The 492,807-nt window shown below is 36.9% G+C and overlaps 3 protein-coding genes and 1 long non-coding RNA gene across 7 annotated transcripts; 1 reads left to right on the forward strand and 3 right to left on the reverse strand.

Annotated features, from left to right (window-relative positions):
* Positions 1-605: 605 nt before the first annotated feature.
* KNDC1 (kinase non-catalytic C-lobe domain containing 1) lies at positions 606-60,241 on the reverse strand. 2 transcript variants are annotated; one of them, XM_014885981.2, is made up of 30 exons: positions 60,084-60,241; positions 55,376-55,574; positions 52,019-52,077; positions 36,109-36,255; positions 34,458-34,575; positions 33,090-34,111; positions 25,593-25,707; positions 22,503-22,574; positions 22,339-22,400; positions 19,981-20,139; positions 19,574-19,651; positions 18,848-18,938; positions 18,514-18,676; positions 17,573-18,417; positions 17,321-17,465; positions 15,691-15,782; positions 13,873-14,264; positions 11,981-12,074; positions 11,778-11,875; positions 11,290-11,501; positions 9,905-10,018; positions 9,356-9,503; positions 8,936-9,115; positions 7,721-7,936; positions 7,324-7,406; positions 4,512-4,662; positions 3,979-4,101; positions 3,817-3,876; positions 3,050-3,207; positions 606-2,786 (listed from the first exon to the last, which is right to left on the reverse strand). In XM_014885981.2, exons 1-30 carry the CDS (start codon positions 60,192-60,194, stop codon positions 2,555-2,557), a joined length of 5,739 nt encoding a protein of 1,912 aa, XP_014741467.2. In that variant the 5' UTR covers positions 60,195-60,241; the 3' UTR covers positions 606-2,554. The 2 variants fall into 2 exon arrangements, with proteins under 2 accessions (XP_014741467.2, XP_088025304.1); XM_088169178.1 differs by lacking the exons at positions 52,019-52,077; positions 55,376-55,574; positions 60,084-60,241 and adding an exon at positions 50,381-50,508.
* A 49,331-nt stretch (positions 60,242-109,572) lies between these two features.
* Positions 109,573-367,890, reverse strand: ADGRA1 (adhesion G protein-coupled receptor A1). Of its 2 annotated transcripts, XM_014885926.2 has the most exons (19): positions 367,670-367,890; positions 324,738-324,809; positions 272,419-272,490; positions 268,597-268,668; positions 260,582-260,653; positions 259,660-259,823; positions 243,435-243,648; positions 231,595-231,759; positions 227,977-228,175; positions 226,578-226,727; positions 223,488-223,649; positions 220,957-221,172; positions 159,076-159,283; positions 157,943-158,151; positions 149,579-149,706; positions 148,546-148,669; positions 141,883-142,028; positions 117,266-117,361; positions 109,573-114,115 (listed from the first exon to the last, which is right to left on the reverse strand). In XM_014885926.2, exons 1-19 carry the CDS (start codon positions 367,888-367,890, stop codon positions 112,894-112,896), a joined length of 3,912 nt encoding a protein of 1,303 aa, XP_014741412.2. In that variant the 3' UTR covers positions 109,573-112,893. The 2 variants fall into 2 exon arrangements, with proteins under 2 accessions (XP_014741412.2, XP_088025305.1); XM_088169179.1 differs by lacking the exons at positions 220,957-221,172; positions 223,488-223,649; positions 226,578-226,727; ... (7 more) ...; positions 324,738-324,809; positions 367,670-367,890 and adding an exon at positions 159,538-159,600.
* A 54,759-nt stretch (positions 367,891-422,649) lies between these two features.
* LOC106858981 (gamma-aminobutyric acid receptor subunit pi-like) lies at positions 422,650-468,578 on the reverse strand. Of its 2 annotated transcripts, none has more exons than XM_088169180.1 (10): positions 468,519-468,578; positions 461,265-461,344; positions 455,836-455,939; positions 446,250-446,317; positions 444,789-445,006; positions 444,079-444,161; positions 439,563-439,700; positions 429,884-430,036; positions 428,813-429,006; positions 422,650-423,312 (listed from the first exon to the last, which is right to left on the reverse strand). In XM_088169180.1, exons 2-10 carry the CDS (start codon positions 461,318-461,320, stop codon positions 422,998-423,000), a joined length of 1,329 nt encoding a protein of 442 aa, XP_088025306.1. In that variant the 5' UTR covers positions 461,321-461,344; positions 468,519-468,578; the 3' UTR covers positions 422,650-422,997. The 2 variants fall into 2 exon arrangements, with proteins under 2 accessions (XP_088025306.1, XP_088025307.1); XM_088169181.1 differs by lacking the exon at positions 468,519-468,578 and adding an exon at positions 464,019-464,036.
* Positions 468,579-482,989: 14,411 nt separating this feature from the next.
* LOC148223031 (uncharacterized) lies at positions 482,990-489,034 on the forward strand. Its single transcript, XR_015805169.1, has 4 exons — positions 482,990-483,246; positions 484,136-484,157; positions 486,475-486,612; positions 488,844-489,034. It is a non-coding gene; the product is annotated as an uncharacterized LOC148223031 (long non-coding RNA).
* The last annotated feature ends 3,773 nt before the right edge of the window (positions 489,035-492,807 follow it).

Raw genomic sequence — 492,807 nt, forward strand, 5'->3', positions numbered from 1 at the left:
CAATAATATCTTTCCAACTAGATAAAAATGAACATGTTTCTTTGATATATCATGTCCCATTCTTTTTTCTTAAAGGACATTCCACAAAAGAGAGAAAACTTTAGCAACCTTTATCAACGCTTTAATCAACCCTTACTGCTTGTTAGTCATGAATAAGCAGCACAGTTATAAGCTAGATGTAATTTTCTTCTGAAATCTGTGTCATATAAGATGCACATTCCTCAGTGTTCATGGACAAAACCAAACCAGTTTCCTTGTAAAGGACTGGATTTTTTTTCATTAGCTATTAAGATTTGTTGCTGTTGTTGCTATGGGGTGGTGCCTAAACACAAAATCTGAAACGTCTGATTGATGGAAATATCCCAAAGAAGTACCATAACTCAATACTCTGCATTAATACCAGTAAAAGGCTTGATACACTGAAGCACTTCAAGAAGACATGAGCTGATTTTTAAAATCTTGCATAGCATCAGTTATCATCATAGAATAAGCAAGATTTTCTAGATGTAGTAACACAGAGCTATGAAATAGATGAGTTAATTCTCATGAGTTCAAGATATAAATGATAAGAAAATTCACAAAAGTAATTTCAAAAGTCTGACTAGTAACTGTATAAATGAATTTATTAAGATCATGTGATTAGCAAGTCTTGTGGAGTACTTGACATTAGTAAAACTTATGCCACTTAAAATTTTACTGTTGTTCAAAAGCAAGGTGTGGGTTTAAGTAAATGGTAATTTTTAATTGACAAAACCCCAAATAACTACTAACAAAACCGATTATTTAAAATAAATGTATACAGATAAAATATGTGAAATGTATACCTGAAGATAACATTATTATTATAACAATCTTAAATCATAAAGGTAGGAGGTAAGTATTAAATGTTTTCACATTTGGCAATTTTTAGAGAAATAGCAACGTGATTTACTTCCCTAAGGGTAAGTCAGAATACTACCATTAATGACGTGTTAAACATACATATGGTAAATAAAATAAATCATATTAAAAGTAGGACAAAAGCAAGAAAACTTTGTTGAGGATTGAGTTCTTCAGAGTTTAAACCAATAAGAGTAAAAAGTTAGTAGTATTATATTAGTAGGAAAAAGTAACTGAGTATTTAAAGGAAAGTATGGACACCCCTTGTTTGTACTGAGGAAGATGAGAGAGGGTTGAGATGTAATATTGCTGTTACTGACAAGAGAAAAGGAGAAGCCTTCCTCTTATACATTGAGAAAGCTACAGTTTAGCATGTGCACATGCACTTCTGTCAAACACAACAGTACAACTGTGAAATATCAGACAGGTACACACTCGCATTTCTTACATCATTATCCTTCCCCATCACTAACACCTGACGAGATACTTCATTCACATCTGCCCTTCACTTCTCTCAAAACATTTTCTTTTTCATTTTTTTTAAAACACAATTCTAAGCAAATCACTTTCAGAACAGTGCTTAAGTGTTTCTTGCCCTTCCCTACTTCTCACAACACTACCACTGCTCCCTCTGGTAGAAATATTTGCATTTTTAACTAATTTGTAGCCTTAACATTCTGGCCTTGCATAAACTGCGTAGCTCAACAAATTTTCTAGCAATAGCAACACATTTCATGGCCATTCAGAAGGTCTTGTAAGTGTAAGCTCTATGAATAGGTTAGCACCACAGTTTTACAAGTTGCAGATCCAAATTTCACATGATTATCTTCTGTTGGATGCTGCTGGAGCACTGTGAGCTACAAAAACAACCTCAGGAGCAAAAGCCATACTCAAATGTGCACACATACAGACAGACATAAATTGGCAAAGTGACTCTTGTGCCAAATACAGATTAAAAAAAGCAATTTCACATTTACTGTCTTCACAATGCCAGGAGTGCAGAAGCAGAGCAACGAATTGGTAATACTTACATTCAGATCTTACTTTCATTTGTAAACAGGTTAGTCTGACTTTAAAATCAAACAAAAAAGAAAGTTGAAGGATAGCATTCCTCTCCTTCCTTGACAGGAGAAATAGACAGTCAATTATTTTGTCAGTTTTCATAATATACAACATAAAAGCAAGACACATCAACAGCCAATGAATAGCAGAGGACCTGTGTTTCTGAATTATATGCACAATGTGACAGGATATAAGTGTACTGTGTTTATATAAAAATAGATTCAACATTTAATGAACTATGTTTTGAATTCTCCTAGGCCAACTTGGCAACAGAAGCTGCAATTTAAACTTTTTCCACAGTATTTTTTAGATATTGTTTTTCAGGCTAATTAATTATTTATGCTAAAGAATAGCAACAAAATTAATAAGCCTTTTCATCTATACTCTCTTTAATTTTATCTCTCTTTTTATTCTTTTGATCTGCCATCCAGTTGCCAGTGATTCAAATTTCATTAGTAAGCATTTTATAATTCCATGTTATGAAATAGAATAATTTCAACTTGAGACAGTCACTTCACTTAAGTATTTGCTTGGAAACAGGTCCAGTAGATGAAGTCGACTTAATCCAGTTTTACAGTCTAGACCCAGAACAGAACAGATGAAATAGAAATAATTACTGAAATGTTGCTTTCATCCTGCGCAGTGTGTCCTGAATTTTTCGAGAATGTTTTTCTGCTGGTATCTGATGGAAGTTAGCACAGTTGTCAGCTGCCAAGGCAGAAATGTCTGCATCTTTAAAACGAGTTATTCTTTGTCTGAGGTAAGACTGCAGCTTGAAGTCTGGTGCATATGTATAAGGATTCTCTTGAAAGGCATGAACTTGGCTCACAACTTTTGCAATATTTCTTGTAAGAGAATATGGTAAAAAAGATTAGTTTGTTTTGCTGATGATAAAAACAGAAGCATAAACCAAAAAACAAACCTTAAAGTAAATTCAAAGGCATCAAGCATTTTGTTCCATTGTATATGTACCTCTAGTTACATGTCTAAACAAATGAAACTATTTGAACTGTTAGTTGTGAAATGCTGCATTAGCTTTCATTATCTCATTAGACAATAGTATAATAAAAAAATAGAGAGGATACACACACATAATTAAAATAATTACCTAAGTTTAGTCCACTTGTGAGCTCCATTTGTCATTGTGAATCCTCCAGTTTCAAGTTGTTGGACATGCATAGCCAAAACATGGGCTGATGGAATTGTTGGAAGAGTTTTGAATCTATCTCCTTCCATCAGACATAAGCTGTCACTTTTTAAAAACACCTAGTTAAAAAATGCACACAGATTAATCTCACATTAAATCTTGGGGAAGTTTTTACAAGTTCTCCATGCAGTTTACACTATCTATTTGTATGACTATTATCTTTTGGCACTGAAGTTGAAGACAACACTATGAATTCATCTGGTGGCAAACTTTTTAAAGTACACAAATAAAATAACTTTAATCAAAAGATATTTCATACATAATTTCAATTGTTCTAAATCACAGGCAAAACTGCATTTTAAAACCTCACTCTATGTTTCAAAATCGTACAGATCAATAAAAGAATGCCTATAATAAAATAGGCATTTAAGATTTTTAAGAACACATTACAGCTGCAAAGCTTCTGCAGAAATCTTCTAATGCAATGTAGCATATCTAATGTTTTAGCTTGCTTTTGAAATTTTGATTTGTCACACAGGATACATGTTAAAGAAATACTGAGATTAAAATTTATGTAAACTCTTGGATTAGGAGTAAAAAATCAAATTAAACTCATAATTAAAAGTAATAATTACTGTTTTCATCCTGCAAAGACACCCATTTAAGCAGATCTTACACCTTCTCCAACCCTAAAGATGTAATTTTGCATTAGGGACTTTATACTATACCTCAACAGCCTTGAGTTCCTCCATTATCTCAGCTACTTTTGCAGGTAGAATTTTCCAGGCCTTACAATAAAACAGAACATATTTTTGTTTTTCACATTAATGTCTATATTGGAACAAGATTACATTAAATAAAATGGTTAGAGAACAGGGTCCCAAACTTACTGGCAACTGTCGTACAATAAGATTTTCCAAGCCTGCTAGGATTTGCATTGCAGTAGCAAAATTTCTTTGTTCATAGCAGCATTTTGCTATAAGAAGAAATTTTGATAACAAGCTCACCTGTCGCTGGGAAAAAAATTAAGATATATAATATACATATATACATAGTAAACCTACATAATAAAATTAAATGAGAAGGAAGAAGAGAGATTTCCTTTTTCAATTTGTTATCAAAACTGCTGACTGTAGTAACATTTCCCCTCACACAGTTTTTCCCCTCTTGTCACTCAGGTGTCCTTGATAAAAGTTTGAGCTGTATTCCCCTTATACAATCCAGTTCTTACATTCTGTTAGGTTTTGACACCTGCTACTAAAAAGCATCCAAGACCCTCCTTGTGACAACAAATCCAATTATTAACTGCCCACTCACAGGTCTATTTCAGAATATTTCTTGCAGGTTTGCTACATAGCAAGTCATAGACAATGACAAATAAATAACTGTTTTGTAGGTAATAGTACAATAAACAACGACAAACCTTAGTTGTGTGACACGTTACAATTTCAGCAGCAACCCAGGTGCTGATACTGTCTGCATTTTTTAATAATTGCAGAAGGTACTGGTCTTGTACACACTTCGACAGAAACAGATTACAGACTTTAAGTGAAACTGTCTCAGCAGAAACGGCCCTAAGGAAAATACAGGAAAAAAAGGCAAAAATAACTCTGGCTGATATCAGATTTTTAAAGAAAGCCTTGATTGTGAAGGTGCCAACTTCTAACTATTCAAAATAATTTTCCTGCCATCTTGATTTTATACTTCGTGATGTACATAGTGAGCCATGTTACTTTTTCTTCCTTATAATTACAAGGTAAGTATATCTGATCAAAAAATAAGTATATCTAGGATACATTTCTATACATAAAAACATTTTTGCCACTCATTAGTGCATAATAAAACCCCAGCCAATCTGACACAAAATAACAGCCAGAAATCCAAAATAAACAACCTCAGCAACATAAGAAATCGAGCCTGGTATTGTGTGGCACCACCCATGTCGTTTTCCATGGCTGAACCTCAGAATCTATATAAACCAGGTGATCTAGCCTTGGCCATTGAACAACCTGTAAAACATGAGTTGCTTTAGATGTTTGTGCTGGTTTTACCTAGGGAAGGACAGACTCAGAGGTTTTTCTCTGCGATAAAACTTCCTCTGTGAGTTGATGGGACCAATTGAAGGCTGGTTTGGTTATTGACTGCCTGAACAATCAATTGGAGAAAGTTAGTTCGCTCTGTGAACACACATTTTGAAGGAGGTAACCCAGAAAAGAACTCTTTTTCTTTTCCAGCAGCAGTGCAGGCAACACCAGCCCGGCCTGGCTGCACTGCAGGGCTGCGGGTCTGGCAGGGGCCAGGGCTGGGCCCCATGTCTGGGGAGCTGGCATGGCTGGCAGGGAGAGGGGTGGCCATGGACAGGGCCGGGCCCCTGTCTGGGGAGCTGGCATGGCCCGGCAGGGATGAGGGGTGGCCATCAGCAGTGGCCAGGGAGACCCAGAGAGGCTGACTGATTTCCCAGCTGTTCCTTCCTCCTTCTCCTTTTCCAGCGCAGCCGAGTTTTTAAGATCTTGGCACAGTGCAGCCTTGCTTTCCCTGTGTGAAATCTTAACTCTTTCAATGCTCAGATAAGACTTGCAGACTTTTCAATCCCCCTCGGAGTGAGAAGGGAAAAATGAAAGAGCTAAGTTCCTTTAGATGGAAGGAGAATGAGGAGATGCTGTGAAGATGGCTGAAAAATCCTTTTGTGACATTGCAGAGATAAACTGATATCACACTGAAAATTCCTATAAACCGTGGAGAAAAGACATGAGGGGTTGAAGTGTTCCATTTGATAGATCATTTTGACCAAAAGTACCTGTGTTGAGAATCTTTGCCCCAAGGAAAGAAGGGGATCTGGGCTTTCTGAGGATGAAGCATGAACAGAGAGAAAAGAGATGAAGAGAACTTTTGCTTTGGAACAGTTCATTCTTAAAAGTAATACCCCATGAGTTTAACATGGTCCATAAGCACAGTTTTGGGAAAGCTGTGAGGATGGGAGGAACTTCACGACTTTGCAAGTTTTTTCCTGGGCAGATGCAAATCATGAAAGTGAAGCCACGAGAGGACTGGTTTCCACCCCCCACTCCCTTGTGGAGGACTCCTTATGGCCTGACAAGAGAAATCTTCTCTCTCCAAAGTGAACTGAAAAAAGGATTAAGTTGGGAAATGACTGAAGCAGTTCTTTGTATGTTTGTCTTGTTGTTATGAAGGTTAGGGGAGGGAAGGAATGAGTGGTCTGAAGATCCTGTTTTGAATTTGCTTTTCTTTCTCTTTCTTTGTGTAGCTAATAAAGTTTTTTTTTACCCTTTTAAGTTTTAGGCCTGCCTTGCTCTTTTGCTCCTGGTTCTGGCTCACAACAGGAAATGAGTATATATAAATTGGCAAATAAAAACTATGACATTATTGGTGTGTTGGCTGGAAAATCAAAATTAAACCAAGACAATGTTCATTCCCATCTTTAGAAGCAAAAATCTACCATAGGTAGTGCAATTAATAACTACTTATTAGAAGCTAACTGAATCTACTGAGTATTTAACAAGTAGTCCATCATAAAAATAATTAGGTCTATGTGGTTGGATGAAAACATTAATTACTGATGAGCAAATAATTTAAATAGGTTGGTAACCACTCCAGTAACTACAGGAAAATTCCCATGTATCTCTGAATACCAATAATTAATCTCCCTAACATACAAAAGGAACTTTGTACAGAAAAGCTGTGGAGTCTCCATCCACCTTCAAAACCCAAGTGCACACAGCCCTGGGCAACCTGGACCTTGCCTGGACCCCGGGCAAGCTTGGACCTCCTTTTCAGCAGGGTGGTTGGGCTTCATATCTTGAGAGGTCCCTTCCAACTCCAGCTATTCTGTAAGACTGTAAATGTCTTTGAGATTTTATATACATGCACACATTCATGACCAAGAATCCATGATATTTTTCCCTGCCAAAAATGAAACCTTTCAAGCAACTCCCAGCACAAGTTCCTAGAAATATTTTGGTTTCAACTCACTTCAGATTTCAAAGAAATCACCCGGCAAATGTGGCTTTCCACACACACTCATGTGCACAGGTACATACCTGTATCTACATATGAAATCTCCTGAAATTAAATAACCCATATAAACAGGCCACCTAGTCTGAAAAAAAATACTAAGTACTTTAATTATTTCTCTGTTTCTGGCTGTATTAAAAGTGTGACACTCTAAGTTATTGTGTATCAAGAGAATCCAAGGGCAGTTAAAACAAGCAACTTACTTTGGCACAGCAACACATTTGTCTTTAACACCAAGTGCTCTGGAATTTAGGAAGTGCACTGGATGACATTTTTTAAATACTTCCTAAACAAAACAAACAAACAAAAAAAGGATAAATCTGCTGTTAGATATAACACTTCTTTTAAAATGCTTGGGAATAAAAATGACAGAGTATGTCCTCCTCCCACCCCACCTGCATGAATTAGGAGGGGGATCACAACTTAAGAATAGCATTAGATATTCTAAATGTCACTGTAGACATTTCAAGAGAAAAGTTTTAATTCAAAGTCTTATAAAATAGTATGAAATAAGCTTGAAACAAGGTTGGGAAATGGTAAAGAAAGAAGAGAAAGAGTAAGAAGATAGATATTATTCCAAATAAACCTAGACCCTTGTACCTGTTGCAGTAGTGTCAGCTGCCAACAAAGCTGTTGGGCACTGCACTCAGTCAAGAGAGCTGGTCCCACTTCATCTGCTCTAGCTAAGGACACTGAGGATTCTTCTGCCAAACTGCTACAGCAGGGCTTTGACAAAACTGCTGAACCCGTGTGCAGTCGCTCTCTCTGAGACTGTGCAATTGGTCCCATGCCTTTGGATAGTTTCCAGTAGAAGTTCTGTAGAAAAAATAAATGTAAGGTTACAACTTACCTAAAACAAACACTAAGTCTCCCCTTGATGTAACTTTCAATAAAGTGTTGTTAAGAGAAACACCTTTGTGCATGCAAAAGCTTATCTTCAAGGTTAGCCCAGAACAAATTGGTTTACTCAACACTGCTATTTTAAGCTAATATAATATGCACAGTGGATGAGTCTAAGCAAGAGGCTGCCAGATCTCAATCAACAATCAGTATTTAAAACAAACCTCTGTGTATTCAAACTTGCTTCCATAAAATATTTTACTTCTCCTTTTTGCTTAGAATCAAACATCCCTTTCCAAGAAATACATTCTTTTCCCTTCTTGCATTTTCCATTATCATTATTGTGCAGTGACAATAAAAAAAGTCCACGTTACTCTATTCTGTTTGCCCTTTCTTGGCTGAATCCCCAGTATACCCATGGAATTGTGCACCTTTAGCGTGAGGCTGATGTTTAATTCATCTTGCAAATTATTGATACATTTGACTTCCACATGTTATTTTGGTCACTCTGTAAAGACATCTATTTTTGGGAAAAGCCTGCAGCAAGTTCAGACAAGTTCTTGCTACAAGCTTTGAAGTTCTAGCAGGGAACCTTGCAGCTCCTGCTATTTTCTTGTATTTCTGTTCTTACAAAACTGCCTAATAAAAAGAATTAATGGTTGACAAGGAAGCAAAGGTTTCCTAATAACTATAATAACTAATAACTTCCTATAACTATGCTAGTGTCAAGAATGAAGACTCCTACTCTCAAAATTTTGATTATCTGTGATTACTGAAACAGCTGTCAGGAGTTAAAACTTAAGATTACTGTCACGGTTACAGAACTGTCTGGACCTTAGATAGTTTCAAAAGAAAATTTAAAATGCAGGTACATAATTCTTACTAAGTAGGTCTGGATTCTTAAATTGGACACTTCTTTTTTTGTCAAAATGTGGAAATGCGCTCCAGACATTGCAGTCTGAAGAAAAGACACACCTTTCTGGAAACATCTTCTGAGAGCTTTTTACATAGGGAATGTAATGTTTTTCTGCCCTCCTCAGTTTCCTCTTCACATTTGTCCACACCAGAGCACAGATCAGCACTGCAACTTTTCCTGGCAGAGGTGTCCTCGAGCAGTGACAACAAGCGCTCCCCGTAGCCATTTAACGAAGCAACCTGGGAATGCAAAACAGGCTAACAGCACACAGAACTCAATCTCCCAGAAATTATAAGCAAGTTACAATACAGTTGTAAGATTCTTACCTGTCCAAAACCAGACATACTGAACATTGCTATCAAATACAGCATAATTTTTATTTACTTTAATTGTACTTAGGACAGCTTTTCGTATGTTACATAGCCCGTAACTGACTTTCATTTTTTTTTCTTAAAGGATCTACTGAAATTTTGAATTACCTTGGAAGAAATAAATTCTTTTAGGGTACCCAGAAGATCAGTATTTGTTGCAAAATCTACACTGTAGCAGTCTTCAATCCATGCCTGCAGGATGTAGAAACTGCGGTTACATATTTTGGTAAGGGATGTGGAAGGATCCAGGCTTGCACTGGTGAGAAGAAAAAGAAACTTATTATGCCAAACTGATATCCAATTCCAATTCAAAAATAAGCGTTAACAAAACCCACAAGTTTTATTCGGTATTTAATGTAGTATCTTAAATCCCTAAATTTCATGTCTCTAGAACCCATGGCTCTTGCAAACAAAGCTGAGGTTGTAATTACTACTCATTAGTGGATAATTGGTAAAAGTGAGAAGCAGAATTGAGAACTAAACACATTGTCAGATGCAGCTTTTGCTCTCATTTTGCTCTCACTTCTTAAGAGAGGCTTACAAAAACAAACATAAAACTTCATTTTAATTAAGTAGGACTTTTGACAAACAGCTATTTGTTATTGGGAAGAAACTCGATTTTGCTTTAATAATGTTTTTCATAGGAATTTACTGTACCTGGATAAAGTGTTGCTGATTCTATCAAGAAGAAACTGCAAAAATTCTTCTTGTGTGCAGAAATAGCGAAACGTGTAAAGAAACTGCTGTACATAACCTTCTAAAAAGGCATTTCTGTAAAGCACAAGAAAAACTTCAGACAAGACAGAACACATCTTCAACTTGCATTCAACTACAGCAGCAGCAAAAAAATCCTCAATATCAAGAATAGGCATTTTAAATTATCAAGCTCTTCATAAAACCTTGGTTCTTTTAAAAATTATTTTTACACATCAAGTACTGTGATTGCCAACCCTGAAAGCATAATTTGCTTTATAAATAGTTTCTCTACTTTCAATTTTGTGAATAACCACTTTGACATTTCTGTTACTAAGGCAAGTTGCAATCTAAATAGTATGGAAGAGCATACTATATTTTCTTATTTTTTGCTATTATCTAACTTGATGCTGTTTTAAAACATTTTTTTAATAATAACAGCATAAGAAGTAGCTACATTAAGCAAGAAAATATTCTCTGTAACTCTAATTACAGTAGTTATTTAACAACAGAATACACTTATTATACACACATTGAAAATGAGGGCATTTTATTTTTTTATAAACACACACTCTCTCAAGGTCTTAACACAGGTTGTCTTTTCTCCTTATTGGCTTGCAGCTAATCATGAGAGTTTGGGTTTGATGAATGTGGAAAGTCAAATTCCAAAATATTTTCTTCACTTTGTGTAAAATATTAACTACCAGGAAAAGCAGCACTCAGTGTAAGCAACTGGGTCTCAGAGTCAGGATGAATTGGGAGAAGTTTCTGGGAGGAAGTTGCTCCCTCTGCAGTGGCACAAATCTGAAGGAGTCTGGCAATTTCCATCCTTCACACTATTACAGCTTAAGTACCTTAAAACAACACTTCCCTCACCAGAGTTGAAGGACACCTCTGTCCCCACTGAAATCCTGAGATAAGCCTGCATCTTGATCAGACTGATTACTGGGGCAATAATCTGTAGAACCAAACCTATTTTCTTATCCGGACCTTATTAATAAGAAATAACAAATTATATGATTATAGGAAAAATTGTTGTACTGCTGGCAGTAACAAAGACTTGATTCCATGGCAACTATCAGAGCAAACCTCAAACAAGTAAAAGATAAAGTTTAAAGTTGCCAGTTTTTTATTTATTATCAAATACTTTCAATGGAAGTCAGCTGATCTTTTGACATTTTCATCTCCATTTCTGTAAAAGAGTGTTCACAGAAATAACACAAACTTTATAGAAGAGAGAAGAACTTATTAAATGTTAAGTAACTAGGATTTATCACAGAGACAAGTTTTTCCTTATTTAGCAACTATGCTTCAACCCACTCCCAATTCATGTGTAAAATATACCATACCTAGAATATAAGTAAGCCATTAAACCAAGAGGTGTACCAGCCTGCAGAACTCTCACTCCATTTTGATTGTTACACTGGTGTTTCTCTGTGTTATAGTAAAGGAGCAATGATGATTCATCCATAGGTGCCACGTCCATGGTGTCAGCTTTCCCATTGTGAATGACTGTAGGCAGCACATAGGATTCCACACCCCACTGCTCTGCATACACCATCTGCTCAAAGAAACAAGGCCATGATAAAACAAGAAATTAAAGAGGAAAATTCACACAAAATACAATCAATTTAAAGACAAATCGCATTTCATACAATTGATTTTTTTTTTCCTTTTTAAATAATACTAGTAACATTTACCTTTAATGATTCTTTTAGATCGAACTTAATTTGGCAGATTGACACAAACCATTTCATACAGTGATCTGAGCAGCCAGTTACACTGATGCAGCAATTAAATGACAAATGAAGCACAAGTGAAATAAAGTCTGACTTGCCTGCACATATTTCTTTACCAGTTCAAGAAACTGCACTTTTGATTTCATCTCCTGTAGCTGTCCTCTCAGTTTGGGCAACATAGATTTAATTTCAGGACCTTTAGATTTAAAATACATGGCATAAGAACACCAGTGATTTAAGGAACAGATCCTTAAAAGTACCATGAAGCCATTTTATTACTGGCAAATTGCTGTAATCTTACCTTTGCTTCTTCTTTCTTTCTGCAATAGTTTCTGGTAAAACTTGATGGTCTTTCTGTAATTTTTTGTCTCCATCATTAGCAACTGTTCTAGTTCCTTTTTAAAAAGAAATAGGATAGTATCAGAACTGCAAGCAGAAGGTGGTTCTAGTAAGAAAGTGAAGTTTCAGAAGAGAATTATTCTGTATGAAGACAAAAGAACATCCAAACAGGCAAGAATATGATATTAACAATGAAAAACTACCTTTCACATCTGTGTTTACAAGCAAGATACAGCAGGAGTTACCTGCTCCCAAAAAAGCATTCGTGATGTCACAGTTCTACAGCTTAAGAACCAGAGCAGGTTTGCATATGATGAGACTGTGTGACAGTCTGGTCACACAAATATGCCTTTAGTTATAATAGCACTTCTCTGGTTGTTTTCAAGGACAAAAACTTAGAATCAGAAGTCATCCAGAACTAAAATTTGTATGTTCTGAATTTAGTGCAGGCCCCAGAAACACTTTAAACAGCTGACCTATATTTGCAGCAAGAACTGAAAGTCTGACTGAAATCAATGGCTTCCAAACAAACATAATTACGTGATATTATACAACCAGGTCAGAAGGCAGACAAGAGACTTGCTTTAGAAATAAAGCACATATAAATTCCAAAGTTCAGCTTTCGTATTTTCTATTTATATATTTCAAAAATTGAAAAAAATAAATTTCTATAGAATTATGTAACTTAAGCAATGAATAGAAATGAAAGTATATGAGGCCCCTCAAAATATATAAATTTTAAAGTAAACATTTACATTTATAATTGCATATCAAAGATTTCATTATTTTACCAGCGAGTAAAAATGGGCCATCCACTTTGGGTTCAGCTTCTGATTTATTATGAAACAACAAACATGATGTATGTTGTGCTTTATAAAAGTGGTGACTTTTGCACTTGGGTCTTAAGTTAACTACCAGTGACCCAGTTACATGAAAGAGCATTTTAAATGCAGTTAGTTCACAGAATGCAGCAGACAACTCCCTCAAGCAGTGTGACCAGAAAACACACAGTTCAGAGCTAACATATCAAACAACAGATTGGTAAATAGGTTAGCTTTAATGGGATGGACTTGCTAGAAATTAATTTGAGCTTAAGAAAAAACTGTCACTGTTTTTCAGAAAAGCTCAAAAGGTTTAACAACATAGTTCATTAGCACAGAGTCATAAAAGCCCCCTGGATTTTTAAAATATGTACTCCTACAGAGGAATTACATAGAGAAGAGGGAAAGCACAGGAAAGCTATTATCCAGATTCTAAATGGAAGCTGTTTGCTTTTACTTCAAGATCTGCCTTTGCTTCATCAATTAAAGCAAAATCAAGGTGACTAAGAGACTATGTAAACAGAAAGGGAATCTGAAGGAGTGACCATTTGAAATCCCGTGGACAAAGTGGTTTGTCTCCTAAAATATCTGGGGGTGAGTAGCAATGAAGTCAGAGGCAAATTCCCTGTCTATTCCACAATATTTTCCAATTCAGGTAGGTCTAGAGTATAAAAACTTTTAATGAAAGTTTTTATACTCGATGCCTGTGGTGAACTCCAGTCACAGTCATTCTTAGCTCTTTTCTATAGTATCACCACCATGGAGTTGGTGCAAAGGGCAGACAGTGCTTTTCCAGTCAACTTTAAGAACAGAAGATCAGTGATGGCACTTTTGTGTCAGCGGGCTTTATTTTGGAATACTACACCTCTATTGTGCTTTATTGCTAAGACATGACAAATCTTGAGGATTTAAAACTGCTTAAGAGTTAATATTTAAAAGAAGAAATGGTGTTTGACTCACTATAACAGAAAAAAATTTATTACACTTTTAACCAGCAAGGTGTATCTTAATGATTTAAAATCAGTGTACTCACCACTTTTTTAGCATCTATATTTTGTGACTCACTTGATTTCTGATTTCCAAGGTTTTTCAAGTAACTATGAACTTCCGAATCAAAACATTCAGCTCCATAAAATGCACTGCTCCAACCAGGATTGCAGCCACAAAAGTCTGGTAGATTGGGAGATGCCAAGTAGCTGTTTCCAGCTATCTTTATCATGGCCTGTTCCTCTGAACTTTCATTTTCTTCTGCAAAGCCTGGAGCACAGCTGTTGCTTTGCAAATATTGTTGCTCTTTTGCTATGGGGATTGTATTCTGCAGAGTCAATTCTTTTTTATCCAAAGGTGACTCATCAAAATTCATTTCAACTAATGATGTTTTTATCATAGGCTCAGCCTTCACATCAAAGTTTGCTTCCCTTTTCCCTAAAGAAGGTGTGGGGGGGAAAAGAAATAATGGTCATGTGCTTTGTTAAACTTCAACATGACACATACAAAACACTATTATGAGACTACCTATGCACTCTAACAGTGGGTTTAGACGCTTATTGTGACTTTACATTTTTTCCCAACTACAAATTTTAAAATGATAAAGTTAAAAACATTTCAGAACTATTAAGCAATAGTTAAACAATACATTTCTGAAAAGTACAAAATATTTTCCATGCATATGCAACAAGCATTTAAACAACACAGAGAAACATTAAAACAGAAATTAAGTATGTCAGATCTAAGCACATATTAGTAAAATGCTTAGCTTTTGAGTTTTTTCCCATCCATAAATCTTGAAGCTTTTATTCCATACAGAGAGGGAAAGAATACTTGATATAGCCAAATAGAAGTTAAACTTTCTACTCCTTCAGGACTCAATCTCTTGAGTTATGATGGAAGTTTTTTGCAGTTATAACAACTACTATCAACCTTTAGGGACTGAGGCGACAGCCAAAGGTTGGTATAATGCTGACAGGAGCATTTATACCTGCCAGATGTCTCCCTTTTCACTTGAGCAACCCTCCAGGGCTTAGATATGCCACCCTGAAGTCAAACAGACCAAAATTGCTGGTGCAAAGAAATCACACATTCCACAGTAAAGTCTAGCTCTACATTTGCAATCATTCTGAGCCAAAATGGAAAGTTGTAACATTGAACAGTAGCAGCCAAGTGAAAAATTACAAATTTATGTTTTGCTATAAAAATGAACAATATAAGTGTATAAGCCCTTCTGTAAAGCACACACATTTTCACTTTTCTCAAAACAGAGAAGTAACCAAGTTTAAATGTTGAAATTTGGATGAACTACCTTGGAAAAAACCTCACACTGGTAAAACAGCAACCAAATAGAAGCTGTCCATCAATGCACCAAGCCTAAAAAGGGTAATGGCTTTATTATAATATCAGGATTCACCAGCCCCAGCTCAGTTTTGAGTTCAGTTACTGAAAGATAGATATTTTGTAAACTTTTAATCACAATGTGTGTCAGGAGAAATGAAAAACCCGAACTGAAGAAGTATAAATAAAAAATCCACTAATATAGCAGACACTAGAATATCTACTCAAACACAAGAAAACCACATACAGCAGCTACCATCTTTAGGGTTTTCAGCATAAACATCTGTTTAAATAAAAGTAAGTAAAAATAAATGACATCCCATAAAATAACATTGGGTCATACATAAGCTTCATAAAAAAGACATTTATATGCTTAAGACATTGATAATGTTCAGATTCAGTGAAAATGTAACTGTTAAGGAGAGTGCTTTCCTGAAGACACAGGCAAAATATCTCAAACATTATGTCATTGATAGTTTCCCCAGCACACACAAAGATCTAGAAACATGAAATCCCTTCTCACCCTCTGTCTGATCATTGCTTGCCAAAAAGCTTTCAGATTTCTTCACATCTTGTGATCTATTGCTGCATTTTGCTTCAACTGCCTCAGTTATGCTGAAAATACAAGGAGACTAGGAAAAATTAGTATTTCCTATACTTTTATATTTACATCAGCAAAATGAGACCTTACAAGTGACTCTACTATGCACATAAAGGGCTTCATAGCATTTATCTAATTCCTAAAGTTTTCATGTTCAGCTTCAGTTATTTTATGAGGAAAAAATGTTCAAAAGGCTATTCAAGCAAAATAAGATAGAAATTTTCCTGTACAGCATTTGGCAAAACTCCAACAGAAGTATCAGAGCACACACAAACAGAAGGCATAACTCCAGGCATAACTACAGACTCCAAGCTACAGGAGTGGGTTTATCCAGAGGTTGAATCCTGAGTGAAAAAACTGGCTCTAAGTCATCCCTAGTTAGAATCAGAATCATAATCTTAAATCAAAGCAGCTAACACTGCTACAGTCATTGTCAAACTAATATTAAGTAAGCAGCGTCTGAGAGATATTTCAAGACAGGCCTTAGATGTGATGTAAAAGCTAGACTCGTGTTTTTCTCTGGGTAATAAATTATGATCTCTCACTGTCAAAAACTACTTTGTAACAAAAGTTCATATACAGGATAACCCTTCATACATCTCAGTAATTCAGCTGCAACAGCTCAGGTTTCTCCTACCATAACTAAGGGCCTACCTTCCAACTAATTTTCAGTATCTCCTTAAAAATCCCAATCCAAATGTGAAATAGGCCAGCATACCTAGGTTGTGTATTTGGAGGTCATAACCTATTATCTCTGAAATGTTCTCTAAGAATTTATACACCTTTCAACACTGATGTTTTTCTTAACTCTACCTACTAAGCTTCTTGGTCAAAACTTCAAATTTGTAGTTCCAAAAACCCCCAAATTAACTTTGACAAAAATTGATTACTTTTTTTAATAGTATTGAGCAAGAAGCTTTTATAAAAGTGTGCTACATTTGGAGGCTGCAGTAAAACAAGAATTTAAAAATTATTTTTCAGGTAGACACATATGTCATTGAAGATTAAATAAGAAAAATGAGAAATAAATTTAGCTGGTTTTTGTCACTTAACAGCCTACTTACAAAACACTGCCAGGAGGAACACTGAGTCCAACTAAACCACTTAAGCAAAACATTTATAGCAAAGCTAAATTAATTTCCTTTTTCTTGGGTGTGATTAGAACATATGATGTATAAAGAACTAATATCAAACAGAATAAACAAACTGAACAGTAAGAACAGTATACTTCTGATTAAACAGACTCCTCCTAACAAGACTATGAAGCTCTCCATCAATGGTTGTAATTAATCAGATTTGGGTTTACATTATTCAGCTATCCTAAGTTAGAGCTACAGAGAAGTGTGGTAGAAAATACTTTTGACTGAACCATTAAGTATTATTTGCCAAGGAGAGAGTTTGAAAAACCTCAAACTGAAATTATCAGTTTACAGGAAACAAGTCCAAATACCTGAAGAGAAAAACACATATTCTTTCCTGCTTCTATGAAGTAGGGATAAAAGCATTAAATTCAAATGTAAGAAGGTAAAAGTATGGTAGGAAAAATACCTACCATAACTGTGAAGATCTTCCTCCATTTACTACCTGATAGAGATTCTCCAGTAACTTTTCATCCCAGTAGAGGTCACAAAACTTCTCACAAATTCTATCAGAGAACATACCAAACTTAATTTCCTTTAAGTTTAAAATGAAGTTACCTTGTTTAAAATAAAAAGAACAGAAACAAATAAAAGAGGGAGAAAAAAATTAATAGCAATCTTCTTACAAATCAATGATAATAACATACAGAAGAAAATGCACATACCCATATCAAAAACTTCAGCTCCAGTCTCTAAATAACCATCAAATGCAAACTCCTCTTGTATAAGATGAATCACTTCCTGTAGTAAAGTGTCACTTGTTGTGTTCTGATGGGGCAGGACTTTATCACTGAACACATTATAACTGTCTTTACTCACTGAAGTACATGGTGTGTGTTCTTGTTCAGTGAAAAAAACATCTATGCTGGTAGCACACTCAGTTTCTTGGCAGTTGGTTTGAATAACTGGGCTACTTTGATAAAACTGGTTCTCTGTATTAGTAGTCTCCTGACTTTGCAAATTGCAAAGGGAGGCATCATTTTCTGCTTGCATGCTCATTTTATAACTTGCAATAGCACTTGAAAGTAGCACTGGCAAACTGGGACAGCAATCATAAGCAATTTTTGAGTGAAGAGGTTTATTTGGTATTTGCTCTGATACAGCCAAATGTACTGGTACAAATGTCAGAACTCTTTTCTCTGAGCTCTCTTTGAGAATGATGTTATTTATATGAAGCAAATAAGGAGATGGAGGACAAGCTAAAGAGCTGAAGGGATCTTCAGGTAAAATGGTCTTCTCTTGTAGAACACGTGAGGAATCATGTGGTGATGGTAACCTAACTGAAGAAGTAAATGTATTGCCTGAGTTTTGCTGCTCTGAAGACATCTGGAAGGAGTGGCTTGGAACTTGCAAATCACACTCAGGTGTTTCAGGTACAGTTTCAACAACACCTGTATCTTTAGTACCACAGCTTTTAGAGTCATCTATATATCCTGATTTGTTGTGGTTCATGTGTTTTTCTTTCCTTGTCTCTTTGTTGAATTGGCTAGAAACTGGTGTATGAACCTCTCTGAAAAAAACCACAAAGATTTATTTTAAGGAAAATTCAAGTAGATTTAACAATGAAACTAAAGCTTTAACTTATTTTGCTTTAGGATATACTAACCTTGTTATATTTGCATCTTGTTGCAAAATAATAGGCTTAAAGTGAGTTGCAGGAGAGGTGAATGCAACAGGCAATGCTGCTTTCTCACAGTTTAGTGAAATCTGACATGGTACTGGTCCTCTAACTGCTACAAGTTTACTTTCACTGGTAAAAGGCACAAATCCTAAAAGCAAAAACACAGAAAGATGATCAATATGTAAAATATAAATATAAAGTAAGTAACAATCAATTTAGATGGAAAAACAATTGCATATTGGTCTGAGATAATCTTATGTGGAGAACTGAACTAGAGAATACTAAACCAGAGTAAACGTGTCAGAACCTGACTGCTTACCTAGACTTGACTCTGAAGGGCCCATTTCATGTTTCTCATTATTGAATTCAAAAGTGACCCGATCTTGAGACAAGACTTCTTCCTCAACAGCCTAACAATAAAAATTGAAGTCCAAATTGACGTTATTAGCATTTTCTTTTTTCAAATTCTGCTTAGCACATGACTTCAAAAATACTCAATCCTCATATACACCTAGAATATTACAAAGCAGCAACCTAGCCATGCCAAGGTAAAAAAATTACATACAGAAGTCTAAGAACTGGTAGGACTGTTTAGAAATCTTGATAAGTTGGTGTTTTAAATCAGAACCTTAAGATAATAAAAGGTTTTAACAAACTCAGTTCCATGGATTGATTGAATCCTGTGTGCATTATATAAACACATTTGAAACACAAACAAAAGCCAACAATTACATATTAATTTCTTCTGTGGGGTGATAAAAGAAAGAGAGATTATGAAATTATTTACTTATTCTTCACCCATACAGATTGTGGAGTCAGAGCATCACAATCTGTGGAATGATCACTCTAACAGCAACAACTAGGAAAAGACTACTTGAAAATTAAAAAAAACCAAAACAAACTAACAAAAACCCAACCAGAAAACCACAACAACAAAACCAAACTCAAAATCTAGCTACACCTGCAGGGGACAAAATCTTACTGGAATACATTTACAGAATTAATTGAAAAAACATACATAATTAAAGAAAGGTGGCACTCTTACCTTAAAGATGGGTTTACCCAACAAGGTCAAAATATTTTTGCTGTTTATACCTTGTTCAAGTAAATAATGATTGCATGTCTAAAAAAAAAAGGTAGTTTTCAGTCAGTAAATAAGTTTTCAATCAAGTGAGGTATTCTAGGACAAGGACAAAGTCAAGATAAATAGTCAATCAGAAGTAATCTAAGCCTAGGAAGTCTTACGAACCTTGTCCAAGTCCAAGTACCTTGCTGATTTCAATATAAATTAAAAACACACCCCTCTGTGTCCCTAAGGAGGTAGCTTTAAAAACAAAACTCAAAGTGACTGGTTATGATTTAATTAGGTATCAGTCTATTACAAGTCTTAAGTTATTGTTTTGATTTAAAAAACACTAAAATCAGACTTTAGACACAACTAAATCTAGTAACCTTAAGTGCAGCAGTTAGAGAAGGTCTTTCTTCAGGGTTTTTTCTTGCCATATCCAGAAGTAGTTTTTTAAATTTTTTTGGCAATACTAGTTTGTGACTCGGTGGAACACTGTATTTTGCAGCCATCCACAGAACTGCAGCAACACCATAAACACAGACCTGTTGGTATAATGACAGAGACAAGAAAGATTTAAACAGACTAAAAAAAGCCTCCACTTTAAAAACAATTCCAGCAAATTATCCAAATATTCCTCCCATTTCCTGCCAAAAAAATTTTAAAGTACAGATTATATTTGGCTTTTGAGGGTACTGATGAAAATCCCCGCCCATTTCAAAATCTAGCTGTTAATAATGCATGTAGGGCCAATAACAGTAGCTATTTTTCTACTGGTGGAGCAACAGACATTAATTGTCTTGTTCTTTACCTAGGGATATTATTCAGGAAACAAGCATTTTAGAACCATTTTGAAGAATTCCTTTCTCAAGTAAAAAGATTGTTGCAAGCTTCAGAGTTCTACCATAAAACCTGGGCAGATGCAATTTACTTTGAAAAGGTCATTATAATTCAGCAAGTAAGTGGCACACAGTAATTACAAGCTAGCCAGTACAAGTCATGTTTTATAGAGAAGATTACACCTGTCAAAAGAACGAGGCACTGCATATTTATTTTAGCAATTATTGTGCTACCTGCAGCTAGACCAATTGAAGTTGCCCCAATGAGGGACCTTGAAAAGGACTTGGTCTTTACCAGCTTTTTTCTTTTGTTTGAAGAATTACAATCTTCAGAGTCAGATTTAGTCCACTTAATGCTTAGTTTTCATATGTTCTCATGTACTATAAATGTAATTTTGAGAAATTTAAAGCACTACATTTTACATTGCCTCTGAAAGACGTTACAAAGGCTCAATGCACAAAACCTTAAGCACAGCAGTAAATAATGTGTTCCCATAAAATAGTATTTTCTGGCACTCTTTTGAGCAAAGTGAACAGCGGTGAACAAAACATAACAAGCAAGTTCACTATAAACAAAATAATCTTGTGAATAGTTCCATTTGAACTACTGAACAGAAGCTACAAATAGGTACAAAAACACCTGAAATGGAGAAAGCAACTCAATCAAAACAAAAATAATTTTCTTCCTCTTAGGTTAAGAACTCCAAGATTACCCTAATTTTATTTATTTAGGAAAAACTTGCCATTCAAGACATCAGATCCTTCAAAGAAATTTCTTTTTACTGTTACTGCGACTGACACTACACATTCTTCATTCCCATACCATAAATTGAACTGATTGTTCCTAACTAGAAAGTTATACAGCCATCAGGAAAAAGGCAAAAAACTCCATCAGCTTATTCTATATATAATGTTCTAGAAAAACAAGGAAACAGATTACTTCAGATAGTCTAAAGAAAACAAACAAAGCACAAAAACTTTAGGATTATTAATTTCTATTGTCTGGTGAAACTGCTGTATTGTATTTCAGAGTTAGTTTAAGCTTCTGAAGCCTTTGAAAAACCTGCTTTGGATCAAAGCAGTTTAAGAAATAGCAATTTAAGGAAAGAGATAAAAATGCTTAGTAGTTACAGATAGCTTTACAGAAAATCGAATGTTTTTAGTAGATTTTTATGAACTTTTATTTTCTGATTATTATTTCATGATTATTATGTCTAATTCCAAAGAACTCATGTGACACAAGGTACATATTAGCTAACCTCTTTTCTTGTTACATAACAGAAAGGCACTGTAAATTCTGTTCCCCCAACTTTCAAGATCACTGTGGTACAGTTTGCAATTCAAAAGTAGTTGCAGTGGAGACACATTCACCTGCTATTTGACATTTTTATTATCTTTGTTCTAAAAGCTCCTTATGGTTTTTATCTATAGAAAAAAGCTCTAAGAAAACTACATTGGAAAAAGACATTATTCATAATGTTTCTGAAGTGAAAACATACTGGTAATGATATTTTTATCTAGTCTTCTAAATGTGAATAAAGTTTGGGCTTTTGCCCAGACAGTCTAAAACACTGATCTTACTGTGACCTTCAGAATGGGAAAACATGACTTCAAAGTCTCTCTTACTGCTAACAAACTGAAAATAATTAAGTCTTATGGAAAGCCACTGATTAACAAATTTTCAGCAGTTTCCCCAAGAATTCTGAAAGGCAAAATTATAGAAGCAACTAATTTTATGAGAGACCAAGATATTTAAACAATCCCCACAGATAACCAAGAAATATTTGGAGAAATGAGAAATATTAACACAACCTTAGAAGAGTTTAACTTTCTTCTTCAACTAGCAGAGAGGTAAAACTGTCCTTTGATAAAATACAATGCAACCTACATAACCTACCACATTACCTTCTCAGTATCCACATCCTCTTCTTCAATTTCAGGAGCTAAATAAAATACATCACAAGATTCTAAATGAGAAACGAAATAAGAAACAAAAGGTAAGATGTTTGCTTTCTTCTCCACTTCCCCTGAAAAGAAACAAGAGCTGAACCTGCAATGTCTTATTTTACCTTCAGCTTTTGGAGCAGCAAAGAGGATCCTTCCATGGCAGTCAATCAGCACAGAGTCCAAACATAACACCACTGCAACAAAACCCACAAAAGGGGAAGGCATAAGTATCTGTTCTTGTAGCTATTTAACACTAACAAAAATAAATATTTTTAAAAAGAATTTGCAGTGTCAGAAATTACTGTACAATAACTGATACTTTAAATAACATTTATGCTATAACAGACACAAACCAATAAAGACACAGTAGCTGTGTAATTACCCAAAACAATTTCTGCAGAACAAAGACAAGAAACTAGAAGTTTATTCTCTTTATACCCAGCATTGAAAAGGAAGGTCAAAAAAGAAACAAAACAAAAAGAAATAAATATAATAGCTAGATATACTCTGCTCTTTTCACAAGGTACCAATAAAAGATGGTCAATTTATCTTAAGAATTTAAGATAAATTCTCTCTTATCTTCTCCTCCTTCAACCCCACAAAAATAGAGGGTCATAATCTGGAGAAAGCTCACACACACGGCCAAATCCAAAACTCCTCTAGGTGCAAGAGGATATGAAGTCCAGTTTTTCACAAATAGTTATAATCACACTTTCTCAGTGAAGAAATGTGATACAGTATTTGCAAGGCTGTGAAATTTTCCATTGGTAAAAAAGAAATAATGGACTTCTAAAACTATTTTAAATAATCTGAGGTCTTCAGGAACTTAATATTAAGGTAATGAGATCATGTAATACAAATTTGGTGTTGAAAATCTTGTGGCAAAACTGTGTCTATCTGTTTGCTAACGACAAAGCACATTTTAATTTAACACGTTTTAATATATTAAGCCAACTGGCCGGTAATGTAGTCCTCTATTTCTAGACTACCATCAAATGCATTGTTTTCTTATTAAAAACAAAGTACTGGAAGAATAGATTCTTAAATAGAATAAGAAATTAAAACATTAAATGTATTAATTATGAAATAAAATACTAAAGCTGTCTAAGAGACACCCAAATATTAATTTATTAATAAATAATTAATCCAAGAGGTCTAAGAGGAAAAAAATAAAGTAAGAAAAAAAGGCAGTAACACTTTTGCTTTTTTTAGTTACCTGTACAAACCACATCTAAAATTAAATTATTCATTATGGTTAACTAGGCTTGTCTACTGCCTTCAATAATATTTAAGCTGGACCTGAAGTGTATGTCTTGAAAAGCAAAGCTTGCCCAAATGAGAACCTTCGCCATTATTTGTGCAGAGGCAGCTTCACGCCCACTTGTCTTTGTTTGTCAGCAGCGAATGCCCCTGGCCCTGCTCACACAAACCACATCTCAGCTTGTCCAGTACAATGTAAGAATCCTCACCTGGGCTCCCTGAATCACCCATGAGCAACATGTAAGCAACATCCTCTGATTAGAAGAGAGGAATTAAGCAAAGTCCCAATGGAGGTTACAAACAACTTCTGTAGCAGACTTGAATTAACAAATACATGAAGAAGAGACTAACTTTGGGATATGTTTTCTTAGCCAGGTAATTCCTGCTTAGGATAATGAAAAAAGTGTAATCAAGGAAGGATTTGGAGGAAAAGGCTATCTATGTGAATAAATAAAAAATAATCTAGCTTCATTTATTTAACCATGACTCATCAGCTACCAGTCTTACTCTACCATTTTCAAGACAAAGGATATTTTTACAAGAGATATTCAAAATATGTATCAGCTTTACCTTTAGTAAATATCATTCAAAAGGAATGTCAAGAGAACTTTACGTGTACATGTGTGGGCACTGAAGAGTAACACCACTATAAACCTTTCCACAATGCACCACTCCCCTCAGAACAGGCACAGAATCCTCTTGCAGAAACACTCTAAATCTGAAACCAATATTCACTTTCAAGGTAGCTTTATTTGTCAAATACAGAATTTTTAAGTAAAGTGTCTTCCATTTGGTGGTTTATATCATTATGTTCCCTTCTACAGGCTACATAATGTTCAGATGACAACTTTAGTATTTTTAAGACATGCATTTGGATACATGTGAGTGCAGTAACAGAGGCTGGCTAAGCATATTGCATTAGAATCAAAGCCATTATGTGCAGTTATCTGAAACTTTCAGAAACATCAGGAACATGCTATGAGGCTGAAATAATCCTTCTCTTACAAGGTATATTAAATGCTTAGTTTTATGGGTAACAATTCTTAAAGTGCTCAGAATCTTCATTTATGGCATAATTCCTTTTAAGCAGTTTTGTATCATAGAAATAAAATAACTGAAGCTGAAATCCAAAGAGATGCAGTGCGTTGCAGATAGTACATTATTATCCAGTTGTTTATATTCACTTACAGGCTTTAAACTCATCCCTGCCCATACTCCCAAAAGCAAGATTTTTTTTAATCAAGGAAAAGAAAGGCAGGGTGGTGGTGGTGAAAACCTCTGCTCTGTCTATCAGAACTGCTATAGGTTTATCATTAGTATAAGCTAAACCATCATTCAGAATGTCCATGGAAACCTAGGATGGTCTTCTGAGTCACACACAACATATTCTAATTTTGTCAAAGGACAATTCCCTCTTCCTCTCTCAGAAATTTACTGCTGATAATTTGTCAGTAAACTGAAGCATAGGGGATGTGGAAAGAGTAATGTCAAGGAAGGAAGAAGTGAGAAGATCCTGGGTACTTTAAAATGACAAAGTCCTGTACTGTAGAAAATACATCAGGAATCATTTGTCACAAAGAAATCCAGACAAAAGAGAAGTCTTTTGTTTACATATATATATGTAAAACTTAGTTCCTCCTGCTTGATACAAGTTGCACATTCTCCAGTCTCAAAAGGTCTAAAATTTGTTTCACTGCTGAAACCCAAGACCCATTTCTGCTGCAAAAGCCATCAAAACTCAGAAAAGAGAGAAAAAAAGACATTCAGCTATATATGGAAGTAAACTCCAAACTGAGTTTTGTCACAATTTAAGAGAGTCAAAATAGAAATATTGCCTATTATTTTCTGCACACAAAATGAAAGTCAAGATCCTTTCAATCAACAGAATAAAGGTAAGACTAATAACATAGTGAACATAAATAACTAGGAAAAATACTTAATTAAAACTATACCTGGATAATCTATGCAAGTCTGCAGAGTACATAAACACTCATGACATAATGCCCAGAGTTCATAATCTTTCAGAGGCCTACCATACCAGGACAACAGGAGTTTTAGAGAGATCCACTGAAAAAAACAGTGAGGGTGCAGACAGTTATAAGAAATTATCACAAATTAAGAACATTTACTAATGCAATAAAAAAAGTAAATCCTAATATAAAACATGCTCAACTTAAAAATAAAATATATTTATTGCACTTACCAGTAGTCAATTAATACTATTTATTTAAAAAGTATGGCACAGTCAGCTAACTGTATAAATTAATTGTTTCTTAATTGCTTCAGGAAAAATGAGCTGTCTGGAAGGTCTTTCTTACCATACTAAGGAAAGACTCTTAGAATGTCCATTGTGTAATACATATATTTTATGATGAAACATAATTACATAATTATAGGGACAACACCTAGACTGAAAAACATAAAAAAGTCAAATTATTGCTGTCAACAAAACAGTCTCACATTCAAAACCTGATTTACCCTGACAGTTGCATGTCTTACCTTAAAGATTTCATCAACATCTCTTGTTCTTCTGTGAAAGATGTTAACAATATTGACAGAATTAATGACAGGTTTATTTGAAATCCCAGCACGTTATTTTGTTTTTAATCACTGGCTGCTCAATTTGTAGTAACAACATCTGTTTTTCTGACTATCAATTTAGCTTTTGATATCTGGCATAATACCATAATGTGACAAAGATACTGCTCCATAGAAACTTACTGTTCTTCAGAGACACGCTTTACATTTAGTGATTTTTTATTTTTGGGAACCTAAGAATTGGAGATTTATAGTAGTGCACACACACCTTCCCCATCAAACCGTGCTAATGGAAATGCTTATCTCTAGTAGTGGCTCTTGACATCAGCTGCACTTTATGATCTCCATCTACCAAAGGAACACTAAAAAATTCATTGCAGGCAGAAACCTCTGAGTGAGAGCAGACCCAAAGAACTCTTTTTAAAAAGAGAACAGCCTATCTTCTCTTGCATATGCGGTCCTGAGAGAGTCAATTTCAGGCCATGTTCGAGAAAAGAATTAACAGATGTAATTCAGGATTAACTCTGAAAAAAGTAAACATTCCACCCTCAAAAAAAACCCCAACCAACCAAACAAAAACCAATCAAATAAAAAAAACCAACCTAACCAACCAAAAAAACCCCCAAAACACAGAAGTGAAGCACAGGAGACAAATAAAAACCTCTCTGAACTGTTTTGTTGCTTTTACAGACACATTTATATCCCAGTCTTTGTAAAACCTACATAGACTAAGGGTCTCTCCCACACACAATGGCAGTACATCATTAACTTTGACAAATCAGCCTCTGCATTGTCATTTACTAAACTAAAATTTTTCATCCTTTTACTGAGATGCTCTTCAGATTTTATCATGAGATACGTAATGAGCTGACTACTGCATTGAATTTCATAAAGCTCAACAAACAGAAATAGCTTCAGTGCTCTCTACGGAGAAAAGGAGGACATAAATTTCTGTAGCTGAAACTTTGTTAATAATTTTAACCAGAAAACCTCCTCAAAGAACACCATACTTTAGGCTCATATTGTTTAAATAGTCTTTGAAGGTGAACCTTCAAAGATAAAATGTAGATAAACTACATTTTTTAACATAATACGTCAGGATACACACCTGATTTTCTGAAAAAGTTTCATATTCTGCCTACCTCCAACAGATAAAAATGAACTTGGTGCTATTATTCTTCTATCCTACATTGTGGTGCATTGCAAAAATAAGTAACTTCAGCATAGAAGATTTGAAGCCAGGTGATAAGATTCAGTTTCATTCTCCAATTTTGCTATCACTGGCACCCTGGAGTGCAAAATTCTTTCATCCATGCGCTTTTTTACTGTTTCTAGAAAAGTAAGCTCTTGAACTGTCTGATAAAAAGCCATCAATCACACAGCAGGAAGGAAAAGGACAGATAATCAAAAGAATGAATTAGTCTAGAGAGCATACAGGATAGAGTTTCATACTGTTGATAGATTACTATCCCTGAGCAGCACTGTTTCCCCCTCCAGAGCACCATGGTTCTCATGTGCCTCAAGTGTCCTTGCTCACAGACACTTTACAAAGAAAGGAGCAGTCCAATCTTCAAATTAACCCTGTGCAGCTGACATGAGTGAAGAGAAACCATACGAGAAGTTTCAGACTGACTAAAACATTAAGAAGGTTTTAGGATTTAGGAATTTTCTTCTTGTAAGTACACACTAGTGCCACGTTTCTCTGTAAGAAAATCCTTCCTCTTGAAGTTTATGTCTCCAGAGGCTCTAAAAGCTGCAGCAAAAAAAGACGGACTTCTGTTACTGCATATACAAATCACCTTTCACTTCAGGAGAAGGTGATGAATGGCTAGCCAGGGAAAGAAGAATCTCTCAGCAAACTGAAGTTTGTTGTACAGCAGAAAGCTGCAAAGTATTTCTCAGCACCTCTGGGATATCCAAGCTCTTTGGAGTAAGGAAGAAATGACAGACAGAAATTTAGGTGCGGCAGGAGAGTAGGAATAAACTAAGAGCAGCAGCAAAAGTTTATGATAAGACAGAAATGTCAATGATAGATTAGATAATAGAGGATGAAGAGGCACCAGAGAACCTCTATTTTGGAAGAAAAAAGTATGTAGGGAAAGCGAATCTTAACATAAATGAGAATCACTGCCACCCACAGGATGGCCAAATCAAACTCAGACAGGAAAAAAAAGGATGCAGTCTGGTTACAGGTTGGTGAACTTCATTTAAATGTATGTGCTCATTGTTTCTCTGGCAATCACTCCAAAGAAATAAGAAACTTCAAATATAATAGTGTTAGCTGGTATTTGTGTGCCAGTTGGTCTCCTGCCACGCTAATAAATACCTGCAACTGCTATTATCTCTTACTATAATGCATGCCTCGCCTTACCTTGATCATATCGATTTAATTCCTGAAAGAAATACCTGAGAAGCTCATTCTCCTAATGGCCTAATTATTCCAAATTCCCACCTTCCTATATCAGAAAGAGAAATGTGGAAGACTTCAGACGAAAACTTAGGGTTCAGACCTGCTGAGGACTTGTGCTTCTAAATCTGGCAGAAGTTACCCCATGCAGTCAAGGTACAAGACAAGACATGTTTCATCACACATTTGCATTTGAGGTGAAAAATGTATGCAGTCTGGTTCAAACAGTTTTCAAAGGAAAAAGAATACACTTCTCAGCCTGTGGTTATGAGGCAAATTTTATTTAAGCCTCAACCTTTAAACAAAGGTATTTAATGCAATGCTCCTGGTACCTCACCTCTGCATTAACTCAATGCACATTCTAACTCCACTGAGCCTTGGTTTAGTAAACACGTAAGTGTAAAACTCCTTATTTAGGCATGTCTCAGGTTTGGCTGTTTTGGATTTTAACATGCAAGTCTCTGATTCATTGCTATTACTATTCCTAAAACTTAAAAATAAAATTCCCACTCAACCACCAAAAAAAAAAAAAAAAAAAATGTGAAGTACTGGAAAATATATGATTAAATGCTTTTAGTCAAACCATCTGTAGCATGCATTATTTCCTATCTATCTATTCACATATTTTAGCAAAGCAAGCTCAAGACAACTCTTCAGCATTTATAAATCCAGTGCATTTAAACCATCAACATTATTTTAATATTGCTATTAAACATTCATTAATATATTATCACCAGTGAAACTGTACCAAAGAGGAAACAAAATTATAATCTAATTGTCTCTTTCCAAATTTTTTTTCATGTTCTAGACCAGACTTTTCCATAACAGAAATTATATTACCCGTTTTTTAAAGTATGAAAGTGTTTTTCATAGCATAGAAGTTTTGTCAGAAAATACAGAAATGGCCAAATGAGCAATTATCACCTATAGCTACATCCTGGTGCCATTTTGATTTATGCCCAAAGATTGCATTTTAAATCTTATTTGTTGGAAAAGTGATGGGTTTTTGCAGTGCTGCAAGATCATTTAACAGATCTTCTACTTAATCATTGGTACCAGAATTGTAAACTCCAAATTTAGTAAAGCATTCCAACTATGCAAACATAATCTATTTTATGAACATAATGCTGGCATGTTTTAAATAACTAAAGCAAGACTTTCATCCTTCTTTTCTTAGCAAGTATTATTTTGGGAATTAACAACTTTTTTTTTCCTTCAAGTGTTACTTCCCCAGTGTTAAAGTGTCAGCCTCTAGCTACATGGCTTTTCACTTCTCTCATGCTTGACAGGGTACGAATGACCAACAGAAAACAAACTTGCATATGCCAGGTTCCCATTAACCCTTCCCAAGTAAAGGCCATAGCATTTAAATCACAGAGAAACATTTAAAAGGGTTAGAGATGAGACACACCTGATTGGAATGAAACTGGTTAGAGAAATAAAAGAACCCCACTCAAACTTGAAGTGAAAAATATTTATTTATGGCATGCAAAACTATAAAAATTACTAGGAAAACCCTCACAAGATACATTGCAGTAGCCAGACAAAAGCAAGCAAGTATTTTTAGTAATGCTTACTAGCAGTAAAGCACACAACAATAAGAAGCAGTGTTTGAGTATTAGAAAAATATTGTCCACTGGAGAAGTACTGACAGGCAAGAAAAACTGTCTGTTCTCCAGAGTAGACAAGGTTGATCTTCAACCGGATGGGGCTGGTATTGCACCTTCTCTAAACATGAAATATTGAAAGGAATGCTGAGACACCATTCTGAAAGCTCTGCTTGCTGCAGTCATGCTGATCTGTTATAGAGAACTCAGGAAAAAGCAGCACTGCAAATCCTCTGCAGTGTTTTCTATTTACCCCACAAGGCAGAAATCACTTAGTCGGGGCTTCACACCTCTTGTGCTTTTGCAGTAAATGAACAAACTTAGACTCACGCTTTCTTAAAAAAGAAAAAGGTGTTTGGTCAAATTCTGGCCAATGGGAACTTGAGAGAGAGACAGAAGTTGTACCTTTGTACGGCACAGCTTTTTTTTTTTCAGTTGTCAGGAAGTAACACAGAGGCAGCAAAAACTGCTGTATTTTGGAAGCCTGAGGAATAAAATCTCTTTTCAAAAAAAAAAAAAAAAAAAAAGAAGCTGAAAACATTAACCCACTGCATTTCTCTAAGAAGACTCATCATAAACTCTGCTATACAGATCAATGACTACTAACTGTGAATGACCTTCCTTCAGACAAAAAAAAAAACAAAAAAAAAAACAAAGGATTATGAGACTAGAAATTCAGCATTTCAGGAAGCTATTTCAGAAGTCTAGGTGTCAATATATTTAAAGGGGTTTTTTTCTCCCTACAGCAGTTAAATAATCAAAGAAGATTATGTTTGGTTTTTTTTGTTAAGACCAACAAGATTTTTCTAAATAGCACATTTTTATGTGGCAGAGCCTGAACATTTGCTGGAATCGTTTGCTAAAAAAGAGACTATAGAACATGAGTCTATCAAATGTTTCTTCTATTGAAAAGACAGCTATAAACCTCTGATATAACAAAGAACCACCACCCTACTGTCTTCATTTCAGATGCTATGTATTACAACACTGCTTAATAGGGCACCTGGAATAAGAGTTACCTTTTTTTAATTCACAGTGATTGTCCTGTGAGTTCAATCACAGGTGGAAGCAGGATAATCTCACTGTTAGTAAGAGCCTACTTTTTTCCAAGAATGGAATTCTGTTCAGGCTGAAAGGACACTTTATTTAAATTGATGAAGAAATACTTGAAGAAAAAGAAGACTTCAGAAAATGGCAGAATAATGTGAAAATGTGTTTTGGTTTACTTTTCTGTCTGTCAGTCTCAAGTGCTGCTGCATAAAAGCAAATGAAATTTGTTACAGCTTTTAGTTTCACGGAAGAATTTTGGAAAACTATAATTCCAGGGAAGATTATTTTCCTAAAACTACCTTCATGAACCCAGACTTAAACTTTTGCCCTGGTAATCCGGTAAGGACAGAATATAGGTCTTATTTCAACATTCTTTTCATCCTTAAAAAATAACCCTTATCACTACACTCAACTTATGTTCATAAGTGATGGCAGAAATAGGAAAAAAAAGAAAAAGTATGTACAATAAATGGATTCTCTCTCAGAGTCTGAAGAATGCACCCGCAGACTTTAAAAACTAAATAAAAGATTCAATATGCATATAATGAATAACCCCCTCAGAAGGCAAAACCATGCCATGTGGTACTTATCCACACTTACTATCCTCCTGAACTATAATTTAATAAGCACACCTCTTGAGGGAGAAAAGACAGGAAAGGGAAAAAGGGACAGATTCTTCAGTTTGCTCTAGTTTTTGAGCTATGATGAACCCAAGACTCTTTATACACCTGATAATTCTGGTTAGTGCTCCAGTGGAGGTGTTTGGGCAAGGTGAAAAGAAGGAAAGACAGAGACTGAATATAACCCTAAGTGCCACTGTATGGGATGGCTGGAAGATGGGCTGATAGGCAAGAAGAACAAGGCTGACTTGCCAGTAGACAAGCAAGGAAAAAACCAACATCTTCACCTAAGAATAATTTCTGGAAACAAAATGGGTCAAGTTTGTGCTGCTCATTTTAATCCTGCCATAACAAAGCTGGAGAAGGATAAACCACCCTGCAGTTTTAGCCAGCAGCTCTCCTACCACAGGGATTGTTTATACCTCTGAGTGTGGCACAAGACAAAACCATCTAGTCAGAGACCAAACTTGTCCACCCTGAGATAAATAATTTGAGCAGAGACCATATTACAGTTATCTACCAACAAATTCTGGTAGATTCTCCTTCTCTTATTTGGCTATTTATAAAGACTTAATGCATGAGACAACACATCCATCATATTGTGCACATATTTCAATTCTATAGTGAAACATACATAACAAACAGAGACGGCAATTTAAGAACACAGAACGAATATAGTGTACGTACAATTTCTATAAACTTAAATGTACATGTAAGATTAAAAAAAATGCAGACTCTATCCTCCTGAAGCTGATGGGATATTGCCATTGATTTCAATGAGGTCAGGTTTACAGTCAGGAATTCTGCAATTTTCATAAGCACCTGGGAGACTCACTGCAAGTTAGTGAAATTTATGCATTGACAATAACATAAAGAGTTAAAAATACATGCTTTGGTCATGTTCTCTTACAAATGTAATTGCTCTGAAGGAATGGTGCTCTAACCCACTAGTGAGTAGATTCCATTTGTAAAAAAAATTAAAAATTAAAATGGAAGTTGATTTTGCAACAGCATAAATTTCACTGTAGCACTTTACTTTTTGATTTAAGAGGAAAAAAGGATCACCATGTTTCCAATATTAGCTCTTAAAGCGTGCAGACTAGCAAAATTCCATTTTCTGGGATGCTAAAGGGGACAAGGGGGGAAGAAATCACACAGTATTTAAGTCATCTCATCTCCACATAAGTGACTACAGCAACTATATAACGAAGACTTTATTTTTACTACCTGCTCATTACTTTTGATTTCTGAACCTCTGCCTCCACAAAGATTATCTTCATTATTGTTTGCACTCATCACACCGTTGCTTAATTCTGGTGGCCTAATAACGTTTGATCCATGTCTGTTCCCACTGGGTTTTGTTGTTAACACTGAATCCATCTTGTTAAAATGTGGTACATAATTTTCATTTGACCCTTGAAAAGTTTCAGAACAGTCTTCCAACACCATGTAGTTATCTAGCATTTTTGCTCCAGCAATTGACTGATTTGGGCCTTTTAGCATATCAGCTGGTTTTAGCACTTCAGAGGTAGCACCAGAAGAGTCTTCTTTGTGATCAGATGAAGAAAAGCCTGTCTTTTTACCATTCATAAATGACATATGCTCTTCTAGATTCAAGCCAGACACTTGTGTGCATACACATGGCGCTTCTAAATGACAATCATCAGCTTGGTGATTCTTTGATTCTCTTTCTGGTGGACAACTGACAGCAAACGAATTGAGATTTCCCTTTGAAAAAGCAACCTCATTATTATTGTCTAGAGGTAGTGACTCTTGTGTTATGAAGTGATTTTTCGTATCTAGTGGTCCACTGTTGGTTACAGAAGTAAAAAAGTTATTTGTATCTGCAAGTTCGAGTGGTAGCTTTGGAAAGGTTTTCATTTTTCTCAAAGAACCTTTCTTAAAAAGGCCATCTCTCTCCAGGTCAATAACACATGATTTTATATCCAAAGCAACACTAGCAAAACTGTCAGTATACACTGTGTGTTTGTCCTCTTCTTTGCTCTTTTCAGTTTGGGTTGCAAGTTGAGAATGTTGAGTTTTCTCTTTATCCAGATCAATTTGTATTTCCTTTAAACCACTTTCTCTGCCAGTCACCATGGTAACTACAGAAGAGTTGTTATGACAGGCAGTCGTCACCTCTTCCACTGCAGACGAATCACCTGCAATGTTGTTTTTCTCATTTGAATATAATTTAGATCCCAAACTTCTCTGACACATTCTTCCCTTCCACATGTTATCACAGACATCTAGATACAAAAACAGATGCTTATATTAAATGTGTATTAAAACCTTCTAATCTCTCCTAGTAAATCTTTACATTGTTTTTTTTCTGCCATTGCTGTTATGTATCTTTAGTATGTTACACAAATTCTCAATTTCTGAACAAATCAATTTGAATCATAAGGGAGATTTTAAACATATTATGTTAATTAAGAGTTGCATGTCTCTTTTTCCTCATCATCAATCTACAAATATATAGTAATGATTTGTTGTAATCTAGAAAGGAACCTATAATGGGAGATCACACAAGCACAGTCCTTGAAAAATCATTAGATAGTCAGGCAATCGAAAGTTTTAGACTAAAAAGGTTACCTTGAGAAGCACCAAATGATTCAATTGAAAGCACTCTCCTTCCAACAGCAGACAAGCTTCGACAAATATTACTTGATGAAGCAATCTTCATTTTTTCTTCACATAATGACAAAATACTCTAGAGAAAATTAATGTTAAATACTTATTTAATCATAAATAGATCTGTGAATTTTGACTAATGTGAATGATGTTAATTCCCAAAGAACATCTGAATTTATATGATGCTACATTGGAGGTCTTTCTTCTCCAATTCTTTATACTGTGTGTTTCTATTATGTGGTTGAATTAATTTCTTGTTTTTACCATGGGCTATTATGAAGCCATTTAGTACAATTCAAGTTTTAGCCTACGGTTAGAAAATCAAGAACAACAGATAAAAATTACCTTAAATGCTATCCTTTATGAATAACATAGTGAAAATACAAAATGCTAGTGTTGATTACTCTTTTAAACAGCCAATGCTTCACTTGAATTCAGTGACACAGGCAGGATGATGAATGTTTTTATTACTGAAATTACATTAAAATTAAACCCTGAATCTTTTAAAAACTGCAAAATACAAGTATCTAAAAAGCAATATTCCCAGTTAGAGAAGGCAATCATTATCAGATCACAAGAAGTAACTACTTCATATCTCTATTCTGCAGCCTGAGCACCATTTGATGGCATTAGCATTGGTCTCACACAATTAACTACAGATATTCATACATTTAAAAACCTGTCCCTTTGGGCAGGATGCAGAAGAGAGCTGCCTTTCCAAATACATCCCACCATTTCCTCAGTAACTATTCCTAGATAAACTCTGATGAGACTTCATACAGCTCTTAGGAGATGCTCTCACTTCCCCATTAACCCATTCAACTGCTCCTCTGCTGTTGTGCATGGAAGGAAGAAATTGGCACTGTTGGTTCACATATGGGATTGAGGAAGGACAGGAAAATGGAAGACAGGTATCCAGCTGTGTTGAAGTCTAGCAAAATGCCTAGAAAAGTCTAGAGGTTTTCCCTTAAATAGCTCCCACACCTCTGTTCAAAAGTGTCCAGTGGAAAAGGAACAGAAGGAATATACTCACAAAGCCACCCTTACGTATTACCCAAGACCAATTATTTTTGGGATGATTTAAATAGTCAGCAACAGCTTTCAGGGTCTACAGACCACTTGAAGCCTTTATGTATTTACAGAAAAATTAGTTAGTTGCAATGCTTTGAACAACACTGCTTTGAACATGCCAAGGAACAGAGGTTTCCTGGGGCAGGGTCCCTACACCCCCTTCTTAAATGCAATCCAATTATCACACAAATTTCACAACATAATGCCAGTGCTTTTTTTTCCTAATGACACTGTCTCTCTGCAAATATTAAATGGGAAGAAAACAGTTAATGAGAAGATTAAGATCTAACAGTGTATTCACCCAACCTTCTTAAAAATCCAAGCAGAGTCTAACATCTATGTTTACTTTTCAGGTTGTATATCCATTAGAGTGGGAAAAAGGGTGCATTTCTGCAGTCAGAGAAGACCTCAGCTTTCTTGCAAAACCTGAGCATACTGCTTATCAAGACTATCTTGATAATTTCAGAGATTAATGAGCACACATGCAGAAATATTAGTATCACTTTCTTAAAAACAAAAAAATGATGTAGGGCTATTTTACCTCAATATCTGGCCTATTTTCAGGATTCTCTTCTTGCATTTGTTCTAGTAGAGTGTGCAGATCTTGTCCAAATTCTGATTCTGTCTCAGGTTCTACAACATATTCTATTGCTGCTTTCAGTGTTGCACCCAAAGAATAGATGTGTGCCTGCATGAAGTTTAAAAAAAGACATTAAATATGCTGCCAATTCTCTCTCTCTTGCCACCAAAGCTTCAAGATCACACAAGCTTGCATTATTTTCAATTTTAAGGTATCAGTTTACTGGAAAGGTAGTTTAATTTAAATACAACAAACAAAACCAGCTTCAGACCTGCTGAAGCTGCATACACGATGAAATCTTGCAAGGTCCAGTTAGAATTCTTCTTTTCCCTTGTCAATAACCAATATTACAAGTATTACACCAGGCTACAATTAAATATAAAACTGAGAACCCTGTGTTTGTGTAAGTATTGTTTAAAGTTAGAAGCATGCTAAAAAGCTTGATTGAAGGGAGATTGAAGTGACATTCCTCTTAGCAGGGAAACAAAATACTAATATGAAAAAAGCCCTTTTATATATAGCAATATTCTATGAGTACTATCAAGCATAAAGAAAAGGAGAAGAAAAAACACAGCATAATACCACTTGCCCGTGAAGACACTTATGACAGAATTTTTAAAAATACTCCATGTTTTCCACCTCTGCTTCTCTTAAAGCCCACAACCTTGTGATAGGTTAGGGTGAACCAGCAGCTTTCTAAAATCTAGTGCTAATGCAGTAGCTTTCCCACACAACACAGCTACCTCTTAATTTTAGAAGCATCTTGCTTCTTGGGGAAAAAACGAAAAAGAAAAAAAAATAAAAATACCTTTTCAGATCTGCTTAAGTAATGGTATTTTATCCATGATGGCCTGTATTTCATATTCCATTCATAGAATACATTTCAGAAAAATTTATAAGCAAATATAAGTGCAAGTTTGGGTAAATATTTCAAGGGTGATGCAGCATAGCCAGGAATTCAAATGTACTGAACACTGTTCCCTGAGGATTACAGATACATACATAAATAAAATTATGACTGCATTTGTACATTAAATTGGTTTTAATGCATTTGCTACACACGTTACCATCTCTTATCTTAGAAAGAAGACTGACTTGAAGGTCAAAAGTAATTTCCTTCCACTGCCCACCCCTAGCTTTCTCACTAAGGCATGTTTTTTCTCTAAATTGTATGAATTGTACTTTTTCCACAGGTATGCTTGCAGATTTACTTTCTAGTGAGGCAGGATACCTCCATGAAGGGAAGTGTAACACCATCTATCAGGAAGAGCTGTGTGTGTGAGATTGGACAATTCCTTTCTTCCTCTCTCTCCCCCATGCCATCTCCAAACCAAGAACATATAGATCAGTGCTGACTGCTGGCTCTGAAGCCTTGATTTATTTTTGGGACACATCAAGATTAGGACAAGCATCAGAAAAGGAGACTATATGCCATCTGATCTAGATGGAAAAGGATAAATTTTTTTTCCCCAAAGCAGTAATTTCAGTCTGAAGTTCTTCACTGTTACACAACTTCATCATTAAGCAGAAGAGGCAACTGAAGAGTTTTGAGAATCTCAGAGGACCTAAGACAGGAACTATTATTTTTATTTTGATGCAACAGAAGAATGAAGGTCGTTCATCTACTCCAAAAGTAAGGGTTACTTTACCCTGGCCCCACTCCCTGTGCCACATCAACCACCATAACCCACACCTGGCAGCAGCTCTACTGAACCACACCCTTGGCAGACCAGAATGGTTTCTTTTTCGTAAGATAAAACAGACCAAGTTGGCAAAAGGATACAAAACTATGAAGCCTGAGCAAACAGTCCACTAACAAGGTGATGGAAAAAAGTTTTTATTCATACACACTATAACCTTTACCTATACTTATTTCAGCTGCAGAAACTGCACTCCACCTAGACTAACAGAACTACTGAGAAAAGAAGTACAATTCTTGTAAGTAAATGCTTAAAGCTTGATGGTTTACAGTCCACGTAAGTTAACTTGCTATAAAATTAACTAGATAAAAGTAACATTACTGTAAGCCTGCCCAAGACTGAAGGCCTGAAAAGGTAACTGTAACTTAGAAAAAATAATAATAAAAAAAAAAATCTAGATTTATAAACTTTAGTATATTGCACTTGGTAGAAGAAATTTAACCAAAATTCCTTCCAGAACAGGAGCTTCTTATGGTTGGTTTTCTGTAGACTGTTCCATAAGCTGTTGAACAGTGAGGAAGCATACACTGTAGAACTTATTCCTTAATTTTGACACTGAACACTGTTTTTCAGTAAGCGATGTCATTTCCCATTTCTCAGTGGACGACATAACATAGAACTGAACATAAAGTTAAAAAAAAAGGAAACAAGGACAAACTTAACGATATAGTACAGCTCCATTTAAAGAGCCTTTTGCATAAATGTAGTATTGTGCTGGGCAGTTTAATATATTGATATTTGAAAGTTATTCCACGCATTTGAATTTGATAGGATCTGCAACAAGTGACATCACCTCTGTTCTGCAAAATTATTATTATACAAACAAAGTAATCACTTGCCTAAGAGCTGAAGTTAAAAACCACACTGCACAAGTTATGGACTAATGCCACACAGGCCAAGCCATGCTAGAATACCTGAAAAAAAATGCCATGTAGTGTGGGGACACCTCTGAAGTCAGAAGGTACTTCCATATAGAATAACTTCTGAACAAATAATTTATTTTAGTAACAAATGTCTAAGGATTCACTATTTCTTATAATACAGAACAAGAAAGCCTATTTGAATACAATTTCATATACACGACTTACCAGCTCCAAAAGTGGAACAGAAAGATGAGGAGCTTAACTTCAGGGGAACAAATGAATTTGCTTTTGACAAATGCCGGATGTGAACATTACAGGACATGGGAACAAGGGCAGAGCAACACATTACCTCATCCCACGTTTTCCAATTAATAATTTCTGTTCACAGTGGGGTATAACTCGTTTGCCCTAGTCTGCCTTTAAAAGCACAAGTGTCTGAGATGCAAGCAGACAGGCTTCAACTCCATTTTATTGTCCTGTTTTAAGGAAGTTCACTGTGTCTTTTCTTGTACAAGAGGAAGGCCAGTCTCAGATTGAAGATAGATCTTTTTTCCCAATACACAAAAAGTTGCTCTGTTAAGGTACTTCCTTTCCTCAGACACGCAGGAAAACTAGTTCTGCAGATGGCCGTACACCATAGCTTGTAACTAATTTCTGTGTTAAAACATTTATAGGGAATGTGGACACCTTTTTCATCTTGAAACTTTCTTTCATGTAGATCCCCTTTTTACCTTTCCTCTCTCCCAGCACTTCAAACACCACCACTGCCACCCCAAAAGTAAAAGAGGAAAGAAAACCCAGCTATTTAATCAATTTCCCGAGCTGGCAGTAAACATGGGTAATATTTAAGGTAATCCAACATCATCTTAAATCTGTCCAAACTGGAGCAATGAGAAAACGAGTTTACGATCATCCACTAGGTGGGGCATTCCCCAAGTTAATGCATCAAAATGCTTCTACTTAACTGCACAGCTGGGACTAGGAAGAAAATTCCACTTCCTGGGAAAGAAGAGCAAAATGGTATATGCAATAAATAAAACAAATTCTTAAGTATAAAATACCTAATGCTTACTGGAAGTGACTGCTCTCAATGAAAACAACCTCACAAAAGACTTTTCAGTCTGCTCTATGGAGAGTAACAAAGAGGAAAGAGCAGGAAACAACTTTTCTTCTGGCCATTCAGAATTGGGACTGAATTGGCCATTAGGAACTTTATTAAATAATTAAGAGGGCCTTTTTCCTTAATTTCTGAAAAAAACCAAACAAAACCACTACCTCAAAATGAAACAAAACCAAAAACCCAACAAAACACTCCCCCTAAAAACCCCCTTGCACCCACTTGTTTTCAATGTAGATAAGGAGAAAAGCTTTTTGAATTATAAGCATATTGCATTACAGGATAATAATTTAATAGCTGATAAATAACATGCATTTCCAGAGAGATCCAAAAGAAAACCCAAACAAACTCAAAGCAGTATCTTCAAAATTCCTAAGGAGGCTCAGGAGTTAAAGACTAAATGTCACTTGTTACAAAAACATACAGACCATGCCAGCAAGACTCCACCAGTGTTAGCTCCAAACAGGATGGGAAGAAAGGGAGGAAGTCACATTAGGAAACCAATTCTCCAGATTTGGTCCTAGAGACTACATATCCTCTTAGCCCAAAGCCAGCAAATATAACAAGAATTGTAGGTAAACCACTATGATATACATTATTATTTCCATGATGAAGGCCATCATGGAAATAATGTGCCCTTTAAGAATCCCAATGGCAACGTAAAAAAAGATGTTTGAATAGAGTAACAAGTATGATTTGAGGTAACACAAGTCCTTTCAGCAACATGCTGAAACAAGGGAACTCACGTATTTCAGAGGAAAATTTGAAATTCATGATCATACAAGTAGCTTCAAATCAAAGTAACTTTTAATACTAGAGTGGTTTTCAAGACATGAAGGCATAAGAAGACAAAAAACCCCAAAAAATAATTTGAAAGGTGAAGACACTAAATTTTTTAAAAATGATCAGGCTAAGTACTGGAAGCACTTACCAAGGGCAAGGAAAGCTTCTGCCATTATGTTATAATTTTATATCATGATTGAAATACACTCCAAAAGGCTTCTGCAAGTTCCTATCAAAAGTTACTTGCCTTGCTGCATGCCATTTTATAATAATTTAACACTACAGGAAGTGAAATCAGAGAACAGTAATGATCTGCTCTAGTTTTAAAATCTGCCAATCAAAAGATCAGGAGAGGAAGTAAAAGCCCCAAGTCTACACAGAGAGCGTGACAGAGGCGTTGTTGTATTCCTGCTTGACAGGGCTAAAGAACTGAACTTCTCCAGGAACTCACATTTGCAGACAAACACTACAGGAAAAAGCTGACAAAAGAGCTTTTGAATAGTGACAGCACAAGCATGTAGCAATTACAAATAATGGCCATTTATATTTTGTATTGAGATTTCACTGAGTTCAGAACTGTAGGTCTTCCAAAGAACTGAAATAGACAGACCATAATACAACTAATACTTCCTGAAAAAGATTTCTGATTAAATTACAAGTTACAGAAATTACGTAAAGCAATTCTTGGTTTTGACATTCTTATTTGACCCTTACTTTACTTTGCATATTTTTCTTTTTATTTAATTGAGATTGCACAGATATATATATACTTCCACCCTGTCACAATTCAAAGCATTTAAGGGTTCCATTAATGAAAGCTTCAGTGTGGTTTTAAACCTCAAAGTTTTATAAAGAAATTCAAGGTAATGCTTGAGAAAATTACTACTGGGAGAAAACATTTAATATTTACCTATGTCATTTTTCTATGTAGTCACTCTAAAATACGCTATTTTTATAAAAAAGAAAGTCAGTAATATTCCTTAGTGAGGAAATGAAAGAGAAATAGGTCTATCATTTTCAATACTTCCCTTCATTACAAACGGACTAAATGCCTTTCTGCATAATTGTAATTACTGGAAGGTGCTGTATTAAATATTAGCTTTATGTTCATTTGGCACTCTGGATGCTTTGATAATTAGTCTGCAGAGTGTGCTAGAAGTGCTCAGCCACTGTAGACTACTCACAAAACACATAGTCTAGCTCAAAGTGGTTAACAAATGCTAGAATGTGCAGTTTGTCCCTTCTAACTACAGTTAACTTTGCCTGGAAAAACTTCTCCCCCAAAAGACTTCTAAAAAAATCGGGGCCCAAAATGCATCCACAGGTCAGATTTTCTCATGGCCAAAGTTTGCAGGTATTTTAACATTCAAATTGTCTTTTAGCTAATCTAACAAAAGTAAGTGAAATCTTTCAAGTTTGTTTATGTTTTTAGGCAAACATAAGGCCATCAGTTTATATCACAAGACACAAGCAAGGCTTTGTTACCTAGTCCCTGCATTTTACTGGTTCAGGTTTCTGGTGAACTTTATTTGCATCATCCAGTTTGACCTGAGAAACACCGCTTGGGACATCAAACTAATCTCAGTTTTATTGCAGGCTTCTTGCCTGTAACAGTACATGCCAACTGTTTTATTTCCATGAATTTGTCTAAGTTTTATCCACATGCAACCTTTTTGCATCTATGTTTTGCAGCAAAAATTTCCACATTTTACAGCATAAAAAGGCAGTATTTTGTTTGAATCCACCCAGGTACATCTCATTGTTGCCACTCACTTCTTCATTTCTGAGAGCAGATGCTCACTCCATGGCTCCTGCCACAGCACACCTCACAGATTTCTAGCAGAGCTTGTCCTTCAGGGCATTGTCTTCCAGGCTAAAGAGTATTACTTGAAGTATTTGTTTCTTTTACAAATGCTGTTTCACCTCTGGTCCTGGAAATTTATGTTACTGCTAATTTTGTCAGGCTGGTCACAAATATATTCTGACACTGTTAATTGAGTCAGATTTTTGATAATTCTCCATAAAGTAGAGTTGCAATGTATGAACCTACTGAAGGTCCTACAAGATGAAAACATGTTAAAAAAAATTACTTTTAGCTTTTTGGCTATGGCTTTCTTTGAAAAACTCTTTTGTATCTTATTAATTTGCAAACATTGCAGTCTTTGGGCAGCACTACTGTGCTTTGAGAGATTTGAAAATTATCAGGTTTTCAGTCTTTTGTAAGTTTTTTTTTTTATACTTTTAAACTAACCCCAAGGGTTTCTTTTCAGGTCTTCTTTGACAGGAGATACATATTGTTTTTTTAAAAGATAAATCATATGATACATTTACAACAGTCTCTGTGCTACCCACAAACATTATTTTAACAGCAATAGATTTCAGCTTTCCATATGACTCTGTTGATTTCTGTCCATGGAGTAATTTGCCAGCATCTACAGTAGAAATCACTTTGAAAAGAAATACGTCAATTCAGAGCTACATCCAGAAACTGAAAAAAAAATTCAGATTTTTAAAATGGACCTCAATACAGTTTCAAAAAGCTGTTGTTACCTTAACTACTGTACTAAAGACACATCTAAAGCCACTGACTGTCACCTCAATAAAGGTTCATTTCCCTCTTGGAAGTCACACGAAGTGAACATACACAGAATCTTGAGCAAATTTAAACCATGCTATTTGCAGGAAATTACTCATGTATTTGCAGAGTGAAGACACAAATTAAGAACAGGTTTTTTTACACTTCCATCCCACTTTTAGGCTCCCTTAATCACGAACATCAGGCACCTCAACACAGATAAGTAGCACCAATTGACTCCTCTCCTACATAACTGAATAAGTATAATTATGACAGGTAAGGAAGAATACAAAAAAAATCAGCAAAAAAACCTGCTGAAGACCTCAGAGGTTTAGATAGCGGAAGTTACTCACATTTATCTTTAAAGCTTCTCAAACAATGGCATTTTTTAAAAACCCCCTTTGAAATGGAGTTTCATGTGTCACAGCTCTCCTTATGATTTATCAGCCATTAACCTCCTTACTTTTAAGTTACTTGCCATAGGTAATTCATTTATCACTTAATTAAGGTAACACAACTTATTCCCTGTAGGCATAGGAACAAGGGAGCCTGACAAACCGTTGTGTGCATGCTGAGCAGACTGGCTCTATCTTCTCTGAACTGTGTAGGATTCTTTTTTCATTTTATGGCAAATACAATGTTATTCATAGTACTGAAGTTCGTTATTTAAAAAAAAAAAAACTACATTCTTTTAATCTTAAACCTAAGAGACTGTGCCTACTGGTAAAGTCTGTCACTCTGAGTAATGCATTCACACCATTCTGAGGAATATTTATTACACATTTTGGAGGTAAAAAACTGAATTGCAGCACTTCCAGTTAAGAACACTATGGGCCAATACACTAGAATAGCATCCCAGTTCTTTTAGCATGACACGAATCAATGACATCCAGACTCTGACACATAAAATATTCATTACTGTACAATTACCTATTAACTCTTTCTTAACAAAATAATCTATGTAGATTTCTATTTTTTTTCCTATCAGGATCATATATAAGATGAACTGTAAAATGTAAAAAGCTGGTCAGACATTTCTGTATTTACCTCTCTGCATAATATCTTGTTATGACAACATTCAAAACACTGATTTTCACAGAACAGCTGGAGGTGACAGAAGCAGCCAAGGAACAGGTAGCTCATTGGATATTACAGGAATGTAAACATTTGGTGGGAGAGGGTTGGGGGCTGATTTCAGATTGGTTATGATTTCAGTTTGGTTGTTTCACAGGGGAATGTTTTCTGCAGAAGTATACCTTGCTCCTTCTCTACTCAAGCAAAGAAGCAGTATTACAATTGAGAGAAAGGAGAAATTTGCTTGGGGTTTTTGGTTGTTTTGTGGGGCTTTTTTAGCTTTTTGTTTGGGGGTTTGTTTGTTTGTTTTATTTTTAAACTTGGTGAAAGGATTGAAAATCTCAAGAATCTTAGAGTATGTACATCCAAAGAGATTAATTCAAAATGTGTTGCAAGCTTATCTAAGAAAACTTAAGTCACACTCAATCCATTTCCCAGGAGACACTACCCTCAGCCTCAAAAGCATGTTTGCAATTATTCTTCTGCGATTTCCTCAAATGCTGTAACTAAGGACATTGACATGTGAGTGACAACCATTTTGTCACAATTCTGAAGGCTCTGTTGATTAAATCTCAACAACCTAATCCTCTACAACCATCTAATTCACAGTGGAAACTGAACTAGTCTTGAAATTTTATCTGGAGATTAGGAAGCTATCTACCATCTACTTCTAAGTCAACTGTTTCCTGAACAATAAACACCGTTTCAGAAACAGTGGTATTTATGAATGTTCTCACACACTGGGGAAATGGCTCTATTTTCAGTTCGTGCAAATGGTAAAAATTAATTGCCATTATTCCAGGGAGTATAAATTATCCAGATCCAGAGTAGCAATTATCAGGGATCTATTGGTGACCTGAATATCCATGTAAAACTGACATAAAATAAATGAAAGAGGAATCTTTTGATACAAAGTAATGATAAAGAATAATTCCATGTTGCCTTTAAAGGTTCGGGCTTACATTTCAACAACGTTAACCATTCTAAGGAGTAAATGGTGGAAATAAGTGGAAAGGACCAGAGAAAATTAAGTTCTGCAAATAAGATGATGGATCCATCAAAGAAATTAGTTTGAATGGGCAGCACCAGAAAATGACAGATAATATGAGGACTAAAGAAGACAATTTCATCCATATCTGAGAAAGAAGAGGCTAGAGACAAACAATTGATCCTAAACATTTGTTCATCTTTAGCATTAAGAAGCCCAGAGATTTATGACACTGTGCATGTGTAACATATTTTTTTGCCCATGATGGAGACTATCCACAAATTTATCCAACACAGCCCTTCAGGCTTCAAAAAAAGTAAATTCCAACTACAAGAACCAATTGTTTCAAGACAGAACACAAAGTCCTCTCTTCACTCCCAATCTTTTCCTCACAAAGTAGAAATTATTAAATAAGATACTTTTAAAAATTCTTTTGTACATCATGGCATAATCTTCAGAAATCTTAGGGGAAAAATTATGTATCTTAACTTTAATAATGTTTTCTTATAAGAATCTTGTAGCCAAATAAGGAAGAAGCCTACAATTCTATTTGTTTTCATTGACCAGGTTACCTGTACAGTAATTTTTCTTCTGAAGGCATTTTTCTGCCTAAGAGACAGACTACTTCCAATAAAAATAAGTCATTCTGAAAAGTTGTTTCAGATTTAGAGGCAAAACTGTAGAAATACACGCAATATGCAACACAACATTTGCTAGCAAAGACCAAGACAAAAATTTTGCAACCCCAAGTTCAGGACTAAGCAGCAAGCTGTAGGTTTTTGAGATACCCAAATTATTAACTTTAAGACAGCCTAAACATTAATAAAAAAACCCCAAACAACAAAAAGCAAACAAAAGACTGATGTATAAAACAAAATCCCAATGGGCTCATTCTTCATATTGTTAACTTTGTGTAAAGCAACTAAAGGGTATTTGCTCAGTCCTAAGTTCCTGAAAGGAGCCTCAATTGGGAGGGTGATGTAAAAGCAAGAACAGGAAGATTCCATTTTCTCTTCTATAGCACAGTAGAGGCAGAGGTAACCAAATGAAAGTAATTTATTTTTGTCACTGAAGGAAAAGGCAGCTTTAAATAATGCTCAGAAGATGGAATAGTTTAGACTACAGGAGGAGATAAGTTACCATTTGCTGATGACAAGCCTTGCTGCTGTTAGATAGAATTAGTCTCAAGGGGAGACTACATGAAACTAAAGGAAACAGAACTGAAGAAAAAAGGCACTAGGTGTTTCAAAAGACTTGCTTCCCACGTCAGATAAACACAAAATCAAAAACCCCTCTAGGAGAGCATATAAAAGTTTTCTTTTTTCATCCTGCACTGAGAGCTAAAGAAAGAATAGAACAATGGAGATAATCTCACAGTATTCAAAGCTATTGCTTTAAAAGACTAGCAAAGTCACAAAGACAAGACTTCCTTCATGCTGTCTGCTGTTTGGATTTGAGAGAAAGATGAAGGCTTTCATATTTAGAGAAGGACCAACAGCTGAGACATGAGCACTAGGTTAGTAATGATCAGCTATTGAGAAATAGTTTCATGCTGCAGTATCTGCCCAGTTTTCTTCAGCAGGCCCGACATAGATATAGATATATACACACACTCACATACCCTGAACCTTTCTTTATCTATTCTGCAGAACACTGTTACATTTGCCACTTCAACCCATGCATTTATATGTACACAAAGTATTTGTATGTTGCATTTATCATTCCAACTGCCTTGTCACATTTCATAGGAATAAGCTATATGAATCTTAATAATTTAGTATTCAAAAAACAATAACATTTTATTTTGTATCTTTTCTATTTGTAGCAGTTCTACCACTTCATGTACATTTGTTTATTTTTAAGGTTGATGAAACACTTGGACTTTTTTATGTAATATAAATCAACCACAGCCCACTGAAAAGTGCAAGTTGACAGTCATGACATTCCAACAAAGACAGTGACAGCATTCAGCCTTTTCCAGTTATGATTCTCTCACAGGTAAGAGATCAGCACACCCCACTCCTGTCCTGATAGATAAAAGCAAGAACAAGTTCTAGACGAGAAAAAGAGGCTTCCCCTTCTCTAACCCATATTTCCTCCTTCTCTTCAAGGTAATATTTTATTCTGTATCACATTTTCAGTTTTTTATTTCTGAAGGTTTTAATCCTACAACACAGTGAGACTTCTGAACTACTGCATCTTGTCACCTCTAAATAAGTCATTAACAGAAGTATTATCCAATCTCTTTTAGATAAGAAAAAATAGACAAGAGTGAAAATTCACTGATTTCTATTACAAAGGTTCACCAGAACAAGCAAAACTGAATAGCCACATTATTAAAAGATTATAAATGCAAGCTCACACATGGTGGACATTGGTCCTTCATCTCACTGAAAGCTCATATCTTAGAAATGTGGTGTTTCACATCAATGAACCTCTGTGTGAGGCTCAATGGCAGTTCTGTGATGCAGACAAATAGCTATTTGAAACTGGTTTGAGACAGCCAATGTTTTTAACCTGAGGCAATCTTGTATTGTAGTGATAGAAGTAAGGCTATTAATGAACTCAACAATATTTAACTATTCATGTTGAGCATCTCATTGGTCAAATTTCACAAGTCTAACACTGTACTGCTCAGGGCAAGAAAATGAAATAGAAACCATTTTCATCAGGAAAAAGGCTAAAGTTCTTCCTATTTAGAAGGCAAAATCAGGGCAAATTTTAAAAGAAGCCTCAAATACGCATTTTTACATCTCAGTCTCTTCCTATCTTTGAAGAACAGAAAAATTCACATTCTTTGCTGTTCTCTACAGTATGAGGAGTAGAAAATTATAAAATTAGATGCTAGTCTTTATGGTCCAGATGTCTCTAACTGAATTCTAGCTCAAGATTCAGTTAGAACAAAGATGTAGACAATATTTGCAACAGCAAATTCAGGCACAACTTCCACCTTAGAGGAAAAGCAGAAACTGAGATCTTTCCATCAATGCAGGCAAGTGACAGCTTCAGTCATCTGAAAACTTACACAGCTACATGTTACATCAGCACAGTTACATCACATGCCTGCATCTGCATTAAGAAAAGAAGTGCAAATGATTATAAGTGTACTGTACAGAAATTAACCTTTTCCTGGCAGTTACAGTATGGATCATAACTCTAAAGTGTAACTCCTATTCTCTCTCTCTCTCTCTTTTCAGAGCCAATTCTTAACAGTACATTTACTAGAGCACAATGGTAATGGAAGTCTGTAAGGAGACAGCACACTTAGAGGAAAAAAATTAACCTGAACAGATAGGCAGGAGATTCTCTGTTTTAGTTCAGAGCTGTCCTAGAGCCCAGCAGTACCTGACTGGCTGCCTTTCTGCCCTTGTACTGCAACCTGGAAAACACCTGGAAGAAGAGAACATACCAGAACTGGCCTACTCAATTCCACTCCAACCACTTAGCAACACAGTGACTCCAAGGTCTCTTCAGATGCTCAGAAACTGCAGCTCTTCCTGCAGGTCCACAGGACGGAACTGTGGCAGCACTAAAGTCACCATGGAAAGTTCAGCTGCACTTCACTGTCCGTACCACAAGCTCCTTTCACAGCTAATTTCTTCTTAACCATGTTTCTCTAAAAATTCTATATTACCCCTGATACTGAAACTGAAGGGCTAGTTTTCACCTTCCAACTCTCAACAGTAATGGAAGCTGGTGCTATTATTCCTACTTTACAAATGGAGAGCAGGTCAGGAAAGAAGGCACAAGTCTAAAACCAATCCCATGAAATCAATTACTTTTCAGTCTTGTGCATTATCATTTGGACAAAGCTTTAGATCTCTTACTATTTGAAATTCTAACTAGAAACTGACATCTTTAATAGTGTTGTTTCAGACACCAGGACAGAACGCATTTCAATTTGTTTCCTGTGTCTATTACCCTTGTGTGATGTGAGTGCCAGCTAAGTTTAGCAACTAATTAGGCTGGAGTCACAATACTGCTAGAGGTCTGGATCAGTAATTCACCAAGCAGGAAACAAAACATCTCTTGTTAAAATAATTGTAGCTTTAATTAAAGGATTTTTTAAAAAAGAGTTTAAAGACGAAGAAGTCATCCAGTAGCCATACAAACCTCATTGTGTGCAACCATTTTAGAAGCCACAAAATAGGTTGCACTCAAATCAAGCAAAACCTCTGGCTGACATAACTTCTTTAAATCAGCTGAGCTTTGACACTGGAGTAACAACTGTCAAAGATCATCCTGAACATAATTAGTAGTTCCCAACTTTATATTGAAATCAGACAGTTTCAATACAAACATTACTTGCCATTGTTCTAAACAAAGCAGCCCAGGCAAAGCAGCTGCGAAAATACTCCAACAAAGAAGAACCAAGTCAGGTCACCACCAAGGAAGGAGAAAACAGTAACACAAGAGACTTGACACCCCTGTAAAGAGAGCAGCTTATTGTAATCAAAGAACTTCATAATACTGAGAGAGCACAACAGGCCAGGAGGTGTATATAAAGCACTACTATTCTGCTATTGCAGTAGCAAAAGGTTACAACAGGGGTAGGGGGATAGACAAGTCTCAATACTTTTGCAGAAGAGAAGAAGTATTAACACCAAGAAGGAAATGGCCAACTTGGAAAGATTACAATATTATAAAACCCTTGAAACAAGTACATAAGCATTAACCCACCGCATATCTTGGAAACTGCAAAAGTAAAAACAAGCAGAGATCAGCATGGAATCCTTGACAGAAGTTGATCTAGTACTAAACCGCTTAAAAATTCAACCAAACTCTACACATGCTAAGAGGTAAAGCTTTGAAAGTTCCACAAATAGTCTGACCAATAGATGTCTGACCAAATGTAGACAAATCCCAGAATAAAACAATACATTTCGGCCTTAGTTCAAGGGAAAGCCCTTGCCTTTCAGTCTTGTGTATTGCTCTAGGGTGGTCAGTGAAAAACAGCTGAGGCAACAGCACTGCTCTCCCTGCTTTGGAAGGCTTCCCAACTTGCTAGATAATGAAATAGCAGCAACCTACAGAAATCAGTGCACTCAGCCCTTACCCCACTTCACAAGAGACAAGACAGAGCACATTGACTTCCTTCCATACAAATGTGTACCTTCATGTATCTTCACTGACCTTTGCAAAAGGAGTAAAAGGGTCAATGTTCAGAGCCACTCCTGACTCAAACAGCTTTCACTGTCTGTTTAATTGATTGTGGTGTGCTTGATATTGAGATTCAGTGGGGCTTAACAGGCTTGTACATGCTGCTGAAAGAGAAGAGTTAAACAACAAATCTGTACACAGACGTGTTTTATCCAAAAAGAATACAATGGCCTTGTCTACCAGATGGAACAAAAATTTCAGGTCACTTAGTATTACCACAGTCTTCCCAAATTCCTGTTTCAACTTGTTCCATCTCCTTGGTCTTTGAACCTCTGTCAGTGTATCTATTTACTTTATGCAGACAAGTTCAGCAACTTCTAGACAAGGAAAAAGGGTTGGGGGAAATGAGTTGGCCAAAGGAGCAAATAATTCCACAAAACATGTAAGTCTTTCTCTGTCAGGTCTTGGAAACTTGTTAAGGGATGAAGAACATATTTATGTACAATCTTAAGTCCAGCTTCAGAAGCACAACAAATAGAAAGAAACAAAAACCAGTCAGCTTTGGGTCTCCTTTTCCTCAACGACATGTGAATATAAAGGTTTCTACAGTTGCCAAGTTTGCAGGCAATGCAGGTCACCTCCTAACAATTCTTGTCCACAAAGAAAGACTCCCCATAAACCATCATGGGGATGAGGAGGAGGGTGAGCATAAAATCACTAGAGCTCTGCTGGCCTATGTAGATACATTAATGAAACATAGCAACAGTAGATATTTTGCCTCTTTAACCTCCAAAGACTGCACTATTTTATATTTTATTCTACCACCCTTCCTGCCTTATCGTTCTCATATAACGTGGTACTTCACACTTCCGAGGTTCACTTCTCCTCCTCCTCCTTCCCACCTCTCCCCATGAAGGAACACAGAGAACTATATACATGAGACTATGAAGGCTGGAACTATGAAAAGCAAAAGATATTTGTATTGAACTATAAAGAACCAGATTTTTTAAAATATACTTTGAATTAGAGGTGTTGCTAATTAAAGCATTTGAATTATCTAATAATACATGTCAGAAAAAACAGTGTATTAAGAAAAAGGATATTAAGCAAGCAAGTGCTCCTGTAGCATGCAATGAGATGGTTGACTTGGGAGGCTAATGAATTAGTATAAACAATTTAAATCTAATTTAATTTAACAATGTAGAGCATTTGTGCATTGCAAAGCAACAGATAGCAATCTGTTTCTTCATTAAATCAAAGATAAAATTGCTGATTACCCTTCCCTGAATTATTTTATTGAAGAGGATAGCAAACAAATTTTATATTTAGTCATAAAAGTTCATGGCTAGTCCCCAAACAAGCCAATGTAACTAGTGAAGGGTACCAGTGAACATAATATAGGCCAGCTGTGGTTTAGCACAACACATTATTCAGCCAAAATAGATTCTCACATTTTAACAGTTAGTGAACAAATGTTTATACCAAAAATTATTATGGCATTTTAAGTTTACTTTTCATTTTCACAAGACATGTCTAAACAGCACCATTTACTATTCACAATCTTCAGAAGTTCTAAAATTATATACTGAGAATGCTGAGCATTTGGTAGTGCCAGAGGTACTAAAACTATTAACCTCCCCCTCTATTTTACAGATAAATTGATGAACTTGCCTCAAAAGTGTTACCGGTGATGTCAAATTCTGGTGGAACAAAGGCACCTTCTGGATCATCTTTGAAAACAAAAGAAAACATGTCAGATTAGAAATTATTAGTCTTGTTTAAAAAAAAACACAAAGCAACTTGATGATACAAATGTAATGATATACTCCTATCTGATACAAAAGAAACTTTGTATAGCAGTATTTTGGTTCACTCCAATCCAATGTACAAAGAGCTTGTTACCCATGTTTCTAGTGATAAAGTGCTGTTTCCAAACTTTCTTCAAGAAGGTATCATAACTTCTCTACTAAGAAACAAAACAGATTAAACATCCACAAATAAATAAATTGAACATATCTAACCACTTCTTGCCTTCAGGTATTTATGTTTGGACCAGTTATTGTCTAAGCTGGTGTGGCTCAGCTGTGGCTTAAAGGTTTGATTTGATTAATTGGACACTTCCATTCACTATTTTCCACTACAGACCTGGGTGATAAGGGCTCAAGCAGCAAAGCCAGCCTGAACAGCTAATTGCCTCTTCATTTATAGGCCAGCTTAGAACTCTTGACCTTTCTGCTTAGTTTGCTTTACTTATAATAAAAGAGTAGAGGAAATAAATTCCCCACACATGTGCTGCTGAGCAGAGAACTGAGCTACTGCAGCAGCCAGTTCTGAGTGAGAAGGTAGAAAGAAGAAAAGGACATCTTACAGCAGACTGATGGTGTTTCTGCATCCAAGCAGGTACACAGCATCACACTGCACTTCAGTCATGAACCCAGAAAAAAAACATCAAGGAATTAAACAAGAGCACCACTAAAAATCCTACTCTCCACGTAAGTATTCAACTCACCTAATCTATCCTTCTGGGAAGTCAGGATGATTGAAATGATTTACACACAAAAGAGTGTGTTTCCCTTCTCAACAAGAAGAAAAAAAATAGTAGATTCAGAGGCACAGCATAAGCAGCATAACTTTAGCTTTAATAGAACTTGTGTGCCTGTACTTTGGAAGTGCCTGTATCACTTTAGATGATGCTAAGTTATAACAACTTATGCAAAGCTGTTATTAAACCCAATTATATGGCAGAGACTACTAGAGAGGACTTTTTTTACAGATTCACACGTTGCAGCTACATGGCATGGCTGACTAGCCAGGTGACAGTAACTGACTTACAGCTCCTTAGGACATTCCCAAATTTACTTTCCCACTGAAAAAGAGGGTTATGCAACTAATTTTGCATTCCTTACCCACCACCATATTTTTTCCTGATTTTGGGGGTGGGCAGAGGAGGCAGAAGGGGAAGGGAACTAATGAACAGATGTTTTGTTCTCCCCTCTCCCCCACCTCTAGCCTATTCCTTATCTCCTCACTACCTTTTCCCTTTCTTTCCATAGAACACTTTAAAGGCTGTACAAGTAGTTAACTTATCACTGGTACAGCTCACTGTATTCTTTTAATATAATGTTTACAATGGGAATTTGTATGATCTGAAGAGACAAGAAGGTATCAGACCCCTTGGCAGAATAGCCTATTGAACGTTTGTCACTTCAGCACCACAGAACCTGCAGGAAGCAGAACTTGCTGCTAAAGCAGAGATGACAGGCTGTTCATTTTCTCTCACTGGAAAGCAAATCCACAGGTTATAATTTTCTTCTAGAAGAATAAATCCATAGGCAGCAACTGCAGGGAAGTAAAAAGGACAACCTCCTCAAGTGTCTACCTAACAAACTCTATTTTAGCCAAACAGTAACAAAATCTGAGAAAAAGACCCAAAGAGACAGTGGAATGTGAGAGTAGTAGAACATAGGCAGCCTAAATTTTTTGCATTCCTATGGAAAACATACCTTTCTTTAAAGAGAACTAATGAAAAGTGTTTTCTTTGGAGACTAACATGCCTTCAGGGAACTAAATCTTTACACATTTGCTTTGCACAGGAATTTGTTATCCCACATTTTAAGTACTTGAATACAGCATTCCTGGATCAATTGTTTGCCAGCTATTCAATTAGACTAAAACATTTAAAAAGAAATTGATTTTTCTCTTTCCCAGCTACAAGCAAAGATCTTAGTTGAGGGGCATTTTTCATCCACTAGATTTATGTTCTTCAACAAGTCTTTCATATACCCTTGGCTTATAAAAAGTCAGCTTCCTTTTCTTTTTTTAATTTCAAGGTATGACAAGCTCCTTAAAATAAAGGAAATTTATTCCTTAATATGGAACTAAAAGTTGTCTCATGTCTATTTAAGGAATATAATAAAAAACAAATATCACAATTATGAAGATATATTTTATCTTTATTAATTATATTTTATGATGTTCCATTTATATGAAATACTATCTTTAATTCGAAAGAGGCAGCAAATCTTCATTTATTGCAATGTTACCTTATCTCATTTTTATTCTATTTTTTTTTCTAAATACTGTTATCTAGATTTTGCCTCAAAGAATAAACACGTATCCTGACAGAAATTTAAAAATCAATTAGGTTAAAGAAATCACATCAAAAACTTGACTAATGTGTATCTAGAACTAGAATGGTTCTCCTAGTTATGAGCCAACATAATTTTTAAAGTACCATAGAGCAAGAGCTGTTTGGGCTTTCTTTACTCTTCTTCTGTAAAATCAATAGGAGTCTTAAGACTCATCATCTTGAGATGCATCACATGAGAAAGGACCAGCAACCATAACATGTTTTTTTGTCTAACGTGAAACAAAGTTTAGTTTTTTTAAAGTCAAGCAACTCCCTGTTCATCTGCTACGATATCTGAACATCTTCCATGCTACTACATGCAGGTTTTTAATATACTAAAATTAATGTCTCAGTCAGTCCCAATACTTGGCAAGTTTGAAAATCATTACTTAAAAAATTAATCGTTTTTAATTCAACAGAGAGCTTTTTTAAAAATGGCATTTATTTGAGAGAACTTTCCTTTATAATAGAAAATATGAAATAGAATTGCTCCATTTTTTATGGCCACAATCACCAAGATACACTGAATATCAGACTTCTCTAGAAATAGAACATGCCCATGAAATCAGAAGATCTGTAAGAGGTGAAGGATATGCTTTACAAAGGTAGAGACGTGCACACATAGGTACACAATCTGTGTGTTTTAAATGGACATAAAGAAGACTTATCACCTCAATAAGTCTTAAAATAGGAGGAATTTTCTATGCAAATTCAGAACAGCCTTTGTTCATCAAGTACAAAACTAAACATGTAGTTTCACATGTACGTATATACACCCTTTCCCAAAAAAGTTTTTTTTTATTTTAAGTCTTAAAAATAGAATGTGATGTTTTACTGCAGTTTCTCAGTATGAGTTTTCACAGTTCTAAAATAAACGACCTGGAAACACAAATACTCACCACTGAGCTGTTCCATGAAGCATACATTGCCATTGGTGTTAAAAGCCAAAGTGTCAGGAGTGATGCAGAGTGTCTGGAAGATTGCAGAATGGGCAATGCTCTTCAAAGAATGGCAACACTCCAGGCAAATTGCCCAAATATCTTGCTCAGTAAGACAGCTATCCCGCAGTGACAAAATATCAGCAAGGGACACATTCTCCTGCCAAGATATGAATTAATAAATTACCCTGGATTTCATGACACTACTTTCTGTATAATAGATTACATTTGACACAATTGGCTACAAGAAATGTTTCCAGCAAGTTCTCAGACTTTCTAGGACACTGATTAACACCCCACGAAACACCAAGTGCATGACTTTGCTCTTAACACAGAGATGTTTTAAGAAGCACAGTTAACCTGAACAAAGATATCACAGTATGCCAACATAAAAAAATACTATGGGAGATATGAAGTTACATCAACACTACATCAAAGGAAGCAGACCACTTGGAGGTAAAAGCAGAGAGACTAAATGACAACATTTTGTTTCATCCGTGCCTTTCAAGCTCTCCCAGATGTCTTTATATAAACTACTTTAAAATTCTCTTCACAGCACTTCTCCTCTACCATTTGTGATCTGGGAAAAAGTTCCTTTTAGATTAGCCTGTCTTAAGAATGATGTTGTTGTGAAGTTTAGTGGGGTAGACCATTTAATACTTGGACTTAAAATCAAACACTTTGGTTGTCCTAGGCCTCCCCATTACATCCAGAGCTTCTAGTGATCAAAACAGCTAATGGACTTAAGTTTCTAATTTGCTGTCCTAAACTGTAGTCAGCTTGCATTGACCTATTATCACAGTAAGGCTATGAGTCCCGTCCCAAACAAATGTGTTTCTAATGTGGCTTTCCTGGTCAAGATGTTCAGAAACTTTGCTTGGCTCAAAGCAACCAGCCTCTCTATGGATATTTTTGGAATACAAACCCAATACGTTACCCACAGCTACAGAAGTAAAATTTTTGCTAACTTAAAGGAATGAGGGAAACAAACCCAAACAAACCAAACATCAATTCCATCTATAAGGAAAAATAAGGTAGCAAAAATGGAAGGTAATCTACAGAGGTTACTTTGTATCAGACCTATAATTACTATTAATTACACAGTATTTTCTCATTTATATGTAAGTAATTAAGACTAAAGACTATGCTTCTCTGTGATATTAAATATACCCTGAACAGAAGATGTAGATACACATTGCTTAGCATAGAGAAAAAAGAAAGAATGTCATTATCAGCAAAAGAGCATGTGAAGTATCTTACAGTCAGAAAACTGCTGTGGTTTAAACTCTTAATCCCTTGCAGAACAGTTATAAATTTCTTTACCTACTCCAGCACTGGAGAACATCAATGATGTCTGGATTACCAGAAGGGGCTAACAGTTTATTAACATGTCTTTCAGAGAATTAAGCATTGCTTTAATAATATCCTTCAAATAAAAACCAAACCTCAGCCAAAAGTATATTATGCTTTTTAGTCTAAAGTATAATGCTTAATAAATAAATATGAGGTAGGAAATAAAGCACACTCACTGCTATTTGGCAAACTTAGCTTCTCTTTTCAATGCTCTTATTTTTAATAGGCACAGCCTAGACACAGATTGATTTCCTAATGGCAGCATTACTCCAGTGCCTTCTAGCACTAATCATGGATTCTGGTCTCATCAAATTCAGTCCTACAGAATAATGAACAGCAAAAGATCTCAGCACAAAATCTTGTTTTCTCTGTACTGTACTCAGTATAATTGTATAATGCTGCCATCAGAGTTTGAGGGTAGATAAGGAGGCTTTGCACATCTCCATAGGGAAGCTGTTCCAAGCATGAAGAGCAGCACAGAGGTTCCTCTATCTGCAAGCAAAAACACATGGCAGGAAGCTCTCCTACAAACATTAGACATTGAAACTGACCAAACTGAGAGGTGGGATGAGGATAGGGTTGGAAAGGACACTCACTGCTTATTCCATGGCCAGCACAAAGAGTTAAAAAAATAGAAGTTCTATGATCAAAACAATGAACAAGCAATTATTTTTAACTCTCCTAGAACTCTTCAGCTAGGTGACACAATAGTGTTTGCTACAACAGAGAAATAAAAGAATGCTTCGCTAATCGAGATGTAAAACTATGAGTGTCATCTGTGCATATGGACAAAAGAGGCTCAATTTAGAGTGTACATGAAAAAATTAAACCTGCAAACTTTAAGACAGCCTCAATACCACATTCCAGTCACAATAAGGTCTTGAGAGAACTTTTGAATTCAGCTTTGAGGCTGAACTCCACTGCATATAGTAATTATCAGCAATGATATCTACAGCACAAACCTACAAAACATCTTTGTCTTGCGGTTAAGCTTAGTTTACCTTTATCTTCCTTCCCAGGGATGAGAAAGTTATGTCACACAGAAAAAGAAAAAAAAAAAAAAGAGGAAAAAAGTCCTATGAATGTTCCATGGCTTCCATCAGCAATGGATGGCTAGATAAAAATAAAATTAATATAAAAAAGATAAAGCAAAATACCACCACCACCATATTGCAGACCTTTCTATTTCCAGTGCTACAGGGCAGTAAGTAACTTCACAGAAACCACGTATCTCCCAAATGACCACACTTCCTTGACCTCAGCTACTAAAGCTGCTACTGCAGCTAAGCAAGGCCTTTGTAGAGAATGAAGCATTGAAAACACTGAGACTTGCATTTGACTAGCTTGTATCCCCAAAGCAACACAGACCAAAAGTTACCACTGTGGAAAAAACATCCTTTTAACACTGTAAAACAGGAGGGTCTGGCAAGCTGAAGCTTCTGGTGAGCAACTGCTTCAGTACTTTGGACCACTGGAAGTTGTTTCATTCAAATGTGGTAAATATCAGACATGTTGATGCCTCTTTTTTGTCTCTTTCAGCAAAAGACACTCATGTCTGGTTTTAAGATAAAAGTGTCTGGTTTTAACAGTAAGAACTACAAAAAGTAAACTTGTCAGGCAGCCATGCTTAACTGCTCACTTTAGTTTTCAGCTTTCCCTTATAGTTCCTTCAGAAAGTACAAAACAGTTCAGTAGCATATAATTAAGCAGAGATAATTAAGAGAGTAGAAATAAAAGAATTAATTGTCCATTGTCCATTTCCTAAAAATTTTGAAATTGAATGTTAAGGAGTATGAAATGAAGAAAGTTCTGGTAAAGAGAGGAAATCAAAACCCAACCTCATCCTTAGCATTTTCTACTCTTCAGCTCAGGCAGATTCCTGCTTCACATAGTGGCAAAAAACCACCTGCATCAGACACCAGTATCATTCTTTATACTTAATACAATGATGAGAAGAGCAGACTCCACTAAATGACTAAGCAGATCAGAGTTCAGTACAACAGCACTCACAGCGTTCTGACACCTTTTTGCCATAACTCACACAAACTTCAAAACAATCTATTCCAGAATCACAGAAAATGTGACAAATGCCATCCATTACATTCATCACATCTGAAGAAAAACACTGGGTTGCCTTAGTAAGCTCTCCGAGTACTCTTCAAAGCAGCTTTTTTATTAACTTATCGAATCACCAGGTGATAGGTCATGCTCATTGTCCCAAAGAAAGTACTGAAACTCTTTATGTTTCTGTAACAACCAAATAGATGGGACTCGTAGGAACCCACAATTAAAGTATACATTGAGCAGATATGAAAAATGGGCCCCATTCTTTATTGTACAGAAAAGTTGACCTTTAGCCTTCTCCATTCTGAGAAAATACTCTAAGTATTTAAGCCACTGTGTAACAAATAAGGCCATTACCACCTTCCTCCTAGATTTTGCATGGGCCAGTCTGAGAGGGCCTACAGCACTGAACACTAGAGACGGTGGAAGAGCCAAAATGCCAAGACATTGGGTGACTTAGGAAAGCTGAAAGGGGCTTTGTGTTTTCAAACTTGCATTTAATTCCTGATTCAGCATGGACTCTTGACACAGCAAGTTAGAAAGTTTGCAAGATTTGGTTCGGAGAATGAGCAGCTCACATATGGTTCACCAAACCTTTACTTAAAAAAGGAAAAAAATCTCCAGATACTTTGCCCCAACATTCACAAGGGGGTAAGAAACACACTTCAAGTTAAAAGATATAAAGACGAGCAAGAGCAACAAAAAGCAAGGGCAAAACCTAAAATACAGCCAGACAAATGTGATGACAAGAACAGGTTATTTAGCATAACAACTGAAACAAACAGATTTAACAGTTTGATATTTTTGGTTTTTATTTCCCAGTGTCATAGGCCTTGTAACACAGGGCAGCAATATACAGCTGTACAAAAAAGTGGTTGGCAGCTTCGGGAAACTGCTCTGCCCGTGTAGATTTCCCTTGATCGGGCGCGACAAGGACACGTACTTGCCGACTGCAGCATTAACCCACGGCTACGACAGCAGTGACGAGACACCCCGCACTCGAGGACCATGACTTTGCTGTTGTGTGGAGAAGGCGCACGGGAATGGGCTAAGCCCAAGTTGGTGGGGCTGGGACCGCGCGGCAGGAGGCAGCGAGGAGCCGGCGGAGCACACACGGGAAGCGAGCGGTGCAGTGGCCGCGGCCTGGCGGCTCCCGGGGCCGGGTGCGCTCCGGCCCCGCCGCGCCCCCGAGGCCGCTCCCTACAGGTGAGCGCAAGGGCGGCGGCTCCATCCCCGCACCTGCCTCACTCACCTCATCCTCCAGCAGCGTCGGCAGAGGCTCAAAGTCGTAGCAGCTCACCTCCTCCTCCTCCTCGTCCTCCTCCTCATAAAACACGTCCTCTGCAGCGCCAAGAGTCTCCATCCCGCCCGGCGAGGGAGCAGAGGCTTCACCTCCGCAGCCTCCCTGTGCGCTCGGAGCACGGCCCTCGGCCCCCGCCGCGGCTCATCCTCACACCGCCCGCGGGCTGCCCCCGGCGGCGACCCCCGCGGCGCCGCCCGCCCGCCCGCTTTAACCCCCTCCCCTGCCGGGCCCGGCCCGGGGCGCCCCCGCCCCTCCGCTCAGGCCCGGGCCCGGGGCAGCGCTGCCATGGCAACGGCCGCCGCCGCCTCGCCCGCGCGGCCTCACTGCGGCGGCTCCCGCCCTCCTGCGGCGCCGCCCGCCCCCGCCGCGCCCCGGGCGGCCCCGGCAGTCACGGGGGGACGGCCGCGCACCGCGCCCTGTGCCCCGTGGACCCCGCTCCCCGCCGTGGGGTGGCGGTGGCCCGGCCCAGCGCCCTGAGGAGCCGACACCAGCCCTCCTTCCCCGCCGCTCCTCTGTGTGAGCTGCAGCCCCGCGGGGCCCCTGTCAGCTGCGCTCTGCGGCGCGGAGGGAGGGCTGGTGTCGGGCGAGAGGGTGCCCGGTGCCCGAGGTGGGACCGGCGCTGTGCCCGGGCGCTGCTGCCGCCGCCGATGGTCCCCGCCCTGCCTGCCCGAGCCCTCGGGCTCGCCTTACCGCCAGCGGCTCTCCACACCGCCGGATTTACTGCATAAACCAGTGTTTAGAATTGAGACAGGTGGCCAAATATTTGCGCGCTCACGGCCTAACTCTTGACGCAGTTCGAACCATAACAACCACAAACAAACCCAAGGCACTGTCACCAGTTTTACATTCATTAGCCTCGGCCCGTTCTTGCTATCCACAGGTTCAGGGTGCCTCAAGTAACTCCATTATGACTCTCCTTTGCAATCAAAGGTTCACGACCAAGGATTCCTTCAAAACCACCACCTGCATAAGCTGGTTTTTAATTCAAGCAAGCCCCATAGGAAAGCTCAGATTGTTTTGAGTAAACAGGCTGTAGCCTGGGAATGGGAATCGGCATTCGGTAATGGACAAGTAACCCCTGAGCAGGCATCTCCTGATTTAACTTTCAGCCACATCACAATCTTTTATCTCCATTGTAAAAACGTGGTGGATGGAGAGAATATACTCTTTTGTCCTGTAATTACATTTTAGGGCTACTGGAAAATAATGGTGCCAATTTCATTATTCTGTTTTCCTCTCTATATATAATTCTATGTCAAAATGAAGTATGTTAATTAATCTGTGCATAGTACATCAAGCAAAGCAAGAGTTTGGTTATTATTTTGCATGTACTGTTCTATGAAAAAGATTAATACTCTATTAAAATATATATTAACAAGCACTGTGAAGCAAACAAAGGTACGTTGATTAACTACCCTATAAAAGTCATCCTGCAGTTGTAACATTTCTCCCAATTAAATGTTATTTGGATACGTTCCACAGTCACGGCATACTACTGAGAAAAAAGCCAAATTCAGACAGATTGCAGTCTTTCAGATATATGCTGTCTTCTTACTAACATTTTTGAACTAAATTGATATGAACAATATATATACTTACAATCTGGTGACTCAGGCTTTTGTGAACAAGTGTTGAAGTATGGGAAACAGTGAGTGCCTGGTACTTCTGAAATAAAGGCCAACACAAATCCAAGAACAGTCATTATAAAATGTTTCTTAAACTGTATTTTACCAGCATTTTTGGCAAAATATTTTCCTCAGGCAGCACAATCTACTCAAGAAGAGCCCAAGAATTCTGGACTCAAGTGCATTATAAAAAAAAAAAAAAAAGAAATCAGGAAAAGTTTCTCTGGTGCCTAAATCAGGCCTAATATCTACATTGACCCATCAATATATCTTAAACGGCACTCCATTGCAATCACCACTTGGGCATTCACAAATATTTCTGAAAGAAGATTGTTTAAGGTAAACCTATGGAAGCTGCACAGAAATTCACATGCTACTTTTGAAAGGATCAATATTTTTTGTTGACTAAGAAATCCCCTTTCTAATAATTGAATGACAGCACTTTCCTGTGAGGTTAGCAGCCTTGGGTTCAGACACCTACCCTGCATTATTTGGGCCTGCATTATTTGCATTATCAAAAATACTGATATTGATATTATTTATAATATTTATATTTATATTTATTTATTATTATTTACCTAGGCTTAGGTAGATTTTGTCAGAGTAAGTGCCTGACTGTCTCCAAGTGATTCAGGATGCTTTAGACCTATCTTGTGGTTGCTCTGGTTAACTTACTCTACTGAAGAGCTGCTTATATTAAGTGGAATATGTACTAAATGGAAAACAAAATGAAACAAACACAGCATTGCTCTGTAAACAAAAACTTGTCGTGGACTTAGACTTATTACAAATGCCCTGACGGGCAGGATACAACAGTCCCTGGAACTGACATGGTTTGGTATATTTTTTCCAGAAAAATTGCTATGCTAAGCCTTTGCTCTCATCAATAATATTGTTGTTTTGCTTTCCTCGCAGCTGAGGCAACTCTCAGAAAAAGCATTGCAACTTGTTTGATACATTCACACGGCAATTCTCAGGCTAGAATATTCATCCTTATTAATTTCTGCGATTAGTTATTACCCACAGGAATTGTTGGAGGACATGCAACACTACACAGTTCAGCATCATAAAAAACCCCACATGTAGATGAAACTGTCAGTTTGTCTGCAGTCATATTTTCCATTCTTTTTTTCCACGATGTTGCTTAAGTGTAAGTTTCTAGGAGGTTTTTATTGGTAGGGATTTTTGGAAGGCGTTCTGATGGATCTATGTCTGTGGAAATTTACTTCTGAGTCTGAGGTTGACTGAATATGCAGGTATCATATTAAACACAAATATATAGAAGACAAATCATGTTCTCATAGGTGAGAGTTCTCAAAATGCAGAAATAAAAACATTACATAATAATCTATAGCTGGAAAAGAAATAAGAAATTTTAGCACAGATTAAATTAATATACTGTGATTACAATCGTTTTGTTAAAGGATGTTTAGGACAAGTTTTACTATGAAAGTACCAGAGAGAGGTTTCAGTTACCTGTGATCATGTTTTGAATATGAACTGAGATCTTTTTAGTAACAATAACACCAGGAATCACAATTATTAAGAGATTTTGACTTCTTAATACTAGATTAGAGATGGAAAGCTAAGCAAACTCCAGATATAGTGTAGATATTATACATGAGAAAAGTCTTGACCAAAAAATCATGAAACAAACATGGAACTTTGTGATTTAGACTGTATGATCACAGACAATGCAGAGGGAATGGATCAAATACACCTGATTTTAGTCCTCCCAGTTTTAGCATGCTCCCCTTAAGCTGTATCAAATTTATAGGAAATTCATTAGAGTTGGGGAAGTTTGTAATTTTCACATAAGGAGCATTTGCAGCAAAGCAGATGACTTATTTCTGTCTCTGACAGCCATTGATAGCAGATGTCTAGAGAAGAGTGCAGGAACGAGGTAGTAACATATGATGTTCCCAAAGCCTCCAGAGTGCCACAGTTCAGATAGTCCCTAGGGCAGTGGTAGGGTCTACTGGTTCAAGAGACACTGGATTATTTTTCTTTAATGAATTTGTTCATTCACTTTTTGAGTCTGAATGGGTTTACTATCTACCATATCCTATTATAAAATTCCTCCGATGACCCACACGTAAAGTAAATTCTTTGTTTCATTTGAGCCCCCGAACATCTCATACTTAAAAAGGTGGTGGATAGATTCTCTGTTTGTCATCTTTCTAACATTTATGATACTGTGGAGTTTTCATATCTCCCCTAGTTTCATCTTTTCAGGCTGAAAGGCCCTGCTCTAGTTGTTAATTTTAGTAGAAACTATTCCATAGCCTTGATCATGCTTTAGAATTTTGCAGTATTTTTTCTAATTGTGTCATTATGTAATTAAAAAGATTTGAAAAAGGGAAGGAAGGAAGGAAGGAAGGAAGGAAGGAAGGAAGGAAGGAAGGAAGGAAGGAAGGAAGGAAGGAAGGAAGGAAGGAAGGAAGGAAGGAAGGAAGGAAGGAAGGAAGGAAGGGAGGAAGGGAGGGAGGGAGGGAGGGAGGGAGGGAGGGAGGGAGGGAGGGAGGAAGGAAGGAAGGAAGGAAGGAAGGAAGGAAGGAAGGAAGGAAGGAAGGAAGGAAGGAAGGAAGGAAGGAAGGAAGGAAGGAAGGAAGGAAGGAAGGAAGGAAGGAAGGAAGGAAGGAAGGAAGGAAGGAAGGAAGGAAGGAAGGAAGGAAGGAAGGAAGGAAGGAAGGAAGGAAGGAAGGAAGGAAGGAAGGAAGGAAGGAAGGAAGGAAGGAAGGAAGGAAGGAAGGAAGGAAGGAAGGAAGGAAGGAAGGAAGGAAGGAAGGAAGGAAGGAAGGAAGGAAGGAAGGAAGGAAGGAAGGAAGGGAGGAAGGGAGGGAGGAAGGGAGGGAGGAAGGGAGGGAGGATTTTTTGCAAATATGTGAATGACCTGCAAAATAAAAGGAAGTACTTCTTTTAATTGTGATTTATTGATTTAGTTATGAGCTGCATGCTTTTTCCATCCAGGTAGCCACATTCATGGGATATCATAAAAAATAATTCAGGGGCACTGGCTGTAGAGAAAGCATTCCTGAGAATTTAGGAAGTGACTGCCAGCTCCCCTGTCTCTGCAAAATAATCTAAATACAGGCTACAAGAGAAAGGAAATTGTATAGGGTACTCCTGTTATGCCACTTTGAGCCACTGGAGATGCCTTTCATGTTCTTTTGTAGGTTTTTCCTTTTCATTATAGCACTTTGGTTGTTCTTTTTAATAGATTATATAATCATAATTGACTATTATAATTTGGAGTACCAGCCTTGTAGATGAAAGGTACACATTTGTTACACTATAATTAGATTGTACATTCTCCTTTTAAGAGTTTTCGTTTAATGGCTATTTGCCTGAAGGTTCTCATTTTAATTTAGCTTGGGTGAAACCAAGGGAACTGAAGGATTGCTGTATAAAGAATTGACGTTTTTGTGTGTGTATCCTTTTCAATTGTTTGGGTTTTGTTAATCAGAGATCTCTTTATTGCCATGGGTTTTAATACTTTCAGTCTGTGAAACTACCGTTCTTCCTTTAGCAGTTATTTGGATTTCAAGACAGAGACAAGCTTTCTGCCAGTTGCCAATTGCTGCTGCCTTTGTGGCAGCAGTAAGAAAGCATTGCAATAAAAAGCAAATTGTGTTGCTGCTACTGAAAAACCTGAAAGAATTCAAAGGTAAGGAACTACAATTTTTAAGCCAGCCCCATTACTGCTATGACTCATAGAGGAACATAACTCTGCTTGCCTGAAGTGGTAGGTTAGTTTGTATTCCAGATACTTCTGAATCTTACAAAGGCAATAGGGTGAGTTAGCCATGCATTCATGAAAAAGATCAGAAAATTACATGCATAGACTGCTTACTGTATGGGGAAACCCCCATTTCTTGGGGTTGAAGAGTTAACTTCAGAGTAAGGAAGCACAGTCTTCAGTCATTATAGACACCTGCCACATCATTCTTTTCAAAGAAATAATCCAGCTGCACTGCTCCTACATGTTAGGAACTTCTTCATTTCTATCCTTTACTTACATTCATTCACTTTTGCCCCAACATTGTCTTTTATTTTGTAATCTCAGTTCTGTTTCTTTACTGATTACCACTTTATGTATACATCTGTTCTGGTGCCTTTGAACTTTTTCAACTTTTCCTAACAGTGCATTTTCTTAAATCCTCATTCTATTCATGATTGCTTTTCTACTACATTACACTTTTGTTGTATTTATAATACTGATAAAACTTAATTTCATAATTTCCTTAGGTGCTTAGGAGATCTGATCTTTTCCTCTTCTATCTCTCCTCTTGATGTATTTCTTTAGGTACGTGTCCTTTTTCATCTTCATAATTTCTCACATGTCCACTGTCTAAAGACTTTGATTTCACTGCATCTTTGAATAGTAGTTCCATTTGTTCTCATATTAAAGATGATAAAAGGATTCTTGACCCTTCTCCTCCTCAGGACATCTTTCAACCATCTAATACATTTTCAAAGAAACTGCAGCAGCATCTCCAATTCCTGTATTCTTTTCACATGAACTCTACTAGGTGGCACTCCAGGCACAGATAGCTCCCATCAGGAGCTACTTTAGAATAATGTGCTTTGCATTTAGGCATCTCCACGTTGTCATTCTTTAAATATCCTTTGCTGTTGCAGTTGGATATTACCCTCCTCTACCAGCTGAAATGCAGAGATAGACAGCACAAGTAAAGAACATAATTTGGCCCAAATTGAAGTCAAAGCAAAACTGTCATGGCATAATTTCTTTTGAAGAGAGCTCATTGATATTCAAGATCAAAGACTGGAATTGTTTTTATTTGTATGCAAATGGACAAATAACCTAGTAATTATCTGATATGCAAACACACCTTTATTTTTCACCACTGGAAAATTAGGACTAGAGGAGGTATGTGTCCAAAGTGAATCTGCTGCTAAGTCTAGTATTTGGGAATTTCTGGGTTGTTGTCTCATTAATTCAATTAGATTATTAGGTTTGTCATAGGCAATATCTATCCAGAAATATACATGTGTGTGTTTACACACATGGAAAGACTGATAATGGGATTTTTCCTATTGTTATCACTCTGAAGAGTTTTATGACTTCCTTTATCTTACAATAAGCTTATATTGCAACGTAGAGTCCACTTTGCTTGCATATGGTAAAGTGAGGCATCATGAAAATAACTTCCAGCATTACTCAGGAGTCTCATATCAAATGGAAATTTAAGCCATAAACCTGGAAAGCCAAATTTATACAATAATTGCAAAACATTCTGCAATTGATTCTGAACAGCTTTAGTTTTAACATTATAATACTGTTTTCATAACACAATATTGTTTTTATAACACCTATTGGTCCCCTTGCTCTTTTAATTCATTTTAGTGGTGTTCATTTGAAAACACAAGAAAAAGTTGCACAGAAGATAACTTTAAAAGAAAATGTGCACAATAAAGTTTAATATGGTGCCTGTGGCAATTTCACATTGGGAAAAAAAGATACAGCATAGTATCAACCATCCTTCAGAGAAACATTTCATAAAGATTAACTAAGACTTAAATTCATATGAAAGAAACAAAAATTAATTAAGTGCATGCCACATTCTAACCCTGAGACTGCTTATATTTTTTACATTTGGCTTTTCCTTAAGCTTTCCTCTAGGATTTATGAGATCATTATCAGCTGTTCATAAGGGAAAGGAGAACGTTAACAGGACAAAATAGTGTCCCATCTATAGGGCAGTGAATCAAACGGAATTGTTTAAATTATTCTTGAAGTTAATAAGCCAGCAGGAAAAGCCCATTCTGAAGACCTAATGTCTCCAAAACAGTCACTTGGTGTCCCCAACAGCTGGTATGGAATCCACGAGTGTCTGTGTTCTACTCCTTTTCCCAGTGACCATGGCTGTCCTGGGAATCTTTTTCGATAAAACATAAAGACAAACTAGAACATAGATAGCACTTTCTACTAGGGACAGAGGCAATATACAATATTTACAATTTAATCTTTTTGATTTGCTGTGGCTGCTTGTCTCCAGTGAGAATTTAGCTATCGTGTTTCACACTTAGGTCAGTGCAGTTCTTTCCTTCTGACGCCGAATTGGAAAGGCATTAAGATGTTCCACCTGTGCAAGACACAACAACACAAATCTCCTGGGAGCATACCAGGTGCTGATCTCCATATTCCTTACAGGCTGTCTAAAATAAATGCATTGCTAATCCAGCAACCTGTTCTCCATTCTTAGCCTAGGAAAAAAAACTGTTGTCCATGGAAGCCCAAGGGCTGCAGTACTTCACTGTGAAGAACTCAGGAGCTGAGATCAGACTGTTCTTGGCAGAGAGCCCTATGTTATGTTACTCTGTGCCAGAGCTGATTAGAATGAGTCTGATCCCAATCAATTTCAGATCACAATGCTGAACGTGATCTTTCTGCCGAGCCCTTCAATAGGTAGCAAAGATAGAGAAACTTTCAAAGGTACAGATCATCCAATAAAGTCACTTGACCTCAGAAGAGCAGAGGTTTTTTACATACAAACTGAGGCAAATCTCATACAGAGTATCAGAAAATGTTTGTTGAAGATCACAGCAGGAGCCATACTGATGCTATTAAAAATGCAAATTTAATTTCCAAAATAGTTCTAGAGAGACTTTTATTTTTCACATAACCACAACCAAAGAGGAAAAGGGTATTTGCTAAGGGTGACCTCTGCTAAGATAGCTTTCAAGTGCTCTGAGCAGGGTGTGCTCCTGGCAGATGGAAGAAGTAGTCCTTTATGCAGGCCTGCTTTGTGTTTGAAGCCTGATGCCACACATAGCTGAATGCCCTTTTTGCATTCTAAGAAAAAAACCCAACACTTATATTTCCAGTCACCCTAAATTAAGACTCTTTTCTAACTTCTCAACTCAGCTATTGTAGTGAAAAAAATCAATTCTTTTTACTACCAAATCTCAATTTTGTGATTGCTGCCTAGATAATTTGCTGATGGATACATTAGTAATACCTATGTGTTGTTCCACAGGGGGCTCCTTTATACTGGGAAATGCTCCTCTGAGGAGAAACAGTTGATACCCAGAATCTAGCCATAAAATTTATAAAGGTGGAAACATAGTTGAGACTGAATTTTGTGCATTACACGTGCAGATTAGTGGGAGGAGAGATTTTAACAGAATAGCTCCTCTTACCAAGAGATCTCATCAGGAGAAAGGAGAAAATATCCCCCCAACCTTCAAATGATACAGGCCCTGAAGGATTGATATGCACTCTGTTTTACATGACTGTAGATTTTTAGACTTTTAAAGAACTAATTCCAGGGCAGAGGTGACTGATTTGCAAATATTCTTAAAGACGTGATCATTAGCTGTATATTAGTGGAGCTCAAAATAGAGTTTAATGAACCAGGAAGAAAGATAAATTGCTGAATTCAGCTAAAAGACTATAGCAGCTACAGCAAGTATGTGTTTGAAACATTTGTCATTAATTAGGTATCGTCAGTTACCTCCTGGATGAAGGCAAAGCCATCTTGGGCATCATAAAATCCATGAACTGCAGTCTATGTCTCCAGAATTTGATAATCCAAATTAATCAACTGGGCAAAACTCTCTTCCAAACCATTAGAGCTATTGATTCATCTGAATCTATAACATGTTATTAAATTTTCATTCTTACTAAAGATAGTTGATTTATATTAAGGAGAAAAAAAGGGAAAGATTGTGTATAGCCAGCAGTTAGGTAGAATAATATCCAATAAAGAAAGTCTCTTAGCAGACAGGGAGAAGCAGAAAGCATACAAGATAGTGCTTCCATCCAGTATTGCATAGGATATATTCATATTCATTGATTTCATGAAATCATTGGTGCCTGCATGGACACACCTTTCAAGAGGCAGGAAAGAGCCAGTTATTTGTCCCTCAGAGGCAATACACCCCAATTTTCATCTGCCTCACAAGGACAGGTAAATTATTTAAATTCAACTTCTTGAAATAAACTCCCACTATTCATAGCAGCATAGCCAGGAAAAATGGTTAAAACAAATAAACAGAAGTTCACCTGCATGTAACCTTCAGACTTCCCTAATTCTGGGAGTACTATTATACTGTTATACTATTATATATGTATTATATATATTATACTATATACGTGGAATAAATGGAGATCTCTTCTTACCATGACTTCTCTCTGCATAGCCTCTTCAGACCTCTTCCACTTGGGACCTAAAAATACAAAACTAGAATCACTTACATATTCAATATAACAAATTCCAGTTGTCCTAATGCACCTAATGTCTTCTTGCTTCCCCAGACATCAGTAGTTGTCAGAGTGGCACATAACCAGTGGAATGGCTTTTTTTCTTACCTTATGCAAAAGGCTCATGACCAGAGGATGTGACCTCCAGGAATGTTCTCTTGAAGTCAGAATTTCTGTGGGACTGCTCTGACCAGTGTGAAGCCAAAGGACTGGACATTTTTTTTTGGTGTGAAGGAGAGCCTTCAGGTGGTACAGAATCAACACAGGAACATCCAAGCCATCAAATATTCCTATGGCTTATTCTGTCCTGGGCTTGGGGTGGAACAGGGTAAAGGCTAGCAGCAGGCTGGTGTGCCAGTTCCCCTTGGCTGTGCCTTGGCTGCAGCTGACAACCTGGCACAGGGGCTCCATTAATCAAGAGAGGTTATATAACAAGCACAGAATTCCAGGTAGAAAAATTCAAACGTATCTGCACACAAAACCCTCATTGTCCAGTCCAGTCACTTCTGCTCTGTACCAGCTGCTTCTGTGAACAGTTTTTCAGCTTCTGCTCAAATGTATCTGTCCTTGATCATTTAATCAGTATTTAAAGCTTTGTGATGTTATTGATCCCACTCATGCCTCCAGCATGTGTTTCCAATGGAAAATCCAGCAGAGAGGAAAAGTGCAGAATACCTTTTCATCGTCTGCAAGAAGAGAAAGAAGCATTTTTCTCCTTTCTGATTTTATAGTTTGTTGTATAATAGCAATAATCTCTTTTGCTTTCATATACTTGCAATAAATGGCTTTTGAGATCGATGAAATGTCGGAGCTTCACTTTGGCTATTAATCATTCTTAGTAGCATTTTATTGCTCCATATATTACAAATAACAGAAATTATTCCTTAAACCTACCCAGATAGCTGAGGACTGCAAATTTCAAACCTAACTCTGAGAGACAGATTCACTGATGGAAATCCCTGTGTTGTCTTTTATACGAGTAAGTAATAATAACAGCACTGTGCCTTCCACCTGCAGGTTTCAATCCCCACTATACAATGCAATAAGGAAAAATGAACCTTGTTTCTCTGTTTGAAGGGGGGGAGAAGGTGAGTCTGTGGGTAAAAAATATCTGTGAAGATCTCTCACCATTTCTTTTCTCATTATCTGAGAAAGCAGTATTTGTAACCTGGCAGAGTTTATAATACCTGCTCTTGGTGCCATCCTTGCTCCTTGGGAGCCAACCCTCTGGCTGCAGCTGCAGAACATGCACTGACTGCCCTGGGAGAGAAGTGTTACTGTTCCCCATCAACATCAGCAAGACTGGAGTGAAACAAATATTCACCCAACAAACTTGCTCCACATGTTTCCTAATTTGACCAGTTTTCAGTCCCTCTCTTTGCTCCCTATCCTCCTTCTGCCTAGGATCTAATCATGGCTTTTTGGGTCATCATGAAATAAAAATGGACAGTGACCTCAAAGGAATGAAATTCCCTAAAAGTTCAGTTTGGGAAAATATGTTCTAACCCTGAGAATAATATTATTTGCCTTTCACAAAGAAAGAATTACCATGTCCTTGAGCACAGTGTGCTATTCTCTTCTATTAGAGTATTTGCATTGACATTTATCTGCCTCTTGGATGCCTCTGCTTTGATCATCTATCATCCTTTATCCCAATAAAAATACAGAACCTATTTCTCAGTTCAGTGAAATTCCATATTTGTTTACTCAGGTGATGACATCAGTGTAATTTCTTTGCGTCTATATGAGATTTACCAAATCTAGTAAGAAACCATCACTGTGACTCCTGTGGCAATGCCCTCTTTTGGGGCATCATGAGTTGCTAAAGAGCAACTAGAGCATTCTCACAGCATGGCACAAAACACCTCACTATTGCCAGGGGCTGGGTGAGGCCAAGCTGGGAATCCTGGCTGTCTGGGGATAGATGTTGCTGGGAGCTCAGAGACAGAACCCAAGGCATCTTGTTTCTCCCATGCACTGCATCAGGGTAAGGGCAGCTGGCCAATAGAGCTGAGTGCCAGGCCCACCAGCAGCACTGACAGTAAGAACATGCTGGGTGTGCACACTGGTGTCAGTTTGGCAGCACTGCAAACATAGACCTCCCAGTTCTAAAGACTTGTGGTGAAATCATATGAAAATGGGATGTTCACTCACCTACTTTTCTGCAAGTTACAGAGAGTCAAAAAGAAGTTGGGCTGGAATATCACAAGTCTTTTGTTTGGACCTCAGCCAGCATGAAAAAAAAAAAAAACAAACCCAGGGGAAAAGCAGCTTTAATTGATTTGACAGCATGTTCATAAAAGTCTCAGTGACTGGCTGGGACTTTTGCTTGTTTGTTTGATAGCTAAAGGACAGACTTCAATTTCTTCTGCCATGTCCACTCTAGGTACTCTACTTTCCAGTCTTACATTATCTTCAACATTGCATCATGGTTCTAAAACTTTATCTATCTATCTTACCTATCTATCTTTATCTAAAGCTTTTTCTATCTTATTTTAACTTTATTACTACCTCAATACCCTCAATACATAAAAGGGTTTATTTTAATGTTTTCTGCAATTTAATAATAATCTGTCCTGCTGAGCCTAATTCTGCAGGCAACATAGGTCCATACTATTAATGACAGCAATTTTGTGTTATTGTAACACGCAGTTTGCAACAGGCAGTGTGTGAAAAGAGCACCTGAAAAAAGTCTACTTTAAAACTTCCCTGTTTTCAACAAATCCTTTGTTGTATTGCATTTCCACTAGCCTTAAATGAGACATTCTGCCACCCTCTAAATTACCTATGTCTTAAAAGTGCCTTTGTATTCTATGGATTACTTCCTTTTGAATATTAGGAACCATATTTTAATAAGGGAAACAGAGATGATTTGCTCTTTATTCTCAGTCTTGACAGAAGAGGATCAGAAAGGGAGAACTGGTTTCTGTTCCTTATGCATCACTGGCCAAATTGTTTCCACATTTCCAGTCTAATCTAAATTACACTTATGTGACTCCAGACCATGACAGAAGAGATGCAAGATTGAAACTGAGAGAGCTCTTGTAGCTGCTCTTGAAAGTTTCAAAAAGTAATATTGAACTCCTGAAGCCTCCCTTGCTCTCCTGCCCTCTTTTCCCAAAGACACTTGCTAGGGATGTAGGAGGTGGTTGTTCATACAGCTCAACAAGGTCTTGCCAAGCCTCCTCAGAACCGGGTTAAGTGCAGATCCTCCCTATATCCAACGAATGCATATTAATCATATTAATGAAGTAATATATTGCCTCCACCCGCTTGAGGAGGAATATGAGGTCTCTTACCTAAATATAAATATAAAAACTGATGACAATCTCAAATCAGAGATCCAGTTAGTTCAGTTATTCTGTCTCTGCCACTGGTCAATAGCATATGCTGAAACAAGCATGTACAGAGTGATCCTTCCTCACTTTTAGAAATCAGCATTTTACTGTGATTACAAAAAGACCCTTGTTAACTAGTGAAGAGAGAACAGGAGTCTGGAAAGATGAGTTCTCTAAATGACTCTTCCCTTGGATTGCTTTGTGCCCTCAGGCAATTCACAAAGGTTGTGATTCATTTACCAAGTCAGTATGAAAATATTCGTCAGACTTTGCAAGTTGGTAGGGTCTCAGTGCCCTTCTAAAGCTGTGTGTCATTGCAGCAAGGCTTGTGAGACAACAGCTGTAAAATCTGCTATGGCCAATAAGGGGAAAATGTGCCTTAGGAATGCTCTCACCTCTTGAAAACCAAATAGACAAATGAGGTTGTAAACTTAGATCCAGGGAAATTTGCACAGAGTAGAAATGAAAATTAGAGCTATGTAGTTCATACTAAAGTAACTTCTTTTGTTTATATTTTAATAAAAATAACAGAAGAGCTAGTGGGCAGAGAACAATGGAATAAGTACCTTTCAAACAAATGTTCAACAAAAATTAGCAGTCCTATAACACAGACAAAGAAACTAGTTTCGCTTCATTTGAAAGATAAAGATTTTTCTCAGGACTTGTTATATCCAAAAGTCTTTGCAGCATCTAAAGGGAATATGCTATAAATTCTTTCTTACAAAAATTACAAGATTTATGAGTTTTTCTTTATTTGAAAATTGATTTCAGAAACCTCTAAGGTATACCACAATTAGGTTTGGGGAACATTATTTATAATTTTTCTATTTTGAAGATGCTATTGTGAATCCATCAGTATACCCTCTTGTTTCACAGTAGTTTCCCAACATATATTTGAAAAAGTTTTACAAAATTAGAAAAGAGAAATATAGTCCTACAGAAAAGAACTGTACCTCATGCTATCTCTCTTAATTTCTATTTATTCTTTCATCTCCAGGAAAAATAATAAAAATGAAGAAAACTAATTTAGGCAGCAAATTGCACATATAAGTGGAAAAACTATGCATGAGTTTCCTTACTATATTCCAGCAAATTGCATATTATCCATCAATAATATTATCCAGTCATGTGGAATATTAAATAATAGGTTGGCTGCTTTCCATGTATTTCATCAAATTTTCCTTTTATACTTAAAAAAGTCTTACAACTTCAGTGAGAGAAAGGTCAATCAGAAAAGTGAATAATTTTCTTCACTATGTCAGATAGAGCAGAGATTTTAGGTATCTTACGTAATGGAGTTCTGTCTTGCTTCATTTGATAGGCTCTCCTCTTCTGCTTTGTCTGCTACTTAATATGGTGATAAATTTTCCTCTAAAAACTTCCAAGCATATTTCAGATTATGAAAAATGTATTTTGTCCATTATAAAACTGCAATTTATCTAGTGACAAATTGTCACATAACCCTTAATACATGTGTAGACTGGTATGTTCCCCTTGCACTTTAGAGTGTCATGATCAAAGCTTATAACCATTGCATTCACTTTTGCTCAGGAAATGTAACACTTAATAGTAAAAATTTATTTTTTTTATAAAGGTTCCCCTTCAACATCACTTACCATATAAAGGCATATGCAAGGTTTTTTTTGTAAAACATTGCTTGATCAGCAGCAAGGAAATTGCTTCCTATCAAAACCAGAGTGTTACTATATGACAACAACCTCAGCAGATGGGTTTGCCTGTACAGAAAAGCTGACCAGAAAAGTTATTTTCCAAAATACATTTTTTTTCTAAGAAAGCTATTTTCCAAAGTGATAGTTTGCTTTTTGAGTGCAGTGTCAGAGGGAATACATTCCAATCAATTTTGTTGCATAAATTTCTCTGTGAAGAACGGGACATAAAATTTGCTCTTTGCCTCAGTCTTTTAAGAGCAGCATGAAAGTCCCTAAATAAAATGGCTGGGATCACAAGCAGCTGTGGCACATGATCTGCCTCCATCCGCAGTAAATCATCAAGTCATCATACTGCATAGTCATAGCATGTACTTCCCAGAATATTCTTTCTTAGCTCAATGAACTCATATCCTTTTGGTTTTCTATTAGAAACTAGGGATTTCCACCTGCAAATCCATTCTCTAAGTGTAATTTCATTATAGTTTGCTTTGTGCAAGAGAAATAGTAACAGTCAAGTTAAAGAGAATGTTCTTATGGTTATCAGGAAAGTGAAGCAGATCACGAGTAACCAAATTTGGAAAATAAATTCCACTGTGTCAGGCAAACTATTTTATTGCTGGGTCTCTAAAAGCAAAAAACCTATACAGTCGAAGAATGCTGTAACACAACATCAGCATCACTGATAAAAATCTAGAAGGGTATAACAAGAATGTCTGAAATACTATAGCTGCACAAACTCAGTGTAGTTGCCAGCTGTTTCATGCCAACATCTGTACTAATAGTGGACTATCAATACCACTCTTTTTTTTAATTTAAAAACCAAACTGCAAAAACCAACCAAACAAAAAAACCAGCAAACCCAATTCTAGATTAATTTCTTAAATTTACTTCACAGTCTCAAAGCTGTCTTCCCAAAGCTATGAATTTACTTAGAGTAGGAACAGACCTAGGCAAACTGGATAGAGTTTGACAGAGACACTTTTTTAACTTATGCTTATGCCAAAAACTATCCCTCTTTCTTCCAGTATGTGGCAAGGGATTAAAAATGCCTACTCATCATTCCTACAGCACTCTGAGAAGTACAAAAGCCAGATAAATATTACATTTCATTTTGAATAACGTTCCAAAAGTAATTCTTGTTTTATTGTGCATGTGACTGCTCACCTGCACAGGTCTGTGTATCTGGGAATGAAATCGAACGTTTGGTGGACTTGATGATCTCTTTTCCAGCCTAGCTGATTCTGTGATTCAGTGGCTGTGGGACAGGAGAAGTGCTCTTTGGTTGAATTATGCCATTACATTATATATTATATTTCTTCATACTATGGCAAATGGCCAACAGCACTGAAACATAGCTTTCATTAATGTCTAACTAAATTAATTGCAATGGGTACTATGCTCTGCTGTCATGAGTTATGTAGCCATAATGTGGTCAGTGAAACTAAGTTGAGATATTCATCAGAAAATCAGGGCTACCAACCTCCTTAGATATCCAGTGGGTACTTAAAGTCAGAGTTGAATTTCCTGATACTGTTCAGGAGTGACCTGAATATGTGTTTCAATCAAAGAACAGTGTCTGCTGCATTTGAAGTTGCTCCTTCATTTTTATGGAGCAAGAGTGTCAATAACTATCACAGAACCCTAGAACAGACCCTGCTGCCCCTCAAGAGTTTTCAATCTTTTTACATTTTAAGATAAATCATATTCCTAGTGATATGTAAAATGTTACCTTTAGACCAGGTTTTGGGAAGGTCGCAAGTGAGGAATTTCAGGACAACAGCACAGAATTTGCAAGGCAAACCTTTCACAGTAAATCCCCTCTAGAAGGAAAAAATTTAACATTTCAGTCCTGGTGAAGCAGAAGTCTTGGATAGCATCCAGAAACCAATCTGAGGAGAAAAGCTGCAGCTTAATTCCTTCACTTAAAGGGAAGGAGCTTTCCCACTCCAGGCTCCCTCCCTCCCAGGGCAGCCCAGTGCCAGAGCATTATCTCCTGCAGTAAAGGACACCATTTCACACATCATCACCTCCCTGGCCAAAGGTGGTAAGACAGCCCCACTTCCATCAAGCTCTGGCTGCTCTCCAAATACAGAAGAGGGGTTTGCACAGTGGATGAAGTGCCATGCATGCCAAGGAAGACAAATTACCAAGACAAAATGAAGTAATATCAACCACTACAATAATAAAAGGATCAGATAGAATTCATGCGTTAAAGGTGTGAGTGTATTGTTTGCCGGGAGTTTTGTTGTGCACAGGCACCCTGAAACTCCCCTCCTGCTCGTCCTGCTCACATTTACCTACACACCACAGCCACAAACTGGGATAATAAGCAAATTGCCACGCAATCCTCATCACATCTCTAAGTTCAGCCATCTGTATGTTCTGAACCCAGAATGCATGGCTGAGCTCTGAATTTCCTGGAACTTAATCAGATGATTCTGAGTAAAAGTGAGACACAGACACATGGAAATGTAAGGGGAAGATGCATTTATAAAGGTTGTTAAATGATTTATGTCACGTTAGTTGTTTTAATGCTTAACTTAGTGCATCTGGGGAACTATTTAATTAAGTTTTCTCTGAAAGATCCCAACTATTAGCATGTTATAACAGGATTGGGAAATGTAACTATATTCTCAGTTGAGGCTCTAATATAAATATGTAATATTGACCTGCCTGCCTCCAAGTAAGACACTAAGGAATGAATTTATAATTGTCTTTGCAAAAAAACCCAAAAAACAAACAAAAAAACCACCCCACAAAACCAGCATAGAAGTTCGGAGAACTAGAAATTAAGATTTGTTGAACAAATATTCCTCATTATTCCTTTTGAACCAGTCTGTCATTCCAGTCAGTCATTATTTGGAACCTTCATATAAATTTGATTAGGAAACATCAATCAAATTATTCCTTTGTGCTATCATGTTTATTATTAAGAACAGTGAAAAAGTCATGTTTCCTGGAACAGGACAGTAATTACATCAACATTTGGGATGCACCTCTTCCAATTTTGAGATGCTTTCTGGCAGCACCAAAGGTTCTCTGTCCTCAGTTTTCTTTAAAGTCTTGTTATATGAACATTTTCTATTTTATCTTGAATTATTTTGTGCTTTATCTTTGCTTCCCTTCCTGTTCATCTCTACCTGTTCACAAAGATGTTGCTCAAACTAAACAACAGGTAAATTACTATTCATGGTAAATACGACAATCTTCTCAGTCTGGAGAAGCTAAAGGAAGAGGCTTTTTCTATCCTGAAAGCTGAAAAAAGATGTCCAAGAGGTTGAAAAGAACAAAATTATTCCATTAGTATATATCCCTTATCACCCTTGCCCTTGACTTCAGCCAATTTATATTACTCATGTAGCAGTTATCCATCTATATTTATATAAAAACCCAATTACTGGGATTAAAAAGATAGAAATAATCTATTCATACATACACACAAAGTTATAAATACATCTATTGGTAATTTCAATGGGCTAAGTTATACATGCTATCTCCCAGGCCAGTTCTGAAGTCTGAATTTGATTTGTCCATCGACAGAATGTGTGTGTCATGCCTGTGGCTATTTCAGCCCTTGGGAATGATTCCAGTCAGGTAATCACTTGGCAAAGGTGTGATTTACCAGAGGACTGTTTTTGCATTATTTCAAAGGTCTATTAGCAAATACACAGGAAAATTGCAGCTTTGGAGGGACAATAATATAGAGGATTATAAAATGCTGTAATTCAAGGCACATAACTCCTTGAAGACATGAAGTGTTCCTTTTCTAAGTACCATTACCAGAATTAGGGTCATAAAGTGGCCTTATTTTAGAATCTGATCCATCCGGCCCACCTTTGTTAATTAGTAAGAATGTTGCTAAATAAATAAAACTCCCAATTTCCTTCAAGAACAGGCTTGCTAGGATCTGAAAATAATGATTTAACAAGTTTCATTATGGTTATGACATATCAGAGAGAAACAAGTTATAAAACACATCTGAGACATCAACTGCATCCCATCTCTGTAGGCCAGACATGGATACAAATTTCCAGAGCTCTGAGTGGGATGTTGGGATTCTCATTAATGGCATTTGTGTGGAAAATCTAAAGAGATCTTTCTGGAGAAAATAAAATTATAAAAACCCCAGCTTTACATGAGAAACAATCTAATTGAAACTTTTTACTCAGTCAGTCTCACAGAAGTTGCAGGTAGAATTTCTTGAATTACTAGAATTCCTGTTTCTGAAGGGCTTGTGACTCAGAAATATGGAAGGTTCCCTCCTTGCTTTTACAAAAGACACAGCTGTGTGTTTCACTGCAAAGTGCATTAAGGCACAAGAGAAATATCTTTCCTTTAGTTTTGCAATGTGTTAAGCATACCCCAGCTATGTAACAAATAATAAATAAAATAACAGTGTAAGTGTGGCTGGGATTAGAACACTATTATCATGCTCTGGAGTCTCTGTCATGCTCTTTCATCTCACTCTTGACAGCCCACTTGCCAGTTCACATCATAGTTTGAGAAAGATCTGCCAGAACATCAGCTACGCATGAGAACAAGAAACCCAGGATCTATTTTTTATTAACTTGCTCTTTGCATTGGTGAATCTCAACAAGGCCTTTGAATGCAGCTTGTGAGTACTGACCAGTGCAGAAATGGAGTGCAGTGTCTAACATTCCTTCCCCATGAATTCTTAATCTGTCTTCTGAAGGAACTGGCAAAATACATATTCTCAAATTCTCCCTGCCCTTTACCTGCTTTAATCCTTTGCTTGTGTATGACTACACTGCATGTGCTAGAAAAGCCTGGAGAGGAGGTCTGCCTCTAACACAATTATAGGAGGTAGCAATTTGACACATACAGGAAGATGAATGCAAACTGTACAATAAATCCTGGAGCTCACCCTGCATGGCACTGATGGAGTTAAACACAATCCCAAGTGCTGTGATTGCTCCACCTTTATATTTTATCTGACAGTTCTCTTTCTCTCCCTGGATTGTCATGTAGCCCTTTTGCTCTGTCTGTTCACATTACACAGTAACTCCTCTGGTGTCTCTTTCAATTTTTTCCATGCAAATGCATTCCCTTTCACACACTAAAATTTGTGCACAGAAGATTTCCTTAGGCTCACTCTTGCTTTGCACACCTACCTTTATTAATAAATACTTAATAATAAAAAATACTGATTAACAAACGTCTGGCCAAAATATCAGGAGAATCTACAAAAGTTGATTTTCACCACACAGGACTTAATAGACTGCTAGAATTTCCCTGTGGAGGACCACTGAATTCTTCCATGGCTGAACTGTTTTCAGTGTTTGTATCAGCAAGCACAGGAACCTCCTGCAACATAAAGTGATGGTGACAAAGGCTTTGCTAAAGAAATAGATTCAGATTTGTGAGAAAGGACCATACCTGTCCTCAGGCAGGGGCAGACAAAGAAAACATTAACACACAGTACTACAGATTATATTGCTACATCCACAAAGACTTGGTGGATCTCTTAATTCCCAAGGAGAATTGGCAGGTAAGATTTGATATGAGGACATTCAAGTTTTGCAACTGAGAAGTTAACATATCCCTGAGTAACTCTATAGTGCTCCTCCTCTTTCCCCAGATGACTTCAGATGTGATTTGAGCTGACATCCACAGTTGTGTGTTTGAACAGCTCTATTCAGTGCTAGGTTACAGTTTACACATCAGCTTCCCAGACCTAAAAATCATCAATCTCGTGATTATGTTTGTCAGCCCATCCTGAGTTTTTACTTAGTTATGAAATTTATTGAAAAAGAAATATTGTGCACTTCTTTCCCCCTTCCAGATCTTTTAAATGTACAGAAAAACTTACAAATCCTCGAGGAGGAATGTATATTATTCAGTATCTCTGTATCAGCAATAGCTCATAAAAACAGAAAAGCTTATTTTAAAAACTTTGCACAACTAAGTTCTTGCTTGTTAATATATGGTTTTGTCCTTTTCGATTTTAAAACACATAAGGCAACATAAATGAAAACACATATAAAAAGTACTCCATGATCTATATACTTTCCACAGAAAATGTAAACATTTAAAATGAATGAATTCTGAAAGGAACAGCTTTGAGTGTTATTGACTGAAAAAGCAGATGGTAGAAGGATACATTAGTGTCACAGAGCATTACCTTCATCCTTAGGAGCAGAGATGGCATCTCAATGATGCACTGGGCTTTTTTCAGTGCTTTCTAGGTGGTTCAAGTCATAAACATAAACCCCCCTATTTCTTACTGAAGTTGTGTACCAAAGAAATTAATGTATCTATGATTTACTCTTTGCATATAGATTGCTTCTCTAAGGGGAAAATTCAGCTCAAAGCTGATAAGTCATTTAAATCTCACCTAAAACCTTAAAATAGGGTGTAAGTATACTTAAATAATGCATGAACCTTAAACTAGCCTTTGCATAAGGGAAAACTCCATTTCTTTAACCCTAACACACTAGAAGTGTTTTTAATTATAGGGATGATAAAGGTTTGGCACATGAAGATACCTACCTGTTTCTTTCAATTTACTGTCTTTCCAGAAGCCTGAATATTTTTCCATTTGCATAGCCATGTGAAATATGCTTATAAAAATAATTTTTGAGTATTTTAAACCAATGTTTACCATTATCCAAACATAATGTGCAAATCTGTGCCAGCTCCAGATTTCATTCTATGAAAATTTGGTGCAATTAGAGAATCTGGTGCTTTTGAGATCTTACCACTCTCTATAGCTCTCTGAAGGGGAGGTTGTAGGAAGGGCCCTTCTCACAGGTTACAAATGATAGGACAAGAGGAAATGGTCTCCAATTGCACTAGAGGAGGTTTAGGTTGGAGATTAGGAAATATTTCTTCACTGAAAGGGTGGCCAGGCATTGGAGCAGGCTGCCCAGGGAAGGGGTAGAATCACCAATCCTGGGAGTGTTCATAAAATGTGTGCACTTGAGGACATGGTTTGGGGGTCATACAGTGGTGCTGGGTTAAGAGCTGGACTTGATGATCTTGGAGGTCTTTTCCAGGCTTAAGACTCTGTCATACAAAGGGTCACAGTGTCTCACCCTAGGCTCTACCATTCCCCAGCCCAGAAAGCAGCAGCAGCCAGGGTGAGGCAGGGAGGCATCTCTCCCTTCTCTCCATACAGCCAAAATTTTTACAAGAAAAACAAACTAGAATAAACCTTCTACATGAACAAAACAATAAAAGGGATCCTATTCATCACAGAAATATATTTCATGAAAATAAAATTATTTTTATTAAGCGCATTATTCTCAGTTTACTTTACAGCAGTCTTAGGACAAGATCTTTTGCTAGACAGACTGCAGGAATATTAAATACCTTTTCCTGGCTTCACTCTGAGGTCACCCTTGCCTCTTATACCATTTCCCTTCTTCTCAAACACACAGGAATGGACAAGCCTGTATCACTGTGTGACTTTGATAGAACAAGGAAGTGTTCCCACTCCAATGACATTTTAATCTTCATTAATTTTCACCTACTTTAAAAGAAACTCCTCGGGACAAAATTCAGCACTCAAAGTCTGTGTAAGCGTTCCCCAGGGTTTGCTATGCAGCCAGACATGGAATGTGTGTCTGGATGGCAGGGCACGGAGAGCAGCTGTGTGCCAGCTGGATGGAGGGGCTGGGTGACCATGTGAGGCTGTCTGCTGCTTCCTGATCAAGGTTAAAACAATTTATACCAAACTGCCATCTGAGACTGGGCCTTCATCCAAGCATGCACACCAGCCTACTGTGTCCTTTTGCTAAAGAAGATGCTGAGAGCACAGGGCCTGCCCCTCAGCATAGAGAAATAATCCCTGTGCCTATGTCCAAATTTCTCGTGCATCTCAGATGAGAAGGTGGCAGGAAGACATGCCCATGGCAGCACAATTGCCTTTGGAACTGGGATGTACCTGCTCCCTCCAGGAACCCACTAATCACACCTCACACAGCTATTCCTTAAAAATGAACAGAGGAGGTTCTGGAGATCTCTCCAGACTATACAGCCTTGCACCATTTACCTTGTGATAATTTTGAACCATTCACAGAAGCACTTCCATGAAACCATGGAGAAAAATCACTTTTTCCGGTATATCTGTCACCTTGTCTTTTATATCACAACTAGGGGAACAATAGGGAGCTTTAAAATAGGATGCTATTTAAAAAAAAGGAAATAATTTATTTGCATTAGTTCCAGAAGTGTTTTCTATTACGAATCTAGTATTAAAAAAAAAGAAAAAAGAAAAATTAACATTATTTTTAAATGACAATCTAACTTCAGTAAAACTGGCAATAAATAATAAACTGAAATTAGCCACAGGAGAGCTCATTTTGTTCAAAATGGCCAAAATGTTCAAAATGGAGTAATTTACTTTGACAAAAATATGAAATAAGTGTGAAAGTTTACAGATTTCAAATATGCTGTTGGTTATATACTACTATGCATTTACAGGAAGATGGCAAAAGATGATTTGCCTTTAAATGTTTAAATTGGTAACAGAGGAAAAAGTTATCAAATGAGATAAATGAGGTTCCTACAACACCTTAACTAGCGGGTGCAAGATGATTCACACTTGACATGAAGGGTCCATGTGACAAAATGTGACTATAGCAATGCATATGGATAAAGGCTTTACAGGCACCCACAGTGAGCACATTTGGATGCTCATCTCACTATTGTTCTGATGAACAGAACCAAAACAATCCCCTTCCAAGTGGCAAACATGCCTGCTTTGAATAATCCATTCAGCCCTAGTCAAACTTGCAGATGAGATTTTGGAGTCTGTGAAGACAGGCTGAAAAAAGAGAGCTTCTTGTTATTTAATATTGAAATGAGAAAAGCTGAGATGAGGTCACAGAAACCCATTTTTGATGGGTCCAGTTATGACTCAAACTTCAATTTGCCTGTAAAAGAGGGAAGAGCCAGTGAAACCCCTTTTGAATAAACTCTTGGAGTATCTGATAAGCAGGGGTGGGACCAGGTAGGCACTGCCTCGTTAAAGGTGGGATTTGTCTCGTCTGCTTCAGCCATCTGGAAGTCAGGCATATGGTATGAGCCACTGGCTGGTTGTGTTTTCAGACAGTGGAGAGAACAAGGCTTTCAAAGAAGGTGATAAGTCCTGCCTGTCTCAGGAATGGACAAATTTTTTATTTAAAGTCTTTTGCCCTAAGGTCAGTTGTTGTCTCTCTGTGATAAGTTTGATTTAGATACCTAACGTGTAAATAGCTGTAATTAGTAAAGATTAGTATTTTAAATGCTCCAACTGCTTAATGAAATAGACTCCTCTTCTGAAAGCCAGGTTTGTCAGTGAAAGTAGGTGCTACAGATTTCAGCTGATGGTGAAAAAAGGTCAATATCCAACACTGCCCATTCAATGTGAGACCCAGTTTAGGCACAAGGGGATGTTGAGCTCCAAAATATTGGTAAATATTTTTTACAATGGCATCCTGACTCCTCCTCTGTTGGTCAGTTCTGGAGATAAGATGGGACTTCCTTGTGACACAGACTTATGTATCAAAAGCAGAAAACGAAGCATGTCACATTGAATATTTATAAACCTAATGTTTCAGGCTCAATTTTTTTTCTTGTGACAGCTTAGACAAGTGGAAATAGGCTGGTTACTTGAGCAGAAATTAAATGAAACACAGTGAGAAGTGGCAGGTTTCCTCTTCTGTGTAGGTTAATGAGACCCTGTAGGACAGCAAGAAGTTGGGTTTAGCTGTTCTGATTAGCTTGACCTAAAAGCCACTTCATGATTCACACACAGAAAATGTAATTTAAAATGATCAAACTGATGTTCAAATAAAGACTAGTTAACAATAGAAAATTTGAAATACCCTCTTCACAGTATCTCCTTCTCCTTCCAACCCCATGCCAGGTTTTATTGAATATAATGTTCTGGGCTGTGAACAACTCCCACCAGAAATCGTGGATTTTTTAATACACAGGAGAATTTTTCAGCACTCTTGCAAGTCACATCTTCAAATACACTGGCTCTAAATTCAGGATGACCATGCCTCACCCTTTCTCATGCCTCCCTGCTGACCTCCACAGCAGTTTGCCTGAGGGACCCCTGTGCTTGGCTTGCTTGGCAATCTGTCTGGGAAGGAACTTGCTGGAAGCCTTCACTGCATGGGAGTGCACTGCTGAACGCCTGCTTTGGGGAAGCTGGCTTGGAAACCCACTGGGAATTCTCTTGTTAGAGCTGAACACCGTCCCTGCCAGGTTTTCTCCTACTGCTAGCTATTTTCGTTGGTGGTGCAACTTCATTGCTGATAGGGAACTACTGGCATTTTAATCAGGGTCATTTCATTCTAATCTGACTCCTGGTGAAAAGGGAAAAAAAGGATTTATTTGATCCATCTTCTAGCAAGGCAGAATTTTTCTTGTTGAATACTACAGAGCCAGAAAGGTAAGACTCTTCAGATGATTTGAAACTCAATTCTACAAACAGTGGTTTGAAATGAAACATAAGCTGCAGGTTCTGCTGTAATGAGAGCAACAGTTTGGACAAGTGAAAGAAAGTTGAGACATATATATGTAATGTAAATCTGCACATTAAGTGCTCTTTCTAGTTGTAAAGAATTCTCTTCCTGTGTGTTAGAAATATATTTGGACAAGGGATATCAAAAAAGCATAGGAGCCAGTTCCATTTTTTTTCTCCCCCATTAGTACATAGCCTGAAGTCTTTTCTAGGCCAGAAAAAAATGCATCTCCTTAATGTGGTCATTGTCCTATAGCAAATTAATAGAGATCATCAAATCATTCATTCTACTGAAGGCCATTTCCAATCTATCTCATTAGCACAATGTTCAATCCAGTTAAAGCTGAGTCAAACTAAAATGAGCAACTAATGGACTGAAACAATGCATTTTTTTGCATAAAAGTTCCTGAACCTAAAATACGATATATCTCAGATGCAAGATCAAATTATAGATTGCAGAATTTTCTTGAGAAGAACTTTAAAAATAGTTTATAATGTATCTAATGCCTGATTTCTTCTGTGAGAAAAAATGCTATAATGGGATTATTACAAAGACCAAGTTAAATTCCAAGTTAAATCTTGGAAAAGATGAATTTTCTCTTATATGTCTGAATATTATAAAAGTAGATTAAATAGAGCTCAACCAAATACCACGTTAAAATTTGAAAGCAACGATGAACAGCATGTAACCTATGCAGATTTTAAAACAATACAGGCTCTGGCACACATTCCAATTTGCACCTACATAGCCAAGGTTTCCAGCATCTGACTGCTGGGATTTGTATCTGTTGATAAGGTTCACTTGTGTAAGGTATGTTCTAATACTCTCATGTGTAAAACAGGCAGAGAGTCTCACATTTCACTCTGGATATCAACCCTACAGTGCTCTTCTGAAATTCTGGCTGCTTGTCCCTCTCCTGGTGTCACAGACAAGTGATTGCAGCCTGCAGGGGTCCCAGCCCATGCTCAGCACACATCTACACGCTCACTTACAGGCAGACATTAGGTGGCTTTGCCAAGCCAGTGGGAAGCAAATGAAATCTCCCCAGACAAGCTGTCAATTTGCTTTGCCCGGGGTAATAGACTGTGCAGTTCACTCTGTGGGCTTATGCAGGGTGGACATATGCATGACCATGTAATTTCTCATTTCAGAACTGTTGTTTAACTTAAATAGCTTTCACAAGGAAAAAAAAGAAAGCACTGTCTAAGCTGTTCTCTTGAAAATTGTCTTGAAGATGGCTTGGAAATGACCCTATAAATACAAGTTAATTACTGTATAGAAACGTGGGTTTTTTGAACCAGTAGTTGCAATATGAGATACAAAATACTTTACAGCTCTGGTGCCCAGCATAAAAAAAAAAAAAAAAAAAAAAAAAAAAAAAAAAAAAAAAAGCCAAGAAAGTACAAAATCAGCATCACAACTACGATGGTAGAACCCTGAGAAATACCAAACAACAACTTAGCAAAACAAATTTGCTTAGCTTATCCAAAAGTTTGGATTGTAATATGTTTATCTCTAAAGAGGAGAATACATGCTCACCAAGAACAGTCTTGGTAGGGATCAAAAACACTCACTGGTAGTGGAAGACAGGTTTACATTTTACAGACAGCACAGTTTTTAACATAAACTACTGAAATGAACAGTACTGAAATGTGTCAATTTTCTTTCTGGAGAATATTTGTTAATCAAAAATGAGTGATCATTTTTGGACATATCAGTCAGAGTAGGTGGTCACTTCTGGCCTCCAAATCCCATGAAAATGAGTTATAAGTGGCTGGTCTCAGGAAGGCAAAATGTAGCAAGACCAGTATTTCACTCCTTGCCAACAATGGTCAGAGTTTTGAAATGTCAGGAACAGCCGAGGAGAAATGGTTGCACTATGTTTTTGGCAAGTTTGTGCAGACAATTTCTAACCTTAGTTTACATTAATTTTATTATATAAAATAGATTTATATTGACCTTTATTATATCAAGCTTTTTCTGGTTTCTCAAAACAATTTTACTCATGACTAAAATAAGAAAAATTGCACTCACTTTGACAATGAAACAAAATGAGAGCTTCACATAACAATAGACAATCAGAGACTTGGAACTTCAGAGACGTTTGGTACAATGATTCTTGTCTGAATTATTTTTAATACACAACTGTAAAATTTTTCTATAGCCATGATATGTCAAATATGGGGTCTTCCTAAGCTCTTTGGAAGTATGAAACCATCAGTATACCTGGAGCTTAATACAAGAGAACCTTCATCCTGCCAAGAGCTAATTTTACTGTCATAGTTTGCAACCTATAGCTGTAAGAAAATGTTTTTGTCCTTGAAAGACTGACAGTGAAAATTTGCTTCTCAATATAAGGTGACTTTTCTCACACATTTATAAAAACAGAAATTGAATGATTTCCAGATTTCATTTGCTCACAGTATTTGCTAGGAAAATGTCTATCTTGTTCAAAATTGTTAATTGTGAAAAAGAAATCCTGTGTGAAAAGGAATCCTTTGGGAAGCTCTAGCTGTAATAGTAATGTCTGTAACTCGTGTTCTTCTTTGAGTGTCTTTGTGGTGGCTTAATTCTCTTTTATTTTGAAGGAGAGATATCTTCTCTTTGTGACCAAGTTGTTTGTCTCCCTGTTGAGCTTACATTATTTGACATTTCAGGGGGAATGACTTACAGGTCAGAGGCATTAGAGTTACGATCATCACAAGCTTTTATTCTGGTGAAATAAACACATTTCTTTGTCCATCCTCTTGCCTGTCAGCACTGACAACAAAGGGGATGCAGACAACTGTCAGTGCTATTAATGTGCACTGGGGAAAGAGAAGGGTAAGGATAGAGCAAGGAGCTTTTACTATTATTGTAGAAAATTTCTTAATCCACTAACAAAATCCAACAGGTGAAAGCCACAAGTTTCACAGTTACAGTAATTCTACTATTGAAATAAATTTTTTGCAGTCTGGCCTCATGCTGGCATCTATCAAGATTAAGCATAAAAACCCCCACATAGACTGATAGCAGTTAGGAATGAAATTTCCCCTGTGTAGAATGGAGTCTCTTTCAGTCCAATGAAGTTCATGAAATCCAAATAACTTATGGAATGGCTCAGCCTCCTGGTTGCTTTATCTGTCCCTGTCAGGAATCTCCAAAAAGCCAGTGTGCTGGAAACTCACGTTCAAATGTCATGCTTTCTCTGTATTGCCATCAACGTGACCTCACAACAGACTAGGCTTTACATTACTGAGCAGCTGCACCACTCTATACAGACAAGACAAAGGCAAACACTGCACCAATTATTAAAGAGGGTAGAAAGGAGGACCCCAGAAACTACCTGTCAGTCTTCCCTCTGTGCCTGGGAAGATCATGGAGCAGATCCTCTCAGCAGCTCTGCTAAGGCAATGGAGGGCAGGGAGGAGATTTGGGACAGCCAGCACAGCTTCACCAAGGGCAAATCCTGCCTGCCCAGCCCAGGGCCTTCTGTGATGGAGAGATACATCAGTGGGCAAAGGAAAGGCTCCAGATGACATTTGTCTGTATTTCTGTAAAGTCTTTGACAAAGTCCCCCACAACATCCTTCTCTCTAAACTGGAGAGTGATGGGTTTGATAATTGGATTGTTGGGTGGATCAGGAATTGGTTGGACAGTCATATCCAGAGTGTTGTGGTCAATGGCTCTGATGGACACCAGTGACAAGTGGTGTGCCTCAGGGGTCCATACTCGGATGAAAATTGTTTAAAATCTTCATCAGTGACAAAGACGGTGGGATTGAGGGCACCCTCAGCAAATTTGCAGGTGACACCAAGCTGAGTGGTGGTTTGACACACCTAAAGGATGGGATGCCATCCAGAGGGACCTGGGCCTCATGAGGTTCAACAAAGCCAAGTGCAAGATGCTGCACTTGGGTCGGGACAATCCCAGACATGAGTACAGATTGAGAGAAGAAATCATGAAGAGCAGCCCCACAGAGAAGGACTTGAGGGTGCTGGTAGAAGTCCTGCAGAGGCTGGATATGAGCTGGCAATGAGCACTTAGAGCCCAGAAAGTCAAACATGTCCTGGGCTGCATCACAAGCTGGCCAGCAGGGTGAGGGCATGAATTCTGTCCCTCTGCTCCCTCTTATGAGACCCCACCTGGAGTGCTGCAGCCAGCTCTGGGGGTTTTGGTACAAGAAAGACAAGCAAGTCCAGAGGAGGGCCAGATAAATGGTCAGAGGGCTGGGACACCTCTGCTGTGAAAAAAGCTTGAGAGAGCTGGGTTTGTTCAGCCTGGAGGAGTTAAAGCTCCAGGGAGATCTTGTAGCAGCATTTCAGTGCTTTAAGGGGCTGTACAAGGAGGGTCTGTTGCAATAAGACAAGGGCTAATGGTTTTAAATTCAAAGAAGGTAGATTCCTACAAATAAGGAAGAAATTATTTTACAGTGAGGGTAGTAAAGCATTGGAACAGGTTTCCCAGAAAGATGGTGTCCCATCCTGGAGACATTCAAGGCCAGGTAGGATGGGGCTCTGAGCACTCTGATCTTGAAGCTGTCCCTACTCCCTGCAGGGTTTGGACAAGATGGCCTTTAAATGTCCCTTCCAGCCCAAACCATCCTATGACTCTGGTATGCCTGCTTTCCTCCTTGTTGTTTTGCACCAATGTTCTCTTTAACAACTTTTTTTTTTGCCCCCACTGTATTGCCAGGAAAAAAGGGATGAAAGCAAAAATGACATTTCTGTGCCTGCAAGACAGACAGCACAGCTGACAAGATGCTGTGTTAGTGACAGACTGAAGAAATCTTGTCTGGATAATGCAAGGCACAAAACAAGCCAATATTCAGCCTTCAGTATCACAAAAAAAGGTATATATGATTATTTTCCCATACTCTACTCATCACATTTCTTACCTTAGTGCTTTGTTCTCTATAGCAGTTAATGCTCATCTTGGTAAATTCTGACCTCTGTCATGTAAGAGGACCATGAGCTTTTGTAATCCTGAAACAGGTCAGGTATCTGAGGGCAGAAAATAAAGGTCAATTGTCTCTTTGTATCATTCCTGTAAACTGCAGCAGTATTACAGTGGTCTAGGTAGTTTAAAACAACCATAAGGAGAGATTCTGCAAGAAGTGCTTCTGCAATTCTGAATTTAGCTGCAGAAGACAAATAAATACAAACAAATCTGCATGTCAGGGGCAACACACACAAAAATCTCTCTCATAATAGCACCTATTAAAATACACATGAAATAAGAAAGGAAGGGGAAGGGAAAGAGAAAAAGAAGTTCATTTTTTGTGTAACTTCCTCTTTATAATTTCAATTTTGCATTATCAAAATACAATTGAACTCATCATTACTAAAGAACCTTTAAAATACTCACATAATTTTCCTCTCCCCTGTAGTTTCCATGAAACAGATGCATGTGCCTATTAAGTTATATTTTATGATTCATCTGGGGCAACTTAGCTCAGACATATCTTTTTGTTTGCTACAAGAACAGCCTAGATTGATTTTCTTGGCAAATTAATTCTTCACGAATGACAGAGTAAGGACTTTAGTTCCCAAAGTCATAAAACTGCTTCTTCTACTGCATGGCAAGCCAAAGCAATGCATAGCTGGGTTTTTGTAAGCTATCAGGGTGCAAAATTAAGGACACATGTCCTGACTGCACTTAATGCATTAACAGAAAGCAGTCCCATAGTATGGAGCAAAGTAGGTTCAGCTGTGGGATGGCAGCTTTAATTGACAGTCTGCAGGTGGCTCTCTATGGGTTATTGCTTCTCTCTTGTCACCAACTCACTTATTTTTGTAGCCTTCCTAATGTGCCTGAATGCTTCACTTCTGCAAGGTGATGCTGAGGGGGCTCTGACAGCTATAGCTGATGCATTTAGCCCTGAGTTTCAGCAGTAAGGTGGTGGCTTCAATAAAAGTATCCAGGAGCTTCTGGGGTGATGAGCCAGAGCACACTGTAGGGTCATCAATCCTGATCACTGCCTGGGAACACCTGGCACTGATAGTGTGAGATGGTTTTTAGTGAAGACACAGTGTATGACATTGCATTCTATGGCAAGGGACTTAGATAAAACAAAGCCAGCTGAGAAAGGGAAAGCTGATCATCTTGATGCTCAAGTTGTTTCCCCCATCTCTAACATTAGCTTAAGAGTCTGGAATAGCAGAGACTCCACTCCATTTCATTATATATCTGCAACATAAACAGTTCTATAAGCGAGTCTCCATCACACAGGTCATTGGGGTTTACTATGATCTAAAAAGGCAAGAGCTTTAGACACTTTATCATATAATATAGTGGAAGTTATTTTGTGTATCATATTATTTATGTAACAAGTCCCAGGGTGCTTTATGAAACCTCAAGGTTCTTGCATTTGATGTTTGAAATATTAACCATGCCATATACTTGGTAATTTTATTTCTGGCTTTTGCAGTTTGCCAGATAATCGTGCCATAGTAGCTTACTTCTCACAGAAAAATACTGACTTTTACTTCTAGAGGAATACTACCTGTAGTTACCATTGCTAACAAAGTAAATAATTCAGAGATGTTCACTTGAATCTGCAGCCAGCAAGAATCACATTTCTTGAACTTGAAAGGGAAATCATAAAATCACAGCAAGTGCTGAGTTGGAAGGGACCTACAAGGATCATCAAACCCAACTCCTGGCCCTGCACAGGAGCATCCCCAGGAGTCACACCACGTGTCTGAGAGCACACACCATGTGCTTTGTCCAAAGGCTTCTGGAACTCCGTCAGGCTTGGTGCTGTGACCACTTCCCTGGGGAACCTGTTCCAGTGCCCAGCCACCCCTTGGGTGAAGAACCCTGTCCTGATATCCTTCCTAAACCTCCCCTGACAAAACTTCAGGCCAATCCTCAAGTCCTGTCACTGCCACCACAGAGAGGAGATCAGTGCCTGCCCCTCCTTTTCCCCTCCTCAGGAAGCTGTAACTGCAGTGAGGTGTCCCCTCACTCTCCTCTCCTCCAGGCTGAACAGACCAAGTGACCTCAGCCCCTCCCCATATGACTTCCCCTCAAGAGGGGTGTGTATTCATTTTACCTCATCCATTTATTATTTATTTAACATTATATGACTATGAGAGTATGCATCTATCTAACGAAATGTCATTTTACCTCTCACTATAACATATGTATCTCCATAGTAACACGATACAAATAAAACCATTTAATTTGTGAAAATATATTTTTAGAATAGAATTATACTATATAATATATCATAATATTTTTTTCTCATTTTGCATTTTTCTCCTAAATGCATTCAAATATACATATAAAGAAAGCCTTGTGACTTAATTATTGTAAGAATATATATCATGGCACTATCCAAAGAAATGACAAGGTATATAAGATCAGGGAGTAATGGAAAGCAGTCGCCTCACAACCAAATTGGAAATCACTCTTTTCTGTAAAGTATGCTAAATCTCAGGATAAAATACCTTAGTTTTTCATTGCTGACAAGAATCAAAATCACCTCATCTCTCCTGGATGCAAGGATCATGTGAAGTGACCACTTCAATTATTAAATCACAGCTTTATAACTTCACCATGTTCTTTGCCTTTGTCTTGGTGTGCCTGAGAAATTAAATCTTCCAGCGATTAACCATCTTTCAGTCATTTTTCAGTCTATATTTGAATTAGCATAGGTCCAGTTGGTTTTGAGCCAATGGTATCATTTATGCTTCAATAATTCTTTTCCTTTCCTTGTGTTACTACCCCCTGCAGCACTGATTTATTTTCTCCAAACAAGCCAAGATCATATTTTATCAAACTTTATTCTGCCTTCAAGTGTTGTTATATATTGTCCTTTGTAATCTTCAGGTTAAATAATAGAAGAGCTCTAACATCAAATTGCTATCAGAATGCTTTTTTTTTTTTAAATATAGCTACCCAGAATTGTTTATTGTGTTGCAGATAAACTTCAAATAGTGTCTAGTATTCTGGTATTATTTTTTAGTTTGCCTGATGTATCTGAGAACAGGTTTTACTTTTTTTCTTCCCTATTATATTAATGACTCACAAATATGTTGTGACTGTTCAAATGTTGAACTCCAAATGCATCATTAATGCTTTCCTTCCTAAATGCATGGCTTTCTTATACCTTCTTTGTTCAGTGAAAAAATCTTTTACTTACTACGGCTAGATATTCCTCCACTGTGCCATTATTAGTAATATTTGTTCTGAAGGTCAAAATCTTCCATAAAGACAATAAATCTTCCCTAATGCTAATATTTCTCTTTCTAATAACATTATGGAGATCTTTATCCAGTGCAAATTAAACTCTAGGGGGCTAAAGCTGACAACATTATCCAAACCTTTTTCCGATCCTTCCCTAAATTGTTTTTTACTCAAACTTATCCATTTTATCACATTATCCTTTTTTTTTTTTTTAAGCCTTACACATTATAAATTATAATACTCTTTCAGTACCCTGCCTTTTATTTCTAGCTTGCCTGAACAATGTGTACTCTTCCTATTTATGTTGCACCCTATTATTATTAGTCTACCTCAGCTGGCTACCCTAATTATATCTGGCTTGACACCTTGCATCATAATTCAGTTTCATCTCTTTTGTTGTTCAGATGATTTAAATTCCTATACTAATATTTCTGCTGCTTCTCAGTAGTCCCAGGTGATCACCTAGCTAGATTAGGAATATTTCAATTAAGGCACTGCTCACCTGACTACTGCTGTCACCAGCTTTTCTCCTTCAAATTACTCAAACGACTCTTTCCCTGCAGCATCTTCTGATTTGTGCCACCACCAGTGACATTCTGAGCAGCCAGGGATGGAGCAAAGCAGATTAGAAAGCAAATGCCCAGTCCCTTCTAACAGGGGAAAGCCACAGGTGTGAAAGGACCCTAAGAAAGGAAGACAAGAAGAAAGTATGTTGAAATTCAAAGTCAGTCATTTTGAAAGGGGGTTCACTTGCTCATAAGAGCACTCGTGAGGAGAGAGCTGGTGGCTTCCTTCACCCCCTGGTAATTCACCTGCTGAGGGTTTCCATGGTCTCTGGAATTGGTTTCCCTTCATCCTCCTCTGCAGAGGAGCTGTGTTTTTAGGATGATGCAGGTTCGAAAGAGCACTGGCTTTGATGTTAAGAAGAACAGACACTCAGATGTTTGCACAAATTCCTTTAACCCAATGATAAAATACTGATCAGTTAATAAAGACATCTCTGAGAATATCAGGCTCTCAGAAATGAAGCTGCTGCCTATGATGCTGCATAATTCCATAATAACGTGCTATTTTAAATTGTTATCAGCAGGCAAAACCTTGTTCTGGCAGGAAAGTGGCAACATGTGCAACAGCTTTTTGCCTATTTAGCATCCATATTTCTACATTTGAAAACGTGAGAAAATTGTTGTATTACTTACAGATCATGCATCAGCTATAGTGGTAGGTGTTTGGGGTTTTTTATTATTGTTGCTGCTTATTATTTTTTTATTTTTTATTCTGTAGAACGCTGTGACAAAAATACCTTGTTGTTCAAATGAAGAAATAAATTCTAAAAATTACAAAGATCTGACACTGGAATAAAATATAATTATTTGGAGAAGAGGGATTTCTTATAGGGCTTGCATGGAGTCAGATGAAGGCAAATAGTGAAGTCAGAGCTGCCAGTGAGGATAAAAATGGTAGGATGTGTTCTTTGTGCAAACAGTCAAGCAAGAAACATTGTTTTGGTAGGAAATGAATGGGACAAATCTGACCTTCATTATTCCAGTTTCTCTGAAATATTAAATAGGGCAAGTACTGAAATAAGGATTAAGGCTATTTTTGCTGTCACTGGAGCAGCACAAAACAATCTTAGTGGGGACTGAAATCCAGCCGTAGGACTCTTAATTAAAATAGCCACTATTAAGATATTTACTGTCTCTAATAATCATAGCTATGCAATTTGTACTAGAGTAAACAAATCATGCTTTAGAAGTTCCCAGTTGACTATTACAGCCTGGTCTGTCAGCTGTCATTTAGTTACAAAACCAATTTTCCATGTAGTTTATTTGCATAAACAACAGTTTTTTTCAAAGAGCTTCACAGAAATAGAAATCACATTAAACAAAATTAAAATTAGGTTAAAGTAATGTTAATAAACTGACAAGCTCCCCAAAGCCCAACTAGTCAAAGATTTTTTGAAAATTTCATGCTGAGTTTTTTTGATGTGTTCACCTCTCTAGGCAGACTTACGCTGTGTTAAAAGAATGATCATTACTGCTTCTTGAATCCTGTTAATTATGCATGCGTGTGCAGGGTTATTTGTAATTGGTCCCTCTCCAGATATTCTCTCATCTCTCTCTCTTTTCATGAAAATTTAAAAAATATCCACACTGACTATCATTTACTCACTAATATCTCCCTCTGTATATATATTTCAGGCATCCTGTGCTGGTGTGGGCCAGATTGGACAGATATTATCACATTAATTTTATTTGGATGGACGAGTTGCATCTGCCAGCTTGGTGGTATTGGGCCACAGACTGTTTCACCTCCCTATAGTGATAGACAAGGTGCAATGAATTTTTAGTTCAAATACAGAACAGTTTTCATACCTGGCACACGCAGACTAATATATTAAATATACTTGAATAAGAAACAGATCTCACAGAAGGCACTTGAGGACTTTTCACAGGGTAAGAAGCCAGTGGGCTCATTCTGCAATGTAGGTGTTTGGTCTGACAAATCAGATGGTTCCACTTGCTGTGTACAGTCCACTGTAACACTTACAGTCTTCCCCTGGTCTTCACTAACATTGCCTGTGCCTTCACATCTTGTAACATGTACCAGACAGCTGTATTTTCTAGGCAGAAACAATATTTTAGCCCCTTGCACAAATTTATTTCATTTTTAAATAATATAAGTTTTTCTCCCCATATTATGCCAGTATCTTACATTCCCTCACATCAGAAAATTTTGCCCCTCATATATCAATCTCACCAAAGATTTTAGGTTAGGCAACATTGCAGGGAATCTCATTAGAGGTGCAGTGGCTAAGCCATGGTTTTCCACTGGAAAATGCTAAAGGATGGGCTTGCAGATTTCTGTGGAAACCTCTTTTAATGTGCAACAACTGCCCTATAGGACTTGAAAGAATCATTAACAAGTAAGTTTTAGATAATATCTGATCTCTTCTATAAAACTTGCATCACTCTACAATCCCTAGTGACCCTTTAGCTCTTGCATTTATGTCAGTTTTACTGACTAAATAAATAGAGCTAGATGCCCATGCACCTTTCTCTCAATGACACTGATACAATGAAAATTTTTCAGTGCAAATGGCATTTGCAGGTATGGCAGAGTCACAAGAACAAGAAAGGTCTTAAACTGCCATGAACAGCTCTACCTTTGGGAAAAGAGAGACTTCTCTGTTTTAGAGGATATTATTTCTTTCACATGTCATTCAGCATATACTTATGCAACCAAAACTGGTCTTGTTATTTATATTTCACAATATTTCGGGCCAGGATTTTCTTTTCTTCCCCAGAGCTTTGGCTGAACTGCTCTTGCTTGACTGCTTCTGAGCCTGCATCTGGATCAGAGTGTGCTCTCACACTGCTCACACAAAGGCCTTGCAGTGCAGTCGTGACTTGCATGGGGCTGGGTTTTTATGCCTTTCTTACGTTGAGTCCTTCGGAGATGACGACATGCTGATTCATCCATGAATAATCAAAGTCAACTCCTAGACAGTCTCAAAAATAGACTTCTTTGCTCACTTCTGTTAACCCCAAGCTTCCTGAACAATACTGAGATGTGGGGTAAAAATAATGTCATAATATGTGTTATATGCTGAGACAGTGAGATGAGACATTGCAATAGGGAAAGGAATCAAGTTTAACTAAACACTGCAGTCAAAATCAGGAGCTTACCTATTTTTTAAGCCAGTCATGGCTTTCAGCTTGCAGTTGAACACATCATCCTTTGATTGTCCCTGCTATTTTGACACCCAGCTCAACACTCATAGAATCATATGAATTCAATTTTATAGTATTAATTTCTCATTTAGAGTACTTCACATGTATTAAAAAATGCAGAATGTTTCCTTTTATCTTAAGCCTCTTTAATAAATTTTACCCTTTTCCCTGAATAATTTTTTTTTGTTTTTTAACTGAGATGAGGTGCTTGAGCATTGGCCAGTGAGAAGAGAGGAACACTGGACAATTGCTGGCTTTTACAGGGCAGTAACTTATGGAAGGACACAGCAGCTGGGCAGCTCTGAAACATCTATTTTCCTCTCTCACTACTCACCCAATGGAATGTGGGGAGCTTGCATTGAATGATATTTATTTCTCTAATGATTTCATTTCAGCATCAACAACTGTGGATAAACTTTCACAATTTTTCTAGAAGACTAATTTCATGCTTTTCTTTAAAAAATAGGCTGAAGATATTTTATTTTCCCTGTAACTCATAAGCAATGTGTCTAGAGATTGATGTGCATCTTTAATTTTATGGAAAAAATGATATCAAGCAGCATCTGGAATTTATTGTTTATGAATTGGAAGATTTTATCAGTATTTGACACCAAAAAAAAGTTAAGTGTTTGGGCTGTCACATTAATTTTGTTATTACTTCTCAAATGACTTATATGCCTCTAATATTCAGCCAAAATTATTGTTGTGTTTTTTATTTGCTGACTGTTACAATTATTTTTAAAGTTTAGAAAAACATATTGTGTCCAATACTCTTTTATATTAAATTAAAAATTACAATAGAAGTATTATAAAGAACTTTGAAATAAAGAACTGGCTTCTATTTAAAATAGAAGTTTCTGTGAGGCCTTTTGCACCACTGATATTTTTGTTTGTTTTACTATTTACAGACACTAAAGTGAGGTGACCTTCCATCACATAAACTGCAGTGAAGCTTAGGGGTGGCCTTGGGCTCTGATATCAGCTGCACCTCAGTTCAGTAATCTTATTGTCTCTCTCAAAATTAGGTCATCTGAGAGCCAAGTCCTCATTCTTGCCCGTGGGGATATTACATACCATGTCTGTCTATACAAAGAGATTTAAATGGAACTGGTCACCCAATATCTGAAGAAAAGACTCAGGTTAAAAGAAATCAATTTTTCTACAAATGCCACGAAAGTGCATTATTACTTTTGATGAAATAATATAGTATCTGGCTTATGATGAAAATCCATGCAGCGCCTGTGTATTGTCTTGTATACAAGAGAAAAATACAAAATGATTTTCTGCCCCCCAGCTTTGTACTGAAGAGCCATGTGACATCCTATGAAAACTAGCATGTGTAAAGGATGTGTCATTATATACAGCTGTTAAAGACCTAGAAAGCCAACAATGTGCTACTGACATATAAATAATACCTTCTGTGCACAGTTAAACATTGGTGCTATTTTTGCCAGATTTTAAGCTCTTTTGAGGCCAACTGGAACAGCTGAAATAGAACATTAAAAAAATGTTTTGATGCTGGGGCACAGATGGCTGTAGCCCAATGTGTCAAAATACATGTTTCATTTTTGGTCTAATGTGCAAAAAATAGACCTTCTCAATTACTGCAATAATCACAGGTGCAATAAGGGATTGTGTAGCTAAGAAGAGCTGTTTCAGATGGGCATTCAGAGAAATTCTATGTCCAACAGCATGAAAAGGTAAATTACCTTAGACCAATGACTTACTGCCTTTGAAAGGGTGCTAACAGCCACAATCAAGCCTGAAGCTTTAATCTTTTATTTGGCAACTGAATTTCACAAACACATGATTGCTCCTTATGATAGAGAGTTTGAGAAGATGCTGCAGACAACAGATCTGTTAACTTTAAATCAATGACATATGTGTGCTTAAGAAATTCAGAATGGCTTGAACAGACTTCAGCACTTAAACGCCTGTCCTGACTTTTCTAGAAGGCTTTGATGAATAAACAAAAGAGTCAATCAAATACAGGTAAATTGTTTTCACAGCTAACATCTGCCCAGACTGGAACTGGATGGCCACAACAAACCAGGTGCATCCACCAGTCTCTGCAGAGGCAGAGAACAGCAGGGAACAGCCATCAGTCAGTCTCGACTGCTGTGTTTGTAGCTCGGAGGATGACATCTCCCTGCTGAAAAGGGGAACCCATCAAGGCCAGAGCCACCTCACTGAAATGGCAAAGAGCTCTGAGGACAAACTTCAAATAACCCACAGAAAGCAGCGTGGGAGAAGATGCCAGCTAGGCAGGAGACAAATGGCTTCAGCTTCCAGTGCTCAGGCTTCTTGGTTACAACTACAACACAGGGCTTTGCTGGGGAGATGGAGTCACCTCAGAGAGGGAATGGTAATTGTCATGCTACAGCACAACTGTAAAATAACTCACGTTGTCATAACCAACGTTTTACTTCCCATGTGAAATTTAAATCTGCTCCAGCTGGTGCAGTGACAGTTCTCACAGCCTGCACAGACAGTCAGGGAGTGGGAGGGAGGGAGCAAAGCAAAGCCAAGCCAAGCCAAGGCAAGCCAAGCATGCTTACAGCTGCATCTGGAAGGCACCTCTCCTTTTCCCAAGACAGTGCCCTTCCAGGCTGCTGTGTGTGCTGCTGTTGCAGAACTGTGGCTGTGCATCATTTCATCTGCAGGGAGACTGCTGCATTTCTGCTGAAGATGCAGGATTGTCAGTTTTCCCTGGGCACTGCAGGACAGAAGGCAAAGTGAAGTTCTTTTGGCTATAAAGGACCTGTAAGGATCAAAAAGCCTAAAAAAGCCTTTGAATATATTGCAGTATTCATTGTCTTAATCTAAACAACCCAATTGCTTTCATGCCTCTTATAATATGCTTATAATGTTCCATGTACTTCAAAATATTACCATTTCAAGGAAAAAATATTTGGACCACAATCATGTACTTTTAAACAACCACTAGGGCTGATCCTCTGCTTGAGGATGAAGTGCTTAGTGTGGGCTTTATATGGATGACCCAAGAGAGGGTAGGAAGGTGAGTGTGGTGCACAAAAGAGGTAAAGAACAAAATCATGAACCTGCAGATTGAGTTCTAGGCTGCTAAAATTTTTTTCATAATGATAACAAAAATTCTGACCAATAAAGATGTTCCAAGGAGAGGTATAGATGTATAAGAAGGTCGGTGAAGTTTCCTTACAATCTCCAGAGGGCCAGCATGAGGAAAAGAAAGCAGTGAAAGCAGTCAATACCCAAATCCCTTATGTCTGTGAGAAGGGGATTCTCCAGAGTAGCCACAAATGTCAAAGTGCTTCAACTTCAGAGGGTTATGATAGCTGGCATGCCACGGCAGCCACAGAACCAATTCTGTCTACATTCTGCTTCAATTCCAGACGGATAAATTAGGCCAGTAAAAAAAATGAAGGAGCAGACAATGGCTGGTAAATGACCCAAAAAATCTAGGCCAACAAGATTTCTAAAAAGAGAGATGTTAGAGCCACAAAACTTGCTAGAGGCATAGAGAAGTTGTTGAGTGAGTTAATTGCCAGCATCCCTCAAATTATTATAGAAAATTCTAAAGTTAAGGTTGAGCAATTCAACCTCTCATGTATGAGAAACACAGCACTCAGTTACTCAAGAAAATTACAGCACTTAATTCTGAGTACAGAATTCAATTTCCAAAGATTAATAAGTAAACACCTTAATTAATGTATGACTTTAAAATAATTAAAATAAGTCCTTTAAGAGATTTAACATCTTTTTCAGACTTTTATTTGTCCTGAATGATCTTCAGAATAATAATTATGTGAGCGTTTCCTATTTGCAATCTACACCAGCCACAGTCAAAAGAGTGATTATAATTAAATTAAATTATTAATGATTTCTACCTCTAATTGTTATGACTAGATAGACTGTGGTATGACTCATTTAACTCCTAACTGGAGAAACTCATCAATATCTTATGGTTTATGGGGGAATTTCTATTTGCAAACTACATGCATCTGAAATAATTTGAATTAGAACCACATGGCTTCAATTTTCTAAAAATAACACATGGTAGTATTCCTTGCTTGTAAATCAAGACATTTCCAAGGAAGATAATTTTTTAAAAAGGAATTTAAAGTTGCTAATGTATATCTGAAATATATAAAAGGCTTAATTTTGTTTAGCCTGTGCAAAATTGTGTTAAAAGTATCACTAATTTTGCAATCCCCTGTGCCTCTGGGGAGATACTTGCAAGTGAAAGAGCAATTAGAGCTACTGAAAAACCTTCGGAGGTTTTAAATTGTTCAATGTTTTTATGCTGAGTGGCATTACCTTTAACACTTGGAAAATAGAAAGATCCATTTAAGACCAGTAGAAAACACTAAAAGTAATCAGAATATTTCAGATTAGAAGACATATTCTGAAAACATGATCTGCTTGCTCAAAACAGAGGGAGGCAGTAAGAAGCACTCAGTTGATGCCTTTGTAATGTTAATTTATATGTGCGTAAGTTTCCACGTGTACAAACTGTACATGTGCACACACATATACACAGTGTAGAGCTGTGTAACTCCTGAGTACCAGTGAAAAAAAATTCTTTTTGTGCTGTGCAGAGTCTTTTCAGGTCAGCTTTGTCCTCTGGTGAGTGACAGCGGTGAGGCTTTTTCCAGAACAGGCACTTCAGGAAGAAACCATCTGGATGCTGTCTGAGCCACACAGAGCAAAGAGTGAGAGGGAGGATGAAATCCAAGATACAGCAAGGAGCTTTAGGGGCAACACAGGAGTGAAAAAGGAAGAATTCAGGTGGCTTAGCACAAAAATGAGAAATGGTACTTCCTGGTGGATGGGGTGCTTCTGGGGAATGTCAGCAGAGGACATTTCCAAACTGGCTGTGGTGCTTATGTTACAGTACTCATAAACAAGCAGTGACTGGGCAAATAAAATTACTGAAAGGAAGGAACAGAAATAATTTCAATCCACTTTGCCACAGATCTTTAATCAGAACAACCTTCTCGATATGTAGATGTTTCAAAACAAATAAAATAGAAAATCAAGCAGGGCTACGTGCTGCACAGCAAAAATATTTTCAGAAAGGAATAATAAAGAAGAGGACACTGTGGATGCCTGGCACTGAAGTTACACAACATGCCTGAGAAAGGACACAAGTGATCGTGTCACAGGACCCAGCATGCTGCAGCAGGCAGGAGAAATGGAGAGAGTGTGGGGACTGCAGCCTAATTATCTCCCTGGATAAATTCATATCCAAGAGGGGAGAGAAAAAGACAGCAAAGAGCATTTCAGATCATAGCTATGACCTAACCTGTCAGCAGAAGACCTGGGGCTGTCAGGTAAGCTGAGGTCAGCACTGAGCCTGAGCTGCTTTTCTAGAAGGACAAGAAAAAGTGAGTGGAATAACAGCAATGTGAGCAGTCAGTGCACAAACCAAAGTCAGGTATGAAAACCAGGAGGATATGGGAAAAAACATTGTGCATGAGGCTGGAAAGAGGGACAAAAAAGGACCATCTCCTAGTGCAGTCCAGGAACAGAAATCCTGTTCATCACAGTTTGAGGAGTACAGATATCCACAGGTACAAATTCTGGGACTTTGTACAAACAGCAAGTGCAAAACCAGGACGGTGTCTAGCCAGAATCTGATGATCTCTGTGCAGTACGTTGGGATCCTGGCACAGGGTTGCTTTACCTTGTTCCCAACAGACTAAAGACTCAATCATTTTACATCAAGATCAAATAAATACATAGAATAAGGAAGATGAAACTTTGGACTTAGAAATTGGAATAATATTCTGGGCAACTTTTGAGATCTTCAATTTCTCTTCTACAGTAAATGTGAAATCTGGAATTATTTTACCAATTACTGGAAAGACAGAAAAATAGAAGACTATAAAGAATATATTCTACTATCAGCAATACTGGGAAGTTTGTAAGAAAGGAATTAACTTAGAAACATCAAATTCTTAATATAGCTCAAAGTTTGGTCATTATGTGCTAGAGAGGAGATAAGAAAGAGTTTGATTTAATGCAGACTGTTACAGGATATAGTGATAACATCTAGTTAAGCAAGCACCATTGTGGCTTTTGTCAGAAGTTAAGGGAGTTTTTAATTATAAACAGTAACTAGGAACTTTATTATGTTGCAGAATATAAAGATTTTCCATTCAAATGTACAGCTCACAAAAAAACTGGAATAATAAACATTAAAATAGCACTTAAACTGAACAGTGCCATGAAGGTCAAAGTCAAGGTTGTTGGAATATACCCAATTTCATAGGTTCTCCATAGGCAGACTGAGATATTGCCCTTCCTATTATATCTCACCTCGACAATACCTATCTGAAAGGAGGATTTTTTTTTTTCTGAGGCTAAATCTAGTGAACGACAAATATAAGGTAAACTGTCTGGAAAATTTTATCCTCTAGTTCTTATAGCACCAAGGTCAAAAATTTGTGTTTGAAGGGAAAAATATTTTGCTAAAAGATATGGTCTCTTGAGGTAAAAATTTCAACATACCATATCATTAAGAAATTTTTATGAAGTTAATTACTTGTGCAGATTAAAGAGGAAGTGCTACTTTCAGCTCCTAATCACTGGACCTTTTCATACCTTTGCTGCTAGATTAAGGACCCTCCTGTAAATTACTTTCTACCCATTTAGTTACCTGTGGACAGTGATTAAAGCACTTAATTTTTTTTTTCCCTCTCTTCCCTCTTTCTATAACATGAACACATTACATGCCTTGAAGCATATTTCCAGTTTTCAGGCCATCTTTGAGGCTGCTGCCCAAATATCACCTAATCTTCTGTCATCCTTCCTGAGTGACCATCACAACAGAAGCAGGCTCACTGCTCCTGCTCAATACCTTCCTTTACAACCCCTCCAGGGCTTGTGGTTGCTCTTACAATCACACCATTTCAGCAGCCCCTGTGCTCCTTCAATAACCCATCACAACACCCTCCCCCCCTTTATATTCCATTTCTCCTTCATTTCCACCCCCTGGTCCTCTGGACCCTTCTGTTTGTGGGTGCATGCCAGGACAGAAAGGCTCCATTTAATGAGCTCTGCAGTTTGTCAGTCTCCAGATGAGGCTCTGAACCATATGCTGAGCCTTTGCTGTTCACTGTGCATTGAAGTCTAAGACCCGTGGCAACCAAAGGAGAGGCTCCTGTCCATAATTTCAACTCTACATCTGAAAGGAAAAATGTTTGACTAAGGACTGCATAAATTAAACATTTCCTCACATCCAGCAGTGGTTACACAAGGAAGGAAAGCCTATGCTGAGCTGTTCAAAATGCCTCTTTGTCAGTCTCTTTCATTGTTTCACCGATTTAAATTCAAAACTCCTATTTCCTACACATTTTCTTCTTACTTTGTGTAAGTAAAAGGACTTTTGCTAAATTTTTTTTCATCCTACAGCTCCAGGGCCTTTGAAATTATAACCTGTATATTTTGTCTGTATCAGCAGTCTCCCCACATCAACCTACAATGAAATATGTAAGCCACTTATACCACAGACTGTTTAAGTCATTCCAGATTTGACTGGCATATTCTGATCTTCCTGGTTTTGTTAAGCAAGTTGAACCTTAATAACACACTGAGAAGATGAACAGGCTAATGAAGCAGATTGCATGATCTGAAATCATTCCCTAACAGATAAAGTTGAGAACTGCTGATAGTAAGAGGATTTTTTCCCCTGTTCCTGTGGTTGTTTTTTCACTCTTGGTGTAGTGCTCTGTTATGCAGCTCTCTGGCTCTGTGTGATCTACATACTGAAGAAAAATAACATCTCGGTGTAACACTGATGATTGACCTCCTGTGCAATTAAAAAAAAAAAAAAGTAACTTTCTCTCTTTTCACTCCAATTTAAAATGCATGTCTACACTAAGTGGGTCCTTAATCTAAGGCAGCCCACCAGTGTATCAAAAGATGAAGAAATTTTTTCCATGGTACAACTTATTTTTACCCAGGGAGAAGCATTGTGGGTGAAGTGTAGTTCCTCTGCATGTACTATAGCCCTTGACTGGGTGTCACGTTGCTTGTGCTGTGCTGTCAGGTGGAATAAACATTGTTATAATGTTGGAATTAAGGCTTCCATACTGACTCAGAATGGCTGGGGGTTTGTTTTGTTTGTTGCAGCATTTAAACTATTCCGCTTATTATCCTGGAAAAGATTAGCTGGTCATTTAACTCTCTCCTCCCTGCTTTTTTTTTTTTTTGTTCTTCATACATAGGAACACAGGGAAGGTTTCAATATGTTTTATTCCAGATGGAGAGCAACTACCCCCCATGCTGATGTTGTTCTTGTGCCATCTCGTCAAGGAGCCTTTGCAGCTTCTGGCTTGGGCAATGGGCTCAGGGTTAGCAAGGAAGTGTGAGTCTGAAGGAAAGGGACTTTTCCAGGAGCTCACAGCAGAATGACCTCTGTGTAATGACCCAAACCTGCAGTGAAAGTCTCCCAGTGTGCAAGGTTAGCTGCTGGCTGGAGGAGCTCCCTGCACAGTGCCAGAGAGAAAAGTGTGTCCAGCCCTCAGTGGCCAGAGCTGGCACATCCTGCAGGGTGGAGGGGCAGGGCATGTGATGCCCTTCCAGGCAACCCCAGGGATCTACTCCACAGGAGGCTTTGCAGTGTAGGCTCCATTGCAGGGAAGATGGGATTTACAGGCAGCCCATTTGTCAACACAAATTATCATCACTCAGGTAGAGGCTTCCTACAGACACCAGAGTCAGGCAGGCTGCCTGACTTCATCCTGCTCCTCCTCCTGATAGCAATGACCAATTGGGACAATTATAAAACTACTTTTGAAAAAAACACAGGCAAACAAGCAGAAGCTCAATGGAAAGTCTTTCAATCCACTGCTTCCATTCTAGTGCTCAGCACTGGGAAGGTTAGAAAAGCAGAATTTATGTTACCAGGAAGTTTCAACATCAAAATTCTTCTAAGAACCCCTTCTCTAAAAGTTCCAGGAAAAAAAAAACAACAAACCCATGCAAAAAAAGATCGAAAAGAAAGCGTACAGTGAAATGACTGGCTTAGCTCTAGATGTACACAAAAGCACACATTTAAAGAACACTAAATGTGCAGCATCAAAGCCAAAGTGTTAGAAAGCAGCATGAACTCAAATACTGAAAAACAACATCAAAAGACAGACTGAAGCTGTGAATGAAGGTTCCAAAGACAGCCTTAATTCTAACAGTTCCTCAGTTTGGTGTGTTTGACTTTCAGCTTCATTCACACTGTTTGAAATCGGTTGTCTTTTTTGTGATAGCTCCTGGATTTCAAAAGATATTAAAAATACAGATATTCTGTCATGTGGGACATGAAATATCTGGTTAATCAACAGCTTTGAGCATCTGTGATTCAATACCCACATTTCTGACACATTACTGGAATAGTTGACAGCAGTAATACAGTCATTTTGAATGAGGACAATATTATAAGTTAATAAACATTTTACTAGTAGGTTTTCAGATATTTACTGATGACAGAGGAGTCACAAAGCTTGGCTTTCACACCCAACTAGCAAAGACTCATGGATCTAATTGTTTCACCTTCCTCCTCTTTTCCCCCCAGTGACCAATTTGGTCCCAGTTTGTTTCCAGCCTCCAAGTCCCTCTTTTAAATTGTGTTCCTTTCCTTTCCATTAGTCCCCAAGTCATGTTGCAGCTCTCTACTCACACCAACCTCTCTCTGATCAGTTTGCTCCATTCAACTCGATCCAGTCTTAGAAGCTCAGTCTCTTTTTGATTTCTTCTAGCCCAGCATTTGTGTCTCTCATGCAGACCAGTCATTTCTCTCCTCCATTCCATCATGGTGCCTCTGAAGGGGAGACAAACTGGAGCATTTGGCAGAGATTATGAGAACCAAGGCCCCCCGTTTTCAATCCTAGTCCTAGCTGAGGGCAGCTGAAGTGAATCATTTACAGGGCTGGTCCTTTAGAGCCCTAGGGCTTGCAGCAGCAGCATAAGATCAGGGAGTGTGGTCCCAGTTGGGGCACACACGGCCTAGGAAGGGAGACATTTCACAGTAATATATTGTGGTGTTTTTAGTGGCTAAATTATCTGTACTGGATCACTTACTTTATAGAAACAGCAAGATATGCCCTTTTCGTATAATAGTAATACTTCTCAAAGTTTTCAAATAATGGGCCTTGAAGACAGAATTATTACAAAATCACTGAAAGGTGTTATTGTGGACAGACATTCTTTCATCAAGCCTCTTTGTTGAAAACATTGCAGCTGCTTTGGCTGAACTCTGTAAAATCATCCATTGAGGGCAGTAATTGCTGAGGGCATAAATCAATCTAAATGCTTAACTTTCAGCTATGTTCTAATTAGTGGAGAACAAGGTCTTGCAATGGAAAGGATCAGGGAATAAGTGACTGTAACTGCTTACAGCTCACTAACAAATGGGCTAACAAAAGAAAGTAGTGTGAGAGGAATATGAATAATGTGTTTTATTGCTTTCTCTTCTCACAGAAATTCCCCCTACTCCCAAAATAAACTCCTCCTGCTGCTTTCTGCAGGTGTTATTGAGTACCTGGGAAACAAATCAAGGAATGGCTGAAAACACTGACTATGCTGGAGAATCTTGCCTGGCAGTGTGCTGCAGGTTAAGGCAAACAGCTGGAGCAGTGATGGGCTGATGGGAACAGTCAGTCATTTTGTTGTTCAGACTGCAAGGCACTACACAATTCAAACAGATCAAAATGTAAAGAGACAGCAGTACCTGTGGGGTATGCAGACTCCATGTTTACAAAGAACCCCTTACCTCAGAGGCATGGCCAGCTGCACAACTTCAAGGCAGGATATTCATTTGAGGTTGAATTGCTCTAGAGTTTGCAAACCAAATTGCAACCCTCCCTGCAGAGAAGTGAGCCCTCTAATATTGTCCTGAATTCACTGATGCCAGCTTGTTTGGCTCCTGAAAAAACTTAGGTAATAGACTGGTTAGGTAAGGGAATAGGAATTCATTTGCAGCTCCACAGACTCCCTAACAGGGAACAAAAAGCCATAGTTTATAGTCAAAGTAATTTGTAGAGTAAGTTTTCTTCTTAGCTATTCAATTGCTAATTAGAAAATAGTCACCTGGGCACAGCAAAAAATCCCAACCAACCAAACCAAAAGCTCCCTTCCTTGTAGAGTTAACTAAGCAAGTAAAAGCTGCCTGAAGCACCAGGTTGCTACTGAAATTGCTTCAACTGAAGTCAGCCAGTCAGCCTTTAAATTCAGCCAATGAATTCTGATTGATCCAGCTGCCTTCTACAGCTTCTTTCTGAATTGAAGGATGCTGCTACAGGAACTTGAATTTATGTTCTGGCAAGGAAGTTGCTGAGCTGCCAATATCTTCATCAGCCTGACATTTCTTTTCATAGGCAACAAAAACTCAGTAAGAGTACAGGTGGTCTCCTTTTTCTTGTTTCCATGCAAAGAAGATCCTATGATAAAAAGGTTACCAGCCTGATTGTAATGACAACTTTCTTTTTCCCAAATAATCAAATGTCAGATAATCTCTTCATTGTAAAAGGGCATATAATTTATAGTGGAAGCTACTTCTGAATTTGTGGAATCAGAATCAACTTTGTAAGCCTTAACAGTGTCTGCACAAGAGCAGTTTCAGATCTTCAGGCATCCAGAACACTTAGTTCCATGTCTCCACACATAATCAACCTGAAGCATCTTTGTGACAGAGCATCCAAAGAGGTTTTCTCCAGTTTGGGCTTCTCTGATTGTTAACTAGGTTGTGTTGCTTCATTCATTTCAGCTAACCAGGAATTTCAGGTCAACTGTCTAATTTTGCCTAGGTTTGTTTGGATTTGGTAGCTATCTGTAGGCAGTGGACTTACTAGGCAGGTGCTTTAGAGAGATGGAGGGAGGAGGACTTAAAACTGCTTAAATCCACTTCCATTACAATTTTCTGCCTTCAACGCTTAGTGTTTGAGTGGGGGCTGCCCAATTGCCTGTGTTGTCCATCAAAGGTGGCCTTGACTTTGCTTTAAACACAGACTTTGCTTTGGTTCAGACAGGATGAATGCTTTCTGGCCTCAGTGAAGCTCCCGTGGTGGGCTAACATCTGGATTTGGTGCTCACAGGGTAGCTGGCAGGCAGCTGTGTGGTGAAGGAGAACAGCTGTTCATGGCCACTGACAGCCACTGCTCACTCACATCAGTGCAGACACAATCAACAGACTTGGGAACGACACACATGACCAGACATAATGTGCAAAAATGTATGCTTTATTTTTACACCCGAATTCATTATACGAGGCTGGGTAGGAATTCTTCTCGTAAACAGCCTATGTGACTTCAAATTCAGTCATGAAAACTGGAGTTTCTATATGCAGAGAGCAACACCACAGCAAGGGCATATTTTTATCCTGGTAGCAGCTATTCAGATCTCTGTTGATTGCATCATTCTCTGAAAATTATCCTTTTTTGGATGAAATTCCTCTTGCTTAATCTCGGACAGAAAGTGAACAGTAAAATCTGTTCAACCATTTTTTAATCACCAATGAATCACCAAAACTAAAACTGATTTTAAAATATTTTATGTGTGTCCGTGAGGAATTTACTAGGACAATGTATCTCTTATACCCTGGTTATTTCATTGACTTAATTTTTATAGGAAAGAAAATCAGGTAAAGTAGTAATGGTTCACTGACTATAATTGACCAAAAACCCACAATAAATCAAAACCAGACTTCCAAAGCATTGAAATTATCTCATTTATCTTAAGGAAAAAAAAAAAAAGTCAAAAGCATAAAAAGCATTTTGGTCAAATTTGATGTTACAAAACATTTTTATATTTATTTAATATCATGTCTCCTACTCTGTAGATATACTGTATATTTTCTGAAAAAATAATATGCAAACAGATTATTGCATAACACATCTCTTCCAAATTAGCCCAGAAATATTCACTAAATTAATTTTTAACACAATAAGAAAAATGTTTTAATATTTTATGTTTGAATTCCAGAGAGTTTTATCACGTAAGATATTCTGTGGAAAGCAGCACCTATTTGCTTTTTTGTAAGCCATTATGAAGATGGAATTGGCCTCTCAGACAAAATAACAGAGGTGATTAAAACACAAGCTGAATAAAGGAGCTTACTGAGTGGATTCTTGCAGAGTGAGTATTTCATCTTGGCTCTGTGTGTGTGATATTTTGCATAATGGTCTACAGACTTCCTACAATTTTACTGTTACAGAATATACATACACATAGTGCTGAGACACACAGAAGTGGATTTCACATTATGTCTATGCCTATTTAGGGTCACTGTCTATGTGGAATGAGTAAAAGTAAAACAATTATGAAACAGAAAATATTTCAGTATGCAAACAAAGAAAAATACTGTATTTTAGTTTAGAGACAGTTCAAGCATATACAGCATATACACAATAAAGCTCAGTGTTTTGTCTTTTTTTTTGTATTAGCTAAAGAAGCAGTCATGAAACTTGAATATTGGCTTAAAACTTGACAACCACCTAGTGCATTCTTCTTTCTCACCTTTTAAAAATACACAATCTGAGATGGATACATTGCACTGCTGGAGTTTACAATATATATTTCAAATTTACAAAAATACAGAAAAACAAGATTTCTTGCACTCAGATACTGAGCATTAACCCTTTGAGTACTAATTCCCACCTGCAACACTGCAGAACACATTCATCTGACTTACATGTTTTTATAACATTCTAACAATTATAATTGTCATCTTTATGTACACTATTAGGAAATTTATTCCTACATATTAAAAAAAAGAAGGTAGAGTCTAATAAACTGCTAATAACAGAAAAATATGGGGCTGAAGTATGGTGAAGATTTCTGCCACATACACACAGAGAATCTCAGACTGATGGTCTCTCAATGGAATTTTCTATTTCCTCTCTGCAGCAATTATATAAGTCTGTGTGAAGACATCACAGCAAACTTTCTAGTGTGGCCATACAGAATTGTGCTTTTTCTCTCATTTCTGGATGCACTGTTCACTTTCCACTGTAGACATTTTTCTCACAGCTCTATGCTCCCATTCACTTTCTGAAATCTATTATTATTCTGCACCCTTCCTATTTGTAAAAAGCAGTTTTATTTAATATAGGGATCATTCTGATGCAGTTCTGTACTGTGAGTTGATGCTTTGTGTCCAGATGTTCATGGGAACATGAAAAAAATCTTGCCAAGAGCCTTGTTAATAGAGAATGCTACTGACCCTGAAATGCCCTAAAATTCAGCAGAAATCATGAACATAAAGAACTTTTCTGAAGGTCAAATTTGCATTAAAGGATCAAGACAATCTGAAATTTGCTAGGGGAGGAAATGGGTTTTCAGAAAGCAAGTGGTGAAATTAATAGATGGATTCTAAGAAGGTGTGTTTTTAGAAAATGACTGAACTTCCTCTTCCTTCACAACTCTGGACTACATTGATCATGTAACTAAATAGACAATATCATATATACAGTATTTCTGAACTAGAATAAGCTACTTTAAGAAAATAACTGTAGTCCTCAAAGAGTTAATGATAAAACTGCTCTACCTTAACAGATGTGGAAAGGTTACTGTGGAACAGCTTACAGATTTGTTTAAAAGGCATACTTTACAAAGAAGTGTAAAACTTGTTGAGACAATTGCTATTACACTGCACAGTGCCACATACAATGAGTAGTGCATGCTCTGTAAAGACATTAGAGTGGACCCTTATCAAAGCTATCATATAACCTTATACAAAGGATTGTGCCACTTAAACTAGTGCAGAGTGATTTTTTTCCTGTAGATTTATAATGCTCTAGATTAATATCAATAGGGTTTTTCACAGCCTTGTACCACACTTTTTTTTGTTCTTTTTTTAAACACGTGTAACACTAGAAAACAGCAAATGGTATATCCTGACATATGTCATGCAAAATACAACCAATACAGCACCAAAGATGTAACAGAGACATTACCTAGCACTTCTCTCCAACAAGAAAAAGGACAGAACAGAGACTGTACATTACATGACTTTACAGGCCATATGCTACAGAAGGTTTTTAGAGGCAGTATCACTTTTGTATATCTAAAAAGCTGCAATTTTATAAAATCCTGTTTATCATTTCTACCATAGCCACTTCTGATTAAAATCCATGGCACAGTAATATTTTTCTACAAAAATAAATAAGTAAAAGTTTAAGATGCTGATATGTTTATAAAAAGTGTCTGAAGTTACTACAGAAAAAAAGGGAAAACAATGAATGAAAATGATGTTTCTAAAGAAATGTCATTCTGTATAACAAAAGGATATTGCCTCTCTTATTCAATTGCCTAGACTTCATTTTCTCATTATCTTTCAGAATAATTTCATAACTTCCTTTTAAAAATAATTTCACTTTAAAACTGTCACTATCCCTCTTTTTTCGACATTTACAAAGAAAAGGAAAAGCTGTACAATTTACTGATGAGCTACGCAAACATATCACCGTATTTATTTTGGAATAAAAACAAAGATAACGATGGTTTAGGGGCAAAAAAACCACATTATGACGGCCCACGAACTACACAGTAGTTTCATTTTTCCAAGGGCCAGTTTTGATATTTCCTGTACTATCTGAGCTGTATATCATGGCTTCGTGCATGTTTCCCTTGAGAATTCCGTTGTGATTTGCTGTGTTAAATGGCAGCGACTGTGTCCGTGGGTGCATTTCAAAGTGAGCGGGGTGGTGCCCAGTGTCACTGTCTGGCATTTTCCCGCAGCTGTATATGACAGTACTGGCGTCGCTGCTCTCGGGCTGGTTCACGGTGGGGTAGGGGTCGCTCTGCGAGCAGCAGGCTCGCCTGTGCCCCGCCTGGCTCTCGTGTGTGCTGTGGGGACTGTCTGTGTGGGAGCTGTGGATGCTGCCGTCGAGGCTCGAGGGGATGTGGTACGCGTACTCTCTCTCCCCTGCCGACCTGTGCCGACTGAAGTAACGTGGCTTAGTTCTGCTTTTCAGACATCTATGAATGTGCATGTTGGGTCTGAAGGTGCCCTCGCTGTGGACGTGGATGTGGGCTTCGTCATCAAGCAGCTGATCACAGTGCATTTTTGCGCAGCACGGTGTCACGGGCGACAGGCAGTTAACGTGGTTCTGAACAGCTTGCAGGTTAGTGAGTTTGCAGTGGCTGGCTGCTGGGTGATTAAACACAGCTGACTTGTTGGGACACGGCGATTCCTGCAGGCAAGGCGCGTGAACTTGAGTGTCGCCATTGACGTTGACCTTTGGGCGCACATTAACTTGCACAGAATAGGTGTTTCTTTTGGATGGGCAGCAGGACCACCAGCAATGCCACACGTCATCTCGCTTTGCACAGTGATGGATCAGGATGAAAAGCCCCAAGGTGACGCAGAAGGCTCCATAAAGACAGCTAAATATCATATCCAAGAAGTGACCTTGAGATACTGCAAGCGCTCCAAAGGTCCAAGTGGCAGTAAACAGGAACAAGGTGAATGCTGCGGCTCGAAGCTGAGCCTTAAATGAATGCTCATTTTCCAATAAGGAAGAAGAAATCACGGGGCAGGTTGCCTGGGGAACGGACACAGGGTCTGTAATATGGCCATGGCCCACGTCAGTACTTGGCATTCTCTGCGGATCTTCTGTCTTTTCCTTCAGCTCGTACTTGCGTTCAGGATGGCGCTTCAGCTGCACGTACGTGCAGAGAAAGTAAACACAGGTCACCAGCACAATGAATGCCACTGGCCCGTAGAAAGCACCGAGACTGGGCTCCCAGGCCATCCAGCAACTGGAAACAACAAAAAGAGACAGTCAAAAACATTTCAGAGCCCACGTTAGATGTGATGGACAACTGACTGCCATCCAACTAGGATGGCACAACAGTATCTCAGAAGTTCAACTTGTGGAGAGAGGGGGCCTATCTTTAATATTAATTAGGCTGAGGCATCACTTTCTAATTTTTTAATAGAATAGAATATATAGTATGACTTACAGATTATTAAAACTGAAAATTTCCAAGAAATGTAGGTCAGTTTAGACTCCAGAATTGCAGTGAAGTACAAGACCATTTATGTCAGCCCTTTTTTCTACTATTAAAAATGTCAGCACTAATACTTTGATTAAAAAGCAAATGAGGCGTAGTTTATACACTCTATGTGAACAATAGAAATGTACAGATTTCAGTGGTTTGTGTCAATGAACAATGCTACAAATTCTTAAGCCTGAAGATTGTTATTACAGAATTTTCTTCTTGCCAAAGAACAGCCTGAGTACCGAGAGAGGCTGAAAAAAGACTTCCAGTTGAACTGTCACCACTTTCTGCAGTGAGCAGACCTCAAAGATATATGCCATTTCTGAATTCTGCACTGTTTCTAGGTTTCCTGGGAGTTCATCCATGTCAATTTTAATGTCCTCAGAAAAATTAGGGAAACTGATGGTCTCTTTGTGATATGTTAGTAGCATAATATCATTGTAGCATGATCATGGTTTGTTAGGCTTTAAATAATATAACCATTACTGTTTTAGAGCAGCTTAAAGTAGCTCACAGGCCAGCATGAGTCTGAGAGCACTGTCTTAAGGACGAATGATCTGATCAAACAAACATGGGAGAAGAAAACACTAATGAAATCCTAGATGGAAACTGGCAGAACATGGTTTAGAGGGAGAAGGAATATTTGCCTCGTTTTGACTCTTCTCTATGATCTGCTTCTAGCCATGGTTACAGACAGAGAACTGAGCTGGCAGTACAGCCTAGTACAGCTGCTACTAGGCTCTTATATCCTAAATATTGCATGGATAAATATTTCTGGAAAGAGGAATAAGTTACTTTATCTCTTGGACTTGGACAAGAAGTAATGGGCTTAAACTGCAGCAAGAAAGATCTAAATTAGATTTTTTTAAAAGTTTCTTAGCTGTTAGGACAATTAGGATAATAAGCTGTTGGAATGAAATGTGGTCTTTCCATTATGGGAGCATTTAAAGTGCCTCAGATAAATAACTGTCAGGAATGGTTTGGATATAGCTAATTTCCCACTGGGTCAGAAAGACAGACCAGGTGATCTGTCATGACGATTCCAGCTCTAAAAGTGACACTGTGTGACACTTCATATTCATTTAGGCGTGTGTGATTAGTTGCAGTTCCTCCAGTTCCAGAGAGGAAACTTCTGATATCAGATTCTTGTTGAGCCAGGAATTATCTACAAGTTACTATAAAAAGGGCAGAATGACTTTTTCTCCCAGGCTGAGAACCTCTCAGCTAAATAGAGACAGTCCCACTGGGCTTTACAGCAAGAAACTGCAGAATAATGACTTTGAATTTTTGAAATCTGAACCTTAAACAGAAACATACACACATATATTAATGAACTTAGAAACACTCTAAAGAGTGTATAATTTACTGTTAGATGGGCACAAGAAAAGATTCCCTGAGAGATATTTGTGAAAACAAATAGGTCATACATTACCACCTATATTTAATTGGATAAGCAGAGAACACAAAGCTACGTGAATACTTGAAATAATTTGAATGCTGCATATTTGATGCAAAGTGGAGTGGAATGCTCCTGAGTGGAACAGTCTCATGGGATGCTGTTATTTCAAATAGAATCTCATTGTGGATCACTTACAAAATCTATTCTATAAAAAGGTTCAAGTTTATGCATCTACATTTACTTTGCTAATACCATAAAAAATGAATAAGGCACATAACTTACTAGGCTGCCATTGAATTAGAAGATTTTTACTCAATCTTATAACCATTCCTCATCTGTCCTTTGTTTTCTGCACATACTGTGGCACCAGGTATTGATTTGGTACATTAACATGATTAAAGAAGTACAGCCCCAGTAACCTCACCAAAATGAAAAATGTCTCATATTTAGGAACATAAATAATAGAGCTTTATAATGCACTGTTGATTATAAACTGGTTGTTTAATTGGATAAATTTGAATAAATATATGAATATGACTTGGGCCCTAGGCAGAACATACAGTCAGCCATGGTATGCACTGATTTCTTATTGGAATTTAAATTTCAATTAACTATAACAATGTCTTTAAGGAGCCAGATGCTCACTTATGAACCATACTCCTTGGCTATCACTTTTCATGCCCAGAACATAACCAGTTTCAAATGTGTTACAGTAGATGCTCAAAGCATCTAAGAGTGATGTCCTCCAGAGTATTAGTGCTGCCAGAGTACTAAAATATCCATTAGTGTGCCAGTCACTGCCATGCTGGTCTGTTACACACACTGTATTTAACTTTGCAGTCTAATTCACCTTCTGCTATGCTTTTATGGAAAGACTGAATGTACTTGTGGATACTTCATGATTCATGCCAAGAATTAGGAATTAATAAAAATGTGATGCCTGGCGAGCTTGTGGAGGTCTACTGAGCACCTACCTACACACAAGGACACGAAAGGATTATGACAGGATTGCCAGACATTGTGACTGGAACATTTCCAGGTGGTGAAAATCCAAAATATTTGGGTTTTAATGGGGGAATGGGAGTGGAGGAAGTGGGGAAGGGATTTTTACTTGTCCTTTTCGTTTTATTTTTAAATTTCTCTAAGTTGCCAGAAGGATATCAAATCAAGGTGGATAATGAAATGAAATTAAATATTTAAACAATTAATAGCTGGATTAGATATGATATTCATTAGGTATTTTGAATATCTTTCACTTATTCAGATGTAAATGAAGAGTAATTCTGTAAATGAAAGGTGATTGTATTGCCAGCAATGGAGTCAAATTGAAAGTGAAGCAGCAAGCTCCAGATTAAGACATTGCTCTTTCACAGGTAATATTTAATAAAATTTTCTAACAGATATCATCCCAGATTGCATGCCTGTACCCTTCATGAAGTCAGCTACACTTATTTGGATAAGAAACAGAATTTTTCCTTAAAACTTTTATGATAGTAATTTATACTTACTATGGTGCATTGCCTTCAATCCCATAATTATTGATATTGGTTGCTGCTGTAATCCCACATATAATGAATGGAACTCCACCACTAATCAGGTAAAATCTGTTGAGAGATAATAACTGATATTTTAATTTGTCTGACTTGTAGTCAAAAATACTTTTAAAATAATTGTACCTTCTTGAAGTATTTGGGAATAAAATATTGCTGAAATATTAAACAAGTCCCTAAAACCTGAAAAGCAAAGAATAAAGTATTGTCACAAAAAGAACTGTACCTTATGAAGCAAAGAGCAGAAAGCTTAATATTTAATATTTATATGGACCTACTTTTAACAAACACTTGATTTATAATTTCAGTAAATGTAGCTACTATTGAAGTAATATGAAAAACGAAACATTGTCTAATGACAGAACTTAAATCCTAAATAAAGTTATTTCCCTCACCTAGATATTTATATTTAATAGTTATTAGATATGCAAGCATTATAAATTAAAAATATTCAGGCAAAGCACCTTTATTCACTTTAACATACAAATGCTACCAGGGAAATTCAGTGAAATCACAGAAACTTTTTCATATCTCCCACATGACAAAAGAAAGGAAGCTCAGTTAGCCAAAGAGAAAAGGGGCAGTCCTCTTGGTAAAATGTTTTGGTTTATTTCTTCACAGGGAAAAATGGGAAGAAATCTGAAGGATTTTGCATATAGCTCACTTCTCTTCACTCTTTCAGCACCCAGCCTTGCAAATACATTAAAATATGAGCACTTCCAAGGCTTCAGCAAGATCTGAAAAGGGTCACAGATTTACAAATCTGTAAAGACTTGTATTGTAAGACAGAAAGCACAGAGTTTTGCACCCCTCTAACTGGTTAAATGCCACTGAATGCCTGGATGCAGCAGTCAGTGCAATGTAGGATCATTTAGGCCACCTTGAAATCCCAGGGGATCTCACGGAATTTGGCATCCTTCATGCCTATGTCCAAATTCAGCAAAATGAACCATCATCACATTTTCCATTTATATAAGCAAAAGACAAAATTAAGCCTGGAGCACAGCAGTTCCACGGCTGTGGTCTCTGAGGTGGAGAGCACCAGCCCCCATTCCTGCAGCTGGAAGCGACGATGCTCAGTGGCAAAAGGAAAATGTTCCACTGCACCCAGGAGCTCAGCTGGTTCTCTGAAATTCTGACTCATTTCCTGGCTTAACCAATGCTCTTCTGTCAGCAGACAAAATTATTTTTTTTTCAAGCCACTTCTTTGGTGTGGAAACAGAATGCAGGGATGCAGGCACCTTCCAGTCTCTGCTATGTCCCTCAGGGCTAAGAGGAACCTGGCAATGTGTGGGACACATCTGATCACAGTCTAATCTAATCTGATCACTAGTTTTCTATAACATATTATAAATATTAGGAAATTTCACAGTCATTGCAAGTTAGCAGTTTTACAGAAACAGAGCAATAGTAAGATTAAATAAATCAGCATTTAATTCCAGCCCAGAATTAGTGTCAGAATTTCTTTAACCTCTTTTCCCACCTCCTCCCAAAGCAGAATTATGGGTCAGGCCTCAGAAAATTTCATGTTAGCATTTACAGTCAATCTTTGTCCTAATGGTCTAAACTGTAAACAGACCAAAGAAAACCATATTTGCACTCATCAGGAAGCCCTTCAGATTTTATAAAATCAAAGTCACTGAGTATATATTTTTTCTTCAACTTTGCTTATTCTGAAGAGCTCAACAAATTCCAACGAACAAGCTGTCTTCCTACAAAATCCATTCATTCACTGCAGTTTAATGATTGTAAATATCTTTTGACTTGAGCATGTTGAATAAGCTAGCTTAATAGCTTTTTATTATTTTTAACAAAGACATTTTCAATGGCATTTTTGAAATTCAGGAAATTACTAGGGTAGAGCAAAGAGGCATAGAAAAGTTAACCCTAATTTATCTAAGAAATAGTAAGGAGCAGAAAAAATAGGAATACAGAAGCAAGTACAGGAAACTGCACTTCGAACTCATCTGAAGTGATTACTCCATAGAATTTACCTAAAATGCAACCTATAATTTAATTTTTTGCAGTGCCACCACTTTTTACAAATTGGATACATACATATAAATCAATTCTTATCTAAAGTTTCAGACAAGCCAGTATTTGGGTGTTAGATAATCTATTTCACAGCTCACAGTTCCAGCAGGCTGCTGAACACAAGAGTAGCAACAGATGTTCTGGAAGCACTTTAGCTACACAGTGCTGCAGAAATGTGGCAAAATCCAGCCAAATTCCTGTAGTGGCTCAGGGCTAAGGGCAAGAAAATACATTCTAGAAACGATATAAGGTGAAGTCAAATGTTTCAGTGTACCTGAGTTGCACTGCACTAATACCCAGAACATCACACTGCTTGTCCTGCCTCACTGGGAGTGGAGAAAAAGGAAAATAGCAAATAGAAATGACAGTATATACAAATGATTCTTCACTGTTAGTTCAGGATTCTTGAAGGGTAAAGAGAAATAAAAGCTGTTGAATAGAAGAAAACTCAGCAAGAAAGGAATAGGATTAAAATAGACTGAATAGAAAATACAATCAAGATACAGAAGTTAAATTAATTGTAAGAGCAGAAGTGCAGACTCTTGTCCATTTGTGTGAGCTCATGGATACCTTAAACAGCATATAAAGAAGAAAACGTCATATTTCAAAGTCACCAAAGGTACCAAAGAGATTACATTGATCTGTGAAGCAAAGAGCAGAAAGCTTAATATTTAATATTTATATGGAACCACTTTTAACAAGAAGTTTCATATACATGTTAGTTGTGAGGAAGTATACTTGAAATTAATACATTTTGACCAAACTTTTCAAACATTACTTTTTATGCAATCATTAGTTATCAATTTCTTCTTCATGCAGATAAGGCAAATAATTCTGAAGAAAAAGCTGCAATAGAATTGATAGGGCATAAATAAAAAGTGGCGAAAATGTAGATAATAAATGGCTATTTTTCATACTTCTAGAAAACCTTTTATCTAAGAGAATCAAAGGGTTTTTAACATGAATGAATTTAGCCTTACAGCCCCCTGTGTGGTCAATAAACAATAGTGTTCCTGTTGTACAGATGAGAAAACAAGGAGAGATTAGGTGTTCAAGGCCATGTGGGAGATGAGACTCCTTAACCCCCATCCTGTGCTTACACACAAGGCACCTCTCTGTTACTGTATATGAAGGGATTGGGAAAACCATGGCACATCTAGGATTTTGTCTCCAAGCCCAAGAAACCCAATTGCCCCCCTCTCAGCTCAAGCAGGAGCAAGATGAAGATACAGTTATCTGAATGATGCCCTGGTCAGGGGGGAGCCTTCCCAGCACTCAGTAAGCCTTGCCAATACCTGACTTGAGAAGCCTGTGCAGCTCAATACCAGTGTTCACTGATATTTGGGGCTTGTTCACAGAACAGGCTTTACAGCCCAATTAAAGCGGTCCAAGTGTAAGGGCTGTAACTGGAGAGATGCTGGGTTCTGCTTCTTATGCTGCTGCAGACAATTTTGGGTTTCTTACACCAACAGGAGCAAAAGGGGTATGATCCTGTCCAGTAATGTTTGTTCACAGAATAAAGGAGTAATAAAGCTGTACCAGAAGTGTGAACCTTGTATACTGAGCAAATACATGCTTTTCAACCATCTTTGCCCCCACCCTAAGAATATTTTATTATTAAAAAAAATAAAAATCAGTCTTTTTCCTATACTGTTTGCCTACCTTTCATTTACTATTTCCTCTTGACTGTCTTAGAGTTTTAAAGCTTTAAAGGTCCATATCCTTTGGTTCAGTAACCAGCTTTTGTCTTCCAATTACCTTTTCTACTTCTGAGTTAATTTTCTAATTTTTCTCATTACACCAGTTGGCTGTCTCCTTTTCAAAACAGAACAGGCAGCAACCCAGAGCCAATTTCATCTGCTTGTGTTACTCTTCTAGCATTCAAGAACACAAGCAAGTGTTACTCAGGCTGGCAGTACTGGAACCCTGTATGCAGCAGTCAGAAGAGCAATGTGACTGTTGTGATGAAGGCAGACAACACAGAGAGATTGGCTGTAGTCATGATAGCCATGCATGCAAATCTTTAAAGACGAGGAAACCTCAGGGAGAAAGCGAAATTATTTTCCAGCTAGAATTTTATCTTGACAGGCAGTTAACTTATATAATGTTTTCAAATTGTTTTATGGGGAAAACCATAAACTATCAGTGGGATAATTTCGGGCTTTGAAGCAACTGCCAAGCCATTGCTTCAATAGCCCTTGGGAAGAGGTTTCCAAATTTGTGCATTGTTGTTGCTGGCCACCCAGGGATGTCCTGATGATTCCTAGCAGGCTTTTACATCAGCATACATTTATTTACTGAAGCTCATTCCATCACATCTTCACTAACGTTGTTATCCAAGCTAATTAGATTAAGACTAGCCTGGTAGGGCTCAGCAGGATGCACTTGCACCTCTCAGCTGCAGTGCAGCTCAACACCTACAGCCCCAAAACTGGGCTGGGCTCACACGAGCACATGATGGGCAGCAATCCTGGGGCAGGAATCACATTCCTTGAACATCACAGGGAACCCCGAAGTTTCTGCTGCAGAGACTGCCTGAGATCAGCAAGTGCAATATTTATTATTATGTGCACAGACACAAACACAACCCCCCAACAGAGCAGCAGACACTGCTGCAGGTGATGCCCCTCTGTTGACATCCTGCCTTACTGTTTTCCAGCTTCCTTCCGGCAAGAACTCCTCTTGTAAGGAGAACTCTACCACAAAATACTGGGAGCTACACAGCCAATCTGATAGAAACAGCATAATGTCAGCAAGAATGACTGCAATAGCCCGCAGGCAGCATCCATTCTGATAACTTAACATACAGTACATTCTGCTAAGTTTATTTTCATAAATGTTACTCAGTAAGCCAGCAAGTAAAAGGAGAGTTCTACCCAGTTATACATTTCTCGCTTGATTGTCTGGCTATTCTCTAGCTCCAATTTTTTCCAGACTAAGAACCTTGACCCCGAATTTTTCCAGAAAGGGACCAGCAATTGTCTTTATGGGTATACTGCAAGACTGACTGTAAGGGTTTTGTTCTGCAGAGGTTGGCAAAATGCCAATGTATCAGGAAGCGATTAAAAAAGCCTCAAATAGTCTTTATTGCAGCTATTACTTGATTAAAATGTACATATATTTAACTTTATTCCTCTCTGCATGCACAAATCTAGAAAGGTACGTGTTAGATATAAAGACACCACTGAAGCATTAATTTCTTTCCTGCCCATAGTAAAAAAAAGAAAAAAGTCATCAGTTTAGCTCTACTTATGTTTAGGGCACAGTTCATACAGGAAGATTAGCTGCTTGCAAAATAAACATCAAAATAAAAGAAGAGTCACAGCAAGATGACTTTCCCTTTTGTTCTTCCTTGAGCTGGGATTTGGTTTTAACATCTTTGTGAAAATAATTCATATAGAAAATGGTCATTAACTTCAGAGCTAACCAGATGCCACTGTTCAAGTACCCAGGAGGCAGGCAGACAGATAAGTAGCTGCTCTGTAGAAAACTGAATTTATGAGCCTGATTTTCAAATTATTCTTCCTGAATTTTTCATGCATCACATCATTTTGTTGTCCTTTTTCCTAGGAATTTTGATAAAATAAAAATAAGGCTTTTAGAAATTACAGGATTCTGAGAATATACTTTTCCTTTAAGAAAAAAACCCAACAATTTTAAATCCTATTCCCAAATAGTCTTGACTTACAAACATATTTACAAATACCACATTTGTTTCTCTCAATGACCTTTTTGAAGAGAAATAACCTATGTTTCCTTCAGTGCTTTTCTCCTGTCTGTACAAGAGATCTAAATATGGAGAATACAGATTAAAAAAAGCAAAACTACTAATAATCTACTAAAATAAACTACTTTTGGGAGTCGAGCTTTAAATGGTAAATAACAGTAGAAGGGTTGTGTGAAAATCCTATTAATCACCTTTTTTGTGCCAATATTGTTATTCTCTTTAACTGCCTGTTAACAGTCCACTTTTTTTTTCCCATAAAACATTTCACTCAGCACAGAAGAAACAAAGGTCACTAGACAGGTAGTTATTAATTTATTTTATATATACCCCTTCTTTCTAGATCTTATTGCAACTTAAGAGCTTTGCAAACATTAATTAATTAATCGTCATAATATCCTTGTGAAAATATGTATAATTTTTTCCATTTAGAGGCAGACACTAAACCACAGAAAGATGAATTTAAAAAAAATTGATTAAGAAAAGTCTCTGAAGATCTGTTTGCTCAGCTTACAACGTCCAGGTCTCTATTTGGCAAAACTAGTCTCTGTTTTTTGTATTAAAATTGGCCATGAGAAAGGAGTTTAAATATTCATCTGTCCTTAGAGAGTCATGGGAAGCTGGGCAATAAAGTGTCAGATGTTAGTCAGTGTCAGATCTGAAACCTCACCTGTGGAAAGGCTTCAAACCCAATTTGTTTCCCCCTGCAAGCCCTGGGCACTCGTTCTGAGTCTGCCTTTCCCCCACGGCAGGCGATGGCTCAGGCTGTGCCAGGCAGGGGGAGAGCTCAGCACTGAAGGGATTTGTGTTCCCCTCCCTTGGCCAACACCCTCCATGCTGAGTGCAGCCATTACGTCTTAGCCGGAATTTTGCAGGTGAAAAGGAATTTACAGGCTGATAGATAGCACGGTTGCAGTTTGCTTCACCAGGACCACGTGAGATGGGCTAAGCCAGCAGAGAGGACAGAAAAATAAAAATGCATGTAACAAAAAGATAAAAAATGAATTCAGGAACACAAAAAACTGTTCAGAGAAAATTTAGAAGACAGGGAAAGGAGACTCATTTACATAGAGATAACTGTATTGTCTCTTGGTGAGCTAGACTAATTGAAGAGCTATTGTATCTAAGAAGCAAGAGACACCTTGACTTTTTCCCCCTATTTTATTGGAGAATGCCTTGGGAGCTGTTGGAAATCAGACAGAGATGATTCTTACAGTGTATTCCATGCTGCAGTTTAGCTCTATTGACTTCTATTCCCGCTTAATTTAATGAATAAATAACTTAAGTCAGGGTAAGTAGGAATCCATCCTGAATGCACTTCTGAAGAAAATAAATAAGTAAAATACTAAGCATGATGAGAAAGAAAATATACTTATTAGTATTTCTTAAAGATTCAGTATTTGAAAAAGTTCAAAGATATGATGCTTATAAAGAAAACACTGTTTATAGAAATGCTTGGAGAGAAATCATGGGAGGAGAAATAATACTCATGCTTTGAGTATTTTTTATTTACACAATCATTTTATCCCTAGAGAACACAACAGCCCTTTCAATTCTCTTTCCACAGTTAATTTCTAGCAGTAAAATGGCTAATACTCTTGTTTGGAGGTATTCATTGCTACCTCATTTTTCCAGGCATTTGACTACTCTGGCGTAGAGCTGTTAGCTGAAATCATTTTGCAGTTCCAGTCTACTGAATCAAGCACAACTGCTTCAGTGAGCATTGCAGTACACCTCTAGAAAGTCAATTACCACCAGGATGTCCTTCTGCCTTTCAAAGGGGAGAAAAGAACCATTAGCTATCAACCCTCATCAAGACAAGAAATTTTGATAGCAGCCTATATGTGATAATGGCATTTTATAGAATATGAAAGGGAAATGAGAAGTAAAGCATGTAAAGATAATAAGTGCTGTACTCCTATATTGTCACATATTTAATACTCAGATCACTTTATATTAGTATCAACATCCTATGACTGTCAGTAGAACTACCTTGCATTTTAAACAGAAAATATGGATTTCTTTGGTTTTACTTGAGCTACTATTTCATTAAGGCTGCCAAAGGAACCAAATAAAATGACTGTCAGGAGGACATCTATTTTAATTTGGTTTGACTGTGAAAGTCACTGACAAGGGGTTCTGTTCTGTGTTCTCCTATGACTGAATATTTTAATCATATTTTTAAAAAGGAATTTATGTCAATCTCGTATTTTATTATGGCAGTCACCCACATAACTTCCTGAATTCCCCTGTGTTTCATGCATTGTTGAGTTTTTGACACTCACTTGCTTTTTAGGCAACATTTTTTTCTCAGGAAGAATGTTATTTCTTCTGCATAAGTTTTAAAAAGTTTAAGCAGACCATTCGAGTCCTGGTTTTGAAGTTCTGTAATTCTCAGATCACCTGAAAATACAGCATTTTTAACTTTCACAGAACAAGAACCTTTGAGAGTTGATTCGGAGGTTATTTATTCACTAGTTGATATATTTTTGGATTTAGGTATGAAGGATATTTGTTGTATTAAAAAAAGATAATCTGAAGCATTAATTTTTATTATGAGCTATACTGCCAAGTTAGAGCTAAATAATTTCGGTTGCATGAGATTCACAGGTAACACAGGAGCAATACTCTCAGTTTTATTTTCTGTTAAACTCTTTCACTGTACATGCAGAGAATTCAGAAAATATTAATGACCAAGCAATCAATGTCACAAAGACTTTAATGGTCCACCCAACTGCTTTGTTCTTAGATTTGCTCATGTTAAGACAGGTATGTGCAACCAGACAATAAAAAGAGAATACAGGAACTCGTGGGAAATAGCTCTAGAGAGATCACGCTAGTTCTATTCTAAATTCATGTATTCTTTTCCTTTTTCTCTTATATAAATCAGTGATCTTATATGAAGGCAAGATCTTTGCCCAAAGTGCTAGAGGGAGCTAAAGTTGTTTAGAAGAAAGTGAAAAATATGAGAAACGTTTCAAAGATGTGCATTTCCAAAGAAACTACATTGTTAATTTGCGCATTTTTGGCAAGCCTTGTATCTTTTGATGCAAAATTAAGCCCCTGTTCCAGTGGGTAAATGATAAAAAAGATCTTCACTTTCTAACCTGAACTTTTATCTGGGCATGGGAAAAACTGAAATCCGATTTCCTAAAAAATTTACATTTGTCTTTGGTGTCTAAAATATGACAAGGTCCCTTTGAGATCTTTCCCACAGTTATGCCCTCTCTCTGTAACTTCAGCCCTCCCCTGTGTCGAGCTATTTATCTTCGTTATTCACCTGCCCAGCCAGTCCTGTGGCACCTGGAGAAGTTTAATGATCTCTATCGATCTCAGACCAAATACAGCCAAGTTATTAGACATGAAATTCTCAACAACAGACACATCCTTAAATAAACTGTTTCTTTAAGGAGATCAAAATATAAATAAGAATAAATTTCCATTTTTCCATTACAGATAATTATAGGCGAAATGTGAACTTTAACGGCTCAAAGCTTAGCAAACAAGAATCTTAAATTCAGTCTTCAAAAATATCCTGCTTTTCTACATTAGTACCACAATTTTTACTTTAGTTTATTGATTCCTGAATGATGAATGTGTTACTACTTACAGAGAGAATATAGTAGTGAGAAAGCTAAAAAGCATATTTATCTCTTCAGCTGGCTCTGAAACATTTCAAGCATCTTTTACAGCCTGTTTGATTGATATAAGCCATTAAAGTAATCAGTTTAGGAAATTTAATGTTGCCCCATGAATTCTGCCATTTCTGCAAAAAACCCCAAACTGTCTTTCTTCAATGAAAATGCAAACCACAGCTTCAGACAAAATTGTATGTAAAACTGCTGAATGCATCAGCTGGTTTCTCTCACATAGGAGTCACTGGGTTGTTACTGCTTGAGTCCTCTCAGAAAGATTTAAAATGATACACGTTACAGCCACTGTGCAACAAACGTATTTTTAATATTTGATAGAGTCATATTTGATAGGGTGACATACCCTCATAAAGTGTTTTCTTATGAAGTGTACAGAACTGGTAGATTTCCCTCTGGATTTGTTCAGCATATCCTATGCATATTCTTAAATGACACCCATGCACTCATAGACTGTGTACAGAAAATACATGGAAATATCTCTACTAGTTTTTAAATATTAATACTTCAAAGTATTAAAGCATTCTTACTGCTTCTGAGAATTTTACTAATAAGGTAATAAATGCCTCATCTTCAAAGTATTGTTAATGATTAGGTGCTACATCCCCAGCTTTAAACATTTAGTATTTCAAGCTTCTACATCTCTGGGTTTACAATTATGTGCTAATCAAAATTTACTGCTACCTTCCATTTATTTAGGTAATTTGGTTTATTTTCAACTGCATGTATCTAAAATCTAATCACAAAGCTATAGCAAGATGTATCCTCAGGCAAAGTGAGAGGACAAACAGTCTTGTTTAAGACATGAAGAAACCACGCACTAAATAAAAATAATATCATTTTGATTATTAAATCTTCCTGGTCTACGAGAAGGATTCAGTCGCAAACCCAGAGGGCCATTTAAAATTGAAAAGCATTTACGCAGAAGATCCATGGAAACCACAAAACCCTTTCTGTTGAATCTTTTCAGCTACCAAGCTTTCAGCTATCAAAACCACATTTTTAGAGAAGAGATCAAACAGTTTCCCAAAAGGAATTTTTTCAGACATGAAAAGCATACATGCAGGTTTTGAATTCCTCTAAAGACCTCTGTGGTAAAGGACCTCTGTGTTTTAATTTGGCTCCCATTTAAAAATATTTTTATTATTTTTTAATAGTTCTAGTATTTTTAGAGTTTGCCACAGGTCATGAGTTGAGGAGGGAGAATCTCTTAAAGTTAAGAAAAAGTAGTATCCTTAGATATCAGACATGATGTTCATTCACACTGATGCTGCTTTCAATCATACAGAAAACCATCTGGAAAAAGTCAGATAACGCCAGGGCAAGGCACAGATGTTAAAATCCTAAAATATAACCTCAGTGCTTTGACATATAGATCCTGAAGCCACTACATTTTCGCTTTATTTACCAAGAGTGCACAATGCAAAATTGTAAATAAATTATTACGTACAAGGTGCTTGTATAAGTTAAACATGTGCCTTTTAGGTTTTGGTTTTTTTTTATATCTACCCTCATATTGCCTTTGTTCACAATTACTTGCTGAGAAAAAAAAAATCTCAGTCCTTATATAGAGCAGCATGACAGAATAGATTGCTTCCCTCAACAATTAAATTGCAGTCCACAAAGACTAGAGTCTGAAAATTTATGCACCAGAAATCGAAAACGTGAAGCTGCAAAATATAGGTCGGGTAAAAATTCAAAATACAAAGGCATTCATTTCAATTTTTCAGCCAGAATTTTTTTCTGCATCTCTCTTACGTAATCACTTCTAAATCTTGAGTTTATTTTCCTTTGCAGAGTAAGAAGACATAGCAAAAGAGTTGTCATCTTCCATGAATGATAATCAGTTTTACAGCTGGCAACATTTGGAACGTGCAGCTACCTACAACCACTACTTACATCTTATATGGAATCACTACTTACACCTTAATGAACTAATACAAAAAGAAAATAGTAGAAATCCAAAATCTATTAATTTGATTAATTGTGAATAACTTCTCTCCTTGATTTTTTTGGTAGTATTCCAAAATTTTTAAGCACATTTCATTATCTCCTATTTTTTTCCCTCAGGAGTCCGTAGTAATGACAGCTTTGTTTACACGTATTTCAATTTGTAACATATTCCTGAATTTTGATGGGATTGGGTGATTTTTTGTGATTCATTTCAGGCCTTATATTTCATGTTTGTGGTCCACCCAATAGGAAAGCTAAAAGGATGCAGAGCCAGAAAAAGAGGAAGAAGTCCTTGCAGATTTTCAAAATTGGACTAGGTGAGAACCTGAGCTCTGCTGGATCTGCTTTAAATGGAGAGTTAAACTAGATGACTTACAGATGTTTCTGCTAATCTTATTACTTTTATGACACTATGATTAACTTACTATTCATTGTTATCTTTTCAGTCCTGTGAGGGTCCATCCATACCAGCTGTCAATGCTGAGAGAAGGCTGCTTGAAACCACTGCTCTTTTAGTATATATTAATATGGAAATTGAAACATGCACTACTCAGCATGGACAAATTCACAGGTGAGTGAGCATAAAAACTTCCTAAATTTTAAAATTTATTCTGAATATTTTTCAATATAAACATATTTCAAATACTTTCAATTCTCAAATAAACTTCCAATACAAATTTTCAAATAAATGTCTCTAAAGTCTGAGATCTTTGAACAGTACAATGCATTGTCAAAATGTAACCAAGCTAGGACACAATCAAACTCAGAAAGAGAACCATCTTCACATCCCAGCAACAATGCCTACACCTGTGGCTGCCAGCCAAGAGCAGGTGAAACCAAGGAGAAATTCATGCTATGTATAAACCCCATTATTGTGTTTAATAGGTTGTGCATCCATTACTTATCTAAGTGCCCCACTTGCACTCATCAAACTCCATGTGAGATGCAGACTTGCTTGATTTTCTACTACACATCTGCATTATTCTTTTCAAGAAACTAATCTACCCTGTAAAGACCCTTAGTGAAGTTTCATGCCTGAAGTTTGCAAAGGAAAAAGCAGATTTTTTTGGGTTTTTTGTGGAGAAAATATTACATTAGGATTTATGCAATGTTATCCATTTCTACAACTTCAAATTTTTCATCTTGATAGATATGCAGGTAGCCAAAAACTTAAAACTTAGCAAGAAAGTTTTATTAAATGTAACAAGCAGCAGGCAAGCATTAAAACATGATGAAAATATGTTATTTTTTAGATGGTTTTAAGACTTTTGGCTTCTTTCTGGAAGACTTTCACAGTCCATAGGATGTAATTCAATCTGCTAATCTAGAGGCAGCAAAGAGTATTCTTTTCAATGTTATACTAGAAAAAAAGTATTATTAGCCTGCTATTAACCCATCAAAAGTACTGTTCAATTAATGACTCGACTCCACAAAACCATGGAGATTTTTTAGATTTACTGACAAAAATTCAGGTTGCCATTTTGTCCTTAATTCACCCTATTGAAAAGTAAGAAACAAAGGTAAAATTGCATGAGTTCATGAACGTCAACCCTGATTTTTTAACTTTAATGTTGAGGGGTTTTGCTGTTGTCGGTCTCTGTATTACTAAGCTGAGCTATGGAAAATCTTTTATGTATGATGATGGCATGAACATTGGCTTTTTCCTACTGTTTAAAAGCTGACATACACAGAAATCTATTTCTGGCGATCCCTATCCCAAATTTTAACCAGAAGCAAAAAGAAAGGCTTTCTATTGTTTATAAAAAGGTCGAAAGGTACGTTTTAAAAAAAAAACATAGAGTTTTTTGAGCACTCAACTAGAAATGATCATGAAATTTTGAAAGAAAAGGAAAAGCAGAGATAGTTATTTTTATAAACATTAATTGAAAAATATTAATTAAAAGCTAGAAAAAATATGTCATTTCCAGAAAGTCATGAACATGGAAAAAATAGATTTGAAAAGGAATAAACAGCCATCTTCACAAAACTGTAAGAGCATCTCATTGCTCTGCTTTCTGGGTCAAAAGACTGCCTAGCTTTGCTGGATACAATAATTGTTATCAGATTTAGCAATGCCACAACCTCAGAAGGAAATGTTCTCTCTAGCTGGAAAACACTCTCTTAGAAGCATGAAGAGGGGATATGGATAACTGGTTGCTTCTTCAACACCCGTGATGGAAGACTGAGATACACAAGTTGACAAGTTTAATGCCAGTTTTTTACAATAAAATAACACAAGTATGATAATCCACACTAAACAGTCCAAAATGCCTTACCTATCTACAAATGATAACAAGCATGGGGTAATTATTCTGCAAACAACAGAGGTTGTGATTTGCCCACATTTCCTGGTCCTAATTTTGGATTCATGATAAAGAGTTTTAGAGACATCAGTAATTCCAGATAGAATTCCAGAGTGGTATGCATAAATATTTCTTGGAAATTTACTCTCCATGTGGAGATACTTTTTTTTCTGGAGATGTCTACAAGTTCATCCAATATGAAGAAGCAGCAAGATCGTGTGACTGACCACTCATGACTTTTTATTGACTTTGCTCACAAATATTGAAAAGTAAACACAAATGTATCATAGTTCTCTTACCTCATAATTACTAGCTAAAACAACACTAGCTATTCCTCATTATCAATAGAGAAATAAGTCAGGTATCTTATGTGCTCAAGTTTTCTTTCACAGAAAACCTCACCAATGTTCACTTTCTGATAACTTAAATCCTGAGTGATTCTCTGAGCACTAAGTGTAATGCAATAATAATGGCATTACCCCTTTGTCTGAATGAGTACTCAATCAATACAGGCATAAAGTTTAATCTTAATTATATTTTATTAAGGTACATTATATATTATATATTGAAATTATTTTAATCTGAATCATTAAAATTAAGATTTACCAAAAATTATTTTTAAGCAGCAATCAGCAGTATTTTCAACCCATGAACCAAATCCTTCTTGTGAACAAATATGTGTAACTCCCACTGAAATTCCAATGTGAGTGCATGTGTTTCAGAGCAGAAGGTGGCCTAATTTTTTGTTATGTTTTATATAGTAAGGTGGTACCTGAATAAAAATACCTGCAGGATCAGCAGCCAGTTTCTGCAAGACTCATAACATTTCCAAACACTGAAGGCATATTTGGAACACATTAGTTTCAAAGTCTCTTCTGTCAGAATTCGCTTGCATAATGAAATACAAGAGTTTCTTATGAGACCAATGAGGCTGTAGAAATTCAGCAGCAAATAAGGCTTGAAAATAGAAAATATTGTTAGGAAAAATCCTTGGTTTACTATTAACAGAACTGTAGGGCAGGGATGAATATCAGGAAATCATCCAGTCCACTCAAGAGCTCTGAGTCAGGGTCACATTAAACACCTGTCATGACTGCCTTGGCCTTATTTAATCTTATGTTAACAAATTGCTTGGGACAGAGCTCCCACAGCCTTCCAAGTAACCTGTTTAAATTGCCAACTATTTTCATAGCTTGAAATATTTTCCTAATATTAACCTATTTACCCCTTGCTTGCAATTTAAGCTTATTATTTGTTGTATGATTTTCTCTAATGCCTTCTCATTTGTAATTTTTAATGAACACTAACTTGAAAAGAATCATCCACATTTCCAGTGATGAGTTTCAACTACTTAAGATGTGCAGTGTCAGGGAGATCAGTGGAAGTTTATGTATAATTTTCCATGGTGTCTCAACTCAAAACCAAATGAATTAATCTAATGCAGCCTTTCCTCCCAAGACTTGTAAGCCCTTCTGCCAAACAGGCATAAACCAGAGATTATCACACATATTTGATGGGAATTATGCATAGAATAAGCCAGGTCTGAAACTGAATTTGCAACAGTTATACATAAATATGGTCCAACATATTCAATGTAATATGCATATCTGTGGATTTCACCAATTTCGTTTGTCCAAGGAATATAATTAAATTTCCTTGAATTTTGCCATTCATTAATAAAGAAAAATATTCTGAAACATTAAAATTATGTATTTAAAACTATCACTGCTAATATATATACATATGTGCATGAAATATGTATATTTGTATTTTATTGCTAGTTTAAGATAAGCTGTGGGGTTTTTTTGGGTTTTTTTTGGTTAAGCATTTATTCTTGGAATCTAATAACATCTTTTAGCCAAAATTACTTTATGGAATAGTGGCAGTGTATTGGTAAATGCAACACCTGCTATGTCCTGTGCCATGCTGTAGTTTAAATGCACTATGGTTGTACTGTACTGCAGTTATTATCAGACTATTGCACAATCCTATATTACACAATCCTATAATTATTGCACAATCCTTTAATAGCCTGTATTAGCTGGCTGCCTGCAGCGTTCTCATTTCTGTGACATTGCAGTTTATCAGTCTGCACAATATACTTCATAACTCTTCATGACTTAAGCTTTCTTGAAACACCAGGGTTTTCATTACAGTTAAGCTGGATGTATACAGATGCCTGCTTGAGACAGGTGTCCTCTACTTTCACTTCTATCTTTCTTACAGAACAATTTTCGTAAGAAAGAATTTCTATCTAATGTGACTGATTTTTCTCACTAATTAATGAGTACAATCATCTTCCATTAAAAGTGAGATATTATTTTCTGTAATTGTGGTGAATATAGTTTCATGCAGATGGGAATGCTTAGCTCTTCGTCCATACAATTACAATAAGCACACTTGAAAAGATCTTATGCATTTATCTTTACAGCATTTTTTGCATAATCAAATTTAATCTATATGACACCAGAGAATCATCTGAGAAAATATTTAGTTCTTTCAAATCTGATAAAGTTTTCTACAAAGCCCCCATTGGAGTCTGAATATATTATCTTCTAAAAATCCTTGAACTTGTAAAATTTCCAATCAGCATTTTACATTTTGCCTGGAGCAGCATATCAAAGCACGGAGCATTTTATCAAGCTTACCCACCCTCTAACTTACCCTCTACAATTATGTATATGAGTAGCTCAAATGCTAGAGGCTACTGAGGCAAGGGATAGTGTGACAAGAATTCTGAATTTCCAGGAAATACCTAGATGTGAACTCAGGATAAAAGCAGCTGAAAATTCAATCTAATACACAGTTCTGCAGATCAGCATGTTGCAGTTCAAGCCTTTCAAAGCTGAAAATATCACAGAATTCAATTTAAGTCTTCAGGAAGCTCTGAGTTTATAAACCTTGCAAATGCTGTAACTCATGTAGTTAAAATTTCTATCCCAAGCCCATCATTTCCCCATTCAATGCCCAGGTATCACTCAGGTGCGGTAATTTTCTTTTTTTGGCTATGTTTGTCAATAGCTGTAGCAGTTGAATGGATCTATGTGACTTGCTATGCTGTTTAATATCTCGTCTACAAGTAGTAAGCTGACATATGCTTCTTTTGCAATAATCATAACCCACTTCTTTTCATCTATACTAAGTAGCTCAGACACTGTTTTTTAAAAAGCGAGGATAAAACTTCACCTTCTACCTCAACATTTCTTAAAGATTTGGTATTATTGCATTTCTACTCTGAAAAGTGTCAACATCGTGTGTACCTTGCCTGTACCTTAGCTAATGAAATTATGACAGCAACAAAATCGTTTTTCTACTTTGATTTTGACATGCTCTTGAAGTAGGTTCACATCAAGGAGGATCCTATCCTCTGGGAATCATTCACTTAAAGTGTTTGGTAGTACATCCAGGTCAGTTTTGAAGAACAATATTGCTAACTATTCCATGAGAAGAACTTTTGGAATTTTGATTCATAAGCCAGATGAAGAGGAACCACAAGCAGAGCAGGTGGCTGTTAGTGACTCCACAATTCAGTCACTCACATCGAAGGTGGAGAAGAAAAGTTCTAATCACTTCTCCTGTTTGATTGAGAGTTGGCAGGAAAATACCTCCATGCTATGACACCATGCCCTGGCAATCCAGTGCTGTCAGCAATGAAGATTTACATGGCCTATGCAAAGTGCAACAACTTTCTCAGGATCCCGATGACAATATATTGCTACTGTGGACCCCCATCACATTTTAATTTTACTGGAAATTTTCTTGTGTAGAACAATTAATCCAAACCTGAACTAAGCACTGTCTTTGATCAAAGATAATTTTATCTCCATCTGATGGAAATAAAATTAGCTTCAAGTTGAAATTCAGTAAAAAGAATGAATGAAAATGTTTCCCTTATCACAATTTTATACCTTTTTCCACTCTAGACCTTTCAGTTACATCTTTGACTATCTGAACATGTATCAGCATTTAAGAATGATCATGTTAAATAGCACACAATAGCAAGTATGTCCTTGAAGTATCAAACCAAATTCCAAGTACCTTTAGGTTCTGCAATCTCTTCCTTTAATTTGTGATACACAGACTTGAAATTTCCTGTTTTGTTCTTACTCTTCTCTTTTCCATTATCTTTAGCTTTTATACCTCAAGGGGCAGAACTGTTCTGTTTGTTCTGGCTAAGGTTCCTTCCAGCATTTTAATTCTTTTTGTTTGAGTGGGGGTTTTGGTTGATTTGGTTTGGTTGTTTGGGGCTTTTTTTTTTTGTTTTTTGTTGAGAACTTGCCTAAGTTGGTAGGCTGGTAAGACAGAGCACAATCTGTCTACAATGATCAGAATTTCTGTTGGCAGTGTTGTATTACTTGTTGTGTCATCTCTGAATGGCAGTTATTAAAATTGTCTTCAGAAGCAACGTAGCACTGTTCAAAATATTAGCTCTATAATTAAATCAAACTAAAACTTTGAAAAGGCTGTTATCCTTAGATTATTTTAATATCCAATATAACAATATAATAACTTATTTTGATGTTGTGAATATAAGCCTTACTTTGGTGAATAAAATGAACACAATGACTGGAAGGGAAACATGGCTTTTCTTACATTCAATTTTAGCAAATGCAAAAAATTTAGAAAAGCTATTTCAGCAATAATGGCCTTTCTCCTTCCTGGGAAATATGACAAATATTGAAACAAGAAACATGTGAATACTGTTTTTCAGACGATAGCTAAGAAATATCACTAGATTATCTTTAAGGTCCATCCCAACCCAAGCCATTTGATAAAAACAGCTGTTGCACACTTTGTTGTTTTTTAGGCACTTACAGTGTGGAGGTGATAAGCAGCCTTGAGAATACATGAGGATTGCAAAAACTTACAGCACAATTAAAAAATTAAAACAATATACATTTCTAGTCTTAACTTCTCATATCTAAAGTAAGAAATTATTATAATATCAGAAATGTGAGATAAACTTTCTGATGACTGACCCTACCACATCAAAATATTCTGTCCTCTAAACAAAATGTACAATCAAGCACTTAAATTATAGCCAACTTCCTGGAGCAGATTTTCAGAGACTGTTGGCTCACCATGCCATGGTTCATCCAGCTGGTGAAAACCTTCCTTGCAGGGAGACAATTTTCACTTACTCTGCAATGACACAACTGGGTCTATGCTAACAGGAAAGAGTGAACTGCAGAGACCTCCTCAAGGCTCCCAAGAATTCTGCCCTGTGGCACTTCCCATTTAATTCAACATACTCAAACCATAAAAAATTTTAAGAAAAAGGCAGATGATCCCTTGAGATAATCAGGTCTAAATTTTTACTTTATAGAGGAAGTTTGGTATGTTCCCTGTGGGAAGGAAAGATGGATTTTCATGGATTAAAACTGTATGAGTTAATATTTAAGAGCATATCATGAAGAAGAAAACAATGGATTGCAATTATATTTTTCATCTGACCTCTTTGTCTCTCCCTCTCTCTCAATCACTGTCTCATACTAGAAGACACAAATTCATGAGAGCCAGCACTAATTAAAAATGCACTAGAACTTAACTGCATTTCGGAGCTGCTGGTGTCAAGGGGACAAGTAATGTCTCTGTCTGTCAGAATGTAAATTAAGTCGCTTCATAGGATTCAGTCTGAAGATTCAGAAAAGGGCATGGCCAAAAAGTAGCATATTTGCCAAGCTTGATGTTTAACAAAGTATTTCTTGTCATAGTCAAATGTTGATGCCCCATTACACCTCTATCATGCTGCAATAAATTGCAGCCAACTTGTTACAAATGATTGGGGACATTAACAAAGATAATTTTCTGAAGACCCTTTCAGCCTCAGGAATCTTAGAAAGCATTAGGTTTTTTTTATTCTAGGGTTTTTCCCTGGACATAATAATTCTTTAAAAACTAAATATAGGAAGTCTTTGGTCTTTATAACTGGAAGGTTTTCAGTATCTCTGTTATGATGCAAAAATATCATGTGACAATTTCTAATGACATACTGAACATTGCTGTGTGCAACTCATATTCAAGACACAGCCTGCTTTATTGGTAACTTATTCAGTAAAAATTTCCATATAATCAACTTGTGATGGAAGTCACAACATTTCCTGCCAGGCTCTCTCAGCAGTTAGGCAAACACAGCAATAGACCCATTTGCACCCATGTGTTGGTTTCCAGCTTGTCAGAATTCAGATCAAGCAGCTAAATGTTCATCCTGAGACAAGCAGGGTTAACACTGTGAACAAAGCACTAAGTGGATGCCATGACCCCCATGGTACCATGCAAGTCTGTAAAATCCCCTCTCTGCAAGGCAAGAGCCTCATCACAGTCGGCAATAACAGAAGGAGAGGATTTTCCTGTATTTGAAACTTTAGTGTGGTTTCTCCTTTTCGCAATGAAAGGATTTCGTGTGATTCAGCGTCTCAAAAATACTTAGCTACTGTTTAGCTGGGTGCTACTGATTAATGTTTAGGTAGCTGAGAGAAATAATGAGCTTGGGGATGAACGTGAAGAGCTGGTGCCACACTCCCAAGGAGAGGGGGAGGATGCAAGTGCAGCACATCCTGCAGGAGCTCAGGGTGTAGCTTGTTAGTCACCACTACACCACAAAAGTAGCTCACTAGGAACACCCCTTTCGTTGCTCTGTATACAGAGACATTGCTCTGTATGCTGGAAGTGTATATATGATGTACAGAAACTTGCCCATATACAACCTCACATGGAAGAGCAGACACCCATACACGCATCTGGGTGTAACCATCCATTAGCAGATCAGTACAGTTTGACCAAACTACTCCCATTCCCAACTACTGTACTTCCAGGTCTGCTCTGTGTGCAGGTTTAAAGGACAGTTGAGACGTTTCAAAATATGTGAAAGAGGCAATCAGCTTTCTCATTCTAAAAATTATTCATAACTCTTAAAATCATTTAAGGTCGAAAACAGTAAGAAAAGGGAATTGAAGCCAGTGGTATTGATTGCAGGTATTCTATGTGTGCTGCTGAGAACTGTTTCAATTTGCCTCAGTTATGATTTTTTTTAGCCACAGTACTAAGGCTACTACTCTGAATTCAAAGCAAAGGGACAATCCGTTCTGAAATTGCTACTAAAGCTAGATATACGAGTTTTCTAAAGCACTGCATGAGGTACATTTCCTATCAGCCCCGCAATTTTAGAAAGAACATTTAAAAAAGCTTATCAAAATATGTTACATAAAAAATAAGATGAAGTTCAACAGAGACAGCAACATCAACTGTTATCTGTTCTGCTGTTGCTTCTGGAACCTTATTTATGCACATTGATATTTTTTATGACAGATATGGGATATTGGACTCTGTAATCTGAAGACTGCCATATTAGTTATCTTGCAAGACATTCATTGAATAAAAGAGGTGGGAGAACATTAGGAGATATATTTGTACCTAACCTTGAGATAAAACTTAATTATCTGTCTCCTTATCACAAATCTCTGGTCCAGCTAGCAGCTTATTTATTTATTATTCTAAATGTTTAGAATGCAATTCTGCTCACTAGCTATCTTATTAAAAATGAAAGTAATCTGATTTTTTTCCTGTCACTCTAGAAAGAAATGATTTTAACAGAATATCTTTCAGGAGTATTTTCTCCTGGTCTGTACTCCTGTCTAATCTGTATGCATGCAGAGCATCACATGAAAAATGCATGCACATAGCAGGCACAAAAACTAACACTACCTGTGCCTCAGCTTGGGCTGTAAGAAGTTTTGTACATTGCAGTAATAGCTGAATTTTGCATGCCCCTTTGCCTTTGCTGGCAAAATCTGCCTTCAGATGAGTCAGAAGCTAAACTTTGCCAGGTTTAACAAATGTCCACAGAGGATGAACAGATAGAATTATTTATTTCTATTAAGAATACCAGAGAGTATATTTTACAGGAAGTAATTTCATTATCTGTTGAAGTGCTAAGGTTCAGAATTTCAATACACAAAACTCAATGATGCATTAATTTCATCCATCTCATTAGCATCAAGGCACATTTAGAGAAAAATGCCAAAATTGTTACAGTTGGTTCCAGTCATCAGAGTGATAGGCCCTCAGGGGTTTAACTCTGTAATTAACAGATAATATATATTTCATGAATAATATATATAATAATATATATACTGTATAATGTGCAGTGTACATAACGTATCTCATAATACATGATTAACATATAAAAAGAGGCAATATTTAAAATCATATTGCCATGAAGTACAATTAGACTGCAAAAATGTTTCAAATTTGATCACTCTATCTAGAAGAGAGAAAACTTATAAAGAACCACAGCTTTACATAATAGGGTACTTATTGCTACAGCTCAAAGAAAAGCAGGAGAAAAAGATCAAGGGCACCTCATTTTTCTTGGTTCTGCAAATGAATATGCAAACAGCAGGCAGAGAAACCAAAGCAACTCTTACAAGCCTACATTCTTTTCTACCAATGGGTAAGGTCTCCTTTTAGATATTCTGGTATTTATTTTCACTATTTCAGTTACTTTTTAGAATGGACTGAGCTTTGTGAAACAAATGTGGTGAGACAATTTTTATGATTTTTTGGTAAATTCCACATGATAGATTTATGTACTGATTTTTGGCATTAGATCCCACTTGCTGACTCACAAAAGATACCCTTATGTCTCACATAGCAAGTGCATATATAAGGAATACAAAAACACTCACATGTGAACTGGAAACACCTCCCATCAAATACAACTATTACCAAAGAAGACTGAAGGACAACAGCTGAGAATAGAGTTTTCTGAACACATTCATATATTTGTATTCAACAAAACTAAGTCTATAGACAGGGATCACTGAAAACCTCGTAGACTGTATCATTTGCTTCCTATCACTGAAAGTCCTGACATATAAAATAGCACAACTCCATCTCCATTTGAATAAACTTCATACTATTTATCTATCTACTGATGCCAAATGGAAACAAATTAATCAGATGTTTTCCTCTAGGTACCTGAGGAGCAATATGTATAAAGGCTGGCATTGGCTTATAGACACAAGAACTGACTAGTTAAAACATTTCTTATAAATGCCTGCATTGAAATGTAAGCATCCTAAATGGATTTTATGGAAATATTATGACAAAGAATAATTCAGACTTTATTAAAACCAGGAAAGGTAAAATGCCCCCCCAAAATGATCATGATCATTCCAAAAGAAGAAACAACTACTAAGTATGAGTTTAGTATTTTCTTGCTTAAAGTGATTCTTAATTTTACATGCACTATGCCTGTTTTCTACATGAAGTGAAACTGATCTTTACTATTTTGAATCTAGTGCTAACCATTGTGAAATTGTATTAGACATTTCAGTGCCAGTGTCTCTAAGATTCATGGTGCCCTGTGTGAGAAAAATAGCTTAGAATAATTTTACTTAGCTATTAAACAATTATATCCATGTTCTCTTACAGCTAGAAGGTGGTTTATCATTTCTATTGCTAAACTTAAAATAGCTGCTATTTATTTTCACTGTCTGGGAACCTCAACGTGACTGGTACAACAAAGATTCTAATTAGAGTAATCTTTCCTGTAACCTGGCTGTCTATTGTTTTTCAACTCAAACAAGATTTGAATTTGAAGAACATACACTATCCTGGGTCTATGTAACTTGTAACAATTTTCTACCTTAATAGTCACACTGCAGCATTTGAAAATTGGCTATTACTCATTTTGCCATGAGCTGGGAACTGAAGGAGAAAAATTCTCATCTCTGAAGAATGGTGTAGTAAATCATGGATTAGCAAAGCCAGGCACTCTCAGTGAAACAAGCTCTCCTTTCTTAGGCCTAACAAAGCTAAGGATCAATATGGCACTCCTTCTGGTCACAATACACATTTTATGTTAACTTTAATCAATTTAATCTCTAGAAAGAAAGTGTTTCAAAAAGAAGAAAACTAGCTAGTTTTCTAACTAAAATCATGTTAGTAAAAATTTGACTGCAGAATCAGATGGAAAAACTCAATTCATCTTCCTACAGACTTTTAACAAGTTGTGACAACATCATGCAGTCGTCTATAAATGCTACTTGCTAAAAATTTTGTGTTTAAAATAAAACAATCTCCGTCTGTTTAAAAGAAAAAAACAGATTTTTCACAGAAAAGACATAAAAAGTAGAATTAATATTTCTTGACCTCCTCTATAAAACTGAGGTCTTTAGGCTAAATTGACAATTCAGACTTGTCCATCATCTGTGGGAAAAGAGAGGCATCTTCATAAGGAAATTAATTTTGTCCTCACACAAATACTCAAGATGGATAGGAGGAATTGTTCTCTGGAAGTTATTTTTTTGTCTCCCTCCAAAATCTGTATAGGGACAATATATAATTTTGGCTAATAGGTAATTTTTTGATAGCTAAGCTCAAAAAAGATGAATTAATCTTCTCATGCCTTTGGCTGGAAATCCTAGTTTTGCCGTAAGGTTTAATTCTTTTTTTTTTTTCTTGTGCAGACTGACTGTTTTGGCTTGGAGTCTCAGCATCTCAGAGGCATCTGGCAAGAACTCCTGTCTTACACCTGCCATGCCATCAGAGACATCTGAGCTGATAGGGAGCACAGACTTCCAGTGGCTCCTGTAATAGCATTTCATGTCTGATGGGCAGTGAGGAAGGCTGCTGCCAGGTTATTAGGCTTTCAATACAAGTGTGGGCAAGAAGTACAGCAGAAGAGATAAAGGCAAAGGGTCATTATAGCACAGTTTCTGATGATTAAATCAAGCCAGTTGCTGGTTTGGGGGATTTTTTTTCCTCCATAAGAAACCAACATAAACATTTCAATTCTTCCTGTTCAGATAAAGGTTAATCTGAGATTAGCCAATACCAGTTCTGCATATTTCCAACTCCTGAGTAAACTATCAACATTAAGAAAATATTATAGCTATTATTCCATACCTGAGTAGTGGTTGCTTTGGATAAGAAGGTTGGTCACTGTTTTGGCATGGCTGAGGTTTTTTTGTGACTTGCTTATAAATATTCCTGGCAGTTACTCCAATCCATAGCATAGTGGAGAGTGTAGAATAATGCAGTACTATGCCAACCTAGAAAAGGGTGGACAATTAAACAAGTTAATAAATGGATCAGTAAAACAAGAGTTTTACAAGAATCTTACTTCATAAGGGCAAAAGCAAACAGATTTTTAAAATTGAATTTATAAATGTATCTAACAGTTGTGCTTAAAATCAGTTATTTAATCTACCATAGATAGTATTATCTGTAATACCAGAAGCTATGTTAGGAAACTGAGATGTAAAAACATTTGTTTTCTAAGAACCTGTTTAATGAAAACATTTTACACCTGGTTTCAAAGTAATGTGAATCTTAGTTTGTGCTGCACTCTTTGTTGGCCTATCCTGAGAATGCAATTTAAAATTTAATGACAGGTCAGAATTCTTGCTTGCTATTATGCTGTATCCTTTAACTTTTCAGGAATATCCTGCTCTAGTTCCCTCTTGCTATACACAGACAAGGTTGACTTCAGGCAATGGCATCAGTGCTATTTGCACTGATAAATCCAGATTATTTTCAGACATATTTTAAGAAAATTATAAACTTGGCTAAAGAATTTTAAAAATAAATGACAACTCTTGGCATTCCCCTTAAAAAGAATTATAATCTCTAATAGTGTTATTATAATTTTGTCTCCAAGAAACTGGTGTGTTTATCATTGAAAGGAAAACAAAGTACCAACACCTCTAAAAAGCCAACATCTTTGTTATGTTAGTAATTGTTATTCATTACTATGGAAGCAGTAATTGGAATTTTATCCAATCTCCAGTGCTTTATTACATCAGCTAAGTCTGCATCTGATTATATAAAATGAGGTTACCTTTGAAGCAATAACCTGACATTTTGCAGTGACAAGTAAAATATTGCTATAATTGGAAAGAACATAAATGTTTAAGGAATACAGAGAATTGCTGAATAAAGCTTAAACAAATCTATTATAATGATTTATTTGAACCAGTGTTCATTTTTGCTCCACTTAAAACAAAATAATTGATGAGTAAAGAAAAAAAAATTTCCATGCATTTTGTTTATATTTAGTATTATAGCTCAAAACTTGAAGATAGCAGCAAATATCATCAACAGAAAGCCTTTGTAATTTTCTCTGGGCCTTGTCTGTCACATCAGACAAGGGAGGATAAAGCCTTCATCACTGCTGTTGCTTGAGGTAAAAGAAGCAGAAATAAGAGAATGAGACAAGTGTGTATTATGAGCTGGCAGATGCTGCCAGTTCAGGGCCTGGTGCTGTCTGGACTTGGTTCTCAGGCAGCTTGCAGAGTTTCTGTAGGGATGCTCTGAACAGGACCATGAGCAGGGAGGGGAGGCAGGGGGACAAGAAAGGGGGAAGAAAAAGGAGGCAGAAATAATGAGAAAGAACTGGAAAAAAATCTAGATATTTAGCTCCTAACCTCTTTCTCCTTTCAGCATAGCCCTGCTGCTATATATTCTGTTTTCCACACAAGTATGTACAATAATAGGAACAGCTGAAATGAATTCCATGACAAAAGGCACCTACATGTGAAATTTTGAAAACATGTATGATCATATAGACAGAAATCCTCAGCCACTTACATGAATGTAAGACCTAAAAATAGTACAACAAAATAATTTTATTGAACTTTCAAGGAGGCAACTGAACTGACTGAAAACATCATGGCAATGCAGCACCTGCACCACATTGCTGTTTTTCACGGTGTGCTCATGTTTCAGCAACTGAGTTACTTCTGATACACGGAGAAATCGAACAAGCAGGGAGGAGGCAAAAATGTTATCAACCTCTCTACTAACTCTTTATTGATCTGCATCTCTCTCTCAAAAAAAACTTCCAAACACAACAAACAAATAACCCCAAACCCCCAATCATTTGCATTTCTTGCTTGAGGGAAACAAGGATTTATCCTGAAGATAAAGGGCCTCCTTATGACTGACAGATTTGACATGACACAGCAGAAGTGTGGAATTTGGAAGGGGGCACTGAGCTGTTACACTAAATTCTAGATTTTTTGCTATTATTCATCCACTAATAATTAGTAAAGAAATGCTTGTCGCATTTCACATTGAAAATTCAGTGTTTCAAAGTGCTGGGTTTTGCTCTCTGCCTCTTCCTTCCCCTTGTCTGCCACCAACATCAGTAATGTCACAGAGATGCATCTTCCTCACTGCCGTGCTTAGGGACTGTGACTGCAACTTCTTTTGTCCCCTGCAGTGGGATCCCCTCTTTCTAAGTCTCTGCAGGCAGGAAGAGCCCTGGGCTCTGTGGTAGGAATGCATGAGCTGGCAGCTCATGACAAGGCAGGGAAGGATGGGGCTCAACAGAAAGACCAAAGTGGTTTTGTTCAGTAAACTCTTGCTTGACTCTCTCAACTAATGCAAACTTGTGGTTATGTATTAAACGTCCAGGGTACAAATTTACCTGTATGTGTGTCTTGTTACTGGATTTCTACCTCTGTAAAGCTTCAGAGGCCAAAAACTATATACAAATTAAATACCAAGGTGATAAATTAAAACTATTTTCACTATTAGCAGAACTTTTATATTTCACATAAAATTGTATGGGAAGGGTTGAGTTTTCCACACAGAATAAAGGATTATGATTGGAAATACTGAATTGATGATTCCTATTTTTAAGAAGGTTTTCCATGACAGGCCAAGTGGTACAGAAAAAAATGCTAGGATATATGCATTGAAAACAGCATTGTACCTAAAGCTCTTTAATAACCAAAGTTATATGGTAAAATTTTTCTTGTTTTCTTGGATCCATTTTTTACATGTCCTGTATTCTTAGAACTCTTATCTTTGGGAATAAGCACTAGCCCTTTGAATTGAAGATTATACTTTCCTTCAGTAAGAAGATGCTGTCTGTTTGTGCTCCTTCAATAAAGTTCAGTACCCTAGAGATAAGTTAAGTTCCACATGATGCAGTTGCCATGGTAACGATCAGAATACACATTTATGCAAAGCATTTTGGCACAAAAAGGTCTCTTGATCAGCTTTTAGTTGCACACAGTTTTCTTTGTTTTCCCCAAATTTTTAATTTAATTTCTTTTTTTTTTCTAATTGTAATCATATTTCAGATAAGACTGTACTTCTTAATTCAGTTCTATTTAAAGAAGGAGACAGATATGCATGGACATTCTGATTAAACTATTAATCCTGCAATTAAAATGATTCTTTTCTCTGATATGAAGGGATTCAGGAATTTCTCTGCAGTCTGTAACACCACTGAATGTGAATATTTCATGATCTTTAAATATTTAGCATTATCAAAACCCCATGCTCCCTTCACAGGTAGAAAATTTAGAGCAAGAGGTTGAACTTCTGAGTTGAACTTGAAGTTGTAGGCTGCTGGCTACTATGGAATAGGCTTTGCCTTTCTTGCTGAAGATTTACTGCCTTACAGAAATGAACTCACAAGCAGCTTCACATGGGACATTGCTCAGGAAGAAGGAATATCTGAGCCTTGCCAAAGTTTACATGGAAGCTTTTATTTTGTAAACCATAGAGAGGTTCTTGAAGATGTGACTGGAGTGATCATGCAATAAAAAAATAAGATTCTGTTTCCATAGCTTTTCTGCCTCCTGAATTTTGTGCCTAGAAGTCCATTCTTCATACTTCAACTTGTTGAACCGATGATTTCATCCCCTAGCATCCATAACCTCATGGCTATCATGCTTTCCTCTAAAGTAGGAGCCACAAAACAGAAATCTTTGAGAGTACAGAATTGCTGCCTCCCACACATGGGGAGTGATCCAGCTACAGTTGTGTCTCCTTCTGTCTCATTCTTCACATGAAAGGAGTGAGCTTCCTTCTGCTTTTTGAAGCAAACTAATCTGAGGCCCTAGCTGGGACATGGAAGGGCTCACTGGCTGGCTCAAGCACCTTTCTGGCAGTGCACTGCCTCTGATTTATCCCTGCTGCTCCTGAGACAACCTCGGACTTGCATGAAAGATTTTGCCAGTAAACTCAAGAGTCTGGATTCTACAACAGCCAACATTCAGTGACACCCAGAATGAGATTCAAGGGTAATCTAAAGAGTCTGTAGATTCATTCACTCAGGAAATGTGCAAAGATGCAATCAACTCTTCTAGACCAGCACTCTTACACCAGGTTTTTTTGTAAATCATAAAGACTGCAGAGCACATATGCAAGTGAAAGGTCTATACAAAATCCTCTCTGAAATAGATATGCAGGTTTAAAAGGGAATTTTACATTTTTAGATTCCACATAAAAAGCAAATGTCTGACCATTTCTGAATAGACTCTTTTTGTGTGATTGTTTTGCCTTGAAGGAGATTTGAAGGTTCTTCCAGCTATCACAGAAAATGGGCCCATTTCCATAGCATTAATTCCTGATGTTTAAAATTAACCTGTAAGTACTCATTTAGAGACAGAAGGTGATCCAAATTAAGCTAATTTAGAACCACCTTTTTTGGTTAAATTTGAAGGATAAAAGTTAACTTAGTCTATTATTTCACATTGATAAGTATGCTGCAGTGAATTTTTCGTGGAAGTTTCAGGGGTCATTACAATAGGAAAGGTGGTGGTTGACTGGCTTTTATACAACATTTCAGTGATTAGGACAAGAAATACTTGCACTTGGAATCTTTCCCTATGCACTCAGGAAATAAAAAGTGAAAATTGCATTGCTCCAGGTTGAAGCTGTGCTTTGAATTTTAGTAGAATGGAGGATACCTGTGGAATGGCAACTGATAGTATTATACCTGTGATAGAAATAATATTTTAGTGCTGCTTGAAGCAGTAACAGTTTCACAAATATATTTTAGGCCCCAATATCAGGGCTTTGGCACGCTGGAGATTAAATCACGATGTCCTCAAAGTGAACAGTTTTTCAGCCTCTATTACCAGCTACTGGAGCCTTGTCTTAGATTGTTTGGACTAGTTCATCCATCAGCCATGTCTAATTACATCAGACAATTTCTACCAGGAACTAGAGGACAGTCTTTGTATTGTGTCACTTGTATCTTTCCTATATTGTCCTATTTTGATGATATTGTCTGTTGATGTAGCATATTATCAGGTTAAATAAATAACATTACGAAACTGGTTAGCAGACATACAAGGATGGTTCAATCCAGTTCCTCTATTTGTGCAAACTTTTCAGCACCTCAGGATCTGGCTCTATCCCATAGCAAGAGACAGATGCCACTGATAATGCAATTTATTAAGATACCTCTGTAGTTTATGTACTACTTATAAAAGGCTATTAATAACACATTTATCTCAATCAATTTTTCATTATAGCTGTTAATACCACGTTGCTACCACGCAAGCTGCAAAGTAAATAATCAGACAAAGACTGAAACAACAGATGGTCATTTGTGACCATGTAATTACACAGCCATGGCTGCCCTACAAACTAATCTGCTACTATCACTTGCAAACTGCAGACAAAGATAATGGTTAGTGATATTTCAATTTGCTAGAACTTACAAATTAATTATGACACAATACACTAGATACTGTGAGATATTTCTCACAAAATAATCTAGTGGACAACTGAGTTATTTAAATGAGCATCATGTAACACACTTAGGTAGACTTCACATGCAGGATAGTGCTTACAGACCCACATGTGCTGTTTACTGATGGTCATGCACAAAAGGCTTCCAAAGCACCTCACTGAATACTAGAGTGATAAGTCTTACCCTAATTATGCAGCACCTCTGCAGGAGTTGGCTCCTGGCTCTTGCTATTTACACCCATTCAAGCCAAGCAGAAGAGCTGGGTTAGTGACAGGCAAAAAAATCCGGGAAAACATTGGCTAAACAAAGTGCTTTACTACAGGAAAATACCAACAACATTCATGAGACTGTGCACTTCCACAAAATCTGAGAGGAAGAAATATTCAAGGCAAACAAATTGCAACAAGCCTTCATCAGACATTACAGAAGATGACTGAAGTGACTCTCTTTACACACTGGACAGGTTCAGCCTTTATAGTCAGAGCAGCTGAATCCAGCCCTGTCTGTGCATCTCACCACACTACTGTCCCAAAAATGCTGAGGCAAGAGATGGGAAACAGTCCAGCAGTGCAAACAAGGATCCATAAATCACAATATGCTGGTCTGCTGTGTCTCCTTAGGTATCATCCAGTGAAGCCAGGGCCACCCTCAGGCAAACAGAGTATGTGTTACAAAAGTGAAGCAGTAACTTTAGTCCCACACGTTCAATCCAAAGTACAGGAAGGACAGAAATACTCTGGATTCATAGTTTTCAACTATCCTGTACAGCAGAGAAATATCAGGATTTTCAGTGCTTTTCTTAAAAAAAAACCCCAGACCAACAAGAATGAGGCAATGTGAGCCTTGGAGAAGTTAATGCATTGATCACCCTCTTAGAGAAACTCATGTGACAACCAAATACTGAACATTCCCAGTGCTGGTCTTTAAATGATATGCTTATAATGGTTTATTTTGAAAAGCTTGGGATCCAGGAACAATATAAGAAAAGAAGCAGAACTGCTAATATTATGTTAAAAACTCATTTTCAAGTTGAAATTCTATTAGCAAGAATTACTAAGAAAGATACTTACAGCTTGACATATAATTGGATATTTAATGCGATTGATTCCACCAGCAAAAACAGCAAATGTGAGAGCAGTATGGAAACAAAAGTTGAGAAGCATGTGCCATCCTTTTCTGCTTATTCGGATTGTGCTGTTGAAAAGAATCACATTTCAAAATTAAAACCCCAACACATTTATTATGAAAATTACTGTTTGGGAAAAATGCTTAATTTGATAGAATAAAATTCTCAGATTCTTGAATACCTATGTAACACTCTACCCATAGGACAGCGTCTGACCTATATAGCATTCAAATAAATGATAAAAAGGTAAAATAAAAGGTAAAAATCATAAAAGTCTTCTGATTTAGTTTCCTCCACCAAATCAAGCATTTAAAGTAGAGTACTAAAAGCAAAAGGCTTATTGCATAGCTTCACGTATGCAGAGCTTTAACAAGACATCTCTAAAGGATTAAATGGAAGCTGAAGATCAGAAGACATTGCATTAACTTCACGTAATTAATATTTAGCAGCTGCTACAGTACAATACATTACTTCTCTTTTAAATTGCTAATGGTCTTTAACCAGAAGTATGTAGTTAAAATGGCATTTATATAAATTTTTCATACCAAAGAAAACACAAGTTTCCGAAGCCCAAAATGTAGAAGATAAAGAAAGTTTCTTTTATCCAGTGATAGTTACCAGTCTTCCAACCAAACTTTTCTTAAAAGCCAATATGGTAAGTGTAGCTGACCAAAGGGCTACTCGACTGGAATTGGGCAGAAAGCATTTGATAATGTTCATGGTTTTATATTCAATTGTTGAGTTAGAAATCTTAGGAAAAGTGTGCAGAAAATTTAAACTTATGTGTCAGGAAAGCTTAGGAACAGCTCAAGAAAAGTTGACATAAACTTTGTTTTGATTTGTCTGGTGTAAATCACATTGCTGCCGTTATTACCCACCAGTAATTCGAATAATTTTAATTTATCTTTACAGTAAGAGTTACAAGAATTCAAATGTCGCGCTGACCAGTTAATACATGTTTAAAATAGAATTCTTACCTGTGATGGACAATGTAGGTGATAATGGAAGCAAACAGGCACAACAACATAACTGCAGTACATGCATAAACCACAGGGTGCAGAAACTCCCCTGGGTACTGGGGGAAAGACAGCACTGTCTTAAAATCCTGTGGAAAGAGCAAAATGATTTAATATTGTTAGGCATGTGTGAAACTGAGACTTCATTCCAATATGTCCTGTCATTTCTAGCTGCTCCCTTTCAAGGGCAGGAAAAAAAAAAAAAAAAGAACTTTTAATGTAGATGCAGTGCATGAATTTGCAGTAACAGACTGCTCCTTCCTCATCTGCATACAGTTTGCTAGACAGAAATTAACCTTTTTGTACAAGCAGAAATATCCTAATTAAAAAAAAAAAAAAAGGTTTGAAAAAATACACAGAACATTACATTTTCCCAGCATTAGCAATATCTGGTCTGTCTGATAACATGGACTTTATGAGCATGTTTTACTAAGATATTAAGCACAAAATTTCAAATCACCACAAAGGTCTCTAAATGGCATATATATGGCTGCAGAAGAACCACTCAAAGAAAAAAAAAAAAGAGAATACACCCAAATTATTGACTGACTCAAATATAATTACCAGTTGATACAACTCCTGCAACCCAGTGACCTTCACACTTACTTGGAGATACTCTACTCCCTATAGTGATTCAAAAGTAACTTGGACAGCTATATTAACAGCACAGTAAAGATCCATGTGCTCCTTTTGGACATGCTAGTGCCTAGTGACACAATTCTTCATGAAAAATATAATGAAAAACTATCATTATCTTTGTAAAATAAACCTTATCAAATTCCCATTCTAAATTACATATTTAGGAGAGCTAAATGTGGAGGTGTGATAGATGGAAAGCAAAAGGAGCCCATTACATAAAACATAATGTCTTCTGACTATCTGAATTAAATTCACACTATCTGAATTAAAGCAAACATTAATGCATTAAGCCACATTTGCTTGTGGCACAACATTTCTGCACACAGGTACTAAAAATTGTACACAAAACCTATCACCTGAGTGTAAACACAGTGTCATCTACATGCCAGTTCCCATGTGCAGTGGCACTAACTCTGCACATAAAAATGAATATACATCCCAGCTGAAAAAGCTAAAATCTGAAATAGTACCAAATACATTCATCCAGCAAACTCTAACATTTAAAATATTGGAAAACATTTAACAGACTTTTTTCTTATTTGTCAGTTTTAGGTTCCTTTAGAAGAAGATTCAATACATTATTTTCCAGAGGTGAAATCTCCCCTTAGGAAACTGGGACTGTAATGCTAATACCTCTGTTTAATTGCATTTGCATGCAGAGAGCTGATTTCTAGCACCATTATTGATGAATATGAACTCGTCCACGTACAAGCAGATAATGTTCATGAGTATATGCAATTACTAAATTGAGAGAATTTAGTTTACCTTCTAAAATGATCCTCACAAGTAACTGATGCCCTAGTAGCTGTTTTCCTTCATTATTAGCTTTAAAGTTTCTAAGATTGATTGTACCAGTTTCTCCAGATGTATGTGAATGTTAGCTCTAAAAACAGAGCAGCTCACAACATACATAAAAGGGGCCATCAAAAATAAAAAATAACTTATGATCAAAATGCCAACTATATGCTACCACACCCCATTTCTCTTCAGCTACTTCCTCAGCTTGCATGTTAAACCTCAGCTGAACCTGCTCTGTGTCTCCTGTCCCTCACCCAAGCTTTCTCCCTGCCCTGCCACTTCACCAAGACCCAGAGGGAGAGGTGGGGTCACTTCTCATGGAGAAACTCACCTGGGGCTGTCTCATGGACAGGTGTCAGTTCCTGCCACTCTGCCCACAGTCACAAATGGAAAAGAGGAGGAAACAACTCTGTCTTTTGATGTGCTAGTTTTTTAACATGACAGACCTAGGCTCTTAAAGCCCTCTCATTTTTGTTTTCTTTCAGTATGCATGAATAAACACGCAGGATATCATGACCTCTTAATTTTCAAATAATTCTTTAAAAGTCTATTGGTTCAAAACTGCCTCTGAATGTTCACTCAAGTACCCCTTTTCACCCTGATCATCTTTTTCTCCCATGTTTTTATTTGCATCATCTCCCCATTAATTCTTTTATGGAGTAAGTCTCTCAAGGCAGATGAATGAGTATTTGCCAGGAATGTTCAATACAATTTTAGCTCATATTAGGAGTAGCAATGCAAATAACTGGACAATTTAAACAGAAACACTCTGCTGAAAATGATAAAATATTTACTTCTAGCTCTTACTGATGTATTATATTTTCATATACTAATTGTATACTTTGGCATAATTTTAGGTACACACTTAATTTCTCTGCATTCAGAAATGTGTTACTGTAACTATAGAGTAGTAACAGTACAGTTATTTAAAGAAATAAGTAAGTTGGATATCACTGTGAAAAGATAAAGTTGTGAAAAAGGAAGCACAGTGAAGTTACACACTTATGTAGCAAAAAAAGAAAGCAATTTTACTTGAGTATCATCACTGTGCACTAAAGAACTGGTTTTTAATAGTGTAAATGCAAGGTTCAACCTCTCCCTATGTTTGATCATCAGTATAAAAGCAAATGCCATGTGTCCTACAGGAATACAAACATTTTGCCTGCAGAAGAATGAAGAACAATCAGCATCTTAAAGCTAATTCCATTGTTAAGTATGAGTTTTATCTCTTATCTAATCTTTTACAGTAAATAAACGGTAACATTTTGAGTATGAAAATGCATCAATGCCAAAGGAGAATATCCTTTTTAAAAGTTTTGTATATTGAAAACTGATTTCATTATAGATATATAACAGATACATCTTGTCTGCTCTCTGATGATAATTAAACCTTATTGATCCATCAACTTCCCTTGAGTAATCTTCTGGGGAAGAGAACATGCATAAAAGAAGCATTTTTAAAATGCTGCATGGAAAGCAGCATAATTGTATGTTACACTTTAAAAAGTTAGGTTTGATTTTATTTCCTAGAGGGGATTCACATCATGATGATATTGAAAATTCACAGGAATTATCCCAGGAAAATGAATACTTATAAGACTTTGACCATTACAAACTGGTGTCTACAACTCCAAGGCCCGTTAGTTGTTGTCTAATGAGAAACTGTCATTCATTCACATTTAAGATGGTGTGAGACAAACCAAGACAGTGGTGAGCACTTGTGGCACATGAGAAGAATCCCATATTGGGCCATATTACCAAGACTGCACACAGCAGAGGGAGGGAAATGATTATTCCCCTCTATTCACCACTTGTGAGCCAAAATCTCAACTGTTGTGATCATTTTGGGCACTTCAGTACAAGAATGACATTGCTGAATTAAAAGAGCCCAGTAGAAGGCACCAAGACAATAAAATGTCCCAGGGCCTGGATTCCAGGCCTTTAATTTCCATCTGTGTTCCAGGAGTTGGCATATTTTACTGAGCTTTACAATCTGAATCCATTTACCTGCTGGCTGAAGTTGCACCATGATGAATGCAAAATCCATTAAGTCAACAGTAAGGAAAAACAAACAGAAAGAAAGAGCTTGGGCCAGAGACTTGATTTGTGATAAAATCACTGCTTTTTGGAGCAGACAAGCCTGGATTTTTGAGCCCAGAATCAAGCCAGTTTATGCTTTTTACAGAGCAAATAATACATATTATTAAATGCAATTTAATAAAATGTACATGGAAGGAAAAAGAAATAAAAAGCAGATCTTGCTCTTAAGAGTACTCTAATTCCAAGGCTTTGTGCAAAAAGAGTGAGAGTCAGGAATATTCTTTAAAAAGCAGCCTTTTCTGGGGCCTGGACTCAATACTACTCAATACTGTCCATATGGGCTAAGCACTCTCTGATGAGAATGAGCATTGCATGAGCAGTGAGCAGAACATGCCAGCTGAGGACTGACGTGAAGAGCATGTGCCTCCTTGCAGGCTCTTCACACTGGGAAACATCTACACACGTGCAGAGAAATCTAATTCCAGGGAATTTTGCAGTCCCCACTACAACAAATGTAAATTTTTCATATAGCAGGTAAAATCTCTGGATCACTTTCACAATCTTCAGTGCAGAAGCTCTGCTAAGGTCTATCCTGTAGGTGTTTAAACTTGATGTTTGTACATGAAAAAAGAACTTGAATGTTCATTCTTGAATCTCTTGTTATAGGCAGTCTGATTTTTCAAAGTACAGAACAATGTTTCCACAGCCTGTTATGAGAAAATCCTGTGTTCTCTATGGGGAAAATGTCAAATACTGTAATTATGTGAACCTTCTAAATGACATATCTGTAATACTTCCCTGACTCATGAATTAATTTCTCAAAAGGCTTAGACAAGCTGCTTAATTTGGAGAAGACCTGAAAGATGGAAGTTTAGAATTCTGTTTTCAGAACTGAACTTCATGAACAGGTTTAAGAAATACTGCAATTGTCTCCAGTAACAATGAAAATGTTGAAAAAGTAGCTTTATTCACACCAGACTGGAAAAACTTCAAAGATTGGGGGAATGCTTGCAAAACAAGAGAAAAATGCCCAAACTCCTACTGTGATCCATTCTTGGTGTCCTTCCTCTTCTCAGTTTCTCATTCACACAGTTTCCCAAGGTTTGCTTCCACAACAGTTTCAAATATGCCCTGGTTTTGTCAGCTCAGTCTTCCCAGCCCTAATTACCTCATATAAGCATCCATTGAATGTATGCTACTTTCACAAATAATTACTCTTTATGCACGTAAGCCAAACCCAAAAATTTAACAAAACCCACATTATGTTGGTTGGAATAATACAACAAATTGTGACAAAACAGGAAAGGAGCTGCTTTTGATTTTATGTTGATTTAAGCTACTTTTGAGATTACAACTAGAAGTGCTAAGAATATTTATTAATCCATTTTATGTTAATTGGGAGGTATCATACTTAGATTTAAGAATTTTATTTGTGTTTATTTGGCAGATTTGAGGAAATTACTATTGACAAAGCAGTCTAAGGGGGGGAAGGAAATGCTGTATGTAATTACAGTAATATCCATCACTATTGAATTTCTATTGTATTCTAAGAAAAATGAAAGGAAGAACAGAGGACAATGTATGCCAAAATATATTTAGCAAATTTTGAAATTCATTGTTGCTATTGGATATTTTTGTCTTCTCCTGAAGAGTTATTACTCAGATATAGAGGTCTCTGGATTGGTCATAACATACACACATTGTTCTGAAAAATTAAAATACTGATATACAACTCTGTTCATACAAGAGCATAAATACATGGTATTTAAGCAGATATTTATCATTAGATAAGAACCTTAGAGGGCTTTGGACACCTCCAAAAGAAACTAGAGTGTAATCAGCCCTCTTCCTCCTATAGATAACAAAAGAAAAGCCAAAATAGAGGACTGCTCTAAACACACAGTACATGAAATAAGGGGCAGGAATCCAGCGTGGGAGTTAGTTCACAGTATTTTACTCTCACCTCTAGGACATACTACTCAAAACCTGATCAGAAAAGATAATGCTCTATTATGTCTGACTCTATTATTTTACTTCTATTTGCCAGCCCAGCCCAGAGCAAAGTGAAAGTGTGAGGCCACGTGAGCGAAGGAGCTTGTACAGCTTGTACCTCCCTTCCAACCCACCATCCAAACTATACTTTCTCCATCTCTGACATCACTTGAACAGCTGTCACAGAGAGAAATCAAATGGCTCTACATGACTCCTCTCACTTGAAGTATGCTCATGCTTATTAATTATCAATCGTAGTTGATAAATCCTTGATTGCTGCCTTTCTAAAAAAAGGACTCTAGAAAACCTTTATTTTAACCCTTTTATGTTGTATAGGCATAAACAACTCCTATGAAAGCACCTTAGGAAACTTTGTCCTACTGTTTAAAAAGGTGACAAATCAGAGTATGTGCTGTACTAACTATAAAATGGACAGTTGGATTGACTGAGGCTCCTGTTTCAAATTAATCTACAGCAGGATGCACACGATTCTGATGGTAATGTAAAGCCTTAGTGCTGCTTTTTAGTTTACAGATACTACTTCAGTTTTCTGCAAATACCCCAAACCATAATAATCAATTATGAATTTTTGTTGTTTAACAGATTAGAGAATTCCAGATTAATGACATGTATCATGATATTGTAGCCAATTTCATTAGCTACACACCATATGTCAGGTATTTTGAATTTGCTGATGGTTTGTTGGTTTGTTAGTGTTTTAAAATACATTAGGCATTTAGATATGAATTAATAAGATAAACATAGGCACTTTATACTGTTGATTTTATAAATTAATAACAATATGGAAAAATGAAGTATTTTTTGTTTCTGGTGTGAGAATTGAACTGCCCAGAAAAGCACTCTGTCTATGAAATAAAATAATCCTTGACTTTATGCCACATAACAGTGATTAAGAAATAATGCTTGAATGAAAATATTTGGACACAATAAAGCTACAAAAATTTTCCATTATCTGTTTAGAAATACAATGGTTGGAAAATGGATTTGTGTGTGTGCATATTTATATATGTATATTTTAAAATTACTTGTCATCCTTTTCCTTAAAAGTTACTGTGAAACATGAGCTAAGAAATGTATCCCATTGTTTGCTACCATAGAAATTGCAAAGCAAGAGTGAGTCTAAGATTCTACTTTTCTGTCTTGCACAGATAAAATTGGAAGATGCACACATGAAATAAAGCAAAGTCAAATTTTCATAACCAACCAAACACAAGACCTAAAGCAGAATTACATACCAGATACAAAAGCTCCAGTAAAATGTGCCTCAGTTGCCTTTACAGTTGTAGAAAAACCCATCTCCGACATCTTATAAGAGATAAATGGGCTTTACAAACCAAAAATTAACTGCAACCCCTGTGTCAGTATTCAACTTTTCAAACAAAAAGAAACTATGAAATTGGTTGCTTGCAAACAGTTAATTCACATTTAGTAACTACTCAAAGTTTAAGAGCAACATGCTGAACTCAAGCAGTTGAAGAAGGAGGAAGCCATTTTGGGTGTGGCACCTGCAAAGTCAACAGGTGCTTTCTTTAATTAATTTAGAAAAACATCCTCAAAGCAAAATTACGATTCACATTCTGGGAAACAAGAGGCTAGGGGAAAAGGGAACTCACAGGAGCTGTAGAAAATTAGGCATATTTGATGTCATCAAATCTGAGGAATAGCTCTTCAATTCTGAACAATTCTACAATGGGTGAAAAAATGTTCAACTAAGTCTCAGGGAAATCAGTTCTTAGGAAGTGGCCGATAATATCTGCATTTAACTCGTGGGCACCCCAGCTTTGTGCTATGATTGGCTGCCATCTGGGCTCCATCTGACAGCAGCAGATTGGTATTCTCTGCACACGTCCTCGCAATTCCTGTCGCCTGTGTTTGCTGTCCCTTACACATACACACAATGCATTATTTACTCAACTATAAACATTTCTGTAATGTACACAAGCAGCATCTACAGTGCAATCATGCATCAGCATTCAAGAGCAATCTAGTGTTAATAGTACACATGTCTAATCTTTTTACAACTGGTTTATAATAAATATTTTTAAGGGTGCAAACATTTTCTGAAGCTTAGAAACCTTTCAGTTTCTTGTCCGCTTTCCTTTAGTCCCTGAATAATAACAGTTCATTATCGTACACATAATATTTTTGCTTTCACGAAGGTAACTTTCTGTTAAGCAGGTTAGTTAAATAACTGCAATGGGAACTGTAAGTGTGACTGAGAACAGAGCAAAGCAGCTGATGTGCTAGCACTGCACAGGAATATTTTTCTTCACAAGCAGCAATTTCGTAAGTAGGCTATCAGCACTAGTGTACAAACCAAAACTCCCACAGAATCAACAAGGACAGCTCTGCCCATACTTAAAAGAGCAGAAGATGTTATTCCTCTCCATTTATTAAATGATTCAACATTGCGGTATGCCTGCAACTAATTAGTATGATCAACACAGTGCAGGGCAGGAACAAAAGCAGACCAGCCTCTGACATGTGCTGATGTAAAAGCACACAGGAGTATATAATGTATCTTTAAACCCTGTCCCATAATTTATAACCATTACGTACTAATCATTCCTTGATGGAACTTTCATTTATAAGACTAAAGTTAATGTCATTTCTGATTAGGCCTGTCTCAGGATATTAAAACTGACCACCAGGTTTATTCACTTACAAGCAGTTAAGTAACTTACTTTCTTTTAGACCGTTTTATACTAAATGTTATAAAAATGCAGGTCAGCTACTGACAAGTCAGAAAGAAACAGATGCACATAAAAAGAACATAAATGTATGGCAAAAGAGAGAGAGAAAAATATAGGTATATTTGCTAAGTCATATACTTACCATTAGCACTGCAAAGTTACTGAAGTGTGTACTCTGAATGGTGGTAATATTGCCTGCAGAATTAATTATGTGGCACCCTTCTCCCCACCAGCCTCCATGTCCATCTAGAAGGTCAAAATCCCAGAAGGCTGCAATGGGGTCTATACCCCGTGCAAAGTGCCTCAATCCTATCGTAAGAGGGCTGGTGAGGTTTCCAAAACTGCACCCATCTGCAAAAGGAACAAACTGAATCAGAGACGGAGTGGAACACCCTTTAGTGATGAATGCTCTGTAAAGAGATCAGATACACTAAACAACGGGGAAAAAAAGCCAGTGGACATAAAATCTTAATGGTCAAAATCAAAGGTAGCACTCACATCGGAGAAGTTTGCAATGGTATAAATAAATCTGAATATTTCAATCACATACTGTGTCAAAATGATCTAATCATTCCTCACAAAAGAAATCTTTTTTATTGTTTCAGATTCTTCAGTTACGACCAGAATTACACTATTGCCCATGTAACTGCAGAAACGGCTTAGTTCCATGGCATGATTAATAGCTGAGGCAATTCTGCACTTTGAAAGTCACATTCAAACATTTAAAAATGTTAATAGAAATGAGAGCACTATTCAGTATCGGACAAAATTAGTAAAATTGCATGGGTGAGTAATTAATCAAAATAATGACTCACTAGCACATACAACGTATGTTGTTTAGACAAAAGTCTTTAGCAACACCTGTTTTACATCCATCGTATCAGAAAGTATACTGCTGAGTATTGATACATGCAACAGGGCACTACTCCCACTCCAAAAGCCTTATTTTTACCAGTGTCTAGGACATTAACATTGTAATTGTAAAGAGTAAAACAAAGCTCCTTCTGATAGCTTTAAGCAGCAAGCATCTGTAACAACACAGTCAACAAACAGAAGCCCAGAATTTGCATTCTAATAGCAGCACAAGGGCATTTCTTTATTTGCAGGACAATCTGAATAAAACCGTGCAGATAGGAACAATTGCAAACACTGTACTAAAGACAGAGACTGTTTCCAGCCTCTCAGCACACTGCATGCTCTGCCCCTCTATTCTCTATACAATCAAGTACAACGCAGCTTTTAGATTAAAGAAAATAATGCATAACAGTTTCTCACCTATTTTAGCAAAAACAGCTGGTGTGGCAACCGTCCTACGTTTCCCATCATCTGCGAGGTTTGATGAGTTTCCTGTGCTAGGAAAGAGTTTTCCATTCCGAAAGACAATAAACTGTAGCTTGCAAGTGGAGTTATCAACAGATTGCCAGGCTGAAGACTGAGAGAAGACAGACTGTGGCAAATGAACTGAAGCTACTGCTACAGCATTCTGTACAATGAGAAAAAAAAAGAAACATTTAAAATGCAAATCACAACAGGGTTGCTTTCATGATGTTTTAAACTCCTGTACAAGAAATGTATGCTGCCTTCCTTTTCCAACAGACTGGAAGCAACCAAAGAAGCACGGGCTGTAACCATGGGAATAGGATTGGTACAGTGCATATTAAAAGGGAAAACGTTTTGATTGAATGTGAGAGTCTATATGGTCAAGCTCCCTGCTGCAGAGGTGAGAATGGTTCTTACCGTGCCTGCTAGAGGGTCCATCAACACTGCAGATCTGATTTAAAGAGACAACCTCTACCAGGTTTTCTCCTTCACTTAATATAGAATCAGACAACTTACATTAAAACATTTCTCCGAAAGGGTACTTAAAGAGTATAAAAATAATTTTATTATTAAAACAAATTACATCTGCAGAGATCTGCAAGTGCAGTAAACAACACAGTTTAGGAATATGTTTTTCTTGCTTCATATAAGGAAAATCAGTAAACTGTGTTTTAGTCACGCAGGAATAAAAAATATTACAAACACTAATGTAAAGGAAGAAAACAAGACAACACTGGGAGAAAATGAATGAAGACTGTCAGATCACTATAATGGCTTTGAGTCATGTGTTATATACCCTTTTACAAGCAGATAAATCCCTTACAGCACAGCTATAAAATACACCAAATTCTGTGGACTTCACTCATCAAGGATTTTTTTCCTGCCAAAGTAGCAAACTACTGATTAGTTAATCATTAAAGACTGAGATATTTACAAGGAATAACAAATGATGGGCAATGGGAAAATAAACAAGGAGTCTGTCCTGAGCCCTGATGTGAAAAGTGTATGTATTTAAAAACAAACAAACTACAAAATGTTCTAATTTGCATTTCCCCCAAGGGCAGAGTATGGCTCTGTGCACATAATTTACATAGATTACCACAGTTTGCTCATAGCACATGTGCACTACCTATTTCAGAAGTAAAACAATGATCTTCACAACCATATAAACAAACATGACATTAATATACATCCATGGCTGGGAGAAATACACTTGTGAGAGATAAAAGGTGTAGCAGAGATCAGCAAACTAAAATGAGTATGAGAAGCATCTAGTGACCATGAAATAAATATGGAAGAAAGGCATGAGTAGTCTGTGATGTCATTTGGATGATTAAATAAAGAGATAAAGACTTCTGTACACCATTTTCCTTATATCATGTGCATTTTAGGAGTTCAGATTTTAACAGTAAAAATGCAAAAACATCCTTTTAAAAATAACTATTCAATCTAGACGATGCTGCTCATTAAAAGTACTCAGGGAAAAAAAGAGCAAATAGCAACAGAACACTTCTACATTAGAATTTTAAATTATTATGAAGGCTTTAATTGGTATTAACTGAGCTAAACATCAAGCACTCATCCTGAGATTGTTTCCACTGTCTATTTCACTAAAGCTGTTATAATTGGCTTTATCTCATGCTTCTGAAAAAGACATATTTTATACTATGATATCCCAAGTATCTGCATATGCTGAGCCTCTGATGATACTATTTTGGCCCTAAAATTACTATCAAAAAGTATGTACAGAGTTTTTTTAAAGTGTCATTTATCCAACCCTAGATCACTGTTGAGGACTTACGTGGAGACATACAAAAGTGTACGAGAGGTTACAGTGCGATTAACTTTACATTTATACTGGATTTTTTATTATTATTCTGTGCTGGGAAAAGTTACAATGATGACATATTAAATTACACTAATTACTTATTATACACAAAAAGAGAAAGCTAGAAGCATATGAATAAGCTTATGATAATGAAACCAACAGCTAAAGGCACTGGGTTAAGCAACAATGTGCTATGACTTGACAAAAGCAGCCTTATACAAACCAGAGAAAACAACAGGTTTATAGCACTTTTGCTAAAAGGGGAAATCATCTAATTTATTGTGGTTCTCTAATTGCTTCTCCATTGGGACTTACTGATACTAATAGCAAAAAGTGATGGTGTAGACAGAGCTTGGCTGTGGGACTGGGGAGGTGCAGATCAGAAGCTGCTCCCACCTGAAGCACAGGAGCTGGGGCTGATGGCAGTCCCTGGGCTGGGCCAGGAGCAGGAGCAGGAGCAGGAGCAGGAGCAGGAGCAGGAGCAGGAGCAGGAGCAGGACCAGGCTCACCTGCCTCTGCCCTGCTCACCAGTGCCCACGGAGACCCTTCAGCACACAGCAGGGAGGGAGGAACCTGAGCATGGTGCCCCAACCTCACCCACAGGTCACAAATTCACATCACAGGGGCAAGGTGGAATGTAGGGAAGAAAAGCTGCCCACAGCTCACAAATAGAATTAGTGTGGACTGGCAGCACCACTCGGGTTGACTGAGCAAATCTCAAACATGCAGCAACATCAATTTACTTGACAAAAAGACACATTTACAGAAAACATTTTCCTGATCAGACTTCAGGAGAGCATTTTTTGTCTTGTTGTCTGCTCAAAACGAACATGAATACCCATAACACAAACTAGTTAATAAACTTCACTAAATAATTGCCTACAATCACTTCCTGGAGTACAGTTTTATTGTGAATACTGCCCACTTATACTACCTGTTACTTCAATTTTTTTTGACTGCAGGCAGTCTGGTGAAGGGCAAAGGGACAGGGTATTCCTTAACTGGACAAATGTACACAAAGTCAAACTACTTGCTGCACATCAAATATTTACTTAGAATTTCCTCAGAATTAAACATGCAACTGTCTGCTACAGCGACATGCCTGCCAACAAGATCCTGTGGTAGGATATTAATGAAAAATGCACATAGTGAGAAGGCCCACACATTCACAATGCTGTTTAAAAATATGAATAAATACATTTTCATCTAAGATGTGTGAGAATTTTTGGTAGTATTACTCATTATTCACATGAGAGGGATGATCTGAGCACTGAGATAGTTCCTATTATTGTAGAGGATGGAAGGAAGCTGACTGAAGGTTCAGTCCTGTATTCTGCTAATCTTGTGTGAGGTGAAGTATGAGTCAGTTTCCCATTCTTGCCTCAGTTTCCCACTCACTTAAATGACATAAAAATGGCATTTATTTTGCCCTGTAAGATACTCCAGAGTTCAGAGGTGAAATACAATATGGGAACACATACTAAAACAAGTAACAGCAACATCAAGTTTTGAGGGAACTATTGTGCTTCAGATGCTTCAAAATCCACATAAATCATCTCATTTTAATTTTTTCTTTGGGCAGCATATGACCACATCACATAGGAACTAAAATTTCTGAGCATGCCAGTGGCTAAAAGCTGCCTGCACCTCTGAGAAGAGAGAACAATACAGACCCACCACAGGAGCTGCAGCTTTACAGTGACAGGTCAGCACTGGCATCACAGATTTTCCTGGAAAAGCTTACAGTTTGTGTCAGCAATTCACCAGTCAGGATTTAAACATTCTGTGAGTGTTTTCAAAACAGAATGTCAATAATCCCATCATGACTCCATTTCACTTTTAGTCCTATTAACTGGATTGTGCTGGCATTGATTAGAAAAAGGGAATCCTGAACACAGTGCAGATTCTTCTAAGGAGCATTTTTCTTCTGGAAAATGCCAGTATTTTAAAATGAAAGCTATTCACAGACATCCACACATTTGCACATAAATATGATAGAAATGATGCAAATTTCAAACCCTCTAAAGTGTCTTCCATGTCATCTGCCCAGATATCTGAAAATCTGCTGTGTGACCTGTAGCCAGGGAAAGAGAGCTTATCAGCTCTAAACCAGCTCTTAGGATTTTCTGGGAAGCCTCCTAGGACTCCTGGCTCCTAGGACTTCTTGGAACCTGGTCAACTTTCCAAAAAGCAGAATGAAAGGTCGTTTTAAACACTCTGAACTGTAATTTGGATGGTACAGTTTTATAAGCACTTTTGAAGTTTGGGGTTTTGTTTCCATTTTAGACTTCTTTTTGTGTATGTGTGTAATTTTTCAAAATATCTGAAGCACCAAAACAGAACCAATAAATCCAACTGTATTCTAGAAGTTTAGAATTTGAATGAAAAATCTCATTCTAAAGCAGAAATGGTCCCCAGGATATTGAGAGCTAGGGACGCTTGGCAATCTTGCAACTCATGCATGTGTGGCCCTTATTAAAAGTGTTTTAAGGGAAAAATGAAAGATTTAAAGTGAAGTTTTTCCCAAGGCAGTTTTATTCTGGTAGCAGTCCATTCCTTATAATCAATGCTAGCATTTACAAGGAGTTTTTAAGTGTTTAGGCAAGACAGCCTCTTGCCTCAGGTGACTCTGTGATATGTTGGCCCTTCTATTTCATAATTCCTTTAAGAGACCTGCTCCCATTTACTCTTGAAGCTTTACTTTCCTGTTACAGTGTTCTACTTGTCTAAAATTTAGTGTAATACTGAGAGACCATGCTCATTATCAAACAGTCATTATCAAGAAACCTACTTGGTAACCACTGTGGAATGACAAAAATCAAACTATTTTCAGTAACCCTTCCTTGTGTATGGCTTGGTACCAGATTGGTTTTTGAGTTCAGGCACAGTATTTTTGTTTAAGATAAAATATATTTCACAGGAAACCATCCAATTCTTAGTCCTCAGAACAGTCATAAGGTATATTTTTCCAGTCAGCAATTTCCTTAACTTAGAACCAGCACCTTAACAACAGGTCAGAGTTAAGTCTGGAGGGGAAAAAAAAAAAAAAAGAGTAAATGAATTCACCTAAAACCTGGAGGAGTACTAGAAAAGCAACTTCACTATTTCCAGATTTCAAAGAATCTGATAAGGTAGTATAGAGACCGAAATGCAAGACACCATATATTAAATTATTAAAGATACAAGGGTGCTGCCAAAATAGACACAAGCTATATAAAGTTACAGTAAAAAAAGTAGAAACTAAGCTCTATAGGTAATAGCTGTATTATTAAATATGTACTGAGTTAACAGTGTGGTCCATCATAATAAAATTAAGCAAATAAATTATTTATACATATATAATAGATTTTATTTAGTCCCTCAGATAATGACAGCAGATGCTTAGAAGCAACAGAAGATTTCAGTTTGTGGTTTATGTTAAAGGTTTAGTGTTAAGCAAATGAAAAGAGGCACAATTGGGTTTTTTCAGCTCTCTGTCCTGGTAGGTATTTAAACATCACTCCTTTGTAATTGGCACAAAATATGAGATAAGGACGGGCATTTGGCCCAGTGCTGTGAGGCTTTAGGTGTGCATGAGTTCTGATCTCTTTTTGTGGTATGAAAAGTATCAACAAAAAGCCCCCCAAATTTAGACCAGATGGGAAAATACCAAATGAAGGTTTTGTAAAAATAATAAAAACAATGCCAGTTTGAAAATGCTTATACAAGGCACGCAACTTGCCAGGTGCTAAAAGAAACAGAATTGTGGTTTTTATTTTTTAATGAGCTGATACCCAGCAAGGAAAGTAGGAGTTCCCCAGCCATGCTAACTTACCTACAAAATCTTGCTACTAATTTGTCATACTTGAACTGCACTTTCTAGAGTGCTGTTTAAACACAAGTCTGGAAAGGCTCAGGGAAGATTAGCAGGTGAAAAACAAAGTTTATATATAGATGCCCAGAATGAAATGAAGCAGTACTTCCAAAAATGCAACATAAAATCACCTGGCTACTGAGATGAAATTGCTAAGTGTGTTGGGATTATTATGTGATAAAGTCATTATGCAGTAATTCTGCAGAGCACATCCATCTCAATATCTGGAAAACTAAGTACAAAGTCCAAGACATCTTTGTTCTAGCCAGGTATAAAAAAGGTGGTTTGATGCACAGTGAAAATGTGGCATCAATAAGAAATATATGCAAAAGATACAAAAAAAAAATCTTAATTTTTGAAGTTCTCCCTAATTAATAATAAAAAGTTTTCTAGAGTCATGCTATAGAAACAGATTTAGCAAACAGTACTGAAATTTTAGAAAAGTTGATAATGTAAAATAACCTGAAAGTCTGATTGTCAGTGGCCCTTTCTCAATAAAAGTAAAAACCAAATGTCTCCACACTAGGATTTTATATTCTATATTTGAACATCTTGCAAACTTTCTAAGAAAATGAAAATACATGCAAATTTACAAGCAACAACTAACCTGTTAATGAGCTATCGTGAAGAAATAAGTGACAAAAAAACCCCCAGAATTAAAGAAAAAGAACATGAAGGGAGACAGTGCAGGTTTACCAAAGGTAAATAATGCCAGACCCAAATGATAATTCTCCTTGATAACTGTTTTTCTAGACAGGGCAATACAATTCCCTTGATTTCTTTTGAGACATTAAGAACTAGTAGCAATTAGTTTCAGGTGAATAAGGAACAAGCTACAACTAATAATGCAATTATTTACTTTGAAAGGAGAAGACAGGCTGGAGTGAATATACCCAAAGTTCGTATGCAAATCAGCTTAAAGACTTCCAATTTTCATTTGATGACCTTGAAACAAAGAGGAATGTCATCGAAGACAATGTTTTAAATCATGTTTTACATATTTATAATGAGATTGTCTATTATGAGCTGGTGAAACAGGCCACATTGGAAAGCAGGAGATAAGGACAAGGATGTGAAAGCTCTGGTTGATCAAAGGATGACTCAGAGCCACTATGATTTAACAATTAAAAAAAGAGGACAAATGCAATCCAGAACATACAAGATGACTCATTTCCATGTAAATATTCTGATTTTAAAAGCCTAATCAGAAACATAATACACAATTTTGGTCAACTAGACTGAGGAAAAGTCAGTCCAGAATAGAATGGATGTAGAGGACAGTTATTAGGGTCACCCTTAGAATGAATGATTTCTCTCACAAGTGGAGAATAAAGGAGCTTAGCTTTGTTAGCCTGGCAAAATGAAAGTCATGTAAGCAAATGGCCAGCATGAGCACAAGGACAAATAGGACATTAGCCAAGAGCAAAAATGCAGACTCAAAATATGCAAATATTTCCTAGTCTTTATAACAGAGAGGGTGGGATACTTTTCAGGCACTACAGGCACAAAAAATTATCAGCTCTTGAGAAAGTATTTGAAAGCTCTATGACAGAATTGCAAAATGAAATTAAAAAGGTTTGACTTATTTGTTTTACAAAAAGTGTTTAAAATTCCTTCTAAGAACTCATGAATTTCCTGATAAAAGGAATTTTTGAACTTTCTACTTACATTCCCAGTAAACAGCTAATAAACCTCATAAAAATCTCACTAAGAAGAAAAAAGAGTTTAAAAAACTATACAGACATGGTAGGGAAAAAGTGTGATAAAAAATGTGAAAACTATTTTTTTTCCTTTTTATAAACAAGTTTTTCGAAAACATGCTGGACACTTGTAAGAGCTGCAGGCAACAAACTTTTTCAGGCAGCATTACATGACTGCTTCAATTCAGGGTCCACAGCTGACTTGCCATATTGCAAAAAGTTATTCCACAGAATGCATAAAATTCACCTTCCTGGGAATTTAAAAGTTCTTAAGGGTGGCCTCTGGTTTTCAACTAGAATTTACTGGGGTTTTGGGGAAGATCACTGAAGTCTTTAAGGATTTTAGATGCACTCCAACATTCACACTATGAGCTGTGGACCTACAGAGACTCACTGCAGCTTCATTTTTAAAAAGGATGGCTTTGGGAAGTGCACTCTGCAGGAAAACTCATCCTGTCAGGAGTTTGGTTCACAGGGCCTTTCAGGGGTACATTAGCTTCTAGAAATTCTGCATTTCCCCCTAAACAGCCTGTGCTGAAGGAGTATTTTTCCTTTTTATTTAGAAGCTCAATAAATCTTCAGACATTAAATGTATGATTTTTTTCTGGAAAGATCATAAGAATATTCATGTTTATTACATTGATACTGTGGTTTTAGTTGTTGCAGATGCACTCAGAGGATAAGATGGACTTCTAAACTGCTAGAATTTTAAAATATAAAGACAATAAAAAAAATTTACGAGCTGTCTATATGGAACTTTCAGCTACATAATTGCAAAGCCATTTCCATGGATCTTAGGAGAGACATCATAATTATAGAGAATACCTAACTAACCAAAATACCTTTCTACAGTTCATTGACCACCAAATTCAATTACACATAAATATTACCAGTTCAGAAAAAGGAATAATGTGAATTCTGACATAACTGGCACATGTAAGGTTTTTTGCCATGATAACTTTTAATTTATTTTTTTAACTAGGTGAATTGTGTTAATGTAGGCCTCATAACGCTATTTCTGCATAGCTTAGTAATTATCATGTATCATGTTCATGTATATGAATGAGAACAAAGAGAATATTTCCCAACAGTCAGACATGAAGTTGTTTCTAAAGTTGGAGAAGCACAATTTGATTAAAAGGCTACTCGCTGGCTTCTATGCACGAGAAAATTCACTTGGTACTGAACAAAATTCATATGCATTGTAGTAGAGTACATTATATACCATTACAGATACTATGATTTTTTTAAAGACTTAGATAATTTGTATAGATATGAGTAGAGAGTGATGCAACTCTTAGGTGATATAGTAATTCAAAACTGAATTAAATGACTGAATATTGCAATTATTTAATCATACAAGATGATAGGACTTCTGATTTCACTGATGTGATATTAACATTTAACTAAGATAAAGTTCATCTAGTAACATAAGTGGGAGTATAGTGAAAAAGCTTAGTTCAGAGATTTTTAATAAACTATTTTGATATAATTTTCCTGAGGCAAAGTGATCTTCTTCATTGCCTATGATGTACAGAAGTCCAAGTGTTTTTCTGATGCTGCCTTTTCATAAAGATGACTGCAATGAAATGCTGACATTGCTGCTTGAGGACTACTGAAACACTGTCCCTCTCTGATACTGGAGGAAAGCTGAAACTGCTGAAAATAATTTTAGTGTTTTGGATCTTTTAGGAAGTGAATTTAAAATTTTCAGACCATGAAACAACTCAATATTCTGATTTTGAATCATTTCGATATTATCATCAAGAATAATCTCTGCTGCCTATAGTCATTAAACAATTCAAACCCAGCATTACTTTAGCAAGCTGTAACTTGGGCAAGGCACACATTTCTAGAAACAGATGCAAGATCACTGCATTCCTTTGCTTTTTTATACAGAGACAGTTAAGCATGTGAAAAAGAAAAGCAGAAGATGCCTTTTCCTTTACTTCCTTTTTATGCACAGTCACACCTCTCTTCCCCCTGTTGCAGGATACAAGTTCACTATCCTCACAAGAGTCAAGAAATTACAGCTCCTCAAGAGGAGCAAATATGATTTCTTCCCTCCTGTCCCAAAACTAATTTTTCCATTTTGAAAAACGGATATATTTTCATTTCCAACTTGCCAAAATGATAATTTGTCTTCTGAGTTTCAGCCATGAAGGCAATTTATCAGTACAGTCTGATAAAAACAAATTGTTTTTATGACAGTTTACATGTTGCAAAAAAAAATGTAAAAATAGGGAGTGGAGTGAGTACAGTTACCTCAGCAAGAGAGAGGTTCTGTGTCACAGATGTATTTGCATTTGGATGAAAGTAGCAAAGGGCCTTGAGCTGCATGGAGCTAAAGCAGATGTGTATCAGTGATGGCAAGTGACATTTGCAGAGAATTCTTGTAACTGAGATGTTGAGTACGAAGGAGAAGACACACTGCACTCCTGCCAGTGCCTGAAGTTTGCAGCAGCTGCTACTCCCCAAAGCTCCCGTGCAGAACCCCCTACCCTGCTCTGCAAACCTCACACACATCTTCAGGATTCTCACACACCCAGCGTGGACACAAAATACAAAATACTGAGCTCAGTAGGACAATGAAATGTTAGTCAAAATTTCACCGCTGAAATTCAGTTCTGGCCCAATAGCATGCATGCTGATACACCCACAGGCACATTGTGTCTGTAGTTCATGTGAAAATCTGCGGTGTTGGTCTTTTAGTTCAGCCAGAAAACATTCAGAGCCAAAGAGAAAACTTTTACCACCAGCTGAATCACATGTGCTCTCACTGTTCTCATCACAGACCACTAGTTTATCTGGGCACACTTCTGTTCTAATAAGACCTTAGGGATTATCCACCTTGATTGAGTCTACTACGTTTTTCTAAGAGTTTTGTCACAGAATTATGGGAAAATCAAAAATATTTGCTAGCATTATCCAGAGTAAAATCCAAATCCAATCACAATGGAAGGGAAGTCTAAGTGGACCTTCCATCAGACCAGATCTCCACCAACCTACTGATTGCTTTATACAGTCCTGTTAGTTTAAGAAGGTTGAAAGAAACTTACCTCTTATTTATCAGTCTTTTACAGATGCTAGGAAAGCACCTAGGCATCTGTACAATTTTTTAATTTGTTACTACATAAATAATCATTTGACATAGTCTGTGTAATTTTAGTTCTAAAAGCTGACTGAATTAAAATCTTAATCCTCTAGTCAAGTCAAGTTTTGTAGCTCAGCTGCTTGTGAAATAGTGATGATGTTCCCTTGATTAAGACTTTAAAATATTGCACACATTATCAGTACTTGTCAGCTCTCATCACTTGAAAGCTCCTAGTTTAAACCGGGTGAGGATGGTGTAATATTTCTGGGGCAGTATGTACTCTGTCACTCTCAGTCAAGTGAGTCCCTTGGATTTCAGACACCAAAGGTCAATTGACACTTCTTACACAGTGACTGAATCCAGGGGAGGTCTGAACTAAGCCCAATAGGAGAAACTCCTCATTCCCCTTCAGTGACTGCTGAGAATGAGGATTCCCAATATAATGCAAGAGATTTGTGATAGAAGAGATTCCTTTAAATACTCAGGTACTAACCTAGCTAAAGTTACACTGGATGAGACTTGTATAATAGTAACTAAGAACTCAGCTCAGTCTTCTCTCCCCATTTTTACATCAAACAAAAGGGAAAAATAACTATCTTAATTCTTCCAAATATAAAGCTGCTTTCAGTTTTCAGTATACTACAGGACTGAATGGGAAAACACAGCCTTTTTGTCTTGCTCATGGCTTTTAAATTAATAGAAGTTTTCAAGTATTGGTGCTGCAGGGCCTGCATACTGACAAAGCAACAGCAACATGCTCATTAAAAATAGTGGTGTATATTCCATGAAGTGTTCACTTTTAAAGTCTTGTAAATTAATTATATAAGCAGCAAATCTTCAATTTAATCAGTAGAAAAATGAATTGGTTTACATTGTTATATTGCTAGTATTCACAATGGTTTGAATAGTCTTGTTCTTTCCCTCTTGCTCTACTGATTTTCTAATCTTTTTCCATAAAGGTCAATTCTTCTGGCATCAGTATATTTAATGTGTTCAAAAATTTGTACCAGAGGCCTTTATTTTAAAGGGCTTTATTTTACCAGTCAGGCACATCAGCACTGTGTATAATTCAGAGCTTCTCAAGGACTTCCACTGCCACATTTGATGGATTTTTTTTTTTTTTAAGTGTGTTATCATTCTTGCTGAATCACTTCTAGTGTCCTATTAAACTGATATGCCTTTATTTTGGACAGTAGCAACGTTCATTTTCTAACATAAAAACTTAATATGTTCACCATTTCACTACCTTTTCCTTCTGGACTTCCCAGTTTTACTTTCTGCATTAAATCGGACAGGAGTACTTTGATGATTCCTGCACATGCACTTCTAGACGTTTACTACTGCTATATCAGATGCTGATATGAGTACCTGAGAGTATGAATTAATTATTTAGAGCAAGGATCTGAAAGAAATGTGCTCAAGGAGGAAAAGGGGGAAAAAAAATCAATACATAAAAAAGCTGAGTCTCTCATGCGAAGTGAAGGACTAACATCGTGTACAAAATTAATAACTAACATTATTAGCTGAAAGACAGTGTATTTTTTAAAAATTGGCAGAATCTCAAATTGTCTATCTCGGCAATGAGAAAAACTTTTATCATCAGGATTTCTGAGTCCTGGAAGCTCCATATATCCACCATGATATGGAAACACTGCTGCCAAGGGCACAGACTCTAATAAAATTTGTATTCTCATTCTTTATTATCTAATATAAAGAAAAAATGTTTTTGTAGTACATATGAGGGTCTAGAAAAGAATAATTAGCAAACTAATGAATGGATTTTGATCCTATTTCCCCAACTACACCTCGAGTTTCTGTCTTTTATTTCTTTCACATAGGACACATTACCTGAAAAGCAAAGGTTTTCTCTTAAGCACAGCATTAAAGTGAATTTCTCAGCTTTAACAAATGAAATAACTTCAGTTAATGTCCTATTTTCTTTCACAAATAAACACAAAAATAAAAATTGATTGGCTATTTTGTACTCTTCTGCCATCCTAATTTTTCATATTCCAGCATTTCTTCAATAGACACACATTAAAAATGCAGTGACAAACATTAATAAGAAAACAAAATCATATCCACTGGTCATAGATATCTTACTGTCTGTCTCCTAATTTTATCACCTTGTTGGGGCTCTTTGAAGGCCACACCAAAAGCATATTCTCCAAGTAGTTTTGATATCCTCTAGCTTTTTAGATACACTTTTTAAATGTCTTTGTTGAAAAGCAGTAAGCCAAAAATGATGCAGTATAAATATCTGAACAAAGCATTTCCTTAGTCTGCAACACCGACATGGAGAATTCAAGATACTTGTACTTGCTAAGCCATGGTCTATTCAGCCACGTTGTGTTAGCATTACTCACCAAGTGGAATTAAAAACTGCACTACAGTTACCATGACAACCAGCTGTCTCCCACATACAGCATCAGTTTGAATTTGTGCAGACCATTTCTAACAATGATTTAAGTCAACAAATTCAGCATTACCCTAAGGTAAAAATCTGGTTTAAGAACAAATAAATATTTTCAGTTTCATAATATTACTTAGCTGACTACATTAATTCCAAGTAGGACTTGGGAGATTTTCAGAGAGCTGCAGTGACTTTTCTTAGAAATTAAGGTGAATAGTAATCGTCTGCTCAATACAAAGTTGAGGACCACTAAAATTCCTAATCCCCTGAACATGCAGGAAGCATATGGAGAAGAGACACTGTAGCATTCATAGAAGAGTTTGTGAAGAAAATGCATTTGAATATTTATTTAATCATTTTCTAAAATTTACATTTGAATGATGCTGTTGATTACCTTGGGTAGTACCACTAACATCATCAGTGTACGCTCACTATACAGATCCTTACCAGAAAAGAAAGCTTAACCCACGTTCATCAAAAGTATCAACCAGCAATTCTCCACTGGGAAAATAACCTTGAAACTTGGAATATCATTTCTGTGCTGGGGAGTTCTAAAATAAATTCCTTTTCTAGTAAACTACCAGGTTTGCTGGGTTTTGGTTGGTTGGTTGACTGGTTTTACTTTAATTTTCAATAATAATTTACATGGAAATAGAAGCCTCAGTTGCTTTTGAAACAGCCAAGCAACATGAAGTAACAGGAATACATCACATTTACAATGTCTGGTACAACTTCATGCAGTTGCATGTCTGGTCATCAGCATGAAGGAGCCACCTGGCTACTTCAGATCCCTTTGATGGCCAAGCATTCCTGCAGCAAATGTCAGATTGGAATGTGGTTGTTTAGCCTGGAGAAAAGGAGGCTCTGGGGAGACCTTACTGCTTTCTACAGATACCTGAAAGGTGCTTGGTTCAAGGTTGGTCTCTTCTCCCAAGCAATAAGTTACAGGATAGGACAAAATGGCATCAGCCAGGGGGGTTTAAATTGGAAAAAAGGCTTCACAGAAAGGGTTACCAAGCACTGGAACACGCTGCCCAGGGAAGTGGTTGAGTCACCATCCCTGGAGGTATTTAAGAGACATGTTAGGTGTGGCAATTAAAGATATGGTTTAGTAATGGAATCGGCAATGCTTGCTAAATGGCTCAATGATTTTTGAGCTCCTATCCAACCTAAATTATTCTATATTTCCATCACTGTCATTGGATAAACACATAATGGCAATGATGAACAGATCTGCTTCAGAACAGTAGGATGTACAGCTCTGAGAGAAAACAAGAACCTCCACAACAATATAAAACACAACCATCAATTGTCCATTTGAACACTGACAGTGGGGATAGAAAGGAACCTAAATGCTTTAAAAAAGGTGGGTAAACTATTGAAAATGTAATGCATAGTCAAACTAAATGTAACAATTAATAACACTTTTTATGTAAGCAACTAAAAAAATCAAAGGCAGAAAAATATTTACGAAAGATACTGTAAATATTGCATACTGAACTGTGCACATATTAATGATACATTCTACACTCATTTTTCTGGGAGGAAGTGCCACAACTAAACATTACTGCAGATTTCCCATTTGGTATATGGTATAGCACTTGTTGCATTACAAACCTTAAAGACACATCAGGAAAGAAAACTGATCAAATAAGTGTAATGCATTTAAAATCAAAACATTCAGAGGCTACAAGGAATATGATGCTATGAAAAATATTTTTAATCTGTGATTGAGGATTTTTGAATCCTAAACCTCAGGAAAATACCTACAACAAAAAGTTTTAGTTTTAATTTAATGCTTTTAATTTTAAATTTTATTTATGGGAGAATGCTGGTCAGAGGACAAAGTCAGAAAAATAACGATAATCATAGAATAATCTCTGAGAGATTGAGGAAGGAAATAGCACAGAAATTCATTCAGCTCTGGATCACTGTGGACACATTTGTTATCAGTGACAGGCAATGTGAAATCAAGCACACACTGAAATCAAACCCTTCTTTAAGGTTACACTAAACTGAGCTGACAGGAACACTACGTGCAAGAAAGAAAAAGAAATGGATTTTCTGTATAGCACTTCGATCTTCAACAATGGGAGCACATAACGTTTAAATGCTAAAACAGAAGATTTCAAGGGAGAAAAAGGTAGAAAGCAAGAGAAGGAATAAAATATAACCTGGGGCTCCAAATCCACAAACTCAGACAGCAACAATTATTTTTTTGCCAGCAAAAAGGCTGCACAGTCAAAGGTAAATGACAATGGGAAAACAATTTACAGAATTGTTACTGAATTTCAACGGATTCGTAATAACCCATTAACTCCTAGATTAAGCTGTAGTGTAATATCATAAAATAAAACACAAATTAAAAGTAAATCAAGATGATAATATAGGCAGATGTGAATCATTTTGCCCTGAAGCTGCCTCTATACCCTTGTGTCAAAAATGCCTTAATAGGGTTCAAGTAGCATTGCTAACATTAATGGATATTTTCTTATTATATTTCAGAAAAGTATTTACAGCACAGTTAAAAAAAAATATGGTTCTATGATTGTAAACTCAGGCAAAATATCTTTTAGATAGAAATTTTAAAAATAGGAAAAGCTATTCAGTTTTACAACTGCATTCCTCTAAATATAAGTCTCACCAAAATTTTTGAATAAACTTGTCATATATATGCTTCTTGAATACAGTTGACCTATGGATGTGTCTGTACTAAAATTTTAGTTTCTATTGAGAAAACTGGTCTGATATTCTGATATTATTTTCATTCTATCACATTCATATCTGAATGCTGATGTTCCAATTTTATGATGAGATCTCTACTGCCATGATTCCCCAAAGCCCTCTCACAGTGCACAAGGTGGATTCCATTCTGGTGAAGCAATCACAAAATGTAACTGATGAGTTACATGGGAATGGCCAAGAACCAATCTGAAACAACTTCAAATACATGATATTGCTGTTGGATTCTCAGTTATGCTCCACAGATTTGGACCTGTTGCATTGCAGTGCCTATTAAAGTAGGATTAAACAGTTCTCACTTTTTACAAATTCCTTCCTCCCTTCTGTGATTCAGGCCTCTCCTGGTTCTCTTCCCCTTAAGAGTGGTTTTTATCTGTCTATACCTAAGCCTCAAAAACAACTAAAATGGAGCCCTTCCTCTTCCCTACACTCTAACCCTCTTTCTCTCTTTTTTTTAATAAAATTGTGGATAGTTCTGCAATAGCTGCAATCATTTCAGCCCTGCACATACAGCAACTGGACTATGGTCTAATTACTACAGCTTACCTATTGTCTCATTACAGGACAGCCAGCTGAACCAGATTTGAATGGCTTTTTCAAATTAAAGACAATCCACAAACCTAAAATGAGATGAGAATCTTCATCTCTAGACATTAATTGCTATCAGTAAATCCCCTTGAAACAGATGTCAATCAGGCAATTAAAACCTAATGAAAAAGACAGGAGAAAGAAACAGGAAACAAGAAACCTGTGGTCCCTCAGATGATTATAGGGACAGCTGATCTGACCTTGCAAATGATTTTATTAGAATAATGGCATACTGGCACAAAATCTTACACCTTACATATTCAGGTGACTAATGCAACACTAGCTCATTTAAGCAAAATGCCCCCATTTGTGGGGTCCTGAAATGTGCTGTAAGTGCTGCATTGACCCATATGTGGAAGAACTCGCCATTCTCCAGAAGTAACATCGTGGTCTGGCTCTGAAGTATCTGCAGGACAGCATTGGAAAAGGCCGGGTAAAAAGCCAGGGCAAAACAGAAAAAGCAGCTTCACTCTGTAACTCCTGAATAAGGTCTGCAAAAAGCCAGGATACACATCTCAAAAAGAAGGAAATGCCATTAATTAATTTGGTTGATAAGGACAGAAATGCTAATGCCTGGCATGCCAGTATTTTTTCGCCTTGTAGGAAAGTCCTAGGATTTGTTTCTGAGACCTAACTGCACTTCAGCAACCCTTTTTAAACCCAAAAGCTGAAGAGACTTGGGATGACTTTGAGTTTTTGTTGTCACTCTATTTCTATCACTATTTTTATAGCAGTTTTGGCAAGCAGAGATTTGGACTACACTCTTTCTATCTAGAGAGGCTGGCATTTCCTCTTTGAATATAAATATTCTAACAATAATATGTTGCTATTCCCATTGCTGATTAACTGCTGAAGGTAGACAGAGCAACTCAATTTTGCAATCAGTCCCATATTCCTTAGAAACCCCAACCTTTTTAATGTTTTAAAGCATGTATTTATCTGATCACATTTTAATCTAATCCTGAAATATATTTTCCTCTGAAGCAAGGGAAAGGCAGTAATTTAAAAATGAACATTTTGAAAGACATTTTGATATCTGACTAGTTAGAGGATTGAATCAATGAACTGAAAAAATAAAAATTATTATTTTCTTCTGAGCAGTTAACCTCTTTTCAGATATACATAAAGGAATTGATACAATTTCGATTGGCATTTCCAGTCATATAGTGAAAATATAAGTTTCTGTTATGGAGATAATCAAACAGGATATTTTAAAGACGTGGCTGGCTGAAGCAATTAAGCCAATTCAAAGATTGTGTTTTAGATAGGTGAGTACATAATGAACTGAGAGTTCCTGAGAGAAGTCCATAATTATGTACGGTGGGGAGAAGTGGACAGTAAAATTGAGTCTGCAGGCAAGAGTTGTTATATGTACCAATTTGAATAACTAAAGCAAAACTTTTGAATTTATTATATTTGAGAATTTCATAGATAGTTTAGAACAGAATGTTATAAGGGTACAAGGGGTTTTAAAAAATGTGTGAGATTTTTTTCCCTGCTTAGGCTTTTATACACATTGCTCATTCATGATTTTATAATTTGAGAGATGCTGTATATATAAGCCATGTCCAATATGCATTTTTCAGTAAATTGATATGCTGCTGAAAATGTATCATAAGGCTTAGCCCAACAATATAGTTGCATTTGCTCTGGCAGAATCTGCTTCAAAAAAACCTTTAATTTTGTAGTTTGATGTATAGCACAAATCCTTTTTCTTGGGTGTGTAGGAGAGTTTGCAATTTCACACCGTGAACATTAATTATCACTTGCTGAAACAAACCCATCTAACAAAACAAACAGAGGGAGTGCAAGTCAATATTTGCCTGTTTTTCTAAAGAAGGAGAGAATGTGTACTCTTCATGCAGAAAATATTGATAAATGGCACCTAAATAATATCAACAGCTCAAGAAAGAATGCAGCAGATCATCAGCCACTCAACTCTACACTGCTATGCTAATTTACAGCAGTTCAGGATGTGCTGCAGTCTTTTCTTTGCATCTCAATGAACATATGGGAGTCAGTAAAAATATTGCATGATTTCAAATCTAGACTCTCTGTTTTCACTCGTCGTAATTTTCAGCAACAAGCAGGATTGCTTATCCTAAGCATTGAAGGTCTTTCCTGGCTAATCAATGAAAAGCTTAACACTGGTATTGAAAGAGGCAGAAGAACTGAGTATAGGCCAAAGTTTGTCTAAAATAGAATAATTTATTGTCAAAAAACAGGTTTCTTCACTTTGACAAAGCAGTGATGGAGAGGATGTCTACATAAAGCATGACAGGCTAGAGAATAGATTTATTATATTTGTTTCAGACCAGAAGAACCTCCAGTATGTGTCCTTTTGCTCACATGGTAAATGACCAATTGATTTTCTTGTCTCTGTTCAGCAGTAAATAACCTCATAAACATGGCAAGGTAAGGGCAGACATCCAAAAAGTCCCATTTTTGTGCAGCTATTTGTGTCTACCGGGTATCAGAGGCACACCATGAGAAGCTGAAACAAATCAGGAGTGCAGGCTTCCTTTCATTACTGCACCAGGGTACAAAATGTCTCTAATACAATATAACTTGCCTTTGAAATTGTTTTTCCACAGATCTGAAAGGGTCATTTTCATGTAATTACACTCTGTTGTATTTCATACACACAATTACTCCACAAACCTCTGTACTGGCATGACATCAATTCACTGCAGATCACACCAATATATGTCCAGTGTTACAGAGGTTCAACCCCTTTTGTAAATTCCTAATCCTACCATCCTATAGCTCCACAAGTCCAACAACTGAAATTCATCATGAAACCCCTGCACACTCTGAATTTAAGTTGAAAGTTCAAACCCACAATTTTAAAGTCCTTTCTTAAAACCTACAACAAACTGACAACAAATTAGAGTTCACCAGCTCTTTAGCAATGGACCAGTTAAAAGGGGAAACTGCTTCTATACTTATGAGTTGTCTCACAATTCTCTGATTTTCTGAAAACATGAATCAAAAGGATCACCATTGTCACAGGAATAAACAACACTGAAGTTCAAACCAACGAGGTAGATGTCTGAGAAAAATTTTCCCCTCTGCTCTGTCAGAGTATTCAATGTGTTGCATGGAGAATTATATGACAAGAGATAAAAGAGAGAGATCATCTCTATGGAAACAGTGTGGTCTACATCATCAGTAATGGATAGCACAGAAATGAGCTATCCAAATGTTACACGGCAGTCCAGTAATATAATTATTTGAACTAGTGCCTACATAACCAAAATGAAACTATAAAATGGTTCACACATATTGCCTAATAGATTTTACCAGCCTTAACCACCAGAGATGTGATTAAACCTTTAATTGTTTTGGCCTTGCAGTGCAGAAATTCCTTGAAGTTACTTCACTATACTATCTGCTTCAAGAATTAGAATTAAATTGCTATAGCATAATTTTTCACAGATTAATTTTACAAACTTAGTACAGTCTTAGTAACTGACCAGCTAAGTTCAGCCTTAAATCATGAGTCTTTGAAATTAAATTACACTCAAAAAACCTCCAAACCAAAATGGTCTATGCAAAAATGCCACTGTTTTAATGGATAACAAAACCTTAATCATGGTTATTCATGATGCAATTTCTTTGTTTGGTACCATTATTTCTGATTTTTTTATTTTCTCCAGCCCAGATATAATACAGCAAGAGACAGAGTAAACTGGCTTCTGGTTTTACTTGTGCATCACTGGACTTGTACAGTAACGTCCAGTCAGTCCAAACCACAACAAACCCATTGAGGACAGCAGTGTCAGAAGTGGCCTAATCTGTGCTGTTAAAAAGATTAGGTTTTGATTTAAATACACAAACTCATACTTTAAAGTACATCATAACTAGTAAGGGCTTAATTCAGAAAAAAACCTTTTTCATTGGTACAGATTCAAAATGCTGCACAAGACCACTTGAACTGGTCCTTATTTTTGTAAGGAATAGGTAACATACCTGAAAATTGGGATGAGTTAAAATAGCAGAACTGGAAAAAGTTCACCCAGCAGAGAAAAGTTGGACTAAGGAAATTCATAGAAAAAAGAAGAGCTGAGAACAGACGAAGTATATTCAATTACATTCTTTGGCTGCTGTATCTCTTCTATCTGTCTGCTGCATTCAGTGCTGGGTTCTATAACTGATATACTGCATCTTGTTTTCATAGCCCCCAGCAAAGACGCTGATTATAGTGTGCACAATTATCTTAAATCTCAAATCCAAAATTTAGCATGACTAAATCTTAACTTTAAATCTTAACTACATTATTCTCTTTGTGTTTACCTACATCAAATATTTTTACAGGTCTGCAGCTGGGGTGATGCTACTTTGGCACACCAAACATTACAACTTTACTCTTTCTTGTATTTGTGTTGTGCATCTAAGGTCTAAAGAATTTATATATCGACAGATTTTATTAAAAGAAACGTAGAAGAAGAAATTCTGACTACACTGAAGTACACATGAATTTTACTTTGACTTCCCTAATACTAGTATTTCATCCATTCTTTCCCCATTTCTTGAGGTTTTAGAATGCTGTTTCATAGTTACTGTTCTTCTAATGCGAGTTTAAAACACATTATTCATGTTTCAAAACATGTGTTGTGTACAATGATGAGTTGCTATTAGGTTATTGGAAAATTATTTCTTTGCACATAATTAATATTTTTTTCTAAAAAAGTCTGAATGTCTCTATATTTTATGTCTCATAGTAAACTTGAGCTATATGCACTTCAATAATGTTTCAGTCTCTTGCACTATTTATTGCAGACTAGATGGGAGTTTTAGGTCTGATATACACATGACAAAACAGAGTTTTTTGGAACCTCCAAATAAGTATACTGTGCATTGGGGAAAATTATCCTCTTAGTATAACTGAAAATTTTCTTGTCAAATTAACAGCTTAAGTGTTTCCATTCTAGAATTTATGAGGAATTAAAAAGCATTTTATGAAAAACACAGTATTCAAGACAAGGAAAACAACAGTGTGAAAAATCAGGTTCGAACCTTCTATGAAATCTAGTAATTAGGCCCATAAAATAAACATGGCATTTTTAAAGAAAAATTGTAAAGATGACTCAAACAATGACTAAGAGAAATATTTTCTACTACACTTCTGATGAGTACTTGGTATCCAAGAGGTCTTAACTGTACTGAAGCATAGAATGGGTATTCAGAAAAGTTCAATTGCTTGAATTTCAACTGAAAAATTTTGGACAAAACCAAAACTATGAGCTGCAGCTGTATACCTTGTTTTGAGAACATCTAAATTGACATCCACAGAGATATCTGCTGCTTAAAAATACAAAACTCTATTAAACCAAATTCTATTTAAGGCCCACATGAGATGCAGTTAAACTCTGCGTAAGTTTGCCCATCACATTTACATCATGCCAAATTAATGGGCACAGATTGGATTCAAAGCTTTGCAGATGCAGATTTAGACCTATATTTATGCTGTGATTTGAATTTATCCAATAGGCTATATGAAATAAGCAGTAAGTTGTGTTGGGAACTGGTGCTCTCTAAGGGTACTAAATTTACAACATCTGGGTCAGAAAGAATCACCTATGTGTCTTAGGTACTTTTGTATGTGGTATTTTTTTCAATAATTGCTTTAAAAAAATTTTAATATGAAAACTGGATGCCATCAAACATTTTTCTTCCATTACTTTTGCTATTAATTATATTATATTATATTATATTATATTATATTATATTATATTATATTATATTATATTATATTATATTATATTATATTATATTATATTATATTATATTATATTATATTATATTATATTATATTATATTATAGTTTTATTATAGTTTCCATGCGTGTACCTATTTGAAATAGTATAACCAGTCTGTGCACACTTTGTGGTTTTCATGAAGCAGCATAACTAAAATAGTCTCCAACTGCCTAAGAGACAAAAGTTATAGCACCTACATCCTATATTAACCAGGCAGGATAGCAGATAGCCTGATATGTGCTTGAACAGCTATCCTGTGCCTAGGCCCAGCCTAAAAGAGAGGATCTGGTTTTTGATGAATCTCCATACCAGGGACACTGCACAGCTCTGGCACTCAACACTTCTGCAGGCAAAAGCAAGCTAGAGGCCTTAAAAGTTGTGCAGGATAAACAGCAATCTCAAACTTTCCCAGGTGTAAGCAAAGATGAAGGCTTTCATACTTCGAAAAAAATCACATCCCATACATGCATATCCTTAAAAGACCAGTAACTGATTTAATAAAAATTATTCTAGCTTTTTTCTACCAAAAAACATGTCCCTGACTTCAGCAGCATTTGCTAAGCAAAGACCTACTCCAGCATCCACTGTGTGCAAGCCATGGATCAGGAAGAATTTAAGATGAACTGGATTTTGTAGATAAATCATCAGTACCTAAACCTGCCTTGAAGCATATAAAATCTAATTATTTTCATTCCTGAGCAGTCAAAATGTATGTATTTAAAACTGACTTCAGTGCACAGACCTGATAATAATGGTGGTGTTTGCTGAATAAATATGTGTTGCATTACAAGTGCCTTGAAACATCACTAGCACACTTCCATCAAGTAAGAGAGTATCTTTTTTGCTTATGGTATATTTAAAATATGAATATAATTGTTACTTCCCTGTTTGTACTTCAGATATCATTTTGAGGAATAAATACTTTATGTAATAAATTTATAACCAAATTAAAGAATGCTTCATTACAAACATAATTACCAATATTCAGCCATCTTCAGCAAATGTTAGCGGTGATAAACAAATTCAGCATAGATGTTTTTAAAAGTAATTTTCCACTCTGCACAGTACCAATAATTGAAATTTCTGATCTTGCTTTCTTAGCTACTAGTAACAGCCAGCTGCATCCAGGGGCATTAGTGTTAAAACAATCTTTTTACTTGATATGTGACTGGCAGATAAAATCCTAATTGAACACACTGATATGTCTTTCTCTTCATGCAGTGTGATTTTGTGAAAAAGCATAGTATATAAACTACTGTGGCTTTCAACATACTCCAGCAGCATTTCTCACACTATCTTAGTCAAGTGATGAGTTAGTTTATGCAAACTGACTGCAGATATTTTTCATCTGTTATTTGGATCATTATGATATTTGATAATGAATACAAATACTGAATAAAAGGAAAAAAGGCCTTACTTGGTTGGGGCTTTTTTCAGATTTTATGAATAAGATGAGAAGTATTCTATTAATTTGTTTGGAAAAATGGATCATTTGGTATCAGATATATAAAAATACTCAAATACCTTGAAGAACCATGTTACCAAAAACAAAACACAAATCAATTATATAACCAATTTAAACCACCATTCAATAACACAAGGAATGAAGGACAGATATAGCAGGAGCATTTTTTCCAAATATATATATACATATACATACACTTGAACAATGCTTTGAACTGGATTTTAACTCAGAACTGCAAACTAGCTTAGACTTATATATAATATAGTTTTGGAAAATACATGATCTGTATGGAAGAATAATCAGTTTAATGATGATTTACCAGACCTTTCTCAACAATGCAGTCAAACTCTGTAACCTCCTGCAATTCAGTAAAAGATGAAAAGATATAGCTGAGGGTGCAGATATGTGGATACAGGAATTCCTTGCTGCTTCATAAAATCACAACATGTTTTTCTGCAGATGAGTCCTCAAGATGAGAGGACAACAGCACAGTCTGGGAATATGCCAGATCTGATATTTTGTAAGCTCATATGCTTTATGGCAAAGAATATGGTTTCGCCAATTTGTTTGAATATTATGCTGAGTTTTTGCATGGTTAGGTTGATGTACGTAATTATTCCCACAGAAACAAGAAAAACATCTCTAGTAATTAATCTTATTAGAAGCAGCTGCATTTATATACTACAGGTAATGTCACAATTGCAGAATTATGCTCTTTTAAAAACAGAGGAGAGAAATGACAGGTGAAACAAAGCGATGCAAATGATGCCAGCAATGCTGGCCTTTGCCTGTTGACAACGGGAAAGTCAGAGTTCAAAGCATCCATTTCAAGCTGTGAATTTTGCCATGCTCTCTTTACCAGCAGGAAACCAAGCTAGTTAAATGTTGGAAGTTCTACTGACTGGATATTTCGGCATTTCAAAAATTCTCTGTCATAGGAGTCATGTTTTCTTCCTTTTTTAGGGATCACCCAAACTAAACAGTGGTCAGAGCAGCTACAAACTGTATGAAGGTGAAAAAGATTCAGGAGAAGATGCAGAAAAAACAATGATGAAATGGCTGCTCAAGTGGGAACAAATGCACAGTTCAAATGTGGAGTCAAGAGAAATGATATATCTGTGAAAAACCAGAAAGCCAATCTACAAATGGATCTTTATGGCAGCAGTTCTAACCCTGCTCCTTATCTTTAGTGCTCACATGGAGCAGCTGTTAAAGAAATACACGAAGCACTTCATGATGAAATCTCCCAAACAATTCTGAAAGCACAGAGGAAGAAGACAGAAGCCAAACTTCAGAATTTACATTACTGTGTTACATCACCGTGTTACATCACCTCACAGCTGCAAGGGAACAAAGTGTCCAACTTTTCTGGGGGCAGGAAATTAATAATTTTTCTTCAATCTCTTAACAACACTTAAAACCCCCTCATTTCTATTGCTCAAAGGTTGAGCAACTATTATGAAATTAGAATACTGAGAAAAAAAATTGAATTCATGTAGAAGACTCAGAGTAACCAAGCTAGTTAGTTAATCAGAAACCCCCTAATTTCTATATGTAAGGAAAATTAACAACACCATTTTTTTCCCCAAGGACATGATACAGTGCTTTCGTGGATGCATTTTAATACAAGACAAAGAGTTTATGCATTTGATTTCCAGGGGACCTTAATGCAATTTAAGACCCATTTGCAAGATATCACACTTACACAAGGTAAGTGTAGCTTAAATGTGATTTTAAGATGCCAGATCTACAGTACTGTGCAAAAGTAGTCATGAGGCTGGATTTCAGAATGAGTTCACAGTTTATCTACACCATTTACTCATTAGAGCATTTTTGAGGCATCATAGGGAGACTCAGACAAGCTCCTGGGCATTTGGCCAGCCAATGTGTCTACCTGCCTCACAATATCCCAACTGCCTTTTTGCTTTCATTCCAAGAGTAATGTCACAGACAGCAATTCTGACACTGGCAGTCAGAGCAGACACATTTGGAATAACACTGCTTTCACAAAACACAGGATAAGGAAATCTGAACTTAATACCAGCATTCTATTGATACCTCAAGCAGAAATATCTCCAAAATATGTCCTGATATTCAATACACAAAACCATAGGTTTAGAAAAAGCAAAAAGTAATCCTAAAGGTCAAGGAAGACCACGAGTTCTTTGTGGGATTCAGATTGAGAAGGATGTATACACTCTAATGCATGAATGTGCAAAGAAAATTCTAGAGTGACTATAGAATAATAATAATAATTGTACTTTGCTAAGCAAGGCTTATACTCTTTCAATTTTCACACTTTTGACTGGAGAGAATTTGCAACTTGCAATCTCATATTTAGCTAAAGTCAGGCAAAGTAATGCACACCCTTCTATACCATTACCAAAAGAAAACCACTAGCAACAGCATTTAAGAAAAGAAAAATTTCATACAAATTTGGCTCAGGACAAACTAAATGTAATGTAGGTTTTATACTCCAAAAACAAGATTAGAACTAAAATAGAGACAGAAAACATTTCCTCACCTGATAAAAGAGTGCTCAAATAGGAATGCAAAATTTCTGTTGCAGAACTTCTACATGCCTAATACAATGGTTTCCCTTGAAATCTCACACTTGTCAGAGAGCATAACTTTATGTAATTATTTTAATTACTGTAGTTGTTCTTACTGCAACGATCACAAAGTTTGTATTATATATTCTGAAGTTAAAATGATTTACATAGTTTTACAAAGTTTTGACAGATTAGCAAGCATGATCATGTAAACTGCTTCATAGAAGTATTTATCTGTCATGAATTCATGGATTTGTTCAGATTCCCAATGAATTAATTTACAATCAAGTGCAATAAGAACTGAATATTGTAGTAAACTTCAGGAAAAGAAAAATTTGTTGCTAATAAAATAACACTTTTAACCCCTATAGCAATGTCTATTCAAATATTTGAAAGCACTTCATTAACATTTTACATAAACATATAAGATAGTAATTATGTCTTAATTTCTCAGGTTGTAGAACTGAGTCTCAAATAAATCAGATTATTTAAGTAAGAACCATCACGCACAAAGTGGCGTGCAGGCAAAAATTCCACCCAGCTCACCTGTGTCCCACCAAAGCCTTATGCAAAAGATCACATTTGTGTTTATCTTGTGCCTTCACGAAACATGTGAGGCACCAACACCAGCTACCCACAAAGCTCTCCACAGGTACCCCTGGAACTGCTGCACCATTGCTCCCCATCCGTTCTTCATGCAGTGTCTGACCCACCTTCGTGCCCCTGTGCTGCCCTGCAATGCCCATGCTGCTCCTGCACTGGAGAGCCACAGCTGGAGCAGCATTCCAGCTGTGATCCTACCAGCTCTGGGGAGCTGTAGGAGGCACACAGCCTGCAGCACCGAGCTGGGCTATTCAGGATCTCTCCTACAGTCCAAGATCCTGCTCCTGCTGGAGTGCTGGGCACACAAACTCCTTCCACAAGCCTCCTCGGGGAGATGGCTGACCAGACCGTGGAAAATTTAAAAGGCAAATGCAACTAATGTGACGAAATGGCACTCAATTCAAGCACTAAACATCACACCACCTTCACAGAATGGGCCTCAAGGATGTTTCTATTTGAAAAGCTGCAAACCCTACTCTCTTAATTAAGTTGTCCTAGTAGGATTCAGTGGCATTTCTGTCATTGATCTTTTAAATGAATGTAGATCAAAGACCACCTTCAGTCTCTACACTCTGGAAGATTGGAATGAATCTGCAAGGACTATCAAATATGCATGCAGATTGGAAGAAAAATGGATGATTATATACATACTTTATACAAGCTTCCTCTCAGTTCCAGAAGTTTGGGAACACAGACCTTCTTATCCCTTTGCTGTCCACCAATATCTACCCACAGCTCAGTGCTATTTGTTAGTGTTGCCTAAACAAGAATGTTAAAATGTTATGAAGTGACAGCTGCACAACCAAAATAAGTCATAATATATGAGATGGAAAAATATCTAAATATTTACCAGATATTTTCAATACACAGATATTTTGTTAATTCTGTCATACATTTTCTTAATTATTTGTATCATATGACATTTTCCCACAAAAGGCTCTAAAACGTCCGAAGAAAGGAAAAATCTGGCTATTTAGTCTATGTTTTGATTCAACAGCTATTTTTTTAAATGTAGAAGTATGAAGACTCCTACTGATGGTGGTAGGGATTTGTAATGGCAAGATGGCCTCTAATGCAAACAAAACAACATAAAATTCCCGAGGACTGAAAATTATTTTTAGTAACTCCCTGTAGATGAAAAACCAAGGAAGCAGAGAATGGTAGCACTCAGGACATTCAAGTCCTCTATAAAATTGAGGTGTGTGCTTTATATTTACTATCCAAAGAAAAATTAGTAGCAAAAAAAAAGCTAGATAGTTTCTTATCTGATAAGATGCACTTGATATTTATTGTGTGATGCAGTGTATATGGTGTTATTCTTGAATAATAGGTTTTGTGCTCAGAGATTTTCACGGACTAAGTAACAATATAAAGTAGCTCACCTGTTATTATGTAACAAGCCCCCAAACTCTCGTTGCTACAGAGACCTGTAATTCTTCGGAAGCACTTCAGAAAAAAAGTAATGAAGGCAGTAAAAAATCAGTCTCTAAACCACAGTAAAACCTTACATATTGGTTTCAGAGAGATTAAATAAAACCATATATAAACTATAAGAAAAAGTCCCTTTATGACCTTATAAAACAGATGTTTACACTCCACAGACTATTTTTGGAAAGAAACTACCACTGATATAACCAAATAAATAATTCTGAATGGCTACAACAAATGTATGATATGTACATGACCGTGTAGAAGTTTACAGTTATTTTTCTGCTGAGAAATTTCATTTTCCACTAAGTACTTAGAAGCAAACTCCACACAGCCTTGCAATGCAGAGTAAATTAGCTCTACATACTGCAGAGTAAAAGGAGAGAGCAAATTCCTCCCCTAGGCTTCTGAGCAGCAGAGCAGCCATTCTGCAGCCGTCACTGCAGTCCATGGGCAGGAGCAGCCAAGCTGTCACACACTACCCTGAACAGGAGCTCCTGTGAGCAAGGGTTCAATGGCATCTTCCCTCCCCCAGAGCCCATCAACTCCTTCTCCTCGCTGGTAAGGGGCAGGGGAAGGGAACACTTAGGACAAGAGATTTCTTGTGGACAGGAAATGCAGAATTCCTTGTACGCTAAGCAATGGCATTTTCCCTAGTAAAAAAATTCTGTATGTACTGCCATGTGCATACAGAGAAAATCTGCCTTTTAAGCACTCTCTTTAGTCCATATCGTCTCCATTTCCTCTTTGTTTTTCAGTATAAGTAAAAATAGTTTTTGATGCCTACATACTTCTTTTTCCTATATTCTGGGCATGTATTTGAAATGCGCTCTTGATAAGTGAATATTTAGCAAATCTTATTGCTAATCTGCACAAATATTTCACACTCAATTCTATTAAAAATTTCTGTCAACAAAGCAGTTCTCTTTCAAATTTCAATCCTATTTTTCAATTATTCATTCTAAGAGTTTTCAATCATTTCATACCCTATACTCAGATTTGTTAGACTTTTTCAAGCTGATCTTGTAATTTCTAAGCAGTATCTCGGTACATTTTTAGTTGCCACCTTTTTATCAGTATTGGGCATGCCCTTAGAAGAATAATGTTCTTTTTTCTCATTCAGGCTTCTATACTTTTTCTTCCTCCTGTCACAAATGCTGTACTCAATACATCGATCATGACATACTTCCCAGTCATTTAGCACAGTTCATTCAAGTCACTAGGTTCAGTTTATGAGCTCAGATTTTATTCTTTTAAATAAAAGGTAGTATCAATCTACCATTATGTATAGTACTGTGATTGAGTGTCCTCTCCTCAAGCTATGAAACACTATTTAAGGAAGGACATACAAGTAAAAAATGAAGGCAGAGATGCAGCTGTGATTAATATATTTTGCTGCTGTTCTAGAACAGGTGAGAGTTAAGACCTAACAGAGACCATTACCCTTGGGTAAGGATAAAACCAAAGAAAAAAATGAACCAATGCCATGGTAGGGATGAGGATATATCCAGTGCAGTCAGCTGGTGAATGGCTCTTTTCCAGAGCAATTAACAAAAGCAGTCAAAGGCTAGGCAGTGGGGATGATGGCAAACCAGCTGCCCTAATGCTGTTACATAAGCAATGGAGGATGTGGATTGTCTAACAAGTTCCTCTGGAAATAACCTCAGACAGCTACAAACAAGTGAGCAAGTACTGGTCAGGAATGTTGTTTCAGTCTCTACTTGTACAGAGACCTTGGTCAAGAGTCAAGAATTCGAATGAAAGTTGCCTTAGAACAGAGTTCTGAAATAGTACAAAAGGAAGGAATTGCCACATTGCATTAAGAACAATGACATTCCAAAACCAGACTTTAACAAATTGAGGAAACAAAAGATAGGATCTCCTGGGCAAACATTCAAGCTTTCGTTTTGCTCCTCAAAAAAACCTCAAAACTAAAACCTAGTTCTGGAGGCAGAAAAATAACTCATTCCAAACAGGAAGATAAAAATGAAATACATGAAGAGATTTAAGAGTCTAAATTGAGATGTCTTGTCTGATAGACATTTAAAAAAGGAACAGTATCTCTTATAAAGGAATTGTATCGATTCCTTAGGGACATGGTAAGTAATGACAAGTTAGGTGCATTAAGAAAATCAAGAAAATATTAAAAGTTGCAAGCAAAAGAAGCACAGAAGGGCCTTTCATTAACACAAAAAAGAGGGAAATCACTAATAACAGAGAAGTCTGAAACAATTTGGAAATTTTTTCTTTTGTCGTCTGAAAGCAACTACTTGTGACCAAGCACTGGGGACAATTTTAATAAAATAAACACCAGGGTAGACAAAAAAAAGAGTGGAAGGGAAAGGATAAAGCCATATTTAGATTTGCATTTCAGCAGGCCTTAGCAATCTAACAGAGATGTCATCAACTGAAACAAGATTTTAGCTTGGAACACGTGTAAAAGAGGGAGGGTTAGAATTAAGGCAGCAAAACCAGTATTTACACATTTTTTCCCTCCTTTTTATATGTATCTTGGGATTCACAGAATAGTTGACTAAACTGGGATATCAGAAAATTAACTAAAACAAATTATTCAAAAATCAATTTCCAAGCACCTGGGGATAACATGATAATAAACAGACAACACAAATTTGCTAAGAAGAAATCATATTAAACCATCCTAATTTAATTTTTTTTTGGTTCAGAGTAATTAGACTAGTGGATAAGAATGAAGAAATATTTGCAATGTATCTTAACCTAAGCACATAAGAAAAATACAATTTTGCTGAAAGTGCTAAAAGATGAGCTCACATGGGCTCAAAATAAGAAATACAAAAAGCAGATTTTGACAGAAGATTACAGCAGAAACGATTTCTGCTCGGACTCCAGATGGCTTGTTTGGGTCAGTCATCACTACATATTGTCATGAATGATTACGACATAAAAGACATTGATATTCTAAATCATTTAAGAGTAGTTTATTCTAAAAACATATAAAATTATTTTGATAAGTTCTGGAACAACAAGTGAAAAATTTCAGGAAAGGAAACACTCTTAGAGTTTAAAAGAAAACATTCAAACATTAAAGTGAGATATGTGAAAATGGTTAATTCAACAGAAACAGAAAATTGTAAAATTTTGAATAAAGCATATGTCTGAAATTTGAAGAAATGGAATGCTGTCAAAATATTTAAAGGTCTTTGTTTAAGAAATTGCAGAGGGCCTGTATCAGATAAACATTAAAAAGTCTTTAGTTGTATTTAGGCTTATTAGATAATCTGATGACTTCAAGAGATCTCAGCAACTTCACCCAAAGCTCTTGCAGGTCTTCATTGAAGGTGCTTAACATTATTCTGTTAACTTTTGAAAATTATTTCCAATTTTGAACATAAACAGACCTACCATTTTATAGCCATCCCTCTATTACATGAATAAACTATCTGTATTCTCACCATAAAGTATTTCATCCACTCAAAAAAAAAAAATTCAGTTTATCCCAGTTGAAGCGTAGGCGTTTGCAAATTTGTGGCAGCTTGTGCGCAAGTCTGCTCTAGAACAAAAAAACTAACAGAATCAGAAGCAAAGATTATATACATTACAGATTTTGTTTCAATATTTTGATAAATTAGTTACAGCTCCAAAGAATATCTTAATGTTTTAAGAGGCATGTTCCACTTAATGCTGTATAGCCAGCACATGGGAAAATGGTTTATACAACATCGTTACTTTGCCAAAAAAAGGGACTGCTTTCAATACAGACAATTCGAATGAAGACCTTTTAGTCATATCAAGTTTATAGATTTCCTGGCTACATTTTATAATCTTGCAGGTCTATCTTTTAAATGGTTACTTAGCCCAGATTAGTCTATGCCTCACTTTCTGAGTACACACTGTTCAAGAAAGAGGTAACATGTAGAGGAACATTATTCCTACAAGGTAATAACACCCCAATCAATAATTTCTGAAAAGCTAGTAAATATACTTTATTTCAGAAGCTTTGTAATTCCTTTATTGCACACCCCTATTTATCAAAATCTAAACCACCAGCCTTTAAAAGGATAATATACATATTGTTTTAATTCAAGGAAGCAGCATTATTTAACATGTGGTATTTTAAAAAAGGATCTTTGTCAATTCTTGAAAATATCTTTATAGGATTAGCTGTGCACTAGCTACATTTTCAGTTCTTAACCACTATAAAGTGCTGATTGGCTCTTTGATTACATTTCTGGTAGGAATCATCCTATAGGCATTCTGAGTTGTACAAAGGCATATCCTTGCCTCACTGGACTAAGATTTGAAAATAATTTTTTTTCTGCTGAAAAAAACCTTCATATTTTTTTTCTCTGGCTCCTTGTGACATGATTTTCAGTTTTGTTGCTAACTTTATTTAATTTTTATTTATATCTTTAAATGAAAACTGTGATTGTATATCTATGTTTAATAACTATAACAGAGTAACAGCAAAAAATTCTTCTGAAGGTACAGATCCCTTTGAAAAATGAAGCTCAAGTCCTAGACCTTGATAAAAAACATAGTGTCTCTGTTCCAGCTATAAACAAGTCTGTGGGATTAAGGAGAGATCCACTGGACACACTGAAATTCACATATTACCAAAAAAGGCAACAGAATACAGAAATAAGTTCCTTAACTTGAGATAACAAATAAGCAAAAGATAATTGAGAAGAAATTCTGCATCATCCACACAGTTTGGCAGTTGGGGTACATTTTAACAAATCTTGAACTAAACCAATGTTCCCATCATGCCATATGGGTCTCATAGCTGGAAATTCACCAGCAGTGCCAACAGATGTCAAAAAGCTTTCAAACTAACAGAGTTAGAAAAGATTGTATGTATTAACTTAAATCAATGTATAAACATGCCAAAATTTCTGAGTTCATCAGCTTTTCTCTCTGCTTCCTGCACTTGCCCTAAAGACCGTGAAAATATTCTGAAGCCCACATGAAAAATGAAGCCTGGGTATTTTCCATTGCAGGGCAGGAAAATGAAGATGCAACATGCTAAATGAAATCCTCTCCAAATGAGAGTTCTTGGAATAGAAAAAAAGAAGGGGATTTAGCAACACCATTAAAAAAACAACACAAAATCAACAGTACAGTGGTGGCATAACCTCAGTTCCCTAAGCTGTATTTGATTCTGTGGGAAAGATTAAATGGAACAAAAATGTTGCATAAACGCTAACATTACATTAGGGAAATCTGAACTTTTCAACCTTTCCAACAAATCTTTCTGAAGAGGGGTGCATTCAGGCTGAGAAAAAAAGCCCTGATGCCTCTCTCTTTTGGCAAACATCCAGGAATATTTCTCTTCTTTCTTTATAACTGTTCCCTCTCACCCATGTCATGCAGGCAAAAAAAATTCTGACCAGTTTAGTGGCTTCAGATGGAATGGAATGGATTTGACACCAAGTGAGAGAGGATAGAAGCAGTCCATCTCGCCAATCTGTTCATTAAAATGTGGCTTGTTGGCTCATACCATAAGAAAATATGGGAAGTTTGCCCGAAATAATATTATTTCTAAGTAGAGTATTTTTATTGACTGCATAAATTATGTGAAAGAAAAAAATGTAACAGTGAGATACAGTGAATAATCCAAAGTCATTAATTCTTTGGCATTTCTCTTTAGAATGAAATAGATGGAAATAAAAATTTATCTGTCAAAATAAAATGAGGGAAATAGCTGCTTACATGGAAAATCAACACAGAGGTCACTGCAGTGTTTTTATTTTTCACTTTTTCTGTGAAATGATTATGCTATCTTCTCAAGCAAATGAGATAAACACCAATACTATCAGGGGAATTTTTATTTACAACAAATGAATGCCTTTTGTTAGCAGTCTTCTCTATACGGGACACAAGGTTTAGAATTTGTCAGTATCACACAAGGGAAGACAATATGGTCAATAAGTACAGTCTTCCAGTGTCAAAATCTACATTTTACCCAAATAAATAAAATACCTTTTATTAAATAATTAATGATATGGAACAAAGCAATTGTGATTTTCTTTGTTCCTTTCAGATACAATTTAGAGATTCAGCAGATGACCAGTGGAGAAGATTAAGGCTCTACTGCTTCATGAAGCACAATTTCTAGTAACAATTTCTAGGTAAGAGTTTTAGATATTGTTTACTGGGACTCTTTTCCTGGATACAAAAGACCACTGTCAAGGTGTTCTAACCACATATACACAAGTTATGGCCTACCAGAGTGAAATGAAGTATTTTGTAGTTGCTTGTAAAATGAATTTGTCACAGGGTATGAAGAAAAACTTAGTCCATTTTTATAGAATAGCAATTGTGTTTTACAAAATGTTGAAGTAACCATGTATTTGATACAAAACACATCACTTTCATAAAAGCAAGCTAGGGAACTAAAAGCACTCCGCCTTTATAAAAGCAATATTAGTGCTGCCAGTCAAGAGAAATAAAATATGAAGAGAGCTCATTTTGTCGCTTCCCTCTGGGACTGCTGCACAGGTAAAAGCCAATAACCTAAGTTTCATCACCTGGCTCACTGATGAATTATGTCAAAAGTATTTAGTCCAGAGATTTCAACACATGGACTATAGAACCCTGAGAACTGTGGAATCATTTCAAGAGGTCTATAAAGAAGCATTAAGAAAAACCTGATCATAGATACTGTATGTGATCAATGGAAGTTTCTAATTTGGTCTATATCAGCAGTGAAACAATACTGCTGTCCCAGGAACAAGAACAGCTGAACAATCACTGGTACTTGAACCTGAAGGATCACACAGGATTGCATATTGATGCTTCTACATTACATTAAAATTAATTTCTGAATTAACAACTAGTAATGTAAATAAGTTAGCCTATGTTTTCCATTTTCTGATCTACTGCAGGAGAGCTGTAGTGCACTCTAAAAGTATCTCTAACATGCTACCCAAATAAAATCACATAGTCAGATGATACAAAAGAGTAGGAGCTCACCTGTAAACAAATCATAACGAAATATCAGTGCAGTAAGCAATAACTCTCTACAATAGACCATGACAGCAATGTTCCTTAAACATGAAGCTATTCAGGATGATATTCAGCAATAGACAAGATTAAGCATAACTTTTTATACCTTTCCTGTCATCATACTTGCATATATAGATATTTAAGTGTGTATATATCTGAGTTTTATGCATATATATATATACACACACATATATACACATTTTAGAAGATCTTCAGTAAAACTTCTCAGAGGTACACAAAAGCATGATAATTCCTACAGAATTCAGGAAACAACGTGTCACTGAATCCTTACCATATATTGTATTAGAGAGCAAGTGTAGCAACTTCAAACCCAATGCAGCTGTTTTGCAGTATTTGAAAGATTATTTTTAGCTATTCATGTTAAGCAGTCATTTCCAGGAGCCTACAAGAATTACACAATTGTTTATGACTTAACATTTTACTAATATTCTTAAATTTACTAATATTCTTAATTTCTCACACAGGATCACTATAAGCCTTCTTTAATTCCTAAAATAAGGAAAAACAAAGTATGTATGAGACACAGCTCCTCTGACTCGCTGGTGCATAGTCATGACAACTAAGGCACTGCACATCATGCCTTTCAGTAAGTATCACAAAAGATACTGAATATCAGATCTGAAGTATAGTATTTTGGCAGAACATGCACTACGCCATACTGAAAGTGCTGTAATTTTCATTAGCAACAGTAAGACTTTCAGAAATCTCCTAATTGTCTATTCAGGGAAAGTTTCTCAGCTGTCATGTACTAAAGCTCATTTGACATCTGAATTTCACAGAAGTCCAGTGTTCTACTATATTTTCCAGTTGAGCTGTTAGTATAAAAAAGTACAGTGGTATGCCTGGCAGTCACAGATCAAAGTCATGGTTTAAAGTTTTGTTTCATTTACAATTCTGCCTTTTTCTCCAAGAAGAAAGCCCCTAATAACAACTCATTATAGGGTGCTCCCCCAGCTAAGACTGCACAAGAAAACCCAGAGCTGCAAAGTGGCGGAGGCTGGAGGAATGTTCTGGGACACTTTCCCTTCAGGCCTGCCCTGCTCAAACTCCCTTTCCAAAGCCCTTGCTTTTAGCCACAAAGACTACAAAACAAATTGAGAAGTCTTTAATCTCTTTAGGTGAGATCTCTTTTTCATCTTTCACTGATGTGTCCTAGGTTCAGCATCAGTTAAGGATGATATTTATACAGTTGAAACACTTCAACAAGTGTCTTTACAGAGGCCTTGGAAATTCACAGGCTAAAACCTACATGGAAAAACGAGAACAGGACACTTAAAAGATCTGTCTCCTCCCATAGTATATGTACAGGTTAAGGCTCTCAAAACCTTCAGGAGGATATTCTACTGTGAAGGAGTTGAGGCTGTTTTCACTTCAGGCTGTTCTTTTTTCACTGTCAGCCCTGCCCACTGAAGAAAAACCTTCCCAGACCACGGCTGTGGCACTCAGGCATGTTTCCAGTTGACAGACATCATTATAATCTCTGGACTGCATTTGAGGAAGGATGTAGATATAAACACAGTATCTGTTAAATAATTTCTGAGCAAAATGTGGATATGGAAACCATATGCAAAAATTGCAAAGAAGATAGCAGGTAGATTTAATTTTTTGGAAGAAAACGAATGTTGGTATATTTAGACTATGACATTAAACATGAAACCCTTACTTTTCTTCTTGTGTTTTTACTAATAACCTGTTACTGCTTTGATTGCAATTTCCTTCCCTAGACTTAGAACCACATGCTCCAGTCAGCAGCATTTTTACATAGGTGTTTAAAGTCCAGGAAAAAGTTCATCTTCTAGCTACATTTAAAGTGTGTGTATGCCTGCACTTGACTTTCTCAGCATTGAATTCTGCAGCTCTCTCTTTTGAAGACTTGATCAGACTGAACCTCCAGGTAAATATGGTATGCCTTTAAGTTCCTATCCACTCAAATATGTGACTGAAGGTCAAGCCTACTAGACTTGCTTCAGCTCACATCAATTATTCTCCCTACTGAAGGTGATGCAACTATGATTCCAGCTAATTAAGTCCGTAATATTGAGACAGATAAGCTTAATAAGGCTCAACACAGGAAAATCAAGTTAACTCTGTCAATCTTCTTTGCTACAATGCATTTTGTTATACAAACATTCCAGCAGCCTAAGATTTGTAGATTTGCATTTGGGTGCCTTTTTCTGACAGACATAGGCAAATTTGCTCCTCTTGTGCTAAAATATCCTTCAATGGCATTCAATGACATTGAACTAAATATATCCTAATATTGAAAAAGGCAAAAGCCTATTTTGCATTCCAATTTTACATTCTAAAATTTATCACCTGTAAATGAGAAAACTAGAGAAATACCCTCCAAGCAGCATCTGGTTAATACCTGCAAACACAGAAACATCTATCCAGTCATTCTTAGCAATCGGTATTAATTTTTACTGTCTCTGCATAGCTGTAGATAATCACATTCTTGTTAATTTACAGCTATGTTCTAATCCTTAATTTAAAACTCTACTGAGATTTTTATTTTGGTACCTGAAAAATTATTTGACAATGTGTGAAGTGGCAGAACAGTAGTAAACCTTAGACCTAGGTTTTGTCCAAGGGTGAACATTCAAGGTAGAAAAGCAAGGAAAATTCCTAAATAAAGGGGCATCAGAACAATGACTCCATTGCAGGGTGGCTGGCCACAACTTAGCCTGTTGTCATGTAATCTTCTCCATCTTCCTGGACTCTGGTCACATCATCTGAAAGGGTAAAGATGCTGGAATTTGGAAAAGCTGGGAATGCTTTTTGTTCCTTTCTGGGGGCAATTAGGAAAGTTCCTGTACTTTTTCTTTGTTTCAAAGCCAACTTACTGAGGTAATTGCAAACAGCCTCAGCTCTGCTTGAAATCCACAACAGAGGTGAGCTGGACCACAACACTACTCTGTGTCTTATACACCTGCCAGAGTTTTAAAGCTGGACTACACTACATTGTAAGTTACAGTTAAAGCTTTTTGAGATTGAAATGGAAACTGTTTGAATTAGGAAACAAATTCAGAATAAACCTCAATTTAATATTCAGAGTAAACACAGAGATAGTAGTTTTAATCTTTGCCAATAGAACCTCCACTGGCATAAACTGATTAATACCAGTATATGCAAGTTAGAGTTGTGATTCTAAAAATCTAAAACGAATCTATATCTTACACTGGAAATTCTCTTCACATAAAAACATTAATTTAAACATCACTAGGACAAGTATTTTCATATATTTTCATGATGCCTGCAGATCAGTATTAATGTTAAATACTGCTATTCTGGTAATTTCTAACTGGTAATTTCAAGGCAGGACTCCATGATGTCTTACCCATTAGGGATGCTATTTAGCTGATGTTAAAGATGAAATATTAATAATTGTATCTTCTAAACATAAATGTACTGCTACAATGTCCCTCAGTTAAAGTACAAGGAGTGCAAAACCCTTCTATCAAGCTTTCTATGACAAATTAGCATTCAACACTTGCCACTAGGACAGTGCCATTAATTATTCCTGGACAGCACAACAAAGACAACAAGTGCTTGTTGGAAGGTCACACAAAAGGCTTCACACGGAACTAAGAAGCAATTGTTACAATAGGGCAAAGCAAAATACAGTCTGAAGAACGCATTTCTTGAAAATTAGTGAGGATTCTAAAGAAGGGAAAATTAGCCAGTATTCCCAAGAATATCTTAGGCTTTTAGATTAAATATACTAGTAAGAAAAATATAAGCAAAGATATGCCAAGCTGATCCAGCTCCAGGAAATGAAACGTTTTGTTACAGATATCTCAATTTTGACTTCTTTAACTGGCTTTAAGTTCAATGTACAGAAGTCAAACTAAAGGAGGAGAACACCTCCCCGATTTCCTAAGCAGTGAGACTAGCACCAACTACTACCTAGTATGGGCTCCTAAAATTCTAACAGTACCTCAAACTCTGAGAGTAAAAAGGAAAAGGAAAAAAAAAAAAGAAATAAGCAAAGAGAGATTGTCTTAAAACAAGTAAAAAAACCTCTCCCCTCTCCTCCTCTATATACAAAATAACAAGCTTACAATTGTGTCTGCCCTCCTCCAGGCAAACCCCTTCTAAAATCATTCATATTGAACTCCGAGGCTCAGTTGAACTGATTTCAGCAGATAAGTATTTTTAAAAATAAAATACTCTTGAACTAGTTTAGGTGAGTTTCTAAATTTGAACCAAAGCATTACACCTTTCCTCAAAGCCCCTGGGACTCCTGAGATGGGAAAGCCACCAAAAAACTGCAGGTCTATCATGTGGAAAAGTACAGATATCCTTACAGAAGGAGCCTTATTAAATCTGGTAAACCCTTCTTCATTTGGAATCTTGATCACTCTGTGAATTAATGTGATTCAGGTCACAGCAAAGGAAATGAAAGGAGCTGTGACGGTGGCAATGGAAAAATACAGACTTGAAAAGTAAGTGATGTGACCCAAGATTCACATTCTGTGGTAGCATTTTTCTTAATTACATTCTCTTGTGGTACAATCCCACTTTTTAAGAGGATAATATTTAAAGTTCCTGCACTTTAAAACAAGAATGCAAGCACAGCAGTGATCCCTAGACATTTCTGTGATTTATCTACTATACTATTTAAGTTCTTGCTCTGGGCATTTAAAATAACCATGATAAAGTCATGATCAATATAGTATATGTTTTTATCTTTCCTGTCTGTATCAATATTAAACTTCTAGTTTTATGCAGTGATAGTGATCCCCAAAGTATTATTTTTTAGTGAACTATTAAGATATTTTTTAAAAAATCAATAGGAAGACTGACATAATATATATATCACAAAAGATCCATAAAAACATGGATCTTTCACTAGGGTATAAATAGTAACTAGTTCTCTCAGTAGAGTAAAAGATGTGTAAGTTTAACTGAATATATACTAAATCTTCAACTCCTGTAGAAGAGATGTGAAACATAACATCAGCATTTATAAATTAGACTGTACATCTTGTCAATTAAAAAACCCCAAGGATAAATAATACTTACTAGGCTCCCAGAGGTATTTTGAGAGTAGGTGGTTAACCCTTGTAGAATGTTAATAATTGATGTACTATTATGTGTTCACTTTGCATATATAATCACCACAAACATTAGAGGAGGTTTGTCCATTGGAAAAATAGATTTATTTCTGTATGTCATGGAAGGTTATGTGAAAACAAACAAATGCATAAATACCTATGTCATGAAAATCTGAAGTAATTCCAATAAAGATATGGATTTCAAGTCTGTGATTCCCTCTACTTATTTCATTTTAATCCCCTTTTAAAGCACATTCTACAAGAAAGGAAGATTTTACTCCTGTGGGAGATAAGTGTAAGAGCAAAAATGGAACATATCCTGGAAACATTAAAATTAATGATGTCTGAAAAATCATTATGGTTATAAACCTTGAGCCTGACAGTTTTAATTCAAAGCTCACAAAAACTGAGAAACAGTTAAATAAACGGAAGGACCAGATGGTCTCAGCCTTTAGGGAATTCACTACAGACAGATAAATTGGGAAACAAGTCAACAGTCAGAAACTAAAGATATTCTGAAGTGTTTTGAAGGGTCTGATTTCTGAAGACAAACTTGAGAACATAATTTTTCTAAAGAAAAGCTAAAAATAAACAGCATTCCTAAAGACTGTTTTTCCATGAGATTTTTTTCAACATTTAGATTCCAGAAGGTTAAGACTGGGTATCTCTATGCCCAACTTCAGAACACTGGAATTAATTATTTCCTAAGAACAGACATCAATACTCACATTAGAATAATAGAATTGTTAGGGTTAGAAGGAATCTGACATTTCTGTTGTATATCTCCTGTATTTCTGTGACATATGAACACTCTTGAAATTCTTTCAAATTTATGAAGCAGGAATTTTAAAAAAACCCCAAATCCCTTGATCTCTGCCTTAGTACCACAGACTGAGGAGGGAAGGGAAAAGGGGAGGAGTAACATCCTCTCTGCTTGAGTATCTCTCCTTTAGTCTTGACTGGAAACAACTTGCATCTTAAAGATCATCGAGCTCCAACCCCTTTGCCATGGGCAGGGATGCAATTTGTCAAAGGAGAATGAAAATTTCCTCCCTCTTTGGTTGAACCTGTAAATTTAACGTGTTTGATAAATAATTTTAAGTGATAAGTGATCAGAGAGCCATGTAAAAGGATTGAAAGACTGAAGATCTAAACTTAACTGCAGTGCATTTTTCATTAAGTTCTGCACATGCAGTGAAGGACAAGCACAGGAATTAATTACCCCAAACTTTTTAGCCTTTGTGGCTAGAAAAGAAAGAATTTCTTTCTATATTTGTCTGCTAGAAATGTAATTATTCAGGAATTCTCATGTTTATAGTACCAGACTGAATCTGTATTTAAAAGTAGTAGTCAAATATTTAATTACCCAGCCTTTCAATCAATGTTCCACTTAGAAATATTTACGTGCTTTTATTTAGTTCTTACTGTTCATTTGTACACACAAACACAATACAATATCACAACTGGATCAGGAAACCATACTGTCCCTCTTGACAGAAAAAAAAGAACAAAGATGAAAAGGATTTGAAAACTGAATTGCCACATCAGTCTTTAGGGGTCTCTCTCTAGGTCAAAACTTAATAGATTCAGACAAATAATAATTACTGGTTCCTTCTCTTATCCCAGTATCTTTCTCAAAAGTTCTTTTATTATGGCAAATGCTGAAGCATTAAAATTTCAAGCTTTTGAAAAAGCCATGGAATTCATCTACACATGTGGAAGAAAGGATAGAAGTAAAATTTCCTTCTCTGACTTTCTAGCTGCTCCCCATGTGAAAAAAGGTAGAGTATATTTTTATTAGTATTATATAAACGTTTCACATCAAAACGATGCCAACTATGACAGAAAAGAAATTATTTACATGAAACTTAAGATAAATAGTAATTTTTTTTCTGGGAACAGACTTCAATTTTATTTGCATCTCAATTACTTACACCTTTCAAAACGAACCCTTTTGATGCATCATTTACAAGCTGACAATTGCAAGCATATTTTAAAGTTTCAACTCCTATTTTCTCTTATTGTAGACTAATTTTCTGTAAGTAGGCTCGAAAACACCCATCTGATATCAGACTGGCCTGGGCCATGTACAGAAATGTAAGATTTCACAGTAACAGACCTGCTCACACCCGAGTCCATCGATTCTTAATATGGAAAGGTAGCTATTTCTAGAGACAAACACAGTGATAAATATCTCACTTCTTACATAACAAAAGCACTGATTTATTTCTCTGATAAGAATTGGTAATGTTGAGGTTTTAAGAGAGATTGCATTTTACTTTATGATTTTGTCCATCACTTGGCCTTACTCATAGTAAATCTCTTTGATCCTCATAAGGTCAACATGGAATACACATTACTCACACCAAGTAAATAATTATTTATTTCAGCCTCCCCATCTAAATTTAGTCTAGTGAACATTTCAGAAAAAAAAATAAAAACTCAGATTACATCTAACAAGAATAATGACACAGCAGACTCCTATTTTCTACAATCTACAGGAGTAAGAAAAGCAGAAAGCACTTACACTGAGGTACTGCTTGCTCTTCATGCCAAAATCAGCAGTGCAAAGGTGGGCAGCCCCTCCTTAATCACAGTCCTTTCCAGAAAAGGACCTGGGGTCTGTAAGCCTGGTAGCAGGAGTCATTTCCCCCCATGTATTACCACACTGTCAGTAATCAGCAAAATAAAAGTTTCTCTTTGGCTGACTCACACAACTATCTAACAATTGGAAGTTATTAACTTTTGTTTAAAAAAAGTGAAAATTATGCAAGTGCTGATTAATATAGTTTACCACAATTAGACTGAATCGTTGCAAATAATCAGAGATCAAAGAGCCTACAGAAGGACTATCAAAGTAAAAACTCATAATAATAAAGAACTATTCTATTGTTTAAATATACAACTCTGGAAAACATGACTGTCAGAATGACTTAACAGGTACTTTTCAATAGGTGTGTTGTATGTGAATCTTTGTGCTTGGGTGATCAGTTCTTGTTAGTGACTCTGCAGTGCTTTTATTATTATTTTCCTTGTAAGCTCTGCACAATGACTGCACCGTGAATGTGCACATCTATTATCCTGCTTTATTACAATCACACGTTTAGTTTGATCAATTTGTATATTTAGGACTGAAACATGTTATTAAAACTGAAATATAATGAGTAAGGTTTCATCCAGCTTCTCTAAACTTATGTCAGTAGTAGTCATTATTTTAATTTAGGTATTTAAAAAAGTTCATGGAGCAGTTGCTGAGCTATTTTTACATGGTTTGTATTGCACATATTTAAATAACAGAAAAACTTTGCCGAGGAAAAAGATTCTATGGCAAATTAGTGATATAAAGAACATCTAGCTCAATGTGTACTATGTATCACTTTTTTCCAATTATCTAATTTAGTTCTTTTCTAATTACCTGTCTAGCTGTTACAGGGATGGTCTCCAAGGAGTTTGTCTAATGATCATTCATTGAATTTCTTTAATTTGAAGGAAAATAATTAGTGCTTTCACAACAAAAACATCAGTGAAGTAAAGGCAAACAGGTGAATACTAAATACATGGATTGAAGGCTGCTTGGTTAATGTTGTACATAACACAGGAGCAATCTTCTGATTGATTTTCCAAGTTTGCTGCAAAAATTTCAATAGAAACTGAAGAATTTTCTACACCTGTGAAGTCTGAAGGTCTTACCTCCACCCTGTTATCTTGGCTGTACTGGTAGAAGGTCATGGAAAAAAGTAAACTAATAAAGCTCTCCCAAACTAATTTTATTCATTATTATTACCAAAATATACTTTGCATACGGATCTTACCTCTCAAATTCTCTCAGAGCATGTGGAAATAATACTCTCCATCCCTTGAAATCCTTCCCATGAATTCCTGGTAAGGTGTATTACTGGTAAACATTCACAATCATTCCTTCCCATAATGCCACACATGCATATTTTGAATTATAATTTCTCATAATACTGTGGCCACAAGTCAATATTCCTATAGAATTTCTAGAGCAGTCTTAGTAAGTTACACTCTTAACTATTTTGCTAGGAGACTGTGCTATTCCTCTTCCAAACTTCTAAAATCAGAATGACATCCTATTCCCCTGAAATAGTGAGAACTCTTGCCTTTCATTAGAAGCCAGCTTTTAACCTAAGACTATATTTTAATGGACCTTATTAAACCATTATTAATACTCTTTGACAGAGTATTGTCCGATAACTGATAAAATACTCTTCCCTTTTTCACGACGTTGTGTGTTACTTGTAAGAAAACCACTCAGTTTCATCTCCATTACTCCAAGCTTACATGAGATTTGCTAGGTTAAAAATGGACCCATCACCTTGAGGCAGAATCCTTCCCTTGTGTCCTTCAAGCAATTTTAATCTCAGCATCAATCTGTTTTCAATTCACTTGACAAAATCACTTTTCTCTATTTTACATGCATTATGCAGTGCATGTACAATTTTAAAAGCATACATACATTTCTGAGTAGAATGCTAATGAAGATATTGCTGTGTTCAGAGCTAATTTCATTATTTTTCAAAGCTACTGGTCATTTATTGCAATATCTGACCCTGTACACTTTCAACATTTTAGTAACATTTTCGATGTTGTACTGACCTTTGTCAATGTCCTGTATGGGGCTACATTTGTATGGAATTCATGACAAGAATTTGTCCTTAGCAATGTGAATTAGGTTTTCACTGTATTTACAAAAAGAAGTAATAGTATCAATAGTAAATATATGCGTCCCTAATTCTTTTTCTTTGAAAACTGAGATTAGAGACAGTGCAACATATTCTGCCACCTGGAAAACCTCTGTTGGTTCTTTGAAGTAAAGGAAAAACTTGGAAATGTTTAGTCAATATATCTGTCTGAAAAAAAAAAAACAACCCACACCTTTCTCCAACTTGTTTGCTTATAATTTCATCAAGCAGGGGAATAAACTGCCATTATTATTGCTGTGACAAATGTAATTTGGAATATTTGTAAGAAATCTTATGTAAAGCGAGGAATGTAAGCATCAACATCAATATTCATAAAGGTTTAAAATTATAGGTATATCTGGATGAAGAGTCCCAGAGAGAAGTCACTTCTGTCAGTTACCACCATTAACCAAGTTTTTCTGAGTTATTCTGCATTGGAGAGTAGCTGCAAGAACAGAGACCATATGACACCACTGGGTCTAAGTAAAAAACTTTCCCAGTAATGACTATTTTTTATTTTGATTGTGTGCTAAGTAACTATCCAAAAAACAACAACAACAACAAAAAAAATTAAAAAAAATTCACTGCCTTTTTTTTCCTCCAGCAAACAGATATATTGTTAAATTTATCAAATACAATAATGATATACAGTCTGCCTACTATTTTGTATTTATGTATAATACAAATATAATATGTTTGTATTATATTTTGCTCAGACAATCATGGGATGACTAGTCAAACAATTAAAGTTTACTGGAACAATTCAGTAAAAGTTTTATTGTTTATAATTTAAAAAATTCCCACTGGATTTTTTTTTTAAGATTTTAAGTGAAGAATCTAACATTCAAAATAATTTTAACTTTAGGTAATAATAACATTCATTCTTATAGTTACTGAAAATAAAATTCCTCTACCAAACATTCAGTTAGGATTACCAAAAATATCCGAAAAAAGCCCCAATAACAGACCTTTCAAACCCTCCTCCACCTAAGGGAGCAGCACATCACTTAATAGATGACATTCTGCCTTTATATGAGAGCAAACCACCAATTTCTTGAAAATTTCTTCACTGCAAAAGTGGAACTGTGTATTCAGTCCCTACCCAGACCTCCTCTACAATGAGTTTTCCTGCCTGTCACAGAATAGCAGCCACCTTATCTGCAGAGCCTCAGCAGAAACATCACAAGCAGCCAAAGGGCAAGATGTGCCTGACAATTTCTTTTGCCAAGTGAAGAGAAAGGAAAAATATTCAAAAATATCCCAAAAGAGTTAAATACCAGCTGAAGTGATAAGCAGTGCATCAGTACATTATTGGAAAAAGAAACAAATTACCTGATTAGTTTCTCATGTACTTCCTTCCTCTAGAGGAATCAGAATCAATAGAAAAAACTAAATCCTAAAAAAAAGGACACAGAGAACACCAGAACACCACAGTAAAAAGAAAGGTAAATAAAACTGTCATAGAAGAACCCGAAAAATTAGCGGAAGAAAAATAGGTGAAAACAGATCTGATTGTCCTAATTTGTAGTGATTATTCAAGACTTGCTCAATGAATAAGCAAACTCCTCAGGGCCAAGGCTTCAGAAGGTCCGACTTAAATTCTAAGGATTTAAAAAAATAAAAAAGAAGCCATCGATTATTTTCTTTAAAAACTAATTTTTTTAGTTTTTAAACTAAAAAAAACTAACTAAAGATGATGTAGCATTTAGAAAAGAAAGAGGATGGCATTGCGACAATGTCAGAGCATAGGAAATTCATAGAGTAGCTGATCTTAAACTGTAACTCCTTCATAGAGGACTCTTTTAGCAGGGATTTTTGTGTATCTAAAACTCTGGGAAGTCAATCAGAAAGAAAATGGCCTGTCATGTCAGTAATCACTGAAGCAGGATTTACTGCTGTAATGTTCCTGTACCTTGCCATGGGTTGGTAACAGGTACAGCTATGATGGATTCACTGCTCTAACTCATGCTGTTCTACAAGCCTTACAACCTCTTGGATACAAGAAATCCCAAGTTAGTCTGAACACAGTTAGGTATTATGAACCTGGAAATGCAGACACTTCCTTTAAAGAGTATGAGATTTGTGAGTCCTTACGAAACAGTCACAGCCTGCAAAGCTTCCTGTGATTAGGCAGTAAGGAGCAGGAGTTATTCCAACAAACAGTCTAACTGAATCAGCTCTAAGCATTTATCTTGCTGCTTAAGGGTTATAATGTGCTTGTACTACAAAATAAGTACTCAGAAGCCAATACTATAGGAAAATATAAACAGATATAAGATGACAAAAGCATATGGCTGACTTGACATGCTCTGTCAGCAGATTTATGAAAATGTTATGTACCCAAGGCTCCTCACTGAGAAGTTTTCCTTCATTCCTTTCCTTCATTCATTAATTTCCTTCATTCAGCTTCATTCAAGATTTGCATGCTTGCTTACTTTATGGAAATAAAAATATGAGGAATTAATACGTATATTTACTAAATTTTCGATTGTGCCTGGGTTGCCTGCATGACCCTGTTATGTAACATAACTGCAGTAAATTTATATTTACTGCATTTTCATTTTGTTGCCATTCATAGCTCATAAAAAATCAACCCTGGAATAATTTCTTTTATCCTTTCATGGTATTTCTTTAAATTAATGTTAACATAAGGGACTGTAAATTAGCTGCTAAGAGAGCTGCTATTATGTAACAGTATGAAACTGTTGATAATGGCATCTCAAAGATGTTACTGTCAAGCAAATCACCCTGAGCATGTGTTTAGGCTCTGAAGCCTCACCAGTAATTTCTGAACATTACATTTTGCAAATGTCCATTTCAGGTTGTTACATAGCTTTTTGAGCTATGGTGATGCCATGGGAGAAAAAGCATACAGCACTTTTCAGTATGTAGTTCCACAGTGAAAACTGACTCCAATCTAATTTCTTATGGGGACAATGGCAGTCAGTCAGTCCTTCCTGCAAGGATTAACAAATGAAAACACGACTAGTATGAAATAAGGTGAGCTGGAGAAAGAGGGAAAGGAAAAACATGTTTTCAAGACTGATTAAGCAAAGAAAGACAAAATTTTCCATATGGCAGAAGTATTATAGGATGAGCCTCTGACACTCCACAGGAAAGTCTTTGGGAAAACCCAGAGAGTGTACCTGTGTTAAGAATATATGTAAGTGACAATCAAGAAAAGTTATAACAAGTTATTAAAAGTCTTAAAGTTTATAAACTGTACTTAGACATTCTTGTTGATACCTTCCTTCATAACTAAGTGACCTTAATTCAATTTAGCTGAATTAATTTCTAAATTAATTCAATTCAGTTGAACTGAGTCAAAACTACTTTGATTCTGGATAAGGACGCCTACTTAGACTTTCACTTAAACACTTCCAAAATTAATTCAGATTAATTTTCCTCTGTGTCTGCATGTAGGCAAAACCCTTAAACTGATTATAAAGAGAACTGAAGAAATCATGTATAGAGTGCCACTAGAAACTTATTTCCAAGATAGTATCTTCAGCAGTTCAGAACACACTATTTTTTAACACTTTTTTGGGCATTATTTCAATTTTGATGCATTATTTCAATATCTACATGTTGACACCCACAGAGGAGAGAGGCTTGTGCTCTTTCAAACCCTTTCAACTGCTAAGTAAAATGGAGTTAGTATCATTAGTTCTTTGTATGCTTTCACAGCAGCACAGAAGAACCTACTAGGAAAGCTAATGACAACAGGAGAAAAAGAGTTTTAGTCCTAGAAGAATTTTCCTACACTTTTTTTTTCTTCTTTTTTTTTCTTCTTCATAGTGGCATGAAGACATCACCATAGCTGTATGTGAAAGCTGTAGCCTGCTCCTTTCTGGCACTGATGATGTTTAATTTAATGTCCTGAAGTTTTGAACCTCACTCCAGCACTTGTTCACTGAGCTGAATAAACATCTCCTCCCTGACTCTTCAGGTTACATAACAACTTCACATGACACATCTGCACATTCTGCCTACAGAAGGTGTATTTCATTTTTGATTCTCCTACCCATTTCCCAGCTGCAGAAGACCCATTTCATTTTAAAGGAAGCATATTCTCAGGTCCAAATAATTATTAAAAACTTCCATTATCCATCGGACTGAAATATTAGGCAAATCAGATTTACTGTTGTACCACTTTCAACGATACTGAGAAGTCAGCAAATTCATGGCAGCTCTTACTGACAGTACAAAAGCACATTGGAAAGAAAATCAGCATCATCTATATTTCTTATTCTTCCTTCTGGCAATAGTGTTTTAGAAGAAACAGAAATGCCAGAGCACATACACTAGGTAGAGCAACTGGTACTGGCAGAAACCTGAAAAAATATGTTACCATAGATCAATGATTAGCAGACAATTACAAAAAGCAACTAGTTACCAGTTCATGCTTATAATGTCTGAATTATCTTACTTTTGCTGATGGTTTAAGTTTGATTTATATTAGAGTATCCCTGAGTTTAATGCTAAATGAAAAAGATAACCTATTAGAGTTTTTAAAATGGAAATAGAAAGTAGTGCCCCAGCCACTTGATGTTTGCTTTTTTTTTTTCAAGTGCTAACAGACTGGATAAGGTATTTGCAGAAATACACATATTGTTAGCCAAAATAAATACAAACTTTAGTGCAGTGATTTCATTGGGATTATACAACAGTAAATCAGGCCCAAATAGTACAGCAGTAGGCTGAGTATTTATTGCAGACAGTCAGTTATCAGTAGATTTTAACATTCACTACTAGTTTTAACTATGTCCAGAGTGATTTTCCACACATTAATGAATTCCCAAGCACTGAGAAGCACTGTAGCAAAAGGTACCCAGTGAGTCTGATTCTCTTTGAAAGTTCCTGACAGAAATTCCTGCAGTTGCACTGTGGAGGAAAACTTGTTGCTGAAGCTTGATACTGCCATCTGATTTGATTTGGTACTTGACAGAATTAAAATAAACTCTAAGGGTAAGAGGCACTTTCTTTAAATACACTACATACATTGTGACATATACTCACGTTAGACATTTATTTACTACAGACTTCACTAAAATCATACATGAAATTTCTGAAAAGTAAGGATTAAAATACAGATGCCAAATCAGTCGAGTACTCTGAGAATGCACAAGACTGAAAACCACAGTTCTGGTGCACAGGAGCTATCAGAATAGTTTGGAATGCACATTTAATTCTATTCTATGTATAAATTAGGAATTTACACAGTTAAATTATCAGTACCACTTAAATAGTATGTTTGATATTCTGTGGCATTTCTGTAGATGACTGCTATCATCAGAAGTGCAGTGATAAAGGCTGAAGAAACACAACATATCTGTAAATAACTCCTCAGTTCAATGACTCTGATAATTACATGCAACTTTGCTAGACTATATTTAGTAAGAGTTTTGAATCTGTTAAGACACTTTACACAGTACTGATCAAAAAGAGCTTATGAAATACATGAGGCTTTCTGTAACAAAATGTCACAGAAATGCAACTTTTTTCTTCAAGTGTCAAGTCCTAAGATTACTCTTTTCCTTTAAAATAGCAGCATATGCTGGTCAGTGAAGCATACACTACACAGCTGTTCCATCTACTGTATGACCTGTACATACTGAATTAGCCATTGTGTTTTTCAATTCTGGTTCATCAGAGTTCTGGTCTGAAGGGCTTTAACCTACATTTAGGAGAAGATTACAATTCATTGTTATCTTGTCTTCTTGTCTATCCAAATTCATAGCCTACAGCCTGTTTTGAGCTAGAACAAATGGCCAATTTTTTTTTTTTTTAATTCCTTAGCAGTAATGCAGGGTGTATGAAAAAAATTCAGTACAAGGATAAATGGCAGAAAAACTCCAGGACTGTAGTTTGATATTGTATAAATATGTACTCCTATGCACTCAGAGAGGACGTGGACTTTTTAACAATCAGCATCAGTCCTGTTCTCAGGGTTGTACATTTGCATTCTTGGCACATTAAGAAAAAGAACTATTTCTACATAGAATAATAACAAATATAATATAACTCAGTGAACGCATAAATCCGAGTGTGGTACTTTAAGACCTAAACCATTAATATGTATCAAAAGTTGAGATAATTTTTTTCCTAAAAAGAAATAAATTTCCTGTTTTGACCATCTTCTGGATACAGTCTGTTGTTGAGGAAGTCCATGGGGCATACAAGGTCCATACAAGAGATGCACTTCCATTTCTATATATACTTCTCTCCCAAAGCTTCCACCCTACTAGACTCCTACCAGAGGTAAGAAACAAACTGAAATGGAATTTTGGACTGACCCTTTGTGGCTTTTCTTACACCCCTAAATTCAACACTTTTTACTAGCATTTGAAACAACATTAGATTCAAGATTCTTACTGAAGTACTGATTATTTCTAGCTAATTTAAGTACAACTGTAACTTTTATTTAGTATTGTTTTAAATTATGTTTTAATTACCCATTGATGCCAAGAGAAGAAAGCAATAAAAGGCCTGGGCGAAGAGTCATTTAAACCCATTTGTTTTTCTCAAATTCATTAAGGAAATCCCTCTTTATTTCACCATGAAGTGTTCTCAGAAACTAAAGAAAGCTGTGTACAAGTTTCATTAACTAAAACGAGATTATGAAGCCAATTAACTTCACAAAGAATGGCTGTCCATGTGTGAAGTCAAACAATGAATATCTGTGTAGAATTCCTTTGTAAAGCAGAGCTTATGTGCTTCATTACAGACTAACCTGGCATTAAAAATAGTAAGTTCCTTCACTGATGGTGTGGAAACTCAATTAACACCTGAAAGTTCCTTCACTTTCAGGGACATTATGGTAGCACAATAACAATAATTTAGAATAATGAACCAACTCTTATGTAGAACTATGGAAGTTTAAAAATGGGGTTCTTATAACTTACAGTCAGGAAATAATGGTATGATCCCATCTGTATTATAGACAATTACAGGTCAACAGATTTACAAGATTTCCTTGATATATTTGATATATATTATGCCAACTATATATAAATCAGTAATGCAGAAAGAGCTCACAGCATAAATAATAAATAATAAATAATCAGCATATCAATATTAATATAGCTAAAAATAATTTCCTCATGGAGATGGGCTCAAGAAATACTATGCACATCTTTGTGAGATGCCTGCTGGGACAGTAGTCATGCACTTTTACATCCTATTTTCAAAGTGCAGCACATGACATTCAGTCTAAAATAACAGACAAGAATGAATCATTATAGTCACAGTCAACTCTCCTAGTATCACAAGTCTGGTCAAAGTTTTTTTTTTTTGTTAAAAAAAACCCAAGTAAACAACTCTCTCCTCCTCCCTCACCACAGCAATCTTTCCCTCTTCCCACACACTCCAACACTAGATGTTACAGCAGAGAATGATCTCATGAGAACTGTAAACTCAGGAAATTGATTCTAGTAAGTTCACTATTTCCGCTCCCCCCTTTCCTTGCATCACTCTCTTCTACTTTATTTTCCCTCTGTATTATTTTTAGGAGACATTTTCAAAGTTCAGAAAACAGATAAAATTCAAGTATCTGCTATGCACCATAAACGTGTTATTACCTGTCCATGTGCACTATCCTTCCAGAACAACTGTTGTTAACCCCATACACACAGCAAACAGGATTCCACTCCTCAAAACCATGAAACGTAGAAACATGGAATTGTTACATTTGGAAAAGGCCTCTAAAATCACCAAGTCCAACAGTTAACCCAGCACTGCCATTTTCACTGCTAAATCATTTCCCCAATATGACATCCACATCTTTTTTGAGCTCTTTTTGAATGTCTCCAAAACATTATTTGAGGGACTTGAGTGACTTCACCACTTCCCTGGGCAGCCTGTTCCAATGCCTGACAACCCTTTCCATGAGGAAATCTTTCCTGATATCTAATCCAAGCCTCCCCTGGTGCACCTCGAGGCCATTTCCTCTTGTTCTGCCACTTGTTACCTGAGAGAAAAGACTGCACCCCACCTGACTACAACCTTCTTTCAGGTGTTGTAAATCCATAAGGTCCTCCCAAGCCTCCTTTTCTCAGGATAGACATCCCCAGCTCCCTCAGCTGCTCCTCAGAGGATTGTGCTCCAGACCCCTCCCCAGCTCCACTGCCCTTCTCTGGACTGGCTCCCCAGTGTCTTCCTTGTAGTGAGGCGCCCAAAAATGAACACTGAGGATTCACCAGTGCCAAGCACGGCAGGACAATCCTGCTCTGCTCCTGCTGGCCACGCTGCTGCTGGTACCAGCCAGGGACATTCCATTATAAAGTTGTTTCACAAAGTACTCTGTGTTTGAAGGGGCCACAAGGATCTTTGAGTCCAACTCTGAGCGCTTTGTAGGACACAGCACGAACCTGGCAGGGCTCTCCAAAAACTTGGGCTCTGCCAGGGCTGGTGCTGTGACCACTGCCCTGGGGAGACCTTTCCAGGGCCCAGCCACCCCCTGGCTGAAGAACCTTGTCCTAATATCCCACCTAACCCTCCTCTGACACCACTTCAGGCCGTTCCTTCAGGTCATTGATACAAACATCGATGTGCATGTATGCTCACAGATGACTACAAGTTTATCGTTCTCTTTATGCAGCAGAAAATGCCAGAATTTTACACTGGTTTTTAAAAATAATATAAAAATTAATTATTTTTGATGAAAATAATCTATAAATTTTTAGTGAACACCACCAATACATCAACAACAACTACTGCAAGATTTTTTACTTCACAGAATTTTAGATCTATTTTTAGAGACAAGTCAGACTATACAAATACGTCTGAATTCACCCTGACACAGAACACATCTCACAAGTTCTACAAAGTGGTAACAGTCAATTAAGTAAGGAAATATTAAATCCTTCAACCCAAAAAAGAAATGTTAGAGATTTCTACCAGTATGCATTTTTTTTCTGGAACTAAAAAAGGGTGAACTTCTCTCAGCTAAGCCCACCAAAATCACAGAAACAACACCACCCAATTAAATAATTTCTTCAGCAAACAACAAGGCAATATTGACAGAAATATTTAAACTGCAATATCAGTTCCTGTGTCACAAAGACAGTTCTGAACCATTCTAGTCCTTCCAGGAATCAACTCGCTGGTACAGTCATCTCTTCATGTCACTTTAGAGGAGATATTCTACTTAATTGCACCCCTAGGTCTACACTGTGCATAGAACATAGAGTAACATACCCACTTCCTGAAAAACTTGCATTCCATTGCTGACTTCCACTACATACTCAGTAATGACTGTCTGGAGATAGACAAATACATACATGGCCTTTGGAAAGTTCCTACAACATAGCAATTATAGTGCCCTAACTACTACATAGAGAATCACACAGATTAACTCCTCTATGGACAATAAAAAACCAAAACCCACTCAAAAATCTTTGATACGTGACCTCATACACTGCTGCATTTTCCTGAAGAGAAGTTCCAGCCAATATGGTCACTGTCATAATGAGAAAGGCTCTACCCTTGCATGAGCACCTTCATACCACGTACAGGGTTTGACTCCTCCAAAGCTGCCTCCTCACCTGTGTGCTACTGACCATTTCCTCAGATTATCACATACAGCTGGACAGGAAAAAGTCAGGAAACAATCAAGAATCTCTAGGAAAATAATCCATATTCAGAAAAAAAAAATCCAGCCATAACACCGCCAAACAATTAATCTATTTTGGTGAAGTCTTTGTTACCACCCATCTATTTGTGGTCCAACATAAGTCAACAAACCAAAACTGAAAAGAGAAAAAGGGAAAAAAAAATGGAAGAAAGAAAGAAGAAAGAAAAAGCTTCTAAACACACTTCCACAGTTACTAAAATTATGAGTTTAGAAGTTGGAAATGCCTTCTCTAAAATAGGCAAAAGTCAATTACCTAAGGAACCATGTAGTGAAAAAGATTTTGAGAAACAAAATGTAATTATTTATTGGATACTGACACATGCTCTATTATGTGGCATGAATCATTTTCTGAGAAAATAAATAAACATTATAAAGAAGGGTTTAGAAAAGAATAGCTGAAAACACTTAAATGACGCAGGGAGTTCTATAAAAATGTTAAAAGTTTATTGTTTATACCGTAAGAAAATTATGGGCATTTTATTTTGTGTAATGAGAAAATTGGGGTTTAAGTCCTCAGAAGTCAATGTAGGACTGGGACTTGCACTTGTGCTCACTATTGTATGTGGTCATTATTACCTGTGTTCCATCAAGTTAATGTAAAATATGTTCAGCAACTGATGCTCTGTGTCATTAATTGTTATGGTGTCAATGGGACTTTGTCATGTGGTTTATCTTAATTAGTGTACAAACTATTATTTAACAGCAGAATGCACATGAAGGAGTCTGACAGTTTATAACAAGGAAACTAATCTTATAATGCCCTTTGGGAAATCCCAAAGAGAACTTTTCTGTAACAAGAGCAATGGTGCTGAAAATCAGGAGACTTTTTTTACTCAGCCATTGTGGATTAGAGAGTGGCAGCACATCTCTCAGATACATATGGACAGCATATATAAAATCAGTAGTATTTATGTGTTCAGGAACAGAAGTTTGCTTCACAAGAAAGCAAATGTGAGTTCAAATAGCACAATTTTACATCAAATACAAGTTGCTAATTCTCCCAGTCTTTTTATCCTTGTATTTATTCACTTCAAGCTATTCATATTCCTTTTCACTTCTTCAGACACACTAATTTGGACTCCAAACTGTACATAGCATTAAGGGAGAATGACTAAATGGCTAGATGAATTTAGGTTTTAAACAAAATGCATGGTTCTGAAACATCAATGAAATTTAGAAAACATGCAGATGGCTGGTGTTATTTGCAGAATAAGCTTTTTTATCTGCTAAAAGAGAAGTGGCAAAGGACAAAAGGAAAGAAACAAACCAAAAGGGCATGAGCTTTTAGTTATACAGATTAAAGATCCTTCTGAACACCCATAAAATAGAAAAAAATGCTAAATTTTTCCCACTTTCAAAAAACATAATGTACATTAATTTTTATTTGTTAAAACATATGATAAAACAATACAAGATCTGTAGAAACCACTTCTGTATACCTAAGATAATTGAAATTTTTCACACATGCATTAATAATATTTGGGCACTGTTCCCTTTTTCTCAATCTTTTGAAAGATCTCTAAGTGCAGTGTGACCATCCACATTATAAAAGGACACAGAAGCACGTACAGAGAAAAGAAAAAGGAAGGTATATTGAACACAGAGCACCAAACTACAAACGTTGCAGGTGTCATAGTAGGCATAAATACATGAAGCCATTATTTGAGAAGGAACAGTAGTAAGTGGTATCGATATAAAAAATGTGATTTGAGCTTACTGGAAAGAGAAAGAGAGGCACAGTTTGTCTTGTCTGGTTTTGATTTTGCAATTAAACCCTCTAATTACCTGAACAACAGACATTTCAACTTTTTCCATAGCTAGTACTCAGTGTATAACCTGAACCCTCCTGCAAGCAAATTAATGCTTCCACAGAAAATGCTAGTTTATATATCATACTGCTAAATGTTTCTACTTAGTTTTAATTTTATTTTAAAACAAGGATTCCATGGCTGTAATAAGACAGATTCCACAGCTATTTTTTGATACCTCTTAGACATTGTGTATAAGAATAAAGACGATTATAAAAAAATCCTTTCTTGAATGCAAAGACTAGAATGAAGGTGATTTTTTCGAATATTGAATAAATAAATATTAAATGTCTGGCTATATTCTAAATCACTATTAAAACCACTAGAAGATTAAATTAAAACTATATATAAAAGATTTTTTTTAAAGTAGAATAAATGTAAAAGAATGAAGCAGGTAAAATATAACAAACTTAAAAATGCCTACATCACATTAATCTATACCTTTGTGACAATACCCACCTACTCACAGAGAAAGGAGAAACAGTCTTAGATTTGTTACTGTAAAATCAATTTATGAATTTACACCCAAGCAAACTCTCCTGTAAGGTACCAGGAAAAATTTTCAAATAATATCATTATCCAAGAGAGGAAGAGCAAAATGCTTTGGGGAATATGACTGGGAAAGAAAATTCAGAAAAGAGAAAAAGGGGTAAAAATTTTTTTCCCAAAGGGAAGGGGACAAATTCTGATGTATAATATGATAAACCTTAATCTGGATGTTTAATCTTGACATGTTTCTAAAATATTTTGAAACAAAATAGGCTTTGAAATTATGTATTCCAGCATTCAGCCCAGTGTTACTCTGTAATATGCCATACATAAAAAACACAGAAATTAAGTTTTGTTTGTTGGTGTCCTGCTTACTCGGCAATTTTTTCTTTATTGTGTGTTTTCCCTAGTTGTAAAAACTACTGAATGATAAAAAAAGAAAAATTATAATCTTTGTACTAACGTGTATGGTACAGACATACTCAAAGTGCATCATATTTGATGAGGAAAGTGCTGCAATAATCTCTTAAAAGCAATGTGTGTTGGGAAATTAGAGGCTATCCACAATGGAAATGATGATGTCAACATAATGCATGCTACATTTATGATGTCTATCAACCTACTAGTTATTACATGCTAAAAAAAAAACCCACCAAAATTATCCTAACAATATTCTGGGACATACTGTAGGACAACAGTATTTTGTTGACTATGTTGGATGGTATTTTCTTAACATGATGTACATGGTTATTGAATATTTCAATGTGAATGCTCTCAACAGAAGACTGAAAATATTTGAAAATATGAATGTAGCATGGAATGAAAGAAGATCTGGACAGGGGAACATTCAGTCTGATAGACTGAACCAGAAAAATCAATAATAGCAATCTTCTGTGCAAATTACAGGAAGTATACTCATTTTATATTACATTTTTCACAAATTCTATACATTACTTGAATTCTGAATTTCCCGAGCTGATCTTTATGCATTGAAAACATTCTGTACACAGGCAGTCTGAAACTGGGAAAAGGTATCCTAAAATAGATGAGCAACCTCAAGACATCAGCAACAATAATCTTCCCCTTCACACTTCCTCTTTGGATTTTTAACTCTGTGCTTTATCCTACTCTCTTGTCACTTGGTGGAAATCTTTTAGTTCTTTTCTCCATTCCTGGTAGCTTTTACCTATGAATTTATCATTTTGTACTATGGCCTGACAATCAACATTTATTATATGCAAGACAAAACCTTTTCTTACATAGATTGTATATTTTCCAGTATGTATCTGAGACAAGAATATTTCTAAAATTGTATAATATCTCAACATGGTACATGCAAGTAATAGGATTTTGTTAGTGCACTTTAGAATTTGTTTTTGTGGTAAACATGTCTGGTACCAGTTTAACTTTTACCATTTCATCACATGGACAATACCTGTAATACAACCTGACAAATCCAAAGGTCAGCCTGGCTCAGGGCATAGAAGAAATAAATAGAATTGAAAAGTTGAGTGGAATGCATGCTATTATGAAGAATTCAGAAGTCAGGCATTACATGTGAAATACACATTACTGAAATTTCAAAACTTCACTTCAATCCATTTGTGTGTCAGGAGAATAATTAAAGATAGGAATAGACTTCTCATTTGACAAGCATTTTCAATGAAGCTGAAACTATAAATGATGTTAAGAAAATACCTTCTTTAAAGTCGAAGCACAAATACCAAACTTACAGCCCACCATAAACTGCACATTTTTTACCATGGTGCAGGAAGTTTAAAGGTTCATTCCATACTGAAGCAATTTTACTGAGTCAGAGGGGGGATTAACTGTCCAAGGGATTATCTTTGCACACTGGAGACATTTTGCAGAATCAGGTTGGAACAGAGATTAGCTTCCAAGTATGCTTCAGGTGTGGTATCACACAAGAATCATACTCTGGAATAATACTGAATGGCACTAAAATTTAATAAACTGTTCTCACATTGTCCAAGTTCAAATGTTCAACAGCCTGATTGGTGTATGAGCATCACATCATTATTATGATATCCTTGGACCACAGACAGTTCATGGGACAGAACTGTGCCTCAGGAGCATTCCTGTGACAGGATCTTAGTCTGGAGACCCAGGGTGGGAGGATCCCATTAAAGCTTCTTAAACAGAAAACAACCAGTGTAACATACTGGTTAAATAAACAAAATACTGTAACAAAAATTCACAATATATATTTGAGCCTTTCCCCCCCCCCCCCCCCCCCCAAGTAAAGTCCAGTCAGGCAGCAAAAGCCCCCTACTAACAAAAATGGGACTTAAGAGAAGGCATTTGGGTCTAGGTCCTACCAGACAAAACTTCTGCAGCTGGCTACAGAATCGGAATTAGAGTTAAAGATAAAAATTTGTGTATCAAACTGCAACAATATTTTAATTTAAGGTATCTGAAAACAATGCAAGTTGGTCTATAAATATATTTGAACCATAAGTAGATACAGATATATTTTAACAGCTATCTCCCAAACGTCTCTGAATGGTAGACAGCTTTCAGTGTCTAAATCATTTAATTTTCAAAGTCAATTATTTTTTAACTGTTTTTTAGTTATTTATTTCAATTTTGACATTTCTTAACCTTTTTGGGGTGTTCTATCCCATAATAACCAGATCAGGCTAATTTATGTACAGGAAACCATTGTCTAAATATGTATCAATTACCTGCCATAGCCAGGAAATACAACTATGGACAGTTACAAAAGCTTTGATAGTATTCACAAGAAAGCTTGAGCTCACCTACATCAGCCTTCTCCTCTCTACTGCCCTCACTTTGCTTCATGAGGATTCATTTTTTAATTAATCAGTGCAATTTCTTAACAACAGAAAACATAAACAATTGTTTTGCTTAGTGAGAAGACGATTTAGAATGCTATAAGTTTGAAGAGGGCTACACTTTCCAGCATAAAAAATATATAAATATTCTCTTTTAATAAGCTTCTTAAGCAAATTTTTATTAGAAAATATTAAATTTGTGATAAATCACAAATTGAATTTGTGATTACCACGTCTACTCGGTGATTTTAATTAGATGTTTTTTTCTTCTTCGTTATTAATCCTATGCTAAATAGAGGAAGACTGTAAGAGTAATCTCAACATCTAAGATGAAGTTCTAAAGGTCAGATATAATAAAAGAAGCAATTGTGACCTCTATCACAAATTCTCTATTTTCCTAAACTGCATAGCACAGTCAAGTGGGTTTACCTCCAATGAGCAAATATAGAAATAATTTTGCTAGTGGATGATGATAAAGAATCCCATTTTCTGTTATCAGTTACAATTCTGTATATAATTCTCTTCAACAGTGAAGAAATGTAACCAATTTCAGAATGAATTAAGGGAGTGCTTAGCCTAAAATTTTAGAGAGCAATGAATGAAAACTTCTTGCTTTTCAGGATTAAGTAAAAGAAATAGATCCAGTCTGCTTATTCCCCTACCACATTTAAAGCCTGAGTACACCTTCATGTTAAAACCCAAAGCCATGTAACTAACATCTAGCTGAGTCTGTAATCTCCTCTATTGTGTTCTTACAATCTTTACAAATTCATATACAGGTGGTAACTAGAGATACACCTAATAAAGTCAGTTCCATCAGAATATATATTACACACATCCAAATGGCTTTGCATGGGAATAAGCTCACTTTCTCCTGGTTTCTTCATATCAGTAGAATTTCCCTTCTCTATATTGCATAAAGTCAGGTATGTTCAAAGTATACAAGGAGAGTTTACTGAGATCATTACAGTGACATTGTAACAAGATTTTAGGAAGGGGCTTCAAATAACTGGTCTAACTTACTCTACATATTTGACAAATGCATGCTGATAGAAGAGATGAGACATTTGCAATTATGGTAGGATTTTTATGAAAGGAGAGATACACCAGTGCATGACCATTCAACTATAAAGAGATTCATTTACTAAAAATGCTAGTACTCAGTTTCTAAAGAAAAATATATTGGTGCAGCTAATAAAGAACACTTTCCCATTCCTGTAATCCCATACATATATTTCTAAATCAATAATACTATCCCATAAAATTCAGAGTGTTTCAGGGTTGCTTCTTGAAGAAATCTTGCATCTTTTAGATCTCTGACATTTGGTTTTCACCTTATGGATAGCAAACTCATTTCTTTTCAGAGATACTTTTCTTTTTCATATAAACAGATATGTTAAAAGTGTTCAGAGAAAAAAAAATGAACTACATTAAAGGAAACAAATTTAACCTATTCTTCCATTGTTAAAATAACTCCTTTTAGCAGAAGATCCTGTGAGCACAAAGTACCATATAACTGACTGCATAGCTCATACAGATTAAAATGCACCAAACTTCAATCAAAATACTTTCAAGTTCAATAAACCAGTAATATTCTTCAGGAAAGAATCATTTTGTCATAGTAAATATTTCAAGAAATAAGCCTATTAAACTGAGATTCAGTTGAAGGATAACAAAAATTCCACACTAATACTTAAACTTAATAACATGCTCAGCCAAATACAAAATTCCATTTCCTGCTAGATCAAAATTTAATTGTTACACTTCATTATTTGATAACAACAGTGTATTCTATTAAAAGGCTTATTTATTTACTATTTTCTTCAGCTACTACTCAAAAATCCATCAAAATACTCTCCCTCAGCATAAAGTCCAGAAGATAGTGCAGTATTACTTATGATAGTAAAGGTAATTTCCCTAAAAATACATCTCTGTATTTTAAAACTCTGTGAGAGTGCCTCACTACAACAAGTATTTCCAAATTAATTTAAAGAGATTGTTTACACATAGAAAAGTTTGCAGAACTGGACTCAGAAAGAACAAGACATTCACTCATCTATATTCACATCCTGCATTCTGCCTTATTGTATTAATGGAATATTCATTAGCACAACAAAATATGCTACACCCAATATACCAGTTTAAGCCCACTTACATGCTGAAATTATTAACAAGTTTACAGTGCTAACATCACATAAAATATGCATTTTACAAATCAGCATTCCGTCTAAAGGTGCTACTGAAAATACAAAATAAATAAAATAGATAACTTACATCCATAATCATACTGACTTACCCTGGTAGAAGAATTCACCAAAGAACCATCCAGATTGCCAGTGTTGCACTTGAAATTCAAATATAGATCAGGATTGTGATTTGCTTCCCATCTTCCCAAATCAGGAGTCGCTGACTTGTCCGAGTTTGCAGATATTTTCTGGTAGGCAGTGCAAGTCATTCCTGTGAAACTGGATGGCTTGATCATGAAGGCTTCCAGAGCAATATTACGAGATACCTGTGAAAACATTGAGAATAGTTATGTGTCAAACTCATTAACCATAATTGCAATATTGTATCTGCATTGTGTACTTACTGCATATACTCAATAAAGGATTGTGCATGCATACACACACACATATATATATATATATATATATATACACACTCTTGGGGTGAGAAAGAAAACAGCACTTATTTAGAAAAACGATACAGGATTCTACAACAGCATAGTGGGTTTGCTTCCATCTTTCTTTCTGAGATATATATATAGATAGATACAGATCTGTTTCTAACAGTTACTTTAGTTATTATTGTATCAGTTTTGCAATTCCACCGTTATCAGCTTCCATAGAATCTAGAATTAAAGCAACAGAGTTATAAAGGGAACTAACAACACCAGGCTTAAGAACTATTTAAAAAATGAATAAGGATGTGCTTTGTACCTAAGAAATTAAACAGGAACTTCCTCAGCTATTTAAGCTGAATCTTTTCACAGATCTTGCACCAAGAGAACACTGAACATGACTAAATGGTTCAATGCAAGACCATGTTACAGATACATTTGTGACCTACCCTTCAGCAAAGTGAAGTGTATGGAGATGGAGACTGCAGCAGAGTGCAGAGATGCATCACTACCCTTAAACAAACATTTTAATTTCATCACAGGCCTGTGGATGAGGCAAACAGCTCGTGGTATAACACGGGGACTACCTCAGATTGGTGCCACACTGATAGGACTTTATGGTTTCTGCTTCCAGGCACAGATTGTTGAGTGATCTGTGGACCTGGCAGTGCTGGATTAATGGTTGGACTCAATGATCTTAAAGGTCTTTGACCACCTAAATGATTCTATTATGCAATGCTATATGGCTGACACAGTTTCCATTTTTTCTCTTTGGAATTGTATTAGAAACTACTGGCTACCTAAGCTGTGAGTGTTTTATTTGCTGTTTTCTAAAATAAAGAAAGCAGATGCAATTTCTGTGAGACAGTTTCCTGGCTGGCCTCCCAAAGGAACAGACATGTTTGGTATGGCATGAGATGACACGAAAAATATTCCACAGCTTTTGTTTATTTACAAATTGAACACAACAGTAAACTACTTCTCCTACAGAAAACTGTAAGAAGTAAAAAGATAAAGCATAGCAAAACAGTTAGTGACACATATCTAAGTCTGAGCACATAGAGTTTTCAATACTTAATCTTTTCAGTAACGTCATCATCTTCCTGAAGCAGTGACAAGGAAAAAACTCAACCTTTGTCACTTGACATTTAAAGAAAGGCAAGTATAAAACAAGCCCTCCTATAAGTATTGCAAAATACTTTTAAAAGTTACATAATTGTCACTGTGCATTTAATTTAATAATAATTTTGGCAAATTTGATTCTTTCATGTAAATGAGAATTAAATGAAAAACTTCCCTTAAGAAATAGCCCAGTATATTTTTGTCTTTGTTTGAAAGACCACTTTTCTAAATACATAATGTGAACAAACTAAAGCTATTATGCTATTTGGCTTCCTCTATAATTCACTTCAGTCTATAATTTCTTTTTTTTTGCTTTTAATTTTATACATTATTCCTGTGATTGACTGCATCTGAACTCATGATTAAATAGTGGTTTGGTGTAAATGCAGTGGACATTTGAAAAAAAAAAAAGAAAGGTTGCTTAAAAGCAAGCAGGCAAGCTAACCAAAGGAATGATAAGGCTTTAAAATATTTATCTATACTTCTAAAAGGATAAACTTCTGATTTAGATGTATTTCTGTTGTTTAAATGTTGAAGCTGACAAGACAACAATGTCTAAGTCTCCAAAGGACAACCTCTCAGTGACACACTTGTGTAGATGGAGGACGAGTAGTGACACAATTATTTCTAACAGGTACAGTCTTCTAAAAAATCTACAACTAATCCCAAATTAGTACATTTAGGACATGATAGACCTTTGTTGATAATCTTCTAAATACTTTAATCAATAGTTGTCCAGAGGCCTCTTGGTAAGGCATATTAAAATCCTCCAACTACAAGGGATCTTCTTGTCTTTTATTGGCTGACATGTTGCTGTCAGTCACTCACCCAACTTGGAAACTTCAAATAAAACTTCAAACGTCAAAATAAAACAATATACTGTAGTGGCTTTAAGAATGGAAACTGAATGAATAGCAAGAACATTAGAAAGATATTGTTGTGAACACTCCATTGTCACAATAAATAAACTCATCAAAGAAAACCATTTTTAAATACCATTGATGATATTTAAAAAATATCTTGGTGTTGCAAATAGAACTCAAGAGCAAAAAACTTACAAAACATATTGCAATTTTTTGAAATACCTTTGATATAACTTGAGTCTTGCTGGTCAGTATTTGACTTGCAATCTGCTCCACACATCGTACAATCCTGGTGCAGGCTTTGTCTTCCTTTTGAGCCATCCACAACACGTGGTCATCCACCAACATTATATTGCTGGCAATCTCAATAAGAGCATCCCCAATCTGGAAGAGAAGAAAACCAATAAAAAAAACAAAAAAAGGTATGGTCTGTAAAACTCAAAAAGTAAGAAAAGAACAGATAAGACTACAAACGAAGGCAGGCACCTTATTTCTCTTGGTAACCATAACTGAAAAGCAGTTTTGATTTTATAAAAAATTTAAATGGACTAAAAAAGTAAAACCAAGAAAGTAAAAGTGCAACTCACATCAAGGAAGAGTTTTCTAATTCACAAATTTAAATCTTATCTTCCAGATAAACCAGACAAATTTAGTCTCCCATCTGGCAATAAACAGAATTCCAGAATTACTACCCTCTTTCTTAAATTAATTAAAATTGGCCATGCCCTTCTAAAAAATTGCTTCATGTTCAATCAAAAGACCTTGAGGGAGAGGGTTGGGGGAAAGGAAAAAAAAAAGAGAGGGAAAATATATTTGAAAGACATCTTTGTTACAGACATAGTGGAATAAATTTGAGATATAGCTCAGGTGCTGATACAAACTTAGATCATCTCATTAGCCATAGCTTTGGTAGTTTTAATTCATGCTTGTGCCTAATCCAAAATAACAGATCTTTGGTTCGCCAGGTAACATCTTACAGATTTTGGCAACAGTGTGTTTGAAATTTTATTAGTAGTTACATTTAGAAAAAATAAATATCACTGTGAATATTTTTTGTAATTATTTCAAGCTGGAATAAAAATGCTTGCTTTTTAAAATTCAAAAACTTAATTTGAGTAAAATTTCAAAATTAACATGACCACATTACCAATGTTTTCAAAGGCAAAGATACGGAAAAGATATACTCAGTTGTCACAAATAAACCTGAATAAAAAGGCATATAGAAGAGAAAAACAACTGAGAAATATTGCTAAAGAAAAGTTCAAGAAGCCAAAAGTCACACTAATAGAAACAGAAAAATAAGGCAAATACACAGATGATTAAGTGAAAAGGAAAACAGAAATTCAGCAATGGTGAAAAAGATTTAAAATATGGCTGAGTTTATGAAGTTAGCTCTGCATTTTCAATAATAAATAGATAAATTTCACATGCATTGCAAAGGAAACAAATAATGAGACTACATGTGAAATTTTATGTGACTGTTCCTGAAATATTTAATCTATTTTTGAGAACATAATTACTAGATAATTCTAGATGGCTTTTGACAATGTGACAGAGTTATTGATAAAATGAATAATAATGAATCACATTAAGAGTCTGGAGTGATTTATGAGAAAGTATAAAAGCAAACACCAATCAGCTAGGCAGTAACTTACTGAGGGCAGAACAACAGTCTATAAATACACAAACGGAGAGAAATAAGAAAAGGAAGTAACTTATAACTAAATGCATTAATGAAGAGTAAAGTCATATCATTGAAAATACAAGAATTTGGGCTATTATGCATGTTCCTGACAAAAATTGAAGTGTGCTGCAAATACGTCCCTTGTGTGTTGAACCTCTCTTGCTTGAGAGGCAAACCACCAGGTGGGACAAAGCACCTTTATAAATTGAACAACCCCTTGTGGAATGGGATGCACATCCCAGAGAAGAGACACAGAAACTGTAATCGTTTAGAAAGAATGTTCTTGAAAATATTTTGAAAAATTGCATTTTAATTGATTTCTAATGGATTTATGTAACTGTAGTTTCATCTGCTAGTCAGTTCAAAACTAACTGCCTTGTATTAAATAAAGCTCAGTTCTATTTATTATTATGAGTGCAGCCTCGTGCATAAAGCTATTGACAATAATTTCATAGCTGTTTCTCTACCTTGTGAGTGAGAGTTAATAAATGGGTGCTAGTCCAGAGCTCAATGAATGAAGACTCTATTTAGCAAACTTGAGAAAGGTAAAAGAAAACTGAAAAAATAAGAGAAATGTTATAAATTAAGAAAATAAGGGATTACTAAATCAGAGATGTAGACACAAATGATGGAGATAGAGATGTTTTGATACAAACAAAAAGCAGAAACTAAAATCTATTTGAAAGGTGGAAGAAGTCAAAAATTAGAGATGGTGCTCAGCTTTAATGGAAAATGCATCAGCTGCTAGAAAAAGAAAGAGGCTTTATGGCAAACCCAGCTGTTTCTTTTGAATGTCAAATTTTTGTTTTGTCAGAAAGCAGTAAGATCTTATCAGGATTCTGAGCTGAAATAAAGTTGCAGCTATGAAACATGATTCTTGAAGAGCACTTAATAATATACTTTAGATTTAATGTATAATGGTGAAATTGAAGTTGGAGACTTTCTCAAATTGGCACTAAAATGTTAACTGTTACAATTCCCAAAGCCAGAATGGAAAGAACATTGCCAGACCAAAAGAAAACATCATGCGGTCAAAAATTACAGTTTATGAAACATTTATGCAAGCAGTTACTCTGAAAATTAACAGTAAAAAATAAAATATGATGAACATTTCTGTTCTCTGTAAAAAACTATTTTTCCCATAGGGCTTGCATAATTCTGACTAGATTTTCCTGCAAAAATGGTGTACATAATGCTCAAAGCTTCTGTACAAAGTTCCATATAAAGACATTTTCCTTTACAAGAAGTGATATCTCTTTTCAAAATTCAGTGAAAACCTTCTGATGAAATGTTGAAAACAAAACAAGCATGTGCAGCTCCAGTGGCCAGAGTCCATTCTAACATGTTAGACATGGTAGAAATTAAACTTAAAAAGAAAATTAAATAAGGGGCTCATTAAAAAACAGGTGTTATTCCTAAGCAGCAATGCCCTTGTCATCAGAGAAGAAGACTTAGTTTCCTTTTTGGCACAAAGAGGCACATCCCAGTTTATGCAGCACATTTGCAATCAGCAATCAGTTTTAGAAGCTACTCCTCAATGTGTGCCTGCATATATTAAGAACAGGGCCATATGTGAAGACCTCACTTCTAGGTGATACTTTTTTTCAGCATAAAGAAGATTATCTTACATCTTCAACTTCATCCACGAAGACAATTAGCTTTTCCATTATATAAGCCAAATATATTACATCCATTTTATCCGTGAAGAGGGAAGCACCTCTTGTGTAGGCTGTCAGCTGGCGGGAAAACTCAAGCACGGTTGTCAAATTGATGTGCATCTGAAAATACATTAGAACTGTTAGGCTTAATAAATCTGCTAGCTTCATTCTCTTTAAAAACTGGAGATCACATCCATTGGTATAATGCCTGCCATAATTCCACACGGATTCATGTGCATCAGTATGCCATGGGTATACATTTCAGGGGCATACCAATCTATCTTCAGCCTTAGGTCTTAGATTTCACTGCTGTTATCTGAAGACACCACCACAACAGATCAACAAATCTTCAAGAGTTTTGTCTACTTTTTCTAGACTCTAATTATCTGGCTTCATAAAATACACCAAGCTGCTGCTAAGCTTGCCTTGCCTCTATCACCAGACCCTCATGAAAACAAGTGTCAGCAAAGACTCCCAGACACAGTGGGACATGGCAGGAGAACAAGAGAAGTTCAGACTGGCTGTGCAGAAAATCTTTACTGTTGCAAGAGTAGTCAGGCATTTGAGCAGCTTAACTCCAAGAAATTGTGCAGCCTCCATCCTCAGAGGTTGTAAAGTCCAGAATGTCTAAGGCCCTGAGAAACCCAACCTCACCTAATTGCTTACAGAAAATTAGATTGGATTCTAGACATCACCCTAATTATTTATTACCCTCTAATTGCAAGGGCCCTCTTAATGTATTAATTACACTTATTTATGAACCCATTTGAAAACAAACTTTCTGTGGTCTTATTTAGCACTACTGATACTACCAGGGAAGAAATGGTCCAGGAAACTGAAAGTTGTAAAATTAGTATGGCAGTTACACATCTGGGCCATCCTCCACGGTGTTCTCTGTTATGCTCTTTTTTCCTCATTAATTTCTATCCATCTATTTTTTCAACTCATTCTTTTACTTATCCTTAAGAAAAAATTTAATTACTGCTTTTTTTGAAGACATTAAAAAGGCATTCTAAAGAGGAAAGGCACTTCAGCTGACAAAACTCTGATATGGGACTACACAAGAAATTAACATCTTTCTGTAAAAATGCATGATGGGAAGGAAAGTCAAGCACTGATCACCCTGTCAGCATTACTAATAATCATCTAGACTCTAAGCACCTAATGGAAAAAATATCAAGATAAAGGTAATAAATGCACTTGTTCCTGCTACAACTTCCAATTACCAAAGGAACAAATGGTTGTCTTTCTAGCAAAGCATTTTGTTAAAAGTCCATCTATTCCAAACTTATGGCTGAACCGACATTTCTTGCAAGCTCTTCAACAAGAACAGTACTAGAGGAGGGGAACTTGGATTTCAAAACGTTACCTGACTAAAAGCATGAAGAACTTGAGTTATTTCTTGTGAATAAGGACATTCAGAGTAGTTTTCTTCCTCCCAGCGTCCAGTTCGGTTGCATTTACGCCACGCCTTCGCCTCTTCTGCACCATTGTGAAATGCAACAGAGTTAAAGGAATACTGGAGACACGGGTGGTAAGCAGTTATCCCAGCCAAAGTTTTGGGCCACCTATAAACAGCATGACAGTAAAAATTAAAACTAAAATGCAAAAGGCAACTTACAATATAATAATATATATATAATATATAATATAATAAGCATATACAACAGGCTAAAGTGATATATGAGAAAAAAAGGCTATTTTTAACTCTTACTTCATAATGTTTTATAAAGAATTACTTTGTTTCCTTGGAAGATGTCAGAATTATACAGGTTCAAGTCTGGCTGGTCACACATTCATTCTGTGTTAATTCCAGGAAGATGTTTAGTGTTAAAGAAAAAGATACGGTTGGTGTTTTTACTACATTAATTTTTGCAGACTGCAAAAAGCAGAGCAGTAGGTCCATAAAGCAAAAAAAAAAAAAAACAAAACCAAAACCAAAAAAAAAAAACAAAAAAAAAACCCTATTACTTAACGCTCTTAAAAGCAAGTGCTCAAAACGTACCTGACAATCTCTGGTTTGCATTTCAACCCACTACTAAAAAGCCTTGAAAAGCAAACAGCCCCAAATTTCTCAGAAAACAATCAACAAGATTTCAGCAGAGATCATGTGTCATGAAGGAGGAAGGAACTAGTCCTCAAAAATTAGTTGTTTGGGTATGCATGGTTTATGTAGTATGATTCCAAAACAATCTTTGAAAACAAACTAAATCAAGAGCAGACAGAATTCTTATATTTAGCTGATGGGTCTGTTACAAAACACACTTTTTCTGTATATTTGCTGCATTCTCTAGAACGGCACAACTGGATCTATTTCTATAGATACCAAATCAATTGTCATTTACAGCCCAGTGTGGACATGGCAGGATCAGGAAATTGAGAGAAAGCTAAGAAAATCATAAGCATATCATCAGCAAGTCAGCAGGTGTGGGAAGGATATGGTTCTTTAATTGCACTGATATAATGAGTGAATCCAATAAATCATAAAAATATTCTGCCTTTCAATGAAATTACAGCTTGCAATCAACCTTTCCTCAAACAAATGTATTAGCTCCTCATAGTTACACAATGTACATTGTTACATAATATACTGAAAGGTTTTGGGCTATAGAAGTTTTCTTCATTTCAAAGAAAAGCTAAGAAGAAAAATACTTTTATTTTTCACAGCTGTCACTGAAATAATTCAATTTGTAGTGTAAAAACGTTGATAAAAAATATATAATGAAAGGAGCTTCCCCAAAAAAATCAAAATATGTACAGCAGTATATAGAGCATACAGTATCATAGAGACCTTTTGCCTCTGGGATAAAATAGTATTTTTAGTAAAACTTTTGCATTAATGCAATTGTGCCACACTTATTGGCAACTTACTTCAAAAGCAAAACTAAAGAGATAATTCTGAACGTAGCATTGTCACAGGGAGCAGAATCTGGCCTTTATGACTAGGAATGACAGCATGTAACAACATTATCATTTGCTTTTCAGAATAAGCTTACAGCATTCTATAAAACAACAACAAAAAAAGTAAAATGTGGCTGTGATAGAGAAAACCTCTTAGGACAAAAGGCCAGTTCATTCCGACTCACAGTGCCTAATTCTTGCTGCAGTTATGCAATTATAAATACCACCTAGGCTGGACAACTGAAATAGCCACATTCCCCTAACAGTTGACACTTTTTCCCCTTTCTTTTGCCCAATAAAAGAACTGTTCTTTCTAGTTTTGCCTTTGTGGTTCAATTCTTTCTACTTACATACTTGTTATGTTACCAAAACTTCAAAGACCTTTGTAAGAAAACTTGCTGGTGTGATAGCTCCATCTCTGAGGATAAACCTTTGGAACAATTTCAAGCACTAATGCTGAGTTGGAGCTTGATAAATTCTCTCCTATTTTAAATTCATTCTCTCAAATGCCAAAAGAACCTATGGACTCAGCATCCTTTTGATGTACATTTTAAAAATAAATTCATATGGATTTCTAGGAAGATGATCAATAGGTTGAGAAATGCCCACTCCTGTTCTTTAGATTTATATAAAATGACAAAAATGCCCCTGGTGTTAGTTTGTGCAGCCTGAAGATTTATATATATTTATTTATGGAGAAAAGGATGTCATTCTAAGGCAAGAACACGAACTTCATAGAGTTGTCATCTAAATGATTCAGTAAGAATTTTCTGATAGGAAGTAGACATTCTTTTCAAAGATCTAATTAAAACCTATTTAAGTATATCCACTACGAAAAAACACAATTCCAGGTTTTTTGATGACAAAAAAAAAATCTATAGCTAAGATTGTCAAAGGTCTCTAAAGAATTTTAATCCATATATATGTATTGAATGTATTCAATCCATATGCATGTATTGCCTCAGCAAAGAGGCAAACTTGCTGGTACTGAGATTAACACATAATAAAATAGCTCTGTAGTAAAGAGAAAACAGATTATTTGAGTAGGTTTTTATTTCCACTGCTTTATAATTCAATCTTTTACTTCTATTCAAACATGAGAAATAGCACAAAAAGCCTTTGGGAAAGTTTTGAAGGTAACCTAAAAATAAATGGAGGCTTTCAGGTCAAATATTTGCAGAAAGTTCTGCTACTTAAGAGAAGCTTCCCTCCTCATTTACTTTCCTATCATTAACTATTCAAGCTGAATTCTCATTATAATTCATTTGGTAACAAATTACTGTCTTGATTTCTCCATGGGATTGCCATCATTTATCAGTCTTATTGTCAAGCAGGTTTTGGTTAAGAGCTTTGTGCATATCATTGGTGCATTTTAGAGCCGAATGAAAACAATACCAAATACCACAGAAACCTTTTCTTCTGATTAAAATGATTAAAATTTTAAAAAGTCCCAACAGCATATGTAGATAAAAGTAATGATGGACAAAAACTACGTTCAGTATACAAAATTTTGCAAACTCCCAAGAATCAGATAGCAGGACAGGTGTATTTTGTAAGCACGTGATATACTGGCTGAACTGTGTGTCCTTAAACTCACCTCATACAATCTATTTGTTTTACCAAATAGTTTTACTTTCTGTTTTGATCCTCTTCAGTGAAATATCAGTCTCACCTCATTTGTTACCTCTAATCTCAGCTGAACAAAGCCATCAGAACCAGAACAGGTTTAAAAAGTAAAGCACTGAAAATTGTAATCTTCTAACACTTTAATGCAGTGTTATCATCCTCTGTGAAGGTCAAGAAAAATTTTGAACCTTCTCTCATTTACCTCATTTCTTAAAAATTCTCCATAATGCATACTGAGGAATTAGAAGATTTTCTGACTTTCACAAACCACTGCTTCTCTTGAAGCACTAGGTCCCATTTCCCATCAAAATCATACTGTGCTCCTCCTTCCTACCATATTACATAAAAATGACAACTAAAATAAGTGATTTGTAACTGACACTGAAGTACCATGTAAGCATGAATATGGTCTGTACCTACATTAATATATGAAACACACTCCAAAACCAGAAAATCATACCTGAAATCTCCCTTGTTGTTAATAATTCTTTCTGCAGGGCAGTAGGGTGCAGCTGTTTCAAGTACCACAATTTCTACTTGTTTACTGCTATTTCCATAGGAATTCTTGACTAGACACTCCCAATCTCCAGTTGCATCAATGTCAATACTGGATAGGATAAGTTCACTAAAAACAAAAACAAAACAACAAAAAAAGATTCATCATTGTATACACTTAATTATACAGATATCAAGTAATTGCTTTTCTCACATTAGCTCATTTTCAGAGATTTTTAAATTAAAATATCAAAATGGGGTTTGGTCTATGATATCAGTGGAAGTAAGCTCTTAGCAGCACCAATTTGTATTGACTATTCAGGTTGTAACAGGCTAGAGCACAAATCAAAAATCATCACAAAATAATATCAACTATTTATCAAAGCCCATCCCCCTTTCCCCAGGTATTACAGATTATTGGGTTTGTTGCCAAATCAAACACTTAAAAGTCAGAAAGGCATCTCAAGTTGACCACACGAGCAACCCACAGAGAATGGGTTTGCCTTCAGCTGCGACTGAAGCACTGCAACAGCAGAATCTGGCACTCTGCTACCAGGGGTAGAACATTATTCAATTACTCCAATTCTACAGATGCCATAGACCAAAAATAATGCTAACGAACTACCAAAATGTAGTCATTTTGAGAAGGCAACACATTATATCTAAAATCTGCCATTGGGTTAGGAATAAATTTTATTGCCGTTTTAAACAAATTACAGTTTTTGAAACGAGTTGGGAGAGGAAAAGAAGTAGCATTTATCTGAAATATTTGCTTTGCTTTACAGAACTGGCTTGTCTTTGAATATGCCTTGTGGTTTAGACAATTAGAAATTATGTGGGAAGAAACACAGTAGGGTGAGAAAGAGAGAATGTAAATTATAAAAACTGAAGGATCGAATTAAAAGTTAATAAATTTATTTTGAGACTGTATTTAAAATAAAATCTTTTAAAATTTTACTTGTAACCTTTAGCAATTTTAGGTAGATTCTGACATTCTGAAAGATGACTTTCTCAAGTACCTACTACAGAATCATTATCTGGGTCCTCAGAAAACATGTAAACCACTGTAAAGAGTCTTTGGTTTAAGTTAGTTGTTTCTGAATTTTTGCGTAATTCTCCAGATATTTGGTGAAATTTATTATTAAATAGTAACTTTAAAATTGTCACATTATTTCTATTTATGATGGTTTTGAACACCAAGTGCCTTGTAACCCCCTATTTCATTTTTACAATGAATTCTCACGTATTTTTACAGCAAAAATACAGAAAAAGCATTATTAGCCCTTCTCAGAAAGTAGCTCAGTATTTTAATGTCAAAAGAAGCAATTGTTCTCTTAAGAAGTCTCAGGTGAATAGCCCAGTAACAGCAGCCTCTTAGCTAATGCTTAATACATCTTTTTGCATTCAGGCAGAAGTACTTCAGTGAAATTAACCAGTTTAACAATGCTTTAATTAAATGTTATATTTCATATGTCACAACAATCTTACATCATCTTTACAGATAGTTAAGAAAGATCATATTCCTAGAGCTTATAAAAACAATTATGCATAAAACCTTTTTACTGAAAGAAAAGGCAGCAGGTATATTCATTTGTGGCATCAAGATGTGGAGACTTCACAAATGATGATAGTTGTGCTGATATTTTAATATATTTTCTAGAAAATATCTACAATCATTGTTAACAATACAAATTCAATAAAACTGGAAACCATGCTGATATTAGGTAAACACCGTATTTCAGCTTATTATAAATTTTACAAATAATCAGAATGCAGATAAATAAATATAAAAGGTACACTTTCCATTTATTTAAACTGCTGAAATATGTTCTGATGTAAATTTATTTGCTGCTTAACAGGTCTCCCATCAGTTAGTGAAGTTTCCCAGACTCAGAGACAAATATTTACTGACACATCAGCCTTGTTTCTGATAGATACACAATGCTTGAAAACTGGCTCAAATTATCTCAAAAGACGAGTAACTCCCCACATTCACACTTTTAATCTTCTATTGCCCTTTCTTCAGATGGTGATAAAAAACAAGCCAGAATAAGTTTATGCAATATAATGACTAGATCATGAAATTGTCTTCTGAATTGCCATCTGGCCACAGCAAATGATGCATTCATTTCTATTCCTCTTGGAATATTTTGATAGCAAGCCCAATGGTGAAACTGTTCATTTACTTACCATCTGGATATGACAAATGATAAATTGATCTTATACCTCTGGAGAATTTGGGCGACTGAATTTAAAAGCAAAAAAAATCTTTTAATGTTTTAATACCCAAAAAAAGCAGTCAACTTGACCCTCTAGCATCTTCTCTGCTTATAGTCCCTGGAGACTTCGACTTCACAGTCCTGGCAGACCAGAAGGAAAGGCTGTGCCTGTCCTGGGTATAGAATTTTAAAACTCTATTTCACAAAGTTTTCTAGTAGGTCAGTTATATATTTTAAGCCTTGGCATGGTTACATAATCATGCCCAGAGATTCTCACTCGTAGTCAAAAGTCATTCTTGATCTCTCTTGGCAAATGGCAACAAGTCTTGGTTAAAGGAGAGATCTCTCCCATAACCCGAGAACATGGCAGGACTCTGATTTAGGACCTTGACAAAAACACAGAAGAAATAAGAGAGGATGTGTCCTTTGGCTGTATTCTTTTGACTGTCCTATCTCGCAGGATCTAATAAACATCAGGCTACAAATGCAACAATCTTGCCCCTACGGTGCAGCTTTCCTCAGGATGGAGTATGAGTCAACCAGCATTCCTACGCCCTCTGCACTGCAATCACATCCCACTCCTCAGCAGTGTGACAGTTGCCACTTTTCATGGAAATTTTGACTTCCAGGATGAGAAGAAATGGCCTCAAGTTGCAGCAGAGGGAAGGTTCAGATTATATACTATGAAAAGAGTAGTCCAGCATTGGAACAGGCTGCCCAGGAGAACTGTGGAATCGCCTCCAGGAAATGTTCAAAATACCGTGTGGATGTGGCTTAGTGGTGAACACTTGGACTTGATGATCTTAGAGGTTTTTTCAAACCTTAACAATTCTGGGATGTTCTATGACGATAAAATGAAGACATTCATGAGATGGTATCAAGGCTAACTGAATCTGAAGATTGCTGCCTGATGAGAAAAGGGTGACTAGCAGGCTTTTCTCAAGTTTCCCTTTGAAATTATAGTGACCTTCTCCATAAAAATATTGATAGGAAGAAAGAGAGTATACATGATTCTTTTTTGTACTGGGAAATTTCATGCATGGTAGAATTCCTTTTTACGAATGCAATGACTGACATATTGAAAAATTAATTAAAATGTACAGCTGATGCAATTGCATGAAAAGGTTGCTAAAATATTCAACAGAAGCCCGTGGCATTTGTCATTATAAAGAGAGGAACCATAACACAAGCAGAAGCCACAGTCATGTAATCAAGTAACCTATGACAATAGAGTTCTATTTGAGGCATAGTTTTGCATTGCTACAGCTATGCATAACTAATTAGACAATCAGAAGTAGGTCTCATTATGCAAAGTTACTCAACCATGTTCTGAAGAAGTACTACAGCGACATTTACTGCACGCCCCAGCAGCCATTTGCATGCCAGGAAACAAAGTAACAAATAAAGAAGAGGCTTTAACACCATATTTTGATTGGCTTTCCACAAGAAGTACTTTAAAGTCTGACTTGAGTTTCTGTAAGATTTAGGAAGAACCAACTGGTCCTCCTGCAGGAAAATAAAAATTAATTACTTAAATACCGGAGACATTTAGGTTTTCTCATACTCTTCTTCAGACAGATAAATAGCTAATGTGTTCCCACAGTTCAGGGAGAAGGTCTGCATAGCATGCCTCCAACCCATACCACCTTAAATTATTAATACTAACATGCAATTTAAAAAATGACTGTTAGTCTCCAGAGTACACTGCTGCTTGGAATACAACCTTTCACAGGGGACATAAGGTTAAAACATGGAAAATGAAGAGAGAATCTGTAAATCAAGGCACTTGTCTGAACTCAAATTGCTAGTCTGATCTCTCTGACAAAATTAGTTATTTACCCTTGAAAGAAACAGCTTTAGAAGGCTGATGGCCTTTGAAGCAAACTTGTGTCCAGGCAACAGCAAGAAAAAAGGAAGATGAAAGTTGGTATTCATTTTATGTGAGATGTCTAGCAAGTATTTTCAGGTGTAATCAATTTCTCATACATAGAGGTAATGCAATACACATGAATTTTTTTTCTTTTGATTGCATATTAAAAAATCTGCTTAACTTACCATTTAATACCATCTGCAGGTATCCAAGAAATGTAACGTGCTGTAAGATACTTTTTTCTATAATTTATCTATCAGCTAATTTGTTCATATGCTAGAGCCATGACAAGAGGTGGAAAGGACCTATATTTAGTAACAATATACTGACAGGGGAAAAAAAAAAACAACAGAGGGAAAAAAACTACAACAAACCAAACAAAAACCTACTTCCAAAATAGGAGAAAAGAGCTGTGAGTTAGTAAAACCATCTCACCCTATTTACTTTGTATTGCTCAAATTACTTCAATTGAAATGCCAATGTTCAAAAACACTGTCACAGGCTAATATCCATTTGCTGCCCAACAGCCAACAGTGAGATGTGTTTTCTATAGGTGGATCAAAGTACCTGTGACCTATATATATGCCATTAATTTCTTTCATAAAATTGAGAAAAAAACCAACTTCTAATATTAGAGTGACTCTACCAAACCATCTTCAGAAACTACATCAGAAACCTAAACATCTCTACATCATATCACAACGTTTGGTTTGTTGTATGAACTCATTCTCACTCGTTGAGCTTGTCATGTAGAGACAACCAGCTACTGTTCTGCACTGAAGGGTGTACACAAAGATTTTTGTATTTGTCTTCAAACTCCCACAGTCTTGGAGTCAACACATGCCAGTCTAGCTAGCTGAGAACGTAAGGGGGGAAAGAAAAAGAAAAGGAGCAACAGCTCTAGAGACCCAAAACTTTCTTCTGCTGGATAAACCCTCAGACAGCTGGCAGGTCTGTGGTAGCACAGTGCCATAAGGCTATCTGAAGAGAAAGCTTTATCTCTTACCTGGGCTCATTTAAAATACTTCATGAGTCAGCTGTCTGTCACTGAGCTGCTCTGCCAGTTGGTGAAAGGTTTAGGGATGCTCAGATGGGTTTATTGTTATTAATTTTGTTCTACCAGCAAGGTGATGGACTGAAGGATGGATACAACTGCAGCCTTCTGGGGAAATGATGCTACACCTGCTGTATGCCTTTCATCTCCCCTTAAGCAGTCTGTATGCTGCAATGTTTTGTTCAGAGGAAGCTTTATTTCATTAGCATAACTCCTGTGAGCTGTACACTATCAGAGATTCTTAGACAAAAATAACACCAATCAGACCAATAGCCCAAATTGCATAAAAAGCTTTGAAAGTAAAATATTTCCCAGATGACTCAGAAGTGTTAATTTGCTTATGACAATTCTTGATTATTTGATTACAGGCCACTGGGACCCGCAAAAAACCCCAAATAACCATCACAAAACCCCCTAACAACACACAAAAGGAAACAAACCAAAATCCCCACTAAATTAATTTTACAATTTCAAATTATCTGTCAAATGCATATTAATTTGACATGATACAAATTCAGAAAATATCTAATTAGTACTTTATGGGCTGGTTGATATATTAGGGTTAGAATATGGACCTGTTTTACTTGTCCACTTGCAAGAAATTTGGAAAGATCTAAAAACAAAGGAAAGACTGCAGTTTCCTACATAAGGACTTCAGGAAAAATCTCTATTCTTTCTCAATATTTGGTGCATCATCCACAGTGTAAATTTTATTTTGTCATGGCCAGGAGCCACCCAATCACAATACCATAAACAATTAAATATAGGGGGTATTTTATCCTGCAGGGAGAAAAAAGAGGGGAGAGGACCCATTTTCATGGAATTCAAGCATGTTAATGGGAATATGCCCTACAATACATTCTCAGTGTTGAAAAAACTGAAATACATGAAAATTAAAAAGTAATTCTGATGTTGTTTTAATATTTCTAGCAAGTATTTATTTGAATAAATGGTTTGCTTCGCCAGTATTTAGGGCGGTTTATGTGGTATCAGATTCTGGATGTATGTCATACTTGCTCTGATATGCTCACATTTGTTCACAGATTTACAAACTACTGCCTGGACACAGAGAAAATGTATAATTTTACCTAACATTGATGCTGACAGGAAAAGTACTTTATTAAAAGCCAGCCCTGAGATGTTGACTCCAAAGTGCTGCTACAGTGCAGCACGTCCCCAGCTGTGCAGCTGCAGCTGTTTGAAGGGCCACATAAAAATCATTCTGGCCTTAAAAAGTCAAAGCAAAACTGTCTGATTCTCCCTTGTGGGGGATAAAGTGTCAATTTTTGTTCTTACTACTGAACATTTCAGTGCTGTGGCTGGATGGACCCATGTACAGCTGCTGGATATAAACAGAGATGGAAGTGAGAGGTCAAAACTTAGTGCAAGGCATCTTCTTAATCTGGTCTCAACACCAAAGAAAGCATATTTTTGTAGCATTCTCTAAGGACTCATCAAAATGTTTTAATAGTTCTGACTTAATATTTTTCTAGAGTATTTTAATTCTATCAGTCAAAATATTTTTTTTGGGTGAAAATACCTATTTCTCAATCACGTTTCAAGCACTTACCCAAATTAAGCCTACAGGTTTTATGACACAACACAACTCTTAGGTAATGACAGAGGGTATGGTGGTTGCTGCCTTTGCTTTTCATTGTATTAGTCTCTCCACAGGTTATATTTTAAAATATTCCCCACACTGATTAGTAGTAAAACTGTCATTGACTTTTATTCAGGTAATTGAAATATTTTTAGATAAAAGACCTAAGTTTAATTAATCTTCCAAATTAATTCACATGAAAGTACTCTTAATCTCACATAATGAAACCCTTACCCTGGGCATTTCATAATATTTTGCAATAATTTAAAATATTATCTTCCTATCTGATATATGAGAACACTGCTGGTGAAGTGGCATCTGTCAGTAGTCCTTTTCCAGTGCCTGAAAGGAGCTGTAGACCATTGCCTACAGGGTTTTACATGACCTCAAAATAATACAGAAATATTGATTTACAATTTAAAGTGTTATTTTGCTTCATTTGTTTCCTAACTCCTTGACAGCTAAAGGTCAAACAGGGTCAATCAGGTAAACCAAAAATATCAGCACTGAAAAATTTCTGCTTTCTCTTCCTGGATTTCTCAGTGTGACCCATAGCTGCTCACCTCCAAAATACTCACAACAGTAGAACACAAAGTGAATATAAAATATCTGCATTTCTGAATCAAGTTACTTGGATCTGTTCTAATCTGGTTAATCTTGTGCAATCTCCAATATTCTGCCACGATTTGGTACATATCTGAACTTTCAGTCAAGTATCCAACCTACCAACATCCTTAGCAGGGATTTTCAGAATGGTTTTTTCACCTGGGCCCAGTTCAAACCACTATGGCTTGATTCATGTCTTTTCCAGATGTATTCCTGCCCAATCTGTTAATAAAGTTTAGGGATCATCTGGATCATTTCATGCCTTGAATTTCTGCCCTTCACACGGAAGTTTTGGAAGCATTTTGTTCTTTACTACAGGAAGTGTCTGCCTGGATCTCAAACTTGCCATGATACCAGCTATCTACTCCTGGAATCAATTTCCTTTCTCTAAGCATATCTTAAACAATCTTTATTCCTCTAGTGAAACTGTCTCAATCAAACTCCTAATTCTTTACTAATATCTGCAGTGATAATTTCAAACAGTAAAAAAAGTATTAATTGAACTCAACCTCCTGTTTGGATAATGTAAATTACGATCAAAAGTTGTAACCCACAACATTTAATTTGTTTGAAATGTTTTTTGTACCTTCACTATTACAAGTGGACCATGATTTGAAACTGTTCCTTTCTTCTGCACATTTTGGAGATTTTCACATAATCATATACCTCTAATCTCATTACTATTTATTTCATTATTTACTTGGCAGTGGCTACTGTCACAATGTAAAGAAGCAGTTAGAGAATTTTAAAAAAACAGATTCTTAAGCTTAATTTTCTTTTTTTAAATTAAAAATCATCACAAAATAAAGTGGCTTTGTCAACCATCTTTAGAAGACTGAGATACTTAAAACAGACTATAATAGAAAAACACAATTTTCAGGGGATCAAAATTCAGTCCTAAGAGTCTGCATTTCCAGTGGCAAATCTATTTACACAACAAAATATACATCTGAAAACAACTTTTGGTTCCAGCACCTGTTAGCCTAGGTTTAGTTGAGAGCATGTTGGTTTCTCCAGCTGTAGCTCTCCTTTTTATGGGTTCTTAACTTTCTTCACAGTTTAATGTTTTCAGAAGGAGCACTTGTGAACTGTAATGGTCCCAGAGCAGCTATTACAGCTGTCGGGGCATAAGCACTGTTAAACACTCTACACAAGTATTTACAGAATAGAAATTAAAAGGCTCCAAAACTGCCATTATATTCTTCGTGGTAAATAAGAAACTTCTTGAAATTAAAGTATCTCTGCCACTGCGGAGTTTCTTGGTTCATAGAACTAAAATAATTTCCTTTTCTAGTTTAATATTCTAATAACTGTCCTGCTAGCTTCTCCAAACACTGAAAGGGAACAGTGGGGAAGCCAGGAAAGATGCTGTGCTGCAGAGAATCCTACATGACCTTCCTTCTATGTGGCTTCAGGGATATCAGAGAATCAGAATGTGTTGTTAGAATTGTTGCTTATTATTAAAGTGATATAATATTCCAGGCTAAAGAAATTAGGCTGTCTTCATGGAAGCACCATTAACAAGTTCAGCTAGATCCATTCACAAATGATAGGAAATTAGTCCCACATCATATGTATATTTTCATATCTGACTATGACATTTATACACAGGAATAATGACAGAAAATTAAACACCAGCAAAATCAAATATTATTATCATTGGCAAGAAATGATAAATGCAAGCTAGCAGCAGAATTGAAAACACCTTTCCAAGATCTCCTGCAAGGGAATATTCCTTGCCAAGAAAAATGTCACAGACCAGAATACAGTTCAAAACTTTAGTTTAATTATTACAACAAAAATATTTATTTTAGTTTATTCTGCTTTATCATAGGAGACAAAAAATACACATTTGGATATTTTATCCTTCTACTGTGCCAGTTAATAAAACAGAAGGGTTTAGCATGATATTTGTGTTGTAAATCCATGTCCAGAAATATCTGGAACTACCCAATAAAATAACCACCTAAAAATGTTTGAATAAGCAGCTTTTGGAACATGACTACACCTCTTTGTTCAAAACCAGCTATAGGAATCTTTAAATTGCTAAGTAGCACAGGCCAAAGTCTGTCCTTTAGTGCAATTACAGAAAGCCACAGACAGTGGACATTTGCTGTAAAGACTAGGTATGCAAAGGCAAAATATGATACTGTAAGAACTGATTTCAAGTTACCTTTATTTTTAGTCCAAATCATATACTTAACATTTGATAGTCTCAGGGAGGCACGGTCTTTCTGATGTTTCAGTGCCTTGTACAACCTTGATTTAGCCCTAAGAACTATCACAAATTAGTGTGCAATAGCATATAACAAGCATATTAACACATGCTATTGTAACATGTAACAAGTATGTTGTTACATATTATTTTAATTTGCTATTATAATAATTATATAAATTAGGATATAGTATACATAAAGATGGAATTAAAATTAAGAAATGCTGAAGATAATCTTAACAGTCACAACATGGCTAATCTTTTCTTGTTTTCAACAATACGTGTCTTTATGTTTAAAAAACTTGACCTCAAAATAGTACAGTTTTTAAAAGTAGGTTCAAAATATATCTTTAATAAATTAGTTCTGGACAGCACCTAGATCAAGGCAGAGGCACAGCTGCTGGAGTATTAGCATTTTTAGCTGGATAAGGACTATGCTCTATGGGAAATGTAGTGTTGATGCCCTTCTGAAGTGCCATGTATAGTGCAAATAAATGAGGAATTAAAATGTTGCATGCTTTTAAACAGCTGTTTAAGGACTTGGAGTTTTATTCAAAAATATTTTGCCTTATTTTAACAGTCTGTATCACATAACTTGGGCAAGTCAGAGTATTTTTCCAGTCTATAACAGCAAATGTGATGACGTATTTAAAGAACATTTTTTCTGAATAGATGTACATAGAGCACATCCCAGTGCATACTGCACCATCAGCATCAAGGTCACCTAAGAAATGGCACAGTAAACGAGGTAGGCAGCAGATCAACCATCCTTACTAAAATATGCTATGGTAGCAAATGGTTTTTATTTTACAATCTGGCAAAAAAGAAGTAATGTAAGGTAAAAATCAGTCAAGCTACTTACAGCTTTTTAAAAGGGATAGCTATTTCAAAAACAATTTTAGACTATTTATTTTAGTTTATTACTGTGGTTTACAAATTGCTTATACAGTGCAAAATATAATTCAGTTGAAAAACATAATGAGGCGATTAACAGCATGTCTTTTAATTTAGATATAATGGAAATAGGAAGAACATACTTTAATTTAAGTGACTCGGCAGTTATCTAATAGCTCATGCACTTGGCATTACTGTACTAATTGGTCTAATAGTCCTTTTCATTGATATTAGAAGAAAGCCAGTAGCTGTGAGAAAAAGTCAGATCTATGCCTCTAGATCTACAGGACTCCAAAAGGGGTCAAATAATCAGTGGGTAGATGAAATTAATAAAGCCAAAAGTCCCCAGTGGACAGGATTTAATTTGACTCCCTTCATAACTTCTATTTGATAGTTCAAGAAGCATTTCAGGTCAATTATATTAATAGAAACTGTTTGAGTGAAAAGATGTTAATGATTATCCAGAGCTAATTAGCATAGCTATTTTCACTCCATCTTCTACAAAGAGAAAGGCAGAATATGCACACAGAATCAGACTCTCTTTTTGATCAATGATGGAAACTGGCAGAGGACAAAAGCATGTGTGCAACAACTTAGCAGCTTTTAATGACAAGCCAATACTCTGTGATGAAACCCAAAAATAAACACTGAAATTTATAATTTATTAAATAATGTTTAAGAGGAAAACTGAAGCAAAACTGGAACATTACTGTCACTGCCAAAGATTAGTTTTTGTGCTTCTTTTATATAAGCCTACTCTACTTCATTCCTCTTGAACTTTTCACAGCAGCAAATGCATCTGTAGATCTCTGTATCTCTCCAGCACACAGGCATAGAGATGGTGAAAGTCACAGAAAACTGAGAAATATTTAATTAGAAAAAAAATAAGATTACTTAATTAAAGAATATAGGATGCAGTATAGTAGAAACTACAAAAACTAAACCAAGCCTTATCAATTAATAGTTCTTCATAAGTCCCTCACTCAGACTTCTAGATGGTGTCAAGAAGAAGCAGTTTGGCTGTAAGTCACTCTCATGCTGCTGAAGCCTTTACTATTTTCTTGTTTTTTCATGTTTCACCTCATGGTTTACTGTGTAAGAAACTGTTTTTATCTATTTCAAACCCACATCTGATCAAATCTTGACACTTAGACACAAAAAGTACAATTCAGAACCAGAGCCAAACATAGCCACGAAAAGTCTCTACCTCTGCGCTCAGATTCAAGCACGCAGTTGAATTGCTTCCAACCAAATAACTCCTGATGCACGTGTTAATGAGGCTTGTTGCAAGTGTGGACCCTGCTCCCCTGGCCTGCAAGGCAGACTATCCCAAGAGGTTTGTGTTACCGTGTAATTAGGCAGCAGTCGTGGATGATGCTGTCCTCCACGAAGACGCCGCTCTCCTCGTCGGTCTCGACCAGGCGCCCGCCGTGGTACCAGTGCACCTGGGTGCTGCTGTCCACGTAAGTTGCAGTACACTGGAAAGGCAGGCGGTCCCCATGGAAAACCACCTGTCTTTGTGATGGGATCAGCTCGAAGAGAGGAAGTTCCAGAGGCCCAGCTGCAAGGAAAACAAAACAGAAATCGGAAAACGAATTCACAATTAATTCCTCTCTTACTAATATTGTAAAGTGAACTAATTGTTTACAATTCTAGCTTCTTAGATCTTCACGTGAAAATGCTAACATAACCACTAACTACCCACTGCAGTCTGATCATGTCGTGAGCTCTAGAGATTACAGTTTTTTCACTGGTGTGAACCCAGATAAATACAGGATTATGAGAATATCTACAGAAAATGAGTTTTGTGAAACAGGTCACAGAATGGCTGAGGTTGGAAGGGATCTTTTGAGATGCTCCAACTCAGCCTCCTTCCCAAGGCAGAATGCTTTACTATACAACTGTACAAGTGTGATTTACTATACAGGTGTACAGAATAAAAAAGTGAGTCTTCCAATTAGAGAAAAAATACAGCTATTAATATTGGTTCAGTTAACATTTATAAAACCACTTCACTGTCAGTAGAGGAGATGTCCACTGTGCTCCAGAACAAAATTTACTGTCTAGAGAGCCTAAACTACTTCATATGCCTGGGACTTGGATAGTAACAAGACTAATAACAGTTAAACTTTCCCCTTAAGTTCAACAGTCCTCCTGACTTTTCATTTCCCGTTCCTTCTTTCTATTCCACAAGTCATCTCTACTCTCTAGATAATTACTTAACATTAAATATTTATCTAAGTAGCTCTCTTTATCTATTTAAAGATGAATACTTTTTTTCCATATTTTTAAATGAACTTTATCACACCAAGCTCTCATGCACAAAAACCCCAATAATGCCTAAACACAATTTTTTAAAAAATTGCAAATTTGGAAGGTAAGTGCATTTTTGGCCCTGATGAAAGTCTGCTATTTTATAGATGTGAGTGTGATTGAAGGTTATTTTCCTCAGTCCTAAATTCTCCCTAGAGACTGTATCTGTAGACAGCATATGTTTTCTTCTCTTTTTATCTCAAAACTACCTTAAGACAACTTCTGCAAAATACTTTCTCTATATTATGAGAATAATACTATTTCATTAAATTCATAACAGAATAGGAGAATTTTAGGAAAAAACAGAAGTTCTGAATCTATTGAAGATGATAATCTTTTTTTGGTATAATAAGGAATAAAGGAGAACCATGATTTCTTTTTTTCTGATAAAGCTCTTAAGCAGAAGAAAATTACTATCACTGATACTTTGTTATGATTGCAAAAAATTCTAATTGTAATGAAAATACTAAAGACTCACAAACATGACTTACAAATATATTACCATGAACATCCTGCACAACAGTTCCTACAATGCAGCCTTTTCACCTCAGGCTTCTACACTAAAACAATTCACTGAGCCTGGGTCACTTTTTAAACTCACTGCAATCTCACCTTAGACAAAAGCCCTACAGTCTTGCACCTTGGTTATCATTCTACCTTGATGAGAAAAGGGAATTTTAAAGCTAGATCTTACTCCTTCTTTTTATTCTGTTTTCATTAAGAGGCCTCTTATCATTAATATCAATCCATCCTACAGAGCTGTCAGCTGAAAGGTCGCTCTTCCATCGTTTGCACCGCTAGGAACTATCTCAAACATCTATTTTTTCTGACAAGTAACTTTTTTTTTTTTCCGTTTCACTGCTCACCATTTTATCTTCCTTAAACTTACTCCTCAAAATCCTCCATTGACCATAACAAATACAGATGAACTTAGCCATGCCCATCCAGGTTGCAAGCCATAATCACTGGTTCTACAACTGCTAAAATTTGTGGGCAACCAATAGTGCTTTTCCTCTCACTCAGCACTCCACTTCTTCATGTCATTCAGGTGCTGCCTTTGGAACTCTTAAATTGTGAGAAGCTGCACTTACAAACCCAGCTTTGCGCCCTTACTACTATTTGAGTATTTAAGTGTTAAATAGTACATTCATCACCTGCTTTGAGTAAACAGTGAGAGGGATCACTTCTACTTTTATACAAAGAAGAATGCTGGCCAGCACAGCAGGCAAGGTTGGTACAAGTGAATATGTGCTACTGCTGTTTGGGAGAAGCACACAGAGGATTAAGGGACTAGAGGCCCTCTACTGAAATGTTTTAAGTCTGCTTTGCCTATGAAGTGCAGCCTTCAGAAAGCCCTCCTTAGCTTGTACCCGTCCTGTAATCTGCCTTTTGATTGCACCTGTTTTATGGAGACAATGATGTGCTACTAAAAATTCCTTGAAGCATATGCAGTACTTTTATATGACCTTTGGCTTCAAATTAAGAGAAGAGAAGAGAAGGTAATTCAGATTAATGCCTCATTCCTAATAGCTGCAGCCTTGATCTCAGTCATTTATATTAAATGCTTTTAACTAGCAGATGGAGAGACTCTCTCTCTCCAAAAAGTTGTGATTTTTGTGTTGCATTATGAAGCCAATTATGGAATATAAGGAAATATATGGAATGCAAATTTAGCCATAAATTAATTAAATTTTTACCAAAATGTAGAAAAATTAAGCAAAGTGTGACAAGTAAAACAGCATTAGATACTACTCACAAAAAAAAAAATTCTCATGAATACAGTAGCTTTAACTGAGGATGTATCTGGCCAAATGGTTTTAGTCATGCAGTTTTCACCACACTGTGTCATGAGGCTATGAAACAGGAAGAGTGTGAACTAGAGTATCAATATCTTTAAGTCAAGTGAAATAAATTGCTGAGCATATGGATGAAGTGTAACACCATCACTGAATTAATCTATGCCTTGAGTGTTGGTGTCTAAGGCTCTCCCATAACCCCTTCTATTCTTCAGCCTTGGGGATCACCAAATGCAGAAATGCAGTGGGAATGAGGTGTTCTCCACAGGTTTTGTCAATTAATGATCAGAAATGAATGAAGACTTTTCTTTACTTCAGCATGTCAAAAAACAATCAGTCCTATCAACCTATCAACCGTGTACTCATTTTCTTTTTCTTTGCAAATCCTTTAAAGTTCCAACAAAGATGAAAAACGAATTAAATGTACAATTATGCTAGGATATCCTCCTGAGCAACTTTGAGAATGTACCAAGTAGGGCTGGCCAAACTGACAAATAATGCTGAAAATTCATTTTCAAATTAAAAATAATAAAATTTCTATGGATTATGACATTTGCAGACCATGGAAGGTAAACAAGTACTTCTGGAAAACATCTGCTTTTAATCTCTGTGACGTCCACATAAAAATATTAATACCAGAGCTAATCTTCAGTTGTTTTCCAGTGGTAGTAATGATTTAAATGTCTGAGGCTGGTTCTGCAACCATTACTCATGAAGAAGTTCCAGTTGACTTCTTTGACAGAGCTCACAGTTATGAGGATTAATCGCACCAACATGAGTTTCAGAATTAGGACCAATACCCTTTATCCCAAATGGCTGTAAAATTATTACAGAGTCACATCAGCATCATCTGGAAATACTTATTTTAAATCCATAATCGAACAATCTTTCAAATTCAGAATAAAAGTATTTATTAATGATGTACACACATTTTCAAGCTTGACTTTGAGACTAAAGTAAGAAATTCTGAAAGTATTTGGAATGATTTTGGCATTGATTTGACAGCACTTTAAATATAACAGCTCTGGCAAGCATAACCCTATACAATTGAATTTTTTTCTTTGATTATGTGGGTAATAAAGATTAAATTGGGATTATTAAATATATATAATCTCTGATGCAATTATTTATGTGTGTGCATCCATGCATGGCAGACACAACAGCCTCATAAAATTAAAATGTTTACTATTATTTGTTCAGAAGGGAGGGAGTAACTTACAGGGATTTTATTCACTTTTTACACACTGGAAAAATATTCCAAGGTGCTCCTTCCAAGACAATCCACTGTGCTGCCCTCGAGCTTGGAGCCAGCACCCCTATCTGCAAATGGGAGGTGTGGTTCCTCTCTAGGCATTCAGATCAAGAGCTGATGGAGTGTTTTACAGTCTTTACCTGTCTTGTCTCTCCAGTCAGCACTAAACCATGATTGCAGCAGGCACCACAGGAATCACTGATTGCAGCATGAATCTAAAGGTCTAACCCATCATTACAGTAATTACATCTTTTTCATTATCTTTCACTTCTCAGCAGAAAAGGGTTTTGTTGACTGAAGGCCAGACTCTCTATGCCATCTAGTCTTGTATTTCAGATTAGACCTAGACTAGAATACTGAGGACATACAGAGAAGGAATCAGGTTACACAAAAAACACTGAATTAAGATTAACACTTGTGTCCTTTTCAAAAAGAGCATACCCCTGCATATTTTAATGCATGCAGTATCCCAAGATCTTGAAAAAGATAAAAATTATTTTAAAAACAATTAGCAAAAATAGAAAAATAGCAAGGAGCACTGAAGCTCTACAGAAATGTTCCAATGCATATGCCATTGATATATTATAAAATAATTTGTCTCACACACAAGTACACACCATGTATTTCCTGTTTTTTCCTTACAATCCAGTTTGTGAGATTTCAGAAGTAATTCAATTTCCTATTTAATTTTGGAATTCTATTTTGTTTTAGAAGTTGGAAAGGAGAAGAGTACGAAGGAAATACTGCTGTTTCCTGACATACATGGAACAAAAATGTTTGTAAAAAAAGATAGCATAAAGTGCATTTTTACCCATATTTTAGTTACAACTTTAAGTACCATATTACTATCTTTAGATAATACTTCCAATGAGTGCACACTACCGTCTTCTGGGGGAATGACCAAAAGCAAACCTATAAGCACAAAACCTGGCCCATGCAACAGATTTGTCTGAACACCACGGAAATTTGGCTATCCATCAACCAACATGAGCAGCACAAGGTACTGGAGGAACTGTCCCAGCTCCAGCCACCTTCACTGCATTCCCTGCTGCATAACATTAACCTGGGCAGCTCAGCAGCTACTAAATGCATAACCTGTCCTACTGCAGCACCTCCTGCTGTTCAGTCTACCAGACACAGTTTTCTGCTATTCTTTTTCTCATCCTCATTAACCGGCTTTGTTTGCTATCAACAGTTTTCACACAACCAGAGCAGGAAATCCACAGGTCACTCCAGGCTGCCCATTCATCAGCTCAGCACTACAGCGCTCACGTCTCAGGATCCACCTTTGACTTCAGTTTATTGGTGGAAAATTCAGTTTGCTACAGTGTACCACAAGCTTCTGGGACAGAAAAAAAGCCAGAGGTTGGCATTTTGCTTCTTGTTAATCACTTGATTTATTGTATTGCCAATGGGCTTTTTATTTGAACTGAGTGTGCCTACAGAGTGCGGCACATCCTGCTGACAAAAGTGTGAGTTAGAGCTCTAATATTTGTATACAGTCTCAGTGGGAAAGAAATATGCATGGAAAGCACAGTGGGGGAAAGCTGGAAGTGAGGACAAAGCAAAGGAACCAATCCAAGAAAAAGGACAGATGAAAATGAGGAAAAACAAATTGAAAAACATTAGTTAAAAATCTGAATTGCTGACAGTGCAAATTATATCTGATGATATTTACCGAATGGAACTGGAGAAAAGAGCATGATATTAATTACTCCAACAGCCAGCTCTGCTGGCTCCCAAAAAGGGAGCTCTCCCAAAAAGGAAGGTGCCAGCACACCAATGCCAGTTTCTATGTTGCAAAATGTGCTGGCAGTAACCAAACGTTTGGTGTAGAAGGTCACAGACCACACCATGTGCCAAGGAAGTCAAGAACGAATACAAAACTGACGCCAAGCTTCAGTTTTAATAAAAGCTGTGCCTGGCTCCAATTTCAAAATAATATCGAGAAAATACAGATGCCAACATGTATTAAACAGAGCAAAATAAGGTAAGTCTCTTGGGCTTGGAACAAGAAAGCTTTGTATCACATTCATTTACCACTCACTGCAGAAAAAGCTGAGCTTTTGTATGTGTAATAGCTTCTTATTTCCACCAGCTTCATAATGCTGGCAAGGCAAGAGATATTCCACACCATTTTATCAGTCCCTTTCACTCTCATACATGCTTTTCAAACAGGACTATCAAGCAGTGGTTTTGCTTTTTGCATCTTAAAATTAAATTATGGGGTTATGTTTCTTTTGTAATGCTAAGTGCTACATTGAAATGGTAGCCACTAACCAAAGAGCAAGATTTCTGACGTGCAGGCTGTTCTACCTAAAGCTACAAGTTCTTTATTGTGTTTTTACTCCTGCAAACTTCTTTAAAGCCATCAGAGGAGATCAACAGAAGTAGTAAACAGGATTTATAGTAAGTTAGAAGGACAGTGAGCCCAGGCTGTCACAGACCATTGCTACTGGTGCTTCAGTTACGTGGGTTAGCTAACCTCATAGAGGTTCCACAGACACAAAATAGAAGTTAAAATTCAGTGCAAATATGCCAAGATGAGCTACAATCATAGCTTTGGATGAGTCTTCAAGACTCAGTTGGATTCCACAACTCATCTGATTTATTTACTTAAAATAATTTACAGCTCTACAGAAACTAAGAAAGGTGAGCTGGGGAATGTACAATTCAAATCTAGTCACTTTTGGCAATTCCAAGTAATTCAGGTTTCATCCAGCACTCAGCAAATAGATGACATTTCTGGCCATGGCAAAGTTATTTAACCAGTCCTTGTCTACAGGAGTTTCCTCCAGATTCCTAACTCCCAGTAAAATTAAATTATCCTTTTTGCACCAGGGACTGGTGTGCCTTTTAAGGGAGCACTGGAAAAGCCCTTTCTTATTTACTCATGATAGCAGTAGTTTACTTGATAGGAAAGTAGAGGCAGTGAAAAACAGAGGTAATAGGTTTCACTTTTTTAATAACAGGTTTCACTTATTTAATATAAATGTCAAATATATTAACATTTTAATTTGCAAAATGGTAACAGTTACTTGAAAGATTTCCACAATATGAAATTCAAGGTTTTGTTCCAGTTAAACAATTTAAAAATTGCATTGGCTTGCACTGGCATAGAAATCTAAAAGAACAGGCAAATAGTTTTCTCATTACTGATTTCTTTCCTATCAAATAAAACTGCTGCAACTTTTCAATTTTTTTATTTTCAAATTGTCCCAGTACTCTACTGCAGAAGCTGGGGAGCATTTGATTACTTGCTATATGCTGAAACTTGATGACCATCACATATTGACAGCTATGGTACTCGAAGATTCATCAACACAAATTTCTTCATGGCACCATTCAGAAACCCACTGTTAGAAAGCTAATTTTGATTACTCAAATTACCCCTATGGCAAGTGAACTGGCTGGCTCATGGCTTTGCATCCTCATTACAGCTTGCAGTTAACAAAAATAGCTGAGCAGTAGAAAGGTAAAGCACCCAGCTCTACAAAATCACAGAATGGTAGAATGGGTTGGGTTAGAACAGACCTTTAAATGTCACCTTGTCTAACTGGCCCTGGAATGAGCAGGGATGTCTCCTCCCCAGGTTTGCTCAGAGTCCCATCCAACTTGACCTTGAATGCTTCTAGGAGTGCTGCATCCACCATGTCTCTGGGTTGCCCTGTGCCAGTCTCACCATCCCATTGTAAAACCTTCCTTATATTTAATGTAAATAGATCCTCTTTTAGTTTAAAACCTTTGCTCCTAATTCTGTTGCCACAGGCTCTACTAAAAGTCTGTCCCCGTTTTTCTTATAAAGCCTCTCTAGGTACTGGAAGGATGCACAGAGGGGTCTTGAAGCCTTCACCTCCGCAGCTGAGCAACCACAACTCCCTCAGCCTTTCCTCCCAGGAAAGATGTTCCATGTCTCCAGTCATCTTAGTGGCTCTCCTCTGGACCCACTCCAATAGGTCCAACAGGTATAATCAAATATACTGATTAGCTTTATCTAACTGGGAAGTGCAGTGGTAGCACTCATCTTTCGAAAACTTAAAACCTTTTTTATTTTCAAATCATAACTGCACACTCAGATCACAGAAAGATGGTGCAAGAGTGTCAGTGACTGCCCCTCACTGCCCAGAGTCCAGTAGGCTGCATGAGTTCTCATCTATACCAGAATGTTTAAAAAAAAAGTCCATACAAGAAATGCTGAACGAATAACAGTTCTGTCGAAGTATTAAATTTTTCCATTCCAAACTCCTTTCAGACCAGCTGACAGTGTCAGATGCTCTCAACGGCCATTTTTTATACAAACAGTAAAGAAAGTGCTGTATGTTGAAATGTGCTATAAAAATGTGAAATGCCACTATAGGATACTCCACTTAATTAAAAGAGAGATTGTTAGGATAGAAGCCTTATAAGGAATTTTCCTATGATAACAATTAAGATTAATTACAGCAAGGTCTAATAAGTGTTGTTATTGGACAATATTAACATAGGTTTGTTTAAAAAGCTTATATAATTTTATCTAGAAATCACCTGTATAAAATTTAACCCTAGTGTTTTAACGTTCATGTTACCATAATAAATAAAGAATATATCTTCAGAGATACCCAATGGTACTCAAGGCTGTCTGTTTTAACACTGTTTTTGTTCATGAGCAACTGGATTTTGAATATGATCACCTAAGTGTTCAAGTGCAGAAGTTTGGAGATTAAAAAGTCCTCATTTCACTGCTATTCTCACTCCATCTTGGTTAAGCTTTCCCTCAGCTATTTTGCATGATTTTTGGAACAGTAGTCAAAGACAATAGAGAAAATAAGATACAAGTGTACATTAAAAATCTCTAATGCAGTATATAAGAGTAGGCTACAGAGAAAAAAACAATTGGGTACATTTCTAGCATCTAAATCAGCAAGATTTCAGGGATGAAAATTTCTGTTGAACTGGATTTTCATGTGTGAGCACAGATGCAAGAAATATGTTGTAGTAAAATTTCGTCCTCAAATGAGCATTTTAATATTTATGCTATTTCACTTTTCCGAGATTTAACTGTTACTAAATTTATGCCCCTTATCTTGCAGCAGTGTTCTAAAGTGCCACTCAAGATATTAGATGATGACTTATAATATTAAATTGAGGGCAACATAGTCCTTTTCCCCTCATTTTGAGACTGATCATACTAGATGAGAAATCTAGAATTTGGAGACAAAAGGTTAAAGCATTGTTCATTTCATGCTACCAAATGATAGTATGGAAACCAACTTTGATATACAAATGGCCACTTAGCTCTGACATAAAATGAATTTACTCCATCTATCTTTGAAAGAGCCAAATATACAGTTATATTATCTGATTTATATACATATGTTATTATGCATATTTTCTGACTAAAGAAAATCCTGAATTGCTAACATCGTAAAACAAAAGTAATTGGAAGAGTATTTAAATACTGCTAATTGTATCACTATCCATATCTTCCAAAACCTAATCCTATGAAAGGTTATTAGTGTGAATATTCCCATTTTAACATAATTAGACCTACTCATGTGATTAGGCACTCCCTGCAGAATTGAGAACTGAAGTCTTGATCCTGCATATTCTGGAAGACAACGATGCTCTGCATGAATGCAGCAGCTACCTGTGGACTGCCAAGAAACTGCAGGACCGAAATCTAAATCTGGATAATTCATCCATCATTCTTCCTGCTTGAGGTTTTGAGTTTAGTCAGTCACTGCATACTGAAAACCCCCCACAAGTTCAATATTTACACTGCATTAATGTAGTAAGAATGACTTGTAAATTGAGAAAGAAATGGTTGAAACAATAATCTCAAACCCATCCCTAAGTTTAAATAACAAATGAGACAAAAAAATGTTTTGTGTACACTGAGAAAAATAAATGAAGAAAAAATACTCCTTGTTAATTTTAAGCCAGTGTTTCTTCTTGTAATATATTTTACATAGAAAAGGAAACTTTTAAGAACAATCTATGTGCAAATATATATATTTATAAGACGAGTGACAATGTAGATATTTAATTTTTGGCACCACATGAAAAAAGGAATTTCAAATCTCACTTCTTAACCAATATCCCTAACACAAGATAGTTGACAATATTCTTAAAAACTGACACAGATCGAGGGTGAATGCATTCAGTTGATTTCAGCTTAAATTTAAACGTTGAAAAAGCTATTTCAAGACAAAATTCCCCAGTATCTACTTTTTTTTTTCCTTTTTCAGCATTTTAAAAGCACATATTTCTTTCAAAGTTCTTACTACTGGACAGTGGATACTAATTTACTCTGCTAGTAATGATAGGGAAACAATGTGCAATTACATCAGGTAAAATTATAAAGACATTTCAACAAATGCAACATCTAAAACAACACAATCCCATCATTGCTGAGAAAGCATTTAAAGCCACACTATGTTTTAAGAATCTATGTCAAGGAAAAGAAATCTGCAGCAAAAAAATGAAAGCACTTTATAGAGGAAGTATAGAAAACAAAATCATCTATTTTTTTCCCCAGTGGTGTTGCTCTAATTGATTTAAAATGTTTTGAATGTTTTGAATTTTTTTGTATTTTAGGTAAGTTTGCAAAAAAAGAAAAAATTACTTATAAAAATAGACTAGGGAGTGCCATGTGGCCTGAGAGAAATATACCCCAATGTTCTCCTGATACTTAAGCATGAGAAATGCAGATTAGAAAATGTGACAGTAGATAGGTAACCATGAAAGTACTTCCTACTTTTGTAAGAAACTGAATCTTAAAATGGCGAAGAAATCTCTAAGAGCACAAGCAGAATGAATGCATAAAGAATATAAATGTGTTTTCTTCTTTTTTTTTTTTTTTTGCTTTGCACAACTTTCAGTTGTGAGCAAGTACAGAGCATCAGAGCAAAAAGTGCCTACATTTCAGCCTGACTCTGCTCCTTTGGGGGAACAGATACTCTGATTCTCAGTGAAGTGAGGCAAACTATGAAAGACAAGGTGCTGGTTAAGTACAAACAATTCCCTAACAACTTTATCTCCTCCCTTCAAATAAATTATTCACATTTTCTATGAAACATTTAAAGAATTTTATTGCAGAATACAGAAGTCAAAAAAGGATTTATCTCTTTGATTTTTATTCCTCCCTTTGAAGTGTCCCTCCTAAGTAGGAATTCTATCATACCCCAAACCCCACATTTCAATAATATTTTATGAGTCAGAACTTGCTAATTTCACTCATGAGTTAACACTTTAAACTAAGGTAGTTTACAGAATTCAGAGACTGAGTAATAATTCAAACACTGTTGGACACTCACAACTTGTAGCTATTATCTTCTTTTCTCATCTCTATTTTGACTAGGATGGATTTTTATTCTACTGCACTGTTAACACTTTTCTCAGCAGAAAGCCCCCTAAGGCACGGCAGATGCCTCTCCATGCAGATCCTACAAGACAAAACTCCAGTTCTATTTTGAGTGCGAAAGCTTTTAGTAAATTATGAACCAACCCAAAGAATTTCTCACTAAAAGTTTGATGCAAATATTTACAGCTCTGTGGATCACAATCAACAGGTGCATCACCCATGGACAGAACACACATTCTGGCTTAATACATACTTTCAAACGATAATACATTTTGTAATACATACAAGAATGATTTACTGTAATAGCCTCTCTGTGAAACACCCTACAGTCGATTTTCATGAATGTGAAGCACACAGAGCAGCAAGAGAATTCAAACCAAGCTTCTGAGTACTGAAGCTCTGGGCACTCCACCTCTGAAAAACAGGCTCCTGTGACTCGGGGAGCATTTATGGTAGATGAGATGATACCTAAAACCTGATGCTATCTCACCCATGTTAATACTAGAAGGGAAAATGACTCTGCTGAGATATTTATCTTGTAATTTGCTGCTACTCTGTGCTCTGCAGGCTCTATTTCTACCATATTTTCCCTTGAGACTGTGTCTTCAATGAATGTATCTAACATTTGTGCTTATAAGTATTTTCTTTACCTTTTAAGTTTCTTTGCTGAAGATGGTATAAGAAGAAAATGTCTTAATACTATCTTTGGTAATTGTCTCCATTTGCTGGTTGTAATTGTTGCAACAGCACGGGCTTTTCAGAAATGTGCAGAGTATAGGTGAAGAAATAATGCTGTATCTTAGAACTTCTTGTCCTACAGTCCTGTGTTGAAGCAGCTCAACACGGAGAGATTTTCTCCCATTCAATTTAACACAGATAATAAGTAAGTGGGAAACAGAAACATTCAAGGCAGAAGCATAATAAAGAGAGAAGCAATCCATTCGTTTCTTCCAAGGGAAAGATCTGTGCATAGCTTTACATCGACACAGAGAGAAAAGGGCAAACACAGTTTTTGGGGATTACCTTATTATCTCACATGGGGTCAGATGCAAAGAGCCAGAACAAGCTCTGGGAGCCACCCAGGACTGTCTCACATTGTTTAATGGGACAAGACTGGTTGATGGGGCTTTCTGCCACACTGCCTCCCAGGACAGCTCAGAAGGACAAGCACGGGAAAGGCAAGGACAAGAACAGCAAGGACAAGGACAAGCACAGCAAGGACAAGGACAAGCACAGGAAAGGCGCCATGCAGCAGAATGAGCTTGCCTGAAAGTGCTGTGATGCAATGATGTGAATGTATGCATAGCAAACCATCTGGTAGAGCAAAATCACTTGAAAAAAATGTAGACTCTCCTCTGCATTTATGTTTCTTAGAACTAACAAGATACTACCTCTAGTTCTTTGAACCTGTCTGCTTCATAGGTCCACACAAGCATATTGTGACCAAGATTAGAACAGTAGATCACGGAAACGTTACTGACACCAAAAGAGAACAAAACTTATTTACCCGCTGCATAAAAAAATGCATAATGATAAAGAATAAAAATTTAATTTATCATGTATTAATGCAATAAACCCCAAGCAAAAAAACCAGATTTCTCAATATCCTTTTTTATCTTCTTTTCAAACAATTTCTTTTTTAATTAACAGAAGGGAATAATATTTTCTCAATTACTTATTTATGAACATCAGTAGAGCATATATATATTCAAAACCCAAGATTTTAATTTGTAGGAGATCTGTATGAGGAACAGCATTCTGTCCCAGGAGAATTAGATAATTTTTTTGTCGTATAAATAAATAAATAAATAAATAAATAAATAAATGTCTTAAGGCACCATAAAATTATTTTTATACTTTGACCTTTGTAATTTTATTTGGTAATATTTAGTAAATATTTTCAGCATTTTAGTCAAAACATTTATCTAAATATTATTGATATTATGTCAACTACTTTCTAACATTTAAATAAAATGTGACTGGGGGAAAAACGAAAGTCAGCACTTTTCCAAACATCTGTTTTGATGAGTCAACGTTTTCTAACAAAAAAGCACTCCATCACAGTTATATGTCAATTGTAATTTGTAGAACAACTGAAATTTTACTTTTTCATGCTGTTCAGTAACATCAATACAGTTTTGAGACTGAGAAACTAAATTTCAACATCTCGTTCATCAGCATAAATAATCAAAACTCGGCTTTAAGGGCAATCTTTCATAATCCCCTTAAGGCAAAAACTCATATGGGTCTTTCCTGAGTGAAGAATTTGGCCAAGAGAATCCATCTCTGCTGATGATGTGAGCCAGGGAAAATCACAGACTCCTATCAGACCTCAGGTGGAATTTATAGCACTCATATTCAGGAAAATGCAATTTTCCTCCTGGAAATTCAGTAACTCATATTTGGAGTCATGGAGAAAGAGTAACAAGCCAATTTCACAACCATTTTTCAGAAAGATACTCTGTCCATACCATTATGAATTCATCACAGTCCCTCACCATTAAGGCAGAAGACAAAGGCAAAACTATATTTTGTCATCAAACTAGCTTTTCAGTCTTATTTCCAGCATTGTGAAGAATTGTTTTATAACCAAACATTTCTGACAGCTGGAGAATTTTGTTAAAGAAGATTTAAGTAGCTCTTAAAAGCTGTTAGTGAAATATGCAAGCGGAGTCCTGGGAATTCTAAAACTGTTCAGTTACTTGGCTCCTGAAAACCCCTAAAGCAGGTTTTTAACTGTTTCCAAAAGGCAACTTACTACTTTGGCTATCATGACTAAGCAGATGCATGAGAAAGATTTGTCAGGGGGTTTTTTGCCATGTTTTTTTCTCACCTCAATATACAAAATAAATCTAAAAAGCTGATGGCAAACTGCTCCCTGTAGCTATTCAGAACCCACATACTTTGACGTTTTGGTTCATTCCCTAACTCCTGCAAAACTCTTCACCCATTTGTCTCCTATTTTTATTTTTTTCCCTTTCATTCTTTTCTTACTCGTCTTCTGACTGTGATATCTCATGACATCTTTTAGCATAGAGAAGGAAGAGCAGTGACTATAAATGAAAATGTCTGATAGTATGGATGATGTTCACATGAAGGAGTTTTTAAGTTTAAAAAAACCAATATTTTCTTTAAGATATGTTTAATTTTGTCTGCTCTGTGCATATTTCAACACATAATATTTATAAATCATTCTCAATAGCTATTATTATTTTGGTGCCAGACAGCCTTCTATTAAGCCTAAGCTCAAATTAACTTACTGAAAATGAAATTGCTAAATGTTCTGGGCACTGTGAACTACCCAGCAGATACTCTAAGCACCATGAAATACCTGGCAGATATTACAGAGCTGGTGGAAGGCTCAGCAATTATAATCACTGTAAAATTCTCTGTGGATATTGGAAGCAATGTCAAGTTACTGGCAGTCATTACAGCCCTTGTCAAATGTTCTGTGGAGATTGTAAATAGGAGTGAGAACTAGATGGGCATTATAAATTCTGTATCAAAGGTCTGATAGGGAGTCCTATTAGGCATTAAATTATGAAATTCTGAGAAATTGCTTTCATTTCATCTGTAGAATACAGAGATTTATATTTACCTCTTACCTGAGAATACCAATTAACAGTCCCTGATCACTCTTCTGATCATTCCAGCACTTTTAGAAGAACTACTTTTCCTGCTGGGAAATGGATCTCTATGGAGATGCCCATCCTGGCTCTCTATAAAATGGGAGTTTGATATTTGAAGAGTATTGCAGAATTTCAGATGTTCGGTAACAGAGGATACTGGAAATGTCTCTGCCTTTCGCTCACAAGAGCTCATTCCATATTTGCCTCTAGACACCTATCTGTGTTTTCTTAACAATTCACCTGATGGACCATCTGTAGGTGGTATTCACATTCTTTCATATCTCTTGCAACTTATAAAGATATGTATTTGTTAAAATTCTCTGTATCTATATCTGTTGTTAATTCTCTATATATCATTCCAGTCCACTTCTGATCTCCCTTCTGCTATGAATGTTTGTTAGCAACACACATCATTCTTCTTGTGGTTATTAGGAAAAACGTGACTCTCCTTTTGTTTGCAGAAGACATGAGCAAAGACACAATCTCAGCAATTTTCTGACATTCAAGCATGTCAAAGATTCAAAGATTCTGAAATTAATCAACTATGTGTGAAATTAGACTTTAGATTCTGGTACCCACCAGCATCATCCCAGGCAGTGATCTTTTCTCTGCATTGTGCTACTTTTAAAAATCTCTGGTTTAATCTGCTCATTGCTAGGCAATGCCCAGTATGAAATGAGTTTTCTTTACTAATTCATATTTTTTTGCTTTATTCCTCACATGGTATCTACCACGTTTGTTATGGTGGAAAATATCCAAAAAACATTTCACTTCTAGATCTTCAAATACAGAATTCACCTAACTGAAGCTCACTGTAAGAATTCTATTCATCCCCAGGAAGCTAAAACATATAGTTACAGGTTGAAAAAATAAAAAATACAAGAATTAAATCTGACATTAATATCACACAGTCAGATACATAACTTGAAAGAAACATTATATAAACTCCTGTAGGAATCCTCAGTTTCATAAAGAACACAATGTAGAACTAGCATCAGAGCGAAATGTTTTATGTCATAATCGCATATTACTGAATACTTTGCAGAAAAGTGGTCTTCTTGAGATATGAGAGAAGAAATTTCTATTTTTTCTGTTCTCTTTCATTCTTAGGTGTATCTTCTGTGTCTCATACCTGTCAGATTTATTAATTTTTATTTTGTTTTTTGCATAATTTCTGGATTTTTAATATTTTCTCTGGATTCCATTTCAATTTGTAATGCTAAATGAGAGTACAACTCACCACATATCAGCTGGTTTTCCTTGAGGTTATAAAGGGAGAGCCCATGTAAAGCACTGGGGTAAGCACAAACTGTTTCCTCTGCTATTCGGACTGAAGCATTTCTGGCCCATTGCAAGACCCATTTTAGGTTACAGTCACAGATCAGTGAGTCAGTGTTGAAATGTCTACAAAGGCAAAGAATGAGCACAATTGGTACACATGCTGTTTCCATGAAGATACTTCCTTCTGCTCGATTCAAATTATCTAATTCCAAAGAGGATTCTAGATAAATGAGTAACTATGGATGCATGAATACAAAGCTAGTCTGAGACAACCAATACACGTTGTTCCACTGTTAATTACTTTCATAACATTATGCAAAAATGCTGGGTTTGGCTCCAAAACAGCATCATTGACTACTGAAATAATTTTGAGTCTGTGTAACTGCAGAAAATCATACTATAACATACTTTCATTTACTAAAACCCCTCTAAGTAGAAACATTCAGTATATAGTTTTAAATCTTAGGCAGGTATAATTTATATCAATAACTGGGAACTGTTAGTATAATTCCAGAAAAAATATTTAACATTACTGGTTTTGTGCAATTAGAGGCCTATATACAATGTAATGCATGAAAACCATGGAAAAGTACAAGACTATAAAGTATAAAGGGAAAAAAAAAGGGATGCTAGTCAGGAAGACTAGATTGGGCTAGTCAGGAATGTGGCTGAATTGTCAGTTCTATTCATTTCCCTGCAACAGGTAGAGATGGCAGCTCATCAACAGTGAGCCAGACAGGGATAACAAAACAATGTAGATTTTATTTTTGGAATGCATCTCTAGAAACAATCCTGTTTGAATTCATATTCAACTCTGCTTTGTTTATTCTAATGTCTTTCTGAATTATTTTAGATTTACAAACAAATGGAATGATACTCACAGGGCTTTCAGAGCCAGCAGCTCAGAAAAAAGTCCATTCATGAGACTTGAAAAAATATTCCCTGACAAATTCCTATGGGGGAAAAAAAAGCAATTTACTGTTGGTTATTACAAATACAGGAAGAAAAGAAAATTGTTATAGAATATAATTTTCACAATGCTATTTAAGAAGTTTTGCTTTCTTGACAACAGTAAAAACATATTTAAATTTGGTATGTTGCTTTCTGGTTTTGGTAGGTGACAGTAATATTTAAATCAATTCACACATTCTTACTTGTTTTATTTTCACAGCAGAAATACATACAAATCACTTGGTCTCATAAAGAGGAACAATTCTACATACTTAAAAAAACAGAATTTGAGAAGAGAATATTCTAGTATTTGAGTGAAAATATTAACAAAATAATTAGTCAGTGAGACTTATATTGTATTTTTATTGTATGCCACTTCAAGTTAAAGAAACAAAAACAGTGTCTTAGTTTTGTAATGTTCCAAAACATTCAAGCAATTCCTTAAAACAGTAATGAGTTTTCAAAGTGACTACACAAATAGTTTTATTACAAAGGACTTTAAACACAACAATTGTTCCCATCCTTGAATTAGGACATTTCCATTTTAATTACTGCTCTACTCTTTCTTGCCTTGATGGCTGAATGGCTCAGGCTGAATACTTGCAAACAGAGGCAATTCACTTTTATATACTTTTAACAGTATTGCTCTGCCAGTGCCTTAGTAGTACAAAAATTAAATGCTTAATTGTCAAGTAATAATGTATTTTTCTATACCCATAAACTTAAAAATTAGTGCATGTCCAAGATTAACATTTCAGAGTGTATGAATTACCTACTTATGAAAGTATTACCTTATTACCTACTTATATATGTTCCTTTCTGTCCAGTGCCTAAAAACTACATGTTTGAATTCAAGGCTGATTACAAAAAATTCAGTTATCAGGAAAATTTCAGAGCTCTTCACTGGAGATGTGTTGCAGATATAGGGGGAAAAAAAAAGTAGACTGGCAAAGAGAATGGTTTCATTACTGATTTTACTTCTCTTTTGTCTACAAAGTAAAGAATGTAAGCCAAACTGAAGAGTGACATTGAGATCAAGAGCAATGTGCTTGCAGTGAAGAATCAATCAAGCTGCAAACCAGGTAAGGAACCAAAGCAAGAAAGACCAAAACTCAAGAATCCTGCTTTCTACTGAAACCTGCCCAGAAATCTATGGATCAATGAATTCAAGTAAGAAGAGAAAATGTGCTAATTTATAAATCAGTTCAAGACACTCTTGAAGCAATACTAATTTCATTTTTGTATACAACTGAACACTTCAAAATTTCTTAGCAGTTTAAAACAAAATTCTGGTAATAGAGTATAAAAATAAACTGGCTCAGCAAAATAAAGTGAAATTATTGAGTGTCGATGAGATGTGTTGATATAACTCAACTTTTTAATTTTTTTTAATCTTAATCAATCTTAATTCTCCAGATTTTATTTAACAGTGCTCCTTTATACAGTTGTGGTAGGAAACTTTTGGAAGAACTTTCAAGTGTGGATATGTCTGAAGGTGGAAATGAATGTTTCATTCATTTAGTAGAAATGTTTCATTAATTCTTGTAGATGCATATTTCTGGATGTTTATCCTTTATTATTTTGGATTTGTCAACAGGAAACTAACAATACTGTGCATTTCACAGACTCATTTAACCTCCCTAAAATTAGATGGACCTACCTATGTGTTTTTTGGATGTAAGGCCTGACAAGGCATATGCTGCAGCAGCTCAGTGAACGGAGACATGAAAAAGACTAAATCAGAAACTGATAACCCTGGCATTTACACTGAAGTAAATCAGAAGTGTTCCAGTAATATGAAAGCAGTTACATGAGTATAAAGTTACTGACAGAGCAGAGTCAGTGAGTCCTGAGCTGATGGGTGGGGAAAGCAATGTGCCCAGTCCTGTCCTGTGCCTTGCCCCTGTAGTACAGGAAGTTTTCCAGTCTGATGCAAATCCCAGGCACAGCTTTATATGGCAAAACACACAGAGCACCAAGACTGAAGTTCAGTAATTCCATCTGGACTGAAGGGAAATTTTATGTCTGGTCAGTATTTTAGGAACTGGGGTCAAACTGTAAGTCATTTGCACAGTGCACATTCAGCAGCTGTACCTGAACACCTGCCAGAGGTGCACATCTGGTGTGGACTGCATCCATGAGCTTCTAGATCCTACCAAATTCACCAAGACATCGAGCCAGATATAGATTTCACTAACCTAAAAATTCCTGACTTGGGTTCCATTTACTGAAGACTGTAGAATTCCTATAGAATTCCTTTTTACCAAGTGCTGGAATAATTGAGTTCCTGACAGTGACATCAGCAGAAAGACAACTTTTTATTCAATTTTTCATACTCTTCTGGCAATGACCTTGTTTGAAGTTTCCATATTGCTACTAATAATTAGCAGACCAGCATCATGTTCACAGGGCTGTGTAAGTCAAAAAGCAACACATTGCTATGTCCAATAAACGTAATTACAATATTTGGGTATCCAACAGTGGGAACAGATTGTTCTTTAACAAAAATTTCAGAAATCTTCTCAAATCACCCAAATAACTCATGCATTTCTGACTTGATGCAGCACTCTCTAAATACCTGGTTCTTTAGTGCACATAATTTACATTATATATTAAAATATTGTGAAGCATATAGTGTTGTAAAACTCCTCCATTTCAGATATCCTAAAACCCCACATTAGCTTGATTTAAAAGCACATTTGTTCAAAAAAGTCTGTAAAACCTAGTTTGCAAACATTTCAAACATAACAAATTAATGCACTCCAAAGCTGATAGCACTTACTAGGCCATTAACTCACTCCATTAATAGAAAGATGTGCTTTCAGTTTTATCAGAGGTAAAACATTTCAGTCTTACTTAGAAAGTCCCACTTTTTTTTCATATACCAATACTTGTGCTTTTACAGAATTAACAAAGCACTTTTGCCCAAAGTTTAATATAAATGACAAATGCCAGCAAACACTAAAAGAGTTACATTTTGAGGCAGATTACAGATAGAAGCAGAAGTACATGAATATGAAGAATACTTCCCTCTTAAGAGCAGCATTAAAAAGCAAAAGTTGAACACAACAGTAACAGATTGATCTGTGCAAAAATACAACCAAAAAAAGTGGGACAGGAGGTGCAAAAAATGACAACAGAAATACAGAGAGGGCAGGTTACATTGTGTATTTCCTTATTTGCTGAAATGGGGTCTGTTTGATTAACTGTGTTACTGTTCTTTATTTGATTTGTGGCACCATACAAAGTGATTAGTTGGTGCAATGATATCAAGAAAGTCACACAAGAATTTGCAGTATAATATTATCACAAAGCTAACTGCTGCTGATGATTCAGAGGCAGGATGAAGAATAAATCAGATATAGTTTAATCAAATAATTGGAAGCAATGATAAAGTTTGGGTTTGAACCTCCAAAGGGAGGATCCAGCAGTAGCTACTTGTTGAAACAGATTTCAGGCAACATTTTGAAACCTGAAAAGATAAATTATGAGGGACTAAAAGAATGAAGTCTGATACATCAGACAGTGGCATCATCCCAGCTCTTAATACTTAGATTAAATATAAACAGAATTAATGTAGATAGCAGCTCCATTACCTAACACAAATATATTTGCATACATAATTCTGGAACAAAGCACTGAAACATTGGGTCCAAAGGAGATTTGGAAGATTTGTTGCATTCAATTATGTCACTCCTAGTTAGAATACATGCACCTCATCACAGCATAAACACAGCCAAAAGGTAATGTATTAGCCAAAAGAGGTAAACTAGTATCGTAGAAGATGTAATAAATCTACTGCCATCTGCATCTGTTCATATGACGTGAAAGCATTTTGAAATAATTTTAAAGAGTAGAAATCATCAAATCCATGGTGTAAAAATTAGATCAATCTCAAGGAATATAATCAGAAGTCGCTGGCTGCAGTAATTTCAGGGCCTGTATGAAATTTCAGGTTTCATTAGTTACTTCGAATTCAATTTCTGTTCCCTGACATACACATCCTGCAATGGAGTAAAAGTCTTCTCTACATTACCAAGAGGTTGACCATTTCCTGTAGTTTCTGTGTGTCTGCATATTTTAAAAAAACCACAATAATAGACGATACAACTAATTCTTCTTCTTTAATCAGTAATTCTGTACGTTGTCATGTTCTAAACTAGATTGCACAAAACTACCAAGCCCCCTGAAGAGTGTCTGCATAGCCCTGAAAGCCCAGGCAATCCTCATCCTTTTAGTGAAGTATTTCAACATATCTTTACTGTACTCAGTTTAGACTTATGCATCACATCATTGGGGTAAACCACACCATGCTAGTTTGGGCCTAGAGCAGATTTTTCAGCTCTGTAACTCCATCTTTTTTTCAAACTGAATTAGATTTACAAGATTGAGTGAAATACACTGTGTTATTTTGTTTCACCTGGCATTTGTGCTTGTAAACAGTACAAGAAAATCCCATATTTGTACTTCACAGAAGGCACATGAAAAGATTTATGTCCTTTGCTCCTTCCAGTGGACTCATGGCTCTCCCTACTGGTTTTGCTAACAGCCTGCAAAGATGCTTCTGTACTTCATCTCTGCTAACATAACACAGGAGAGCTCTAATTACCAAACCAACAACTACATAAATCAACACATATGTGTACATCTTTATATTTCTCCTTCAGCAAATGGCTGTGAAACCACTTCCATGTTTAAGAACTTGTCATCTTTTCCTTATTACAAACACTGATGCTGCACTGAGTAAATGCTTCTTCTCCATAACCTTTCAGAGAACAGCTTTCTCATACCCCTCAAATGGCAAGCAAACACAGTTCAGAGGTATCAGTAGCAACAGAAAGGTGACCTATTGTCTTTTAAACATGTTTAAAAAGTATGGTTCTTCATAAACTTCCAAGGGAAACAAAGCTACAGAGTTAGAAAAGTACCAAGCAGCATCAGCTCGCAGTCCACTAATGACCACTTCTTACACCGCAGGCAAATTGAGATCCCAGTTCAAATAATTACTATCAGCATTAGGACATTATACATGATTTCTGAGATCGAGGAACATGTGACACTCTGAATTGCAGGGGACAGTTCCTCTTGATTGAGACTGTGGCTGTATTTCTTCACAAAGTAATAGTGACCCAACAAGAGCGGTGGTACTCCCATCTTTAGTTCAATAAGGAGGACAATCCCTGCATGGCAGCTCTAGCTTTTGACATAGCAATCGTAAACTGATTGGATATGAAAGGATAACGTAGACTAAACTATTTCTAAGCCTCTGATTTCTAAAGGACAGACCTTTGAAATACTACTACTAATAAAACAAAGTAATTAGTAAAGCACTAGGCCACACAGACTACCAATGCAGGATGGACCCATTTCTTAGGTCAGAAAGGTAATTTAAAACCAAAAAGGAAAAATGGAAGATAGACAAAATGAATTAACAACCAAATCTTACATCTTGAAAAAAACATTCAAATTTTTAAAAGATCAAAGAACTAGAGAGAAGATAACAAGAAAAGCCTAGCAAAGTGACAGGAAGAATTTAAGTTAAAATTTGGGAAGTATGCTAAGACATGGTGCAAAAGATACTTCAACAATACTACTCTGTTATAACTAAGAGATTGTTAAAGAGCAGGTATTATATACAGCCTAAACATTCACATATATACTATCACATTAGTATATTTTCTCTTCTGTTCAGCCAGGTTGGGCATTTGGATTATATGTATTTATGGGAGAAGCCCACACTAACTCCTGGAAAGCATATTTCCCAAGACCACCCCCAGTATGGCTACTGATCTGCAGAGAACACCCAGGCAAATAGGGGCCTGCAAGGTTAATTCCACTCACATGAAAACACCACTATAAATTTTAATGATCATCTCCTCTTTATGTAGCAATATGCTAGATGTATATGAAAACCAAGAAATAATTTATCTTGTCTAGAAAATTAAAGACCTCTTCATATGATTACATGCTATACAATCTATAGCTGCATATTGATTTTTCACCAATATCTGATTTGCCAACATTTTTTTTCCTTTTTCTTTTCTTTTAAAACTCACTTATAAAATAGAAAGTGGCCAGACTAAGAGGTCTCCAGTTACCAGAATCATAATTTTTTCATTGATGCATGGACATCATATCCACAAAAGCATGAAGAACCTGGTGTTAAGTGCATTTACTGTAAAATAAGGTAAGATAATGGGCAAGATGGAAGGGAGGGGAGTAAGACATTACTGATGCTCTGCAGAAATGGTCTTCTGAGTGATTGCATTTAGAGCTTTCAACAATGACCCTGCCTCACAGCATTAAGAGAATGTGAACATGAAATCTGGTAATAACAAAACCAAGGTTTGGTCAATGTTAAGAAGAATAAGAAGAGATGAACCTTCTTAAAGATTAAAGAACTTGTAATTCATTAAATAACATTATTCAAAGTGAAAAATGTTACTAGACTGTCACTTGGAAACTACACTTAGGAAATGCCTCATTCAAATTTCTGCAATAAACTGGGGGATCAGAAGGAAAACAATACAGCAAGGTCTGGATATACAGCCATTTCAAAATGAAACTTAAACCCACAAAAAGACTTGATGTAAGAAAATACAGTATTAATGACCATGTAGAGGGAACTGGTGAATCCTTCTCTGGTCCTTACAGCTCAGAAAAAAATTTGCCAGTGCTGGGACAGATACGCAGGCTGCCAGAAATAGTAGAGATATAGCAAATCTGTACAAAAAGAAACTGCAGTGGTGTGGTTTGATCAGCTCAGTAACCACGGGCAGTCAGCCTGCACATTGTGCTTTTTCCCAGCACGTCTGGCATGGGTGAAGGGTGTGGAGACAGACTGCCACCTTCTTTCCTGGGCTTCAGAGAAAAGGGATAGTACAGCCAAACACTGTCACAGACCAACTGCTGTGCACTCTCTGGGAATCAATTTCTGTGCTTTGCCACCAAGAAACTGATGTTCTGTGCTGAATTTGTAATTCACTTTTAAGATGGGGTCTTACAGATTTGTGAATGGAAAATTCAGATCTTTCTGAGAGTGCATGAATTTGAACAGTTTCTATTTAGTCTGTCCTTAGCATCTAGAAATACATTCCATTTAATAACGTGACTTCACCATTTTGAATTAAACTTACCTTCCAAGGTAATCTGGCATTACAATCACAGTCATGTTCATCATGTACAACAAAAGCCGACACAGAAACCCTGAATAGGTGAGTTGGGCTTGCCTAATCTGACACATGATCTGAGTAAAAAGAGGGGCAGTTTGCACCTGTTCATCACGTGCTATCAAGGCTCTTCCCATCATCTGCTCTCCTTTGGTTCCAACAGAGAAGACTTGGCATAGCTGCTCTCATTAATGGGATCTGTAAGTGTGCCAGGTTTCAGCCTTTTACCTGGTGTTATCCCGACCTCATGGCATATCTTCCCAGAAAGATTCCCCTGTTTGTCCAAGGAAATGCCATAACTGGCTGCAGAGGCCACAAGTAAAGTATGAGATTTGTCACGCATTGTGAGGTAGTATAGGAATTTATTTCTCATTCAGGAATGAAGACAGATCCGAATGAAGATACAGAGCCCTCCTGGGCCCAGCCAAATGTCCATTTAAACCAGGATTCTTCCTATGAATTGTCTCTTTCTCAGATAGGAAATTTACAGCCAACCTTAATTATTTCTTAGATGTGCAAACAGAAATTTCACACTTAGCCTCTTTTTAATATGGAAAAGAAATTTAGTTCTTCGCAGTTCTGATAGATTTTACAAGTGAAATAGAGAAAACATATTTAAAATATCAACTCATGACAATCAAAGGCTCAGGAGAGGGGCCTTTTAGTACAAAACTTACAACTTTCTTATAATGTAATTTTCTTGCCAACTGTACTCAGATCAGTCATGTGACAGTTTAGATTTCTGCTGTTTAGAACAAAACTGGTGTTGTACTCACAGTTTGTGAAGATTGTTAAGTCCAACAAACATTTCTGGTGTTAGGCAACCAATTCTGTTATTTGAAAGATCCCTGAAAGAAACAAAAATCCCATGAAACATCGAGTCTGTTTTATTTGTATATACACCTACGTAATCACATAAAGTATCTCTATTTTTAATGCTTAAGGAATTAGAGACAAATGAGAAATAAAACCTTTTCCCATAATGTAACATAACTGAATCAAATAAATAGCTTCTATATTAACATTATTGAGCAATATTCCACAAATTATTCTGTGACTTCTAATTGCATTTAAATGGGATTTTACATATATGTAGCAAATAAAAGCAAATTAATATTACAAATATACAGAGTTATTAGCACTTGCGGTTTTTTACTTAGGAAGAATACAATGTATCTTGTTTCATGCAATATTCAGCCAAAATCGACTTTTGTTTTTTTTACTGTTTACTCATGTTTCATCTAATTAACAGCAGCCTCTCTTGCTGAAATCACAGAAACCAGAAGGCAATTAATTTTTGAGCTAGTGAGGTCAGTTTTGATAAGCACTTGGCAAGCTCTTTTAAGAGCAATACTGCGGCTTTCTGAAAGCACAAACTCAAAGCCATTACATTCCATAACTTTTGCCTGCAGAAAGCAAAGAAATATTTATTTCTGTATAAGCCATACGTGCAACATAGTGTATAGGATGCTTACAGGAAGGAAACAAAGACAGGTATAAGCAATTATATTGTGGTAAAAACATGAATAATGCCCCTTGGTAGACTCTGAATTAGAGTTTAATTTTTATGTATTTGGTTTTCAACCTTGACCCCAATTTTCCTTCGCACCAAGTACATTTTTAAAAAAATAATCGCAATTACCTAAGTATTGCAAATGATCATGCACCCAAGAAAAATATTAAAATTTATCTCAAGGTATTTTTTGTTTTAGAACTAGAGGTAGTTTTCTGATTCCTTTACTACATTATGCAGATTCCATATTTTTCTACTGATAGATGAGAATACTAAAGTAATCAAATGGAAGACTAAAGGTTGCAGTTTGACAAATCCAGTTAGTGCTTTCATGGGAGCACATCCAATTAGCTGGAAAATGAAGGCAATCTCTTTAGAGTTCACTATGAAGTCGTGTTCTATCAGACAAAGAATATATTGTTGTGCAAGTATATGATGAAACATCACAATTAGAATGAAGATATTTCTTAAATGCTTGTCAAGGATATTAAGTAGGGAACAGCTGAGATAATACTGAGGATACAATATAGTGCAATAATTTCATGATAGCATTATTCTTTATGTTCTCCTAATAAAAGCTACATAGGAAATCTAAAAATGCAAGTTTAAGACAAATATATATAAATATATGCATCTATTGATCTTTCTATTAGAAAATATAAAAAAGAATCTATCCAGAATTCTTGGTTGGGTAATGCTTTACTTTTGTCTAGGCAAAGTCTGAACATATATGGAAGAATTGCAACACAATCTGGGGCATAATCTGGGTAGCAAAAGCAGATTTTGTCTGTACTAATCAATGCAAGTGCATATTTCTCTAAGAGTAGCTCACACTAAAATCTTATTTTTACCAAAATGAAAGAATAAACACTATTTTCTCAAAGTTTACTTCAATATGTATTATTTTCATAACAAGATATAGCAGTGGCTGAACTTTCTGTATTGTAAAACATGTTTTAAAAAAAAAAAACATTAGCAAAAAGAAAAGGCAACTTGTTACACTTTCCCCCAAACATTAGTTTGAGGGAAATTAATACCTGTTACATGAAACACAATTCAGTTCATAATGTACAAAGCTGGTGCTCCTTTTCAGAAGTAAAACATTTAGCTTATTAATGTTGACTTACAAAGCTGATGTTAGAGAAAAGAACTCTTCTGTGTTGAATAAGCAAATGCCACAATTTCAGTGATTCATAAATTTTCAATTTCCATTAATTTTATGTGTACCTTTTTGAGTAAACCGTGGAAATAATTCAGTTTGTCATTCAAATACAAATTATAACAGTTCTCCAAATCATTCACAGAAAACATTCTGACAGCCTGTGGCTTGCCTGTCTGACTTGCCACAACCATTTCTCTTGCAGTTGCCCACATTACATCAGCTTCTGCTTTTCTCAGCATCATTTATATTTTACACAGGAAACAAAATGATGTGAATGTATATTCTTAAAGTAATTACTATATTCAGTATTCAACAGGAGTTTATACTATTTATTCCTTTTGCCCTGTCCCCTTCCCAACAGCTGCACACTGAAGGAGGGAATATAGTTTCTTATGTACTGTGGAACTACACATTGTGGCACTACAAATGTGGCAGTCCAGCAATTAAACAATTCTGTGTCTAGATTGCTCCCAGTGTTCATATTAGCAATGGGGATTTTTGAGATTTGGCATGACAAAACTCAACAATGCCAATTCTACTGTGCTGAAGAGTCTTTTCTTCTCTGTTTTCCAATGCCTGATGAGTTCCTCTCCCTTGAGTCCTTTCTCCTGGCTGACCTAAAGGCTCCACCTGTGCAGAACGTGGATGTGCAGCCCATGACTTGCACAGGTTTCCTGCTTTTCCCACAAGAGGTCAGGGTTGTGTTATTGGAGTGCGTGGCCAAAGCCCCAATTAACGCTCATTTTTATTATTGTGTTCTACTGTTATCCCTGTACACAGAGCCAGCAAGAAAGCTTCAAACCTAGTGCTCTTATTTGTACTAAAAATGGATATGCTACTCTGACTTCATCATTATTATACAACAGGCTCTCTACCCAAACACAGGAATACTGAGATGCTGGTGTTAGAAAACACAGCTACAGGATGATCAGAAAGGGAAACCCTGGGCACTGCTCCCAGCACACAGCAGTTCAACACTTCCACACAGCAGAAAAGCAGAGGATTTGAAAAATTCTCCTTCTGTGGATTTGCATCCTTTCTCCCTTTCATCTAAATCTTCCCATCCCACTAAAATAATCCTTGTTTTCTCATAAGACAGCATGCATGATGGCTGGGAAATGCCCGGCATGTACTGATGGCCTAGTTAGCCAGTGCATGAACATTTGGAAGCTGTCATTTGGAAAATTATAATTTAAAAAGGGTTCATCTCACTTTTCCTTAGGCTGAGTGCAACTGAGGAGTCTTGTAAATTAAAAGAAAAATGCCCAGCTGTAGAATCCTACTAACTTACATACTTTTTTCTCTCTAAAATGTAGTTTAAAAATCAGCCAGTGCTTCTGAAAGTACTATGAGAACCTTTTCCAAGACAAAATTGCAAGAATGATGGACACGGAATATACTGTATTTCCTTTGAAAAACCATGATGAAAATAATATCAAGCAAAGTCAAGGTTGATGATATGGAAAACGGTAGATGTATTCACAGTATGACGAAGTTTCCTTTTTAATAATGTATTTTATAGGGCTGTTATATAATAAAAGTAAAAGAAAAACCAAAAAGAATTAGGGTAGCAGAAACCATTGTTCACACACATCTGAACTGCTTAGTGTCATTTCTGATTAATGTCTACAGTGATATATCATCTGCTTAGCCATTAATTACCTTTGTAGGCATTACTTGTTAGGACACTTACTGGAGAGCAAACTGATGATTTTAAATGGGAAAAGGTAAAAAAGAAAAGGAAATGGGGAAAAGAAGGAGAAAAAAAGCATGGTAAATGTAAAAAGCAGAGTGCGTGATTTTCTATTTTACAGCCAGTGCCCTTATTTGATTATTGCTTGGTGGCATATTTGAGTTGCCCAAGGATAGAAATGTCGATACAAACACAATTTTCAGAATAATTCAAATGGAATTAATACTTACAGACGCTTCAGTTCTGAAAGCCCATAGAAGGCCCCTGGCTCAATTGTGCTGATCAAATTATTCTTCAGATCTCTAGAGAGACATAATAGGAGAAGCAGTTAATTTATCATTTTACCTACTTTCACCACTCTTATACATGTGGAGTGTGAAGTGCAATGCAATTCTAACCTTTATCTGTCCTAGATAAAACTAAGAATTTCTTTTAAATAGTAGCATCAAAAACAGTACATCATCTGCAGTTTATAAAAAACATATTTTTCCAAGCAAGATGGTTAAGATTATATGTTTTAAAAAATCTGCTTGTTTTAATTCTTCTTTTCCTATTTATATTTTTCAAAACAAGCTTACCAGCCATTCTTGCCCTAGGAAAAAATGCTTTAATCAATGAGTGAATGAAATAATTAGTCAGCAAAGCAAGTGCCTTTTAGCTTGCTTATTCATTGTGCTGGGCACTTTACACTTAATAAATTTCTCTTTTGCACCTAGTGTAGGCAAAGCAGTTGGCATGTGAGACAGACAGGTCAGGTTTCTGTTCTGAAATACAGGCAGTTCCTCATGTTTGGCAGGTCGGTGCTTCATTTTGCACTTGCTGACAATCCAGAGGATTGGCTGTTTTACAGAAAAAGAATATTCCACTGGCATTAGTAATCTCATCTGCTCTTGACACAGAGCTTGGGGCCATGACACTGCTCTCAGCTCAGTCCCCACAGAGATTTACTACTGAACTGTCTCAAAGACTTTTGTGCTGTGAACCCTGAGGAAGCGCCTTCAGTGCAGGCAGATAAGCAGCCCTAGGAGACAAAGGCTGCACATTCCTGCAGGCAGTGCTCACTTTCTGACAACTTGCAATTCAGAGCGAGCAACTGGTGCTCACTGATTCCAGTGCTATTGCTCAGGCTGGCCACTTCCAGAAAGTACAGCACATACTCTGCTCGACTCTGCCAGAGCATGGGTGGATGAACAGCCACAGGAACAATCTTATTTATGACCTTTTATGTTACTGCAGATAAAATGCACACTAGCTAAAAGCTGGAGTCCACTACCTGTGATTGGCCTGAACAGGGCAAGATTTCATCCCACATGTATATTTCACAGAAGGATATATTTTCCTTTCAAAGTCAAAATCATAAATAAGTATTTCTGTACTTTTCTAGTCATTTTTGCAGATCTCTTGAATACTGCTCCAAAAACTTGTCTCACACCCATTTCATTACAGGGTTGATGTTGATGAGTGATTTGTCCCTAAGATCTGAGTCAGACTCTTTAACAGTCAAGTTCAGCTTTAAGCCTGCAACACCAACAGTATTTAAGAATTAGAAACAGCTTTGGGGTGTTTTTTTTTAATATTTCGTGGTCATTTTCATCTTAGCTCCCTGGTATCAGCAGCAGCTACTAGATTTATCTTTCTTTATCTTCACTTGCTCAAGAAGTTCTGACCATTTCTTTAACTGTGATTTTTCCACAATTTATCATAAATAAAATAAAACTGTTTAAACAAAAGTTCTGCACCCTCTCATCCAGAGTCAACTTGCAAGGACAAGTCTTATGTTTGGCAAAAGCTAATCTACACAAGTGTTTATCCCTTTGATGATTTAGGGTCTTTGCTCTGTGGGTGAGTCAAAGCTTCATTTTTTTAACATTCAAATATTCAATAGTTAACATTTGTGTCCACTCCTTTTGCTTGTACAGTATGTTAAATATGTAACTACTCAGGTCAAAGAAGTTCTTTAACTTGCAGAAATCTATCCATATAAAGAAGACTGGAAGAATACTGTTTTCATCATGGAACAGCTGCATTCTTACAACTCGTAAGACAAAGTAAAAACCTATCTCAAGCTTTACACTGGGGCACATTTGTAAACAATGTAAAAGGCACAGTTCATACGTAAATATATCCATTTTAGGCAGGGGAAACTGCCAGTTTCAATAATTAATCTTTATATCAATGACACACATTCTGTGTTAACTGACAACTCATCTAAATGTTCTCCAAGTTGCAATTGGGCAAAGTGATCAGGTCTTGCAGCCAACAGTGGCAACAGCTCAGAACAAATATAAAATAGTCAGGCTAAGTGGCAAAATGTTGACAGGTGAGTTTTAATGACAGTCAAAATAACCAAGTGGACAAAAGGTCTTCCATTTACTAAAATCATCTATGTTCTAGTTTATGCAAACTCTGCCCTATTTCCCCATAACTTGTAACCACATAGGAAAAACCAGCATAATCCTCAATTATCACCTACAGGAAGAAAAAAGGTCATTTAATGTTAGTAGAAGGTAGACCATTACATGGAAAAGTGTCCATCACTTACCCTGTCACCAACAAGACATCTGGTCTCCTTATTTTGGAAATTACACTTAAATTAGGTAGGTCATTTTTGTAAGGATATTCTCAGAAAATTGCAGATGATTACACTGCCCACAATTCTGGCACTTTCTTAGTAATTAGTATTATTGCATAACTTTTCCATACAATTCTGGCCTAACAAAACTGTGTTTTCTTCCTTGTCATCCTTGAATACATCTTTTAAAGTGATTAAAAATTAATGAATAAAATTATCACAACTGTTAAACACCTAAAATTCTTACTTCTGCGTTTGGAGATGCCATTTGCTTCACAGTCACTTGTAATTTTTACTAAATTATTTTAATTAAAATATTAAATTAGCTTCTCCCATTTTCTGATTTAGAAAAAAATTGGTCATATTGAAGCCTTATAGCAATTAGAATTAACTTGCACTGAGCTAAATAAAGAAACCAGAGTAAATTTGGTTGTATGTTTACATTTTTTTCCCCATGAGCTACTGCTGAGGTTTGGCAAAAGGTCATGATCCAAGACAAGCCAAAGAGCAGCCCAGGCTGGGCCACACACATGCACACACACCAGACAAGTGATTTTATCATCAACCAAAGCAAGAGAGAAGGGAAAGAACCCCAGTATCATAATATTGAATGACCACACTGTGACCCAGTTGGGTCCAAAAAGAAAGCAATTTCTAACTAACAGTTATGGTTTTCCATCATTTCTGATGCAGCATTCTATCTTTAAAGTATCTATTCTGAATCTGAATGACGTGTCATTAGTGGTGTGGGAGTACAGACCTGAAAATAAATCAAAACCAAGTGCCATGTACGAGTACAGATAGAGGGAAGCTACATGAAGTTAGCTACAGTCATAAAAACTGCAGCACTTATACCCAGGCTGCAGAGCTGCACAAAACCAAAATGGGACAATATTTATTCAACTATATTTCCCCTAATATCATGAGAGTTGCTAGATAAACTTCCTGCATGGTACTCTGATCTTAACTTGACCTAAACAGGTAAAAGAACAATGTAGAATGGACGGTGTTATCATTAAAAAACAATCTCATATGGTAACAGAGGAGACTTTCCTTTTCACCTGCAAGTCTGAACTTAGATAAATTACATGCAATAACCATTAAGCACTGTCTTCTTATCTGTAGGTATTTGCACATAATAGGCCCACAGGTAACTACAATCAAGCATTCCTTTACTAAGAACCACAAGCTGCTGGAAGTTTATCATTTTACACATTAAGCTTTCAACTGCATTTTACTTACTGAAAACATTTAAGAGAAATCTTAAGGAAAATAGCTGACTTGAGGAAGGGGAATTTGTGTTTGAAGTATTCACTTCCTGATGGTTTAGCTGAGAGGTAAATGAAACAAGAGGAACAGGCCACTAATGGGACTTCATAAGAACATTTAATAACTAGTCCAGGCCTCTCAGCTATTAGACATCCTCTGTGGCCAAATCCCCGATTACCTAAATGTATTCCTGAGAGTCTTGATGCTTCAAGGTCACAGTATGCACTTACACAGCATAGAACACAGTGGGGAAAAGTTCACTAAAGTATAGACAGTCCATTAACAAAAGAATCAATTTATTTTAAACTGTATTCTGATATTTTGTACCAACATCTTTGCCTTCAGACATTGCATATTCTTCCTCCAACTTACAATATAAGTACTGTAGATATTTTGAATACATATTCATAACAAGAATATTCAACTAATTCCAGTACTTTGTTCAAATTCCTGACATTGATACATCTTTCATAAAAAATTATAGGTTGTACCAAGAGGACATCTGTGTTTAGAAAGCTGTCATTATAGTGCTGCAAACTTTCCAAAAAAGCTCTGAGAAGAGCAATCAGTTGTTGAGCAGATGCCAAATACCAATGAAATATGACTGACTTTCCACATTTTGCGTACTACTATGAAACAACAACAGCCAAAAAAAAAAAACCAACAAAAAAACCCAAAAACGATAAGGTCACATCTTCCACTTCTTTCTCATGTGAAATATTACAGCTAAATTAAATGTCACCTTTGCCCAAGAAATGAATGCAGACTCAAGATCTTTGAAGAAAAGATTATGGTCACTGCAGTAGGAGAGAGGCACAGCCAGTGAGGAAAGACAAGAGTTGGCACCTACTCTGCCATCACGACAGTGACAGGGCTGGCACTCCTGAATACAAGAAACAAGAATTAGGCTGATATTGGCAAAACGTGTTTTGAAGATATTTCATCTATACAGGAGCCAGTAACTTGCTGTACTTTGGTGGCACAGATATAATCAAAACTTATTTTCATCTCCCTTGTTGGTAAATGCATTGTTGACCAAACATATCTCACAAAACAGGTAGGTTAAGTAATGTCAATTACCTGGTACCACTATCAGTAGCTAAATTAACTAAAGTGCTTCCATGGAACTCCAGAGCTTGTTTGTTGTCTTTTTTTTTTTTAATTATGAGAGTGGATATTTAACCTACTTTCCAGAATCAGAAAAGTTTTGGTTACGTCTCAATTAAGTTCCAAGAGATAAAGACAAAACTGTTTTCAGTTAGAAACATTAGATAATGAACATAAACTTGCCCACAAATATGGACAATAATTGTCCAATAATGGTCTGCCTTTCCAGACACAGAGGCTATAGGTCTTTTGTTTGCTTAGCATGTTGGTAATGCATTTTCCTTTAATTTTCCCTTTTTAATCCAAGCCATTACTGGTTGGATCCCCTAAAACAATGGACCCTAAGGACGAGACAAAAAAATGACTGCTGTCTGCTCAAGGTGCTAATGAACGATTGGAGGTTTCAGACCCATCACTTGATGGCAGTTATGACATGCAGAACAACAGAAAGGTCATCACACTTTGGTTTTTAATTTAAGGCTGATGACTCATTCACATCAAATGTGCCATCATAATTTGGCAGTTATTCATTATTTAGGAACATGCCTAAAAGTGTAAAACAAAGCACTAATAATGGCAGCTGAAACAAAACAGAGAGAGGCTTTATGGTAGTTTGCTTGCTCAAAGAATCCCACAGAATGTTATAAGCTTTTCGTTTCCACAGAGTAATAGTCACAGAGCAAGAATGTAAGACTTGGGGTATTTGAGCTGAAGGAGCAGCACGTCAATTATGAATAAATTACTAAAAAGCTTGGTAAAACAAGATAGACTTGCAGTACAAATTTGTTGATGCATTTTTATAAATGTATATGATAGAAAATAATATTTTAAAATACCAATTAAAGCAGTTTCATTCTAAATATAGCATTGACCAACCAGAATATAGGTGCAAAAATCTTTGGCACCTGCCTCTACTTTCAGCATTTTGTGACTGATAGCTCAAAATTAAATGCATTTTCAAATAAAGAAAGATCATCTACGCTGTCCAGATTCTTCTACTTTGGCACGTTTTTAAGAAATAAAAATTCAGCATTCCAAACATATGCAACTGTTCCTATATGTTTTCTTTGCACTTGTAACCTGGGGACTGAAGACAGAGTGGCTGTGCCACCAAACCCCCAGGGAGGGGTCCCTTGGCTCAGCTGTATGGGGCTAAAACAAGACTGAAAGGTCACAAGAAACAAATGCTGAGAGCAGATAAAGTGGGTTTCAGTGCCCACAGCTCTGCAATGCCTCCCTGCTGGCAACACAGCCCTGGTGTACAGTGACAGATCTGGCATTATGTTGATTACAATGGCAGAGCTTTTGTCTATCCATAACTATGGAGAGACATGAGGAACACAGAAACCTTTGGTAGCTGCTAAGAGCCAGAGGCTTCCTTAAATCTTAAATTCTACACCTACTGGGACTTCTCTCTGTACTCATGCCTAGAAGGCAGTTCAGCATGGGTTATGTTTCTTGACATGTGACCCACTCCTCTTGAAAAAAGGCTAATCGTTGGGGGAAGAAAGGCGAAAAAAAAAAAAAAAAAGAAAAAGAAATTAGTTCAGCGATTAATTCCAGCCAGTGAGAAAACTTTAAAGAAAATGAAAAAGTAGGGGGAAAAGTATCCTCAGCCTTTTTTTTTTTTACATTTTTAAATGAAACAGACGAAATAAAATATAAAACAGACATGTAGAAAGTGGGTCAAACATACTTTCTACTGAGAAAGGTTTCAGCTCCAGTTGTAGGAGATGTTATTCCACATTCTAGGACTGCAATGCTTTGGCTGTTACAGATTTCCAGCAATGTGTATTCAACATTCCTAGGTCAAATTTCAAACTCTGGAATCATAGTACAAAAATAACATTAAATATTGGAAATTTATCCAGAATTTTCAAAAGCACATCCGAATTAATCTTTCATAATAAAATATAGAGATTTTCATTTTTATATCAAATGATCAGAAGTATCAGCGAAATGAAAATGTGTTTTGTTAGATATGAGAACTTTAAAATATACATACATCATATCATGGAATTTTGGGTAGGGCTTTTTTAAAGGAAATATTTGATTCTTTTTCTGTTACTGTATCAAGATTGAGTTGGAAAACCACAAGTGATTCTTTATTGAATTTCAATTTGAGCTTTCATGATCTAAAACATCCGAAGAAAAGAGGAATGAATTCTAGCCTGAGGTGTAAAGGAAAGATAAGTACCTGCAGATGGCACACAGATTAATCTAGGAGCACTTTTGAGCCAAAACTAAGATAGTTTATTATTCAGTATAGATCAAGAAAATATGAATCATCTTTCCTACAACATTTATTTCATTGTACTGTTTTCATAATAGAGAAGTAGAACACTTCTAAACTTAAGGTGAATCAATTAAAAAATGTCAAGGAGCAACTCCATCTTTCTTCCTGCTTACTATTTCTACAGAGTTTCATTAAAAGAGTAAGAATTATAATTACTGATATAACAACATCACAAAGAACATAGACACTGACACAGATACTGGGCCCAGGGGCCTGCAGTAATTATTCAGCTCATAATGGGAGATGGACAAGGCAACGCTGCAATAATCTCCACCCATCTCCAGAACATCATCCTCCAAGCTGTTCCTCCTTTTTATCTGGGAATGTGGCAATGCCCAGACACATTCCAGCATCATATAGAGAAGGAAGCCCTTTCCAGAAAAGGGGAGAGAAACAAATACAGAGACCATTTGAACACTTAATTCAGTCAGTGTTAGAGCCAACATTAATTACACAGAAATCCTGTCAATTTAACCTGCCAGTAAGTAGTTTGAGGATTGCCTATAAGCTGTTTAACCCAGAGGAATTAAATCTTGCTGGAAGACTGGTCTGAGAATCCTTCCCCAGAAGGCCCTGTTTTATATAAACTGGGTCTTGGGTAACAACTCGGACAAATTTTAGTTTTTCAAGACCAACCATGTGTGCTAATGAGAAGGCATGCAGAATTGTCTCCTGCACAAATAAGGGTGAATGTGATCCCTCTGCACCATCTCTGCAGAACCTCCTCGAGTATTTTCAGTGCACAGTTTATAAATTTGCACTTTCCTGCAAGTAAATGCACGAAATTTTAAAATACTTTTTGCTAAGACTTCATGTAAAAAATAAGGCCAGAGGTTCTATGTGAATGTATAATTTCTACCCATTCTTTAAATTCATTGCCATATGCTTTATATTCTATACAATGTGTATGTTGAGATTTTCAAGAAAAATTATTTTAAAGAAACTAAAAAAATCTTAATCCTTCTATCTCAGAACTGCCAAAGTTAATTTCAAGCCAAAATATATTCTATTATAAATAATAATAAGTTGGCACATACTTAACAACTTGTCTCTGTTGGTCCCAATTGAAACGTTCTTTTTCAGTGATTTTCATACCTTGTTTCATCATTAGTGTTTCAGGAAAAATCATAGCATTTTAAAATAAATTTTCTTTTTTTTTTAATATAAAAGTTTCGGTTATTCAGTCTTAGGATATGCAAAGAGTATTGAAAAACCTAACAAAAATCAACACAGACATAATAACGCACAATAGTAGCTGGGGCCACAGGAACACCCACAGGTCTTCACAGCCTGAAAGAATACCAAAAAATGGAGGAAACAGGAAAGGAAACACAAAAAAAAAGGATGCAGGGAAAGAAGGAGTGTGTTATTGTTGGAGACCATTATTGCTGAAAGCTGTTGGCATGTTTTGAAAAGTCAGGCATCCCTTCCTTATCAATCCTTCCCACCACACAGAGTAACAGAACTTCTTTTCCCAGCTTACTTACTCATACCTTATTTCACAGTATCTCTTCTTTCATCTCATTGCCTCTCCCTCAGGCCCTCAGAAACTGTGCTTTATTTCCACAGTTTTCCTAGGTCAGGCCTGGGACCCAGCTATTCTCTCCCACAGATAATTCAGTTTACTCATAAAACCCTCCTGGAGGCACTGGGGCACACAAAAGCTGCTGGTCAGGTATGAACAGCCCTATTTATTAACACCTCCTGTGTGCCAGAGCTCTGGGAGAGCCACATTATTGAGCAAGAATCTGGTGTCAGTCCTCAAAGGGACTTTGTGGTGGCTACTTTAACACGTGTACTTATAAATCTGCACTTGGTACATCTTAAAGGATGACAGCATCTGACACAAATCATGTGTTATCTTAATGACATCACAATATAAAATGTCAGATGAATATATCATTGTGGTGGGCTGACCTTGGCTGACTGCACATCAGACTAAGAGAACTATTTGTGGTCCTAACGGGAAACAGAAGCCCAGATATTCATAAATTCAATTCACGTAAATTAAAAAAAAAAATCCCAAGAAAAAGAAATAATTCATGATTTAAGCAGCTCTATAAACTAGCTTTAAAAGTGAGTTTATTTTATATTCCTGTCATTTATCATTATTTAATTTTTATATGGAACAGAGTTTATATTTTTTCCAATATACATTGCCCTGATAAAATTCCTAATGTTTATGCTAAGGCACGAACAATTTTGGTGTCTAATCAACTGTTCTGTAAAGTAAAAACTTACACTTCAGGGAAACTATGACTTAACAACAAGAGTTCAAGCAAAACTCCTAAAAAAACCTGCCAAGTGTTCTTACATACCTGCATTTTAAGAGGTATATAAAAATAATTCCTTGGAATAACAAATAAATGTATCTAAACCAGCAGAGCATTAGACTGGTCTCGGTCAGGAATGCAGCTACAGCTGACCCTGAGGAACTGGCATTTTATTTAATTGTTCAAGTGCTTTGCACTAACAGGAAAGATGCTTTTAGTCCTAAATTGACAGCAAAAGTGATCTGCAAATTATAACCTTTCATTCCAGCCTGCAGTTGTCTAACACAACTTCTTTCATTCTGTTTCTAATCAATTCTCTCACTTTTAACCACTAGTCACTTTCCCTGCATTTCATTCCTTTTGCTTACATTCCTATCCTCTCAATTTCAAGAAGAAATTCCTGGCTTTTGTCATGTTCTGACTGTTTTCTGTTCATGCAACAACTGTAATAATTTTGAAGATGTATTTCCACCAAACGATTTCCCCGGGATTATATTTAACAAAAAATACGTGTCATATTCATTCCTCCCGTTTTGAAACGTTTTAATCTTTTACAACTGAAAAGAAACACACAATGTTTTGCCCTTTTAAAAGGTGATGGGTCCACTATCTACTCATAAAATCCTTCACAGCGCTAGACTGGGATCAATATGTTTTTAGACAAAAATAAAAATAGCTTCTTAACATTTTTATCCAGTACTGAATTATGATTTATGATCATCACTTGCAAACTTCATTCTTACTAAAATTGTAATTACCTTAATTCTTGTATAGTCTTCTTATTAAACTTTTAGATGCTAGGATAACTTATGTGATACGTAAAGATATATTATTATTAAATCCATAATATATTAAATCATGTATATAAAGGCAAATATATCGTGATTATATGAGACATATGGAGCACAAAGATAATGACCATTCTACCAGCAAAATATAATAGCATAGAGAACGCTTCAAAGTATTTATATTACACAATACATACAATTTTAATAATTTTATATAACAGTAACTGTAGTAGTAGTAAATATGTGAACAATAATTAATGATCAAGTCAAATTAGATCTTATATTTCAAATATCTCCTGCATCTCTTCATGAAGGAAACTGGTGCAGATGAGGCTTTACTTGTCTAAGCTTTATATTACTGAACATAGTAGGGCTACACTTCTCTTATTCTTCCAAAGTCTCTGATAGGATGGCCAACAGAACAGCATCCATCAATAGAAAAACTACAAAGTACTGTAGCTTTTATTACTCTCTGTTGATTTAATAACAAAACTACGTTCTTGTATTTGAAAGAGTACTCACTGCTCAGTATGCAGTTTGTGTTATGGTACACCACACAATAATCCTCTCGACTGCTCTTCTGCAAAAGCCTCTCTCCTCATGGCTCACCCTGGACCCTGCCATGTCTCCTTCTTATTCAAAACCACTAAAATATTTCTCCCTTTAGGAGACATTTATTAATGGGGAAACAATGCTGTTTCAAAGTGATATTTCTTTTCTAAATTGACATTTCTTTCAAGTGATCTCAAACCTTTTCAGCTGAACACTAGCCCTTGTGAGGCTGATTTCAATTCCAGGTAATTGTGAATTAAAGTTCTCTATAATCATTTGTACACCAGTAGAATCCAACCGTTTTATTAAAAGATGACCACAAATCTCCCTAAGAGATGTCCTGATGTAAAACTGGCTTGCTGGGGAGCAGGTCACTCTGACTTTTCTATTTTGAATTTAATTTCTATTTTGAATTCATCCTTTTCCTGAGAATTGTTACTATAACTCACCTCAACAGATTAGCAACAGTTGGCATAGAGCTCCATAAATAATGCACATGTTATTTAGAGATTCTTCCTTTTCTAGGTTGTTTTCATCTAGCCAATACTGAGCCATAAAATACTTGTTATATTTATACAGGCAGTATCAGTAAAGAATGGTGGGGCACAGCCAGCCGAGTCATGTAATGCATTCACAAACCAGCACACAAACGTTTCTGAAACAAAAAGCAGGACTGGATAATCTCTTCTTCAAATCAATTGCCCTGAATGGCAGAAATCATTTTCAACACTTTCAAGTACTCAAAGCATATCAAACTCAGAAAGGACTTAATGCCTGGCAGGGCCATGACAATATACACCGGTCACCCGGAGCACGGCAGGGAAAGCTTTGGCCTGGGTCCAAAAAAGCACTTAGACCAACTGAAGGAAAACTTGAGTGGAGCACTGGTACCAAGTCCAGAGAGCAATTCACAGCCCCCACTTCACTTCCTACGTGTCCAAATGGCTGCAGCTACTTCAGCTTCCACTTTTCAACTCCCCAAATTTCAGACAGGGTGCTGGCATGCCCAACGCCTCAGAGCTTGTGACACACAAAAGCCCTTTTGGGATTTGCAGGCCAGAGCTGCAGACACCATGGCTCTCTGTGCCATCAGAAGATGCCATCAGTAAAGCCACAGAAGCAAAGCACAGCCCAGCACCCAAGGGAACGATGAAATATTGCCATCCATCATTCCTACAGGATCCAATTATAGCTGGAAAAATGGAAGACACTGTTTTGGTACCATCCTCTCCCAGAAGGGATGGATAACTACATCAGAAATACACAGGAGCTAAAGAAACTTTACTGGAGTCTCTGTTCCCTAAAACAGTATTTTTATATTATAGCAAACAATTGTTTACAGCAAAACCCATTATCTCCTTGTTGAAGAAATACCCTTGGCACTTGTCTGCTTCTCTTCTTTTCTTTCTGGCCCCATAAATCTTGAACAGTGAATACATATTGGCACAGCTCCACTTCAACAAGGTCTACATCCTGGTTAAGGTCTTTCCCTCAGAGGCAAGTGAATGTGTGATGTGCTCAGGCTGAAGAGGCTGAACCTGAGTCCTTCTCTTCCAAAGTGGATACTCCAGCCAGCATGCCAGTACAGAAAACACAGGTACTTTCTTTTATGACCACATTTCAAATAAAATACGGAAATATTTCAAATAAAATATCAGTTATGCCTGTAAAGAGGAATGGTTTCAGTAGATGTATTAGGCTGCAAATCCCAGCCCCAGGAAAAAAAACATGTCAGGCTTCAGCTGAAAGGCTCAATGCCTGTTCAGTCCCTCAGCCACGATGGCTGGTTTGAATTCTCTTCTTACAGACCTAACTCTCCCTGCTCACTGTATAAAGAGCTTAGGCCTCCAAAGAATAGCTGAGAACTACATTTTGGAAGCCAAGGATCTATTCTACACATAGAATGCTGGGAAGCACTACGTCTACTGTATCTGGTTGCTGATGGGAGCCTTAGCAACTTCCTCAGATAGCAAGCTGCTAAATTTACTGTTTAAGGGCTCTATGTATTATTTACTACCCATTTGGCTGGGGTTTAGTTTGTTTTTAGCTGTTTTCACGTGGCTATGAAATAGGCCAAAACAAGAATCAATTTTCTCTTCAATCCAGCAAGAAAACCCAAACCAGACAGGAGTGGGAAAGCAGTGCAGAGAGCATAATTAATGTGACACTTGCTCCCTTCCAAAGCAGAGAGCTAAGGTACATGTTTAGGATTGCAACTCCAATTTTTAAGTAATGGCACAGTGCAATACCCATAAGAAACACTGCAGGCAATACTTCAGAAAACAATTTATAATTTCACAAAGACATGGAACACGAGGCTAAGAATGATTTTGCATTTCTTTTTCCATATAGAGCACTTTTAAAAGGGTAAATTCTGAAGAACAGTGTTTTCCTCTGGAACAATATACTATGCACATATTCCACTCTTAACCTTTCCCCTCTGCTGATAAGTGGTGGGAAAGGGCAACTCAGAAAAAATGTCATCCCATATCTGTCTCCCACTCAGCACACACTAACCCAATTCTCAAAAACCTCATCAATGTTCAGCTCATTAAATTCAACCAAAGGATGAGAACGAAGCTGCACCACTAACTGTGCACAGTTTGTGTTTACCAGCAAGAACACTGTATGCAGTGTTGCTTACAACATAGCCTGTAGTTAGGAAGAATTCTTGTTGGCAGCTTTGACAATTTATCTATTCATATCAAAGTGAAAGAGAGGCTGCTTTAAAACTGCTGCTCCTTGCCCTAATGGGAAAAGAAGAATATTAAAAACTATTACAGTGAAATCTCTGTTGCCATCAGAAGGTCGTTGATTCAACAGACAAACAACCTAGTGTTAATGATTTAACAAAACATTTTTCACACAGATTACATGCTCATCCATCAATATATAGTATTTTTCACATCAAGAAACTAAAGATAATTTGCTTTTAAAATGTCAATTACGAAAAACTGTGTGAAAATCCAATACAATGCCGAAGTAATTATGCTCTTACCTAAGCAATGCAATTAAAAACACAAAGAAATGTTACCATTGTTTGAACACAGACTCATTAACAAGAGGACTGTCTTAAAAGGAAAACAGTCTTGCTGTGAAATTTTTTCAGCAGTCTTTTGAATTGAAAAAACATACATTAAGGCAAGCACATAGGCCCAAATTTCATCACTCACTTGTCTCTGTTTTGAGAACGTTCAAGCACGAGGGAGCGAAGGTAAGAGGCTGATTTTGATTTTGTGAAGGTAACTACACCAGCACATTCCTGCTACATAGTGTATGAAATAAGACAAACATTACACAGTATTTCAATCATCCTAAACTCAAGAAAAACAGAATTCATACAATAAACAAAAAAGAGCCGTTAAGACTCTTTCACTTACTTTGAAAATAAGTTTTTCAGCTCAAAAATATGTTAAAAAATCGATTTCGAAATTGTCAGCATACTAAAAAAAAGCACATGCAGACATCTATTGCACAGAGGACCAAAAAATGAGAAGCTTATCTCCCTCACTAACTGCAAGCCTCAAAAAAAGCATTCCCCACAAATTCTGAAAAATTTTAAAAAGTAGGTTTTTAAACGTGTTTTAATAAAAATAGCCTCAAATACAAGTTCAATATTATTTTAACATTATTTTGACACTCTCCTGATAACGTAAAATATACTATATTATTTTCAAGAAATTGAAATGTAAATTATTTATCAAAACATGAATATTCAACAATGAAAGTGATAATATAATTTTTTTATGCAGGCTTCAAAATATTTTGCAGATAAAGTCAAAATATACAAGTTAAAAATCCCGCAAAACCCATCATTATTATCAAAATTTAGCAGTTTTAGTTGCAATCATGTATGTATTTCTCCATAATTGATGATGAGAACACACTTGTTTTTTATGTGTAAAAGAGAAAATGTATTGTGTGTTTAATTATCCATTTTATTGCTTTTAAGTGTTGGCTTGGCAAATGCTGCCATTAAAAAATGTGAGTGTTGGAAATGTTGACAGGTAGGGTTTTTTGGCTTTGTTTTGACTGAAAGCTCCTCTTGTGTAGAGTTGAGCTAAATATAGTCAATCTATCTTTGACTCTGTGCAATGTGTGGGTGACTGATCCAAAGCCACATTATATAGGTGGCATCAGTTAATTCTTCCCTGACACAGCACCTACAAGTGCAGAGAAAAAAGAGAATTAAGTAATTCAAAAAAACAATTTTCATATACCAACAGATTCTGAGAGACTATGTACTGAACTGTGCACCCATTTCAGTAGGGGATTTGAACTGTTTCATGGCAAAATATTAGATTATACAACAGTATCTGTGATTGATTTGCCACTTTGGTAATTTGACTATCTTCAATGTTGGAGTTTGTCAGGAGTTATAGTACTGCAATTCATCTAGAAACTTCATCAACATTTGGAGTAAGTTGTTATTCTTGATCCACTAACAGGCTGGGGTAGTACAGTCTTGCACATGTTAACTATCTAGAATCACAGGGTTCTACAACCACAAGCCATGACCAAGTGCTGCTACATTCCACTAAACTGATAGATCTGGCCATTTACATGTTAAATAAAATACAGAACCTGATATCCAGGGTTGCATCAACTAGAACTAAAAGTATTCTTGTACTTTTGTATATTTTTTGGCTGAATTACTTGTTTCCAGGAACAACAGCAGCAGCAAATGAAAATACTGAATACTCCAGAAGGCCCCAGTCAGGGCTGGAGTTCTTTTGTGCTATGCAAACCTGTTTTTTTCCTATTCTGGATATATACAGAATGACAGGTCATAAGCTCACCCATATACAATCATTTGCATTTGCAGGATCAGATGTTATGTTCCATGCCCTAAAGAGATCAGAATAAAATTCATCCAAGTTTTCTTACTGACCTCTGAGAGACCAGAATTAAGTCAAAGAAATTCTTGTCTTACAACTATTTCAAACACAACTGAAATACAAAGTAGAAGCTGAAACAAAACTTAAATAAAACATGATTTACATAATTGAAAGTGTCCCAGATTGCTCTGATGTTGGAGTTCATTTTAAGGTAGCTCTATAAACTGTGAGCATTTCTCTGGGCACAGTCTCTTCATGATACTGATTACACCATAAACCTCCTTCTCAACTAATCTGCTCATTCCGACTTAACTAATGTGACACCAGTGTTAAGGATCTGCACAAGATTTATAGGCTACCACAGTGTGAACTCATGCCAGTAAAGTCTTAATTACTTTCAGAAAAATGGGGAATGTGATGACCATGTTTATTTTTACAACCTTTTTTTTCTTTTGAACTAATCAAACTCAGCTTAAATAATTCACTGGGAAGACAAAATATCCATAAAAGCTCTACAGGATAGTAATTCCTGATGGAAATATCAGAAATCTGCAGCTTTCTGAGTAGCAGAAAAAGGCTGTCCCATTGCTGAAAAAAACCCCACCAAAACAAAAACTCAACAACCCAAAACCTGGCTTAGGCCAACATTTCTGGTATTTATAAATGTCCGCTGTGTCACCCAGAAAACAGATAACTACTGTGCAGTGTATTAAGATCCTTGGTCCAGCTGGTCCATTTTTTCCTAAGCTTTAAAAACCATTTCAAAAAATACAAAGTATTTTGAATGGATTTCAATGGTTTCTTTCTTCTTTTACATAAAATCACTCAGAAGAAGGATGTTTTCTTAAAAACAATCTGCTATCCAGGTCCACCCTCCCAGGCATGTCCCTTGGAGCTGTTCCCAAATATCCCCACAGCACTAGCGTTTCAGCAACTGGAATGACAACTTCTTTTTAATTGTTTGAGATCCTGCAGGCTTCTATCTGAGAACAAAGCGTGCACATAAAGCACATTCTGTGGCCATGATTCAAGTTCTTTTGAAAATAAATGATATATTGAAACAATGCTATGTTACATAAAGCGGCCTGACACTGCATGGCTCAGCATTACACCAAATCACAGCCAAGTTCAATTCCCACCCCTTGCAACTGGACATACACGAAGCACAATAAAACTTACATAAAGCAGCTTTGCATTATGTGGATCCTAAAGCATTTGATTGAAGTCTCAAGGGACTTTACAATGAAGAAAAGATAAAGTTCATTTAGCGACAAACAAATTATAAAATCAACATAAAAGTACTTGATGGTTTGGCAGTGATACGTTTTCATCTCACAAGAACATGGGAATACCTTATCAAGCACAAAAGCAATAGATTTAAAGCTGACAGAAGGAAGTTCTCTAACACAATATGCAATTAACCTACAGTATCATTACTGGAATGTATCACTGAGGTCAAGAGCTTAGTACGATTCACTAAAAGAATTAGGAATTATATCCCTCATGAGGACATTCATATACACATCAGGTAGGGTTTCTGTAGACACATTATAAGAAAAGAAAGGGTTTTGATGACTGTTTTTTCTGAAGATTTGATAATTTTACAATATATCTGAGCAAAAAAATGATTCAACATCATAGGTAACAGAGCCACTAACTTTGTTAGAGTAGGATGCTCAGCTCAGGTACTGGCAAGGGGCAAAATACTGGAGAAATTGCACAAATACTTTGATTTACAGCATGATGACATAAATTCCTCTAATGAAACCAGTAAAAACCACAATACAAATACTTTCAGAGCACTTTAAAGCAGCCTAACTACATGAAATTTTGTTACTAATTTAGAGAATTAAGCTAAGCAAATTTAAACAATCTGTAAATTAAGTTTGTGTATTTAGAAAGACAGTATTTTTCCACTCAGTCCTTCAACAGCAGCACTGAAGCACAAATCTCTCTCCTATTTTGCTCTTAGTTCTCATATCTATTCACCTATCAATTAATAATACTTTTCACGTGTCAAATGGCTCAGCTATAATGTAAACTTGATGACAATTCATTCTGTAATTTAAAACAAGGGTTTGGGCTGTTCTTTTTTTCTTCTTTTTTTTTTTTTTTTTCTCAGAGTCGGCTCTCATTTCCCAGCCAATATAGAGACTATCACATTTATTAAATTAAGCCTTGGACTTTCAGAAGACTTCACAAAAGGATGTGTTTGTAATCTTCAGTGTTTATTTTACTATGAAACCAACACATTCAGCAATAAGTCAGATTTATTGTGAAAATAAACACATTAGGACCTTATAAATAGCTGTTAGAAAAGTTCCGTATGGTCTGCCAAAAGCCCCAAATGATTGGTTCATGAACTTTTCCTCTGTATGCTCTAATGGCTTGAAAAAATTGTTTATTTTTGACTGGTTATGAATAGATGAGGATTATATTTCATCTACAGTCTCCATTAAAGTATCAGGATTTAGAAAACTTCCAAACCTTTCAGAAACTCCCATTAAAAAAAAATAAACTGTTGACAGCAGATATACATAATGGAATGGCAAAGCAGAGTGTTATTTTAAAGCTGCATTTACACAATGAGTTTCTCAATTTACCTAATCATATCCCCAAAAAGAAAGGAATAAATCATGTCTCAAAGATAATGCAAAACTTTAGTGGTTTATCTAAATGCCTATAGCAATTGTTGCAGCATGAACTAGGGCAAAGAACTGTCTACTCCAGTAAGAAGGCTTTTACACTGCTCTGTACCTGCAGCAAATAATCTTTAACAAGCACAGGAGCCTTTTGCTGAGAGGCTGGACATCCACTTACTTGTACGTGATCCTTTGGTATCCTGTGCCCTCCCAAATTAACTCCCTGGGAATTATAAGACTTTTGCCAGTATCAAGGAGCCAGTGTCAATTTCCAAATCACTCAGATCTTTTCAGATGTCTCCAGCACACAGAGACCAAGATAAGATGTTACCTCATAAAACCTGGATGGAGAAGTATTCCTCTAAGATGCAGCTATCTTTCTAAGTATGCAGGAAGATCAAAGTCCTCACTCTTAAACTTTAAAAGAGTTTCTGCAAAATTATACTCCAGTTTTTCTGAGAGTATGAAACTAGATGTCACTATTTTAATAAAAAGCATATCCTCGTGGACACCGTATTAGGGAAGCTCTTCTCAGTAGTGATAACCAATATTGTAATAATAGGAAGGGCCAGAAAACATTTCAATTTCATGAAAACTGAAGGCTTGGTATTATTTTCGCATTCAACACTAATAAAAGAAATCAGTTTCTTAGTGGTTTTGAAGGAAATAGGAGAGATGGAGAGCGGCCGAGAGACCAGCAAGCAGATGACTTGTGACAGGGAACTGCCATCATTGCACAATATGGAGCAAACACGTGAATCCAGGCAAATGCCTTGGTCAGTTTTAATTCTCAAAACTGCTCCTTTTTGCAAGTATAAAATAAACACTATCTGGCTCAACAGAAAACACTGCCAAGTGCCTTAGTAAGGGTACAGCACAGAGCCCCAGACAGCCCCCGAGTTCCAGCCACCTCTCCACTGAAAGCATCACCAATGCATTAACTCAAAAATTCTCAGCTTTGAATTAGAGAAAATACCCCTCCCCCTGTTTTTAAAACAAATGTAGGACTCTAATGTCACCTGATATCCGTCAGAAATTAGATGACATTCCAGCTATGGAAAAAAACATGCAGCAGAATTCCTCTTAAGTGAGTAGAATTACTTCCTCCTAAGTAAAAGTCTTTTTCTTTTCTATAGTAACTTTTACGTGCTACAGCAGATGTGCCACATTTTGTGTTAGTTTCTGCTTGAATGAATAATGGAGACATGAGCACTTGTATAAACAAGGAAAGGTATTTAATGAACATATTGTACATACTAAAGAGGTTGCTTTCTGTTGGAAGCACATAGAATGGATTCTTCCAAGTGCATGAAAATCCCACATTATTGATGCATGAGTTTTCTATGAACTGGGCCAGGCATAAACTGTTAACTGCATTTAAAACACTGAATGAAATGCAAGAATTCGGCATTTCCACATTAAAAAAAAAATTAAAAAAAATCCAACCCCTCGCAGAAAACAGAAAATTGTAAAGTGATAATATTATTTTTATGTCATTCTCTTCATTAGAGATCATTTGTCTGTATTTCTATTTTGAAAATTCCGCCTGCTGGTCCCAGATGAGTGTGTTCCTCTAGAGCTGCAATTTGTTTCATTGTGTTCTCATTCATTTTCATTCTCTTCATGAGCAACAGTGGCATTTGAAAAACCAAAAGAAAAGGACAGAGGAGTTGGAACCTCGTATTTACAGCATATTTATAGTATTTGGCATGCTGGACACAGTTTTCTGAAAGATATTATTAGATTTGCCAGCAAGCGTCCTGCTGTTTTTCCAGGACCTTGTGGGTTTGCTCTACGAAGGCAAAGCTGAGGCTGCAAAGCCTGGCAGCAGCCAGAGTCTCGAGTGAGCTCCTTGGCTTCCTGCACATTAGAAGCCCAAGAACTACCAGACCAGACTCAAAGTCCATCCAGCCAAGAGTCCTGTGGCCAGCTGTGGCCAGCGGTGGAAACTCACAGCTGCTTATGAGGAACAGCGTGACACCTCCCTCGCGTTGTCTCTCCCTCGAGTTGGATGCGCCACGGGGATTTCATCATCGTGTAATCCCGGGGAGGAGGCAGCAGCAGGGCCTGGCATGGGCAGCACACAGCCAGAATGCTGAGCCAGTGCAGCAGAGCAGGCTGGTGAACCGTGGGGCTGCTCTGCCTTCGGGCAGGCGTCAGCTGCATCACCCCACCGAAATGGTCACGGCACTTCAGACCTCCCATCAACGCCAAGCTGCAAAAGGGAACTTCTCCAGATCTCACGGACCAGGTTCGTAGGTAAGAGAGGCTTTATCAGTGTCAAAGAAGACAGTTTTGTAACCTACTGGCAAGGGCTACCAAAAACAGTGACCTAAATTTGAGCCAGTAGTTTGACACTAGCAAATCAAACACCAGGTGTTGACATATTTGGGTGACGATCACCTCTGGATTTTAATCACAGTGAAAAGTGAGGTAATATTCAAATTGGTTGGTACCCACAATATGTACAAGATTCCTCAAAAGTCTGTGTGCACAAATACTTCCATTATTTAGAAATAATGCAATTTACTATAATGACAATCTCCCTACACACAGGAAAGGCACTTCCTCCATTTGTTGCCTTTAATGCACAACTTTTTCCAAAGGTAAGACGGAGACACTGATGCACTCGCATTCTCTTTTAGGAAACTGACACCTATTTCCAATATGTAAGATCTCAATTGTCATCAACCTTCCAAATATCCTCCTCAGCCAGGTATCTGGTATCCTCCTAATGGACTTCCTAAATCCCCGAAATGGAAGTTATCCACTCCATAATTAAACAACTCTTTATCAAATTAAAAATAAATCAGTCACACCTATATTTGTGATGCATTCAACAGCATTTCCTGACTTGCACGAACTAAAGTCTAAAGATTATAAATTACCTCTATTGTGCAAATGAGTATCTCTAAAACCAGAAAAAAAGCTAAAAATAATTTTAATATTTACCTGCCTTTTTTATATTGCAAAGTGCACGACAAGCACATTTACCTTACAGCAAATTCTCCACCAACTGGCTGAACAGCTCTGTATATCATTAATATAAATCCATATTCCATAAAATGGTTTGGGTTGGAAGAGACCCTAAAGATTCTCTCATTCCAACCACCCTCCCACAAGCAGGGACATCCATCACTAGACCAGGTTGCTCAAAGCCCCATCCAACCTGCCCTTGATGGGGTTTCAGGGATGGGGCATCCACAGCTTCTCTGGGTCACCTGTGACAGTGCCTCACCAGCCACATAATGAAGAACTTCCTCCTTTTATATAAACTACTCTGTTTAAGTTTAAAGTCATTTTCCTATGTTCTATCACCACATGCTCTTGTAAGAATTAATTCCATCTCCAGTTTTCTTGCATACCCCTTTAGGTACTGGAAGAGCCTCTAAGAAATCTCCAGAGCCTTCTCTTTTCCAGGCTTCCATTCTAAGTCTTTAAATGAAGCTATTATAATTTTTTATTTGGTTGGGGTTTTTTTGTAAGCTAAAAAGATTTCATTGCAGAAAGCTGAAACTAGCATTAAAACTAGCTCTACTTTGCTGGTTAATACAAAATTGAAAATATAAGCAAAAAAGTTGCTAGATATATCCAAACCATATCCCCATATCCAACACAAAAAAGGAAGCACCATCAGTGTCTGTATATTTATATATGTATGTAATTAAAACTTAGATCTAAAAATATATAAATCCAAATGTAATTATAAAAATGGATACTTTCTCAAGATGAGAAACAGCTAACTAGCCTAACTCAGCAAGGAGATAATTTGTGTTACCCATCAGTTAAGACACTATTGCAAACATTTAATGGATACTCTCAACTAAGTTGCATATTTATGCAATATAAAACCTAGTCAGAAATACAAGGTTTTATGTACACAGGCACAGGAGCTATAAACACATCATGTATAACAAGGGTTTCAGTTCTTTTTTTTTTCTTCTTCCTCCGAGAACTTCTTTAAATTCACCTGTTCAAACAAATGTCACAAAATCAAAAAGTTTTTGTATCTCACTTGTAACAGACACATTGGTAGGATAGGAAATCCTTTGAATTAACATCTTGGTGTTGATGTTGGTACATACCAAACCCGTACATGACTTGACAAAACATAACCCTTACCTAATATAACACATTATGAGGAAACAAAAGCAACCAGAGACCCCAGCACAGCAACTCTGCCTTCATGGTTTCCCTTGAACTGTACTCTTCTCTTTGCTCCTAATACCATTGCTCATTATTTTTGTACAGACACTCGTTCTTCTATTTTAAAAATCCGTGATATGAAGTATTTATACAACAGGCCTGTAACAACTATCACTGTGACATAGAGAAAGAAGCAAATAGGTTCATCACAGTAATTGAAGGGCAGCAAATGAACTTTGTTTAATTCAGATGTTTTATTGGAAGAAGTAGGCTTCAGTGCCTCAGTCAGGCAGCAGCAGTGTCTAGGGAATAAACTGCTAGAGGCCAATTAATTAAACAGTCATGAAGGGACATGACCTTTTATTTTCCAAGTATTTATAATTATTTTTTAAAAGACTGAATAATAATCTATTTATAGACAAATATATAGAAAATATGACCAATTATACATACTTTATCATAATAGAAGAGCTGCAGAAATTATCTAAATTTTATATTGCTGTCTTTCATAGCCATTTATGGGTTTTCAGCTGAGAGTAAGAGACTGTCATCATCAACTGAATTCAATTTCACATTGATAAAATTGATCCTATTAAAATAAACCTACTGGCACAAAAGGCAACATTCATTGTTTCTTTCCAGCCAGCCATGAGAGAAAGGGAAAGAGGGCTCAACCTATTTCTACTTTAATAATTAATCTCTTTAGATGGCATCCTCTGTGCTCCTTACCAACACTGCCCTCTGAAGAACTTTCTATATTTTCACTCAGCCAGAGACTAAAAGAAAGCCAGCACTTTTTGTTTTATCACATAGAGCTGTGTGATTGCCTTTTCTGTGTCCCTTCCACTCAGACCTCATCTCCATAAGCACAAACCAGATATACACTTATACACCTCTGAGTTTTGTGTAAATAGTGAAAGTAGCAAAATTGTTCTGCTCAAACATTCCAGTAACATCAAAGCAGATTCAGAATTCAGGCTAGTTAGGAGAGACTAAAGGTTAAACACTGATTGCCAAGAAACTATTAAATTGAAATGTTTTCATTGACAACATCTCATCTCTATGAGCTAAGCAATCTGAAATCATGCACCTATAAACAGCAATGCTGCTGTGTCCAAAACCTCAGCAAGCAAGGACCAGAAAGTGATTTTCACAGCTGGTCCCTGTAGTGGCTCTGCCTAGAGAGGCACAATTTAAGAATTTTCTAGAATGATACACAATAGTGCAGTACATCTAAGAGCTGCACATCATTTTCAAGAACCAACTGCCTAAAACAAAAGTCTACACTATCAAATAGAACAGCACATTATGCACATCTTCTCAATCTTACTTAATTTGAAAGAGCCAATTAGGCTATTCTACAATGGAAAACTGAAATTTTACATAGCAAGCTTGACATGTATCTATTGACTAGTTAGTGTGTGTTTTCACAGTAGCACTACTAAAAGGTACCAAAAGTATTCGAAGTATTGTGGTTCCAGGCATTTTTGTAGGCTCACATAATAGAGAGGGTTACACCCTGCAGACCTCTGAAATTTTTACAGATGTTCTCACTTCTTTTTATTTAATCAGACCATGCCTATTACTTAGCAGAAAAGATAATCTGAAAGTATTTTCATGCCTTAATCACATTAGCTGGGTTCCAAATTAATTGCTACCTTTAGGCATTACTTTTAGTCACAGGCAACACAGTTTATTTGGCTTCTCTTTCTTTCTTTTACAGCAGGATCCAATCACATGTATCAAAATATTAGTTTCTTAATAATAATTAATAATGTATAAAGTACTTATGCAAAATAATTTTTATAAATACATTTAAATCAGTACAAAGTTAAATGCAAAACCTAATAGGCAATAGAGTGGATACATGGCACATCTAATGCAATGTCTGCTGTTGTCACAGATATTGTGACAGATCTATCACCTTATTCACAGGTATTTACAGATGTTACTGCTGTTTCCTAACTCCATGGTATTTCTCAGCATGTTTGTGGACTTAAGAATTTTCTATATTAGTGTACATTTACATAGTAGAATGATTTTGTATGCCATTTTCTCATTGAAAACTATCACTTTATATAGTAGAAAATTAATATTTCACTGGGATTCTTAACAGCCAACATGCACAGTGGTGAGATATCCAGGATTGCGTTATAACTATAATAACTATTATTAATCAAAATAAAACACTGGTAAAGGTTTCTCCATTGATTCCCATTCAGATGTGGCTGAACATGACTTAGACAAGCCACAACACCTGTGGCACTCAGTGCAAAAAACAACACTGTCCTTGACCTTTTATACCTCTGCTGTATTTAGAGGAGGAAAAAAATTTCAAATACAATTAATTTTTTACTTGAGAAAAACCGAAGGCAAATTTTAAATCTAAAAAATGTAGTACAGATCAAAATCACGCTGGTAGGGAAAGGACTGTTTAGTCAAGTTTATGAAAAGGAAGAAACACAAAGCATGTTGCATGAACTGCTGGGCTATGTAGTTGTTCATAGTATCTGAAAATCAATGTGCTGAAGGTTATTAAAGCCAAGATACAACACAGAAAACATAATCTCAATTGAGAGGCTGCATCCATACAGGGAAACTAGCAGCTGCCCTTCAGTTTGTCTGAAAATGTGCAGGCATAAAAATGATTATCTAAAGTGGAAGGAGTTGAATCCAAATTTCCCAAAAGAGGAGTGGACTAGAAGTGAAGGAAGAGTTTTCTAAGTAGAAAATGGTTTAAGAGGAGAAGGTAAATAAGAATTACCCAGTTAGCATCCAGTCGCCAACTTTAAATTAGTTAAATCAGTGAGATGAAATAAATCTGAACCACAGTGAAAGGATGAAAATTCTAAAACCTGAAATATTCTATATTACCATAGAGCATAATGAATTCATATCTGTCACTACCAGGAAATGGGATACAAAGTTGTATAAAGGTCAGGAAGCACAAATCAGTCTAATAGCACTTTTGTAATACTTTCCATATTACATACTATCAAGAATTATTTCCCACACAGTTTTTCTTCTTTACTTTAACAACCCATGTATACACAGTTTCCTGACACAATGGAAAACCTGGCATCTACAACACCTCAGTAAGATTAGAGCTAGTGAATGGCAAAAAAGTAAAACGTTTCAATCTCTTACACTTTAGATCCAAAATAAATTTATAGCTCTGTTTGAGGCTCAATGATAGCTGCCCTCAATGCACATAGATGCAGTGTATTGCCACACTGAGTACTGCATTTAAGGTCTACTTCTAGAAGTTGTTTTTTTTTCCTGGTTAATCAGAGAATACAAATAGCTATTGAAAATTTCATAAAGATGACAGAAAACAGAAGGCAGAGAAGAAACTTCAATTATTTTAGCATGGCCATGTAATTATCTAGAATATTATTTTGTCACAAGTGTTCCAACACCCGTGAGTGCACCTAAGGGACCCGCTGAGCCCTGCTGTGTTGGGCTGGCTCAGAGGTCAGTCTGTGTGCACAAACCTGGCCCATTGGATCTACTGCACAGACACAGGCCAAAAACAAAGCACATGCCCATCAAGGCCATGGAGCCATATTTTTCCCTACCAGAAAAAAATTACAGAGCCATGCAATGTTGCCCTAGTAGCACATCTTTTCCAAATTCCTCACAGAGGCTTAGGTCACTTCTAAAGTTTCCCATACAGCTGCCCAACCCCCAGTTAGGGCATCTGTGGCAATAGTATTTGACATTAAAATGGATAAAGCTACACTAAATACAATACAACTATACTATATATCAACTTGCATGAAACAAAATACTGGCTGAATTTTACATATGGGGGGGGGAAAAGCCACAAATTGCATCTTTGTTTTTTTATGTTGACATCGTCTTGTAAAAGCAATGATAACCATAAACAGACCACATATTCTGACCATTGCATTGTCTTCCTCTACTTTTAGAGTATTTTATATGAATTCAATTACTTTTTTTTTTAAAGCAATCTTGTTAACTGTTCTCAACAGCATGTTTCAACACAAGCTTTTTAAGAAATTACTTAAATATGTATCTCAACTACTTTACTACTGTGCGTGCACATCACAGAGAAAACAACCTGTACTTTAACTAGTAATCTTGCTTTTCTTCCATTTGGGTCAGCTGAGAAAAAAAATACATTCAAACCCTCTGGAGTATTCAAGACTAACTATGACATTATTTTCATCAGCTGAAATACTTCAAGAAATACAAGATACTCCTGTATTTTTTTATGCTTACAATACTAAACTGCATATCAGCTCATGCACTGTAAAACATGCAAAACTTTACATACACTTTTAGAAAACACCAGAAATTCCATTCCATATGAAAAACAGAATATGTGAAATATTTTAAAAGTAAACTGCAGCTTGGGCTCACTGGAAGATTTCCTGGGCAAACATTCACTAGAATGAAAAGACTTGCTATCAAGCAAAATAATCTCTAAGAAAGGATGAGTTTGAATGGGCTGCCACATCCCATCCCCTCTCCTGTAAATATCCATGTGACCTCCATGGCTCATCAAATCCAGTGCAGTCTCTAACCCAGGGCAAGGGGCACAGCCTACGTGATAGGAAATTTTGGTTAATAAGTGAGATAATGCAGAGTTCATACAAAGAAATCCAATTCCATCAAGCTGGATTGAATTGTCCTTGTAACATCCTTCCCAGGACACTGTTTTTCAGAGGAGCCTATGTGCAGCATTGTACACATCCCTGTGTGTATTTACTTTATTGTTACTCACCTAGAAATTTATCATCCCACATTTCTGAGCGCTCCCAGGTCAAGCACAGGTCCAGCACAAATTTTGAGCTCCAGCCTTGTGGCACACAAAACTGATGCTGCTTCTGAATTGACAGCTGTCAAAGTCATACACACCTACACTGCTCTGATCAAACTACCGTGTATTGCAGAAAGAATCTGCAACTCAGATCATCTATTCACGGATAAACAAAAGCTGTCCATATTTAAAGGGAGGAGCATTTTCAAGGATCAAAAAATTCTACTGGGGTCCCAAAGCAGAAAAAAGGACTTCAATTGACTAAAGTTTCATGAAAATATTTAAAGCAGAAATGGCTGAAAGACAGGAACAACTGTTTTCTCATTTATTTAAATATTCACAGTATGCATTTGAAGTAGTATTTTCTGGAAATCCAGGAAGCAGAATGTATCTTTTATGTTAAAAATAAGAATTTCCATTATAGATAAGACACCAGCCCAGTGAAGAGGGTGATTGTTACACTGTTTCCTTACAGAAGCCGGGAACTTACCTAAAAGCAATACTTGGTGCCTTTTTTTTCTGCGTAGGCTTTTGAAAAACATAAATCCTTTTTCCTAAAATTACTTTGCTTTTTTAAGACACAAGTTTCTCAAGGGATGGAAGTACACTGACACAGAAGAGTTATTTCTTTAAGGAGTAGGAGGTGGGAGGTTCCCTCTCCAATTGCACGGTAACATGACAGATTTCATAAATTGAGGAAATGAGCATAAAATTCAATCTGTTTTCCCATAAAAAATACTATTAATGATATATTAACAGACCAGGACTCTCTCAATAAACTTTCCAATTATATGTGGGAAGTATTCTTTGAGATTGACATCATTAATACCAATGAAAATTAATGTGAATACCACAATGTTCTTTAGTACATCAACAGAGGAACATTCCCCAAGGGAATTAATAAGGAATCTATATTTAGCAGCAATGCAAAATAAAATAGTTAGAATAAAGCTGGCATTACAGTAGCCCTTATTAATGCCAGAAGTTTAACTTTCTTTAAAGATTGAGCAGAAGAAAAGTAAAAGACAAACTTTTAACTGTTAACATGGCAACTATACATCTGATTTGGAATACATGATGCTAGGAGAGTTGGCTGCAACAAAACAGAATCAGCAAAATAACAGATTATATACATTGCTTTAGTAAATAATGCTTTCCTGTGATTTCAGTATGGCTGGAGTAGAAGAATCCTTCAGCAACTTTAACTAAAACTGAATCTGCATTACATTCATCACCCCATTGATGACTACAGGAACAGAGGCACACACTTGTTCAGGTCTGAGGTTCTGTCACGAGACTTTCCCTTCTTTCTCTCTAATTTAGGGCAGAATCTTTTGCATTACTTCCAAATTAAATTTGACCAGCAAAACAACATAGCAAAAGATTGTGCAGTGCAAAATCTATCCAAAGTTGTGATTTCACTATTACGTGACGTAATAGCAGCAGATTTTCCTCATTTTCAAGCTGCAAGACCTTTAACTTTTTCTCCCTGGGACTTCAATTAGAAGGTGCACACAGTGAGAGATAAAAGAGGGAGGCTGGGAGCACAAAGGTGGTACCCACTTTGCCACACCCTCTCTTCCCATATGCTTCTCCAATTACATTATGCTGTGGGTCTGTACATAGAGCTGGCTAGGACTAATTTAAAATTCCTCACTTGAACAATGCATTCCTGCCTGAGTGGTACACAGCTGCTTCCGTCATTCAGAATATTTTGCAGGAGGTTGGTTTTGCTTGTAAGTGAACATCTCTCCTAATGGCTACTATAAGTTAACCCATGAGTGCAAATAAAGGGAGTTTTATTGCGTTATGATTGGTGAATATCCTTGTGAGAAAATGCTCAACAGAAAAAAAAAAATTAGCCCAACGATAACATTGTAAGCGTGTGTATTTCTGGGAATTGTATTTGCAAGTTTAGTAATGAACAGCAGTCTTTGTCCATGGAAATCTTGCATCTGTCGGGAAACCAGGGAAAGGGAAATGGCAGGCGAAAGGGAAATGGTGGGCTGGTGTATTTTATCTATAAAACCATAGCCTCACAGGTATTTACAGACATTGTTAGACAATATTAACATACTGAGTTTTAAATTTTACATTCTCTTTTATACAAGGCATGCTATTAATAATTCTATATTACTTTACTAGATGTGTACCTGAAAGCTGTAGCCAGGCAGTTTTAGTCATATAATCAAAACTTATACAATTAACTTTTAAAGATGCGTTTGATTGCAATGTTTTGAACAGTTAAACAGCTGCTTGGGATGGGAAAACATGTAACTTCCTGTTGCAGTGGTTCACAAATTCCTGATTTTGTTGCCTTGAATTCAGAGCACCACCACAACACTTTAAAAGAAAAAAAAAAAATCCAAAGCTAATTAGTTCTTAAGACAGGGGTTTTTTTATATTTTCATCTTATAAAAATGCACTGTAACAGAGCATATAGGGATGAGAAACTATCTTGGTCAGTTAACTTTTTGCAAAGGCAATGCAAAAGTGTTCAATATCATGCCAGTTAATACCAACATAGCTGTGTGGCTCGTAAGTAACAAAAAACCCAAACCGGATATAAAGCCACCAACTAAGATGGAAATATTTAGAATTACAACCTTAGCATGATATAATGAAGGATTTCACAAGCCTTATATTCTTATTGCAGACAGCTCCGTATATTAAACATTTGATGATGTGAGAAAAACAGGACACTGTCTGAGCAAAAACTTTCTGTTTAACATAGCAACAAAAATAAACACTTCCCTCAAAAACCCTTAAAACTGTAAGTGCAGCTACTTTTATTAGTTATACAGGATGGACTATCATATGGGTGGCTGAGCATGCACTAGCAAAAGAAAATGGAGAAGTTTTGTGAAAAAAGAAACTTTCTCAGACTTTTGTGGAGGACTACATGGAATATTAAGGCTTTCCTGAATTCTGAGTTATATCTCTACACACTGTAAAACACTGCATACAATCTGGCACAACACACAGTTGAGAGAGTTTGTGACATGCCAAACTCTGGCATTTCAAAATAGTTAAAAAGCAACCTACTGACATATGACAAATTTCCACAGACAGCAGCAGCTGCATGGCCTGGTGGTTCTTCCACGATTAGCCTCAGTTACAATTTGATGACTGAATTAAGTTATCTGCCAGCACTTCCAGCTGGCACGATACATTACTTTGTGGTGTCATGCTGTTTATCCATGGCCAGTGTTGTGACATGCTGAGGTCCATGTTTATCCTCTTTCAAATCCTGCAACTTCATGCAAACTACTGATTTCCTTAAGTTATAGTTAATCCAGACCTTATCAATTCCAGTTTGACACAAATTTCATCAAAACAAACTTACAAGCAAATTAAATTCTCTCATCTCTCCACACTGTGGTACTGTACATGACAAGACTTGGGGAAAAGATGGTGCAAAGATGCAGCTAAATGGCACCTTGGGGGCAAATTAAATTTCACATCTTTATATTTCCCGGCTTTCAGATTGCAGCAAGAACTGAAACAATCTCTGGAAGATCAGTAAACACTCGGGGCAGCCTCAGGAGAGCAATTTTTGGACACCAACTAATCATAATTCCACAAAGACATACAGTCCTGTCCCACATCCACTCTCCCTGTGTCCTGGATTCTAAGTGTTACTCAATGATCCATTTGCAGGATATTAGAATATAATATGATCAGAGGCAAACATACATATAAAGTCACAAAGGTTGTTACTTTGCCAATGCCCACTCTCAAAGCCAAGGTGCCCAATTCACCTCCCAAAGGCACAAACACCAGGTGTCCTGACTGCTGAGGTGGGTCCCTGCACAGGGCTCAGGCTGCAGATCTCCTCATCCCAGAGTCACAATAACGAAACTGGCCTGCTTCCCCCACTGCCATTCAACAGATATCTGCTGTGCCAGAAATGGGAGACCTGTAAAACCAGTGTGTTCATACGCTGGATTGCTCCTAGTATTGTATTTCCTCCTAAAACACTTAAGTTTGAAACGGTTTATAACTGGCCTCAAATTTCAGAATCTGATTTTAAAAATAGTGATAGAGGAGCAATTCTATCATCAAGGCTCATTTTGAGACACTGGGAATAATTCACAGAGGTACTTTGACAAACAACTTACTTGCAAAACAATCATTTCCTGTCCTCTCTGGTGTTAAAAGAAATCTTAGGTGTTTTAGTTTGGGGGTTTTTTTTACATCGCATTGTATTATATCTCCATCTTCACAAATGCTACTAGGTTTATTGCTGTGAAGCCTTATTTAGGAAAAAAAAAACACCACAAACTAAAACATGTTTCTTGTTCCATTTCAAAACAGTTTCCTTTTCTTAAAAGCAGAAACATATTTTAAGGTTAGTAACTTCTCAAAATGTAGACAAGGAAGCAAGGACAACCTTCCAGAGAAAGCAAATTAATAGAAAGGATGGGACTTTATATAGTCCTATGGTTGTTGACTGTCATACCCCATACTTCTGAAAGCAAGGAAAAACCCTTTATCAACATTTTACTAAACTCACAACTAAGCCATGTTTAGTAGGTTTTGAGATTCTCCTGCAAGATAAGCATTTTACTCATACACCATTTTTAATGGCATTGGCCTTTATTATTTCCAACAGTGCATCAAAACTAGGTGTCTGCTACATGGGGTCTCACATGCAGTCACCAGGTAGGATCTTTGTCTGCCATGCCAGAGTTCTGGGGATGAGACCAAATCAGCTCCTCTTGCCTGCTCTGAGACTGGCCTCACTTCCCCCTGCCCTAACTACAGCAGCAACTCTAATGGACCTTAATAGCATTACTGCCCAGATCCACCACAACACGGCACAGGAGCACTTCCAAGAGGTTTCCCTCTTTTCAGTTAAAATAATTCTGCTCCCCGGCCCATATTAAAAACTCCTGAAAATAATCAAGGAAAAAAAAATCGTCCTCCTTTCTGAGATCAAAATGATTTTGCAACAGTTTTGGTTTTGTTATGTGGGTTTTGAGGGGAGGAAGGAGGTGATGGTCTTTCAATTAATGTGAATGTGAGTCTTTCCGGAGCAAGCAAAACGTGCAAGGAATGCAGAACGGAGCCCTTGAGGTATTTGGGGGATGGTGAAGGAACAAAATTAAAAGTGACTGAGGTGCCTCTGTTAAAACCATCTACTCTGTAGGCACATGAATGTTTCCTCATTAAAGATTCATAAGAACTTTATAGTTCTAATGCACATGTGGCCAGTGTTACAGTTCAGTAGCCAGAACTCTTAAAAAGGAAAAAAAAAAAGACAAAAAACCCCAAAACAAAACAAAAGAAGATACTTTATTTTTTATAACCGACTTTCTTTTCAAGGGAGATAGAAACCTCCTTTTTAAACACCAAAGGACAGTTACTGCAAAAGCCTGTCATTCTAGAGAAAGGTCTGAACAAATGAAAACCAAAACTATATTTGTTGTAATTCATATTCACCACTGTCCTTTTCCTACTTCTGGATTTCTGCATTTTCTTGCCCCAAAAAGGGATGAAATCATGTCCCTTTTTAAAATCGGCAAGATGTCGATGAGGAGCACCTTGAAAGGCTCCTTGGCAACAAAGGATAATAACGCAAAAAATTGAGAAAAGGATTTGAGAAGGGAAAGAAGAGACCTCTCTGTATTAAATTGAAGGCTTGAAAATGGAAGACTCAGCTTTGGATTTCCATAGGTCAGCCCTGGATCTCACAACTTCAGCAGCATCTACTCACTGTTTAAGAATGAATTGATTTTTTTCCTTTATGATCAGTTTTTCTGGTGCAGGTTATACTCCAGATCTGCTAGAAGCTGTTGAATTTCAAAGGTGGAGACATCTCTTTAAGAGCAGGCATAATGGGGATGTCTCAGAAACTGGGTGATGTTGGCATCTCCCATTCTATTACTTTATTTTCACTGGAAAGGTGAAGAGCTTTTGGCTGCTCTTTTCCATTTCATTTGTTTCCGTGGTGAGAAAGACTCATTTGACTTTCCAGGGTTCCTGCATTTCTACCTTGGCCTGGCAAAAACCACAGATTTTATACAGAAGACAGGCAGCCATCAGCAAACCCTCAGCAAACTACCCAAGCTGGTATCAGACTGAGGGAGGACTGAGTTACATGTATTAGCAATACATGAGTTACATGTATTAGCAGCAAATTGTGTAAGCATTGTCCTGCAGAGGAATTGCAGATTTTAACTCCATTTTTTGCCCCCAAAACACTCCTAAATAATTTTTCCAATACATCACAGACCATTCAGTCATTGCCAGCTTCCCCCTAAAGTGCCCTGCAATGTGTATCTGAAGCATGTTATTTTTAAGTAATGTGAATTATTCCTTTTTCTTCTCACTGTGAGGAGCACGTGACTCCCTCTGCAGTATCCCTAGGTCATTCCAGGGACGAGGAACACAAAACATACACCTGAACACAGGTGTCCAGCAGTGTCCCTGGCCAGGCCCTGCTCGAGCAACACCCACGCCTGATGGTTTGAGCAGGTTCAGAACAATGAATTTTCCTCCTTTTTCAGCACCTCTCTGGTAGTCTCCACCCTCTCTGTGTGAGTGTCACCATCCCAGCCCTTGGTCACTGGAATCGTGTATTTGACCTTCCCAACTCATGTCCACTGCAGTACCAACAGGAATTCTGCATCCCTGCTTTCTCCACCTGGCTTTCTATTTCATCTCCTACTCCATTTCTCCTTCTCCTATCTTTATCTTCTTTTTTACCATTTCCAAGAATCTTTTTTAGAAGCAGGGACCTTAGTCAGAGAGCTGTAAGTGTTAATATTGCCATCTGCAAAGATCACCTTCCCCTCCAGTTTGGCTGAGCGCACACAATTCCCTCTTACTGGTTAATGTGCTCTTGGCTCAGTGACGCTTCAGCACAGCTGGGAAGCTCAAAAGGTATTGCTCTGCAAACCCTGATAAAAGAGGCAGCCTTTCTCTACATTCATTCCTAGCTCTGTCAAGCTTATTATAATAAATCCAAAGCTAGTGTCTCTTTATTGGTAAAATATTTAGTGCTCTCTGTTTGACTTTCATTCCTCAGAACTGTTTGTCAAGAAAGTTCTCTATATCCTCAGATAATTATCTCACTATAGGCCTAAGGAAGACAGAATATTCTTTTAGCAAATGACCATATCCGTGCCATGTCAGGCTTAGTTAGAGGTTAATAATGGGTACTGTTAATCTGCCTACAAATTTTCATGCTCACAGTACCTTACAGCTTCATTGAGATTGACCATACACAATACATATCAATCTCAAAAGCATGCAACTTAGCAGCAACAGGGAAGACAAATTTGTCCAATTTGCATTTAGCCTAAGTTTGTTCAATAATACACCTCAAACTTTGACTCCACATAAGCTTATTTTGTTTCATATTCTATTCTATTACTAAGTATTCCACAGGATTATACAAAACTTGTTGACATGGTCATGCCCACATCTAACATGCACAAAGACCATCAAGTTGACAACTATACTGCAGCATTCTGGAAACAGTAAGAGCAATGCCCATTATGACATCTGATTTTCTGAGAATACGAAGGGAGGACATTTGATATTTGTCAATATGAGGTATTTGATGTATCACCGTAAGTAAAATGTCTGGATTCTTAATGGTGGCATTCTATACCCTACAGCTACGGTGACCCTTCAAACATTATTTCTTAACAGTCTTTTAACAAGTAAAATCAATATAAAAAGGCAGATAATTCTATAGTCCAATTATAATTTTTTTTCTCTGCTCATGCATAGTATTTTTCAATTCATTCTGCTAAGATCATCTAATCTGACTTGCTTGTAGTAAAATAATTATTTTAGCATTTAATGCTTGTATAAGCTCTAATAGGTCATTCAGGACAGAAACAGAACTTTTATCATTCCACAAGAGCAAAATCTGACATAAAACATTTCTTTTTCTGCTTTTTACCATTTCTTCCTCATTTTTATAAATTTTAATAATAATTATTTTCGGCCTGATTGGCTAGATTCAAAGTTTTTTTTTACTTTTGCAAAATTACCCTTTAAGAGACACTAAGACACATTTCAGATGAAACTTTTATATTGTTTGATATTAAGTTAATTGTACAGATTTTAGATACTCACTTCTAGGCATACTAAGCCACTGATATTGTAACTCCATTATCATGAACACAGACTTGGTAATTAGAATTCTCATACTCAGTCCCCAATGAATGCAGTTAAAATTGTACCATCCACGATTTCATTCACTTGGACTACGTTAATTATGGTCCTGAGCCCTGTAAATATCTTTGAACTCCTGTGTCTCACTTCCTTTATCAACATGAATCCAGCAAGATATTGGAATAAAGACTTTTACTGGGAATCATGGTTTATGTATGATAAACACCCAAAAAATGTCCTAAGTGCACTTTGTTAGATCACTGATCACACTGTTCAATATAACCTCTGCACAAATGTGATGTATATTGTTTAAAATCTTGCATCTCAGCCAAATGGAAACAGATTACTGAACTGTGCAGACCCCATCTGAAAAACAGGGACAAATTTCTGCCAGATTTCAAGTCACAATATTTCGAAGTGTTCAGGGAGGAGAGGGGAATGGATGTGAATCCCAATTTTGCATGATTTCTTTAAATCTTGGCCAAAGCACATTTGTCCTCGGAAAGAACTCGTCTGCCTTTTAATGAACCTCTGTAAGAAGTTAACCCCTGGCTTAACCTAAAATGAACCACGCAATAACCAAAAGAACTGATGAAACTATTCACACCAGAGATTAAAAACACAGAATTAGAATAAATCTGTACTAAGCTCTAAGAAGATACTTCTGCTTATGGCAAGAGAAAAACAAAAAAATCTCAAAATTAAACTTTCAACCTTTTAAGTGTTTCATTGGAGAAATAAATCCACATTTTAGAAGATTTTAAAGAAAAATTTTGTACAAATCATCTGTATAATGCTACGTTTGCCTGAAGCAGCAACACTATTTGAATGACAGTATCTATTCCATTCTAGGAAAATACAATTCTATTAAAAAGCCATAAAAACAGGGCATAAAGCATATTTAGAAAGAGTTCTGTGATGCAGTAAAAAGAAAGCGTACTCAAATTTATAACGGTTCAAATTATCTAAAAAAAAAAAAGAAAAAGGATAGTAATCCAAAAGTATGGGAGATGTGTAGAAACTGAACTGCTGAGCATTACTCCAAGCAAAAATCAAATGATTCCTCATGTACTTGCTGCTGATAAAAATCATGTTATATAAAGAATAGACTGGACTCCAGCTAAGTTTCTTTAGGATAAAATAAATGATAATTCTTTGGGTCTGGTAATAGTTTATCAATTTTCTGATGACAATCACTAGCTAAAGGTTACCTGCAAATAATCTGGAAACAGGCAGCCCAAACCATCAGCGGGTGGTGTATGTATGTATAGGGATATTTTCCTTAGCAGAACTGTAAAATTCCTGTGCAAGGCATGGAAACCTAAAATTGCTTCATTGCCTCTGTCTCTGAAAGTAGAGAAGAGAGCAAAGAGAGGACAGAGGATACAGACCTGCAGCAGTGCCTCATATTCTATCAGTCCTTTCTTACACTGTTCCCTGAAGTCCTTTCTGTGATGTGGTTAGGATGAAAAAGTAAGCAGCAAGGCAGTCACATTCAATTTAATTGCATAAAGTCTTCTATAAAGTTAGGTAGGATAAAACTACATGGGTATGCAAGTGTAATAGTACTAACACCTAGAGATTCTTTGTTTTCAGCAATATAATAAAATTAAATAAATATATGATTAGAAAAAGACAAGAAAATAAGCCAGAAAATAAAGCTTATGCAATCCCAAATTTAACATAGAAAAAAATGCACAAAATAGCTGACATGCAAAAGCAAAATGTCAGTAAAGAACAAAACAAAATTGCTTTGCCTTTTAGCACTGGAGGATGTAGCTAGCTTGCTGGGTAATTGGCTGATTGACTGCTCTGCTAACTTTCTGGGTGAGTGGTGGAGCAGAGAGGCTGCCTTCCTTCAGGCTCACTGCTGGCATGTTGGCACTGATACTATACATACATGCACATGCACTCTCTTTTTTAATTTCTTTGAACCCCTACTCTGTCCCACACAGGAGCTTGAAACTTCAATGGGAAATGAAAGGTAATTGCACATAGAACCAATATTTCCAAAGTGCCAGTACTGTTCTATCAGTTCATACTTAACTTACATGAATTCATCCTAGCAACTGATATAAACAGTGCACTCGTGTAGCTCTAAGTGAGAAATCTACTGCTATCTCAATACTGAAACAAGAGAAGTACCATTTCTAGTTCCACTTCAGCCTGATTGAAGTAGGAAAGTGAGCAGCAGCTGCTCTCACAGTTTACTTTTTTAACATTAGCCCATTACTAAAGTTTGACAGTAAAACCTGTAACTAGTATAAAAGCTTCTTTCAGAGATTCTGCAAGACCAGTAATACCATGCATGATCCTGTCTGCTTTTTGCTGGCTCACCACACTTCATTAGGGTTTGTTTTTCATATATCATCTCTTAAATGTTGAACTACACAATGACTTAATAGGTCATTAGAAAAGCTTTGGTTTCAGAAAACGTGCATTTTATGGAAATCTGACTGAGGATCACAAAATAGTGCAAAAGTTGTTTACCCTTCCCAGCAATTTTGTAAATAGTTAGTTTTCCTTAAACCCAGTTAATGAAAACAGTATCCACAACTGCTTTTAGATGCAACTAACACACCAAGAAAATGGGGCAATCAATGGCACTTCATAGAGTGCCACCAGTGGCTTAAACAGCACACCACAGCAACATATGCAAAAACTCTAAAACATGCAAGCATTTAAATAAATAAATAGAAATCACACAGCTAATGCTCTACAGTTCATTAAAAATGCTAGAGTTTTAGCCAACTGAACCTCAACCTCACTATGACACATCAAGTATTTAAAGAAATGAATTCCCCAGGTTCATTTAGCAAAAGAAAGCCTGGCACACCCCAGGTTACAGGAGCTGTAGAAACAATGACGTACCTGTACCAGCCTTTGTGTAAGTTGGCATCAGCCCAGAGCCCCAAAGGGTTCACACTCACTGCTGGCTTATGCTCAGCTCCATGTGGCCAGCACACAGCCTTCATCAATTATGGCTCTACATTCTCTGTAGGTATCAGGCAGGGTTTCACAGAGCTGCTCAGTGGCATGCTCTCTATTTTCTCAAGAAACTTTGGCTGCTCCTGTGAAAAACAGTTGAGCACTGGGGAGCAGCACCTCTACAAAAGCATGGAGACACAGAAGAGCCACAAATGCTACTGAGAGACATTAGGTGGGCTGAAGAAATAAAACTTGGCTTACCTCACCTTTGTGAGCACTAAACCCTGGTTCTTTTATTGAGGAATTGTCGTAAGAAAAAGCTTTTACAGATTTGTAGGGGAAATGGGCCAAAAGTAAGTAAGAACACAGGACTTCATGCACACTTATGGAACTGTTTAAATAATTATTCAGGTATAGAATGTTAGACATAAAAACAAGTGCCTGTGTTGCGGTATTGTACTTCAACACAATAAGAGTCAGCAGACAGAATGATGAAAAAACACAGATACAACAACAAAGGATAGAAAAGTAATTTTTTATGATGCAATTCATGTAAAGAGAGCTTTTGGGACTTTTCAAAGGAAAGAGATCTAAAACGAGAAAATAAGATTTTAGGAAATGCACCCATTAGCACGGCAACTCAACACAGAGGTGGGAAGACCAGAAATTTCCTTATGTAAGGATGAATAATAGACAAAGTTCTGCATAAAGACCAATTCCATTCAATGTGGTACCAGTGACCCCTTACAAATACTTGATCCACCTCTGTGCTAATATTTACTACTTTATAATACCATTTTTCTACTTTTGTTCTGTGTTTTTCCTTTCATTGTCACTGCTTATCACAGATTTGAGCAAGGCAAGTATAAAGGTAGGAAATTAATGAATGAAGGAGAAGTTATGTCAGAGCTATTAGCTAAGATGAATTTTCTCATCTTACAGTAACACAGAGTCTGAACACATGAGAAGATAGCTCTATGAAACCAGGGAGCAGCTGTTGTGCAATAACATAGTCAATAGGGAAAAATGAGTGAAATGTCTCATTTCTGTTCCAAGTGAAAGACATTTAATTTGACTTACACAAACAAACTACAAAGTAATCATAAGAGACTGCTACTCAAACACCTGAATGCAGGGAAATCAGGAGAGAAGACCTGTAACAAAAGGTCTGTATTTTACCCTCCATGCAGATGTCTGAGCTTAGAAAAAAAAGAAGAAAAAAAGTTCAATTTACTGAATTCTCAGTTATGGAGAAGGCAAAAAGAAAAGGAGCACCCCCACCCATCCAGCACTCAACTTGAAAATTGGGACAACAAAAACAAAAATAGGATGGAAAGTAGGAATCGATTCAATGTCCTCAGCAGGAAGCTTTAGATTTTCACTGGCTTCTTTAAGCAACCCTTGGTCAGACTGGCTTGTTATGCAAGACCAGAGAGAGCAGCTTTGTACAGACCTCCTAAGCTCCAAAGTCACAGTGAATTTCCCAAGGATATTTATTTACTGCATTTAGATGGTCCAGAGGGGTCTTTTCTATATTCAGCTGTATCCATTTTACAACATGGACGTCACTTCTGAATGCTAAAATAAGCTAAAATTGTATTTATCTGAGTATTCCATTAACTGGATTAAAATCAACTTTTTAGACTATACAGAGAGTACATTGCCATTACATATAAAATAAATCTTTGCAGATAATGTTACTTTTAAATACACTTCAGGTGTTGAATCCATAACTTTTTTTTTAAGGATATGTGCAATTCACGGTTATTTTCATGATGTCACTAAGATTTGGCTTGTTTAGATGAGGAAAGTGAGTATTACATCATTATTTATAAATGGTGAACCCTACAAAGAGGAACAGATTAGTTTAAGTTAAAGGATAACAGTACTATAAAATCATATGGTTAAAAATAGGCTATGAGTACATTTAGATCATAAAAGAAAAAGAAATAAAGATTTGGAGCAGCCTTCAAATTATTTGTTCAGTTTGATACTGTTTATGCATGAATATGACTTACTAGAGTTAGAAACTGCAGCTTGTGACATGAATTTCTGCATATTCAGAGCTGAATCCTCCCCAGGCATGTTCCAGGACCAGCAACATTTATTAATTTGTTGTTTGATGCAGAACATGGCTTCAAGAGTTTCCCCTGCTCCTCCTGTTTTGCTAAAAAAGGCTGAGAAGGGGTGTATTGGATAGTTTACCCTGGTAACCTGCTCCAGTCCAGCACTGAAAAATCAGTGCCTGTGTTGGTGAATGCTGCTGGCACAGTCATGGCTGAAGGAAGTGTCAGAATGGCTGATAAGGATTTATTGGTTACAGTCGCAAAGACACATAAAAGAAAAATTTAAAAACCCAACCTGTGGCACATTACAATTTATTCCTTTGTGACACATTAAAAGTTTTAAAGCCATTATACTGAACTGAAGTTCCAGTGTTCTTAATGGAGTGCTGGAAAGCTGTTAATGGACTGGCTCATTTTTGGTGTGTATGAGGAGAGGGAGAGCTGAACAAATTTTATTTTTATCCCTGGAAGTTCAGGCTGGCTGCAACCCATTCTGGTCTTACATTCCTAAATATTTTTGCAAGTTCACATAACTCTGTACAGTAGGAAAGCTTTATACAGTATTTAAACTTCACTCAAATGGGAGAATTGTGCCTGGTGAGGCACTTGCACTTCTCAGAAATACCTAAAAGCAATTAATGGGACAAAGGGGAAAAAAGCATCAAATTCTCAATTTAGCTGCTGACATAGTACATAAAACACTGTTTTGTTCTGAACACAATGTACTTTAAACTGCCCTTTCAGCTGAAAAGCATGTCTTTAAGGTCTTTAAAAAAGTATTAACTTACTTTGCATGAACAAATAAATGGGAATACTGAATGTAAAAAAGAAATGGTAAAACACACTTGGTGAAAGTAGTAAATGTCTGAGTACATACATTAGCTGTAAAACTAATTCATTGGCCATTAATTATAGCATTGTGGCAAAGTGTTACAGTTAGGGCTCAGGTTATGCTTTTTAATAAATTTGGCTTTTACAGACACCTACAACTAATATATTTTTCCTGACTTAGCATCTTTCCTATTTTTTCATAGAGATTAATTGACTTAAAGAGATTCAAGTTGCCCTTTTGGCAGTTTCCTGGGTTATAAAGGCATGATAAAAACATTTTACTTATGCTTCAACAAGTTTCTTGCATTATGCTAACTCAAGTGGCTTATTTTTATCAGATGAATCCCACTACCATTGGATATACCAATGTTATTTTTTCCCGTCAACAAACAAATAAAAATATGCATTTTATTTCAGCACAATGTTTCTCTCTGTATTCTCCTCAGCAAAACACTTTCTAAAGCAGCACATAGTGGTATTTTGTAATTCTTTTTTTTTTCACAGAATATGTGCATAGCTCAGACTATACAAACATCCTCTATAGCTCTCCCAGTCACTTTCCATTTCAAGAACGAGGCAATTTGTGTTAACACAAGACAGCTTATCATGTGCTAAGTCTGCATGCAATTTTCTCGTGAGAACAACCATTTTGTACCTACTTGACACATGCAGCACTACACTACACCCAACTAATCAATTCTGTCTATATTAAGAAGTGGGGAGAAAAACTGCCCACAGCTGTTATATTACATCAGCTTTCCTAACTACTTCAGACAACTCATTTTGGGGATTTTTTTTTTCTTTAAACTAAACTGGCATAAACCATAGCCCTTCTTTCCATTCCTTTTCAATTCTATTCTTTTTTTTTTTGCCTTCTCAGAGATTACTGGCGAAGCACAAGCGTCGAGAGAACAAGCCGTGCTTTCTGCAGGCATCCCCAGAAGTTCTGAGGGCAGCAAGCTCCCAGGGTCATTGGTACCCTTGGAGCATTTACAGACTAGCATGATATGAATGAGTAAAAGCATGTTTTCATCTGAGATCTCCCAGCCTGGTCTACAGACATGCATTTTTGGCAGACAAAAACTTACATACATAGGGGGTTTTGTCTTTATAAGTCAGCAATTGAGAAAATGTCTGTCAGCTGATATCAAATCAGAGGTGGAGACAAGAAAAGTTATCAGTAGGGCCCAGAAGACTTTCGGGAAGGGAAGGATTGAGTTTGGAGCTTCTCTTTGGATGCTCACTTTCCCCCAAAACCATGATGATGTTGAGATGTCCCTGGTCAGAACTTAAGGTCTCTCACATTTTATGTATGCATACTACCAGGAGAGGTAGCTTTTCGGTCTTCTTGACAGTAAACATGTTAAAGACCACGTTGGATCTGAATACAATTAATATATAATATTTTCTGGAGTTTGAGAGGGCTATTCCACTAACAGACTACAGATGAGGAATCAAAAGCACATACTGAATAAACAGATTCAGCTACTAATTCACCTCAGTTCCCTTCACAAGATTAGCTCAGTTGATGATTAACTAGTTTTTTTCAGCTTGGCTTCCCAAGTCTCTCTGAAATTCATACAAGCTGCCCTAAAACCACATTTCTCTTTTTCCTACTGCTTCAATTAGTCTGTGTTTCTTTACAGAAATGCAGCTTGTATCAGTCCTAAGTGGTATAGTTCAGCTTTGTCAATCAAAAAAGATTCTGTATTTTGTGACTATAAAGCAGTTTAAATGAAACACTGGTATCTATGATAAAGATGGTCCTGTGAAACTGCTGTGTCCCCCACTGAATGCTTTTATTTTACCATGCTCACATTTCCAACAGAAATCTGTTTTGCAAGTAGTTCCACTCCAAAGTCCATCAATGCAGCCTGGCAAACCACTGACATCTTAAATACTGGTGCCACACCACGTGTGTGCCAGCAGCTGGCAATTTTGTGCCCAAGCTGAAGCCACAGTTTAATGTCAGAAGCAGAGGAGCACAATCTCAGCAGCGCGCTCAGGACGGCATCGACGCCCACGAGCGAGGGAAGGCAGCGCTGGGCAGGGCTTGGATCTCACAGGAAACCATGGAATTCAGAGCACAGACACGGCTGGGAGCCCACCTTGTCTCCAGGGGGAAACAAATATACCACAGAACCAGACTGATCAATGTGGCACTTAAGGAGACAAACAACAAACAGGCTTAAGGTATAAAGATGGGAATCACACTTGGTTCTGGATCCTTGCCCTAGAACAATGGGATTGATTTACTAACCTGTTCTTCAGACTTAATTAAATTAAGTCTTAATTCATTAAACTGCTATTTTTAAACAGCACTGTAATATCTCAAAGGAAACATCCTCCTTTTCTAGAATTATTGCTTTTATTTGCACATTACAGCATAGCAACCCTACAGCAATAGACATACAGGGCATTTTCCTGTTGTCTCATTCTCTAAAATATAATGTATGTGATGTCTAATAGTCCGTATTGTGACTTTGTACTGGTAAATAACAAATGAATAGAGGGAAAAAATGCATTACCTTTCTGTCACAGTGCATTACGAGTGCTTTGATAGATACTTCATGGTTGTAAGACTTACATACAGCCTGTTTGAAAGAGGATAATGCAATTTTACTTTTAATTTCTAACTCCTCTGTTTCTGACAGTCACATTAAGAACAGAAAAAGTTTTACAATTCCTGATAGAATGCTAAATCCTTGATACTGCACATTAGAATATAATGGATTCTGACACTTAGATAGCTTAGGAGGTTGGTTTTTTTGGTTGGTGGGGTTTTTTTACTTGCTGTTAGGGAGGGCAGTGTCAAAAAATACTCAGCTTTTGCACTACTAAATGAGTAACTATACTGTCAGCATAGGATAAAGAGATCCATTAAGGACCACAGAATTAAAATGAAAAGGCAATTTTTAATTAAGTTTGCCCAGTTTGACTTGTGACATTGATCCTGCTTCTGTTTCTCCTTTTCTGGCTCCTCAAAATTTCTATGCAATGACAGCAAATTGGACACCCTCCTCCCATGCAACTCATTAAAGCTGTGCCTGCAGCAAAAGGATACTTACTTTGAAAAGCAATCCACCCTGCACTCCTTACCAAGAGTGAGCAACAACAGTGGCTTTTCCAAGTCCAGATCCACGATATTTTCCAAGGTTCCTTAGGTCTGCTTTTGCCTCTTGCTGCTTATGTAACCAGGCAGGTATTTTCAACAAGTATCAGTATCCTCTATCTGCACTCGTGTATTTGTGACCATTAAAGTTTCTTCCCAGTCAGGGCAGGAATGTACAAAAATGACCCCACTAAGGTAGAAATGTAAAATAATTGGTATTACACGAACATCAATGTACTTTTTCTTGTTTTCTCTCTCCTGATAAGCTGAGATCTCACAGTATTACCAGATTGGGAGATACTAAATAAGAAATACAGATAAAAAACAGAGAGGTAGAGAGAAATCAAGTGATAGACAAAAATTGAATGAAAATTAAAAAAAAAAAACTCTAAACTAAGACAGTCTTTGATTTCCAGTCATTTCTCTCAAATAAAAGCCTGTTCTTTCACAGACTTTCTTCTTTCAAAAGACTCTCTTGTTTAACATCAACATATAAATATTGTATTATCTAACCATTATGCATTTGCTACAGCATGCATAAATTTCCCTATTTATATTAAGTCCTTTCTGATTAAGAATAATTGTTTTCAAGTAAAAGACATAGAAGCTAAAAAGTTGTATTTTTAATTGAATGTAATGCCTAAAATATAACATCTTCCAGAATCAGATAATGACAAAAGAAATCTGTCAATAAATAAATATGGTTGGGTAAAAACTTTGTTCAACTTAAACAGTCAATTAGAAATAATCAGATAATTCTAGCTAATTAAGTGATAGGGGAGACTTCTCATTGTAACATTAAATTTTATTTGCAATTACTAAATTTGTGGTTTTGCGTGATTTACAAGATATAATTCAAAGACTGTAAATGTTAATGAGGAACTCTTATTTGATGCTAAAAAAAACCCCTGGCAGTGAGGAACTGAAGGTACTCTGGTGCTATGAGGATCATTTTCATATCTCCTTTCAGCCTCATACCAATCTCACCAATCCACACAATTAAAATTTTAAAATATTAAAATGATTTTATAGAAAATGTATTTTGTAGAACTAAATTGATTTTATGGAAAAAGACTCTTCTTTTGACAGACATTTAATTATTTTTCAATAATTCAATAATACATTACAATCTTCATTGACAGGTACATGAAATGAGATATTTAAAGAGCACATTCATTTAAGTGACCATCTCTATTGTCTGTCTGTACCAGAATATATCTGACATTGGCATTATTGAGTAACGTGACCAAAATTATCACAACTACAGAAAACCAAGCACCAAAGAGAGGCAAAAATCCCTGGGCTGCAGCCACCACAAAGACACTCTGGTGTGAGGAAATGCAGGAGGAGTTGCAGGAGGGGTGAGGAATCTCACCCAGGGATATGATAAAAACCCCAGAAGAAAAAAAAAAAAAAATCTTACAGCAGCTGACCACAACATTTACCAGCAATGAAAAGATGAGATGGCTAAGGGGGTGTGTGCATTAAGCTCTGAAGAATACAGTGCCATTTACTAGCTTAACACTCATTTTCTTGGTAGAAATTGCTTTTCTCCATGCTCCAGGATGAGCCTTAAAAAACACTAATTTCACAAAAAGCTATTCTAATTTTAGGTGCTAAATGATTATGATATGCATAACTATTTTCTTTCCTCTTTCTGATCTGTCCGCTGCCTACATTCACTGGGTTTCTCTTCCCTTCCAGTATTTGTAAGCTCTTCATCTCCTGAGTATCTCCAACCCTCCAAGCCAATTATCTGCAGTAGATGTGTTCTGAATGAAACAGGTACCTTAACTTCAGTAATTCATGAATTTTCAGAACTTTGTTTTTTAAGCTCGATATTTACAAGTGGTTTTGTACAGACCATATTGCAGGCAAACAAACCTATCAATTAATATCCAGCTACATTAGCTGCTTTGAGAACTGACAAAGGGAACTCTCCTGCCTCATGTAAACACTGGCATCATCATAATTAAAAAGATAAACTCTTCATCTGACACTGAAACCAAAAGGGAAACTCAAAGTTCAATAACTGCCAAGAGGAACATGAATCCTCGTCCATCTAGTTTGAGTACAGGCACAAAGCCCAGCCTTGCTCCTGGAGAAAAATCCTTCCCCAAGTCTATTCCCATCCTTCTGCATCTACCAGAATATGGTCAATCCCTTCAAACAGTAATGCAGCATAGCGAGCTTCTGTAAACAATTACAAACCAACACAGTTAACATTTTACATAGAAAACTGCTGAGATTTTCTCAGGTGTCCTAGACATATTACTAAACAAGAAAAAAATAATGGTTGCAGGATCTGTAACTATGTTCTTTGAGAATAAAGAAATAACTTGATTGCCATCATTATTAACTGGATCTAGAGAATTTACAAAATCCACGCAGGGTTTCAAATGCAAGAAAACGTTGCAAGAAAACTTCAGATGCTGGAGAGTTTTCTTTTTCCATATTTCTCCAAATACAAAAACTGGATAAAAAAGAATAGTTTTATTCATACTATGCCTATTTACACAACAAACAGCCCTAAGAAACTGATTTTTAGTTTGCCCTTTCCTTGAGTACCATCACAGCATTTCTCTAAACACACAGCTCAGTGGAATGTGAGGTCTCCAAGCTTATAAATTTATTTTCTGTTAAAAGTGCTTGCACAAAGTTAGGAGCACACTCCTCAGCTGCAAGATAGTCAAGGAAAAAAAAAAATAGCCAAAAATGTTGCACAGCTGGATCCTGGCTGTCAGTCTAAAATATTATGAGCTCATAATAACCAGTATTTTTCTATTTTTACAACAATCCAAAAAAGAACACACATTCTAAATTTAATGTATGAAGTTTCTAACTTTAAAAATGTCATATGCAATGTGTTGAAAGTAAAATTGTTAACAGTTTCTTTGAGCATATTTCCAATCCTTTACAGTACCCAGGAAGAACATCTGTTTCTTTGTGTGTGCACATGCACATTTCAAATGTATGGGCAGGAAAAAAATGAAGATCACAGTAAATGAGAAAATGCAAATTGTATGTTAAAAAATGTCAAACCTTTTTATTTTACACTTCCATCACTTGAATTTTTCTAAAGAAATTCTAAATATCATATTTTTCTAACAACTGCATAAAAACATGTTTTTTCCTATGCTTGTCTTTCTAGACCTTTTCATCCCTCAACTTAGTGTGTGTTATTCCACTGCACACCACAGCACAGAGTTGCAGAATGTCCCACTGAAATCTATGGGAAGTAGCTTTCAGGCAATCTTATCTCATAATAACTGAGGACAACACGTGGCTGTGCAGCACTGACACATGATTGGAATTTGATGCTACAGCAGCACTTAATAAAATTACATACAATCTAAGTGAGGCCTGGTTGAGTAAGACTCATCTACAGCGCTAAAAAATAAAATTAAAACAAAAAAATAAACTCAATGCTAAATTCTTAGAGATATTTCAGTACTATTTTTCTTTGTCTAGAAAATGTAACAAAGCAAGATTCTGTAAAACAGTCAGTGCCATTTGTTAGTGCCTGGCATGCTTTTCTTCTGGCTCAACTGGGAAAAATATGTGTAATCTTGCTTAGTGATCTTTCATCCTGATTTCCCAAGGAAACTGCTTATGCAACCATGGTCTGTTTGTGTATGTTTCTTTACTTTTATTTGCTGGTTCCCTCCCAATAGCTTCTGAACCAGTTAGAGGTTCAGTCACTGGGACAAAGGAGCAACAGTCTCAGAGGTATAAATGCTCCTGTAAACCTAACAAAAAGTACATTTGCTTATGAAAGAGAGAGAGAGTGACTACATACACCCACCTCTGAAAATCCCAAGCACACAATCACCCCCACAGCACCAGGAGCCCACAGCAGGGAAGCCAGGACAGGCTGCCCCAGTGAGGGTAAAGCTCAGGGCAGGGGCTGCTGTGCAGAGTAATAAAATTAGCAGCGTGGATAATAGCTGAGGTACATATTGTTTTGTGCCAGCTGGCACCAGGATGAGGGCAAAAGATTTATTTTCCTAGTCTGGATCTTGGCTTCAGGTCCAGCACAGCTGGAGTCCCTGGCCCAATCACTTCAGTCTTTGTCCCCAGAAGCATCCCATGGACTATGGCTGGCCAAATACGCTCAGGCATAAAAAGCCTGGCCATAGCTGGCACCAATGCTATCACTTTGCTGCACACTGAGAGGGATGGCAATGCTTCACAGCAGCATCCATGCCACATACTGCTATGATAAGGCATCTGCAAGTAACCTGGTAACCTGCACTAGCCTATCATTCTTTGGGCAATAGCATGCTTAACCCCATGCCCAGAAAATAAAAATAAATTAAAATAATTCTTAAAGAAGGAAACTGTCACAGATGTTTCCATGTAATATATTGTTTAGATTTATGCAATAGTTACACCACCAAATTAAACAGACAATTCAGTTGTTCAGATCCCTCCAAGTATTTTGCTAATTGAGAGCTTTCAGATTGCAGAAACTTACTTTAAAGGGCTACCTCGCTCTTTCATGCCTTGGAAAGCCCAACTTGCCTTTCTTTTATGGTATCCAGAGCATAGGAAAACCTTATTTAAATGTCTGTGATAACTCCTGCTGTTCTGGGAAGGCAGAACACTAACTGCAGACAGGGAAGGCACTGAAACAAAAATCACTACAAGCTGTCAAGTCTTTGGCCTGAGCTTCAGATCCAAACTGAATTCTCAGCCTCTTGAACGTGAAGCCAGCCATCTCCACAGGGTGTATCACAGAAATGGGTTCAAGGTGTGCATTCTCATTTAAAGAATTTACAGCCTGTAAATCTCTTCTGGTTGAAACCCACACAGCTCTTCATATTTTAACAAACAGTTCCTTTGCCATGCTTGCTTCAAAAAAAGCTTATTTATATTCTTACCTACACTTCTGATTTCGTTCCAACTCAAGGACCATATAACTGGACAGAATATAATAGCTAAGTTTACAGAAAAGTTTTATTCTCTCACAGTATTTAAGTTATGATTGTCACTTCTTCATGCTTCTTGTTAGTACTACAGTGTAGGCTCAGGGGCACAGAGGCACATCATGATCCAGATTCCATGTCACATTTGTGAGCCAACCTTTCCAAGCCAGCACATGGCAGCAATTCTTAATTTCAGAAAACTCTTAACTGTGGAGAGGGATTGCCACCTCTAGAGATCACTCATATATAAAACTGAAAGTGCACCTTTCTGAGAAAGTGTTTTTCAAAGCATTGTTACAAAATGTCCAGTAAAAATATTAGTATTTCATACATGTCTTTCAATCACTATTTTTACTAGACATTATTGCATTTCATTTTTAATATTAATGAATTATTATTAAATCTAGTTCTATCGTTAAATTATTAAACAGGAAATAATTTGTATCCCCAAACACGTTTTTCCCTGTTTTGTTGTCTCTATCCTATGAAAACCTAGTATCAGGTTTCCTACAGCAGCAACACAGTTTCAGAAAATCTGAAATGGTAACCTCACTATTCTTATTGTTGAAAAAATTGCAATTTTCTGAAAAGCATTTTGAAAAAAAAATCATGTATAATATTAGAATTCTACAATAGCCTTATTTTTAGAGAAACCAATTTTGTCTTACTCTTAGAGTGCACAGTTAAGGGGTAAATAACTTTTCTTGATTTGCTTGATAGAAGGAGAGTCCCACTTTGAGACAACTGCTCAGTGAGGGACCTCACTTGTGTTAACATGCTCTTGAGAAATCGAACCTGAGAAGACCAACACTTCTGTAACCCAATTCCTGTTGTGACATACATTGAAAAACAAAATAATAGGGGGAAAGTTGTCACTCACTTATTGAAGTAGGGCTTCAAACCATTCTTTACCCAAAAAGAGGGCTTAAGAACCACGGAATAGGGAAAAGCCAGAATACACAAGTCATTCAATTCCACCTGAAATTTTACTTCTCTAATTTTTTCCAGTTTGACATTGAATGATTTAATTTTCCATGTAAACTTACACTCCTCTAGCTCATGTTCTTACATGATTCTTTCCTCCACAGCATTCACATTACCTTTTCTTCTGAACAGGACCACAAGGAGTGCAAAACCAAATTAAATGAGTAATTCTTAACTCCAGCACACCTGTGTTCCTAAGCACCTGATGTTGTAAATTTAACATTATTTTAAAGGAAGCTGGATTTTCCTGCTACAGTATTTCCTTTCAGGCAAGGAATGAAAGTTCTTAGTCCATTTTGATAAGTCACCAATATCAACAGCAGTTGCTGCCATTGTTCTCCATTCTGAGCACCTGAAGTACTGCTCTGAATTAGGTTCTGTCGAAAAGGCAAAGCTGGGGAAACCTTTGTCCAAGAGCTAGGAGCACTCACCCAGCTGTAATTCATTCACACTCACCTCCTAGTAGACTATTCCAGCTGTTCTCACCCCTCCAGCTGAAACTGGGATTTCACAGATATTGATAAGAAGCATATGGGGCCAGAGTGGCCCCAAGTGAAACAGAAACAGAGCAGCTGAATCATGAGAATGTCATCACTTGAATTCCAGCCCTCGATTCATGAACCACTCATGGATTTTGTATTAACACCACAAACAAACAGAATTATAAACAGAGGAGATGAAACTCATTTTATCTGTACTGTTGTGAAAAATCAGTACAGGAAAATGAAATGGTTTAGATTGTGATGGTTCTCGAGGCTACACACCTAAGGCAGTTTTTCTGTTTTCTCACTGTTCTTAGTTTTGTTTGTAATGTCTTTTCACGCTGAAGTATTTCTTGCACTAGTTAGCTAGTAAAATTCTCGAAAGTACATGCTCAATGTAATTCCCCAATATAAATGAAACCTTAAAGAAAACCTCAAAGGAAATGTTTTCCTTTAGTTCCAAACACTACATTACTTACATTACATGAGAATTTAATTTACTGATTCCTCTTCTTGCAATAAATTTGCAATTCTATTATGTTCTAAATTGTTTTGTCTAAAATATTTGTAGATTTCTTTCCAAACCTCGTATCACTGTTAATCCTAATATTAAACCAGTTAGTAAATAATACACCACTCTCCATTCCACACTACTTAATATTCCATATAATTTAACACATTAATATTTAACATTACGGAAAGTATTTGTTACAAAAATAACTATATGCAGAGAAAATCTAATGTTGCTTAGCCTAAATGTTCTGACATTCACTTTACTCAAAGCCTTCAAGGTGCTTAATGGATTGCTTTTTAGTTGTTTATTTTTAAACCACATTTAGGATACTCGAACATCTAAGTGTGGTATACTTACCTATTTTATTCCACAACCATAAACAGCGTGCATATCATACATATCTACAGTAAAAATATTAGCTAAGGTTGATTTTAACACATAATTTCTTTGCATATGGAAATATTCACACTACACAGAATACATTCATGCATTCATGAGCGTAGCAACAATTTTATAGCAGCAGTTCTACATAATAAAGCTACTCTTACAAAGCAGTATAAAAGTAATTTAGCTTAAGCTGCAGGAGATATTGTGAGATAGACATGAGATAATTACTCATTTTAGATGTACTGGTACCATAAGTTGCCTATAAATATAAAAAAATAGCCTTTTAGGCTTGCTCACAATTATTCTCAAATGACTGACCTATATATACAGAAAGTAGTGTTATAATAATATAGTTGTTACTGCTTATTTATTTTCATTTGAAATTGCCAAATATTTTCTTCCTAACTCATTAGCTGCTCCTGAGATCCTTTTCCCCCTTCAAATATTGGCTAGAAATACATGGCCATGGAGCTTTGTCAAAGCCATTGTTTGCTCCTGTGATAAATGCTGTCCAATTTGTTGCTATTATAATTAAAATACAGAAAAAATTAAAATTAGTATAGATCTAAAATGGAAGTATTGGAGACCAACGAGTTAAATAACCCAAACTACATGTCAGGTATATCAGTGTTACCATTACATAGAGCAGTCTTTGCTGTGATAGTGTACATAGTGTAGTACAAGGCTTTGACTGCATGTTTATTTTAGTTCCAAATTGATGGCAGTGCTTTCCTGTATTCCCCACGTCCATCCCCGTGCACTCATTTTTATGCTGTTTCTTAACCTGATACTGCCTAGAAACTCTACTGTGCAATACAGGTCAGACCATCTCAACTTCATTATCTGATGTTTGTTTCTATATTCGAAATACAAAGACTTTTAATGAAGGTGGAGCAAGGCTGATCAGTTACTCACAGTCTCTCCAGGGACCTCAGCCCGAAGAAAGAGCCATTCTTCAACCACAAGATCTTGTTGTTACTCAGAATCCTACAAGAAGTCGGGAAATAATCTGGTTAATAGAACATGATAATTCCACTGATCTAAAACATATAATTATAGTAAGTGACTGCTCTGTAAAATACTAATCACAAAATTCACTGCTTCATTTGCATTTTCCCATCACAGCCGTAAATAAAGATTACCATTTCCCGAAGTGTATAGCTTTTTCTTTATTAAATGAAAGCACAGTCAAGAAATACGTCAAGAAATTAATTTTGACTCCAGCTTGAGAATTCTAACACTGCTAAATGGCCACACTTTACTAGTAGATTCTAAATTACCACTAAGGTGCTTGTTTGGGCTTCCCAGTTTGCTAAAAGGTAAAGCAAAAGACATGTTATAAAGCTGTTCCAGTAGATTAGAGGACAATAAAATCACTTTGCAGTGGCTGCTGTAGCAGGGAGGTACAAGCCATCATACCATGGATAGCTCACATATACAGACAAAGTATTTAATTTTCTATAGGCGAGACAAAAACAGACAAGTCCAAAAATGCTTTTCTGTTGCAACCTCTGCACAGTAGAAATTCAGTAATTAAGCTATGCCTGATCCATCAAGCATCATCACACACTGGCCCTGCATGCAGGCCATTGAAAAAGTTGTTTGCTCTTCCTCTTTACGTTAAGGTGCTGTGCACATCACAAGTGACCCTTTCTAGTTTAGTGATTTTCCATCACTGTATGTTCCCAGCTATTTCAGAAGCAATACAAGATGAACAAGTACTTGTTCTGAAGATGTAACCCCTCAAAAACCTTCCAATATGCAAAAGAAATGGTTTCTTTTAGAAGCTGGAGAAATTGGGTTTTTAATCTAATGATTATGCAGTGTGCATAAGAAACATTTGTCTCTGAAAAAATTTAATTCCAACTGCCTGGAAAATGAGTCTTTTAATGTAACATTTACAATAAATTCTACTTCTCTAGTGCACAAAAAGTACATTTCAAAATAAGACATGCAGGTTGCAATAAGATAGAAGGTAGATTAAAAAAAAATTCAAAATAAATTTTATGCTCTTAACTAGAAAACTTGAGATTTTTTTGATCGATTTTTTATTTTTGTGAAGTTTTTAAACAATCTGTTACACGTGACAAGATAGACTTGCTCTTAGCATTTGCCATTGTGTATGAACAGTAAGTTCTTTGCCCCAACACACATCTACCACATAAAAACTCAAGTCTAGGTGCAAATGTAGCAACACTGACCCACAGGAAAACAAAAAAAATTATTATTAATGTAGAAAAGTTAAAATATTGCAATGTTAGTAAGATCTGGAGATTTCACAAATAAATGTGTATTTTGCTGTGAGTTGATGGCCCACTGTGGGCCATCTGCATGGAGAACAGAGGTGCTCAGACCTGACCTATAGTATTTTACTACACTCTGCTGCTTGCCAATAAACTCGTGCAGGAGCATTACTCCTCACCCAGAAGCAGACAGTGTCACCCACAAGTGACAGTTTGGCATCAATCACGATCCAGACCCCCATGCAGCTGAATGCATACAGAAACCTAAGTTTGCAACAAAAACTAAATATGCTCCAATATAAACGCAGTCTATTTCCATCAACTAACAAACTCCACATCTCACAAGTTCCTGCTTCAACTTCTCAGATTAAAATCATATGTATGATAATAGTCATCTTAATTTGCCAACTATTCTTTATCTTTTTAGGAATATATTTCAGCAGCGACATGATGAAATACTTGTTTTAAATTCAAAATATCTAAACTAGAAAATGTAAATACATTAAATGCTCTAGTGTTTTGTTTCAATGTTCTATTACTTGACTCTTTTATTCAACTTGCCTTCTGAGACTGCACAGAACTTGAATCAGTCAAGAAAAAAATGAGTTAAAATTAAAATTGGCTAGGCTTGCAAAGACTAATATAAATTCCACTTCATATTGGGTCATTTTTTTTAATATTCTGTGTTACAGAGAGACCATCTTTGAGGTCTGTTACAGTGATATTAGATACAAAGATTACATTTGGACCACTCTGCAGAGTCTGATTTGCAAAGATCTGTGCACTTCAAAACTCACAGCTGGCTTGGATGCAAGTACTTCAGTCTTTAAAAAATTATCATTGTGCCAATTTGTTTTTCCAGTCTTGTATTCATTGTGCCCAGAAAAAGAGGGCAGTCTGAACTTTGCTGGCCCTCCACAAAAATGCAGCACAAGTCAGCTGCTCTCCAACTCTACCTCCATGTCCTGATGTGTACAGCCCTACACACCTAGATAGAAACCAGCATCATTAATCCACATAGAACAAACTCCTATTAATTAAAGAGAAGTATCAAACTAGTCATAAATCATATGATTAAGCAGATCATTTGGTTCATAAATGGAATACTCCATAAACGCAGCTCATGATTTTGCAATACTTCTATCTCATTCATTCTTGTGAAAGATAAACTGAGTCTTAAAATATGAGACACCACAAAATTAAGAAAAAACCGAAAAGCCAACAACAAAACTTAGCTATATAGATTTGAGTCTCTAAATGAAACCTTTCAAATCTTTATACCAGAGTTTCATAGAGACTTTCACACAGAGATCAGGTTTCAAAAATAAAGTTTCCTTCAGGGTTTCCTCTTCTCTACAGCCAACTTAAATTCAGGTTTTATAAACAAAGTAATATGGGTGTCATAGTTAAAATATGATTCTTTTTCTGTTCAGAAATGCAGCTTTAGAGAATCCTAACATTCCAGTACGGTCCCTAAGGAAAACAACATCCTCCCTAACAATTCATATAACTTATCTACATTTCATTCAGCTGGGTGGTACTGCTACATGGGAAGAATCCACCTGCTTTTAATTAGTTTTAGTGATGTACAAGAACTTGCAACAGGCTGTTGAACAACTTCACTGGCAAACATAAATCACATTATTTTTCAAACAGTAATGATTCATTTACTAAACTTTTGATGCAACTCATAACATCCTTCACTTCCAAGGATATTTGCTGCAGGGACAGGGATGGAAGAGACGAAAGTTTTGGTTGCAATGTTCAAAATCCTATCAGAGAAATGAGGCTTAACTACAATGAAAAATCTTTTAAAATCATAAACACTAGGAAAAACTCTGGCTCTTACTCTTGATACTAAAATTACACTGAATAGTTTTTATACATTATTTCTTTAGACAAGTAACAATGGACATTAAATGTGTCAAGTACAGCCAAAATAGGTACATTTCTCTTTTCCCTCTAATGCAGTCATCTGCTTCCAGGGAAATGTTTCTAATAAAAGGCCTGCAGAAATTTTGCACTGATAAGCATGCTCTTCTTGTATTCATAGATGCAATGGTTAATGAGTAAGCACACAAAACAGAAGTGTTATTTATGTATTTTATTTTGGAAAGCAAGTAAAATAATAACCATCAGATCTAACAGAAACTGACTCACTTATTCTAATCAAATTTCAAATAGAGGTTGAATTTTTAAAAAAACAAATCAGCACCATGCATCCACCGTGAATAAGTACTTCTCACATTTTATCTATCCATAGCATTTTCACCTGGTTGCTTTTTGGGATTTTTTTTCTTATGAGATAGTGAATCATTGTGATGAATCTCACTATACACTGCAACTAGGCAGCTGGTTTAAACAATTATCAGTTTCTAGCCATGTGCTAAAAATCTCACATTTTAAGTATTTTATTCCAGCAGAAGAAACACTATGAAAATGAGCACACTCTATTTCGATTAATGCATTTTACAAAACCAAAATCCATTTAAAGTAGCTTTTTTGTTTTGGTTTAGGTTTTGGGGGGTGTTGGGGTTGGTTGATTGGTTGACTTGGGGTTTGTTTTTTTTGGTGGTGGCAGTGGGGTTTTTTTCTTTTTTGTTTTGGTTTTATTAAGGAGGAAGTTTCCCAGAGATGCCTTCTAATAACTATTTATTTGAAAGCAGTTTGCATGCTGCTTACGTATATGATAATATATTAATGATTCAAGCCCAAGTAACTGAAAATTCTAATCAAGGTACTTTCAGTCCCAGCTCTGACAGGATACAACTAAAATGTTCAGGGGAGCAATTTACTTGTCAGTACCACTCTGCTGATCAGACACGTTAGGAACCATTTGGTTACTGCAGCTGACCCTCTGAAATCGTACATCCCTGCAACTCCTTCTCCCAAGACACTCTGGGGGACAGATTACCCCAGGGAGGCTGTTCAGAAGATGTTAACTCAACCCAGGTCCCTTCCTGGCCCCATGGAGCCCTCCAGCACTGCTCCTGCTCTGAAGGGACATCATTCAAACGCCTTCTCTTGACTTGCACTGACATCCTCAAGCATTTAATCCATGCACAGTTTCACAGCACAAATGTGCTTCCCTGGCGGGCTGCAGCACAGGCTGAACACGATTTCATTCACTCTGCACTGGAAACAAACCAACCAACCTCACCCATACACCAGCTCCAAAAGCAGCCAAGGAGATGCTAACAACGGAGAAGCACAGACAGTCAATGAGCCATTGATTCCACTCTCTCCTGGACACCCTTCCTTTACAGTGCAGACAAACCTAAAAGAATAAGTTTTTCTAATTGATAAAAGTAATTCCTCCAATTTTCTTTTCGATTCCTCCATCTGAATTAAGCCACAAATCACAGTTTGCTTAAAATGATGCTGTGATTTTTGGTTTTGTGAAACCACTGAAAGTACAGGATGATGTGACCCTGTGCAACAAAGTCTCATTCAAGTATAAAACATGCCCAGCACAAGAGAATTTACTACAGTATTTTAAAAGTATCAAATAAAGAGCTCTCAATCACAATGCAAACAAACTTCAACTTCCTATAACCCCTCGGAGAGAAGGAATCTTTTGAGCAAGCCTCCAAAGTCAATGACATTACAGAGTAAACAAATTCCACAGCTGAGGCATCTTCAGTGGGATGGTGCAGCATCCCACCCAGTAAAGCCTAAAGCCTGCGAGCTCCCACAGCAGTGCATCCACAGAGAGAGCACAGCTCAGATAACCAAACCCGTGGAGGACAAGGCATTTAGATGAAGGCTGCTATTCCCAAATGCATCGTGAACACAGAAGGAAGTGTGACCCGTTAATGAAAATATGTATTTCCTCTGATAATACTCACAGGGGAAAATACACGAAAACCACAAGCAAAAAAAACTCCCACCCAAACCTCATGAGAAATCAGCAAAATGTCAACTTTCACCTGATTTTCTGCTGAGCAGCCCAAGAGCTGGTACAAATCAGACTTGACCCAGGCCTGTGTCTAGGCTGATAGACCATGTCTAGAAAACTGAAATCTCCAGAATCCTTCCTTTAAGCCCCACTCACTGAGCACAGCTGAAGGGGCACTCAGGGGCTACAGGAAACACCAACCAGACCCCCAACCACACCTGCCCCTGCTGTGCACTTCCTCTTAATCCCTATTCAGTGTCCCACTTCTCAAGTAGAAAGGTGTGCTAGGCAGACATCCATGAGAATCTGAAAAAAAAGACAAAAAACCTGCTCCACTAAGACTGTACATACGGAACGACTGTGTTGGGGGTCTGCTCAGAAATTGTGTTTTGAGTTCTGCAGTTTGTCTTACATACGAACTTAATAACATCAAGCAACTTGAAATACCTTTTAGTTCAAAATAACAATTTAAGTACAAAGAGTGGTTAATCATTTTTCAGGGAAGCCTGGTAACAGCTGACATATTGCAGTTTAAGATGTTCATTCCCTTTACATGTGGTATGTGGTTAGATACAAAAGGAGTGTGAGCAGACATCCTGTGAAATTCCCTGAAACACTGGTAAGGAAATATGAATTTAATTTCTTTATGGTATCTGAATAAGACTGGAATAATTTTATTGAAATCCTACAGTGCAAAATTAAAAACTAAGTTCTTTCCAAAGTTTTTTTAACATTTTAAAATCCTTCTTGGTAAATCAAGACTACTGTTTATTCACCAAAACATCCATAGTTCATTGAGAGCTGCAACACAGAAACAAATTAAGAAGTTTGCCCACAAACATGGCAGAAATAGAAAAATAAATTTAAAAAAAGATACCTGCTTTTTATGCCACACATGGAGCTATCATAAAAGACAGGTATTAACTGCATTTTTTTCTTCCCCTCTCCAACTGAAAATCACAGTTGAGCTACCACCTAGGACTTCAACAGATAATATCACAACTATACAGACAAAGAGGGAAGTCACAGAACAATAACAAAACTGATTGAACAAGTGAAAAGAGAAAAAGGACTGAAAACACTACTGACAGCTCAGGAGATGAATGGGGTGTGGTGGACATCTACATAGTCTGATACCCAAACACAAGGAAGGAGAAATTGCAAAGATGTGGGGAGTATTTATTAATTTATTATATATCAGTATCTGTGTACAGTAATTCAGTGTCTGCCTCTCTTTCTTGACTTTGAGAACATTGAAACTTAAAAGAGCATAAAGCTAAATTATCAGAAGAGCAAAGATGCACATAATGGCCTAAAGTGACACCTCTCTTCCTGAAGGGGATTGTGGCCCATTGTATTGTCTTTTTGAACTAAACAAAGCGTGTGGTCAGCGTTCTTAAAAAGAATCATACAAAAATCCTGTAGAAAGCAATAAAACCTAGTCTCTCACTCAGCACCTCCAATTCCAGCTGCTTTTATCATCTTTCATATATACCAGCTTTTGTTAAACTCATTTACTTGCAGCAATATCAACCATTAGTGAAAACAGAAAAATACTCAAAAACTGCCTTCTGTTGTACATAGCATGTTCATATGGCAGAAACAACCTCCAAACAGCTACAGCCAAAGAGGCAGTAACACTGTGCTAATCATCATTCTAATGTGGACAGTACCAGCAGAACAGCAGTTTCTTAACACTATTTATGAGAGCAAAAGAAAGCATAAGCATCATGAAATTTCTTTTTAGGTAATTAGTTATTTAAATGAAAGTCCTTCCAAAAGTTCAAATTAATGCTAATAGTCTGTCATAAATTTAATAGCATGTAGGAGAAACTGCAGTATGGAAACAGAATATTGTTGTTGTGGAAAACCACTGTTCAACAGCCCCACTTTGAGTAGTTGAAAGTATAAGGCAAAGCTCATATTTTTTTGTCTTTGCTGTTCACACTAGTGGCTTTTCATCAAGGGTGCTCTTGGATGATACAAGGGACTGCTAGGTCACATTCCAAATACCAAATCCAGAGAGTTCTTGTATTAATTACCCCATCAACTGATTTAATTAGGTAAAATCACATTCAAGAGCCTTTTTGTGTAAGCAACATCACAATTCAAACAGTAAAACAAAATATTATCATCACTAGCAGGACATACAACTCATTCTCTCCCTAATACTGGTTTAGTGGTATTAATGTATCAACAAAAGAAAGCAGCAAGGTCACTCTCAAATAAAAATTTTAATATGATTTCCTAACAGTGGGGGAGTTAAAGAGTTTTCAGCTTTTGAACAAGCCCACTCCACTACAGAATGATATTAATTAACTGAACAGGACAAGAAGCAGTAGGAATCAAAGCATTACTAATAGGACTGTAAGTACTTCTGAAAAGAAATGTGCTTGTCTATTTTATGACCTTTGTCAAGCACAAGAGAACTCCTGAACTAGATGACCCTATTAAGTAAAACCTTTTTTCCCTACAAGAACTTGAGGTCTAAAGGTTATTTCTAAAGATCACTGAAGACCCAAAGTTCACACAGGTTTCTGTGCTCAAAGTTTAATCAATCGTATTCAAGAAAGTCAGCACCTGGAAAACTTGCACCATGAGTGGATTGTTGAAAAAGGTTTGACAATAGCAATATAGCACTGGAATAGCAAACTGGAATTATGCAGTGATATTTCCTAAAATAACATAATATTAAACTGTACATAAATTATGAGGATATAAAAAATGTGATAAATCATTACTATTTTATTACAACATGGACACTTTTAACACCATTCAGCTGTCTAGATAAATCTTGCTTTTACAAGATTTGAACTTGAGTGCATGTAATTTTTTTCAAATGTTAGTAAAAAAAACCCACATGATCTTTGGCTAAGACAGCATTTTCATCACATCTTTTGAAGAGAGAACTTTATCTAGGTGAACTTTTGGATTATATCACTATACCTACCACGTGCATGGTCTTTACTTGAGAGATAGTTATTCATGTTTAACTTCCTGTGATGGGTCTTAGTGAGTCTAGCAGAATTATTTACATAAATTAAATTTGTCATGTGCATTAGTTTTAGATGAAAGATTCCATTGTCAACATTTTCTTTGGAGAAAGAGAGGAATCGTTCAAAGCTCTCTCTGCAATGAAAAGGAAATCCTTATGTCTGAACTTGCAATAAAACACTTTCTAAAAGTATATGTAGCCAGCTAGTGACAGCATGGGTCTGCATGCTTTGGTGTTCTTGGTTTTGCCTTTAATTCACTGCACATCATTCTAACAATATGTATTTAAAAACCCATTTTTAGTGGGGAAAAACGAGATTCATACAGAATATTTGTGGCAATTATGTCAAGACAAACATGACTGGCATCATCACCAGTCCCTTATTAAAAACTACTCACACCTTCTCTCAGGCAACTCCACACAGCACTGACTCCTTCTCTCCTCCTCTCTGCAAGCTTCCTTCTGCATGACCACCTAACCCCAACTTGTCCCTTACCCACCACCTAACCGTGTCCCTGACACAGCATCACCTTACACTGTCTGTCCCTTGCATGGCTGGGTGTCCTGCTCAAAGCCAGCAGACTCCATCCCAAACAAACTCCAACTGCAACTTACTCCCAACTAGCTGACCCACTCTTTTATAACTCCCATCATTGGGCAGGCAAGGCTACCTCCACTTCTCAGCAATCAGTACAGCTGTAATTCATTGAGGAAGATGCCTCCTGCACTAGCTTTGCAAACTATTCTCCTACATTGAAGAATTAAAAGTTTTCCATTGAGTAAACCTGTGCAATATGCAACCATTTTAATGAAGTGATTGTTTACAGGAGGATTAGCTTTTAACATGCTTTTCATTCAACTCAGTTGAGATTGTGGGGAGATTATATTCTTATGTTTGTTTCTCATTCTCACTTTTACACAATTCACCAAGAGCAATGGTGCAAACACCCAGGAGCTGCAGAGCAGCTGAGAGAACAATGCACTGGAACCATGAGCAGACCGAGCATTTCAGCAGGCTCAGCACCAGCGAGACAGACAAGAGCTGACAAACACCTTTATCCCACAGCACGTGAATTTTTACACTCACTGCAGTGGGAATAAGTTCTTTTAGGTTTCCCACTTCAAAAATGGTTCTGTAAGTGATTTACCACGGTGATTCACAGCAAGGTCAGCATAACTCCACTGCTCAGCCAAATGATCACAAGCACCCCAAATGCCTTACAGCTCCACAGGTGGGTCAAACCTGGTTTTTACAATACAGTCAGGAGGCTTTGTTCTACAAATAAATTTTCAATTTTTAAGTTCAAGAACTTTAACAAGACTACTAAATAAATGATTAGCTTTTAATTTTTTTTAAGAAAGAATTCACCTTTCCTAATTCAGATTTTATTATAACTTACTTGTAAGTCACTTTGTAAAAAGAGTAAAATTTCCTGAGTCATCATTACATTTCTATTACACTTCTTATATTACCTTTTGTTTCCTTAGCAAGATCTTTTCAGCATGTCTCTTATTCAGCTCACTGCTCTTCTTTTAAACCCTGAAACCCTCATTTAGCTTTCCCCAGTTTTGCTAATCTTTTATGTATTTCTGAAAGAGTGTTATAAAGTTTCCACATTATTTCTGAGAATTATGCTCAGAATTGTCTTCAAAATGCTCATGTTTCTCAGTTAAAAGTTAAGCAGGAACAACTGCTGACTATAAATCCCGAAAAATACTAAAATGTTTCCATTGTAGTAATTTATTTTGATTTTCCCACAAATTGGTTTGTTGTTTTTATAATGTTTATAGCTTAACTTACAACTTCTGCTGGGACTGTAATTGTATTCTGCAAAAGAGCTATCTGCAGTAATATTTTTTAAATGACAATCTATACCTTCTGATAATTCAATGAAATAAAGAACTCGTTGTGTATCCTTTGGGTAATATATATGAAAACTGAAAGCCTGAAAAAAAACCTGGTCTGGCATCATTAAATAATTCCTAGCTGAATTTGAAAAGAAAATCTTTTCTCATAAGGATATATTTAAATAGCTAGGTTAGGAAATCTAAATTGTGTATTCTGTTTTGCTTCAACTAGTAAGACTGAATGTCAGAATGCTCCTCAGCCTTCCATTTGGTGTCAAAGACTGAGAGGAACAGAGTTTTAGCTACTAATGAGGAGTGACCAAGAAGTTCTTCTAAGGCACTTCAGACAGCTGCACACTCTAGCAGAGTGACAGCCCAAAGTTTTAAACAGTTTCTGATTATTTTTGTTTAATTTCAGAGGGCAAGTGAACCCAACATGATGCATACAGTCCGTCATGCAAGTTCATAGTTCTTTTTGGAGGTGCTTCAGGTCTGCAAAATGGTTTAAAAAACAGATCTGGGTTAGTGTCAATTTGAGGGAGAAAATGCAGGTAACTTGATTCTCCCAACCATCTGGATTGGAAGGGAGCTCTAGAGGTCATCCAGAGCCATCTCCTGCCTAAAGCAGACCCGGGTAGGTCTGAGCACAGCTCAGAGTGGTAAAAATGTGACTTTTGTGCAATTGTGTAAGCCACAACACAATTTTGTGTAATCCACAATAGCCGTTGTGGATTATTTTCGCCTTGAGCACTATTTATAAAGTGGACCACAATAGATTGAACAATCCCTAAAAATTTGAAATTTAGACAGCACAGAGGTCATCTGCTCTAAACTTACTGCACCAGACATTCATGCAAGAGAATTGTCACAGGAAGTGTCAGATTGAGGAACTCCAAACATGAGGACGCAGACCTTGAGCTTTTCCAGAATCTCCTTCTGCTTTACCCAACATGGGTCCCTAACTAGACAATTAATAATTAATTACTGTAAGCAAAAGACTCTACTTACTTGGTTAAAAGTACTGATTTTAAGCCTAAGGAACATTTTCGTGTCTTATTACTCAGAGATTTTGCACTGGTGAAGGGAAATGTGGTTACCTTAAGAAAATGGGCTTTAAGAAAATTCTCCTAGGACATTTGGGAAGACAGTTTTCACCCCATGTGATGAATGTAACACAGCAATTATCTCCGAGTCCATCCACTTCCCAGCTTCCAAGCTAAAGTGGTCAATGACAGTCTCAGTTGTGATTTGTCTTTTTTTAATCTCAGTCTCAAATGCTGTATCTATCAGCTCAGGTACTTAAAATTATCTTCCTACGGCTGTGTTGTTCAATATTTGATGTTCTTTCCATTTTAGCTATAGCTGCAATCTCTGAAATAAAGCTTTCAGCACAACTGTTCAAAACACTGGTATAAATAATACAAAGACACCAATCCTTTGATTCAACTTCCATTACACAACTAACTTCTTCCAACTTTGCTTTTGTATCTATTTCTTTCACATTAGTCAATGTTCAGCTCACTTAACCACCTTTTGTTTGGTACTTGATTGCAAATAAATATTCAGCTTTACCTCACAGTTTGCATTTCTGCCAAATGGCTCCTAAAACTTTAGTTATACAATAACTGCAGCTGAATGCATTGCTTTTAAAATAATAAACTCTGGCAGCAATATCCAAAAGGAATCCCAAAGCCTTCGTGGGGAATCACATCCTGAAATGATCACAGCTATGTTAAATGAAGCTCAGTTATTCCTAATGGTTTCCCAATTCATTTCCTTCAGCAGTTTTAAAAGTGTTCCTAAACTAATGATGATAGAATAATTTATTCTTTTTTTCAGAAGTGTCTTCAAATCCCTGAATAAATAATGAGAGTGATAACACCTCTCAGGGATGCCTGAAATGACATGAAAGGATAAGTAAGACCAGTTGCACTTATTTATTTTTTAAAAACAGGGACTGTCTTCAGAAAGAACTGAAGAAATAAAAGGCACAAAAGAAATAAAAGCAGGGTTAGGGAAGAGAGTACAGCTATGAGTACTAATGAGAAAAAAAAACCAAGTAAAGAAAATCCTTCCATTTGATAAGATAAAGATTTTCTTTTCTGGTACACATATAATCAATTAACAAGCTATTTACTAAACTGATCTACAAGCAATACACAACTTTTGTTCTTTAGGAAATCAGCACAACTTGCTTGAAGAAAAATTAGAAAAAAGCATTCTGTCCTTCAATAATGCCTAAAATAAATACCTTAGACATTCATTCTTTGGGCAAGCCCCTGTTAGAGTAATGGGCAGTTGGGTGTACCCTTGTGGAAGATCCATCATTCATCAAAAACAAGAAAGCACAAGAAAGTACAGGGCACAACAGACAACTCTTGTAACAGCCAAAATCAGCACGGGCACTCATCCATCTCTTTTCCATTGAAATGCCATTTTCTCATTTGTAACTGCACCACATGCAACACACAGAGTTGTTATTTCTTTGCTGCTCATACACATTGCTTTGTGCTCACTGAGTTGACATAGGGGACAGTTAATGTATACAATTTAAGGCAGCAAATTGCTAGTACAAATATTTTGCACTATTACTGAATTTTGACTGAAACCATGTAGCATATCTTAACTACCAAGTGCCAGTCAGATGATGATAAAAATAACCAACTTAACTTGTATTAGAAAAAATCTGGATTATTTAATAAGATTTCTAACATTAAACCTGAATATTTCAATAATGTTTTGATCAGTTTCACCCTCACACTATGTTATCACAAAGACTAAACAAAGAGTAAATATAATTTTCCTTCAAACTTCATTTAAATATCTATTTCTGCTGTGTTTCTGGTATGGAATGAAGCTAACTTTGGTATTCCTTGCTTGTTAGATCCCTTTCTCTAAAATTTGTTTACTTACCCTCCACCAGACTCCAAGTTCTTATAGAATATCAGGAAACATTCACAGAAATATAGAAACTGATGCCAAAAATTAGCCCCAGTAAATGCCACAGAATAGTTAGAAGGTATCAGAAGTCCTTCTTTACCAAGTTTTCTGAAAGCTTTGTGTATTAAAGATTAGGTAAAAGCAGGAATTTTATTTCCAAAAATAAACTATTTCAAGATGATAACACAAACCCCAATAAATACTTTAAATATATCTCTTCATTGTAATCTTTGTATTAGGAGCTTTTAGACTAAACAGAGACATTTTCATTCCAAGTCCTTCACATAAGCCAAGCAATCTGAACTGATTGCTCCTGTGCAAAATCAATTATCTCCAGCATAGACTAGGGAAAATATTAATAAGAATGGCTCAATGTCTTAATTATGTATGATTCTAGTCTAACCAATTTGAATATTTATGTAGATTAATAGATTACCTTAAAGCATTTCATGGCAAGATAAGCACACACTCCCATAAGAACAATACACCTGAAGTGAAGCTAAACATATCTACATCAGTTGTCTACCTACAGTAATATTATCTCATGTGTCATGCTCTGATTTGCTTTTTCATTTATTTCAAAAATGTTTCTATACCTATAAAATGAATCTTATTACAAGATGACAACTCTGGAATTAGTTTTTGAGGGATCTGACACTTTTTAAAGTCTCCATCTCTGAGAAGTCTGGTAGTCAACTTTCTTTAAAACAAGAAGTTTCAGATATGGTGGACACAAAACCAACAACAACAAATGAAGGAAAAAGCCTGACCCAAGAGTACCATCTGGGCACACTAAAAGAATCCTTAAAAAAAAAAATCAGGCTTTTTTTTCCCCCAAAAAAACCCTAACCGTGAGTCCCAACTTGTGCAGTGCTTCCATCCTATGCTTCAAACCTGACACTCCAAGTCCTCTGCAGCAGACCCTGGAGTCCCAAAACAGGGATTTGCCTGGAAGAGCAGGGAGCCTCCCACTCCCCTGCCACAGCATTTACCCTGCAGGACACTCCATGTGGAGCCCACAGCACACCTTTGGGACTGCCATCTATTCCGAGAAGGGGAAGAGGTCAGGGCTCCCCAAGGGGCACAGCAGGACACAGCCCCTGTGCACACAGGACTGGGAAAGGCTGCTGATGACTGAGCCCACAGGACTGCCAAGCTCATCCAGAGCTCCTTCCAGGTACCAGTGAATCAGAAGAAGAGTAAGAATTTGGGCATCTCACCAAGCAGCTTCATTTTGAGTGTCCATGGCTCCCTGAGGGCTCTTTTCACAGCAAAATATTGAGACTGTCAGCCCTGAAGCACTTCTTAACTAAAAGCTAAATAGCTGCTGCTGAATAATCTAATACTCAACTCAAGCATGCCTTTGGAATCCTATACCAAATAAAGAGGTAAATATGTTTTCTAGATGTTATTTTCACATTTCTATCTAAAAAGATTCTATCCATAAATTTACTTCATTTCAGAGTTATAGATGCTGGACACATACCACTCAGACTTGGTCATCAGACTAGCCATTCCTACACAGAGGGTGTGTTACCTTTCAGACACTACTGTGTAAATACTCAGACATTATTTTAGGATTCAGCAGTGCCAAGATAAGTGGAATTTTAAATTGTTTTTGATGTTTCTTACATCTACAGTAATGAATGACAACAGCTATCTTTTGTGATACATGTGTATCTGAAGATCATTATCATGCTGTATGCACTGAAAAAAAATTTAAATGTTAAAATACTACCTAAATCAGTTTCAGTTTCATAGCCAAGACCAAAAGGGAACTGCAGAAAAGCAAAATGCAGTATCTTTTGTGTCCTTTTTTATTACTACAATACACATACTAGAGAAATACAAATATATTGTTTCTTACTCTGAAAGGTATTTTCCTTGGCCAACAGAATTTTCTTAACCTTTAAGGGAACAGATTTTTAGATATCTTAAACGGCAAACTGTTTTATGAATAATGCTAAGTTTCAAGGGTTATTTTTCATTGCAAAGCCTTCTCTCACTAGTTGTAGCAGAATAGAACAAGGACGATTTATTTTGCAATAATATTTCTTGATGATAGCACAGGACATGAATAAACACAGAATTTCAAGCTTCCTTTGCTTCCAGTGCAAAATCAGAAGCAAAGGAATAATGGGAAAAAAAAAATCTTAACTTTCACGCAGGCTTTATGATCAAAGACAAAATCCAGAATGATCTAGTAGAAGCAAAAATGAGACAAACTTCATTAGGTCCCTACCACTGAAAGCTCTAATGTTCTTTGTTTTATAAAGCACATCAGAATATTCTCCAACCTTAAAATTACACCCATTTCTCTAAGTATTATTATTCCACAGAAAGTGAATTGAAGTACCAGAAAGAGAATTATTCATGTGGCTTTGGACTTCTGGGTGAGTTGGTAACAAAATCAAATTTCCGGCGTTTCAGGCTGCAACTGAGCAAGCAACTCTCCCTCCCACTCTACTGATTTCAGCCTGAGCACTGGGATGAATAAGAATTGCATTGCTGAGAAATACCAAGAGAACAAAAACTGTGAGCAAGAATTAGCTGAGATACATGAATCAACTTCAGACAGCTTAAGAAAACTCCAGCTGCATTGCTTAGGCAAAGCTAATTTCACCCCTAAGACTGAGCTTCTTATTAAATCACTGAGTATGAAAACCAACACACAAACATGTATTCCTTTTAGAGATTCCATTAAATCAGTTGGGTTTCAGTAGAGCACAACTACCTCACCTCTCTGGGATAGCTCTCTTGGTGCTTTTCCTGTTAATGTGAAACAGGTAAAACATCAAGTTCAGCTACAAAACCCATCTGAGCAGAAGGGCAGTGCAAGCAGAGGCTGCTCCCAGGGATACCCAGTGCCCAAGGGATGGATAGGAAGGGGATCTTCTGAGCAGAGACAGAAAATCCACAAGCAAAGTCTGAGTTCATTTTCACTGCATGCCACCACTGAACATGAAGAATAAGCACTCATCTTTGTGAGAGACATACTTAGGAATTTTCTCAGAGGATACACCTCAGAGAATAACACTGTCAGTGCTAGAGAACAAGGGTTTTTCAGGTCTCTTTGGAAAACCAGTATCTTCTTCATGTTGCCAAATCCTGAGGAATATTACATTAAGCCTTTAAGGGGCATTCCTAGTTTTAACCAGTATGATTTGATAGAAATTCAGGGACAACATGGCACGATTTGTTCAGACAAGATTAAAAGAATGAGAACATGGAACACAGAGTATTGACTTTGCAAAGTCAAGCTGTAAAGCCTGACATAACTTCCACTTAGCAGATGCAGTGTACCAAGACTTAAAATCCAGTACAAGAAAGTCTGGCTGCTGATCCACAGAGTTCATCATAAACTTAAAGGCATCAGCAAACAACTCCAGCCTCAGAACATATCTCCAGAACTCCATCAAGATGTCACATGTCTGCTGTACTCTCAGCTCCCTCTACAGTATAGAAAATAAATCAAAAAGATTGCTGGACTCCTTGGCACCTTTACAGAGTGCTGTAAGTACCTGGGTTTGAAAGAAAGATTTTGACTGTCAAAATTTCTTTACGTATAATCTCCATACATATTTGAAGGGCAGAAGTTTTGAAAATTTACAACCATTCTTGTAGATTAAGATGACAACTGAACCCAGCCATTCCATTTACCAAGTGTCACAGCTCACAGCAGTAACAGAGCTGCATTCAAAACTGGTGAAGGAAGGGTTAAACCAGTTGTCACTTGATGAAATTCTGACATTGACTTTCACGGAGACACTTGGCTACCAAGGGCAATGAAAAACTGTGGTGGCATTCATTGACCTTTCCTCCACACCTAATGCTGCCTGACAGAAAGACTTAACTTAGTCTGTCAATTATAAATTGCCACTCTGCTCTCACTCTGATCAACTAAATCATCTGAGATATTAAAAACAAAACCTCCCCTGTACCTGCCTTGGCAATAAGTCTCATGAAAACATTCATTGTTGGGTAAGTTTCTGAGCTTGCACCAATCTTTTACAGCTGTGATAAATCACTGTTACTACAGTTTGTGTGACTGCAAATTTATCTTAAAATAGATGAAATCACATTTCCAGTTATGGCTTGTACTACAAAATAAGACGGTTACTCTTGTAAACCTTTTAAAGGCTATTTCTAGAGCCGATCTTGGAATTTTAAGGACCTACTTCTGGCCCTAGAGCCTGAAATCAGATACTTGCACAGATCTAGCATCTGTTTAAGTTCATCTGAGAAGAAAGAGAGGAGGAGGAGAATAATATTAATAAAATAGCAAAGTTAATGCATAACAACTTCCTGAAATGACTTGGAGTTGAACTGAATAAGAGAGTCAACTACCAACCTCATTTGGAGAATGTCAACAGAATATAAAAACCATTGAGGATGCAGTTAACACCACCTGACCCAGCCAGGCAAGTGTCTTCAACATTTTATAGACTACACCACAAGCACTGATTCTGTCTATAAAAAATTAATGCTTTTCAGAATGCCAAACCTGGAGGGTTTCTTTTTTTTCAATTTGTCTCTCTTTTATAGGTTTACAAAGCTTGTGACATTATTAAAGCAAGTCACAACATTCTCTTGCATGTGAGTATAGAGCAATAATCATAGGGCTGCTCTGTACGTTGTACTTACTTCTGTTTTGAGACACCTCTTTTATCTTAGATATTATTTATGCTTTTATAAATTTACAGACTGTAAAGAGTATTTTTAAAGAGGTTTAGAAACTACAAGACTGTCTTCATACCTGAGCCTGACACTTTTAATCATGTTAAATTATACTGATCTAATACTAAAGTCTCATTGAAATCTAGATCAGTTTAGAAATCTCTTTACACATTTCTCAGCAATTGCTCACCACAATAAACTCTTTGCTCAGAGATAAAATATTCTCAGAGTATCCATTCTACCAATTCAGAATATCTACATATAAGCTTTGGAAACCATCATCAGGATAAGCTCAGCTCAGCACCTGAGGGAAGTCTCTCACCATCAATGAGAAATGTGGAAGCAAGGTCCTGGACTACAGACAACAGCCAGAAGAGGGCAAGGGAAGAAAATCCAGGACAGAGGCACTGGGGCAAGTAACAGGATTAGACTGAAATGATAAAAGTGAATTCACTTTTTATCACTTTCTCACAGTATTTGGATTTAACTGTTCTCTGCAGAGATGCCCAGGAGACAGATGTTTTAATGAATGCCCCAGCAAGTTTCACTGTATTCACCACAGTCAAATAAAGAACAGATGTAGTAACCTAACAAGAGGTACCTCACTTCAACTACTTGATCACCCTTCTTCTAAAGCACCCATGGTTGCAATTTCATCCAAATGATACACCAGAACTATAAAAAGCTCCTTGGCCTGCAATCTGGATCATCTCACTCCCATCTGTAAATCATCAGCTAACCACTGACTAATCAGCAGTTACATGCTTTAGGTAGCAATTTATTTCATAATTTTGAAAAAAAAATATATACAAAATTATTGTGGGCTTTAAGAGGCATGCAGGAATAAGATTAACAGATTTCTTATTTAGCTTGAATAAAACTTAAATGACATTGTCTGCATCAACAGGCTAACACAGTACATGTGAAACTAGTTTATTTATATTCCTTAAGCTTGCCACCAGATTTTATAAGCTGTATTAGCCCAAGGCATGAAACATTCATAAGACAAGTAAAATTTCTGGCCACACAGTTTATGTTCCGTAATTTTGCAGCTGCATAGCTCAGAAAGAATGAGTAGTGAAAATAACTACACACCACAACTAGCCTCATTCATTCCCAAATGCATTATCACTTAAAGAAGTGAAAATTCCAATCTCTTACTTTCTAACACACAGCAAAACTTAAAAAAACCTCAAAAAAACCCCACCAACTCTCTAAGTTTGCATCCAAGTGGACTTGGTTCTTTTCAACATCTACTCTGTTCCCAGAGAAGGCCATCAAGTTCCTAATAGTTTCTTAAGCTCAAAATAAAGGTGGAGCTCTTGGCCATACTGCTTTGGAATGTTAAGTCTGTAAACCAGGCAAAGTATTTGATATACTTACAGGTGGTTTTGATTCTATAATAAAAGGAATTTAAATTCCTAAATCCTACAGTGTTATTATGAACCTTTAAGGCAGTTTGCTAAACTTCAACAATGTGCCTTTATCTTTAAATTCTTTTTAGATTTCCTACTATGTTTAAAGAGAAAGAACTTTCATAAGGCTGATTAAAATTTTCCTAAGCTATATAGTTTCATAAATATGTTTTCATGAAGAAAGAAGAGCTCTTGAACTTGAGATGGGCAGCTTTTGAATCCAGAAATTCAATTTCCTTAGAGAATATCTAAAAGCCACATTACAGGAAGCTATGGTTCCTGACTTAAGGGAAGTGGAGGGAAAGAAAAAGTAAAAAAACAAAATGTGCAGCTGACCTGAACCTGCCAAAAAAATCAAAATAAATATTACCCTGCATATATTGTCCCAAGCACATGTTGCATTACAAACAGCAGCTGGCAGGCACCAATAAATTAAAAGGATATGAACTTTATTTAATATATCTACAGTAAGCAAATTATCAAAACAAAACCAGCAGCATAAGTTATTCTATCAGTATTCGTAGGAGTTCTCTTGCATTTTCCTTACATTTCAAATTCATTTCTAATTGTTTTTGCTAGTAAAAAAATACACAAATATAGGAATTATCTTAATGATAATATTGTACATTGACAAATAAGTTTCTACCATGTGAAATAGTGCAGACTCTAAAGACATTAAAAAAAACCCACACTGCTTCAAGTCTGTCCTCAGCAAACTTATTACTCCAAAGCACCAATGAATTTGCCTGTAGCCCTTTTAATCCACTCCAGTGTAAAGACATTTTCTCATTGTACATTTCTTTTTCCAAATTCCCTTTTAAAGCATTGTATTATCTGCTCTGACAGTGTCACTCTCTGCATTTAGATACAGCTTATACAAGTATACCAATTCGTCTTTCATAGTAACTAAACGTACTGCTTCATCTAGGTATTTCTAGTTCAATCAAAAAACTTTGTCTCAGCATATTAAACTTGGTTTTATTTAGTATACTGCAGTGGTAAATGTTTTTGAAAATAGTATTTTTCATAAGTAACACTTGTGCCATACTTAAATTTCATTTCCTTTACTTCAACTCTGTTCCAATTTCACTAAAAGCCCCCTCTTCATTTTACTGCTCATTATATCCTGTCAATGCATTTGTTTGCTCATTATGTCAATGCATCCATGTTACTCCCTCCTTGCTTACTGGGGATGATGTCTATGTTCAGTCTCCAAAGTTCACAGTATTGAGTTTTTCCAGGTTAATTTGGGTCAAATAAAGGTAAGAAGGGCTATAAGTAGTCATTATGCAGTCCAAGTGTAAGAATTAACAGATTAGGGGTTTTTGTTGAAACTCAAGTGTTATTGCAGCACAGAAAAGGAAAAACAGAAGCTTGGTCTTTCACAATTAACTGATTTAGCAAAATTATTTATATGGTTGTTGCTGTTGTTTTCATTGAGAAACATTGCTACATTACAAAATCCACGTGTTAAAAGAAATTAAAGTAAAAATTGTGGGTTTTATTCCAGGAGTGCCCAACAGGCAAATAGTGATTTTTCATCAGAACTGAGTAGATACAAGTGCAGAATGAGAACAATTTGAAAATACCAAGTGTGGACAAAATCCTGACAATCTTTATGCCTGCCAAGGATAATATTTGGCCCTACCTCTCCTCCCCTGAGAAATAAAATAAAAAATTTACTTTTTCTAGGCTCAAGGTGTATGTATCTAATAAAAATATCAAAAATAATAATTTATGATAATTACTCGTATGTAAAAAAAACCCTGCCACGAAAGTATTTTAAAATATGTTTTTCATTTAATTCTCTTCTCTCCTAACATACACAGTTAAAATCCATGTTCTTACAGCTACATGAAAATAAAATTCAAGATAATTTAGATATATCAGCATCGAAGAGGTTTCTTATTTCTTTATACTTGGAATCTCTCTTTGAAGGTTAATTCATTGAAACTATTGGTTTCCTTCTGGGAATCATTTTTTCTGGTCTCCAGACTATCAAAATATTATTACTGTAATTAACATGTATTTGAAGACTTGATATTAATGCATTGCTTTCAAAGTCTACTGAATACCTTGTACCAATCAACTTATTCATGGAATAAAATGACAGAGGCAAACTCAGAATTATGTTGATCCAATGCAGCAATCCAACAGCTATCACATATGAATCCACCTTAAAAAGTTGTGATTTTAATTCTTCTGTAACTGAACTGCAGAACAAAGCAGTACTTAAAAATCTTTGGAAATTTTAGCATCTTTGGTCTCCCCATCTACTTCTCAGATGATGAAATCCAGAACATCTTCATGGTACTTCATAAATAAACAATTATGACAACTTTTCATGCAGAAACAGTGGAATCATCAGAGCATATTTGTTCACATCCATCACATTCTTATCCTTAACTGACATTGAGGACTGCACCTGCAATTTTTAATTCATAACTCACCATCTGAAGACATCACTGTCACTTCCCTCGTGCTTATTTTCCTCATCAGAGCCTCTGTCTCCAGACCAACATTTTGATGCAGAGAAGGCAGCTGCTTTTTCCTGCTTGGATTCAGACAGGCAGGAATGGACATCAAAGCTGACCAAGAAGGTCCCAAAACCTTATTAAAATGGGATGTGATCCCAGCTTCTTCAGAAAATTAGAACAACTAGCCAGCAAGTACATGAAGGGGATAAAAACTTCACAAAAGGAAAGAAGTGCACAAGAATTTTTCTGAAGTGTGTTGCACATATTCTAAGGTACAATTGCTAAGCACTCCTGTGGCTGCTTGGTTTACTTTTAGGCTTATCTTGTTGTAGGTTCTAGGCCAGACTTACTGTGGCTGGTGCCAGCTACAGCTAGAAATTCATCTAGAAGTGTTAGGTAGGTTACAACCACCTACTGTTTTCCAACAGAAAAGGAAAAAACATGGGAAAATATGCCTTTCTTACCATCTTCTATGAAATATAATTCCTCTAGAAACAAATACCTCAGCTCTTCTTCCAAGCTAAGGCAACCTTGCAAGGAAATCAGCTTCGACAATGTGAAAATTAATGCATCTATTTAAAGTTTTTCCCTTCAGAATGTTTAACCCTAAAGGTAAAGGTTCTACTTCAATAGGGCCCCACAGGGCTGGCTGAAAGGCAACAGTTCACTTTTGAAACTCAAGTCTGAGACCCATGTCCTCATGGCTTAAGCAAACAAGGACAAATTTAATCCCCTGAATTCTGACCTGGAGCAGTACAACACTTGGATTATCTGGTGACATTATCTTGTCCACTATCGTTTCTCTTTTTAATAGAAAGATTTTTAATCTGTATTTTTCAGCTCAAATGCTCCACATACCTTGTATCTGACATAACATGGTGTTAAAAGTCACTGTAGTAAATCAAGCTAATGTGAATGAATCTGTCCTAAGAATCAAAGTCAGAAGTTTTCAAAGGTCTTAAATAACAGCTGTGATGAAGCTGTTTCTTGTTTCGCTCTTTCTTTTTATCCACACAGCTCTTTAATTTATGTCCTGGTCATCAGCTTAAGTAATAGGAAATAATAATATTGCATGATACAAAGTAAAGCAATTTGAAAACAGAACCTCTTCCTCGCTTTTCAAATACCTTAATGACTTCAAAATGCACTATCCATAATACTGGCAAACAAAAATTATTTAGCTGAATTGTTTTTAACAATTCTGAATGCCTCTCATTGCTGCTATTTCATATTATATTCAACAAAACTTTCAGTGAATATTTCACAGGTGATCCCAGTAATTACACAAATCATTCCACCCTGGCACTACAAGATGTGGAATTAGTTCACCTCCAAGAGTTCAGTCGTGCCATAGACGGGCACAAACACTGCACACACACACACACAGGGCTGCCAAGGTGTGGTGCACTGACCTTGTCTGGGCACCAGCTGCTCACCACTCGATCCCTCCCCTCTCCAGCTGCACAGGGGAGAGAAAATAAGATGGAAAATGACTGAAGCTAAAGTGAAAGTTTGTGCATGCGGAAGCAAAGAGGGGGGAAAAGGTTTATTCCCTACTTCCCACCAACAAGGGATATTCAGCCACTTCCTGGGAAGCAGGGCTTCAGCACAGGTAACAGCTGCTCCAGGACACAAACCATGCAAACAACAAATGCTCCCCCTTCTCCTCCTTTCCTCAGATTTTATTTCTGAGCTGATGTCACACAGTGTAGAGTATCACTTTGGTTAATTTGGGTCAGCTGTCCCAGTTGTGTCCTCTCTCAGGACCTTACCCACCAAAGCACTCAGGTGTTCTCAACACCTCTCTGGATACCAATGCAAAGCACAGCACTGGGAGAGCTGCTGGGGAAAATGAATTCCAGCTCAGCCAGACCCAATACAGGAACACTGAGGAGTGTTGTGTACTGAGATAACACAGAACCCCTCTGAATTTCTGAATTAATATACAGAACTATGCCAAGTAATTTTCAAGTATGTGTAACAGGGCTGTGAGTGACCAGAGCTCTGAAGATGTGCCTAGTCCTCTGCTCCCAGACAGGACTCAAAGGTCTTTCCACCATGGAAGACAAACCAGGACTAAGAAGGGGTTAATCTAGACCTCCCTATGCCATTGCTTTCATACAGTTAGAGGGAGAATTTGATGGAGGCAGTTTTTTGCTGTTTGACAACTGGTTTTTGAAAATTCATTGTGTTTCATTAGTATCAAAATCTCAACCACCACTTCTGGTCTTTTGGCAACCACCACGGTGTCCCCATGCTAGGTGTCTCGTTGAGTTCAGGACATGAGTGTGTTTTGGCAGGAATCCTGTTCATTCCCCCTTTTATGCTTTGGTCTGTGGCACAATGCTGCCTCCAAGCATGCTGATGGGATTTTTTGTGGATGAAATCAAGTTCAAGCTCTGCTCCAGGAATCCTTCCAGAAGGAGAGGAGCACTCAGTCTGCAGACTGAAGCTAGTCTGAAATTAAATACAAACACACATTCTCATCCCCCAAAAAGGAGCTCTACAGCAGCATTTAATCCAGAAACCTCTCTGGGGTGGGCACCCACTCCTCATCAGCAGCTCCTTTGCACAGCACTGGCTGTGTTGGAGCTCTGAACAAATGCCCTGGTCAGCCAGACACCTGCTCACCATCTGCCCTCCTGCTGGCTGGAAATCCCAGGTGAACACCAGCTTTACCCCAGGCAAAATCTCCAGGCAGAATAAGGCCCCGTACCTTCTTGCCCTCAAACATCATCACAGCAACTTCTATATTTCACACTGTGGTGAAAAGGAAATACTTCCTTCTGAGCACCATCACTCTCATCCCAGGGGATGTCAGATGAAAATACAGGCAATAAACACAGGAAAAGCTCAATTAATTTACGTGCTGATTACTGAGTTTCCAAACTTGGCTGGAATGCCTTAGAAATACTGAAAACCCATGACAAGTGACCTCCCCCAAACCCCACCCTCTCACACCCCTGCCACAAGCCCCACAGACCTGTCAGCCAGTCAGGCTGGAAAAGCAATGCAGACATGCTTTTGTTTATCATCAGGAGCTGTTGCTATTTTATCACATTATCTGTGACCTCTTACACATAAAAAGAAGGAATTCTTTGGTATTTCCATTACAGTATGTGCAAGAAACCCAGCACAATCGTTCTTCTTTGTATCCCTGCAATGAGAGAAAATGGCAATGACATGAAAGGTGGATGTGAAAATGCACTAAGACTGAAAGGAAGTACAGATTATCATTAAGCCCCACCCCTGACAACTAAAGAAGCATCCAGCATTTACCAGAAGGATGATGTTCCACTGTACTGACAATGGTCATCTGAATCTCTACAATATTTACCAGTTTACTGCTTTCCTACAGGCTATGCATCACCACTGCTCCCTCTGATTTCTTTTTTCCTATCATCTCAAAAATAATAATCCTGCAACCTAAATTTATACTTTTCAAATGACAGAATTCACAGACATATTTGTCTTGAGGACAACAGTTTAACTCCCTAAGGTGCTTTGTTTTGTGAGGATTTTTAACTGTTCCTAAATATCGAATGTCATTTATGAACACCATCAACATGTGTCTTAACAGAGCCAAAAATGACAGAGTTATCTATCAAAATACAACATGTATCATTTGTATCATAAATAAAAATTTTGCTTGCTTTCAACTACACTTTCTGGACAACAAATACTACAGATAAAAGTATAAATTTAGCTTTAGACAAGCCTACAGATTTTGGTAAATGCTAAAATTAAGCTAATATTCATATTGTGTACTTAAACCAGAAAGCAAATACTGTAATATTGCATTTCTGCCACAGACTATACGTTTCTTACGGTAAACTTATAAGTTGTATTTTGAGTATCTTTAAAAATAGCAAATCAAGGAATATGGATGGACTTGACTTTAAATGCTGAACCAATTACAAAGAGCTGATTTCTCACTACAGAAAATGGGAATTTATCTCTCTCACAAACATGATTAAAATGAATCAAGTACCTATCATCTAGCTATCATCTTGCACAAAAGGAACTATTGATATATTTCTGTCAGACTGGCAGGAGCAAGTTTCTCCATTCTATATTCATTAAAGTAAAGTAAGATCTTAGTCACCTTGAAAGAACAGAGAACATGTTCTGCACTCTCTGTTCTTGACAAAAATCCCAGAAACTGCAACTATCACTCTCACCAGGCCCATAATGTAAGTGCTTAAATATACAATTGATGTGTCCTGGGAAGAATTAAATTCAGAAAAAGCTTGTTTTAAGTCATTCAATATCCTTTTATTTTATTAGAAATCCCCAAAGTATAACTTTTGCTACTCATGTGCCAGCTCCTATTGTCAGTTTGTATTTTCTCAGCTTGGCTATTGTCAAGATTTATTGACAATAACATTTGGACACATACTCCATCAAAATGCTGTATAAATACATACTGTATTAAGTAAGTCTTGCAATCTTTGATCATGCATGCTGTACCATAAGCCCTTTCCATACAGACCTCATTAATGGTGCCATTAAATTTATGTGACTTTAAAAAGTTTTTCCTGTGAAAATGGTACCTGTTTGCAGAAAGGGGTGGCAGCAACAATTTTTTACCAATACCAGAGAATCAGGGTAGCAGCTGTAGAGACTACACATGAAGGGAGGAGCTCTGAACAGTGGAAGGGAACAGCAGCTTCCTCAAATGCCTGCAGCATCGATGCCATGAAAACATTTCAAGATCCTGCTACCGAATTCTGGCAAAGGACTTCGCTCTTGAATACTTTTATAATGGTTTGCACATTGTCTTAGAAAGCCAGTTTTAAGTTACAGAGGAGAAAAAAAACTTGCTGGCTTCAAGTGTTATAAATGTTTTGTGGGGGTTTTATTTTTTTCATTTTTAAACACAACCTTTCCCCCCAGCATATGCATTGTATCTCAATTTAATTCCAAATTATTAGTGGCTGTTTTACACAGCAGAAAACTGAAATCTAGCACCATTGTGAAACCCCCTCCCTATATTTTTACTTTACAAATTGAAACAGCAGTAATTTCATTGTCTAGAAAGCATTTGCAATTGAAGAACTGCCAGCATTAAGATTTCTCCTTTCCTCTAATACCTTGGATTACTCCTGTGGCATTAGAATTTTGATATAATATAATGTATATACTCATACCTGTTATACAAGAGATCATCCATCAATAATACAAAAGTAATCCTAGATTACCTAAGTATTTACCAGAATTTACCAGTGTACCTTCAGTATGATTTCTATGTTCTTTTAAAGAATTGTTATTTCAGTACATAAAATACACTTTTGCACACACATGATCTAACTCTAGGTTCTCCAACTAGCTGCAAGCTTTATTGAAAGTGATATAAAAAAACCAGACATCTAACTTGTTCAGCCCGTGTTTAAAAATTATAACATACTACTTTCATTGTTGCATAAATTATTTTTAAAAGTACTAAGAAAGTCTAAGAGGAAATCTTTTTAATACGGCTAAAAGGTCACATTTCCTAGTACAGGAAAGAAACAGTGCCAAATTACAGAAATAACTTTTTTTTTTTTTAAATTTAAAATACAAGGTACAGAAGAAGACCTTCAAAACAGTAGCTACTGAAACATTAAACTTAATGAGTAACTTAAAGATCAAAGGATGGCAACATTCAAATCACAAAGCTCTTCATGACTTTCATCTCAGCAATAAAGCTGCTATACACTGACTTAGAGCTATACTGGTTTCAGTTGCATCCCCTTTACCAACACCCACCACTCAATAAAAAATACTAATGGCAGTAACAGACAGGGGAAGTAGAAATACATTACAGAGGAATGTAGACACAGTGCTTATCTTTAAACTGCAACTTCTTTTTTGTGGTCAGTAAGTTTTAGGTAAAGTGGCAAGGATTAAATTTGATGGAGAAAATGAATTAGTTGTGCACCATCAAATAACAAACAAATACCAATAAAATCACTGGGTATGACATCTCAAGAGTTAAATTAGAGCCAGAGTATTTGGCAGAATTCAAAGCAGAGCTATTCACAGATGAAGTACACCTGGTGAACACGTTTGCCAGTGTCAAGCCAAAAGACACTTGGACACTATCCAGTGTTGAGTGCTTCCAAATACACAGTGTACTACTGTACAGTCAACAACACTATTTTGATACTAGCAGGATTCTACTTCTGTATTAAAAACAATGAGTCACTTGTTTACAAGTAGTATCCTAGACTGGCAGCTCCTACCATACAGAAAGAAACATTGCATAGATTGTCTTGGTATTTCATACCCCAAACCACTAAAATCATGGGTTTGGTAGTATTCATAGAAGTACATGTGAACATATACTGGAAGTAGATTTTCACCAGGTCATTTATTTTAATGCCCAGAAGAGACAATGTGATCACAAAGGTAAGAACCCCTCCCAGTAATAAACATGTCAAGCCACTAACTTGTTGAAGTTTTACAATATTCAGTCTTAATTTAAGAAGGTAATGTTTCCATTTTAATTCCTATGTCTTCCAAAGGTTAATTACTCTCACTTAGATTTTCACTGGCATTCTTATTCTGAATTCATTTGAGTTCTCAATAACTGTATCTTATTATTTCCCAAATTAAGATCAGACATCTTTTTTTTCTGGGACATGATCAAATACCTTCCTAACCTCAAACAAGTAAAACAGATTTATGAGAACACATTGAAGGATACAGCACAGATTCTGTAGTTCTTAAATCATGCTTGAAACTAAAATGTAACACCACTTTCTGCTCATCTTTTTCTCGGTAGCTGCAAACAAAAGTAACACTCCTTATTTCTGCTTTTTATTCCTCACTTTTGGATCCAAGATGATATTAGCACTGCACTTTGAGTAATATCACTCCAGGAACAGATGTTTAACTGATTATGCACCATTATAATTAACTGCTTCTCAGTGACACAATTTTGGAACTGTTTTCTGGAACATACAAGAGCAAACTATTTTCTTTATTCTGGATATATGACAACATTCTTGGCCATGTAAAAATGAATGCTGATCCATCGAGTCCAGGTCTCCAAGTGATTTGTGTTACTCTACAGAGCTACCCCAAGCTGTAATCATCTCACTCTGTCTTCTGAGGACTTTGTGTGTTCCACCTGGATCATGCATAAATACAGCAACAAGCCATCAGGAGCAGCTCAGACAGGAACCCTTGTAACTCTGTCCTGTCTCCAACAGTGCTCAAGAGAAGATATGTGAATATGAAAACCACAGTAAGAAGCTCTGCAGCTAATCTACTTTCCATTTCTTATGAAACATCAATAATCTGTTGCCTCCTCAGTCCTCTAATATGGAAGACAGTGAATAATGTTCCCTATTTACTTCTAACAACTTTAGAGGTTTTCAGGATAAAAGTCCCTTAGCTATTCATCATTCCTCACACACAAGCTTCCTCACAGCTCTGCATATCCCTGCACCTTTCCTTGTCCTGTTCTGCCATTTGGACATGGAAGAATCAGAGCTGTGTCAGAATCAGTGTCCGAGATGCAGGTGCAGCACTGTGGGCTTACTCAGCAGGAACAAGATGTTGTATTCTGCCATGCATGCTGACTACTCTGAGTTCTCCTTTTCACAAGGTGTATCCTGCCTCCAGAGCATCACTCCTGCAGATTGCAAGTGCCTTGTTCCCAGCCAATCAGTGTGTAAGCAAAGTTAAAATGTTCTAAACACCCCTCTTTGCTTAGCATTGATCAATGATGAATTTAATTTGGATTTTATAGGACTTTTCTTCCTGATCACTTAAATTTACAGAAAATCACAGAAAAACAGAGGAGGAAAAGACTTGGACTGTTAATGGAATATTCACAAGTTCAAGACATCAACTAATATTTTCACCCCATTCTTTTAAACACTAGCAACTAACCTTAATAAAATATTGCTTGTTCAGTGATCTCTATGTCTTTTTCTCCAGAGTAACTACTATTAAATGCAACACAAAACCAGACAAAAAGTTACTACTTTAACACTTGCCAGCTCAAAGTGAGCACACAATCCCCTATAACCATTTAGAGCTGGGGAACCCATCAGGACCCCACAGCATCCTCCAGTGCTGCAGGACAGCCTTCAACTCTGACTCTGTCCACACCAGGCACATTTCTCCAGACCTGGACAAAGACCTTGGCAGAAGAGATCTGTCTCTGATGACCAGGCAGGATGTCCTCTGTGCAGTCTAAATCTCCAAACCATGCAGGCAGACTGATACATGGAGGAAATAATCTGAATTTTAGGGATTTTGCGCTGCTGTAAAAAGCACCCAGTTGATGGGGTGTAAGCATAAGTCTGTCCTTGAACATCTCGTTTTTCAGGGTTAATCTGGCAGACAACAGGCACCCTGAATGGTCAAATCTGGCAAAGGCTTTCCTGCTGAAGGCTCAAGGAGAGGACTCTCCTACTCCTCAGTTACTGGAAGGTGGCTCCCAAAATTTACCAGTAAAAAACAAATCCATAACACCCTCTCCCCAAAAAAGCACACCCAGGACAAAGAGTCAGCAGTATGGCACAAAATCAGAGAAATGGTGCGGAACAAAGTAAAAAATAAAAGGTAAAAGCCCAGAGATGGGGATGAATCACAGGTTTTGTAGCCAGATGTTCAGAGAGGATCAGCTCATGCATGTCCCACAGAAATAATGGGGAGAGATTATATCAAGGAATGAACATTAGAGAGACTTCTAGACTGGCTAAGAAGTACAACCCTGTATAAAATAAAACTATCAATGTTTTTACCTTTTTTTCACCCCCAGTCAAAAAATTCAGGCTCAAAAATCAGAATTTTTCCACTCTAGTTTCATCCATTTTCTTCCAGTCTCCGACAAATAGTGTTTAAAACAGTAACAAAATCCACTCAACTTCTTTCAGCATATATAATATAGAATACAGTGAAAGACAAAAGTGAAGTGTAACTCAGTGTTACCAAGCAGCAGTCATGCTGCAGTCTTTCTGAACAAATACAGTGCCAGCCTCAATAATTAATGAAACTTATCTTTAAAAGCTGAAAAATTAAATTAAAAAGGACCAATGACAAGCACTCTATACCTTCTGAAGCCATTTACCTCCTCCAAAACCTTTTTTCACTGGCATGCTGTAAATGCAATTTAGCAGGTTTTCTTCTTGGTCAGACCATCTCCCACTTTCTGCAGTGCCAACAACTAAACAAAGCACCAAATACTGGCCTGAAAACATAAGGAAAATTGAAGATGCTCTTATTGTTCACGAATACAGAGGCAAACAGGGAAATCTATCAATCTGACACAAGAAAACTGGGCCAACCAGTGAGAAAACTGACTTTGAACTTTTATTCATTTTTCATTGTTCCAAAATGTTAAAAGCAGGAATAGAGCTTCTTTTATTTTCCTAGAAGACCAAACTATTTTCCCATGGATTGAGTTAAATGTAATGATTTTGTTATAACAAGTTTTATCATTGTTCTCTCTTCACAGTGTTAAAAACACAAGAAAGCATATTATCAGTAGAATAAATTAATTCCTGACATTTCATCACCCCCTTACATTTCAGCTTACTGAGAGTGACTAACAGATAATAAGAGAAAAGCAGAGATACAGAGTCCTCTACTGAAGACCAAACCTGGTCCATTCTCCCAACTTTGAGAACCACACCAGCTCTGACTGAAACAAACTGGAATTCAGAAATAAGCAAAAGCAGGATGGTTCCTTGCCAGCAGGCAGTTGAGCTGTGGTACTTCTTGCCATGTGATGTTCCAAATACAGGGAATTGTCATGGGATCTGCAGGGGGGCTGGATCAGGCTGTGGAAAATCAATCAATTTTGGTAATCAAATGCACAAGAACTACAACTCTGAGCTGTGATGCAGACAAGAAGATCCTTATGGAAAATTGTGGTCAATGTTACTCTACTCTAGGCACCTGCTTTAAAACTTTTTAGTCTGGAGACAAAATACTGGGATATTCCATGGTTCTTTGGCCTGGTCCAGGACAGCCAAATGTATTTTTATTAATGGTCCAGACTGCAGAAAATGAAAAGCTGTGCAACCATAAACTTTTAAAAAGTCCACTTATTATACCTTCACTTATTCCAGAACAGCATTATTAACTGACAACTCACACAAAACAGCAAAGCATCAAGTAAAAACAGCCAGGAAACCCAGCTGCCACAGTTCTTCCCACTAAAGCTTCTTCCAAAGCTTTACTACCTATTCCCATTTCAAGAAGGAAACACCAGCCAACCAAAAAGGCATTTAATAAACTGACTGATAATATGGAATGACTGGCTCAATGTGTAATTCAGTAACACCATTTTGACAAAAACTTTTGGAGGAAAAAAACAAACTAACTTGACTTAAGTAGTATTAAATAAATGATCACTTAGGGGATTTCATTTGTTTAAAACAATCACTCTGCTTCAGCTAAAGAAGTACTTTGGAAAGCTAGCATTAAAAAATTATTTGCTCTAATCTTTTCCAAACTGAAGCTTGGCATCTAATCCTCTTCATTACCAAATAACTTAGTAATCAAGTATTCCATTTGTAAAGTAGTCACAATAACAACACCAAAATAGTTGATCTGAGTTCTTCAAAGGTAACTACAGAAGACAAAAGCTCAAACAATTAATTACACAGAAAGTCAGGCAACAAACTCCTTAGTCTTCTTATAAATAGGTTAAAATACATGGAGGGTATTTTCATATGAAACTGCTGCATTACTTATTTTAAAAAGAGATGTTGTCCTAGTCAGCAAGTTACTGTTCAGCTGTATAAAGTTGTTATGAAGGTCATTTCATACATCAATTCACTAATGGACTTGTTATTAAACATAGGCACAAATGAATTAATTACAATTATTTTAAAAATAACAGTTTATTAGAAACAAATTTATGATAATCAATAATCATGAAGTATTTTACAGCACTAACTTCGTTTACTCTAAATGCAGAAGATTATAATTTATTACATTTATTTAGCTCAGGGTTATTTTTTTGCTTCATCAATCTATATTGCTGACTCCTTATATTGTTATTTATAACTTTTAATTGTGCAGAAAGGGGAGAGAATTATGAGTAGTACAACAATAAATAATTGTTAATATGTTTTTCCCCCATATTTTAAGTCTTAGGAAGTTCCTTTTTCATCCTTTTATTATAGAAGGGAAAGACAAAGAAAAGTGTTTGAAAATTTACTTTCTCTTTTCCTGCAAATCTCTTATTTTAAACAGAAAAAGAAAGAAAGATATCAGAACCAGAATATCTGCTAGAGCTCCATAAGGACTAGAAAGTATACAAATATGCCAGGTAACTTTTAATTTAACAAGAACAACAGTTGGCCTTCATTTTGTACACATTAAGTCATAAAAATAAATACCAAACATCTACAATTGACATCAAGTCACTTTCTGATGTTCATATCTCAAATGTTGTCTTCTTCTGCTCTTCCTCGGGTATACTTGGGGTCCACAAAAAACAGCTCCTCAAACCATAAAACATTTATGGGACCCTACCAGCACTGGTACTAAAGAAAGGAAAGGAAAGCAAAGCAAAGTGTGATTCACAGAAAAAGAACACGGGAAACCACAACTGATGTCTTGCTGCTCCCACTGGACAGACTTAATATCCTTACCAGTCTCCTAACGTTAGAGGAAAGAAGTATTGAACTTCCCTGCACAAGACCCTTACATGATACAGCCCAGGCAAAGAGCAGATCACCTTTCCAAGAGCCAATTGTTCCCCAAACACGGAGGGATAAAGAAACAAACCTCAGATATTATTCTCACACACACCAGCAGTTTAACAGCTACCAGAATATCTGGCGTCATAACTCCCACAGCCTGACTTTTTTCTAAGCACCATGTAATCTACATTCCTTTAAAAGTTGTAATATCATACTTTGAAGAGTTACTTGAAGCATAATGGGACCAAACTTTGCTATTCTCCCTTTACCACCTTGCTATAGGTGAGATTCTGTGTGACTGCATCAGGGACTCCATTAAAACAAAACTCTAATGATGAAAACGTTGGTACAACAGAATTCATTAATGTCTTCCCAATAAAAAAAGCCTTATAATGATAATATCAATTACTGAGAGATTAACACATTGTTTTCTTCCAATGGAGAGCGGGTTTCCATTTATGCATTTTGACTGCTCCCTTTCCTGCATTCCCTGTGTAGTATGGATAAAAAAAATGTCTTTTCCAAAATTAGCATATACTTGCCAACTGTTACCTCAGCTGACAAAGAGCCATATTTCTCAGCCATAGCAGAAAACAGTTCATTAACCTGATCTAATTTAAGATAAAGATTTATGATAATTATGTGAATAATAGTAGCTGTGTCACAGAAAAAATGGATACAATCCCTTAAGCTTAGATTTGCTAACGTAAACTTTAGTTTTATGGCTCAAGAACTGCGTGGAGAGTATAAGCAAACATTAAGATTTCATCTTTACCACTATAATTATTTGTGTTACATACATTTCACAGTTTTTCATAGGTAGTTGCAGTACTATTTGAATGTTCCCTCAAAGGTGTAGAAATTAGACTTTTCCCTCCTAAACAATATGCAATGCTGAGGATGGAAAAAAACCTTGATCTTTGTGCCTGTTCCCTCTGATCATCAGTGGCATGTCTGGAAAAAATAATAAAATCACTGCTTGACACAACCACATTCAGACCTCTATACTCCACTAGCTGCAGTTTTAATGATAAGCTCTAAGGAGGGAGAGTTAGAGATTCAAAAGATTTTTCTCGTTTCTAAGTTGTGTAATAGGATCAACTCCATCTGCCTGGCCCCAATTCCAGGCACGGCTGAACTCCAGGACTTAATTCAGATCTCTCTAAGGACCCATGTCCTCACTTATTTCAGTTCCACTCAGCGAGTTCAGAAGAGAAGTGTAAAATGAGTCAAGGATCAAAGGTGATGAGGGAAGATGTAATGGAGGGTTTTAGAAAAGCAAAAGAAACTGGGAAGTCATGCAAGACTATAGAAGTGGTGGAGACTGAGCTGAAAGCAGAGCCTGCAGCACACAGCAGTGAAACTGCAGAGGCTGGCACAGAAGTGGAGCACAGCAGAGGACCAAGAGCAGAGCTGATGAGGAGGGAGATGGGTTCTTTACTTTTTTAGAAATGCACTGGCAGTCTGCAATTCATACAATCAGCAAACAAAAACAAGATGCAGACAAGAGGAAAAAACAGGCAGAAGTATCAACAATAATAGGAATTAAAAAGGAAAGTCTAGAATTGAAAGATTCTGGGAATGTGACAGATGAGACAAAGAGGATGGTCCATGGAAGACAAAGAATTTAAGCATTTTTCTTAGTAGTGCAAAGTTCCCCAGACAGGACACATGTTAATGTACAAAAATTTATGAGTTAGAAGTTCACAGGACTTAGGAGTGCTGGCAAATTTTACACCTCAAAATTGATGATACTTTTGTTTTGCTTCTCCCTCTCTCTTAAAAGCTTGTATGTCTCCTGTTGTGCCAGATTGTGCCAGCCCATTTCATTACACTTTCCTAACACTTCAGTATACTTCCTGTAAAAATTCTATAAAAACTAATCTGGTAATAAAGTTGCTCACAAACAGATTCCTATCTCCTTCTACCCCTCCTCTCTCAAAGAAACTTGTACCATGCACATTAATTTCTAATGCAAATATAAAAATAAATGTTGCCAGGGAACCACAAATATACAATAATATTATGTTCAATTCTTCCATTATGTTTTTCTTCACATTTTCCAGGCTTGGTTTTTTTATTACTAGTTTTAACCTCATTTTCTACTCTACAATGCAGCTTGTTCTTTTCTCAAGTCACAGTACACATAAAACCTTTACCCTTGTAATTAATACTTTTGATTATAAAACGTGAGTTCTCCGGGACAGGCAATCTCGTATTATAAAGAGAAAGGTTTTATGAAGATACATCATCTTGATCGCTATTAATTCTTCAATAAACAAGGAGAATCATAAATGTTCATAATTTAGAGACCTTGGCTTACCAGGTTACTTGAAAGCCATAATGATACCATGATAACACAGAAAATCCATTAAACCTCATTGTGTGTTGTACCAAGCCTACAGTAGAAATGCTGAAAACACAGGCCAGCGTCCTTCTATCCTCAGGAGTTTTGATGAATAGCCACTCAGCAAAGGCAGGCTTAAAATAAAAGTTTAAAAGAATTTGCTTACTTATGCACAGCTATCAGCAAATCCAGATTCTATATGATCTAAGAAACAATCTCAGGTTTTTGCAAAGTCTTCCAGGTCTGTGAGCATAACACCCATAAAGCCCTGTGTGCTTGTGTTATTGGCAGAGCTATTTATGCATTTGACAAACTGCTGTTCACATAAGATGATATTCAACATAGTACAGAAAAGAAACTGTCAACAACTCTGCAAGACTGTTACAGAAACTGTAAAAGGCAGAGCTTTCAAGACTAACCATACCTTCAGAATAGTCTCAAATCATTCCCAGGCATGAAAAGACAGTTGGAACTGATTTTAAGAGAAGGGTGAAGAATGGCATGTTGCCACAAGAATAAGAACAAAGCCTAAACTGTGTTCCCTGAATTACATAATTGCTAACATAGATGAAAAAATGTTAATATTATAGATAATATAGAGGTTTTAGCCAAATTATATTTGACAAGTCTAGAACCAGACAGCAAACTTGTAACTGATAGAAAATAATCAGAGTTGATGGGATAAGTACATACCCAACCTTTTCATGATTTGCATGCTTTTACTGCTAAAAAATATTACTATGGATATTCCATTAGCAACACAGAATGGGATGAAGTTTGAATCAATAGGCTATTTTTCCACAAAAAACCTATGTCAAATGGCATAAACAGCAATTCTTGAAAACATGCATCAATATTATTGAGTAGTGAGAACCAAGTTGGCAAAAGCCCTGGCTCTGAGATGTGCATGAACAAAGGGTGCAAGGTGCAGATACACAAATGTGTGTTTCCTATTGGCTGCTAGAGCAGGTCTACCTTGGTAAAGGTACTCTGCCCTTTAATTTTCAGATTTATGCCAGCTCTGTATTATAAAACCAAGGCAAAAGACATCAGTGGGGAAAGTAGGGATGGATAAGCTGGAACATGGCTGAATCCCATAGCTGCAAAATCTATGATGACAGAGGGCCTCAAATAGGGAGAAACTTTGCACAAAAACATAGTTTTTCTTTGGCTATTTCTGCCCAGAAAGTTTCTCGGCCTGTTTTAAGAGCAAAGTAACAAATGGTCTTCTAGCATCACAGGGGTTAATGTGATTCTTTTGTTGGACAGAATCTAACATTTAAATATTTGTGCTTTTAAAACAGTGAGGATGCAGAAAAAGGACAACATATTAAAAATTTTAAATATTTTGAGTTTCCTGTTTGGACCACTTTTTTCTGGACCTTCCCCTTTCACCTCTCTCCTAACCATTCCACCACTCCTCACTCTTCACCTCACCTCATATTTTATTATACTGTCAGGATATTTAGAAGGGGACAAGGAAAGAAAAATATACTTAAAAAAAACCGGCATCACATTTTCAAATCTTTTAAGAACAATCCATTTTAAGAGATGACAGTACTTTGGTCCCAAGGGCCAGCAACTCATGCAGCTTCATATAAAGGCAGATTCCATATACATAAATCACCTTCTCCCTGGCACCAGCTCACAGCAAAAGATGCACATGCATACACTTCAGAAACTAATTTCTGTTGTACATATCTTTAGTTTGTAAAATTTAACAGATTTTATGAATATTAGGCCAACATACCAAAAAAAAAAAAAAAAAGAGAGAGAGAGAGCCAACAAGATATACTAAATCTCCTTGAGGTTTAAGGCAAACAAGGTCAGTAGCCAGACAACTGACAAATTATACAGTATCATAAAACTCCAGCTTCATTCAGGACTTCTCAAAAGATATCAGATCACACAGACTTATAAGATAAAACTCCCTTCCCACATGCATCGCTCTCCCCCTGGCTATCCCCACCCGTTTATTTTTACTTCTGGAATGAAACAAAATGAAAGATCACAATTCTGCAGATTTCCTACTAGGCGACAAAAATAGGGCTTGATTTCTACATTAAATTACCAAATTAATGAACTGTTCGACACTGTGAAATAATTGTATCTGTTTCCAGATATTCTTCTCCCATTCTCTTACACAAACTGCTTTCCTCAAAAAAAGTTACACTTGAGGACGTAAAAACACCAGGACAATATATGGCACTGTTTTAACTCATGGCCTTTACAGTTTAATAATAACAGAGAAAGAAACTTCAGGATGACTCGTACACCTTTAAAAAGTTATGGTGTATGGTAACTATTAAACTAGCTTTTAGTCTATTTTGAACATTATTTGCTATGACAGTTCTATTTTCCATAGCAAAATTTTTTTCACACTCCTCTCGGGTTACAATTTCTAATGATGGCAATGCATTAGTTTCATTCAAAAAAGTCATAATTTGGAAGTGGTCACACTACTAGTACTTTTCAGGTGCAGATATATCCTTGTCAGAAAAAAAAAAAAAGTTATGGCCACTCTACATGAATACACAACATGCATTATCAAGGAAGATTAGAATAATATTTGAGTAATAGTTGAAGACTTTTCATCACTAGAACCTTTATTTTCTCCACACTTTTCTCTTCCCAGCCATCTGCCCCAGACCTTCCAAGTCTTTGGTGCATTTTATGTAGGCTTCTCTATTAAAAGCTTCTTCCACAAACTGATTTTTTCTTTTTCTTTATTTAAGAGTTTCAGAGAAAGCATGTATAAATATGTATATACATATAAATAATGGAGCAGGAAACCTGTTTCTTATTCTTTTTTTCCTGCCACTTTCAGTGAACACAGTAAGCTAACCAAGGTGAAAAAGTTTGCAAAAACCTTTATAATGAGACTCACCCTACCTTCTTTAATAATGCTCTATTTACAAATTAGCAACACTAAGTTAGGTCTCAAATCAATAAAGAAGAATATGTGAGTTTTAAGACGTGGAAATAAAACTACTGAATAATATTTTTTGTTCAGTCTTTCTTCAACTCTTTGTTTGCTTTGGCTAGCTTAAACGCTGAACTCTTTGGGACATAACATTTTTGTGATCTATTTTTAAAACAAGACTCTTATATCAAATAAACCATATCGATATATCCTAAACTGAATATAGGCATGTAAAGGACCAGACTAGACATGAAAAAAACACAGTAATATAATAACTCTGAAGAAATTCCAGTGGACATGATATAAATGAATGTGACATAAAAGTAATTTTGGGACAGAAAAAAGTGGGGCAATGCTGCTTTCAGAAGACTATTTAATGTTTGTGAAGTGCTTTGAAGATTAACAGCCTCCATAGGTATTATGGCTATGGATTACCATTGGAGTCATGTAGCCTTACTCTGAAATTGAGAATCTGAGGAATTTGAGACAACCTCCAATTCAAAGTCAGAAGAAAGGCTTAGATATAAAAATTTAAAGAATCCTATATTGTAAAAAATTCATAAAAGCCATACACTATCATAAATTTTCTTCATTTCTATTATGACAGTTTAAAATTACACCTTTCAATAGGTGTATCTGTGGGTAAAATTTTTGAAAATCCCAATCATCGGTATACATCTTAGACTTTCTTTTGAATTGACAGAGGGAAAAAAAAGTGATGCTACTATCAGAAACTGATGGCATTTATAACTTCAAGTTATATTCTGCCCAGTGATACCAAGACACATATTGAACTGAGAACTTCCAAGATTAAAAGCATAAAGTTTTTAACACCACTTGACACGAAAGAGAAAAGTATGTAAGTAGCCTACTAGTAAACTGTACAATAGAGAATCCAATCTGCTAATTCCTGAAATTTATAACTGTAGAAGTTCCACATTGTAAAAAGCAGCAAAACAACTTTTCCACATAGCCCAAATTTCAGTAACTCAGTCAAAAAGTTTAGGACTAATTTTTCTGTCAACACAGAAGATTGCAAACAGTCTTATTCCCTAGATTTACATTTTAACAACTCAATCACACTGATGAAAAAAAAAGTAAAATACTGGTTTCATGCAGGAATTCCCTTGTATTCAACCACAGAGTCTAAAATGAGAAAACTACGTTATCCTGAAGTGATATGACTCCTCCTTGTTGGCTCTACACTTCAATTCCTACTGAGAGTGAAATGGTGAGGGTAGATCCCATAAATTAGTGATTCAACAGCTGAATTCTTCATTGGGAAAAAAAAAAAAAAAAAGGTAGTTCTTTTTCTACACTCTGTCCCAAAATATAAGAGATTGCAAATCCATAAGGACTAGAATCCGTTTTAACAAGATACGTGCAAATATTTTGTGCAGCTACAGCTAAGTTTTTTTCTTTTGATCCACATCAAGCACATGAATCCTGTTTCCAAAGCAGTAAAATACTAAATAAAGACAGTGAAACAGAGTCCAGAACAAGGTGTTTTTTTATTTGTTTGGGGTTTTAATATAAAATAAAGAGGAGAGAATAGGTGCTTTATCAGCTTATATTTTGATTTTATTTCTAGTGTGATTGTTTTTCATCAGGAGCATTCAGACAGTACTGAATAGCTCTAGTGTTCATAAGATTTCAAAGAAACTCTGCAGACTTCCCCACCTCATAAGCTGGAAATAATTGGTCCAAACATGTCAAGAATAAGCATTTATTCAGTGATGTCACACTAGTTTGTAGTCACTGTGTGATTGTGTCAGAAGTATTTCTAGTAGCAATAGTTCAGTCCATAGGTACCATAGAGTCTAAACCATCAAACTCAGACAAGGCCCATTGTCACTTAGGTCAAAGAACCCAAGCTACCCAACTCAAGCTTCAATTAAGCTACTAAATCATAACTTCTAAATTTGCTGATAAGTAACATTACTGAGCATGTAAATGAAATGTTATACATCTACAGCTTCATCTCTTAATAGCTTAAGAGATAAAGCCAAGGCAATTCTCTTCCATCTCTGCAGAGCAGTTACCAGAGTTTGGCTTCGATCTTGCCTTCCAAAAGATCATAGGACTAGGGAACCAACGTCCCTATATAATGAATAACCTGCCCCAAACCCCCCAAAATGTTTATTACATTGTTTCATTACAGTGTTACTGCATCTGAGCATATATTCTTTTATTCACCTCTATATTTCTTAATTGTTAAAGCAATCCAAAAGGTTATGTTCCATATGTTAAAGCTCTCTTTCTCTCTGTGGGCCCATAAAACTGAATGGAAGCAGGCAGCATCTACCAGAATATTCTCTTTTGCCTGCATCTCTTATGCAGCTACAAAAACAAATCTAAGAGTGATAATACTAGAGTTCATGATCATTATTTTCTACAGCTGGCCAAATCCCACAAGTGCAACTTGATTCATAAAAACCAGTTTCACTTGGAAAATCTTTGACATATTCAATCAAATTGTCATCTGTATGTTCTAGCTACTGAAAACTACTAACACAGATTTTAAGTCTTTTTCTTTTTACCTTCAACATTTAGCCTTAAATTGACTTCTGGCAAAGGAAAAATAAAAACAAAAAAACCCTTCTCAAAAATGAGAAGAGAGACTGTAAGAGGAAAAGGGATAAGTTTATGTGATACATGCTACTATACTTGTCCATGTGAAATACCAAAAAAAACCCAAAAATCTGTATCTTTTATATCAAGTAGGGTCAACTAATCAGCTCTCAGGTCAAGAGGTATTTGCAATTAAGTTTAAAAAAAACCTAGCACAGTACCTTTCTAATGAGTTTAGAGCAAGAGTTACCTGAAATGAATGTGCTTAGGGTGACAGGATCAAGTTTGCTACTGGTGCCTTAATATGTATAAGTGAGCAAATCCTCCCACCTACCACTTCAAACACCCCACCTCTCCTGTTCATCCTTTCTCACTTCTGTTTCCAATTCAATTTCTTTTCACTGCAGTGAACACATACTTCTGTTGATCTCATGGTCAGCTGGAATCATCGACTGGTACTTACCTCAGCAAAAGTTTCTTAAAAACCTAAATAAGACCCTGCAAAACAATGTTTAAGAGGAAAAACCTTCGCAGACATGCTGAGTCTGAGAGTTTCTATAGCTCTTTAACCAAGAGGAAAAAATAGTTCCTGCGTCCCCAAGACATCAACATTTTATAATTCTGCTAAGTACCACCTCTGACTACATAGCCAGTTATACAAACTATAAAAGTAGCAGTGGATTTATCACCGAGGTTAAAACTTATGTTGGTAAGTAATACAATACTCTAAACCAGCCTATTAAAATTTAGGAGGAAGTGCAATTACTGTTTCTTGTATAGAAGCAGAAGTTTCCTAAATAAATAATCAGCATAAAGATAATCAGCATCAAGTCACTCAACAGTTATAGCTAAAACTGAACTGGAGCATACACAGCACATCTGTACATTTACAAGCACAAGCTCCCCAGATGTTATAAATTACTATCTTTACCAGTTGCTCCTGAAAGTGTTGACTTAAAGAAAACGCGCTGAACAGTGGAGAAGTTCATAGCAGGAATTGTCAACAGAATTAAATTCAACAGTAAAAGATCTGTTGATATGTGTATGATCCCGAGGGTAAATGTCACAGAGCTATTACTGCTTGGGACATTACAGGGACATTACTTTCAGCTGTACTTGAGGATACAATCACGTAAGTTCTACTACCTTACTCACAACGTACTATTTATTCAAGTTTAGCTATGTGCAACAGGCAACAAAGTATCATAACCTGATTCTTAGCTTAAAAAAAAAAACAAAAAAAAAAACAAAAAAACCACCCCCAAAACACCAAAAACCGAACACCATATCCTGAGTAATTTTAAATTACCAGACAACTCTGAACGATATTGGAGATTTGGGAGTTTCATATAGTTGTACAGAAACTCATCTTAAAAAAGGAGACATCAAATTCCAAACTTTATTTAGAGAAGACGAGAGCGAAAGAGAAAACAGTTAATGACACAGCCCTCCAGAAGGCAGTTCAGCATTACCGATACCATTCATTTACTGCCCGGACAGCGTGAGCCCGTCCCGTTTGTGGCGGAGAGGTAACACCAGAGAGCTCCATCAGTCCTTCTGCCACTGACATTTCCCAAACCGCCTCCCGCAGCAGCGTGCAATTTACACCAGGGAAAGCCCAGCTCGCCAGCAGGAGTTTCCCAACTGAGCACGAAAAAAAAAGCATAAAGCAAAGAGAAAAAAAAAAAAAACAAACAAACCACCCCCAAACTCTGAGAGACTTCTGAAAAGCAGGGTCAGGGCTGCAGCGTGCGCGGCGCGGTTCTGCGGGCTCCGGAGCTCGGGTGTCCCGGAGCCCCGCGTCTCCCCCTGCCCGCGCCAGGTGCGCGCTGCCCCGCGGGCGGGCCGTACTCACTCACAGGGACACGGTGCGGTTGGGCAGCACGGCGGGCTGCAAAGTTTCCACCAAGTCTCCGCCGGTGCAGACCACTTTGATGCGGAGGGCCGGGCGGCCGGGCCCCTTGGCGCGCTCGGCGGCGCAGAGGCAGCGGTCCACGATGAGGTCGGGGCAGTTCCTGCTGCCCCCGCACAGCCCCAGCGCGGCGGCCAGCAGGCAGAGGCGGGGGCACAGCCCGCGCATGCTGAGCCAGCGAGCGGGAGCCGCCGGCTGCCGCGCCGCGCATGGCACGCGTCCGTCCGCGCCGCTCCGCGGGCCCCTCCACGCCTCCCGCGCCCACCCCGCCCCGCCTCTCGCTGCGGCCGGCTCCGCTCCGAGGGACCCCCCCTCCCCTTCCTCCTCCTCCTCCTCCTCCCTTCTCCGAGGAGCCGCCGCTCCTTTCCTGCCGCAGCCCGTGCAGCCGCGGCGCTGGGCGGACCCCGCGGCGCTCGGCGGGCCCCCCTTCCCTTCCCTTCCCCTCCCTTCTCCTCCCCTCCCGCTCACCGGGCGCGCCCCCCCCCGGGCCCGGCAGCCGCAGCCCCGGAGCGCCCGGAGCGCCGCTACCTGCGCTCGGTGCCCGGCGGCGCTGCCCGCCCGCTGCGGGCTCCGCGCTCCGCGAACACCGGGCAGATGCGCCAAGGACGCGCCGCAGACCCAAAGAGGCGCGGCCAGCCCAGGCACGGGGCAGGAAATCGGCAGCTGGAAAAATTGTGTGGGTCGGGAATCTAGTTTTGGGAAGAGCCACCTTTGCTACCGCTCTTGAGAAGCGTGTGTGCTGAGCGGTGTTCGCACCTATGGCTGTGGGAAAGGAGCTCAGGACATGGGCGAGGGTCAGTGTAGACCAAGAGACAGGACAGTCCAGCCGCTGCCACCGAGAAGGGTCCATGCACTTAGCTGACTGCAGACAGCTCAGATAATGCTGTGAACATGACCTAAAGCAAAGGTTTGAGCAGCAGTCAAAGACACTTCATCCTCCAGGTCAACGAGCACGTTCCTCTTCTACTTGTGTTTCATTTATGGCACTCGGTGGCTTTGGAGCACTCTCGGTAGTATTTTGTGACCTAACTAGTAACTTCCAGGGTAGATTTTCAGCATCAACTGCAAGCTACCTTGTTGGGTTTGGATTTTTTTGCTGGAAGTGAACAAAAAAAAATTCATGTTGTACCAGCAACTTCCATTTTTAATGGCCTTTTACTAAAAGAGCAGGTTCCCTGCCTTCGCTTACTGGATGGAGACTCACAACACACATTTGCATAGCAGGATCTGGGCCAAAGTTAGTAATAGTCTGCCATAGCTATAAAGCTATTTTAAGAAATTACTTGGGTTTTATAAAATAATATTGTATTATAGCCCCTTAGGGAAGATTTGTCTTGCACATTTACAGTGCCTGTTATCACTGTGTTCTAATACCTAATTGAAGCCTTTAGGCACTATAGTATTAATAAGTGATAGAAGAGGTAGTGCCCTAGTGAAATTCAAGGCTAATAGGAAATTTTTCAGGAACAATCTTTTTCTGCACAGTTGTTGATTTAAAGAATCATAAATATTACAATCCTTGCTCTTTTATTTTTAAAAGCAAAGTTGTGTAAGGCTTACTGGCAGGCAACAAAATGGATTATATTTCATGAGACCATTCAACATTGCTATGGTTGCATGATGTTATTTATCATAAAGAAACCCAATGTATTTATTTGAAAATGCTCTTTTAGCTTTGAAAAATTCTGTCTCATCCACACTCTTTTTGAAAGTGCAAGTGAAGAATATGAATTTATTAAGATGGTAGCATAGATTTCGTTCAGTGTTAACCTTGCTGAAAAGAAATGGAATTTTTCAGTCAAACTCAGCCCTTAAACATATGCTAGCAGAATTTTAACGTTTTTTTCTACCCCACTGATACTGAATTTTTTTTTAAATACTGTTTCATGAGGGAATAAGAAGGTTTGAAGCCATCTATCAAATTCTAGGGCAAAGGTGGAGAAGGAATTTTTCAAAACATTAGAGGCAAAAAATAACAGGAAACTCCCCTTCACTTCCTAACACATCTTTTTCCTTGCTTTATTATACATAAAGACAAGAAGTTCAGTCATCTTCACTTTTCCTCACTGACATCTACAAATATCAAGAAGGTCACAATTTTATGATGATTTAAAAGCACAGATGATGGTCCCTGCCCTGAGATCTCACAGTCTAAATAATTGCCCAGTCAATTAAAAAAGGACCTGGGCACCTAGAGAGCTCAGTGGTGCTTCAGTTGTCACCAGCCAGCACAGCAGAACATTCAATGCTGGCAGTAGCTAGCCATTTCCAGAGACTCTGAAAGGTACAACTTCCACCACTCATGACATGAAAACACTAAATTTCCTATGTCTTAGGACAGCATTATAGTCCCAGACTCCTTTGCAGAAGGGAGGAAAGAAACATGTGGCACTTTGATTTGAAAAGCAGCCAGCATTGCAATGCGTGTGGGTTCCAAAGTGCCAGTGTTAGACAAACTGTGTGCCTGCAGCTTGGGCACCTTGGGACATTGACACAGCACATACAGCATGGCACAGGTCATGAGATCCTTCATGAGATCCTTAGCTGGGGGTTGGTGTGTGCAAAGAGAGAATTACGAGTTTATTGTGAAGTCAAAGATACTTGGAGAATTTAGGTGTCTGCTGCTAAATAGAATGGAGAACTTTTTCTAATTCATATTTGAACTTATACCCTTCAATTTATCCTAAATCTAGCTCAAAGTTATTGCCCACATATATTGAAAGGACACACTTTAAGATATCTCTCCTTAAAGTTTTCTCTCTTAGTTTGGTCAGAAATCAAAATGGGATATGTGCTGTCTACTTTTTCACACAAAGCCAAACACGGGATCTTAAGAAACACGAGAAGGCCTAAAATGCAAAGTTCTGATTACATGAAGCTCCTGGCTGACAGAAACAAGACCAGAGATTCACTTGAAACATGAAAAAACTTATTTTAACATTTATTTACAGTTAAATTATTGCTTTAGCTATTTGATTAAATCATGGAACTGAGGGATATGTTTTCTTAGATCAAGGAAGTAAGAAAATTACTAAATGTGCCTATTTTCTTTATATTTTTATTTCCAACCATCAAAAGCTTGAAGCTTTTTTAGTAGGTCTGTCTGTGTATCCACACACCATGACCTTATTACAGTACTTGAGACAAATTTTATCCTGTGGCTAAATGTGTAAGTGTCAAAAGGGAATGTAAATTAACTTAGGAATATAATGCTAAAATAATATTAGTCTGAATGAATATGAACAACGTTAAAAAGAATCAAAGAGATACAGGTGATTCACTGAACTACAGGTTTACATCTCATTTAGATCACGTTCCTGAGCACAAAACAGCACCAGCACCTGCTTAGCATCACAGGACATTACATAGCAATTAAGTAAAAAGAATGTGTTGTACAATTATAGGAAATATGGGGAGGCAGAATGTAAATAAGTGAATTTGAATTTTGTCAGGATTTCAAAATTACATGTTAGTATTGGAACACAGCCATGGAAACTTGAATAACCACAAACAGGTTTTGGTCATGGCTTTTGTTTCATTTCTTAGCCAGAAGTTGGCATTCTGTCAGCCTTCTAATTCCTTGAATATTGACTCTATTGATAGTAGCAAAATAATGCATCATTTACTCCATTTCCTCCATCACCTCAGTATCCCAGCACTTTTATTCCATCATGACTGTATCTCATGCTACTCATCACATCAGCATAGCATGAATGTCTGCAAGCCTTTGCAATAGAATAATCAAAAAAACAAGCCAAGAAATTATTTGATGTAGAAAAAAAATAGGTGAAGTAACTGAGAAAAGAACAATCCAGAGCGTGTTTCCACTGGGATGCTTGGAATTCTATAAAAAGATATTATTTGAAGGGTGACAGAACAAAGAAAGAGGAATGGATGAAAATATGCAGTACAACATTCATGTAGAAAGGACCCAAGAATTTTTACCTTCATACATAATGAACTAATAATACATCAGTATTAGAGATTATATAATCCTGGTCCATAAATAGGCTCATGTAAGGCACTGGTGATATCAAAACACAGAGAAAAACAACAGAAGCAAAGTTGTTCAGGTTTGTTGCCAATCACTAGGATAACTGGATAAAACTGAGTGCAGAAACAGACTCTCAGCAAAATCATCCTGATTTTATTTAACAGACTCAGTAATCTTTTAAGGAAATGTTGAAACTGAGTCATTCAGGACTAGAGTAATTAGAGCAGGGAATCATGTACTGGAGGAACAATGCTGTGTTTGGAAAGAACTGACAAAACAGAATTTCCATATCTGCTATTCTGCATCAGCACAATCAGAAACACCTCTGTACTGGTTTTATATTAGGAAATTATAATATAAGAAACCTTCAAATATCGTTACATTGCTTCCCTACTGCTTACATTTCTTCTACATATTCTCATTTATATGTAACATCTGAAATCAAAAGGGGTGTGAGCACTTCAGTCCTCACAGAGCACCAGGTTTCCAAAAAGTTGCATTGAACTATTCATTGGAATAAGGAAGTCCTTGAAGTTAGAGACCTTTTATAAAAAACGTGGCTTTATTTGCTCTTAGCAGAGACCAATGTGAAATTCTAATCAAAACTAAGACTATTGCTCTGAAATCATAAACGAATAATAGTAATAAACTATTAGTGGGGAGTAGAATAATTACCACAAAAATATCAACAGGGAAATAAATTATATTTGAAGAGAAAAAACTCAAGTGTTTGATACTTCTCAGTACTGAGCCAAATTTTCCTCCAATGAATATTTCAGGGTTATTGCCAAATAATACAGTCCCCTTCCCCCAGAAAAATCATACCTACAAGGGAGTATATGACAGTGTAAATTTCTGATGACCACCAAATATAACTCCAGCTGTGCCAAGACCCTCAGCTGCTTCAGAGAACATCTTGAAATTGTTCAGAAATACTGTTGATGGCACATATATTTTAATGTTCTAGCCTTTATCTCTTCATGATCTCTTCATGCTCTTTTATTTATTTGTGCAGTACAGAATAACAACATTTTTGAATGGTCAGCCAAAGGAGAAGCAGATTTTTTTTTTTAACTTTGTACCTTCTGTCTCATAAGGGTCATGAGGTCTCATAAGGGGCAAGGATCAGACTGTAAAACTGCACTGAAAATTGAAATGCTTTCCTGCAGAAGGATGGCAGCTGCCTTCTGTCCCACAGACCCAGGCATCTGTTGCTGCAGGAATGCAGGGCTTTCAGGAGAGCCACCCTCTTTCTCACACACGTGGTCCCAAGATACACTGGGAGGGCATATTTTTGGATGTTGATGTACACATGCCAGTGCTTCTCAGTGTTTTCCTTCCTAAGACACATGAGAATTCTGACTAATTTACCAGCAGGCCTTGCATCAGAGAAAAAGGGAGAGGAAAAAGAAAAATGTAGCACCCTGAAAGCAGACTACATTTAAAGTAGAGAGATATTTCAAGTTTTACTTTCCTATCATAGAAAAATATTTTTTCTCTCTGTCATCTCCCTGCATTAAGTAGGTCAAATGAGTCTTTTCCACACCTTCCTGCATGACGATCTCTCAATACCCTCCTTTTTGCTTCTAGAGGTGTCAGATTAGTCACTCTCTTCATTGCAGATGAGTCAAAATGGTGAGTGGATATTCTAAAGTCAGAAGACAGCAAGGGTCAGACATAAACAGCAAAAGCAACATCTATTTGTGCCCATGACAGAGGGGTTAGAACTAAAGAATCCTTAAATCCCTTCCAACCCTAACCCTTCTATGGTTGTGTGATCCTGTAACTTCATTAATGGACTTTAAATACACTTTATAGTAGTCATTAATGGAGTTTACAGTTGTAACGTGGTCAGATAATTTTGGGATAATTTCTGTCTGACAGAAGCTCTGGACATTACCTGGTCCAAATTCCAAATTAAAACAGCTTCAGAAGTACATTTGGTTGCCATGGGCTTGTCCAGTGGTATTTTGAATCACTGCACTGAAGAGGATTTCCCTTTAGTTTGGCCATCCTTGCTGCAAAGGACTGGTTTTCCTTTGCTCTTAGAATAATTTCCCTTGCTGCAGATCAAATCTATTCCCTCTTCTTCTTTTGCTGTGTACCTCTGAAAAAAAAAGTTTATCTTTGTCATCTGCTCTTCAACTACCCATGAGATAATTGAAGACAGCATAAAGATCCTCCCTTTGCCTCCTCTTCTCCAGGCAGAACAAACCCTGCTCTCCTTTATGAGTCAGGTGCTGCAGCCCCCACCAATCTTACTGATGCTCCAACGAGATAAAACCAGTTTATCAATGTATTTTTCTGCATAACTCTACCATCTTGTGACAATATATGAATGGTGCAAAATAAAAGTAGTTATTGCTTTATTATTTCCGTTATTAATCAATTTAATGGCGAGGATTTCCAGCAAGCTGACGGGTTATTTGCTATCATTCAGGCAGTGAATTAAAAGGACATATTAACCTAACACATATTTCATTGCTTGTGTGTTTATTCCCTTGTAGCAAAAATACAAAAAAGGAAAATAGTGATTTATAATCTGAAAGACAATGATTAAAATAAGCATCTCATTATACAAAAAATGCTTAAAATAGACAAATGTTGCATCACCTGCTACATTTCACTCCTATCACTCACTTATGTGGAATCCAATGGGAATGCCAACAGTAGCCTGAGAGAGAAGGTTCCATGAATAGCTAGTGATTCTAATTACTTACTAACTTGTATGTAAATGGCCAATTGAAAAGACAGGGGAAAAAATTCCAAACACTAAAGGAGAACTTTTTTCATACATAAACACCGATTTAAAAAATAAACTATACTGTGGCTTGAACTAATTTTGTAGAAGATGTAAGTGAAGTCATATTTTGCAGCCAAGATTGGAAGTCCATTGGTAGAAATACTAACATGAAGAGCCAACAAATTCAATTATCACTAACAGCTGTTCAACATTCTGCTAATATCAATAATCCTGCAGTTCAGATAAATTTTAACACACTTCCATCATTTTCCTGAATCCCTTCTGTAAAAATAAATTTCTGTCCCTGTTACATTACAAGCAGAAAGTTGCATCTATTATTTTGTCCCCTTATTCCCACTTTAATTTAATTTCCCACTTCAAACCACTTGAAATTCTGTCATTCACTATTATGTATTGTTTCCTTAAAAAAACCTTTGGAGAGGTCACATCTTCCTCTAACTTAAGTGTTTTAGAAACTGAACTTCTCTTCTGCCAGGTAGATCTTCTTCCCTCTGTTTCTAATGTCTTTAGATTTGCCAGTAATTCTGGACCGTGCTTTTATACTTCCTATGCATTCTTTGTGGCCATTGTGCCATCATGCCTTTTTATGTCATCTGTCTTGGTACTTCTGGAAAGAAAAACCTTCAGTGTTAAGTTGAAGTGCTATGTAACAAAAGTACTGTATACAGCAACAGCAGCAAATGTCAATAAAGAAAACATTTTAAAGTAGTAGAATTGCAGTAATGCAAAATAAAAAGTATATGTATTTGCAAATCTTAATTGCTGTTAAGTGCAGCAGAAATTTATCAAGAAAATATTAGTGCTCTTAAACGGCCCCACCTGCTCCTGAATCTTATGGTATCAGGCCTGAAAGCAGAGAATGTAGCTGCTTCCTTAAAACTCAGAAATGCCAATGTCCAAAACGCCTATTGCAAAACCAGTTATTTTAAAAATTATTTTAGAACTATAATTCTTTATGCTTTTCTTGTAATGTATACTGTTTTCCCAGTCTTTCCTAACCTCCTGTCCTAATATGGAAGCACAATTGGAATACTGAATCACACTCCAGAATGGCAGCCATTGGTGTGTATACAGTGTTAATTGAGTTGGAAGACATTCCTTACCAGATGGATATGGATTTTTTGTGAATGCATAATGGCCCTTTAAGAAGCTTAAGAGAAAAGTATGAAACCTTTTACAAGCAGCATTCCAAAGCAGGACTGCCAAAAGCAAGTGCACATAAATAGTTCTGATAATTGGAGCCGTATTCCTGCACTCAGTCCTGCAACAGAGCAGGGCTGCTGACCACACAGCATGGCTGGATTAGCCACCTGGCCTGGGCTGGTACTCAAGTTGCCCCCATCTTCTACCAAATACCAGAAACTAAGGGTTGTCCTCTCGGCCAGAGCTTCAGCATTTTTTAGTCTCCAAACGTAATTTCCCACTTTCCGCACACAAGTGGATTTTTACATCCTGCACTTGTTTTAAAAGCAGCTGCAGGTTGGTGCAAAGACCTGGCCTCAACAGGTACACATCTTCTCCAGGCACAGCAAGTCCTGTCCCCAAATAAAAAAATAGGGGGAAAAATAACATTAAATCCATCAGAGCAGAGGTAACTCAAGGAACAGATGCCTGAATTTTACATTCTTCTGATTCTACGTTGCAAAGGCAGTTTTGATGAGACTGGTCAAGAGCCATCTACATGATACAATTCATTATCTATTTTCTTTATCTGCATTTTAAAAAACATGTGTATGACATATGTTTCTCATCTTAACTATGACCTTTGTTTATTTATAGTTTTAAAACCTCTGACTACTGCCAGACACTATGAAAAATAAACATTTTAATTGTTTTCATGTTTTATCCTCCCCTCCCCTTTCCACCCAAATCTGACAGGATGAAACATTGTTTTTGCTTGGGATATAGCTGCTTCTGCTGCAACAAGAAAGAGGACTAGAAGGAAGTTGTATACATATTATTAGAATAGTTTCATATTCAACAGTCTGGAAACAAAGCAAGTGCGATCTCCCAGCCCTCTTCACGATAAATCTCCCCATTCCCAGGCTCTGCCTTCAGCTGAGGGTGCAGAAATGAGAACTGAATTGCTCCTCTGCCTTTAGCTCAGCCTAACTCAGCTCTTTCTCTCAGCAGCACAGCAGCAGTGCGAGAGGCCATCTTCATTTCATGTAAACAAATAGCTGGACTGTTCAGTGAAAGGTGGGGCTTTGTTCCCACAGGCATATGAAAAGCCTTCTGCATCAAAAATTAATTGCTTTAACAACTTTAAGCTTTGTGGCTTTGTTTGCTTTTTACCATTTGTGGTTTTGTTTGTTTTGGTTTGGGGTTTTTTTGTATAGGTTTAAGCATTTGATTACAGACCTAGTGCAAAGGGGTACAAAATACCAGAGAAAAGTTAAACCACAACTTTTTCCAGTCTTTCTGATCAGCTGGCTTTTGTGCTTGGTTACACGGATCAATCTTTTATTTTTTGGGAGTACAAAGCCATGCTCAGGGAACCTTCTTGGCACCATGGATTTTACTGCCTGAAGTCCAGCACTTTAACAGGATTGCAGAGCCTAAATCTCTTAGGTGAGATGCTGGGAAAAAGGATAGAAACACACTGATTAAAGGTTCTTCTAACCCTCCTTCAGTATTATCTGCAATTTTAGGTGTACATACCAGAAGAAGTAAGTTCTTTTTTCGATACCTGCTATACCTCCTTTTCTGGAGTGCCCTACTTTCTCAGTCAACAGCAACAACCAATGCTTGAGAGAAACCGATTCAAGAATGGATTTGCCTGAATCAATTTCCGAGTTTGAAAAGGGGCTCTGTGTCACAGTTTTCCTTTATTCCATTTGCCTTTGTTTGAAATGAAATCTCCTTAGGCAAAACCATTCTTAGTAGGTGTGCCTGGCACAAGGGACCCCAAACAGAGTCGGTGCAGCTTTTGCCGAGCAGAATAGGAGCAGCATCACATAACATAACATGGTCAGAAACTAAAAACAAAGGACACCAAAGAACTCTCTCATCTTTGAGGGAAAAAAAAAAAAAGCTTTAAATATAGAAAGGATGTAGGTAACCCTCATCCTCCATTCCTGTGAGGGTTCTCAGCTCTTCCTTCTCCTGCCTTTCATTGTCATGATGAGGTAAAATATATCCATAGTTAAAAATACCAGGTGAAGGAAAAACAGACATACAACTAGGATATTTAGGGACAGCCTGTCAGATGGTGAATCAGTACAGTTCTGATAAAAAGAGGCTACTAAAATGCATCTTCTCTGTAAAGATTAATCTTATTCTTCCCAGAAAAAGAGGACATAAAAACATTCTCAGCCCTTGGTAAAAAATCATGATTAGTGAGTGTATGTGTCTGTTTGGGGCAGTGGAGGTGTCCAAAGAAGTAGTGAATGGAATTTTTTGCATTGCTCCTGATGTGTCTGGGAAACAGGTAGAAAACAAGGAGGGAACAGTTAAAACCAGTGATGACATGTTTTTGCCCAGTTTTTGTTTTGTTAGGATGATTACTGGTCTGTGAATATGAATTCCTTGTGAATGTATTAATTCATTTATTTGATCTTTTTCCACTCTCTGTGTTAGATCCCTTCATTCAACAGGCTGCAAGTGGAATTTCTGATCCCTCCTCTGTCTCCAGCTGTATCTTGATGACAGAAGTGAAATCAACCTTCCTTGCAGATAGGAAACACAAAGTCCATGGCCTGAATGAGAGGTCTGTGCTTCAGAGCTGTGTTCCTCCATCCTATCTCAACAGGTGCCATTGTACCTCCTGCTGTTGTGCTGAATTACCAGCATGAGCCTCACTCCCTCCAGGCACAGCAGTTACTCTGTGCTGATGGACCCAGAGACCTCTCCATGCTGGCTGAAAATTACAGTCACACCTCCACGGGAAGAGTGATGGAAAATCTGACAGAGGAAATTTCCAGCCTATGGTAAGCTCAGCTCCACAGGGCTTGGGAACTGCTGCTATGTTGAGGTAACACAAAAGCTTTCTGTTTCTGACAGAACTGCAAAAATCAGGCATCTTCATCTGCTGATGCTACTGTTCACACTCCCTGTCCCAAATGCACTGGATGGATATTCTGGATCCTGTACAGCTGGTAAACCAGCAAGGCTCAATGCAGCTTCCTGATTCCCTGTTCTCAGATGAATTAAAGTGTGCTTTTATCTCCTGACTATACCATCATAATTTACAATCCCAATTCATAACCCAGAATTACTACTGAGTATTTAAATCACCCAGGCAAATGAAATATTTCTAAGTTATGGTATCATTTAAATTAGTGACAGTATCTCCACTGAACTTGCATAGCCAGGCTTTCACCCACTAAATCGTACCAAAATTAATAATCAACCATAACAAGTAATCACTTATTAGTAATCAGGGACTTCACTGATGTCCTGACAGTCTGGTCTTCTGCATAAGAGAAACTCTAAGAGTTTCCTGAATTTTATCCAAAATAGAAATAAATACAGATAATCATTCAGAAAAATAGGTATCCAAATTTGATATGGATTTTTGGTAGTGGAAATCTACTGCAGTCTTTACTAAAATCATCTTAAAGGTAGTTACTGCCATTTCTATGTAATCTGCATCTTGCAGTAAGTTTTACATCCTCTTCTCATTCTTATGATTTCTGTTCAGACCATTCCAACATTTTCCTGCAGGAACACACAAGCTTGTACTGCTCCTCCTTGAAACCACAAATTTCCAGTAACTTTGGTGCAAGTTTGTAGCAAACTGGGTTGAGAGATTAAGCAGATGTTATAAAAGTAAACCTCGGGGGAAAACAAAAACAAACCAAGAAAAAAGAAGGAAGAAGAAAACTTTAAAAAAGCCCACACCAACAAAACCCCTGAAAGCTTAAACTAAATTTAGAGTATTGTAAACATACATCATTATGCTTTCTTGAACAAGGTAGGCAAATGCTATTTCAGTTCATTCTGTCAAAAAAATCTTGAGTTACATTAAATATTATATATTCTGGAAAATGTATCAAGTGAAAGAGGAAAAAAAGAGGCTCAAAATTGTCCAACTATAAAATAAGATTTCTCTTTTAAGTCAAAATCTGTTATTCTTGTGATGCTTCCATTGCAGTTAGAACATGTAACTGAAGTAAGCAATTGGATGCTCGGAATCTGTTTTTGTTTGGGGAGGGACCTAATATTTGTCAGAAGCCTCGGAAAATAACATTGGATGTTTAATACTTCAATTCTCATTAGTTACAAATAAATCAATTAGTTATGAACAGCTCCGACTCTCCTTGTAAAAAGCCTAAAAGCTTCACACACTGATTTTTAGAGGCAGGGTAAAAGTTCTCCCGTTTTATTTATAGAGGTGGAGAGAGACAAGGATATCCTTTGGACTACTGCAGCTCAAAACTCAGAAAGAGTTTCCTGCTTCCAACTGTGTCACTAGGAAACAGGAAAATCAAAAAAGAATATTTGCCAAAAAATATTCCTCTAGTTTGTATGTGTTATATCAAACTGCTATTACTACTAGCCATGAGAAAAAAAGCTTAACATCTAATCTTTCTTAACTTTAGGCTATTTATTATCATAGATTTACACTTCTGAAATCATAGTTAACAGCAGAATTCCTCTGTGTTCAGAGCACATTTGTAGTCTAGGAATAGCTATTGCCAGAGGAAATAAGCAAGAGGGTCAGGGGACAAGCAAATTAAAAACAAACCCAAAATAACCCAAGGATGTACTGCTTTGGTAAATATAAACTTATTTTCAATGTTGTTTTTGTAAAAAGGATGTCTATATTGGATCAATAATAATGTATTTATTGAAACTTACAGGAACCCATGAGGTATTTATTTTCATGTGAAACAAAGCCCTGAAATCTGTGAAGGTGACAAGGAGACTTAATAATGCATTCCCCACCCCCCAATGTGTGTTAATCCCGATTAATCCCAATTTTAATGATATTTTACAGCCTGAATTTTTTTAAGTTGTTACCACAACACACAGAAAATCCTTAGCATGCCTGCCAAATTGATCTAATCCTTCACTTTAAGTAAAACAAAATAATAGTAGTAGTCAATGTTTTCTTCTACTACAGGAAAAAAACCTCCTAGCTACCTTTTTCTGAAGATGCTCAGCTGTATTAAGGCTGATTAGGAGGGTGACATCCACCTGCTTGTTTTTTCAGCAAAGGCCATGCACGTGGTACCAGAAGGTTTTTAGAAACCCTTGCATGATGCCATTTCAAAGGGTACCACAGTGTAAATGCCCATGGATGTTGGTGAACTCCATCCATACTCATGGAAAAACAAGTCTTATGAAGAGTTGTGGAAATCTGCAGGAAGTCAGGTGCTAGAAAAAAATAAATTAAGAAAACATTGATTAGCTGAGGCCTGATTTACAAGCTTCATAGAATGTTTGAAAAAGTCATTTTACAGGAACATGTCAGTCAATGGGGCAGCTTTCTTGTAGTCTCAATTTCAGAAACAAGTACATTGCCACTGCAAGGGTGTCAGAGAAGCTCATCTCACATGGAAGTGCTGGACTGGATCACAGCATTACAGCTTTTCTGCATTCTTGTTTGTCCTCTGTAAAGGTCTAACCTTTCACATTTCACATTCATCTTCAAAGGCATGTTACTGCCTCAATATTGGGCCCAAATTTCACCCAGTGGGTTGATTCTCCTGTCCAGGCTTTCAGGCTGGTACAGTAAAGTGTGATCTAAAGTAAGTCCATTCTTTGCATGGAGTAGGTAAACAGTACTTCCTTATCAGGCCATGCTAGATAGAAAACAGTTTTGTTTGACATTTATGATTATTGGATACCTAAGTAAACTAATGGTTGGCTGTGAATACTGATCATGAGTAAGTTCAAATATTATCATAGCTGATAAAACTTTCAGATGGTTGTATGGCTAAGTTCTGCTACAATAACAGCTGACCTTAAATAATACATTTTTTAATAATCTCTTCATCTAATGTCTGTTTCCCCCTCAGCCTAAGTACTTGTATATTTCAGAGAATGGTTTATGCATTAGGAATGTGTTTTGAAGCCAATATTCTTGGGTTTATTTTCATTCCCAAAAAAACTAAAAAGAAACGACCACTTTTAAAGGAGACAACTTCAATGTATTATTTCTCCTCTTATATAATGGGCATTCTTACTGAAGCACTGAAAATCAAGACAGTGGTGATTTTGCTGATATACCAATACCTCGAGAAATGTCTTTAAAAACGCTGAGGTTGAAAGGCAGGGACTGGGCTGGCAAAGGTCTGTGTCGGGCACCCTGTGCTCCAGCAGAAATGCAGAGCATGAAACAGCACAGGGTTGTCCTCCTGGATTGTTTCAGCCTGTTCCTCAACATGAAACACAACATCCAGCAGATGCAAGTATTTTTCTTAAGTCTACCAAGAGACTTTTAGAATTTAATCAACTCCTACAGAAGTTCATAAGTGTATTTCCACAGACCACTTAAGAATGGATTAAAGAGTAAAATTTAAAATTAATTCGGCATTTAATTTAAAAGTAAGTGAAATAAAATGGGAGGAATAAGTTTTAAAACTTGCATATTTTTTCTCAGGGTTCTTGAAGTAGCTACAAAAGCGAGACTAAAACCATCAAGAATATCAATTCAGCCTTTATTCTCCCTTTTATGTTTTCTGTGATCATTTGAAAGACAGGGTCCATAGAAAAACAAAATATTTTTCCTTATATTCTACATAACCTGAAAAACCAGATTTTACTTTAACTCATATGATTTTAATAAATTTGATTTTATGTTATTTTAAAATAGCGGCCTTATGTACAGCATGTGTATACCAAACACATACTTACAACTGCATACTGAAGGCTTTGCTGTCAATTATCAAAATTCTGCAGGCTGATTATGCAAGTTGGAGACATCTGATGCTCCTGTTCATAAGAATTTCTCCCCAGGATTACCCAGGAACAGCTCAGAGAGGCCCAAACAGCCCTAGCACATTTAGGATTCAGGCAGCAACTTTGTGAAGTTCCTATCTGTGTAATGTCCCAAGGCAGACTGGTGTTCTGCTGCTTACCAGAAATTTCTTTTAGAGGGGAAGAAAAAAAAAAACCTACACTGTGAAAGCCAGAGAAGCAAATGGAAGTTAGTGCTCACAGGGCCCTCAATGGGAATTAAAATAAATGCTCCTTGTCATTCCACTTACAACAAGGATTCTAAGTCTGGAAGTAAATCAGCAAGAAAAGCTTGTCCTTTGCCTATCTTTTTACTTATTTGCTCCTTCTCAGCAAAATGAATGATTTCTGAGTATCAAAATTGGTCTGAAGTAAGAAAATATTTCTGATACATGGGGTGTTTATAATAAAATAGGGTTAGTGAATATTTAAACATATAAATCACAAATGCACTGTAACTATGACACACATGGTCTCCCTTACTAGTATCCAGAGATCTTCTCAGAGCTGTGACAGGTATAAGACAGATTCTTGTCCCCAACCCGTTTATTTACTAATGCAAACATCATTAGACAACTTGCCCTTGTTTTACTGTGCTGGTAAATAGCTTCAAAAGCCCACTAGTTACACAGAGATCATCTTTTTAGAATAGATTACATTAAAAAGAGTTATTTTGGAGGATCCAATTTTCCACATTTTCTTTTTCTTTTAATAAAGCAACCTTTTAAAGAAACTCTAATCAGGATTATGTGAAAACCAGCAAGATCAAAATCTAGCCATTGTAATTTCAGTTCACATTACCCTTCACTATTATGTCTGCTAGCACTAGGCTGCCTTGAATTTTTGCAGGATATAAAAGAGAAAGCTTTGTGGTACCAGCTGAAAGTAGTTAACTGTTAGTGCAAGAAAATTAATTCTTTTCCGAAGGAGATTTAGGACTGGTGTTCATGCACTTATAAATCACTGAGAAATCCAAAATGGTCAGACCAAGCTGTCTTCTCCAACTTGTCCCCTTACTTTCCATGTCACTCAGAGGATGTATATACAATTTTATTACACCTCTGCCCATTCTCCAGGCCAGACTATTAACACTAACATATAAAAGATGCAAAAACCCACTCTTTAAATTCACTAGCTTCATTGAGAAAATATTATATATAATATTATTATATATTAATGATGGTATCATATATTTAGGATATTTTGATGAAAATACTTAACAAAGAAACAACTGGTCAATTTAGATGTGTGAACTTCTACACTAAACCCTTCTCAAAATAGGTTAAAGGAGTTGTTAAATAAATGAAGGATGAAAAATAAAATTGCTTTGCTTTCTTAATGCTTTGCAGAAACCACTTTGGGGGATACACATTCAGATCTTTTACAGATAAATGTATTAAAGCACTTCAACAGGACTTGAAAGAGCTGCAATCTATCCCTGGCTTGCTAGGAAACCTTGCCACAGAGCCTTCTGTATCTATTACTCAGTTCTCTTAGAGATAAAATTCCTATTAATCACTTTGAAATTTACTAGGAAAAATACATAAAATAGTTAATTCTGTTACATACTTCATGATTTTAATGCTAATCCTTCTTTAAGTTTGCATATAAAGTTCTCATTGATCTCAGCAGCAGCAGGATCAAGGCTTCTGGGAACAATTTTGGAAGCTGAGGATTTTTTCTGACACCCAGGTGAAAAAGTTTCCAGAAGAGTTGATGTAGGCTGGAGGATATTTGTCAATGGCTCTTTCTACATGAGTGGTAAGGTTGAGGTTAGTAGATGGAGCAGGGGTGTGGATTTATTTTGTTTGGTGGTTTGTTTTCTTTTTAAACACATTGCTCTATCGGTATAGGAGATTCACAGTTTTACTTCCACCTATCCAGGGCCAACCACCTGTAGAGATAGCAACTACTCTCCTTTGGCATTCTGAAAACTCATCTGTTGTCTGCCAGTGGAGACAGTTATTTTAAAAAGCTATTTTAAAGTGTATCAAGTGATTTCAGAAGCAGGCAGTGATACTTTATTCTATTTTTGGTACTTGGTTGCAAAGCTACAAACTACAGCTTGTCTTATACTGCAAAAATGGCAACGCATTATTTAGTTTTGATCCAGCGTTTGCATAAAAGTCCAATGAAAATCCTACCTCCCTTACCAACAATGTCTGCCTGGAGCACCACTTTCTTTTCATGGTACAGCACAGCTGGTCTATCCTGCTTCTCAGAGACAAACCCCACAATTCCCAAGAAATAAAGCCTACTTATAAATTAGTTTGGTTTTGCTTCGGTTAAGCAGTAGAAGGACAAAACTTGAAGAATCAGATGTAAAATCTCTGAAAAATAATATAGACTAGAATTAAATTATTGGAGCTGTTTGACTCCTAGGATGTGCAGGTATCTCCTGACAGTCATTGGTGGCACTACAGAAGTTGTTAAAGCCCTTGGAAGCATCAGTGAGAGTCAGTTTCATAGACACAGGTGGGAAAAGCAAGATGGGAAAGAGAAATCGTTCAAACATTCAAACTACTTTCTGCTCATTCCAGCAGCTCTCCCTGCTCATGACCCATAGATCTTTAAAATATCTTGTTTAAATATCCTCCAATTTATTAAAAAAAACACAAAAAACAAGAGTTGTCATCTGGCCACAGACCACACATTCCAGAACTGAAGTAGAAAGGAATGTGAATGGGTGGGTGGGGGAGAGGAAGGAAATCAGATTTAGTATTGAAAACAAGACTAAACTGAGAAGCAATGATGTGCACTCAAGCAGTTGCAGTGTGCAAGACTATTTTTTTTTAGAGTACCTCACGTTCAGAAAAATAAGTGGTGAACAGCCAGTTAATTTACACACATACTCTTACACACTTTCACCCTTACCCACACTCAGTTACACACTCACAGCATTTTAGGTTCAGCTACTATCTTAGTTATGATCATTTCTTCTGCAAAAGAAATGCAAGCAGATGTCAGTGTTTTCTCTCCAAAGTGAATGTAACTGCTGTGCAGATTGCTGTTCAGAACACTGCAAATCTCCTCTGCAATCGGTACATTAAAGCAAAATCTAAAAAGGGTTACATAAAATTTTCCAGTAGTGGCTGAATGCATATTAGGTGCTGTTAAATGTCAGTTGGCAATAAAGTGTGCATTCTACTGCATGAGCTATCACTGGAGGCAATGCCTTTCACCATCAATCTAAAACTGGTTGTGGTGATAAGATAAAGCTAATACTTACACGTGTAGGTCTGGATACAGGGCACCCTTCTATTTACACGGGGAAACAAATGGTCTCAGCACGTGTGTATACTTCAGAAAAGCAAAGAGAAATCTCTTTTCCAGTCCTTGCAGTGAGGCTGAGTTTGTTCTCATTAAGAAACGACCCTACAGCACATGCCAGTGAAATCACATTGATTTTTAATTCAGTTAAAAAAAAAAAAGCTTGTCTTTCAGAATGCAGATACTTTTGTAGACAGAGACTGGACTAGATTAGTTATCTAGGAAGTTATGGAAACTGAAATGTCCTTTAAAGTGTGTATTAAGTACCACAGAGATCATGTAATTGTAAGGACTCGCAGCTATTGCTGATGATAACTCCACAGTGCCATTAGATGAAGAAAAAAAGTTGATAGTGTTCTGGCATATCTTGAGAGAATGAGCATGCATATGTTCAGATTGCTGTTATTATTATCATAACTATCACTCTAGGGCTGAGTAGCCATAACCATTTTGTGCTAATCATTGTACAAAACACACACAAAAATCTTTAACAAAATAGCAACAATCTTAGGTAGGAAAAAAAGCATCAAGAAAAATTTCAAGGCAGTGAAGCAGAAGGACATAAAGTACAAGGATGACAAGACAACTCAGCACTGCAAGGTGTTTGTTTCAGGATATCACCAGCATAATTATTTTCAAGTACCTATTTTTTTAAAGACAAGAGACAAGCAGCAAATGACTTGTCACCTACTGTACTTTATGGAACAAATGGAGATGCATTTGCCTCTTGTGAGACCTCCTATGGAACTTGCAAAAGTTTCTTGTCACCATTGTTGAAGGTTATCCTGAGGATAATCAAGGCAAAAAGATCCCATTTCATGAGAAAAGATTAAAATATTTAGATTTTTGTTTGTTTTGCCTAATAAATTATGGGGGTTATAATTGCTGTTATAAATATATCGTGGGCAAATGCTGAAGGAAAGGGAGAGTTTTACAATACTAGACAATGTCGGTATAGAAATAAATAGTTGCAGCATTGATGTGCAGTCTCTAGCCATGAGTGAAGAAAAATTCTGGAATACTTCCCAAAAACTTCCCAAAAGAAGTTTCGTTGGAGCCTGAACTAATTCTTTTTAAGATTACATTCAATCCATTTTATATAACATGACTTCTATAGTAGTTTAGTTGACCATATATAATAATCCAAAGTACTTTCCCTTCACTTTTTGTGGTTTGTTTATTGGTCCAATTTTAGTCAGCTGAGGTTGGGTGAAATGAAGTCCCTAATCTCTTTTTCTTATGTATACAGAATTTTATCATCTTTGGAACAGTAGGAAAACTATATTGTAATTAAACACAAGTAGGCATCAGCCACTAAAATCAGTGTGGCTCCATGGGAAATAAATATCTGCTTACATGGATTAAAGTGTCATTCAGGATTACAGATTACAGTCTCCAACATGTTTATAGGGGAAAAAAAAAAAAGCTTACAATACATCCTGCACTTCCATGGAATTAGTGAGGCTAATGTTAGGCCTCCACAGACAGTAATTCATCATTTTTCCTCGTGAATGAATGGGCTATATATGATTAATGAAGCTTACAGATGACCCACAATCCATGTTACATAACACAAAGTCCCAGTGATTGACAAAATCAATCATTTAACTTGTGTTTCATTACTGCTAATAGGTTTATAGCCACCTTCAAAAGATATGAAGTCGTAATGGATAAATTGTCAGCTTAATATAATGGTTTAATAATTTAAGAACAAATATTTACACTTGCCCTCCAATAGGAAAGTTTGTCATTTAGCATATTTGTTAGTGTTTATTCTCTGCTATGTATTTTTTATACCTCAGCTTTTACACTTTCTCTTAACTTTTTAGGAGTCTCTAAGGAATGGCATTTCAGGAATCACCCTGCATACCCTTACCATGCAAATTTTATTTTAAACAAATTCTTTTAAAAAATCATAAATTTAGAAATGTTGTTACCCAAGTTATTTTTCTTTTTTTCTTCTGATTTTATGAATAACTGTAGGTACCTAATAAACAAAGCTGCAGATAACAATAAAGTAAATCTTTCTTCGTGTTTCCAGCAGTGCAAAAGTAATCCTGTACCTTTTAATTACTTGAAATAAGGTTTTCATGATTATTCCATCAGAACATGAATGACTGAGATAAAACTCTTATCATTTTTTAGATGTAAGAGATTATTCAGATCAAAATTAATTACTTGCGTTCAGAAGGTGATTGGATTTTGTTCTTTGGTTTGGTTTGAGTTTGTGTTCTATTAATGATCAGATAGAGAAGTAAATTTCTTGTTCTAGATGGTTCACTTACCAAGAATCCTGACTCATTCGTGCTAAGGCAGCTAGGAGTTTTTCTTACAACTCTAGGAGAAAAAGAAAGTGGCTACAGAGAGAAAAAAAACAAAAACTAATAAAAAAAGAATGCATGGAGTGGAAGAGAATATTTTGAAGAAAACACCAGATGATTCATTGATGGTGTTTACTGGTTAATGCTCATTTCTGTGATGGAGGCTGGCTCCCTGCACCACTCTGATTTAAATGGTTCCATTAGTTTGGCATTTCTGACACTGATGTTCGAAAGGCAGGTTTGGATGCTGAGCTCTCAGCTCCACATAATAGCAATGACCCAAAAGGCATCAGGGGTGACAGCTCATCCCCGTGTGCCATGAAACAAGGCCTCTGTGAGTGGATTCTTGAGTTGATAAACCGAGCTGTCTTTTTTGATTACTAATTCTTCCTTATTTTACTGTTGATTCAAGTCTGAAATTTATCCATGTGTTCCTCTACCAGACTAAATCAAACTTCTAAAGAAAAGTGATTTCAGTTTCTGGGATATGTGCAATAGCATTAGAATTTTCAACTTAATACTGTTTTCCCTTTCATAACACCTCTGCTTATGAAATATTGTTGACATGGTTTGAGTCGATTCTGTTACAAATTATGACCAAGGTAATTCATTTAGTCCAGAGGTTGGCCTTTAAATTAAACACTGGGCAGCACATCTTAGGGAAGCTGCTCTGGGGGTGCCTTCTGTTAACAGAGATGTTTTATTTCTGGGTAGATTGTTAGTCACCTTTTCATTTGGATGTTTAATTTTCAGATTGAAATTCAGAAGAGGAAGTTTGAAAGCATGGCTCAGCCTGAGTAATAAGCTGAACACAAAATGGATGTTTCCTTTCTATGAGTTTTGGATTTAAAAGGCATAGCATATGATTGATGGAATTATTGGCCAAGTGCAAGTGGCTCAAAAAGATTTTAAAAACACAAAAACTTGGCTTTTAAGTTTCTGTTACTTCATTATTTTTCTAGAGAATGCCAACTTTTCATCTGTGGTTTTATTATGAATCTCTTTGTCCAAAACCTATTACTTGATTGATGTGCCTGTGACATCTGTTGTTCTAGACCAGACAGAGATCTCTGTACCAGCTCTCCAGCTGCTTGTAATGCTAATAAACATAGTTGAATGTAATGCAGAGAAAGAAAAAGAAGAAAAAATAAGAGCTAAGTCATATATGAAGAAAAAATCTTGGAAGATTTCTGAAATTATGCCATATGCCTTTATGCCTTTCTCAAGGAAATGGTGCCTTAATGTCCAGGAAGTATTTTTTTATCCCTCTCTGACATATACAGTTCATTACTTTAATTCTGTGCTTGGCTGACTTTTTTTTTAACTCAATGAGAAACTCCTATTAAGATTCTCACCAGCAGCAAGTGAGAGATTGGAGGGGTGTTGATAGCAAACAGGCTTGCAGAGGCCACTTGTGTCTTCTGATCTCTGATAAACAACATCCAACCAGCTCCAGGAGCCTTTTCCAGCAGGAAGAAACATGTAACTACAGAGATAGGGAATTTTGAGCACTAACGCCAGTGTGTTGAGAAGGGGGAAAAAATATAAAAAAAAAAATTAGTGGGTTCTCAAGAAAGAAAGAGCAAAAGCCTTGACACTTCAGTAAAGAATTTACTGATTAGTCTTATAATTTAGCCACAATCCTTTTCATGTTACCAGGGAAGTGACAGCTGGAAAATGAACTTAGGTGTTACTTTCTGTCAGAGCATGAAAGAAATGCTTGCCTTGAACACAGCACAGCCCTGGTACCTGCAGGATCCCAGGAGATCCAGCCAAGCTTTCTCTAAATGCACATAGCCTGGATACCCTTTATGTTTGGAAACTCCCAGTTTTTAAGAGAAAAAAAAAAAAATCAATCTCCATAAACCAACAAAGCAATTAGATACAACAAGAGGGAAAATTAATCTTAATGAATTTAAATAATCACTGATTTGCAAAATATCAGGGCTCTTACAATCCCACATAAAATGCTGTCAGAAAAGGCTACACATCACAAAGGGCAAAAGCCATTTTGCATTTAGTGAGGAAACACTTCCAAATGGCAGAGACTGTGGATGCCCTTCTGTGCATGAAACCAAATCTGAAGACTGGATCTCATATAGGAGAATGCCAAAATAGCCATACAGCAAAAAATGTTTTGCAAGAGTTCCAAGTTGTGGTTTAATGTTGCATAATTGTATGGAATTTTGTTTGAGAACTTGCTTTCTGGTGTCCTGTGAATACATGAGAGTTTCTGCCCAGACCAGTGCCTGGTCCTGATCTGAACAGTGATGTTTGAAATTGTGGACTCTGACAGTGCTGGGATAAGACTGAGTTTGATACTGGGGCCATAAAATTAAATAGTGAAACACGTGTTAAAATGTCATAATCGTAGACTCCACTTATTACTGACTCATAATCATGATTAGTTCTGATTACTCTAAGACTTAAAAGATGGAGTGAATCAAGAATATAGTAACTGATACAGAGCAAGAAATGGTCTTTTGCCTATTATAATCTTCAAGACTCTTGAAAAAAATAAATATATGGGTTTTACCCCTAATCAATACAAATTAGATTTCTGTTATCGAGATAAAATGTAATAAATCTCAGCACATGCCTAATTTGCATGTTCTGGAGGTGTTGGATGGTGATATAAAAAACTTGCTTCTATGTGTTAAACATCCACCTTTTCAATTTTATGGGAAATATGGCACAGATGTAGAATGCAAAAATGCCACTTCCTCAGAGATAGGAAGAACTGAGAAAAAGAGATAGGAAGAACTGAGAAAAAGTAAATTTTAAGATAAGGTAAGATGCTGTCTCTAGCACCTATCCCTCACTGGGGAACTTTACAGTTCCTTTTTTCACTTAACAATATGTTACAAGGCTCATTTGGTTGTTAGGACACAAATGCAGGTTTCTGCCTGGATGTCCAAGATGCCTTCGTTTCCCTAATGAGACTTTAGTTGATGCCTCCTTTTCTCACTTCTTTATCTTTTGAAATAAAATTTTTAGCAGGCAAAGGTAGCATAAAACATTCATAGGAAATTACAGTATTTTATGAATCATTAAATGAGAATACGGAGATTGAGGTTTATTAACTGAGACAGAAATTACCTCTGATAGTAAATATTTACGAGTATACAGAGTGGCAACAAGGTGAAGGAAAAAGAATTCCTTCTGTCCATTTCTTGCAAGCAGAAATACCAGCCTAGCCTCAGTCTGTGTGTCCTTCCTGTCATGAGTACAGGCATGGAGATAAGTAATCCTTTAGCACATCACAGGTTCCAGAGGACACAAGGGTGACTGGACAAAGTCAAAGTCTTGGCTTTGTTTCACATCCACAGTGATTTGCAGAATCAGAGCAGAGTTAAGGAGAAAAGTTTTGTCCTCCTACAGCTCATTCCTGGCATTCTTGAAGGCACTACTAAAGCTTATTTCATGAACAATTCCTTCCTAAATGTTCATTTGACTGGTCATTGTAAACTAAAACCACAGAATCCCTTTCAAAGAGTAGTGTATCTGAGTTTCCATTAGCAAGTTTTTAAATACCCACTTGGAACCAGTCTTCATTATTTGTGTTAACCATTCCTTCTGAGAAGAAAAACACACATTATGGATGCAATACACTGAAAATGTTGTGGTCAGATCTATTTTAAAAACATCCTTTAAAGGATACAAAACTATACCTTTTATATGAAGTTACAGACACTTTAAAAAAATCAAACAGTCAAAATTGCTATAGCATTTATCCGTCTGTATAGCAAGACAATTTTTAATCATACAAAAAACTATTTTTTATTCTTGCAATCTTATCCATGAAGTAAAACCCAGACAAAAAGAAAAAATCTGAAATCTGCATGCATCATTTCCCATTGGAGATCTGCTGCATGTCTTACTAGGTTTCAGTTATTTTGGAGTCAGAAGCAATTTAATTCTCCTCTTGTGATAACTGCCTAATGACCATCTCTTTGAGTTAGCCAGATGGGTAACTTAAACCAGAACAATGGCAAAGAGGGCAAGGTGAATGGTGAAACTGCTAGAGAAGCAAAGGGTAGATTTTTGCATGCAGAGTGGTAATATGTAAGATTCTGTAGCAGATCCAATGCCTTCAAAAATGTGCCACAAAAAAGGGGTCACATTAACATCTTTTATGAGTGTTCAAGACAGGTCATGCATAAGTCATTGCATATGAAGTCTTGTTACCAGATGTCAGAAGGGAGGAAGGTGGCAAAGCATGATGTTTATGTGGGATTCAGCAATAAAGACAGATCTTTCCAAAATACCTGCACAGTCAGGTACTTCCAAAGAGCTCCTTAAGTGATATTTTTCTCTATTTCCTTTTAAAGTTGATTGATGACGTACAAATCTGAGTGTACCTTGTGATTAAGCATCAGAGCAGACTATACACCAGGCAATCTGTGTAACTTACTAATACAAACCCACCCAGACTGCAAATGGAGAAGAGGGTAAGACAACAGGATTCAAAAATTCTAGCTAATATAAGGTTTTGAAAGCCAAACTTTAGGTATGCAGAATTTTAATGAACTGTTTTCTGCCAGCCAGTAAAAAAAAAAAAATTCTCTATTTTAATGCCCTGTAACTTGAACTGTCTAAGCTACCCTTAGTTATGTGAATTATACTGCCTAAGTAATTTAAGCACTTTTGGGTCTTAGTCAATAGGACTAAAAGTGTTTAGTCTCTCCAACCTGCAAATACCAGAAGATCAGACAATGAACAACGATGAGGTTAAGGACATATTCACACAAGTGAAGTGGATCCCGTCTTCCTTAGGACATTCTGTCCTTTAGTTTTACACTTCCTGACCTTTCCAATAATTTTAGCTTGCCTTCTCATTTCTGCTTCTGCATCACCCTCTCCAATATCCACCATTTCTCTGGGAGTATCCCAGCTCTCTGCACCTTCTTGACTCCTATCTCCTCGAGAAGCAGTTTATGCTGCAGCTGTTCTGAGTCATCAGCCAGGTTTTTGCCTCACTGGTGTGTGAGAGAAAGAGCAGAATGGTGCTGAGCCTTGCACTACATGCTTTTCCAATGTGGAGGTACTAACTCAAGTGTCCTTTTAATGCAGGCACTATCCAGTTTTCACAAAACTCACAGAAACTTTTTTATGTCTGAACATTTTCTTTTTACCTTGAACATGTTTGAAATCAGACAACACATTGCAAAGTTTTTTAGAAAAGCAGACAGAAGGAATACATAAGGCATCATCCCATCTGGAAACAAAACTAAAAAAAAATGAAAGAAAGGATATCCAGATTTTGCTTCCTCCTCCTTGTAATAGCTATGCTGGGGTGAGTTGTAAGCAGTCAAAACCAGGGATATTCTTTGGAAACTCGTTGTTCCATCCATCATTGGTGAATGAAGTTTCTGAACTTCATTCAGACCTGAAGGAGAGAGGGAATGCTAAGCTAGGAGTGTTTTCACCACCCATGAATTTCTTCAAATTGAGAGGGCTCAGCACATTGGCACCAGGGTGATAAATAAGCATATATTGTTTGAAAGCACTGTCAAGTGAGATGGATAAGGAGTTCAATGAGACTAATAAACATTTCATATTGTCATTTAGAGTTAAGTGTGACAGATGTAGATGGGACTACTGCTAGTTTTCATTCTATGCTATGATTAATTAGATAGACAACCTATTGGTGTAGAAGTACTGATATGTTCATAATAAATGGTTGTTTTTCAGGGCTCTTGCTTAAGCTTTTGGCTTAGAAAAACTACCAATAACTTCAGTAACAGTGTAAAGGAAGAACTGAATAAAGTACAAAGAAGATGTAGGTTTCTCTTCTCCTACTCACTGAGTGTCTAAATCTGTAGGAAAGGAGTAGTCAAGAAATAAAGTATGTTCTTGTTTCTCCTGAATCTATGAAAAACCTTCTCTGTGATGGCTGCATATTTTAAAGAGGAAGAGCAAGAGCCAGAAAGAAGCAGATAGGTTTGCTGCAAATCCTGGGAGGAAAAAAGATGTTTAATAATGTATAAAGGTCTGTTAGTTCTCCAGTGGCTTGGATATCTGAATACAGGTTTCTCTGGAGGCTCCTTGTATGGCAGGTACCTCAGTAGCCCAAACAATACAGTCCCATCCACCTCGCTGCCAAACAGGCAGGATGTGAGGAGTTGAGAAAAGGGCTTTCCTGAGTGAATTGGGAACCTTCATGCATCCCTGCTTTGCTTCTCATGTCTAGAGATAAAAGAATTTTTCACTCCATATGTAGATTATTCTGATGTAGGAGAGATCAAAATTATTTTTCTGTCAGTCACTACATTAACTATGTTTAGGATTTTTTGTTAAGTTATAACTCAATTTAATAAAAGTTTTGAAAGTGCTTTTTTCAGCAAAAGTATTGGATCTCCCCTCTGATAGAGTGGCAGCATTTAATGCGTCTACATGCTGAGCAGTAGTCAATGTTTAATCATGTACTAAGCCAGTAAATACTGCTAAATTCCCTTACATTTACTATTTTATATATGCTTGATTGAAATGTCCCATATTCAAAAATAGAAATCATTAGTGAATCTGTTAGCTCCTCTGACCTTAATAATGTGTAACCAGAATTAATTATCACATTGAAGTATTTGCTTTAACTTGTCATTAAGTGATTATTGCAGAGCAAGAATGCAGAATCTCAGTGAATTAATCAGTGACCTATATTTTCTGGTGCTTCTGCTTAAATTTAGCCTTGGTCAGAAAGACGGAAGATCTGTCCAATTGCATTCTTGTTAAATGTTCTCAACTGAACAAGTCTGGTTACTGTCACCCAGCGAATAAAGGAGTGCATTCTTCACAGAGCTGTCACACATGGATTGTTATATTGATGGGAACTTTTAATTCATTCAGCTGTGTCCACACCAGAGTCTCCCCAAAGTCTGTGCAGGCAGCAGGACACTGCTGTCTGTAAGCAATGAGAGGTTTGCCGCTGACTATGCTGCAAGCAAGTTTGAAACATAAATTATTAATCTACTTTCACTTCAGAGCCCTCAGCAATGGGAAAGATGTTTTTCTTCAAACCCGTTTGAATACTGATAGACACCAGTAATTCGCAGCTTAGAATCAATGTGCTGCAGCAATTTACTTGTACCATGATGTATGCCCAGGAGGATGGAAAAAGAGATAACCTCATGGTAAATGGCAGATTCTGACAATAAACAAAAGTGTTACTGCTGTTTTGAGAGAGAACTTTTTCCTTGCCCATATTTAAATATGCAACCTAAGTAATTTTTAAATAAAACCCACTGCACTAGTATGGTATTAATACTATATATAAATGTATTTCCCTCCAGCAGAAAATGAAAAGACCATCTTCAATAGTGAGATACATTTTGAGTAGTGAAGTATAACATTTAAGATGAAATAACTGTTTATTTGGATCCATGTTGTGTTTAAAAAGGAAAATGGATGTGGGAAGAATTAGACAGGTTGTGACAGGCTATGGAAAGTGTAAACTGCATATCAAGGTGAGCAATTCTAAAACAAATATGTACTGCTGGCTCTTCGACCAATATACTGCAGAGTTACTGAAAAAGAGAGGGCAAAACCATAGTTTTTTTTAATATAGATTGTAGATGCAAGGATCAAAAATAAAATGGGCAGGCTGAGGTTGAAATGGAAAAATTAAAGGTCATGTTTAGAGGAGCAAGAAAAGTGATTTTTCTTCTTTTCCTTACTGATCTTGAAACAAGCAAATATATTATTTGAGACCCATCTGGCAAAGTGGGGCAAGACTATTTTTTCTAATAGGATTACTAACCTAATGAGCAAGGCTTTGAACTTTTGGGTTTGATTTCGTTTTGAAGTGCCAGTCCACACATGCCCACAGTGTGGGAGACAAGCAGGAGTCAGAAATCTGTGTATGGTCACATAGCTCAGCACTTCTGGAAACAGAGGACACAGGACTGTGATGGAAAGACACAGGCCTTATATGTAAAACCTAAGGCAAGATGAAATTAGGATTCAGTCAGGGAAATGAGACAAAATCTCTCAGGAAGGTACCCTGAAGGGCAAAGGGCCCAGGAGATCTGATTGATCTTTAAAGACAAACTCTTCAGAGCAAACAGAGTACCCTGGCAGGCAGGAAGCCAAGGGTGTCTGCTAAGGGAGATGAGGAACTCCTGAATTGCCTCCAGCACTACAGGAACATTCAGAGAGCAAACATGGGCACAGGCTACCCAGAAGAAGCACAGAAATACATCCTGGGCATGCAGGGCCAGAACCAGGCATGCCAAATATCCACTGGGATCAAAACTGGTGAGGAATGTGGAGGGCAGCAAGGAAGACTCATACAGAGTCATTGGAAGAAGAGGAAGGCTAAGGAAAACAAGGCTGCTTTGTCCTAGTGACAAAGGAGACAGAAAAACCTGAACTGCTCAGCACCTCTCTCTCTCAGAATTCACTGCCAAGGTTTTTTCTTGGATCTTCCAGCCCTAAGTGGCTTGCAGCAGAATTCCTACAGAAAATAAAACTTGAGTTGTGGATCACTTGAGCTAACTGAACAGAGCACAAGTCTGTGAAGCTGATAGGACACATCCAAGGTGCTGAGGGAGCTGGCTGCCACTGTCACAGAGTGACTTTCTGTCGTCTTTGGCAGCTTGTGGCAGTCAGGGAAATCCCTGGTGATGGGATGAAGGAAGATGTCACTCACACTCAAGAAGAGTGAGAAGGGGAATCCAGGAAACTACAGGTTTGCTCATTTTGTTCATTGCTGCTGAGCAAAATGTCAACTTAAAGTTTAATCAAGCTATCTTTGCTTTTTAGGAGTTAAAATTAAATCAGTGTTTTCTTTCACAGACTAAACACGAGAAAACCCTGTCACCAGTTGAATTCTGCCTTTAAAGTCTCAGTAGAAACATTTCAATATTCTGCACATTAACACAGAATTAATTCTTGTCTCCTATATTCATATACAACAGCCAAATATTTGTGCATCTTGCATACTGGAACACATAGTAATTGCACAAAAGAATCATCTTTTCCTGCAGATACTGAAAAAAGCCATTGAGTGAAACAGAGTGCAGAATGAAGAAGTTTGTCTCCTCAGAGCATACAGTTTACATACTATATATTTTACCTTTTTTCCCAGCAAGTCTGTTTTCTATTTTGCTACATACTTATCTGGTTTGTTGAAGGAGCTGTATCTTCCCAACACAGTATGAGTGAAGATTACAAATAATATCTGTACAGCAATTTTTAACTACTGTAAAACAGAAATAATCTCCCTCTTAATTGTCTTTTTTTTTTCTATGCATAGAGTGCATTCTTTATTTTTAAAAGTGGTGATGACACGCTGAAAGCCCACCAGAGTGAAAATGCACATCTTCTATTATTAATTGCGTGAAGAGTTTTACTTGCAATGATTTTTCTTGCACTTAAAAGTAAAAAAAGCTTTTCTTGCTTTATAAAAAGTACTTGATACCATCATTTTTGCAAATCTGGGCATATCTTTCACTAACTGGAGTGCCTGGAACACAAGAGCAGCTGAGATGGGTCAAAACTCTCAAGAGCTACCTAGCACTCAGTCTTGTCTTTAGCCATGGTCACTACAGATCTTTGGAAATGGGGCCACTTGAGAGTCATTATTCTTGCAATACATACTCCCAGCTTTCATGTGTCTGTGGTTTAGAGACTCCCTGAGTTTGAGGTTGCATCATTATAATTGTGCTTTATAGCTTTGGTGCATTTGCTTTCATCACTGTATTAATTACCTTATGAACCCATTAAAACTTTTGCAATTACTAAATGCAGTGAGAATGAGTTCCAAAGTTAAATTACAAGTTATGAGAAACAGAGTCTCTTTTGTCCATTTTGGGTCTTCTGCCAGACAATTTTATCAGGCCTCCCTGAAGGTCATTATTTATTACTACTCCACTTGTCATTTTCTTCTCAAAGCACTCCTATGGACACTGCAATCTGTTAGCTCCTCACACATAGCTCCTATATTCAGAATTTCCTCAAGCTCCTTTTTTAATAAGCACCAATTCAAGAAGATTAATTCAGCTCTTTTTGTCTCATACTTATTTATTTCTTGTCCACATGAGATGCCTGCATGCATAAATCCTTGCCATCATTCCCATATCTCCAGCAGATGTGCTGCCTTGTCATCATTCCCAGCTGGGTCATGTAGTAGTGTTATTATACTTTTTGTCCATTGGTATGGAATTTCAGTCCACAGGGATGGTGCATAACTGATGGACAAATTTTAAAGGCATGCCACTTTTGTTACTTCATATAATATGTGCACATCACTGACATGATCCACTGCTATTATGGTAATACTTCCATGCATACAGTATTTCACACAGATGACAGAGGCCTACTAATCAAAATAACATCTATTCTAAGCATGAAAACCCACTGTAAATCTATTTGCACGTTTCCTGTTAACATCAGTAAATTATGCAAAGAAGTAATTATTTTATGGCCTTTGATATAGAAGCAGACATAATTGCTTTCTTAGAGTAATTTAAAGCTTCTCTCTACTACCAAAGCAATACAGGGTCCCACTTGGTAGCATGGGACAGTAGTTTGCTTTTTGCAACCTCTGATGTGGAAGGAAATATTTTATATGGGTTGAAAGGGACTGCACAAGTTAATGAAAAGGGAAACGAGAAAAAACTGTGAAGCCCATCGAGGATTACTAAACAGATAGACCCAATGTCTGCTTTAGAAAGCAGCTAAAGACTCTTTGAGGGAAATATCCTATATGCTTTTTTTTTTTTTTGGCATCTGCTTTCCCTGGGCAGAGCGACAGAGCTATGGAACTTTAATCTGACCTAATGTAACTGCTCTCATGTCCATGGATTTTGTGATAACCTGAAAATAAGGCTAACCAGTTTCTAAAACACATAGAGTTGTATAAAATATGACTGCAAATCTTACTAGGAGGTATAATCTAAAGTGTGTCTTTGTGGGACTCTCAGTGGTGACTATAGTTACTTTGAGTTTGCAGATACATTTGTGTTTTACTTGCAGATTTTTGCATCTTTCCATCCCAGGCTTGCTTCCACAGACTTCCATTGTCCTCTAACTTCTTCTAGGAACATGATTCTTTCACAGTTGTAGAAAAATAATTTACTGTTGGGCTAATGCCAGATGGAGCTTGGAAAGTACCAAGTATTAAACATCTGCTCTTTTAAAGTAAAACTGGATATATTTCCAGCTTAATGAGCTGAAGGATAGATTTGTGATAGATTTGTAATATCTATCACAATTTGAAAATTGAGAGTGTATCTGATGAGCAGGTGCTGGAACTCAATCTTTTTGGTTCCAAATCCTCATCAGAATAGAGGGAAAATATCTTAATAAGATGGAAAGATACCTGTGAGAGAGGATGAAGCAGTTCAAACCTGTTACCTTACTCTAAATTTATAACTGAGACTATCAAAGGGTTACATAAACATAAATTTAATCTCACAAAAGCTAGTGACCATGATTATAGCTGTTCTGCAGATGGGTGGAAGGCTTGTGCTGTGAGTGGGATGTATGTTAAAAATCCCAGCTGTTGCTTCTGTATTTCACATGAGACTATAAAAGCTTATAAAAAAACTAAGTCTGTTTTAGCTTCAGTGTGTATGTGTATTTACTTTTCCTAATCGAAGGGTTATGTGACAGTTCACTGCTCATTCTGTGGAAACCTGTGGCTGTAACAGAAAGAAGAATTTGAAAATAATTTTCACAGAGCGAAGTAACTTATTACAGTTTAATTAATTTAGGTCCCGAGCTTCTGAGTAAAGAAAAGGAATGGATTCAAGAAGGGTTGTGTAATGTCTCTTAATGATATCTGGTATGTCACTTGTGTATACATCTATTTATTTGTGTAAACATTGATTTGAGTCAGAACTTCTTTAGACAAACATATGGCTCATCATACGTACTCACAGTTCTGTGCTTGACTTAATGAATTCACACAGGTTTGATTCTCTCTTTGAGCAAATAACTTGTGATGTTTCTAAGGAATGGCACATCTGCACTGGAGATCTGAAAATCACGTAACAGGATACAATTTTGCTCCAAGAGTGCAGCTGAGGGACTTGGTCCAAAATCTGACAAAAGTGTTAGCCATAGAAATAGATCCTTATAAGCTTCCTTTCATGGCTTTCTTTTTCCAAATTCATTTGACATTTCTGTTACCTGATGGAGAAAGGTACAGTCTTTCCCAAATACTTTCAGCAATTGCTATGCAAACATAATATGCTTTGCAGCTGCTTGTCTGCAGCACACAAGTGCCAGCTACAAAATAAGTTTAATTTAGCTGACGAGAATCCACTCCAGACCGCTGTAACATATTTAAACAAAGCAGTTTTAAAACACACAGAGAACAGAACATACCTCTGTTTAGTGCCCTATACACATTTTGAATTATTTTTATACGTAGGAAGAAATTTCTCAGTTGTGCTGGAAAATGTTACTTTAAATAAACACCAAAAAAAAAAAACCAACCCAACAGTGCTGCCCCAGAAATACTTCACTTGACATTTTAGAAATGTATAAGAAAATTCAGGATTTCATGTATTACTGTATAAAATATTACTGTTCTGTTTGTGTTGTGCTGCCTGGTTTATGATGATCCACAGAAGATATAACCACACATATTTCCCAGAGACACCAGTACCCATGGATGGCAGAGCATTAGGTGCTACTCAACAACAGAATGAGAAAGTGTCTGCACCTTAGCAGTCTCCAGAAAGTGACATCAACTTTCTGCTAAATTGATGTTACACAGCGTGTTAGAAAGGAGATATAGATCCATTTAATAAATTATCTCTTTATAGGACTCTGAAGACTTCTATCCTTTTTTACAAAATGTATAATCCTGGTGACAGGCAGAAACTGAAGTGATGCTCAGAAAGAAACTCAATATAAGAAGCTGCAGCAAAAAATGATGCTGCCTCTCAGATTATTTACATTCTGAATTTTATTCACAGTAAGCATATAAACTAAATTTTAATAAAACATACCTTAGCAATTAAGAGATCTAACTTGAGCTATAGGTGACATTTGATCTGGTCTAAGCAAATAAGGATAAATTTTCCCTGGATGTCTATACCATAAACCCATTCCCATTTTGCCCAGAAGCCATGACATCTATTTCAGTTTAGTTCGAGGAAGCTGATGGAAAATTTGTCTTTTTTCTTGTGAAGTAAAAATAAACAATGATCCCTATAGGTGCTGTAGGATCCCAGGACACTTTCTTCCTCTGCATATTGCTTTGTCCCTGCTTTGGGGCTGTGATGCTCTCTCTGTGCTTTGCTCTCTGCATTCCCTCCTTGCCCTGCTTGCACTCCTTTGCTTCCCAGGCAAGGAAGGGAGTCCAGCTCAGAGCCCCATCCAGTCCAGCCTTGAATGTTTCCAAGGATGGGGCATCCACCACCTCTCTGGGAAACCTGTGTCAGTGTTTCACCACCCTTCCCATAAAAAAATTTCTTCCTTTTATCTAGTCTGGATCCACCCTCTTTTAGTTTAAAACCATTATCTTTTGTCCTATTTCAACAAGACCTACTAAAAATTCTGTCCCTATCTTTCTTATAAACCTCCTTTAGTTATTGGAAGGGAATATCTAGGTATTAGCTAGGAAGAAAGATTTGAGAGAAAGCTTTACTCCTCTGTCTTCATGCAACTCGGTACATTGAAGCTCAGATTTTAGTCTTCTCCAAGGAAGAAAAGCCAGAAAAGGAGCTACTCTGGGCTGCAGGATAATTGCTCCCAGGAAGGAAGGACAGAGCAGAGACAGGTTGGAACATTTCTTTTGCATCTGCTTCTGTAGTACAAATAAACATAAACAGAAAAAATAACAGCAAGAGGAAGTAAAACCAAAATAAAAAACTCTTACAAACTTTTCTTCCCCTGGGGAGTCACTGAGTGTACAAACAACATAAGACAGAAGTGGGCATGCTGGATTTTTCACACCCCCCTGATTGTGGCTCAGAAAGGATCCTCTTAAGTTATGATCTCAAGTATGGTATAGGAAACCATACAGAAAATAACAGAGGATAAACAGTTTCCTGCCTGTATAACTGCATTTCATTGCCAATTTTGTACTGGATGGTTATACACAGATGCTGCAAGAGTTTGGCCCCAAAAGCAGTTTTTTTGCCAGTTGTAACAACTGAAGAATTAGATCAACTTCTGTACTGTGCCATAAAATGAACAATGACAGTTGTAATACTGTATCTTACAGATTCTTCCATGTGTTCATTACTTTTTGAGCGATGAATGTAAATATTAAAATGTTGTGATATTTTTAAACTTGGCTTTAGATACTGGAGTGGCTCTGTGGGAAAATAATTTGTCCCTGGCTGTGTAACAATCACTTTCCACCAGTCAAAGCTCTGGCTACAATCTGCTTCCAATTAATCAGGAAGACAAGACAGGGCGAGTCTTGTACTGAGACAGTATCATACATAGTGGACTGACTGTAAAGCATGCCAGATGAAGATGTGTTTAGTGCACTAAAAGGAACAATCTAATTATCAGTTTAGTGCTTGAGTCTCAAAATCTTCTGAAACAACAATGCACATTAAAACATAGCAAATTGGATAGAGTGAAACCATGTAGTATAAAAGAGTGATGCCTAGGCCAAATCAGAATATTTAGAATTTTGACATAAAATTTCTAGTTCTTCCAGAAGCCCTGCAGAGTACAGGAAATTCAAAAATGTTGACACTCTAGCACCTTGTCCAAAGCTAGATGTTTGACAATTCACATTCAATAATTCTTAGAGCTGACAAGAGTGAAAAATTTTACAGTGTATGGAGTAAAATATGTAAGGCTCCAAAATCTAATGAAAATAAAGAATTTTTTTAAAAAAATAGTTTGTGAAGCCACTTCTATTTTTTAGCCAGCAGTAGTTAGTTGCTGAATAGAGCTCTCTCTTGCAAGCCTTACTGACACAGATGGTTCATCTAAAGTAAGGGGAAGCATTCATCTACCAGCTATGTGCAGGGGCAGAACATAAGAGAGAAAAATGGTTTACTTTAGAAAATGGGAGTAATGGAAAGTCTGTCCATGTTCACTTTCATTTTTCTCTTGTTCCTTTTATTTCTGATGTAAGGAGCATTGTAGTGAGTGCTGTGTGTCATTGCTCTTTGGGATGCTGGAAATAGAATAGGAATTGTTCCAGCAACAGAGCTTAGAAATTATAGTGAGTGTGTTTGTGAAAGAGGAGTTATGTCTGTTTATTATTCTGTCTTCTTTTGAAGAAGAACAGAGCTGTCCTATAATCTCTTGAACTTAAACTCTTTTCAAGCTCTTTTCCAGAAAAGTATTTCTGATTTTATTGTAAATATGAAGTTCAGGGTACTGTTTCTGTACTTAAAACAAAATAATGGTCTGTTATTTCTAGATGGAGAAAGCAGTGAAATAACCTGCAGGCTTGTTTAATTTCTGTCCATGCTGCAACTCAGCGGTGTCAGACAGAGTGATATTCTGGGTTCAGCTGAATTACGATGCAGATTAAAATCACAGATGACAGGAAGATCTACAGGTTGCTCTGTGTACCAGCAACAGTCAGAGACTTCAGCTGACTTTTACATGCTAAGTAGTTCGTGTGAGTGGGTGGGCTTTGTGAGCAGAAACTCTCCCCGGGCTGAGATCTCACTTGATAATCTGGCTCCGGATATAAAAATGTTAGCCATTGGAAACTTAATCCAGCAAGGGACTTTTAATTTTCTTTCTAGCCTTCCATCTGTGAAGCATGTATCCTTTTCCTCCCATCCCTCAGGGTCTCATTCCTTATCAGCATAATTCACAAAACAGATTTGTTTTGCAAGACTTCCCATAATTGACATGAGCACATGAACAATAAATATCTTAATTAGACCACTCTGATCTGTTTTAAGTTTTGGTCTGCATTAGCTTCCCATTTTGCTGCACTCTGACCAGAATTATTCTCTTTTTTCTTTAGGGGTAGGAATTTTTGCGGAAATCTTCATTGCATTGACTACAAAGATAGTTTTATGCTGTGGGATTTTACTACTTGCCCCTCAACCTTAGTGCAAGGTACCTAGTCCACATTTGATCTATACAAGTGTGAAGAATAGTAATAGTAATTCAGAGGGAAAAAGCACTGGTATGTGAACAAGGCAAGTAAAACTACCATAAAGTCTGCTGAGGCTAAACTAAATAACATGAGTCATTTCTCAGCAGGGACTCTGTGATGTATGCTGAGCATGGGGATGCTCAGGCCCAGAAAACTCGTTGAAATTACCTGGGCTCAGAACTGTTGCAAGACAAACCTTTACTAAATATATCATGAGTTAAAAAAATAACAAGGCAAAACACCATCAGCAAGCAATGCAAACCAAGGAAGCAGAAGGATGACTGATAAGTGTCCTCATCAGGCATTCTCAGCTATGGCTGTGAATCTCCAGTGGCCCAAGGACTCCTTCCTGGAGGTTCATGAAAATACTTTGGTCATCCGGGTTTGGTTTTCGGTTTTCAGCTTCTAAACTCAATTAAAATAGAATAAAAATAGGGGGAATTTAGTATGGCCCTGTTGCTCTGATTCTGGCAGCTCACAGGACAGCCAGCAGGGACAGGGGAGGGAGCAGGCAGGTCACATCAGGATGTGTCAGCCCCTTGCCATGGGGCAAGGGACATAGCTACATGTGTTTGCTACCCCTGAAAAGCTTGCCTGATTGAAAAACCGATGGTATCAAGTGACAAGATCCCATTGCAAGACAAAATATTTATGCCACTTATGTTTTATACACAATTCCGACAAGTATTTTTTATGGCTATTGTAATCAAACAGAAATTTAATAAATATTTTCCTTAAAATTAAGATCATTGATTTATCAGAATTGCATGTCCATCTGATGTATGTGCAATAAAATTAATTAATATTGACTGTAAACTTTGCACTGAAGATAGTTTTTTAAAAAGCAAAAAACAGAAAAACTCAACTAATGCAGGACAATTCATGGTTTTGTATTTGATAGAGGGATAGTGCAGTAAAACAGGTGCCTATCTGAATAGTTAACGAGACCAAATAAAAACAACATGGAACTCTAATGCTGCACAAGAAGTTCACTGTGTAAAAAATTTGCTGTGCTTTCTATAGGATTTGAAATGAGCATCTACACCTTGAACTTTAATTATATGGGCAACCAGTCCTCAGGTAGCACTGACTGACAGTGCAGGAGGGGTGGGTGGTTTGCAGGTTGTCTTGGAGTTGGGCAGTGACTTTTGATGGATTTATCCCATATACGACTTTGTCTTTTTTTTGTTAAGAGAATAGAATTGAGGAGGAAAAACAACATAGGAGGACAGACTGAACATGAAGAAATTTTGGGTTATTCTTATCTTTATTGTGCATTTTCTCTGGGCCTCAAGGCACAGACAAACTTCAGCAGCTTGGCTGTGACTGCCCAGGTATATCCTTGCACAGTAACAAACACAAGGTTTTTTGACATAGCGGGAAACCTTTTAAGGAGAGAAACTCTGAGAGGTTTTCTTTTCACCCACATTAACTATACTCCTGTGTAAGATAATTTGTGGAAAATTACAGTTACCAAGTGCTGGGTAAATTTGCCCCAGATTTATGGTTTTAAAGTCACATCTCAGCATTAAAACAAATTTATGCAAGTCCTTGAAATTAACCTTACCTTTAAAATTTATCAGTGGTATAGTTAAAAACAAAGTGGTTCTGTAAATTCATTAGGCTGTACTGGTATGAGTACTCCTATGTATGACTATCTATTGTTAATATAAATAGCAAAGAGATTTCATAGCTTATTTTTACTCTGTCCTTTAAAGTAGAGATAAAAGTAATCATTTTAGGGATTCTGAATTTACTCACTGAATCCTAAGGATATCTGTGATGTGCTATCATAGCCTTTCTTGAAAATGGGAAAACCTATAGAAGATTCTGGTGTTTTCTCAATAAAGTTTCTGACCAAACATTCTAGGGATTCAGTAATGCAAAAAAAAAAAAAAAAAAACATGTCTGCAATTATTCTGTAATGAATTAATCATGAGCATTATAAGCTAAAATCTCACTTTTCAGTGTGAACCAACTGTACCTGGTCTAAAAGACCACACACACCCTGCAAACTGGTGTTTAAGCACACTGCAAATGGTATTTTGGTCTGCATCTTGTTTCCATCTGATGTAGTCCAGCTAAAGGAGAAGTGACAAAATACCCCAAGTCCTTCTCACATGCACACAACAATTACTTGAAGACTGAACTTTGAGCTAGATTTCCTCAAGCTTTTGTAAGCAGTGATCTTGCATTGCTCACAGAAAATCCATTGTGGACTCCTTTGCAGGAAAGTTGAACAGCAATGCCATGTGAAAACCCACAGAGCAATGGGGTAATGTCCCATTAAATTAAATGACTTCACAAGCATGATTAGTAACCACACCACCTAAAACCATCAAGATACTGATCATTTAGGAAAAGCAAAAGTTAGTCAATTCTATTGAATTTTCAAGTTCTTATTTTTGATTATGGCAAGACCCTAAAACAAATATTTTGGGACTCTGAATTATTTAATGAGGGTCATATATCTATGAAACATGCTATAATTAGATGTTCATGCCCAATTGCAGAAAGAAAAATGTCTTAAACCGATGAATGTGCAGACTCTGGAAGGGGTGCCATAGCTCATATCCCCTCACCATTTGATGCAAGGCTACCTGGATTTTCCAATCCATCAGCAAGCCTCACTGCATTATTGCTCATCTTTTACAAGTTCCAAAGGCTAAATCCAAGGAATTAATGTGAAACTTTGCCTAAATGATATTTCTGCCAGCCTGAGCAGATCCAAGAAATGGAAATATTTCGTGTTTCAAGCTCAAGCAGGCAGGAACACACATTTCCTCTAGATGCTCAATTATAGAGCTTTTACTTTATATTCAGTTATACATGCAGAGTTGCCCAAATGCTACTTCTCAGTGTCTATCAAAATTGAAAAAATGCCTCAGAGGTTTGGTTTCCTCAGTGAGTTAATTAGCATTTGGAGACTAACAGACATTTAGCCATGGAATACAGTATTGGGATTAAAACTAGCTATTTCTTTTGGCACAGAGGCATAGAATGACAGCACCTGAGTACATAAGAATAGTAAGTAGTATTTCAACCACTACTAATAAAATTGGGTAAAAGATAGACAACAGAAGAGTTTCAGAACCAGTGGGATGTGTAGCACTCACTCTCAATGTCAACAGATTTGTGCGCCGTAATTAAAAAATTATAAGGTCTGTGAAGCTTTCTGTTGAGAACATTTCACATTCAGTGGTGCATTTGGGGAATAAATTCAGAGCAACCCATGCATGGAAGTCTTCAGGGCATGCAGAATGATTTACAGCATGGCTGTCCTCATGTCAGTCTCTGCACATGGGCAAAAAGGGTGCTAAGCCCAACTTCCTCAGTTGTGTTTAGATGCAATTCATAAGTAATCTTCACATGCCTACTCTTGTTTTACAAATCTAGTTACTATGAAAATAGGCTTTAGCTCAGGAAAATATTTTGCTACTCTCACTCCTGATTGCCATCATTTGTGACTCAATAAGCAAATCACAAGTAGTGGGAAAAAAATATTTCTTTCTATACTGAAGGATGTTCAAGTTTATGTTCTCCAATCACTATTATCCATCTGGAAAGTGAGTAAATTCTAATCAGTCCATCAGACATACTTAGTAACATCTGCTTGTTGCAGACATTTCAGATCTTAAGAAGTTTAGGCAAGAGTTTGCTCGTTCACATTAACACGCTCCTTCTGCATTGGTTAATTTGCCTGGAGGCTTGAGAATCTGACAAAACTTCAATTGAAGTCAAACAAAAATTTTTCATCACCTCCACCGGAAAATTAATCAGGTGCTTGGTCTGCAAATAACATGAATCTAGACATAATCAGTCATGTTTTTCTTCAAATTGCTATTTACCATGTTCTGTGACTAACTTTTAAATTACTTGAGAAACAATATTTGAAAAGGTTGTGATATAATAAGGCAGGCTATTGACATTTTTCTGCAATGTTATTGAGCTCAGTGGTTTTCAATTAAGAGTATGATCTATACCAGCTCAGTAAATACATCGAGTCACATACATTAAGAGATTATTCAAGTAGAATGCAGTGAACACCCCATTGGAAGGGTCCTCTTAACACCAAAATGGGTTTCAAAGATTTAAGAGCCTGTCTTAGGATACACCAAATATGTACACAGAAGCAAATAAGAAGTGGCACAGATCAATGATGCAAACTCTTCCTTAAGCAGACATTGCTGCAGATCTACCCTTTCTCCTCCTCAGCTCCTTGTGTAGCCTGCCAGGCACTTTACCATTTTCCCCCACCCAAAAAAACCAGACAACTCTGCATGCAGTGACACAACAAAAAGAATTACACTCTAATGTTTAATAGCTCATTGGTATTTGGAAACTTCATTCATGAAGTGTTGGTGGAATCATGTCCTGAGCCACATATAGCACAGGAGGGCTGGAGGGAAGAGGAATGGATATCTGATGTGTACTACAACAAATCTCTGCTCCACACGTCACCAAACAGCCCTGCCAATACAATCCTTACCCACTCTGCAGGGTCAGCCTGAGCTCAGGTTCAAGGGACAAATGAGCCTGTAATACCATCTTGAGAAACAAAATATACCCAGGAAAAGAAGATAAAGTCATTCATGAGCATAATGCAAAACAACACTACTTTCTTTCCCAAGAAGAGCAAAATCTGATTTATGCTTGTCGTGTAAAAACATCCTTGCATAGCAAAGAAGATTATACCACCACTCATCCCTGCCAGAGCTGTTTGCAGCCTGGACACCAGCACAGAGAGAGCCAGAGGTATTCTTGGGAAACATCTGTCCTGGATGACTGGGCTTGTTGTCTAGTGCAGCCCTCTCTCTGACCAATTAGCTCTCTGCAGCATAACATGCATCCATCTCCAAACTGGAACCCACCAAATGGGATCAATTGCATACAGTACATAGCTGTTTGTTTTTGGTAGGGGTTTATTTACATTTTAATACTGTCAATTAAATCATTAACAACAAAAAATATGAAACCATCATGCATTCCAAGTCAATATTGAAATTCAGAGAAAAATATCACCTGCTTCTGCAGCCTGTCAGTTGGAAAAACAGCACATGATCCACTAACCAAGCAGCATAACCAAAACTACAAATCAGTAAGACTGAAATCCCCACAGCATCATCTTTCTGTCAGCATTTCCCCAAGACTTACACTTGTGATGTGGCTGCCAGAGAAGTAGCACAAAATGCTCCAACTCAAATAAACAAAATACAGTTATTCCACCAAAAAGTTCAGATATGTTTTCCTTCTTTCTAAAGTACTGCTCATATGTGTGTGTGTGTGTGTATATAAATATATACACACACTTACATATATATATATATATATCTACAAACACACATACACATGTACACACACATATATATATATCCATGTCTTGGCTCAATACTTATTAATAATCTTAATTTTGTGTTCTCCTACTGCTTCTTTGCTTTATCCATCTAGGCAAAGCTTCAAGAAAAGAGTATGCAATTCAGTCACAGACCACAGGTATCCCTGCAATATCTTTCCATAGGCCTTTTCTCAGATGTTAGCTAGAAGGTTTCAGGTCCTACTTTACACCTGATTATAGAAATTATTTCCCTTGAAAATTAAGTTGTAAAAAAAAAAATCCTTTATTCTAATGGTTCATTTTCCAAACCATCCAACTCATGCAACTCATCTATCAGGGTTGAAGAAAGGGAGAGGAAGGAACTGTAGATTGGTAGCCAATACACAACATAAAGAAAAACCTTATTGCCATTTGTGCAAAGATTAAATATAGCTCAATAATCTTAATTCTGTAGAGTCTCAAACAGTGATAACAGCTGAATGGCTTCTTTTCAAGCTCTTTAAATTTTAACTCTGTACTTCCAGAGGCATTATCAGTATTAGATACTGGTTTTAGTAGCAAACAACCAGCAAGGTAGCAATTTACTTCTTTCACCTGGCAATAGACTCAGGCTCAGTTCTCTCACTGGCAGGATTTCAGGAGAAATATTTGCATGTGGGCAGAAAGTACATTTTAAACTCATATTACTGTTCACCTTCAAATAAAGCATCTAAGCACAGGAATCAGCCTTCAATCCTCCACTTAGACAAAATTCCCCGAAGTGCATCACATAGAGGTTTTTAAGTTTTTGGAAAGTCAGTGTTAAAGACATAGACCTTAAACAGATCTCAAATGTGAAAAAAGAAGGGCATGTGTATTGCTAAATACAGGACTGTTGGAAAGTTTTATAGACAAGATGACTTACTGATGAAGAAATCCCCAAAACAATCCCATGAATAGCTGAAATCTCTGTGTCATTGTAGGGCAGGATTTTGCAAACCTTCATTCAGTAATTTTTTCCCTATCCTCCAGCTGTGATAATTCTGAAAAGGATTGAATTCACATGGTACTGAATAGTTCTCTGTCCTATAGAAATGTCTGTGGGTTATCTGAAGCAATACAATTACAGTCATTGCAATGAGGAAATAACTTTGTGGTTCTTTATACATAAATGAACTTTAACTGTAAAACATTCGTTGCATTTTTTGTTGTCATTGGAGAAAAGAAAATCAGCTTTTACAAATCCTTGTTTTAAATCGAGACCCAGCTGCTGCTGTTCTTAGTTTCATTTTCCCTAATTTAAAAAATCTGAGATGAATCCCGACAGACTTTACCAACAAGAGGTAAAAGGTGCATAATCAGTCATCTATCCTTTGCTTTAGTTTTATTGCAGAAATCCATCCTGATTTTTTTTTAAACATATATGATAATCTGAAGTCTCTTCAAGGATTTCTGTATTTTTCTTGCTTATTTTCCTCAGAGGTCCAAAATTGCCCTGGTAAGCCCTGGTGCTGACTATTCAAAGAAGCAGGAGACATTCAAGCTGTTGTGCTGATACCTCACCTAAAGTAAAGTGAAGCAGGTGATTAACAATTGGTGGAAAATTAGACTCCAGGAAATAAATACACTAGTGGTCATTTTTTTAATGTCAAGTCATTGTAAATCAATGGAGGTAAGTTGGCTTAGCTACACTTTCAGAGTCTGGCTCTTTATGAATAGCAAAAATATTTAGCAGTAAACAACAAAAGCTGTTCAAAAACTTCAGGAGGTTAGATCATTAGCTGGGCAGCACTTACCAACAAATAAAGATCTATATTGTACCTGTAATCAGGTCAGGTTTTCAGGGAGAGTCAAATAAGAATACAAGCCTCCCAAAAAAGAGAATATTCAAAAATATGCACTTCTGTAGCAATTTACAGCTTGTTGCTCTCTCAGATAGTGGAGCTACAGGAGCAACTATTTACAGTTCATTTGCTAGCTCTGAATGTTCTGGTGAAGCTAAAGACAAACCAAGAGAGAAATATTGAATACAAATTCTTTGTTGTGACCTATAAAAAAACAACCCATTGCTCTTTGATATTTTCAGTAGTGGAATAGTTCAGATCACTCTTTGTAGGCTGAGGCATCAAACAGAGAAAATGCTAAGATGACTTCTTGTGAAAAGCAATCATCTCTTTCCACTGAAGTAGAAAAACTAGAGTTTTTTACAGTATTTTATTTAAATTTGCCTTGGAAAAAAGGTAGTTTTTTATTGCAAAATAGTTTGCATGTAATTGTTTTACGTAGTATATGCTCATGTTTGTTAACCCTACACATCCAAAAAGCTGTGATTCAGAGCTCCTGAGGAGAAACTGTCTGCTTTTGATTAACCACTGCTTTTCATTAGGAAATATTTCAAATCCAAGCAGTTATCTTCACCATATGACTTATAACATCTTTGTGCCTGCCCTTGCCCTGACAATAAAGGTCATCATAGAGACAAAAAATGAGAACTAAAAGATATTTCAAAATCCAGTGCCTCTCCCTTTTCTGTAATCCAGAAGAGTGGGATGCCCAAAGTCCTACTTAAAAATCTGTTCTCTTAATCTGAGAGTAATATGTAAGTGCTGACAATAGTTCAGTTTATTAGACAGAGCTCTTTTATGTGAAATGTTAGTGAGAGAGGAGTTTCCAGCTGTAAAGGACACCAACAGAGCTGGGACTATCACTAAAGTCTCAGAAAATCTCAAGTCAGTGCTCTGAGACACTACAGTGCTCCTTATGCTCTTTGCCAGTGGGAAGTAAAATCTATTGAAAATCAAACCTTCAGACTCCTCTTTTGTTCAGCTTACACCTCAACAAATGCAAAGGCAATCAGACAAGAAAATTGTGGTGTTCTGGGATGGGATTGTCTATCCCCTTTCTTACGACAGGAGCCCCATTTTGGAAAGTTCTCTTGGAAATAGGTGAAATAGATTGATACTTTTCAAAGTCTCATTTTACGGGGCTCTCATTAAACTTCTGCCGGTTTTCTTCAGGCATTTAGAAACTGAGTGATTGTTGCTAACATCATTTTTCCCTCAGCCAAATCTGACTGGATTTTCCAGGCAGCAAAGGAAGCAGCATGTTACCAGCTCTCAGGTCATGCTATACACACATTTGTATCTGTAATAGTTGCTAGATCTTAAGGGCAAATCTCTGTTCTCCTGCCTGCAATGCAGTGTTTTAGCTGCAGTGCAGATCATTTATATCCATGCTCCCTGTCCAAGTCTCAGAGAGGTCAGCTGTGATTTTGTGAACATCCCTCTGCAATTTCTTTCCCCATTTTAGTGTCTCTTTCACAATCAGTGTGATTAGAGGGTGTGTGTGGCCTTTCTGTCTGTGCTGGCTTGTTGCTGACCTGATGGCTCTGTTCCTGCTTTTCCCAATGACTCCTTAATGCACACTCATTGCTGACCCTCCAGACACTCTCCCAGCCTAAGCAGTTGTGAGGGTGACCTTTGGTGTCTGATTTCACTTCTTCAGTATGTTGTGGATATCAAATAATTCAAGTTTTATTCTCTGATATGACTTTGGCTTCCACTTTATAACAAAACCATACGAGGCTAGAAATGAGCTTCTCTCCTGACAGCTGGGACAGTGCTGCCCAGCTACAGGGTTCCTTCATTTTTTACCTGTCATGTTGAGGAGTGCAGGGACAATGGGGATGGAAATCATTAGAATAGCAGTGACAGCTTACCTCCTAGTAATATGGTGCTTTCACATAAACTTGACATGAGAAAACTGATCTTTTTTGTGTGTTTTCTAGCTTTGATTTCTTCCCTTTCTTCTTTAAGGAAATAAAAGTGCAAACCTATGTCTAAAATGGTGGAAGACAGGTTTTCCTTAATCAGTCCTAGCAAACATCAGCCATTTTTCCCCAAATGTACACAGACACGGTGAGGCAGGGATGCTGTATTTTCCTCTGCTCACTTTCTTGACTTTTTCCCGAAAGGCCACTCTGATGAGGAGCCCCTCTCTGCACACGGAACCTGCAGGAACCCTGTTTATTACTTGGTTTGATGTTTGACTTGACCATTGATGCACATAATTGAAAAGCAGCGTCTAAAGTACAAAAGGAATCCATTAATAAAATCGTGCCTTTTCAAGATACATTTGTACAATTCAGATATAGACATATATAGATACATGTACACAGGCACTTTAGACACAGATAAATATATGTACACAGGCACAAGGAGTGAGAATCCTTTTGCAATCCTTTCCAATCACTGCTGTTCAATACAAGAAGCACGACTCTGCCCCTCCAGGCAGTTTTGATATGTGCCTGTAAAAGATGGCTACACAGTACTTTATTTAAGTACTAGTATTGCTAGAAAAAGTGCAATAGTGGGGAATCAGAGTCAGAGAGATTTCTTCCATGAGCAGGCTGGACCAGAGCTAAATGCTGCATTGCACCAACTAAAAGACTGTGCCTTCCTTCTGCCTGAATTTACCCTGTGCTTCACCACTTCACACAAGGAAAAAGGCTGCAAACATCTAGGATTATAGCCATCACTTATTCTTGTGTTCTAGTGATGTGTGCACAGCACAGTTTCATCACTTTAAAAGACTAGTGATCCAAAAAATGGAAAAACTGCGCCTATATATCAAATAACTTTTAAAAGGCTTATTTTTATCCATGACATCAGCACTGCTTTAATAAAACTTAACAAATGTCAGGTATTTTCTGATACATCATGCTTCCTGAAGTGAACTCTGTGATGAAATGGTTTGCTAAAAATCTCATTGGCAGCACTAAGTTTTTATTAAATTCTTCTCTAAGGAGGGACTAATAAATTTTTTTGTGAATATTTAGATATGCAGGATGTTTCAGTCATTGGAAAGTGATCACTGAAGCTATATATTATTGTTTCTTTTTCATACCTGGTTAAAAATGCAGCTGATATTGGAATGGATTGCTATTCTTGCAATTTTTAAAGTTTTCCACAGCACTCAGTCATAGGTGCTAGGATATCAATTCCTGTAAATGCTAATTTCCACAGAGTATGATTGCATGAGAACATAACATAAAATAGTGGGAGCCCAGACACAAAGCTCATTGTGAAATGACTTCAGCTAATATTACAGAAAGCATTCTAAAGCATATAGAAAAATCTGGAATCAAAAACTTGAGCTCGTATTTTGCACATGGTGCAGTAAGAAAAGTTATTTATTTAGTGAAAAATCCCAGAAAATATATTACAAAGAGAGAAGAAAATTATTTATTAATCTCAACAAAGAGAGAAGAAAATTCTGTAGAATTCCACCAAAATGTTCTAAACAAAACTAAAAGAACATGAGCTGAGAGCACCCTCTTCTGATCATTATTTCATTCTTCAAGTTCTAGGTGAAGTATCTTCTGCATATATTGTAAAATTCCAGTGACCTGCTCTTCATCAGAATCGCATATACAAAATCTGCTTCAGAGATGAACACAATAAATTTGTTTCAGCTACAAACTAATATTTTTACTTTAGTTGTTCTTTTTTATTCTTTTTGTTATGCAAACATGAAGTCAGTTCTTCCATTAACTCTTCCCCCCTGTATGTTCCAGTTTGATTTCCATAAGGCCACCAAGGGCCAGAGGTGCAAGGGACAGGCTGATTTTTTGTTAATTCATGCCACTGAGAGGGATGTAAATTCAGGTAAAAAAAAAAAAAGATCTGATTCTAAAAGACTGTGTTTACAAAGATTGATAAAGATGAAAGAAGGAGCAGAGTATGGGGGGAGAGAAAGAAGAATATTAGGAATATAAGTATTTTTTTATAACTACACCAGCATTGTTTTTATGGTATTCTCACAGAGACCAAGCTGAAGATGTAAAGTTTAAATCCCACTGTAATTCAGAGCAAAAAAAAGGAAAGAGAGCAGTGCCTCTGACCTTGTACCTTACTTTCAGTCTCTGAGGACTAGAGAAGTAACTCATTAATATTAGAGCTAATGAAGCTTGATTTTCTCCAGATTTTTGGTTCAGTGTTGATTGACTCTCATGTCTGGAAGATGTAAATTGTGACTGAAGCTTGTTCTGCATTTGAGACATTTCCATGTGTCCTCTTCAGTGTATATTCTCTGGGATTTAAAGACTCCAGCTCATGCTGTAGTGCTTTTCTCAGTGGGTACCTCTCAGATGTCTCTCTGACCTGGACATCTATTTACTTGTAGGAACGTCCTGTCCCTGAGATTTCTATTCCTTTATCATATTTCATTTAAAAAAACCAATGGGTTCAAAAAATTAGATAGCATGGATTAGTGGGCATATATATATTGAAACATCTAACTTCTAATTAATTTCCTGAAGATTTTCACTGGAGATCCCATGATAGGCAGAGGTGTGGAGAGTGGCTTCCCTCGGTGTAGGGAGTGACTCCAATCAGAAGTGAAGCCCAAAGAGGCAAAGGGACTGATCAGCCATGCCAAGAGCCTCCTGCAGTGCAGACGAGCATTCCAGGGTGAGGGATCCCATCTCTCAGCAGGAGAGGCTGATGGACCAGCACACTCTCCCAGCATCACACAGATTGGAAACCAATAGAAATGAAATTGGAAGATACAGGCACAATCCAATTATGTGATAAGGAAACCAGGGTGGATAGAGACAGCACAGAGATAAGAGGGTCATGAAAACTAACAGAGCAATTTGGATCTGAGAAAGTGGATGCACTATTAACCAGATGCACTCAGCCTCACTGGATTGCCAGATGAGGCTTGGCCTTGTCAAAATACAATAAATTGGCCTCTTCAGCTTTCTCCACATTTAAGGTTCTGGCATGAACCACTTTAAACAAACATAGATTGATGGCTGAAGTATACACAGGAATGACACAGGACCAGGATGATGCTGAAATATCATTAAAATTGATGATTTTGGCTTGTTCGTCTGTCATCCTTAATACAGCATGGCAGTGCATCTGGAGACCTGACATTATCACACAACAATGTAGAGCCTTCTGGGAAGGGAAGTGCTAGAGCTGGAAGAAAGGCGCATGCAGAGATGCAAAACATCCAGGAACAGCTTTTGATCCTGAAAAAGCTGTGTTGTAATTCCAGGTGTCTGACAGGAATGAAATCCAGCCCTGGCCATTGTGTGCATTTGCTTGCAGAAACACTAACCTACAGCTGGGCTGTGGAAACAAAGGGTCAGGCACTGTCCAAGCCTCCTTAAAAGGTAATGTGTGGGAACCCAAGGCAAATGCACTTCGAGTTATTGGCCCAGAAGTGTAATTTGGAAACTGGGAATTTAGGTTATTAGAATAGAATTAAAGGAACTGGCTTTTCTTCCCTTTGGCTTTTTATGGAATCATAGAACAGCTTCTTATGAAAGAAGCCTTAGAGAGGATAGAATATTCAGTTGGAGTTGCACAGTTGGAATGAGCAACCAAAGAAAATCTTTACCATTACCCAGCAGCAGGAATGTGCTGGTAAAGAGAGTAAGAGAATGAGGAATTTGCATTTTTGTGTCTGACCATTTGTAACACCTGAAATAAGAACAGTAGTATATGTAAGAATATGTGGGTTTGAAACGGTGCAGGGTCAGCCATGTAGCTGGCATCCCTACGGGTGTATGGTGTATGGAAATTATGGAAGTCTCCAGAGTTATCAGTTCTTATTATCAGATTTCACAAAATGTGGACCAGCACTACATGAAAAGGTTGTTCAGTAGAATTAAAATTATCCTGGGGCATAGGAAGCCTCAGACTTCAAAGTTTCTAGTTATTTGCACATCATACTTCAGTTTTTTTCTTTTAATGAAAAAAATCTACCAGATTCTCAGAATCTTTCAATATGAAAGAACCTCAAAAAGTAATGATACTTGAGCACAATACTAATACAAAGACAATAAAGGGGAAAGATAAAATAATGCTCAATATTTGTCTTCCTAGTAAAGAAGCAGAGAGCGAGGTTGGATTTATATTTGCCTAGTTAAAAAATTTCTTCAGACCTAATTTTCTGTATTATTATTTTGAGGTCAACACTATCCGTTCTGTTCTCCAAAATGCACTTAAGGGTTATCAAGATAAGCAAGGATTGGATTGGATCCCTGCAGCCAGCTCATATATTGAGCATAGGGTAGAAGCTTTTCCTATAGATCTTTTCTTCACAAGCATGGAAAATACCACCAAAAAACCCCACAAAAATGACAGTTGTATTCATTAGGTATCATCCAAAATATATTGCTGTGAATGGAAAGTGCTTTGACTAGGACTGACTTAGCAACATGCACAGCCTAGGCCAGTATATTAGTCTAATGGATCAGCATTCAAATGCATTAATGAACAGATGGTTCCTGTAGAAGAGACTAATGCACTGGTTTTGGTCACCTTGTACTGGCCCTCATTCAAAGCAGGTGCTCAATAAACCAAGACTGGAAGCAGACCAAAATGAGCTGGCTTCTAACAAAACTAGGACATAGAAAAGGAGGAGACAATCCCTCCTTCTCTGTTTTCCAAGGCTACATGAGTGCATGCAATGACAGCTTTGCCCATGGTGACCAATCTCACATGTTTGTTACTGCTCCTGAGACACAACATCAAAAACTTTAACATAAGGATCAGGGGCACTGACAAGCTGAGCATGTCAATATGTAATTCAAGTTTTAGCTCCATTTTATACCCTCATGTTAATTTTTTAATAATTTTTTCAGCTTGATCTGCATCCAAAGTGGTCAAGCCCCAGCTAGAACCAGAGCTGCTATTCTGAATCCATTCCTGATCTGATTTTAAAGCAGAAAGATTAAATTCCTTGCCTTTAGGAGAAATCAAATAAGCCTGGCATCAAACCCTTTCACTGTCTAGGTTCCAAAATTACCTGCTACAGCAAGGAAAGCAACAGTAGTGGAGATCTTTGTGTGTTTTTACAGATTAAGTTATCCAGTGGTTAAACCTGGATTAAACTTCAGAGCAGAATTGCAAAATGAATCAGGGTCATGGCTTGTGCACATACGTGATGGTGCTAAAATTCTCTGGGGTTTCTTGTCTTCTGAAGTTTTGTCTGTGTTTGATCTGGAATAGGAAAATAGGGTCCATTCCAATTTGGAAAGAAACCCAGAACCCAAATTATATGAGTAAACTCACATCATGAGACTGAAATGCCCCCAAATACCCTTTTATCCTTCTCTTTCTGAGGATGGAAACTTTGACAGTCAGATGGGACTGGGGAAAAAAGATATCTCCAGATGGAAAATTATGAAAAGCTGAATTTGGCAATATTATTGAAGTGGACCCCTGGTTTTAATTATAAAGTTATAGAACAAGTGATAGCAAATCCATTACAGAATTTGAAATTATGTCCACCTTAGCTGCTCTTAAGCATTGTCAAGCACCCACTAATCTACAAGAAGAATCCACTCCAGTTTTCAGCTCTCAGGTTGAGAGGGCTTGCTCTTGCAGTGACCTGTTAATCTGCCCAGAAGACTCTCACAGCTCTTTTTCCAACCTTCTCAACCAGCCCTCTTTCAAGGGAAATTTTCTTGGTTGAAGCCGGCTTTTAAAATTATCTTGTTCTTTGTGACAACAGTTAGCAGTATTCCAGTGAATTACCTGGGAAGATTTATTTAGGATTCATAAGTCTTTATAGGGAAACTGTTAATAGAGCCAGTATTCTGCTGGCCTTGAAATACTGAGGTCCCGTAGTGCTTTGATTTGAGGCATTATAACCTGCAGGAGAAAATCTTGGCAGAAGGATAGAAAATTCATGCTTAAAACCTGCAGTTATTAAGTTACTTTGTGGACTGGCAGAATATGTTCGATTTCAGTGGCTAAAATGGTGGAAACAACAACCAAGGTTTGAGAAGCCTGAACTTCAGTATGGAAAAATAGTGCAGCTGACAATGCTGTCCTGCCTGACTTTAATTAATCTGTCACTACAAACATGACCCAGTTACCACAGTACAAATGTCAGCTTGTAATAGCTTTTCCCTAGAGTCCTCCTTAACTAGCGTTTGCCATTTACATTTGCTGGATGATGATGAAGAGCAGTTAATGAGCTCCATCTACTGCTGCACGGAGTGAATTGTACCAGCAGCTCCATCCCCAGCACCTCAGCCTGCCCTGGGAGAGGAGCTCCAGACACTGCTGCACCAGCCACTGGCAGGGGCTCTTAGCAGAACATTCACCTCTTTGTGCTTCTTGTCCTGTTTTTCTGTCTTCAGCTTTGCTGTACGTGGGTTTTCTTCAATTTATAATCTTTTAGGCGATTTCATTTTGAATTGCAGGGTAACAACGTGGGGCATCTTTTTATTCATTCTTCTTATGTTTTCCCATGCAAAAAGCCATAACAGTTCTCTTAAAATAATGAGCACAAAAAACACGAAGAGGCTTACAAAGCAGGAAAGTTTATTTAAGTTATTGTTGCACTCTTAATAAACAAGGCCACTGTGCTGAAAATGGGTACTCAGATTAGCAGATGGATTCCCTTCTCTTATGTTTGCCATATGTGTTGACTGGAGTATTCAGATGGGATATTTAGTTGTTCATGTCTTAAAAGAAATTATCTGATAGTGACTTGAAATGCCTTCTCACTTTATGAGAGGGTCAATGAACACCTGTTCTAAAATATCACCTTCCTTAGTATTTCCCTCTTGATTTAGGTGAAATATTTCAAATACTGTTAAAGTACCACAATTGGCATCACAGTAAGCAGGCTGCAGGAGGTACTTACCTAAAGGGTAGCTGAATCAGAAAAACACCAGGTAATTGATGAAGAGGAAAGGTAGCAAGGATTAATACCTTCGTATGTCTAAAATTAAAAAAAAAAAAGAATAAAATATTATATCTGATTAAATATCTCAGCATAGAATTTTATTTTCATAATACTTTTCCATTAAGAAATAAAACAATATCAAGGATATTGCTAAGGTCAGGGGTGTTTTTCTAGTTTGCACAATGCTTGAATACCTGTGTGATGGCTGCTGAATCAATTAAAAGACCAGGCTTGGAGATATTCCCCAAAGGAAGGAAAGTTATTCCTGAGGCTGGCTGCTGCCTTTGGATCCATGGAAAGCAGGGCACATCCTGCTAAAAACAAAGCAAACTACACAAGGATGCTTCAACAGTTCCTGTCATAAACCCCTTCACCTGCCTTGGGGCCCTCATTGTACGTCTGTCTCAAGGGGTCTCAAAATACAACATTTCTGAATTACAAGTCTGAGAAGGTGTCTGATTGGAAAACATTAAAATCAAAGTCAGAAATTCGGCTATCAACCAGAAAATGGTTGCCAAAAATCCCAGGTCTTTACATCAGATAGGAAACCAAAGTAATTTTCATTCCTGCAGCCTCAACTTTGGCCCCTGGTCTTTAGCACTGAAAGAAACTTCCCCAGCTCTAATTTTCCTCTGAGCTGTAGTGTTCAGTGAATTGTTCATGAATGCTCCTTACTTAGGGGAGCTTTTCTGACTGACTCCATGGGATTTGGGAGTTTCCAGGGAGAGAAACTCTATTTGAACAGGATAATTCAAATTATCTTCTTCATTCTTCATTCTTCAAACACTACACTGGAAATCCGTTGGGAACATATTTTATAACAAATTCATCTCGAACCAAGTTTTATTTTTGAAATTAGCAATTAATGCAGAATTATGCAAAGCAAAAGAATGAATAATCTGGCTGTGCAGTCAATGCTTTCATGAAAACATGGGGGACTTCAGTGTATAACACTACTTACAATTAGCACATCAGTGGGAAAACAGATCCTGTTTTCAGCTAGTGCACTTGTAAATAAATATGCTCAGACTTTCAACAGCGCTTAAAAATAATATGTAAGGTGAATTGTCTCCAACTTAATTGGAAGCTAAAAAACTAAATGCTTACTTTATGCCTGCAGTAAATGTTAATCCTAAATTTGGTGTTAACATGACAGGTAACTGTTTGAAAAGATCCAGGAGCAATGTAAACTTCAGATTTAAGAAACTAAGTACAAAGATTTAGTATTTGTTGTCTGTGAAGCTTATGGGAGAAAAAAATTGGAAAAAACCTGGGAGTCCAGTTTTACACCTCCAAGAACAAAAAGTCATATAGCCTGATTCTGAATAAAGAGTTTAAGGTTAAATATGCAGTAGCAGAACGTTAAATAAAACAATAGATTTTGTTTTTATTGTTGCTCATTAGCACAGGCAGCCTTAGTTTGATTTCTTGAATGTATTTACTTCCATATGAAAATGAGAATAGCCACAAGGTATCAAGAGGCACTAGACTGGTCTTGAAATTGCATTGCCTCAATAAGCTTGGCAAAAAGTATTACTAATATTAGCAGAGCAACAAATTTTCAGTAGTCAACCTTTAGAAAATAAAAATACTGAGGGAATTTTAGTGACCTAATAATTGTCTACCAGTGTGCAGTGATTTTTATGGATTTAGATGGGAGCAAGATCAAATCTGTCTCACTCTGGTATTTTACACTTTCTTCCTTCTTATGTAGCATGTTCTTCACAGGCAGCACCCTGGTGATAAGGTGTGTCCAAGAGTGTCCATGTTAGGGGAGCTTTTTAATGCATTTACATGTATGCAATGAGTCTGATCATCAGAAATGCCGAGATACACAGTGCATAAAAGCACATGCACACATTTATACCTACATATGCAACAGATACATATATTATGGTCAGGAAAAAGGTACAATAATAAGCCTTTAAACTTCCTTGCTTGCAGTGTAAGGCACAAGCTTGTAGTACCTGTCAGTGAAGTAACCACTTGGAAAGACTGTTTTGGTTTTTCATCCCCTGTAACCATTTTTTCATGTGGGTCATCATTTTATCTGTGTAAAGTTTTTCCTATTTTATTAAGAGCTATCACACATACAGGGTTTTCTTTTCTATTCAAGAATTTTTCCACCTTTATGTGAATTTTTTTTTTAACTGAATGCAGTTCAAGGGGATTTACTAAGCTGAAAATTAAGCATATCAAATTTTTCCTCTGCATAGTAGTTACCCAGGCAGTTTAACTGAGCAGAATACAAACGTCAGGATAAATTGCCATTTTCCATTAAGGATTGGTGAACAACTAAATCCTCGCTCAGGGAAATACATCTCTCTGGATGTAAACCTTATGGATCCAGTCTATTTCTGTAGTCTGCCCTGCACTTACTGAGAAAAGCCATTGATGACTATGGGAGTTCTGCCTAAAGATGTAGAGGGATCTTAACACGTATTTGTGACCTTACAAAGGTGAAAGGATTATTTGGTTTGTGTTTAGCTCATGTTTTCAAAACTGTTTCTTGATATGTAGCAAAACCACGTTGATCTGAAATTAAACATTTTCTTATATAATCTGGAATATGTATGGACTATGACAAAACAAGAAGGAACTGAGTACAGAAAGCAGAAAAGGAAAACAACATTTTATTTTTACATTTATTCCGTGGAGTTCAGAAACAAGTATAATATAATTCTTATTTTACAAAGTTGAGCATTAAATATATAAAAAAAGGACTTACTGGCCTTTGATAAGTAGTTTTATATGGGACATGCATGCTAATACAAAGTCAGTTTTGGATGACAGACATTTAAAAGCAGAAAAATGAGTTAACAGAATTTTCAGACACTCTTGAAAAGGTGGCATTTGTATCCCTTTATCCAAATGTACCTTCTCAATTTTTCTGCGACTTCCCCTCCCATGCCCACTTTCTAAACATTAAACTAATATTATAAAATAAATTATTTAGAAATACAAATAATAAACCCAATAAAGTACATTAATTATGATGAATGATAATGGGAAAGAGAATCTGGCATAGTTGTCTATGTGGTAAGGATTTTTAACATGGAAGCAATCAAAGATACAGAAAAGTCTTCTCATTATTGACATTGCTGAACTACACACACTGTGTTGGCTTCTCTCCCTTTTTCTGTCAATGCTGGTTTGTTTGCTTTTGTTTGAATCAGTCTCGTTCGTGTTGTCAGGGGCACTACAGCTGTTTGTCACTGCTGCCAGGACTCCATTCTTCTCTTCTTCATCATCATCATCATCAATAATCTGATAGGAACAAAACCGCAGGTACTTAAGTGCATGTTTCATCACCTGTTTACTTTAGAGCTGCAGCAAATGGGATTTTTCTTGTGACGACTCCTCTGTCTCACTCCTTGACTTCAAGGACAAGCTCTTACATGCTCCAGGCAGCTCCTTTCAGCTCTCAAAGCCCCCATTTATGGGGAAAACATTGACTTAAGCAATGCCATATAACAAAAACTTTTGAAGGACTATCAAGCAAATCTGGATTTGTTCAAATATGGACAAGGAACTTCACTTAAGATAACAGCAAATCCCTGAAATGCACAGCAGTAAACTGCCTTCTGCTCAGGGCAAATGCTGGCAAAGGTTAGTGCCCAGAAAGTGTGAAGGCAAACCTCAGCCTGGAGATGGAGAAGGTGGGGGAGCTGCCTGACCAGCCAGCTGAGCTGGTTGCACCCCAAATCAAAAACCCCAGGATATAACACACTCTCCTTGTGTGCAACTGGCTATTTCATTCTGGTACTTTGTGACTAAAAAATCAAATTACTTTAAAAATAGAAAGGGACAAGCCCCACCCACAGTTGATTCTTGTCAAGTCCTAAAACCCCTGCTTTAAGTTCAAAGTCATGCTAGGGTTAAGAATATTTTTTATGTGCTTCACTGCATCAAGACAGGTCTTTGGAGAATGTTGTATAAGCCTTCTGATGGGTTTTGTTTCTTTGATTAGAAATGGCTCAGAGCCATAAAGTTCATGTATTAAATTTTCACCCTTTGAAGTCAGTGGGTTTTCTGTTACTGGCTCAGAGGACACAGGATTAGACATCAGCTGCAGCTTCAGCTCTGAAACTTTCTTGGAATTTCTGGGGTATTTAGTTTGGCTTGGGATATTGCTGAGACACAAGGAGAAACAAGCTACAAAGACTGGCTCAAATTTTGTATCTGAACCAAACCTTATTATGTATACTTTGAGGAGGGGTCATTTTAATTCAGGTAGGCATACATATAATTATAATTTTCTCTTGATATTTTATTACCTCCCAAATCAGTAGGTGGAATAAATGTAAGACAAGTCTAAAAATATTACTTGTGAACTGTTGAATGCAGAATCTGTTTCTTCTGACCAACTTGCTTTTTCCCATTTGCATCGTGAGAAGAAACAGTTTACGCAAGGACAAACTTTCAAAAGGTTAAGACGTACATTCCCATGTGCAGCCAGACAAAAAGCTCATTTAGGTCTATCCCAGCTATTAAAGTCAAAGAAAGCTCATTAAGCCACCTAAGTAGTCTCCATGCCAGTATAGAATTGCTCTTCTACCCAAGGTGCATGTGTACAGCACAAGCCTTGAGTCTTCTTTATCTAAAATTACTGACACGCTTGAAAATTAAAGTGGAGTCAGGACAATGTCTCAAACTGCTGTGAATCAGTGAAGCAGAACAAATGGTGGTAGAAAAGGGATTATTACAGCTTTCCACTTTCAATTAAAAAAATGGGATATTTTATTTCAGAGATAAATGTAGCTCCACACAACCTATCAGCCTAAAAATACCCTGGCCAAAAACCTTGGTCATCTTCCACCCTGCCTCCCACACCTCCGAGTGAAAGGCTGGGATAAAAATCTGCCTATAAAGCATTAAGAGGATCAATCCATAAAATTCCAGTCTGAACCTTAAATAATCCCCAGGATAGTACTAAAATTCAAACCTCGAGTTTTTACTTGAGGCCTGACTCTGTTATAAATATCTCTCTTCTGCTTCAAAAATTTCAGGCAGCTGAAGGGAGTGCTGGGGATGGCAGAGGAGCCTTTGTCAGCAGTGCCTGGTACTTGAAATGAGGCACCAGAGCCACAGCCTAATGAATGCACTCAGCACTTCAAAAGTTAATAAAATAAAGGAACCTGACAGAAGAGTCCTGACTTTTCCCCCCCTGCTTTCATTTTTCATTACAACATCTGTACTTCAAAACCATCAGGATTTGGGGCATTGCTCAGTTTTAGGAGTCTATTTTTCTCTCAGGTAGGGCTGGCTACAAGATGTTCAGAATTAGTTTCATTTCAGAGCATGAAAGGACATTGTGTACGTGCCACTTTTCCTTTCTCACAACTGCATGTGAGCAGTTCCCAGGGGGCTGATGTGTTATTAGGCTGTTCTTGACTCCTTTCAGCTCCCCAAGGGGCAGTTCTTACTTAAGCAGAAAATACCATAAGCAGTGCATATGTACAGGATTCTATTTGCAGTGCAACAAGGCAGGGCTCTTGCAAAACAGAGGGGAGTTTACAGCAAAAGTGCTGTATCACATAGCTTGGAAAGGAGAGAGCTAGTCTAGAAGAGAACCATACCTGCTAATTTATAAAAAACTGAAGCCTTATAGAGTGGGTTTATCAAGGGACTTTTCCAGATTGTTATGGAGAACTGAGCATGATGAAAGACTGAGCTGCTTTACATTAAATAAAAAAAAAAGGAAATGGTGTTGTATGTTCAGATGTGGCTCCAATTTTAAACGTCATTCTAGGTTTTTTTCTGGATGCCAGCTGCCAATGAGGAAATGGCAGCTGGCACTAAGAAGGGCTCTGTTTAGATACCAAATTGATACCATCCAGGAAAGATGCTGTACATCATTCAAAAAGCACTGTCTATGACACCTGCTGCTGTGGTTGCTGTTTACACTAAGCAAAGTGTTTGCTGACATCCAAGAGCCAACAGAATTGAGGAAAGTTGTCACTTTCACTGGATAATAAAGCTGTTCAAGTTTAAAAATATTTCAACCTAGAGCTTTGCACATGTGGACCTTAAGTGGTGCTCATAAAGACTGCATGAACCTTGCACAGAAACACCACAGAGGCTGAACATCACATTGATAAAATTATTTTCAGTTTTCAAACTGTTCTCCATTCTGCCTTAAAGATGGAGATTTAGGTAAAAGACAGAGGAAACCCAAGGAATATTTCTGTGATTCATAAAAGGGTGCAATTAATGCCTTTGCACAACAGAGATGAAACTCAGGAGAGGCAGCCTCTCCTTTTAAGCAGCCTGTTGTTCTGGAAATGATGTGAATGGCACATTCTGCTTGACCTTCCTTGCAGCAAGTGGCTCCTCTGCTTTTGCCATTAGCTTTGAAGGTGTCTCTGTGGGTCCTGGTTCACACGATGTGAAACATTGCAAGAGAAAGGATATGATGAGCTCTTTCACCAGTTTATGTTCTAAACTGGAGATCTCAGGGGCTTCAGAAGGGTTTGATATGCCAGTGCCCAGCTTCTTCAAAGAGCAAAGTGGGAAGCAAGTGAGTACAACTAATTCCTATACAAGAGAGAGGGTGACATTTCCATTTCACCTCCTACGTTTATTTACATAATTCTGAGTGCAAATTTTCTATCAGCTCACATATGGGAATAACAAGCTGGGACGTGAGATTTCCAATTAACCTGTGTCCACAAGAGAATATGATAATGAGGACAACACATTTACAGTGACGATACTCACACATAAATTGCTAACTACCTGCTAGACAGTGACATGAGATTTTAGCTGGTATTTTTGCCCTTGTGATGTGTTTGTTTTTACAAGAAATGAGAAATACAAGGCAGGTGTGCCCTCTATGACACCCTGCTCAGTAAGCGGTGCTTGCCCTTGGCTACAGTAGGAAAAGGACATGACAAGCATTTTCTTTATTCTACAGAGTCAGAACCTTATCTAGGACTAAACAATAGTTCCTTCTCTTATATCCCTATCTTTGTGTGGGCAAGAAGTGTGTTTGGCTTGCTCGCCCACTCCTGATGCCCAGCAGAAGGCAGGAAACATGCCTAAAGTGTAAGACTACTCCTTTTGGTCATCAGGTTCATCACAAAAATTTCCCCTCTCATTTTGCAGCTATACCTCCACGTACTTCCATGCACATTTTTGAAGTCTGCAAATTCCCATGCCCACCCCTTCTGCAAGCATGAGTACCTGCTCCAGATGAAAGGGAATCTGACAGAGGCAGGTGAAGGCAAGGGCAGTATAAGTGCCCTTCACAGATCCAAAGATGCTTAATCATCCAAGCACTGAAACACTTTACTTTCTTACCTGAACCTCCAAGCAGCATTTTTCCCCCCCTACACTATGAGCAAAATGACAACCACTTACTTCACAAGATGGATACACTCACAGGGAGTTGTCACTGATGTTACCTTGCCAACAAAAATCACTTGGCTTTCCACTCAAATCCTCATTGGAAATGAGTGTTTGCCCATTTGCAGACAATCCCCTGATAGACTTTATGACATAAAACCCACTGGGCTGGCTCAGCTTTGTGGCCATTTTGCAGCCTTTCTCCACACATCTAGACCCAACAACAGCTTTTAACATATTCTCATGCATTTACAGGACGTGTCTTTCATCCAAACAGCCAAAATCTCATATTAATTAATGAACATAACCCCCCATACACACACATATTGCCCAATCTTCAAAAGGTTTTGATGTTTCTTCTCTTAAGCTCAATATCCTGTTTCTTGAGTATGTTGAGGAGCTTTGCTTAGGTATTTGTGATGCTCTGTTCTATTTGGCTTAAACAGTTAACAGTCTACCTTCTTCTAGACATTTATCCCTACAGCACTCAACCAAACTTCTGCCTTTTTTTTCCCTTTCCTTTTAGTCTCATTTTCCAAGTTTTACTTTTGTCTGTTAATCCAGAAATTTCATAAGCTGCTTAAAATTTTCTTTTTTATCATGCATATTAGGTTCAGTTCCATAATTAAAAGCTGCAAGACAATCACCTTTCAGCTTCCTTGTGATTTCTTTTTCCTTGCTTATGAGAGCACTGCTATACACTAGAGGTAGAAGATGTGACAAAACTTCTTCATGAACCTGTCCTCATTATTTCAGCAAGCACCAGACTCAAAAATACCTATGTTGATTTCATCCATTTTCATTTTAAGTGTATTTCATGGTATTTCAGAGTTGTGAGAAACTCTTTAGAGCCACAAAAAGCACTGTTATAGTAGTGATGCAGAAGGGAAAATGGATCCCAGCCTGACTTCAGGTGCAGCTGTTGAAAGAGAAGGTGAGAGCAGAAACCTACAGGGACCTGATACCCCCAGCACATGAAGACATCTGCCAGGAGACTGAATCATGTTCCATGCATGTGCAGCTTTCATAAATGGAATGTGATAAACTCTTTTTTTTTCCATATTGGAGTAGGATCAAGTCACCAAGCTCAGCCTAATTTTTGAACTGTGAGTAAATGCTATTGCCTGGGAGACAATAGTGCCTGTGGTTTATGTGAGACATCCAGAACATTGATAAATGGCCATGAAGCCCATATCAAAAGAGAGAAGGAAGAGTGCTTCAGTTTGTTTGGTCTCTTCCAAAAAAGCTCCAGGTATACAAATATGTTTTCTTTTTCTCAAGATTATTATGTTTCCCTGTTCTAATTCTAAAAAAGAAGCTACCTTAAACACATTTACCATTAGTGCTAAAAGAATTCATTCTTTTTAGTAGGTGTAATTTAAATCCAATTTGTAGGTCAACAACCAAATAATTAAAATACCTTTGGAAGTTCCTTTGAGCTGAGTTGGTGCAGAGTGCAGAAATGAGTCACAGCATACTCTAACAATGCTCCAAAGATGAAGCTGAAGCAGATACCAAGGTACACATCAATTGCCTTAATAAAGCAATTAGCATTTGGGAGTGAAGTCCTGGCTCCCATCATCAGTGTTGTCATTGTAAGGACTGTGGTGACACCTGTGGAATGGAAAAATATATGTTCTAGTGTAACACAGATGGCACTGAGGGCCTCTACTGCAAGGGCCCTACTGCAGGAGAGTTTTCCCTCCTAGACCTGAAACTCCTAGGATGCCATAGCATTTGATGGGTCATGGTTTTGGAAGAAGACTTTCAAAATTAACGTGTGACTCTGAACTTAAATGCTTAAAAACAGCAACGGAAAATGTTAGCAAAGCTGAGAAGACTAGAAATTAAAATGAGAGAGATTTTGATGTCATGGAATGTATATTTATGATTAACACATTATTACTGCAAATCTATGCAAAAGGTCCCTCTAAAATACTCAGATATCATTTTGCTCAGTGTGGTTGCCCACTGGCCTCATTCAATGTGAAATCCTTCTTTATTTCCTGTTCTGTAGGAGTGTTTTTTCCATCCCACCTGCAGCCTGATCAAACCTGATTTGCATTCTTTCCCTTTCAGAATATCCTTTATTTGAAATTAATTATATTTAATCTCTTATAATTCTCTTGTTATTCATGTGTTAATTAGTATGTATCATTAGACCTCACAAAAGCCTCACAATTGTCTGTGCATGCCATGTATTTGAATATGTTTAAATTATTTCCAAAATGACAGTTTTTGCTTTGCTTTCAGCAGCTTCCCCTGCCTATAAGTCTCCTTCCTGTAGCTGCCAAAGGCATTTTTCTTAGTTAAAGAATAGCAAGGCTTTAAGGGGAATCCACATGATTTACAGAGTATGGAAAACCCAGAAACTAACTCCATAAAACCCAGAAATGTTTGCAATTTCAGGAAATGGATGCCAAGTACATGTAATAAAGAAGGCACCTTAATGATCCAAGCCTTGGCTTGGGTTGGTTTATCAGCTTCTCACCTATGCAGATCCTGGCTGGAACTGATGTCTGGCTTATCCAAAACGATACCCAGGAGAGCACCACCAGAAGGATTGATGGTACATATGTCTCTAATATGAAATACAAGATGTTTCTCTTGAGTTCAAAGTGAAACACAAGTTTTGGGTAACGTCCTGTGGAAGGAGCAGGGAAAAAAACATTGTGAAGGTGAAATTCATGAAAAGATCTTTGAAATAACAACCTGCATTACTTTGGTGCACTACAGTGTGATAAGAGCTTAACAAACAAGCTTATAAAAATTAAACACGGCACTGACAAATTCAGATTGAAGACTCTGAACTGAAGGAAACAATCAAATATGTAACATTCAGTCACCATATGCAGTTTTATTAAAGACACCTTGAATTGATATTTAAATGAGGATTAGTGAAGGAAAAAATAAATCCATCAATGCATGAAGAGGATGTTTCATTATATAACACAAGGCAAGGAAATTTGAAAACACATATGGATTTAGCTGTCACTATTCATAACAATGAGAGAGCTACTATACAAACTACAGCAGTAAGGTTTGTCATTTCATGAAGGTGGTGCAGGTTTAACTATCTCACACATCCAGTTTATTTTTCTTTTGTTTTCATTTACTATTGCTCAAGATGTGGATTGAGGGGACCTGCTCTGAAATTGCTGACCTACCTCTTTTATTTCATTTAAACCCAAGCAGTATCTTTGCATCCTCAATCTATTTTTCCTTTGTATTAGTGCATTAGAGTGTTTGTGTTGCTCTGAGCAGTGTCACTGTTGTGGCATAAATTGTTTCTAAATGAATGATTTCCAGAAGATGAACTTTTGGGATCACAGAGTCAAATACAGAACTGTGTTTCATAAGGGGACAGCACACTCATAAGCAAAGCCTGAATTTCTTATCCAGCTCAGTAACTGAGCAGAATTCGAATGTGTTGAACCACACGACCTGAAATTGTTATAGGTTCAATGCATTATAGGAAAACAAAATCTTGCTTTTTTAATGGGCAGAAATGACTTCTTGTTCTGAAGTTCCAGGTTGCAAATTAAGTGTTATTAAGTTTTTACAAAACCATTTCAATGCCATTTGCATGTCAGTGAAATATCAGTGAGAGACTAATGCTCTGTAGTCAGACAGCTTTGGCTTCTGCTATTTTAAAGCAAAACCTATTCTCTGGCACCAGTGTTTGCTTCCAATACTGCCTGCTGAGAGTCAGGTCAGAACTATAGAACAGTGAATTCACTTTAGCAACAACTATATAGGCACAGACAGGCTATTTGTGCATCCCTCAGGTGTGCTGTGAGACACAAAGGAGAGCACTTTAAAAAGCTTGAAGTGTAAGCAGTGGTTGCCAAGAAATGTCTTATTGCTCCCAGATGAGAAAATGGATGGCTAAATTTCCATTCTTGAAAGCATTTGTATACATTGCATCAAGAGACCTTTAACAGGATTTTTAAAGCAGAAAGTATTGCAAGATTATGTAGTCTGACCCTAATCAGAAGCCATTAAATTTCCTTCATTATCCCTTGCTTTGAACTAAATCATTTTGGTTGGAATAGAGCCCACCTTTCACACAGACATGAAGACTTAGTTTGAGGATATCTAGACACACAGCATCCACCATTTCTCTCAATAAATAATTCTGTTTCCTAAGAATGAATGCCTAATTTCTAATATTGACTTGTTTTCTGCCACATAGACCATCTCTTCCTTACTGAACTGAACAGTCTTTGGGTAGTCAGTTCTTTCTCCTTCTAAAGGTAAAAACACACTGTATTTAGGGTTCTTCTTTGTAAAGTCAGTTTACTGAGATCCTCAAGTGTCCAACTGAAAGAAAGGGTACAAACATTACACTTAAACTATCTCCATGAGGCAAGAGGTACAAACATCTTTTACACCATTATCAGCATTTTTACTTGAAAACAGGGACATTACACCAGCGTACCTCTACCACAGCTGTGACTTTTACCAACACAGCTGTTTCAGCAAATGCCATTTTGCTCACCAAAACTGATTTTAAGTGTATGCAGACCAAAGTGAAGCACTCAAAAGTCAAGGAGTGAAAAACTTAGAGATGACTGTGTGACCTTACTTTGTCTGTCTGCACTCATCTGTGCTCTGAAATGAGCACAGTGCAATGGAAAAGCACTGAGTCTGTGCAACAAAAGCCTACAGCACAAAGCACATTTAGGGAAAGAGAAGTGAATACTCCACAAAAGCTGTTTGTGTAGTGCTGCTGTGCTGACCACAGGGAAGGATGTGTTGCCACGTGCTCAGCAAAGGGGAGTGAAGAGACCAGACCATCCTTCCTGCAGAGTGCCACAGGCACCTGGGATTTCCTGTGGTTCAGCCTTAGAAGAGCTCATTGTTAAGAAGGAAAACTCTGAAACAGCCAATACAGCCATACAATAACACCCTCTCCTTGTTAGTACCCTTCAACTGTATCTCTGTTTACCTCAGTAGAAAAGTCAAGTGCCTACATGGGAGGTTGGTTCAAAATATCAATTTTAAAAGCCACAGTTTGAAATTTCCAAGTTTAGACAAGTCCTTTGAATATTCTGGTGTTATTATTTTTTATGATGCCAGAAATTTCTGAAGTAATGTGAACAAAGAGAAATAGAGACGTAACAGTTTATAGCTGAGTGGCTTTTTGGAGAACAAAAAAGAGGTATTTCTCTAACCTTAAGGCTTTCTTCTTGCCAGAATCCAAAGGCATATCATGGACATGATAATAGTAGTGTCAGCATTTCTCTAAAGAGTTCAGAAGAGCTTTTATAATGGAAATTTTGAAGCAACCTATATATAGAATTCATCAGAGCTCCTCCTGTAATAAACTGAAGGAAGCAGTAGTCAAGAAAAAGTATTCAGTGCATACTTATCATGCTAAAGAAATGAGCAATGGGATAAAATGAAGATAGGGAAATATTGCAGTCCCTTTTTCATCTACACCACACATGTACCAAAAGTTATCATCTTTTAAAAGAACAGATTTGCTGCTCCTGTTGCGTGAGCTGCATACAAGAGAGTAATGCTGTACCTCATTGCCTTTGACTGGCATATCTGAGACCGTGGTGCCACCAGCTAGATCAAAATTGAAACAGGTTCATGAAATCCTAGTCTTGACTTTACTAGAGTTACCTCTAGTACAGCTCAAATTAACTCCTGAAAACTCAAGTTTGCCACTTGCTTGCCAACAAAATACTTGCATTAAAATGAAAATATATTTTTTCTTTCAAGTTTCTGGCCCATGATGAATGTCATCTCAGTGTGACACTGCTCTGATTTAAATTTGTTAACATGATAGAAATAATTTCTGTGCAGATATCTAACTGCAGCAAAGGAACAGCATTAGCACTTACCAAAGTATTGGATTACTCTGTGTAACAGTTTCTCAGACGAACATGAACTTAAATGACTGTCAATATATACACTCTAAACACACCACAAGGTGAGGTATTCTACTTAGGTGACCCCACAGCAAAAGAACATTAAGCTGAGTGATTTGGGCTTTATAGAATTTAGGAGAGCAGAAGCACTGAAGTAGACAGTAGCTCTAACTTGTAGATGAAGAACAAACCCAAACAGCAGATGAGAGCCTCCATACCTACTCTAACTCTCTCTACTGCTAAGTACCCTAAAAAGTAGAAAAAGGTCCAGCTGGCCACTGTTGTTAAAGTGTCATAAAACTTGTACCTGCACAGGCTCTTTCTCAGTAGCTGAGCAGGCCTAGGGCTAGGTCTAAGTCAGATCTTTCTGAAGGCAATAAAAACTAGTTTATGTCATTTTACAACTTGCCAATGAAATTTGGATTTTGGCTTTTAAAATTATATTCTAATTTATGGTTCTGATTATCGGACACTTTGTATAGACTTGCCACTGATGATTCTGTCAACAATGACTATTGCTGCACTGCTTGAGAAATACATAAGCCTAAAGAAGCTTCCTTTTCACCCTAGGTCATTCATTTTCAGATTATCCCATTTTTCTGTGGTGTCTGTTCCCAGCTGATGGCAGAATGCTGCACCTTTGAATTTTCTGCAGCATCTCTGACTAGTGAATGGTAACTAAGGAAGGACTGATTCTCTATAAATACTTTCAGCAGTTCCTAATTTCCACTCTGAGTGTTTTGGGATGGGACTGTCTTCCCCACAACCACTTTCTGCTGAACTCTACTCCACTAAGAGGCTGCTCCACATCACTCTTTACGTAAGAAACACTTTGGTGTCCTGCACAGGGGTGTGCAGCCAGGCTCAAAGAGCATCCTTTTCTCTCTCATGAATTATTTATGCTAACCCCTTGGGTGTCTGCTAAAATGTGTGATGTACAGCTCACACAAGCACGTCAGTGTAGTTCTACCAATGCATCATTTCCTTCTCATCTTGCCTCAGGACAGAGGACAGGAGAGCTTGAAATAGAAGAATAGAAGACTAGAAAATAGAAAAAATAGAAAAAATAGAAAAAATAGAAAAATAGAAAAAATAGAAAAAATAGAAAATGTAGTTTTCGATGTGCAGGTTTGTTATTGATTATTTATAATGAACATAGGCAGTGAGTAATCAGAATGTCCCCACTTTTACACATTAAATAAGTTGGGCAACTGAAATGCAATTCTCCGACTGCTGCAGGATGCTAATGTGCCAATATAAATTGCTAATATGTTATTACAGCTCCTTTGCCCCTCCCTCAGAGAAAAAACAGTCTTCTGTTCATAGTCTAGATCTTACAAACTAGTTCTTTCTTTTCTTACTTGCTTTTCAGAGATGAACTAAAGGAAGTGAAAGTTCAGGCCAGGCTTCTCAACATGTGTTTCATCTTCATGAAAATGCTTTAAAAAAACAAGTTTGAAATTCAGACTTACTAAGAATGAAACAAACCCTTTCATGTTGTGCATGCGTGCACATATATATTTATCCACTTTGCTTACCAAAACCCCAAACAAACATAAAAAGCCAATAAAACCACAAAAAAGTGAAAACAAACAAACAAAAAAAAAAAAAAACCAAAACCAACCAAACAAAAAAACCCAAACAAACAAACAAAAATTATGCCACTGAAAGTTTTCCAAGTGTTCAGGTATATTTATGTCTATGCCATAAAGAACTTCAGAGGAGTTAATAAAAGAATGACTTCTAATATCCTTGATATTCTTTCCATTCATTGCATTTCCATGTGGGTTCATGTTACTGTAACTTTTTCAAAATTTCCAAAACTGTTTTCTTTCTAAACTGTTCTACATTGCAGCAGTATCTCGGAATTGACTCATGATGGAAAACATCAACTCAAGTGGAAAAGCTTGTTTACAAAGAGGGATCCTATGAGCTCAGATAAGTAAATTGGACATAACATAATAACAGATAAATATGTATAGGTAATTGTTTGAATTTTAAGTGAGGCTGACTGAAGACCCACCAGGTAGGATTATTTCTGAATACAGCTCTGGAATTCTTTGTGAGCCTTCCATATGCTCTCAGAAGTAACAATTGGAGAGCAATTAGAGACAATAAAAGAACTGATAATGGGAATAGGGGAAGATATTCAGTGCACCCTACCTCAAAAGGAAAAGTACTGAAAAACCTAGAAAAACTTGATTATTAACTAAATAATCTCCTGAAGCTTGGAAAATTGCAGATGAGCCTGTAGGACAAAGCAAGGCTTCTATTTAGAAAGAGACCATGACTGATGAACACACACTCTTATACAAACTTTATATAATCTGTACATAGTTTGCATACATTTTGACTTCAGATCACTAATTCTAAATGAGAGCAGCTCCTCACAGGCTTAGCTGTGACATCCCCCCTGAAAAGCTGAGAACATGCAGTGGCCAGGGGGCCACAGAGCTTCAGCACTGCACAGCCACACCAGGGCTGATGGGCCTCTAGCCTAAGGAGGCTGGAGCAGGGTTTGAGATAGACATCAAAACCCTGGCAGCAACTGCAGACAGAACAGCAGCCAGCAACCTTTGCAGTCTTTTTAACAGAGCAAACATCTTGTCTTCGTGCATCAAGGAGCAGAGATTTAATGTGTGCTTCTGTCTCTTCTTTCCTTCTGTTCTGCCAAACAAACCATTCGAGTATGCCAATTTGTTAACATTTTCAAAGTGGGGACGTGCACCAAGAACCTTGCCTGCCTCTGGGCTGAAGACAGCATTAGACCAGACCTGAGCAAGCTGAGCCTCTTCACTCCTGCTGCTGCCAAGGACTTGACAGGAGGGCTGAGCAGTGGGTGCAAGACTTAAGGAAAAGCGCTGGGAAAAAAGCTATCAACAGCCAACTAGCATGAAATTTTAATTTATGTTTTTGCTTCTTTCTCCAACTAAAAATGGAATTTGAGATTAATTAGCTATCACTTGCTGTGAAAACAGAAGCATTTATCAAGTAGGAACACATTAGGTCTGTCCTGTGCCCAAAACTGTTCCCTAACATGATGACATGCCCTGAGTGTGTTAGGAGTGGAGTCAGCATGTTGGAGAACAGGATTAGAGTTCAAAAATATCTCACCAAATATTATAACCCAAGTAAAACAATGGAAATCAACAAGTATGAAGTCCAGCAATCAGATGGGAATCACCAGCTCCCAGAACTCAGGGAATATGTGGTTACAGAGCAAAAAAGAAGTCAGAGGACTAGAAGGAATCACTAGCTGAACAAGGTCAAAATTGCATGATAATTCTCTGAAAGAAAGGCAAATATCAGCCTAGAATGGATAAAGAGGAACAGACTCCATGGAAAACATTAAGTAAACCTTTCCATCCTCAGAGGATATCTAAGGGAACTCATTTTTGGGTGCTGCATACCAGCAAAGAGGTGAGAATTCAATGGGAGAACAATAGCAAAGACAGTATATCTAGAAAATTGAGAAAATTGCTTATATGAGTTTTAAAAAGAGGAAAAATGTTGGTTTAAGGAAAGATGTATCAGTCCTGAAACAGTGAAAAGGCTGCTGAAAAAATAGCAGGACATTCATCTTCAATATCCACATAATGGGTTTGAAATGCAGCAAGGGAGATCAAGATTAGGCATGAGGAAAATATGCGTGTAATAAACACCAGGAAAAAATCATCTAGGGAGGCTGTGAAGCAGACACTTTGGAGGTTTGTCTGACTTACTCCTAGAAACATCTGTCAGGAAGTAGGCTGCAGATATAGATGGCCTTGCCTTGTGACATGAGAATAGATTAAATGAATTTTTAAAATGTATTTCAGCCTTATTTCTATGACTATTTATACAAAAAGCTGCACTGTAACAGTCCTTCAGTGCTTTTATGTTTTTCCAGTAAGAAAGCCAGCTTTTATTTTAGCATTTATTACTCTGAGAATGCAGGTGGTGTTGGCTGGACAGCTGAAATAAAAACCCAGCACCCACTGATGCAGATAATATGGTCTGGGAGTCCAAGAGTTTATCAGTGTATGAAGAATAAGGACTAGAGTTAAAGATATGCAGGAAATGGTTCTAACAATTAAATTACCCATGTAATGCAAAATGAAATTGTTCTGTACCAAAACAAAATCAACACCAAACCATAGCCAGAAATCTAGCTAAAGTTATTCAAAGTGACTTACTATTATGTGATTACAGTAATATGATTACTATTATGTGATACATGCTGTTCTACAAACAAGATTAATCCACTGTGTCCTTTTCTTAAATTTACTGAAGTTACTTATGCAGGAATTTTGCTGACTGCATTTTAAATTTGGCTCTGTCAGTGGCTGTACGTGGGTTTTGCACTGCTGTACAATATTTCACTTGCACAGCAGCTGCACTCTCTGTTCAAGTTCACAGAGTATCAAACCCTGATTGCTTTTTATGCTGTGTTAGGAAATATTGCACACAGGTCTTCTCTCATAACTTTAGCTTTAGCCCTTTGAACTGTAGTGATTATAAATAGCTATTATTTATAATGTAATTGTTCTTTATAAACTACTCTCATAACTATTAATGGCACTGAGGACATGCAAAGCATCATTTTTCATTTCAAAATTGATTACGCAGCTCCATAATCTGGTTGCTTTTTTCTTTTAATATAGCCTACAGTAGGCACTGCTCTCCAAAAAAACCTGTAGAAAATAGCACCTAGTTCAGAATGTCTCAATAGAAAATTAAGAGGATTAGGAGATTAAATTTTAAAAGTACTGCATAACACTTGATAACATGGCTTTCTTGAACAGGAAATCTGAAAAAAGCAGGTGTGAGAAATATAAATCTAATTAACTTGTGTGTCTTAAAATGTATAATTACAGCAAAAAGGGCCTTTTGACTTCATACATGATTCCTGCCAACACAATAGGAGGAAGAAAGCAACATTTACTGGGAGTACAGTTCATCTGATCATGCCTCTTCAACTCTAATTGGAAACAACAAACAAGACCAAAAACCAACCAACGAAAACAAAAAAAACAAACAAAACAACCAATTTTTTTTGTCTTTAACCTCCTGATTCTTTGATAGAATATGACAGGAATTAAGAATGTTTCCTCTTCCACTTTCCTGTATGGTGACCAGGTCCCAGTACCCTTCTGGGCAGAACAGCAGTAAAAGACTATTCCTCTTTGATTGAACTTGATGCTGCTTACCCAGAAGCTGTAAAGAGGAGGAAGGCAAGCAGATGTCACTTACATAAGTAGCAAGAAACTCAGTGATCCTAGAGCCTGTTGGTATGCATTTAATTTTTGCTTTTACATCCATTTAGAGAACTTCGACTTCTTAGCCTGAATTAATACCTGAAATTAGATCACAAGTTTCTCTGTGTTGTATTATTAAAACAGAAATACCCAATAATGGAATAGAGAAACTATATTTCTGTGATTCAGAATTAGAACATGTCCTCTGGTGGAACTGCAGTTTTGAAGGACGTGTGTATTTCGATTTAAAGATCACATCCTTGCATGGGTGTGCTGGAAAGAGAAGAAGAGAAACCAGGTACACAGTGAGGAGCAGCAATGAAGGATCTGAGAGTAACTCAAAGAACAAAAAGGTTTGGCAGGTCTTGAAATCTCTGAATCCCTTTCCAAATCTCTGAAAAACAAACAAGAGCACACTGTTCCCTGAGGTTAAGTCCTGCAGTTAGAGGAAACTTACTACAGCAGTTTCAGCAGACGAGCAGGTCTGGAAATGCTCCTGACCCTTCCCTGGGCAGAGGAGCCCCAGGTCCAGCAATCTGCTCCCTGCTGCCCACCAGGCTGAGCTGCCACAGAAACAGAGCAACTCCTGCAAGAAGTAGCCATGAACCTCAAATTCCTGCAGCTGTGAAAGCACCCAGCATATTCTTGGAATTTCCACAGATGAATAGAGGCTTTTGACTTGCCTTATAAAGCCAGGATGGCTGATCTGAGCTGGGTACTCCCAGGTCCCTGGTCTGTCTCCAATTTAAATGCCCAATTACATGCTCCTCTTCCTTCACAAGAGCTCTCCCTGACATTATGTGGAAGGAGCAGTAGATTCCTGTTTATTATTCTTTAGATAATGTGTAGCCTCCAAGAAAATGCTCAGTCTTTACATTAGCTTGCTCTCTGCTTGGAACTTGGGAAGTATTTATGGCTTCAAGAACTTAATTATGAGAACATGAAAACTGTCAGCCTAACAGAAAGCAATGTGCTCAGTTTCTTAATGCTGCTCTGTTTCCGAAGACACAGTTCAAAGTGCACCCAGGAAGTGTTACAGGGGTGTTTGTACCTGTCTCGTACACGGCTTCAGTTACAGAGGTGAAGTGGTCTTCTACTGTGTACTGTGCCAGCTGGAGTGTGTCCAAACCTCGAACTGAATCATTTCCTCTGGTCCAGTAAAATGTGACATCATTGATGTTATAACCCCCTGTAGTGAGACACAAGCCAACAATAGTGTTTATTTTACACAATAATTAATTTGTGCTGAGCACACTTATGGTTCAGCTGTTTCTTATTTCTGTTCCTGCAAGTACAATTAGACATAAACAATGAAGGGGTTTGGCAGATTGTAATGCCTGTTCATGACAGAATTTCCAATAACATGCAAAGTCTTGTAAGTTAAAAGCTGACAGTTTCGGAGGTGGTCTCTTTATATCTTCTATTTCAGTATAAATGACAAACTAATAAAATAGATTAGTACCACCTGGTATTCTAAAGGCAAAAGCTACTAGGCTCTGAGAAAACAGAGCATTTATGAATTACTGCACTTGCTTGCATTTTGACAGCACATTAAATGTGCCGTGTGTTGCATCCTAAGATGCTGTTTCTCAGGGCAGTCTTGGTCCTCATTCCCATAGGGATGAGGGGATGAGGAGAGCAGCAGAGCTGCTGCTCCCTGGTGCTGTGCTCCAACCTGAGCTTGAATCAGCACTTGGGACAAGGTTTTGGCTGAGGAGCTCGGGTACTTGCCAAGGACACCAGCTTAGAAGCTGATGTTTCTGCAGGCTCAACAGTGTGGCACGCTCCAGGGGCCCCAGGAGGTTCCCTCTTAACCTTCAAGCAGTAATTAGGAGCTGGATGAATCATCTATCAGAAAGCAACTGTGTTTTGCACACACTTGTCAATGTGCAGCACAATCATAGCTAAAATACCTCTGTAGCTTTTCCCCATTATATAAAAGGCAGCCACTTTACAAACTAGTGTATATGATTAATTCAAGATTATGTTAATGTAATTTACATGTTAACAGGGAGCATTTGAGCATCTTTTTTTCTTTAGCTTACTTGGATCAATCATTCTTGTATTTGACAGATTTATATTGTACAAGTTAATAGCTCAGCTTAGGGAACAGAAACATGAGCTGATGATTATTTTTAGACTTCAGTCAGCTGTAAGTAAATTACAGTGAGACAATAATGCAATACATTGCACAAGGGTATATGCTGCAAAAAGAACAAAGCTCTAGAATCACAGAAAATAAGAGTTGTATTAAAACAAAACCAAAAAAAGGTGCCTTTTAATATTTTTACGTTATTGGGGTTTTTTCTTGCAATGACAAAACAGAACTAATTTCTCCAGCCATCTCATGTAGGAAAAATAGGAGTTCATAGATTTTATTGTAAGGAAACACAGAGCTGGTTACCTATTAAATGACAATTTCACCCGAAAATTATTTCTCTGCTCATTCTTTAAATGTAAATTTTGTTTTCATTATCACTGGCAGTTATATGAAAAGGTATCATGTCCTGGAATCTCTGCTCACATTATCACATTTATACAATTAAAGCAAAAACACTTTCATGTCAAAGGACTAAGCCAAAAGTATATGCATCCAAGCTAAGTTTTCAATTCCCTAAAACCACATGCTGCGAATTTTCCCAGATTTGTGAGATGTAAAATAGAAGTAACATTTTCTATAAACAAATGATTGCATTGTCCTTAGTCAAAACAAGGAGGCTCATAAAACCAGTTTTTATGCATGATTCCGGTCACGGATTCATTTTACTTCCTTTCAATATAAATGAACTGCAGACATTTAAATAAAATCCAAAGAACTAGAGAGCACCACAGTAAATTCCTTTGTTTTATAAGATATTCAGCCTTCCAAGTTGTGTGAGACAGAAGTTCTTGGTACCCACATGAATGATAACGAGCATATCTTGAAACAGAGCTTCTTTTGCTTTTCTTCCAAAATATTCTCATTAGTGGAATAATTAGTAGGTTTGTGTGATCCTTCCTATGAAAATTATTTGAGCATAATAATTCCAAAACTCTTAAGAAGAATTTTTATTGAGAGAGCTTTCCCAATAGTCAGTAAAGTTAAATAGTACAGGGCTCCTTCTGTGCAAAGTTATTCTTTGTTCAAGGGATTAATATTTTACTAATTATAAAACATTTCAAAAGTTTACAGAGACAAAATCCTTAAGCCCATGTTATTTGGCTTTTACAAGTAATCTCTATTCTCTTTATGTGACCCCGAGTTTTTATCCTAGTTAATTCCTCAAGCCCAGAATGTCTCATTCCTGTACATTGTTGAGAGAGTATGAGCTGCTAATATCAACAGGGTTAACTACAGAAATAGTAAATTTGGGATTAAACATTCATAATGCCTAATACAAATTAGTTTCTTTACCTTTCTGTTGCTAATTTTAATTTTCACTGATTGTCAAGCACAAGTTAAGTGCCTTCACATGGCTCTTCACTGAATAAATGGTAAAGGACAAGTTCAAAAAGAAAATTTCAGAGATGGGCCCAAGACATGAATATGTATTTGGACTGGGGGTTTGTGTGAGGGAAATGTGAGGACAGACCCTTCAGTCCAGCAAGGATGCAGGGTGGTGCTCCCTGCCACACGGCAGCACCAGCCAGGAAAGGAACCCCCCACTTTCCCAAAGGTCACAGCACCCAAATCAACAGAGACTCAGAGTGGCAAGTCTCTGTTTCTTAACATACGTCAGCATTACCTTCTAAAGTGTTGCAATAAAGGGGAAAAAGCACAACAGGCATGTTGCCAAAATGTGTTTTGCTTTGTGGAAAGTACATGCCAATTAAAGTTACTAACCAGCAATAACAGAAAAGTATGTTGGGAAGGTCACTGGGGATGCTTTACTGTGTAGAGCCATTACTTCATAATTTTACTACATATTTGTCTTTATATTAATAATCACTTAATAAAAGCCTAACTCTTTGTTTAGCTCAAATATTTGCTATAGATTTTACTTCTGATTTATAAGCATCAATATTTGTGCAGATGTGTGTGTATGTCTGCATTCACAATTTTTAAACCCAGGTAATGGCCTTGGCAAGCGGTATGCTAGGAGGATGATGACATTATTCATCTATAAATTAACATAGCTTATCACATGGGGAAAAAACCCCATTTCCAGCCTACTCAAAAGAAAGGATTGCAGTGCATTTATGAAAAAAAGGCCACAGCCCAAGGCATATTTTCCTTTTCATATTTGTTGCTTTTATCTGTTTTCCTCAAAACTAAACACCAATGTAATGGGAGCATTTGTTGTGACACAACTGGGTTTTCCCCTTGGACAGGAGACACTTGTGTGCTGTTGAAAAAGCAGATGGAATCAATCTGAAAAATGCTTGATTTAATTATATGGGGAATTCTCCTCTTTGTTTTTTTTTTAATCCTGTCAAATAAATTGTAAATTCCTGTGGGATATGTATTTCATTCTGGAACTAGGGAAACTACTAAATGACTCATTAGGCAGTGCTGTTGATTTAAATCCATACACACTGATTTACCAATACACTCTTTCAAAGGAAAATAAAGATAAATCCTAATTCCAATTCAAATCACTGTTTGTTAAACAGATCTCATAAAACTGATTATTCTGGAGGGATACTTATGGGAAGAAGGTTTTGGGTTCATTTCCTTTTTGTCTCTGTCTAAAATGAAACTTTGTGGCAATTTAATTAGTCATTAACGACAAGAGATGAACAACACATAATTTCTGAAAAGATACAGAATAAAACTTGACAAGTACCAAAAAGCCTTCCAAAAGATTTCAAGCATGTATTGACACCTATGTTAAATATATATTTTCATCTTATAGAACTGGTTATTCTTCTACGTTATCCCATGCAAAAATTATTTTCTGAAGTCTTGTCATATGAATAATAGCAAACATTTAACTACAAAAGGGCATGTTTGTGTGTTTGCAAAGTAACCATGTCTACAAGTGCTAGAGAACGTATTTGAAAGAAAATATGATTGATAAAATGAAAAAAAAATATTTACTCTTATCCATCAATTGATGACATTTTTTACCAGGCCACTGACACAGAGACAAATAAGTCAGAGCAAGATCTGAAAACAGTAAATTATAAAATATGAACTATATGCCTTACAAATAAGCCTTATTCTGATTTCTTTCTTTCCTAAAGGAATTGTATCTCAGGGGGAAAAAATTACATACTCTCTGAAAGGGAAGAGGAAATTTTCTCATCTTTGCTAGAAAATGCCTGCTCACAGAACTCCCTCTGAAGACCAAGACAGTAACTGCAGGATGCACTGCAAAACCAAGCCTGTGCGAATCTCCAGGGATTTTGCTCAATCATTAATTAGCACTGCAGCATTCCAGTACTGCCATGCTATTTCCAGTGATGTCATGTGCACATATGTGCACACATCTTTACACACAGATACCACTGAAATTCAACAGGAACCGGCCACATAATCTCCCTCGCCTTCTGTGAAAATTCCAGCCACTCTGGTAATATCTAGCAGAAAAACATCACAGATATTTTTCTAATTGTATAAAAATAATAAGGATTAAGTGTCTTACAGCTTTCCAGTTGCAAAGTGCATGTCTGCTTATCCATTGGATATTTAGTCAGATCCATGCTGCATGAAACAGTTGTGGTGACCCTTGGGGAAAAAAACCAGTTTTTTAAGTATTAATGGGACAACATTTTTCATCTGTAAAATAAAAAATGCCATGTATCCTTCTTGAAATAATTTTTTCAGCTTCATATCTATTGTGAGGAAAAAAAATCTATTATTTACTGGTATCTAATGTACAAGAGTAATACAATCCCAAACAGAAACCACTGCAGAGCAGCTGAGTTCAGTGACAGTCTAAAAAGGCCACTCTTTGTTCCCTTCTCACTTAGAGTGCACATTTTTCTTCTTTATTTTTGCAATATATTTTAAGATTTTGTTATATTTATAAAAACCTTTACAAAGGGTAATTAACAATAAATCATGCAAGTCAGTCATCACAACTTGTTTTCCCCTGTGATGGCTTCATTGCAAACTGGAATGGCAACATGCAAATTCCTGTCTTCAGTCTGCATGAAAGCAAAAGGGTCTATTTAGGGAAGAAGATCTATTGCTAAGTTTAAGAATTTATTCATATTGATCAAGATTATTACATATTCATAAAACTGCAAGACCCTACTTTTACAAACAGACCCATTTTTCTTAATCAGAACCTGTAAAGTTTAGAATGTAAGTAGATGCAGTCATAAGGGCAGATATGGGGTATTTCCATACCTTATAGCATACAAGACTGTTCCATTAGGGTATATCCTTATGAGACGATTCTCAACAGTGACATCATGAAGAAAAGACCTTTTTGAATCAACTATAAAGGTATCTGGTACCCAAAGCATTTCCACGAGTCGACCATCTAAGCTCAAACTCTTATTACCATCAAAACAAAGTCTCTCATCAGTCCATCTCTGCCTTAGAAATATGGTGGCTGTGTAGTCCTGAAGGAGAAAAAACAAAATTTTCACACAAAGGGAGAGTATTCTCTTTTACAGAAGTATATGGAAAGAGCTGCTGGGCACAAACTGTGATTCTCCATGTCCCTGGCACTCCAAGAGCAGCTGTACTGAATCTTGCTCTGCCAAATTTTCTAGCGCTCTTTGTGAGGTTGGTAGATTTTGTTCTTATGGTCATTTACAGTAAAAGCTGCTGGCCTAAGTCTGGGGCTATAAATCAGCTGAAGTCATCAGAGCTTTGTAAGCAGATAATCTGGCTCTGTAAACCTTTAAGTTTTAGAATGATTTATGTGAGTGCTTCCAAATCTCATTTTGTTCACATAAGCTAATAAATGAAGAATTTTTAAGAACGCATTGGAAAAAGTTGAATAAATTCAGATAGACAAAAGAAGTTCCTGAAAAAGGAAAGGAATCTTCTAACACAATTTTTCCTTTTAGCATTACAAAGGAAACAGTGGCACCAAATTTATCAAGACCTTGAAGATAGCACTCAGTCCAATTCCCTTTCAATTTAGACATGCCTTGCAGTCCTACATTGAGATCATACTATTTCTTAACACATTTAAAACAACTTTTGATTTTATGGTGTGTTTTTTATTAATATTATAAATTCATCTGAATTGATGAGACCTTATCTACTCTTTCTAAATAGTAACTAATAATTACTAATACACTTATATTTAATATCTGATTAATTATTTTTTTCTTTTAATTTCTGTGTACAAATGGAGAATCTTTAAGTAGAAAAGTACATTCCATTTCATAGTTTGTTCAAAAACAAATGATACAAATTAAATGAAACACAGCTGGAATGAATTAATGTGTGACAGCAACAATAGAGGAGAAAAACAGTTGGAGTTCAGCTGTGTCTAATCATAGGGAAGGAGGGGTTTCAAAGGCACATGAATATATCTTTATTTTTCTGAAATACATAAAGATTTAGACATTTCTGCTGGAAAATAAGTACGGATCCACATGCTTCTCATTAACATTAATACTCATTATGATTAATAAGTAGCAGATTATATCTGTGAGAAGAGGAATTTGCAGCTGCATTTCTATGCTTATTATAGTGTTATAAACACTGTGTAGTGAAAAAGAAAATTCCATCTCCTAACCCATATTGACTTCACAAGGAGACAAGCTCAAAGTCATATTGCCAACAGCTGTAAGCACAGACATCAGCTTATCAACAAGCAAAAAAAAAAGACTGCAAAAACTACAGTACCATATTTATTTCTGATATTGTATCAATGCTTGCAATATCCATACTCATTCCAACTGACACAGGACCATCTGCAAAAAAAAAAAAAAAAAGAGAAAGTAATAATGTTATTCATAATTCCTTAATATTTAGTGTTCACAGGAACTACCTACAAAATCTTTCCATTTTTTTCCTAAATGTTTAGAAGCATTCTTAAATATTCTTCAAACACAGATTATGCAAGAACTTTCACATTTTTAACCAAAAGTCATGCTTCTCAACTAAACCTATTTTAATTTTCAGTAACAAGCTTTATTTCTAAAATATTTCCTGGTTTATGTGATTTTTTTCCCCCCAGAAAAAAAATGCTGGGGAAAATGTTGTGCAATAAGGTTTGGAATCCCCAATCCCTATAGTGCATCAAACTCTTCTGCTCTGAGGTGCAGAGCAGTGGAAAGAATTCTTCCAGTTGCAACATCTGGTCCATCAGATGTGGGTAAAGTAAGAAGTTTTACACCTGGCAGTGTCCTGTGGTTAATATCCAGATGGCAGAGTCGAGTGGCTTTCTTTAGTGCCTATTTAAAGAATTTGTGGTATATATTATGTCAATTACTATCTTGCTTTTGACCACTAGCAGTAAACTTGTGATTTAAATACTTGCATTTATAAAGGAAAACTTGCCATGAGCAGTGTAGTTAAACACCTTACCTAAGTAGTTGTTATTGTAATGTCAATATGCTCAGATTCCCATTTCTTTCTGAATGTGCATTTCACACTGGAAGATCACCAGCTCTGCATTTTAAAATGCAGAATTTGTGCAGAGCTTTGACAGAAACATGACATTATTCCTGGTTGAATATGTGCAGAATAATTAATAGAGTGCTTGTACAAGGAAATTAATATTAAATCAGTGCATCTTTCCAAGCAATTGAGAAGAAGAGAGCACAGTACTGAGAAATGCAGGAATATTTTATGTAAGAACTCTGTAGCTGGTAGTGCCCCTATATCACAGGCACACAGCTGAAAGCCCCTCTTGGCTCCTTGCAATACATTTTGTAGAAATTTCCTGTAGGGCCCCAAATGGCATCCAGAGAAACATGGAGTCCTACTCCACTCAACTGAGTAACACTAAAGCAAAAATGCATCATTCTAAGTCATAATTTTATTAGTATTTTTATTTTTTCTAAAATATTTTCTATTTATAAGGCACATGTTAAAATCATTACATATCTGCCACTCCTGAAAAAAATCTTTAAGTCCTTTGTTCTGGACTCCATTGCAAGTTTAAATATAATGCTCCAGCTTAAAATGGGACTGCAGGTTTGCAGCATGCCCTGCTGGTAACATGAGTGTTTATTTTATACTATTAAATTATACATAGGGATTAGAAACCATTGTTCATATATTGAAAGAAGACTTCGGAGGTTAACTTTGGAATAAAATTGACTGAAAAAAACCTCAGATCATTGACATGTTGTTCTTCTGTTTCTTTCCATTCTGTTCATCTTTTGATATGCCATGATACTTTTATTTTTTTCTCCCTCCAGGATTAAAAGCTAAACCCCTATGAAACTTATCCCAGATACGCAGGGTGCAAAAATTAATGCTTATACTTATCATTGTACTATATCATTATTGCAGGTACAATATTGCCAGCCTTAAAAGATACATCACACCCTCAAAAAAAATATTGAATTTTAAAATAATGTGATTTATAATCCATATTCTGATTTTTTAATGTCTCCCTAGAGATTCCTGTGTATGACTGTAACAGAGCATATTATAGCCAACTATCACATGATCATTTAGGGAGAACCCCGTCTAGCAAGGCTTAATGATGCACCAGCCCAAGGAGAGGACAATGCAGTGTTTAGATGATTATGCAGGAATAATGGCTGGGAATAATCAGAGTCTTCCTATTATATTATGATTTATTAGTAGGAACAACACCTATCCTTGCCTAGTGAGGTGGTACAGATTAGGGGAAATGTCTGCTGGCAGCATTTCAGTATCAGTGCTAGGTTTTACACATGTGAGAAGAGAAACTGATTTTCCAGAAGGATTAGTGAAATTAAGCAGGGGTTCATTTCTCTGGAATCTGGAAGACAAGCAGGACAGTGTAGATCTTTTTTTTCTTTCCTGCTGAAGTATTTTTCAAAATATTACTGAGTACCACAACAGCATTGCAGTGTTGGGTGACTCCCAAGCACCACAAGACATCTGGCTCACGTTAGGATGCACTTCAAGCCCAAACTGACTGAACACGGACCTGCCTTGGGGTTCAAGTGCCAAGGACCGGCTGCAGAGTCAGGACTAAACCATCCTGCTCCACTCACCCCAGCCAGCAGCTCTCACTGCCCAAGTGCACCCAGCCTGTCCTGCCCAGAACCCACAAAACCCAGAAGAAAATTACATCACCCCAGATACAGCAAAGTGCTGTATGGGAGGAGCTGTGCAGGAAAACGACTGTAATGGAATGGATCTTTATTAACTCGATACAAGATAGAAGAACAGCTTTGCTCCAGCAGTTAATTAAATCTGAACAACATTAATAGTTAAATTCTTTTTTGCATGAGAGGATAAATGTTTATTTAGTAAGGCATCATAAATTTTAAAGTATTAATAACAGAAAGAGTCTGCTCATAATTATTCACCAGGGTTTCTTCTGAACTTCCTCTGAAAGGTCTCCTGTTGACAGTGTCAAAAACTGGGCAGCAAACCAGATGAGGCAGTCAGTTCCTACATTTCCATATGTCTGGCAGAAATTGTATGTATAATGAAAACATCAGAAGTCTTCAGAAGAAAACTGAAGTCATCCTGTCCTGCATTATTGAAGGGAATCTTCAAAGCATGCCAGAGGATCACCAAAGGCAGTGCCTTGTTACAGCAGTGGCTGTGCAGCCCAAGCAACACACCTTTTGATTTTACTGCAACTTGTGAACATTGCTCCTTTATGCCCTTTATAAATACTCATAGTGATCCCAAATGGGAAAGCAGCCAGGAGGGTGGCAAATAGAATACCTAAAAATTAAGTTTGGATCTCTGCAATAAGCCCAGTGTGTAGCAGCAAAATAAACCACCACTGAGTGACATGTGTACATACTGCAACAGATCAGCACTATCAATAACTTTCAGTGCTGAGCTGCTAGCATTAACCCTTTTTAATTTCGTTTAAGAAAACTCAAACCAATTCTGACATTCAGAAAGGCCTCAAAAGGAATGGCTTTTTGGAAGAATGTCTCATCTTTTCAGCAATACTGGATAAAATATCACAAGTAAACAGAGAATTAGAAGGAAAATTATCACTGGCATAATTCATTCTAGCTTTCTAAAAAACTCATTTTGTCTCTCCAATTGCCAGCTTTGCTTTGGAGTATTACAGAATTCTTACATAATGAGATATATTATGCTTAGATTTTTTTCAGTGCATTTAACTTCCTGAAACAAGACATCTTTCTTGACAAATAGTTACATGAAGAAAGTGGACAGGTTAAGACAGGCCCTCTGACAGACCTCAACTGTAATTCTTGATTTGAAGGTATCAGAAGACAGATCCATTTCTAGCACAAATCGGTTTCAATCCTATTTGCTTCCATTAATAATTTTTAGACATTGATGTTGCTTTGCTGGTACAGTTTGTGAACAAGACAAAAATTGGTGGTGACCACATTAACTACAGCTTGTTAAATCATTTGTCAAAACCTCCACGTTTCCATGCAGCCAAATGCAAGCAATTAATGTGGGGACAAATAAGACAGGCAACACATACAGGATAGGAAATTATCTTAGCAAGCAGTGCCTTTGAGAAGGATTCAGAGGCTGTCACAGATAATCATTTTAACATGCTCTTTCCATCTTATGCTTTGGCAGCAGCATTTTTGCAATGGGGGGTAATGCACAGAATTAAGTTATCTTGCAATCTTTTCTGTATTGGCAAGACTGTTATGACTGTGACAGGATTTGTTTTCCACATTTAAATAAAATGTGCAAACCGCAGACACAATTTGGTTGAGAGAAATAGTCCAGAAGACAAAAAAATCCAGAAGCTTAATATCAAATCTTGTAACGTAAAAGTCAAGGAGCATTGTTTACTCAGCTCCTCAAAGAAGTCAGAAAGGTGACTTGTCCACTGTCAGAAAATGCATATAGTATTAGTTGTGCATGTTGTTTGGCAAAGCCAAGTAAGGCCCCAGTTTATGGAAACTGGAGCCAACAGGAAACTTCAAATTAATTGATCTTTTTACTATCTGAATACAACCACTATTTATAATTTAGAGTCTCTGGAGATAAGCCTTTGGAGGGGTGGGAGAGGCAAGGAAGAATCCAAAAACCAAACTCCAAACTGTCCTGCATGCAGGAACCTGGGTTTGGGGGCCATCAGATGCCCATAAGTGACTCTGAGTTCCCTGGGAAAGGAAGGGAAATCTCCATTACCACGTGTATGCTGAAGTTTACATATCCTGGGCTTTTTGCTCTTCTGTAAAGTATTAGATATTGACTATCTGGGAATTAAAATAGTCTTTAGATGATGGTTATTTGTCATTCCTTTCTCATGTACCCTGTGAGTTTGCCTCACTAAACCAAAGGGTGTTAGACACAGCTTTCAGTCATCTCTGAAGACTAAAATTAAATTTATAGACCTTAATATAAACAACATATGAGGGGGAAAAAACGTGATGACAGGTCTTAGACAGAAGGTTGGACCCCAACATTTTCTTTACTTTAATTTAAAATTTAAGTATATTAAATGTATTACTAATTTTGAAGCGAAGGGAAATATGTTTTAAATGTGATTTAGAATAACTGATTTAAGCATGACACTTTTCTATACCACTTGAAAGCAGCTTTCATATTCAAATATACTTAGCTGTGACCTTTTCCTAGTCTCTCTCCTTTTAATTAGAGCACTTAAATTATCACATTCAATCACAGAACAAAATCTATTTGTATAAAATTATTTACCAGATTTTATGCATCCCTTAACAGCCCTATGAACCCGATCCAAGGCTCACTGAAGTCTGCAGGAATTGCTCATTAATTCAGAGAGTTTGGCACAGCACAAAGTTATAAAATTGATCTACATGGTTCCAGCAGAAAACCTGAGGTGGAAATCAACTTGTATTGCTGAGATAAAGTGTCAGGGTAACACAGCACATTTAAGGGAAATAACTGTTGATTTTTAAATCCCTTATGCCAGCTTTTCTATAGAAACATTCCATATATTATTACATTGAGGAGTAATATCTACTAACATTAGTATAGGAGTATTTCTTATTCCAGTCCAAAGAATGGTTAAAATCATTCCAGGTTAGGGTCTTGGGTTTTTCTAATTCTTTATTGCACCTATCTGCTTAATTTATGAAGACTTGCTTGATGGACCAGCTCAAAGAGGGACATTAAAATGCTATAGATAAGGAAAGAGAACATTCTTAATAGCAACATTCAGATGAGGGCAGAGCTGAATAATCAGCCCAGCTGAGATTCCCCTGTGCTAAAAGTGTCTAAAATACCCTCACAATTTGTGAGCTGGCACATGCCACCCACCATGGACAAACATAAAACACTCTGCCGGTTTTATTTGTCTGCACTCTGACATACTAAGGCTGTCTTCAACTAATCCGACTTTGGGCACCCGATTTAGGTGCTTAGGGATGGGAAGGACAGCCTGTGTTACACAGAAATGTTTGTCACACACAACATTTATGCAGCCAGGGTATGGGAGGTGATCTGTGCAGGAGGAGGTGGCCAAAGTAAGGTGAGATAAATTCAGAATTAAAACCTAGAAAAGCAGTGGATTAAATCCATGCAAGGAGAGGAAAAGACAGTTTTAATGTTGTTATGCAGTCATTGGACTAAAAAAAAAAATTATTTATAATCCCCTTGTTAATGACACCATCCGAGCTGGGGTATGTGGTTTGGACATTTCCAGCCATCTGCCAGTCCTAGCACAAAGACTAAACACAAATTAACAAGTAAACAGAGGACTTATTAAACTAAAAATTTATGAGCTGCCATAAATTTTACTTGACTAGTAAATATTTCTGGGTTTTCTGGCTTTAGGAGAAAGGAGCTGTCATTTTATGAACATTTGTTTATACCTAACTTTATTTTCAGGACTAAAATCCCATTTTGTTAAATATTAAGGAGTTCAGTGTCTGATTTTGCAAGAGTATGATTGTATCTTGGCAGCAATCATCACATCAAAAATTGCCATTTCCTGCCTAAAGAAAATCTCCAAGGACAAGTCTCTTTGAAACCACTTTAAATGAGTTTATTCTAAAATTTAAGCTCACCTCTGGCCCTCTCATAACTGATAAAAATTCCATTTCAGATTCCATTATGACTCACTAACATTAAGCTTAAAGCACTGTAGATGCCAACAAATAATATCACCTAGTTTTATGACAAATTTCTTCATTTCTTCATATTTATGACTGTGTATCTAACTGAACTAATAAACAGAAATACACATTTTTGAAAGCAGAGGAATCTTGGCCAAAACTAAAGAAAAGGAAGCCAAATGTCTTAAAAAGGCTGGCTTTAGCATATTTTGGGGAGATATTTCTACATATCAACATGCACATACTAGGTTCCCATTTATACAAATCCTTTAATTTAAGGCAGCAAACATAGATTGTCAGGTGCATATCCATCTTTTCCTGTTCATATTTCTAGAAATACAAGTCTCTTTCTCAGAGTACATCATCACTGTTAGGCTGCACAATCAAGGCTTTTACAGCAGCTGATGATCTCTACCAGAACAGCCCAGTTTATGTTTTCAGTTCATTACCTACTCGAGTCTAATCAGCTGTTTGACCTTGAGATCCATCTCTAACTGGTCTGCCCCTCACTATTAACATGAAAATAACATCCCGAAGAAACTAAGAAAATTATCATTCCAAAGAAACGAAGGATTAGGGGGAAGTCACAGAAGAGGTATCAATGACTAATTACTGCTCTTGCTTCATCAGCTCTTTGACAGCTCTGCTGCTGCCATTGATGCTATTTTGAGGAAAGCCAGTTACCAAGAAGAGACACAAGGTACACCAGCTGCAGGCAAAAAAACACCATATAAGCCAGGAAAATATTTCATGGAACAAAGCTAGCGTAGCTGTGGTCACACAGTAAATATATTCAACAGGTTTGTTAAACTGAGGATTCAGGTGGTTTGGTAGGTGTAGTAATTATGTCGTGATGGACTGGGCTGACACCATCATCAATCCTTTATTAAAAACTTTTCATACCTTCTCTCAACGAATTTCCTTCAGGCAGCTCTGACTCCTTTCCTCACAACAGCTCCACTTAGCTCTGATCCCTTCCCTCCTCTCTGCAAGTTTCCTTCCTTTGCATGGCTGGCTAACCCCAACCTGTCCCTAACCCTGTCTGTCCCTCGCACAGCTGTGTGTCCTGCTCACAGCACAGCCAGCAGACTCCATCCCAAACTGCAGCAGACTCTGCTTTTATAACCCTCTCTTTTATAACACCATCCTCACTGGGCAGGCAAGGCTGTTTCCACTCCTGGGTAATCAGTACAGCTGTAATCCATTGAGGAAAGATTGCCTCCTGCACTGTGCTTACAGCCTATCTTCCCACAGCTAGCTCTGCTTCTGAGCAATAGCTTCTCCTGGGTCATGCACAGTGTATCCCACCCTGCCAGTAACACAGAGGGGTCAGGACTAGGCTGGTACCACTCCCCAGCCCAAGCACACATTCCTCTATAACAGGGAAAGTGATCCCAAACGAGCTCACAAAAAGCTACAGGTTCAAAAATCAAGAGAAGCATTGCCTGAGTCATCCTAACTCAAATTATTCCTACAAAGAAAGTAATCTCTCACTAAACCACCAACCCTGCATTTAGAAGTGGCATCAATAAAACGTACTTTTTTTGGCGTGCCATCTCATTCCTCCAGCACTAGAGTTAATAAAGATGCACCAAAGATTTCTGAGGCAGTGTTTGCATGGCTGAGCTGTAGTGAGCATATGCAGCAGTGCTGGCACTGTCTGGAGCTGTGAGACTGGCTTTGTGTGTGACACAGACTCGATCTGTGCCTGAGCTCCTCTGGACCTTCCTAGGCACACCCTGAGAGACCTTGGCATCCCTCTGAACAAAACACCCAGACAAAAAAATAAATATAGCTTTGCTGCAATACAACGGCTGAGGAAAAAAGAATGAGCAAATAAAAGGGAGATTTGTAACTCAAATATGCTTTATGGTCTTAATTATTATTATTAGAGGATTTGGAAATGAAACTCTGTTGGCTACCCAAGCACACTCATCATGCACTGCCAACATATCTCTAGTACTAACATGAGGTAATGAATAAAATATATTAATGGCCACTGAACACAGTTATTTTACATTATGCATCATCTCCAATGAGGAAGGGCCAGTTTATTTATTAAAGTTACTTTTATTTTGCTGAAAATCCCCTTTGAGTATTAAATATTTTATAGTAGTTTTATAATCAGCTAAGATAATAACCAAAAAACAAACAGATTAAATAGTTTTTCCCTTTTTCTTCAATCGAAAATACAGGTATATCTTAAAATTATTATAAATGGATTCAGAAATGGCACATGATATGGAGCATCCATATTGAACCAGGTATTTGGATGGCAAGAGGTAACAGTATGGTCTTAGAAACTCATTAGTCAATTTTTTAAGTTATAAGTAATTTTTAAGAAGGATATAAAGAGATATAAAATAATTCATTTGACATTCACACCTCTGACACTTCCAAACATCTAACTTAAGAACTATTGCCTAGTATTCATGCTACAAGTTTATTTTTTGACAGACACATGGTGCTGAGCTTCTTTTCAACATTCAGAATATTTTCTTCTTCAGTTCTCTGCACTTTCTCCAGGACAAGCTCTTCATGCCACTTCGAAACTCCTCAGTGCTTCTGATACATGCAATACCTGACTCAAATAAGGAAGAAGATTTTCACTGAGATTTCAGGTGCCTGCCTGCACTGCAGGGCAGTAAAATCAGCCCTGATGCAGGACTATGTGCTTCCAATTTGGTGACCATTGGCTTCTGATGCAGGGAACTGGTTTTTTTTATTTATTTTCCATTTTCCAATTCATTTCCCCCCCACAATTTCTAGTAAATCTCTTCAGTGACCTTTAAGACCTGAGGCAAGAATCATTTATTAAATAATTCTCTTGCAATCTTATAGTTAAGGCACATAGTAGTTTGCATAGTAACAAGATTTGCCTGTGCTGTTATGAACAGCTTGATATATAAAGCTTTAAATCTTTAATCAAAGCTTTTTATAGCTATTATTTAAGAAATTAGAGGAAATTATGTTTTTAAATAGGTAAGATGTTAGAGCTTATTTCATGAAGACACACATACAATGATAGTCAAGTTTTCTAACAGTCTGGAAGTTTAGCTTGCAAGTACTTGGAATATACAAGTTTCACCTTGGGCCACAAAAGCTATTAAACTCTATCTTATTATATCACAGAACATGTATAATCAGATCAGTGGCTGTCAGATAACAGGGGAAAAAAGTATAGAAAAAACCCATTTGTTCTCACTGCTGAACTTTAGACACCACATTATGTTATGACTCAGTCCCATTGAAAGGGCTTTTCTACTTACTATCAAAAAATGGACGTAGATACTTGTTGTACCCTTTTATTATTTTTTGTATAGTTGGAGGTAGAATTTCACTGTTTCCTTCAGCTTCGGGAATTTGCATTGACCTAAAAGGAATTGAAAATGAGGAATTTGTAAAAAGACATAATAAAAAAACTTCCAAAAAATATCAGATTCCATAATCTGTGTTAGTCTCCTATTGGAAAAATATCTCTTTTATAACGTAAAATTTATTCTTTCTTTTTATACCTTAAAGTCCAAGACTATTTATTTTTATACCCTAAAGTCTATTATTTCTTAACACTCCATCTGAGAAACAATCTTCTTTAATACTTTATCTGCAAACACGGCATTATGGTTATAATCTAGGAATGTGGAAGGGATACTGATTGTTTATTTCAGCATTTAAAATTAAGCTTCTTTTTACATAATTAAATACATTTTATTTAGGTCTCAGAGACAGAAAACCTCAGAGACTAGTGCATAAAAGTACTCTTAAAATCCTGCTTTCACAACACAATTTTTAAACAGGTTACAGAAATAATCTTGTTGAGCAAAATCAGTGAAGCATAATGGGAATTCAAGTACTTCCTTTGTTCAGAAACAGCTACAAACACGATCCATAGAAGTTATGTATCAATAATTACAAACCCTTTCTGCCTAACCCTAAAGGTGACACCCCGAGACCATGAGCAGGTTGTGCTCTTCAGAAATTAAAGCACAGATGGCAGCAAGTATTTGTTCCCAATGATTTGAGAAAGGTGGAGTATGAATTATGAAGGTGGGAAGCAAATAATGAATTGACCTGGTGAGCCCAGGTGGCAGAGGCTTTGTCTGTGCTGATGGAGAGCAGACACCTTTATAAACACCAGGAAAAGGGTCTGGAGATTTAATCCTTGCTCTGGGAATTACTGGCCCCTAAAAGTGACCAGCACTCCTACAGTAGGTGCAAGAGCTGTAGCTGTGGTGATTTGCTCCTAGGAAGAAGAATCTAAGTAAAAATCATTAGGTGAGGGGCTGCCAGTGTCTCGTGGTCTTTTCCTTATAGTGCTAAATCCTCACTGAATTTCTTAGCCTCAGTTCTTTCTGGAGCTGCTCCTGACAACTCTGCTTTCTCTCCTGCATTATATTTCTGGGTCTCTTGTACCTTTCCAAAGGTTGATATTTTTAATTTCAATTTTGCTGTTTCTGAGAAAGCTTGAGATCTTTTGTCAGGACACTGAGACTTTCATCCGCTAAGAATAATCCAGTACCTTAAACTGGCAAAGATTAAATGCTAAGATGATCTCACTGAATGCATGTGGCCAAATCACAGTGTGGTTTTAAATGTGGTGTCCACTGGATTGAAAATCTGCTATTGCTGTATAATTTTTTATTCACCAGACCCTATTGCCACAAAAATAGCTGATTTTCATTAGCTGCCTTATAACACAATTATCTTAGTTATTTGAATGATCTTATTTTCTTCCTTTATTTTTTTGCCCTGTTTTTTATTTCTATATAAATAGAAAGAATGATATTGTTACTGAAGTTTAAGTAACCCGAGTTACTTATACCCTTGAGCAATGCCAGCATTGAAATAAGGGAAGTTTCTCCCGTAAGTTTTTTCTTAAAGACACAAACACAGTCATGCTGAGATGTGAAATATAAATAAGGCCAGCTTTTTGTTGCAAAGAAGTGATAAAATTGGAAATTCATTTGAATGTAATTAATTTCTTAAATACTGTACTTGGAATAGATATCTCTCCTTTTGTAATTTGCATACAAATTTTAGCTAAGTGTTCAGTGAGCTGCATGAGTTTAAATTTCACAGCTTTACTGGATTGTTCTTGAATGAGGTTTAGACGTGAAATGTTAAAGGAGAACTTGTTTCTTTTCTTCTGCAAGGGTATATAATTGTTCTGCTGATCAGTATGCAATTTCAGAGTGATCTGGTTCATTATCATTAACCCCTATTTTCTAAAATATATCTTTAAAATTTTCATCGAAGTCCTTCCCTTAAATGACCTGTGGTAATTCATCATTTTCCTCATTAACACACGACGTGTAGCCTCATATCACTGTCCACTGAGTTGTATGGTCAAGTAAGCCTGGGAAAGGTGTTGTGGTGTAATTGAGGCTGTGAATTAATGAGGCACGGTCCCCTGTGTGCTGTTTGGCCACAAAACCTTGGAGAAGTCCTGTTCTGGAAGCCAGCAAGTGACAGGAACCCGAGGCCTCCTAAATGTGTGTGTGGTGTCACAGCCTGCTGACCTTGGGGGATGCTCAGAGGCAGATTGGCAGAGAGGGAACCCTGAGAGGTTCTGTGCCTTCAGCAGTTTGGGGTTTCTGTGTTTTCAGGGATGATGCCCTGTTTCCTTTAAAGTGCTCTTTGATCCACGTGCTCCACTCCCAGCTCAGCCACAGTGAGCTCACAGCTGCACACATTTGCAAAGGTAAAGTAAAAGTTGAGACTCACTCCATTTATGCATCTGCACCCTCTCAGCAATGCATCTAAGCTGCTCCTTTAGCCAATATTTGTGCAGTTATATTTAAATATATGTTTTATAGTTAAGGAAAGCTGGTAAAGTTCCTCCATTTTCGTAATGTATGTGAAATACCTTGGCATGCATCAGAGTATGGAATTGCCTTTCAACAGATGTTCCAGCAACTGAGGAGTTAACAGGCTTTTACAGAAAAAATCTGAGTATATAATTATTTTTCAGTTGAGAATATCTATCTGTTCTGGGCTGTCAGTGCATAATAAACGCTTTAACTCATCAGGTTCAATGCCCTCTGCTTGCTTTTGTAAAAGCTGAATTACAATTATTTATTTTCCTAAGTCATCCCTATGGCTCAAAAACTGAGAATTTTTATGGGTTTGGCTAAACTTGAAAGGTACAACAACTGCTTGTTATTTAAGGTACTTTCAAGCTAGTGTCTTAACAGAATGGAGTAACTGGGGGGAAAGGAACATTTGCCCTAAACAGTAGTATATACCATTTATTTAGGCAAAAGTACAGTCTAGACACATATACAAGAATATTTTTTCTGGCTATTTTTTGTCAGAAGTTATGTATCATGAAAGAGACAGAAACACCTTAGAACTGCAAGAAGATAAACAAAATGCCAAATACAGTCTGAACAAGCTTTTGAAACACTCCCCTCAGGAAAACAGGAATAAAAAAACTTTTTTCAGGCAATTCACTGACAGGTGAAGGGCTTCCAGATGCAAATAAAGTTGTTATTTCTGGTTTCATACTCATGCTCAGTGATATGGGGGTTTAAATGATCTTTGCAGATAAACTGGAGCAAAATCTGCTACATCACTGATTAATTCTCTGCTTTGAAACAGACAGTGCTGTCATCACTTTTTTGGTTAAATGGTGAGTTTGAAATGTAGCATCATGTTAGCAGACACGAGAACAAAGCGTGAAGTACCATGAATGCTCTTAAGCTCAGGCCAAAAAAAAAAAAAGATAATATTTCCTAGAATTTTCTGTCTCTGGTTCCATAAGCCCAGGCTAGCATTCTTTATGTTACAAACACCCTATCTCAAACAAATGGGAAACCTCCTTCGGACCAAATAGCACACATTTACTTGAGTTGATTCTTGATAATGATAAATTTGCCTCAATTTTTTGATTACTACTTTTGAAATAAAAAGATCTGAGAAAGCAACAGCCTAGCAAGTCCCCAGATATAGATTTTAATACTAAAAAGGGGGCCATAATGTGATTATAATGTAATTTAATGTTAAATGAAGTGAAGAAGTGTCATTCAGGCAGGGAGAGATAGAAAGGAAAAAACAACCCCATACCATTACCGATTGTAAATTATTCAGTAGAAGAAATTCTCTTCACATGTTAGGCAGAGCTTTTACAAGTGGAATATCTAAGGGACCACTTGGCAAAAAATCATGGCCCTTGCTTTGGGTGCACCTCAGCCCTTGGGTTTTGTTTAGAAATATTTCTCTCTTTCAGTGCCGAGCAGGGTAGTTTTTTGTTTTAAACAGCACTTTCACAGATCCCTCCTGATTTGTGCACTGGAAAAACACATATTTGTACCCAAGCATCATCTTGTCTGTGAGATAACCAAGGTCCAGAGCTGCTTCTCAGCCCGTGTCTGGATTTGGGTACCACAGACACATCATCTCAATGCTGTGCACTTGCATCAGGCACTGGCACAGGTGCTGTGTGTACACCCAACCCCATGGATGATTTCAGGAATGAAGGGCCTGTGCTTCTGGGCACTCACAGCCAGATGAAGCTGTTACAGGATTCACAAAGTCTGTCTGATAATAATGAACTGTGCTCCACAGGCTGAGCTCCTGGGGAGAGAAATTGTGTTTCCTTGTTACTTAGGTGCTTCTGAAATTGTTGGTCTCTTAGCAGTGCTTTATTATGGCTAAGCCATGACTCATCCACTTATTATAGCGTGGCATGTCACAGCTGATGAGGAAAGAAGGTAGAATTAGAGCAAGTGTGTGTTTTGGACAAAGATGTCTCTATAGGACTGGAGAAGGTGGGGGAGGTGGATGCTCTAAACTCATTTTCAGGGGACTGTTCCACCTGTTCCCATCACTAAGAGAAAGCTTTGTCTAAATGAGTGTTTGCACACCCACTTGAGTTAAAGCTCAGACAGAATCTTATCCTGAGAAACTTACTGTGAGATGAAGGTTAGGCAATTCTAGAAAAAGAATTGGCTCACAGACTTTAAATACTTCAGTCGAAAGTAGTGATGAGAATGTTTAACTTGTCCAAGCTTACATTTTCTTATTAGAATTACTTAAACAATATTTTTGCCTATTTTTATGCAAATTATATATTTTAAGTGCTCCATTTCTATATTTTTGGTCATGGCAGCTGTACTGTTAGAAGGGTTATGTGTAGCCAGAGGGAATCATTTTCATTTTCCAGCTTAATGCAACTCACATTTCCTAAAGTCTTCATGATTTCATAACAGAGAATAAAACAGTGTTTCAAATAGGTAATTCTTTTTAAGATACTCTCCTTTTAGTGCACGATGATGATTTTACAGTCTCAAACTTGTAGTAAATCCAGGTGGAGTGTGTGCTTCTGTCTGTGGTCAAGGCACTATGCTCCAGGCAAGGACTGTGTGTCTGTCTGAATTTGTTAAGCATCCGATACAATACTCATTCTGAACCCAGTAACCCTTTACTTGAGGGTTCATATGCTTCATAAATTCCATTCTTTCCAATTAAAAAAAAATCTGTTAATCAAGGCAGCTGAGATTCATGAAGCTCAGTCCTGTATTTCTGTTATTAATATCCATGTTCTTTAATTTTTGTAAGAGGCAAGATTCAATTGTCAAGATTATGTCAGATATGTCTCTAATTATAATTAAATTTATTGGAAACCAAGTGATATAATAATATATTGAAGAAATAGTATTTTTAGCAAATTATATAAAAAAATTTAGCAAATTCTTACCTACAGAGCAGCAACAGGAAAAGGGCTCTGGGACTGCAGCACTTAAGACTGCACATGGTCACAAGTTCTTTCAGAAGCTCCTAGAAAACAAAAGATGGAGAGGTAATGTTTTACAGCACATATGTATTTCTAATACATGAATTTCCAAAGGTTTTAAACACTATTGTACCTTGAATAGCTTATTCTAATGTATTAGTAAATATCTACATCAATTTAAAAAAATCTCAAAACTTGAAAAAAAGAGGTGGCATCAAGATTAATTTAACTAACCAACAGAAGCTCCATTCCAGTACACTACAGCTCTTTCATTTTTGCCACAGTCCTTTAAATATTAGGAAAAGTAATTCTTGCAAAAAGTAATGTAATCTTGTGTAAGAAAATTGCAAACACTGAGTTTGGTCTGCTATTCATGCCCTGGCATATCAGTGTCTCTTCATAAGGGACAACACATGACCCCATCTTAGAACACAGAGTTATTTAAGAGCAACCCCTCAGATACATGTGGGGCATCAATACCACTGATATGAAACTTTGGTAGTCTTTTTGCTAATGAGAAAAAATTAAATTTTAGGCTTCTACTTCTAGCTATCAAAAAAAAAATCCTTTGCATATAAATCATATGTAACCATCCATATTCATGAGAATGTTTGGCTGAGGCAAGATGTCTTTTCTGAATGGGATTTCTTTGCTTTTGTCAGTATGATTCACATCCATAATGGTTATTTTAAGAAATATGTCAGCTCTGTAATCCATTTCTGGATGAAAAGAGTATCATCTTTCGTGTAATGCAGTCATGCAACAGATCTGAAATGCACAGACTGTGCACACTTTTGCTGTATTTCATCAGAGTACACAAACCATATTTGTAAGTCTTGCTTCAAAACTCTAAAAAAGTCTTACATGTCAGGAATGCTACCTACCCAGAATCTGCAAGACAATTGTTAAATGTTAATAAATGCAAATGAAATACCAGTTTTAGGTTTCAGGAAGAGACAATAAATCATAATATTTTCAGTGTCCAGAATGAGTTTTGCAGGAGTGCATTGCATTTTGATTTCCCACTAAATTGCTAATAGTAAAGAATTTGAAGTTTCACAGCCTGAAACTTTGTTTCACTGTTCTTTAATGACCAACATAAAATGCCAGCAAGCTTCTTAAAAAACAAAGTAATTTTTCTTTCAGTCTGCAGTTCTAGTAAGAGCAAAACTAGTGGTATTTACCTAAATTAATGCCATGTGAATGGGATATGACTTTTATGTAACAGGGAAGTGACAAAATAACTTGTTAATGTCTCCAAAGAAAAAGGAAGGCCATTTCAATGGCTTTTTAAACGAGCAAACATTCTCAGAATCTTGGCTACTTTAAGCATACACCAGCCTGGTAAATATTAATGCCAATATAAATCATACAGTCCTCCTGACTTCCACAGAAAATCATGCATGAGACATTGAGAGAGCTGGTAATAGGCAAAAACAGTACAAATGAGCAGATGGTGTTGTCAGAACACTGCTCTCTACATGCTGATTCTGTAACACTCCTGCTGCAGATCGTGGGATCTCTTTTGCCTGTCTCATTTTGGCTTTGGATGTTTTCTACATTCATTATCTTTATCTCACAGGAAAATATGCTAAAAATAAAAAGTGTCTCACTGACTTTATAAGTACTTCATAAAGCTGCTTTTAAATTTAGCTTTTGAAATGCTACTATGAGCTCCTAATATGACTGAAGATCCTTTATAAACAGATTAAGGAAACCTATGGATATTTCTGTACTTGTTTGGGTTTAGTTTTTACAGTACTGAAGATGAAAAGGAGTGGGCTTATTACTGATTTCTTTCTAAAGCAACTGCTTAACTTCAGTTCTTAACCAACATCCAAGGTAGTGATTTTATGGGAAGGTGGGGTGGAGAATTTTGGTCTTTAACACATGAAAGGTCAAATCCATCCTATGGTACATGGATTGCTTTTGTATGCTCAGGAAAAGAGAGCATGGAAGTAATAGAAGGGAGAAGATCTCTTACTTCTGTGTAAGAAACACTAATCAAGAGATCTAATTGCCATGTCAGCTGGCTTGCCCTCACTGCAAAGGGACACTGCATGCCAGCCAAGGAATAGAGCTGGGTAACTACTGGAGTCTTAAGGTGTTCCACAGATGAGCTGGATATACAAATCTCTGCTGCATGTGTGTACATGCTTGCATGTTTTCTCTCTGCCCCTTTTTTATGGGGCTTACTGAGCTGGTTTGTTCTGCTGAAAATCCTGCCTCTTGGCATGTTTGCACATCTGGACCTTTCCTGTCACACATTTCTTCATCAAACACCACACATTCACAGCAAGATTCCTTCCTGCATGCGTGCACCTATGGAACTACTGGTATTTAAAACCAATTCAGTAGAATCCATAGTATTTTCCTCCCACCCTAGAAAAGTAAGCATAACGTGTTCCACCCTAGAAAAGTAAGCATAACCTGTTCTCTGCATAGAATATTGAGCCATTTGGTTCAACTAGACAGACTGCCTGCTGTCCAGATTATTGTGCACATATTGACACATCTTGTTCTAAACATTTAATTGAGGTGAAGGTAACAAATCTGCCCCAGATTCTCACGTGAAAAGACAACTACACTTTCCTACTTTTGTGCAGATCAGATTAAGACTGTAAAATGTCATCCAATGTTTTGATATTTCTCACGGGAATTCAGTTATTTATGATCTTCAGCATGACAGGAAAAGTGAATTATGGAAGTTTCACAAACCTTTGAGACTGAAATGGGGTGAGGCAGGCAGCTGGCAGAGGTAGTACCCATATCCAAAGATTTCACTGAAAGTGAATTTTGTGAGAATTAATTAAAGGATAAGATGCCTATTATGTTGAAGTACTTTATGCAGAAATGGATGCATGGGAAAGACTAGAAATTATTAGATAATACACTTTGTCATATGGTAGCAGCCATATGCCTGAATTCCCATGGCTGCTACTGCAGGCATCTAAAACTGTGTGTAGAATTATCTTAAAATGAAAAGCAGATGGTGGGTTTTAGAATATAAACCAAATTAGCATTACAGTCGCATTTTTCTTCCACATCCAAACTGTTGAATGACAGTGCCTTTAAGTGCTTGACTGGAAGGCAGAGAGGGACTCAGGAGAGATTCACCCAGAGTGCCAGAGAAGTACAGCTGCCTCCTCTGCTCTGGATTCTCTGCTTCCATTGTCTGCTGGAACTGCCAAGTAACCAGTGGGCTTATCTGTTCTTGACTTCATCCTCTGTTTATTAGATCAAAATGAACCAGTTGGAGGGGAAATGATGGAAAGCTGGAAACACTAAGGACTCTGTGGGAGAAAGGGAGTGGGTATATGGAAGGCAGTCACAAGATAAGATTTGCAAGTAGAGGGGATGTACCCCTTGGGCCAGTTTGGGTCAGCTGCCCCAGCTGTGTCCCCTCCCAGTTTCTTTTGTAACACCAGCCTCCTCACTGGTGGGGTGGTACAAGAAGCACAAAAGACCTTGACCCTGTGCAAGCTCTGCCCAGCAGTAACTACACCATCCCTGAAATGCCAACACTTGTGTTTGCAGCACAAATCCAAAACACAGCCCCATTCTAACCACTGTGAAGAAAATTTACTCTACTTCAGCCAAAATCACCACAGCTTGGAAAAGTCAACTGCATGCAACAGATTGACAGTAGTCACTGACAAAGCACTTTATGGAGTAAAGTGCCATGATATCTGTCTTTGGGTTGATCTGGATGCCTGCCTGTAATAACTGTAGTTTCATGGTACTTCCTAACACTCCCTGAAAGAGAAGAAATGCAAAATTTTAACGCATTCAAATATTTTTTTTCATGTTAGGATTAATACTGCAGAGAATGCAGCTTGAGTGAAAAAAGAACGGATTTTTTAATGCAGCAAATTGAAAAGAAGGAATAAAATCCAGTGGCATCAAAACTCCAGGTCTAAGTGGGGAATTGACTGATGAAAGCAGACAAATACATGTGTCTGCATCCTATTATGAGGGGCACTCTCTTATTTGGCTGACAAGTAGCTTTTGGCACACCAGCCAGCTTGCTTCTAAACCCTAGGCACATCTGATCTTGCCTAGCATGGGCAAAACTATGCAAGTCTCCTTGGGCAAGTAATCAAAGTTAGATGTCCTTGGTCCATAGAAAGTAGCTGTCTTGTCATGTTTTCTCTGCAGACAGGCAGTGCAGGGGCCATCTGTTATGACAGTGTTATGTCAGCAATTGAAGGGCTCTTAGGTCTCTACTGCTGCTGTACCTGGCAATAATTCAAAGTGAAATATTGGGTTCCAGTTATGCTGTGATCTCCTGATCAATGCAATGGTCTCATGTGCCAGGTAAGAAAAGTGTCATTTTCTCAATGAAACACTTGGGAAGTTGCTCCAGCCTGAAAGCATCTTCTCAAATTCTCTACATTGAGGTGTTTATGTCAAAGATATTTTTCAGCAACAGAAGCTCATACTGTTAAATAAGTAGAATGAATTTAAGATTCACCAGAAATGAAAACCGTTTCTCTGGTATAGCAAAATGAGCCGTAATTGAAACTTCAGAATTCAAATTTGTTTATATAGGTATAGGCATTACATGAGAGTCTTTAAAATTATCCCAAATAAATCAGTATGACAAATATTTTTATTTAAAAAACCCCAAAATGACCATAGCATGATTTCAGACTATGTAAGCAACAACTCAGTCATTTACTTCAAAGTCCCAAATAACATACAAATTGATATGTAAAATCACTGTCCTGAAAATGCACTGGAAGGTCAGAATTGAAGTCAAACAAATCTATTGTTATAGCCTTAAAAAATGCTTTCATATCAGCACTTCTAGCCACCAAAGGAGTAGGGACTAGCAGTGTGCTGCTAATACTTACATAATTAAGTGTATGAGAGACATTTGGTGCCCTGGATTGAGGTCTTTATTTCTCACCAAGTTTCCTGTATTATCAATTTCATGAGCACCAAAGCCTTAGAGTAAGTTACATAACCTATGATAGGATTATTTTATGTTTTCTGTTGTTGTTTTCACTCTGTGCATTTTAAATATAGTACATATTGTGGATTAGCTGGGAAATAACTGGCAAGGATGCTCTTAGCATTATACTGTTTTTCTGGAAAATTAATTTCAGATTTATAAAAACTGGGTGCTTAGAATGACAATACAGTTCTAGGAGTTACTTTCATGGAGCAAGTGCCAGATGTCCTGCTCCCAGCTAGCATAACACTGAACAGAAAGGCTTCAGTGATGTACAGAAATGGATGTAGTAATAAACATTCATGGAATAGATTTTAAGAAATGAATGTGTTCATGTGACTGCTTAAATGTAGTGCTTATTACAAGCTCTGCTTGTATCTACTGAGAAATTTACAGAAAATGTGCCCCACAGGCTATTTTCTAGTTTAAAAAGGCAGAGAACTAAGTAACTTATCTCCACCTTGTTCCCAAGTATGATTTTAGATAGTTGACACTTGAAAGTCTGGCATATTAGTGATGTTTGAGCCACAGCTGATGATTACTGCCATTTGTAATTACCCAAAGACATCAGAGGTCTATGGGGTTATTAATGGTTGGGTTTATGTGCATGCAGACTTTTTAAATTTTTTTGTTCTGTGCATCTCACTTCTGCCGTCTGTGCAACTGGACTTCAACATAAAAATTTTGAGTCCTCTTGTACCAAAATCCAAATCTCAAATCTGAGACCTTTACTGGGTTTTTAAGGTGTTTGTCAACACTCCAAGGTCCTCCCACACCCAATCCCACAGACAGGTGGAGTTACCTTCTGCCACACCAGTTTTGCAATCAGAATTCACAGCCCACCCATGTGGCTTCAATAGGCCAAAGAGGCCCAGTTTCTGTGCAATTTAAAGAATTGATATGTTTGAGTTGTGTCAGAGAGGCTGCAGAGCTGTGCACCTTGTTTTCCATCCAAGTTATGAATTTGAATCATAGACTTTTCTGGGTTTGATTGTTATGCATATCTGAAACCCTCCAGAGAAAACTTCATTTTTCAATCACGAAATATCTACTTCTCAGTTTGGGTCCAAGGTCTTAGACTCAAATTCCTTAGTGAATTTTTAAGTGTCCTGTAATCAGGTGATTTATAAACTAACCATTCTGAACAGTGCAACAAGATGAAAGACTGGGAATGAGAAAATCAGTTTTCAGAGCAGATTTGGGGTTTTTTATTTATGAAGCTTTTGTATTCAAAATTAACTGGTGCAAATCAATAAGTTTAAATTACTCAGTAGAATTACATGTTTTTGCAAATAATAATCACAGGATATAACACTTTTTAATTGTACAGCCATTCAAAAATGTGAAAGTTGTCCAAGTTGAGTGTCCTGGGCTCAGCTGTAAGCTTTTGTACCAGCTAAGGTTAAAGTCAGAGGAGTTATTCCACCTGAGATGTGGAGCTGAGCTCAAAGTAATCAGGAACTTGGTCTAAGAGGAAATCGTCCGAGGGGCTTTGAAAGCAAGAGGCATTTTTCCAATAAAATATGTATTTTATATTTTTTCCACAGTTACCACATGGGAAGATTAGTTAAATCTGTAAGTGTGTGCCTGTTGCAGGATCTTCCTTTTCCTCCAGCACACACTGCTTTAGCTTTATTCTATGGCATGTCATTAGAATTACCTGGAGTGTTCATGATGGAGATCAACCTTTAAGAATCCTGTCTATAAAGTTTGAATAGCCATTGGAATTGCTTATATAGGATTTTTTTAATAATTAGAAAAAAAAGAGCTTCCTAGAGAAATGAAATGCTTTCATTAAATTCTAATATTCCCTTTCTCCATTACGCAGTGCTCAATAACAGGTTTCATCAATGTGATCTACTTTAAATTTTGTACACCTTTTTAATTACTAGCACATTGTTCACCTACGTATTCATTTGAGGTGAGACGCAGATTTGATGAGGAATTGGGGGGAGGAGGGGAAATGGGAGCTGGCTCTTACATTATCTTTCTTGGAGAAGTTTCTCCACGTGCCACTGTTTTTAAAAGCGAGGTTTTGCAGCCTTTGGGGGGAGACGCTTCTTCCATTTGACTTAGTAATTGATATTTGAGTTATTCCGAGTTATTTCAACCCATGATAGCATAACGATACCTCAGAGAGGAAATACTAATATTTAAAACAAAGCAATTTAAAGGGCAGCAGAGCGGATGGGGAGAGATGAGGAGGGGGGAGGAATGAGGAGAGAGGGAAAGAGCCGCGATCCCGAGCGGGAGCTCCTTACCTGACCGCAGCTCCGGCAGCGCCCGGCTCCGAGCTCCGCGCTCCGAGCTCCGCGCCCGGCTCCGAGCTCCGCGCCCGGCTCCGCGCTCCGAGCTCCGAGCTCCGCGCCCGGCTCCGAGCTCCGCGCTCCGCGCTCGGCTCCGAGCCCGCCCACGGCCGCAGCGTGGGCGGCACAGGCGATGGATGCTCCCCCGCTGATGCTCGCTCAAACCCCCGCAGGAGCTCTAAGCTTTGCCCCTTCCCTGCCACTCCTCCTTCGCTTAACCTCGCTTACACCCCTTGTCAGTTCCAAGTGTGCTCGGGGGAAAGCATGTTAGACGGAGAAGTGGCGAGGGATCTCTGACAGAAAAAAGTCAGGACAACACTTCCCATGGCTTCTTTTTCTGCCATACCTCCTGCTGATTGCCTCGGTTTTTCTTCTTGCAATTGTCACATCCCAGATATCCTGGGTAGAGACTTCTACCCTTGTTCTCTATTTGATGTGGAAATGTTCTAGGTGCCTTTGAGTTAGCATTGTTCAAGTCTTTCCAGGAGTGCAAAGTGTTCGTTTTGCAGATGTTGCTTTCCTGTCTGACCTCTCACTTTAGGAGCTGTTGCCAGTTTTTGGAGAGACGAAAGTGTCACTTTCTCTGGGAAAACACCATTCCACAAAATTTAAGATAAAGGAAACCACTTAGGGAATGTGATTACCAACAAAGGTTGCATTAGGAAAAACACTTCAGACAGAATTTAACATCTGCTATCAGAAATCATTTCCTGTGACCACAATATTGTGGATGAGGGGGATGCATAGGAACACACCAAACCCTTCTTGATGCTGTCACCAGCAGGACAATATGGTGGTACTGGTGCAAGGTGTGAAGCAGAGGACAGAAGATGATTTTGATTATTTCAGTATCAAACCCTCGTGCTGTTTTTTGGGATTAAAGAATTGATAACTTCTGAGGAAGGCAAAGGCTGAGAGGTCTCTATTATTTATCTTCTAGCAGTAAAAACCCTCAGGTTTTTCTTCCTAAAACATGCTAGTCTCAGTCCATGTCAGAAGTAAGCATATGTTGTTTGCTTTTTCACAGAATTATAGAACTACTTTGGTTGGAAAAGGCCTTTAAAGGACCTCAAGTCCACCCCTTTGCCCTGGCAGGGACACCATCTGCTGGATTGGGTTGCTCAGAGCCCCATTCAGCCTGGCCTTGAACACTTCCAGGGATGGGGCATCCACAACTTCCCTGGGAAACCTGTGCCAGTGTTTCACCAATGCTACAAAACTGTCATCTTTATCTAGTCTGGATCTGCCTCCTTGTAGTTTAAAACCTTTACCCCTTGTCCTTTTTCTTAACTTTATCTTAAAGCTAGTTACAGGCATGTTGCCCTAAGAGGTTATTTGATATCACATATCTTCTGTGACTACACTGGAAGCTCTCCCCAGGTTACAGAACGTGGGAAGTTCTGAGGTTCAGACTAGAGGAGGAAAAACACATCTCTGCATGGCAAAAAATGGAGCAGATTTCTCTCCTGTTGTTTGCCTTTCTATTGTTATTGCTAAAGCTCTTATTTGTTCCTGCATCTGTGGGAGGGAGAAATTAAAGAAATGTAAAAACCATTCTTTCCTGCACATGTTGAATGTTGATCCAATTATAAGTCAAGAATATGTGCTGAGTGTGCCTGCTCTGGGATACTTCCCCCCACATCTCATTTGAACAGTCTGTCTAACTGCATAAAGTATGAAGTGTTTATCTTCCATTCATCAGTCAAGCAGAAAGAAGCTGAAAACCCAGTGGAAAAAAAATCCCTGGCCATTTCTATTGCAGAACAGCTGTAAGTGGGAGAATCAGCAAGTTTGGTCTCATGTGGCCTTTCATAATATTAAAACTGAGAAAACAACTTTAAAGTCAATTCTGTAAGCAACTGGCATAGAAACAATGCTGATTGTTATTCCCAACAGAACTCCAAGCACAGGTTTAGCTAATACACAATATCAGAAATCCTCAGATTTCTAGGGATCTCTTCCTATTTGCTTCTTCAAAACCTCTTTCAAGTTCCCACTAATTGAAAGTCATATTTCAATCAGAATGAAAATATTCTGTTTGAAAACATAAAGCATCAGTGTGATGCTGCCTGTTTCAGTTCACAGTGCTCAGTTGGAAAATGCTAAATTCCCACTTTAAGACATTATTTTTCAGCACCTGTCTGCATTTCAAGGCTCTAAGATAGCTGTGATGCATTTGAAAGTCTGGGGCAGGAATATTCTTCTCTTCACACCAGAGGCCTTGAGCAGCAGTAGTCACTGGAATTTCAGGTCACCTGAAGCCCACCTGGGTTGTGACTGCTGGAGACAAGCAAGTAAATGACAACACCCAAAATTAATTGCTGTGGCCTGTAATGTTAAGGCAGTCAGCATAACCTGTTAACATAAAACTAAAACTTACACTGGTTTATTTTAAAGCTTATACTGGTCCTCCAGAGCGCCTATGGTTCTCCATTTATTAATTTACTGCTGGGGCTGCTGCAGCCTCAGCAAGGGATGTGATAGTTCAGGAGTAAGTGGCTGGTGTGAGTCTGTCCCCATGCACAAACCTGCCCTGTCACCTCGAGTCAGCTCCTGGAAGCTCTTGTCCCCTTTGTGCTCCCTGCAGCAGTGGGACCTCTGGGGCACCAATCCCACCTCCTGCCCCTGAGCTGCTCCCGGAAGGGAACAGCTCAATTATTAACCCAAAGCTTGAGTCTTTCAATAGAGCCATTCATCAGCTGGGAAAATCAGCTGACACCTCCTCAGGCTGGTAGAGTAATGAAATTGTTTTAGAGAACAGCTTGCAGAAAACACTCCTTGAACATAAAAATGTAGATGCCCACTGTAAGAAATCATTTAACTCCTCCATGCACTTAGTCCTCTACATCTATATTGGAGCTCATGTTGAGTAACTTGGGTTTTTTAGATTTAGTAGATTTTCCTTATTTGTTCCTGACTGTAACATTTGTAGCCCTGATTAAACAACGTTGTAATCTGTCATGGCTTTCAGCAGCTGTAATGCCAAGAGTAAGGGAAAACAAATTGAGCTTTTGGTATTCCAGGGATTCCTGGAGATATGTTAAATTCTGATCAGCAGTCTGGGTGTAAGATTTTTTTTGATACTTGAATTGCTTGCCCAAGAACACGTAACCCTTACAAAGAAGCCAACATCAGCATTACCACTTAAGTGCTATATTGATACATAAAGTAGGGTACATCGTGAATTAAAATGTGCCCATTTTTAACTTGATTACATTCACACTTACTGGATAACACTTTGGACATATAAAAGTAATTGGAAATGCTTGGAATGCTGATCAAATGAGTACAGAATACATGCAGTAATGAGTGAGGACTGGAAAATTAGACCAAATAATACAATATGATCTAAGCAAAACACAAAGAAAGAGTGAGAAACACCCACTGATCTACTGCATTGATTTAATTTTTTCCCATTTTAATGGAGTAACAGGTAATGCTAATGTTTAGGATTTTTAAAATCCACTAGTAGTAGAGTATTGATTTGAAATTACTATAACAGTTCTATTTCATTAGTCTGTGTCCCAAAGGATGCAATTGACAGAATGAAATTAACACCATAAAACGTGTTCCACCTTTAGAATTCTTTAGGAAATAAAGATTTCTAATAAATATAAATCGTGTGAAGCAGAGGATGAATCAATTAGCATTCTAATACAAGGTCTACTTTCTAAAAGAAATGTTTGTCTATGAAAGTCTACATTCTTATACTGAATGATTGCATTTTAAATTATTATAATTCTCAGTGACCAGGGGGCTACATACTCTGCAGCTCTTATAGACTGAGTGGAAAATAATGAGCATATAAAATGGCTCAAATTTAAGGTTCATGCCTTCTCTATTTGCATCTTGTTGCCCAGTCACACAAAAAAAGGCTTTCAACATTACTTGTATCGAGAGTCACACATAAAATGTCATCCATATTTAATAAGTATTTTATGTTTTTTATTTTGTTTCAGACCCACCTTGAACTGAAATTTTTTCACCTCTTGATAAGCCTTTACTAGTCAAGTGAACTTCCTTTCTTACTTCACTACTTGCTGCTTTTTTCACTGAAGTAACTGAAGTTGAATTATTTTAATGTTCATCTGACATCTTGTAGGATCACTCACGCCAAAAATCAATATTCTTGTTGAAATGGGGGTGTTCTACCCTATGTCACTCTGAGCACTCTGGCTCTGTTACCTCGAGAATCGCTGCTGCAGCAGCCAGGCTGCACCTGTAACCTGAGCATCTCCACTCGGGCTGTGCCCAAGGCACTGCTCACCTCTACTCTGGTCATGGGCTGACAAAGCTCTTCAGGATGAAACCTCCCTGGGAGCAAGGCACCTTCACCTGAAACCACCCCTTCTTTAGAGGCTGTTTTGAGAAGCACATATTTGTGGTTGTGCCACTTGTCAGTTTACCTTGAACAGCTCAGCTGCATTTGTCAGAGCTTTGTCAGCTCTTGCTACACTATTGACTATGCCCAGGTGCTGCCTTTAATGAAGCACTTTCGTTCCCATTATGCCTGCAATAATGTCAATACTCAAGAATTAGATTAAATGAATGAGAGAGCTGAGATGAAGACAGTGGGTTTGGTTTTCTCTGGTAATTTGTTTTCTTTGCATGACACTGTCAATGTGTGAAAGGCCAGGTGGATTAACTGTCGAGAACAGGCAAGCTTGTGCTGGTCCTGCACCATATGCAATTTTCCAGTTTATTTTCAGTAGGACTGTAGAAATGTGAAAGCCTATGGCTGGGATGTCTCCTGGTGTTTTTAAAAAAACTTGGTTTGATAGGATTTGGATTTGGGTTTTTTTATTCACTTGGAATGTTTACTTTTCACCATGGTCAGCTATCAATTAAAAAAAAGCCTTCCAGAAGTGAGCTATTGATACACCAAGAAGCAGTTTGGACAATGTCCCTTGCCACAGGGAGCTGTGCAGACATTAATGATGAGTTTTGAGAGTATCACATATGGGTATTACGTGGAGTGAGAAAAATACACTGGGTACAGTTAGCAAACCCCAGCTTTAAGCAGGACCCAAAAAAGCTGTGAGGGACCAAGCTCCCTCTAACTGCCCAGCCAAACAAATTTGACTTGCTGTTGTGTAGTCCTAGAAATAAATCTGAAATGCTGGGAGAAGTCTAACTTGTTTTCCTTAAAGAGAGGCTGGAGTGGTGACTGCACCTTTCCCACATTTCCTCATGAAAAAAGTGGTTCTTGGAAAAGTGCCACTTTCTTCTGTTTGTGTTCAGTTTGCATGAAGATGCCACCAGAGTTCATGAATGTAATCATTATCTTTTTATCATCAACTCTGAGATATATTCATTCTTCAGTACTTCACAGTTTTGTTTCCAAAGCCCTACCTGCTGTGAGAGCTGAGCAAGAACAAAATAATTGATGATAGAACATTAAAACTGTGCTTTGACAGAAAAGATGATTTTTCCAGCCCAAATGGAATCCTGTTGTGCTGGGAATGTGTACCACATGGCTACATCTGTTTACGGGTTAGTTTGCTCATGACATTAGAGAGTCAAAGATCAGAGATGTAAAACAAACAAATCTATTTTGTTTGTAGAAGGAAATAATTTATTTTGCTTCTTCCTTGAATTTTAAACGCTACATTCTTTACACAAGAGAGTTTCTGCTATTAAGGTACTCTTAACCATTTTCAAAGCTTATTGAAGAAATTAAGAAAAAAATCTGTTTCTATAGCTGTCTGTGCACTACCCCACAATCTGACTCGTACTTGTACTAAATGTGGGCCTCAGTAGTAGCAGTGATATTTGTTAAATCTGACCAGCTACTCATAAACAACAACAACAAAAAAATTAAAAATCGCCAATATTTCTTTTGAATTTTAAATTTGGGTGCAAGCATGGAGAAAAGTATTTCTAACAGGCACTTGTCAGGCTTTCACTTACTGTAAAATTATGCAACGAGAATAATAGCAAGGGATAACAGTCTCTTACATGCCACTTAAATTAAGATGTCTTAAATTTACCCAATTAAAATGTAATATCCTCTTCTACCTTATAAATATACTGTGTATGAACATCATTATGTAGAAATACTTACCCATAAGTGTTTACACCATAAGGTGGTGAAGTTAAAATTTCTACAAGCTCATTCTAAGTACGTGATGACAATGTTAATTTTTGAATGGAAATATCTCTGTGTAAGGCTGTCATATTTGGAGGAAAAAAAATACAGAAGAAAAAGGATTTTTGCTATGAGAAATTACACACTCACTACAAGCTGAGTGGCCTTTTCTGAGAGAATGACAAGGGGGAAACTGGAAGTACCTGGGTGAAATTAGGGGTGTGCATTTTCTAGTGGTTGCCTCAGCAGTTCTTTGGAGGACACAAGCAATGTACTCAGCATTAAATAACTCCTGTAGTTTGCAGTAGGCAAGATGTAGTCCAGGCAGGGTTGGAGAAACACAGCAGTGGCAAAAAATCTCAGATCCCTATAAAGAAATGGATATCCTGATGTTCTGGCCCTCTTACAGAGCTAATTGACAAGAGAATAAAATAAATACAGAATACTGAACTAGGTTTCCAGGCCTAAGCCTAAATAGCCATGTCCTAAAATCTTCAAAAGAGGCCAAGAAAGCTATCATACCTTAACATATCTGCAAAGTGGGTGATGAAAAAGATTTTTCTCATGTGGACACACACATTTAGAGAGCTAGGGAACTACAGCTTGGAAATTCTTTTCAGGCCTGGATTTCTCCTGACTCTCAGGTCCATTCCCAGGCTGACAAGCTGACTGCAGCTTCAGTTAGGGAGGAAATCTCCCAGGGTGATAACATGGTGACAAACAGAGTGGAATTCATAATAAAGATTAACACCTGCTGTCTTTCCCTTGGGATACATCCTGAGGTGCTGTCCCAAGGATGTTTTTCCCAATTGTCCAATGAACTACTGTCCTGTCCTAGCTGCACATAACACACTTTAAATACGGGATGTCTGTACAATTAAGTTGGCCATTTTCCCCCAAAAGAGCTCCGTGTGTGCTGCTGTCCTTTCTCTCTCTTTGCAGTGCAGTAACCACATTCTCATGTTCCTATTGAAGTTAGAAGTAAAATTCTAATCTGTGCAAGACCATACCTTATTTTACAGAAAAGCTGTTATCTATTTTATTCTGGAAGCTAAAAATTTTAAATTGTAAAAAGACCATGTGAGAAGTGTGTGGTAATGCTCAAATCCTTTTTCAGTTTCCTCAGGAGTGCATGAGGAGTTGTTTTAATTCAAAAGATATGATATAATCCTTCTGATCTATTAAACTAGAAGAAAAAAATAAATATGAGAACTGAGAATGCCAAAGGCAGTTCAAGAAGTTATAGACATATATGACATGAAAATCTCCTAGCAGAAGTTAATGCAAGTCAACATCAACAGTGGTCTTAAATGCCACATTGATTCAAAATCACACAGTAACTGATGAAATGGGAATGGATTATCTTCAATGTCTCTTTTAATGAACTCAGCAAAGAGTTTTGTTCAAATGGTCCTTGGGATGTCAAGTTCTGAGGCTCAGAGCCTCATAAAACTACCGTTTTTAAGGTGTGTATGTTTAGAGTAGTCCAAATGTTAATTTTCCTAATTTTGTTTTTGTTGTTGTTCTTACAGTACTGATGCTGCCCTGCATTCTTCTCTCCTGTTCTTTAAATATATTGTGCTGAAGTCTTGATATTTAGGTTCAAAATCATCCTTTAGTACTTGAAGTTATGCAATTATTGATCTCCTGGTCTGATTGGTGTTGCTTTATGATCAAACAGAGTAGTATGTTGTATGTAGCCATTTTACAATTTAATTATCAGGCCAGAGGAATGCAATGGCCCTGCATTGAAGGAAAAGCCTGGAAATCCAATGTAGTTGGGCAAAATGTTCTACCCTTGGCTCTGGTCTGACAGTAAACACAGAAAACAAGAAGTGTATCTAATATTTTACTGATGAGGAACAGTTCCTTTATTTGGCCATGGCTGCAATCTCTGGTGTCTAAAATATGCCTGGGCTGATGATTTTTCCTATGACTGATGTATCATCAACTATTTAAGGGCCAGAGAAGGTTCAGGATTTTGCCTCTCTTCTGGAGCAAAGGTAGATTATTTCATCTGTGCTAAAACATGCTCTCTTTCTATGATTGTTTGCATTAAAATTTGGTTAATTCAATAAATTTGAGAATAATTATCAAACCTGAGGCAAATTAAGGAATGGCCCAATGCCTCAAGAAAAATTAGGTGGGAGCTAATAGATATCAGCAAATAGATAACTTTATTTCCTTAAGCAAGTAGATTGAAAACAAATTCAAAGCTGCAGAAATAGTAATTTCAATTTCAACAGTGAAATAGCAGTTAAGGTTTTGGCAGCTCTGTAACGGCAATGATTGCACAATGTCTAGAATTAAGTGTGATAACTTTAATAGCAAAAGTGCTGACATTTTTGAAGAAACGTTTATCTCTGAAGTAAAAACTATTCAGGAATTTTCAAAAAATGCAAACAAAGAGAAAGTTATCAGTCTTTGTACAGCTAGAATTTAAGAGAAGGATAACTACTTGAATTTCAGGAAAACAGTTCTGTAATAGATGTTCTGTAGTTCAGTTATTGAAATATATATCAACTTTAAAAAAAAATGGGTAGCTGTGAGTCTAGAAAATTGAAATTTTGAGGAGTTGAATATGGAACACTGTCTACTTTCTGTAAATAAAGATGATTTAAACTTGTTCATCTACTGCCATCACATAAAATAGCAAGCTTTAAGAAAAACACCACTAAGAGTATATTAATATAGTTTAGGTTTAGAGCACAACATCAGCATGAAATTAGGGGGGGGTTGGCCCAAGCTGCAACTCTAGTTTACTCTGTTCTGCCCGCTTTCTTACTGGCTGGTTGTTACTCGCTGAAAGCCGATTTAAACGCCTGTGGGGTTTCCCTTTCGGAAGAAGGAGGTTTGTGCGGAGGGCGGTTCTCTGTTCCTGCAGAGGGTGGCAGTGTGACACCAGCCTCAAACTGCGGAGCTGCTCCAGCATCCTCCGGGATGGGACAAACGCGCCCCGTCCCGCCCGCCGGGAATTGCAGATCACAGCCCCGGGTCAGAACGGTGATCCAGGGCAGGTGCGGGCAGCAGCTGTACATCACCACTAAAGAAAAGCAGTTTTTAATGAAAGATTGGCCAGGGCAGGTTGTGTGGGTATTTTCATTATCAGGGATGGTCATTCCAACCCCAGGAAAAGATCAGCTGTGTTAGTTTTTAAAGAAAGTGCCTGTGCTGTGGAGCTGGTGGAAGGAAGGGTTTGCTGCCTCGGTAGCCTGAGCAGCTGGAGGTCAGCACACGGAAGCTGCCAGGGGATGTGCAGGGCTCAAAGCAGCACACCTCAGTTTGAAAGGGTTGGTTCACCGGCAGGAGCGGCACGGATGACAAGTTACTGAAGCAAAGTTGTTTAGTACCTATGGGCTGATGCTGAAAATAAGCAGAGCAATGTAAAACCTGAGTCTTTCCCCGCAGCACTGAATGCTGATGTGACAGTGTTACAGACGTAAGGGCTTGCTTCTGGCAGCAGCTCTATGTAATTACAACTATTTCCTTGTCTTTAGATATCACTTATCTAATCAGATCTCTTTATTGCATAAATAATCTTGCTTATTTGAATGTTGGTGAGTGTTCAGGTAGTTCAGAGTGCAATTTCTATCTTTGTAAACACTCTAAGAAACTCTGGCTTAGCTATATTGTACAAGCAGTAAACATGTTGCTAAAACTTTAACTTAGGTTAATTTAATTTTTTTCCCACTCCTTCTGCCTGCAATAATGAAAAGATTGTCTAAACTATTAGGAAAAGTAATTCTGTTATCTAGATTTTAGTGTCATGTGAAATGAAACTACTCATTATAGAAACTCCACCACAAAATTAGCTTTATTTCAGAGTAATTTATTTCCATGATAACATCTCCGTGATGTAATAAAATTAGATTATTTTCTAATATATCCTTGTGAGACTTCATGTCGGATGAAATAGTGCATTTATACCGGCTTATTTTGAGAAGAATTTGAGACAATTATTCCTGTTGGGAATAGGGAAATTAGTGTAATTAAGATGAGTAGGGAAAACGTGGATTCAGGGCTTTGTACAGGTCGCTATCTTCAGTCATTTAATGTAAGTGAAAATTCAAGTGTTTTTAATAAACCTCACGTTGTTTAAACTAATGTACTGGTGAAATAATTTTTTTAGGACAAATATCACCTCTCTGGCTGGCTGGGTTTAACCTACATCAAGTGATGTACTTCAGAGCAGGTTATTGGAGTGAACTAGACTGAAGCAGCAGCAGACCCAAAGTGTTTCCAGAGATCCTACAGGACCAGCTTTAACTCAGAAAATGCATATTCAGGGCAGGAGACTCATGTCCTCCCTGATGTTGCTGTGGTGACCAGCATGGAGGAAAGTCTGCTGCTTTGACATGAGATTTACAGCAAGAGTCATGAGATAGTGTTTACACATGAAAACACCCGGGGAATATTTACATGGACGGGTGCTTTGGAAGCAGGCAATGGCACAAAATAAGACAGCCAATGTCTGGATAGATGACTCCATGCACCTCTGGCTATTTGCACTGCAGGCAGGGTGCAGCCCAGAAGGGCTTTGCAGTGTGGAGATGCCCAAGGACATGGGCCAAACTGCTCCTGGGATACTTAAGCTCTGCCAAATCTGGGATACAGCCACACTGCAGTAAAACAGTGAACTGCCACTGCCTGTTACCCCTAGACCTCCCTGGTCAAGACTGAGGCTTGACTGGAGAGGTGTGCTGGTGAGGGACACAGGGGTGACAGCACAGGTAACAGCATTGCAGTGCACAGGCACAGCTCACACCATGGCACAGCCACAGCTCACACCACTGCACACTCACAGCTCACACCATGGCACACTCACAGCTCACACCATGGCACACTCACAGCTCACACCATTGCACACTCACAGCTCACACCATGGCACAGCCACAGCTCACACCATGGCACACTCACAGCTCACACCACTGCACAGTCACAGCTCACACCATGGCACACTCACAGCTCACACCACTGCACACTCACAGCTCACACCATGGCACAGCCACAGCTCACACCATGGCACAGTCACAGCTCACACCATGGCACAGCCACAGCTCACACCATGGCACAGCCACAGCTCACACCACTGCACACTCACAGCTCACACCATGGCACACTCACAGCTCACACCACTGCACACTCACAGCTCACACCATGGCACAGCCACAGCTCACACCACTGCACACTCACAGCTCACACCACTGCACTGCACAATCACAGCTCTTGGTCCCTGCTCAGCCCCTGCAAGGTCCAGCTTCTGAGTTTCTCCCTTAAGTCGTTTAAATTCTAATAGGACATTTGTTTCTTTCCAAGTAACTGCAAAAATGCTGCTCATATATCACAGCATTCCACTGCACCAAATGGGCTAGGGCTTTTCTTGTATTTATCTTTTCTACAGAGAAAATACAAAAGGCCTATATACACCCCGAATTAGAAGACTAAAGAAAGAGCCAATCAGAAAAACAGCTTAATACTGGTTTGTTTGGGTTTTTTTTTTTTCCTACAGCTAAGAATCTTGACTACAGCAGGGATTTTTCATTTTGTTTTTATTTTATTTTGCATGAATGATCTCTTAATGAATCTCACATCTACTAAGTACTTGTTTCAGCAATAATCTGGGCACAGCTGCCTAGTCTCCTCAGTGGCCAAGTGGCAGCAGAGCTGATTCCACAGTCAGTGACCCCACGTGGTGGCACTCACAGAGGTGGCTGGGCTGCCATTTGTTTTGAGTTACCAAATCCAGCTCGAATGACCAGTGCTATTTTATTCTCATGCCGAATTTTGGCTAAAGTCCTAAATTGCTCTCAGTTTTTTTGAATTGCAGTTGAGGGCATTGAGATGAGGACTCGGGGAGCAGTGCCTGAGGGATGGTTTTGACTAGTTGGCATCAGGATTTGATGTTGCAGGACCTTTGTTCCCTTTACCCTTTCCCTTTCTTGTTTTTTTTTTAGCCATGTAACAGTTTCTTAGAGTGTAAGGTAGACTTATAGATTTCTTTATTAAAAGGGTAATTGAAGGAAAGACTCAAGGAAGATGGTTTATTCAAGAGTAGCTTGGCTGATGGATTCATGAGGATGCTGAAAGTACAGGAGATTCCCTGGAAAGGGGTAATGAAATGAGATCAAGAAGGTAAAGGAATAATGAGCAGAAGTGGGTGAGTCTGGAGAAGTGATGCTAATTACTGGTGAAGGCACTTGTCCTTCCTCCCTATAAATTAATGGTAAGGTTAAGCTGCCTTTATTAAATCAAACTTAAGGGATGGACGATAAATATCCAACTTCCACTAGAAAGATGAAAACTACCTGGAAAAAATCCTGGTGGAGTTACCATTTACTGGGAGAATTGTACAGATGCAGGTTTAAATAAATAATTTTAATGTAAGTACTGCATTCCTGCATTTTGCTATTCCTGTACCCAGAGTGTAAGCTGGATATGGAATCAATCTGTGGAGCTTTTGGATTCATACCTCGGGGTAGAAAAAAAGGAAGAGGAAAAAAATAGAAGGAAAAAATCAACAGCTGCAATTGTCTTCAAACAAAGAATTAATTACTAGTGAGGATATGAACAATATTCTGTAGCTTAAATGAGTGCAGTTATTAAAATGCCCTCAAACAGTCTCCAAACTAAAGATTTTAAGTATCGTCTTTCTGCAAGTGCCAAGTCAAAGTAGCTATGATTTTTTATTGTAAATCTTGCTATATAAGAAATGCAGGCAAACAACATTTTCATAAATGGGTGCATTATGCAGTAGATCTTCAGCTTGTCATAGATGCCCATTGCTGTTACCATTATTATGTTCCAAAAATAAGTATATTAAATATCTGCAGGATATTCACTAGATCTCTGCAATTGGCAGTCATTCAGAGCAGTGATGACAGACTGCTGCATAAATTATGCAACCCTAATACACAGTATATGCTGTCTAATGTAACTTACTCTTATAGACTACATCTGGAAATAATTTCAAGTAATGTTATTGCAGTTTTTTTCTAAAGTAAAACAAGTCTTTGTGCTTTAAACTTGGTTTAGCAGCATTTCATTCAGAATTTCTTAGGCATAAGAACACACCAATGGTAAGAAATAGAAGACACCAAATCCTCTCCAGAGAAAAGAAACAGATTAAAACCTCAAGTGAAAAAGCCTGATGTAAAAATATGAAAGGAGAAAGTATTTGTAGGAGAAAAGGAGAAATGAGAGAACACCTTAAAGAGAGAAATCAATAGATGGGGGAAGGGTGCAAAGGAAAGTGAAACATTAAAAAATCAAAGAAAAAATCTTGCTGAGGCAGGAGCTGAAAGATGGGAATGGGAACTATGCAAAAAAATACTAACAGCCTGAGGTTGGCAGTGTTTGTGTTTGTACATGCTCGTGCAGCCTACCCAGGCCCCCACCCCCTCCTGAAATTCCAGGAGCTTGAATTCTAAGCAAAAGGTTACTCTGGGAAAATGCATTTTCCTATTTCATAGTGCTAGGCAGGCCTGTGTCACAGCAGTAGGTAATGCTTTTCCCTGAATTCCAGACTGTTCTTTGAAACAGAATATAAAAAAAATAGTAATAATGAAAAGCACTCCGAGCAAAAGAGAAGCAGAATAGACCGGGGCTAATCTGCCAGAACTCTGAGGAAAAAAACATTTTTCCCTGCCACAAAGAACCCTTTTGTTCCCATGCTAAGTATTTAGTTTTGCCTGCATTTAAACCAAGCTGTCTTAAATTCTGTTTTCTTATGATGGGGAAGCATGTGCCAGTTACTGCAGCAGTGTTCAGTGGCTCCAGGGAGGAGCTGACCTCTGTGATTTCCAGGGCCACTCAATTTTTCTCAGCCTGCTTAAATTGATTTTTGGTAGGGGAGAGTGTGACCTGCCTTTAATGGCTGGGAAATCTCACCACCTGTCCAGATTGTAAAAATTAGAGTTACATCAGGGAAAGAAGCCTATGAGAAATCTGAGCACTTTGGGAAATGTTGGGTATAATGACTGTTACCTACAATTGTCCTTCTGGTAAATCTTATTAATGAACCTTCAGCATATACATTTTCATATAGGCTTTGTTACTGTGTTGAAACTCAAATTTTCATTTGTCCCGAGCTGGGAAATTTTTGTGTGCATTCTTCATGTAGCTAACAAAATCAGGCAAATATCACTGTGCAGTGCATTTCCCTGCTAGGGTGTCTCTTTCAGGGAACGTCTCTTTCAATATTAGAAGAATTTCTCCTTTATTTAGCAGAAATGAGGATGCTATTAATATAAGCAAGCTGTTATTAGCAGATAGTTACTCACACAGTGCTTTCAATTATTTCCTCCTACAGTCACATTCACTCACACTGGTTACCCAGTGAGGAGATGGAGACTGTTGGCATGCTACTGTGTTTGCTCGGGCAGTTTGGCATGTTCCTAAGAGGAGAAATGAAGAGAGGAGCATGGGTGGGACTGTCACTACACAAATATTTTTAAGAGGACCAAATAATGGGATTGTTGTTGCCATAGCACTCCTGCACAGCACTTCTACCTGTGGATACAGCCTGAGGACTTTTAACTTGGGAGGAGCACACAAAAAATCCATGGCACCCAGAGAAATTACTTCAGTTGTCTTCAGGTTTAGGTCACCACTTGAAGTTTCTGCTATCTATATTGCAAATTATTTAAAACAGTGAATGTTGTCTTGAAAGCAAGTGAAAAACTCTGTTTTTATAGAGCCAAGCTCAGTTTGTAAGGATGGTTGCTTAAAGGATTTTTTTTTTAAATTCTTGTACATCTTCATATTCTGTGAAATTTCTTTGGTCATATGGAGTAAAAAATTGTGGGCAGAAAATTGTTTCAGAGCAATATAGTTTAAATATATTGTAGTCTAGACCATAAGAGGATAAAACATCTGAAATCTCCAAAGTGTACTGACCTGGTATATTTTTATACTGTGTGGTATTGTTGCTTGGAGAAGTTTCTTGATGCTAAAAATAATAATTTCTAACACTGTTTTCTATCTCCAAGGTTACTAAATCATTTTAACCTGAACATAATTAAGATTATACCTACAAAATATATTTTTAGCCTGTTAGATTTGCTGTGATGTATGTTCTAGTAGATGCAGCTGAATTAGAGGAAGTCTGCTCAATAGGAAAGAGAACAGTAGAAGTGAAAACAGTAGTTTCTACAGCCAGTTGTTCTTTCTGTGGCTTTTTGCATGGGTACAAAAATTTTGTGTAGTGACTCACAGGTCTTCAAAGACCAGCAACCAATTTAGAAAAAGAAACTCCATGTAAACCCGTAAGAAATTCAAAATCTGTATTAGTATGTTTGAAATATTATATTTTCTAGTGGGTTTGAAACAAGAACTATTCAGTAGGTTCCCCTTTTTTGTACTATTTTCTTGCTCCAGTGTCTTTTAAAAAGTAGACTGAAAATGAAAAAAGTTAATTGAACAGATGTGCCTGCTAGTTCAGATAATTTCAGAGGGCTAAAAACTTCCTTTTTTTTTTCTTTTTCAGCATGCTGTATTTTAATGCCTAGGTAAGTAATGGATTGGTGACACGAGCACCTGCTGAAAGCCTGTGATCCACACAACAGAAGAGCTCTCCTAAGAGCCTGGCAGCCATCCTGCAGAGCACTTCAATGAATATCTGCTCACAAATGACAGCCTTTGATCATCCATTCCTCAGAGGGCCTTGCTGGCACAGTGGGGCTGGAACTCCAAGGGAGCTCCAGGGAGCTCTGGCACAGAATCCTTTCCCAAGCCAGGCTGCTCCTGCTGCAGCTCCACCATCCCTCCCCACCTCAGTGTCACCCAAGGCTCTACACACCTTTTTGCTTCTTTAATGCAGCTGCTGCCACACAATGAAATCTCTGCTGGAAATGTCAGCAGGAGAATCTCAGTGGGTGGATAAATCCTTATTCCAAGCGTGGTGAGAGCACCTGGGAAAGGGTGGCACCTTAAAAAGAGGGTTTACAAAGAGTCTGCAGATGAGAATTATTTCAGAGCCTGCTAATTTGTAACTGAGATAGTTAAGGTATCTCATTTGTGATAAAAAAACTAACCAACCAACCAACCAAACAAAAAAACCGCTGTGCCAGAGAGTGATTTGTGCAAAATCTTTGGAAATGTGACAATTTCCTTGGAAAAGAGACTTCTGGGCAGGAATTCCTTAAAAAGATAGTCAAGCATATTTGTCTAGTCCTCCATGAATCTTTTCAGTTGGAAATATTTTTCAGACCTCAATCTTTCCTTTATAGGAAAAGGTATCATAGGTATTCCTGTGAATACCTATTTATATCATTTGGCTCCCTTAGTAACTTTTTTTTCCAAAGTATGCCTGAGAGAAATACTAGCATAACTCTTTCACACATACTAAAATAATGCTGAAAAATACTGAAATTCCCTACTGTAGGAAACAGCTTACTAAATGAAGAGTTGAGTTAATAGAATTTATTTTTATTGATACTGTCAGACAGGTTGGAGGTTTGAAGAGTTAATGATTTAACGACAGAGTGAGAGAAACAGGGATATTTAACTTAAGAAAAAATGTTTTCAACTTGAAAAGGCTCAGCCATCTGATGATGCTGAGAGATGTAGAAAGGCTATTTCTAGAACCAAGATTGTTGGACAAGAATATACTTACACATTTAAGTAGGTGAAGACACTGCTCAGTTTATATGGGGAAAACACTGACAATACAAATGACAGTTTAAACTGGATGCCAAGTTGGAGATGTGTTCATGGGGAAAGTGGATGAAGACACTTCCTGCATGCTGAATGATTAAAGCACACATTTTGGTACACAGAACAGCTCAAGGAGAAAATGTGCTTTGAAACAATCTGTGTATATTTAGTAAGGAGGCAGATCTGAGAGTACGACACAATGTTGTAGCTAATAACTTGTAGTCCGTGGTGGGAAAAGGGAAAACCACAAAGGGAAATAAAAGGATTGAGAAACCATTTATATCATGTAATCAGTATATATGAATTTATGGATCTCAAACCAATCCTCTTTTATAAACATATGCACAAACACTGCATTTCATAAAGTAAGTCACTCAATTTAGAATTAAGCATGAAGCTTGACACAACTGGAATGGACTGATTTTAACCTTTTTCCCAAAATTTTTAAATCAATGCGAAGACTAAAAAATAAATAATTGCTTACTTTAAACATATAGTTACTTCTTTTTTTCAGCTAATTCAAAGACAATTGAAATGGGAGGAAGAAGACTTTATATAAAGCAAAAGTACTAAAACCTGTGGAAGTAATAAATATCAATCACTAGTGAACTTGAGATATATTATTCCCTAAATTTTCAGACTTGTTGAGGTCTCCTTTCCCAGCCTCTTGAAGTGTAAAATTAAAGAGCAGGAAACCTCTCAGAGACTGAATAAAGATGACCACACTGAAATGCATGTAAAATGAAGTCATGTAAAATGCACATAAACCCACAGGGAGAAAAATCTGGCAGTGAGAATCCAACAGCAAGTGTGAAAATATCCAAGAGCTCTCGTCTCTATAGATAGTTCTCCATGGTGCCCGTGGACTTGCGTAAGCTCGGCATGGGCACATGGGGAAGTGAGGTGGGATGTGAAGAGAGCAGCAGGCTTTTACAGCCATGAAGATTTTGATAAAGGATAGTAAACAAGCAATTTCATTATCTTCCAAAGTAAAGTTTCCATCTGAGGCTTTCTTAGAAGGGAGAACATTTTATGCTTCTAGAGCGCAGGAAAGCAGGTGGTGGCTTATCATGGGTTTATTTATGGACGTGGTTAACAAACAAATGCAAATCAGACATGTTTGGGGGTTTTAAGATCTCTCTCTCTCTCTCTTTTTGCCATTGTCTTCAGATAGTCCTTCTGGATGGACACAGTCAAATTCTCTTCTGCTATTAATTGAGTGACATCTGATGGACAGTACATCAACATGCTGCTACTGGTTTCCTCTGTGGATGCTCACTTAATAAAGACCAAATCATTTAACAGAGGGTGAGTGGGTAGTCAAGCTGAATTCAGACATTTAAAAAGCATTTATTTTAAAGTTATTCTTTCTCACTTTACGTATGTTTTCCACGTTATGTCTACTTTTATTCTTTTGAAGAAATACTAAGTTTGAGTGACAATCTGGTCTAAATATGTAGAGTTCTTTTTTTGGAAATATCTGCTTTGAGATGATTTGTATATTTATTTTTGCCTTAGCTACCAAGGTGCTGCATGATAAATTCAGATTTAACAAAACAAAAATGAACTTTGGTCATAAAAACACTGAAATGAGCTGGTAATAGAATGTTCTCCTTTCTTCAGTCTTAAGGCAGCAGTTATTCAAGGTCCATATGCATGCTGCTAATTCACATTTCCTTATTTTCTGTCTTTAATTTACCAATCTTGGGAGGTACCCTGCCTGTTAGATGGGGCAACTGGCACTCATTAATTATTAATTCATGATATAGTTATAACTTATCGTTCTGATAGTACCTATTTTTTTTTCTTGTTATATCTTCTTAGAGCTTTGAGGATATTTTTTCCGTGTTTCCCTTCACTTTTTCCTTCTTCTACCGGAGTACCTTTTCATAAACCTCAACTATTTTTTTTTTATAGAGCTCCTTTCTCTTCTAGATATTGGTGGCCCCATAATATTGAATGTCAGAATAAAGGTGTTATTAGTTGCTCCCATGGGCTTGCTATCCCGGGAGCATTGGAATGTTGGAAATTTTTGTTTCAATGAGCCATTATTAGGGATTGTCTGCTGCTCCTGCCAGATAAAATAGTAAGAAGATACAAAGAGATGCAAACTGTAAGAATAAAAGATACAAAGACTTGAAAATACCACTAGCACTTGCGTATTTGCTGAAAAACAATAATAATAGCTATGCCTAGCTTTGTTTGCCGTTGCTTGGAAGGAAAAACAAGAGCTTTGTTGCCAGCAGGGGAGTACCCATATCCTGAATAAACACAATGACTAACAATCTGAGCAGCAGAGTTTTGGAGAGGGTGTTGCTTATGATTGCAACTGTGAGAGTTTTGTTAAAATTACAGAGAAGACTCTGTAAATTTGATTTATCATATTTACAGCTGAGATGGGTGAAGTACTGAGTGCATGAAATAACCTGAGCAGAAAGAGCAACTGCTGTTTTATTAACCAGTTAATGAGCAATAACATGTTCTTTTCCAGGACATACTTTTTTGTTTACACTAAGTTGTAGAGCATATAAAGACTAATTGTTTTTACTTTTAGTAAAAGATTTTACTATATTAACATGTCTTTGTAAGGTTAAATAAAGTTAGCAATATAATCTTTAATGATGAGACTCGTATTGAATGTTGAACCTAAAGAACAAGGCACTGCAACCATGTTAAAGAGTTTCACCTAATAGATAATTGCTAATGAATATATAAACTAGGTAGGTAGTTTAAGGTGTTAGAGAGTGAGACTTTGGTACTGCTCCTTTCAAATCACATCAGTGCCCATCATTCATACTGAGGCTGAGCATGGGAAGGTGTCTGCATGTTTCAATCAGGTTTTGTGAATTTTTAACAAGTGTCAATTTATTTCATTTATTGTGCAAAACCACAATTTTTCTTCGATAGTTGAGACTGTATAGAAAAACAAACCTAGCAGAATAACTATAAAATCAGTTCACCTCTACAAAGACACAGGAACTCTTTTTGCCAATTTCAATGAACATCATTAATTTTGTGTTATCAGTTTTGTAGAGATCATACAAACACAGTTGAACAGTTGCTCTGCAGATGTTATCTGAGCACTGTTATCCCTATATCACAAAAATAATAAACAGAGATAGGCAAATCTCCATGCAGGGATTAAATCCACAACCTTACTGTTTCTAGTACCACACTCTAAACAGCTGAGCTAATCTCAAGGTGTTAAAGTGATGCACAGGTTTTGGGTGACAATGCCTGTGAATAGTGGTATAAAGACATAGGGACCTTCTCTGAAAGGACAATTACAAATATTTAAACCAAGACAGGCAAGTAAGGGGATGGAAAGGAACTTAAATGATTTTAATAGATAGTGCATTTCATAAGTTTAAGGCTAAAGAGTAATACTTGTTTGCAGCAAGATGAAGCTGAATGTCATCTCATCTTTTTACCGAAATACCAAAAGCAGATTATTTTTCTTTTCCAACAATTGCATTTTTAAAAAGTAGTGCTCAGTGCACTCAGATACTGTATAGCTCGTTGCTTGTCTGTTTCCTCAGGAGTCATCCAAGAGATTTGCTTTACACAAAGGAAGTGTTTGGGGAATTTAAATCAAGCATTTGAACTTCAAAGATTTAGAGGAACCCAGAGAGGTGGGGAGGACTTGGCCTACTGTGTTGTGAAAACTGTCAAGTGTGAATTGATTGCAATGTGGGATGAGTGGGCCAAGAAGCTGGAAGTTGTATTAAAAAAAAAAATGAATCTGGCACTAGGAATGGTTTTGGTTGTCTGTCTGTTTTTTAAATGCCTGGCCCCTCTTCTCTGCCTTTCTTTCCAGAAGGAAGTTGTCCTAGTCTCTTGGATTACTGTCCCTTTGCAGAGCATTCTCTCCCTCTGGTCCCAGCAACTTCACATGTTCATTGTTTTTCTGGAGACCTGTGTCATTGATGGTGTTCCAGAGAAGCTGGGGATGGAGGTCTGTGTGCCTCTGCTGTCCCTTTTCCCAGGAATGGCTGCTCAGTGGTGACACGAGCCAGCACACTGGGAATAAACGCCTGGGAAAGCCCAAACACTGTTCAGCCTATCCCTCACTCAATGTTTACAGTTCTTGAAGCTGCTACTCCCCCCTGTTGCTTAAACACACAAAGTGATAAATTGTAATCTGAACACGTACGGCAGGCCCTTAAGCAAACACAGCCTTCAATATTGTTGAGCTTGGTGATGGGATGACCTGTTTTCATTTTAAATATTTCTGATTCTTTCATACGAATTCTTTCTGTGGAAATAAGCTACTTGTGCACCTAATGCCCATAGAGTTGTTTTCAGGCTCCTTGACTCTCTTTTCCTATGGATGTTTCTTTTACTCATCCCAAAGGTGACAGGTTCTGGCCTAGATTTGAGCATTATCATCTCAATGTCATCTCCTGCTCTCTGGAAATGAAGCTAATGTGCTAATGTTCAGTCACTCTTGCTCCTTTCCTGAGTCCAAAAGTTAGCATACCTCATCTGCAAAATAGCAAATTCTAAAGATCTAGGAAATTGCATAATTTTAGCCACAAACCAACACACACAACAACTTGTGTAAACTTAGAGCAAAATGACTGTAAATAAGTTCTTACTATGGCTAGGAAGAATATGGATATTTAAGATGTACTTTTTCCCTCCAAATTTGCTCAGGATGCTCAGTTTTTTTCCTTGGGAGTAGAAAAGTGGCACTCTGGGTTTTTTGCTATTCTTACCTCCTGCTCAAGATGTGTGGAAACTACATCCTGAGTTCTCTGGTTTCCTCTTTTTATTTGTGCTTCAAGCTTCCTCCTCAGCCGTCTGGAGCCTTATCTGAGTACAAATGCCTGCCTCTGGCCTCCTGGGCTGTTCTCTTTTTTCCTCATTTTGTTTTCTTATGGAAATGACTGTGACACAGAATCTGCTGTTGCCTTCTGCTGGTTTGTGTATTGCAGACAGAGGTTTTCCTGAAGGCAGGAGGATCAGCAGACAGAACCAAACTACTCTAGCAAATGTGGATCTGACCCTCTGCAGAAGGGGAACTCTGCATCTCATGTCACATGAGGCTAAAAAGTCCACTCTTCCCTTTAGGCCGTGACAGAGGATGGGGAAAGTGTTTCATAACTGTCTCTTACACCTAAACTGAATGGCTGCAGAACAGTGTCATGGTAATGCCACCATTCCCTGATCTTGCAGCTGTGGAACACTACTCACGAGTGTATCAGTCCATCAGATCATCCTCAACACAGAAATCTGTTCCCTATGGCTCTGTGAATGACCTGGATATTTTTAGGGGTAGTAGACCACCACTGTTCACAGCAATTCTTCCCCACAGGGCCTTCATGTTCCAGGTAACAACTTCCTCTTGTGTGAAAACACTGCTGTGTGTTTCATGGTCACTGACTGGTTACGTATCATCCTTCCCCATAGAAGTTTCATGTGTCTCAGCTTGAAAGTGAACTTTCCTAAAGAAAAAATAAACAAAACCCTGTCACTGGCAGTCTGGTATAAAAAAGCTTATTGTGGTTTGTCAGGTGCATTTAAAGGACTTGAAATACACGGCTCTGGGCATCCTAAGAGGTGTTCACCGTGGTGTGAAATCATATCTATTTTTCTCTGAGGGGAGCTTGTACATATCTTCCACTTGTTAAATTTGGACTTCTCAGCTCATAAGTGAGCTCAGCAGACTGAGTTTATTGAATTTTTGCCTGTAGAGACACTGAGTCTAAGCCAGCATTTGAAAAATCCGTCCTAAATTCCAACTATTTTTAAAAACTACTGTTTGGTTGATTTAATTTACTCAATGTGTGGCATTTTTGTATATATTTGGTTTATTTCCTGTGATGATACTCTACCATCAAGTATTCTTTAAGGAAGTCAGTGTATAAGGCGGTACATAAGGATTCATACTTTTTCCAAATTTGTTTGGTTTTTTAAAAGGATTTCTTACTGATGTATCTGTGCAGTTGATATTTATTACAGTAAATAATTTTAAATTTGCATTTATTAACTAAGCGTTGCATCAACTACACTCCTATTTTTCGAGGTGACCAACAAAACTACTTCTGCCATGCTAAGCCATCTAAATATGTTTCTGTCTTATCACTGGAAGTAAGATCAGTCCTCTCTTACACTTTCCAGGCCAATTTTTTTCATTAAGATTACAAACACCCAGTGTCTACTTTCATCTCATGAAACACTCCTCCTTTTGAACCAACACTGACAGTAATTGATAGTAAAGAATCTAATCACTAAAACCTAAATTCTCACTTAATCACTAGGTTGGAAGAGGCCTTTAAGATCATCGAGTCCAACCCATGCCCTAACACCTGAACTAAACCATGGCACCAAGTGCAACATCCAGTCTTTTTTTAAACACATCTAGGGATGGTGACTTCACCACCTCCCAGGGCAGACAATTCCAGTACTTTATCACTTTTTCTGTGAAAACGTTTTCCTAACATCCAACCTAAATCTTCCTTGGTGCAGCTTAAGACTGTGTCCTCTCATTGTGTCAGTTGCTGCCTAGAGGATGAGACCAACCCCACCTGACTAGAGCCACCTTTCAGGGAGTTGTAGAGAGTGATTAAGGTCACGTATATTGTTTTATTTCGTTGATCCCTATTCTTCTTTTCCCAGAAACAACATGAATGGGAGTGTTGTCTTACCAGTTGGAGTAATACAGGCCAAGTCAGTGTTTGTGAAGGAGAAGGAACTGATCATTGTTTGTGATGGGCTGCAATAAAAAAAGCAATTTGAAACCCCAGGTCCAGAAGTCATTCTCCAGGTCCTAGCATCAGGATCCTGCTTTTCCTGTCTCTCCATGGGGCAAGAACTCTGGAAGCCGTTGGTAGGCACAGAGCTGGATGGTGTCCAGCCACAAGAGAGAAAGCAAAAGTGGCAGCTCTGCGAGGGAGCAGGTTCTGGCACAGGCAGGGCAGAGCAGCAGGCTGCAGGTTCTGGTGGCCTGTGTTCCAGCTTCTCCCCCTGGGTGACCAGCAGGGAAGATGCTGAGAAGCTGGTGTCCACTTCTCTGAAAAGGAAGTGAAAGAGCCAGGGTGCTTCACAACTTCCCTTGCAGTGGGAGGCTGACAGCTCTGTAGGCAGTAGCATGGAGGCACTTGTGGTTCCAGGAATGGGGCTGAAAGTCATAAGCTATGGAGAAAAGCTACTGAGACTCCACCAGCACTACCAGGTATTTCTTATTTGTGGTGAGTCAGGGATAAAAAGTGGTGGAGGGTAGGATCCCTTCGGGCCTTCCAGACAAGAAGTCTAAAATTGGCTCTTTCACAAAGTTCTCCAGGAGATGCAGCCAGAGGTGTGAGTTTGTTCTATGGAAAAGGTAGGTGCAGGAAATCACTTTTAAGCAGTTATTACAACTTTGTCTCCTTTCATTATTTGGTTGAGTTTTTTCCCTGTGGGCTGGACCTCAAATCTAGAAACAAGAAAGGTCATCCCTTCTCTGGACATTTCCATTTGTGTGCCTCGCTGGTGCGGAGCGTATCTTCCCAGTCTCGTGCA

This window comes from Sturnus vulgaris, chromosome 8 (assembly GCF_052056855.1).
Source record: "Sturnus vulgaris isolate bStuVul1 chromosome 8, bStuVul1.hap1, whole genome shotgun sequence".
In the NCBI taxonomy this organism is placed as follows: Eukaryota; Metazoa; Chordata; class Aves; order Passeriformes; family Sturnidae; genus Sturnus; species Sturnus vulgaris.

What these genes read in the sequence shown, in the direction of transcription:
- KNDC1 (XM_014885981.2), bottom strand. Translation starts at nt 60,194, where the DNA reads ATGGAGACTCTTGGCGCTGCAGAGGACGTGTTTTATGAGGAGGAGGAC. An exon ending in AAATCAAAAGTAATGAGCAG is followed by an intron (nt 25,708 to 33,089) that starts GTAGTAAAAATA and finishes TGTTTTTTTCAG; the next exon opens with TGGATCTCTCTAAAACTCCT. An exon ending in GACTTGCATAGATTATCCAG is followed by an intron (nt 22,575 to 25,592) that starts GTATAGTTTTAA and finishes GTTTTGTTGCAG; the next exon opens with TGGTGTTATGTTTGGACTCT.
- ADGRA1 (XM_014885926.2), bottom strand. Translation starts at nt 367,890, where the DNA reads ATGCGCGGGCTGTGCCCCCGCCTCTGCCTGCTGGCCGCCGCGCTGGGG. An exon ending in CTGAGGTCCCTGGAGAGACT is followed by an intron (nt 272,491 to 324,737) that starts GTGAGTAACTGA and finishes ATGTCTCTCTAG; the next exon opens with AGATCTGAAGAATAATTTGA. An exon ending in TGGTGAATTCTTCTACCAGG is followed by an intron (nt 159,284 to 220,956) that starts GTAAGTCAGTAT and finishes CTCATTGTACAG; the next exon opens with AATGCTGTAGCAGTAGCTTC.
- LOC106858981 (XM_088169180.1), bottom strand. Translation starts at nt 461,320, where the DNA reads ATGTGCAGTCTTAAGTGCTGCAGTCCCAGAGCCCTTTTCCTGTTGCTG. An exon ending in TCCAGCCAGGATCTGCATAG is followed by an intron (nt 429,007 to 429,883) that starts GTGAGAAGCTGA and finishes TCCATTCCACAG; the next exon opens with GTGTCACCACAGTCCTTACA. An exon ending in GCTCAAAGGAACTTCCAAAG is followed by an intron (nt 423,313 to 428,812) that starts GTATTTTAATTA and finishes TGTTCCTATCAG; the next exon opens with ATTATTGATGATGATGATGA.